Source organism: Falco biarmicus, chromosome 5, assembly GCF_023638135.1.
Source record: "Falco biarmicus isolate bFalBia1 chromosome 5, bFalBia1.pri, whole genome shotgun sequence".
NCBI lineage: Eukaryota > Metazoa > Chordata > Aves > Falconiformes > Falconidae > Falco > Falco biarmicus.
This window is the reverse complement of record NC_079292.1, coordinates 26,336,385-26,783,313: the sequence shown is the minus strand read 5'-3', so window position 1 is coordinate 26,783,313 and position 446,929 is coordinate 26,336,385. Positions and strand designations below refer to the sequence as shown.

General features: G+C 41.0%; 1 protein-coding gene across 12 annotated transcripts; it reads left to right on the top strand.

The window, feature by feature from the left end:
• Positions 1-18,109: 18,109 nt before the first annotated feature.
• Positions 18,110-394,910, top strand: CELF2 (CUGBP Elav-like family member 2). Of its 12 annotated transcripts, XM_056338914.1 has the most exons (15): positions 18,110-18,289; positions 85,822-85,857; positions 263,095-263,291; positions 295,071-295,153; positions 317,911-317,959; positions 326,436-326,570; positions 337,270-337,349; positions 342,238-342,396; positions 343,790-343,853; positions 354,888-355,022; positions 374,867-374,998; positions 380,670-380,849; positions 383,696-383,839; positions 389,148-389,319; positions 390,612-394,910. In XM_056338914.1, exons 1-14 carry the CDS (start codon positions 18,237-18,239, stop codon positions 389,273-389,275), a joined length of 1,575 nt encoding a protein of 524 aa, XP_056194889.1. In that variant the 5' UTR covers positions 18,110-18,236; the 3' UTR covers positions 389,276-389,319; positions 390,612-394,910. The 12 variants fall into 12 exon arrangements, with proteins under 12 accessions (XP_056194889.1, XP_056194886.1, XP_056194892.1 ...); XM_056338911.1 differs by lacking the exon at positions 18,110-18,289 and having other exon boundaries at positions 374,867-374,986; XM_056338912.1 differs by lacking the exons at positions 18,110-18,289; positions 85,822-85,857 and adding an exon at positions 134,739-134,853.
• The last annotated feature ends 52,019 nt before the right edge of the window (positions 394,911-446,929 follow it).

Here is a 446,929-nt window from a genome sequence, read left to right as displayed (position 1 = left end):
CATGCACTAGGGCAGAGTCACATGCTAGGGCAGTGCACTTAAGTCCCCAACGTGTATTTTTACCTTATGGTAATATCTAGAAGCATCAGCTGAAATGACTGCGCTGTGCTGTACACTGTACCAGCACTACAAAAGACAGTCAGATTCTCAAGCCACCGATCATTTAAATAGACAAAAGAATAGGAGAATGTAAATATTATCATTCCCGTTGAGCAAACAGAAAGCTGGTATCACTCAGGGGGGTCAGGCGGGCTAAGGAAGAAAACCCAGATGTCGCGACTTCCAGGCCACTGTCTGAACCACACAACCACAGTTCTGCGCTCAACAGAGCTGCTGTCTCTGGGTTTTGATCAGCACATACTGCTTGCAGCACTTATCCTGGCTGATTTCCATATCCCTATTAAATTTTCTATAGATGATGTAAAAGGTCAGTGGGAAAAAAAAAAAAGAACAAAAAAAGCACATTGCAAACATGGCAAGAAAAATGCCACCCCTTTTCTGAAGGCTTATTGAAAAATAAATAAATAACGTAGTATTAAAGAGTGAAAAAAATTACCAAGGGAGTCATAAAAAGTTAGCTTTAGGCCAGAGAAATGTTGCTTTTGGTTTCTATATAGTACATGAGAATATTTTGTGGACTAACAGTGCATGAATAATGTTTTATTAAAATGTATATCTTTACAGCTTTATTTTATCAGGTCCTTCAAGGCTTGGCATAAAAAAGGTTTAACAAGTTTGACACATGCTGATTTAGCATTTATACCACAAACTGAATTGGCTGCTTTGTGAAGGAAAATAGGCCAGCTTTCAAAATATAAACACTGTGAACTATTCAAAGTGAAACAAAACAAAAGTGAGAAGTGGGAAGAACAAAAAAATAAAAAGAAGAGGAAGAAAAATGCAGACCATCATAATTTCAAACCTGCTGTGGAAAGGTTTTGGACTAACTTGGAACATTTATTGCATTAAATGTTGCAACACTGATGCTCTCAGCCTCCAAGTTTCTTAATAGAATATGCAAGTCTGATATGCACAATTCAACTAAAAGTAGCCAGTGAGGTGTTTTTCTCTTCTTTCAGTTGATCATTTGATCAGGCCCTTCCTGTTTAGTGTCACATCATCAGTTGCAGAAGGAAGTATTTTACCAATCTCCTTGTTCAGCCTTAGTCCTCAACCCAGAAGAAAGGCACCCTGATGTTCATTAAGGCTGTTACTTGCAAGTTGGTTTACAAGGCAATAATTAAGTATGGCTGTAAACCCCAACATTTAGGAGAAAAGGGGGTTTCCCTCTACTGTGCTAAACCGCGACCCAGATTCCTGCAATACTGAAGTCAGGCAAACCTCAGCTAAACTCTTAGCTAAACTGTCTGGTACGGGAATTTTTAAAATGCTTTTAATCTCAGGTTTTTCTCTTTGTATAAACCTTAAATAGCTGGCACATTTTGTAATTTTGCATTTCCACTATTAAAATCACCAGAAAGAGACCAGTTAAAATTATTTTTATTTCTGTTACTTTGATATTTTTATACTTCTGCTTTTAAAGTAACCAGATGTGGGTTAGCTAGATCCTCTGAGCTACTTGTTTATACAAATGGACTGCAGAGACAAGTATATAGATCTATATACTAAGCTTGCTGGAATTGCCACAGCACTGCAATAGGCAGAGGATGGGTAACACACCCTTTTTGTTAACAGGGCATCATCTTTATAGAGCTAATCAATAAACTAATTAAGACTGGGAGTCGTTCCATTGCCTAGCTTTATGCTGGGGCTTTTATGTTCGATCTACATTTCTTCCACGTTTCCGATATTTCTGCCAAATTAGAGACATCAGAAATTTGCCTCTATCATGACACATATCTGAATTTTCATTTCATGGTGTATTGAACAGCAGCGACCCACTCTACCACATAACTTAACATGTATGTTAGAATGAAAGCTAGTTATATACGAAGCCTCTAATGTTTTCTTTGATAAGTACATTCTTATGACATTCATTTAATCCAAAGATAATTTTCCTGATCTCTGTATTTTCTGGTTTAAAGCTCCCAAGATTTCTAGTACCTTAAAATCCGTTTAGTAGCTATCATTCCAGAAGTAATTACAGTATTTTTTATTTGTATATCAATATTCCTACCATTAATTTTTTAATTTCAAGAGATTCCAAAGGTACTCATATGGATTATTTAATTTTCCAGCAGTATCAGTGGACACAGTCACTTTCTGCAGCAATCCAGGAGAAGGAAACAGTGATGGCTGTCACATTCCATTGCAATTTCCAAAAAATCATACAAATACATTTTATAAAGCCTGAATATCAAAAAGTAAACTTAGAAGATCTGGTCTCATTAAGTCCACATCGTGATTTTGATGAAACCAACAGTTCTTTATTTACATGCACTTACTTGAGGCAAATGAATATGGGAAGTATATATCAGTAATAGCGTAATTCATTAAGCTTTGTGGAACTATTCTTTGTTCTTTTAGAAACAATACTTTGCGGTTTTAGCCAACGGTTTTTGTTTTAGCTGTGTCAGCTAGAATAAATCTTTCCTTGACAGCCTTCGTAGGCAATACAGTACTGGGGGAGATAGTGTTTCTGGTGGTAACAGGTGTGGTAACATTAACAGAAATGTTAAACCAATTTTTGCCTTTTTAGGGTATATTTAGTATGAGATAGGCTCTTACTTTCTGGAATAAATAGCCTAACCTATACAACAATCGTCAGTTTCTCTCCATTGTATGTTTTATTGCTGAGTGATTCAAAACTAAAAAAATGCTGAAATTGTCCTAGGAAAAAAATAGTTAGATTGTGTAATGGGACTGATGGAAAGTGATAATTGGGAAGCTATAAAAGTTGGAAATTTTCTATACTAATAATAAAGGAACAAGTGTTAATTTTGATTGCTTTGCAGTAATCTAAAGAGGAGATTTGTATAGCAAAAGAAATCTGATCAATGAAGAAATTGTCTTGGGATTTTCACACAAATTCACAAGCTCTGCATATCTACATTTTCTGGTGACATATTAGGCTGTTTGTTCAGTTGCCTCTCCTATAAATTTCCATTTCAAATTTAACTTCTGAACCCTTTATGAATATAGTCAGGTAGTGTGACAACAGTAGAGCACTCCGAGTCCTTGTAGCACTTCCTACCTAGCGCTGCATGTTCTGTGGCAAATTTCTCTTAGCTTCAATGGCAATGGCTCTGAAACACTATCACAGATTTAATTTAATGTTGTCCTCCTCATAATATCATCTTCCTCATAGTGTTGTCTCCTTCATAGTATTTTCTTCTTCTCTACTGTCATCTTTGCTCCTATTTGAAGAGCAGAAATAAGGGTTAATCATTGTAAATGCTCATTGGGTTAAAATCAGCCCATAGCTGTTGATGAGCATGTTGGAGGAAGGTCTGAAGAGCAAGTTATTTTGCTTTGTTTTCTGAGCATTGTGGGCGGCCCAACGCTCTCTGCAGGCTTCTGCTCCCACAGAGTTGTCCAGATGGTCTGGCTCTGACCCTCTTTCCTTTCATGTGAGGTGGGGAGGTGGTGGGGAAAGTTCGTGTCTGGCTTAAATGACTCATTCCCCAGATCCCTGGGCCTCAGCTGCTACACAGTCCTCAGAAGATCTCAACATGTGCCTTACACCACTGCTGGGTTGGTTTTTTTGTTGTTGTTGGGTTGTTTGTTTTTTTTTAAATAATCTCACCACCACCTCTTGATCCTTCAGCCCTGGAAGGATAGAAAGAAGCAGATGTTTCCCCCCTGTTAGCTCTAAGTTGTAAGGCAAGCTGGAAAGTGAAAGGCAGGGCATGCCAAGATGGCTCTGGCCAGCTACAACAATAGTACAGTAGAAATGTCAGTGGTTTTGCCACATTGGAAAAAAGCCAGTTTTCCGGGTTTGTGGAAGACACAGCCTGACTGAGACATATTGGAGACTGGCCTCCCCCCATTCCCCAGTAGACAGCTGGGTGTACCTGTGCTCAGGGCCGGCTGAAAGCTGCCTGCCCATGCTTAGCACAGCCTGACCCTCACCTGATGAACTGCACAGTGCGATACGAACGTTTCAGGCAAATAACAGTTGGAGCAGTCAAGAGGGATTTCAGCTAGCATGTTTAGCAGGGTACTGTGAAGGTCTGGGCAGTCCAAACTCAAAATTGAACCTGTGCAGAAAAGAATATGAAATAAATACATTTTCTCATTGCTTACATGCAAGTGCTATTCCTATGAATTAAAATCAAGGGAACTGGGAATTTATATAGAAAAATCTGATGTAGTTACCTTGTTGAAAGATTGCTGATTTGAATAAACAGAATTAGTATCTCTACTTGTAAACAATCTAAAAAAAAGTGGAGGGGCAAAAAAAGGGTGAATGGAGAGGATTTTAGGGTCATAGGATGACTGGGGTTGGAAAGGACCTCAGGAGATCTCTAGTCAAACCTCCTGCTCAAAGCTAGGCCAGCCATAAGGTCACACCCGGTTGCTCAAAAAGAAGAATCTGCAAAAGATAAAATTATAAAAAAATAGTTTATGTAAAGCATAAAATACACTTGCTATAAAGAAAGTACTTGAAATAGAGCTCATTTGTGGAATTAATGGATGGATGGAATAGATATCCAGAGTCTCAGTGCTGTGGAGCTCTGTGCAAGTTCATAAGGTCATGGAGCATAGGATCATAGGAGAGGCGGTGCTCTGTACTAAAAACACCATCTGCATCTGCGTTAGCAGGACTGAGGGTCCACATCAATCAATGATATAACCAATAGTGCTGTAAAGGCAACTCCGCTCAACTACTTCAAGCAAGAGACACATATCAAACCTCAGAATAAGATGTGTTATACCATAAACACTGGTCAGTAATGCATGGAGGGGAATCAAGTTGTGATGGGAGACTTCTGTTCCTGAGACATGGCTACTGCATCCATGCAGTTGGTAGCAAAATATCAACGATGATTTGTTTGGTCTTTTTAAGGGGAGTAGTTTCAAACATAAATGATATCGTGCTCAATGCAAACAAAGTCTGTTCTGGATTTCATTATGTTGGATAAAGATGAATTTGTCACTGGACTGGAAGTTAGCAGTTGCCTAAGGAAGAACGATCATGACATGATTACATTCAGCGCAGCAAACTGAGTACATCCCTGCTAGTCATACACATACTGGTGCTTTTAAAGAGGTGATTTTCTAAAGGAGAAAAATTCTGAATGAAACTGATTTGAAAACAGAAAGTTCTTTATAGGTGGTTTATTAGATTATGATAATTCCATAGTGAGGAAAAAGGGTACCTTTGGCTAAAACCTTATGCCATGTCATAAGCATGTAACAGCAGTTACAGATGTATGGTGATATAGCAAGAGAAAATGAGAAAAAAAGGGGAAATAGGGGGGAATGAAGGCTTATGAAATATATAAAGTTGTAATAGAGAAGCCAAAGGCATAGCAGGAGGTGGAGGGTGGCTGTTAGGACTAAGACTAAGTGGGAGAAGCTAAAGGTGTGCCAGGAGCAAACAGCAGTGCTATAGCTCAGGGGACTACGAACATTTATTGCCACATACTGGTGTTGTTGCTGCTAAGGCAGTAACAGGTTTTGGCTCTGGGACAGCCTATTTACTTAAAAGCGGTTCTTATATCACTCTTTAATTTGGGAATCCCTGCCTTTAGGAACCCTTTTCTTGTATTACTGAAAATGACATAATTTCTAAAAATGCAATATATTTTTTCATTCACTAGGCTATTTTCTTAATTATATTTGCTGCAGATAGTTTCAATTGCAGTTTTGTTCACTTCAATTTATGTTCTTATTTCTAAAGCCTTTGGCAGTCTTTCAAAGAGTATCCATACACACAATTTTGTCTCTCAGCTTCAGATGATAGCTCTCAATAAATCCACAAGCAGTGCTTGCAGAGGGGAGAGCACCTTCCCTTTTCTCCTCCCCCGAGCAGAGCTCCAAAATAAATCATGATCTGAAGCTCTACATTGATCTTAGTAAATCTCTCCTTTCTGCCAAATTCAATGGCTGATGAAGTTGCAGCTATTATTTCTCCAGTCTTGTGCCAGGTTTTACAGCAGTTGGAGCACAAATTAAAGAATCTGTAGTATATTAATGTTTAAGTGTTTTTTTTCCTCCAGGTATCCAAAAGCTGTTCTGCTGCCCAGGACAAGACAGCCTTGCACCATGGATATTTTGCTGAGACATGAGTTTGAACTATGACAGACATGTCAGATAAGGTGGTTTGGCTGAGATGGTTGTCACCTCTGATGGCAGGGGAAAGTGGCCAGAAGGGAGCTGGGAAGTAGGAATTTGTTTCAGCAAGAGCTGGTAAACGTTCAGCACATATGGGTGGGGATAAAAAGTGGCATTGCTTCTCTGTGCTGAGCTGCATACTCTTTCAGAACAGTTTCTTTTAAAACAGTTCCATACCATCTTCTGTACCTGAACTCTTGGTATATGTCATTACTACCTGGAGATAACGTTATAAATAGCACTGCAGGAAAGTCAGAGGTGGGCAATAGTTTTTTCTAGATCCTGGGTGATAAATATTTAGGTTCTGTATTTGAAATGTAGCAGGATGACTTGTCACATAATCTAAGGGTAATGAAATTCATTTCAAATTTATAGAAAATATAGATAGCTAGAAACATGTCTTGGGAATAGATAATTTTAAATAAAATTTAAAAAAAAAACACAACCAAAACAAACAAAAACAAAAAATAACCATAAATGCGTTAATCTGCACTGAAAGGGAAAAGTTATTTGCCATACCATGGGTACATTAAAGTTATGCAGGTTCAAAAAGGGCAGGTGGTCTGCTCTACCTCCCCACAGGCTGCTCAATCTGTCAACAAAGGAAAATACCAGAAAAGATACAAAACATTTGGCTGAAAAACATTTGACTAGTAGGAATGTGACTAATGAAAACTAGGAATTCCTTCAAAAATATCCATTTCATTCGATGGAAAAGCATTAGTACTCCTAAGCTCTTTACTTTGCATCCCTTGGCAGTCTAGGGAAGATTATCGCTATTCATTACCAGCAGAGCACAGGTTAACTGGATTGGACACAGGCCAATTAACATCTCAAAGCAGGCCTCAGCTGGGTGATTTGTCTTGAGAGAAGTATTAGGCCCAGTTTTGTCATCAATAATGTCAACATGAATCCTGAATTCGCTATTGACATCATGAAATGAACATGAATTTTAGATGCAGCATCCATAATTTGAAAATAAGGTTGTCTGGAAAAAACTTTGAGTGAAACTTAGGATCTTGAGGGCAGAGATGAGGGTGAAAAGCAAGCTCATAACCCTGGACTTCAGGAGAGCAAACTCTGACATCTTCAAAGATGGGGTAATGCCCTGGAAGGAAGGGCAGCCCAAGAAAGCTGGTTCATATTCAAGGATCACCTCCTCTAAGCTCAAGAGAGTTCCACCCCAACAAATTAGAAGTCAGGCAAAAATGTCTGGAGGCCAGCATGGATGAACAAGTTGCTCCCAGCCAAACACACGCAAAAAAGGAAGCATACAGAGGGTAGAAGTAAGGATGAGTAATCTGGGAGGAATACAGAAATGTTGTCCAGTCATCCAGGGATGAAGTCAGGAAAGCTAAAGCCCAGATGGAATTTAATTTGGCCACGGATGTCAAAGAAAACAAGAAGAGCTTCTGTAAGTACTGACAAAAGGAAGACTCAGGGAAATACAGGCTGATTGCTCAATGAGACAGGGGACACAAGGCATAGAAAAGGCTGAGGTACTGAATGCATTCATTGCCTCAGTCTTCACTAGCAAGACCAGCTTTAGGAATTCCAGGTCCCAGAGACCAGAGGGAAAGGGTGGAGCAAGGAAGATCTACCGTTGGTGTAAGTGGTTTGGGTCAGGGAATGCACAAGCGAACTGAACAGACACAGATCCATGGGCCCTGATGCGAGGCACTCATGAGTGCTGAGGGAGACGGCAGATGTCATTGCAGGGATAGTCTTCATAATCTTTGGTCAATGATGGTGACTGGGAGAAGTGCCCAAAGACTGGAAAAGAGCAAATATCACTCTTACCTTCACGAAGGACAAGGAGGGAACTACAGGCCAGTCAGCTTCGCCTTGATACCTGGGAATGTGATAGATCATGGAAATAATTTCCAGGCACACTGAGAACAAGAAGGTCATCATGAATAGACACAAAGGGGAAATCATGCTTGACGAACTTGATAAACTTCTATGATGATGTAACTGGCCTGGTGGATGAGGGGAGAGCAGCGGATATTGTCTACCTGGACTTCAGTAAGGCCTTGGACACTGCCTCTCATAAGATCCTCGTAGACAAGCTGTTGATGTGTGGGCTGGATGAGCAGACAGTGATGTGGATTGAAAACTGGATGAATGGCCAGGCCCACGGAGTGGTATCAGTGGTGCAAAGTCCAGTTGGAAACCAGTAACTAGCAGTGTACCCCAGTGGTCAACACTGAGTCCAGTCCTGTTTAATTCATTAATTAATTCATTAATGACTTGGATGATAAGGCAGAGTGTACTCTCAGCAAGTTTGCAGATGACACCAAACTGGAAGGAGCAGCTGATAAGCCAGAGGCTTTGCTGCCATCCGGAGGGACCTCAACAGGCTGGAGAAATGGGCTGATGGGAACCTCATGAAGTTCAACAAGAAGTGCAAAGTCCTGCACCTGGGAAGGAACAACCCCATGTACCACTACATGCCGGGGACCACGCGACTAAAAGGCACCTTGGCAGAAAAGGACCTGGGGGTCCTGGTGGACACCAAGTTGAATATGAGCCAGCAATGTGCCCTTGCAGCAGAGAAGGTGAATGGTATCCTGGGCTGCATTAGGGAAAGTGTTGCCAGGATGTCCCCTCTACTCAGCACTGGTGAGGTCACACCTGGAGTACTGTGTCCAGTTCTGGGCTCCTGAGTACGAAAGACATGGACATACTGGAGACAGTCCAGTGAAGAGCCACAAAGATGACTAAGGGTTTGGATCATCTGTCCCGTGAGGCAAGGCTGAAAGAACTGGGACTGTTCAGGCTGGAGAAGAGAGAGCTCAGGGGGGTCTTGTCAATGTATCTAAATACCCAGAGGAAGGGTGCAAAGAGGATGGAGCTGGGCTCTTTTCAGTGACGGGACCAGAGGCAATGGGAACAAACTGAAGCATAGGAGGTTCCCTCTGAACATCAGGAAACACTTTTTCACTGTGAAGGTTACTGAACTCTGGCACAGGTCACCCAGGGAGGTTGTGAAGTCTTCCTCCTTGGAGATATTTGAAAGCTGTTTGGACACAGTCCTGAGCAACTGGCTCTAGATGGCCCTGCTTGACTAGGGGGTTTGGACACAGTGGCCTTCAGAGGTTGGTCCCTTCCAAACTCAATCATTCCATTATTCTGTGAAAAACAAACTACTCAAGTACTGAAGAAAATGCCTTAAGTTAGCAATATAGATTTCAGTCTGTTTGGGAGGATTTTAGTCTTTTTTGGGAGATTGTGTTGTTGAGGTATTTTTCTGGAGCCATATAAATTTTCAAACCTTTCCAAGGAAATTTAGGCCTGTTCATAATTAGTTCACTTTCTGTTTACTTTCCAAAGAGCTGGTATCTAAAAGAAAAAGGAAAAAGGAAGGCTTAGGGGTGTCTAAAAGTGACTATAGACACCTATTTCTGCAAGAGCAAAAAGCTTTCTCAAACTACTGGATGAGAAATAATAAGCAGCAGGTGGAACTTCTCATTTGCAGCATGCTACAAACTAAAGGAGAGAAATATAAATTATTTGAAGAAACTTATGAAAAGCAGGAGTATCTTTTCCTCCTGATTTCCTCAGGCAGAGACTGAACTCCTCCTGGCTGCTGAGGAACAAACACAATTTGCAATTCAGTCCTCTAAAAATTCTGTCAGACAGGAGGAGCAGTGAAATCTGAAGCAGGATGCTTTACTGATCTCTTCTTGTCTGACACACCAGGAACCTGTGAAAGGAACTAAGTTTCCCAAGGACGCCCCATGAGTTATTAGCAACGAACCCAATCCAGCACTGGGGGGCTCAGACAGTAAGTTCTGCAGCTTCCAGAGAAGCACGGACTTGTTTAGGCTATAATGATTGAACACTCAAATGAGAAAACAAGGATATTTTCCTTGCTCCTTTATGGGTCAAACTACACAATATGTAATTTTCATGACATCCAGTGTCTAGAATGCAGTGTAATGTTCTAGAAAGCTGGTTCTATTAATCTAACTCTTTTTGCAGGTTTTATTGGTTGGGTTTTGTCAGATGAAGCAATGAATGTTTATGCCCGAGGTTTAGAAAGTAATAAAAATGTTTTATTTTCAACATGGGGACCTCTGCTTGTCTTTATTGGAATCACAGCCTAGGCCTTGTCTGGGAGAAAAATCACTAAAGTGCTTGGGCTTTTGTAAATGAGGTCAGCAAGAAAGAAAAGTGTGACATGAGATTCTCAGTATTTTCGAACGGAAGGAAAGGATCTCTTGCAAACAAACTGTATGTGTGAATATGACCTGTGTATATAAATAATGTAATCTGGGCTACAGTAGCTATTAATGCTTTGAAAGATATAAAACTTTCATGAAGAGATGTAGGAAGTAATGGAATAGCCAACATGGGAATCAATGAACATTTACGTGATGCTTTTTTTAAAATGAGTAGCCCTCAGACATAGAAAACACATGGTACAGCTTTTTCACAAAAAACAGAAGTTTCTTTAGATAATAAAGGCAAATAATTGCACTCAATAATTAAGAAAAACCCATGTTTTCTCTGATTTCCCTTGAATTAGGAAAAGGACCTTTTAGTGAACTTTTTACAAGGACAAGTTACATTTTAGAACAGAATTTAATTCCAGCCTTCTATTGATGAAGTAATATTGTTATGAAACTCCCTCCTGTACTGTTTTCACAAGGATAACATGTTGGGTATTTTTCTCAGAGGAGCAACATATTATTTCAATATGCTCTGTGGTTTAAATACACACACACCCCTGTACATGGGTTTGTAGATCCTTGTGCCTATGCAAGCAGATAAGCACTTCTCAACAAAGGCTCCAGGGGAGTTACATGCCCAGAATCTGGACACTTGATTGTTTTTTGTGCCTATAAAAATCTCTTGCCAGCTGTTATGGCAAAGAGTAGCCTTCCCATTTTGTTAGCTCTCCCTGCCTTTTGACTGGAATGGAAGATGAAACAGTGTTCTCTCTAGTGAGTCCAAACAAATCTTGAAGCCTGACCAGTATCAGATAAAACTCAGCCTGTGCTGGTGCAGTTCATACACATGCTAAAAGGGTGCTTCTCCATGCCTTTACATGAAATATGTATGGAATTGCTCTGGCATCTAAAGCATTTTCTCTTTCCCTATTTGCATAGCATCATCTTTAGGTCAATAGCAAAGCCCACCTGTCATGGGGGACCTTGTGTCTCTCTCATTTAAAAGGTATAAGCTGCATATACAAGGTAGGTGTTTGTTTGGTGCTTCCAAATTCACATGCCTGAATGTAGTTTAATAAACATGAATCTCAGAAATGGAAGATTTATTTCACTGTTTTCTTAATTTCATAATTATTCTCTTTTGCTGTTTTCCCCTGATTTCCCTCCAGAACTTTGGAGCTTTTAAATTATTTTCATTTTAAAGGGTATGGTATAGATGATCATTTTTTAAAGCTTCAGGGGCTCCTTACTTTGCTACAGCAACTCTTAAATTTTTGAATTCGTCGAAGCCATCTGTCTCAACAGATCATGTTCTTTTACACTGAATGACGAACCAGTATTTCAGTTGATTTAGACTTAAAACGATCTTGGAAAGGAGGGAATTTCATAAAGCTGCCAATTTCTGTGTCTTCTATTAAGTTCCTAGCGTTCTGCTCTGTAGATTGCTAGGGTGATATCTGTCCCTCCCAGATGGAAAAGTAGGACGCAGATAAAAACCAAAGTTTTCTCAATGTCAGGAAGAAAGACATTGAAAGGAATTAATATCTCCATCTAGTCCCTTACCAATAATCATCCTATTCTCTGGACTTCTGGATGGATAGAAAACCAGAGGTAAATATTTGAAGAGTCTATTAAAGACACATATGGATATGGAGCCACTAATTTTCCTTTGTCTCTCTGGAAATCGTTTCCTAAACATTTCACAGTTTGCATTCAGCATAATTTAATTACTCTTAGATTTCTGATTCAGCACTGCATGAGGTGACATTCAGACTGTATAAATGCAGCTGTGGTCCATGTGAAAACATGGCCTTCACAACAAAGTGCTTATTAAAGTCATTACTGAAGTTTTTATTTTCTGGCCTGTATTATGGAGGCAGCCTGAACAATAACCTTTTCATAAGGATTCATAAGGACCTCTTGGTGTTCACTGTATGACCTGACACCAAAAGAATGGAAATGAAAAGACAGACAGTGTCAGCTTTGGCTTTTCAGTCTGCTGTGGTCCTGGAACAGTTAACGGCTGCTATTTTCCTCTCCACCAAATTTGACCCATGACTCTCCCGAAAGGAATGAAAGAAGCAGATTGGGGTTTGCGAGCAACTTTTTTGGAACATGTCTGGCAAAAACAAGGGGCTTTTATTTTCTTTCATTCTTTCCTTTGGGTTAGGAAGGGCAAGCCCTGCTTTGGACTGCAGAAGTGTTCTCGCTCTGCCGATGTTGCAGAATGAAGAAATCCTCCTGCTAGCCAATAAAGAGAAATTTAGTAGAGGACGTAAATGCTTGGCTCATATGCTGTTTAAAGTAAACTACAAACACCCTAAAAACAATTAGGATGATGGCAGTTTGGGGAAGACTGTCTCCTCAGAAAGGCTGGAAAGCATTTTTCCCATAAAAAAGTATGCTGTAATAGTAATTTTCTGCTAGGTGAATAGGCACAAAACACATCTTTGTTCATAAGGCTTTTTATTGTAGCAGTTGTCATGAGCAAAACCTGAAAGTACTTGAAAATCCATTAAAATCACAATCAGTATAAAAAAATACCATCTCTTGAAAGTTTGTCTCCGCAGACTTTGTAAAAGTGAGAAGTCGATAAGTATGAGACACATTTATGTAATTTTAGATTAATGATTAACTGTTAAAGTGCAGGCTTTGTACAATCAGGCCTGCTGTTGAGCAAAGAAACAAAACTCTTCAATCTCTGCAGCTGCTGGATGAAGCCAACTTCTAAATTGCTGTGTGTGATAAGATGTGCTAAATCCCCCGGCTGGTTGGCCATTGACTGGCCATGAATCACCCATTACCCACTGTCTCCGGGGTGTTTCGGTTACAGTACTTTTTCCCAAAGGGCAATTGTCATTTGGATTTATGCCCACTTGTAACTGCTTTTTCTCTGGTTGTGTCCAAGCACCGGTGCACGACTCTGTGCATTTGTTAAACTTAGGACTTGCAACTTCTTGTCTCCCAGATCGTGTATTTCACAAAGAGAGAATGGACCGCTTTAAAGATTTGTAATACTTGGATTTACACATACCAGTTCTAGAAGTGAGATTTTTTTAATATTCCTTTTTCAACAGAATTATTGGATTCAGCCAGATTTTTTTCACGCATCCAGGCCATGAACAAGTGCCCGAGTTCCCAAGTTAAAACAGCATCTTGCCAACTTTAAAACATTTGGCTGGTCAGCAGGAAAGGAAAAGCTGCTTGTAAAGCACTGGAATGCATTTTCAATTAGTCACTCCATTGCTTAAAAGGCGAGGCATTAGGGACTGGGAGGAGAGGCAGGGGGGTGGAAGCACTGGTGGGGAGGGATGAGGCAGTCTGCAGAAGAGCCTTTATCAGCCCACATCAGCAGCCCCGAAGTTGGAGGCCACTCTTCAAGAGATAAGCTTTTGTTTAACAACAGGCTCCCTAGGGAGAGTGAGGTTTTCATGGTAAAAGACCAGGATTTCTTTCAAATAACTTAATAATGCTTTGTAGGAAAGAGCAATTGAAAATATGTGTTGGGAAGATGATGCAAGGTTATTTATTTCTCTATTATTGCCTGATAACCAGGCTGTTGGGCATCCTGCATAAAAGGTTGTGCTTTGGCAGACTTTCTTTGGCTCCTAAAATATTTTGAATGAGATAACGCCCTTGAAAAAACGTTAAATAACCAGCTCAAACTGCTTACTATACTTGGTTTTTTTTCCTGCCCAACACTACAAAGTCCTCAGTCCAATAGGTTTGTGGTGGAGAAACAGCTGGGGGAAAAAAAAAATCATGACATAAAATCATCTTTCTAATGCTCAGTAGCCATTGTTGCTTATGCTTTTTTAAATGCTTCGTCCTGTACTTGACCTTCAAATGTTTGTAGCTAGTTGATCTGGAACTTTTTTGACTCCACAGCTGTCTAAACTAAGGATGATGACACTGCTTAGAGATCCTTTTGTGTATGTGTGTGTATATACGAATACTGTTTTCAAAAGTGTGTGTGTATATATATATATATTTATTTTAACATTACTCGAAATCTTGGAAAGCTTGTACTTCTTGATCATATTAACTAGAACTGCTAGAGTTCTCGCTAGCGGGACATGTTGTGGCATGCGTGACCCAAGTTATACAATAGGCTGGATTTCAGTAGGTAGAGGAAACTTTCAGGGTTGTTGCCTTCTGGCTAACTGTAATAAATTTGCTTAAGTAATATTTCACAGATGTGCTAGCTGTTTCTTGGCAAACAAGCTGAAGATCATAGGAAATTTCGTCACTTAAAGCATAAAAATAAAAGTTATGAAGACAAAGTCCTTAACCGCAACAGAAAAAACATTTAGCTAAAAGATGGCTGGAGTGCCGTTATCCAAGCACAAGAGTTAAAATAATTTTACAGTGAGTTTCTGTTTCTGTTTTGTTTGTTTTCTCCTACTATAGCTACATGCTGTATGAAATATGTGAGGCTGTTTTGGAAAATCCATTGCCTGTTGCAAGTTTCTCTGTGCTAAATTTAATCTTCTAGTTGTTCTATTTTTAGAAAGCTTATAGTTGCTTTCTTCAATATTGTAGGAAAAGCTGGCAAAATGCCAGCCAGGTCCAGCAAAATGGAGACTTGGCTTTCGTTCCAGACATGAACATTTAAAGATTAAAATAATAAAAATAACCATACATAATTGCAAATGGGAAAGGTATAAGAATCTTTACTCCTACAGTATAGTTTTCATGTGGGTATGCTGGAGGAAATAATGGAGTGTTTTCTGTAGGAAGGCAGTGAAAAATGTGTCTATGGAAAGTATAAAATATACTTGTTAGAGATAAAACTCTTGAAATTGAAATAGTTTGTGGAATTTCTGGGTGACCACAGTAAGAGATGTTCAGCATGTCGGTGTGGTGGAACTGAGCACGTTTGGCACTGATCTGCAGTGGGAGACAGGAGCTGAGTTTTTTCTCTTGGCCTTGGTTGTTCCTGGCCTTGGTTTCTCCATATACACCAGGGGAAACCATGGTCCTCCACCTTGTGTCTAGTCCTTGAAGTCTAAGGATAAACATCTAACTAATGGAAAGGTAGATCTCACCTCCTCCTGATCCATACAGAAACTGAAACTGGTTAGATCCCTCAGTGGGGTACATAGACAGAGCATAGCTGCCTCTTTCTCATCTTGGTGTGCAACAGTGGATGAGCTGGCTGTGACAAGGACTCAGACTGGGCTTGCACAGGGGGTGTGATAGGATGGGGTATTTGGATAATTTTTTAATATTTTTTTTTCAGGCTAAACTTGAAGCCTTTCTTATTTTGTGCCTGGTCATCAATATGAAACATTCAGTGAGAAGTTTACATTGGAAAATATGGGAATATAGCTCAAAACCTAACAAATACGGCAGTAAGGTAGAGAGGAAAGAGAAAAGGCAGTGTTCTGTAACCATGTGCATCCTCCCCAGCCTCATGGGACAGATTAGCCTGTGTAACGGTGGTTTACAAACTTTTGGGAAGAAAGGGAAGAGCCACTGGCCAACCTCTTTTTAATCAGCTTCCCACGCTAAGAATGAAGGCTTCCTCAGGTCCACAATGAAAACATATTACAAGCGGCAACCGAATTTCATTTTCCATAGCAAGCAACTAAGCCATCTCCTGTAGGTAAATAAATATATATGACCCCAAAGTTTCTGGAGGCAGGTAGGACCCTTATCTCTGAAGAAGTGCTCAGAGACAGCTGTGTATCAGGTGAGAAACACCCGGTGCCACACCAGCCTTAAGAGGGAGGTGGAGCATCTGTAACCCTTCGGGTGTTCTCCAACCTCCTCCCCCAGATCTGCACCTGCAAACCCACGATCAGCAGTCTCTGATGTGCTTATTCGTGTTATACCCTTTGGAGAGAAAGCTAAGCTGTTGGAGTGGCTGCCTAGCGGAGGATGTAAAATCCAGAGGTCTGAACTTGGGGTCTGACTTGCTGAACTGATCAACTCATGTGGTCTTATGTGCTGAGCCGGGAGCTTCACCAGGCTGAAGCGTGGAAGAAGAGGCAGGAGAGGACTCTGCACATTTTTTGTAAGTAAGGGGGTCAGCGGTGCACCGGCCTTTGAACACAGAAGGCATTTTGTATCTAGGTAGTTTAAAACTGGTGGCTCCCATCTGACTACTATCTCTTGGCTGCTGTCTGGCAGACAAAATGGTCCAAAAATGTAGGGGCAGTGGGAAGGCTCAGTATCGCTCCCTGGCAAGGGCAGGACTGTACTGCCTTTGTGCTATAGGCACAACAGCAAGGGGGTCTTCAAGCTGCCCCAAACCAGCCTACAGCACACAGGGGAGTCCTCAGAACAGTTTACACGTAGCTCAAGTTTTATCTCACCAAAGGAGGAGGTGGTGGAAGACTTACTTAAAGCAGCCTCAAAAGTTAATTACACCTTATTATACCCTTTATTATATTTCCACGTGTGGTGTCACACACTACCAGATCTCTATGTGACCATCATATTACTGCTTCTTTTTAACATACAAGTGCTGATCTTAACTTTTTTGTTCCTTTTTTTTTTTTTTTTTTTTTTTGAGAACTGGTGGCAAGGAGAAACTAGGAGCATATGCCTGTGGTATAAATAGCAAAGTGGAAGTATCTGTCATTTGGGGTAGTTTCATTCCAACTGAAGACTTCATAAGCTACAGTTGTGGGTTTGGTTTTTTTCCCCCTAGAATTTTAATTTGGGGATTTCCAGAAATCCCAGTGCATTGGTAGAGCTCAAGGAGAGGGTACAGTCATTCACAGGATGAATGGAAAACATTTAGAGGGAAAAAAAATGCAAAAGAGAAACATTTAAATGCAGACAAATCAATGTCAAAAAGTGTTACAGAAACACAAAAGAAGCCAATCATCTAGATTTTCCTAAATAAACACATACTAACGGCAGTTACACAACTTTTCAGATCACCATAGTGATCTGGAGGATGCTTTACTATTTGTTTTTAAGTAGCAACAAAAAGAAGGAATGGATTTAATGGAATTGTATAGACACATCTTCCCCTTTCAAACATCCAAAGGGTTACATCTGTCTTTGCATTATTAGGCTTTTTATTATTCCACCATAATAGCAGTCTTGCTATAAATCAGATTGCTTTCAGTCACAGCTTCAGCTTACAAAACTATTAGGTTTTAAAAAAAATAAATAAAGGGGGGGGGGAAGACAGATTATTCTATATTCAGAAGGTTGTGAACTGTTTTTAATGTGCGTGTCTCCCTGCCTGTGTGAGGGCAGGGGTAAGGGGAGGAGGCAAGGGTGGGAGAGGAGCTGCATTAGGAAGTGCCTTTTCTAAAAGTGTCCAACTCCAGCCTGCACAGAATAGGGAGACCCCAGCAACCTTCAGAAAATAATATAAAAGCAAACCGCAAAGGTAGAAGAAAATACCCAAAAGGAGAAGACTGCAGCTTGCAGTAATCTGTAAATGATTGCTGGCAAAGACTGGAGGCTTCAAGCTTGAGCTGTGTTTGTTCCAAAAGAAAGCCAAGAAGGACGGTGTTAATAAAGAGAGATTTAACTGAGGGCTGTGCTTGGAATAAAGTGAGCTACAAAAAGGTCAAATTTGATCAGTTGGAGCAGATTACAAGGGCTTTGAAAGGTAGTGGTGAAGAAATGAAACTGGGACTGTGAAGCAATATAGCACAAGATTGATTTTGGGGGTGGAGAGAAGCTGGGACAAGTGCTTATCAGCTTGAGAAGGAGGAAGAGCTGTGCTGAGTTTGTTGTCATTCCCACACCGAGTAGAGTACTTGCTGCTTTTGTGGTTAGGCTTCCCTGCCGTGGTTGTGGTGTTTTGTTTTTTCTCTTTCTTTCCTATATATATATTTTATTGTTGCTACAATGGTGTCTATAATCTCTGACTTGGATCCTCTGAAAAGCTGGAAAGTTTTAAGGTAGGCCTATGTTTTCTTCTGTTTGGTACAGGAGGTTTTGGTTTAGCCCTAAATTAACTGGAGCTTGAGTTATAATGGAAATGTGAGCCCTGGGCTTAAGTAAGAGGAGTTTCTGGTAATTACAGCCCTTTTAAGAAACAGCAAACCTTTGAGCAGATGTTTAGAGACACCCGAGGGAGATTTTTTAAATATACTTCTCGGTGTTACAGTGCAGTCAGGATTTTTTTTTTTTTTTTGGGGGGGGGGGGGGGGGGGGAGAGCTTGCTCTGTAAATGCGAGTCAATAGCAGAGGCTCGCACCGGCTGGAACTGCGGGATTAACTCCCTGCGTGCCTCGCCGCGCGCAGCGGGGGCAGCGGTGGGGAGCTTCGGGGCCCCGAACAGCGGCGTGAAAGTTGATCAAGAAGTGGAAAACAGCCCTGGGGGAAGGCAGAGGGACAAATGTGCGCGTCCCGTTTTATTGTTGAAACTTCCACAGTTCGTTGTTCCTCTAAGGCATCTGTTTGAGACTTAAAAGTTGCTCCTGATTTTTATCTTCAGCGCTATTATTTTTTTTTAATTTGAATAGTGAAAAATGGTAACTCGAACGGCTAAAAAGAAGGCTAAGGGGGAAAAAAAATAATCACCCTTAGTGTCTGCTGCAGGTATTAAAGCTCCACAGTGTTAAACGACCGTATTTAACGCTGCTATAAATGCCTTGGGTTTGCCCTATTGAGAATCTGGACATGTGAAAACTTTGCAGAAACTTCTAAAACATTGGAAACAGCTGGGAATGTAGATGGAGAAATTGTAAAATTAGGTAAAGATAAAGTTAAATGCATTTCCCTCAGGTCTCATGCAAAACGTGAAGCTGCATCTAATACCATATTTTATCTTTTTCTTATGGAAGTGAATTACAGGGATTTTGAGGGAGTGTGTGGCTTGTGATACTATTATTATATATATATAATAACAATAATATTTTAAAGTATACTTTGGCTTCTTGCTACAATGTTTTAAAGAACTTAAATGTGTCCTGAGCTGAAAGAGGAAAAAGTCTTTCAGAAGTTGAACTATAAAGTCTACTTGCATAACTAGGTTTTCTTTTTTCCTCATGTTTGCATAGCACTGAACTTTCTTTTTCAGAAGTTTAAACTTCTCTGACCATCTTCTGAGCCTGTGTGTAGGAATGTGGACTGAGATCTTTTATCTTTGTCTGCGGTATGAGACTTGGTACAGCAGTCTTATTGCAAGGTTTTTTGTGGTTGTTATTGTTTTGGGTTTGCTTGGTTTTGGTGTTTTTGTTTTTAAAAAAAGAAAGTCATTTAGGTCTGTCAGCACAGAGTGATGAGTTTCTATTTGACTTCCAAAACTTCGGTGTGGATGTTTGCTGGGATGTAGCATTGTGTGGGATGGTGGAGCGCAGGGCTGTGATTGGCACCCGGGGTGATGGTCATGCTACATCGGACCAGAGCCAGGGTGACTTCTGTGAGTCATTACCAGTGAGTGCCAGTAAAGTGCTTTTGCAGAGCTCCCTATGTGTTGTCTTACAGTGTGTGTGCTCCAGAAGAGCTATTCTAGGAATTATTCTAAAAGTTTATCTAGCTCTGTGAGACTACTGATTCCTCTGCTAGTCAAGTCAGGTGGTGCCAGGATTTTGCTGAGTTGAGGGATGAAACAAAACACTTGAAAGTCAAGAAGATTTAAGAAGGAGACACTGTTGCCCTCTCACAGAATCCTGTTTTCTTAGAAAAATGATGTGTTTGCATGACTGGAGAAGAAATATCTCCCTGGCACTTTCCCCTTACAGTATGACTGAAGTTTCCCAACTTTGTGTGTGAATCTGGAGGTTACAGCTGTGTGGACACAGATGTGATTTAAGTCAATTTTACTGGACATTCCTCTATGTATTACTGTGTGTGATTACAGAAGCAACTCTGTACAGATGTGACGTGGTGCAGAGAGTTAAGAGGTGGGAAAAGGCAGCATGAAATTTAAGCGAAATGATCGCTGATAGTAAAAAAAAAAAAAAAAAAAAAAAAAGCCAGAAGACACCATGCAGCTCATACGGCTTGCGACTTATTAAATTGTAATGCCACATCACATTTTCCTTATAGATTTTAGTTCTCTTCTGCAGGCCAGTTTCTAGCCTATTTGATGCCTCTGGGCTTACCATTTTTAGTGTCGTCTCCCCACGTATGAAGAGATCCTGTAGCTAGTATCTATAAGAAATAGAGGAGTGTTTCTCTGTGTTTCTCTTAGGTGACGCTAAGCAATTCTTTAAGACCCAAATGAAATGCTGTAGCAAATGCTATGATCAGCTTGGGAGTAGTGTCCTGCAGTGGCAAATTCTCTATTTTGTTTTCCTTGTGCACCCTCTGTATTCTGTGACTCGCTCACACTTTGAGCCCTGCTTAGTTGGGAAAGAGACTGAAGGATGCAGATCTCGTGGAGGCAGGTGGCAGGGAGAAATAATTGCATTAGGTTAATAATTCCCCGGGGCTTAGAGAGCTATGGGTTGCCTCGGTGCTAGTTACCCCCATCTCAGCTGAGCTCTGGTTCCTCTGACCTGCTCCCCAAATCCCCTAGGAGCATGTCCTCTGCCCTCTGAATAAAGGTAGTAATAAAGGAAAAGGTACAATATAACAACAGACAGGGCTGTGGCTGGTGGTGGAGCCTAATGGGTGGGGAAGGTGGTGCTGAGGGGTGGCCAGGGATTTTGCTGGACTTCACCCAGCAGGGCTGGGAAAGCTAGCAGAGGTATTAAAATAAATGGCAGTATGGTGTGTGTATAGATGATATTACACCAGGTCTCCCTCTTGGGTTGTGCCTGCCTGGGGTGGGACACGAGAGCTGCAATACTTTCTGGCGAGTCTGGGCCCTGCTGTGCTCGCATTGCAGCAAGGCGGGGAGGAACTCCCAGGTTCTAAGCACAGCTCAATGTGCAGAACAAAACCCACTCCAGAAAATATTTTCTTTCACTGGATTTCTTGATAGTAATCTGAATATTAAAGTTATTGGAAAGTAATCTGTGAGAGCTCATGGAGTTATCTTTTTTTTTCTCCTCCTGTTGCCTCTTTTCAGATAAGCTCCCAGCATAAGATCTGTGCTTTGACATTAACACACTGCTGCCTGATCTTCCCTTATAGATGCCTTCTCACTTTTCACAGTGTGACTACAATAAGTGCCATGCCTGTAGTATTTCTTGGAGCCAGAAGAGATTGGCAAAACTTCAGACCTTTTTAAAACCCTCCAGAGCCAATGGTGTGTGCTCACCCAGGCCTCCACAGACACAGAAATCCTGTTTGTCTGTCTCCAAAGTGACATGGGAGTTAGGATCTAGCCTTGCTAGCACATAAGAGAGACCAAGATCAGCTGTTGTAACACCAGAGATGTCTCTAATCCATGTTCCAAACTTCCCCGTACTTCTGGGACATGGCTTTGTTCCTCGTACGTGACAGGGACAGCTTTGGTCGCTGTTTCTGAAGCCAGAGCCTGTGCTCTGGGCCCCTGCAACAGCAAAAGCAGAGCAGTAGCCTGGCAAAGAGAGTCACTAAGAGAAGGGAGAAAGAAAAAGAATATCCTTCAAGGCCATGGCTCCTCTGCTGTGTTTCTCCCTTAATTTGGCTCCAAGAAGGCAAAATGCAGTGAGTCACCTATACAGGAAAGACCTTGCACCCCTTTGCATTCCTGTCTGAAGAAGTATGTGACCTTTCTATGGCTTATTGCTAGGGAAAAAGAAGTTGGTTTTAACTTGACTTTGCAACCTCAAGGTGAAATTGAAGCAAAGAGTAGGAGTTTTTGCTCAGATGAGCGGTCAGCTCGTGGTCTGTGAAGCAGTGAGCCTTGCACTGCCACTCTGCATACAGATGACCTGAGTTCCACAAGTCCTATTGAACTGGCCTGTACAACTTGGCTGGTAGGCTTGGGAACATCTTATTTGGAACACATCATGTGTCAGGCGGATGTACAATTCAAGTGTTCTCTCCAAAATGCCTTTTTCCCACCATGCACACCATCCAAACAGCCTGCAAATAGTTTGGCTTTTCAGGAAAAAAGTGTTTTTCATGCTTGGCAAGTCAGTCCAGCAGGAACAATTTCAGCCTTGTTGGTGCTTGTATTATGAGCCGTTTTGGGCAAATAGTCTCATCCCCATAGCCTGCTCCTGTGATTGCCTGTGAATTAAGATGGATTAAATAACTTCAAGGTGTTCAAGTTGGGGAAGGGGGGAGAAAAGTACACACAACAGCTCAAATTCGGTTGTCAGCACAGAACAATAAACTGAGATCACAGTGATGCAAGTCTTGTTCCTGTTTTAGCTTTTACTTTTCCATCTTAGCAAAGCCTCAGATAAGGCATCCTGTATTGTATTTGGTATCTGAACGGACTGGTTAAGTGCACAGACCCCCAACGCAGAACTACTGTTCAGAAAATTGGGTAAAAAAAATAATTGTTCTTTACTCTGTGTGCTTTACTCTGAGGACCTGAACAATGTTGTCTCCACCCACTACTCAAAAACAAAACAAGCCCTGAAAGTCTCACCCACTGACATGGACTGGACTCCATCGCCAACATGAAAAACAGATAATGGACTATCAGATGTCAGTGGAGACTACAAATTCCCCCCTAATTGCCACAATATGCTTGCTTTAAAAAAAAAAATGCATGAAAAGAGGGTGTGTGTATATTGTAATAACTAAAAACACATTTGAAAAATGTGTTTCCAGTTAACCCTCAAAAAAACCAGATTGTGTCAAAGACGGCCCTGAAAGGGATGCTAGTGAGAGTCACCTAAGTCCCAAGTCGTGACACAGATGAGAATTGCCAGGGAGATGATGCTTATTACTAAGCTTTGGTGTGTAAAATATGAGCAGCAAAACACCGTCTGGATTCCCTGCTTTCAGTTTGGATGTGTAAGTCTACAATCATTCAAGTGAGTAATACTGGGATTAAAAATTAGGCCCATCTATATTGAACTATGGGGGGTTTAATAATTCTTTTTCACCTTTTGCATCTGTGCTTCCTCTGCACTTTGTAGAGGACAATACTGGCAGTTTTTCTTGGTTTGACTTTTTTTTTTTTCTTAAAAAGGCAGGATGTATGGGGTGATTGAAAAATAAAGATAACAGAAAACAGCAGATTAGGATGTAACACACTCCTGCATCCGTTGTTGATGGCTGAAAAGTCATCTAGTCCTTCTCTAAGCCTGTGCAGATTTATTCTTGCATCTTTATTTTCCCCTGATTAAAATTCAATATCACTCTTTTCAATAAGAGTTTATTCTCCACTGTTTTACTAAAAACAATCCACTTTTCATATCAAGCCTGTATACAAGCTTATTACATCTTGTTCATTTGGACATGAGTTGTTAAATCTTCCAGGTGCTTTATGGGGGATTTAACCATCCAAATCAAATGAATGCTCTCTCACAAAGAGGTTTACTTACCATTGCCGCTATGTTCCTTTGCCTAATTGTTTAAATTGCCCTAACCCCTAAAACGTAATACAGAATTACCACACCAGCAGCACAGATGCCTAGCAACAGCCTATGGTGGTAAGCTCGTAGTAACACTTGCCCAGCCACCAGTGATTTGCAGTTCAGGGACTTCCTATATCAGCAGTCATGTCTTTGTCTCAATGGATTCTTCCTCCATGAATTTCTCTGACTGGTTTTGCAGTTTTAACTTTGAGCCTACAACATTTTGGAGCAAATAAATTCTGTGGTTTGACACACTGGTTGCATCTATGCTAACAAAGCAATACCCTCGAAGGGCTCTTGGGGTTCTTTGACATGTAAGTTTGTCTTGCATCCACATTTTGGGACATGTGTTAGCTGTTTGGAGTGGTTTCTTTGCTAAGGCGTTGAGACATCAAGTCCAGGTTCCTTTGTTTTGAAAGGGGGGGGGGGGGGGAGGGAGTTGTGTTGTTTCTGCATGTATTATACTACAAAATCTCATTCCTGACTGGTGATTAGTGACATCCAGTTACATGGATGCACGTGCTGCAGGATGCAGGTAAAAACAGTATCATCTTTTCCTACCCGTGTTACTTAATGATACTGACTTCCATTTACCATTTCATCGTCATAATCTCTTAAATCAATTAGAGTCCTAACATACTTCTGCAGATCTCTACAGCTCTTGCATAACGAACCCAATGCAAATGTTAAGCTTTGTCTAGTTCTGCACTTGGCGGAACTGAAACAAGGAAGAAATAGCCTGTAGAAAGAAAGGTAACTGGGCAGTGGCAGCATTACATTGTGCCTTGAGAGATAAGGGTATAATCTCAAGCTTTTCCCAGGCTTTCTGTGTCAGTTTGGATGAGTTACTTAATCTCTGTGTGCCTCAGTTCCCACCAGTAAAATGGAGTTGTTAATACCTGTCTTATCTACTTTGACTATAAACTTTTCATGGCTATGGAGGTGCACGGCTCTGTCCATACAGAGCCTACAGCAGTGAGGACTCAGCTTTGGGCTGGGCTTTACACTGCCTGCCTTCATAAAAATAATTTACTTACCTGAAACCAGAATTTAACTCTGCTGAGAACAAGTAATTTCTTGCACAGTTATTAAAACCTTTTCTTAAATATTTCTGCCTTTTCAAGGCAGCTCTGTGGACAAGCCACTCAAATTGCCTGCCAGCTTTTTTCCAAGACTTTGTTAGGCTGAAGCTGGTTGAAACCTGGAACCCAAAGCTGAATGATCTGGCTGAGCTTTCCCTAATGGCAAATCACTTAGCTTGGGGGTTTGGCTTTCTTATTTTTCCCCTTTGGTTTTTGGGTTTTTTTTTGTGTGTGTGTGATGCTTCTGCTCAGTAACCCTTTATAAAAATTCGTAAGCTCGGTTCCTGTTCTGCTTTAATAAGCTCCCCTCCAAGCTCAGTCTCTCCTTTGGTATGCAGTTCCTTCTCTGCATAGCTGCTCTTTTCATGTCTGATAGCTGCACATGTGAATAATTCTTTTTATAAGCTTATTTCTTGCTCTTCTTCATTTCTCTAATCCCCTCGCTAGTTGACATGCAACTTTACTCAGATGTGTTTCATCGCCTTCGTTCAGCAGTACCTGTGCCACGTGGCATCGCCCCAGCCACCAGTAGCATACCCTGCTGTCCCCACAGAGGGGTGTCATCATAGCAATGAAAGTCTTCCAGTAGTTATTACTTCCACGGGCTTTATGGTGTTCAAGGGAGATTCATTAAAGATCTCCAGCACCCCTGCTAGCCCCAAGGTGTCATACCAAGGACGGAGCAAAGGAAGGTGAAAAGAGGGAGATTTGCAGTCTCTCTTGCTTCAAGATCCAGAAGCTTTTCCTTTGCATGACCTGAGCAGGAGCTGAATTTCTTATCTGTAAGGAAAAAGCTCTGACTGTTCCCTGTGGGTGTTGCCTGGTAGGTATCACTGTCTCCCAAGGAACCCGTTTAGGCTTCAGCAGCTCTAATGCTCCTGAAAAATGCTCCGTGACACTAAAAAAAAATCCCTAGTGTAACCTGGATGTTACCATCCACCCCCTTTTATACGAGCAGCTGAACATGCTTCTACTGATCATACTCTTAATATTCTTTAATAAAGAAATAAAAGAAAAAGAAACCAAACTTGTGTGAATTGCATTTCTATATAACTTTCTCACATGCTTTGTCTTTGATTGTGTGTGTTTCCCCATGTTTCAATGCAAGTGGGAGAGGTTTCTCAGGTTTTTATTCCTCATTTGGGAAAGTCCATGCGTCCCCTGTGAGAGAGTTCATTCTGGTTGTTCATTATAGGATCCTTGTTCTTGAGTTGGTCCCAAGCTGGTATTAGTGGACCACTTTGTTACTGAACTCCTGTTGACATTGGATTTTTGCTGCTGGGTTTTTTTTGGTTGGTTTGTGGTTTTTTTGGTTGGTTGGTTGGTTGTTTTTTTTTGTTGTTGTTTTTGTTGTTTGTTTGTTTTTGTGTCCAACTGAGCTTTAAAACTGAAGATTATCTAAAGGTAGGGAGACATTGGGAGGCTCCAGTGGTTATCACAAACATTGTAATGTCTCTCTCTTTTGTTGAATGTGTGGATTTCAGATTATTGGAAAAATCTGCCATGTCAGTTGTGGTACATTCTTTTTCTTTTCCCTTTCACATGTCAAGTTAAATTGTCTGTAGCTGGTTATCTTCAAGAAATGCTTTATAGAGAGAATTTTATCTGTTAAAAATATAATTTACTTGTTCAGGTAACTTTGCCAGAGTCTTCAGTAGTGGAAAACTGATTCTCTCCTTAACATGCCTGAACTGCAGACTACATTTATGTATTAAATTAGTAGATCAATGAAGCCAGAACTTAAATTGTGGTTGGAAATCTTGGTATGACTTTTGAGTGATTTGATTGTGCATATTCTATCCAAGAATTTAAGATATTATGGAAAGCTTTAAAGTAAAAAGGGGGAGAGATTAGTTTTTTCTTTAGTTTTAAGACTTTTAGTTTTAAATAGTGTTCTTGGTTTTCAGGTCCTAAAGAAAACAGTAAAGTATTATAAAAAGGATTCCAAGTGAGTCTTTGAAGCAGGAGATATTCCAATTCTGAAAAATATGTGGATTTAATGATCTTTCTCCACAAAGAATAGGCTATAAACACACAAGTGTATTCACCTACTACATGTGCCACCCCGGTACTACTCTTCCAATTACATTCATCCTGAACCAGGAGGTACTGGCAGATTTCAAGCTGAGACTACCTAATTCTAAACGAAACTAAATTCATGTTCACCAAATTCTAAACTAAATTCACATTCAAGCATTTGTAGGATGAATTTAATTTCTCAGTCTCTTAGGCTGGAATTAATCTTGGCTTTACGCAAGTAACTGGTTACTGCTCATTAATCAGAGGTGGCTTCGGGTCCCCGGGAGGACTTCAAGAACTGCCTTCAAGAGATACAGGGTCCATGATCCGTGTTACATACTTGAGCCTTAATTTTCACATGTCCTGTCAGTAAAGCTACTGAGCGTGTTTGCTAACGTGACACCTGGTGTGGTCTTAGGGAAGAATTTCAGTCCCACCAGCAGCTGGAACTGCTGAGGCTGGTGGGTGTCCCTGTAGCCCTTGGACTTCCCCCTTGTTGGAAAAACTGACCTTGCCAAGACTTGCAAAATGTTGTTGACTGGGGTCAAGTTTTGGCTGGACACAGCAAATAAAAGATGTATGTAGCCTGGGATGAATTACAGGCTTGGAAGGGGGAGACAGGTATTAAAGGTCTCAAATGGGGTGATAGGGAGAAAAGTATTTAAACGCTGATGTAAACTTTCATTGAGTCCAGGAGTTAGTTGGCAGGGCCTTTTATGTGACTTTTGGGGTTAGTTTTGCAGCTGACGCAAACTGACAGAGCTTCATTGAGCAAGATCTACTGACTTAGGGTAAATGGGAGTTGGGCCCCATGTGTTTTGCAGAAGACTTGACATCTTTCTTCTTATACATAAAGTTTCTGGATCTAATAGGAGAAAAAAATGTCTTGGTCAGAGCACTTAGTGTATTTATTAATTCCAGCCTGTTGATGCCCAGTTTACTCTGTCTGAAGTCTTGACTCTAAAAAGCTCTTGGGAATGTTACATTAATTTTTAATTTTTTTCCTGTGCTTGAAAGAAACAGATGACCTACCTCTTTGCTCTTTAGTCAGTGTTCAAGTAAACTAATAAGTTTAGCATAATCTATTAATAAACCTAAACCTATGACATCCTAGGTTGTAGGCAAGCTGTGTAAACTTACTATATAAGTTACATACCAACTGTGAATCATTGGAAAGTGGTGATAGCAGAAACCAAACTTGCTGTAGAGTAACTTTTTTTTTTTTTTTTTTTGCTACTCATTTGAGCTGAAAGTTTCCCATTTTTTTTGTAAGGGGATTTTTTTTTTTGTTTAATTCCTGCAAAAGCAGTTTGTATCTATAACCCAGAACAATGTGGTTCTCGCATATAGCTCTGGGACTGCTCTTAGACTGAGCTCAGATCTCCCTGCTGTTTTCAGCTACATCTATGGGCAGTAAGTTGCTTTGTTTGCCATGAGATTGATTAACATCTCTGGTTAATGAAAGCTTACATCGTGCATGCAAGTCTTACAAGTGCAACTGCTGAGTGTTGTTACCTGATGCCTCAAAGCTGGATAGATCAACATTTTATGTGGACTTTGAGGTCTTCTTTTACATCTTAACTCTCATTCTACTCATAAAAATGTTAAAGCAATCTCAGTTATCCACACCCCACAGAAAAAAACAAGTTATTCTCTTAAGAGGTCGCCTAATTTAAAAGTACCCTCAAACAATATTTTCTATTGTAAGCTGCAATCTGAATTTTTCTGTTGGTATGAGGCTGGTATGCATTTGTTGCACTTTACAGCCTTTCTTCTCTTATCTGTAGATACTGTACAACCATGCACAGCAGAGCATCCAACAACAAAAATAGGTAATTATTCTTGCAGTGACAAAATTCAAAGACTTTGATCCACCACAAAGATAATTGATGCTGTTCGCATTGGTGTGGTTGAGTAAAGGCAACAGGAAGAACTGAGCACGGATGAAGCTGCAGGTCCAATTCCAGGAGGCATAACTTTAACCTATTTACATGCAGATAAGAAGTTACCTTTGCCAGAATTATTTTTGCCAGTTACAGATGTTTACTGGGCAAGCATCATAGCAGAAAAGTCCTAGGAAAGGACTTCAGTTAATTTCCAGAAAAAAACCCCATCATTGTTAGTGTTTAAGAGAAATAAACCACCTGAAAGCAAAATGTCCTGTAATGTACATTCAGGCTAGGTTTCTGTACTGTGTACCTGTATTAAGCTGACTGTACTAATCATTGCCTTGTTTTCCCATTAAACTCTGCAAGATATTACAGGGTTGATTGTACATTGTGTATTGGCAGTTCAGGTTGTGGATTGAATTTAAGCAGCTGTTATGAAAATACAGTCTATAACAACAGGGGAACACAAGCTCTGTTGATGAAAATGAGCCATGTATACTGTGAGCTTGTGATTTGGACATGAAACAATGTTGGGCTCCAGGCTGCAACATCACCAAACATGACAATTTGGAGGAACAAATAAGTTCTGCGCTTTTTATTTTTATTTTTACCCCCATTTGTTCTTATAACACGTAACAGCCGTCAGACCACACAGGAAGTTTGCACAAACCTACATGGTGAAAGTAGGATGGGAAAGCAGAACTGGTTCAGCAGCAAAGGGTTGGGCATTTGTTATTTCTTCAGCAGCTGGAAGTTTAGTGTGGCACCAGTGAATAAAATCAGCTTTGCAGGGAGGAAGCTGTATAATCAGTATGTATGATGGTTTCTAAAGATGTGACGATCTGGAACAGAGTAGTTACCTATAGATGGTATCTTTGTATCTTCTCAGTAGCAGCGGCCAATTTTGAATTCCTTCAGGAAAATGGTAAAAAATGTGCTTTAACTGAGCAACAGTTAAGCTAATAATTTCAGACCTAGAAAGACTTCCTTAGGAGGAGTGCTTAATTACAGAGGCAGAGAGTTGTGCAGAATAGTAAGCACTTCCCAGAAACGGTCATTTAGGCTTTTGTTGTTTGAATTTTGTCATAACACAAAGGGGAAGAAAAAAAATCTCGTGAGGGATTTGAAACCAATAACCCACATGACAATTAGCTCGCAGGGTACTGTGCCAGTAGATACCATGGAGGGCAAATACTTAGAATTGGAAATTATTTTTATGGATGCTGAGGATATCTACAATTAGATAGGATTAAAATGGATGGGGAAGGATGGAAGTCCTCACACTCTGGCCTGCTACTATCTGAGGCTGAGAAGAATCTTCTCTTATTTGGCAGCATATCCCTATCTGTGTAGGCTTTTTGTACCTCTTAGGGATGGAAGGTCATATAAAGCAAACTCCCATCTGATCCCATGAGACATTTCCTGTGTTATACAAGAGTGTTAAAATCCTACTAATTGAATTTTCTTTCCTGGTACTGAATTCTAACAGCATTTACTTTATTGATGCAGTGTGTGAGTCAAAAGAAAAGATAAATATTTCAAGCCTTGTGTTACTAAAGAATATACTTTTATTTAACAGTATTATACATGGTATCTTAACCACTTTCTAGACCGATGATTTCCACAGGGTAATTTTGTATTGCATTAAAATAATTATCCATCACCATTTGAACTTCATGTACTCTCAGATAGGTAAATTGTATACTTTAGCAAGCCAGCATGCGTTCTGAAATTGTTATGGAAAAGATTTGCATTAGGAAAATGTAGACTTTCTCCCCCTCCTTCCCATGATAAAAATCTTGTGTGAACAATAGCTGTACTGCCACATGTCATGGGGACATTGTGTAAATCACAGAGTTACAAATTTGTCAGCCTAACCAAATGTCTGAAAGAATAATGTCATATTAGTTACATTTCAGCTGTAAGCCTGGCCTATTTTAACCTTGATTTGTGTGGCAGCTAGCCATACCAACAGCTTGTGCACGGTTGATTATAAACAACTTTGTTTTAATGTAACAAGATTCTCATTTAATTCCTAGAGCTTGATGCAATAGTGATCAAAGATAAATTCAGACGTATCCATGAGGTAAAGAATTAGATTAGACTGACCCAAGAAGACAGGGTCCTGACAATTTCAAGAGTGTAAAACCTTTTGTACATTGTAATGAAAACTTGAGAAAGTTGGATGGTGCACCTGACAAAACATAGATTGAGAACTGCATTACACCCGTAGCAAGCCTTGATATAATTTTGGTTTTTATTTAATTCTACTTTTGTGTGGAAGGACCTGTATCTTCGACTAAGAATTATTTTTTTTTTTTTTTTTACTTTTTAAAGCTTTATTCGTTTGGGGTTGCCAGTTATTTTTCTTCTAGATTATCTTTCCGCATTAGGGATGAAAAACTTATTCTGGAAGATCTGGAAAAGTTTAATTCTCTTTGTTTGGGTTTGTGTGTGTGTTGGACCCTCTTGTGCTGAATCAGACACGGTTCAGACTTGGGGGGTGGGGGGTCCTTCTTTGTTTTTTTTTGACACTTGTGATGGTTTCAGTATTAGGGATTTTGTGTTGGGGTTTTTTTCCTGGTGTGTTTTTTTGGGGGGTGGTGGTGCGTGTTTGGTTTGGGGTTTTGGGGTTTTGTTGGTTGGTGGGTGGGTGGGTGGTTTGTTTGGTTTGGGTGGGGTTTTTTGGTGGTGAGGGTTAAAGTGTCCTTGTCTGAAGCAGCATACCTGAGAGGCTCTCTCTGTCTTTACTTAACTGACTATTTTCAGGAGGCTTAAGGCAATTGAGTGTTTTTCAGATTACCACCTCCTTACCGTGCATCTCAGAAGCTGGGCAAGAAGTTCAAAAAAGGTGGGAGGGATTACGCTGACTGTGACTATACTTACACATCTGTTTCCTAAAGAGGGTTGGGATGGGGCTATGGTGTTCACTTTATTTTAAAATCAGCAATTCAGTTTAGGTCTGTAAATGTCAAATTTGAGGGATTTGGTTACATAAGCATCAAAACCCTGGTTGAAACCTTTGAGTGGTTTTTGGGCTTGTGGTGAACTGAATCAAATTGCAGGAATGGTCCTCAACTTAATTACCCCAATAAATTCCTGTTCCTTTGCAGCTTTATGTTCTTTCTTTGCAAGTAGCTGATTTTGAACATTCCTTCTTTCCCTCCTGTATAAAAAATACAACTCTTGCCTTCCAACAAAATCAAACCTTTACATGAACATAGCTGGAAAGGTTGGGAAAAATTTTGGGGTTTTTCTCTGGGTTTTTGTATGTTTGGTTTTTTGAGGCATATTTGGTGGGGGTTTTTTTGTTTGTTTGTTTGTTTTTAATATTTCCCTCTCAAGTTTCACATTCCTGATTCTTTTATTTGAGAGTGCAACAAACAAAACAAACTTTTTTTGTTGCATTGTCAATGGCAGAGGAGGAAACAGGAGTAACAACCTAAGGTTCTTCATTATGAGTTTCATATTTTTCTCATAGGGCAGTACAGTGTTGCTCATAATCCTGCTAGTTGGGAAATCTTTAGAAGTAAATATAATTAATTCAGTGATGCCAGTCTTGATAGTTAGAAATTTCCTTGGTTCTGGGAAAATGATAATGCAAACAGTAATGTCTAGTCTTTAAACACACAGGGAAAAGACACAGATGCTCACATGTACACAAAGTGGTTTAAAGTCAATAAGCTTTTGTTCAGTCAGAAGGTAAAAATGCACAAATTTGCTGGTATTTTTTATATATATGTATGTATATATATAAAAATCATAGTGGGGGTTTCTTTACCTCTGCTCTAAGATTATTACATAATCTTAGGACTTGCTTTCACACCTGTGTTTCTTTTGTGGTTGCAAGTGGGTGAGTTTTTGACATAGGAACCGCACAAAGATTTCCGACCCCACAAGGTAACAGAAATTACTCTTCTAAAATCTGCATGAATTTCCGACCAAATACTTACTTCTGCTTCAGCTGTGATATTTCCCCCTCAGTCTGGACTACTTGTGATATATATTTATTTCTTGAATGGAAATAGAAGCAGCAATCCCATTTCTGGGACAAATTTTTATGGTCTTTTTAAATGCGTACTGTAGAAATGTAGTAAAACATCTGCCCAACATCCACAGAAGACATCAGCTTGGGAAGGTTTCGGGGAAAGATATTAAGTCATTTAAAATAGTTTAACTCTAGTTCTTTTATATTGTCATGCTTATGTTTTGCTGTTGTAAAAACCTGCTATTTTGAAGACTTGATACCAGTACTAATCTGTTTCAGCTGCATGTTCCCAGACTATTTATGAAAATGAGTTTTTATTTAACAAAACATAAACCAATGTATTTATGTTTTTATTTGCTGAAGAAGACTCTAAGAAGACCAAACCAAAGGCTTCATAATCAGTGAGGGCTGGGTGGGGATTTTTTTTGTTTAGCTGTGTTTGTCCTGGAGATTGTTAGGCTGAACTATTTGTTTAAAGAAACAAAATGAAAATGAGAGGTCTATAGCCAAGTTTTCAAATGATCCTTTTGCTCGCTGGCACTCGCTGAGACAGAAAAAGTGATGGCTAGCGCTTCAGAAATCCTTCATGCTCTCATTTTTTGGAATTTGAGCTCCTAAGAGAGTCTGGCCTTTTGCCTGCATCCTGAGATTAGCCTGAGCGCTGGGTTTTTTTTTTCCGATCTGCACAGTCTAAAATTAAGACCTTGGTTGGGAAGTTTTTGAGCCAGTTCTTGTTGAGGAATCTCCTTTGAGGTACTCGCCACCTTTAACTGCTCTGGGCTTCAAAGGGTGCAGATGACTAAGTTCCATACTGGCATATCAGAAGAGAAACAGACCCCCAGTCTGGGGATGTGTGCTCTCATTAGATTTTGAACCTCTCCTGCCATTTCTTCTCTGTGAATCTCAATTGTTTCTAACACTGTGTTTAACTGCTGTGAACTTTTGTTTGGCAAAGGAATGTATTTGCTTGTTTGGGGCAGGCTGAGCTTTACTGCTTTGCTTGAATTTCCTGGTGTTCTCCAAAATCACAGTTGCTTATTTGGGAATCTTGCCCATGGTTTAAACTTCAGATAGAGATAGTAAGATTTGTGTGCTCATTTGAGGCTTACATAAGGCTAAAGCTAATGTTTGTGGCCATGATTAAATGTGTTTGGTATTTTTGGGGGGAGGGATGTATCTAGTTTGAGTTATGCTTGCTGCCTTGCAGGGATACTGATGAAATGTAGCAGCAGCTCAACATGTTATCTAGCAGCGGGAGAGTTAATGCATAGTGCTGATACTCACAAATCGGTAGTGATTAGTGGCTGCCTTACACCTCAATAAAAATAGCAGAGAACAACAGTCTTATCAACAGACATGTAGTCAGTAAACAAGTGTTGTATTCATATACAAAATAGATTTTTATCATTCTTCTGCTTTAAACTATGTGACTCTGCAGGAGATGAGTTATATGTGTTTGACAACAATTGCAACCCAAAAAAAAAAAATAATCATGAATGTGAACATAAGGGGGATAGTTGGGATGTGTATGGGTGTGAGTGAATGTCCAGATTTGAACTTTTGAACTGTCAAGCATAAAAACCTGCTGCTTCCTCTCAGCAGCTGGTACAGGCCAGTTGTAGATGTCGTGAATACCTGGACTCAAGTTCACCTGCTAAGTCTTCCAGTTAATAAAGAGAGTTGACACTGATGCATCCATTAGCAGGCTGATCACTTCTTGTCCTTCTGCACATAGACTATTTTGATTGGTGAATGAGATGTTGGGGGTCCAGAAAGAAGGGGAGGCTGAAAAGATGTGTTCCTAGAAGGAAGTGGTCTTGGAGAGGAGGAGGAGAAGAAGGCTTAGAAAGATTATGGAGATCACAACTGGAGGAAAGATCTGGGAAGTGAAGCAAGTCCTGGAGATGAGGCAGATAGGCACAGGTGAATGTTGGGGCATGCCTGGAGACCTTGGCTGGTGATGTCCAAGATGGGTAACTGCAAGCAGTGGCACAGGAGGAACCAACACAATGTCCTAGCCGACCTTTCCAGATGGGGGTGGGGGGCGTGGGGGCATGTTAAGACCTTGTGAATGTAGCATGAATGTAGTATGTGAGGTGATCAAGTAAGGTAAATCTGCATGTTCTTTGTTTCTAAATAACTCCTTGCAGTGCTATGAATGGTCTGTGGAAACATTAACAGATAGTCAAGCCTACATAAATAGGGGCACTCCTTCGGTGGTGATATGTAGCACTTTTCAAAGCACAAAAGAGGTTCTGGCTCCTAGACTTAAACATTTCATGCATACATATGCATGCCCATGATATACAGGCTCAAAGATGATGTGAAATTACAGTAATTCCATAAATGGTATTTATAGTAGGTTCCAGGACTGTAAGCAGCAATGTAATCACATATATTTTCTGGAGGAGATTGTGGTTGCCTTTTCAATGCCAGTCCACTTCCAAAAAGTACAAATAAGCTTGAAACATTTTTTAATTAAATCATACTCTGTGAAGAGTAGGTAGGATTCATTACACATATTCCTAATTAGGTCTTTGAATATAAATGATTTTATATGGTATTAAATAACATATATTTTGCTTTGAACTCAAACCTCACTCTAATCACCTTCTAGCTTTCTTTGGTACTCTTGGGCACAAACTAACCCCCTCTTTTTTTCCCTCAAATAATCTGTCAAGGGTTGTTAGCTGTGGGGAAAGGGTCCTCTGAGAAGGGAGTCAGTCAGTGACATAATTGGTTTCCTCTCAAAAATCTGTATGAATGAAGATAGTTGCAACAGTTAGTGAGTACAGAAATAAACTTTCCATGCTTTGATTGAGTCTTTTGATGCAAATGATTTGCATACACATTTTGCAGCTAACCTGTTTTAATGAAAAATTTGAATAAATAGGATATCTGTACTTCCTAAAAAGTAGGCTCTTATTAAAAGTGAAGGAAATTATGAACTGTTTTAAAATGCTTAACTTTGCACAGGAGGGACATGGGAAAGTAGGGTGTAAAACCCTGGTCTGTGTCTTAGAGCTGGAATAAAGGATGACAAGTGCAGTTGTTATTTGAATGTGTTTGTATATGAAGCTAGTAAACCATTTTCCACCTAATTTTCTCAGGGCTTTGAAACTCCTCTCAGTGTAGCTGCCTTTCCTCCAGCAGGTCCTCCCTATAACCGTCACCACTGATGGCTCACAAAGCTAAAGGGGAAGTCTCCTTTCTCATGCCCCCATCTCCCCTCCACCTTTAGCCCATCTTCTTCTCCAAATGTTAATTGAAATTAATGTTAAAACATAAATCTGAGCGGAATCCAGGTGCCAGACCCCTAAGTCTCATCCTTTAGGGTAGCTTGGATACTCAGTAGCTGTATTATCCCAAGCACAGGAAAGAGATAATCTTTTAAAGAGGGCTTAGGCACTGAGCAGTTAGGCACAGACCATTTGGTCTCCAGTCACACACAGGGAGCTCTCAAACTCTTATAAAAACGACTGGCACAGATTGTTATAGCTTCAGGTACTTATAATTGGAGTTGAAAGAAGCTGGGTCATCTGTAGTTGAATTCCAGTGGTGACTGAGACACCTAATGTCCAAACTAATGCTGCCATTAAAAGCAGACCAACATTGGCTCTGAGCCTACTAAGACTAGGTTAGATGTTAAAATGCATACATATGTCTGTCTAACAGCCAAGAACTTTTAAATGATGTCAGGTGAAGCTAAAGCTACTCTGTCACCACAAGGATGGCTCTAGTTCAATGGTATTTGGGGTTGCTTTTATTTCTTTAGGCAAGTCTCTGTCTTAGAGATTTGTATTCATGTAATTGCTGGCCAAATGCCTGACTGCAATTTCTTTCTGTCAAATGAAGACACAAATACAACAACAATTTGATTTACATAGTTTTGTTTCTGCATATGTGATTTACAGTGATTTTTTAAAAAGGTGCCCAAGCAAACAGTGGCCCCACTAAGTTCAGTGTGACTTTCAAAATCTGCCAGAAACAATGGCAAATACTTGAGCAGTTTGTCAAGGCTCTGTTCCTTGCTGCTAAAAAAAATTATTTTATTTAAAAATGAAATTATTATTAATATTTTTATTTAAAATCATTTAAAAATACGTAATGACATATGCTATTTACCATTTTCAAGTAGGTTGGGTACATTAGGATCTAAATGAGCTATACTCAACTGATGAAGGACTAAAGGACTGGGTGTATCTTTAGTATCTGTACTGCAGCTATTTACCTGTTAAAGGAGTTTGACAGGGATGATGTCCAGGTAGATGCATTCTTAAACATCACTCAGAGATGCGCACATGTGAGAAACAACATGCTGCACCCAAGGAGTTTTTCCACTAGTGTATGAAACTGGTGCAGGCATGAAGTGCTTCAAGTTTCTTGTAGTAGTGTGGTGGGTGTGCCACATCTCCTTTCCACTGATTGCTGCCTGGAAAATAATATAAATATTTGCTGTCTCAGCTGCTGTGTTCATAAAATTCTTCACTCGGCAAGTCACACCAAATGCATAGTCTAGTTGTCACCTATCGGGGTTAATTGATAGAGAACTCTTCAGATTTAGAAACAGACTCTTAACTCTTCTGTGTACTGTTTTGCCTTTGTATAGAAATGACCCGAGGGGAATAAAATCTTTGTGAAGAATCTCACTGAACTGGTAAGGTTATACTAAACAGTAACAGAGACAAAGTATGGGTTAATGTGCCTAATGTACTGTAAACCCCAGCACTTTACACCTACATATTTGGGATATCCAACATACATTCCAGAGGATACTTGGAACAAAAACCCTGTTGGTGCTCCTCCTAACCTCTTCTTTCCCCGGGCTCTGCCCTGCTGTTCAGTTGAAGCCTTTTTTCATCACATCTTGATTAATACTAGGTGCTAAGAGCAAATTGGTGGTAACTGCTGGTCATGACAGCTACTGTGCAAGCTCTTGCCAGTGGCGGTGCTGGTTCTTTCCTGTTCTTACCTGCAGCAGCCTTCGCATTTTAATCATGGGCCCCAAGCAGAAATTGTCAATTAGATTGAGCCTTGTGGTTGTCTTTGAATAAATGTTCTTTAGCAGATAGATTTAGTGCCTTGCTACTCTATTCCCCTGGTTTCTATGTGCAATATACCTTCCATATACACTAAAATGAAGTATCTTCCTGGGGAAAAAAAAAATCTATCCAATCACATACCAGATAAAGTGGCTACTCTGCTGAACTCCAGAAAGAAATGAGAGGGCTTGATGAATGCCTTTAGGCCAAAACAATGATTCTCTTGCTGCTTTTTCTTGGAGAGGGAAAAAAAAAAAGTAAAATGGAAAATCTGAGTTATTTCAATTTAAACAGTACAGAGGATTGTGGTAGAAGAGGCAGAGTCACTTCTTTTATCGCGTCTACATTTGATCAATGTTTCTTGAACAGTTTTGTCCCAAGTGGGATAAGGGAAACTGGGATCTTCTGTGCAACCGGCTAGAAATTATTGATGAATGGGGCAAGATCTGTGATGATGCAGGGTGAGTTGTTCCACTGACTCATGAGTGTTCTGGGAGATGCTGAATGCAAACATAGCTCAGTTGTGCTTCAAAGGATGATTGCATAGTCAGAAACTTGCCTGTCTTAAAAAATCACAGACAATTTGCATCTGTTGGACTTGAGTGGGCTGTGAAAGGGAAAGATGATAGAGTCTGGAGTTTGGCTATGTCTAGGAAAAGTCTAGTTCAAGGCAGGGAGAGACAGAGTATCATCTTGCATCAAACTTATGATCTTGTGAGCTTCTGATTCTTTTTTCCAAAGAAGCTTCTCAGTTATTTTTTGTAGTGGAATTGACTATATAAGTAAGATGCTCGTGCACTGGGGCAAGTGAATGAGGCAAAACATCCCATTTAGAAGGGATTGTGGTGGGTACCAGCAGGGCATTGAGACTAAGGATCCCACAGCACACCATGGTGCTGGACTGGCATATGGCCATAGCAGCCATAGGGAGAACTGACAAACTGACATCATCTAGCTAATACGTGGAGTCCAGAGCTGAGCCTAGTGAGTAGACACTGTGGCTGAAATTGTCACAAGCATGATTTGCTCTTTTTAGTTTTGTCTTTTTTTTTTTTTTTTACTGATGAGGGTTTTTTTAGTGGTGGGGGTTTTTTAGTGTTTTGTTTTTGTTTTGGTGTTGGGTGGGGTTTTTTTATTTTATTTTTCCATCTTCATTCCACCAAACTAGTAAAAAGAAGGGGGAAAAATAATCCCCAAACAGAATAAAACAATAAAACCACAGAAAGATGTTTATCTAGCACATATTTCAGCAGTTGTCCTGACTGGCCCTGAGTGCACACACAGATAGGAGTTGTTGACCAAAAACACAGCGTTGGGAGTTGGAGGTGGACAACAGGATTTGTTGTGCTTGGCAGTGTACATGCATGCTTTAAGACACGCTCTTCTGTGAGAGTGTATGGCTGGAGGAGTCCGGAGAGAAAGGGAGTAGTTGTTACCATGTTATGAATGGGTATAATTAGGTACCTTGCCCAAGGTGACATGGAAATCCTCTGTCAAAAATGAAAATGGTAATCCAGGTCTTGTGGAGGAGAGCCTGCTGCAATAAACACAAAGTTATCCTTCCTCTTCTAGCTGCTGCTTTCCAGGTAAGCCCCCTCCTCCAGGGCCATAAGCTTTACTTTTAGCTGTAGTAACATAATGATTGAAAAAAAGATGCTTGGGCAAAAAGGATTAGTAACTCTAAGCTTCTGACCATGGGTAGATGTCTCTGTGTAGAACAGATGTCTCATGCAGGCAATTAGTTCAAAGGTCCATCCTGGCTTGCTGGGGATATTTTTTTTGTATTTTTACTATTAATTTTTATTTTTTTAATTAATATTTGAACTTCTTTAGAATGGAGACAACTCCTGTGCAATGCAAAGTCCAGCAATTTTGCACTGAATAAAATGGAGGCAGCATTTGCCTGTGCTTCCCCTGCAATTACAAAGTAACTCTCTTGTTGTGTTTGAATTTCCTTTGTCGTTATGAAACACAACAGGCTGACGGCTTGATATTAAAAGCAATTGTGTTTCCATTCATGCAGATGCCAGCCTGTTTAGGTGAATTTACTAAGTCCCTAGACGTACATTTTTATATTATTGCTGTCTCTGGGCCGTGCTGAGCATTTTAATTCTCTGAAAATAACCTCTGTTTTCCTTTCATCTCTTCATTAGCTCTTTCATCATGAGGACATGAATTTAAAAATATATATATCTTAAAGTTGTATGTAATAAAGATGTTTTTATCATTCCAATTTGTTGAGCTGTGCTTTTAAAGTTGCATGGCTTTCACAACGATAAAATGGCACAATTATTTTTGTGTTGTATTGCTTTGTACCCTGAGGTTCCATTTAAAGCAAAGCAGGGAGATGTGTTTATAGGCAGTATTGAAAGCAATGTATATGGATCTTGATGTCAAGCATATTTTATTGAAGTAAGATTAGAAAGGGATCTGATGACAAGTTCTGCACTACTGAAGTGAAATCAGAATGAGATTTTGTGCCAAGCTACGTGTTGTTAAATCAAAATTAAAGTAATACCAAGCTGTGTTGTTATTTTTCTGGCTTTCTGGTGTCATATTTTAAAGATAAACTTTACAGCCAATCATGACTATTGTAAAGTAAATATTCTGAGCTTTTTGGACATGTTGGTACGTTGCAGTAAATGCCCATGCTATCCCAGCCAGGATCAGATGTCTAAAGGTTGCAGTTTCATGCTATATATTGTGCAGGTATGCTTGGATTAAATCCTTGCAAGTAAAACTGATTTTATTTCTATATAAAATCACCCCATTAAATGCATTTCTGGTAAAAAAAAAAACAAAAAACCAACAAACCTTTTATTTGATCTCATCACCTATTTTATTAATCTTCTGAAAACAGGATAAGAAGGTTTGGTTTTTTTAGGAGGGATAGGCTTAAATTCAATCTGTTTTTCAAGTCAAATGCCTGGGGTTGGCACTAGTTAGTATGTGCATCACAGGAGTGAAAACGGCACCAGGAAATTAGTAAAGTTGCAGATTTTCTTTCTATGTACAATTTTGTATTGTGCTGGGAGGGGTTCCCATAGGAAACATAGTTTTGCATTCAGATTTGCATTTTGGATTCAAAGAGGGGATCAGTTTCTGATTAATGGAGGGGACTCCCAAATTGCAGGGTTAATTAGACTTTTTGTGCTTCAGGTTGTGAAGGAATTGCCTCTTAAAGGGTGATCAAATTAAATATCTTGCTTCAATATTTTATGATGAGCTGCTCTGCAAGAACACCTCCTAGTTTGCACATACACTAAAATTTCTGTGATGGTACAGTATTAGTGTCTGGAAAATACAGTTACTTGAGGCTTTTGAAGCTATGAAGTAGTATGACTCAAACTTCTTAGTGTGCTATCACAAGAATTTGAGTACGTAAGGAAACACCAGGTTCCTATTTCAACTGCCAGCTCTGCATGTTCAGCCTGGGCTCTGAATGTCGAGCTGGATTTTTTTTTTTTTTTTTTAATAATCACTGGTGTTATTACGTCTCTCACCTCTCCTTCCCATGAGACAGTAATCTTAGCAATATATGATCTAATAAATACAGATTTAAAATTCCAGCTGCCTTTACTCCATCTAGTCATGGTTTAGCCACTGCCTGGTATGTGTCACATAGCAACTGTCTTCACCTCACCTTTTTTTTTTCTCCTTCCTTTTTTTTTTTTTCTTTTTTTTTCTTTTTTTTTTTTTCTTTTTTCTGTTTCCCTTCCAGGTTTTAGCTTCCTTTCTACTGAAATTGCAAAGGATGGGGACTCTCCTGCAATGTGTGTTATGCAGCATTCAGCACAATCAGATCTGGTTCTCATTTTAAGACTGTAGATGTTGGCATCCCAAACATATTCCTAGTTCATATTATGATTTCTTTAGCATGTGGGGTTTAATAGCTCAGTGCCAGACTCCCTTCACCCACAAGGGTGAATTACATGGAGCTACTGTGCAACATACTTTTTGTCAGTCAGATGGGCTTTCCAGATCCCAAACTTCTGTTTTAATCGTTGGGTGATGTTTCTATATAATAACATACTACATAATTATCTAGAGAGAATTGTACAGACTATGATTCTATGTAATAACAAGATCCATGGTACAGAAGCACAATTTTTGCCTGTGTACTGAAAGACTGTGAATTTGGCTTTTTAGGTTTTTTTTAACGTTAGAAAAATTAATCTACAGATTAAATCCTATCTGTAGGACTACTACTAGATGAGGACTAGTAATCTTTAAAAGCTAGTTTTCTAAAAAAACTTGTTTATCCCGGGAGAGGAAGGAAGAAATGTTGCTTTAATTTAGTTTTACATTTCCAATCATTTGGGTGGCATAGTAAAAAGGTCTTTTGCCAAGCTCAGGGGGAGAAGATAGAAAATGACTTATTGTTGTTTTAAATTTTTGGCTATTACAACTTGTGTACGCTAGACCCACAGATTTGTGGTTAATTTTTGGAATTTTCCCTTTTGTTTCAGTTTTTATGGAGAAATTTGATATGTGGAGAAACTGAGGAGTTTACCACCCAGCAAAAAACCAAGCTGAATGTGTTAGTTAATACCAAGCCCCACAGTTGTCTTGTCTGTTTTTAAAGGTGCACATACTACTTGTGCTTGGAGACTGAATCGAAAGACAAGATATGTTTTGGGAGAAACTTTGCAGACAGTCATATTTCTGCTGGTTTTCTCAGATGGGCAAAATTGGGGAATCCATAGCAATGACTTTCTCTGCCTAAAAGGCACTGCTCTTGTGTTGTTCACTGTTAACAGAAGCATAAGAAACAGGCAAAGCCACTGTTCTACAAATATCAAATGTTAGTAAATGGCGGGGAAAACGCACAGGATGCTTTCTGAGATCAAATTACCAGCTCCAGCAGCGTTGTCTGTCACCCACGGCAAGCAATACACAGAGAAGGGTATCTTCAGGGAAATGGCTAGCCATTTTTGGTTGCTTTTCTTCTGATGGTGTTATGAAAGCAAATAGGCTTCATAAGACCTGGGTGCTTTTGGCTTCTCATCTGTTTTTTGGTGCCAGGTGACCTCTACTCTTGACACTCAATGCCGTTCTCAGTCAGGCATGTCAGCATGACACACTTCAGCAGTTGTGCTGTTTATATATTTTTTACTTATCCTTGGGACATGCATGGTGAAAGACTTCACGAGCCCCTGCTGTAATGCAGCATGTCAATTTGGCAGCCTTGTTTACACAGGCGCTCGGCCTCTTCCTTTTCTCACCCGTTCAAATGCTCTGCTTTGGCACATGCGTCAACAAGTGTGCTCAGGTGTAAAGAGGCATGTGGCACAGAAGTGACGAAGCTGTCACATAGGATGGACTTCCCGCAGTCAAGACAGCACCTCCCATGGTATTGTGCCAGCTGCCTGTGCACAGCCCGCTGGCACCCGTGCCCCCGTGAGAACTGGTTCAACAGCACGGAGGTAGCGTTTTATGTCTTTTGGTAAATGTTTTGTGTTTTGACCCTAGTTTTGCAGCGCCACCGCTGTGTTACCTGGGTGATTTCCTTGCTTTGCCCTCTTCTCAGCGCGGGCATGCGCTGTCGGTCACCCCGCTCACGTTCCGGAGCGATTTGGAAGCCAGCCAGCCAGGGGTGACTTCATTCCAGTTGTCAGCATCAAAATCTGCAGACAACGAGAGGTTGCTGCTTTATTGGTTGCTGCCAGGAAATCATCCTGGTAGAACAGACCCTGAAAGTAATTTAACAGGACTGCTACATTTCAGATTGCTTAGAGGGCTCCACAGAAGGCAGGTTTTGGTTATAGAGAAACTTCACGGAACGCTGTGCAGAGTTAACTGCAGCAAGTACTGCACGTTGTCAGACTTCCCAGCAGATGAGGGAGCAGTACTAGAGCTGAATACTGGTGGAAGAAATTATCAGAGACATATGAAAACCGGAATTGGTCAGTAGGAGTTATGAAACGTTTGGTTTCAAACCATTAACAGTCCAATGGTAATATTTTGGAAAATAGTGTGCAGTTGTATTTTGGTGTTTGGCTGACAGCAAAAGGTGTTTTAATTCAACCATTGTCCTTTGTGTTTAGCACAAGCCAAACCAGCTGGTGAGGTTTAGCCTTCAGAGGTTTCACAAGCTGAATGATCTGAGACAGTTTCCCAGAGGCTGGGTGGAGAGAACCCAGGCTTGATGTAATACCCTTGTGAAATATGTGATGTCTCAGTCCTGTCCCAGAGGTTGATAATCACAAAAAAAGTTTCCCTACCTCAGAAGAGAGACCAGGGATGGGTTACTCCAGAAGTCAGGGCTTTCAGCTGCTTGTCAAGCATTGGCGTTTCTCTGCTGCCTCCCATGATGCGCCAGCGATGGATTCCATCAGTAACTTCCAGCTGTAGAGCTGTCAGTCTTTCACTAGTTCAAATTCAACTTTATTTTAAAGCCAGGGCTTCTCCATAGCTGTGCAGGCTATTTTTGATGGGTTCTGCAACGGCTGAGAAGTAAGCAGGTGTCTGTGCTGTTCTTCAGTGGTTGGGACAAAGCTTTGTGAGTGATATGGAAGAAGGAAATGACAAGGGGTCACAACAAGGTCACGTTTTGCTGGGCTTGCTTGTCCCCTTTCAGAAGTTAGCCTCCCTCTGCCAAACACAATTCTTTCTGACTTCCATGAAGTTATAAGTGATTAAGGATAGGAGTCCAGAAATCCCAGAGCGTGAGAGCTCAAAGCATTGAGATCAAACAGGGAATGGTGACAAAAATGTAGGCAAAGGACACAGAGCAAAATTCCAACTGTAATTGCAGTTCTGCTGTATCAAGCAGTTATTCAGACAATGAACAATTGAAAAGCTATTCACATCGCTTCACATTTGCTTAGCCTTGTGGCTAACATGTCATTTTGGCTATTGTTAGATGGCAACCAAAAGCAGTGAATAGTCTCTACTACTTGGGAAAGAATTTAAAAATCTGAGTGAATGAATAGCTCTTTCTTGGATGCCTCTTACCGCCTTAAGTTAGACATGGAAGTTTTAGGTGAATTCGATCTGTTCTCTGCAAGGGCCGTGGTCTGTCCCTAGCATATGCGGAAAGCCAGAGAAAATTAATTAGAAAGGATGTATCAAATTTTTGCACAGTGAAAGCTAAGTAAAGCAGATTCAAGCATGACACAAAAAAGGTACAAGGAGACATCTCTTGACAGGAGGCTGTGTCTGCTTCCTTTGGAGATTTTCCCCCAACATGAATACAGTTCTTTTATTTCTGACTTTGGATGAAACGAAAAGGAAACAGAGAGAAAGGTTCCCTTTGCAGTACCTATCTGAAGCCTGAACAAGAACTAAATCAGACTTCTTTAATCTAAAGAAAGCATCTGGTTCAGATATGGGCTTTGAACTTGGTTTCTTCTTCTTCTTCTGTAGAAGCTATTAGCCCTTCCCCAGGTCTGACCTGGGGCTTCCAAAATCTGAGGGTTTTTCTCTTTCTTTGGATTGCCGACAGCAATCGCTCTTAACAGTTATGTTTAAACAGCAACTAAACAAAAAATCCACAACAACTAAAACACTCTGATGTCTAAAGTCTGTGCTGTAGAGAGATGATGATTATATCTTTTGTGAAGCAGTACGGGGGAAACCAACCACACAGGGAAGACCTTTAGACACTGAGACTTGCAAGGGTAGCAGAATAAAATTAATATTAATCAGTGCCAATGCTATTGTTTGGTTTTAACATTGCACTTGATACAGAACAAGCACAAACAAATAAAAAAACCCTGTTCATGACAAAGAGAACTCTCCCAGATGCCCTAGTCAAGAAGAATCAAGACAGTTTGCCCAAATTCTTGACATGCAGCATACTTTCGTTGTGATTTATTTCTTTTAAATTGATTTCCATGTTTCCTCTGAATGCAAATGAGGCAATGGCATGCAATTGCTTTTTGTATGGCTCCTAAGGGGTCCTTCTATATGTGTTAAAGTTTGGCCTGACACGACGATTAACATGGGAGAGAAGGGATGTCTCAAACCTTCCTTTTACAGTTTCCAGCTTTCAAGACTCCAGAACAAACATCAAAAGCAATAACCCAATAAGATTGGCTGATTTGATTGGTTTTAAATTGCGTTTATCTCCTTACACTGTAAGGGCCAGAGCTTAATTGTTTACCTGCCTGATAAAGAGACAAAGGTACATGGTTAATAAATAGATCAAACCAGGTGAAGATGTAGGACTCTGAGTCCATAGGAATCGGGGATCTCATCCCAGGTTGACAACAGGCATCTTGCGTGACCCTGGATAAATTGTTCAATATCTAGGGGGCCTATGTTCAGTATTAGAAAAACAGACTGATGATGACTTAAGTATTACAAAGTTATAATTCATTAGTGCTCATTTGGGGCTTGGGCATTGCAAAGATGAAGGCACTTCCTTAATGGTCTTACCTTCATGGCTACAGTAGACTTAGTCAAAATCCAGTTTGTCCTCTTAAAATATTACGGAGTCCAGCTCTCTGTGTGCTTTAAGAACAATAACGGGCTTGGTATGGGTTTGTTTTGTTTTCACTTGTTGTTTCCATGTTTATGCCAGTTCCATAGGTAGGTAGGAGCTCAAGGCTTTTGGAAATGAGGGACAGTGTACTTGGATTGAATGAAACACTGTATCATGCTAGCTAAATTACTTTGTACAAATAACCAACACAATTATGTTTTTATATTAAAAACAGTAATTCACAGTCACAAAAATCCATTCCCTGAAGACAGCTTAATACAAAGAGGCTGATTTGGCAGCTGTGTGTTCTGCCAAATCTTTTTTAAAATTAGATATTTATTTTGTAATTTTTTTTTCTTAAGGGCGCTTCTAGAAAAACAATAGAGAGAAATATAAACGGGGTGTCTCCTATAAATTCTTGTGTAAGCAGCTAGGCACAGAAAACCCAGACAGACCTATCTGCCACTATGCTAGGCTCTGTACAAAAGCAACTAAATTCAGTCCATATTACAATTTAATTAAAATAAACTACAGTGAGTATAAGGAAATCATTGAAAAGTGAAAGGCAAGAGTCTTTGGAGATTAATCATATGTGTCACTTAAAAGCACTTTCAGCACAAGTAGGGGGTTTCATATCTTTAAATTAAGTAAATACATGTAGGTTAGGAAGCTGCTAACATCTTCCAATTAAAAAGTGATAGTTCCTGTACCAGAAGTAGTGTTTCAGAATGGATTTTTGTAGCTGGAAGACATTTCCTAGGCATGTGAGCTGGGTATAGGGAGTCTAGTTAACCTGTTACAGGTAGTTATGTCCCCTCTTGGAGGAGTAATTTCAGGCAGATACTCAATTTTGAAGAAGCAAGATCCTGTAGTACCTATACATGAAGTACATGAGTGAGCAATGAATGCCACTTATGACAGAGTGGAGACTGTATATGAAGCTTTAAAATGAAAGTGGGGACTAGAGTTGGGCTTAAGTCATTAAGCAGCATGGGAGTTTTAATATTAAATGACATTTGCTCTCATTTCCTGAACTGAAGTGTTCGCAGATCAGTTGTAAAAATCCACTGATTCATAATATTGTGGTGTTTATGTTTTTCAGGATTCCCTACACCACCATCACCACCCAGTACAGAATTTTACTGGTGGCTGGGGGGGGAGAGGGTGTTAAAAAGGAGAGTATTTTCATGTAGCATTAATTAATAGAAAATGCTTTTTAGGTTTTTACCTGCAGTTTGTTTTCTTTTTAGAGAGGGATTCATAGTTAAGTTTAAAAGAGGAAAATTAAATTCCTTCTTAGATTCACATCTATTTTGATCAGTGTTGATATATCAGAAAAGCAAAGTTAGAGCTATTGAAGTTGCTTGCAGGGATAGACGCTAGGAGCCTTGCAGCCTCCGTTTTATCAGGGCTGTCCTGTGTGGCTGCATTGATAATGTTGAGCATCTCTGAACAGGCCACAGGGGAAATGGTTTAAAATGTGTTGCAATTTGAGAGGCTGCTTCTATTTTGTCCTCTCTCTAAACGGAATTGTGGGGGTGGGTCCCAAACAATCTGAAGACAAGTGTTTTTGTCTCTAAACTTTTCTTCCTTGGACTCAATGGAAAGGTTCACTTTAAGTTCTGTGATGAGTTTTAGAAAGTCAAAGCAGCAAGTCACTCCTAGAAAAGTACCTTATCTCAGTTATCTATGCAAAACAGAAGCTGCAGTGGAATCTCAGTCATCCAGACAATCTCAAGCCCGGAAACCTAATTTTAGTCTTTCAGGAGTGGAGAGGGATGCACAGATCTACTTACTCCAACATTAGACCAGCCAAAAAAGGCACATGTCATTTGAAACTTGAGTCTATGGAAACAATTTGGAATGAAAATGTAGGAGGAAACTGCTTGCTTAATCATCAACTGTCCACGTCTTCACTGAAGAAGGAAAGTAAAGTCAGATAAATTCAATTTGTGTGAGATTTTTCATGCATGCAGCTCCTGCTGTGAAGTAGAAAAATATTTCCTGTGCATTTGGAGAAGCCAGGTTAGCCAGCCAGTGGCTAGTTTAACACCTTGTAAGCCCACCCGGCTCTTAACCACATCCTGTGAATCCAGGCAGATAAAGCAGTCTTATTTCATAAGTAGTAAGGTCAAATCTAGTGGCTGCGCATAGTCTTTTATCTTCCACGTGCAATCCATTACTGTGTTTTCAGCACTTGCTTCCAATATCATACCCAAACAGTCTAAATTGAGAATTGAGCTATGTCTCAATATAGAGGAACTTGCTTGAGTAGTAGGAATATTTTCTTAAATAAAACACATTATTTTTGTCAGCGTAGAGGGTTGCTTAAATACTTCTGCTTATCATATACCAAAGGAAAAGATAAGATGTTACCTTCTTTTAATTAATGATTTCACTGTTGCATGATTTTATAGGGTTTTTTTCTAAATAAAGCCCTTCAAGGGCTCTAGATGCTTTAACTCAATATTGTTAAAATTTTCTGGAGGCAAAGGGGCAATAGTGTGTGTTTTACATTGAAGCCTTCACTACATCTTTCAGCTTTGCCTACCTTTGTGATTAGGGTTCGTAGCATATCATGAGAAACTTCCCTTTTCCTTTTCCAGAGCTGCAAAGTTTGAATTTATAACTCTGTGGATTAGTTTCACCAAGGAGTGTTAATACAAACTTGAACAGCTGGAGTTGGGCAAAGTTGCAATCAATTGGTCATGATGGGAGCTGCTAAGGGAGTCTTTAATTGCAGTTAGTTTTGAGGTACTGCACCAGGATGGTCATTAAAATTGGTGTTCCATTGTCAAAGCAAATACTGATCAGAAAGCTTTTTCTCCTGACTGGAGAGTGAGGTTTATATGACCGAAAGGGAAGATGCATATTTTCTAAAGGAAAGGAAAATGTACTATTTAAAGCTTTTGAAATACTGCTGCAGATTCCGAAGAACACCTTGGATGTCACTAGTCTATCTAGAAAAGCCAAGCACGTGAGAATTTAGTTATGTAAAGGTATGGTGATGCTTTCTGTGTGGTCAGCAAGAGCAGAGGATCTATCCCACCCTGGAAACTCCCGAGTCCTTTTCTTGAACAGTAAGTTAATAGTTTCTTGCCAGTGATAATTTTCTGTAAATGGCAAATAAACCTTCCAAGAGATGTAATATGAAAATGCACAAGCCCCCTACACAGCTTCATCTAGCAATGAGGAAATGTTATTATCTGGAAGTGAAAAAAATTGAATTTTGGTAACTTTGTTTAACAATCATTTCTCTTCCTGATTGAAATAAATGAGCCCTAGGATTTAGCTCCATGTTCACTCTTCAGAGAAAGGGCTTTTACATTGATTTCTTTCAATGAGCATAATTTTTTATTTTGATGTGCAATTAAACAAATTCAACTTATTTTTTTCCAACTCTTTCACACAATGCCTTTAATTAAATGCACTATGCAGAGATGGCAGGTGACTTGACGTGCAGGGCTGAGACTCTGCTGTGATCAGGATTAGAGTCACAGTTCACACCAGCCAGTGGCACTTCTAGGAATATAAAGCTGCAAAATTGAAGGTAAGAAAGCCAAAGCCCGCAACAGCTCATGACAGAGCTATCTGGTGAAAGCCAAGCATGGGCAAGCTCTTAGCTGGATGTATGAGCTGGTGTGTATAGCATGGTGTTGACTACCTAGTGGTCATATATAGTAAAGGATACATCTCATTAGCAAAAATCAAAGCCAGGTCTGAAGCCCTAATTTGCTTGTTGTTCTAGAGCAACCCCCACCAAGTACATAAGTGTCAGCAAGGGCTGTGCTAGTTGTGTTTAATGTGATTTGCTTCCCTGCCCTGAATCCTGGGCTGAAAGCCAGCAGGGACCTTCAGCTCCTCCTGTGGCTTTGGGCATTCACAGTTTCCTTTGCCCTGATACGTGAGTAATTCTCGTGTCCTGTACCAGCGCGTTAATTCTTCAAAGCACTTTGCAAATCCCTGCGCAGCCAGTTCCAGCTGGCCACTGTAGAGGCACACAGATTTGGATGTGTACATGTGGATGCTTACCTACCTCAGCAGTGCTGTAGCGTAGCTTTGTTTGACATTATTTTTTTATGGAAACTGTCCCAAGGCATCTCCCAATGATAAACACTTTTTTAGAATGAAGCAGGTGTGGCAGAGTATGGAAGATACAAGGAAATAACTTTTTTTTTTTTTTCTACTGTGCTTTAAGAAGACTGAAAATTGAGAAAGCAAGGATATCCAGGTGGCTAAAGGATTATATTTAAAGTGACTTTCCTGCCAAATTCTTTCAGACTCTTAAATTTCTGACCTGGTTGGGATTTCACTTTCTACTATATACACCAATGTTTCTTGACACTGAAAACTAAGAACATACTCAAAAGCTTAAAAAGGAGATCGGTGTTAGGCAGAGGGGATACAGGGAGGTAACCTGAGCCCCTGAAAACAGGCTTTAAGGATAAAACTGGGCAAACTCCGAATTCTGAGATCAGTTGGCATTCCAGCAATAACCTGTTTTCAGATGTTACGTGTTTTGCTGAATATAATGATAAGGATAGCTGTGACACAGGGACTTGAGAAGCCTTGGAGAAAAACACAGTTAGAAATACTTCTGGGTTTGCAGGACCTTTTTTTTTTTTTTTTTTTTCCTTTTTGGTTTTTTTAATATATCCTGACTGCCACGTCCGTATTTTCTTTGTTTGAAACGGTACAGTAGCTGTCTACAAACTGCTGTAAAGTGCAGTTACCTGTTATTGCCCTGTAAATAATTGAATAACCTCTTCCAGGCAACATGGTCAAGATGCAGATTTAATTTACTTACAGGCCAGGAGTAAAGATGCTTGAGTCCATTCAGTTCACTGTCTGTGGAGGTATTGCGTACGGGTACATAAATAGTTTACTGAACCCACCAAATTCTCTGCCAGGAATGAGCATGCCCTCCAGTCTGCTACATGTGCTTATAAGAAACACTTCCCCTTCAGTTCTCAAGCAGCAGGGAGTAATATATTTTCTAATACTTTTGTGGAACTAGGTAAAAGACATAATGAATCATACATATAGCAGCAGAAATGGACCCAGGATTTGGGGGGTGTTTATTGGTGGTGGTTTTTTTTGGCAAGAGGAAGTATGATATGACACTTTTTTTTTTTTTTGCCTCTGTGCCTGTGTGAAATGATATAACCTAATTGGAAAGGTGATGTCTAATTGTCTCCGCCAAAAATTTGACGGTAATAAGACAATAGGGCTGAAATGCTCTCTAATGCAACATTCGGGTTGTGAAATGAAGCACACCAAAATCAAAACTCAAGTCACCATAAACATGAAATCAGATGCATGTGGCCTGCAGCTTGCCGTGGCAATGGCTCTTTCAGCTGTGATGCTGAAAAAGCACTTTCAGCAGTGTTCAGGGTGCTGCTCCGCAGAACTGTCCCCCCCATTGCCAAGGCATAGGTCTGTCACATCTGTAATGAGGATGTCACGTTAAAAATGCTTTTTTGAGAATTAGCACCGTAATAAGGAATGTGATTAAAACAAGAAAATAGCTTATATTTTACTTAAAGCCAAGATCCAAAGTCAGTACTCTCCCTCGACTTGTTACCTGAGCCTTTCAAAATCTTTCATGTCTGATTTTTAAAGTTTTTATATGGCTTAATGAAAAAGAAAATGCTTTACCACTCATTAAATAAAACTTTAATTGACATAATTTCCTCCTCAGGTTAGTATGTTTTGAATTCTTTAGTCTCTATTATATTTTTTTAAATAATAAAGAAAAGACAGATTAAGAGGAAAATAATTTTTTAGGGGCGAGAGATGTTGGAGGGAAGAGAGAAATCTTACATGTATGAAGAGAGTCTTAAATGAGGTATCATCATCTGCAGATGTCCTGTCATCTAAATTGCTTTTCCACAATAATTAATAAAACCTGGATGCCACTATTTCTCCATTAACACTACCCCTTTAGAACTGTAGCTGTTAAAAATCATGTTGACAGCAAAACTTTTCCAATTGCTGCCATTAAAAAAGGCTAAGATAATAGAAACAAGAACACTTCATTCAGCTGTCAGTCTCCAAGATGTGAAGGCCTGATCACATATAATCAGTAAAATTCCTCTTTATTTTGGGAAGATGGTAGGTGTTTAACACACTTACACACGCGCATGCTTGCAATATCCTGGTGATGTTCCAGAATGGATAATGATTTCCCTATCTCACTACCTCTACAGTTTGGATTAGGTACAGTATTTTTCTACTCATGCTGTTGTAAACTCTTTTTTATATCGTGTGGCTGTGCACTGCTAAACAGCTGTTACTGTCCTCTCTAGAGGCGGATGCATTAAGCCATGCTGCTTGCAAAATACTTTAAGCGCTTTTTAATGAAAAGTATAAAGGTGGGGAGCCGCTGTCCAAAATGCTGATATTTTCTTGGAAATTGTCTCTCTTTGAAGGTCACTGAAGGTATTCTATTGTTTTGAATGGGTGGTCCATATTCTTTCAGCAGTCCAGGTGTCCTATTCATGGTTGCCCTCCATCCAAGGGCAGTGCAGAGCCTTCCTGCGAAGGTGACTGCCCCGGTGTCTAAGGAGATGTGGAGCCATCACACGAGTGGTTTGCCATAACCCTGACTAATAAAGACCAGCACTTGACAAGACAAAGTGAAGCAAGAGCTGGTGTCGCAGAGATGATGTACCCAGCGGCAGTATCGGTGCCCAACGACCGCGCAGCCTGGGAGATGTAACACTGTCATTGCCAAGGCAGCAACTCATGCCCTGAAGTCTGTTAGTATAGCCTTCTTGTACAGATAGATAGAAGTAAAGGCATTATATCGGTATATAATAATGGGCGGCTAATATTTATAGAAGTGCTCTGTACTGCTTAATAGTTTGTCACTTTTGTTGCAAGCTTACATAAAATCTATGGCTGCTGTAGGGAAAAGGTATAAAACTTTCATGAGTAATATAAAATATACAAAATGTTGTTGTTAATATTTAATACAATTTGCAGCAGTCAATGAGCACAATCAATGTTTATTAATTAAGTTGTTCTGTTGCAATAGCAATTTCTTCTTTTTGGTGTATGTGTGTCTTCAGGGAGACTTTAGCAAGCTTTTTTGACCCTTTTGAAAAAAATTGCCATGTTTAACAATAGTGTTGGCAACATCTTACATTACTTGTTTGCCTTTTCTTCAGCAAGTAAACACAATTCTTTTAGGGACATCTCCTATTTAAACACAGTCCATGATAAGAGAACTGGGTTTTGGCCAGGGTGTTTAACGAGATGTTGCAATTCAGGCTGTTTGTAGCAGCCATACTGACGCACTGCAGATAATCTAGCATTTGGGGGGTGCTGGTGGTGGGGTGTGTTAACCCAGTTTCCTGCATGTTTGTGGGGCTTGCAGACAGCAGTATGCAGAGTAGGAGCTGAATTTATTCAGCTGATACCCATAAGAACTTTAGTTAACTTGGTTTGTGCCTTGCCGTACCTGTTGAATCAGGCCATGTACTGAATTGAGCTTTGGCCCCAGGCACAGATGTGCTAAAGGTGGGGATGATCCCCTTGGAGTCTGCAACACCATGGGATGCTTCCTCTGAAATCACAGGAGGGAGGCCATTCCCTGACTCAAATGTTCTTGCAGGGTAGAACTGGTCAGGGCACGATTCTAAGTAACCCCGCCACAGCTGAGATGGTTTATCAAGGTTGCATGCAAACCATTAGCTTTGAGGTCTCTGTAAGTAGTACCAAAGGGGCAGGTTGTGATGGAGATCCACCAAGGGTCAGGGCCTGTTTCAGCAGCAGATATAGTTTTTGATTCAAGTGAATCCAGGAGTTTATTTCTGTCACCTGAAGGACATGGTTAATCTCGCACTGTGGTTTCAGTCTGTCTTCTGCATTTTTTCCGTGTGGTGTCTCTCAAATAAAACTAAGCAGTTTTAAGACTAGTTCTTCATACTCTAACTCAATACATCTAACAAAACAGGCTTTTGTGATAGCTCTTAATGCCATATCCAAAACTGTGTGTAGTTTGTAAAGTCCATCCTTTTGTTTTCATCTGTGTGCTGTGCTGGTTGAGAATTGCTCAAGTACATTTTATTTCTTTTTTTTTCCCCTCGACCATACTGAACTCTCCAACTGCATTAGAACTGGAGCACTTAATGGTTTGGGGTGGGGTTTTTTTTGCTGCTTCAGAAGTAAAACCATTTTACAAGATAGACTAGAGCAGGGCAAGAAGTGGTTCTGTAGCAGCCACGAAGTGGTTAAGTCATTAATTTGTCTAAAACCATCCCTAAAGTAAACATAAAAGCCATGATACTTTATTTAATTTGTCCTCTGGGCTAAAAATGTCTTGAGATTACCAATGATCTTAGTTGTAATAACTTTTATATATATATATATTTATACAACTGTGCCACGTTATTTTGAACTATACTGCTAGGGGTTTATTGAAATATATCAACCTTATTGCTAATATTTCACAGACGGTTCTTCATTTCAGCAGTATAGAATTCAATTTAGCAGAAATGTGATATTCCTTCTGAAATTTTAAATTCCCAGCAGATGTATAATTCAATTAAGTCCAGAAGATTAAAAAAATTGAAGTCATTCTCTATACATACACTCTTACTGCTCAGTTCCAAAATAATGAAAAACTACAGCTGTTCAGTTTTGGTTCATCTATCGCTTTGTACAATTTTTATGGGTTTTATGTGTAATCACATTTGCAGAGAGAATTTTTATACAGCCTGCTCCATTTTGCACAGTTATTATCTTTCCACATTAAAAACAGATTGTAAAAACTGATACACAAGCCTTGAGCCCACTCCTTAAGGCAAGTAAAGCATGGTCATTAATCATGGGGGGGGTGCAGGGGAAAAAGAAGCTTGTAAAACTTAATTGTTCTGTTTCCTTGTGCTACGGGATGGCCTTTGTTTCCTTTTCTGCCTTCCATCAACACGCTGTTTTTTATTTAAAACTCTTTCCAGTCTCTGTGTGGAACTAAAGCGGTCATTTATTTGTGCGTAACAGACTTCAGCAGAAATTGGACACAGGCATTACCGAAAACTGTAATTCCTCTCCAAAGGTGAAGAGGCCCTTTTGTGTAAGCGCCTCCCTGCTGAGAGCCTTACCAAACTCTTCTTAAATTCTTGGCTCCTGTTCCTAGGCCAGTGCTCAAGGTCAGGTTTCCATGTCAAATGTCACAACAGTGTCTGTGATCTGTGCAAAATAATTTAATTTCCTGTGCCTCAATTTGTCCATTTTTTAATGCAGCTGTAACACAGACCTGTTTCAAGAGGGTGCTACTTGCACCTAAGCAATAGCTCGGTTTGTTAAACTGGGATGCCTGCAACCTCACTACTCTATAGGGATGTAAGTGAGGTAAACCTTGACTATATCCATGTCACTTATGCCTCAGAGTTTGCCCATTTCTTTTTCTTCTAATCACATCAGTCTATTAAAATGTTACCTCTGTGTCTCTCTGAATTCCTGTGCTAGAGGGGAATGAAAATCTGATTCATCTTGGCATTTCAAACATAATATTTTAATTCAAAGTTCCAAGTGTAGGGTGTCAGAAGGGAGTTTTTAAAAAAAAAAGTTTACCCTATGATTCCTTTCCAACAAAGAGAGCATTTGAAGTTCTCCCTAAGCAGTCACTGAAAGGTAAATAGCTTTAAGCATTAGTGATCACCACTGCATCTAATCAACCACCTGATTACCTATACGAATCCTACACTGCTCAGTATTGACCTCCACGAAGAAAAAATTGATTCACTGACCTGTCACTAGATTGTTTTCCTGAAAGTATAAGGGACTTACCCATGCTTATTGAAGGTGCTTCTTATCTGTAAGGTGTCTCACCTTCAGCAGATAACAGCGGGGTTTTTTTCTGTCCTCCTTACCCAGTCAAACTGGAATGTACAGCTGTTGAAATGGGGGAAGCAGATGCTTTCACTTTGATTCTGTTTTAGCTAAAGGATCTGGCTTTAGGCTGAATAAATCAGCTGAGAAAAAATAGCTGGCAAAAAATTAGTGTTGGCAGGAGAGCAGTAATGGGTGGAACTGTGAACAGTCACGCTAGGTGAAATATGATGTATGTATGTGCCATAGCATGTGCAGTAACACAGCTGTCCTGTCCTTCCTCTGCAGTCATGAAAGGGTTTTCAGATCAGACTACATTCATCTGTTACAAATGGGTAACCAGACCACCTTAATAATGATGGAAGAAGAAAAACTTATTTACTGTTGATCTGTTGGGTTTTGTCTTGTATATGTGGCAGCATATTATGATCTCAGTCATCATTTGGGTACTATACATTCCTCTTACTACTCCTCTTAATCTATATTTTGGTCTGTGAAGTTTGTAGACTTTGTCTGCAGCTTTGTAGAGATCCAGCTCCCAGGTTTGTTAGTTTTCTAATGGGAAAAAATGCCCACACCATCATGAACCAAAAGGTATTAGTACCTACTGTCACTTTTCATTTCCTTCTGAGTCATGTCCTATAAAATATGAAAATCTTTGAGCTGTAGTTGAGTAGTTACTTCTTTGAGTCCTCTTGCAGTCTGCCTGCATCATAGATGCCTCCCCACATCTACTAAGCCACCAAACCGAAACACTAGCCTCTTCTGCTATTCCTCTTTTATAGTACAGCAGCCTTTCCTTGGACTGTAGGCTTTGACTTCATGCTTCTACATACAAACAGAAGACACTAAGTAAGGGAGGAAGGTCAGTGTTTACTGTGATCTGATCTTTATACTTACCTATGACACTTGTAACATGCACATCAGACATCTGCCATTAAATATGTCTAGTTATGAGAATTTTGCATTTCTCTCACTCTGGACATGGAGAACATATTATTCTCCTCTTTTTGCAGCATCGTTCTGTGTATTTGAAAGATACAGGGGCTAATCTGTAGCATTTGAAGATGTTCAAGCTTCCCTTGGCCATCTATTTTCCAGACCATTGCTGAAACCCCAGTTCTTCCCCCTTTTGCTACTTGTAGGTCACAGCTTTTGGAACTTGGACCATTCTTGTTGCTCTTCTCTGGGCTCTCTCTAGTTGTCTCATAACTGTGGTAATTTGGTGCCTGAAACCCCAGCAACACTGGGTGGAGTATGTTGTGCTAAAAGTTACTTTTGTGGAACAAAAATTCCCACTGAACTGTGTAAATGTGGTGACACTGACTTCGTGTTTATCTTTTCTGTGGTCATGGTGGTCTTCCCACACTCCGCTTCTCTGCATGTTCCTCTCAAGGCAAAACACCCTCTTCTCACCATATCCATACTGCAGTGGTGTATTAGGATTTCCCTGCCTGCAGAAAGAACTTCTTCAGCCTGGCTAGTCTAAGCCATAATAAAAACAAATCTTTGATGTTTTCTCATTGAATTTACTGTATTGCAAAACTTTGAGTCATGTGCCCGTAGCCTGTGTTTTGGAAGCTGACCCTGTTGATGCAGGAAAGGCTCAAGAAGAGCATTCATAATGGAGGAGGAGGACAGATCCTATCCATCTGGCTGACTGATAAGACAACAAAAGAAGGGTGGGTTAGGTTTTTTTCACTCTTACCCAATCTCTGCTAAGACATTATCTGCATATCCAGACATATTGACTTTTCCCTAAGAAATGTCCATGTGAGAATTTTTTAAGAGTTCTCTCATTGCACTAAAAAATTATTGTCCAGTAGATGGAATGGCAGTACTGAGATACTGCATCTATACATGGTAAGTTCCTTGGCTGAATAAATAATGCTTGTCAGTAAATACTTCTGGATTTTCGTATAACATCTGTATTTTCTTCATAAATGGGTTTCCTTCTTTTAGGTTATGATGTGAAGCAGCCATTTAAATTTGCCATTTAATTTGATTAATTTAATTAACTGGTTTAACTCCAGCTGGCAACTAAGTATCATGTAGGTTCTCACTCACTCCACCCAGCCCTAGTGGGATAGGAGAGAGAATCTGAAAAAGGTAAAGCCCATGGGTTGAGATAAGAACAGTTTAGCAACTGAATTAAAGGAAAATATAATAATCATAATCATCATCATAATAGTAATAGTGAAAAGAGAAATAACAGAGAGAGAGGATTAAAACCCAAGAAAAAGAAGTGATGCACAATACATTGCTCACCACTCGCTGACTGATGCCCAGCTGGTCCCCGTGCAGTGATGGGTGTCTCCTGGACAACTCCCCCCAGTCCATATACTAAGCATGATGTCACATGGTATGGAATATCCCTTTGGCTAGTTCAGGTCAGCTGTCCTGGCTCTGCTCCCTGCCAGCTACTTGTGCACCTTCTCATTGGGAGAGCATGGGAAACTGAAGTAATTGATTTAGGGTAAGCGCTATTTAGCAACAACTAAAAGATCACTGTGTTATCAATGTTATTTTCATACTAAATCCAAACCACAGCACTGTACCAGCTACTGGGAAGAAAATTAACTCTGCTCCAGCTGAAACCAGGGCAACTGGACAATAGGTTACGTTACTAGGGCCAGGAAAGAAATAGCACTGGATTTCTTACCTTACCGGTCACTTAGTCTTGCTTTTACTGCAGTGAGCACGTTTCATTGTCAGTTTATACAGGATTTCACAACTAATGCCCCACAGCAGCCTCTATATAATTTACAACTCATCAGGGCCCTAATGTAATTTCCTTTGTAAAAACTTGAAAGTTTTGAAAAGCTTGTTGAGCTTACCTTTTAGCAGGTGCAGGCAAGAGTCTCCACTTAGCCTGCTTGAGCTGCAAGAGAGCAAGGGTCTGGGTTGAGCTTTGAAGTAGCTTTTTGCAGCTTGCCTATGGTTAAACATGACTTTGTTGGGCTGAGAATGATGGACTTGCTCAGATTCAAGAGCATAATGCCAAATTGGTAACTGAGATCACCTTAATTTGTAAGAAAATTCCTCCTTTGTTTTAAAATGTTAAATCCTTTATCTCTAGCAACTGGAGCAAGTAAGACAGGCTAAAGTGTGCTGCTACAGGGCTGGTCCTTCTTGGTTTTTTACTGCTGGGTGCACATTAGGTTTTCAATTACTTTCTTGTTTACATCAAGAGAGGAAAACAACACTGATTGTACCCACAGGTGGTCAGCCTTTAGGTAATCAAATGAAAGCAATTAATTCCTTCCATGTACAGCAATGCACCTCCTTCTAATGGAAAATAAACACTGTCACTTCCCCTAACACAGCTGAACACCGGGGGAAGGATCCACAGATGCAGGACCTTCTCAGATGCCATATTGCTTTCCTTTCCCCCTAACTCCACTCCCAAGAGGGGAGAGGTGAGGGGTCGGAGTGAGGCAGGGAGGATCTTTGAATGGGTGTTTTATTTCCCAGCTGGTGTCTTCTGGGGGAAACAGTTCAAAACACGTAAATCACTAATATGGAAAACATTGGAGCAATCCATATCCAGTAAACTCTAAGGAATTAGTGGTTTACTGCACTCCCAAACTCTTAAGCAAGTAGCAAACAGATGCTGGAAGCAGTTGAATTCCTGCAAGCAACTCCTGTTCTGCAGCGAGCCAGAGTCCAGGTACTTCGGTGCTCAGATCCAGGGTCAGTGGCTTCACAGCCATGGATGCATCCTGCGATACTGTCACATTGAAAACCAGCTCCTGTCATTCACTCAGTGTCCGAGAAGAAGCCCTTTTTACCCAAGTGATGGCACAGCAGAATGGAGATTAGTAAAGCAGATGTTATCTGGATGAAGACAGGAGTCTATCCATCCCAGCACAGGTAACCAAGTACTTAAGAGATCCTCATCAAAACATTACAGCTTGGGCCCTCAGAAGAAACTAGGAAGATGGTCTTTCAAATGCTCGAAGGTATACAAACCTGTTCATTTGTTAGTTTCGTTGTGGATTTTGGTTTTGGTTGTTTGTTTTTTTTTTTTCTCTCCAGTAAAGTGAGGCTTAGAAACTTACTTGTAAAACAAACAAAACCAAAGCATCCTGCTAAGGAAAGTGCTACTGTGAGACTTGCAATAAAAGTGAAGGAGCTGATAATCCTGTATCCCGTCTTTCCAAAACAAACATTTGAGAATTTTATGACTTTGACCTGGGTAAGCATAAAATCTTACTCAACCCTAGCTTGAAACTCTTGTGCTGTCTTGTCTTTTGAATGTCAGTATGGGTGAGCTGACAGTTCAAATCTAGGTATACTTAATATTTGGGGTTTTTTTTTCCATATTGAAATTAAAATGTCTTGTATTCTAGTACTTACAAAGAATTTCCTTGTAAACTGAAAATGAGAAAAAAATCCTCTGAAGTTCCTTCTCATTTAGTCTCTACATATGTATAAGGGGTCAGTATGATACTCATAAAAGATTCCAGCATAAGTGTGTTCTAAACCAAAACAGATTTGGAGAAAACTAGCAATTGGAAAGTCAGGGTTCCTTTTTATTTGGGAATTTTGTGGGTTTTTCCTCCCTATTAGTTTATGCTGGTTTAAGGCAGGAGCACTGCTAGAAGGAAAACACTGCAAGGGACATGAATTTAATGTTACCCCCAGTTTAGCAGACAGTTGCTTAATACATTTTTTTTTCTTTTTACTCAATTTAGGAGTTGTTATATTTTAAAAAAGAAAACCACATCAAGAACAATAACAAAAAGGAAAAAAAGGCAGCAAGCACAGTTGTCTGAATTACCAGATCCACCTTTCCTGTGCTGTGGCAAGTTCAGTCCTACACAGGTTCTTATGCAAATAAATAAACTTGAGTAACGTGAGTTTGATAACGTAAAGAATATTGGTGCTAATCACTTGACAGTTTGTGTAGTTCTGTGTCACATTTATCCTTTTCACATACATGAGGATGAAGTTTACCTCTCTTTCTTAATCTCTCAACATTTAATCTCCATACTTGGACAACTCAGTCTCTACTTCTACTACCCCCACGACGTTGCATGACAACTAATGTCTGCATTCAACAACCTGCTCAGTCTATGGCTATCCACAGCGACCTCAAGAAAATAAGCCTCTTTTTCCATGCAACTGTTAGAGGCCCACAAACATCAGCTTTTCTCTGTTCAGTTTTGTATAAAGAGCATAATTGTTCTTGTGCTCCAAGTGCGTGTAGGAGTGACCAAAGCCTTTTCTCTTGAGCAGGAAGACCGCTGTGATTTGTGCATATCAGCTTGGCTGCTGCTGTCTAACGTGTAAGTTGTAAATGTGAGGTGTCATGACTCCTTCAAGTGGCTTGAGTGCTGGGAAACTGCTTTGAAAACTGTCAAACAAGCCAAAGCGTTGCTCCTCAGACATGATCTGCCACTAAAAAATCCTTTCAGGCAGAAGTTACCTCAAACGGCAAACTTGCTGCCTGGGTTATCTCACCAATTTTGATTCATAGAATGGGAGAAAAGGAACGTACAACACTGGGAAAATTACTTGCTGGTAATTTTTTGTTGTTACCCTGTTCTTCTCCCAGACTGCTTTCCTTCTTTCTCGCATGTCTGGGATGTTGCTTGACAGATGTTTCCTGCTTATCTCACTCTTTCTTTATTGCTCTGCCAGTAGTATCTGATTGATAGAAAGTGGGCAGGCTGGTACTTACAATACATCCTTGGCTGATAACTCTTTTGCCACCTTTTTTTAAGAGCTGGAGTCATAGCTTTGGTTTGACTGATTTCTACTAATAGAGCAGGAAAAAGAAGGTAGGATAAATTGCCCTGTGGTAGTTATTATTATTCTTATTTTGCATGGAATTATGGAATTTTATAAAGCCTGAATAAATTTGAGCAAATCCATGAGTTTTAAGGATCCAAGTGATCCATTTTACTTTAAACATTTAACTGAGCTGGGACCTGGATTGAACTGAGACAATGATGTAAAAAGATTTAGGGCAAGAGTTTAGGACCTTCCATCATCTCTGTATAAATAAGCCCTATTGACTAAATTGTTAGTCATGTTGGAAGTGTCACCCTTTTGCCTGGCTCCTTCATTCTGTTCCTGTGAATGCTTATCCTAGTGCTGAGTATCTTGGGTCCTGGTATTAGTTTAGTAAAACCTCATGCAACTTGACAGTACAGTTTGTGTGTAGCAGGACCATTAGTGGTGATACAAAGGAGACCTAATGGTCCTCCTAGGCATAAGAGAAGTATATTTATTGCTTTCATTGCAATTTAGTAGACAATTTTTGTCTTGATGGCTCTTTAAACTATCTGGAACCTATAAAACCACTTATGTGGGGAAATTTTGTCGTGTGAGAAATGGAGACCGGTCCAAATTGCTACAGGGCCTAACACATTAGAAGTGATCTCTGTGAGGATTTTTGTCACTGTATTTCTTTTTTATCACTTTATTTACTATATGTCATTGCCAGTACACCCCGTTCATCTGTGATTAATAGGATAATTTCATTCTTGACTTAACTGGGACTCTGCATAGTAAGAAAAATGTGGTGATTGTATTACTTTATGCGATAAGAGTCGTGTCATGTAAGCAATTGGGGAAACATTCTGCCTGCATGTGTTTATTACAGTGCAGTACTTTGTAAAGTCCATTTGAATTGAACAAGGCTTTTGAACTATTGATTTAGCTGGCACTTTGCGCATTGAGAATAATAAACAGTTGTAGTATGTAGGCAGCAGTCTATAAGAGTTAGGAGTCTGTCTGCTGGCATATGTAATGCAACAACCGACGTCAGTTGCGCTGATGAGAGGCAATAATGAATATGGTGAAGCATAAATTAAAAAAAAAAAAAAAAGAAAGAAAAAAGAGCTTAACTTCAAACAGCCTAAACAGGAACATACAGGGCATTTTGTCCTGAGGCAGGCTTTAGGTATGCAGGAAATCCCATAATGTGTTTTGCAACGATGTATACTTTGCTGAAATAATTTACACTGTTCAAATAGACTTAGAAATCGATCTAATAGGAGAATAGCATATGTATTTATATTGGCTAGATATATGTTTGTATGGGCTAACCTTCTTCCAAGAGATTTACCTGGAAATAAAGTATAAAATACATTGTCTGGAAATTTGCTAGCCAGCTTAAGTATCTGTAGATTATTTATGAAGTTTGCAGCATGATGTTAGAGCTGCACATCTTAAATCGTTCTGTTCACTAATGTATGTGAATCGACTTTTCCCTTCTATCAGTATATGGAAGAGAGGGTTGCACCCACTAAGATGAAGCAGACATAAGCGATAGTAATGCAAAGCTCATGTGGGGATAGGTCAAAATTGCTGTGGGGTCATGGGGACAATCTTTTTGTCTCTGGGAACTCTGATAACTAATGAATGCAGATCAAATCCTCAGCACTGAGTTCACTTAGTTAGGGTTTGTGTTCTTTCTTTTTTTTCTCTTTTTTTTTGTTTTACCTCAAATGCCTGCATGAAACGACATCCATTAAAAGTGTAGGCGCTAGCTTTGTAGAGGACAATGGGCCACATCACGCTGTCACTTTTGGAGGCAGAACTCCCACGGACTGCAGCAAGCGCTGCTGGGAACCAGATGGTGTGTCTTGGCCCAGCCGAGGCGTACGAGGAACGAGCAGCCTGTTCGGCAAATCCTTTTGAAATGGGGCTAAATTCTTGCGGCTATCTGCAATCAAGCCTGGATTTCAAGCGGTGGGGATTTTTTTTTTCTTCCCCTTTTATTCTATAGTATCAGCAAAGCTTTTTCACAGTCCTGCCAATCCACTGTGATCAAAAAATGGTGCTCAAGTCTTGCTGCTGGTGGGAGGTTTCATACAGCACCTCCGTGCAGAGTGGATCCTCTGCTTAAATCTGCAGCAGGTGGAGGGAATAAAGCCATGTTTTTATATATTTAAATGTAATGGTTTATGACAGAATTCAAAGTAACCAAGTTTATATTCATAAAGAGGCTCAGAATTAAAACTGGTGGGGTTTTTTTTCCTTTCAGATTTTTTTCCCCCCTTCACAAAGGCACAGAGGCAGCAGCAAGATTAACACATCATGAGCTTTTAAGTGCACCAGCATTTTTTATTCCCCCTTCATTTGCGTTTGCCACATGCCTAAAGTTAACCACATGTTTAAGAGCTTTGCAGGATCAGAGGTGAAATCCAGGAAGTCTGATTGTCGTTTCCAGCACAAGTGAACAAAAATTAAGGACTATCAGTGAGATTTTGGTAGCTGCAATGATTTGGGGCTCTGGAGTCCCCGGGTAAAATTGCTGGGCCCTATTGGGTGTGCAGAGTTCACAGTTAACCAGCAGCAGCTTCTTTAAAACGTTTTTATTTGATGATGGGCTCTCCGTAGTCTGCCTGAACCATTGATCATAGGCTGACTGGTCACTGCCTTGACCCAAAGCATGTTGGCTGTCAGCCATGGAAGTTTGGGGTTTTCCTGTGGGATATGAGATCTGTTTTTGGTCTGTTTTGCCCTACATCTTCTATTTGGGTAGGATTTGTTGCTGTAAGATGCTCCGTGTCCTTTAACTCCTGCGGTGGAGGGTTTGCATGTAAAAGACTAACCACAGAAAAAAACATGGTGTGGTTATTCCTGCTGTGTTGTGGAAGCCAAGTTTTGGTTTGCTGCTCCTTTTTTTTTTCTTTTTCTTTTTTTCTTCCCCTCTGTTTGACTGAAAAAGCAAGGATTATATAGCTGAGTGGTCTGTCAGCCCCTATTTTTTCTCCTATTGTCTCTGTGGCTTTTTACACCAGTGAATACATTTTAACCAAATTTGACAGGCATAGAGGTATCAGATATATTTAATTTTTGCAAGTTCATGAAGATAGCAGGTATTACAGGGGAGAAAAACTAGCATCTACAAGGGATGATGTGGATGAGAGTGAACCCTCAGTAAGTTTGCAGATGGCACCAAGTTGGGCAGCCGGGGGGCAGGGGGCTCTGCGGGGGCTCTGGGCAGGCGGGCCGAGGGGCCGAGGCCAGTGGTGTGAGGGGCAGCGGGGCTCAGTGCCGGGCCCTGCCCGTGGGGCACAGCAGCCCCCGGCAGCTGCGGGCTGGGGGCAGGGGGCTGGGAACTGCCCGGGGGAAAGGGCCGGGGGGGCTGGGCACAGCCGCTGGGCAGGAGCCCCCAGCGTGCCCAGGTGGCCAAGGGGGCCAGCAGCGCCCTGGCCGCTGTCAGAAGCGCTGTGGCCGGCAGGGCCGGGGCAGTGCCCGTCCCCCTGTGCTGGGCACCGGTGCGGCCGCCCCTCGGGGCCTGGGCTCAGGGTCGGGCCCCTCAGGGCAGGGGGGACGCAGAGGGGCTGGAGCGTGTCCAGAGCCGGGCAGGGGCTGGGGGGGGGGCGGCGGGGGGAGCTGGGGGGGTCAGCCTGGAGAGGGGGGGCTCAGGGGCACCTGGTGGCTCCCTACAGCTGCCTGAAAGGTTGTGGTGAGGTGGGGGTTGGTCTCTTTTCCCAAGTAACAAGCAATAGGACAAGAGGAAACAGCCTCAAGGTGCACCAGCGGAGGCTTAAATTGGATATTAGGGAAAATTTCTTCACTGCGAGGGTGGTCAAGCCCTGGAACAGGCTGCCCAGGGAAGTGGTGAAGTCACCATCCCTGTGGGTATTTAAAAGACATGTAGACACTTAGGGATGTGGTTTAGCAGTGGGCTTGTCAGTGCTGGGTTAACGGTTCGACTCAGTGTTCTTAAAGTACTTCTCCAACCTAAACATTTTAGTAATGTTACATTGAACATAAAGGGCAGTTGGAAAACTAAATTCACATTCACTTGTTATTTCTGGATGGACCTTGGAGCCATGGAGGGCAAGGAGGTGGCCCCGCTTAGCTGGTCTGTGCGTTTAAAGTGGCTGAACATGGGAGCAGGTCAGGCAGGCTGGTATGGCCTGTGTGTGTCTCTGTGTATTTGCAGTGCCAATTAATTACATTTCTTTGTAGCTTAGTAGCAATTTCATCCAGGGGAAATGAAAGGACGTGCAGTTAAATAACCCTCTGTGTGTATATGTAATTTCTGGAGCTGCCTGTGAATGCTAATATTGTTATTCGATAGGTTATTTCTTGGCTCTTGCAGCTGCTCAGCAGAGCACAAGTGGAAGTTTTGTGAACTTCTAGGTGATTTACCCACTGCAAACACAGCAGGTTGGTGAAGGCACAATCTGTTTTTGTGTGTCTCTTCAGTTCCTAATCATTGGATAAAAATCTTCTAATTTCAGGGAAATAATAGGGAAAAGAATGATCTACAGCATGTTTAACAGAAAAAAAGTTTAAAGGTATATATTCTTCATGTATGTGAATTCAACTCCAAAAACAAATCTAAGCCAAGGAAATTTTTCAGTCTGAAATCTGTGGATTTGCTTTTTTGTTGTTCTCTACTTCTGGCTGCCGTTCTGTGAGATGGCGCCTCTTTGGAGGTGTTAATCTATACAGAATGAAATTTCAGAGAACGACGTAATATATCTGCAGTGCTCCAACTGTTCGTGAAGGTCCCTGTGAATGCATCTCACATAATAACGAAAGAAAATAGTGGAAAGCCTGTGATTAGAAACCTAACAAGTAGAGCTTATATAGTGATAGCTAAAAATCTACCATTCACATGTGTTGGCTTTCTTTATAGAGCTCAACAAGGCATATCTGTGCTTTTGCCAGGGTAGAAAACACTTTAAAATAGAGTACAGGAATTTATGATTTCCATGGCTCACTGATCATTCCCCAATGCTTTTTCTTTTTTTCTGCTGAAAGCTTTTTTTGAAGGTGCAAGACCTGTTACACTAGCCAGCTGAAGCTTTTTTCCCCACCCTGTGTAAGTCAGTAAAGTGAGAGCCTTTCAGTTAAACAGCACTGAAAGTTTAGGACCATTAAAAGCATAGCTAATACTTATGTTGACTCATTAACGGAGCATCTTACGTAAAATAACTGACCATTCTTTATGTACCACTTCATGATTAGTCCTATTTTCTGGGACATTGTGTGTTTGCTGCTTGCTGAATAGGAGGGAAGGTGCAGTCTAGGTCAAAATAGTTTGTATCTAAGCAGTCTGTGGCATGTAGACATGAATATGAGCATAGTACAAAGTAACTGTACTGTCGCAAGTGGCAATTTTCTATAGCTCAATATTACAGTATACTGGTAACTTGTGCACTAGGTTGTTAGGTATATTCCAGGTTCACTATTCTACATGGTTGGGGGGAAAAATTAGCTTTGTGAAACAGAGCTTATGTACTAAGAAGTTTTGTGTAATGAATAAAATACTTGTGTTTGAATTGTATTGATTGATACTAATGTAAAAAGATTGATACTGATGTAAAAAGGGAGGGAAAAGCAAAAGGAGGTGACTGTGAACTGGGAGTAAACCAGACCAGAAGAAATTTAAAAATAGAAATTAAAAAGACACATTACTGGCAGTGAAATAGGGAAGGGCCACCGAGACTTCTGCTGGGAAAAGATGTGGAAGTGCTGAGATAAACCTCAGCAGTGGAAGGGAAAAGGCAAGAACATCAGTCAGCTTGCAGGGTTTTGTCTTTTTTGCTTTAAAAGATGGGTAAAATCTCGTGCACATTGATAGTATTGGAGTATGAGAGGAGAACTTCGATAGCTGACAGATGATAATGTATCTGTCACTGTTGTGCATGTGGGAAAATGTCCCCAGAGTTTATAAAAGTGTTTCTGATTTCTCACTCTTCCTATTTAAAATACAAAGCTTTTAGCAGCCTAATGGCCTTAGCATTGCTGTGGGGTGTTACTTAAGGTTTTCCTAGTTAACCCAAGGAGTGTTACTTGTGAGGGTCACTACCAGGAACTTCCTGAAGCATTCTGGGGCTTCCTCAGAGATGTCTCCCACAGTCCTGGCCAGACCTAGCCCCATTTCACTTATAAGACCTGACGAGATCGTAGCCTGGGGTGGGAATGGCTTCTACGAAGAGTTCCATAGATTCGGGGAATAGGACAGATTGGGGTCAGGCTGACAAGATTTAAGTTGACACACATTTCATTAAATGAAAAGGTCATGTTTCAATGAAAAAGAAGTGGGGGTTTTGTTTGTGGGACTTGTCTTTTGGCTTGTATTTCACTGATGACAATGTAAGTAAGTCCACAAATGTAAGTAAATGTGGCCAACCTTTGAATATCAGAGCTTTTGTAAGGCTTTCAGGTGGTTACAACTCATTCATCTGATACGTCCCAGTTGTTTGAACATGCCAGTTCACTCCACACCTCCCACACCCTTCGTATTTCAAGAGCCTTGCCCGTGGGCTTCATAAACTAATAATATCCGAGAAGGTTTTGCACCTCTCAGTGGGATGGCAGAGCTGCCCCGATACCCCTCTTTCTCAAGGGATACAGCTGGGGGAAAATGTTGAGATCTCTGCCTGGCTTAGAAAACTTTCCTTTTGTCCCTGCTATAACATTATAAATGTGAACAAGCAAGGATTTTAAATGGGATAAACTTCAATAAGGAATTTTTTTCTTATATTGAAACTTTCTTGTTTTTTTCTATTGAAATGCTTATGACATCACCTCAAAGCCCTAGCTGTGCTCTGTGCTCTCTGTAAATGTAAGAAAAAAGTTGCTTCTGGCTCAAAGAGGATATTATATATATATATATATGTAATATAGTGCAACTAGAGGGAGTTCTCACTAATACAGGCTCCCCAGCTGGAAATAAACTGTAGATATCTCTGCTGTGGACAGAAAGGCTGGAGGTTTCTGTTTTTTGCTTTTGAGACTGCTTTTAAAGGACTTCTGCTGACAGCTATTTTTATTCTTAGTATTTTTCTCTTTGGCATTGATTTGTTTACAGCTCTTGTAGTTGCACCCAATTTCCACCTGTCATGGAGGTGCGATGACTTAAGTTGGATCTCATACGTAAGAAGTCCCTAATACCAGTTTGAAATACAGTACCCCCTAAGGTGTATGTATTAAGACTCTTAATGCTTTCATTCACTAGTTGCACTTTCTTCCTTGCACAGTTGGTGTGGTGACTCCAAGCAGTTTGCACCAGAAAGATAAATCTTCGGTTTTCCTAAACACACCTGCATTACAATGCTGTCGGAAACTGTTTGCTCCAGTATTACCCACTCATGTGACAATATGTGCTTCCACCTCTACTGCAGTATTTCTTCCTAGAGGGGCAAACAGACACCTCCATTTTTGACACCTTTGATCTGAGCAATCAGCATGCCCATAGCATCTAAAGGTGAGTATTTCCCTACTCAAATGAATGTGGTAGCTGCAAATCTCCACTCCATGGGCAAAGGAGCTGTGCCAGGCATGTTAACAGTGAGATAGGTTAGCCAGGTTATAACTGTCTTTAATTTGCACTTGCAGAAGCTGTAGCATTTACCTGAACATGATTGGCGCTGGGAGAAGTGGAAAATTATGTTGCACTTTTGAAAAAAAAAAATCAAAGAAACAACTTCAGATCTCGTATTTGAAACAGAATATCCTGCTGATTGACCACGCACGTTGGTGTCGGTAGGATTTTTTTGATCTGTAGAGCTGAATGATCGCTGCAAGTAGTGAACAAGAAAAATTAGTTCCATGGTGGAAAGCATGTAGTTTTGCTTTTATTTTCTTTTTTTTTTTTCCCCCTCCTCCTTTTCCAAGAGCATTTCACAACACTCAGCCCTTTTCCCTGCTGAATGGCACATTGAATTCTCACTCTTCTCTCTGCTGTCCTCGGAGACTTGGAAAAAATTTTAACTGAGATTATCTGGGGTTTGTCTAGTTATTTTTAATAATGGAAAGAAGAGTCTGTCCTTCCCATCCCACCCACTATTGCACCTTTTACTGTAAAATACAGTTTCCTTCACAAGTGAGAAATTAGTGATGAAGATGATAACTGGCCTGTGCACCAGTCTGGGCACTTCTCATGAACTTGCAAACCAAGGCTGTGTTTTCTTATTGTGTTGTGTCTTGGAAACTTCCCCTCTTTCTTTGCAGAAGTTCTTGCAGGAGAAATACCCGTAGGCTTTCATTTCATACTTACTGCTGCATTTTTTGTTATTTTTCAACTTCTGCAGTGAATGGTCTTTGCTTTCAGTGTTTCTGCTCTGTAGGAGGGAACTGTGGGTGGTTACAGCTGTAACGTGTGCTCCATAATCTCCAAGCATTTGTTCAAAAATTTCGCAGTTGCTCTGCTTCAATTTTTAACCAGTTGAGTGGCATATGCCAGTGGCTGGGGGAGCCTTGCTGCTTTGGCATCACAGGCTGAATTACATCCCACCAACACCTGGAGCACTTGACAATTGTGACAGGACCCTGCAAGACCCACAACCTCCAAAGAGAGGATGAGATGAGGGATGAAGGTTGTATTGTAAGTCCAGCAATCGCTGTGGGTGGAAATTGAGGGGAGAGGCTTCTGAAGATTTTTTTTTTTCTTTGGTTTATTTGTTTCCCCCAAGCTGCTGACCAGTCAGTCCACAACCCACATTTCTGTTGAAGCCCCTAGGGGAAAGTGTGAGGGCGTATAAGGGAACAGTGGGAGTTGTCTTGTTGGTAGCCAACAGCAAAAGTGCCAAAGTATTGATTGGGAAATATGTGAGAAAAGGATACTGCTTCCTAAGAGGAAGCAGAAGGCATGAACAGCAGGCAGTTTGGATGGGAAGAGGGATTTCAGATTAGGAACGAGGAGGAAAGAGACCATGACTTGCCTTGGTTGACATCCACCCTCAGTATTTGGGAGCATGTGGATGTTACGTCCTCATGTTAACACTCTCCACAAATCTTTTTTTTTTTTTTTTTTTTTTTCTTCCCCTTCTCCTTGTGATTATGTGATATTTGCGGTGCAAGTTTCCTTGATACTGTTGTTATAGAGACATTTCTCCTCTCACTGTGCCAACTATTAAGAACCATCATGTATAATAGCATTTGAGCTTATTCTTGTCCTGGCATTAGTAGAGAGACTTACTCTCTTTGTAAATGTTGAAATATTTTGAAGCTGTTATAAATATAGCAAAATCATGTTGCTTTAGTTCCAACATCTGGTAGGATCACTTTAAAATATAATCGAGTAAAAATTAGAATTTAAACAGCAATTTTGTCCCTATTTTGCTACTTTAAAACCAAAAAAATCCAACTTTTTTGTCATTATATGTATAAACAAATCTCTTCTTCCATGAAACTAAAAATAACTACAAATGCAGTCTCTTTCGTAAATTGCTTGCAATTTATATTAGCAGTGGCTTTAAGATTCAAAGTGCACATCTCCCTATTGAACAGCCCTTAAACTGAGGGATATAGGATTGTGGGCTTTGTCAGGGAGACAGCCAGACATGAAACCGCAGTTGCCTCATGTTTACTGTTATGGGTTTTCACTTTTGATATTTTTGCAAATAAATGAAAGCCAGATGAAATGCGTGCGAATGTCACTATACATACAAGTTCCTGTGACGTAGGGTGTGCACCAGGGGTGCAGGCATCAGTCCTCTATGCAGCTAAAATGGAATATTCAACCCCTCTCTTGCAGAAGTACACAGCAAGTTTGTGGTGGGGTCTAAAATTCAAATAAAGGATCTCTTTACACCCACCCCCTTTCTTTCTTTGTACTTTTTTTACTGTTTTGTTTTCTGGGGGAGCCTTTGGACCAAAAGGTCTTTGAAATTCTGTTCCAGGTTTTGTCTTTTCAAGTCTGGTCTCCATTTCACTGTAAAAGTTTTGTTCAGCCTCAACAGTAGGTGAAAATCTGTGTTCAGGAGGGGAGGCTGCTTGGAAGGAGGTTGTGAGCAGTTCTGTGAACCAATTGTGAGTTTAGTACCTCGGTCTAACCTGCTGAACAAACAGTGGCAGTCACCTTCCCTTTTACAAAGTAAATCAAGCCTCCAGATTCCCCATTTATTTTAATCCAGCTGATGAAACTTCTGTGATTCTCTGCAAGGAAATGTTTATTTATAAATACCGAGACGGCCTACAAAGCTGGGAAAGGGAAATGCTTCTCTGAAATGTCTCAGAGCTCCTCATTCATTAAGTTCATCTTTGCAAGAGTGAAATATTTTCATTAGCCCTGGTTTATAATTTGTATTTCTGCGTAAAAGCATTAAGACTATTGCTTGGGAAAATAACTAAGCCTTGACTTTTTTCTTCTGGTTACTTAAAGAAGACTGAAGACATACATGGGCGATCTGTGGCTGTGTTTTGAAATGCATTTCATCATTCCCTGCTTCTAGTTCAGCTACTTCGGGGGAGGCTCTTCTTGGCGAACAGTCTGTGCTATAGAGACTTGTGGCTGTCGTCAGAAACCTGTTACACCTGTTAAAAACATGTAAAAGATGGACCTTACTGCGAGAGCTTCCTCTGAACTTAATCAAAGCAGATAATGTGTGCAAATGATGGATGAGGAAACCTTTCAGTGATCCTACTCCATGATTTAGATTATGCTGTTCTTAGTAGATACAAAGGCCTCACCTCTTGGAACAGATAGCTAGTAGAAAAAGAAAACTGAACACGACTTGGTGGTTGTACTTCACTATCTTTTTGCATCACAACACCTATTTCGCAGTGCTCAGAAAAGATGCATTACAGAGTGAGAGAATTTTACATGCCATATCTTCATTTAAAAGCTGTGGCACACATTAAATTTAATTACTCTCCTTCTATGGTTTAAATTGAGGGCAGCTTCAAGAATGAGGGTGGCTTCTATTAAATTTAATTACTTTTCCCTGCAGTCTGCATGGTTAGTAATCACATGTAGATTCTAAACAAAGATACAGTAGAGAGATTCTTTTATGAGAATAGGGCTGGAAAGTAGCCTATAAAATATAGAGAGATGCCAAATACCTTTTATATCCAGCTTTAATTTATTATTGTTATAGTTAGATAGTATAACAACAGCAACTAATAATAACAACAAATATAATAATAATAATAACAACAACGTTTCAGTATGATTAAGAACGTATTGTTGGGGAAGGGGTGTTGGTTGAATTTGGCCTTTAAATGTTTGAGCAATTAATTCTTCTATTTCTTCAAGTTCTTTTGCAGATTTATGGGGTGAAAAAAGGTTAATGATGGATTTTTTTTACAATGTATTCTATTGACTATAGATGGCAGATCTGACAGTTAAAATGAAAATCATTCCAGAAGAAACTTGAGTCAAACTAATTACTGGAGATGTTATAGGCATGTATAATTATATTCACCTTAGTTAAAAAAAAAAATAAAAATGGAAGGGAAAAAAGTTTTATTACAGCTGTGCTTTTTAAAGAACAAGTGGAGAAATAAAAGCTGCAATTGTTCTTAATTATAGCTAACTGTAATTGCACACGACGACAGTATGTAGCACATCAGCAGCAGATTAAGAGATCCTGGCATATGTGTAGTGTGCAGAGCAACTTTGAGCAGAGGTGTAGTTTTATGAATATAGTTATGTATAATTTAGTTGTTCTACTTTAGATTCCATCCGTGTTGCTTTTATTTTATTTTTATGGCTATTGTGGCAAGATAATTGTCACTTGGAAAGTGCTGCTGCAGTGATTTGTCTGTTCCAAATGAGTCAAAAACCTTCAAAAGGAAAACTTGTTTTTCTTGTATGCCAATGATGTGATGTGACCGGGAAAGATTTTCTCAAATGCCCTTGTGTATCTACCGATGCAGATAGATGGTTAGTGGGATTTTTTTTAAGCATCTCAGTAGAATCAGCACTGAGCTCCCAAGGATTTTGCAGCATGGTTGAAAGTCTTTGTTAGCAATCTATCCATAGGTTTTTGAGATTCAAACCCCTCGAAAATGTAGCCCATGAGTCTTTAGCCCATGTGAAAATGCTGCTTTGAACAAAATCTGTGGATGTGAATGCCTGAAGGTAGACTCTGATTTCTTCTCTTTGCACCTGATTTACAGCCTTTTTTTCTCAGCTGTGTGCATGCAGCTCCTGTTTTTGAGCGCAATTTTGCCTATGAAACATTAAGCTGTGAACTAAAGGGGGAATGCAGATGCTTAAAGGAGGCGGTTGAGCCTTCAAGACAACTGGTTGTATTTCCTGCTGCAAAACAGACCAGTGCTGAAAGAGTGAGGGGTCAGTGTGCACCATATTATTGATGAATGTGTACATGTTCTTGTGATGGTAATTTTTGCCTCACTTGAGTACTTCACATGCATTCAGTTTTTCTCTTGATGTGCCAGGATCCTCTCCAATGTTCCCAACCTGTTTTAAGCTGTTCCTTTTACCCAAAAATAAATACAATCCATCTGTCACCAAATGCCTTCCTTCCAAAACATAGTTTTGCAAAATGTTGCAGTCTTAGACCAGCAGCAGAGTTGATTCAGCCTGAACTTTGTGGACCAGAAGGGATCTTTCAGACTGCTGGTTTAGGGTTGGTTTTTTGCCCTGCTTGCAGGCACAAGCTATAGCTCCAGTTGTAAGGAGCTGTACTTCTAAGTTTGTTTGGTTTTGTAGTTTGGGAGAAGTGTGTATGCCTACCCCAAAGCAGTAGAGATGGCTTTATGAAAGAGCCATGTGCTTTTAAAAAAGGAGTTTCACCAAGGAGGATAATGATGCATAAGTGAGTGGCAGATTTCTGAGTGAGAAGCAGCACTGAGAAATTGGGTGAAATTACTCACAGCACAAAGAAAAGGTAAAATGCATGGCTAGATACACAAGCAAGCATGCGAAGATGTAGGTGTAATAGACGTTATACTCATTCTTTAGGTAGCAGTAAGAAATCAACACTTGCTGTTTCAAAGGGTTTATTGCATGGAGAATCTCCTAATAACTGGAATATTCTAAATAAAGTGTTTCCTTCAAATGGCAGCACCATAGCAAAAATGTATCTATTACAGGGCTGCTAATAACCAAATGTTAGCAGTATTTCTTGACAGCAGGCTGTGGGTGTTTTTTAGTAAATCTGTGTTAAGTAGAAAAGGAATAAAAGCTGAAACCCAAATAGCAATCCACTTTGGCTACTGTTTTCTCACTCTAAGTATAGATGGATGCATTGACCCCGATCAGAAATAATTCTGGTTAGTAGAAGATAATGTGGAATTAAATGTGTATACATTTGTGTATGTGTTCCCAGAAAAGCTAATGATATGATTCCAAATGCTGAACATGTTCCCCACTCCTCTTTGTTAATACAGTGTTGCTTATGCTCTGCAATAAACTATTATGTCTGTGCTACTTCTGTAATTATATTTAATAATCAGCTCTCACAGTCCAATAGTATCAAACGTAGGAGTCTTTTCAACAAACTATGATAAATAGTTCCTTGCAGAACTGTTGTACTTGAGGAAGCTTTATGGCTCTCTTTGTAAGATTTGTCATTTTCTTAATGCAGCTTCAAAAAGCTTCTGAGCTTCGTTATGGACCTGTCACTGTATTTTTCCCTTCCCCCTCTGCCTGTGAGTGTAGCTGGGTAAATGAAGCTTAATGTGCCATTTCCAAGCACTGTGACACTCCTCCAGGGCTGGTTACATTTACTATTGCTAAAGTCTAAATAAGTGAGTTTTAATGAGCAGGAATGCTTGCTAATAGCCGATTCAGGTACTTAGCAGTCCATGTTATTTAACTGTGGTAGAATTACAGAACATAAATGGTCTGATGATTAATGGATGTACCTGCTATATATTGCAGCCTAATAGTTTTTGCCATTAAAGAACTATCTTAACATCTTTTGGTTTGGATGTGGTTGGGGAGAAAAGGACTTGCCTGTAGATTTGTATGACTGGTAACTCACACCTTAAAATGCTTTATATAATTTCACAACACCATCAATATATTGTTCCATAACATTAATGAACTCATTAGAGAATGGTGGTACTTGTGTACTTCAACTTCCTGAGGTGGCCAGCTCAGCAGATTTATTCTCTCTGCTTAGGACTGTCAAAAATAAATTAATCTCATCCTTTTAAGGTCAGAAATAAGACAGTGAATTAGATCTTAATCTCCCTTTTCCCCTGTCCCGTTAATTTAGGGCAGTGGTAAAGGAACCAGTAAGAAAAGAGCTTGACTGTATTTTTTTAAACACTTCTGATTTGTGGATGGACAGGTAGCAGGACGGGAAAAAAAAGGCAAAAAATAACAGATGAACAACAAATGAGCAAGAATGAAGAAATAATAGCATCCAACATCTGTTGTGGTTTGCGCTGAGATACTCCAGAAGATACTGCAGTATTTATGCAAATAGTATAAGGACTGTTTTGAACTGCAGCTAACAGGACACAGGCTGCTGGCCAGCAGGCTTGCTTATAGGGTCCTTTCTGTCTTTTTTCCTCTCCCATCCCATATTTCAACCTGACATCATCATTTTATTGTGTTGGATCACAAGAAGTTGTCAGGACACAAAGGGAGCTAAGCAGTAACTTTAGCCTTGATGAACCAGTAGAGAGAAAGGCAGTGTCTGTTTCAGCAGGTAGATTAAAAGACAATATGGGTGAATGTCTGAAGGAGATGCTGGCAACACCAGTGTTCTAGGTAGGGATGTTTTCGGAAGTTCCTGTATCCATCCAATGAAACCTCTCATAAAGAAAAGCAGGCTTTTCCAAAGTCATTGAACGCTGCCTCAGAGCTGGGTTAAAGTAGCTGCAGCATTTATTAAAGCTGTTTTCTGTTTCTATAGCTGGGAGTGTAGACAGAGGAGTCTGCATGTGCCTGTGGTACAGCATGTGGCCATGCCCAGTATCCCTCCTGTACTGCACAGCAGTTCAGCAAGACCTGACCTTGTGAGATTTCTGGTATTTGCTGCCTTCTGAGTGAAAAATACTGTAAGACTTCACAGCTTTCAAAACTGGAAGTAGGAAGACCTCAAAGCCTGGAAATCTGGGGGGGGGGGGGGAGGGGATGTTTGAGGGCAGGGGTTGTGGGCTTTTTTGTGTTTGGTTTTGTTTTGTTTTGGTGTTTTCCCTGGTAGCTGCAAATGCAGTTCCTGTAGAAAAACGAGTTGTTTGCATATTGAATTAAGCAAGCAAGGCCATCCCCTTCCTAACTAATGTTAGGTCTTATAAGTTGCCTATATTTTAACATCTCGCATTGTTTCAGAAGTTCCCCAGCTTCACAAAACTTCAGAGATTCCTGTTTCTGCCAGTCTGCATTGGGTAAGAAAATGAGTAAGTGTTTGAATACATAACAGCTGAAGTATCCAAGTTGTTCTGATCTGTATTGTGAGACCAGGATGAGAAGCCATTTCCAAGCATGGCATTTTTTGGTGGAGAATCTCTCTGAAAAAAGTTTAAATAAAGCCTCCAAATTTTTTGAGTGGATTCAGATTCACATCTGTGTATATTAGTGAAAACATTCAACACCATGGAATACCAAAGTTGTGAACTGTTAGCATGTGAAATTGGAGGGAGCAGGGGGAGAGCAAAGTGTGGGCATTCAGTGGAAAGCAGTCGTTAGGGTGGATTTATCTTTCTGGTATTCATCCCTGAAGATGTCAGCATTTGACCCAACCAACAGCTGTTACATCACAAAAGGCGCTTGTGTGGATGGTACATATAACTGCTCCCCGCACCCTACACAAATATGACAAAGTCTTAAGTATCAAAAGATACTTACTACAGCCCTGTACTGTTTCCTAGAAACTAAGGAAAGAATCTAGGCAATCACCATCTATAGTACTTGAATAATTTTTATGTGTGTCTTCATATATCTTATGCATCCTTGTGATTATATGATTTCTTGGAGTTGTTTAGCTTGGAGAAGAGAAGGCTCCAGGGAGAACTTATAGGATCTTCCACTACTTAAAGGGGGCCTACAGAAAAGATGGGGAGAAACTCTTTGTCAGGGAGTGTAGTGATAGGATGAGGGGTAAGGTAGGGGTTAGATTTAGATGAGATACTGGGAAGAAACTCTTTACCATGAGGGCGGTGAGGCGCTGGCACAGGCTGCCCAGAGCAGCTGTGGGTTCCCCATCCCTGGCAGTGCTCAAGGCCAGGCTGGACGGGGCTTGGAGCAACCTGGGCTGGTGGAAGGTGTCCCTGTCCATGGAAGGGGGGTTGGAATTAGATGGTCTTTAAGGTCCCTTCCAACCCAAACCATTCTATAATTGCATGATTCTTCTGTGGAATTAACACGTGGCCCAGAGTTATTCTTTAGTTCTATATTTGTACAACTGAGTTTGACCTCAAATTACTGCTGAGACTTCAGGCGTGATTCCCGTCCTTTCCTTTGTACCCTCTCCTTCCTTTGAGGAAGAGATGGTGGTAACGTGTAACACTGCAGCCAATGGAAATGGTAGCATGAGCTGCAGGTCCGTCAAATACTGAATGTGCAAAATTTTCTACGCAGGGAGGATGCAGCAAGTTTAATGAGCATATGGGGAGGAATGTCTGCTCTCTTTTGGATGATCTTTCTTCTCATTTTGGAGAGAGACAGAGGGTATTTTCCTCCCACTGAGCTCACACAGCTCCCTGAGGCAGGAGCCTGTTCATCACTTCTTTTCTCTCCTTGTACTAACAGGGTGAGGATGCAGGAATTGGTACTGTGGTGGATTCTCCCACACGTTCTTCCTGCTGATTGCTGTGCCCCAGAGAGCCAAATTCTGTACCCGTGGCGCTTCCTTTCTTGGTTTCTGAGTCGTTAACTTTCAAAATGCAGCACTTTCCTGAGAAAACACACGGCAACGGCAGTCGCTGTGCTGCAACAGCCATATCTGCACATCCATGATGGCAGGCTCTGACCTTGGAGCAAAGCACCAAAGTGAGATCTTTCTTCATTTCTTCTCTATGCCCTGGCATTTCTCCCTGATGACCCTGGCTAAATTGCATTCTATCTGTGCCCCCGTTACCAATCTATAAAATGGACACACTGCTGTGTGTCTTCCACCTATTCATTTTTATCTTGCGCTTTAATACCAGAGCAGAAGATGTAAGAGAGAGGAGCTTTCATCTGACGTCCTTGGTGGGTACTTAGACAAGAGGATAAGATCTTAGCTGGGATTTGTAGGTAAATAGCAAGGAGTGAGGATCTGGCCTGAATTATGCTTTAAGTTTTATAATATTGCTGTCTTCAAAGATGCTGAGGTACCGGGGGACTTGTTAAATCGAAACTTAAATTTTTATGAAATGTATGAAATAGCCACAATGACGAAGGCATGTTTTATTTGGGGTATTATTTGTATGGTGGATGTACACTGGACTTACACTCTTTTGCTTGCTGAATACACGGAGATTTCTTTCCTCCTTACCTAAGGAGGAATGAAAAATTCAGAAGTAGCAAATTTAGAATAGTGGAAAATGCAGCTTTTAAAAATAATCATGGGAGAAAACAACAAGCATGTTTGCTCATGTCCTTTATCTCAGTCAGCTAATCTTGCAGAATGTCAGCTTGTATAGAAATAGATTTTTACATATGAACTAGTTACATCACTTCCTAAAAAAAGAGTATTTAGCTTGTACTTAAATAGCACATTCAGAAACTGTTCATGCCATATTTCTGCTGCAAATATATGAGCCTTGTTAGGTAGCTAAGCTCTGTGAAGTATAAAAGGCAATGTATTTGCTGCTTACTGCATGAAAGAAAACACTTATAAAAGTATCAGTTTGAAACCTTTGTTTGTTTTTAATATCTTTATTTTTTTAAAAGATGAAATTGTTTTCTAACATTTTGATCTCTACTGGTCATAGGGAACAATTATAGGAAAAAGATATGCTAAAAGCATGTGATATAGAGGAAACAAAACCTTCTGTGGAATCCATCAAATTAGTCATAGCACACTGAATCCAAAATTGAAATCCCGTATTTTATCCAAACGTAGCTTGTTTATTTTGCTGCACTCTAACAAAGCTGAGAAAGTATCCAATTTAAGACCGGTAAAATATCTTGTGCCTCACAACGGTATTTCAATACACATTATTAATTCTTCCAGGTCAATTCAGAGATAGTCCCCCATGTGATTTTAGGTAGAGCAGAGACAACAATGTGTCTTTGGAGGTGCCATTTTTCAGCTGAAATGTGAAATCAATGTCCTGACCGTTCGTGGTCATTAAAAATCCCATGGCACTTTTCTGCAAGAGTAGAGGCATTGACTCCCAAGTCTTGGTGAAATTCCAGACAAGTAATTATATTGCTCCTGATACAACTTTCTTTTAAAAGCTAATTTAATTTTTCTCTTCAGCTGTTCTCCCTTGCATTAAGTGGGAAACCCTTATTTTCTCTTTGTAAACTTTTATTTAGTTCTGCTTTATACTGATAATTCATAGCCGCCTTTTCTCTTGCCACATCACTGATGCGTGTCTACACAACAGCGGTGAGCATGAGCACAAGCACGGACCCCTACAACTTAAAAAGCTGTTCATTGATGGTCTGGTTAAAAGCCATTGAAATTAATGGGATGTATCCCTTTTGAGTTGGTGGTCAGAGAAGTCATCACGCTGTAGCTGAGAGGCTGTAGTTCAGTGCTATGTATGTTTTGGACCCCTCTCTACCCTGTTTTTCTTGTGTTGCTGAGCGTAGTGTAAAGAGTTGGTGGTACAGTGTCCGCTCCCTGCCTACATGTAGGCAGAGCCAGGAAAGAGTGGTTGAAAGCATCAGATGTGGTGTTTGTTTTGGCAAGCCAGATTTGCCTGTGGGGCAAAACAAAAGAAAAGCTTCATGGTTATGCAGTGTTAGGTAGAACTTCCTAGTTATTAACATTATTGCAATTTGTTAACACATCTTACCAGCCCACTTGGCATATCCAGTTTGCCCATAGTGGGTATCCCTGGAAAAATACATATCCAAGTGATCCTCTCAAATACCTTATTTCTCTTCAACCTGTACTTATTTCTGTTCACAAATATATCCCTTTCAGTGTGATTAATGCTTGTGCCAGGTGTATAGGACTCTGTTTAGTAAAGGACTGAACATTTCACCCAAACCAGAAATATCAGCTTTATATTAGCTTAACCTTTAGGATTTTTTTGTGCTTTATGGAAAATGAGGGTGAGTAGTAGAACTAACTGCTGCTACGTGTCCTGGGGAATCAAAGGGATCATGGTCACTTGTCCTGGAGAAGACAGGACCTTCTAACCCTTCTGGCTGAAACAACTGCCAGCTCTGCTGCCTACAACCATGACCTCAGGGTTTGGATGCTTCTCTTCACAAGTTGGAAGATTCCCATATCCTGCATCTTGGGGGTTTTCTGCTTGCATTTGTGCTGCTTTCTTAATAGCACACCATACAGATCCCTTCTTCAGCTCTGCCCTTATCCTTATGTCCTTATCCTCATGTGCCTCCTGTGCTGTAGGCAGGCTTTATCCTCTCCCCAAAGTGTGAGATGGGAAAAGGAAGAATGGTGACACGCTTGCAGGAATGTGTTACTGCCTTTCTTTTTGCATCTCCCCCAGCACCCCGACAGATTGCTTAGTTTGAATCCATATGCTTTCATATTCACAACAAAAATTGTTTTCGATGGAGACTTAAGGCTTTCTAAATCACTGAGGGTCATGATCCTGCAGAAGAAAAAAATGTTTCTAAGCATAGTCTTGACTCGCATGGTTTGAACTCAGTACTTGCTAAGTTTCCTGGCATGCATCGAGCAGAATATACACAAAATTACTTCAGTTGCCCTTTAAACCCCTGCCATCTCTTGTGCCTCAGTTTACATCTCTGCAGAAGCACGATGCAGAGTATTAAACCGGACTAATGTGTTGCAGTTAAACCTCAGAGCTACCTGCATGTAGGGGGGTAACAACAGCTGCCAGTCAGCATCTGAGAGAAGAGGACCATATGATTTCTCTATGAACAAAACATTTAATACAAACACAACACTTCCCAAATATTCTGAAGAGTTTTCCTGAACAACTTTCTTTAAACAAAACTAATAGGCAGTAAAGTCTGTTTGCTGATTTTTATTGCAGATCTTCCCACTTCCACTTCACTATAAGGTTTGGACTAAAATATTTATACATTTCAGCTTTGGTACACATCCTACTCCAAGCCTACAGGAAGGATTTCTCAGCCTATAGGGAGAAATGACAAAATGTGTGTGTGGTTCTTGGTTCGCCCACACTGGCTTTCTGGGCTTTGAGGGTAGCTACACAGTCCTTTCTGGAGGAAGAAGGGTTTCTTCACTAGGTCAAAACTCCTCACAGGTCTAGTGCAAAATTTGTAAACCTGCAATCTGATTTTTTTGGAAGATCACATGTGACAGGGTAGCATTTTGGGGTGCAGACTTCCCACCCAGCACCCTCCTGGCTTCAACAGCACCTTCATCTTCCATATGTACGGATCATGCTGACCCAGATCGGTCCTGTGCAGCTGAACACAAAATTCTGGGAAATTGTAAGTGACCTTCCTGGAAATGCTGCAACAGCACTTAGTAATGTCACCCTCCACCTAACAGCTCTTCCAGAGTCTTTAGCCTTGTTCTCTTCTGTCCTTAGTGTTGCTGTGCATTAGCTTGTGCCGCTTACATTGGCACTGATTTCACTGGAATTCGGACCAGCCTTGGTGAAGCATTTACATTTGTTTACATCCTCACTTTTTCAAGGTCATCCTTTTGTATTACAGGCAGGACATGAAAATACGGGGTCTTATATTCATTCTCCCTTTGCGTTGTATCGTTCTCTTGTTTTTATCCAAGAAAAAGAAATATTTTTTTTTCTGTAGATACAGTAAATTACGAGTTATATTTATTGTATGTGCCATTTGGGAGTACTAGGGATCTGAAAATTGGTTGTATAAGTCTAGCTTCACTTTCTTGAAATACTGCAGAATGAGTACCCATTATCTTTAAGTAAACTTTAAGGGTTTTCTTGGTGAGTAATTTGCTCCATAAGATTTTCTTTTTTAAACTCCCATGAAAAATATTTATAGAGCAGTGTTTCAATTCCTGATATTTATAGGACACTTACAGTGGACATTAACCATCTTCAGCATTCCGTGTACCATGTATTTCCAGTGACATTGCTGGGATAATTGTGTTTGTTTTCTAGGAAAGTAATAGGTTTCGTTTAATAATCTAAAGGGATTCTTGATTTTTTTTACATGGTTTAAATGTTTACTGAGTTGGTGAGAAAGAGTGAAATCTTTGGATAGTTGGGAACTAATCAGACTTCTCTTTTACTTGTGAGTTTTAGAGTTTTATTTGAGCTTGATCCGTACTTCAAAAATCTTTACCTTACATATTATTGTTTACAACAGGAATACGGTCTGACCAAATGTGAAACTGGCAACACAATTAATTTCATTTAAAATGTATATGCTAAAGGCCTGCAGTGTCTTTGTTTAACGTTCTGATCACATTCAGATTTTTTACCACCGTATTGACTATTTAATAATTGTTTTCATAATGCCAGCAGCTCTTGTAGAAAGGGTTATTTAACAAAAATGAAAATCTGTAGAAATTTAGATGCACCAGTCACTTACTGCTCTGCTCAGAAGATGACAGTGTGTTTCCAGGTTAGCATCCCCTTTTAAACCCAGCTTCTTCTGCTTCTTGCAATACCCCCCTGCAATTCGCCTGGTTGTTTCTTCAAACTGGATGAGCAACCGCTATTTTATAAAATATGCTCCCATACTCTAAAGCAATAAGGTTTGTGCTATTCTGTTATTAGAGTGATAATAGGTAGCTAAAGGCTAGGGAGTCCTTTTAGAAGAAGACACAAAGCAACACCCGGACTGACTTTTTAGTCCAGGTTCTTTCCCCAGAAAAGCATTTCAGTGAAAGGAGATGATGCCTGTGATTAGTGGTGGAAAGGAAAAATTTCCAGGCTGTTGGAACCATTTAGTGATCTGGTTCTTTAATAGGTTACAGAAAACGTCATGCTAATTCTTTGAACTGTGTAAGTCATGAGTAGGGCTTGAAAAATGAGGTGGTATGATACCAGTGTGCAGAAGCTTAATGAAAATAAAATATCTAAAATGTACAGCTGTATCAAATTACCCCATAGAAGCCAAGTCTGTATTGCTCCACTCTAATTTCATTTTCTTATCTCTACATTCTCTTCCTCTTGCTCCTGGCTCTCACCTTTGATGTCATTTACATCATGGACTTTGTTCATCACAGGCACCTGCTGAGTATGTACCAGTCTGCCAGGGTGGGAGCTGGCTCTTCTGAGAGGGCTTAAATATCTTGCTGAACGGTGTGTGCAAGAAAAGGGTGTGAGCCAACTTTTTATTTTTTGCTTATTCCTCTTTGCAACCCCTGAGTGTGGTTCTGATTTGTGCCTTTTGAAGCAAAACACTGGGAGGTTTAAGGCAACCTTCTGTGACAGGCAAACTGCACAGCTTGAAGATAGAGACTCAATGAAAATGCAAAGCCATGCATGTTTAGAGTGACCATTTTATCTTCTCTGACACTGTAATGGAGTCTACAATTGCCAGTGTAACCATTAAGGAAAAAGCCTGGGTGTCACTGTGGGGTGCTCAATAAAAAAAAATAATAATCAATAATTAAAAGACCAAGATCCTTGTAACTGCTCATGGTTCATATAGTGCTAAAAAGCATGGGGGATCCAGAACTAAAGAGGAGTTCTGAATTATTGTGGGTTTAAGTATAATAATTCTCTAGCTGCCCCATCAAAAAACAGTGGCTTCAGAGCATGGTAAAACTCTACAAGAGCCTTCAAAACTATCTTCCTTTTTTCTTTTTTTTCATTTCCTCTGTGGAGTCATAAAGACAATAAGCTTGGGGGTTCAAACTGTATTTATAGGGTTTATACCCTCACAACAAAAATGTGTAGGCTTGGTTTCATACTTAGATATCACTAGGTCCATGGTTTTAGGAATTGTTAAGGCAAGGAAGATTTTGAGACCTGTCTTAATTACCTCCACCCCCCAAAAAAGATTAGATTACCACCATTACCACCACCACCACCACCTCCCCTGCGTGTAAAAGTGGATGGAAGATTTTCTGTTCCTCAACTGTAAACAAGGAGAAGAGAGTATTATGGTGAGAATTGTCCCACACCTCAAGTTCAAAGCTACAGATGTGAAATTTTGCCATTTGGATCTCAGCTGAAACAAATAGTATATGAACTAACCAGCTGCCTTCCATGCAGCAAACATAAACATAGGACGGGGATTTCATAACCGGGTGAGCAAAGTGTGCGATGAGATGGACCTCTGCTCAAGTGGAGTAAATAAGCCACCTTAATGCCTCCTTTCTGGTTTTTTTTTTCAGTATTATACATGGGAAAGAAAGGAGAAACGGGGAGCTATCCAGCTGTTTTCCTGGTGTTTGGAGAAAGTCGAAGCAAACGTGCTGGGGAGGGAAGCAAGGACATATGGTGGTGGTTGTAGATCTGGGATGTATTTTAAGGGCTGTGTGCATAGGTAATAATAATGTATTTAATTGTGCTTTAATGTGACATGCCGGTTACAGTAGACCACTTTCACTATCTCATACTTAGTTTCCCTCAAAGTAATTGCAAACCTACAAAACAGATTCAAACAAGTAAAAAAAATAATCACATCTTTGGAAAATAAGTATTACCTAAAACCCAGTGTAAGAAGATTTAACATTAACATGGTTTTTTTTTCAGTGCATGACATGGTTATAAATCTGTCTAATATATTGCTTTTGCTGCAGCACTGAAAAAAGGGAATTTTTTCCACTGGAAAATTGGCCCAGTGCTACATTTTGGCTATGTAGGATCATGCAGAGCTGGCATTTGAAATGGTGATAATTTTATGCCTAAAAGATGAGTAATTGAACCATTGAGAACTTTATTCTGATGAAATCCTTAGATCACACTCCATCATCTGTTTTTCACATTCTTTTGTATATGATCGTGCGGATACCACATCCGCAAGCAACATATTTGCATATAAAGCTGCGTATATGTGTCTGCACTCCTATAAAACACAAGCAGTATAAAGGTATCTTTAAAATTTTATAGCTTCTTTAAACAGAAGCTAATTTTCCCTCGCTTTGTGTCTTTCAGAGAGACTGCCACAGAGTTATCTGGAACATTACCAAGGTAAGCAAGTTGTTCTGAACTGCATCTGTGTATCGATGTCTGGAAGGTGCTGAAAGAAGCACGACCTTTTGAGCCAGAACATGATCCTTTTCCTAAGGAAAACTACTGGGATACTGAGAACTGGGGGTGCAGGGAGGGGAACACACAGAGCATGACAAAGGGCTGTGAAATACTGGCACAACCAAAAGTACAGAGCTTAAAGTGACACATCCAAGTTGCTCTGAGGCTTAACACAGTTGTGCACCTGATGAGAAAAATCCCAGATGTGGCTTCCTTCCAGCTGTGCAATTATACCCGTTGCAGGTGGTTTGGCTCTTGCTTTAAATTTCACCTGAGGGATGAGTGGAGGGAAACTTAGGAGGCAGGAGGAAAAAACAGTGTGATTTTAAGGCTTTTTCATTTGGAAAGCAGGAAAGCAGCTAAGACCAAATTCTTCTATGCTGAGAAAGCTTTTCATAAAATAATAGAACTAGACAAGACTCCCAGGCTGCAAAAGAGGTTTTTGAAGAGAGACCTGCCTACAGATTGTCAGAGGATGCAATAAAATGCTGTAATCATGCAGATAAAGAAAAGGGTGGAGAGAAGGGGAAAAAAATATCTCGTATGGTAACCTGTCACTTAGCAGAGATGCTTGGTGAGGAGAAATAATGGTGCTCTCAGTCATCTTGCATCTTCTGCCACCAGTTTTGCTCTCTGAGGAACAGGGGGTTTTAATGGGGTCATGGTTTTGCAGGTTTTTGTTATCCTCTGATTAATACCAGCATTGTAGTTCATACAATATATAATGTAAAAAGAATATTTCAACAAGAAAGTCAGTTTTCCTTAAGCATGGTAGTACAGGGAAGTTATTTCTGCTTCTAAGGCAGAGAAAAAAATGTCTTCCTGCCTTTTTGGTGCCTGTGGTGTGTATTAGTTGGCTTGTCTGTATTGACAAGCTGTAAAAACATAGTTTTTCTTTCTACATGATGCAGTTTCCCCCCTCTGTAAGGTATTACTTTCTTCTGTGGGTAGAAATTTGCGTGATTTATATCAGTTGTTCATTTATTAGATACGTTTCTTTTTAAGACATACCATCACTTATATCCTCAGTTGTGCAAGCAAATATTCTGGTGAAATTTTGCCAAGCCTTTGAAGTGCTGACCAGTGATCAGGCCTACCTGACATGTAAAAGATTTTATTCACCTTCATTGAAAACTAATTGAAATTCTTAATACGTATTAAAAAAAATAAAATTAAACCAGGGATTCAACAGAGCAGCTGTCTCCTTGATTGGGAATGTCAATAACAACACTTAGCTGAATCTTTTACTTGGTTTAGTGCTAAAATATTTCCAGTTTGACTGCATGCCGCAATTGATTAGGTATTATATGACTAATACACTGGAAACATGAAGTCCTTTTACTGCAGAAATGAATTTCACTTTAAATTAAAGTTAAAATGAGAGAGATGGGTTCTTGAATAAACATCCAGTTTCATACTTGCCATTAATGATTGCCTAAATGTGTTTTTTGAATTATTACCACAAGGCTTTAATTTCAGCTGTGGCAAGATGTCACAGGTGAAAATCAGATTATACCAGCACTGTGCACGAGGAATTGTAATTGTGTTATAAATATTAAAACCAGTGATCTTGTCTTGATTTAAAACAAATGTTTACAGCTGTGTGCAGGTTGGCTAGTCCTCAAGCCTTCTTGGGGATTCACCTGTTACTTCATTTCTCTAAACAAGCAGTTCCTTGCAGGGTTTTAATCTTATGTTGTGATGTATTAATCTAATATTTTTTGTTCTTCTTTCAAACTTCAAGTGAACCATTTTGCTATTATTAATTCATAACAGTGAAACAGTCTAATTTCCACACCAACACCACATCTTCCACCTTCACTCTGCAACTACTTTATAGCATATAACATTTTAGGTGTTTCACCTTGAAATGATGAAACTAATAAACACTTTTCCATAGTGTGCTGGTTATATTTTGTCCAGTGGGGCAGAAAAAGCCCTCTGTGTACTAGAAATCTAACTCTCACCTGTGCAGGCAAATATGATGCCTTTTCTCAGGGCAATAATGAGTTGTGGATCAATTTGTGGCCAGGACTGATCAAATCCATTTCAAGCATTCGTAAACCTGGTGAAAGGGTTTTCACTGCACGCGATGTAAGTGTGAGCAGATGTGTCTGTACGTGGAATACTTTGTCTGACTTTCAGGAAGGTTTAGGCACTAGTGGCACTATTTTTTTCTTTTTTATCCTTAAAAAAAGAAAAAAAAAAATTAAAAACATTCTCAAAAGCTCCTTCTGAATTTTACATAGTTGCATTAAAAAAGAGAATTTAGGGATTTGCTCCCCAAATCCCTGTAAATAGTCAGAAGTTACAAAAGAGATTATTTTGACTATTTTCTTGTCTCCTATAGTAACCAAGAGAAGTTACATATGTGCATTTCAAAAAAAGCAAATATAACACAGTGCCTTGGTAAACGGGGACTTTTTAATGTAGTCATTCCCCATTAAATACTGCTGATTGTTCTCTAATGATTATATTTAAGAGGAAGAAGAAATTACCTTCTTGCCACCAAAGAATGTGTGTCATTGATAGGCAAAAGTAGAAAAATCTGAGTTGGTGGAAAGCTAATAGATTAACTTTGCCTGTAGAAAAATATAAAAATATTCAGCACAATTATATTGTGTCAGTTCTAATTTCCCTGTTATTTCTGATGGTTTGGGGAAGTTCAGGCTAGAGAAGGAATTGAAAATTTAACTTAAAATATGATAAAGAAGTTTTACAATTTTTATATTAAATGACATCTATGAATGTATATTGTTTTTTTTCGAAGAAGGGCTTCTTGTGTGTAACAGCACATCAAAGAACAGATCTTCACAAGGAAAACTTTATAATAATATTAAGTTGTTCATTGCATGACCTATTTAGAGTACTCAGATACTTCTTGTTGTAGACTACATAATTAAATTTTAAATGGAACATGATAAAGAAATTATACTGGTGATCTCTAGAGATTTGAATACCCTATTTGGATCTTTACAAGAGTGTAGTGAAGGCATACTTTAAAATTTAATAAAGGACTGGCCTATTTTTTTTTGCTTTTAGATGTTCTATAGCTGCTATGGCAGTCCTATTTCAAACTGTATTTGCTCTCAACATTACATAGATGGAACCTGTGATAACAGGCGAAACTAGAAGTATTAGAGGAAATACAGCTTAACTTGAGAAATTCACCATTTAAATGTGATACAGAACAATTAATGAATGCAGATAAGCTCCTAACATCCTGTGGTACCTAAGCTTGTAACCACCCTTTCACAGACCAGGATCAGAGCAAAGCGGTTTGAGGGGAGCAGTAAATTAATGAGGTGGAGTGCTCAAGCACAGTGCAAAAGCCCTGTGGGCATGAGGGAGATGATGTTTGTAGCTTAAATGAGAAAATACTCAGCTTCAATATCAAAGGAATTATTTCAGTCTCTAGCCACTTCTGTTTGTTTCTGCAAAAGTTACTTTATATTTAAAGAAGAACAAATATTTTAAATATTGACTAACCGCATGGATTGTTTATTTGCTTAATACTAGGTTAATAATCATAACAGAAGTAAAAGCTGGGACACTTTTCTGCTTTTATGTAGTGGCTAGATTTTGCATTTCACTTGGGGGGGGGCAGGGTGGGAGTAACATTTAAACAGGCACTTCCTCCTCTAAGCTGTTCTTGTTTACTGTTAAAAAAAAAAATTCAAGAGAATAATTTGCATAGATCTTTTTCATAGAAAAAAATGTAGAAAGATCATTGCAGCCCCTGCTTAAGTCTTGAGCATTAGTCAGGAAAACTTGTATTTTGAGGTAAAGGCCATCTTTAAAACTGTCATTTAGCAATTTTTTTAGAAGGGTGGGAGGAAATTGGCAATAAAATGGCATGGATACACTGATGTAAAAACAACCAAGTATGTTCAAAATGGAAATTTAAATCTTTAGCTTGTCTTAGAGTTGTAATAACTTACAGACTTTGTATATTTTAAATGAGTGGTCTGGAATAGGGTATAAATTTTAAGTCCCCTTGAGCAGGGGTTTTATTCTCCACCTTTCCATAAATTCCTGTAATAATGCCTTAAGTTCCATTTACTGTAGAGACTTAATGTTCTTGCATGGCTACAGCATTTTGAAAATAGAATTTAAGTATTGAAGTCACTTTGGTACTTTTGAAAACTGTTAACGTGCAACTTCACCATTATTTAAATCTAATGCAACTAAGCTTTTATCTAAAGGGAAAAGAGTTGACAACCCACCATATGACAAGCAAAATGAAATCTCTTGATCACTAACTGTCAGCAGTCTTTCTCATACCATTGTGTTAGGGAATGATATGTCTTCCAAGGAGCTAAGTACACAAGGTTTTGAATCATTTCTGTCTTGACAGCCTAACACAAGTAACTACTTGTAAGTGCTTGGATGAATTATAAAATCTATGTGGCTCTGTAGAGTGAATTAATAAAACATCTATGGGCATTTTAATTACTATAAAATGAAAAGGATTTTTCCCTGACAGTAATAGGGGCATGGACTATAAGACCTACTTGACATCTCAATTGCTGTCTAAACTGGTTTTACCTGGGTGGTGGGAGCTGGTGTTAGCTTCTGTGTTTGTTGTCCTGGTTCCCTTCCAGTTGAGGTCTTCTGCTGAGCAATTTCTCTCTCAGAACACCAGGTTGTAACTTTTGCCCCTCATGTTTTATATACTGTGGAAGTCCTCTCATGTTACTGGTGCTGCTTTGCCAGTCATGGCAGGCTTCAACACCCGTTCACCTACACCATACATGTGTCTGTGCCAATCTACAACGGAATTTTCCTTACCTTGATGTAATATTTACCGAAGGTTTATTCTCCCTTAAATAAAGCAGGGATTTGGCATAGTCCATTTGTGACCCTCTCTTCTAATGGAGAAGTTCTGCTTTCCACATCCAAACCCCTTATCAAAACTCACTTTTGTTTAGAGACATATAAATAATAGGTCAAGAAAATGTTGCTCATCCCAGGTGGCAGGCAGTGGTAGCTGATAACATTAAAACTTCTTGAATGTCAAATTATATGCAGCTAACCAGAGTTAGTCTTTGGAAATGATACCTTGTATCTTTTCTACAGCCACATCGTTAAAAAGAAAAGAAGAAGATTCCAGCTCTCGATATTTAAATGCTCTCAAGTCAACTGTCTTAAAGAGCAGTTTTTCCATAATTTGGATGCCTGCTATTTTCTGAAGAAAATCATTATTTTAAATTGAGACTTCAATTTAACTAATCACTCCCTTTAATAATTTTTTTAATTATTTTTATGTTTGACCTTTCTCTATGCCTCTGATGCTTATTTCAAAATACTAATTTTTTCCATCTAACCTTTGAGCTGTTTTTTCAGTACTGCAAGCAGGGCCACCTGTTATTACCCATTGTGTGTGCTGTATAGGAATACCCTGATGTTTGGTGCTGTAATACAAATTACAGTAATTATTTGGGATAGTAACAAGCTTGATGTTACTGTAAGTGAATCTGGGCTTTTTGAGGAAATACTACACAAGTACTCTCTCCACTATTCTGATTTTTATTTTTTTCTAAGTAAAACTTCAATATCATTAAAATGTGACATGGAGTTATTCCTTCTAGTATCTGTTGGCATTTTTTTGTTGTTGTTGTTTTACATCCATTTTGAAATATAAGTTTTACAGCTAATGTTAATTTTAAAACACACTTATGTGCAATGTGATCCCTTTTTGAAGAGATATTTTTAAAATCTTAAGAGGAGCCTAAGGAGCATAGAGGTGATTATCCATATGTGCTTACTGATGTCTTGCATTCAAAAATTACTAAGATACCAACGGCAGGATTTACATTGCCTAAATTTAGCTATCACAAATGTCCTCAGTCTGAAGAACCAGGGAAGAAATGAAGAGAATAGGTGCCTCATCTCAGGACAGGGTGAATAACCTTGGGGAATTGTTTTTCTTTCTCCATTGCCTGAAAGTGGAGCCTGGGGGAATAGTGTAGGCTCGATGTTTCACCTGATGATAGCTTTAATTTAAGGTGAGTTCTAGCAGCCTGAGTTTTATAGGTGTTAAAGTGCCAAGTGACGTAAGGCAATGCCTACTGGAGTTTTGAGGACATTGGCATGTCTAACCTCAAAAAACTTTTGATAGTTGGTACTGAATTCCTAAATATAGACCCTGAGAAGGGGGGTGGAAAGTCAGACAAAAATGATTGTTGGACTTGATATGGCTCTGACCCAGAAGATGGTAACTCCTCTCACAGAGCAGAGTCCTCAGAAATCACAGCTCGCAGTCTTGAAACAGCTCCTAATTATATGTAGCCTTTGAATCTCAAAACAAGTGTAAGTGATTTTACTCAGTGACCTGGGTTTTGAACCCACAACCATTTTTCACCAGCAGTTGTTAGCATCCCTCAAAAATGCTAATGGATCTGACAGCAGACCTTTATCTTAAAAGTCTGTTGAGGATTTTATTTTTATTCCCTATTGTAAACCTCTAAAACTAGACACATATTCCTTTCTTTTTTCCCCCCCCCCCCCCGTTATTCACCTTTACCAGACTTCCAAGTGACTTTTTAACTCAGCTTACAAAGTGCTGCCATCCAAACATACCCAATAAGGATAATGCACGGCAGAAATGAAAGGACTCGGATCTCTTCATTTCCATTCCTGAAGGTGAATTCCAAGATCATGATTATTTTTATTTATACAGTGCCTAAAGAGTGCTAAATACTTTATGGAACAAATAAAAAGACCTCTCGTAAAAGGCATGTGTTCCTATAATCTAATTTTAGTCTCAAATCAGGCAGTACGAATGCTAAGCAGCAGGGCCTGAAGAAAAATGGAAGGTATATGAGGGCTACACTAATAAGACTGAGCAGTTATTTAGGTTCATTACCTGTTCCACTTAGTAGCCCTGCAATATCTTACTGGTTTAAGTTAAATTTACGTTGGTCTGTGGAGAACATTTGACTGACATGGGAATGGCATTTCTTGGGTTTGCTCAAAAGAGCCTTTGAACAACAGTTTGAATGAGGATAGAGAAAAGGACCATTACAAGTGGGTTTTGAGAGGTCACTCCTGTGTAAGAAACAGCAAAGGAAACCACTTTATAATACACCTTTTTCCCCTCCCCACTTTATTTCTTAGCTCAGTTGAAATACTTGTGCTCCGAGTTAGCCATTTGAGTGTATCCTGTGCTTAAGCATTATTTTAGCACTGAAGATCATGAGAACAACATTATTTAGAAAGTCAGTGCGAAGGATGAAACTTTGTTTCACATAAATATGCATTTGTGGTCGGGGGTGAAGGTGTGTACGCATCAGCTTCTGGAGAAGCAGGCCAGCAGCTGAGGTCAAGGAGAGCTCTGTTAACACGGCAGAGCTGAGAAGCTGTCTCCTCTTTGCTACAGCATAGGCAAGGCACATATCATATGGTATGGTGTATATATATATTATTATATAACTTGGAGTATTGGGTGTTTTATAAATGAGCTGCTGATATACAGGATTATTTGTGTATCGTCCTTACTGTTGGTCCCAGAAAAGCAGTAGTGAGATACATGGGTGGAACAGTGTCAGGAAACTGGCACTGATGCTCCTACAGCAGCAGAGATCCTGGTTTAGTGCTCTCTTCAGCATCCTCTGCCTTCTGAACATCGCTTTTACTTATGAAATAATAGCATTGTAACATTTACAAAAATTCCAAAAGATTCGCTATGAATTGCAAGCAAAACTTAGACAATTCTTAGTGAATTATTTCAAGAGGTTTTAGAAAAAAACCCACCCAAGAACCCAACATATTCCCCACTGCTCAAGTTTAACAATTTATACATCATCTATGTTATATTAAAAATATTTTTACTGGAGTCCATAAATGTTACACGTTTTTAAAAAGGAATGATCACAGTGAGACTAAATACGTTACATAAAGCCAGGCGCAAGACCTGCAAGCAGTAATTGGTAACTGATTTTTATTTTTTGAGGGCACTGACTTGAGATTCCTCCTGTGAGATGATGCAGATTTACCTGTCTGTGTCTCGCCATTACAAGCGGGCAGCCCTGAAAGATTTTCTGTGGTCAGCAGCAGAAGAACGTGAGCCCCAAACTCATGTTCGGAGCAGTGTCTCGTAGCAGTGCTTCTCTTACTAGCGGTGACGTTTTGCTGGTTTGGAGCCACTGAGGACCTACCCCACTTTCTGTGTACATTCTCCCAACGTATTTTGCAAGTTGTGCCCTACACAGCACTTCTACAACAGCAAAGTGCCGGCACAGCGCTTCTCTTAGCTGGCTTATGATGGAAATATTTTTCATTCAGACCCTTGGAATTTTTACAGCTTTTGCACCATTTTCTGCAAGGAACATTTAAACCTTAGCAAAGCCATGATGTTGTAGAGTGGATGCAGATCGTGTCTGCCATAATCTAATCTTAATGAATGTCTGTGGAGAAAGGAGGGGAAAAAAAGATACTAGGCTTCACCTAAAAGAAAATAGAGAACTGACTTTCAACTCTTTCTGATTGTTTTGCTTCCGAACTTTTAGATGCTAATCTCACAACGGTTCACGTGCCTAATTTTGGAGAATAGTCCTGCTGATGTCAAAGTGATTACACAAGTCAGTGTAATTTTAGCATGAATATTGCTGCTTACTCATTGCTATGAAATGAATATCATCTGATTTGATCCCGACTTTGTGACTAAGACATATCTACTCGATCAAAAAAGAAGAAACACACATAGAAACTTGGGTTTGGTAGCATCTTCTTGAAACATGAACTGAGAATGATAAAGTGGAAGCTTAAAATAAGGGCCTAAAGGGCTACTAATACTATTTAGATACACAGTTTGGGTTAATCAAAAGTACTGGACAACTGCAGGTGCCCCTGACTGGTTCAAAGGGCAAGTGTGCTTTTCTGAATCAGGCTATTAATTCAAGTTCTTAAAAGGTAGCTGTGACATTTAGGAAATCTACTAGGGCTTGGTGCCCAGGACCTCATCTTTTAACTAGAAGTTAAAAAAATTATTTTCTTTATTAAGATTTTTCTGTTGGGGGGTACAGAGGCACCTGCCCTATTGTGCTCGTGGATGCAAAGAAGGCTGTGGCTTATTTCAGTCAATGGTAGCTTGCATTCCAGGATCACATGGTGAAGTAAGCAGAAGTTCCTACAAGTGAAGTTTTATGTAACAAAAATGAAATATTTTTTTCATGTCATGAGTAATTGAATCCCCAGATGTTCTCATTCTGTATCAATGGCTGGGGACAATATGACTCTAGATAGACTGTGACAACATGAATTGATTTCTTTCTCTTTTTCTTTTTTCTTTTCTTTTTTTTTTGTTTGTAATTTTAAACCTGCAAAAGTGACTGTAGTTTTTTGTGGGGTTTTTTTGTTTTTGTTTTTGTTTTTTTGTAGCTGATTGCTTGGAGCTGACATTACAGGCTGTGCAGCTGTAAGAAAGACCTTCTCATTTTCATTGAGGGTAAATAAAATAAAATATTGCAGAAATAGCATTGCTTTTCCCTGGTCCTGCCCCTGCAGACAATAAACAGAGATAACTTGGATAAAGCAATTGAATTTGGAAAGGCATTCGCAAGGTGAGATGTTTGTTGCTAACACTGAATATTCAGAATGTAATAATAAAAGTAATCATGTTACAAAAAAGCCACCTGTTACGTTTTCAGTTTTTATCTAAAGCATGAAGTTCACTTTTTTCTTTCTGAATTTATAGCAGAGATGGGGAGTCCAGCTCCTTAGAAACCTTACTATATTCAAGGTAGCAATTCCTTATTAAAGTAGAAAAAGACCACACTCACTAATGTTTCTAAAGCTGTTAAAGATTAATGTTTCCATGAAGGAACAGAAGTAGAAAAACTTTTAAGTGCTTGTTAAGGCATGCACACACAGCGCATACAAGCAATAAGTCTGTTTTGCTGAACTATGAAATTACACTGAGTAATTTCTCTAATAACAGAATAGATATTGCACCTATGACCCCAGAGGAGCTCTGGGCTCAGTGCAGCAGCCGGCCCTGGCATCAGCAGAAACTTGTGCAACCAAAGCACGGGCTGCATGCTGAGCGGTGGAAAGACAAGGAAAAAAGGTGGCAACAACAGAAACTTGACATGCAACTTGTAAATGTTCTGGCTGATTTAAAAATTCAGAAAATGATTAATGATGAAGGTATTTTATTTACTGATTTCGCCCCATGACCTATTCTTGAGAGGAACTGCACAGTTGTGTCCAGAGCTGTGTGTTTGGCAGCTGCTTCCTACTTCCAAAGAAAGTGTTCAATCCACTATGAACATACAGTAGCAGAAACTCTTAATTGGCATTTCACGTTAGCTTTCTTTTATAGCTATGATGCAGTAGTGATGCTTTTCCTCTGTGTTATGGAGAATGCCTGTGGAAATAATAGTTCAGTAGCTGGAGCAGGAAAAAAAACCCCACAGTATCCCTCAGGATAGTACTGAACATGCAGAAATGGGAAATCATATAAGAAAAACATTCAGTTAAAGCAGCACCTTATATCTTCTATTTCAAAACTTGCAAGGTGAAATAGAGTGATGTGGTTTAAAGGGGATATTGATTTGGCTGAGCTATGCATGAACTCATGCCACAACCCCAGTACTTCTCCAGTCTCTGAACCTCTTAAAATTAATGCAGGGGTTTAAGATTGATTGATTGAAGTTTTTTTCTGTAAAAAACAGGGAGTCTGATGAATGGCAAGGACTGGAGGTGATTAAAAAAAAAAAAAAGTTATTTTAAGACTGAGAAAAACTTTGTCAGTTGTATTTTCTCGTAGTGCCATATATTAGAGCAAGGCAGCAAGAGACTTTACCTCATTTCTTCTCCCTTCCAGTTTATCTTGTGAGTGATTGACTTTTTTCAGCAGCTCCATCAGGTAATGTGACATAAATGGGAAATAAATTTCCATCATGAATTTGTCTCACAGTGCGAGGGACATAAGAGACATTTTAAAGATATTCACCCATTTGAAAAAAACTCAGAGCTCCAGCAGGTGTTGAAAATCCAGTGGTCAAGTTTGGGTTGCTGTTTTAATGCGGGTTTTCACATTTTGATCTGAAGTAGGTGATGTTTTAATAACTTGTGGAATGCTGGGGGACCTTGGTGGTGGGTGCTGGATAGCAGACAACATGTGGCAGGAGCTGTTTATCTTTACAGCAGCGTAAGATTCTTTAGGAGGAAGCCAGTGGTTCATCTCTTTGCCTGGTATTATCTAGCAGCTGCTTTGAAAGGCTGGCAAAGTCGAGAAAGGGCAGCTATGGAAAAAAATACCTGCAGGAAAATCCTCTCGGCCCCTACCTGAACGTCTTTCCACAGGAATAAGATGCTTTGTATTGTTGTTTCCTGTGGGGTTTAGGGCTTTTATGACTTCTTGATATTCTACCTTTTCAAGAGATACAGTTGTCCAGTTATTGTCTGACTTTCAGCTGTGATGCTTTCTTTGGATGAACCAAAACCGAAAACATGTTTCCTTTTATAAATTCAACTTTGGATTAACTTCATTCCGTGAGACAAGGCACAGATGTGAAGAATTATGGTTAGAGCTCACAAAAACAATAAATAAGGAAAGGCCTCAAATTCCTGTTTCTTATTTGTTTTTCTTCTTTTTCTTGCTTGCCTGTATTCCGTATGCATCAAAGTTGATTTCTTCTGACCTTCTAGAGGTTTGCAAGATTTATGGTGTCTATGAATCTTATGGTGAATCAAGTCTAATATAAGAAAAATTAACTGTCCAAAGCAAAATGACACACAAAACAAAAGCCCAAATTCTCCACCAAACCCTTCTTTGGTATTATTCTGCCCTTGCAAGAACCTCTCAGTGTAGGTAGGTAGTTGCATGTGATTTTCCTGTGTCCAGTACTGCCTGTGCAATGCTCACCAGTGGCCTGCTGCTCTCAGGCATGCAATGCATTAGTCACCTTTTGTTTCTCTCACCCTGTTTTTTAAATCTTTCATACATGTAGAAATTCTCAAAATGTGCTTCCCCCAAAAATATCTGCTCTAACCACCAGCCACCTTTAGTGGTATTTCCTGACTGAAAAAAGGGGATTTTATCACATCTCCCATATATGCTTTATGGTGCTGAGACTTGATAACTGAGATACAATTTTAGAATGACAAATCCCCCAGGGAAGCGTGCAGATGTACTGTGCAAAGATTCTGACACTTTGTGCTTTATTTGTAGGAAGGGTATGAACACTTTCTTCCCTTCTTTTTAACAGAAAAGAATATTACATTAAAAAACTGACTTGTTTCTCTTGTAAAACTCCTGAAGAATATGTCCAAGTTGTGGCTGAATGATGTACACGTTAAAATGGTTCTCTGCCACGCATCAACCTAAAATGTGGAAAAGATACCTGGTAATTGGTGATCTCATTGTCTCCTTTCTTTCAGCTAAATCTGTAGCCTTTTGAATGTGAAGTGAACACTGCAGCTATGGAAATTCAGTGAGATGCTAGTAAAGGATGCTATTGATGGCATGCTCCATACTGGAAAGCTGTCTTGTTATTGAATGTTAATGTGACTTAGATATGTAAATTATATTCAAGATTTCATCAGTAAGTCTTTAATATATCTAGAAACTATCTTAAAGCATTTAAATAAAATGTTAATTGAAAGTATGGAATACTGTTAGCAAGCTCTTTCAAAGAAAGCTTCAATTCAAGGCACGCAACAAGGAAGCAAGTGCTCTGATCTAGTCAAACAGAACCTCCCATGATAAAAACCTATAATTGTTTTAAAGTTCTCTAAAAACCTACATCTCTGTTCTCATCTCATCCCACACACTGTGATATTCCTTATGTTCCTCACTCTCCTTTCTCAGAGCTGACTTTCTTTGTAGCCTTCTCCCACTCCCAGCGTGCTGCCTTCTCTCACCTCCTACGCATGGAGCTGCCTCCTGCTGCCCATACAACAAGCACTTTTCTACACATCTCAGCCCTTTCCTTTCTTTGAGCTTGTCTGCGTTGAATTCCCCATGAAGCTATCAGGATGTCTTGCCCTGCATCAAAATCCAGAAGGTGAACTTTGTTTCCAAACCCAGGAAAGCTTGGTAATAAGCCAAGCAATGAATTTAGATCTTCTGAGAGCATCATCAGATGGAGCAAATGACTGATCTTTATATTTAAAAATAAAACAAACCTATTTTAAAGAATAAAGAGAGAGTGGTTGAGCTACACTGCATCTGTCTAGTGCTTATGGAAATGCTGTCACAAGTGGCAAGGCAGTTCTCAGGCAATGTTGACTTCAGTGGTTCAACTTCAACCAACCCAGGTCCAATTCATTAACAAAGCTTGGTATTAGTCTGAAGCACTAGATGTGTGGGAACACAGAAGCACGAGCATCTCTTGCTGCAGCACTGGTTTTGATTGCTACTCCTTACCTACTCATTAAGCAGAGGGACTTTGGAGGTATTTGCTGTTACCTTCCTATCTGCAGATGGTCTGCAACAGTGACAGCAGATGTTCCAAAAGCGAACATAAAGGGAGGTATTATCACTTCTTAGCTATGCTTACAAATTTGTGACAAGGTTACTATTTAAAGTATGTTCTTTTGTGACTGCACGAAATATGTTATTATCTAAATTTTGCTGGATGGATGGAGGGGGCATCAAAGGGATGTGGCACAGAGACGTTTCTCTGCTTTGGAGTGGTTTCTTTCTTTCAGAGCTTGTATGAATCTCATAGGTTTGGGCAGAGGTTGCATGGATTAATACCATAACCTGTGACTTGTGCTTCCATGACTGGGGGGCAAATAAGGGCAGCCACATGATAGTGTTCAGCTGACAGGAGTTTACTGGATAAGGCTGAAGAAGCACTTGAGTTCAGGAAAGACGTTCTACACTGAAAGGCAAAAATTAAGTTGAAATAAAGTGCATTTAATTTTTGCATGTTGAATGCATATCTGACAGTAGAGGAAAACTGCCATCTAGAAATGATTTTTACAGTCTTTTTTCATAAATCACTACAGCCACAGATCAAAGGAACCTGGGCTTTTTTTTTTTTTTTTTTTTTTTTTTTTTTTGCTACATCTTGGGGAGGCCACTGCAGGACTGGGAAGCTCTTGAATGGCTCCTGACCATCTCTCCAAGCGGCAGCGACTCAGGCAGGCTGTGCTGCTTGAACTGTGATGCCTCAAGGGTATGACCGAAATGCACAACCCACCTGGGCAGGACCCAGCTCCTGAAGGTGTCAGGATCTTATCAACCCAAACCATACATGAGGGGTGAAAGCTAAGGTCCTGCCCATGCTCTTCCAATAAAAGCTTCCATGCTTTTCTAATAAAAGCTTCTCAGTTTCAGTGTGTCCTTGCTGTTGTGTTTTACTTAAAATGGTTGCCATTGAAGATTTTTTTTTTTTTTGGCTTTGCACCTCACCTATAAATGGAGGTTTCTGACAGCTTTTTCTATGAGAAAAAAAGAGAAAAGAAGAGGGCAAATGCATGTAATCCAAAATTTAAATATAAAATCTAAACTTTTTGGTAGGGAAGTGAAAATCTGAACAGCCTTATTTCCATGGGAAACATGTTGAGTTTCCAAGTGGTTCTCCACTTGTGTGACTCATTGCTGGTGTTTGTGCTGTTCCCACTTGGCTTTGAAACAGTTCCCTAGCTTCTCAGGTGAAGGGATTCATCCCACAGACCTTTACGGATTCATATTGGAATGAGCTGAATCATTCATGTCTGTTTTCACTGCTGACTTGAAGGGCATCTACGCAACAGGGTTCCCATGGAAAAGTCCATGTTGAAGACAGGTGAAGTTAAGGGGGAAAAGTTTTGCTGTTGTCTTTGCCTCGTTTTAGAGAGGCTGTGATTACAATTATTTTCTAGAAATAACACGGGGAGTGGGGAGCAGGGGTGGTGTACATGTCCCACCGCGTGGTACCATTTGGCAAATCACACAAGTTAGGCTGATGAATTGAAGACTGGTAAACTGAGAATGTGTTGTGTGGTTTTGAGCATTAGATGCTAATGAATACATTCTGGCTAGTGAAACAGATTTAATTATCTTTCTGAGAGTAAGGGACTGTCATGTCTTGATATTACTTGCATGTTGGGAAGCAGAACTAGGAAAATGCATTTAAAAATTGTACCTTGCTTATCTGGTTTAATTAGAGGTCAGTAAAATGTAATGGGAGGAAAAGAGCTGATGCAGATATTTTGAGTTTGTTTAGATTGAATGTGAATACAGGAAGTTCTGTAACACACAGCTGAAGGTTATACTGGGGTTCACTTAAAGGGGAAGGTGACTGTATGGGGCTATTACCTGTTAGGGGAGGCAGAAGAAAAAAATCATCGTTCTCTGCAAAGCCAAAAAGCTAGTATTCATGTGACTGTTCCTGCATGCATTGCAGCTTACATCTACTCCGTGTAAGTTTTCCTGTGTTCCAGTCTGCTGTCATCCCCTTAATCTCTGAATACACCTGTGTAATCCAATCAGAAAGTAAAGGTCTATCAGTTACTTCTGTTAATACCCTTGGACAGATTGCTGTCTCATTAGAAAGACTCGGCAAAGTAATTCAAGAACTGTAAAGCGCTAATAAGACACTGTCTTTAAAAATGGATTGGCTAAGTGGAAAGCCTGGCAGGTCCCCCGAATGAATATCTGGCCACAGGCTGGAATTATTTCTGTGCTAATCTCCTTGGTGTGTTCAGAGGATCCACTCGCATCTTGTGGAGTGGGAGGTTTGGAGGCTGCTGACCCATGAAGAGCTCCCATCTGTGGACTCAGCTTGCTGTAACAATGTCTGGTGGGTGGCTGAAGAGTTTGCCATTTTCTGCAGCTACAGTCCATGGGCCAGGGAGTAGTCTATGAACACAGGCATATTCCAAATATGCCCAGCCCTAAACTGTATTTGCATTTCACTAGGGTGATGTATAGGCTTTATGTAGCTCTGCTGTGCTGAAGTGAGCTGTCAGAGCTTATCGCTGTAGATTTGTTTTTTTCTAGGCATCCTTGGGAGAGGAAGCTTTGGATTTTAGAAAGGGAATGGCAAAGAGAGAGCTGACAAAATCAGAAACTCTGCACTTCGCTGAAAAGTGACTGGGCACAGCTCTTTAAAGCACAGGGTTTGCAATTGTAGAGAATTGATCTGGAAGAGAAGCAAATTCCATCCCGACTAAATTCAGATTTAGATTTAAAATGCTACTCGCATGGGCACCACTAATACACCAGCCAAATTCACTCCATTATTAAGATAAGAGACTGTCAGGTGACCCCCATGAAATGTATTAACATAATGTCAATAATGAGTCTTTTTATAGGAAGGTGTTGAGGAAATGCAAGCAGAGTTTGTAATATGGTACTACACTTCCAGCCTGGCTCATTTCTCATTTCACAAAGCGTTATGTGATGGATCCATCTGTTCCCAGGAGATGGGAGTGTGTTGGTGCCATTTTCATGGGAGACTTTGTTTCTAGGTTGAAGCTTTCTGAATTCTCTGGAAGTCACTTGAGATTTGGTATTCATTGCCTGGGGCTAACTATTGCCAAGACTCTCCGCAGAGACAGCAGAGATTGCCTTTGGGCTGGGTGGGGCCTTTACTTAACTCTAACAAGGCTCATTAAAGCTTCAAATCTCTGAATGCACATTCGAAATTGAGTGACAGGAACTTCTGGGAAAGTTTTGTTGAAAAGCCTGGCATAACTGAGTAATTATAATATAGCAGTACTTCATATGCAACTTGATTGTCACAGCCTGTGTCAAGAGAACTCAAAATTTCTGAAGGATAAGACCATATGTTCCAAAAAGAACTTTCAGAATGTGGGATACTTGTTTTGCAAGTTATTTTTTTCCTCTTCATAAAAAAACAAAGTATTATGAAATGAGATTTATAAAAAAAAATAAAATAGCCCCACACTGAAACTGATTCTCCCACACTTAATTAAACTGATTCTCCAAGAAGAAGTCCCAAACCTGTTGGATAAGCATGTTCTAATAGCCCTGGTTCCTGATTTACTTCTGAATGTAGCTGGAATAAAATGTTGCAAGAATAGTTGAAAGGACACTGTTATCCTAAATATAAATGTAAGAATGTTTTTGCACTTACACAGCCTAATGCACTAGCTAAGGACCTCTAGGTAAGATGACAATCGCCTTCCTGGTTATAATTGGCCCCTGAAACAAAGTATGGGCAGGAAAGTCCACCAAATGTCCAGACAGATTTGTGTGTAACAACTGGAAATGTTACTTGCTGTGGTGTACATCAGCATCAAATATGAATGTAGGTGACTTCATCATCTTCTATTTTAAGCTGTATGTAAATCACCTGCATTGTCCCAATAACTTTTCACTTCTTGAATGTGATGTGAAAAGGTAGCTTGGGCATCGTCAGAACTGAAACTCACCTGACATGTCTGAGGTCGTAAGTATTACATAGGACTTTGCTCCAACAGGAAGCAATAGTATTGACTAACAAGATCTCAGTCTGATTTTGGAGACTGAATGTAGACTGTGGTTTTATTTTTAGAATTTATACTTCATTTTCATTAGCAATAATATTCCAGTAATGGGGTGATGAAAATCAACTAGAGTCAGGTTGGTGGGCTGGGATATTTTTATTTCCAGCAAGGGGTAAGCACACAGGGAGATGCAATTATTGGCCCAGCAGATTATAATAGCCATAATCACAAGCACAACTTTATTGGCTAATTAAGGATATCCCTGTAAGATTTCCTAATAGATTTTTCTCTGTATTTCATATTGAAGAGAAGTGCCATACAGCAACCAATCTTTGCTTGCCTTGCTAGGGACAAGTTTTACTAACATCTTGGTGATAAAATGGGATAAAATCTCTTGTAAATATTTTCTTGTCCTGGCTGGAGACAATCACATTGTCTTACCTCTACATGCTCAACCTTTTTGTTTTCCTGTTAGCTTCCTTTAGATGATGGTAGCATCATGTAAAGCCTACTTGTAAATTTACCCACTTTAAATACTTGGAATTTTCTACATGTTTTATGTGTTTTACCTGTTTTCTTAACATTGCATATTTCAAATATCCTCTCATTACTAGGTTCCTAGTGGATACTTACTAGGTAAGTGTCTGATACCTCCACTCAAAAGGATCTGCGTAGATTTGGCATTTCTTAGGCTTGTAACCTTTGCTGTTTCCCATGTTTCCCATGGAGTATTTATTGACACATTAGATGAAACCCAAATGACATCTTGTAACTGCATGTTGGTGTCAACTTTGTCAGATCTCCTTATCTGAGCTGGCTGTTCAGTGCATCCCCTATGGCCAGTAGAGAAAAGCGGGCATTTTTCTAAAAAACTTTTCCCAAGGCAGATATTTAAAATAGGTTGTATGGATTGCTTCCTACTCAACAGGGAAAAAGAGGTTACACAGGGAGTCTGAGTTAGTGGTTCAGGTGTGGACACCTTCTCTGAAGATGTCTAAAGTCATATGGAATGGATTGTACCAACTTGCCCCTTGACTCTTCAAGGGCAGGAAAAAAATAAATCCTTCCATAAATCCTTTCCATTATGCTGTCTCACAGAATAACTTCTAATGGACTGACAGATGCTAAAAAGATCGCCTATTTTCCATGATCTGTCAAGTTAATTAGACAGATTCTGCCTATATTCTTTTTATGTTCCAAATCCCAATGATTTGGTTGGCTGAGTTTTGGCTGGCCAACTTGCAATGTCTGCAACAAACCATCTTGTCTGGAAAGGCTTCACTGACTGGTGTGAAGAGTAAACTAATTCTGTGGAGTATAACCTCCACCAGGCAGCTCTCTGGTAAATGCTAATGACTAAGTAGCAAGGGGTGTTCCAGAAGTGATGTGAGCTGCCTCCACTTAACGAAATACCCACCTTTTTCGTAGTTTTAGCTTGTCCCAGTCCTCATTTCCTAATCTAGGCAAACCACAAGAGAACTGTTTAGCTAATGAATGATTGAAAAGTATGAACACCGAATTCAATAAGTCAAGAAGAAAACAAATATAAAACCCCACAGAGATAACAAAATGTATGCTTAAATGCATCATTCAATTACTCTGCTCTCTCTTTGCTTCCCATTACACTCTCCTTTGTCAGTACACAGTGTATCTAAATGGCAATCTCTTTGTGACAAGAAACTTTTCTTCATGCCTTTACCTGCTGGTGCAGAACACTGTCAGTACTTTGCAAATATCAAACAGTAAAAAGAATTGATGCAAGCAACATATGAATTACATGATGGTTAGTGAAGCTTCTCAGAATTTTCCCTACCCAGTGCTAAGGTAGCCACTAAAGTTTGCAAATTTGGACTGCACTGGTCTTTATAAATGAGAAGGGCAGTTTCAGGTCTACTACTGCTAGACAATTTTAGTTTCTTAAGTCACCAAGGGCCGTACAAGCCACAGAAGGGTTGTGATCGATACAGCATTTTTCTTTGTTTTTTCTTTCAGGATAAGTCAGCCAGGAATCATATTGCCATTACCTGCTTAAAGTTGTTTGTCCCTGAGGATGTACGTTGCATTAGGTTTTCTACTCAAGCTTTTCTTTCTTGAATGCTCCTAGAAAGTTGGTTCATCAACCTGCCACAAACAGAGCGAACCATCTTTTCTGCTCAGAGGCCACCCTTATTGTAGAATACAGAAGTTCCCCTGCCTCAAAGAACAGAGCCAAGTGCTTTGTCTTGCACCCTTCTTGGCAGGTCTTTTTAACTGCCTGTAATGTGAAGAAGTCAAAGGCAGAGCTAATGTTTGTATTACTAGGCTGCATGGCATTAATGCTTCTTGGGATCTCAAAATCCTCATTTTCAGTGTACTAGCGTCTGAAAGCATTGTATGATTCTCCAGAGACTTTGCTTGGATATTGCAAGCAGATGTTAGAAAAAAACCTGAAAATGGATAGTGGTATTGATGAGTCCCATCATAAAAAGATAAAATAAAAATGTCATTGCCTTTGCATTGCTGTGTAGCTTAAGATGATGAAATACAGTAGTTATTATGGAAGAAATGGTCTTTTTGCATCCTTCTGCTACAGTCTATTGCACATGATTAACACTGAGTCTTTACTAATTAGCTTTTATGGTCAAACAGTTTTCATGAAGTTGGTTTCAAAGAAATCAAAATTAAACTCCTTCTAGCTCTGAAAGATAGAATTATAGAATATGAACGCATAGATAATCTTTACAAGCTAGAGGAGAATGATTGTTGAACAACAAAAGCTACATAAAAAGGCCCAATAATATCTCAGGTATTGCAATATAATGTGTATGGGTAAGTGATGATGCTAGGATTTTCTAAATACAATCTGACTAGGGAGGGGGATACACAGAGTTATCCTCTGCCTGATAGCATGCACTGATGAAAGTTTACATATTGATGCTGTGAATGCAAGTGGTATAGATTTGAATAGAGCAGGATGTGAAACTTCGCTCTTGACTCATCCTTGTAAAATTAAAAAATGTAAGAGTAGGATGCAGTGCACTGAATTTATCCAATCAGAAGAACTGTCACAAATCAAAATGAATAATGTCCCCCTCCACCATTTGGCTCCTTAGTTTCTCTTCGCCTTGTTTTGTTAGTTTGCCATACCCTCAAAAGAAAACACTGCTTTGACTGACTTCATCCCACAGTGTTGCACTGCATCTTCTATTTGTAAGTGTAATGAGAAAAGAGCTTTTAAAAGATGCTTACACTGAAAGGTGGTGTTTCTTTTCCAAGCCAAACCACCTTAATTTACCTGTGTGTTTGTGCAGATAAGCTTTACTAAACTGTGGCCCAGAAAATATCCTCTCTTCAGTGAGCCTGTAGCAATTACATTCCACAGAAGGAAGAGTAAGCACTGGATTTAGTACAGTTTTCAAAACAACTTAGTTTTATAGCAGGAAAACATTTAAGCATTTAGGAGCTCGTATCCCAGTCACTACCAATAAATTTCTGGCTCCCAGAAAATTTAGCAACCCAGGTACTTTTGAAAAATCTTTCTTTGGCTCCCTGAATCTCATAGATGAATCACAATCATGTAATTCTTCTATAGAAAAAAGGAGAGGTCTTAATGTTTTGGGGGGCTACAATTTGGAATCAAGACCTTTGTAGTGGACAGTGGAGACAAAACCATACAACTCCAAAAGGGCTAGATCTCGTAATTAGCTTCATGAAATTTGCTCCATTTCTGTATCATTGATCCCTTCAACAGATGACCACTTTGTGTCAAAGAGATCCTTAAACAATTATTAAACATTAGAGACATACACAAAAGAAGTTCTCATAGGTTGCCTTTTTTTTTGTAGGTTGGTTTCATAGGAAGGCTTTATTCTTCTAGTTGTGCTGTGGAACCCCCTACAACAGAGATTTTGCAGTTCTGTTATGGTTTACATATTTGAGATTCCCCAAACACTGCTTTCTTTGGTCCCATTGTAAATGTTTGCTATTAAATAGCAGGGCTAAGCTGAGGGTGAGTCTGCCCTGGGCTACATTATTCCAGCTGTGAGAACACGCAAAAATTTAGTGTTCTCCTAGGTAGCACAAGGTGACCATGAGATCCTTTCATTTGAATTTTGTCCTCTTGTGCCATGGTTTTGGGGGGCTTGTTGCTTTTTTAATATGGTTTGCGGATCTGCAGGGAGTGGGTTGTACCTAGTCATACAAATTCCCAGCATCATTGTTAAGAAATAAACACTTACATAATGGTAGAGTCTTACCCATTCAGAGAAACATCAGAGTGAAGGCAATGAAAGCAATTAGGTGTATGTAGGCAATTCATGTTTTCAAAGAAACTCCATTTCAAAGCAGGTGGGTTGTATCTCAGGATGAAGCAATCTCCACAGCTTGCTGGGATCTGGCTTCTTTTGTTTGCCATTGCCAACGTAGGCCAAATAAATATAAAACTTGTCATGATTTTGAGATGCACCCTCTATCCTAAAGATGCACCGATGGCTGTCATTTTCTATTCAAGACAGCACTACCCAGTAATAAACATATCTGTTACTACCTCAGATTAAAGGATGTGAAGCCTTGGAAAAGCAACACGGGGTTAAAGTATGAAGTGCCCCAGACACACTCCATTAATAGAAGAAAAAAACCCCCACTATTTCAAGTGCTGGGAAAAATTTCTTTAGTGGTTGTAAAGTAGGTTCCATTGCTCAAGATACTTAATACAGGAAAAGGACCTGGCCTTACTATATCATTAAGAGAATCCACTTTTTATTTACAAGTTAGGATTAATTTTTACTTAGGCTTAAATGCTATAAACCCCTGTTGTGTGGCAGAGACTGTGACATTGTGTTACAGGTTAATTTCTTCCCTTGCAAATTAGAAAATAGTGTGACTTGCAAAACCGGGAGAGAGAAAGGGGAAATATGCCAGCAACTGTGCTTAGACTTTTTTGCCTTTTGGCTTCTTCTTTCATTTTCTAGTCTGCTGCACTTCTTTCCGTGATTGGGATGCTGGATGCCAATTTAAATTTCCAGTGCATTTAGTGTCCTACAACACCAGGGGATTGAAAAGAGAATTAAGAATGTACACAGCATAAAAAAAATAAGATTATACATTTTTATCCACAGCTCTTTTTATCTTTTTACCTCTCTGTGATTGCAGTGATAACAGAATCTAGCAAACTACAGCTGCAAAAAGCCAGTAGCATGTTTATTTTGCAAAGGTGTGTTTATAAGGGGAACTAGACGGGGCTCGCTCGTCGCTCACAGTCTGTATAGGGCTTTTTCACAGATCAACAGATTGTAAGATTCCTTTCCTGGATATGGGCCACCAGTGGACCCATACAGGCTAGTAAGAGTCACGTAAGAGTCTTTTATCCTGTCTCAGTGGGGACATCTTCCCCTTGGGCTTCACAAGACAGTGTTTTCCTACCAGCGGATTTAACGGGAGGTAGAGAGGGGATGAAAAGAAGATTAATGTTTCTGCCAGTTCCCCACAAGTTCACAGAAAATATTGGCTAGAGCAGGAGTGGCCCGACTCCGTCATGCTCCAGCCTTCTCTGTGTACTTAGAGTGGCATGTTTTTAATCAAATGTGAAATATAGCTTTGGCAGGTCAAATGGATTAGCCTTCCTTGTAAGTAACTCTGCCTGCTTTAGTCAGGAGCGCAACTTTTTTTTTCTTTTTCTTTTTATAATATTTCACTCTTAAGATCGTAGTCTTTAACTTCACCAGTTTAATGGGTCTTTGGAGTTTTGATTGTTAAAGGTGGGAACTATTTAATAACCATTGCCTATTGAGCCTCAAAGTACACCCAGTGACAACGGCAAGGTAAGAAACTTCTCAGCCGGTCTGTCATAAAAACTTGGGAATGCTTGAGACAAATGGGGAGTGATCTGTTCTTTTTTTAATACCATATTGAGATTACAGTGCTTGTAAATATCTAAGTTTCCCGTACTTTTGGCTTTCAAATCTGCCTGTGTGTAGAAAGTTAATATCCTCGTATTCAAAAGCTGGATAATCTGTTTGTGACAATGTACATAACTATTTCCTTCTGCTAACGCTGGTTGTTATTTATCGGCATCTCATCAGTCTCCTGTTCTTATACAGTGTTGAAGTTATCAAAGAACTGGAGGGATTTTCAGCTACCTTATTTCTGGGCCTCTGAATCAGCTGAGCCTCTAATAAAGTTAGGCTGTTCTCATCAAACCATCCCTTATCAGTAATGTACTTTGAAAGCTGTTCTATCTGGTTAAATCCAAGTGAAATAATAGACCTCGTATCTGTCACATCCTCAGGCTGCTGTAAAGTGTTGTTGCTCCACTAAAATAAATAGTTCAGGTGATTTCTGTGTGCCAAGAAATTGATGTAAATATTAGAGATAATTTTTAAAATAGTTTGCTTTTTAGAGTAACTGAAGGGTTTTTTTTTGATATATTAATCACTGCCGTATTTCAGTGTCAGACATGATGTGAAACTGCTCTCACTATTTTTTGCAACACAGACTTTAAAAATTTTTATTTTTTTGGGGGGGGGTACTATTTATAATTACCTTTTACACTTCTGACCCGTGTTTTAATGGGTTGTTTAGAGAAGTTTCTAGGGGCTTGTTCATTTTACTAGGCATGGTTATAAAAAAGTAAGTTTTAAAAAAACAACATGTGAAACCAAACCTCAAAACTTTTAAAGTTGTCTTTATAGGAATTGTGGGATTAGAAGACTAAGGAAAGACAGCAAAACAAAAATATATCCAAAGATTGAAGTAGAAGTAGGAAATTTTAACATGCTCTTTAGTAGAAACCAACCCTGACTTTTCTGAAGACCCTGTCTTCAATGACTACATTCTCATTATTGCTGTCATGTTGAAATTCCTCCTCTTATGCTACAACAGTAAGCAATGTAAGTGCAGAGAGCAAAACCTCCAGCAGTCAAGATATTCTGCAGAATTTCAGACAATGGAGAACAGGGTAATGTGATAGCTTGACCATATACCATTGGATTAAAAGCCCTTTGATTTCTATGAGGATCGTCTTCTAGTCATTGCAGTGTGACAAAATTACTTACCATAATAGATATATGGATTTTCTTTTAAAAAAATAATAATTAAAAAAAGGGTAGCCCAGTACTATTGCAAAAGATGTTGGAACCAGATCCTCTGGTTCATATTCCCAATGCCTGGCACGTTCCGATATAAAATCTTTTGCGTTCCTCTGCCTGACTGTCTGTTTAGGAATAAAACTCAAAGGGTGCGTGGTGTCTTCTGTACTTTTTTTTTTCTTTATTAATTTGAATGTTGATTCAAGGCCATGTTTCAGCAAAGCATGTCAGCATTTGTTTAAGTCTCACTGACTTTAGAGATGAGGGCAGTGGTTTGAGAAACTGAGGCCTCTGAAGTTGTGTGAAATCTGAAGTTGTGTGAAAACAGTACATCGTCAGTATAAATAATATCTCTTGCTTTATCTGATTAGTGATGAGCTATGCTTTTTTTTTTTTTTTTTTTTTTTCCTTTTTAAAGCCAGTGCCTTCACTTATCACCATCCAGGGACCTATTTGGATAGTCAGTGGACAGAAAACAAGGCATGAATCTGTTGAAAAAATCATTTGGCTTGTGTAGTCCTTTCTAAATATAACTCCCTGATCAAAGTGCGGAGTGTCTTTTGCAAGTGCTATCCAGAACAGATATTAGATGAAGAATATACTGAAGCCTTCAGATTTTTGACGGTGCCTTTTCAAAGGCATGCCATCCTGAATGTAGCATCATGTGATGCTGTTTGAACTGAGAAAACATTTTGCCTTCAACTGCTTTCTCTTGCATTTGTGCCACTCTACAGAGATAATTGTATATACAGATTAAAAAAAAGCCAAACAAAAAAGCATCTTCAATTAAAACACTGGGGATTTTTGAGGGCTGCTGGAGAAAAGCGGTTGCAGTGTTATGTCTTAGAAGCTTTTTTAATAGCAACTTCTGGACATAAATAAACATATATTGTTTCAGGGTAGCTGAAATGGTATCCTTCTGAAATGACAGTTAATAAAACCTATTTTTGATTTAGCCACTAGCCAGCTCATATTGTAATAGTGTCTTCCAGGTGACTGTTACTGTCTTCTGGAGAGCTGCAGGTGGAGGCATAAAAAGAATATGACTAAACCCTGGTGAATCTTTACAATTATTAATTGAGCATTGACATTTCATTGCATTGCTTTTCAGTGCTGTGGTTTTCTAAAACAAAATTGCTAGCTGGTCTGGAGGTGCAGTCACAGGACAGAGGGATGTGCAGAGGAATGAGGCTTGCCTACTAGTGTACATTGTCAGAGTGGGTGCCAGGGAGAGAAAACTGTTGTTCCTGCAAAACTGCCACAAAGAGTGCTAATTAATACACTGATTTAACAAGTGATGTAGGAGATTTATATAGACAGAATTAATTATTAAAAAAATTCTTTCATCTAAACACTGTTTCTAAGGTGCTTTGCATGATTATAATGTGAACCTGCCCTACAAAGAAGTTGCAGATCTAAGATCAGATTCAGACAACAGACATGTACTTTATCAACAGTGTGAAGATGAATGTATGCACACATCTGGTGAAATTAGGGAGCCTGGTTCTGAGGGATGCTGTCAGGATCAAAGCCTGGGGAGTGCAACACAGTGAGTGAAGTCAACACGTATCAGGGGAAAGTAAGACTTTACGAAGTCAGCCACAATACATGGGACTGTTCCCTTGCTTTCTAAAGTATTATGGTTTTTGATAGTTTTACAAACTTCACCATGTCATTTTCACCAAAATACAGAGAGGGACATAGTAAACAAATCCAGCTGTGATTATGTTGGAATTGCACTCTCTTGGTGCTGGATTTACTTCTGAACTACCTGCAATAACCTGCAGCAGCTATTCTGTAGTGAGCTTTGCATTTTTTGCAGCTATCTCATTGGGGTTCGTGCTTCAGGGACATATTTTTAAAGTTACAGCAAAAATCAGACCTTGCAGTGGAGAAGGGTCTGTAACAGACCAAAGGCCAAATTGTTATTTCTATGCTGGTTTTATTCCTAGCCCTCCATAGTGGTGGTCCTCATGTTTGGAGCACAGGTAAAAATGAGATATTGATGTCTTTCAGACCCAAAACCCTTTTGCTTATCTAGAATGCAAGTATATAAGTGGCAGTAAGTGATGCCTGAATGAGATTAATATAGGCTGCCTTGCTCCTCATTGCTACAGGTAGGAATGAGAAGATCTAGGGAATGACTATTGAAAATATTAAGCAATTAAGTGAATAGTGAAAAGGGGAGACTGGTTGGTTTTTTTCTTTAACTCCATGAAAATCTGAAATAATGGGTAGCTGTATCATATAAACCATCAGGTGTGATGATGCATTACATATATTATTCTTACTTCGTTTAAGGGTGGCTTCCAACAATCTAATGCACCTTCTCAAACTGAATTTAAGCAATCATAGAATATTTAATGATACAAATCTCTCTTTACAGCCTCAATGTTTATATCCATCTAAATTCGTAAAATTAAAACCAGAGTGTGTGCAATCTGAAAGCAATTTAGTCTACCACATAACAACAGTTACAGAATGAGGCTCAGCTTCTACTGATAGGGTCATGTCTTTGTACTGGTGGAGTTTTAGGGCAGAATCTGTTCTCAGTTTTACACCTCTATAAACCGACTGTGATTTCATTAGTGCCATTATACTTAATCTGTGTAATTCAAGTAAGAATTGAGACCCTGGAGGTTGAAAAGCACAATGTCAAATTGCGGTAGCTATGAAGTCAATCACTGTATAATTTCCCTTTGGTTTCATGGATAGTGGAGTCTCTGGATACCTGGATAAACTGTGAGTAATTGGGGGAACATAAATTCAGGGGTTTCTATTGAGGAACAGAGCTTTCCAGGAGGGAGATGTTTGTTTGGTTAGGATTTTTTTTTCCAGAAAAGGTGAAAAGATTACATTGATTACATTGCTGTAATTGATGTGTGGCAGCCTATTTACTACAAAATAAAACACATCAGAAGAAAAAGACTTGCTCCTTTCTTGAAAGTATAATATTAAAATCTGTTGAACTTAAATAAATCCATTGAATTTTATTGCATAAGAATCACTGGCGTGAAAAGTTACCTACACTGACAGTAACTGTGTGCTGGGAAACGAAGGAACAGAACCAAATTCTGATGTCGTTTATACTGATCTAATTAAGGAAGATTGCAGGCCCTTTGGTCTTTGAGGTGATCCTTGTGCATGAGTAGGGCCAGTGAGGGCTACAATAATAAAACTAATATATCCAAGAAAATCACTGACACTGGTGTAAAGCTGCTTTATGGGTAAAAGTAAAGCTATCATCACATAAAGCATCCACAACACATTTTTCACAGGAGGTTGCTCATATAATACACACACGAGTGTGGGAATGAGAAGAGCGATTATCTTTTACATTAAAGTCTTTTTATGTCTCTCTGGAATATAAAGCAGCTGTAGGAAAGAATTTACACCTATGTTCAGTTCCCTGTATAAGATGTCTGCAACAGAGAGCGGATATGTGTGTGAGTGGGAGCAAGGGCCATCATATATAATATTATCTCAGTGCTGAAAAGGGTTTTCTGCTTTGCAATGCTTATAGGAAAATTTGAACACAGAACTTTGCCCATGTGATGCCCAAATTGTGCTGGTGCCCTTTCTAGGTGTGAGTTTATTCAAGGCAACGTGAAATAAAATCCAGTAACCTTGTCCCTACTGCAGATGGAGGAGGGAGGGCAGCCTCCCTTTCTTCTTGCGAGCTATTCAGCTCTGCAAAGAGAAATCTGGGGTGTTGAGCTACCAGCTGCTCCTGCTGCAGGTGCATCTGAGGATGCTGCGGGGGAAGGATTCAGATTGGGGCTAGGCAATGTAGATCAGGCAAAATGTCCACGCTGAATGCTTGTGCACCGCGTAGGGCAGCTGGTGTTACTGGTCTCTTTTTGCTTTTGTGCCTGTTGGGGCTCTATGGAAAATCCCATCAATTATATCACAAAAAAATAGATCGGTGTATGTCTCCAGCTCTTTTATCCAGAGCAGCATTCTGATAGATATTTCATCCCTAACTTCTGTAGTGTGGATAAAGCTGTTGTTTCTCCTTTGCTAAAAAATAAAAAGAAAAAATATTTTTTTTTTAAGTGTGGCAACTATGCAGCACATGGTTCTTATGAAACTCTTGAAACATACAGTATTTCAGAAGTTTCTGCTAATTAGGACTGCCCAGTTGGGCCTGATTTTTCAGATCTTCTGAGTGATTATTGCTTTCATTGATCTTTAACAGGAATGGACGGTCAGAGCATCTGAAAATCTGCGAGACAGGCAGATGAATGTTGATGAACCAGAGGGAGAGTGTGGAAAGAAAATGCTTTGTTTGATATTGCTAATTGTTTTGTTTTGGCAATTAAGTATTTTTTGAAGCAAGTGATTGATTTGGTGAGAGATGAAAAGGGATTAAGTGTGACCCACTGAAACTCATTTCTAGCCCTAGCTGCTTATTATGAAATTAGTTTTTGTTTCAGAATAAAACACACAGACAGACTTGATGGTATGGAAACTATCAATTAGCTGAATATACAGAGAAGTCCCTTTCTGTAAGATGTCATCTTCTTATGTGACAGTCTTCTAAATATATTCTTTTGAGAGTTTTAATTATTTGGTGATGTTTTTAAAAGTAGCAGTGATAGGGAAAATGAATAGATTGTGATGGAAAACAACTGAAAATATTTGTTTACTCTTTCCTTTCTCAAAAACATATCCAGAACAAATTATTTTGGCAATTTAAAAATAATGCTGCTGGTTTGGTCAAGCGGAGTATAACCCTCTGTCAAGAGCTGTTTGATACTGTTATCATGAAATATTGATTTAAGTGCCTTTGAGTTAAAATAATAATAATACCATGTAGTTTGCTCTATTTTTTTCCCCAGCTGAGGAGCAATTACTATGAAGTTAGGTGGTAGGCACAGACTGAGGCAGGAAAGTGTTGTGTTACTGTGATTATCAGATGCACAGAGGTTATACAGAATGAGCTTAAGAAGACTCTGATCTTTTAGGCATCTTCTTTCCAGACCTTTTCTGCAATAAATGTCTAGCTGAAATGCAATCTGATGTACCTCAAAAGATTTGGGACTTAATTTTCCATGCAAAACAAAATTCAAGGAAAAAATCAGATCTTACAAAGTATTTACTTTAAAGGAATGATGGGGCTTTCCAAATACTTAAATAACTTTATAAAACATACAAGCAGGTAAAAAACGACCTAAGGTCCCCAAAAGTTTGGATCAGTTTTTAGGAATATGAATGGTTTTCACAGAGGGATCAGCATGGCTGGTGTAGCCCCTTCCCCAAGGATGACCCTTGGCCATCCTCGGGTCCCCAGCCAGCCAGTCAGCCACCAGCTCCATCTCTTTGGCTTCACAGATGATCTTTCTTTATAGCTGCAGCTCTCAATACAGAAAGGAACAGCAGAAAAGGACATGCAGAATGAAGCAAAGAGAGGAAGAGAAAGGGGCTCTTAACTGTACAGCTTGATTTGATGTTTTGCCTGAATCTTCACAAGTGTAAATATTTGACTGCAGGTTTAGTGGGTTTTTTTATTCCCCTTCAGGCAGAGTATTTGTTTACATAGCATAACATTTCCTCTTTCCTCTCTTCTGTTCTTTCAATCCACGAGTGAAAATCTGCAGCTTTTTTTGGCAAGGGCTTAAAGGTAATAACACCAGTCAGTGGGAACGCTGTTTTCTCTTGAGATCGTAGAAGTTGCTCTCCTTTTGCTAAAGACTCCCATGGGAAGGGGCATTGGAGTTTTGACCCATTTTGTTGCAGCGTCACCCCAGTGAGAGTCCAAATGGACCTGGAAAGATTAGTTAACAAAACTACCAGATTTTTGACATGACTATCCAAGTTTCAAATTCTTGCTCAGGTGAGACCCACCAAAGTGAAGGACAATTTAGGAGTTAATGTTGGAAGTCTTGTGCTTGACTACTTACTCCATTCATCTGAATGAGAACTGGGAATATATATACCACAAATATTGTCTTCCGGTACATAAGCAGAGTAGTCAGCACAGGAGTCCTATTCCCAAGGAAAAAAAACCCCAACAAACCACACATGGACTTGTCCCTACTTCTAGAAATCACATTCATTATTTACTGTTTCATCCAGGCGCTGTTGCCTTGAGCATGTGCCATTATACATGCACGTGGTAGGATTGTTCAGGTTCTGGAGGGTTTACTTTGTTTTTGGAAGTTTTTTAAAAAAATAAGAGAGGCACTGTACCAGAGGTTTCTATTTATGTTGTTTGTTTAGAGGGAGGCAACAAACAACTAAACATATGTTCTTTCAGATGTGTAGATGTAGAGACATTTGGTTATAAAGCTTATCTGATGCTATACAAAGGTTGCTTTTAAATGCCATAAAAGCAAAAAAACCCCAAACTTAGCTTTAAAAATCCATCAACAAGAACACGTGTTGACATTTGGCAGGTTCATAACCCATTTCTGGGATCTTGCACAACAAAATAGTCACAAAGGAGATTTAACACTGCAGCATCCCTGGCATTAAAAATCTTCCTCTTTCAAGTGACTTTGCTGAAATGTATAGTTGTAAGATTTAGGAGTAGCTTAATTTAAGCATATTGAAACCTGATGATTGAGTGAAACAGCTTTTCTTAATGAGTACCTTGCTCCCAAGGTAGAGAAAGAAGATGACTTGCAATTTTTTTCTTAATGAAAATGGAATAGGAAGGAATTAGGCTTCATAGGCCTGTTACAGAAGTGCTAATGCAAGAAGCAAATCAGTAATGAAAGTACAGCTTTTTTTTTTTTTTTTTTTTTTTGTCCTGTAAAGGAAAGTTGCTGAACCTGTAATGACTGACAAGGGCCGATTTTCGTATCACTAACAATTTTTTCTGTGTGTTTTATTATCAAATTATTTGACACTTAAATACCTTAATAAAATTATCAGGTTTAAAAATACAGCATGGGACTGTGGAAGGTGTCTTGCTGTCATCTGTGCTGTCTCCCATAAAAGATTCAATCTTATTTATTTTGATTTATGAGTTAGGAAAGGTCTTTTCTAGAATAACCTGCAAACACCTTTCAATTAGTTGTTCACACTCACGGCATCTCCAGGACAGAAGGTACCAGGTAGGTTAATGGATTTTCTGTCTTAAATTGGTCATATTTCTTGACTTAAGGGACAACAGATGATCCAAGACTGTAATATTCTTTTAAATCACACCAGACTGGCAAAATCCACGCATTTAGATGGAAAGGGAGCAGATTTGTGTTGCAAAGTATAGTAGAGCAATTGAAGTGAATGGAAATTATTTGGGGATGGAATTTCTGGCACCCAAAAAATATTTTCTTGAGCTTAACTGTAGATGTCTCAAATGCTCTTAGGAATTTGAAAGCTATATTTGGCTTTGTGTCCATAGAGTCAACTATCTAGGAAACACAGTTCTCTATCTGTGGAGAAAGGAATCCTTGAAAGCCGTGTTTAACATCTTCTTGGGTTTTCATACTGAATTAATCCTTTGGGAATGTTGTTCTCCCTTCAGTTCAGCCATCTCAGTCTTTGGGAATGATTTCATACCATTTGAAGAACTGAATCTGACTTCCCTAACTCTGACATACTTGATACTGCATGATCATATATAAGTGCTGCCTGGAAAGTAGTATATAGCTAGACTAAAATATGGACAGTGTGGGCTCCCATTAGCTGAAATACCTAAATAATTTGTTATATTTAGAATTTTGTTCACTTATGCTTAATACAGTTCCACTTTAAGTTAGGGAAAATTGGTTTCATTTTCTCTTCCTACCATTAATAGCTATTAGAGTTGAAAATAAGGCCTTAAACATATAATTAAAGTACACTTAAGTAACTTGCAATTGACAATTAACTCAGCATGGCAATACATTATCATAACATTTCCCTTTGATAGGTTTGTCTCTTAAAAAATACAAGGAAAGACAAAGGATGCTTTTGTTGAAGTTATTTCTGTTTTAATCATTCACATGTTGTGTATTTTATCAGTGAAATGTGTTCCATCATATATGTTCAAAAAACATTTGTTTGGTATTTGACGGTGGGCAGTTGTAACAGATTGTGCTGAGGGGGTGTCTAGGTTTTGTCGGTTTGTTTCTGTGGGTACAGCGGTCAGGTGGGATGAATACAGAAGAAAATCTGCCATGCACTTCATAGATCTTGAAGTGTGGGAGATTACTTGAGTAACCGAGGGAAGATAAAGGCAGAATTCAGATCCACATTCGGGCATGTATGGCTTTCAGGTGTTATTGAAATCCTCCTCAGCAGAAGGCGTAAGTTCTAGGGAAAAAAGCCCCCTCTGATTACCTCTGATCACAGCATAACATACCATGTGTTTTCCCTTTCCAGACAATAGTAAAAATACAGTGCTGCATGAAACTGAAAGCACTGTTTGTCCTGTCTGTTAAGACACAGAGTTACTGGTGGGCCTGTGAGCATGCAGCTCCTCGCACGGTGAACCAGGGGCTGCCACCTCCCAAAGCCGAGTTGGAACGTTACTATGACAATAGCCACACCGATGACATTCTCCGTTCCTTGCACAGCCAATGGGCATTGACCTTATCCTGTCAAAGCATGTAAAAAGTGATGTGGGCAAGCAACACTGGCTATGTGAAAATTGGATGCATTTATCTAGGACGTTTCACCACATTATCATTTATTGAGACATAGAAGTGTAGCTAAAATAGCTGCTGTGTTGTAGTTTTGGGTTGGTTTTTTTTGCAGTGAAGCTAGAAATGCAACAAAGGCAACTGTAGTCTGAGTGAGTGTTTTTTTCTAATGCTTTAAAGGCAAAACCACTGGTGCCAGGCATGCAAAATCCCATCAGTTCTATGCCCCAGATCTCTTCTCCTGTTTTCTTGTAAAACCACTCGTAAACATATTGAAATTGTACATCTTAGGGCTCTGTAGCCTGGCAGTATGAACAGTTTGTTTTATTTTGAACACTTTCACCATGCTTAAGTTTGCAGAACTGAAAGAAATCAAACTGTTTGCATACATTCTGCTGAAGCTGATAGTAGCACAGCATTCAAGCACAGTATTTTCTAGCTCACTCTCCTCCCTTTCCTCCTCAATCATTTCTTGAAAATTCCTTCATAATAACCTTATCCAAACCATAAATATGAAAGTCAAATAAGCCCAAAGGAGATTTATCGTCTTCTGACTCTGCACTCCTTTTATGATTAATAATGACATTGATTCTTTTAGAAATGAAACAAAAATTAATTTAAAGGTTCTGATTGGTTTTAGTATTAGGTAAACTTAACATATTGAATGAGCGTAAAACAATTATCAGTCTTATTAACAAAATTAGCTACAGCAAATTTACCAGAAGGAAACTGTTGCTATTTAGCTCCCTAATTATGTCACTGTTCTTTGTGACCAAATGATATAATGAAAATAATTTGATCTACTGGTGCTGCATAGAGAATTTCCTAGGAGCAGCTGAATATCATAATCTGTTTTGAATGTATGTTTTCCTATTCTTCTTCTGTTTCAGAAAGTAGAGGTCAAGGGCTTCAAAGAACTTAGCAGTGTAGTAAAGTTGAACTGTGCTGGACAGAATATAGAATAGATTCTTTGCTATTATAAAATGTTAGATAACCCTTTCCTCGAGGCCAGAACCCTTTGACTCCTTCAACTGATTCACGGTGCATGAACTTCAGGCTCTGGAAAAGTGTAGGATGTCTTTTACTCTACCTGGCACTAAGGCCAAGAACTGGATTTTCCATGCTGTGCTGTTGTCTCTGTATTTCCTTGCCTTGTGCCTCCATCCAGGCACTTAAACTTGGCAAGTTTTTCTTTTCAGCTGTGAGAGCTGATAAAGCAGAGAGCAGTTGGATGCTCTCTAGCCATAGGCATTTCAGCCTAGAGGGACAGTCACCTGGCCAACCCTGAAGGCTACCCAAGCATTGGTGATACACAGAACTTGATTTTTGGGTGCCAGCTTTCATCTATTCTGTGTGAGTATCCTATGCTCAGGGGTTAGCAGTGCAGTGGGGTAGAAGCAATAAGAGCTGACGAAGCTAATGAGAGAAATCATACATGGTCTTGGAAAACTTCTTCTTGCAGTATGTCTCTGCCAGTACTACTGTACTTCCACCCCAGTGAGCATTTCAATGGTGGGGTCTCGGAGTGTGTCCTTCCTACCAGATCTGTCTGCTCTCCCTGGCTGCATCCTGACTTCGTCAGTATACGACCCTCACAGTATGTGTTCTCATTTCTTTCTTCCACTTGCCATCTGTCTTCCCTGGATTGCCATCAGTGGGCAACTTGGGTTTAGGCACACTTTGTAGTGCCTTACCTATAACAGCTGCTCTGGGGAAATGGTACCATTTGTAAGTAGAATCTTGCCCACCCTCCCTCCCGGTGTAGCTTTATGAGCTGGAAATAAGGAGATGAAGACATTTTGGTACAGTAAGAGATCTGCAGCAAGTGAGCACTCTGCATATTGTAACTCTGCCTTAGATTGTAACAATGAACTTCAACATGATCGGCTCTTAAACTACACAGAAATGAATGGGAAAGCTCTCGTGGAATAGAAACCCCTTGAGTACATCCCCTGGCTGCTTGCTTAGTGCTTATGAAGATTCTCTGAACTACTCAACTTATTTTCTTGCCCAGACTATGACTTTACATCTTTATGGTTTGTGTTCTCTGGGAAATACTTTTATTTTTGTTTCATTATTTAAAGCAAACCTAATATTAATGCTGGGGCTGCTGCGTATTAAAGCGCTGTGCTACCAATCTACATCAGCACATAACTTTTGGTAAGGCATTCTGCATAATTTATGTCCAAAGGAGTCTGCTGACAGAAAATTAAGGATTTAACCATGTTTACTGCTGCTTGCAATAATTAGATCCTTTCATACTGGGACTACTAAGCCAGTGTAGCAAGGTGGGCCTCTGAGTAACTGTTAAATTTACAGCCTTCACTTAACCGGTGAAACAGGAAAATCTTGAAATATGTTTTGTAGCCTGTTCTTTATATAGCATCATCAGAAAACCCAGATGCTTTAAATAAGATGCTTGGGTGCCATCAGATGGACCACTGGAAGAACTGGCAAGCAAAAATCATCTTCAAATCACAGGGTTTGTCCAATTGTCCCCAAATTGCTTGGATTTATAAAACTTCCTATGGTATTTCTTGAAAGAGTAGTGTAAGAGCTGTGCTGGGCCCCAGAAGAAGTTCCAAATGTCAGAATTTGTTGACAGTTTCAACACTTCTAAACATGACTGGAACAGAAAGGGCTTTAAATGAGAAATCAAATCCACTTGTGTACTTTGGCTAAGCTCTGGTTTAGCAGATTTTGAATCACTACACACATTTCTCTATGCTATCCCTTCAGCCATGCCCTGGCATTGGGTTAAAAGTGTGTACCAAGTCATATGGCTCAACTGTCTAAGAAATAAATGGATGGGGTGTGTGGTGTCAATGTGAGGAAGATCTAGAAGATTGAATAGGCACCTAGTTCAAACTCAGTACAGAAAGATGATTTGAGAAGAAAACACACAAACCATGTTTCATGAAATCTATTATTTTAGGTGGAAAACAGAGCTGTTTTTTCCTTACTGATGGATTATGGCAGAATTATAAGAAACATAAATTCAGACTGATGCAGCCATTCAAAGAGAGTTTACATCCAGCAGCACTAAAATGTTCACCTTCTTGCACAGGTAAACTGTAGAAACACTTAATCCTTTGCTTTGAAAGGCATTTTCCATCAGTCACTTGCCTTTGTGGCTCCTTCTCACATTTCCTGTTCTGCCATCTGATGTTTTACATCTTGGCTGAAGGGGAAAACTCTTATATTCAAAGCGATCCCATCCACCTCTTGACAGCACTGAAGGGTTTAGGTAACTAACTCCATTTAGTTTATCATTTGTTTTCTATCTGATTGACTTCTGTAGCTGGAGGTGTGGAGAGGGACAGTCAAAAAAAGCAAAAACCTGTCTTCACAGGTGGGAAGTGTGCTGCTACACGTAAGTGTGTCAGGCTGTTTTGGGAGGACGGGCAGTTGCTGACCTCTGCATCACAGATGAGGATGTAAATTATTAGACCCTACAGATCAGAGGGGATACAGAGGTTCCCATACAATCTAGGCATTACGTTTGGGTGCTCCTTGTGACATTTCAGGGAGCTCTTTTGACTTCCTGATGGTGATTTACTTCTTTCCTGAATTGGACAATACCTATTCTTATTTTTGCAGCTTTTATAGCAGCTCACCTTGTTTTGCTTTAGATATCCTGAAGTGACATGTGGAGGTGGTGGACTCTCCCTACGTGTGCCCTGTTACATGTGTGCTGGGTTTTCCCTGAGATGGGGAGAGGTGTAACCTTCCTTTAGATATCTTCCTGCTTTAGTTTTGGATGCCTTTGCTGAAAGATGGCTGTTCACACGTATATACTACAGATTTCAGAAAAGGCATCCAAAATCAAGCAGTCTGTAGTATATACGAGTGAACATCCATCTCTCACTCACATCGGAGCATGCAAGAGAAGCCATAACTTGGGTTTTATTGGGGCTAATACAAGTTCCTCCATTTGCGTCCTTTGCTAGGAAAAGAGAAACTGTTCTCCCCCAAACCCAGATTCAGCTGGGCTACATATTTTATCACTGGGTCAGAGCCTACCATGCTTCAGTCTTAACACAGAAATTCTTGTTTACAAATCGAGTTTTCCAATCCCTGATGCCAAGCGATTAAGAAAGACACAGTTTCCACATATGTTAGCCTGCACTTTGTTTCCTCAGTTGTATCTATGAGTGAAATGCATTCAAATGCCAAAAATATGTAATGTTTCTGAAGCTGATTGTTATTAATATTGTTCTGTTTGGGGTTTTTTAGCTGTAAACCTTTTTGAAGTGCCTAGCAAACAGCAAGAGGAGCAGCTTTGGAGTGGGGAGACAACTTTGAAATCCACAGAGCAGCAGCTTTAATCTCCAGTTGTGACTGACATCAAACAAAAGTGCAAAAACTCCCTTTGTTCTTGAGCACAAAGGGTGTGTTTGTTGTTTGTTCAGGGTAAGTGAAAGGCCCCCATGAAGCCCCACTGAAGATGTTTAATGAATCTGGCAGCCTCCAAGCTGTCTCTTCTACAGAGTAATCCTAACGACAGACCCATCACACCTAATTTAACAGAGTGTGACACGATAATCTCTGCTCAGGAAAAACTTCGGAGGGGGAATACTTTTATTAGTCAACAGCACAAGCCCCCTTAGGGTTGTGCTATGGGGCAGATCTCTTGGTGGTGGTGGTCACACTTTCGTCTCTGAATTGAGGAGATTTATAAACTCAGGTATCGGTTATTAAGCTTCCTAAACACTGACTTTGAACTCATGGTTAAAACCAAGTGAATTCTACTGTCTCTAGTGCGAGGGGGCTGGGATTTTGGCAGCCACAGCTTGTAGTAGAAGTCAAAGTCAAGAATGTCTGAGAAAGGAGGTTTGCTACTGAAATGAGGCCAAACAGGAACATGGGTATTAGGAAGGAAGGGAGAAATAGCATCAAGCATGGAACAAAAATGGAAACCAAAAAAACCCCAAACAAACCAAACGACTGAACATCTCCTAGGCATCAGGTCAGTTAAGGCTTACCATGTGCATACACCATCTTTTTATCAGTTCATCCTACCTGATCAGTCTTTGAATGACTAGAACAGGAATGACCATGACGTGTGTCTTCAACCTCCATTGTTCTTTCTATGGTCTAACCTTTATAGTCTTTGGTATTGTGGAAGTTGGGCTGTTTGCTGCCAGATCTCATGTTCTGTTGTCAGGGTAAGGATGTTTTGTGTGGCTGGGAGCATGTGGAGTAGCTGGTGTGTGCCTTTATAGTCTGGTCATCTATTGCCTGTGAATGGGGCAGGAAGGACTTAAATCCTCTCTAGACTTGAGTATTCAGATGGGAATAATATCTAAGTGCATTGCTTTTCTCAGCAAAATCTGTTTTCAGCTCTGCCTCATGCTGCATGCGTAAATTTGGGCAATTCACTTAACATTTCTGTGTCGCCACTTCTATAAAATGAGCATAATCTTGTTTGCCGGTTTTGGGATAAACTATGGAGTGGTGTGTCACTACTCACTGCAGCAGAGCCTATGAAGAAGGAACCACTGTTCTGTTGGAGAACACCATGTTTAAAGTTCTTTTTTCGCTTAGCTTCCTCATGACATAAATCAAGTTTTATCCCTGCTGCTGGATATAAATGCAAAATGCATTTGTACTGTAAATGGCAGTCTCTCCAGGGACTGCCAAGAAGCTAAGCACTACCTGCTGTTGGATTTGATCCCCATGCCAGTTGCCAACCAGAGCCCGAGCAAACCATCATATATCAGGTCTGATGACTGGGATTCAGACTCAGTGCCGAAACGACCCTGATATCCTAGAACACAATACATTTCTAAGAGCATCTCTGCCCAGTATTATTGTTTGAAATAATTCCTTGTTCTCTCTTGAACTGCAAGAATATTGTAGGATCTATCTAAAATAGCAGTCCTCCCCTCCTTTCTTCCCCCACCCCTTATCAAATCAGATGTCCAAAATCAAGTGCTTGTGTACTCTGCTGACAGGCACAAGGGGATTAGGGAGTGATGGGTTTAACAAAACTGGCTCAAGGTTTTGTAAAATGCATCTTGGAGCTTGAGCTCTGAACGAGCCATAAAATACCTCCCACGAGGTAGAAGTGAGGTTTCTGCAAGACTGGATCAGAACTTAATAATGCTTTTTAAGTGGGGTTGGGTATGGTTTGTCTGGGTTTTTTTTTTCTTTCTAAAAGGTGCTACAAAAACATCTTGATTTTTGAAGACTAACAATGCCTTAATGTAACCACTGTGTAAAAAAAATCACAAATGTATTTTACCACCAGCAAAAAGAACTGATTTCTGGGCTGCTTGCAAACCATTTGGGGCAATTAGCATGTAATTTAATTTGCATTAATCAGCACAAGGTCAGCAAGAAATTAACTTTGGGTGTAGATTTTACATATAACAGTGTATGAGAAGAAGGGAGGAACTGTTTTTACAGGGTGTTAATTTGGAGTTAAGTGCATTCACTAAGTTTTGCAGGGTTTGGCCTTGCAGAAGAAAGATGAATGATGTGGATTTGGGAACACTGAAAGCACAAAATGATGTGGCAATTTACCAAGCATTTAATATTGCAATATGTAAACACCTTAACTGACTTCTTGGCACTTATAAAGATCAGAGCACAGGTTTTGCTGAAGCACTGAACACGCTGCTAGCACTGAAAGGCTGTGTCTGGCTGAGCGTGGATGGGGTCCCACAAGGCTGTGTGTGCTGATCATGCATTGTGCCAAATCATTCAGGAACACAGACAGACATCCCAAAAGCACCGTTTTCTGTGCAGCTCCACAGTGTTACCTTACTGAGCTCTGAAGTGGTAGGAATTTAGGAAAACGACTCAATTCGTTGTTGCACCCCTTTGGCCCTCCAGCCTTTCCCTCCGTTGCCATTTCGTTTCACAAAGTCTCCTGGGACTCTGTGAGCCTTTGGTGCTAGCAACATGGTAAGTGTTGTGAGAAATCCACTGCTGGAAACACAGAAATTGGTTTTGACAAGTGGTGTCTGAACATCTGGTTATGGGAAATGAGACGCTGAGGAGTCTGGTGGTGTTTGGCTATGGTAAGGGGGTAGGTAAAATCTATATGGCTGTTCTTAAGCCCTTTTCTTTGAATTAAAAGCATTTATCAGTTGTGTGGCGTGGTATGTGTCTGAAAGTGAGTGTCTTGTTACCTGCTTTTTTGCAGAGGATAATCTCAAGGCACTTTGGAGCTGCCACATGTACATCCTTAGTCCATGTACATCTTTGTTATATCAGGGTTAGAAAAAGCCATGGGCAGCATGGCACAGCCCATTTCAAGAGAGGATGCCATTGCCAGGTCGGCATCCATTGCCTAAATAATCTTCTGGAAACAAGATTTGTGGACAAAGTAGACATGGAGACTTCTCATCCAGTTATTTAAGCTTAACTGAGATGGTGAGCTTGACCCAACTTGACCTATACTTCTTGCCTAGACAAAGGGAGATTCATGGTGGGTTGAATTGGAACTGAATTGGAAGCCAAAGGTGATTATGCTTTTGGACTTCTCTGTGAAGTCCCCAAAGTTAAGTGGCATTAACCAAGCCAAAGCATGTCTGAAGGAACCTGCTATACAAAGAGTTTGGTCACGCAAGTGCAGTCACTTTGGGACTTGGAATTAGAATCCAGTTTGTTCACAAACTGGGATCGTACCTTTTTCAGATAGCTTAGCTTTGCTTAAGCCCTTCTCCCTCTGTGTCTTAGGATGTGCTTACATCATCCACTAAAGCATTTGAGCTAGTGGGAACAGCCTACCTCTGCCATGGCAAAAAGCTATTTGCAGTGGACTTACTCTACTTCTTATGCTGCTTCCATTGCTTCAGCAAGATTTTTGTATCTTAACACTCTGCCTTGCCACGATATCCTTAAGCAGTGTTTTCCCTAGGTAGCTCACTATTTTAAAAAGTATGTTTAATTTTTAGTCATGTGACAGACTAATAAAAGCAAATTTGAACTTAAGAGTCATAAAGAACCTTCATTGAGTCCAACCATTAACCTAGCCCTGACAAGTCCATCACTCAACCATGTTCCTAAGTGTCTACATGTCTTTTAAATACCCCCAGGGATGGTGACTCCGCCATCTCCCTGGGCAGCCTGTTCCAGGGCTTGACCGCCCTCGCAGTGAAGAAATTTTCCCTATGATCCCCCCAGCTCCCCCCGCCGCCCCCCCCCAGCCCCTGCCCCAGCCCCTGCCCCAGCCCCTGCCCGGCTCTGGACACGCTCCAGCCCCTCTGCGTCCCCCCTGCCCTGAGGGGCCCGACCCTGAGCCCAGGCCCCGAGGGGCGGCCGCACCGGTGCCCAGCACAGGGGGACGGGCACTGCCCCGGCCCTGCCGGCCACAGCGCTTCTGACAGCGGCCAGGGCGCTGCTGGCCCCCTTGGCCACCTGGGCACGCTGGGGGCTCCTGCCCAGCGGCTGTGCCCAGCCCCCCCGGCCCTTTCCCCCGGGCAGTTCCCAGCCCCCTGCCCCCAGCCCGCAGCTGCCGGGGGCTGCTGTGCCCCACGGGCAGGGCCCGGCACTGAGCCCCGCTGCCCCTCACACCACTGGCCTCGGCCCCTCGGCCCGCCTGCCCAGAGCCCCTGCAGCCCAACTTGGTGCCATATGCAAACTTACTGAGGGTGCACTTGATTCCCTTGACCATCTCTTTGGTAAGAAGACCTTTCTCTTCAAAAACTGACTCTCTGACATTTTAAGGAATCCCGTAGCCTAGAACCTCAGTTTGGCCAGTTTTTTCGTCAAGGATTTGCAAATGCATTCGTCTTCTGGGTGTTTTCACAGGGTCTGATTTATTTCTTTCTCCCCACAAATCAACATGCTAACTTTGAACCACAGGCCCTATGAAACTCTGTGAATTTGAGTGCTAGAATCACAAAAAACTCTAGTCGTTTTTTAATGTCTTGCACAAAACAGTCAAGTGCCAGATGACATGAGAAAGGTCAAAGAAAAATGTATTGTGTAATAAATCTAACTGAAGATTTATATGCCAGCTCTTTCTTTTTAATCAATGCTAATAGATTTTTTAAAGACAAAAAAGAGAAGATAGAAAGGAAGAGTATCCTTTGGATAAAACATATTAGATAGGGAGTTTGAAGTATTAAAAAAGTGACATGATTTTTTTTCCCTTTATTTTCAAAATTTTCCTTTATTTTCAAAAAATTAATTAGGGAGGGTATAAGCTGCTGAAACAAGTGTTTGTGCTAATTCATGTATAAAATAATAAAAACATATTTTGTAATTATTGGTTTATTTTTATGCCAGCCATGTAGAACTTGATCCATTTCCTTCTCTTCAGAGCATATGTAAAAGGAAATACATACTCTGTAAATACTCTTTTCTTCAAAGTCTGACTGTTATCAGATAATGAATCAAGCGTTCTCAACCAGTATTTGCAACCAGAGATCACTTAATCTGATTTGGATTACACAACTTTCAGTTTCTTTCCCTTCCATGTAGGACTACGCGATATTACCTACCTTTACAGGCAACTTGATGGATGATGAGTTGTTCCAATAAGCTGTATTTCATGTCAGATAGTGTAGGAGTAAGGTCCACTTAACACATCACTTTCACTGCCAAAGGTTCTCTTGGTAGATGCTCTCATCTAGAGTCATCTACTCATCTAGATCCCACATCTGAGAAACTGAACCCTTTCCTTATTTTCACTTCTACATGAGTTTCTGTTGAACATCCCTTTCTCTGGTGATATCTTGTTTTTAAATATCCATGTTCATCCCCAGTGTTGGATACACTTCATGGATTTGTGAAATGAACCTTCTGCATAGAGCACCATAAGATCATTTTAAAATAGGCTCGATAAAACTGTTAAATGTGGTTCTATTTCTAATTTTAACTTGAGGATGAGCAGCCATTGAAATTTCATCTGTAATTATTACCATTTTCCACCTTCATTCGTATCTGTTAATAAACACAGTTTATACATTTGTATATATGGTGCAGGTTCACATTCTTTAGATGGTGCTCAAAAGAGCACGAGGTCTTTGATATTCCACATGGCACATCTAGAAGTGATTATCTTGGCATTACTACAAGTGTAAAATGAAGATATTCCTGTTTAGACAGAGCAAGTTCTACTTATACCTTAAATAGGCTTTAAATTAAATCAGAAAATAAATGTTTCTATAACCAGCTGTGTTTGTTCTCTCTCGCTCCCTTCTTTTCTGTCTCTTTGAGATCTGGTGCTCTGTTGCCTCCTCTGTTTCTCTTTGCTTTTTTGATCAGCTTTCTCCTCCTTCCCTTTAGTTGCAGGCCAGATGTTTTTATGACATGTAGATCTTTCCAAATAAATTATTTGCTTTGTAGAGTAGCCATGTCTGCAATCACAACCTGGCCAGTCGCAAGTTGTTTCAAGTGATGTATTGTCTTTAGAAAGCGCACTTTATATGTGTTTATGTGATAGAATTTGTGATTTGCACAAGCTGCAGGTTTTGCCCCTTCTCTGTTGACGGTGAGGGAAGCACCAGAGCCCATCATTCAAGTAAATAGGAGGAGGTTGTTCCTTCTGGTGCCTCTGTCTTCCAGATGCTGAGATGCAGAGTCAGCACTGCTGAATACTAGAGGGAGGCGGCGCACACTGTTTTGAATGGAGAGAAACAGTAGATACCAGTTGTGCTGTATGTTTTAAATACAAATCTTCTTATTCTCCTGCTGCCCAAATACTAATTTTCAGCACTTATGCAACATTTTGGACTTCTGTGTTTTCTGTCTGCGCTATTTAATTTTCATGATGCTCCTTGGATGCTCCCGGGTGAAAATGTAAGGCTAGAAAAGACCTTTTGCACCATCCAGACCTACCTGTAGGTCTGAAAGTAATGGCTACCCCCATGACTCCGATAGGAAAGCTAGGCATAGGCTGAAAGACCTACTAAGACAGACAAAAGGAGATGTGGGCAAATGTTAGGCTGTTTTTGTTGCCTGCTTATACCAAAAAACTATGATTTGCTGCATGTCTACTGCAGGAGCTTGAAAATATTTTTCTTCTTCCTGCCCACAAAGATGACACCTGCAGGTACTCTGGGTAAGAATAATGCATAGAACACATACAGAGTTAGTATCTGTCCTGAAGACAGCACAGTCTGCACACATGCAACTGCTTCTACAGCTGATCAATATGGTTTTACCATGACATTGAATTAAGGCACTTACTGGTGAGGAACTGTGTCTCTGTGTCTGGTGTTTTCATGGCCTGTAACAGTAAAGGGATTCCTCCACCTGTATGTATGTGCCTAACACAAATAGCAAATGCAGGACTGTCTAATACCATGTGGTTACTGCTCTCCTGATAAAATTAGTATTTTAGATGTCAGATTGCTGGAGTCTGGGACTAAAATTGATCTCTCATGTACAAGTATCTTAAAGGCTGTATAAAAAGCAACAGAAAACCCCAAATCAACAGAGGAAACAGACAAAAATGCAATCATTTGTTTTAGATAAAAATTGACAAAAACCGCAATAAGAGCCAACGTAAAACCTAATGAGATACAGCCTTTTGAGTTATAGCCCATTTCTTGCTACTCGCATTCACCAGTGAAGTACTCTGTTCTGCCAACACCTGGTCTCGTGTTCCATGATTTCTAATAACATAAGAGCTGCAGGCAATGAGTTGCTCATTTTTCTAGAAGATTTTAGGAGGAGATACGTAAATGAACTGTCTGCTTTCTCAAAGCATGCTGGAAAGACTCCACTTGCTTTGCTTCTGAAGTGGAGGCCAATTTCCTTTCTACCTCAAACTTTGCATAGGCGTAATGTATAGGTATGCCTCAGACTTGGTAGGCTTGCCTAGCTACAACTTGATTGCTGTAGGTGGCCTGCAGGCAGGTTACAGCTACTTCTGGAAGTGCCAGACGTTCTTAAGGTATCTGAGCTGCTCTTGCCCAGCAGTCCCAGCACGGCCAGCATGCTGGAAGTGCTGTGAAGAACAAGGCTCCATGCTGAAACAGAGACATGCTATTTCTCACCTTCACTTCAGGCATGTAGGTGGGATTCATCTTGCCTAATACATGTATCTAAAAGTTAGGGATCTAATCCCTTTGTAGTCAATGGAGAGAGATGGTAATGCTTTTTAGTACAACTAATCTCTCCTCGCTGACAATAGAGAAACCCTAGATGACTAGCTTAGACTAATTGCTCAACTTCAAAGGTGGGATTTAGCCATCTAAAACAGTAAAATGCTATCAGATTAAAGAGTAGCTTTTCACACCTATACAAAACCAATGTGATTTGAGCCTAAATAACTACACAGAACAGCAGATAACTGAGACTTAGCCTGCAGGTCCCCCTTGTGAGAAGACATTTTAAATGTTTGTGCGACTCACAATAATACAGTGGTTTATATAGTTTTTGCCATTCTGTATTACTGTCACACTGCTTTGGAGTTTATCGGGTTTTTCCATTGTAAAGATGGAGATGTGAGCAAGAGGTTAATTGGCTTGCGTAAGATCTGACATAAGGATGTGTGGTGAAATGGGAAAACAAATCAAGGCTTTCAATTCCTCTCATGATTGTACTCATGATTTTTGGGCTGTTGTCCTGGACGCTTGTACACCATTTCTCTGTCATGATATGCAGTTCATTGCTTGGCTGGTAGTATTGCTTGTTTAGTGTACTAAAATGGCATTGTATTTTGGCCTCTGAATATTTTTAAAATACTGTAAACAAATGGAATGGTCAAAGAATAATTTGAAGTAGAAGGCAGAAGGCATATTTTTAATTGATATAAATCACTCACTGTTACTGGTTTGCCACGGAAGTTTTGATCATTTCGCCTCTGTAAATGATTGGTATTCCAGTGGCTTTTCAAGGATGTGCAACATCACATAATTATTTAGCAAACTTGTAGGCCATATGTAGAAGGCTTGGGTTTACATTAAGTACTGGGCAATGAAACTACTAAATTTCCACTATATGTAACGTGGGCAGAACATTCTGCAATATGTACATATCAGTTATGAATCTACCATCAATTTTGATGTTAAATGTTGAATTTAAACTCCACAGCTGGACTTTCATCTTGAAAGAAGCCAGATAGCCCTGTTCATCTGCTTTAATCTTCCCGTTAGCCATATTATTTTAAAGGCACTCCTGCTTAGTACATTTTAAATTGAAAAATAATACTCATATTCCCCCTTATTCCTAGCAGCTGTGATCCCTCTGCAGATGTTCTGTCAGACGTTTCATTATGTGATAGAAAGCATAGGTTCTTTTTGTCTGTCGGTGTTACTGCTTTGTGGATTTTATTTTCTTTTTCTTTATTTATTCCTTTGGTCATAGATGAGTCCTTCCATAATACTTCACTTTATTTCCTATTGCTGCTGCTTTGCCTTCTTTCTAAGTACAGAAACGATCAAGAACTTGCAACTGCGTGGAGCTGCCCAACAGAAGCCCATTGATTCCCCACCAAAGGGCTCTGTGTGAGCCATTCTATTCCCGCCTCAAAAGAAAGCTTTGTTCCCTCAGCTGGTAGTGTCTTAAGATGCTGATCCCTGCCATATTTTTGGAAAACTGTAGCAGTTTATCAGACTGTTTGACACTTCCTGTTCAGCTGTATATTCTGTAGCATACTCTGGTATTTGCTGCTTCTCATACATCAGTCTCACAAGCACGAGACTGGTCTGGAGCAGCCCAGGCGTCACGGTGAGTTATGCTGGGCCCAAGTCATTTGGAGGTGAACACTGAAGGAGGAGGAATCTGGAGTGCTGGTGGCCATGCCTGAAATGGTGGTAATGGATTTAGTATTTGGGGCAGGAGGTATGGGATTTGTCATGTTGGTTGAGTATTTTCCTGGCCGCCTTCCATGACTGTTCAGATATTTTTAGCATGAAGTACAAGCTATGTTGTCTCCGTTGACCTTGGAGCATGACATTTAACATGGAATTGGTTTGAATTGCTAATCATTAAAATGATGTATTATTTTTTATTACAAGAGCAACTAGAATCCTGGTCATGTTTTGCAGATGAAAAGGAAGCAAATTGAAACCTGTCTTGTCTTGACTTGCAGTCCTTCATGATACCCATGTTTCCCAAACTATCATCTTCAGCTTTTTCTCTCTACAGTATTAAAAGTAGATTATGCCTAAGCTTGGTTTTTAACTTGCATTTTGGTGATTTGGCAGATGTTCTGTCCGAATGACTGAAACAAATCCTGTGGTCTCACAGTACTCAGCAAGAAGTGTAGAACAAAATGATCATTTCTGTTGCAAACAATTTATGACCTTAATAGAAGTTTACAGCTGCTATCAGAAAGGCAAGATCTTGCTATCAGTGTATTTATACTGGTGATGGCTCCCTCTTTACTTTCATTCCCAGACTGAAGTTTACCAAAAAGGTAAGTCCCTAAATGCCAGCCTTCTGTTAAGGAATTAGAAGCAGTAGCACTGCATCAGGATACTGTAGCAGTAAATTTTAAAGCAGTAAAATATATGTAGGAAAAGAGGTTCAGGCCAAGCACAGACATAGCCAGGAGTCTATGGAAGCTTGAATTCAAATTTTGAGGTCCAGATCTATAGCTTGGTGTGTTTGATTCCTACTGGGCTTTTGACTAGTTGTCGATTTTGGATGTTTTGTGTTTATTGAGTTTTGCACATTCGTATGTTAACAGGACTTCAGAGGAAATGACAGTAATTTTAAAGATGCATTTTACTGCCACAGTGGTGCAGAGAAGCCTTGACTGGAAAAAGCATCAAGGTCTTGTTGACTTTTTCAATCTACTAATGAAGCACCTACTCAAGTATGTGATGTAGATTTAAAAAAAAATAACATAAAAAACGCAACCATCCTCCTGCCTCAAAAGTAGCTGTGTAGTGTAAAGATTTACCCAGCAAAAATTGAAACAAAGATGAGAAAATAAACCTTCCTTTGACTACCTTGGCAAGTGGGAAGACCACAACCTGTTTGTACAAATTACGCAGCGGATCTCCCAAGTAGGGCCAAAGAGGCTGTGTCCCAGAAATCAGTGTCACACTATAGTTCCTTTCATACATAGGAAGTGAGTGAATCATTGAATAATGCAATGCCCTTTCCAGTCTGGGAGAGCTCTGCCAAAGCCAAGTGTAAAGGACTGGGTTAGAGCAAACTCAGTTACTTGGTAACTGAGTTGTGTTTTGGAGGGGTTAAAATCAGAGGAAATTTGGAGGGGTTAAAATTGCGAAGAAAAACTGAAAACTTGAAGAAGATCCCCAGGTGCCTGCATTAATACTCCCCAGTCTCTCTGATGTGAGCTGGCAGGTCCCATAAAGCCACTCAGCCTTGAACAGGGAAGGGAAGGAGGGAGAGAGCAGGAGCTCCAGCTGCGACTCCAGAGCCCCAGAAAGAGCCTCTAACCCAATTCCCTTAAAGTACACAAGCCTCACGAGCCACAGCATCTGTTTGCCACTGTATTCAACTAGTTCACAGGGCAAACAAAAGATCCATATCAAACATGCATCCTTCCAGAGGGGGAAAGCCTTCCCTCATTTGCCCATAGATTTTTGCCCCTTTTCTTTCAGTTGTATATATATATAATTTTTTTTTTTTTTTTTTTTTTTTTTTTTTTTTTTTTTTAGAGGAGGGGTGTGGGGGGGTGTTGTTAATTTTTTTTTTGGATGGTAATTGAGAGAGCTAACACCAGCTAGGCTAGAGTGAACGCAAACAAGACCCCTATAGGCAGCACAGTGCATTAATGTAAAATATGCCCAGACAACATAACTTGTCAGAGAGGATTATTTCTGCTTAGTGAATCTGCAGGGGCCCCTTTGCTCCACCACTCAGCGTCTGACTAGAGAGAGAAAGAGTAGCCATTAGTGAGTAGCTACTGTGGCATTGATGTTTGAGCGCACTTCTGAACTGGCTTTTGTTGAGAATATCGGTGCAGAAAGCATGCGCTGTCCCAAATCCGCTGTTACTATGAGAAATGAGGAGCTGCTTTTAAGGTATGTTGTCTCCTTTGTTTTAACGCGTGCTTTTGAGTTGCCTGGGCCCGCTGCAACTATAACCGTGCTGTGTATTAAGTAGTTTCCCTATTTAAATGAAAAGACAGGCGTTGCTGTGTGCAAGTAGCATTTTCCACTAGTTAGAATTGCACATTTCATTTATGACGACAAATATACAGAGAGGACAAGGAGGAAAAAAAATTATTTTTTTTTGTTTTTCTTACCTCTAAATGAGAGCTAGTATTTCTTTTATCACCTCCTTTGCAATATATCTGCCTGCTTCATTATTATGCACTGGGCATGGAATAAGCATGGAAAAAGCTCAGGGAGACTCCATATTAGAGCTATTGCCCTAAATACCACTTTAATTTTCACTTAGCCTATGTAAATAGTTTCTAATGCTCTACCTAGTCTTTACCACTTGAAGATGTTTTAAAAATATCTTAATGCTCCCTTATGTGGGATTACACATATATTCTCTTATGTTCCAAGGTTTAGTGGGGGGCCAGCATCGACTACTCTTTTCAGAGACACACACAGACACACGCACATACACACAGAATTATTGTAGAATTGGCACCCCGCTTTGAAAAATGTAGTCTTTTGTTTATTTGCTAGCAGACATTGTAGCATTGAATACATCTTTTGGTCTGACAATGGGACAGCTGAACAATGGTGCTGTCAAACTAGCTTAATGTATGTCTGGCGATGGGGTGGCTTGGTTGTGGGTTGTTTTTTTTTTTTTTTTTTTTTTGCTTTCCTTTTCTCAGCCCCTTTTTCATTTCCCTTAATCTTTTTGTCTATACAGTAGAATATGAAGTGCATTGCCTATTTTGTGACGGTTGTTTCATTTGATATCGGCTGCTAATAGTGCAGGGAGGGGGAGGTTTGTATTTTACAATTATGCCTATTGCATTAAGTTGGAGATTTATTACTAACCTCTCCTTTAACTGTGGCGAGAAAACTTATTGATTCTGAAAGCTTACAATACTGCTGTCAATCTGGCAAATACATAGTTGCCAAATGTGCCCTTGCCTGATTTTATGCCTGATCATATCAACTTTAACTGCTGTTTTGAAGATACTGTTTCTAATTTTGTTTAGGTAATGAAAATGCAATAAAAATGATAAATCAGATCTCAAAGTGGGAGCCCATGCTATTTTCCATTTTTATAATCCAGCTATTAGCATACGTTAGAATTTTTAAGGTCAGGCAGAATAATTTACCTGGATGTTTCCTATCCCAAAATCTAACAAATTATTCATATGACATTTCATGAATTATCTTTCTATTTAGACAGCCATAGTTCAGCATTATAACGGTTAACAGTTTTGGGTTTTAATTTGGTAAAATGTTCATGTACCTTATACATTATGAAAAGAAATTGTTATAAAGCTTTTGAAAAATTTTGAGTTACTACTTGGACAGCAGCTTGTGTCTTAAATATAATGAATTGTCACCAGTCTGTGGAGTTTCTGAAACTGTTCAAGTCTTTAATTACTTTACATCTTAAGTAAATATATTACTTTCAGTAATAATTGTAATCATTTTCTCAGAGAAAAGAGAGGTATTTATCAGTGGATTCTATTTTTTGCTTAGATCAATTAAATATAGGGGCTTTGTGCTTTTTCTTAAACTGGATTCTAGTGAATGATTTATATCTCTCTCTATATATTGAGGGGTCTCTTGGACCCCTAAATTAAAAAAAAAACCACCAACAACAAACCAACAGACATTAAAGATTTGTTGGTAGCGGTCAGGGCTCTCTAAAGCATGTATTTTCAACAAAAAATGTTTTATGGGGAAACTCTGAGTACTTAGTATGCTGTTTTGCATTTTTTGTGATGCTGTTGCATCTCCTTCCCTTGTGTGTTGAGACGGTATAAATCAATAGGAAAGAATTTATGTGAACAAAAAGGTAATACTGCATAAAATACTCTAGAAGGCTAGAGGTTATGGATTATCAGGTAGTACTTGCATGCTGTGTGTTGTGTGTAAACGTGAAGAAAGCAAGGATGGTGTTTAATATAATGGGACCATGCTGTAATTCACTTTCTTGGAGGAACTTATTTCGAGACAAAGATTAACTCGTTCACAACTGCTCTGCTCTGCCAGAACTGGAGGGAGAGTATTTTTTTTTATCAAGTTACCTTCCTGCAGCCTGGGCTTTCTAGCACCTGCTGCCCTTTCTGAGTGGCAATAAAGTGCAACCCTCGCTCTTGGTTCCATGGAAGTGCCCCTTTAGTGGTTGCCCAGAGTAGGGTGAATGCCGCTTACGTAGCAGCCACCACCAGACACCTAGGCAGCATACCCAGTCACCACTTTTAAGGACTATTCGAAGCTAAAACTGTTTCCTAAGAACTCTTCTCACAGGTGAGTTCATACTAAATTTACAGTAGTCCCTACGTTTTCAGATAAAATGCTGCATAAAATACATATACTACAGATTTTTTATCTTCGATTTGCAATTACTTTGTTCTTTTCCAAGGCTATTTTCTGATACTTTTTTTGATAATTTTGCATTCACATCAAAGACTAATTTTTGAATTAGTCTGTGTGAACCCTACTGAAAAAAAAATAATTTCTGTGCATATTTACTGAAATATTGCTTTATGAGCCATAACAATTATCATTAACATCAAAGAAGATGAAGCAAATCTGTAACACAAGCCATTTCTTAGCGTGCTTTAACAAAAGTGTCGGTTTTTGAGAGACTGTATAGGTTTAGACATCTTATGCCTGAACATTGCAGGTGTCCTTAGTGTTACCTGTTTTGAATCTTACCCATTCACAAAGCAATGTGGTGCCTTCCAGTTGTCAAACTTGGCAACATGTTTCCACAACAGTGCTAAGAGAGGTAATTCAGACTCTACATGATTTGTTATTTGTTCTTGCAATGACCAGGTGTTAAGTCAAAAAGAAAGACCAACCTTGGTCCTACCAGCCAGAGCAAGAGCAGGATAGGTTTTAACCTGGGAACTGCCCTTCCATGCTGCCATAGGAAATGGAAGTGAATTATATTTATATATTAGCCTGGAGTTTTTGTCTTTTTTTTTTTTTCCCCCATGAACCACAGTCTCTAGCATCAACATGTTAATATTCCCTTTGTTAAATGAGAATAAAAGTGAAGTGTTTCTGTTAGCAAATGCAAGTATGAAGGGACTGAGAGCAGCCCTGCCAAGAAGGATGTGGGGGTGTTGGTGGGTGAAAGCTGGGTGTGAGCCAGCAATGAGCACTTGCAGCCCAGAAAGCCAGCCGTATCCTGGGCTGCATCAAAAGAAGCATGGCCAGCAGGCTGGGGGAGGTGATTCTCCCCCTCTGCTCTGCTCTGGTGAGACCCCACCTGCAGTGGTATGACCAGCTCTGGGATCCTCAATACAGGAAAGACATGGACCTGTTGGAGCAGGTCCAGAGGAGGCCATGAAGATGCTCAGAGGGCTGGAGCCTCTCTCCTGTGAGGAAGGGCTGAGACAGTTGGGCTTGTTCAGCCTGGAGAAGAGAAGGCTCCAGAGAAACCTTACTGTGGCCTTTCAGTATTTAAAGGGGGCTTATATGAAAGATTGGGACAGACTTTTTAGCAGCGCCTGTTGCAATAGGACAAGGTGTAGTGGTTTTAAACTAAAAGAGTAGATTTGGAATAGGTATAAGGAATACATTTTTTACAATAAGCATGGTGAAACACTGGCACAGGTTGCCCAGAGAGGTGGAAGATGTCCCATCCCTGGAAACATTCAAGGTCAGGTTGGATGGGGCTCTGAAAAACCTGGTCTAGTTGAAGGTGTCCCAGCTCACAGCAGGGCAGTTGGACTAGATGGCCTTTAAATGTGCCTTCCAACCCAAACTGTGCTATGATTCTCTGATTCTATATAAGATTGTAAACTATACCTTTGGGGCTGAAAAACAAAGGAGAGCATTCAATTAATATTCATATCTAGAAGTTTTACTGCAAGTGTAGATTGTGCTTGAATACTTAAGAAGTCATTCAGGAGTGAATCAATACTAATTATTGTAATCAGCAGGGTTAATTAGCTGAAGATGTTGCTGATGGAAAGTTCACTGCTTACAGCTCTGAAAACACCTAAGTTGATGAAATCTGAAAGCAAGATGTCTAAAAGGACTTTGTATGGAGAGAAAAGCTTGGCTTTCCTTTGGCATTTCAAGAGCCAGTTGTTCCAAAGAGGAAACATAGCCTGTACTTTGTGTTTTGCACTATATTAATTCAGGGGTGTTAGAAGATGCAACTAAATCTGTCTTGAAGATATTTTGTGGTAGTTTCTCATTAAATGCAAGTACCATTTTGGATAACCTGGACTGTCTCTGCAACATTCATTTGTAGATTACCATAAATTAATATGTATAATCTTATGCATTTGAAATTTTGTTGCAGCACTGTTATTTGGAACAGTTATTTAGTTTTGTTTTGGGATGGGGTTTGTTTGGTTTTTTTTTTTCATTTTCCCATTTGTGTACAGGCACAGGGACTTTATATGCTAAAAATATAGAAATTACATATGCTTTATATCTAATATACAGGTAAATACCACTGTGCATATGTAGACACATACACTTGTGCACATAAGTTCAAACATTGTTTCACTAAGGGTGTTTATTTCTACAGTAATGTGCCCTCAAAACTCCCACTCAGTATCCATCTGCAAAAAAGTATTCAACTACATATAATTCAAAGGACTGTTGTTGAACAAGTAGTTAGTGAAATTTAAGTTAGATGATAAGGAATAAAGATTGAAAAGAAATGACTGAAGAAAATCCTTTCTTTTCCCTTAATTAAAGCAGTTGTGTTTCTTAAAGTGAGCATTACTGAATTCAAGCAAAACCTAGCTGTAAAAAATCTTTCTCATGACTGAATTGTGAGAATATTTTTTCCTTAATGCTAGGTATTTTGTTTTGGGTTTTTTTTCTCCCCTTTCCCTCTAGTTATATCCATTAAGTTTATAACCAAGATGAATGTCTGGATGTTATTGGAGCAAAAGAAAAAAACCAAACACAAAAACCCCTTCTCAGTCACTCATGCACCCCCCAGTCAACACCCCCCACCCCCACCCCCCCCAAAGTCAAGTGATGCTTTCAGAAGAAAGAAACTCCGTTTCAAAACACATCTTCCTTTCCTCTCTAATAACATTAGAGATTATCACGTGCAGGTGCTATTTATCTTTGCAACTGCTTTCCTATGACTGTTTTACTGCTTCCAACACATTTACTTGTATGTCAGCCATAGAAAAGGTAACTGAAAATGGCAGCTGTTGAGAAAGCATGTCGCCATGCCTGGAATGACATGCATTATCGGGGCAGCAGGAGTTGCTGGCTCTACAGCCCATTTCTACTTGACCTGCCGAATGATTGGCTGCCTGGGATGGTGATGAATCAGTGGAGTTTATGAAACAGGACTGCTGGCATCCTCACAGAGGAAATAAAACCAGGATTATTTCCCGCCCCCCCCCCCCCCCCAACTCTTGCCGTAGCAAAAAGCTTTGTTGTTGTTGTTCGTTTGTGTGTTTGTTTTGTTTTGTGTTATTTCACCCTGCAGCAGAAGGAAATGTGTCAATTAAAGTTGCTTTGCAAGTTAATGATGCTCTGAAGGTTAACTGTCTTTACTGAATGGCAGAGGGCAGGAGTTTTCCCAAATTTTGTGTAATTCTTGATCTGGACCCTAATTTTCTCGCCTCTCACTCCAGTCTTGAGACTGAGATAGCATAGCTAGTAACCGGGTCCAGAAGGATGTAAAAAGGATTTTAGCAGTTTTCACGCACAACTTTACTTTCTCTGATGATCTAAGGATCAGTGACCATTTTGTGGGCTAATATCAGACAGATCCATCTTCAGGGTTTCTGAACTTATGGCTAAATTGACATTTCTGGAAAGCATCGACTCCCAGATTTGCACTCAGTTTCTAGGTGGTTCATGAAATTATATTATGCATTAAGCCCACATTACTGGATTAGGCTATTATGAGTCGGTGCTTGTAGGAAAGTAATCGTAGATCTGTAAACCTGCCAGTGCACTGACAAGACTGACACAGTGTGGATCACAAGCTGCCCTGCAAAATGCAGCCAAGTAAAAATGATCCTTCTATGTCAATTAAAACACCCAAAATTGTGTTTGGGGCTGGGGAATGGAGAGAATTACTTGCCTGTCTCTCCATGTAGCATACTCAGTGGCTGATGTGTTAGCCTGCATCTCTTGTTCAGGTAGAATAACCTAATTTTAAGTTAACTCTCACTGATTCAGAGAAATAGGGTTACCAATAAAATTGCTTAGGAAGTTTTAAATGTGGCACTTCTATGAAGATAATGCTTTCTGCCATTAGATTAGACAGGGTTTTTCTTGAGTCTCATGCTTTGCTGCCTAAGCTTTTTCTCCACTAGTTTTGAGAAGCAATTTGCATGCTCACACATGCTATTAGACTTTTTCACCTTCCTCCGAGTAATTCAGCAGTGGCTGCTGCTGGACACTGGGAAGGCAGCAGCGCTCTTGTTATTTCAGGCACAACCTTGCATTGTCCCTGCGAGGCTTGTGCGATAGAGGACGGTAAACTTTTACCGTCGAGAAGGGTGGTGTGGGGAACTGTTGCTTGTGCCCTTTGGTGTAGAAGGTAGAAGCTGTCCTCACTCTGGAGTTCCCATGGTAGCAAATCAGCAGGTCATCTTCAAGAGCAGCCTTTGAGGATGCCAGACAACAGTCTGTCACTGGGAGGAAGATAGAGCAGAGGGTTGGAGGGGGGAGGAAAAAGTGACAGAAAATCAGAGAGAGGATACGGGAATTTACTATCTCTTTTAGACAAATAGAGGAGTGAAGAGAAAAGCAAGGGCACCTGAACGTAGATCATCTGGAAATTGAACCTTGCAAGTGTAGATAGCTGTGGATGATATGATAGCTGTGCTGTGGAGTGAATTTAAGATTCAAATCCTGCACCTGCTCTCCCTGGAAGCTCCAGGTCAGCATCTGAAGAACTGAGGCCCTCTAGAAAGGAAATGGTGAATTATCAAAAAACTTAGAGACTCGATTTTCTAAAGTAACAACCTCTTGGTTTCATTTTCCTTCTCTTCTGCCTAAAAATGATCTATTTTCAGCTAAACTGTGAGGAAGAAGCTCACTCTGAAGCTTGAGAATGTGCCTGCATCATTTCAGCCCACATTTAATTTTAATGAGAGAGTTATATAACCCCCTTAAAAATAACAAAACACCAACAGAACTGCATCGGCAACACCAGGTGTTCTGCAGTGCTGCTCCAATGAATCATATGGAGATTTGTCTGTGCAGGGCTGATGAACATACATTTAACTCATTTAACCCCCACCCCCAAATATACCGATCCAAAGTAACCAAAATTTTTCCTGAAGAGCCTTTTCTGTCACAAAAAGATGCCAAATTAGATGGCTGCCCTATGAACCTCATGGTTTCAGCATTTTTCCCTTACAAAATTGTGTTAGCAATGGGTTGGGTTTTTTTAACAAAAGTTGGAGGTGAATTATTGGGACTCTACTGAAGTGAAACATGTTATGTTAAACACCAAGTTGGATTTAATGTTTTGCTTCAGAAAAGAAAGGCAATGTTCCTGTTTGTTGTACTGAGCCCCAAATCTCTGAAATCATTAAGAACAGCCCGTTTAATAGGCAGCTCTGGCACTAATAAACACATGACTTCATCAATGTTCCTTTCAGAGAGAGAATTTTGGGGGAAAATTGAATCAGCGATTTTGAGTCTGTTAAAGAACTTGGTTCAGATGCAATCCTGGACTCTGGGAAGTCCTTCAGCCACTGGGTGCGGGAAGGTGGGGAAGGATCACAATGCACTTGCCATTCTCATGCTCTTTCTCTCTGCAACCATTACAAGCCATTACCAGAGGCAGGGTCACCAACTAGTTGAACATTTTGATCTGACCTATGTGGCAATTTTTGCATTGTTCATTTAAGGGGGAAATAGAAAAAAGACACCAATGAAGCCAAAGCAGATATGGTGCAGTTTTCTGCACCTGTGAATGCCTTATAGTTACTGCAGGAGTCTTTTCTTTCCGTTCTTCATGTCTGTGGGAAATAATGATGTCAAAGAAAGATAGTTACTTTACTTATTATCAGGGTGATTGTTTGTTATTTTTGAGGACCAAGATCTATGGTAGACACTTCACAAGCAAACAAAAAGAAAGACCTGTGAAATTTCCTACCTTAAAGGTGTCACAATTTAAAGCATGAGATCCAATCGTTGGCAGTGAAAAAGAGAGAAAAACACATTGTAGTGGTCCATGAGAAGGGAAGATGGCAGATTAATATTATGAAGACCCTGCTGTTAGAAGTGGAGTGCATTAGGTTAATTCAGGTATTGTAATAAACTCCTCAGAATTCTTTATATTTTGTTGTTAAAAATAAGTCTACTTTTGGCTTCCAGTCTCTTTGGATGTACCTTACCCAACCTCTTGCCTTGATGATGCCGCATTAGAACTTCATGCTTGCCTTTGCCCATTGCTTTTGGAGTTGGAGCTGTCCTTCAGCATTGCCCCTGATTCAGCCTTTTGCTGTCTTAAGCCCATCCTCACCATCTGCTTCCCTGATCCTATATTTCTCCCAATAACCAACCTCCCTAGCTGGGCAAATATCTTCAGAAATCTCAAATTTATATAAAATGAGAGAGGTTCTTGTGTCTCCTAGTAGTTGTTCCTGTGGGTTTGGATAGTGGGGAGTAAGTTGGGTGGGTTTTTTTGTTTGTTTGTTTGTTTGTTTTTGTTATGGTGGGTTTTTCCCCCTGCCCTGTGAAGGCATAAGTGGGGTTCTTGCATGTTGTGAGGGTGGAGCAACATAGTCAAGGGCACCAGATGTGTGCTTCCTCCTATCCTAAGTAATACAAAATTGTGCTTTTTCATGTGAACATAATATAATAGCCAAATCCAACGATCCAGTTCCCTCTTCCAGGGTTGTTTGGGAAGGTGCCTTTTTTAACCATAAATAATGCATCTGCTGTCAAGTAGGAAATCGGGTCTTCCCAGTGCATGCAATGACCTAGTTTCTCATCTGGTTGGGCAGCGGTTGTTGATGGAATCAGTCAGCGGGTGAGAAGTTAAGGTTGTTCATGAAAAAAAAAAAAAAAAAAAAAAAGAGGAAAAAAGCTAAAAACCCCCAGTCAATGCTGGTTATCAAGTTGAGATAGGGCTGGGCTGACAAAAGCCTTGGTCTTGTGTCTATATGCACAAGGCTCTGCTCAAAGGCAACACCTGCAGATCAATAGTTACGTTCTGCAATAGGGCTGTAAATAAATAACAGGACGGTAAGACTTGGTCTTGCAAATAGTCGTTACTACTTTACTTTAGCATTTGCTAAATATAGTGCTGAGCACCATGGATAACCCAACGGGAACAAATGGTACTGGGCAGCTCTGGCTCCTGCTGAGCAATAGCGCTATGCAGGATTGGACTTGAGGGTCATGATAGACAATCCCAAGTATCTGTATGATATTTACAAAGTAAGGTGTTCCTCCACATTAAAGGCCTTTCCTAAAAGACTTCCATCACATGTAGTGTCCGCCTTGTGCCATAAAATCTTTCCTAATTGTTTTCAGAAAGATTGAGTTATTACGTGCAAAAGGGAACAAAGGCCTGATACCCACAGTGGGATGAAATCACCTCTTCACTGGTATAAAATAGGAAGGGGGAAGAAAAAAAAAAAAAAAAAGTGAGTGGGAAGTTTTACTATAGCAACCAAGTTTACATAATATCAGTGTGCTTCAAGTGAAAGCTCTAGAAATGCTTAATTTGAGGTACCTTTTCACAGGGCTAATTTTAAAGACGTTTATTTCTGAAAATTACTGATTTGCTGCAATGGCTTACAGAAGCAGGGGGAAGCCTCAAAAGGGGCTAAGATTTCAATACTTAAAATTCATTGATCAGCTTTAGCCAATATCTTCTTTTTAAAAGGGTTTCGGTTATATGCAAATTGTTTTATTTCTCCAAATAAGATGAAGGGAGGAATGTTGTGTGTTTCAGTTCATAAATAAAAAATCCTTACAGAAAGGTTAAGCCTTCAAAATGCAAAACTTTATTCCAGTGTTATATCTGAAGATGAATTTGTTGCACATAAAATCTTCACAAATGGTAAAGCAATGCAGAGTCGGGTCCATTACTTTTGCCACTCAAAGAAATTCACTACTTTATGCTTTAATTGTTTATGGCTTTTACACCATCCCCTAGCCCTGCCCAAATGCTTTGTGGAACTTGTGCTCATGTGCTTTTCTTTTCTTTTTCTCCCCGTCACCATCCCCATCCCTTTCTTGTCCCTCCAGAGGTCTGCTACTAAGAGTTAGGCTGATGGGCTTCCTCACTTACGGGCAGGTAGGCTCATGTCCTGCTACACAAACCAGAATGCTGTGATTTCTGCTATTAGCCACGCTACTGCTCCCAGGCTCATGGTTTGTCTGCTGGAAGGTTTTTTATTTGTGTAAGGTAGCAAACGCCTCTTTTGCATTCACTAGCACTATCTGGACCAGATTTCTTTTTCACTTCACATTAGCAGAAGATCCTGAGTGATTCCACTGAAGTCAGTTGAACCCACTCCAAATTTACACCACCGTCGCTGAGCTCTGCTTCTGCCGCCTCTGTTAGAAACTTGCTTTGATGCCAGAGATAAGCTGAATCCCGAGCATGTTCATTGGCTTAGGGGGGAATAAAGCAGAGGATTTGAACTCTCTTCATACTGCCTTGCAGGCTTGAGAGAAAGTGAAGTCATTCGGAAACTTTCCCTTGAAGTGCTTCCAACAGTAGCATTTCCTTGGCCCAATACTGGGGGGCAAGTTGTTTAAAAGAATAGCAATTAAGGAAAGGGTGAGGAGGGGTTTCAGAGAGGGTACGTGGTGTGAGCTCCATCCTGGATTTGGCTGTGGGATCTGGAAGGGAAGGGGGCGTCACTTGCCTTTGTCACTCACTGCATGAAAGCCACGGGTGGTGTTGTCAGTGTGAGCTCATATGCTCAAGCCCTGTCTTTCTCCAGCTGAACTCTTTGCAGGTTTGTTTGGGTGGGTTTTTTTTGCTCAGAAGAGGTGTTTGGCTTTCAAAGGTGGAGTTGTTTGGAGAAACTGCATATAGCTCTGTGTTTGAAAAGCCACTTGAACGGTAACTCATCTGCAAAGGTGAGGTGGAATTGCTTCATCTGCCCGCTGGGAAGTACGGAGACACCAAGGCACAAAGAGTAAATGAGGCGACTGTGGGGCCAAGCAGGCTCTGGGCCTCTGAAACAAGGGGAGGATGGATAGGAGGCGACATTTGTAGCTGGAATAGGATTAAAGCCTAAGAATTGCTGATTCCAAATTCCAGGTTTCTTCCTCAAAACTGCCATATGCTCCACCAGCTGAAAAAGCTTAATATCGGCAGGCAGCGACAGCGTAGCAATAAAGCAGCTCCCCAAAGCCAGTGTTTAGATCTATTGTCTGACTTGTGCTATGACAATTAATGCAGCTTCATTTGCCGTTCCCCTTCCCCATTTCCCTCTGTACTGTAGTAACAGACCAAAGCTTCCATTTTTTCCTTCATTTTTATTAAAAGTTGCTATTGTGCACACGTGTGCTAGTCAAGGGACTGGCATTACCATTACAAATAACACCCCTGAATCTGGAATAGTGTGTGAAATGTTCAGGGCGTTGTTTTTTGTTTTTCACCGCTTACCCACTGCATTTGAGAGTTAATTCATACATGGACACTACATAATTTACGTTTCAGAACCAAATTATCTGATGGCAGTTTCTCCCTGTAAGCTCTCCTTGAGTCGTATCTCAGTATCTTTTATAGAGAGGGTTTCTTTTTGCATTTGACCCTGTTCCTGCTTCTAACTTTTAAATGGCAAAAGCAAATGTGCTTTGAAAAGTGTGTTACACTGTAGTTGTTAAATAAAGCAATAACCTATGCACTTGTAATGCTTTCTCTATGACCTACTTACATACTACTTCACCCTCCTTATAGTATGATTAAAAGCTGCTTTGAATCCACTATTCCCTCAAGGGATTTGAGGCTAGAATTTAACAAACTGCTGAGAAGGCTTAAGTCAGTAAGAGGGCTTCCCTACAGCTTCTTCCAGCTAATTCACATGTAATTAAAAGGAAAATAAATATTTCAAAAGAACATACGTTTTAATGAAGCATTTTTAAGCACTTACACCTTGTGAAATGGGGCAAATTTATCAAGATCTCACTCTTCCATACACAGATTTTAAGCAAAATTTTTTATGATCCTCCCCCTTAGCATCCTGTGCAAAGTGTGGATTTGCTTTGCAGTCAGCAGCAGTGGGGCTGTGGTCCTTAAAAGCGACAGGCTGGTGAGGCTGAAGTCCCTTAGATTTAGCATGTACCAAAAAAAAAAAAAAAAAAAAAAAAAGAAAAGAAAAAAAGATGATGATGAAGAGGTACAGATGCAGCCGCATAGGGTGAAGTGGGGGTGGAGACTTCGTACTTAAAAGTGTATCTTCATCCTCCCTGAGCTGCCTGTATGCCTTCTGAGCGAAAACCTGCCCCTTTGCAGTGGCAAGATTTTGAAATTGAAAATTAATCCAACTCTGCTCTGGGCTGGATTAACCACCATGGAGGCCCCAGATCAAAACCCAGGTGGCTGCATCCAGCTGGAGAAAGTTGTGCTGGTTTCTCCTTTTATTTCGACTTTGCACTTAATTTTTGATCTGCTGTATGGTCCTGGGCTGCGACGGATGGGAGATGTAGAGGAATCACCATTACTTTAGGAAAGGGGAGCCACAGCATTCCTTTGTGCCTTTCTATGTAGATGTTTAGGTGCCATGGTGATGAGGACAGTATGCAAATGTATAGGATGGAGCAGATTAATAACACTATAGATGACTGTTCGGGATTGCAGCTGTCCTATGGGGATTATGCTGAGGGCCAACTGAACCTTTTCTTCCTTTAGACTTGCAAAGTAGGCAAAAATTTTAGCAGCCTGAGGGGTTTTTCTTCCTTTTCACTGTTTAAAATGGAAAAGTCTCTCAGTGCAATAAACCGGACTCTGATAATTCGCCTGGTCTGTATTTCTATTATCAAATCAATGTTGGTCAAAACCTAAATAGAACTTGGTCTGACTGGTAGCACGCGTCTGGGTCAATGTAATTTTATTTTAGAATACTCTTTGAAAAGTTGAAGTGTAGCAGCTTTTAATTTGCATGGGTTACTTTTAGCAAGTGTTGCTTACCCAGAACGAATCAAATGATAAAACCTGGAGAGAGATTGCGAAGGAGAAGCACACACAAAGCCGAGAAACGTTTTGTCTAGACTGCTCAGATCACCCAGTAATCTTCGTAAATATGTTAATATTCTTTCGCCCGGAGCCTCTTTGTGTTGAAGCAAGTAGGTTTGGGAGACGCAAAGGACAATTCATACAGATTTTCCGGGGGCGGTAGCGTGGGGGGTGGGGTGGTGGCTCCAGCTATTTGGATGTCTGGGATGTGATGCGCGTCCCGGCAGTGCCAGCGGAGCGCGGTGGCGGGGCCGGCTCGGAGCGCGGCGGGGCCGGGAGCGGGTTACGGGCCGGGGGGAGGATCAGCCGCCGTTACTCACTGGTCTGGATCAGCGAGGCCAGTTACTCCCAGTTTGCCGCCAGGCAGTCACATCACTTTGAGCGCTTAACGGGTGCCAAGGTCTGAATGGCAGGAATCGGGGTAGAAGCAGTCCGCACTGAGCGACCTGCCCAAGTGTTCCCAGTTGCTCCCAGTTTGGCAGCGCTGGACCGCGCCTTCCTCCCGTGCTGGGAGGAACTGGGCTCTGTGCAAACCACGCGCGCGTACGCGTAGGCATTTCAGCAGCGGGTTTTCCGCCGGCTGCTGGCTCCGCGGGGGGGTGTGTGTGTGTGGGGGGGGGGGTGTGCTGGGGGCTCCCGGCCCGTAACGCCGGCGGTGCCCACCCGCGGGGGGGCTGGGGGCTCCCGGCCCGTAGCGCCGGCGGTGCCCACCCGCGGGGGGGCTGGGGGCTCCCGGCCCGTAGCGCCGGCGGTGCCCACTCGCGGGGGCAGCTGCCGAGGCGCCAGGCAGGCGCGGGGGCTCGGGCGGCTTCTCCCTCCCCCCCCCCGCCGCTCTCAAAGTTTGGCCCCACGGGCGAGGCGGCTGGCGCCCCCCCCCTGCCGCGGGGAGCCCCGGGCGGTGTGTGCCCCCACCCCTGGCCCCGGCGCTAGGCCTCTCCCCGGGGCGGCGGGCCCGCCGGGGGCGCAGGGGTTAACGGGGAGCCGCAGCGGGGAGATGGCTCCGCCTCCCCGCTCAGCACCTGGCGCTCCACCGACAGTTGCCTCAGCAGTCGATTTCGGAGGGGATTGGCGGAAAAAAAACCGAGAGGGGGAGAGAAATGTGACAACTGCCGGGGCTGGCGGCTGCCGCGGGGAGGCCTCCGCACCTGTGCCTGCCTCTCCGCCGCCCGGCGCAGTTGTGGGATCCGCCGAGCCCCGCCGCATCCTCCCTCCAGCCCGCCGCGGCGCGCCCGGAGCCCAGCATGACTTCTTCGTTCAAGCTGGATTTCCTTCCGGAGATGATGGTCGACGGCCGCTTGCTGGTCTCTGACAGAATGTAAGTGGCGGCGGGGCTGCCGCCGGGTCCCCCCCCCCCCTCCGCTCCTCCCTCCCCTCTCCCCTTCCCGCGCACCGACGCCGGGTCCCCCCCCTCCTCCACCGGCACCGAGCCGGGGCTTCGGCCGGGTCCCTCCCGCACCGTCCGCCCCTCCGCGGGAGGGGAAGGGGGTGTCGCTGTGCTGTCTCTCTGTGTCCCCCGCCCCTTCCCAAGTCACTTGGTGGTCTCCGTGCTGTGTGTGCCCTCCCCCCCCCCACCTCGCTCCTTTCCCCTAAGCGGCGGCAGCTGGGCGCTTGGCACGGCGGCGGCCCGGGGAAGGCGGGCGGGGGGCGGCAGGGTGAGCGGGGGGGGGGGGGGCTGGGGGGGCGGTATGCGCTGCTGATGCAACGTGGAGAAACGCCGCGCGGTCGCGCAGAGCGGCGGGCGCCGCTCCTGGCCCCTGCCCTGCGGGAATGCCCCCCGCACTGCCCCGGCCCCCGGCCCGCAGCGCTAAACCCTCGCAACGCGCCGCCGGTCCGCGCGGCCAAACGAAATACTGAACAGCCACCGGGAGTCAGACCAGGCAGAACACAAGGCTTTTTTTTTTTTTTTAAATATTTATTATTATTTTTATTTTTTATCCTGTACCCGACAGCTGCCTGGTACGGAGAGTGTTAATTAGGGTGAAGATGGTTGGTTTACATGCGGTTGGACTGGGGATGGGATTTATCGGAAGGCACTGAATGCTGGAATTTCAGAAAGAGAAGTATTCCCCCTAGCCCGTCTCTGCTCCATTAATCTCGATCGGAAAGTTTCTATTATCATCCTCCTGGGCATTGCCAGTTGACAGGGATTTTCAGGTAACCTAAGCCTTATACAAAAAAATAAAAAAGCTGGGAAGGAGGAAATAGTCACTCGCTGAAAGATACGAGGGCTGAGGACTGTGCGGCGTTTTTACAGTACCCCAAATGTCTTCTATTTGGTTGCTTTTTCTTCTTTCATCAGGATGACAAATGTGGTTTGAGTTACATTAGAATGATGCGAGAGGCTTTGGCATTGACTCTGTGCTGGAGCTGTTCTGGTTGAGGCAGCGCTTAACTTCCAAGTGTAAATAAACCCGTGTGTGCTGCAGAGACTGTCAGTGGCGATTTGCACAACCAGGTAGCATACTGTGCTCCCATCTAAGACTATTCAGACTTTTATTACCTTCTCTACTGGCAACCAAACTTTCTCCCAAGGTGGAGTGCTTTCCCTTGCACCAGCGGTGTTCTGCATGGAGATGTTCTGTAGTGGCCAGTTGTTCAGGCAGCTGGGGTTTAGTAAGTGTGTGGAAAAGGGGAAAGAGGCAGGGGGAGAAGCTGCTTGGTGCAGATGACTTACGCTATTTTTACAGTCCTTGAAGGACAGCAAAGTGCTTGCGTAAATGCTTCCCCTTTGTCTCTGTTTTGCGATCTTAAATTCAAACACCTTCTCTGCTGTGTTTTGTTCCTCCTGTTGTAAGATCCCTGGTTTTATTGGCACTGGTCAGTTTTGGAAAACGTGTTGTATTTCTCCCCTTTTGCATAAAACCAGCGTAGGTTTGGCTCTTAGGGCACAAAGTTGCAGCTGATCACTGATGCCGCTTGCTTTGCAGCACTGTGTAGGGACCTGCCACAGCTGAGCCTCCCCTTGTTTTCATCGCCTCAGCTTTGATTAGACTTTCTACCTTCTGTCCTTCCAGGCAGTCAGAAAAGATACTGCTAACAAACATCTCCAAGCTCAAAGGCACTATTAACCGTGGCTGATGATGCCCTGTTGTCACTTAGACTTATATAACTTTATCTTCAACTTGCCCCTCGAGGGGGGAGTACCATGTCAAACTCTTGCTGCTGCATTGCTATCCTTACGCTCCTTTTCACTGGGAAGCACTCAGAGTATATTTTAACACAGCTTGAAACGCAGTCGGTGTTCATCAGATGCAGACCTTAATGTGTGTCCACAGAAACAGAAATTCCTTTAGAGAGATGTCAGCTTCTAAGTGGATCTCTAAATACGGAGGTTTAATAATGGAATTGTTAAATGCCCACATCCTTATAGGGTTCAGTGCGAGTTCCTCATATGTTTTAGGGGGGACTTTGTCATCTCTTGAAGAAAAAAAAGTTTACCTCCTGCATTGGCGGTGGTTGTGTTGTGATGTGCTTCCTTGTATTAACCAAGCTTTGCTTTGCTGTTGGTCTAAGTAACTGAAGATGTATGATTTCAAGGGATCACGTGTCATGCATACAAATGGGTATCAAGGCTAAATTGCTATTAGCTAAGGGAGCTTCTATTCCTAAAAAAAATACAAAACATCTTGAAAATCTTGAAACTAAATGCTGTCTATGGAAGCTTTGCTACTCTGCTTTTCTAAAACTCTGTAATGTGCTATTTAAAAACATCTTTATTTTGTTCTTCTAGCCAAGTGGTGACATGCATTTATTTGCGAGTCCCCAACTCTCTGGACTAATCAGTGCTGATGAGAATGCAGTTTGATTATGCGTGAGGGGTCATAGGCACGTATGCACCTTACCCTTTTGCTGGCCCACCCCAGACGTGCAGCGAGATGCCAGCAGCGTTCAGCGGGGTGGCACAGCACGTTGGAGAGCACGCTCCAAGTTACGGTGCTGCACAAAACTTTTAACCTCGCCATCTGGTCTAGCCATTGAGTATAGCTTAGTTCAGTCTTTAGCAGAAAGGAATTTCCTATTTTAGAGTGAGGCAATTAGCAAGTTATATGTAAAACTCTTCCACAGTGAAAATTTGCAGAACTATTTTTTGTTGATTTTTTTTTTTTTTTTTTTTTTAATGCCGGTGGCATGTAAGATGTTTTAGGAAATCAGTACCATACGGTATCACTTACACTTCCCATTCTTTACACATTTAAAAATTCTTTGTGAAGTAAATTATTTTCAGAATCATCCATTCTTTCGACAAGCAACAGAGAAGGAGAAGTTTCAAGGAATAACATCCAGTGCATACCTATTGTGAATGTTAACTGGCAGCTTGATAACTGTCCAAGTTCAAACGCTTTTACCTCTGTGAGGCTGTGACTTGCTCTTACATGTGGCTTACTTCCAAATTTTGCTGCTGTTATTATCTAGCTAAATACAGGTAAAATAGAACATCAGCTACTTTGAGCATAAGTATTCAGTATAATTAAACGGTATGCATGGCATGGGTGTACCTGGTTAGTCACTGAATGGCAGTTTTACTAATAAAAAATTAATGAAATGGCATTGAAAACTAGGTACTATGAAGCATAAAGATGCATGAACTTGTTGGCAGTTGGCAAGCTGGACACTCTAGCCATCGTAAATGCTTGCAGCGAGACTGCTTGGTTAGTGTTTTAAAGGATCAGAAATTGTTTGCCTGATGTTACACGTAGCCTGTGTGTGTTAACTGTGTGGAAGAAGCAATTCTGAAGAAAAGATACAGGTGGAAGTGTGTGTGTGTGTGTGTGTGTATGGACAGGGTAGGAGAGGGTTAATGGTTACTAAGTGGAGTTATAAAATGTGAGTTCAATATAATTTGCTTAGTAATTTCACTGACTTACATGTACATGCCAACTGGGTGGTTGTAAAGTGGTTGCTTTGAGGATTAAATACTCATCGTTGTAACCCCTCACGTTGACTTCTGCAATATCGCCGAAGATTTTTCCATTCCATATTACACATTCCACTGCCTGGGATTACCTTTAATGTAAATGAGTAAGACTTTGTTACTACCGAAACAAACTCAAATCTGACTTCAGTTTTTGATAGCTGTATAATGCCAATAAAATACATGGTGCCTAAAGCAGTGCACATGCAACTGCATGGGTTGCATGGCAATTATGCGTAGAAGTATTTGGCCTTTGAATTATTGCCTTTTTTAATCCAAGATAAGTGAAAATCAGATATATGTGCAATATGCTGATTAAAAAGGCAGTGAAGACCAATTTTCAGTACTGTTTGTTAGTGTATGTTGTGTAAGAAATAAGGGATGTTGTTGTTCATGGGGCATTCATGCACTTTAAAAACCCCAATCTTCCCATTCTGCACTAAACATGCAAAATAGGACTTTTCCCAGCAGAAACTGGAGCTGATAATATATATATATTTTTTTCGTAAACTTTGCCGCAGGGAAAACTCAAGACACTGTCAAAAATAATTTTTTAACTATCTGTTTTTTTTTTAATTTATGTAGGATATGAAACCATGAATTAATAACTGAAAATGGATACTGGGTATCAGCTGTTTTTTAAGTCCATAGCCTCATCCTTACACTAGCGTTTTATTCCAACTTTGATTCAGTAAAAGCTTTATTTTAAGTATGGTTGCTTGTTACTTAAGTTACCTGCATGGCAGATTCCTTGGGTCACTACCCAGGGAAAGCAAAGCAATAGAAGAAGTTCTTGGCTGTTGACAAGGAGCTTCAGAAATGAAAAGAAATCTTTGGGTGTCGATCAAGTAATTACGATCTCGTGGTGTCCTTCTACCCATCATCTTTTCTAGTAGCTGCCTAAAACACCATTCAGTGGTTAACACACGGTAACTCTCAGCACATTAATGTTTAAATATATCTTCCACTTCCTATGATATGATCTCAGAAGTTTTTAAGCCTCCCCCACATGTATTCATCATCCAACTTAATCATCAGTTATGATTGCTTTAAAAACTTGGATAACTCTAAATATTTCATTGCCATTTTAAGATGTTTGATATCTGATGAGCATTTGGACTATTCAAATTTCATAATTAATTCATAGATTAATATAAAAATATTTGACCCAACTGATACAGGGGAAAGGTGTACAAAATCTTTTAGTTTCTAAAAGCTCCTGGAATGCAAGGAATATACTTTGGCAAGACAAGCCTCTAGAGAAAAATAATAATTTTATACTTTAAGCATATAAAACCCTCTTTCCTTCTGAAGTGGAAATGTGACCCCACCCCCTTCATTTCTACAAACTGTGTTTCCCATAGCGGATTATTTCTTGTGTGTTCATATAATTGCAAAGTATATTGCATCTTCTGACATGATTTCCTTTGATTAAAACAAACTGGTGGCAGGGCAAGGTTAACCAGAGGCTTAAGTCACAACATAGAAAATACACGTAGGGAGCGAGGCTGAGCTTTCTTTAGCAAAGAAGTGGGAAAACAGGAAAAGCCTTCATAGGTGCAAGAGAAATGCAGGAACAAAATGCCTGTTTGGAAAATAAAAGCTAATTAGAGCAATAAATGTAATGTTCTCAAGTAATTGTGAAATAATTATTCCCCTTTAGAATCATCATACTTTAATTGCTTTCCCCCGTGTTCCCGCATTCTGCGTACCTATGGAAAGGAAGAGAAGCGTTTGTGTTCCCTCCAGGATTTCATTTTTCATTTGCAGTAAGCTGCTGGCTTTCTCGTAAAGGTTTTCAGAACTGTGTTGCCTTAAATACTGTGGTGTTCTTCCATATGGTGTTAAATAGAAAAGTTGAATGGCAGGTGCTGAAGCTACAAATTCCCTCCTATCATCCAGGTAAACACCTTGAGCTTTAGTTGTGCAGTTTAGCCATCCTCTGTATCACAGATTTATAATCGATCTCTCATTTTCATTGAGACTGTGTTACGTAAATAGGACACACTTCGGCAGCGTAGTCTCTTTACTCACAGCTTGATCCTTGAAAAATCAGCTGACAATAGTTTAAAATTTTAATATTAATAAAGAGGAGATCATCTGGCCTTCAAAATGACATCTGAAAGCAGCTTCTGTTTTGTGTTAAATCTTAATTAGTCCATTTAAATGAATGCCTAAATGAGCCAATTCACAAAGGAGTTGCTTACTGTACCAATAGTGCCTGTTTGGTGATTTTTGTGATTTTTTTTTTTTTAATCCTTTGGATTTACACAAACACAAAAAATTGAAGAGCACAGCTACGTGTACTTGCCTCTTACAACTCAGCTGAAGAAGACCGAGTATCTTGAGTCTGGTCTGTGCCCTGGGACAGCTTCGCTCTTGCCTGGCTGCCTTCGCCTATCTGATGGTGACAATACTTCAAACCAAGTTCAAAAGCAATGCTCCAAAAGAAACATCAGCACAAAAGCAGTGGGAATGACCACGTGTCAGCTTTCTGAGTGTTATTTTGTGAGTTGATGTGTCACTACAGCTGGGCAGCATATTGTCCCATCTGAGGGAAGGAATCGTGGCTTAGGGCTGGGGAGAGGCTTAAACACTGTGCTTGTGCATGCCCCAGCCCTGCTGCCTTCGGTTGGGCTGGCAGGGACGGGATTGTGTCCAGTTCTGCCCAGTTTAGTCTGGAAGAAGATAAGTGTCCAGCTGTGCCCAGGTTACTCTGGAAGGAGGGAATCGTGTCCAGCTGTGCCCAGCTCACCGTGCTCCCCGCTGCCACTGGGGATATCCTCATCCTCTTCGAAGGAGCATGCAGGGAGTCCATGTCCTCTCTTTCCCAATCAGCCTGTGCAACTTGAGCCACTTCAGATTTGTCAGGAGGGCAGTGGCAACAACCTGAGTGTTTTGTTTTATGATTTTCACATCCCTGTTAATTTCTTAAACCATTCCATGGATCTTACTCAGGGGTTGTAAACTTTACAACCACAATTATTTCTGAGATGCAGCCATTCATTTTTCATGAAAATGGCATTAGTCATCTACTGATTTTATTATTATTATTATTATTTTTTACTTTCTCTGTGCAGGTTAGCATCATAAAGAAAATATACTTCTGACAGAAGGGCCAAATGCTGACTTTCTCCTAGCAGTGTTGGTAACTCATTGCAACACTAATGAACTTTTTCAGTTTCTTTCCACTCAGATGTACTGACCCCTAGACAGCAGCGGAGTTGCTGTATGGATGAGAGAGAGATGCCCAGGTACACATACCCTTTAGCTGCTGTATGTAGCTGGATATCTCCATGATGGGAGGAGAGGCAGTTCCTTTTGAACCAACTACGACCCTTTCTCTCCCAGACTATACTGTGTTTTTTCTTGTATTCTGTTCCTACATCCTTTATCCTTTGAAGCAGTTCCAATCCGATTGCAAATCACAGCTGAAAAGCTGTTTTTTATTTCATAACCCTGAAAAACAATGAAGGTCCCTTCACCTTCTTAATCCAAAGGCATGATGCTGTCGTCTTGTTTAATATGTATGCGCTCTTCCCATGCCTTTCTTCCCAACGGCTTTGCATCACCAAATGGCTCAGAGATGAAAAAAAAAAAAATCATATATATTTATATATATTCAGAGCTTGCTTGACCCACTGTTTGTTGTGTCATTGACTCCAGACCTCAGTGGCACTGGGTCCGGTTGCACTGGTGGTGCAAGCCCTAGTGTGAGATAAGTGCACTTCATCTTCCTGGAACAGACCCAGGCAGCTGAAAGTTAGTAACTTCTGGCAGAAAATGACTGTTAGAAAATCAACAAAATCAAGAGATCTATTCCCTTCTTCTCTTTAATTTCTTTTTTGTTCCTCTGTCTCATTCAATTGCTTGGACCTATCAGCCTTCACCTGCAAGTTGTTGCTAGTGAGAGAGACGTCTAGTTATGCCCTTTATCAATAAACACTCCCCCCCTTTCTATTTTACCACAGGTGGATTGTAGAACAAGCAGTAGGACTCTGAAATATCAAACACACTGCATGCTCAGTGGCTATCACTTCAAGAAAACCCTATTCAGTACCTGGTTTTCATACAAAAAGCTGTAGAAATCGCAGATTAGATGGCCGTGTTTTGGCTTGATTTCACCATGCATTTCAGTAAACTTGATCCCCTTGTCTTTCAGAGGAAAAAAATGGTCTATCACTTATCTGCAATGTTGCTTTATAAACAGATAGAAAAGTTGATAATTTCTTTAGTCAGTAAATGAGCTTTCTTTTTTTTTTTTTTTATTCAGCTTGATTTCTTCTTCTGAGATCTTATTGCTTAGAAACCCTCTTTTTCATGCTTTAACTCCCCTATCCAAACTACTGTTACCTCCTGCTGTCCAAAAAAACAGAGACAGAAAAAAGTTCAGGAAATGACAGTGACTATTCCTTTAGGTTTAGCCTTTAAAACTGATTCTTGAAAATACCCTGACTGGTATTTTTTTCAGAGATTTTACCCCCAAACCAGAAATGCCTACTTAAGGGAGAGCCACAGCTCGAGATGATCTCTGCAGGGAAAAAAAAATTGCAAAAGTCATTCCCCTTGTCCTAAACTGACCCATGTAACATAACTTCTTCCTTGAAGCACTGAAATTTTAGGATTGCAAGGTGAGCACTGGCTTTCTCTGGCAGGTTCAGAGTTGCCAGCTCCTTCTGGAGACCAGTATTGAGTGGGAGGGGACCGGGGGAAGAGGAAGAAATACAATTAGCATTTAATTTTGTAGGACGTGGAAAAATAGATGACAAGTGAAGCAATTCCTAGAAAAAGAGAACCTCTCTGGACACGTAAAGCACTATTATCTGATTTTTATTACCATCTATAGCCCGCAGTCTGTATTCAAGCCAGACTTCCAATGGGTTTACTGGAGCTTGGCTTGAACGAGGAATGCATAATGCCGGGCTTTGCATCCCATGCCAGGCTGTCCGGCTCTGAACCATGCATCGCAATAGTATAAATGGGTTTTGCAGTCTTTTTCCCATCGCTGACTTTGGAGTGAACTTCAACATGGAAACATGAGCCAACTAACTTTGCAGATACTGTTCTACCTTGCTAGCAGAGCAGGTTGCCATTTGATGATGGGGTGGAAGATAAGTCAGGTTTTAATTGGGCAGGTATTCTTTTGAGGGATGTTCACACATCTCAGGTTGGGGCAGAGGGTTGCTTTTGTTCTTGACAAACCTTTTCCCTTTTGCCAGAGAGGAGGATTCATCTTGATGCCTGAGGGCTCTCAGCTTTCACTGACATACATCTTTATCATTTGGCTGCAGAAGACAGAGTACAGCTTCTCCTTTTAAGTTGGTTTGCTGTCTGTGGAGAAAAGAATAAATGCAGCAGCTTCATAACAGTGCTCAGATATAGTCAAAGGAAGTCCAACACTGTATTACAGATTTTTAAAACAATTGTGTTTGCCTGATTTCATTAATCCTTAAGTGTAGCGCAGTATATCACTTGCTAGACCATGTTTGTTTATCTTCAAGACAAGGCTGTGTAGAATGGGAAAACCTTAGACTTTTAGTATCTTCTTACCGTGCTTATGTCTGTGCTGTTCCAGGGGTACTTCACCGGAATGGAATGATGCTTTGTATGCTGTATTACCTATTGTAGAGCATAATGGCTTAGGGGCAGATTCTGTTTATTTTGGAACTTTTTTTCTGCAATCCCTGTTACTACGTGGCTCTATAGATGTTGATGTAGGATTCTGAGCTGTCATCGTAAAGTAAGACAGAAGCAACTCATCAATGTACTGTGCAAACCCTTCCTTTGGAACGAACATGCAGTAGGTCATAGAGGAGTGAGATCTTTTTTCCAGCACAAAATATTGCTTACAAGGCTCTTTGGCCCAGGCAGTGTTCAACAGTCTGGTCCCTGTGTTTTCAAATTGTTATTCCAGGCTCCTTTAGGTGATTTCTTCTTCTCCCTGTGTGTACAGTTTATCGGATTTGGGAAAAGGTCCTGCAGCGGCATCGTTGTCTTTGTTGAGGAATAGCAAGCTGCTCGTAGCAAGAGATACACTCCAGGATTCAGAATGGAACAATTTTCAGCTTGCTGAGATGCCCGTATTGCTACCTGGAAGCTCTGTGGGAGCTAGAGACTTTTTGACTATTTCTGTGCCTCTTTGCTCCCTTTGTCCTCACCTCCACATCAGGGAATACTTAGACTTCTTTACTTTGCTGGCCTTCAGAGGATTTCAAGGTCTCTGAGCTTCCCTAGGTTCTCCATTTCAACTCAAGTGGGAAAGGAAATGGAGAGGACTGCTGCCGACTTCAGTAAAACCAGGTATCTGGTTTTACTGCTTGGTTTGAAACCGCAGATAGAGGGTGGATTTGGAGTTGAGAGATGCCAGACCCCTGGGGAAAGTGAATGTTGTGGAATGGAGGTGTGCACAAGAAATGGGGGAGAAATGGGGGTATGTATTTAGGTAGACCTTCATAAAAGATGCAAATTCAAGATTACTTAGCAATGAAAATAATAATTTAAAATTAATGTTATATTTAAAAAGTGGGGCATCATTTGTGTTGACAGGGATGGGGATTTTATTTTTAAGCTCAGCAAAGCCTCAAATCCCAGAAAATGCAGAATTGCTGCTGGTAATTTCTGTATGTGAACCTGGAAGGCTTCAAGGAAACTTAGAACAAAATAAATTAACTTCCTTCTCCTTCCTCAAAACTCTTTGGGAAAAAAAAAAATTAGATCTGTAAATACTTAACAGCAAATAATCACGTTGCTAAGAACCAGGAAACAAAGCCCTTTTATCCAGTCCTATGATATGCTATAAATAATGAAAACCCTCATAGATCTAGCTGGAAAACCTTTCTTTTTTCTTTCTTTTTTTTTTTTTTTTAATCAGTGTAGAAGCTTAGCATCTAGCGCTTTAAAAATCCATCAACATAGCAAAAACACTTTTTCCAGTTTTTTACCACTTTATGTCATATTTTTCTCTGTCCTTGACATATGCAATTTGCCCTGCTTATATCTGTTTAAAATGCTGGGAGCCTTCAGCATGCTCTGCTCCAAGTTGCCTGCCTGCAAGAAGCCTTCTCCCCTTTCTGACCTCGCAAGGTAAGAACTGCCCTGCTTTGCTGTCCATTATCATCATCCATTCAATATTCAAACAAACACCTTGTGATTCTTACCCAGCCTCTCTGCTGGAAGAAGTTCCTGTAAATATCTGAAAAACATGTACTTTATTTTCTTCCTCCTTTGATAAGATAGGTAAGAGAAACCTATTGAACTTGGAGAACCACCTAGAATTTAGATCTGAACTGCTTAATGATTTTGTATTCTTACTATGCAGCTAATGGCTCATGTTTTGAAAGTCCCTGGAAGTATGACCATCCTTTTTGGGCTGTGCTTGCTGACCCAGCATATTGGATTTACCAGCCCTGCCTATGATTTTCTAGGTCTTCTGGGGATCTGTTGTCTAATAAAAATGTTGCTTGACAAAATATTGTAGGTTTCACTGCATTTCTGTAGTGGATATTTTATTAGGTTCTCTCAGCTCTGTTCTTTGAACAGTCTCATACAATAGTTTTGAACCATATACAATATTATCATGTGGTGGGTTGTTGTGGGGTTTTTTTCCCTTCCCCACAACCATAAGTTGCCCTACTTACCCAGTGCAAATCACTGTGGATCTACGTAATATGCCTTTCTCAAGGGCATCTGTTAATTCCATGTGATAAGCTGGGAGTTTCAGCCAGGAATATTGAGCATTGACAGAAGACCTTGTTGAACTCAGTAGAACTTTAATGAAGTTTTAAGTGATTTTCCCAAATTGTATCTTTGACAGACTTTGTGTGTGAGCAGTTGCTTCAGTGTTGAGGTGTTTAGATGAGACTTCTGTCATTCAGGGGAACGGTATTCTCCTATACAGTAAACATATGCAGCTGCAAGTTAGATGATGTAGCAGGATGACGTATACAGGCTTCGGTATACCATGGCCCTTTCTTTAAGTACTTGGCTTTATATGTGGTGAAATTGGTGGTGAAACTCAGCTAACATGACTGGCTTAGAATCAGCTCAGAGATTCAGTTTCCAGAATGACTGGTTTTTGTGAATAAATGAAGGACTGAATCCAAGGCTTGTTGAGTCGATGGGCAGACTCCCTTTGATTTCAAAGCACTCTGTATCTGTGATCCAAACGCACCATGAACAAATAAAGACAATGAATTTATGTTGATTGGACATATTCAGTGTGACAAGAGCTTAAGTCTCATTCTCCTCTTTGCTTACGAAATACAACTGTGTGCTTTTCCCCCCGGGTTGCTGTAAGACAAGCATTTTGGTAGCTGCATGCTAGGACTCCCAATTAGTGCAAGTGCTGGCTTCTAGTGCTAGGAATCACAATGCTCTATGAAACTGAGAGAAAGTTATGGTCGATAACTATATTTTGGGGTTATCCTGATTTACCTTCAGCGTTTTAAGGCATTCATTTATTCTCTTATTTTGTTGTTTTCCTTTAAAAAAAAAAAAGGCGCCTTGAACTGTTATGGCAGGAAGTTTAATGGCATCAAAAGACTTGCAGTTGAATTCTGGACTTCAGTGAGATGAGATTCTTGTCCTGCTGACCACCCTCTGTTTTCATTTCTTCATGCTGGTCGGGGAATACTTTGTGACATCAGGCTTTGTGTCTGCCTAGCCCTCACACCTATTGCCTGTGAGATTCTGGGATACTGTGCAGGTTCTTTGTTCTGATGGGCAAATACGCATTCTCCTCTTCCTGTGTGTGAAACGCTGTTTTGTTTAGAAAGCAGGTTAATTTTTTTAGTCAAGGAGCTCAGGGCACTCTAGGGGATGGATATGTTGAAAGTAGCACCCAAGCAGCATCAAGATCATTTGTGCCTCAGGCTGATTCTGGTTTACTACTGAAGCAGACAAGGAGTTACACTGAATATAGCAGCACAAATCACTTTTACTTAGGATATGTTTAACTTGGATGAACCAGAACTACTCTGATATGGATTTTGTTTTTATTATCAGATACATCCATTTCATTTTACCCTAAAATCATTTATTCTGGGTGGGTCTTCTCATCAAAGCAAAGGCTTGATTTCTGTTCCTGAAATTCCTAATAATGTTAGTTTTGAAGAGTCTTCAGTCTCACTTCTAACCTGAACCTGGTTAATTTGTCTCAAAGTGTCTTCCCCTCTTGCAACATTGATACCTTTTCACTTGCCATCTTTTTGGTTTGATCTTGGTTTACTTCTGGAACTCCAAAATGCACAGTCATTTGAACAAGGTGTACTGATACACCTTTTTATTTTTAGTTACTGCATTTTAAATTTTTTATGGACATCCAATTACTCTTTGTTCTGATTTATGTAGGTTCCCCATGCAAAGAGTCAAATAATGGGACAAGTAAAAGCAGAATGTATGTATGGGTTAGTATAAACCACAATCCTTTTCATATTGAACATTAGCTTGTTCAAATGCCTCCACTCTTGGCAGGAGACAAGCTTCATAACCTAAAAGGATGTGATTTGAGTGGAGTTTTCATGCCCCATGTGCTCATTGTGTTCTTGCCACTGATGCAAACATTATCTATAATTACATTTTCAAGAGACTGAAAATTGCAGTCTTTGTGGAACAAAAATGCAGCTGAAGAATGGAATGTATATCCTCTCCACCCTCATTATAAGGCTTATAAAAATCAAACTATAAGGCCCAGTACCATAGCTTGCAGATACAGGAAACCAGCACTGTTAGCCCGTGTTAGAATATTTTTCGCTGAAAATGATGGCCTTTTGATGATCAGCGCTAGTGCTGTTATTTCCAATAGTTTGCCATTGAAACTAGTTGGACTAAAATTGGTAATTGAGATCGGTATAAATAAAGTCGAAGTAATTACTCTGCTTATTTATAATATTATTTTCCTGGATTTGAGATTTTATTCACAGTTGTCGGTAACATCAAAGATCTGTCATAACAGGGGTGTTGAAACTTCCTACCACACCCTGCTGTGGAGCAGCCATGTTTTTCAGGAGGAAAACAATAGTACTGAAAATGCTGGTTTTATGATGTTCTCCTGGACACCAAGGAGTTTTAGTGCTGCAGCTCCAACTCTGTATAACTAAGTAAAGCACCTCTTTCGTACATCAAAATGTTACCATCTTCCATTCCAGTAGCCGAAGAACCTGAAGGAGAAAATAGGTACCTCTGACTTCCCGGTTGCGTAAAACAAGCACTGGAAACTTAGACAAAAACTTCTAGGTGGAGACAGCTAATCCTGAACTTTTGTAGAGTACTTTTTAGAACAGAAGTTCATAGAATTGTAGTATGTCAGTCACCTGTTCATAACACCCATCTGTTTGCGTTCCTTTCATGCGCTCTAGTTTTGCCTAGGATTTTCCCCCACTAAGTGGGGCATTTGAATCCTCTCTGAAAGTGGAATTTTACTCTGTAGGGATGATCTAAGGGAGACAAATACATTTGATGAGAAAAGCATATGCAGTTATTGGTTCTGTGATTTATTGCATTGAGGAGTGTGGGTAGAGGTGTTGAATGATCACGTGTATGCTCATAAATAAATAAAGGATGATCGTGAATGCCTATACATCCATGAGTAATTAATAAGTGCATGCATGTAGGTCAGTGAATTTATTGCTAGAAGCACGAATAGTCTGGACTAAAATTATTGTGTATCCACTGCTTTCCTCTCAGTGTGTTTTGGGTTTTTTTCTTAATCTAAAGGAAGTGGTAATTTGGATGGTCTTCAGAGGTTCACAGTTATTTTAAAAAACAATTTTAAAAATAATTTGGATGAAATGAGTCTTATTACATATCTGTTTAAGACCATCTAGCTTTCTGTGGAAGGGGCTCTGGGCAACTTCATATTGCAGTCAGGTGAACAAAAAGGGCAATTAAATCCATGTGCTTTATGCAGTTGCTGCCCAAGTTGGTAATTCTGCTTCGAAGTTCTGCTGCCTGATTGCTGCAAGTTATGCACAGGAACACTGTGGTGATTGAGTGCTGGAGTTCCCAGGACAGCATCTATTCTTAGTGGTCCAGCAAAACTTATTAAGAAAAGTAATTAGAACAAAGCTCAAGTACATTAGCCTCTTTAATGCTCCTGAATTCTCAGAGCTATCTTCAACATTGGCAGAGGCTGTGTTTCCAGTTGAGAAACTGAAGCAACTTTCTTTGCTGAAGTTAAACCCACTTTGGTCTTGGCATTGTGATGGGAGGAGTTTCCTGTGTAATGGTATCGAGACCCAGACAGATCGGGGGGGAGGGGGGAGTAGTATGCCAGCTAATGAAAATAACCCACCTTTGATTTTATTTTTTATGATTAATTTCTGTCAAAATGAAACGTTCTGTGTTTCTGTTTGCTTCTTATATGTGGTGTTCTTCCATGCCATGTCACCGTGTATCTTTCTGTCAGCTCCTGAGGCTGAAAGGCTAGAGCGTGGTTTATATAGCTAACTTTCCCTTTCAAGAATAATTTCTTCTTTCTTTTTTCTTTATCTGTTAACTCTGGCAGACTAGAAATATATTTTCTTGCTCCACTTGCAACACCATCCAGTGTTACATTTGTTCAGCAGATCGTCTCCACCATCCTCCTAAATATGTATTTCTTCATTGGAATCCAAAAAGCAGTCTCAAGTCTGTTCAGTCTTGTTTGGTGAATCAAAACTATGTCTTCTCAGGCCTTCAGGATGTCTTTGGAGAGATCTCCTTGGCCTTGAAGCTACTTCAGAAGTGTGAGCGGCTGTCTTCCTGAGATGGATACGTTCAATGGATTTGACGACCTTCAGTGCAGGGAGAGACATGCTCTACAGAGAAGGCTACAGGGACAGCTGCTTTTCATTTTTCTTATTATATTCATATATTCATCCAGCTTTCATACCTAGCCCCTTCCCCAAGCATCCCCCTCTCTGCTGTTCTGGTGCAGATGGACAAGAGTTAAACAAAGTGTCCTTTGAACTGTAGGATGTCCAGGTGGGTAGGCATGGAGAGTTCAAACCAGGCAGGAACATGGATTTCTAGGTTTTACAGGTCCAGACCATTCACATTAGCTTACCGAACAAGCAATCCTTTTATAAAAGGAACTACAAGCTATTTTTTCTTCCCTTCTGCCAATTAGTGGCACTTTTTAGGTCTTCCCTTCTGCCACATCAGATTTTTTTTTTTTTTTTTTTTTTTTGTTCTTCAGTTGCCTTAGAAAGGTCTTTTGATGTTTTCTTTACTTTTGCTTTGTAGGCCAGAGAGCTGTGTCTAGTGTCACTCCTGACAATTCGCGATCTGTATAGTAAATTTAATAGAATAATGCTCATTTGTTCTTTTCCTTCAAAATAAGCTCCTCATTCAGTGGAAGCTGCTGAATTTCAAGGATTGCATAGCGGCTTGTATTTTTGTGACCACCTGAAGGACAGTTGAGGACACCCATCACTGTGACTACACCAGTACTCTGGTATTTGGTTTACCTTCTTGGCAACCTTTAGAGCTACGGAGGAGTGAAACATACTTTTCAGTAAATTGGCTGGTTCCTGTATTGAATCAAGCTTGTCTCACTTCAGATCTTTGTGTCTAAAATTTTCAATGGCACTGAAAATAGCACGTTTGTTAATTTCAGAAGATTTTCAAGATGTTCCCAAGGATGGAGAGGATGTCCAGTAACTCCTGAGGCAAACTGACTTTCACCTGGCATTGCAGGCAGGATTGATGTTAGTTCCACAACCAACTTTTTAATAAAATATACTGTTTGAATATAAATATTACAGTAGTCAGAAAAGAGTCTGCCACTACCTGCCTTAAAGTTGCTTCTTCCCCCTGCTGAGAAGTTGAACGCCGATCCTCAGGCTATTTTATTCTGTGATGCTAATAGCGCTAATACAGTATCATTGTGTTTGAGGCTTGAAAGATACTATACAAGCATTTTCTTATGATTCCCTGATCTTTGCATTTATACCCAGCTGTTTGTTATTCAGTTCAGCCATCAGCATCTAAGTCTCAATGGACCATGTAATATGCAGCTGTAGCCAGATGTAATGCTTCCTATTCCTAAATGTTTCTGTTAGGAGCTAAGAGTGGCAGGCTAAAGACTACTGATAACAGTGTTGCTTGCATTAATTTAAACTCTAGAGCTACACTGATTCTGTTTGGCAAATTTATTCCATGGCCAACAAGCAGAGCAATATTTCCAATCTCCATCGTTGCTAGCAGTGTTGACATTAAATACATCGAGTATGTCTGCACTGATACAGAATGTACTTATGGTGCTAATTCAAATAGGGGAAGGATGTCCAATTTGCATAAACAAATATATTTTCAGATACAGTTCTATTTAAGAGAGATAAAGACAGAAAGGAGCCTGCTCTAAACAATAACTCAAAATAACTCACAATAATTCAGAACAGTTGAACAAATCTTCACCCTCTTTAATTTTTTGTTTCTATGGATAGCTGGGGAACCTTTACAATATCTTGTTCAAGCTGCAGGCGGGTCTTGCTCTGCTCAGCTTTCCTGGCTTGGGTGGTGGCACAGAAGGGAATCATAATGTTTGAGATTCCTATGGCAAATTGCTTCAGCAAGTGATGGGGGTTGCATGTGTACTTGGGGGTCTTTGTCAAGCCCTTCACTAGAAGCTGATGCCAGTGTGTGCTTAGAGACCTCTGAGAAACTGTGAACAGTATAGTTCTTCACAACTGCAAAATGCCCTGTCAGTGGGGTCTTGGCATATGTCATCATCTTGATGGAAATCAACTTTTCTCTAGGGATTTTCATTTTTTATTGTAGTGCATCTTTGTAACATGAGCATTAGGTTTGGCTTTGTTATCTCCAGGTACGTGGTTTAATTAAATGTGAGAATGAAAACAAAATTAGATATATAGCGGTGGCTCCTTGTTTCTTCCCTTGCTCAGCCCCTACCCCTACACCCATCCTGTTTTAGTTTGGCGGTTTGTTTGTTGGTGGTTTTTTTTGGTGTTTTTTTTTTTTTTTTTTTTAATTACTCTGCACACTAAGTAATTGCAATCCAGCAAGGTTGCTCACGTTATAAGCAGTGCCTTGCTTTCAGCTCTCCCCTCCGCTCTGTCCGTGCCCGGGGCGGTTAGCGCCATACGGCAGCAAGCTGCAGCCCCACGTGCTGGGCAATACGGGCTCGTGTTTTCATTCCAGAGCAAACAGCGTTGCACAAAGTATTTGATGCGATTGTAGGGAACTGCATAGGGGAAGTACTTGTTTGAAACCAACTCCATTAACTCAGAGCACAAACCATTGCAAAGTCAACAGTTTTTCTGAGTGGCCACTGCCAGCCATCTCTTTTGAAAATGCTAATGGGCTGTTTAATTAGGTGATGAAAATTGTTTACAGTTGGTGATCCCAAGTTTTGCCATTTTAATAATGGTTAAATTCAATCTCTTCTTTGATTCTTGGCAACTCTCTCATTATTTCATAACCTGCTTATGTCTAGTTTAATTCATTTGCGTGTATGAAAACCAGACCCCTCTCATGCAGCAGTGGTGTTTACTTAACTGCACTGTGTCATTATAATAGGTGGGGAATGACTAATATACAACAGTGGATGTTGAACATGTATAGTGTTGCAAGAGAATATTTACATTTGTGGAAGATTTATTCCTTTGGAGCTGACTATATATGAGACCTAATCCTGCCAATAACATCTACATTTCAGCTGTTCCTGTGCATCTTTTGCTCCTGGGGTGTGCTAGTCTCTCTGCTTTCTCTCCTAGCTTAAACAGTGTCTGTCACTTAGAGAATCTAAGAAGGGGCAGCTTACAGAAGGGTCCTTGTGTGCTTGGTTTTGGCTTCGGCGTTTGCTTTAGAGCAACCAAGAGCAGAAGTTTTCTTTTTCTCTTAATTTTCTGATGCTTATTCTTAATTAGAGAAGGTGGACTGGAATATTGGGAGGCACTGAAATGACCGTTAATTTTTTTTTTGAATGTTGATAGCCACGTGATCCCTGTGGGCTTCTTTGTCTCTTCACTCCAAGTATACTACAAAGACCCACAAGTTCCTGTCTTAAAAAGCATACAGTCTAAACAGCAGGGAAAAAAACGGTTGGAAGGTGAAAAATGAAATGGAAGAATTACAGTAGAGGTGTCCAGACTCAGTGGATGGCACTGGCAGAGGCCAGGAGATGCCTGATTCCCTGTCTGCTGGTCCTCTGTCCTCTCAATAGACTTGGATTTTGGTTTGGTTTGTGATAGCATTAAATACATGCCACATATTTTGCAGATACCTTCTGCCAAGGAGCTCAAGCACAGGCAGATAAACAAACTGGCAGATGCTGGGGGAGGAATGTCATTTGTGTTTTGAGTTTAGGGGTTTTGTCCCCCACCTTTTCAAAAGTATGTCAAATATGGGTCTTTGAATTCAGAAGGGGTAGCAGCCTTTCGGATGAGTTTCGGATGCCACCAAGAAGGAAACAGAAGAGTGTTTTTCTGAGGAGCTGGTGACTGGTCTGTTCAGAAATCAGTGTTGTTGGGTTGATACTGTGATTTGAGGTGCTGCAGCATTTCTCAGCCTCTCTGCACCTCCAGTTTTTGTGTTGCAGATGTAAAGGCATCATTAATATAAGCATGCGATATGCTGCATGGGCAATTAAAGCATTCTTGCGCGTAATTTTCCCTTGCAAAGCGGTACAGAAGGTAACAGCCATATGCGACCACAGTTAGATAAAGGTTGTGCTTCCTGGAGCTCAGAACCTGTGTAGGAGACCCAGTCCCATCTTCCTAGGGCACTTGATGGCTTCCAAGTCCCACTTACTTTCAGCAAGTTCTAGTTTGCTAAGATGTTTTCAAAGGAAGCCCTTCTGCAGCTCAGCTGCTCAGTCCGCAAAAAAGGAGAAACGCTTAACTATGATTTTACAGCCGGTGTTACCACAGTAGCTGTATGAACAACCAGCTAAGCATACAAAAAGCAGAGCGGTGAGAAGGCTGTACACAATGGGGTGGGCATTTTCAAGTATGACAATACTCACTTAAGGTGTTTTCTGCTGCCATCATGTGTACTTAGCTTTCTGAAATAAAAGTAAATAGGCAAGCTGTGGATTGTTGTACTCCTGTGTCTCTGCTACTGGACTTCTGGAAAGAATTGCGATGCTGTTGTAATATAACAGGTGGTCTATTATACAAATAAGAATGACTAAAGAAGAAAATGTTTGTGTTCAAGGAGTAGAGCTACATAAATAATTCAAAGGAAATATGATTTCTCCCATTCTCAGCCTGCTGTATTGTTGGGAAGTACTCAAAATATGCATAGAAAATGCAAGCAAAATAGTTTTTTAAAAATTTCTAATTGTGTGTACCACTTTTTCCCTAGGGAGCAAACAGATGAACCAGAATAAGTAAGGCTTATTCTACAGCTTTAGTGATAATGATGCTTGACCTGTATAGTGGTGAAGAGTAATGAATGACATATTTGCAAGAATCTGTCACATATGTTTATTATATAATTAATGCAAAACAGTTGGAACTATGTTCACATAGCGGCGGCACACCCTGTTAAAATACTATGGTTCACTATAAAGGCGACTCTTTTAAGTGTACCACTCAAACCTGCAACATATAAGGGGTGTTCTTAACAATCTTTTCCTTTTTACCTTTAAGTCTTAGTTACACATTCAGAAAAGTTTCTTTCCTTTGCTTGAAACTTTGTATAGCAAACTGCATGAGAAAGCAGTTCGAGATTGGTTTGGGGTTTTTTTTGGTCAAAGTTGGCTTAGCTTGGCTATTTTCAAAGCTAGAAAGCAAAGGGTTAAAAGGAGACTTTGTGTTTCTCTATTCCCAAACCAACATTTAAATTGAAACATAATTTTATAAACATTACATATGAATACCATTTCTTTTTACAGGATCTTTTACCTCTGGGACACAGGCTTGGATCAGGATTTTTTATTTTTTTTTCCTAGCAACAGCTGTTCAGTGCATGAAATGAGCTAGTGGATGTGGTCCAGTTTGTAGTGGGAAAGTGTCCATCTCAAAACCACCATCTCAGTTGGCACTGAGTAACATCCTTGTCTCAGCAAAACGGCCAGAAATTGAATGAGCATGAATAATGAACCCTTCGCAATTGTCCAGGTCAGGTTGACAGCAATTTTGCCTCTGTGTATTGATAAACTTGGCAAAGGTTCTGCATTTCCAAGCATGCAGAGGCCCCTTCTTAATGACCAGCTCTTTAAAATAAAATGCACCGAGTTTAAAGTCGCTGCAGTTCCTACTGCTGATTAATATGGTGACGTAGTTTTGAGAACATTTTAATATAGAGAAGATCTACTTATTACCCTGAACAGTTTTCATTTTAAAATCACAACTAGAGGAACAATAAAAGGTGGTTTCATGTTGCAGTAATCCAGGATATGAGATTTAAATAGTATAGCTTGTCACATGACCTAAATTTTCAAATTTGGGTATCTAAAGTTAGACACTGAAAATCAGGCCAATTATTTTAGTCTTCCTACCCATTTTTTCAAGCACAGAAATATATTGTAAAGCCTCATATTCATTTTCTATAGAAGTAATGATGGTTTAGTTTTAACTTAGTGCTTTTTCTCTGAGGAGCTCTGAATGTTTTTATGAAGTATGTCAATGTCTTGGTAAAGAAAATTTGATATTGAAACACAGGTAAGTTGAATCTGTGTTCTCATCTGAATAGACAGCTGTCCTTTCAACTCAGCCTGGAGCCTTTGGAGGTATTTGCAAGGAGGATTATCTTGCTTGGCTTCCTCCATAATCAGTGGAGAATAAGAGACTCCAGTTCTGAAATGTCCTGTTGGAGCCAAACTGTCCACTGGTGCTCTGCATCATCTGTCTGAGGAGCTTTTTGTCTGGTATCTGTAGAGAGAATGCAGGGTAGTGGATTCCTATGCGTAAATCCAGCTTTGTGAGTACCTTCTTTTGTGGGATAATGGTTGCCACCTGGAGGACTTCTGTCCTTTCAGGTCCTGCTTTTACTTATCCTAGGGAGATCCGTGGATCAAACTCTATAAAATGCCTGACTGGGGCTGATTAATCTTGGTGTTGTCAAGTATTTATGCAGGAGTAAGCCCTTCCCTTTGGAGGGCCTGCTGGGACACTCTCGTGTTGCACAAAAATGAGACCAGGTTTTTCCATCAGGTTCATCTTTACGTAGTCTGTCTTGATTTGAGTTGAGTATAGGTGAAGAATGCCTTGTTAATTGGCTGGTCCCATATGACCCATTTGTCCAGTCTGTGCCCAAGAGCTGCTTTCAGCAGCTCTGTCCAAGTCAACTAGGAGGCAGGAGGCTCAGAGAAAGGAAAAGAAGCATCCAAATGCAATCTTCTCTCAGAAGCTCTTAATCAAATGCTGAAAGCGAGGATGGAGACTTAGGTTTATGTAGTTTGGGAAGCTTCCATTGCAAAATGTCAATCCTTTGTTGTTGTAGTTGGTTTTGTAGAAGTATGCCACCTTTCTGTCAGGAAATAGTCCTTTGCTCAGGAGTGGAAGTGGGTAAAAAAGCAATTGATCTAGATGACCTAGCAAGCTGCCAAGCAGATCACTGTCTAGACTGACCCAATTTGAGTGAGAAACTTGATGAACCTCGGTGTCTTTATATCAACTGAGTTCCCTACCTGCCCAATTGTTTGATGATATCCTCTGCAACAGTGGAAAGAACAGGAACTTTCCATCCCTCCTGCTCAAAACCATGGAGTTCAGGACTCACAAGGACAGTGCAGGACAAATCTGGTGTTTGAAATTAAATGTTTCCTGGCCCCTAAGAGATCATAGTAATTCTTACTTGTGTGTAAGTCTTATCCCATATAATCACTGTCCCCCCTTCTCAAGATTGACTGTCTTAGAACATCCAATTGATCTATAAATACCTTTTCTAACTTTGAGGTAAATATTGTTCCTATAAAGGAAGGCTATACATCCAGCTCTGCCCTTATCTGGTGATTAGTAGAGTAATCTTACTGTTAATTAACGTGCTGTACAGCTCAAAGGCTGCTTTGGCAGTGTAAAAGCCATGGAAGATGGTCTACAGACTGACCAGTTATAGTCAAGAGCTCAGCTCTGTCCTGAACTCCTTTTACTGAATAAATTTGCTTCTCATTTCAGACTGATTTGAGACCTCAGACTATGCAAGATCTTTAGAGAAAAGACCATTTCCTTGTACTATGTTTATACAAAACTTAATTCTGGGGACCCTGATCCATGAAAGATCTGAACAGCTCCTATGGTGCAAATAATCATTTGGGAAATAGAGGCTTAATCCCTCCAAAAAGTTGAAAAGTGGAAGGAGAAAAAAAAAAAAGTATACATAAGGTAATTGGCATTTGGTAGGCTGTGGAAAATGGACCAGTCTATTAGGAATTGTTGCTAACAGGCATCTAAGTTTCTTTCATCAAAATTACTGCAGTCAAAAAAAACCAAAAAAAGAAAAAACCCAAAACCCACCAAAAAAAACCAACCCACTTCACATTTGTGCTTAATTTCACCTCTGTTTATTCTCCTCTCTTGTTCCCTGAAGAATGTAGATGAGGTTTAAGTTAGTCTTAATAGTAATAGGTTTGGAATCTAGCACACTTTCACAAAATTAACTTTGCTTCTGTTGATCTGGGAATTAAAATGGTTCATTAATTTAGCAAGTCCTGGTTTGACAGCCAAATAATGCATTTTGTGACTTGTACTCTTAAGTCTAAAATTCTTAGCTGCAGTTCTCCCTGGATGTCTGTGACATTCAGGGCAGCTGGGAGATCTGCGTGGCCTGGGAAGGAGGACAATGTGCACGAACATAGATTCGTACCAGTACCACAATACCATTTGTACGAGCGGCTATGCTGTGTCCAAGTGTGTCTTTAAGCACTGTGTGAGTAGGTAACTATCAAGAATCCTCTTTCTCCCCTTCCTTTGCAACATATGCTTGTTGTTTCCTTTGGGTTTTTTTTCTCCTTTACCCCACTGCAACTCAACATGAGCAAGGACGTCTTTGGTGAAGGGAAAAAGGCTTGGAGGCATGATGGATTGCTGCGCTGTACACTGGTGCTGGGGGAAGGGAGCAAAAAAACCTGAACTTGTCTGTAGTAAGGGAAGAGATTTGTCATCTCTCTTCTTTGTACTGGGCACTCTGCGGTACCGTCTCCTGGGAAACCCGAGAGATGCCTGTACGTACTTCACTGTGGTATATTTGAGAATATTGGTGGCTATTCAGGGTATTCTCATGTTGCTAGTTCCAGCCATTCTGCGAATGCTCTTTATCCTATAGACTTTTACACTAAAAACACCCAGAAGCTACACAAACTGTAGTTCACGGTCATGTAACGGGCTTGCAGGCTGTACTATCACATGATACACACCTGCAGAGAACTGGTTTGGTGCCGTTGGAGTTTTCCCCATCATGGAAAACAAACCTCTTCTTCACATCTGTTACAAACATATATAATGCCCCCAAATTTTATTTGTGTTGTGGTGCGTCTTGGGAATTACGCTTTCTTGGCTGTAAGACTGCAGACTCAAATTGCATGGTCACAACCCAGCCTGCAAAACACAAGTCCGAAAAGACCCCAGGATCCTCAAGGCTCCATAACACTAATCATAAAGCACTGAAATAGAAAACAAGTTGAAATAGTTTTGGTTTATTGGTGTCTAAGAATGTTTTTTTCCCCTTTAGTGTCACCTCAGAGTGGTGCAGTCCAGCAGTTTTACAGCGAAATAATATAAAAGCAGGTACAGGTTCCCCAGGATGAGGCATTGCTGGATTCCAGGCGATGAAGGTAGAGAGGTTCAGCCAGCCCAGTAATCTCACTGGATGATTACCCCTCAGTGTATTGTAGCATGCTAAACCCCAGCATATTAGATTCAGATTAATTTGAGCTTTGGTGTTTTTTGCAAACACTATGATTTATGTTGTATTGGTGCCTACTTAAATGTCATGTAAAGATGATTGTAAAATTCTGTTTGTGTGCCCTGCTGAAAAAGCAGGGGGGTTTACCCATGCTAGAGGAGTGAAATTTTTTTAGTTTCTTTTTTTCTGTTGTAATTATCATAAGTAAAGATGAGTCTGTAGATTCTGTAGCTGAAGCTAATTGTGTTTGGCTTAGGAAAGGATGTGGAGTGAAAGGCAAGGTATGTTTTCAAGACATAGCAGTGTGATGCTCCCCACCTCCTCCCCGCATTGCTTTGTAACATCAGTTATGTTAGAGGTAGCTCTTCTTTAATATGGTTCAGATAGCAAAATTCAATATTTCTGCTTGTTTTGGGAGGGGTGGGGGAAGAGTTAATTTTGCTCTTCTGTTGTCTAGGAAACAGTGGTTGTACTTACTTCCCTTTTGAAAATAGACAGTGAATTCCACATTCAGGGAGCAATGAATAAGATAAAAAGCCACAGATTAGAAGCTTGAATTAGACAACCTTTGAGAGAGCAAAGATAAGTTCAGGTGCGATGGAAACTTTTTGGTTGCACTGAAGTGAATAAGAGTGGGGCTGAAATCCGTTTTTAAAGAAAGTGCTCAGGGCTTTAAGGCTCTGGCTGTGTTGGCACTGATACAGCAAAGCGTTTAACTAAGTGCCTAATTTTAATGATATAGGGCTCTATGAGTCCACAGCTAAGGTTGAGGACACATGGGTTGGTACCAATTCTACAGGTTGGTACCATTCCTACAGTTTGTACATTAAGTACTTTTTCTCCCACCACTTGGAGAATTTAACCCGGTGCATATAGTGCTAAAAACGAAGAGAAAGAGACACCATCTATTGCATTTTGGGTACCTTTGCTGAAAACAAGATATCCATCCAATTTAAGGCTGTAAATACTAAAACTGGAGACAGAGTTAATGGCTGGAAACAGCCAAACAGGAAACAGGATTAAAAAAAAGAAAAAAAAAGAAAAAAAAAGCCCTGACAGTTGACATGATGGGCAGTAAACGACAAGTGCATTTCAGTGCAAGCTTAAAATGATTATACTTGGAAGAAGGAACTAAAATATAAAGCAAGGGCTGTATGCAACACTAAACATTCAACTGGAAATGTAGGTTATGTACTTGGTACTAATTCATGTCCCAGTGAACAGAAAAAAAAATATCTTCAATTCAGATGGGACTTGAGCTGTAGATTTTTCTGAATAAAAAGCTCTGGATAATTCTTTTCTTATGTATTATTAATAGTTCTATTACATTAAATCTAGGTGCTCAGAATGATCCTCAAGAGGTGTTTCTCCCTCCCCCTCCCTCTCTCTGTCTCTCTGTTGTTCCCAGTTGAAGTCTGGAGTGACTGTGCTCCTGGGTAGGTGAATCTGGGCTGGGAGAATAGGCACGCAGATGCATATAAAGAGAGAGACACAATTTGCAGGACTGATTTCTTGCAAGCGATTCAGCAGATGTGTTTTCAGGAGGGATTTCAGTGTAGTCAAGGAGGTGCTGCCCTCCAAAAGGAACAGTTTGAAAAACTGCAGAGTCCTGGGAAAGAAATACTAAAACAAATGAGAGGGAAAGGGGAGGGAGCGATTAAAAAAAGGGAACATGTTGGGAGTTGTGAAGCAGAAAGATCCTGGCAGGGAGTGAGGAACGGCTGTTCTGGATGTGTTTGAGGGCGCGAAAAAGAGCAGTGTCAGAGACAGGCAGATAGTAAATCTCCTCTCAGGGTTTGTGATTACTATGTCGTGATTAAAAAAACCACAGATACACTCAAACCAAGACAATAAAAAAGTCATGTGGAAAATCCTCCTGGCTCTTCTTTTGTATTACTGATCCAAGCAGTCCCTTGTGAAAGCGGTCAGTATTACTTTACAAATATGCATGCCATGCTCCTGACTAGCAAATTCCAGCCCCCCTTGAGGGGAGCTTTGAGAGAGGTTTTGGAAATATAAATGTAAAATCCTAAAACTGAAAAGGAATACAAAAAATGGAAAATGCTCAAGAGGATTTTTGATGGCTTTGCAGACTGGAAGTAGGATGCGAACTCCTGGGTTGGAAGACATTCCTGAAATGGCAATTAAAATTATATGTGATGGGGGTTTGACAGTCTACATGCTTTCGAATTATCCAGCCATAGCTTGGAGTGGGGTGGGTAAGGTGCAGCACTTAGTGGGATGTCCTCCTGTGGTAGTCGTTAGTCACCTTTTCTCTTCCTGTAGAGCAGAGCCAGCCCTAATGACAGTGGATATAACGATGCCTTCAGGGATGCTTAAGGAGCAACACAGCTCCTGTAGCAAGGTGTAGCCTGATTCCCTTCATCTCTTCTCTTTCACCAGTGTGTGCAGGAGTCGAGGACATGCCTCAGAGGGGTTGTCAGCCCCCCTCATCACCCGTACTCCCCCATGAACATTCCAGAGCTGATAGACAATTAGTGGCGGCTGCCTGCGCATGGCCATGAGCGGAAAGGGAGCTCCAGCTCCACTGCCTCACCCAGGGCCGGCACTTGCTTGGCCTCTGCTGTGGAGAGCTGAGAAATGGGAGTCACCGCTCAGCCCCAGCTGTGCATTTCACTGGAAAGGGTTACCTAGCCAGTCCTCTGCCAGAGGCACCCATGGCTCCTGAGGAGCTTTCCAGTGCTGCTTTTGCCTCATTTCTCCATGACGTCAACTTCCTTGGGCTGCTGCAGCCTTATGTAACTGCCCCAGCTCTCCCAGCAGCCGTTTTTTTTGGGTTTTTTTTTTTTTTTTTTTGGAAAAGCTGCTGATTCACCCTGCACACAGGTGCTGCAGCATGGCTTCAGTTGTAGCTCTCAGGTCAGGCAGCACCAAACCCCTCGCCTGAGCAGGGCTGGAGAGAAGTAAAGAGAGGGGAGAAAGCTGGAGCTGGAGGGAGTTCACGATGCAGCATATATGTTTCTACCACTCCCTTGGAGATGTTTGCACGGAAAAGGCAAGACAAACCTGATGGATAGTTGTGTTCGCAAGAGGGTGGAATGCAAAGCAGATTGTACTGACACTTAACAGACCCAGGGTTGTGTCCATGCTGCTGTCAGAGGTATACCTCCATCAGGCTTTAATCCTGGCTGCCATGGGTCATGCTAACCAAAAGGACACGATGGCAGAGACCGCAGGGTGAACCACCCATGGGCTGGGCGCCCGCAGAGCGGTGCATGATGCTGAATACTGGTATTGGCACCTCTTTGCTATCGCAGTTGATAACGTGGTGGTTATCGGCAGGACTCAGCATACCATTGGTGTGCCTTGCCCAGCCACAAGGCCATCCCCCTGGCAGTGGCATCAGCATTTGCCCCGCACAGTGCTTGGTTGTGGTACAGAGGTGGTTTTCTACCTGTGGATCCCTTACTCACAGTGGCCCATAGATGACAGATCAGATTTTCTTGAAAAAGAGTTAAAATAGGAAATACTAGCCCTGGCTCAAGTAGCCAACTGGGAAATCCAAGGCTGTAATCTTGGGTTCTTCTGTGCCCCTCGGCAGAGGAGAAGGGGTACCCCAGGGGTGTCCATCTCTCCCTGAGCCCCAGGTGTGTGGCAGACTAAACAGATGGCCTTGGAGGGCCAGTTTCTGTCCATTACTGAGAGAAGGAGCCAACGGTGTGACCCTACAGAGCCTCAGCCATCAGGACTTTGTGTATCTGCGGAGGGACAGGGTGATGTGTGGAGAGATCTAGGGACATGAGGAAAGGAGGTGTTTTAAAAATGGGGCAGTTTTAATGAATATTTTTCAAAGCAAACCAAAACTGAAGTCCCAGAATAAGGCAGTCTACAAAGATGCCAGACTTCAAAAGCTAAACAGGAGGAGATACGTGGTTTTCAGCATACAGAATGCAATATAGAAAACTGGTTCTTTGGAAGACTTTTAAAGTTTCAGAAATCAGAGTCAAGAAAGAAAGGGAAGAAGAAAAGAAAAGGTGAGTTGAGAAGGAACAAAGAGGGGTTTCAGTGTTTTCTTTGTTGTTTCAGTTTTGGGTTTTTTTGCTGCTTGTCAAAGCCTCCTGCAGGAACTCTCCATCAGTTGGCTCTAAGAAACTGTCCCAAGGAGTGCCTCCACTCACAGGGATTAGCTGCTCATTGTGAATGTGCTAATTTCTGCTGATAGTTCTGAAAATGTATTTTCTTTCTTTGCTGATAGAGACTGTATTAGCCAATAAAAATAATTAAATTTATATTATCTCGATGTAATTGGTGATTATGCCCTCTAGGTGGGAAAAAATGCTTTCAGATGAGCAAAGCCTATATTCTCTGTTCAAATGATTAAACTTCTTTAATTTCCACAGAAGTGGACTGCGGGGAGAGTGGTATCCCCCAAGCCTTCACAGAGAGGGCATTAGCAGCCATTTCCTAAAGTAATTTATAGTATAGTTCACTGTATTATGCCAACTCTAACAAACTCTCCTCCTTTACTGCTAGCATGGCTGTAATTCTGGTTACTCTACTGGGAATTTGGCTCTTGGAAAGCTAAGTGATTTATAAATTTTTAAGAAGTGATGCATACAGCTATACTAAAGGAAAATGGGCTCTCGCAGCCTGCGCACCTGCTGTCTGGGAGGGGAGAGGGTTTCTTGCAGGATTCCTCTGCCAAATTGGAAAACACTGACAATCTTTACGGTAGCTTGTTTTAACTTAGTGTTGATGAAAGGTCATTGCCCCTGGAGCCTAAAGCCCTTTGTTTACCCTAAAACGGTTAAAGGAAAGATAAGGATTTTGCAGCAGTGCTTAGTCTTGGATCATAAACATGAATTTCCCAAATACTGTCTGCTTTGCTGTCTACGTGAGCGTGCCGTGCCGTTTTTTGCGAAACCATGCTGGCTGCTAGTTAGGTCAAACTTGTGAGTTCCTTCTCCTTGCATCTATCCCCAACAGGCTTTCAGTGTGGAAAACGAAGCCTTTCTAGGAAACAATCTGTGAACAGCCTCTTTGCTTCCAGCTGGGACTTATGGGCAGTGGAAGAAAAAGTGTGGTGCAGGAGGGTTGGGAGGCAGGGAATCCGTAAAGAAGTCCTTCTGGGTGAATTGCATCCATTTATCCATATCCAAATAACAAGTCCATAGTAACTTGACATTTGATTTCTGGAAGAGCACAGTTATATGTGAAATTCTGGAATTGCCTCCAAAAAACTTCATCTATGGATACCCATGACAAACATACACTTCAAAATGTGCTTTAAAAGAACTTCCTACTAATCCATTTACCCTTAGTCCTCACCAAGGCCCAGGTCAGAAGTTGCATGGTGTTCTCTCTCCCCTGACACCAATGGCACCTGGCACCGTAGAGAGATGGAGAAGCTGCTCGCTGCCCTGCTTCCCTTGTTAGTGTCTCCTTGTTGCTAGAGAAACGCAAAACCTTGGACTGGGATTCTGGCAGAATAAAAGCCTTTCAATTCATATTTGATCACATCTAAAGGAGGGGGAAGGAGGGATCTTGTAAAAACCCTGCTCATCCACTAGAGAGCATATAGGCAGTGCTTCTCCGTGGAGAAAATAAAAATGTCAAGCTCTTATTATACACAATAATGCACTGCAGTTCAAATGTTTACTATTGTTCTACCCGTCGCAGTTGCATGTGGAGAAAAGAGTGTGTGAAAACTGGAAGAAAGCTTTGCAAATATGTAACTTTCTTGTTCAAAAGCCTCTTACCTCCTTGTTAGTGTTTAATAACTTCTTGTTCTTAAAAAGCGTTCCATTGTCCCCATGGAAATAGTAAATTGTTTACAAAGTTATTGAGAAATCCAGCGGTGGACTGGATAAGGTGCAGAGCAAGGGCATTTGATGACATATAGAGGATTCAAGTGTTTCATTTCTAGCTGACGTGGTTGGGAAGAAGCTTCTGCAAACAAACTGATGTGAGGCTGCTCGTTCCGCAGACAATCAATGTGAGAAGCTGGCGCAGGGAAGATGATATTCTTTGAAGTCTAATGATATTAATGTTGACTCTTAAATATTTCATAGCTGTTATTCTTTTGTAGTGATTATTTAGTGCTTGAGTTACGGAGCACACTTTTTTCCCCCTAATCTGATTTCCATTTTTCCCCTCTAAACTGCCTCCTGTGTGTATACAATACATGTGTGTAACTTCAAATTTAAACCATAGGGATTTGCGTGCATTAAATGAATGGTGGTTGACCCCACTAATTAATGAAACTACACACCGGCCCCCTCTCCTGGCTGTCAAATTTACTTTTCCTGAAGGCAACGCTAGTTTGTTAATACAGTGCATGTCAGAGGCAGTTTCTTCTAGTGGAATAAGCCACTGACTTTCTCTGCTGCCCTAGTTAACCTTATTCCCTCCATCTGTAGGTTACAGATCATTCAAGTTACACTTGCAACCTGCTGTGAGAGCTAGGCATGAAAAGTAGTATATAAACCCCAGGTAACTCTCATGATATGTATCTTTTCTCTGGTTTCTTTGTGCTTGTCTTACTTTGTGGGCGCTCAAATCCTTCATAGTGAATTTGCTGGTTCATAGAGAAGCAACATGGGTTTGGTGCAGCACAGATGTAGATTCATTACATGGTCTTTCCGGGTGTATTTTTATTTTTTATGTGCCACAAATCTGACTTAGTAGTTGACAAAGCATTTGTGTAGTACTTGGACACTGGATGGATTTTCACTGAGAATAATGGACAATTTGGTCAGGATTTTGTTTGCCGTCAGCACCAAGCAAAACTTTCTTTTCGTTTGCCTTTTGCAAGTGATCAATGGATCCACTTACATTATAACCTGGAGTTAGGAGCAGAATTGTATGTTAATATCTCTCATTGCAATAAAATGACTGTTAAAGTCCATTACTTTTCTGGGGAAAAAATGGGATGTATTTAATTTTAAGTGCCTCAGTTGTGTACTAGTGCATATATAAATCCTGATGAATGAAATCAAGCAATTAGGATTAGAAATGAGTAACACAAGGCGTCTAGTCATTTTGGCGAGTTTGCATTTTGATTCTGATTGATTTTTCTAATATTTGCTAAGTGCATATGTATCAGTAAAGGCTTTGTATCCATATGCTGTATTTTTAAAATGCCGTCATGTTGACTTCTGGGATCTAGATCTGTTATTTGACAGCATATTATGATTTAATTTCAGTTATCTGAAAAACTGCACCATTAAAATAGCTGACACAGAATTTAAGTGTGTCTGTTCATTGTTCTGTTTTTCAAGGTTTTTGAAAATTACACTTGATGCCTAACACTGCAGAGTCAGTTTACATTTCAGGCAAGGTTATTTTTCCTCTTTGAATGTCAGCAAGTATTTGTGTGCTTGTATGCAAGTGTGACATGAAAATATGAAGCTGTTTGCCTTACAGTTCTGTTTTTGCTTTTTAATTGATATTTGGGTAATATAAAGCAAGCAACTGCCTTCTGACAATAAAGTGGACCAACTTTCCCAGCTGGATGTCATATTTTACAACGTCTGAAACCAGAGAAACTGTGAATTATATAAACTGCTAAATAGGATTCTGGGTGTAACTTACTGCCCTGCTGGCTGGAGGATACTGCTTGTTACTTGTGCTTTCTGAAGCAACAGTATTTCTGGCCGCTTCTCAGAAGCGCTAGGCTTAGTTATTGGTGGGGGAAAAAAAAAATAATTGAAGGAGTGAGCGCAGTACTTATGATTTCCTATGGTGAAGGAGTGGGAGGTTTTGGAAGACTGGAAGTGAGCAGCATGGAGTACAACTTCTGAACAATTGACTGCCCTGCCTCGCTTGTGTCCATTCTGCTGCCTCCAGGTAGGGACTGGGGTGAGCTAGACAGCGTGGTGGCTCCTGACCGGGAACAGATGCTGCTGTCTGGGTCAGCTGAGATTAAGCGTTCAGTGGGCCACTTTGGGGTGGTGGTTTTGTTTTCTATTCAGTGTTACCTCACCACAGAATGTTTTATTTGCTTCTCAGTTGTGTCCCTTTGTGTTTTGCGCCTGTCTTCGTTGATTTAAGTGAATCACATCATTTATTTTCACTTATAGTTGTTGGAATGCCTCTTTCCTGACATCATGCATTTGCTTTACTACATAAACCTAATGCAGAATCACTGAAACAGGTATTTTAAATTTTATCCTTAATATAAAACTTGCTACTTTATTTTTTCAGTTTTCAACTTTGCTGCTTTTTACACTGCTTCTGCTCTTCTTGCTCAGGGTCCCTGGGTTTGCTGTTGGACCATGTTTATCAGCTACCACAAGTGTAGTAGGTGCTCTGCGGGGACAGCCAAACTTTTTTCAGTAGCATTCAAGTTGTGTCAGGAGGTGTAAGGTTGTATGTGTTGCTTTGGTTTTAGGAGGAAATACACTTTGGAAGGACCGGATTTGGTGTAGAGCTTTGCTCTTGTGCTAAAATGGATGTTGCTCCATGATGCATTAGACTGGGCTTGTACAAAAAGTTGCTGCTCAGAGCAGATAACTGGAGTCGTAGTAGGTATGAGATTAGTATTTGTGGAAGGTATGCATGCCAGAAAAATGTTCATGTCCATACGTTGTTGGTTTATTTTTTAATTATGAGGCAATACTAGCTGCTGGCATGAGCTAGGTTTCTTAATCAAAGGCACCTTATGATTCAGGGCCACTTCTTGAATGACGAGTAGTCCAAGAAGACTGTGAGGAGAGAGGAGACATAATGTTGAATTTATCAAGCCTGCTGTTTGGATTTTAATGGCTTGGTGGTTTGGGTTTTTTTGTTTGTTTTTGTTGGGTTTTTTTAATTGTTTTTCACCCCCTCCAAAAGTCCTGATATATGAGGCTTAAGGAAACATCTTGAGCAAATCCCCCACAGCTGCTTCTCCTTTTCACCTTGTGCTCAGTCACAGCCCAGGCTACAGGCAAAACTGTGGTAACAGGCAGCAGGATCAGGCCCTGAGGCCAGGATGCTCTCTGCTGTCTCTGGTCCTGGAGATGGAGGGACACTCAGGGGACTTGCTGAGTTTCCATCTGCGGGCAGAGGCAGCTCATCTTGTCTGTCTCTTCATTAACTGAAAAGGGCAGAAGCTAGTGAATGATACTTCAAATATTAAAGTTTTGAAATAAATATTGAGTTTTAATACACTTTCATGTTTCTCTTCTCCCGCCATTATTACTTTATTTCGGAACCTTTAGGTTTGCTCGTGTGTGTGTGTGTTCGTCCCATCTTTTTTGAGTCTGTCAAAGCTGTGGTGTGCAGTGATGTGCAATATGCTGTGTCTTCTTCAAACCTTCCCAGCATTTCTTTCTAGGACATGGTTTCCTTTCTTTCTAGGACATTATTCAGGGTGAAGAAAGTACAGGGAGTGGCAGCAGCGTGGCTGGGAGAGGCAGCCTTGCTCTTGCCTTGACCTCAGTGAACAGCAAGCCTCCTCTTTCCTAAAGAGCTGGCCAGAGACTTTCTTGCTCTTGCAGCTAGCAAAAGGCACTCTTTTTTTCAAAATCCCACCAAAAGAACAGGAAAATACCAAGAACTAGAAAACTCCTTCATTATCTCCTCTTATGAAACCTTCCCAGCTTGTTGGCAGATGAAGAAAAGATGTGGTACGTGCCTTTTGGAAAGTTTTAGGTTTCAACTTAAACCTAAGTTGGGTGAAACCTTGTTCAAAATATGTCGCATCAGCTTATTGAGTAGGTCTGTTGGGTACAATACATGGGGTGCTGCTCTTTCCCGTAATCTGAAGGTTTCAGGGACAAAAAGGAGAGTCCTATTGCAGCAGTGAATCATGACAGTCTCATGCTGCTGCATGCCATGACCTTCACGCAGGCAGCTCTGTTACAGCCCAGAGACAGCGCCCCACGGCACAGGTGTTTGCAACCCTGGGCATGTGCCTTCTGCTGTATTTGTTCCCATTTTGAGCTTTAAGGTCTGCAAAGCTGGGCAAAAATGACAAGAGAAGATCAGTTTATACTGGTGTATGAGGAACGTCTTGCAGAACCTCTGCAAAATGATAAATTTTACATCAAAACTTTGGGAAGCCTAAAACTTGTTAACAGCTCATCCTTCTCTAACCTTCCCTGAAATGCTTTACTTTTATGTACATTCCATCTTTTTTCCTGTTAATACAGCTATCTCCAATAACAGTTCTATGATTTTTCACTCCCACGTGGTCCTAAACCTCAATTTAATATAGGAGCCTTTAGACAATATGGCAATATGTAAAGTCCTTGAAAATTCAGAGATTTAAAAATTGGTGTTGAAACTGAGGTTCATCTGTCAGTATTCAGGCAATAATGCAGCAGTTATTGCCCAGGAATTCCTATTAAACAATGCAAAACTATTAGCCTTAGCAAGAAGTATTAAAAATGTAACGAAATTGAATTTTCAGTTGCTTTCATGTTTTTAGTTTTTAGAGTCAACCTACAGTATGAATGTAAAACTTCCTGCCTGCCTAGGTCTCATCATTTAAAACTTTTCTTTTTGTAAATGTGATAATGTGTTTTTACTTACTCATTTCACTCTAAGATCATAGGCTTAAAAAAAAAAAAAGTAGCAACAATTGGCAGACTCAAGAGAAAAGTGAGTTTTATAGGTGTTGTGTATTTCTTTCATATGTGTAAGCACTTTAATGAAGAAATGTGATGTTTCCCCTTTTTTTGTTAACTGTCAAATGTCTTGGGCTGAAAACTGGAAAATTTTAGAGACTTCAGTACTCTGGATTCAAGTTCTGCTTTTAAATGTTTAAGGTAGGATTTTTTCTTTTTTAATATCAACTTACTAATTGCCAATAGGTTCCCAATCCCAAATATCCCTCTGTTGTAAGTTTTTGTGAATATTTTCCTTTCACTGTAGTTGATCTTTGTGTTGTGTATGTTTGTCAGTTAAGGGGGAAAAATTACCAATATAATTCTCTACAAACTCTAGTAATATCTCTGCCCTTCATGAAATAACACAGAGAGCTTAAAAACATGGCCTATCATCTTTAAAGGTGACATAATTTTTTAATTTTCGTACAGCAGGTAAGCAGCACTCAGTCTTGTCTCAGGCCCTTTTTAAATATCTGTTTTTGGTACATGGTTCCACTGCTGGCCTTGATAGGATATTCAATAATCTCATTTTTTACTAGATTTTTTTTTTTTTTGTCTCGCAGTCCTCATGCAACCTCCTGCTTGCAGTATGAATTTTAAATCCAAGTGATTTTTTCCTTATTTCCAGCATTTGTTCTGCACCAAAATTCAGCCTTTTCAGCTTTTCCAAATTTCTTCTCACCTGTGTTCTGCAGTGAGTTCAGTCCCACTTTTCTGTATTAGTTAACCTTTTGCCCTATAAATATTCGTTGATGGAAATTTTTCTCAGTTGGCTTAGGTTTGTGATGGTTGGCGAGTCGAGGCTGATAACAAAACCCCGCTGCCAGTGTGCCGAGGAAAGCATTAAACCACAGCTGTATTCCTTAGTGCTCCTGTCTTTACCTGCCCTTATCGCATACCATTACACTTGATTTATCCAATGTAACGTGATCCTTGTACAAAGCCCAGCTTGGCTGTCATAAGATCTTCCATTTTCCTGCCTGTCTTTATCTCTTTTCCAACTGCATTTTCCCTCATTCAACAAATAGCTCTGATGCAAAACTTTTGGAGTAAAAGGAGCCAGGACTAAATTTGGGCAACTTGGATTTGGATGGGACTCAGAGGGATGAATGTGGTGGGTTTTTTTTCCTTTTTTCTGTTTTTTGATCCCCTGCCCTTTTAGCCTCTTGTTTTCTCATTTCTTTTATGTGATATTAACAATCTTGGTTATCTCAGTATTGGAGAAAGTCAGCAGTGAGATGCACCGCTGTGTGGCATATCCATTTGTCTATGTGTTTTCTTGATCCACATACAAGTGCCTTGGGAACCCAGCTGTAGCCACCTCAGGCTGTTTTTTTGGGGGGATGCAGAGGGCAATTTTGCATTTCCGTGAAGCTAAGTACTTAAAAGTTAGACAAAGTAGCCTGGGCAAAATATAACAATAATTTCATACTAAGTCTCACTAGGACACCTTCCTCTTCAGGCTTTGACATAAAAAAGCTCTTATTGCTAATCTTTGCATTGGATCAAGCTTACACTGAGTTCAGCAAAGAAATTTTTTCTTCCTATCTCCCTGCAAATTAAAACAGTCAAAGGCGTTAGATAAAAGCAAGTTGCAAAACTGGAAGGTGCTGCTAAGTTCAGGTCATTAAAAATAATATCATACCTTTAGAAATCTTTAAATTGATTGAAAAATGCAACGTTTCTCTGAAATAGCAGAACCTAAAAACCTAACCAGAACAGATTCCTCTGTCTTGAGAATCATAAACCTCAAGGATACTAGTTTCATTTTTTTTTGTTGTTGTTGTTTGTAGCCACATGGACTGAAAACTTACCTTGTCCATTTTTTTAAAGTGAAACCCGAGGATCCCCTGTAAATCAAACAAGTTGTGTTCTTTCAGTTTTGATTTTGATTTGTACTGGTTTTTTCGGATGCATCAAAAACATAACTTGCAGTCAGAATGTGAATGTCCTTGTCAACATTTCAGTAAGCAGAGGTCAGACTGGAACGTGAGAACAGAACTTACATATTCATAATTGCATTAATTGTCCCAAAAGAAGGTCTTTTATTATACACTGTCCATTTGCATGCTTAGTAGTTTAGTGGGTACTGTGAAGATGTCAGCTGCTGCTCTACTGATGTATTTTATTTTGCGTAAGCCTACATACTTTTTCAGACAAGAGTATTAGTGTAATCTCTTTCTGCGTGATAGGGATGTGGGTTCAAGTAGGGACGTGGGTTCAGTGCCTAAAAGAAGGGATGGTAGCATTGTGTATCTGTTATAAAGGATGAAATCCCTGAAATATTCCATTCATCTATGCAGATAAACTGAATAGAGTTCAAGCAGTCCACAAAACGCTGATGAAACCTTACTGTATGATCTGTAAGTCTATGAGCACCCGTCTCAAAAAAACCCCCAAAACCAAAAAAAAAAACCAACCCCCAAACCACAAAAACCTAAAAAAACCCAACCAAAACTGGCAGAAAAGAGAAAGTTAGTAAGTATGAGAAGAGATTTGGAGGTATTTTAAAAGGTGAGGTGACTGTAAGCAGTCACTGTACTGAAGGTAAGGCAGTACTTTAACAGTATGGGGGAGGGAGATAGGGCAGGCAAACCATGTGAACGCTAATGTAAGCCTGACTGAAAACTGGTGTGTGTTCCATGAACAGCTTTAAGGTTTTGGGGAAAGAGCCATATAATGAATCAAAAAGAAGAAAAGTATAATGAATCAAAAAGAAAAAAAAAAACCAACAGTATAACAAAAAAAAAAAAAAAAAAGAATTAAAAAAGACTGTCATCAGTGAAGTCCACAGATGCAGCCACCTGAGGATGAAGAAAACCAGGTGTGATCCACTATTGCTTTTGGTCCAGTATTTAGTGAGGTCTTTGTTACCGCTGACTGTGCTACAGGAACGTTTGAGGCTCTAATCTGCTCCGTACTGCCCTGAGCGCAGTGGTACAAATGCTGTATCATGTTCAGCAAAGCTAACCCTGCCTTCTGTTGGGATGGTGGCAATGGTGAATCTGGCCAGCAACTGAGAAAAGGTGGCAGTTGCAGGGAAGACAAAATGCCAGGGGTGGTACGAGACCCCACTTGATTACTAGTGAAAGCAAAGCCTGCCACTGGGTTTCCCCCCCCTTTTTTAGTAAGATGTGGTTTAGCAAAATTGCTGCCACGTGCCTGCAGAGGTGATGAGCCCCAGCTGCACCACAGGGCTTGCAGGCACCCAAGCTACACGGAGCATGGTACCATCAGCGCAGGGGTCGGGGGGGAGGGAAATCAATCCAAGAGGCAGCATGTAACTGCTGAGAAACACAGGGTCTCCCCAAGCCCCTGTGCGGGTCAAATGCAAATACACTCGTAGGAAACAAGAGGCGAGTCAGAAACGGAGAGAGGGCTGTGTTCGAGCCTTGTGCCAGCTTCACCCTCGGGAAGCTCAGAAATTCGGACCTGCCGCCCTGCGATGGTGCCTCTTCCCCCTCAAGTGCAACCTCTTGCCAAAGGGGTTTTAATGTATTTTTATGAATGCCTTGAATTGCAGCCAGGTAATTACCTTCCGGAAATTTTTACCTTGCTAAATGTTAATCTATAGAAAGTGAGTGAGGAAGGGGGGGTGGGGGGAAACAAGCTACAAATTTATTAGCATGATAAACAACCATCTCAATTTAGAAGCCTTATAAAGGAAGCTCTAGGTGTGATCTTTGGGGAAATGCTCCAATTCTGTAAGTGCTAATCCTAGGAGGATATTTTTCCTCTGGTGGATATGCACAATGGCCACATACAGGACCCAATACATTGAATTTTATTCCTGAACTACCTGCAATTAGCTTTGAGCAGCATTGGCCTGTTGCAACAGTGCTGAGTGTCAGATCTGTGCTTGTGACTTTCCAGGAATCAAAAAATAACATCTCTGCTGAAGACACTGTTCACTCAACCTTGATTTCAGACTTACTTTTATTTTTTCAATTCTTCTGTTAATTTCTTTCCTGCATTCCATTAAAAATAAGATTTATAGGTCAAGGAGCATTAAAACGATTAACACCCCCCACCCCCCACCCCCCATCCTAAAAACAATAGCAACAGACTTTCTGCTTTTGTTGATTGTGCATTTTACCAAAGATTTATATTTTTCACATCTGTTGACTTCCCATTATAGTTTTCATCTTGCATATAAAATGGATACAGCAGCAAGATAAACATTCTCCCAATGGCTGGAGTAGGGGAGCTTAATAATAGCTCTGATTCCCCTCCCCCCAAAAAAACCAACCCAAAACCCTCACCTAAAACAGCCTTTATTTTTTTATGATGTCACAACTAGTGGAGAGTTTGACATTATCATATTAACTGCTAATGTATAAATGCAACACTAATATACTAGAATTAAAACACTGTATAATGACCTTCCCTTGGTTCAGCCATTAAAAATACATTAATAGTCTTTCTTGCAAATTGGACCTGATGCAATTTATTCATCAATAACTGGTTTGTGGTGGTTTGTTTGTTTTGGGTTTATTTGGTGGGTTTTTTTGTTTTTTTTTTTTTTTTTTTGAATGGATATCTCTATTTTCTGGAAAATTATTCTGAGTCTGCCTTTTGCAAAGTAAAAGCTGTCAACAGTTCGGGTGCACTTATATAGCCTTTATCTTCTATAGAAGAGCAGTAGCCAGAACAAGGAGCTCAGTTCTAACCTGTGTTCAACTAGAGGCATGGGCTAGCTTTACCCACCATGGTGTTGTTCAACATGCTCATTTGTAAAGTGAGCGTAATGCCCGTCTCACATGCATATTGAGACTTAATAAACAGGTGTTTGCAACTGCTTTCACATCCTGCTAAGAATCACACTATGTGAGTGCAAAGCAGTTGTTGCTGGGAGATGAGAACAATGCTGGAGCGAAAGCTTTATTGCAAGGGGGGAGAGGGGTTTTACAGGTTTTTTTTTTTGTTGTGTTTTTTTTTTTTTTTTTCTTTTTTAAGGTACTTTGGTACCTTTTAAAATCTTCCTGTTTTGAAGTAGGTGGGGCACAAGGTGGCAAAAGCTCTCTCTGCTACATCGTAGGTGCTACTTCCAGCATCCCCCTTGCACATCCTGCCCGCATCAAGGCTTTCAGGCTTTAAAAAACAAGCTTGGAGTCGAACAAAAAGACTGCTAGAACAGCAATAGGCATGTCGAAGCACACTTGAAGATAACAGCTGTCAGGACACAGGAGATGAAAATGCAACCAAGTACACAGGCTACAGGAAAACTTGGCCTTGGGCATTTTGCTTTCACTTCAGTAGCCTTAACCCTTTGCATGCCAGAAACCAGTTTTAAAGTTGGGGGAGCACAAAGGAGGAGAAAATCCTTTGTGAGTTGTTTCTGAAAACTGAAAATACACAAGTAACTAGTAAATAGCTTCTGGGTCACTGTTATAAAGTACAGGCAGTGCTGCACTCAGGCAGCTTGGCTTTTATCTGATTGTGAGCCACGTGTTTTGTCATACAGGAGCTACTGCCAACCCAATTTTAATCAGTTGCAATTTTGTTTTTATGGCTAAATTAGAATAGCTGGGATTGAACAGGAAGTGAAAAGAAATGTCTGATCAGAAGCATTTCTATAAAGCAATAACTCTCTCACTTTAGTGTCATCAAGCATCTCCAATCTGATACTCTTCATTTTACCCGAATATTACCAGGGCTATAACTCTAATGTATTTTTGTATCAGCCTCCTGATTGCAAAGTTAAATAAATGGTTCATAAACCATATGGAAAATTACCCCCGAAGACCTTGCTCTCTAAGATATGTCAGTACAAGTACGAGTCAGGAGATTGGCAACAACGAATGGAAACTTTTGGTTCTGTTGTCTCAAATCCACCTTGATGTGGGAGCAAGCAAAAATACTCCTTCCTGATGACTGTTCAGGGGCCGATGTGGAGAGCTGGCAGTGTCAGCTGCTGCGAGTAAGCGGACACGTATTTGGCATGTGCCTCAGCAAAGCCCAGTACAGCTCCCAGACAGGCTGGGGTACGTTAGCGGGACAGCACTGGATTGGTGGCTACACTCTGATCCGTGACCCCACAGAGCCTCTCTCCCCTGAGTCTGTTGCTCCTGCACTTTCCACCTGTATTCAATCCAGTTAAAACAAAACCAGCTACACACAAGCTTCTGCTGGCATCTGTTTCCATGCCTGTTGTCTGAAACAAAGCCCAATTACCACAGCCCCCTTCCTTGATATTTTCTTTGACTCACCCAGTTGTCTACGGCCTTGATATCTAAAGCATAAATGCCAAGGCTGAAACGTGCACTCAGTTAGAAGATGACTCTTGACTGACCTACATAACAGTTCATTCATGAGATAATGTGACCTGGAGTCATGGAGATAGAAGTCAGTTGATTGAGCTGGGTTGGCTGTGTACACTGCAAACTCTCCAGTGATTGAGGAATCATCTAAAATTAGGCGTACGCTGTACGTTGCTGAGAGCCTTTCAGATCCGACTCTCTTTTGGTAATATTTCTTTTATGAGATGGGTGTAAAATTTGTCACATTGTAATCCTTTAATGCTTAACTTTATTAGCATGAAGTACTTAGGTATCAAATAAAATGAGCAGTTAAGTGATTTATATTTCAGGTCTGCTCGCAGTTCAGGGCGTAGGTAGCCAGCCTCCCGTGAAGTGGCGAGAGCGTGCATGGTATTTACCACTTCCTTTGGAGAGCTACAAAATGGTGCTTTTTGAAGATGAACCTAGTTGTGCATGTAAATCCCAGCTGACTACTACTGTGCCGCCAGTTAATATGTATATTTATATTAAGGGTTATTGTGCGTTTGTAGTGAACTGCCGGGTATTTTGCCTAGCTTTTGCCTCCTTGATAGTGAACTCGCAGCTTCGGCTGCCGGGGGGGGTGTGGGGTGGGGTGGGGAAAGTAAAGCAGTGAGCGAATAGTTTAAGTGTAACGATTAAGCGACACTTTTCTTATTACTAAGCCACAAAGGAAGCCCAGGTAAAGGTTGTAGGTCAAAAAGAAACCTTCAGGAGCATGCTCGTGAAGTGAGGCGGTTCAAGAGAGGCTGCAGCTGTCACTTCCAGATCTAAGGGGCTGTGAGGTATTTCAATGATTTTCTTATCCTGTCTCCTCTTAAAGATTCATTAAGAGAATAATGTGAAAATATCTTGTGTTCTCTAGGGTGCATGTTCCTCTTTTTTTTTTTTTATTTTATTTTTCCCATCCTCTGTGAGCGCAGTAGGAGAAGCCCTCTGTCGCATCGAGCCCTCGGTTCCTCTCAGATGAAGCTGCTTCAGTACGGAGGGATGCATGCCGTGAGGAGGAAGGGGGGACATTTTGTACGGGGAGGCTGCCCGCTCTTCAAAACAAATCTGGGGCACAGCACCACCATTTTTAAGGCTTTCTCCTTTATCAGGTGCACCTCGTGTTTTTTACACCTGTGTTTAAAAAGCAGGTTGCATGCTACCTCCTCCTGTCCCTTCGGTGCCTGCCTTTGGTGTTAGCTCTGTGCTGACACAGATGTGATCCTCTGTAGGGGAGGGTAAAGATTAATCAAAAAGCATAGGAGCTTGCTGTTGACTATCCAGGAGAGGCCTTTGTGAGTTTCTTTGTTTTGGAGTTTTTTTACTTTACAGTGTATAAGAAAGAATAAGGAAGTAATGGCCTGGAACAAGAGTAAAAAGGCATTTAATTTAAACTTTTACTTTGTACCTTCCGCAGTTTCGTACGATCTGTTCTGTTAATGCTGGGTACGTGTGGTTTGGCTCAGAGTGCAGAAACTGTTGGGCAGGTTGGCCGAGGAGAGAAAACTTCCATTTTTTGTGGGAGTTTTTTTTGGTGTAGATAGACCACTCCGGCTGGGAGCTGAGGCTGAAATTGCACAGGGCCCAATTAGTGCCTGCTGGCTTTTCTGTTTGCTCTTGATTGGTTGCAGAGCCACAGGTTTAATTAAGCAGAAATGGGGATGTAGAGTTAATGTTCATTATAACTAAAATCGAAACAGCTGTTTACCTTGCCGAAGCCTTGTGTGTTAACGTCCATAAATCTCACCCCGAGGAGAGCTCAAAGGAGCTATCCCCTGTAAAACACTCCTTTTCTGATACCATATCATTTTACATACTCATTTTCGCAACATTTCCTAATCATATTAATTAACACATTAGGGTATAATTCTTATTGTCTGCAGAAATTACTTCAATTAAAACTATTAACATATTATCGTGATTGTTATATTATTACAACTGGCTTTGTTACTAACTCAATAACTACTCTAGCAAACCCAAATGTTTGAAATTAGCATAAAATTGTTGTGGCTGCACTTTCCTCTTAACTGCTGTATCAAGTCTCACTGTAGACTTCCTGAATGTTTTCTGTGTCTGTGCTGGGGTTGCTACAGTGAGAAAAGATGCAAGGGGCCATGGCTGTCCTACAAGGTGAGGCTCGAAAGTGTTTGTCTTGATTAGCTACTGCCGTGCCTAACAGGAGTGTGACCGCTGTGCGGGAACATATGGAAAGAGTAAATGCTGCAGAGGAGGACAAGACAGTAAGGGATATAAATTGGCCATATTCACGCTAAAAAATTAGTATGGGGTTTTTTGGGGTTTGGTTTTTTTTCCCCTCCTTGGTCAGACTGAGGTTTTGGCCTGGCTTTCTTGGCAGAGGGCTGAAGGCAAGAGGCTAGCTTTAATATTGGACATTGCCTGTAAGAAGATTTTGAGTGTAATAAAATGAAGTATGCCCTCTGTGTAAAAGGCAAACATTTATTGTGAGTGTAATTGAAATCTCAATGTTCTAATCAAGGAATTAGTATTATTCCAGATGTACTTATGAAGTAGAAAGAATGCTGTTACGGGTGTGTGTGTGTGAAGCTTCAATAATAATACATTTCAGATGGATAGGCATACATTTCTGAGTATCTGCCCCTATCTGTGGTGTTCTGCTCACCCATACTCCATGGGTCATGAGGCTCTAGGCTTTTAATTTTTGGAGCTGGGCAGTGGTTATGGAAGTTGTTGGATACCAAGGGCTTCCCTGGGAGGGGTATGTTGATAGTGGGCGTTTCTTCTTCCTCTTTGCCACGAGAAGCATGATGCTGATGTTGATAATTTCTTCACCCTCACTCTGAGCTCTGCTTCTGGCTATTTTTATGGGTTTTTATGTTTTCTAACATGCTTTTACACCTTGCTCTTTCTTCATTGGATTGCAACACCACATTAACCCTGAATTCAGTATGTATGCAATTTCTTACACATGTTGGATACTTTTTCTTTCTTATCCCTAAAACCACAGATTTGCATTTCTTTAGTCAGCTACAGGTGCATTTTTATCACGCTGGGGTCTTAAGTGTCCCTCTGTGCCTTGTCTGATACTGGCTCTTGCCTCCGCTCCTCTGCGCTGCACTGTGTGTCGCCTCTTCTGAGGCTGCTGCTATGAAACCATGTCTGTGTTCCCCTGCACTCTGTCATTATCTGAGCATCATAAATATTTCATCCTACACAGAGTAACTACTTGTTACTACTGTCTGTATAAAAATTATGCTTAAACCACATCATTATGTGAAGATAAGCAAAGTAAAACAAATTAGACAGTAGTTACCTGGTCATTAGGAAAATTGCTGCTGCAGCTAAAGCAGATAAAATGAAACTGGGCTGGGCAAGATGAGTATAGGCAAGCCTGCCATGCTTGGGTCCCGAGGCTGTGCAGGCTCAGCACAAAATCTGTGGCCTGTTACTGGCACCAGCAACGCTGTGTTTACTGGGCTACAGGACTTGAATGTGATGAATGAGATCATTATTTGGGTTTACCCAGCTTGGCTGGGGACCAGGCTTGGTGGCATGGGATGTCCTTTCTGGTCTTGGGTTCTGAGCAACACCTTAAACTGTTAAAATAGAAAGGGAATACACCGTGACAGAGCAGATGTATATTGGCGTACTGTTAGCAGGCAAGCTGAATGGAAGGCAAGAAAGTTGATCTAACTGAAGTAGGTAACTGCTGTCATTATTCTACGACATATGTATTCTATTCATTTGCATGATATTACTGTGAAAAAGCTGTTATCCTGCTTCACAGATAGATGGTATTTATTTATAGTTGCCCTAGAATGCCTCTATAGTGGATGGAAGGACCGTTCTACCTCTGTTTTAGTCCACCTGAAGTCTGAATTGCCCTCCAAAATGATTATTTCTCTTCATGGACTAAATGGGAAATCCTGCACACATAGATTTAATAAATCTGAGCAAAAGAGATTAGAGATTTGTCTGCAGCAGATGCGTTTCAGAGGCTGTGCTTTCACAGCTGTTACTAGTAACTAGCTTAACTTAAATTTTTTTCATATATGGTCTATATAGGTGACTGCCGTAGTTTTGATTGTACTGTTATTATACCCCAAATCAGACATGTCCACAGGAAGCCTATGGCTGGGCGTGGAATTAAATTCTCATTTTTTAGATGAGAAGATAATGCTCTAATCAGTTCTTATCCATGTAATATGGTCAGTGGCACTACTCAATTCTTTTCAGTTTGGCTACCACTCCAAACTGCTAAACCATCTGCTGGTGGCAGACAAAAAGATGACAATATAACAGATTACTAGAAAAAGTTCAGATGCCTAACATCTGCTCTCCACCAAGCTGGAGCATCTTCCTGTATTGATGTTCTGTCATATCTTGACACAGTAAGAGAAGATGTCTGCTCTGAAGTCTTTGCAAATTCAAATTGTTTGCAGCTGGACCAGGCATCCACATCTAACATTGTGAGTTTTAGGCCTAAATAAGGACTAACAATAGAGAAGGGGAGAAGACGAAGGCAGGAGGACAAATGGTTTCTTAAAATACCTTAAGAAGTTCCTGGCCCAGATGAAGGCCTGCATCCACTCATTCTTCATTATGATTGATGAAGAAATGCCTAATGATGACAAGCAGAATTTTGCAAGACAGAAATAGAAACTGCTACCTCTTCAGAGCCACATGACTCTGTGTCCTGGAATTATGTTCTGCATAATGTTTTAATCAAATAACAGTTTGCTTAGTAGTATGGACCACGCTGGTTAGTGCAAACAGAATGTAAACATATTCTAGATAAGATTATGCAGCTCTGAAGGTGCTGGTAGGCAGACACTGATCTGAAAATATACACATAATATTTACTTAAAACGTTCCTGGAGCCTCCTTTGGTGTTATTAGTCTGTCATGAAAATCTGCAAACACACACTTATCAAAAACTCACTGCAAAACATAAGGCAGTTAGTGAAATCAAATATAGAGGGGTGGATGCTGTAGCAGAGCACAGTTAATGGTTGAGCTGTGACTTAACTTACACCCAAGTGCAAACATAATTAAATTAGAAAAAAGTCCTGAACCATACGTAGGAGGTGTAGCCTGCTTGGAATGCAAAGATGAACCTGGATCCCATCCTACTGCTTCAACCTCCTGAAGTAAAACTGTAGGAGACAGAAGTCCAGAGCTGGATCCAGGTTAAAAGGTGGAAACCAGCCTACTTGTTGCCACAACGTTCTGCTCATTATTGTGATGCAAACATGCACAAAATGATGTGATCCAAGAGGAAAGGCTTCTGGAATGCAGGGCTCATGGGGGTTGCTCGTGTGACACTGATTTGGGTTTTTTTCCTTACATTAACTGAACAACAGAAGTTGATTTCTAGTTTTCATTTCTAACTTTGTTCGAGTCTAAAAATCTCCTCTTAAGACACGGTTTCACTTAGCATAATAATTTGTTTCTTCTTTGCCCTTCATTTCTCTCATGTACATGGCCCTGGCAGTTTATTATAATGTGAACAGGTGAGGGAGGAGCACTCAGAGCAGATCCCTCCATAGCAGATCTCCCATGATTTTAAGCTGTCTCAATGAAATTCCATTTGATCTGAATTTATCTTAAGCAGAAGAATAATCCTGGTAAATAAATATGAAATAATATCATGTAGTTCTAATTACTAAAAGAATGCAAACATAATAATAAAGAGTCCAAATACGTAAATACTCCAGTAGCCATCACTATATAGTAAGCCAACTGGATTTGGTCCTGGAGGGTATCTTCCAGACTGTATGAGTCCTATTCTGCCACAGATCTCTCATCCATCTCTCTGTGAAAATCTATTCTTACAAGTCTAGAATTAAAAAATATTTCTCCCTGTTTTTTCCCTATTAACAGTAGCGTTCATTGTTTACTCAGCTGCTTCTCCTTGCCACTTGCTGATTCCTGATCAGACCGTAGGACTGCTGGTGTGTGTTCCCCAGGGTCAGCAAGTTTTTCCTGAGCTAGTCCTAGCAGAAGCAGTAAGCAAGCTATTTTTTAGCTTAGGTGATTTGGCAAGCACCAGCTCTGACATGGTGACAGCTGAAATAAGGAGCTGGTAGGCTAGGAACAGGAACCTGAGCAACAGAGAGCATCACAGTGATGGTTAAACTGAGATTCCTGCCATCGATGTGCCTGGATGTCTGTGTAGGAACAGGCACTCAGGTTGATGTCATACTGTAGCAGCCTGGAGAAGTCCTGAGGGGTTACTCAGATGAGCTAGTGTGTTTTGTGCTGCTTTAGAAAAGGTGGGAGAGTACAAGTCTGTGTGCATGCATGTGTCCCTGACTGACATGTTTAACATGCAGAAAACAGAATTAAACCTGTAGCTGTCACTGTCTCACCCCAGCGCAGTGACCAGCTGTGACTGATTGCTTACAACAGGCTGTTTTCCTTTTTAAAGGTATGATTTATAGCATTCTCTTGTAGAGAAAGATGCGACCCTGGTGTATTTGGCTGGATAGCAATGTCAGTATGTTCGTCTACTACAGGGTAGAGGTGATGTTTCTAATCAAACTGGGGCTGAATGGACTTTCCAAGAGGAGCGAGGTGAGGTTTCTAAACAACTTAAAGGATTTGGTTCAGAGCAGTCATTAATCCAGTATTAAAAAGTGACTGTGAATGCCATTACTTTCTGTCCATCTCTAGTGTTTCTCAAGCATGCCCCCCAAAGCTCGACACCATTCTGCAGGTTTAGCAGTAATTTGAATGCAACAAATTGTACCTGCAAAGCACAGATGTTGAAAGCTGAAAAAATCCGAAGGTGCCGTATGTTTCCTGTAATTGAAAGCAGGTGCCCTGAAGGAAGCAGATTCTGTTTCACTTTATGAAGTATCTAGTTGGCAGAGCAGGCAAAACATACCCTCTAAAGCTTCATTCACTAGGACTGGATAAAACAGATTAAAACTGTTGTTTTATGATAGCTTTAAGGGGCTCCAACAAGGGATCGAGGTCCTATTGTTTTGGGCACCGTAGACAAAAAGCATTAAGTTGTAGGGTTCGGAGCACTGAATAAATTGAACCACATGGATTTAAAGGATGGGATGAGGGAGAAGACCGTGATAAACCTGCTTTGTGGAGCAGTGAAAACCAAGCCTGGCATCTGCAGCGCTTTGGGTCTATTCCACTCTGCATTGGGCTGGGTACTGCATCCTGAGTTTGCATCTCCCAGTTGTCCCACTTCGGAACACTTCTCATCATTGCTTCAGTGAACGCTCAGTATGGTAGGCTACCAATCTGTCTTTTGCCTTGGTCATTGTGTGCAAGGAATCCAGGCCTACAAATGAACAAAAGCTATGAACATTTGTGCTTTAGAGGATGACTGGGAAACAATCTGTAATGTAAAGCCTACAGGATAATGAATGGGAGAGAGGTGCCCAGTGTCTCCTAGTTGTGGCACCACCTGTGGATTTCACAAGGCTTTAGGGAGGGCTTTTTTGTGTGTCTATGGTTCAGTTTACTTACGGACAGTGGTAAAAGCACCAAGGGTCCTCTGAGAATTATTCAGTTTGTGTGTTGTGGGTTTTTTTTTTTTGTGTGTGTGTGCATGGTTTATGGTGCTATTAAGACTTATAAGAGCCAGATGTTATTACCCCACAGAATTCCGCTGAATTGCATTCAATCTGAGCATAGTCTGTGGGTGTAGGTAGTATCTGATTTTTAAACAGAAAAACAAAATAATAGAAAAGCATCCCAAAACATCAAAAGTCACTAATGCTTCCAGCCAGCTTTGTAGTGCTGCAGGTCTGAGCAAGCCAGGTCTGTCTCCCCTTCCGTTCTGTGTTTCAGTAGCTATAGCGAGTGTGGAAAGAGGAAACAACTTTGATCACAACATTTTTCAGCTCTTTCTCTAACAAAACAGATAGTGCCTGGCACAGTATTGTTGTACAGATATTTCATCTCCTCCAAAATACTTTTGTTAAGTTCTGAAAGTGCTGGCTGACCTGTGTGTACCAGGCTCAAATCTCTTGCTCTGAGTCTTCCACTGCTCTTTAAAGACTCAGCAGCTCTTGCACGATACTCTCTTTCTTTTTGGATTGCCCACGTATTTCTGCGACCCCCTTTCAATGGTAGGCAGACATTTTCTAGGAATTTTCCTTCTTTAGCCTATCAAACTACCTGAAAGAAAGAAAAAATGTCTTTCATCCACATTTTGACAGGGATCATGGATTTTGATGAGAAAATTGAGAATTTTTTTGCCACCTTTTACTAACGGCCAAGAAGAGATAGGAAAGTTTGTGTTCCCAACAAGTAGAAAAAAAGGCCTGATTTTCAATAGATATTAGTCAGGTTTTCATTCTTCTTGACAATCTTATTTAACTGACTTAATATTGGATCTTAATTCCAGCCAAAATTTTAAAAACTAGGAATTTAATGACTGTGCTCATCATTTGTCTCCGTATAGCTTCCTATACATGAAAGGTCAATGTCAGTCAGACTGTACCATTTGGCATGAAGATGAATATAGAAGCTAAAGAGGATTTAAAAAATACATGATCTGGCATTTGAAAGCGAAGTCTGGGAGTTGAGTCCCGCTTTTATTCCTTTATGTGCTGGTGACCTAGCACTTTGTCTCTTATGGGGTGTGTTTACAGATTTAATAGTCTTTTTGTGGCAGTGGGGAAAGTCCTGCAGGGACTGAGTCAGATTGTGGGTGGGTGGAAGAAGTGTCTGGGTACCACTCTGCCTAGAGGCATCTATGTGTGACAAGGACATAACATAGGGTTAATGCTCTCCACACCTCACAGAACCTGAAAGAGGAGTCCATTTACCTAAAAATCCTTGGCAGGGATGTCTGGTCCCCTTGTTTCTTATTATTGACTAGAAAGAAGGAAAAGTGGCTGGGTTACTAACGTGGTACTAACTGAGGCCTCTGTAGCTCAGTGAAATCAGTCTGAGAGTTAGTGCCTTAATTTTCCCATCTGTGAAACGTCGGTTATGTCTCGCAGTGGAATAATGATCCTTACTACTTCTGTGTCCAAAATAACTGGAGAAAGAAGGCAAAGTTAAAAGACAGGGTGGTGTTCTGATCAGTGTGGTGTTTGCTCTAAAACCCACAATATACAGCTTAGGAATATAGCACAGATACATATGTGGACATATACAATATGAATGTGTAGCACAAGAAAATAAATTAGCTCTAGATGTCTTATGAGCCATATTTCTTTCTGCAGTAATGCTTTTAGGTGTTATGGTTAGGCATCTCTGGAAAGCAGTTAAATATTTCCAGTCTTGGAAATATCCATTATAATTACACAGCAAAGATGGGAGACCTTTATTTATGATTTGAATATTTGCAAGCAGTTAGGGCTCTGTGCATAGTCCCTCTGCATCTGCTGACTTGCTATTCTTTGTCTTTAGCTTCTGACCTTTGTTAATTGCATTAACCTTCCAGTTGGAAAATACATACATAGATGTGTATATATATATATATGATGTTATTGGGCATCATTAAACAGTTAGCAGTCAGCCAGCCTCCAGAATCAACCGCTAGTTATTCTTGCAAACATTATAACAAATGACAAATTTGCGAACTTCAGAGCTTTGTGTGAATTGAAGCCTCTCTGAGCAAGCCACATCTTCATGTCATCCACTTGTCTTTTTCTGGAATCACGCAAAACTGCCTTCTGGCATGTGTGAGCCTTTAACGCTTCCAGTGCCACTTGGTTTGTATTTTCCTTTGTCGTCTTAGCGACGTGGCCCCAGCATAGGGTTTAAGTTGTAATGAAAGCATTAAGACAGTTAAAAAGATTGAGAGTATCACAGGGATTAGATTTTGGGAAAATCTTATTGAGGATTTTAAAAAAAATATAAAAAATGGTTTTTACTCTATTGACTCATATAGCTTGGAAATGATTTGTAAGTTTGAGCCATTCACTGGTGGCTCTTGGACTTTGAAGCATGTCATTTTATAGGTAGTCTGGTGGTGTCTGACCATCTTACCTGGTTTTTAAGGTGCTTAAAATGTGGAGCTGAACCTTTGGAATCAAAGTGGCCAACAGCTACAATTAGCTTTTGTGGCAGGTTGTTTATAATTTAGTCTCTGTATTTCAAGCTGTTTGAGCGGGAAGTGGTTCCAAACTATGTATTTAGCATTCATCTGTGGGGTTTTTCTTTCTTTCTCGGCAGTAACTTCTCCTATGGAAGCAGAACTAAAGGGTCTGTGAAAGGTTGACCTCATTGGTGCTCACAGTTCCTACACTGCATACCAAATTACTCTAACAGCCCTTCCTTAGGGGCTGCTAAAATCTTTCTGTAACTTCAGCTGATGCAATGGGATGTTCTGGATGACTCCTACTTTTATACCTGCATGTTTAATTGCATATCTTAGAGGGTGGAGGGGGCTACTGTGTAGGAACTTTCCCCTTCAAATGTATGCTACGTTGTCTTAGTTTTCTCTTTTATGGTTTTGTCATGCATGTGTAATATCCACTCTTCCAGCATAACTTTCTGGTGTTTAAAGTATGAGGTGAGTTTGCAGTTTGATATAACCTACTTAGAGCTTTCTCCTCTGTTTTCAGGGACAGAGAAATCAAGTATCTGCTTTCTTAGGATTCCTAGGTTATCAGGCACTACAAAATATCCATCACTCATTCTTACAGCCAGAATGTTGCCATATGCAGGCAGCCACAATCGCAATCCCTAATTGCTGCCTATCGCCATTTGTAGCAAAGCAGGACAGGTTTTCTGGATGAAATCTCAGATGATCTAGTGATGTTTAGCCTGGGCAAGAAAATTGTTCTTCACTAGCAGGTGGCTTATAATTCATCAAAACCCAAAGACTTTGGTTCTCACTATCCTGTCACATAAGACTGAGCTGCTGCTGTGGTGTATGAGATAAGATTATGCTGCCCCTGGAAAAAGAATACACTTTTTTCATACTCTCTGGTATTTTAGTTTCATCCCTTCATGATGCAACGGCTTTCTTTTGTCACTTCTCATTTTTGTAAGGTATTACTAAGTGCTCCTGCTGCTAGTAGTGATAGGATCATGTGATAACTCAGGTTGGAGAGTCCCTCAGGAGATCTCTAGTTCAACCTCCTACTCAGAGCTGGGTCGGTGTGAGGTCAGACCAGGTTGCTCAGGGCTTGATATAGTTGGGTCTTGACAGCTTCCCAAATTGAGATTGCATAGTGTTTCTGGGCAGCCTGTTCCAACGGTTGACTGTCCTCATGGGGAACATATTTTTCCTTCTATCCAGTAAGATCCTCTTCTTTTAATTTATATATGTTGCTTGTTGTCTTCCCACCATTGTGCCATGCAAAAGACTTGGTCTCATTCAGCCTGGAGAGGAGAAAGCTTCAGAGGAACCTTCATATACTTACGGCAGGCTATTGAGAAGACAGTGCTATGCTCTTAAATAGGTAGATATTCCCATACCATTTTATCAATGAAGGCTGGTCTGGAGTTGTTCACTTTTTGAGAAGTCCTTGGAAGAAGGTGTTTTAAAGAAAAAGTGATACCATTTCTGCCCATTGGCCATGTGTGTGAATTTAAGGGATTCTGGCCCTCCTCCCAGTCTTTGACTTAAGGAATCTGTTCTGCAAAGCGTGACATCTTACCTGTCTCATGACTAAAGTTTCATGCCATTGCCTTAGTCTTTTGAGCATCCATAATCCATTGACAGTCTGCTAATAGAGGCAGCGAGACTTGTTCTGCTTCAGGTTTTCTGAACAGATATACCAGGTTTTTCCCCTCGATTGCTAACACTTACATATGCAAAAAATAAGAACATTGTCTCAATTTTTGCATATGTCTGAGTTTTCTCTCCGATAGCGGTATGTCTCATGTTAACTTACTGCCTGAAGTTATACAAATTACTGCTACAAATGGTTAACACTTAAGGAAATGGGGAAATTGTTTGTTGTTCAGACAGCACCTATCAGTCTGGGTAGCAAGTATACAAGAACTTGTTCCATTTTAAGGCAGAGTAGCACCCAAAGGCAAAGAATTGCATCAGTGCTCTCTAGCTATTTTAACAACACATTTTCTTTTTATAAAAAATTCTGCCAATAAATACACATCTATTTGAGCTGATTTTTAAAAAAAACATTTGGGACTATACTGGTATTTCCTTGTTGTGTATCTACAGGTTTTTGCATTTTTCCATAATGTTAAGAGAGAAATAAAAGTGGATTACCAGTCAGGGATGACTCTCTTAATTTATATTTCTAAACCTTACACGACCCTGTTCTCCCAGCATGGCAAATTACTTAGGTGCCAACTGCAGACCTAAATGAAACAAACTTCTGCCACATTTTAATTCTGATCAGAAGAAAAATGAGTGCACATAGTTATTTAATGAAAAGAGTATCTCTTCCACTCCTTTCAAAGGACTTGCTGCATTTCTCTTTTCTGGGTGTTTGTTACTATTGCTAATGCTACTTGCAGTGCCTCCAAAGCATGCATATGGATTTCACAAAACCAGAAGATCTTCTTAATCAAAAATGTTTGTCTTCTGAATCTGGAGAGTCATGAAAATAAGCAGTGGGGAGCAAAAAAAGGGAAGGATTTTAGTTTTTATGGCAAATTATTTTCCAGGAGAGAGACGCGGAGCTTCTGGTCCTGAAGCAATGCTTAGTAGCTAGACTATGATGCATTTTAACTTCAGATATGACTAAAAGAGAGGATTAGGTCTTTTTTCAAAGGTATTTAAGCTTCAGCACTAGCTAGGTAAAAGAACATGAACAGCTTTACAGAACCAAACTAAGTGTTGCCCTAACCTGTCTTCCGCAGAAGCCCATAGGAAATGTACAAGTAAAAATAAACAAAATAATGGTGAAAGTGCTCAGGGATTTATTTTTTTTTTTCCTGTAGGCTCTCCCAGATATTTTTTTAACTGTAACATCATGACTTCCAAACCTGAAGTTTTGCACCTACAAGTTTGTCAGAAATAGCTTTTTTTTGATTTCTTTTCCAACAGGGAAAAATTTGGTGGGTTCTTCCAGGTCCTCATATATTGTGCTGTTTTGAGAGGGAAGAGCTAGATGTATTTTCACAATATCACTGTTTATTGCTCCATTATTATACCCTCCTGTAGATTAATAATGCTGAGCTATTAACACCATCCCACACATTCTGTGTTTACGCCAGTGAATCAGAAAAACATCTGCCTGGGAGGTAGAAATGTAGTTTTATGTATGAACACGTAAACATGAAAACTCTGCACCTTCTGGTTTGAACTCACACCAGAGAGCACAGACAAGACCTGTGAATGTCTGCGGTTGGGAACTGGCCCTTGTGCAAATCCTATGTGAGAAGGTTCAAAGGGGTAAGGTGTCTGTCCATATCAGTGTTAAAGAAGAAGAAAACTGGCAGAGTGATTGCTTCCTTCAAGGGTGAAGGTACAGGTGCCATAACGCTGAGATACACATGCTGTTATTTCATTGTCATTCATGAACTACTTTGTCATTAATTTAGATCAGTGTTGCATTGCTTGAACTCCACTTCAGTGCAGGGAATATTTAAGGTAACATTGATCCTTCCCATTTATTTATTTTTTAATGGCCTTTTTTTTATTTTTGAAATATTTTCCTTTTTTCCATTCAGGATGTATGGTGTATGTTCAGCATGGCAACTCCTGGTCGGTGTTCAGCATGATGGCATTGATAATGAGATACAGTAGAGGAAAAAGCTTGCTTAAAAGAGATGAGGATCTCTTCTTGAACATTTTTGTATTCAGAGAAGTGCCGCTACCTGAACTTCCCAGAACACACTGAGCTTTTAGTAAATTACTGAATAATCTCAGGGGTCACAGTGATCCTCCTGCTGATACTATGGAGTTTTCTGGTAGCTGACACCTCCACGGAAAAGTGGGAATGTCAGCCGATGAAAGCAGCATTAGCATCTTGACAGATGTGTGTTATAATGGTGTCTTTAGACAAGTTTGGAAGTAAAACAGACCTCATGTGTTTCTTAAGAAAGTTATTTTATGCCACAATTTCTGTGGTGTGTTTTTTTTTTCAAAGTCTTGTTTTGAAAGGTAACTATGATAAAATCAAGTCTTCCAGAGCTGGCTGCACAGCCTTTGAGGAAAAGCCCAGGGTTCTGTCGCTCAATTCTGCCCAGAGCTTGCATTATTAAGAGTAATATGGAAGCAGAATCCCCTTTCTTCTTTAGTCCCCTTGCACCATATCTTTGTAGGCATTTTAAAAATTTGCATTATGTACCGAAATAGAAAGTTCATCAGAAAGCTGGCAGATAACAAACCTTACAGTCAATGGAAAAGCTGTAAAAACAGCAGAGTCGTAAGTATTTAGCAACATCACAGTAGCCTTGTTCCACATTTGCAATTAATACACGTCTGTGTTTGCATTTGTTATAGGACTCTTGACAGCACCAACATAACAAGAAAAACGAACAACCTGAGTAATAAATCTCTGGAGGCATTCAGCAAGTGCCATAGGGCTCATTAATCTTGATTATTCCCCATAATAGATAACTTCACAAATCATCTATTCTCCCCAATCATGCACATAAGGATAATGTATATATAATAGCCTCCCGTACTGTAAAACCCCAAATAGAATTTCATTTTTTAAATATAAGTCTTGACAAATGCAAGACAAATATTTATAGAAAAAGAATGGGGATGAATAACAATGAACTGCACTGAAACAAGTGGGGCAAAGACTGCTGTGAAAAGAAGGTGACATCTTTTCCGGGTTTTGGGTTTGTTCCCACCTGTCCCCGTTGCCCCCTGCCCCCACTTTATGATCTCTCTATGATATCTCTATTTGAATCAAGGAAATAATTTATTTATAGCCTGAAGTAGATGGGATTTTCTTCCTGAGAGTTTTGGCCAGGGAGCCTGCAGCTGCAGTCTTCATGCATGCTTCTTAAGGAATGTAGACAGGGGAAAAGAGGAGCAGCTGAGAAATATCCAGAATTCCAAACAATTTAGTATTTATAATTTATACTATCAATGCTTTCTTTTTCTTGTACTCTTCCCCAAGCCTTTGAAAAGTGCCAAAGTTATGAAAGAAAAACACAGTTCTGATCTGATGTAGTCTTTACCTGTTCATCAGGTTTTCTCAACTACAACTTAAATCTGCCAGTGCAGCTTAAGAGATCTGTGAAAGACATCATATTTAGACTGCATATGATCCTTTCAATAAGGATAACAGAGGTGTTCTAATACCCATAATTGACACTGGACTGCAGGCTGTGCTTCAGCTCAGAAATGCCAAGGTAATTGTGCAAAGAAAAGAAAATATAGGATATTAACTTGATATATATATAAATAAAATTCTGAGTTTAATGCAGTTGGTATTAAAAAAGGACAGACAAGTGGAGTGTGGAGGAAAACAGAACTTTTTTTTTTTTCCTATACAAGTGGACCAGTACCTTTTATATCTTCGTAATTGTAGTGACCTTAACCTGATGCTTAAGAGTAAGTTCTGCTGATTGAAGTTTCAGCAGTGTAAAGATGTATTCAGAGCTGATCCTTCCTTTCATACAGTATAAAGCAGGAGATTTGATTGCCCTCATCTTTGCTCACATCCCCATTTTGCCACCTTTCTTCTCCCTCCCTCCCTCCCTGTGTCCAAATGCTCTCAAAACCCCAAGATTTTGTTCTGTGACCTGGGACACCAAAATAGCAATTTTGTGAGTGGAAAGGATTTAAAAGACTATGAGCTGAACAGCTTTAGGGAGGATTTCCTCCTCTTGTTCACTGTCCCTCCTCCTCCCTTCGTAACAAGTACTCAGGATTCATTTTCCTTAAAATTTAATAGAAAAGAGAATGTGTATCATCTTTCAGAGCTGAAACAAGAGCAACCTGAGGTTTGGATCCATTTCTTTTTCCAAGATCTGCTGCCCACATCACTTGAGCAATTCTGCTGTTTTAATTCTTTTGCATGTGAATGCAATACGTACCTGTAAAGTATCACAGTCCTTTAATAGCCCACCTTGCATGTTTTGTCTCCGTTCCTAAGTACATGCGCATTAATCATATCCATGGGCAAAATATCTTCTGGCACAGAGGTGAAGAAGAGGTCTTACCTCTATGAAGTTTTAAAAAAGGGAGAAAAAAATGGAAAATGTGCACAGTCTTATACATTTGATTGGATGGGTTCAGGATCTTGTAGATTCGGCTTCTGTGTTTAGACCCATTTTTCTTCAGACATCTGCAAAGAACTTTCTAAGGCAGTGTCAAACAGTAGTGCATTTTGGCCTGAAATTTTCCTTTGATATCGGCAGTCTGGTAGTTTGAAGCAGTTTCAAAATCAGGATAAATAAGCTGTATTCCTAGTTGTCTCAGAAAAATTCAAGTAACTCCCTTAACCTCTCTTGGCCTCAGTTTCTCTCTGTATAAAACTGACTAATAATCCTTCACCATCTTTATGAAATGTTCCACAGCCTTCTCATGAAAGGAATTATTTTAAGTTCAAAGTGTTACTCTTAATGAAAGAATTGACTTGCTTATTCTTGAAGAAACACATTATATAAACATCAAAGAGCTGTTAGTAGCAAACGTTAGTCTGCTATAAGTTGCTCCAGTGTCTCATTTAGCAGTATTTTCTCATTCACTTCTCCATGAAAAGGAATGCATTTGATGTATATTGGGATGCCAGATGATACAATTCCATCAGTGTCCATGTGCTGTAGAACTAAGTACAGTGATTGGCGTTGGCCATAATTTCCTATTCTGTCCAAAAATTAGCATGCCAATGGGTGCAAAATGATGTTCAGTCACTGGAAATCAGTCTCTTTCCACTGCCTTGTCTGGCTGATTCCTTCAAAGCACCAGGAGCCAGTGCTGGAGAGAGCTTGAGTTGTGCACTTCAGGTTGTGACCCAATGGGCTACTGGCTGTTTTTCGTGCTTGGACCCATGTTTTGATAACGCTGCTTGCAATCACCTCCAAAAGTGGGAGTATCCTCATGTATTGTTGGGAGATATTATCAAAATGTAGGGGTTGTTTCTTTAGAAGTTAATGCAAAAAGCTATTCAGGTGATGACTGACACTAGCTGACCACCAATAAAAAGAGCTAAGCAGTGGAAAACATGGTACATGGTACGGTGTGTTCTGAAACGGATTAACACACTTAATATGTGTCTTGTTTCCTCTGGCTAGTCTCAGCTCAGCCACATGAGCTTGGTTACTTCTCTGGCTCTTCTCGCTGGTAAACTGCAGAGTGGCAGCAGTCTGTCCGCTTTCCCCGTTTACTCAGCACAGTGAGTTATGGGTTAATGCCTCTTCTCAAAGAAGTGCTTTCTTAGGAGGCAGTTGGAAGAAGAGGAGGAAGGTGGGTAATGAAGAGCTGCTGTGCCATGGGAGGTTCATGGAGGTGAGCTTAGAAGGCAGGGGCAGCACAGCACCCCCTTTACCTGCAGAGGTCTCCAGGGTGCCCTGGCTGCCTCTGGGTGGGGAGCCTGCTCTGCTGTGAGAATGGGCTGTAGAATGGGCACACTCCAAGGGCGGATGTTGCTTCTGGAAGTATGAAAGAAAGCAGTGACATGCAAGAACACCAACATGGTATAGTAGGAGGTGGCCCTGCTGTAACCTGCCCCTCAGCTGGGTTGGAGAGGAAGCAGCACCAAGAGCATTGGTAGTAACTCTGGACAACATGGTCCTGAAGGACAACATTTGTGTTGCTCGAACAGTCTGAGTCTGATACTCCTGTGGTTTTTGCATCTTGGAAAGCTATTGGAAAACCTTTTCTTTTTTGTTATGGTGGTAGAGTGGTACAAAAGGGGGTACTGACCCTTCTGGTTTGACTGGGATTACTGGGCTTAAACTGGCAAAGAACAGTTAAGCAAGGCCAGACTATTAGTACTGGGGCATCTTTGCATCTTTTTAACTGATGATGGTAAGAGAGAGAACATCACTGTGTTAAGGCATTTATTCAAGTTCAAGTACAGAAAGGATTTCAAGGAGAAAGTGGTCCCCCTCCAGGCCTTGCTAAAATGGCAAGTAAAATAAATACAAGTAAATAAGCGACCAGCGCGACCTGGGCAGTGCAGAGGAATTATTTCCATGTTCCAGGATAACATCTAGCATGGTGAGGAGGCAGCACTTAACACCCCTTCCAGTGGTATCTACTTTTGCTGAGAAAGCTGCTCTGTAGGCACTTTGCAATGCTCCTGCACTTGCTTCAGGGAGATCAAGTGACCAAGAACCTGCTCCTGCTGTAAACAGAAAAACACATTAGCTGGTTTATTTTTAAGTTGATTGGAAACTTGACAAGTGAAAGCAGCTCTAAATGACATCCAGATTCAAAAAATGTTACTTTGAGTATCTGAAATTGAAGTTGTAGTTGTGACAGACTCCCAGGGCTCACATCAGCAGAGCTTAAAAGATGAGAAACACATGTTTAAACTCAGATGTCCAATTTAGAAATAAATTCATACAGGCTCTCAATCTCTAGACTAGGACCTGTGTTATGGAGAAAAAGTTTATGTAATGCTGTTTCCATTATAAGTAGAGAATAATTTTCTCAAAAAGACTCTTAATACTGAGCAAACAAGTAAGTTTAGTACTAAAAACATTTTCAGTGCTTCATTGCCTTGGGTTTACAATATCATTTGCACGTCAAATTATATTTCATCTTATGATTTAGTAATGCCAGAAGAATAGATCTAATTCTGTGTCTCATGATACCCTTAAAGATGGAAGATTGCTTTCCATGGAGTGTAAAACTCAATTTGTAGTCATGTGTATAAAACATGACTTTATGGCAGATTAGCTTGCTGTAGATTTAGTTCTCTCTGACAGTGAACTGAAAAATATTAGCATTTCACTGAACACAATATTAATGGCAAGAAGAGAGTATTATTGTAACGTGGAAAGTAGAATGGGATTTTTGAAAGTAGAACCAATAAGCAGAAGAAAATGTATTTAGAGATTTGCAAGTTTAGATAGAGTTGGTTTAACTTTTTCCTTTTCCTCCCCCCACCGTGAGTCATTTTAAAGAAACAGAAGTATACTTGCAGTTGTCAGACTGACTGCTAATGATTTTAAATAAAACAGCAATTATAAGACTGGAAGGTGCCTCTGGACCATATATGTTTCAAGTGACTGCAGCAAATTTGAATTTTTTAAATACATTTTTTAAACGCCTTTTTTTTTTTTAAAAAAAAAAAAATATTTGCAATTGTCTTGTGTAGTGGTCAGATGTAGTGTTTGCTTTTTCCAGTGGAAGGAGAGAGTATAAGCAGAAGCTGAGCGTGAGCATTTCTATGCAGTTCATTATTTATAATGCTGTGCTGATGTTGTCAAGGAAGTGAACATCACCTCCTGGGTGTGACAAGGCTGTCCCTTGACCTGCTAAGTACTTGCATTAGAAAAGGGCCCAAGCCAATTAACATACTGCTAAAACCATTACATCTATGTGTTGCACTGAGGGTTTTAGTTGGAGAGATGGAAGAAGAAAAAAAATTGAAGGAGAAGCCAAGTAGACGCTATAATCAAGAGGATCAAGAGGAGAATGTTTTATGAAGAGTGCTTCATGCTATTCTGTATCCTGCACTTGAATTTTTGCAGCCTATCTTATATGTATCTACCCGGGTGATCCAACATGTTTATACAGAGTCTGCTTTTATAATGTGACTGATAATAATGCAATTCTTTATGCCTAACTCAAAGTTAATATATTCAAGATACAAATGATATATGAGGGCAGTGAAAGCACAGCAACAATTTAGCTGCAGTTGTAGAAAGGTTCCCCATGCTTCTATTTTAAGTGAATAATTTTTATTTATTAACTGTGTTCATTTTAATTCTACAGAAAGTCAAATAATGATGTGTGAAAACAGCATAATAATGCTTTGATATTTCTGCAGAAGTAATAACTGAATTCAATCTGCTTTTAATCTTTCAAGCTATTCATTGTATCCATCCCTTATTCCTATAGTTATCCTTTTCTTCATTCAGCTCTCTTTGGTTAACAGGCAGTGGAGGTCCACCTGTTGCCTTGGGTCAGGCACAAGCTCTGCTTTCTTTTAAAATAGTTTTCAATGTGATTACTGTTCCTTTGTTTCTATTAAGGAAAACATTTAATATTGGAAATGATGTGCTAAATTGTCCCATTCTCTACAGAATATTTTCCACATATTCTAAAGGTTGAAAATTATAGCAGTGTGCTTGTTCTTAATTAGGCACGCTTATATTCATTCGTATTTTCACTAATTTTCTTTCATTTTTAGCTACGGCTTATACTGTGTGGGACCCAGTCCTACAAATATGCATGCAATTAATTTTTCTCACTAGAACTGGTTTTGTTGCTGTTGCTTTTTTGTACAATTTGTGCTTTTTTGTAATCTCCATGGGACCCACTTTGCAACATATACTACTTACACCAACGCGCCCTTGCTGTGGGACGAAGCTTGGTGTGTGGTCAGAACAGGTCGTGAAGGGATGGAAGGGGAAACTGGTTGCAGCCACCTGATGTTGGTTGGTCTGTAACTGGTTTATAACTATCCAGTTGAGAAGAGCAGACAGGTACTTTTAGTGACACAAGGGCTGACACGGATGGCAAAGCGCTCTCAGGAAGCCAAGATGCTTCTTACCACAACCACGTGGCTCACGGTACCTGGGCTCCCCTGCAGAGACCAGCTGCCGTGGTGGTGGAGCTTCAGACCAACAGTGTCAGTTGCACTAAGTTGGAGGGGAAGGCAACAGGGGCACACGGGGCTCCTGGTTCCCAAGCCATCCTGCTGTGATGCTTATTTTACAAGCTATCACAAAATATATTTGTAATCTGTAGAAGATGGGTTATGATGTTCTTTAGGTGATCTCTGTCTTTGGGGGGAGCGTAGGAGGTTAAGTGTGTTTACTCTCAGTTACAATCTAGACTAGAATTTGGCCCTTAAATTTTGTCTCTAGAACAGTTGCTTCTTTGCCAACCAGTAACAGGCTTTTGTTTACCATTGCAACAAGGCAGAAATTTGAGGGGCCAGAGGGACCTGTCTAGCGTGACTTCCTTCCTCTGTGTATGTTCTCTGTCCCAGGCAGAGATGGAGAGCGCTCACAGCTTTTCCTCCTGAAAGCCTCAAAAATAAAAGGAACTTGTACAGTCTGGCATTTGACTGGTACACAGCTGAGCACACACCCCATGCAATGCATTGCTCAGGTTCACCATGCTGATGTGTGCATGACCAACCTGCAGTCGCTCGCCAGCTCCATGACCGGCATGCAGCTGGTATCATCACAGCTTTCAGAACCAACCCCCCAGTGGCATCTTTCCTGGCTGGGGTTTGTCGCCTCCTTCAAGGTGCCCAGTACAGCCTCTCCCTTTGCATGCCCTCAGCTACTGAAGCAGCACTGTCTACTCTGGCAGTGGTAAAAATACATTTCTAGAAAAAAAAAAAGCAGGGCCAAAAAAGATAGGTTTGCTATAAAACCCCCAAGGAAGTAGAGACTTCATGACATCTTAGCCTTGATGGGACCGTAGTGATACCAGTTAACCCTCTCAAGAGAAGTATTTACTGAAACGTTGACATCTATTTTAAGTTGAACAGGCTAGGACAAATAGTGAGGGCTTCCTGTGGTTTATCTGGCTTACTGACATGTGCTAAAACTGCAGCAGCCGAGCCTACCCTAGGACTGTAAACAGCTAGTTAGTCTTCAAAAACACATCTTAACTCCATAGCGACAGCAGTGTCTTTATGCCTCAGCTTTTAGAAAACCCTCAGTCGCTAAGTATGCTGCTCTGTGTTGCATAGCTTACAAAAAGGTGCCCAGAAAAGATGTCTTCAGTTTACGGACTGTGTGGTACTGGGAAAGAATATCAGAGATGGTTTGTCTGCCTGGCCAGAGCAAGGAAACCACCCTTAGCCACACAGTCCTATTAATATCCAATTAATAACAGCTTAGACAGTGTTGCTGCGTGGTGCAACTTAGATGTTGTTACTGTATAGCACAACAGGAGATTTTTCCCCTGTGTGCAAGGTTCAAATACTTTACATACAAGTACTTAGAAATACATGCACGCATTTGTTTTTTTACGGGCTTTCCACATGCCTGACACAAGCACCTTTCGTCCTAACAGTTAGTGAAATCTTGACATTTTTGTTAACCATCTGCAGATCTCTTGAGGCTTTAAAGGCTATTTGTAGGAATTGCAACAGCCATTCCAGATACTTTTAAAAAAATAGACATGGGCTTTAAATAGTTAATGAATGCACATCATTTACCTAAACAGTGTTTTTATAGATCTTTGCAAATATGACATTAATTAAGGGAAGTAACTAAAGCTGAAGTGCCACAGAATGTTAATCCTCAGCATCAGTAATTAGCTGTGGATGAGGATTTTAAAAAATGTTTCCAGTTTATATCATTTTGTTTTGGAAGAAACACAAATGTGTGGGTTGAATTATTAAGAAAATAAATAAGCCCTAAAAAAACCCCCAACCCAACTCTGAAAGAGTGGCTGGATGTGTATCTGTGCTCTTGCCATGAGCCTTTGGGGATCTGTGGCTGGGCTCTGTGATGGAAGATAAATCTGAGATGAACCTGAGACACCCCCTCCACACTGCCTCTCTCCCCCATGCCCATGCCGGGGCTGTGCTCTGCGTTGTTGCAGCAGCCGAAGTGGGGATCCATCAGCCCGGCTGCGCTGCATCCTTGTTAGAGCAAACAGCCAGTGAGACCAGGTAGTGCAGACAACTCCTTGGTCATTAATATGATTGTGTTTTTAACAAACTAGTAAAGGCAGATCTTTGCCTCTGTCCCTCCTGTGTGCCCTGATAATTGTTTTGTTTATCTGCAGAATTTTGCTCACCACAGCGGGCAGTGGAAGGGCTGGCTGTATTCTTTGTTTTCTTAAATTGTTAAATGAAATTACTCAGATTCAGGAAATTAATTTTTGTAGTCTAGATATACAGTGAAAAAAAAAGCTTTGAAGTGCTGATGTCAGTGTAGTCACTCTGAAATTCAGGAATCACCCTTGAAAAATTTTCAGAGGCTTAAAAAGTGAGATTTTTTAAAAATGGTTGCATCCTTTTTAGTTATCTGTTGATATCTGAACCTTTACTTACAATTCATGTCACTCCAAACTTTATTCAACAGCCGTTTCGTATGAAAATGAAAGCCAAGATACCCATACAAATAGGACTTGAAGAATCAGAGCTTTTAAAGTAAAGCATAGTGTTATTATGAGGCTCATATTAAAATCGTGATAATAGCCAGTGTTACCTATTATTTTCTCTCTCTCTCTTTTTTTTTTTTTTTTTTTTAGGATGATTAATTTAACAGCTACTATTGAAATAGCCATAAACAATTTAATAAACCTAGTAAAACTTCAGATGCTTCTTTATTATGCATTCAAATAGATTCTCAGCCTCCTGAGTCCTACTCTACACCCTTGAATGCTGCTAAGTAGTGCCATTAAAACAGCAATACTAGGAGACAATTCTCATTTATGGCGATTGTAAAATAGGGACAAGACACTGGTTTGGATTCAGTTTGAGAGACATATGTTTTCACAAGAAATTCTAAAGAAAATATAGAATAAACTATAGTGTCTCTGGATACTGAAAGGTTCACCGGCCCTGTTGACACGTTAATACTTTCTCTGACTTTCCTATGTTAAGCTTGAAGGTGTGTTAGCAAATGGTAAAAGTGGATCTTCCTACGTATAAGATGCCAGAATTGTGGCTAAAGAATGGTTTTGTCTTACTGAAATATAATTAATTTTCTATAGGCTGATTTCTTTCAAGATTTAGCAGGTTTTGTTAGTTGAGGATGTTTAAGGGGGAGAAGTTAATACAATAAAATATTTTATATTGCTTATGAAGAAAGGCTTGTTTGAAAATAGTTTTTCTTTCTTGAATTCTGGAAAATTTATGCTTTGTTTAAGCTCTGGAAATCCAGGCCTTAAAGACATTCCATTAGTTGAAACATGATGTGTAGGATCTTGTGTCTTTTGCCCTCATTTTTGTGATGTGTATTTACAGGTAATAACTCAAGCTGTATGACAGCTAGGTGAAATGTGAGGCTGTAGTTTTCTCCCTCGGTGGAAAATGGTGAAGCCATGAGCCTTTGATTTTGTGGTTATTTGAATACACTTGAATAAAGATCCAAGTGTATCATTCAGAGGCGTAGTCGAGAATCATCTTTGCAGGTGTAGGGATATGCAAGAATTGCACGGAAAATGTCCCGTGGCCTAGAGCTGTGAGGAGTCTTTGGGGACTGTGGGCAGAGTTTAGTGATAAAGAGCAAGCAGGCAATCCAGCGTGCTGTTGCTGCCTCCAAGAAGTCGTCTTGCGATTCCTTTCTGACACCTATATCGCTGTTTTACCTTTTTCAAGGGTTTTCTGCTTCAGTGATGCAGCTGGAAAACAAGGTGTAATCAGTGGGAGCCATTGCCTTTCTTCTGCTGCTGAATAAGAAGGTCAGGAGTTGCCATGTGCTTCATCCATTTAGTTGAGAAAGTAGGAACAGTACTCATCTCTCTGATAGACCCCTCCTTATGAAATTTTTTTTTCTGCACAGTGACAAGCTGATTAAGAGCAATTTTCTAGAGAGGAAATAAAGCTACCTACAGTAGATAGAGAAGAGAAAAATATTAGGCTCTTGCGTGAATGTCCTTGTATCAGTGGTTGTGCTTCGGTAATTAAATTCTGACAAACAGATGAACAAACAATCTCCAGGGGTAATGAAGCTCAGTCAATGAACCACAAGTCTTCACAAGTACTAACAATAAGAGAAAATACAATTGAAACCCCTGTGTATGTGTTACTCAAAAAGCAAGTTAAGAACTAATTAAAGGGATTTCTGTTTTCCTCTCCAGGCTTTGCATTTAGAAATAGATTTACAGAGTATATTCTCCACATTCCAGTATTCCAGGATTCTTAGATATAAGCATGAGAGTAGGTTTTAAACTTGTTTATTTCAAAAAGGAAATTCAATAAATTTAGTCCCCTCCCTTTACCGAAGTTAGCACCAGCATTATGGGTTTTTCAACAGACTTGAAAACCTGTAACCAGAGAAGTGAAATCCCTCAAATGTAATGTGCTTGCCCTTTGCTTGGGGTGCATGAAATGCAGACTCATGAAAATGTGATCATAGGAATTGAATGCAGTTCCTTCCAGCCTGCTTGGTGATAGCATATTGCACATGCTGAAAAGTAAGTATCTTTTCTGCTCTTCTGAAAAAATGATAACATATGCCATCACATTAACTGTGCAATCAACTCAAATTGGTCATGTCTGTATAAAAGTGCTTTGTGTCATGTGATACAATGATCTAGATTTTTAAGGCCCTTTTTCTTATCACCTGTGACAGAGGCCTGTTCTCACCAATGTCAAAACTGATTTTTTCCTTTTGAAGTATTGTTTCTTAGTTACTCAAAAATATTTTTTCCGGGGGGGGGGGGGGGGAAGATTGGCAAAATGACCATGTCATATGACAAATACAGATGGGAAGTTGGCAGTAAGTAAGGTATCAACTTTCTCTTTTGCTGCTGCTGCTGGGCTGAGAGAGTTAATCCCATAAGTAATGACAGTCACATTAGTTTTATTGATATTTTGTAATCTGTCTTTCCTGTCTCCCCCTGCTTCCCTACGATCCACTCTTGGTTAGTTACCTGCCACATGCTACCTGGTATCTAATTGCTGCATGTGTTACCTTTTTAATTTAAAATTGTACTTTTAGGGGTCAGGTGAAGTATCTTGATGAACAGTGTCAACTGGTTAGATATAAATTATATTTTCCCCTCTCTCCCTCAATAGAACTTGTATTTAAACTGTATTCATCGGAGTGCTCTCTGGCAGCTGTAGATGATAGAGATCATCAGTGGCCGAGCAATGGTCAGAGCACCTTTTGGAGAGGTTTGGCAATTCATCCATAACCACATGGTGGTTTGGAGTGCACCAATTGATAGTGTCCAGGTCCATGGTAAACCTCTATCACCAACAAGCAGTCTGCTCCCCATTTATGAAGCTTATAGCTATAATGTACCTCTTATTTTATTCCTCTTTATGGCAGAGCCATAAACACCGTAAGGGAAAGTCCTGATGACTCAAAAAAACAAGAGCTGAACTGAAGCTGATTTGCAAAATGTTGAAGGTGGTTCTGACATCCTAGTGCTGAAAAAAGATTGGTATCTGGGGTTTAGTTTCTTACCTCTTCCCTCTGTAAACAGGAAGAGTAACTTGAAAGCAAAGGGAGGCTGTGTGAAGGTTATTCTCTGTGCACAGTGGCAGATGGAACTTGTACAGCACAACTAGAGTAAAGAAGGATGGTTGTTTTTTTTGGTGGTTTTGTTGTTATTGTTTGGGTTTGTTTGGTTGTGGTTTTTTGGTTTTTTTGTTTTTTTTTTTTTTTTTTTTTACACCTGTATCTGTGCCAAAATGAAATGTCCATCTTCCTTGGGTGTAAAACAGAAAAGTGTCTATCAGTCGTCTTGAAGGTGCGGCCACACTGCCCTTCACAGCGTGGGAGCTTTTGTATCCCTCTGTTGGCTGGGGTGGCACTGCCTTTGGCAGAAACAAGGGGCTGGGGGCAGTGTGGTCAAGACATGGATGTTTCCTCTACTGGCGTCCAAAGATGGGCAACAGAATGGAAAAGAAAATTTAAGAGCTTCCTTCTCAAATGAGATGTTTCTTCCTACTCTCCATATATAGGTATTTTTTATACAGAAGGGGAAGGAAAAAAGCAGACTCATTTTTATAGCTAACCCATTTACACATTTGCTTTTTACTATTTATGTAATACTTGCTAATGAGGTGACCTGATCTGCTGATGTGGCCACTGATGATGATACACTTTACGTCTAGAATACAGTGCTCTCTCTCTGATGTTAGGTTTAAAGCTTTGTATATTTTAAGTGTTTTAAGTTTCTTCTGAACTGTTTGCTGTGTAGGGTCTATATTATCTGGCGCATAGTATAGTTATGAATAGGTATTTCATGGTCTGCAGAGTTCTTCTTGTTCTTCTTCGCCTTTTATTTATTTATATTACTTATTTTACTTTGCCCCTTTTTCTGCCCCTCCTCCCACCAGAAGAAGTTTCCAAGCATATATAAGGTCTGTGTGTTTTGTCCTTTTGACATATGTGTAAGGATGCCGTGGAATTAGTATTTTATTTTTACAGAATTAATTAAAAAATAAGTATTTCCATTACTTCTCCCTCCTTTGAAGGAAATCCCCTAACCTGATATCTTTTAATCTTCCCTTGGAGAAAGCAGCCCCAACATCTTCCCATCTGAAGTCTATATGCTAATGCTAAATACACAGTTTTTGACTGCCAGAGAAATTTTGATGGTAACTGAGAGGTTATTTAGGTACAAACAGGCGCCTCCGTCCTACCCGTCTGTGCATGCAGGCGCGTGGGCACACAGTCTTTTACTCTCCCACCCTCCCACTGCATTCTTCCCTTGAAGAGCTCTCTGTATCTGAGAAATTAAGCCCATTACATACCCAGCTCCAGTCGATCCCGTTATCATTAAACTCTTGTTGTGGGATGCCTAAACGAACTACCTTGTGTATAGCATGCTGTTTTCCCCGTGTTAAGCAGCCCCCATTTGTGTGCTTTTTTTCTGTCATGGAGCCATAACCAAGAAAGACAAACTCCTCTCCCACATCACAAGAACAAAGCATTGTTTCCTCTGCCTGAAATTATTTTTCTTGAGATAGTCCTACAGGGACCAAAGCCATTTTACCATTACCCCTTAGTGCTACTTTATGTGGGATTTATAATGAAATTGCTTTGACAATTTGGATAATGACGGAGCAACGCAGTAATTGATGAAACATTTTGGGGAAGAACAATTTCCTTTGGGAGACATCAACTTCTCTATTAAAGTTGTAGTCCTAACATAATACATTGAAATGTTAAATAATAAATAAATAAAAAAATTACAAAATAGTCTTTCACTCCATTACTTAGTGTCTGTCACTGATTTTAGTTTCTGGTAGTTCTTAAAGGGAGATTGAAAAGGGCTCTGGATCAGTAAACCCCACATAGCTAAAAGATTCTATCTCTGCTAATCAAATCGTCATGGAATTACCTTGTTTTTATTAAGTCCAAGATGGACATTAATAACATGAGTAACAGTTTTCTGTATTTTTCACTAAGCCAAGTAAATGAGCTCAGTGAGACAGCTTTACATTATGCTAACAGAGGAGAGCATTTTATTGTGTTTTTCAATAATTTCCCTCCAATTCTTAGTTTAAAACTTACTCCCGATGATAGTAATGTGTTTTACAATGTCTATATATTTTTTTATTGTCCATCTAATGCTTTTTTATTTAAAGATCTTGGAACATTTAACTTCAGTTAGTTTATTAATGAGTAGTCTCACAGAGCGCTTAATGTAGATCAGAGAATTACATTTACTGCTCTGGAATGTGGTTCCATTCATTTGTACATCCAAAGGACCTAATGAAAGTAGGTTGCCCCTCATATCTCTGATTTGCAAACAGGAAAAGTGAAATTCAGAGAGCTCTAGTCCCCCTAGTCAAGACCACAAAGCCAGGGACCTCATCCATATATGTGATATACATTAAACCCTCTCCGAATACTCGGGATTGTTTGGCAGAACAGTCAGTCTTTTTCAATTACAAACATAGGACTGTTTACATGGGTGGATTTTTGTAATCCCGATTTCCAACACTTACGTGCTTGAAGGTAAAGCAATCCGATCAATTGGTAATAAAATCTTTTCTTCTGAGAAAAATTTTGACGGCTGTGTTGTGAATTCCTGGAAAGGGAAGCTGGATTCTTGAAAACACAGCTCCACAGCCTCGGAGAACTCCTCGAGAGCGCTGCATTGGGTAGATTTATCTACTAATCAGAGTAGTTTTGCTGTGGATGCTCTAAGAAACCTGAACTTTAGCTGTAGCTCTGACACTTGTAAAAGAGATGTTGAGTTAAAACATGTGACATTACACCAAACAGATATGTTAAAAATTGTACTTAAAGGTTAATATAATAAAAGTGTAGTTCATGTGAGAGTGATAGAAATATTGATCATAAAAATAAGTAGTGGCCCAGAAATTCAGCTGAAAAGGGGGGAAAAAAGCCTGGTTGATATATGAAGAATTTGAGTTGTGACACTAAGATCAATGGCTGTATTTTCACCCAGTGAAGCATGAGAGCTTCAGATAAGGGCAGTTAGTCAGTGAAATACTGACTGACATACCCTTTTACTGTTGGCATTTGGTCTCCAATATTGATCTTGCCTGTCACTGCCAACAAAGTATACTGAGGCTATATTTATGTTCAGATAATGTTGTGTTCAGTGTTTTATGAATGATGTCTAAAAGCTGAAGGTGTATAAGGAGTTAATTCTAGCTTCCGCCCTCATTTATTTGATTTGATCTTTTATATTGCTACAAGCCATTATAATCTTCTGCCAATCGGTCAGAGAGCAGATAACAGGCTATAATCCGCACAGACTCTTTAAACCTGACGATTTCCCATTCCTCTGCTGAGGAACGGTGTACTGGAAACAACAATTATATAGCACAGTCACTCCTGGACTTTCAGTGCTGGGAACACGGGACCTGAGTGTGCAGAAGGTGGCGGCTGAACTGGTTAAAGAATAAACCTTTAGGAGGAAGGCTGTTGTTTCTTGTGTCAGTTTGGTGGAGCTGGAAGAGTTAAGTCTTGAGCTTTTGGAAATAATTGTGGTATTCCAGCAAAAGATGTTTAGCGAGAGGCATGTGCCAAAAATTTTTAATGTTTTATGTTCCTTTACCTTTTTCTGCTGGCTCCAGCTGAAAATCATGCGTGAACAAGATCTTTGGTTCTGCTCTTTCGAAATTAACAGTTTGAGCTCAAGTCAGAAAGGCTGAGAGAATTGTGTCCTTGGGTGCCAGGCGTGGTGGCTTTTAGCTGTGCTTCAGCCACCTTGGCCAGACCAAGGGTCAAGCTCTTGCTCCACTGCTATCGGGAGCTTTTTTGTGTTAGGATTTAGTCATCGGCTGCTTCAAAGAGACAGAAGGATTTATCCAGTGAAGAGTAGCTCAGTCAGAATTGAACTATTTTTTCTGCCTTTCTCAGAGCGTCATCCACAGAGCTGTAATTTCTGGTTAATTTTTCTCACCTTTGGTCATACCTCCAGGATCCTCTATGGTTACCGTAGCTGGCAGACCCAGTGTGTTTTCTGTTGTAGCCTGGCAAACCTTGAACTTGAAGGGAAGTAGAGAAAAGGAAAGAAAGTGGAGCCCAAGCAAGGGATTCCCTGACTGCTGTGAGGGCCTGATGTGCCTTGTTCTAAGGCAGACCTGGGTGGATGAAGTGGCTTGATCTATGCAGCAACTACTTATTTCTGGTGAAATAGTTAGATGAAGTTGAGTTTTGTCCTTTACCCAAGACAGCTTATGTTAATCTTAGCCTTTGACCTCCCATTCAAGTTCATTTGCTTTCTTATAGCCAAATAACTCTCCGGGATAATCTTAGCCAGCAGTAGAAACCTCACAAGAATGAGTAATGAACTTAGAGGCTGGAGACATGGGAGCGATGTCAGGAGCAGACTGGGAAATTGCATCAGGTTTAAAGAAGAATGAGTGGTTATAACAGTAATTTAAGAATGTAACAGTTAAAGTATTTGCATGCAAAATTCAGTAGCAGAAGTAAATACTGGAAAATCACTTAATCCAACTCTGCTGCATCCCACACTAGTAGTGAAGCAGTGGCTAAACCACTGTGAACCTCCAGCCAGCCAGTTTCACTTGTTCCTCTGCAGCCAGTTAGAAAGAACCTGTAATCTGAAAATAGAATTTTGATATTGTTTGTACCTGTCTTTGCTTAACATTTTGTTTCCTGCACCCCATAAAGTTTTGTGTTGAATACCAGATAGTACTGTCACTGGTGGTGAATTTTATGGTGGGGGTGTTTACCCACTGAGCTGCACGCAAAGGCTACCTGGGTTTTGAGTTATGGCTACATGTTGCTCTGATGGGATATTTGAAGTTACACCAATACTTTTCACCTCCTTTAAAATTCTAGGGTTATACCGTATTTGGCAATTCTGGAGATGCTGGTGCTAAAAGCATAGCAATCATATTTCTTTTATTTGCGTGTATTTTATTTAGGGGGAGCGAGGAACCACAGTTGAGCTACAGATGTTCAGTATTACTGGGCTTCTGTGGTTGGATTGTGGTGGTGCTTGTCTTAATATGGCTTTTCCTTGGGTTGCTGAGGGTAGTGTGACCACCTAAAAAATGGTGAATGAATACGGTCATGAATACAGCATACTGTAGAGAAGCAGCTTTCCTAGGCATTGGGTGAAGCCAGATACAGATGTTCTTTTTTGCATGCTCAACTCAGGGGTGAGGATAAGAAGGTTAAAATTGGAAATTATGATGCTTTACTCATTAAGGCTTTTACAGTTACAGTTACAGATGAGTATGCAGTTATAAGACATGTCTTCTGGCCCATCAAAAGCAATTCTTAGCACTTTAAGGTTTCCCCTTTTTCCTGAAACAGGGAAATCATTTATGCATATTACCAGTTGCCTCCTCAAAAACAAGGTATTTTTCTGCAGTAAGCTTGGAAAAGGAAACCTTTTCAAACTTTTGTTTCAGTCAATCAGGTTTGATTTTAAATTATGTAATTGCTTAGTTGTGGGTGAGCAAAACCAAACACCTGTGAAATACACCTACTGATGGCACATAGCGACAGACACATAGTGAGTTCAGCACTGAGCTAATGCCTCTCTGATGTGAGCCCAAGTTGGTCAGGATCTGCTGGTTGTCCGTTTAAAACAAGTGTTCCCAAAATTTTGAATTTTATATTCAGAAAACATGTTTTATTAGAGTATATATGAAATGACATTTTGATTTAATTGTTTTTTTAATGGCATAAGCAAACAAGGTGGACTGGAAACCGAAAGGGGACATAAAACTAAGCTTCACTTTTCCCCATGAATCTTTCAGGCTGAGTTCTTTCAGTCCACAGAGTAGCTTTCTGGGTTGCCGGAAAATTTGCAGAATCCCTTTGGTTCTCAGCATGTCTGTCCTTCCATCATGTCTGCAGCTTGCTCTTCCCCATGGTCCTCTGCTGCCTCTCTTGTCCCTTGCTGTGACTATCATGCTCTTGCCACCATGGCTAGAAGCATCTCTCCTGAATGTGCTATTTTTGACCCAGAGAGCTCTTTCTCCCTGTTTGCAGGAGCGCAGGAGCAGTCTGAGAGCAGAGATGTAGCCTGGTGCAGACATTAACCACTGTCACGTGCCAGGAATTGGCCTCCTTAGCTCCCTGAATGTAGCAGGGGCTCCTGTACCCGGGTACTCTGTCGCCAGTGATCATCCTTTGAATTGACTCCTTTTTCTTTCTTCTTTGGTGAGATTTGGAGGGTTTGCAGCAGTCTGCAAAGCTTATAAAACATTGGGAACCCCATCACCACAGAAGGAAAAGTTTTTTCAGGAGACGCTTTTTGTTTTCAGAGACAGAAAAGAGGAACAAGGGCGTATTTATGGAGCTTCGGTGTATTCATTATTTTTTGCAGTTAAGGGTCCTTTGCAAATGTTCTCTTTGACACTGTTCAGGGGTCTGATGCAGCAGGTGTGTCTGTGGACTTGTTTTCATTCTCCTTCAATCCATCTTTGTCATGATTTACAAAAAGAACAAAGGTGGTCAAGGGTGACTGAAACCTAGCATCCAAAAAGAAAAAAGGTACCGCACGCTTAGTAGCATTTTACGATGATATGATCAAACAAGTTTATATGCTACTACTGACATTAAAGTGATGACAATTTAAGAGCATTAATGATCTGTATCAGCATCTTCATCAGCCTGCAGGAAAAAAGCAAAAGCAAATATTAACATACCTTGTTACAGGCTGACTTCTTTTCCCATTTCACTTTAGTTTGAAATTCTAAGTATCCTGCCCACTGTGACTGTTCACCTTATCACCATGATCTTACCGGCTCCACTAAAACTTAATTTTTTCATTAAGTATTGCAGTAAGAAGAACAATGCTTTTCAGTGTTCGGCAGGATTAAGGGTTGTTTGCAGTATATGAGTTAAGTCGAGCTAGCACTGTAACCAGGTGTAATGACTTTTTATTTCCTTTCCTTTATTGTATTATTTTCTTTTATATCCCTCTGATACATTTTGATGACTGTAATTTTAGAGGGTGATTGTATTGCCATAATTTAGAACCTGTGTCCTGATGTTAATATATATGTATACACACATATGTAATATATATGTTTGTGTGTGTGTATATATTTATGCATGTACATAAAGATAGAGATACACAGTATTCCATGTTTCCCCTTCTAAGTGGGATCTGTGCATGTATCCTTGAGTTCAGAACCCATCATTTCTGTTCTCCTGGGCACTGTAAAATTCATTAAGCTAAGTAAAAATGGCAAATTATTTGCTGCTGTTGAAGAATATAGAAGCATACTTGTTTGATTTTGGGGCTCTTGTCTGTGTTGCTTACCGAGCAACATTGCCTTGTATTAGAAGGGTCGTGATTTCAAAAGACTCTAATAAAGCTAGTCATATTATGTGTGTGTATTAGAGTGTAGCAAAAAGCCTTTGTTCATTTTGACTGCAATGGAGCTGACTTAATGCCCCATTTTGCAGCTGTTCTCTATCTACCACTCATTCCGGTGTTTTTTCCTTGCAAAGACCAGTTTTGTCCATCCAATGAGTTCAGTTCAAGAGTGTTTATAGTACTGTCTTTTGAGGTTTTGCTAGCCTGTGACCTATCTAATGAAACAAATGGGTATTTACTAGTGTTGAAAGCTGAGGAATATTTTCTGCACATCAATTTAAGAGAAGAACGAGAGTTTTACATTGGAGTTTGATAGGTTTGAGTATCTGTGCAAATCAACCCTCAAGGTGTTCAGATCTTAACTTCTCTTGTTAGCACTAAAGATAAGTCGAATCATTTCTTCAGGGTTTAGGGAATGAGACTGAAAGGGCTTGACTTCAAAAGAGCCTGTTATTTGATGGTTTGGATTTAGGCACCTAAACAGGCAACTTGTTATTGCAGGTCATGCAGCATCCAGCAGGCTCAATTGATCTTGTTGGGATTGTTTGCGGTGAACATTTCTGATAACCTGACAGCATCTCTCAGATGGCTAATTGGGAGACGAGCATGTTGGATCTAGCTTGGGCTCGGTGTGCCTATCACCACAGAAAACCTATTCTAGGATCTCTTGTTTTCCAGATGCAGCTTGTTGGTATGCATGTCAGTGCGTGTGTCAGGCTTTGCACGCCATCCCATCCACCATCAGTCCGCTCAGCAGATAGTCATTGCTCAGCAGCTGATAATAGAGGCTATAGGTGAAGATATGCTTAGACCTTCTCTTCCTCGCTCCCAATACACAAAGCAATGCTAAGTATAAGCAACTGGCAAGGAATCTATCATTTATCCTGGGTTTGAAACATAGAAATAGCCACATCATTAAAGGTGTCACTTACAATCAGCCTTTGTCCCAGAAGCTACTTATGGTTGGACTTTGGCTCTGCACAGTTTTCTAGGATTGCCAGAAGCAATGTTAATCTACCTGTGGCAGTGTGAGGCTGGCAGAGCTGGTAGTGATTACCTCTTGTCCTTTGTGTATTGCTCAATCTGGTCAAATCTTGAAACCTGTGGGGTTATTATAAATTCATTGCGGTGTAAAGGAGAGCAAAAATTGCCCATGTTTTTATCACTAAATAGAAAAGAAAACAAAACTATCCGGTAACTTGGCAAAATTTTCATAGAAGTGTTTTAGGTAGGGGAGCAAAAGCATTCTCTGAATCTTTAGTGTTCTTCAAGGGAAAGGAAGGAAATGGGCTTTTTATTTCAAAGATTTCACTGGGTTCCGGCTTACTGTCTGGGGAACAGAGAATGCCACAATCCAAAGCCAAATACACGCACTTTAGATGAGTTGTAATGAAAAGATACAGGGACAGAGTGTTCGGTGGTTACAAGTCTATTAAGAGACTCAGCAGACCCAGATTAATTTCCCTCCTCTGCCACAGACGTTCATTATTTACTTGGTCAGGTCACTCAGTCTGTAAAAGGAGAATTATGCTTGACTGTCTCTAAGGGTGTCATAGAATCACAGCATTACAGAATGGTTTGGGTTGGAAGGGACATTAAAGTTCACCTAGTTCCAACTCCTCCACCATGGGCAGGGACACCTTACACCGGCCCAGGTCGCTCCGAGCCCCGTCCAACCTGGCCTTGAGCACTGCCAGGGATGGGGCACCCACAGCTGCTCTGGGCAGCCTGTGCCAGCGCCTCATCACCCTCATAGTAAAGAATTTCTAACTTATATTTAATCTAAATCTCCCCTCTTTCAGGTTAAAACCGTTCCCCTTCGCCCTATCACTACAATCCCTGGTAAAAAGCCCCTCTCCAGCTTACTTGTAGGTCCCCTTTGGGTACTAGAACGTGCTGTAAGGTCTCCTTGGAGCCTTCTTTTCTCCAGGCTGAACAACCCCAACCGCCTCAGCCTCTCTTCCTAGGAGAGGTGCTCCAGCCCTCTGAGCATCTTCGTGGCCTCCTCTGGACTCGCTCCAACAGGGCCTGTCCTTCTCATGTTGGGGGCCTCCGAGCTGGATGCTGTACTGTAGGTGGGGTCTCAGGAGAGCAGAGTAGAGCGGGAGAATCGCCTCCCTTGATCTGCTGGTCATGCTTCTTTTGATGCAGCCCAGGATACGGTTGGCTTTCTGGGCTGCAAATGTGCATTGCCAGGTCACGTTGAGCTTCTTGTCATCCTACACCCCCGAGTCCTTCTCAGGGCTGCTCTCAATCCATTCTCTGCCCAGCCTGTATTGATACTGGGGTTCCTCTGATCTGGGTGCAGGACCTTGCACCTGTCCTTGCTGAACTTCATGAGGTTTGCACATGGGCCTACTCTCAGGCCTGTAAGTGTCCCTCTCGATGGCATCCCTTCCCTCCAGTGTGTTGACTGCACCACATCCACTTGGACATTGAGCCATTGACTGCCACTCTCTGAGTGCGACCATCCAGCCAAATCTGTATTCACTGAGTGGTCCCTTCATCAAATCCATGTCTCTCCAGCTCAGAGACAAGGAGGTCATGCAGGATAGTGTCAAATGCTTTGCACAAATCCAGGTAGATGACATCAGTTGCTCTTCCCACATCCACCTATGCTGTAACTTCGTTGTTGAAGGCCACCACATTGGTCAGGCACGATTTGCCCTCAGTGAAGCCACTTTGGCTGTCACCAATCACCTCTGTTTTCTGTGTGCCTCAGCATAGTTTCCAGGAGTATCTGCTCCGTGATCTTGCTGGGCACAGAGGTGAGACTGACCAGCCTGTAGTTCCTCGGGTCTTCCTTTTTTCTTTTGCTAAAAATGGGGTTATGTTTCCCCTTTTCTAGTCTGTGGGAATGTCACCAGGCTGCCACAACCTCTCAGGTATGATGCATGGTGGCTTAGCCACTTCATCCACCAGTTCCCTCAGGATCTGCAGAGGTATCTCATCAGGTCACATGGACATGGGCACCTTCAGGTTCTTTAGATGGTCTTGAACCTGATCTTCTCCTATAGTGGGCAGTTCTTTGTTCTCCCTGTCCCTGCCTTTGCCCTCTGTGTTAAGATAAATCAATCGAGCTTACGAGTCACCCAAATGCTGATCTAACGAAATACATTTAGTATGGATGTGTGGAAATTTTTCATGGATGTAAGTGCCAAAGGAAGAATAGTAACTGTGGTGGTTTGACCCTGGCTGGATGCCAGATGCCCACCAAACCTGCTCTGTTACTGCCTTCCCCAACTGAACAGGGGAGAGGAGATATAGCGAAAGGCTCGCGTGTCAGGATAAGGGCAGGGACATCGCTCAGCGATTACTGTCACGGGCAAAACAAACTCAGGCTTGGGAAAAATAGTTTAATTTGTTACCATTCAAATCAGGAAAACACCTCCCCCCACCCCTCCCTTCTTCCTGGGCTTAACTTAATTCTTGATTACCTTTTCCCCCTGAGCAGCGCAGAGGACGGGGAATGGGGGTTGCGGTCAGTTCATCACACGTTGTTTCTGCCTCATCTTCCTCCTCACACTCTTCCTCTACTCCATCCTGGAATCCCCCCCATGAGAGACAGTTCTCCATGAACTTCTCCAGTGTGAGTCCTTCCCATGGGTAGCAGCTCTTCACAAACTGCTCCATCATGGGTCCCCCCGAAGGGCACAGCCCTCAGGCCCAGACCCTGCCCCAGCCTGGCCCCAGCACAGGCTCCTTTCCACGGGGCCACAAGCCCTGCCAGGGGCTGCTCCAACGTGGGCTGCCCGTGGGTCACAGCCATGGGCTGTGGGTGGGGATCTGCTCCCCTGTGGGCTCCCTGGGCTGGGGGCACAGCCTGCCTGGCCGGGGGCTTCACCATGGGCTGCCAGGGAATCTGCTCTGGCACCTGGAGACCCCCCTGCCCCTCCTGCCCTGACCTGGGGGGCTGTAGGGCTGCTGCTCTCACACAGCCTCCCTCCTCTCTCCCACTGATGCAGTTTTTGTTTTAACCTTCTTAGTGCGCTACCCCAGAGCCGCTACCACCGTCACTGATGGGCTTGCCCATGGCGAGTGACAGACCCACCTTGCAGGTGGCTGGCCCTGGTTCTGTTGAACATGGGGGAAGCTTCTGGCATCTTCATACAGAAGCACCCGTGTCGCCTGCTGGCTACAAAACCTTGCCATGCAAACCCACTGGAGGAACATAAAAGAAAAGACAGGGCAAGTATCTTTAAGAGTTAGTACTGTAGTGTTTTAGGGATGCTGTTTCAGTTTGGGATGCCCCAAATATGCTGGAATCCTTCCTTTTGCACTAGGAGGGTTACGGAGGAGGTGCTGCTGTTATTTTCCTCATTTTCTGCTGTAATTCCAGTGTCAACTGCAAGCAGCATGATTTGATTTCAGATCAATGAGGGTCTTTCCCGTTAGCCAAAGCCAGTTGAATCATGAAGATTTTCTCTTTGGAAAACACAGAAACAAACGTTACTCAAATCAATTATTATGAAAAAATGCTTTGCTAATTGAGTTAGGAGCGATTCTGCCCATTCCATTGTTTTGGCGATTCATTGAGTATGACAGACCGGTTTGAATGAGTTCAGCCAGTGTGTATATGTGTATATATATGTAAGTACAGGGGGGGCTGTGGTCTGGTGTGCATGCTCACGGACCCCTGCATATGTGTAGCACAGCTGATGCATGCTGAAAGCTTCTGTGCGGTGAACCATGACATTAATAGTGAAATCAAGGTTCACTAGCTGACAGACATCAATTTGCCAGAGGCCATCCCTCTTCTCCACCCTCCCTGGCACAGTTGTGCGCTCACACACACACAGATATATATAATCTCAGCTGCTGTTTTCTGGCAAATCCTATGGATACTTGGAATCTCTGTTCTCAAGAAATTTGCCAGCCAGCCTCTCATTCATAATGTCTTGTGTGTGTTCCTGCAGGCTGAAAAAAAAATATGAGAAGAATTACGGATGATTCAATTAAACTGATATTGTGCACAACAAAACCGAGAGCAAATGCAATTTGGGTCCTGTTCATGTGACTTAATTATCTCTTACCTCCCCACTCCACCCCCTTTTTTAGAATTTAAAAACAATTATGATATAATTGCCAATCTGGAGATCCCTAGATATGCAGTAAATACCCTTTGTCTCATTGAATGCTCTTTTCCTCGATTCAGAAATGGGACCTTATTAAAAATGCACATGCGCTTAAAAAAAAAAAAAAAAAGAGTCACATAAAGTCATCAAATGACCTTCAGGAAATAAAATTCTGTAATGCTGTATACCCAGAAAAGACATACCCATGTATTAAGTGAGCGAATCAGCTAAAGTCATTGAAGATAATTAGCTGTGTGCATTTAATACACACTTTCAACACTCGAGGCAAATCCCTAGAAGTCAATTGAGACCTTCTCTGATAGAGGCTTGGAGGTGCATTTGAAGACCAAACATGCCTTTTTTGCTTGAATTAGTAACATGTTTTGAAATTTACTAACAGCTTTTTAATGTGTAATCAGCTTGACTTAATGGGGAGGAAAAAAATCGCAATCATTAAGAAGCCCGTACCGAGTGTATGTATTCACACGGTGGGAAAGTGCCTTGCAGTATACAGTAGTCTGGAGTAAGTAGGATCCATTACCCATATCTGCTGAAGGGCTGTCAGATATGAAGTAAATTTAGAGACCTGCTTGTCCCTTTAGCTATTCATCACTGCTGAGTGGCTCTAGCGGCAGCCAGCAGTATTTTTAGAGAGGAGAATGATACAGAATTTCTCCATGTGCCAAACATTAGCTGATCCCATTACTCGGAGCTACTAAGAAAGTCACAGCTGACGCTTCAGGTTGGCGGCAAAGAAGAGGAATTGGCATAGAAGGGAAAACACAGAGGAGGTACTTGTGGAGGATACATTTGTGGGGGTACTGCCATGCTGGGACCTTCATCAACTGCAGTCTTCTGTTACTTGGAGTCAGCAGCAAAATGCAAAGATAATTTTTGAAATGCGCGTTTTCTCAGGATTCAGTGCAATGTTGCTCAGGCATGTTTGCACATAATATATGTGATAGTTTGAATAATAAGAATAACAACTCTTTGTTAGCTCCGTAAAGCATCCAGCAGTCAAAAAAAGGTTTGTCCTGAGCCTTGGGATATTTTCAAAATAATGTGGGCAACTGCCTATGAATAAGCTATTTTGCAAACAACCAAAGTCATCTGTGTTATTATTTATCATTATTTCATCAAACAAAATCCATTTATTTTAACGTTCATTTGAATTGCTTCTCTTTAAGACCTCCAAATCCTAATAATGCGTTGAACGCACTCCAGAATGTCAAAATAGTAAATTGTATGTAATTTTCTTTGACAGTAAGTGGATGAGTCCTTGCCAGAATTGTTCCTCTTTACACCCGGTGTGAAGTCATTGCTTTTTTTCCATCAAGTGATATTTGACTTTTTAAAACCCACTAACGAGAACGCCGCTGGCCTCCTTGAAACACATTCTGTCGGTGCTGAACAGGGCTGGGTGAGCCGCGAGAGGTGGGCAGTTGTCTTCTGCCCATTCTGTGGCAGCCCCAGCTACATGCCGTTGAGAACCAAGGGTGGGCACCTGTGCTGAACATTTAAAAAACGGACGATTCTTTAAAGAATGTGCTTTTTTTCCCCGTTTTAATAGCTCTAGTATGACCCCCAAGCACTGCGATACTGAACTTCCAAAGCTTTGGGCTTACAATGAATAGCATTCATCTTTGCTTCTGGTTCTGATCTTGTAAAAGCTAAGTCATGCATGCACAACATGATAGACCATGTTACGCCTCAGAGCCTTTTTCAGAGCTATCATCTAATACATTTTTTATAAACCAGAGTGCATTCATAGAATTCTGCCTCAAAAGGCATTCTGCTTTAATGGCTGCTCTGAAATATCTAGGCTGGCTACTTGTGCTTTTTGAAACAAAAGGGTAATGAAAATGTTGGAAATTTTTTTATAGTAGTCTTTACATTTCAAGGTTTTTTTTAATTAAAGGTATGACGTTTAAAGGTGAAAGGATGTCTAGAGAAAAGCTGCTTTCTGCTAGCCCTAAATGAAAAGGGTCAGAATTTTGGCTGACAGGATGGCATATGCTCTTTGTGGAAGTGGCTGTTGGTGTTTATTTTATAGCATATATGCACGCATACATATGTGTATCTGGAGGCAGGCTGATCTTGAAGCAAGTTAGATTAAGAAAAGTATTAACAGCAGCTTTCGCTTGTCAGTCCTGAGACTTAGCTCAGGTTAGCTGCTAACAACAGAAGTGAAATGCAGAAGTGGATTACAAATGTGATTTTGTAATGTGCACCAAAGTACCCCTGCCCCCCTTATGCCACCCCCCGCCCCCCCCCCCCCCAAAAAAAAAAACCCAAACCACAAAAAACCATCAAAAATTTAAATTGAGAAAGGAATGTTTCAAAATATATATTTAACTTTATTGGATTCTTTAGTGGATGGACAGTTTTGTACTCCTGCTGAAAATTTTCTAGAGCAAGTTAGTAACCTGAAGTAAACAACAGTGCTTTTGAAGTTTTCTAGTGCTTTGCAGGCAGGAGTCCATTCATTTGGCTTACTTTGACACATTTTGAAGATTATTTTCCTATTGATCAGAAATCTGATTTGGCAGCTAGAGTTATTCTTGGGTTTGTCTGTAACTGGAGAGCTTGTTTGTCTTTAAAACAAAGAAATTTGTAGCAGCAGAAAAATGGAGATTTTATATTATAATGCTGTTTTGGAGTCCCAAGATAAAAATTCTGTTGAAGTGTTTTAACAAATACCTTGGCTTTTTTAAAGATACTTCTGAAAGGCTTCAAGATAAAAAATCTGTGAACTATTTGCTGGGTATGAGTGACTCACTGTAAAAGCTGAGCGTGGCTCTGTGTCTGTACTTTGAAAATCTGCAAAGATGGAAAGTGTGTCAGAATCTGGGCCTTTGATTCACTTCTGTGAAAGAGATGGAGAGCGTCTTTTGCTTTGTTTTAAGAAAGAATTATTTGTCCTGATGCTATTGTCCTCAGCTGAATTTGAAAAATTAAAGTTTATGTATTTCTGAGTCAATTAGAGTTGAAGACAAGGTAATTGAATTGTGTCTTTTGGATGTGAGGGTGGTATTTGGTGCAAAAGTTGTCCATATGTCTGTGTATGTGTGTATATATATATATATACACACACACAGATTTTTTGTAATGATCTAGAGCTTCAGTCCAGGTTGCTATACTTTGTGTTGGCTTGGTGTCTTTTGCCCTTGCTCTCATCCTGCAGCCATTTAACCACAATGCTTGTAAGTTTATTTGGATTCTAGCAGTGATTGCAAGCAGCCTAGCCTTTTGTGTGTGTATGTCTTTCTGTGGGACTGGAGTATCATTTGCTTTGCAGAAAAGGCCCTGGGGGAGGCTGTAGCTGGGCAGCAAGTTGTATAGGAGTCAGCACTGCACCCTTGAACATGGAAGCGCAACTGCATACTGGGGTGCTCTAGCAAAAGGGTGGTCAACAGACCTTGAGAGGTGGTTGTTTCTCCATTTGGTGCCTGTGAGTCTAGACATGTAGACGCTGTGTCCAGTTTTGGGCTTTCCAGTACAAGACATTGGCTTGTACTGGAAGGAGTTTGGTGGAGGAGTTTGGTGGAGGGACAACCAAGATGATCAGGGATCTAGAATACATGGTGTGCAAGGTGGGGCTCAAAGAGCTGCTTTGTTATCCTAGAAGAGAAGGTGAAGGGGAAATCGTAAAGCTGTAAAAAAAATTAATAAAAATTCGCCATGGTGGTGGTCGAACACGCTAAGAGGCATGCAGAGGGACAGCCCTTGGACATACTGAAATATCAGCACAGCCCTGAGCAACCTGATCTAGTTGGCCCTGCTCTGAGGGGGTCTTGACCAGGTGACCTCAAGATGTCCCTTCCAACCAAAATTACTCTGTGAATCTATGCTGACACAGGCGCTCTCTGTTTAACAACGTAGTCATGAATTTTTAATGCTGACAGAAGGGAAGAGGTCAGTTCCTCCTGCTTTAAGAACCATTCATGTGAAGTTTAACCAAAAAACATAAAATGCCCTTGTTTATCAGTTGTGAATTTTGCACAACTTGTGGCCAGACATGGGCAAATTAGAGCTTTTTATATTATGCCCTGCAGAAGCAGAAACTGCATAGCTGTGTTTTTGCAATGATTGCAGTAACGGTTCGTGTTTCTTGCTGCAAATAAGTATTTGTAGTCTCCTCCATCGCACTCTTAATTTTGTTGGAGAGTTGCTGGATATGGAAAAGGAAGAACTGCTTGGATCGTGTGAGGAATGGGGTGACCCAGTGGTGAATTATGACTTCAGAATTGACTAAATGCCCACCTTTCTTTCTGCTTTTAAGACTGCCAGGACGTCTAGAAGCAGATTTAACATATCTAATCCTTTAAAGCTATAATTAGCATTAATTTCTATTGCACTAGTATTCAGAGAGCTCAATCAAGGTCAGTTGCTAGGTGAACAAACATGTAAGAGAGGCAGACGTTTATTCAGCCTCTCCAACAAAAACAATTAATTTAAATGTTAAGCTGCCTGTACAACTGATGGCAAGATCCACCCCACTTAATTGTAGCTGTTTTAAGTGTTCGTCCATCATGGGTCTTCTACACCCAATGGAAAAAGAACGGGTCCTGCATAAGACTGCCTCAAATGTTGTAGATGCTGCTAGGATAACACATCTGAGATTTATCCCAACAAAAGAACTTGTAGAAGACCAAATTTCTAGTGCTGTACCTGTGCCTGGAATAAGACCCAGGTCTTCTGCATCATGGTCCAATGCCTGTATTCTTTTTATACTCTATCTACCGTGATCCTGAAAACACCCCTCTACCTGAAACACCATGTGCTATTTGATGTAATGTTTTTCAGTCTGTTTTTTTTTTCCAGAAAAGTGGGGTTTGCAACACCTGTATCACTTCTGGAACAGACAGTCTATCCTTCTAAATATTTTCAAAAACAGCCTTTAGCAGCCTTGCTCAACATTTCTGCAATAATGATGACAACCACTGGAATAATATAAACCACTTACTAATCAGTTTGTGAAGGCAGGACATCTGCTTTACACAATACAGAAGCAAATTAAGGAGGCTTTCACAGTAGTCTGAAATTGGGGGGGGTGGGGTTGGGGAGAGAGACTAATGGTAAATAAATTGGACCGTAGTGCTAGCTTTCATCCAGCTGTACGCAGCTCTAAAATAGCTATCTCAGAAAGGTACCTATTATTTATTAATTCAAGATGACTCCAGAAAGCAATTCCTCCATAAATTTTATTCCAGCAACTTTCCAATCTCAGTAAGTTGTTGGCAGGAGTTGTGCTGGGAGAATATATGCTCAATTGTAATTCCAAAAGGCACTTAGTTGTAGACACTTGGCTTTTTAAAGTGTGTGGTTCTGCATGCAGGCTTGTCAGATGTTAGGTGCTGACTTCAAACTACTCAGTCCTGCCCCGCATTTCAGAAGAAAGAGAGGGAGTCGGATTCGTGGCATCCCGATTTGATGAGTTTGGTTTGTATGACTTTATCCAGGTTCCTATTGATGCCTACTTTTCCATCATCTTCCTGGTAGCAGCTCCAAAGCCAGTTTTCACTGCCTCTAAGAAGCTCTATACATCATCTCCTGAGATAAAACATTTAATATTTTTCATGCATGGAAGGCTATCCGCTATTACATTCTGAGTTGTAATATCTGGGGAAGCGGGGGACTAACTCGGCTACCTTTGGGGATTAAGTGTCAGAGCCAGGAGTAAGACAACTGGGCAAAATTCAGATATGGATTTGATTTAGGATAGGCATTGTGCTTCAGCTTGGAAGCAGATCTCTCTATTTAATTTCCTTTCTTGGATACGTATTTCAACAGACAGCTATGTCTAGCAAGGTTTAGAATGAATCTGGACAGAAATCCTAAGATTAATTTTTATCACTGTCTGGTCCATGACAAGGATGCCAGTTTAACTTGTTCCTCCTTTGCTCTGAAGACTAGTGGGGCTGGGATCTGAGGTTGTGTTTCCAGCAGCTAGCTGCGTCAATACTGTTTACTTAAGCACACGCATTTAGAATTGAGAGAATATAAGTCTGAACTACATCTGACTGCATGGAGAATCGGGTCATGGAATATACACACTACCGTGCTTTGAACTAAAATCTGATGATCCAGAGAAAATTAACCCTTTTGGGAAATGCAGATGTTAAAGATCTGAATGTGTGCACCCTTGAATTAGGAGAAAAATAAACTTTAAGTTCATCCTTTTTTTTTTAGAGTGGGGAATGTACTCATTGGCAGAATTTCTATAGTAATTGCTTTTTTTGCTAACATTAAGAGCAACACTTCCCCACTTAGAAGAAAAGGAAAGGACTGAATCCAATTGTGGAATGTATCTACATTGTTCCTTTAAATTTTTTCCTGAATATGCAGTGCCCACACTCCTCTCAGAGTTGGAAAGTTTAAGAAATAAAGCAAAACATAATGTCATCGCAGAAGATGTTTAAATCTCTCCAGGAACTGTTTTTCATTTAAGTCCAAAGTAATGATGTGCTGGATTTCTTTCATCTTTTTGTTTTTAAAGGTGATGAAATATTTAGTACACAACATTACACTTTCTCTTTCTAAATTAAGTGCTGTGGATGCCCGTCATCTTTCAACTGAAATGAGGCAGCAAAGTAATAATGAAGCAAGACTCTACCACAGTCTTTTTCTAAACCGAAAATTGGAGAAAGTACAGATTTTGGGGAGCTACTCAGTGTTTCTCCCGGCTGATCTACTCATCAATGAGAGCAGCAAAGACTGGTGGTCCTCTAAGAAGCTGTGGTCTCCTCTGATGTCCATGGGTTTCATCTGTCTGCTCTCAGCCCCTGATAATAAGCTTGTCCAAGATCAGAGCCTGTAGTACTGTTGCACTGAGGCAAAAATGGGGGAGTTTCCTCTCATTAATACAGCGGCTCACAGGAGTGCTCTCTTGTCGCCCGATTATCTCAGCATTCTCTGAAAAATGTGGATTCATTGCATCTTTTCAGATTTCTTACTAATGTTAAAATACCACTGGTCTGCATGATACTGGCTACAACAGCCTTGGGACCTGCTGCATATTTTAGGCTAATGATTCTTTTTATTTCATTTTGTGCAGCCCTCTATTTCTGCCTGGAAGCAGAGATGCTGCAGCGGTGCTAGAGCATCTCTAAGAATCACCAATGCTACAGACACTTGTAGCACCCCTGTTTTCTGAACTCTTAGGTGCACATTGCAAGATCAATACATATTTTTGGACTAGAGGTTCAGAGGGAACCCCTGGAATAATGTTTTTGCAGTAATTCAGGACTGAACTCCCTGTGGTTGGTATGCACTAAGATATTCTAAGGATGGTAGTGATTTGTGTGTTCTGCACAATGTTTCTCAAACCCCAAAATGTCTTTCCCTCAGCAATTTAAAGGTTGCTGTTGGCTGTGACTGCAGGGGAAAAGACATTAACATTTCTGTGAAGAAGTTAGTTGTAAACGTTGAAAGAGCTTCAGTAATTTCTCTAAGGGAAGGAACCAAGCCTCATAAAAATATTAACTGAGCTTATGCATAGCTTTTCTGCATCTTGTTGGTTATAAATAAAATCAAGGTACCCAGATTACATTTCATGATAGAAGAGAGGTGACCTGAAAAAATTATAAAGGTGTGAGATAATTAAGAATAATAATTTTCAGTTAACATTTGAATGATATGGCTCCATTATAAACAGTTTAACGCAAGATGCAAATGAATACATCTGGAAAGGGAACATTATATTTGTGGGTTTACTGTAATTGAGTGTGTTATGTATTTGAAGGAGTTGTTAGTAGGGAAGCGAAGGTTCAAGGCTAAATGTGACTCTTGTGCTGAAAAACCTGAAAATGTTTCAATCAAGTAGTGAAAACGGGCCCCTACACAAACAGGACTCACCAGAACATGGGGGTACTCATTGGGGGCATGTGAGGCCGCAAGGTCTTGAATAGTCAGGTGATTATAAGGCAATGAGAAGAGCCCCCCAAACTGTCTTTGTGCGGTTGATGCTTGCCGTAGCAAGTCTTAGCTCATTCCAGATCTGAGATCCACAACACTCTCAGAGCAGCCAATTTGCTCCCTCAGCAAGAAGCTTTGATGAAAAGGTGCCTTAAAAGCCATTGGTGCCCATGGAAAGGACACCACCACCTCTTGTGTGGCACATGGGGGGCCAGCACTGGCCCCTCGGGTTGGCTTTTCCCAGGGTGGGTATGCCCTGTGTCTTATCTGCTGAGAACAAATTAGCTGTGTTTTGAGGGACAGAAACGGCACCAGCTACGTCAAGAGCTGCCGAGCTGGACAAACCCTCAATGCCCCAACTGCTGCAATGACAAGGAGCAGTGGGGTCAGGGGCATCTGGCAGGTCAGAGCAATGGGTGAGAGGAAACCCATTAATTACAATGACGAGTGCTGTCCAAAGGCAAGAGTGGCAGTGTATCTCCTCCCAGGTGAAGCTGGAAGATAAATATCACCTCGTGCTAAGTAAGTGAGGCCGTGTGAAGGCCTCTGCTGGCAGATTTAGCAACACTGCTTCGAATACAAACGTTTGTGGGGATGCCTTAAAATTCTGATGCTCTCCTCTTGCTCTCTGGGAAAACACTGAAAATAGCATTTTCTAGCCCAGAGCCACTGAGCAGAAGTAAGCAGTTGCAATCTGTTGACATTGTATGTTAAAAGCCACAGTCTGCGTCTGGCAGATGAGTAGAGATTTTGAAGTTGGAGATTGTTGAATAGCTGAGGTAAATAGATGGGAATGGATGCTTTAATTTGTGTTCCATTTTAGTGTCATTTAATTGATTTTGGAAGTATTTTTGGAGCTTCCAAATAATTTGTAATGGTCTTTCAGAGCTTTAGATATAGTGCATCATATGTTCGGTTAAAGATTCATTATTTAATTAATGTGGCTCAGTCAAGTCCTGATAAATGTGGGCACCATCAGAGCTATTTTTGTTTCCCAGTTCATTTCTCCAACAGGACTGAGGAAACACCACTTTGAACTGCATCTCTAATGGTGAATTCGTTACCTAAACCCACAGAAGAATAGCATCGTTTGCATGCATTCTGCTAAGGATTCCATGACATAATACTGAGATTAAGAATATCACTATATTTCTCCCCCTTCCAAACACGTGATTTGACTTTACTAAGCCACACATGCTACAGCAGAAAGCCAAACGCTGAACAGAAATGCTAGGTTTAACAGAAATGCTAGTGTGTAAGAAGAAGACTAAGAAAATAAGAACATTTTTAGCTCAGTTTTGGCTGTGCCGCTGATGTACCCCAAAACAACCTCTGTTTGTAAATTATTTGTGTGCTGTTTGGGTATTAGCATTGCTGCCTTTTAAAGCTATTTCTCTCTCTCCTTTCTTTCTTTCCCGGGCTCCCGCCCAGTATTTCATTTTTATACCTGTCATGAAATGGTTGGGGTCAAAAGTCAGCACAGAGTGCATCATTTGTACATTGTGTCTCTTTTCCTTGTGTGCCTCTGCTGCCAGAAAAATTGAACTTTCGTCCATTAAAAATCCATTTATTGTGTCTTGACTTCACTGAACTAAAGAACAGGACATTTCATCAGACAGTACAGTGTAAAATCAAATTAAATTGTACTAGTGCCCAGAAAATGTGTCGGGATAAAGACCCTAGTCATTTAAAAAATCTTTTTAAAGACCTCCCTGATTGCACTTATTGGTACTTCCACATGTCCTTTAAGGTCAGAAGTGGTCAGTGATATAAGGACTTGGCATGGGACACCTATAAGGACCCTTTAGCTTTTGGTTTTTTTTCTTCTTCTTTCCATAAAACAGGTGGTGAGCACTTACTCCAAATTTGTGCTCCCTCAGGTTTGACACTACATCTGGGTGCAAGTGATTCCCAGTTGTGGTGTCCTTCCCTGTCCTTCCAAGTGAACCTTTATATTGGACATCACTGCTTCAGGGTGCTGGTGGTACAGGACTGCCATCTACAGTGATGGCTTGTGTTGAAGTAACTCTGTAGTAAACCCCATGAAAATCAGGAGAACACACTGGTCCGGCAAACTTGCCTGATGGCCTTTCAACTTGGTTAAACATAGCCCCCCCCTCCGATGGGTTTTGCTTTGTATGCTCTTCTGTTGGCAACCTGGTCTCTTTATTGCCATGTGTAACCAGAACATGTGGAGGAGAGCCTTGTTAAATATGTGTCTTAGCCTAGTTACAGTTTCCATAATGTTGATGTGCCACTGGAGCCAGGGAAGCTGGAGTTTCACAGATGGATTACCGAATTAAATCGTGCAACTTGCAGGGCTACATATGTGCAGTGTTTCTGGAAGTCCAGAAATTAAACCGAGGGCTGAGAAAACACCCTTCTTCCATACCCATTTGGATGAGCAACAGCTGGAATTTGCACGGCTCCTTATTCAATTAATATTCAGAAGCCACTATTGCATTTTCCCAAGAGCAAAGAGACAGTTAAAGCAAGCTGCTGCATCTAACTCCACTATTTGTCCTCCCTCTTACACAGTGTTAGGTTGTTTGATTGGTTGTTGCTAGTGGGTTTGCTGCTTTTTTTAACATTTTATAACTATGCGTTACATTTGGCAAAGAGGCAACTGGGGACCGAGAGGAGAACAGCAAAGTGGTGCTTCAGAAGCCAAGAGAAGCATGTTTAAAGTGAATTGCACCACCTTTTTGTTTGTATGGGAGATGCTCGCATTGTTTTTTGCTTGAATTGCTTCCATGCATAGTAAACTGCTGAGATGCTCCTTTATTGTTTAGATCTTTCTAAGGTATGTTGGGGTTTATGGTCTAACCAACAGCATGGGGAAGGTTTACTACAGTGATAAATATTTATTTGGATATCGTGCTAACAAGGCATCTAAAACATATGCAATGGATTAAATGCAAATATGTTATCACTGCCTTTCAGTTTTGAAAAAAGTAGGTATGTCCTTTCACTTTTGGAACGTAATATATATTCTAAGTGGAACCAGATTAAAAAACTGTATTTGGAAAACACTTTTTATAAACCCTTCTTTTATTTATATATACGGGAGATGTCCATGTTTGCGTGCAGAAGGAATACAGCCACTCTGATGGTTTTCCTGGCTCCCAGGCTGCTCAAATAGATCAGGCTAGGGAATGTGTTCCCTTATGGTGCTGTTTCTGGACTGAAGCATGGGCTGGCCCAGGGACTGCATGCGCTACACAGGCTCCAGAGCAGCCGACTCTGGCAGCTCGCTTTTTTCCCCTGCTCAAGGCCAGCCCTGGAGAAATAGAGGTGAAGGAGAGTTACTAAATTGTATAGGTTGTTACTTGCTGGCTTCAAGGAATGGCTTCAGTCTAGAAATCGTTTATCATTTCTTGTGAAATATTGACAAGTGATAAAAGGAGCTTGTGGGAGTCGAGTTTTTAGTTTGCAATGAAAATGAGAGGCTTTGGGGATCTGGATTCCTCCTTTTTCTGACCCACCAATTTCAGGGCAGTGAGAGAAGGAAGCACTACACTATTCTTTCATATACTTGGTTTTGTAATATGTCAGCTCAAATATAAGCTTTTAATCATTCATTGTAACATAGGGTGAGGAGATGCAGATCAGTGGTCTTGCCTTCAGTGTTTGGCTTTTTGATTTCAGGATTTCCATGTGCATCCGTTGCATCATTTTAGTAGCAAACAACATTTTTGGTACCTTATCATAGTTTAAATAACTGATTTCAGTTTAATTTGGACCCTTTTTCCTATTTTGTCAAATTACGATTATAGTGTACAGTCTTATCATTGTCTCATAAATGATATAACAACTTTTTGGGCATGCCCATAAGTTTTTATTGTTGGATGTGCATGTTAATAATAACAACATTGCACAGAGAAGTTTTAGCACAACAATGTTTGCATTTCCTCTAGTAAAACATAATACCATAGTACAATTCCTGTATAATGAATCCGTAGAATCTCTTATCTGTCTGTGTCATGGTAATGATTCATGTACAGGGCTTCTAAAAAGGTGGTGTACGTTACATCTGTGGTATGGATAGATAGTTTGAGAAACAGAAGGGTTATGACGCATCCAAAGTCTGCAAAAATTATTACCATCCCCAGAAATTCCAGCTCTTGCATCCCATGATGGGATGGGTATCATGGGCTCCCTGACCACTGGGCAAATTGGGGTACACGTGCTGGGTAAGCAGTGGCCGCAGAGTTGAAATGCAAAGTGCTGGAGGTTTGAAGCATTGTGGGGGATGGAGGGAACATTCTCTGTACCACCTTTTCTGCATTGTGGAGTCAGGCTTCACTTACGCGTCGTGCCACCTCTATGGAATAAACGATATTACAAAGAAAAATGTGTATCGAGTCCTATGGAAAACAAGTATCTGTTTCCTCTGAGGAAATATACTTTGTTTCTTAAAGTGTTTCCTCCAGTTCCAGCAGATTTTCTTCTGTGTGCTGATGTCTAGGCACAGGGTAATGTAGGTTTGGACCTCTGGGGTCATCTGCTTCAACCTCAAACTCGAAGCAGATCCGATGAGGTTGGGATGCACAGGCGCTTGTCATGCCCTTGCACACAAATGTTCTGAGAGTGAAACACCAAATTAATTATTTTGATGTCTCACTTTGCTGCTTCATTTTAGTTTGAGAGGATATTAATCTGTGTCTGAACGGTTTTAAACATGTATAAGTTTTGTGGTGACTGATATTTTAGGGAACAGTTATTTTCTTCAGCTAGAAGGATTTACTCTTGTTAAATGCTCCTAGTGTTTTTTGAAAACTTAGTCAAAAGCTTAGAGCTCAAATCAGGGAACAATACATGTTTTACTAAAAATGGATCAAGTGTCGATTTTGATCATTTTTTAGAACACAAAAACCTCAATGAAAGAGCTTGCCAGGAGTGAAATAACCAGTTCAGGCAATTAATGTGTTTACATTACTGCTGTTTTTTTGCTGTGGGATGGCAGGGATGTAGGATGAGTGGGAAGCCTTGACCCTGAACCAAAGCCGGCTCGGGAGATGGGCGAGATGGCAAGGCAGGAGAGGTGGCAGGCTCTGCCAGCGCTGCGTGGGAACCAGGCACAGCCCCACTCCCTTTCCTCCCTCACCTGGAAAGCCAGCGCTGCGATAATGCAACCTGAAATGGCAAAGGCACGGGGGATTGCACCCTGCCCCTCACCCCAGCACCTTTTTGCTTCCCTGGCCCGTTGCAGGCAGAGCAGGATTCAGTATCCGCATGGTTTTGTTCTCCTAGGAAATCTCAGCATTCAGGGAAACAATCTTAGCACTTTTAACACTAATGAAAGTTGAAGGCAGTAAACAAAATCATGGACTAAATCATCCAGTGCTGACATGTCTTTTGGACAGCAAAGAGCCTTTCGTTGGAAGACATGGAGTAACATTTCTGTTGTGGGTTTGCTAGTCTGATAATTAGAAGTGATTTAGGATAGCAGTGAAGGTGCCTCTAATGGGCACCTTGTGGGTGTTAATAAAGGGAAGAATACATTAAACGTAGTGATTTGTGATTGGGCTGATGGGGTTAATATTTTCTTAGAATATAGCTGGCCGTTTTTCTTCCAAGTAACAGTGTAATGTAATTATAAGTACCTTAGTAGATGGACTCAATTGCTCCTATCATGAAAATTAATTTCAGGATCACGCTGAGGCTTTCTTTCTTTTCTTCTTTATTTTCTACACTGTGCAGGAGGGAGTAGACACATACAAATGAAATTATGTTTGAACAGACCTGCTTTTGGAGGCCTGTCCAACTCCTATGAACAACTTAAATCAAAATCTATGGGGAAGAAGTGCATTTCTTGCTACATTCCTTCACATTTTCTGTACCTGTAAAACTCCCAGTTTTCTCGCATATTCTTTTAAAGCACTTGACAAAGGTAGACAGATATCTCCAATTTATAGGAGGGAAAAGTGAGATATGCTGAGTTTTCCCAAAATGTTTCCCAGAAGTAACTGAGCTATGATTGCAGCTTTTCCAGTAAGTTTTGCCAAGCTTTCTAATCAAGCTTCTTCAACACAGGCAAATGTTCTTGCTGTAGTATTTTTAAACACTCAAATAATAATACATTATTATTATTATCATTATTATCATCATCATCACTACTACTACTACTACTGCTGCTGCTGCTACTACTACTACTAAGCAGCTTTTATATTCATGATTTTTTACTGCATTACAAAATACAAAATTTGGGAAGTTATAGTCTCAGGATATAAATTTCTAAATTTTTGTGATAAGTGAAAGTCTAATATACAGAACAATTTTCAAAGAATAAAATTGAAAAAATCTGACATGAAAAATCTATGCTTAGTGATGTTTTGAGCTCTCACCAGTAATTTTAGTCTTGGAGAACTTAATGGAATTAAATCAAAAAGGACTCTCAGAAATTGCTCTGAAAACATACACATATTTAGAGAGAGATCAGCAACATGAAAGTGTTGGATTGCTGCTGTGTGGTTTGAAACCTTAATTACCAATTCTCATTAGCAGATATACATCTGACCTATCCTGATTTAAAGCAGCTAAAAATAAGTCCTAAACCAGTGAAGGAAGAGGAATGTATAACAGAATGAAGTTTTAATTTATTATATAATGTTAATCACATAATAATAATAATTATGAAGTATTATATATTAACAGTGGGTCTTGGTCCATTTGAAAGCAGTTTGTTGCATGCTTTTAAACCCAAAGCAGACACACCCAAGATCAGGCTTTGTAGGTGTGAAATCAGGTCCTGATTTGAACTGATGATGTAAATTGGGCAGGATTGCAGTGGGAGATTTTAGTACCGATGGTATAGACCTCACAAGCTCAGAGAATTGACTGCTTTATGTGTCTTTGCCTCCTTAGTATTAATATTTCTTGCTGCTCTTAATGCAGGTTATAAAGATTTAATGAAAGGAGAAGACAGGCTGGAAATTCCTTTCCAGAGAATCCTTTGCATGGTGAGGGAAGGAGGAACACAAATGTACTTGCAAGGCCAAGCAGAACTGTGCTGGAGTGCATCACTCCCCTTCCTTCGGTTTTCTGGAGAGGTACTTAATGGTGTTTGCATATAACTGTATAGTGCCATTAATGTAACAATTTTCATTCGTACAGTGCAACACCAGAAAGATAATCTCTGTGTTAAGTACTTTTCCTTTCTAATCCCTGGAGAGTCAGAACTCTAAAAGCAAATATTGTATTTACTATAGACTGTAAAAGGGAAGAGACTAAAATGCAAAGCAGCTAAGATAAAATTGAGTTCGTTTTGGATGTCTGCAGCGGTGCTATGAATATATACATACAGACTGTTATGCTTTTTATATTATCTCTAATTTGAAATAAACAACATGATTACAGATTAGATCAATCATGGCTTCAGTATTTCTGGCCAAAGCAAGAAAAGGCTTGATGTGCTAGCTAACCACGTAATTGAAGCAGAGATTGTTTCACTGTTGGTGATTTGTTTAAGGATTTTAATTTACAGTGATGAGTATTCTTCACTGCATTGTAACCTGCATTCCCATGTCTGCCTTTGGAAAACAGTCACTGCTTGTATATACCGCTGGAATGATGATGAGAGGCACTGAACACCAAAATGGAGGAGCTGAATGCTGCTGCCTGACATTCCAGAATAGAACAGAGTGGGAAAATTGATGCCTAGCTGTCCTTACACTGATTTGCACGAGAGCTCTGTTAGGAAGTCAGCCACTGTCAGGGAATGGGGGAGATGCAAGTGGAGTGTCTTTCAGAATTCATCAAGTGAGCAGTTAACCAGTGCACTCCAGAGGACAGTTCTGCCTTAGCTACTGGAAGGACTGGAGGATAAGATGACTTTTCTCCTGCATCTGACTGGTGTGTTTCTTCTTATGAAGTTAAGCCAGGGAGCACCAAGCAGTGGTAGCTGGAGTATATCAGAGGTGCTTGAAAGCAATTTGATAAAACCAGGAAAAAGCAAACGAGAGAAACAGTGTACAGCACATTTATTTTTGTGGAATAGTTGTTCAGACTGGAAGAGAGCTGGTGGGAATCCCAGCAATGTTCAAAAATGCTAAAACGTGATGCTAGGAGCCTGAGTTCAAAAGCTTTGAAGTTGGTGTCACTTAACTCTGCTTTTGGAGTACTGTCCAGAAATTAAGCTGTAATGAGGGCCAGGTAGCACAGTTGCCTTCCTTGTTTTTGTATATTTGGTGTATTTTTGGAGGAATCATCAGTTTAATGAAGAGCAAATATGCTATACATAAATAAAAGGTGTGTTAAGGACAACTGAAAAGAGGAGTGGTAGGAAGAAACCTGAATGCAAAGGGAAGCAGAAGAATAAGGTGTAGTGTGAAGAAGAAAATGTGGTCAGGCTTGTAGAAAGTTATTTGAATGTCCAGAAAAAAAGGTTTGGTTGTCTGCTCCAGATGGACAAATGATGACTTTTCCCTTGAATTTCACCTAGGGACCCCATCCATGTTTTCAGCATGCATCTAAGAACCCCGATGGACTTTCTTTTTGGGGTGCCTAGAAGCCTTGGTGATATGTTGGGCTCTCCTTTCCTGTGGGCAGCTCAGTCAGTATTGAAAGTAAAAGTCTGTTTTTCAGTGAAAGCTAATGGCATTGTTCCTGTAATCCAAAATGAGAGATTTTGTGCCTGAATTCAGGAACTCCTACAAGCAACGGGATTTTATTCTTTGTTTCAGCAGGCTGTCACTTAGCCTGCCACCGCTAGAAACCCAATGCTTAGTTTACTCATTGATAGTTCAGCATTAATTGTATTTACATTAACATGAACTTACTGTTCATTTTGTTTGGATGGTGGTGACTCTAATCTTTCCATAGCGTCATTGGTGCAGTTCAGCTCAGATGTATGGGTTCACTATCCTGCTAACTGGAAAATCCCATTGCAGATACGATTTCTGTCATCTGTACAAGGGTTAGGAGAAAGTGTGGAGAAAGAATGGGTGTTACGAGGTAGAAATGTGGGTTGTGACCAAATCCTTTATCTTGTCCACTCTGTAAGTTAAATGTGAATCTAGACACATGAAGCATTTAATCATACGGTGTACCTCTAATTGCTAGAGGAACTGAGGTATTGGTTATAGAAAGCAACACCAAGGTGTTAGCGAAGCTGCTGGAAACTGTAATAAATAGCATGGGAAGTTGAAACAGGGAAATCCAAGTAGCTGCTTGTTACATCCTTACATTTAATTTTTCAATGAGACACTCGGAGGGACATCTTTTCTTTTACAAATACCAAGGATAAGGATTTTCGTAGAAAGGGCTGCAGAGCAACACAAGTCTTCCATTTCACAGGACTTTGCACCAAGTAGGAATATTAGCAGGCTACTCAGAGGGAAGTAGGGCAGACAAATTAAATCTTCATTTCATTTCTGTTGAGCCTCAGCAACTGAACTTTAATGCTTTTTAATTACATTCCTTACCTGGCTGGTGAGAGGGGCTGTATTAAACCACAAATACCTCAACATCTGGGGCTCATTTGTTCCAAAATGAACACCATCTCCTTTAATTCCCTATTTGTCTCTCTCTCTGCTCTTACAATATTTGCCTTGTACTGATTCCCCTTGCTAATTGCAATCTATCCAGCGCTGTATGTGAAAAAGCCATTTTAGTTGCATGATTTAATGCTTTTAAGTCATCTTGGCTTTGCTGACTCATTGGTCAACCTTGAAAAATCATAACAGTGCAAACATTGCAATGCCATCAGAGGACTAGCAAGTTGCACAGGGGACTCTGTTACTGATTAGTGTCATTTTTTTCCGAGTTGAAAGAGCTATTGTGTTTAAGGCCATGAGATTTAGAATTAGGAGTAATTAAAAACCAAGGCTGCTGCCTTTATATTTTTTTAAATATGAAGGGCCCCAGGAGTCTCTGTAGTCATTAGAAAATCCTATTCTCGTGCTAAGCTTGTCCTTATAAGCAGTTCTGTTGTTGGCTTTCCTGAATGTAAAGCAGGATCTTGTTCAGAGTAGATGCTGAGAGGGGGGGAAATATCGTAAAGGCAGGGGAGAAGAAAAGTGTGTGTGTGTTTGGGGGGCAGCTATTTTGTGGTTGCGTGGTTGCTTTGTAATGTGTCCTTAGCAACTGGCTTTCTACTCTGACGGGAAAAATAGATGTTGGGAAAGCATTCAAGGAAAGTGGGTCACATTTGATCCATGACCTAAAAGAAAAACTGGGGGGAGGGAATAATCAGCTCAGATCATTAATGAGGTGAAAATTTATCCTTATAAGGCTCATTCATCAGACAGTGTAAAACTGCTATTCTGATATCTTGGTTGTATGACAGAAAACGCAGCTCACACTCTCTCAAAACAGTACAGTTGTTCCACAGTTTTTTATTTAAAAAAAAAAAAAAAAAAAAGAAAAAAAAATTGTTTGTTTTAAACACTCTCAAGCAACACGATAATTAGACATGACAGTTTGGCTGTGGGGCCTTCCTCTCGGTTCAGGAAAATATAGAACATAGCTGAGCTGTCCTTTCCTGGTAAAAATGAGGTCATTTGTAAAGCTTTGTGTACATTTCTGCAGCGCTCGTAGAACAGAGCTAGCAAAACAGTTCTCCTGAAGTCTCAATCCTACCTCAGCTAATATCCCCATTTTTAAGACATGCAGATGCATTGACCATGTAAGATGAGAAATCACAAGCTGTGATTTAGACTAAATGACTCCTCAAGGATGTATAGTTTTGATTTAACTGTCAGGGGTGCGTACGCTGCAGTCGTAAGCTCACTGCCTTTGCTGACTCTGAGCTTCTTACCGCTCCGTATGGCTAAGGGAAAGCTTCTGGTAGCCTTGTTTCCTTTTCCATGTGAGGTCTGAAATAAGCAGCATTATGCTGTCAGGCTTGATTTTTCTCCATATTGCATACACAAATGTATTGTGTACGTTGTATTTGTTAATCCCTGTTGTTCATAAAAGTGCCCTAGGCAATTAAAAATTAATAAATAATAGTTCCTTTTATGTAAAAGCTAGTATTAATTTTCATACCCAGCTGTTTTTCTTCTACCAATCAAATTTTATATAGCTGCTAATATTTCAAGGTAGTTTTAAATAGCATCTCAGCCTAATGCAACTCTGTCCGACAATGCATCATCAAATCAAACACGAAAGAGTAGCAAAGGATGTACTGGATAAATGACTTGAAAATATGGAGCAATGCAAGATGTGAGCTGGCCCTTCTACCTTGAAACTTCAGGGAATACGTTCCCATTCTGTCCAGGAAACTCTTGATGTTAACACCCAGATCCTCTGACCCTTCTTAGTAAAGCATTAGCTGTTTTAGTCAACTGTGTTGACATTCAGCCCAGTCACAGAAAGGTGGAAGCACAGAGAAATAAAGCAGCATTCAAGATCTTGGGCTCTTTAATGAAGGTACTTGGTAGAAAACCTTCTAGTAGATTAAAAATTCCTGACTTTGCAGGCTAAGTGAGCTCAGACCTGCTGTGTCCCCTTCTCCCCTTCTTTTCTTAACCACCTATTAAAATACTCTGAGAGTGTGTTGTGTTTCCTAACACGTGAAAATAGTAGGAAGACATCTGGGCCTAGTAATAAAATTAGGTCTGCTACCTAAAAAGCAGCCAGCATTGTTTTGGGGCCTCAGAGATGCTCCAGCAATGCAAATAGTAATAGTGGCTTTGGAAAGTGCTTCTACTATATGGCATAATTTGCAAATACTGCTTTTAAAAGACATATTAAAATTGCATCAAGTTAAAAGAAAAAAAAATATATAATGAAAAGGTGATTTTTGGCTTTAATAACATAATGGTTCAATATTTATGTAGTGCTTTGAGTGTTTCAGAGTTCTTCACTGGGATGGGGACATGATGTACCGATTCAAAGGTGAGGGAGATAAGCACAGCAAGGGTAGGAGACTTAAGGAAGAGTGTGGTTGAGAAACACCTTGCTTTGTTGCATAGTCCTTTGCTCTTTACCATTAGAAACACTTCCCAGTTTTGTTCCTCAGTAGGATTTCTTCTTCTCTGAAGGATGATTATAGAAAACTGATGTGCCTTAAAATAAATCTGTAACTAATACCACTCTCAATGAATTTGAAATGGCTCGAGTAAATGCTCGGTGTTTGGTGTTGTAGCTGACCTGCTGCCCAGCTGGTTGCTGTCTATCCTGAGTGATGGCATGGGCATGAGGTACAGATATCCTTCCCTGCATTAAACCAAAATGAGCATGAGTCCACACTTCTTCAGTGGTGGCAGGCAGAATGAAAATTCAGCCTTTGTGTTTTTTCTCCGTATCTCTTACTTACAGTGACAAGCTCAGCAGGTTCAGCCTTCGAGTCATTAAAATAAATGTTCATATTATTAAAATCCCATATTTGATGCTTGGATTCCCCTCCGTTTCCTGCATCAAGTAATTGAGATCTGCGAGCTTCAAGTCTGTATTCTCCCATCAGCAGCATCCAGGTTCCCCAACCTGCCCTGGGGCAGGTTTCTTCCCTTTTCCCATCTGTTGGGTGAAGATGCCAATGATTGTACAGAGAGTGGTTCTATGGAAAAACAGTTGGAAGAGAGCTAGAGATCTTAGGGAACCACATGGTGTTACTAATCCTTGAGCTTTCCAAAGACTTGTCATCACAAATAAGAGTTTTCCACTTTCAGGGGGAGGAGGGAAAGAGAAAAAAAGAAGGAAAGAAATTAACCCTGTGGTGTGATGACAGAGATTTCTATAAATCACATTGCATTTCACACTGCTGCTGACAGCCAGCCAAACCTGAGCTGGCCAAGTTTCCACAGGTCGAGCACATTACAGGGAGCTTAAAAACACATCCACAAGTGTTCAACTACCTTTTCTGTTGCACAACGCTATTGATGTTCAGAGGCTTTGTACATCATGGGATGGTCAAAGGCATGTGGATGGTATTCCTGTTTTTTCTCCATCTCCTTCCCCACTTCTGGAAAAGTACCAGCAAGTCCCCCAAGACCTGTGTTCATTTTTGCTTGTGAGTAAAACCTCCAGAGCAAATAATAACCCACTAGGATAAACTTTTGTCCAAAATATACAGTTAAGAACTTATCTCACCCTTTTAAATTTTTCCTGCTGCAAGTATTTACTGTGACCTTAAAAACATGGTTTTCAGCAGCTTTTCAAGATGTATTTTCCCATCGATCTGGCAAACGCGTTCCGGATGGCAGTGCTCTGCTGCTTTCCCAATGCTGGGTTTGTGCAGAGCGCCCTGGAAACTCACAGCTAGAACATGGAGGTCTGTCTTTGAAGTCAGAAGCATCCCCATAAATGTCTGCCATATGACTGGGAAAGAGTGTGTGTTAGGGCATGGTTTTGTCAGGATTTTTCATGGTATGTTTATTAGGAAAATGTAAACTGGATTTTCTGAGGATTTTTGTCTTTTTTGTTTCATTGAATAATACCTTTGAAGACGGAGTTGCTCCTTTCCTAATGATGTGTTTTCTTGTGAACTTCAAAAGAACAGAGTAACCCGTGGAGCAAAAATGCTTATTTGCACTAATAGGGTAAAAAGAAGAAACTAGATAAAATCTTACACTGTAATGAAAGTTGAGTTTAAAGGCTTAGATTTGTGGTTGACTACTTGTGTGCTGCTGCTACTTAGCCTTTTATATAACTGCTCTCTCTTCACATGTAAAAGTATAACTGTTGGTAACCGAAAATACAAAGGTAAATGAATCCTTCTTTGAAGAGCTTAGGACACACATTGCAGTGGGATTTAGAGATTTCATTGAGTGTGAGATGGAGACAAGGTGGCCCGTTCTGCCATGCATCCAGAGCAGTACTTTCCATCTAGCACGCGCGGTGTTGTTTTCATTAAAAATTGCTTAGTGTTCTGGCTTCACAGCCGGTTTGTTTCTCTTCCGTAATCTATGTGTGGTGGTTGCATGTGGTGGTGGTGATGTATCCGGTGGGACCTGGTTCTGCCACCATTTGACGCTAGCAGTAGCGTGTAAGGCTTGCCCAGTGAAGTTGAAGCCAGGCTCCAGCTTGACCCGTTATTCTGTCTTCCGTCAAGCTGGTAGGGGTATTTATGCTGTAACATCGAATCAACTACCAGTAGTATAAGGTTTTGGGGAAGGTCCCCCCTCCACCCAAAGCACTAGAGTGAGTTACAAATATGTTGAAAGTCACTGGGGAAAATCACTTTCTAACTATTGACATTTTAGTAGAAATCTAATGAGGTACTTAGATTTTTCTAGTATGTTACGTTGAGGAGAAGTTAGAAAATATTCAGAAAAGGAAAACTTGGATTTTTAAATTTTTTTTTAAGCTTCCTTGTAATACAACTTGAAAAACAAACCCTCTATTGATTTTGTTGTTGTTCTGCAATCTGACCAGAGCTCAGGTCTGGTCTACAGAAAGACTGAGCACTTTTCCAACTCCCTTTTCTGCTCCCCAAAACTCGGCTGGCTGAAGATGACTCATCTCTGAAGAACTGGAAAGTATTTCCCAGACAACATTCATGTTTTCCTTTACTAAACGGGCAGAATTTAGAAGAGGTAGGAGGAACACAGGTATTCTGCAGAGAGCTGGGGGAAAAAAATCACAACCCTGCCCTCAACCCCATATCCCTGCTATATTTTCCATTTAAATGGCAAAGTCAGCTTGTCTCCTGACCTGCATGCAGATGTTCAGTTGAGCTGCAGTTTCATAAGATTATTCACCTCAGTAAGATCTGTGAGCTTTCCTGTAATTCCCGAAGTTTTTCCTGCCCACATACTTTACCTCCAAGCCTTGGGAAGGGTAAAGATTTTTTTATTTGCTTGTATGTTTAAGATTTCACCGTCCTCTGCTACTACACTGAGCCTAGTCTGATTTTCAGTTTCATTGTTTTATCTATGGCTTTTCTAACGCTCAGCTAATACTAGAACCCTGTTTTCCAAGGCGCTGTACAGGAGGATTAACTCTACCTGAAAGAGTTGCAAAGGCACCCAAGGGACTAAAATTCCCAAGGCCAAATAGTGGGGTGAGAATAGATGGAATCAACATCTAGCACTTCTTGGTTCTCCAGCCAGAGGCAGTACTGCCTAATGCATAGGCATTGAATATCTTGGCCCTTTTTAACCACCTGCAAAAATTGCCCCATAGTCCTCTGGGATGGGATTGCTCCACTCCTGCCCTACTCCTTCTGTCTTCTGATAGACTGCCAAAATGAAACCTCAAGTAGTGGAATAGCCAAACTCCTTCCCCTTGCCCTGGCCACTGGTCAAAGTCCACCCTGCCCAAACAGAATGCTTGATGCATTGAAATAAAGCATGTTAGTCTGTGTTTTCCTCTGCGCTGCAGAAATCAGCTTGGTCACCTCTTTGACCTCCAGTACATCGAAACCTTTCCACGTGTGGCAGGTAAGAAGTTGGCTGCAGTCCTTCACAGCTGACTGGCAGCTTCCCCGTGCTTTCTGCAGGCTTGGTTAGTGCAGTAGCAGGTCAAACCCACACCATGCTGTTATCTGAAGTGCTCACGGTTGTTGCCCCAGCAGTATCACAGTAAATCCATCATGTACCAAGATGTAGTGGACCAGCTACCCTCATCTGAGCACGTACGCTACCCGAGAGCTTTGTAGCATGTGCTCTGTTTCTGTATACGCTATTAGTGTTTCCACTGAGGTCTGCATCTTTCTAACAGCTCGCTGCAGCTGTATTTGCGCATTATAAAATAGCATGCTTTAAAGTGCCTTGTGAAGCAGATCCTTCCAGCCTTGCACTGTAAGGAAACAAGAGTCACACCATGCAAAAGTGTGTCTGCGCGTGTCAGCAAAGTGCTTTTTCAGTGTGTTAGCTGAGTGCCAAAATTTCAAGAGGAATCGGGCGATTAAATTTCGAAACTACATCTCTTCTGTTTTTTAGGAATTTATCATTTTGCGTACACGCAACATTTTGCTGTGTGCCTCATATCTTCTATATGCACAATTTAATTTTAATTTTTTAGTATTGTCTTTCCCGGTTGTTGGGATTCTTTTTCTTTCTTTTTCTGGGCAGGTTATACATATGCTAATAGAAATATACCTATTATTTGAAGCATAGTTCTGCTTGTCAATGAAGCTTCATTAACACCGTTATCACTGCCTGACATTTATCTTATAATTTTCCAGAGTTGACTGTTACATCTCCATGGAAACCCAAATTGCAATTGAAACAAGTGAGATAATAAAGGCATCCATAGAGGATTGACAGTGTGCAAGCTCACAGTGTTTGCAGGCTACATTTGTTTATAGTTACTTAGATAAATCCATTGCAGTGGAGATTTTTGTTACCTGTGTCCTATCTTTCTATGACTGCTGCTTATTGCAAGGTTTAGAACAAGACTCGCTTTCTTTTTCTTTTTAATTAGAGCAATAAATTTTATTTGCCTCAGAAAGGGAGGCATCAAAGATGTAAATTCTAGATCGATTTTTCTGGGATGAAACGTGAAGGGGTTTATATATGATTTTGGCACTATATAGATTGATGCATTTTTAGGTTGGTTTGGGTTTTTTTTGAAGCAGTCAAAACTTATGGTCATGGACTCTTTTGATTTGCTGACTCTTTCAGTATGCAAGAATATTTTTTTTTTCTATACCTAAGGACTTGAGCTCTCTAAGTTCATGACTCTAAATCAATTTAGATGGTGCCTCAAAGCATAGAGTCATGAAACTGGATTGGGTCCAGAGTGAATTAATCTGAAATTAATTTGATTTTGAAAGGCTCCATCTGGCTGTGTTTGGAAAAGACATTTAGACAGATATATAAACAAATGATCATCTGTATTCTATATGCCAGATGTGGTGTCAAAAAAATGAAGAAATGGTTTAAAAAAATCAGCTGAGGGGGATTTTGCTGTAATGATGCTCAACTTGTTAAAATTACAATTGCATCACACTTTGGACAATAATCTTTTCTTATATTCAGATTTGTAAAAGGGGGGGAGCATGGGTGAGCTTGAGAGGATATTTTGTTTTAAGTAAGAAAATTGAATGTCACAGCTTGCTTTAATTGTCTATTTGAGATCTCACATAAATAAGCGCAGCTAACTGAAATTGGCTTTGCCCTTAATACGAGCAGTGCTGTGATCTTCCATTCCCTTTTTAAGGAAGCTATTTAGGTGAAGCAGCCATGTCAGGCGTCAGTTGTTGGCCTCTTTCTCTTTACACATATGCTTTGGGGCCCTATGGATATAGCTCCCTGCACTTTATGGAGCTCTGCTGGGAGCGGGTCTGCATGCACGTGTACACCCGTGGGTGCCCGTCTTGAGATATGTTGGACTGTAAATTACTACTTGCAACAACTGGTTGACTTTAGCACACAGAGATGGCTGTGTTTCAGAACAAATGTTTGGAGGACACCTCTCCCGTGCCCTCCATCCCCCCAGCCCCAACTTCAGGACACAGTTTGCCATAAACTAGGTAAGTCCTTGCAAACTTGCAGTTAACTGCCAGCCTGGACATAAAACTTCCTGAAATAGTCACATCATCAATTATCAAGTAAAAAAAAAATATTTTGAACCCTTCATTGCTGACTTTGAAGTTTTTGCAGGGGCAAAAGAAAAAGGGAATTGAGTAACAACTTTGTAAATTTGGAGCAGTAAGTGTTTGGAATGTGGAGAGAGAGACTGAAGTTGTTGACAAGAAAACAGATGGTCCTACATGTCCTGAATTTTAAAAGCCTGATACTAATCTAATTCAGTTGTTGGCATGTCAGAAATATATAAGCATTTGGGTGTAATCAAATACTTTAAAAAGTAATACCGATAAATGTTTCCTGCCACACAGAAAGAAGTATACTTCATTGCAAATACGTGCCATCAGTAAACCAAGGCATTATTAATCCATACCATTAATACTGAGAAGTCAGCTACTTCAGACTCAACTTCATGTGAAAAATTATATCAATCGGAGCTCCAAAACTACCATATAATTGTGCAAGTACCTGAGCACTCTTTCATGTTACTGTCCAGCTTAACAGTAAAGAGAGAGAACTCCTTTGCAATGTTGAGTCCCTTTTAGACGTAGCACAGATGTTTATGCAAAAGGACAGCCTCTGCCCCAAAGACATGACAAAGGAAAAATCTGGTGAGGAGCACAAGAGTGGAACAATAAGTTGCAGTTGTTGTTCACCAGCATCGTGGTTGTGATTTGTCAGGGTTCTCTTCCTGCCATAACAGAGATCAGTTTAGAGAGAAAAATTATAAATCAGAAGCCTTTGGTAATACTGAGATCTTCAGCTCAAAACCAGATGTGCAAATGTCCATCTGGGAGCTGGCCATCAGAAAACATATTTAGAATTCCTAACTTGGGTATTTATCGGACATGTCTGAACACTTGTGGTACTTTGCTGCTGCTGTGTAGTTAGAAATGCACCTGCCTTACACCTGATGAAGACAGACCCAGTCTTGTTTGAGGGTTTAAGGTACAGAACAAATTCTGCCCAGAAAGCAAAAACGATTTATTGGGTGGTTGCCTAAGCTGAGCTTTATGTTGGAGATCATTATTGCTTGGTGGACTTCATCCAGCCTTGAACTAGTTAGTTCCCAAAGCCTACGTGACAGCCTGGAAGAACAAGGCTGGAGGTTAATACACAGCCTCTTAGTTTAGATTTCCAAGCCACTTATTTTAGTCATTCTTAGCATATATTCCTAGAAATCTGTGATCCTCATCCATACTTGAACAAGAGGGGAAACAAACTCAAGGTGGTCAGGGGTGGGTTTGGCTTTCTTCAGCCATTACAGGGCAGGAGTCTGTCACTGGCTGTTGGGCTTCTACTAATTTCAGTTCAGTAAAATCTATAGGCTGGTGTAAGCAAATCCTTAAAGATACTGAAAGTAGACCATTATAAGTTTTATCAGCATAAACAAAAAGATGCTACCCAGTTCAGGCCTGTACAGATGGTGTGCTTAATTGCTTCCACTATTGGGTGAACTAGCGATGATACTTAATTGGTTTCCAAAATAGGGGACTTCAAAAAAGAAACCAAGCTTCTTCCTCCCCATTTGTCATCTTTGCTTCTGTAGTCATTCGTTCTATTGTTTACATATATTTTATCTTGTACAAGTTGCTCCACTTGTGTCTGCGTACAGCACATGCACATCATTAAGCACTACTGGGTGTTCTAAAAAATAATTTACTCGATAAAAAATAGGTCCATACACCAGTGGCAAGACAATCGGAGATGTGTTGGACATCTTTTTTAGAGGATGTATTTGAATGTAAAGTTTTTGTGGGGGTGCGATGTAGCAGATGTACAAAGCTTTTGCAAAGGCACCGTTACTTTAATGTACAGTTGTAGGAAGTATTGCCAAAAGCAGGACATTAAAATAACACCTTTTGCTAGTTTTAAACATGTATACAAGGGATATCCAGGGTTTAGGTTCAAACCCCAGCCTTAAATCAAACTGGTTTGTAATGGAGGTGGTGCAGCAGCGCAGAGGCTGAACAGCTGAAGAGCCACCACCTTTCATGGAGGAGGTTGCAGCTGGGCACAGACAGACCCTCTCTCATTTGCTTTGGTCAGCAGAACTCTTGAGGGCTCATTTTAGGAGGTCCAGAAGACTTAGCACAAGGGCAGAGACAGACCCTCTCTCATTTGCTTTGGTGAGCAGAACTCTTGAGGGCTCATTTTAGGAGGTCCAGAAGACTTAGCACAAAGGTGTGTACGTGCTGGAAAGTGCACCATGACCCGAAAAGGTAATTGCATTTTAACATAGCTCTTACGATGATTTCCTTTGGTATCCTTGATTTCTTCCCGTGACACTAATGAGGGATCTGCATCTACGCCTCTAAAAAATAGTGTGTTTTATGTCATGTGGGCTCAACTGTCTTCTGATATTTCTGTAGTATGTATTCTGGTCAGTACTTTTCCCAATTTGTATTGCCCGTAGTGTCATGCAGGCTGACCTACCTACTTGAAAGGCAACGTCCCCCTGCTGCTCCTTCTCCCAGCTCAATTTTTTTCCCCATCAAGACATTTTTCAAGGTAGGAGGTTTTTCCCCCAGTTTTTCAAACCTTTTCCTGTGTGACAGGATGCTGCCTCTGTACCTTACCTAAAATTTGCATTTGAGGCATTAAAGCGATCACATGTACTAAATTTGGAATTAATCAGAAAGCAAGTATCCCCTGTAGTAACAATGATTTACCAATGTTTGTATGATCGAATAGACAGAGAGAGTTAGCAAAGCTGAGCTGCAGCTCATCACTGATTTCACCAGAAAAATTACTGTGAATTTTAAACTATCAGAGCAGTAAAAAGGACTCCATTGTCTATAGAAATTATGCTTTTACAGCTAATTTCTGCCAACGTGGAGGCAACACAAGAAAAAAATTATTTGCATTTACCATTCAGGGCTTACACGAGCACTTGAGTGTTATTAGCTACTAAGAAGAATAAAATCTGAGGATTGGATGTCAGATATTAAAAGCCATCAGAACTGTTCATGTAGTTAATGTGGGTGTGTGAGTGCAAGTGTGGTTGCTCTCTGCTGGATGGACGAAGAATTGCTCAGCTCTTTGTTAAGGCTTTATGGGTCTGTAAAATGGAGTAAGGGAGAATGTTTTGCAAGCTCAGGATTTCAGTGTCCCTCCTGCAATTGCAGCTGGCCTTCAAGTGTAGCAGAATGGCAGGTTTGCAAGTCTTATAGCTACTTAGTTGTCAGCCCCACTGATGGGCATAGGGAAGCCTGGAGAAAATAATTTTGTAGACATCACTGCATGCATAGGAGCAAGCATCCCGCTGTATGCTGCTTGTTCATTGGGCACGGTGTCAGGTTCGTTTAGCAACTGCTGTTAGGGATATGTGTTAATAATAATTATTGGTATTAGTAGTGTTTAATAGTTCTGCCAAGAACTGTAAAAGGCACTACAGCAGGAGCAGTTAATGATTTTTGAAACACCATCTTTCCTTTGAGCTGCTTTTGAGCAACTGTGCTGTGAAAATGCTGATGGGCCAGAAAGCTTCTGGAGATGACTTTTTCCCCCCCAAAAAAAAGACAGAGACCTGGTCGTTTACAGCTTAAAAATATGGAATGGCTCGTTTTTGTGTTTGTCAGAGGTTCTGGCCCTTATTTTGCTGGCCAAAATCCAATTTAGGTAATTACATTCTGTGTCTATAAATTGCAACCCCCTGCAGTTTTCAATTGGGTATGGTATTGTTCTACCCTTCCTGGCTGAAATTGTTGTACAATAATGCTCCATGTCATTAAACAGCTGCCGTCTGTCACCTTACGATGAAGTCATTCCTTTCTAAACAATGAGCTTATAAAGCCCTTTTGGGTCCTTCCAGATAAAATTTGCTCGTAAACCAGCAATTACGATCTTTCGAATACAGTAAGGTGATGCTTGTGTGTCTCTCTTGACAGCAATTGGAGTCCTTCAAATGGGTGTTGTCCCTTTTGTCAGCTGGTGTGATATCCTGGCAGTAACTCCAAGGCTCGGATGTAAATATTTATCATCGTAAAACTCTGATGCCTGTAAATGCCTCTGCATCGGGGTGGATTTAGTCATCTTTACACTTGGAACCCGTTCATTATCGTGTTCTTGTCATTACGTTGGTTCTTAGAGGAGGTGCAGCGTTCTCCTACAGAAAAGGGAACATCCCCAGCAAAACGGTAAAACCACTGAAATGGGCTGAGGGTCGAGATATGAATTAACCAAGCCAGAACAGTGAGAAGGGTTCTGGGCAGGGTTAGAAACAGACTGTGGAGAGGGGTCTCACATAAACCCATTTGACGGCCATTTTTCAGCACCTGGCTTGACACCTCGTTCATTAATGGAAATGAACGTAGATTAACACCAAAGCTCTTAACAGTGATGGATGTAAGAGAGTTCCTTTTGATCCAGACTTTGTTTCTGAAGTCTGCCTCTCTCTCCTTAGCGGTCAGTTCATTTTTAGCAGTCTTGCTGTAATTACAGATACGAACGGGAGAGACAGAGAAGGCGTCTACTAGGTTTTTCCGGAGCTCTTGCTTAAGCAGCAGTAATATTGAAACAATCTTTAGCTCCTCAAAGAGTGGCCCTGTCAACTTGCTGAAATGATGGAATGGTAGTTAGGTTATTAGAAGGAAAATTGGCACAAATTGAGAGAGAGGATGCTCTGGCAGCAGCCACAAGCAGCCAGCAACTCAGTGGCTTAATCTCTGCCCTCAGGCTGCTCTCTACGATATAGATGACACCTTGTCAGTGAAGATGATGTGCTGGGTCACCCCTGAGTCCAATGGGCTAAATTGGCAACGGAGGGAAGGCTTGCTGCGGTGTAGAGACAGCATACCACATAATCTACATTTTTTTCTTTTATTTTTTTTAATGTATGTCATCATTTGGGTACTGACAGTAATTGTCAAAGGATCCCATTCTCATTAGTGTCCTCTAGAAACAGCTGTCTCTGTACACTTATGCTTTCAAGAAATAGTCTTAAGCTTTCACAAAAATTGCTTTTTCTCCTCTTGGAAAGTTCCACGCGTAATTTCTCTTTTGCCTTGTTATTTCTTGGGTCCTGCAGGAGGGGAAGATGGGGGAAGGAAGGAATCACTTCCTCTGAGAGCCATTGTGCTGGCAAAGAGCGGTAACAAAAATCCCTGCAGCTGTTGGCGACTATGAGGTGCAGAGTGTCCATCAGGTGAAGGTGAAGCTTGGGAGAGGATAAGGGAATTAGTCTTTAGCAGAGATTATTTGTGAGGGTTCAAGAATATTTGGCTGGATTTTATATTGGCCCAACAAGCTCTGTGACAACTCATCAGGCCGGTGTGCTGTATAGTTGTGATCCTCAGGAGGCCTCAAGTACACTGTAGGGATCACATCCATAGAATCTCTAAAATTTGGAGGTTTTCCCCATGGTCATCCCCCTTTTGTTTTATTGGCTTGTTCAGTTTGTCTGCATTGGCCGCAGTCCTTGGGTGGCCGCAGCTGCCATTGGGTGAAGATGCTACTGCAAGTGCCATTGCGGTCACAGTGCTCACGTGCTCCTCGACACGCCAACGGTGGGAGTGGGATCCCTCCTCTGAGGTGCTGGAGAGCCTGAGTTCATGCTGAAATCGAAGGAAATGCAATTAGAAAGGAGCCCACCTGAGCTTGTAGAAATGAGCGCTCTCTCTGCAGCCTGAACTTGCCTATCAGCTCCCCCAGATGCTGACAGCTCAATGAACCTCCTACCTTTGTAGGGTAGAAAAGGATTATAAAGAAAAGTTACGCTTGTTTTTTCCCTCCTAAATCTGCAGGAGTTAGGGGATTGACAGAGCTGTCAGCGGATGGTGGAATTTAGTCTGGAGAAGTTTAATGACTTACCCAAGTTAATTCAGGCAGCGAGTGACAAAACCTGTCCCCTGGAGCTTCACATCACAGCGTACGGTAGCCTACACCTGGAGTCAAAGCCATCTTTATCCAATAAAGCATTTAAGGAACATGATCGATGTAATTTGACTTCAGTTCCGCCAAAGTAAAGAAAGGGCTTAATCATTTTGTGGATTTAGAAGAGATCTTGGCTGGTGCCTACACCTTTAGCTCAAAGCAGGAACATGATGCTAATGGGGTCATTAACCTCAGAAAACAGGTAGAAGTGTTTGGTTTTGTGGTTTCCCAAAAACTGGCTTGTTAGCAATGGAAATTGTGGTGCTCTTGGTGGTAAATGTGGTTTGGGTAAAGGAATAAGCAAAGGAATAAACTTGTTATTCTTTATTAAATATGGCCTTTGCTGCAATTTGGGGCTAAAGTAGCAATTGTGTATGGATTTCTTAGAGAAGGGATCCAACAGAGGGAATAGATGAAGGACGTACTCTAAAAACTAGCTCAATTCTTTTTTTATTATAAACAACATAGAGAATAAATGAAGCAAAAACTGAAGCTGATTTCTGAAAGAAAATAGTTGACTGAATCCAGGGCAAAGCTGGGGGCTGCACACGACGTTTCTACCTTCTCTTGTCTTTGCAGGTCCAAAAGAATGTGTAAGCATTTCCCTTATGTGAAGCTGTAAGTCGGGGATTTTTCAACCTCCCTCCTAGGGAGGTTGTTTATCAGATTGTGTTTTACATAAAGGAATAGGAATTGGAAGGAAATAATGGAGTGATTTTCTAGAGGTATAAGTGTCATGGAGGTGCTTATTGCTCCATGAAAGTCTTGAAAGTTATTCCCATGGAGTATGATTCAAGTGAGTTACTCAGGGTTTTTCAGTTTTTTGGGGATTCTTGGGGGTGGTTCTTTGGTTGGTTGGTTGGTTTAGTGTGTTACGTATGTACGGAAAATGCGTATGTAGCATGAAATTGTCATTTCTCCAAGTGTGCCTGTGACCTGTAGAACATCTTCAAAATGAAAAGTATATGTAAAACAAGAGAGGGTATTTGCACATGAAACATGATATGAAAGGTTGGACCAAACCTTTCAGTCTTTTACTCAGGCAAGATTCCCACTAGAATCAACAGGAATTTTGTCTAGTAAGTGAGTGTGATAGATCCTGTTGCCTGCTGATCCATGTTGAAGACACTTCACAAGTGATGATCAAACTTCTTGTTGTTAGTTTAAAATGTGCCTGTAATATAATTTCCTCCTGCCTGCTGTAAGGACGGAAAATGCTAAAGTTAATATGGACTTATTATTGTGATTAGGTGAATTATCCTTGCAAGGAGATAAAACACAGGGAACTAAATAATTTGTCTTTGCACAGGTTATAGCTGTGAGACAGGGGAATTACACGGGGTTGGTTTTTTTCTTGCCATTCTTAGATATATTTTTTTTAAGATGTAAAATACGATTTTTGTCTCATTGTGCAAATTTTGAGCTCTTCCAAGTCCTCCTGTGGGCATTCTTTCCCGAACAATCATCAAACAGAGAAATTGTAATTAAAGGCAAGTTTTTTGAATGTGGCAGGTGGCTCTGAAATGCCTGAATTCTGCAACGATCAACTTTCGACCTTGCTGAACACAGCCATTTCCCCCCTGTCCCTGATGGGAAGGTGGGGGAAATGCTCTAAAAGTCGCATCTCATTAGTGTTATTTCATGAAACTGAAGCATCCAAAAATTATCATCACTTGTGGAATCTCTAGCCAAGTAATTAGTTGAAATTACTGTCCTTAATTATCAATAATGACACGAGAGGGTTTTTTTGGGGTTTTTTTTTTTGGTTTTTTTTTGGTTTTTTGTAATTTTTATTTTTACTTTTGTTCAGTGTTTAAAATTACTTGTTTTCCTTGTAAGAGTACAGCTCTTCCTAAGCCATAATATGCCATAGGTCTCACAGAGCAAGTTATTTTTTGTTGCTATGTTCTTTTCCCCTGCGGAAGTGTGTGGTTGTTTTGAACTGAGATGTACATTTGGAGATCATATAGGGTAACAATATACAGAGTATGAAAAATTTCAAAAATTTGATGTCCTTTTGCAGGGAGCAAAACTTTTTGAAGCAGCATTTTAATTTTTACAACAAAGTAGGCAATTCTGCCATTGCTTTCTCTTTTTGAATTGCGTCTCTCTCTTTTTTTTTTTTCTTTTTTTCTTTTTTTTTTTTTTATAGCAGGGCGCAATAAACAATTTGCTTTAAACTGGAGCTCTCCAGACTGCTTTTGCTTTTTAAAGAGCGTAGGCAACTAATCGGCAGCAACCAGCCACATAGCAGGAGTGTTTTCCATTCTAGGCAATATCATACTAATTTGATGCACACATGGATGCTTCACACAATCTGCAAATTCATCGCTGGCGTCTTGCATTAGTCATCTGACAGATTGCCAAGTGTTTCATATTCCTTTCATGTGACTTTTATTACAAAACACACACACACACACACAGACACACGCACACACACTGCCTTATTTCTGCCAGTAGCCAGTGTAGTGAGAATTCACTGCAGTTCTGTTTACAACAGCCATGGAGAGAAATCTGCACTTATTTGCAACTATCCTCTGCTTTAAAATGCAAAAGTCCCGGTTTGCATTGTGCCGCTCTCTTCTTATATAATGACATTAAGCAGCAGCCTGCAGAGAAAACCAGACTCAATGAAAAATGTAATTGCATTGTTTTTTTGTTCATAATACTTATGCTATTAATTAAATACTGATTTGTTTTTTCCTGCTTTGTGCCAATTGACATCATCTTCTGCATCTAGTGCACATGAAAACTGCGTAGTCTCCTAACTTGCCGTCTCTTTTTAATCTCCTTTTCCACTTTCTAGTAACGGCACAGCTAACAAGATGAATGGAGCTTTGGATCATTCAGACCAACCAGACCCAGATGCCATTAAGATGTTTGTTGGACAGATTCCCCGTTCATGGTCGGAAAAAGAGTTAAAAGAACTTTTTGAGCCTTATGGAGCTGTCTACCAGATTAATGTTCTCCGAGACAGAAGTCAGAACCCTCCCCAAAGTAAAGGTACAGTAGTTGTGCTCACTGCTTTCAATTAGTTTTTGGTTTGTGGGTGGTTTTTCTGTTTTTTCTTTCCCCCACCCCCATGATCTTGCTTGCCTTCAGGATTTCTAAAGAGGTTTGCATATGGGCTGTCTTTTTTGAAGCATACTGTGTTGAGCTATGCAGCAGTCCTGAGAGGAGAGGACTCCTGAATACCTATCGATTACTGTCTTCCTCTTTTTCTTAAATTGTAGTTTAAATGCCTGTTATCTGGAAGCATGCATTCCAACTGTGCGAAAAATAACAAAAGATTGCTGTCTTTGTTTAAATTCTTATTGCCAAGAAACATGGAAACTTGAGCGATCACTTTCCCAGGATTAGCTCATGAAAAATATAATTTTCTACTTCCTTTTTTCCCCCTCTTTTCACCCCAGCTGGGAATAACTTTAAGGATACAAAAGGGGAGAAATGGTAACAGTGAGGTCTTGTTGTGTCATTGCTCCAGAGGCAATTAAAATTACAAAACAGAGTGGCCCTGCTCTTTTCCCCAAAATCTGATTTCTTTTCTGCAGTCGTGTTAAAGGATTGATTTTTGGCACTAGTATTTTTCTAAAAGGAAGTGTTCGTTTTCTCTTCTGCTTTTTTTTCTATACATATTTAAAGTATTTGTCCTTAACTACATTGCTTTCTTTCACTGTATATCTATGTATATTTAGGCCCATGAGAATTCTAGGTATTATAGCGATGTAAGCATAACATATGTTTACATGTAGACTGAGTATTTTGTTTCACAGAATGTATCTTTCTCCCTAAATAGTTACACTTCATGTTTGGTACATGAAAGTGTTGCTAGCATTGCAAGTAATTTGTGCAGCTCAGAGGCATTGCTAGGTATGGGTGTGTGCCTGGCTGTAAGGTTACTATATACTTACTCATTCTTACTGCGCTCCTGCCACTGCTTCTAAAAACCTTTAAAGTGCACATGGGACAGAGAATATAATAACATGCTTTTGTGGGCTAGCTGCTAACAGTGCAAAACAGCACTTGCTTGAGGTTTCCAGTTCAGTGGGAGGTGGCTGCTGTTGTGTGAGGCACACAGCACACCTTTGGGTGCTCTTGTGCTGTTGTGAATAGCCCTACCAAGGCTCAGCATCTCCTCCTTGCCCTTGCATGGGGCAGAGGATCCTCTCAATGGCCTCTTCTTTGCTGCCCTGATTTAAGTAGCCTCGTGCTTTGAGTGAAGTTAGTCCGTTTTGGGTCACTTGCATATATAACTCCTAGTTAAAAGACTTGGGATCCTGGTGTCACACCGATGTCAGGGAGGAGGTTCATCTCACCCTATCTCGCTGCTAATCATGCCCCTGTACTAGATTGCTCTTTCCCTTCACAAGCAGAAGATATTTTTGGTTGGAGTGTTTCAGTGTAGTTCTGCTTCCAGCTCCCCCTATTCCCTGGGATTGATGTACTGTAGCATGTAGCCCGCTGCCATGTTAGCACACAGCTCTCACCAAGTGTCTTTTTCTTGTAATGCTGGATAGAAGACAGCATTAAGAGGTCAAGAAACTGGATTTTCTGCAGTCCAGGCTGCTATGGATGAGCAAACTCCTACTTAGTTTAACCCACTAAGATGCTGAATTTTGAGACTTGTCCATTTAGAAAGAGCTGATCCTGGGCCCTAGAAATGTCTTCACACTAAGCAGTAAATGAAGTGAGAATGATATTGTGGTTAGACAGAAGAAAGCCATTGATTCCCGTTTTGGTAGTGTTTTCCATCATACTGTACCCGTCTGTCAGGCAGCAGAAAGGTGTAAGGATTAAGCACAGATCATGCAAATCATTGTAGACTATGAGTATTTGCGGTCCCCATATTCAATATTCCTTTTCAAAGGTTTGGGGTTTTTTTGCTTGAAGTCTTTTCAGCCATGCAGAGAGGATGCTTTTATGTCACTTCAGGCATTATATGTTTTAATGAGTAAATTAATTTAATCCTCAAGCAAGACAGAAGAACGATCAGGTTTATGTTTCCCTGACGCAGCAGCCAGCTCCTCTGGTGGTCGGCTTTTCCCTTGGAAGCTTTGGAAGAGAGTGTCTCCATGCTGGCTGGCTCTGTTCTTCCTTCTGGCTCAGTCTGCAAGCCAGGTTGCTAGATATAGAAACCTCTTGAGTTTCTTGTGGATGTCTTGTGACTGGGAATGAGCTGTACTTTCGTAATCCAGTGGTGCAAAGGATTCTGTGTGAGTTTTAAGAATGTTAGAAGCAAACAAACCAACATACAGATGCCCTGGAAAATGGCTGATAGTCTCATTGTCATCACGATGCATGAGAAATACTTCACTTGTGCTGTGTAATTGGCATTTAATCATCAAGCTGAGGTTTGACTTTTTGTTTAGAGGTGTGGCTGAATTCGATGCTCTCCTACTCTGTAAACAGCCACAGGAACCAACCGCTTTCATTTGACTTGAGCTGGGTGGGTGGGGGTCATGCCAGGCCTCTGCCTGCCTGCTGCATCTCTGCATCACCTCCAGTTTTGTAGAATAGTGCATCGGTGGTCGGGTGACGCTGGAAAAAGGCCATTTTGTATTTCATTGCATGGCTGTGGCTCTGTGTTGTGCAGAATGGTCACAAGGCTGCAGTCACCCAGAAATTTTCTCTGAATATTCTGCAAGACATGATTTGCAATGACAAAAATGCAAGTTAGTGTTACTACACCGTGTGGCGTGGGTGGAGCGGTGGCGGTTTGGTGTTGTTCTTGGAAGAAAGATTTCACTCTCACCAGATGAGAGCTGTGCATTTCTGTTAGCTTGGCCAAAGGGGCTTCTCCAGTTTGGGTGGAATTTTTTCTCTGATGAACTGTTTATGAAGTTGCAATCTGAGTTTATCCTGATTCTGTCAAAAATAACCATAGGCTGCTTCTCTGTTTCTTACTGTTATTAAGACTGTCTTTCATACCCTCCAACGACAGACGGCCTAGTTCATGTCATTCCTCCTTCTGCAGAAGCCAGAGGATAGACAGGTAGAAAGCCAAGTTGTACTCACTTTAGAAAACTGAAAGGAAAGCCACCTTACTCCCACAGCTATATTGCGGCTAGTGCAAATGTTGAAGCTCGGCTTTATTAATTGGGAACCACAGGGATGGCTGCATTTCAATGGGTGATGGCTGGAATATCAGTAGGAAACTCCGCATGCTTTCCAGCATTTGCAGTTCTGCAGTTCTTTTTGGATGTGTGAAAGAGCTCGGCAAAGTAATTTGACTTTGCGTTTATCCCCTGTTGTTTTGTAAGCCTTTTTCCTCTTTCTGCAACAAGAGAAATCCAGAGGATTAGGTAAACTGGGGGGGCGGGGGGGGGGGGGCGGGGGGAAGCCAGGAAATCCTGTAACACTGAAATAAATGGCACTTTCAGCTTCTGGGGGCTAAGGGGATTCAAAATCTATGCAGATCAGCCCTCTCTGTTCCCAATCCAGCTTGCTCTCTTTGTATAATTTATTCTGGGTGGATAGATGACGGGGTTTTTTTCCAGAGTAGTTGTTAAAGAGAGCTTCTGTAATACCTCAAATACAGCAAGCTTTATGCGAAGGCAGTATACACTGCCACCGAGATCTCTCTTCTTCCCCGCTGTTCTCCTAAGCTGGAAAGATTTCCTTGCCTGCTTTTGTTTCGGAATCTGACTGCTGAAGCAAGCAGATGGCAACAGGGCTACTTTTGCCTTTTGAAATGCAACAGAAGAGTCTCAGGCCACATCCACAACGTCCTTTGGGTGCTTTAATACCTGTAATTCTTGCGGGGATCCAGGACCCCTAAACCAGCTCTGTGAGCCGGTGCCTGCTCATGCTCCATAGCAATCGCCTTGCAGAAAGCAGGGGAGAGGCACCCGCCAAACAACGAACTGCGTGTTTCCTTGTAGCCTTTTACACACCCTTTATCAGATTAGAGGGAGGCTGCTGAGTGAACAAGTATGTGCTGTAGTTAAAGGCCAGTGTTTATTATTATCCTATTTAACATGGTAATTTAAGTCTACCGGGAAGCAAGCAGAGGAATCTGATAATGAGGCATTTGTCTGCTGCATACAGGAGAGACCACATGGGCGAGGCATGTAGGAGGCAGAAGTTATCTGGCTTGTTGGGGTTCCATTTCAGCTACCCTTTAGCCTTGCAGAAATATTCCTGTGCTGGTCCCTGCTCATGGTGCCCCATTTTCTGTGTGGCAGGAGGAGAAAAGGGGACTGGGGCAGTCCCGCGTGGGAGCAGAGCTGTGGCACTCCGCTTGTCACACAAGCCCATCCTGACTGTCCTAATCAGCAACAAAGACCAGCTGTTCCCTGCCTGCCCTTGCCTCACTGCTCAGGCAGTTGCATGATGCTTCTGCTGCTTGAAGCCATTTCAATGCATCGTGTTTTGCAAAACTATTCTAGATGCTCTTTAAAAGCTCCCTTCAGCCAGTGCTCCAGGAGTCAGGGTTTCTCCACACTTTTTGACTTATTTTGTGTTTTGAAAGCTCTCACAGGTCCACATGAACATTGTTTCGCTCTTGAGATCCAATGAGTTGTGTCGTGAGCACATATGCTATCGAAACTGCGGGACTTGAAACCACAGCCATTATGCATGTGTATTTTACACTAAATTTTAGTGTTCACGGGTGAGAGAGCTTCTGTTACAATTGTAGGCTTGAAGAAGTCTTTCATGCACTGAATGAAGAAGTGCCTTGTATATTTTTCCTTTTAGCAGGTGCTTTGTGCACTTTGTGAAGTTTCACAAGACAAAGATTGGCAAAAGCCAGATGTTGCCATTAGATACAGCAGGGAAGGAGAGTGAATTATAAAATTGAGTTTTCAACTTTCAGTTTCTGACTTTAAGATGTTTAAATTTAAACCTTAAAGAACCATTTAAAAAAAATATGGGTTATAAGTAGAATCATAAAATCTATTATAGATGTGAGCTGATATTTATAAAAGGTAATTCTTATTTGACAGATCTGCTGGAGTTTTTCAAGAGGTTTCTCTGAAAGTGGACAGGTGTGAAATTGTGTCTATAATCAAGCTGGATTTCCCAGGGGCGTTTTGCACGGTGTCACACAAGAGCCTAATACACGCGGTTGCTGGTGAAGCAGAGAAGGGCCCCCTTTCAAATGGAGAAAGGAGCTGGTTAGATGATCGAGGGCAGATTAGAATGGGGAAAGGTTATGGACCAGGGAAAGAGAGGGGATGATGTCTGGAGAGCAACAGGGACTGTTATTGGAGATCAATACTTTTTCACTCTCTATGTAAATGCCTTTAACAGAATGAACCACCAACTTGTTATCCAACTTTTTGGATCATGCAGAAGGGACTGGATGGGGTGAAGCCACCTGATAACCTGAAGAAAACAATCCAATACAAAGAGATTCAGTTGGAAAAAATGAACCGTGAGCAAGAAGAGTAAATTCAAGTTTTGAGTGGACATATATGTTGAATGAGTATATATTTCAGAGATTTGAGAGCAGGAGAGGATTTGAAGAGCGCACATATCATAAAAGGACTGGCGTGGTGTTTTGTGTCCATATGGCCAAAAAGGCACAGAAAATGTGAAGCTGTATAAATGGAAGCATTGAATATAGCTTTCAAGGAAATACTGTAGCATTTAAAGAAGGATTTTTTTGATCAAGTTTAAACTACGGTTACCAATATTTAGTACCATTCTATAGAAGAGGGCAGAGGTCCAGAGAAGAGCAGCATGATTTTGTATGAAGTTGGGAAGGGTTAAGCCATGGTAAAAGGTCTAAGAAGGTTAACTTGTAAAGGGCTTCAAGCATTTGACTTACAAGAAAGCTAAAAGGGGAAGAGCTGAGGAAGAATACAGGACTGTACCTTGGTTTCGAAAGAAAACGTTATAAGGGGCTACAATTGAAGTTTCTGCCATATCTTGAAATGCGTAGTGAAGGCAGGAATAGATAAGCACTTTCAATTAATGTTAAACCCAGGGACTGCACAGCATAGACTTAAGGTTGAAGAACAGCAGGCTAACAAAAAATTCCAACTTCTTAAGTCAAACGTTCTTCCTCCACTTGCAGAGCAGAGAATGGTCTTCAGAACCTGTGGTAAGAAAAGTTCCAAAAGAAACTTTTCTCTTGCTTTCTTCAATTTAGTATTTTGAAATAATGTGCCTGGAGCAGTATGTGACATGACTGCTGCCCTGTGCAGTTTCACCCGTGAGCAGGACAAGGTGCCAAGGCTGTGGTGGGCACAGCTGACAGTATGTCTATGTCCAGTGTGAAGAGGGTCTGAGATTTCTGATGACCCCTGATCTTTTGGCATTGCTTTGAAGGGAGATAGCAGGTGAGGATAACGTCCCATGGCGTACTTGACTGCAAACCTGTTGCCCACATAAATCAGTCTGGCTGTGTATTCCCATCACTGACCACAGCAAGAAAGTCAGCCCCTGTAATACCCAAAGTGGCCCAGCGAACCCAACGCAGTCAGATGGCGCAGGAGTAGTGATGATATTTGTGAAGACACTGTAACAGGAGTGCAGGAGTGGGGGTTTGTGATTGCAAAACAGGAAGAGTGGAGGATGTTGGGGGGATTGGGTAGAGCATGTTTTTCCGTTGTGGTATTTAAAGAGGGAAATAGCACATAACATAAACCCTTCCTTAGCCTTGTTTTTGAGGTTCCTGTATGCAGCATGTGAATGACTGGAGCTGTAGCAGAATTAAGCTTTTTTTTTTTTTTTTTTTTAAGGCATCTTTTCACTCCATGTTTTTACAGTATTTATTGCAGGCAGGGCTTGATCCAGAAGTGAGATTTCTGGGTGTTGCTGTAAGAAATTAATAACACATCTCTAAAGGATTAAAGTAGATCACTTTGGGGCTCATTGGTTGCAGTTTTATAGCAGCTTAACTATGATTTAGAACTGTATATGAATTTTCACAATCAAGCTAAGACTTTATAAGCACATTGCTAATTACATCTATGCTGAAAAAGCACGTAGACTTTAACTACATGGATTGGTTTAGTTAAGTTGATAGAAAACCCATACGCAGACCAGCCATTAGAAAAGTAGGACCTCCTATTCCCGTTGAGGTGGTCTTAATCTCTAATATTCATGTCTGATAAACACTTGGGAAGAGGCAAGTTAGGTAGAGGGATATTAGAGCATCAATTCAGGCATTAAATAAAGCCAAGCACTTTCCGGTTACTTCAACAGCTCCAGGAACTCAGGTGGAAGTACAGGTTCAGTTTTCCTGAGAGTTCAGGAAAAAGAAGAAAATAAAAAAAGGAGGGGATATCTGTCTGTCTTTTTTTTCCCCCTCCTACTTATATTTAAAAGCAGTTGAAGGCTAATGATTGAGAATTAGGGGGCTTAAACAATAGTGAGGTTTTGTCAAGACAATGCTGGAAAAGAATGTTTTGCACAATAGTTAAAAAAGACAGGCAATTTCTTTAACGCTGGCTTCTTCAGCACACCATCCAGCATTTACCTATAGGATATTTTAGAGCAACTTTACCAAAAACTCCCGAATGTTCTTAAAATATAGATGGGTAGTCTGTTTTTCATAATGCCATCGTTACATCAGAAAAAAACCACATAGGCAGGTGGTTAAAAAAGCCTGATCTTTCAATAAAATTGAAAAAAACCCAGCTAATCAAATTGTGTTGTTGAATCTGAAAAATATGCCAAACCTCATTCTCTCAAATATATAATCTCAAAGCCAAAATTTTAATGCATGGGAAAATCTAAGTCAAGTCATGCACACACTTGCACACAGGAATTAATCAATGGATATAATACTCAGACATAATATCACATGCATGTTTAAGTGTTTTCAAGATTGGTGCCTACATTTAAAGTACATACCTCCTTAATAGTGCCAGATAATGTCAGTTTAAGATTTATGCCATCCAGTTTCTTAGGTTGCATATTAAAGCTCACATCAGTGAGTTCTGATCTTTTTATGATGTTGTGGCACTAAAATTCTTTCTTCTTCCAATTTGCTATTAAATGAATAAACATACAATATTTATCAGCTTGCCACTTAAAAAATGATGTGTGTTTCTGTTAAAGAACAATTACTTGAAAAAACAACCCACAACCTTCTCTTATTATGTAGTGTTTCTAATTCTGTTCAGTTCTAATGTTTGAGTCATTTGCCCATAACATAGGAGGAGGTTTTGTAAAGGATTTGAGAACGTGGTCTGAAATCTTCACGCAATTTGGGACGGAGCTCGAAGGAAGGAAATGTTTGACAACCGAGCAGTGTCAAAAATCAAGTGTAATTGGGGAGTAGCCTTATGACCATGTATTTCAGCTGCAGTGCAGCTTCCAAGTCTCTCATTTCCTCCACAAGAACGGCGTTTTTTTGCTTTCATCTTCTGCTCCTGTCACCCCTCTAAAATCACGCACAAGTGCGTGTGCACATATATACACAAATAAATGAAAGTCTAAGATTAAAACCCACAATGCAAGATGTTCTGCTCATTAAAGGACAGAAGAGACTCAGAGGCAGTAAGAATTTCTCTGTTAGTGCTGAGATTATGTGAGTGACACATAGATATTACCATGATGGGTCATAATAAAAAGCTAAAGACCATGTAAAATGTTTTATCATAAATGTCATCAGTTTTGCTGGTTCTAAACATGAAACATAAACCCCAGTAAATCACTGAAAGGATGTCTGTTATTCCTTATCTTTTTGAAATATGATATGAAATGGATATATGTGTAGCATTTGCAGTGTAAATTAATTACTAGGTCATTACTTCCATCTTCCCCACTCCAGACCTTTCTTTCCAGCCTGTATTTTTTGCTGGAGCAAGGTAGTGGGAGGACAGTGCTGAGCACGCTTAGGGTCTGCTAGGAGCCACTATCTACTCAGTGTCAGGTTTCTGATACAGATGCCAGGAAAGGACATGCCATGCCAGTTGTAGTATTACTTCATTTTAGACATCAGTTGTAGAGTGCACCGTAGCCATCAGCATATTTCAAAATAAAGGAGATAACTCCCTAAGGATAAAGTCTGGTAGTGACTTCTAAGCCTGGTTTGAGCTTAACTCAAGCCAATGAGCTATGTGTGGAAGGCTGTGTATGCTATATAAATCTCCTGGTCCATCTGTCTCCGGGAAGAAGGCATTTTCAGGAATCTGTGTCTTTCTAATTGCTTATAAAAGCACTCTGAGACAAGCCGTGAATAAATTGAATTTGAAAGTTTCCAGTGGATCTTTTCAGGTTTTCACTGAACCTAATTACTTTCTAATCTATGCCCATGAGTATGCAGTTTTAAGTGGGATGGTAGACTTTCGCTCTGCAGATTAAACTCTGTGGTGCAAAAATTCATTATTATTTGTGGAGGAAAAAACTTCAGTGTCTGCTGCCTTGTGGCTTTAATTTAAAATAACTACTACATCTGAGTCATGCATTCTTTTGGAAAAATAAGGTGAGCTGTAAAGAGGTACAAGATATTTTCTAATAAACCATGTCTCTTATTTGCCTAACTAAACGGGGAAAATTTATGTTTCAAACGTTAATTAAACTGGCCTAGTAGCTCAAGATGTCACACTTTCAATTGCAATTTTAGGGGAGCTGTACCACAATAGGGAGTAGATTAATATAATGTACTGCATGAAACTTCCTAGCTGCAAGGATGAGCATGGCACCGTAAGGAGCGGCACTGCTGCTTCAGCTGTAGATCTCCACGTGTTTTGCAAAGGGAGACAAATACCGTCACTGAGTCTTTACCAGCTGGAAGAAGTGAGATACAGAGGTCTGGGGGGACTTTTCCAAAAATTTCTGAACCACTTTGAGCAGGCAGAGAATAACGTTCTGCCTGTGCCGTTGTTGTGTCGCCTAAATCAAATCTGCTCCCTTCGTTCTTGGTACTTGAATCCCTGAGCTGGTTGACACAAAGATTTTGTTATGTTAATGCTGCCCAGGTGAGATCTGCATTGGTTTATTCACATATTAATCGGATCTGATGAGGGCTGAACTTAAAAAACGAGTGTGGAGCAGACCCGTAGGCACCGACTCCCACTCTTCTTCTGGCCCCCTAATTAAAACAATGAGTACGAAAACAACAGTCTTCCTTTATTATTTGCAGATCATGGGATATAACAATCATTGTTGATTTTAAATGGTCTATATTAACCCGAGTAATTCCGCCGGGGCTTCAGATTCTATAGTAAAAGTGTTGTGTTGTCTCTGGCTCAATTAGATTTTTCTCAGTGTCAATTTTAATTCACTTCACCGGAGCGTGGGGGAACTCTCTGTGGAAGGGAAAATGTTACTTGTGAATGAGAGCCTCCTGCAGCCCACATTTTATTTAAGAGTTTTAAAATGCTTGGCGGTCCCACATTCTCCCTTGAACGTCTGCTATTGTATGCTGGAAGAGTTGAACAAAATTGCTCGATGTTTCTTAATGTGACAGGCATCTGAGTGTGAGCAGGAGGATGCGAATGAGGAGAGTGAAATCTTTGGTTCCTTCTTTTTATTTAATAGTGAGGAAAAATAAAAAAAAATAAAGCTTTGGTGAGCCTTGGTGGCCAAACAGACATAATGATGTCAAATGTTTCTCACCCTTACAAGCATTCACCTGGCCACATATACAGAGAAGTAAAAACTAAGGAGCGGGGATTCCTTTTGCAGTGCTGAGTCTAGGGCGGAGGCTGAGTGGCCTGGGAAGGTTTTTTTCCCCCCTTTAGACTTGGCATTTCTCGCCTCCCGTGGCCTTCAGCACTTAGGTGTGGCTTGCTGGGTTATGTTGTGCTTGGTGCCTGCTGCCCAAGCAGCCCAAAGTGTATTGTTCCTTCCTTATTGCTAAAGGGGAAGAAAGGAGTAGATCTTTAGTTTGAGGGCACTTCTCACCATCGTGAGAAAGAGAAGACAAGAAAAAGAGCCTGTGGTAGAGTTGTAGGGGAAGGTTTACTATAGCCAAGGGCCCAAGATGTATGCTGTGTATAAGTGGGGCTTTCCAAAACGCTTGTTTCCATCCTGCTCAGCAGGTTTCTCTTTGTATCTCTATTCTATACCTCTCCTTCCAGTATTTCATTAAACTCTTGAGACATTAGCTTTACGGATCGTTGTGGACACTGAAGTTTTACTTGGGGTTGGAGTCTTGTTTGTTTGTTTTTGTTTTCTTTGACTGATACCTCCAGTTTTCAATTTTGCAAATGGTTTAGGCCACTTTCCACTGGGCTACCTGTAGGAAAGCACCTGAAAGTGTCACCAAAACCAGTCAGTTGTGGGCGGCAGATGTGAACCTCATTTCTGATTCAGATAGGAAACAAAAACCTCAGTGTGATGCTGGAGTGCCCCGTAGCTATTAATAATGCCAGCTTGTGTATGAAAGGTAAATACGAAATTATCTCAATTGCATACCCCTTTAATGTTTTTCAGAAAAATTGAGCAAAACTATCAAAATTGTAGTTTCTCAGTCTGTAACCTCCCAGCCTTTATGTTTCCAACAGTGTTAGCTTTCCTTTATGGTCCTGAGCTGTTAGCATGCAATGCCTTTCTGTGCTTTGTGGCTTGCTAGTTCTTGCTTGGGTATGTATTGAGTTAAAAGGTGCTGTGTGAAAGCACAGATTTATTATCGTTAGTATTATTATTATTATTATTATTATTATTATTATTATCATCATTACTTAGATGCTGCCGTTTAAGTAGTTCAAAAAAATCTTGCAACTAAAGGTCAGCATAGCTTGTAGGTTTACAAGTAACGGTACAAGTAACCTTCAGAAATTTCCTCATGACAAGATAAGTGCAGCAATTATATTTAAATGAGTGCCAGAGAAAATTTCACTGTAAACTACATTAGCTGGAGAGTGTAAGAAGATTTAATTGAATTAATGTTACTTACTATCAAATGCTCCATCTAGTGTATTGCCAGGTCTCCTTATTACTAAGAATAATATTTGGCTCATAAAAACCCCTGTTCAACTAAGCACACAGTTCTGACGACTTCAGCAAATGATTAAAGTTAAAGCACGTTCTTCTCTGCTTTGCTGAACAGGAGTAGGCTTGGAGCTGGGAACAGGTATTGGTGTGCGTATGTAAGGCAAAGTCACTGAGCCCTTTAAGAAGGCTGGTTATGGAGAATCCTCTTCCAGATGGTTTTCCAAGTGTCTAATGAAGGTGTGGTTTGGGCAGAAGCGTCCTTCCTAGTTTGAGTGTAGGTGTTGTGGGTAATGGCTGCGCCAGCGATGGAGACGGGCAGCCCAAGCGTGGGTCTGGGTGTGCAGCAGGAGAGGTGATCCGTGATCAGGCAGGGTGATCCATGCTGGGGCTTCGGAGCCCTCCACCAGTAAGAGCAGTAACACGATCGCGATGGCAGAGGGATTTCATTGAGTAATCCTGGCGGTATTTGTAATGCTGTTATTAATGCACAGTTCTTGCTCTCGCATGTTATGGAGGTGCTACAATGAGATCCAGGAAGGTATTTTGTGTGACTTCCTACATAAAAGCAGAAATGCAAATAAGCTGTGTTAACATATTCACATTCTATAAATGGAAAACTCAGACACATGGAAACACAGCGACATAGCCAGAGACATGCTTCAAGCCAGTGATAAAGATATCCATGGTTTTCCTTCTCTGCTCTTATGTTTTTACCATCAAGGAGGAAATGTGATATATTGGATGTTTTTGCAGAATATTTTTGAATGTCAAAAATACCATTGAAGTATGTGTCTCCTTTATGTTTGATATTATTTTATTTTCCTTTCATACATGTTCTTGAAAAAGCGAATACATAATTCTAGCAAAAATTACTTTTATGCTCTATTCATTCAGCAACAAAAATGAAAAAAAAAAAAAAAGTTTGAACTGCTCTTTTATGGAGATGGGGAAACAGTGGAATAATTTCTACAGCAACTTTCTTTATTGTTGGCCGAATCAAATGGCAAAAGTTATTCACCTACACGTTACATTTTAATGATCCGCATGTCACTCCTGAACTTCACCCACCGGTGTTTATGAATGCAGTTGACATTCTGGTACAATCAGCAAGGCACATGCCATTCAAAGGAGTTACAATCTCCTCTCTGTTTTTGTGGTTTTGTTTTTTTGGGGAAAAAGAGAGAGTAATTGCCCGTGTCAACTGACGTTCGTTACACAGAGTTGTTTAGCTCTCTTAAAAAATCATTGATCTGCTTTTCCCTCATGAAAATATTCAAGGTCTTGGTTCACAAAAGAGAAATCAGCATGTAAAGCAGCAGACTGGCAATCTGTGCTGCAAGGAGTCACAGTGCGACATTCTGTGCAGCAAATGCCAGAAGTGCTTGCTATCTGGGGAAAAAAAGAAAAAAAACAAAACAACCCCACAAATATTTAGTAAGGATGAGAAACATTATTACAGTTCAGTCAGATGTGATTTTGGGGAACAATCTGTTTAAAAGTAGGGATTTTTTTTCCTACATCTGTATGTAGCATTGAAGATTGAACATTCTTTAGGTAGCATTTGGCACAAACTATTCCTCTTTCTCCCTAAGTTTTATGGCTTTGTTTTGTATTTAAGGAGGATATTACAAAAGGTAATGTGATGTCTCATTCCCATTGGTATAGTCATGGTTTTAACTTTTGAATGACTCTTTTGAAATAGGAGGAAGGGAAAAAATAAACATTTGGGGTTTTGTTTTGTTTTTCCCTATAGGGAATGTACAGTATTTAGATTTCATGGAGAGTGCCCATGGCACATAGTGTGCACGCAGCAAGTCAGAAGTGCAGCCGCTCCACTGTGGATCAGGGTCCATGCGCCAGAGATAACAAAGGGACCCAAAATCTGGGGCTCCAGTCCACATGCTGTTATTATCATTTGCTGTTTGTATTGCAGATGCACGTAACAGATTGTACAATATGCTGTGCAAACAGATTGGTAAAATGATCTTTGTCCTGAAACACTGATGGCATAGATGAACGAGAAGGATTGAAAGCGTGCCTGTGCTGAAAGCTGCACAGCCCAGGCGCCAGGGTTTTGGACCCATGTCCTCAACAAAAAGGGCTTTGTGCATCTTTTTTGAAGTAAATATCTGTTCTTGCTGGTCTGACTGTAAAGGGCTGAAATTTTAAATAAGATTTAAAGAAAAAAGCTTAAAGTTCATTAGCGAATGAGTAGGAGAAGGGAATGTGCCTACTTCTCCCTTTTTTTCCTTTTTTTTTCTTCTCATCTGACACCATTTGCCAAATCAAGCACGTCAAAGGAGCAGACTTCCAGACTTTGGGTAGTTGCTCACAGTATTGGAACAACACCCCAAAAAAGAGGCTGGGGCTTGCAGAGCTGAGGCTTTCATGACCTGACTCTGGGAGGCACTGCTCATGGAAACTCTGATGCTCAAGAAATGACGGCGAGAGCGAGCCTGCAAACTTGGCTTGCTCTCCCTGGGCTGCTCAGGCAGGAAACGTTCTAATACTTAATGTCTTTTTCATCGTCCAGGGCATGTAAAGAGATCATCCACTTATGCCCTGTGTGGTTAAGAAAACCAAGAATTGCTCATCTTACTTATTGAAGTAGCTAATGTGCATTTCAAAGTGCCTAGATGTTAGCTTGTGGGGGAAGGAGGAGTGAACATTAAGATTAATTTGAATGAAAATATTTTTGTGGGAATAGTTTACTCAGTGAATATAGATCATCTGCAGCTGGTAGAACAATGATATAAGCCTGTTTATATGTTTTATTAAATCAATAAACTATTTACATGAAAATGGAGGTGTCTGGATTGTGCAAACAGCTCTTTCAGAGGAGCTTTGCTTAAGGACAAGAAGTGATTTTGCCATTTTGAAGCACTTCTGTTTCTCTTTCATGTGAAAGAGCTCTCTCACTATAATTATTAAAGAAAACATTTTTCAGCTCTGAAGTATTGCTGACATTTTGGCAGTGGCTGTGGCCAGTAGTCCGAGTGATGGGGACTGCTGAGCGATTAGTACTGGAACATCTTGTGATGACTTTGTGGTAAAAGACATTTTATACCTGGACAGGACATAAAACTTGGAGCCACACAGTTTCCTGGGTTTGAGGTGCGATGGTACCTGGTCATGCCAGGAGCCAGGGGTTATTGTCCATGGCTGCTCATGGCTGAGCCACTATGGCCTTGGTCAAGAGAGGTGGGTCTCAAGATTGGGCAAGAGATCTCGTTCCAAGGTGCAAAGTTCTCAGGTTTGGAAATCTAACTTAACTGAAAAAAGTTACTGCTGAAGTTAACTTAACTGAAAAAAGATGAACTGCTAGTTCATCCAGCTTGTTGTCTGCCAAATCCACGCTTGTTCTGTTTAGTGGATTCCTAAATGTTTTGTCCAATTTTATTAGGAAGTGGACCATGGGATGCTGTTTCCAACACCACCACACCCCCCCCCCCCCCCAAGGTTAAATGTTTTATTGTTGTACTGTAAACAGACACAGTCCTAACCTTTTGGTTTTTTGGTTTTTTTGTATTTTAGTCCGGCCCCCCCCTTTATTATATTCTATTGTATAATCCCTGTTCTGTGCTAATACTGATGAATGGGAGAGATGCATTTTCTGTCATGTAAAGTAGTGCTGGGGATAAACTCTGCCTAAGATTTTGGCTGACCCCCTCATCAGGCTTAGCTCAAAAATTAATTTGTCATTACCCAGGTGCGATGCACTAAGCTTTATTGGCATAGAGGAGCACCACATACTGTATGTTCTTTGGAAGGAAAAAAAGTGGTCATGTAATCACTGAGACAGTAAACAGTCATTTCCAATCTAGTAATATTTTATATGAACTGGCACTGTATGTTGTATATAATCCATCTTGCTAATCCTTGTTCCACATTGCCTCCCACTTGAGGCCAAGAACATTACAGCTGTGCCAGAGAGTGGGTGGAAAAATAGCCTTATTATTAACCTAAGTTGAAAACATAATGGCTTTTTGAATGTCTTCATTCACAGATGCAGTCATACTAAAATATTTCCCTTAAGTATAGAGAAACAGAACTTTCATTTAAAATCCATTGTCCATGTGTGTTGCAAAGGTGGAAACCTTACAAAAGTGTTGTGAGTGTGCTGTACCTTTTTTTCCCTGTTTTATCTTGTAAATTCCAGTATTCTGTATTAGGGGAGCCAAAATTTTCTTCAAGACTCAGTTTTGAGCAATGTTGCTGCCATCACTAGCATCATGAATGTGGTAAATTAAAGAAGACTTTATGCAGTCTTCTCTTTGTCTTAAAACACAGGCAATAACCCAATGGATATTGAAACACACATAATGACTTTTTAGTACCACAGTCAAGCAGTGTTGCATTGCCAATGTCAGTGTTGGTTTAAGTCTCAACCCCAGTGGTGTCAATGAAATCAGGAATAAGAAAACTCCTTAGCACTGATGTAGCATGAAGATGCAGGCATTTTATTCCTTTATTGCAGCGCTGGATGCTCCACCTAACGTGTATGCCATATGTTACATTTAGGCAAGATTATATAGACCATATATGTGTTCATGCATTACATTTCTCAGAAGAGTCATATGTGTTCATTCATTTCCCAAGGATAGATGGTACTATGCTAATTATGCATCGTGCATGCTCCTTACAGGTATTTAAGAAAACCTCTGGGGGTCTTAAACAATAGTCAGCCCTCTAGCTACAGCTGACCGAGAAGTGAACCTCAGCTGCCTTTCTCTGTATGGACTTGGCTTGACCACGGTTCAGCTTCTTTTGGCAAGTTCAATTTCAGATCTGGCTTCGCAAGATCTTTTGGTTTAGTTTCTTCGTGCAATTGATTGACCTTCCCGTAAGAATATAATGTTGCGCAACCACTGTTTGATGATAATTATCCATAATAATTATACTGAAACAAACAGTCCATAGTAATAATACTGAAACAAACAGTGCATGGTGACAGTGGGATCAAAAGTGTTCAAGATGCGTGTGTTTTCTGGGAGCAACCATCATGAAGAGTAGAGGAGGAAACTGCAAGCCTCACCTGATTAACCTCCATAGCACCACAGAATCCTTGATTGACAAGCAGAACTGGGGGACCTAGCAATGAAGACTGAGTAAATGTGCAGCACAGCATCACTGGAAGCCACAGGATAAGAAGATGGTGCTCTTGGTCAGCTGTAGTCGTGGTTTGCCTTTCTTTGGTCTGTTACTCCTGTGTATATCTTCCCAGGTGAAATACGAATCTTCCGCAAACAGCTCTGGGAGGTGTCAGAGTTCCTCTTGAATCGTATTCAGGAGAAAGAAAGGAATGTATCTTGATTGTGCTACTTTATGACTAAGATGAAAAAATATGTCCCCTTTTAAAAAGCCAGAAAAGGATTCAAACTTCCAGCATGTCAGGCCATGTGTTGTAAATTAGCCTAGTTGTTTTAGAATTCAGAAGTGTTTCAGTGTTTTAAATTGGGCTTGTCTGATATTTAGTTCCACATTTTTGATAACTCTGCAGGACTAATATGTAGCCTGTTGTTGCACATGAAAAGCTTTTTTTATCCTATCTTTTAAGACTGATGGAATGAGAAGAGGGTGACAAGTAATCACTTAGCTGTCTCTAATGCGTATCATAAGCTTTGACACATAGTGAAAAAGTGCAATATGCTGTTCCAGAAATAATTTTGCTATACATTAAGCTTTATCTTTCTTGCATACAAAATGCAAGAGTGAGTAACGCTGCAGTCTGACAGAAGATTTCAAATTGCTTGCAAATATCTTTAGATTTTCCCTAATAAGGCTTAGCAGGAGCCAAAATACTGTGTAAGATTTGAGTCCCAATCTTACCAGGACTGCCCACCAAGCACATCCTTGACTCCCCTATACCCCATCTCTAGTGGGAAAAGAAATTTCATATTTTTAGGACATAATTTTTCAGTTTCTCTGTTGACCTACAGCACTCTGTGGATAAACACAAATCATCTATGAGTAAGGTTTGTGTTGGGTTTGTTGTTTTTTTTGTGACAAGACCAAGCAACGCTTGTTCCCAGCAAGTACTGGTGGTTGCAAAGCTCATTTGACAATCTAACCTCTAACCCACCATTCCTCAGTTCTTCTTCAGGAAAAGTTGGCATAGTTTTTGCCCAACATAGGTATTTTAAGCAATAACATCTTGAATAAAAGACGAAGGCACACAGTAACGTTAGCTAAAGGATGCTGCTACCAAAATACTGTGATTGTTCATGTCGGTCCTCATGCAGCCTGAATGCTGATTAAAAGAGCAAGCCTTTTGTCAGAGAAGGAGCAGGGGCTGAAGACAAAACACTGTACAAGGACCCCTTGGATTTTTTTATTATTATTATTTATTTATTTTATCTTGTCATATTTATGGGGGGTTTTATCTTTCCAATAAGACTGAGGACTTTGTTCCAAAGCTGTGTGAGTTTTTTGGTAGCAGAGTACCGTTAAGCAGCACGTCTGCACTACTTTGTTGGACGTGTTCCTGTGGCTGCTGCAGTGACCTGCGGAGAATGCCATACAGAATCGTGCTACTCCAAATGTGATTAGATACATTCCGGATCCGCACGCTCTTGATGCCAAGGAACACTGAATAGTCTCATCTACTTTGCAGACAAGCTTCAGTGTAAGCCCTCCTGCCACTGCCTGCTCAAGGCCACCTTTGACAGCCGCGGGAGCCAACACAGAGCTGTTTAGGCACTCGTTTTGTTCCTTTTCTCTATTTTTCCTTCTCCCTCTGATTAAGTTGCCAATCATCCAGCTTCTTTCTCTTCTTGTCTTGATAAGTTGCCAATCATTTCATACAGCCTATACCTCTCCAGCCAAGTATTTCTCTTGTCATAACTTGGAAACAGGCTGCTGGAGATTTATTTTAAATCTTGATCTGATTAAGTGCCGCATCTTGATCTTTGGAGAGCCATAGGGCCTATATATCATGGTACTAGCTTGTTTAGGTGGCTCTGAACGGTATTAATAGAGAACTTGAGACACGTCCCATGGGTCATCCAACACACTCTTGATATTCCCTTCACTTAATAGATACTCAGTATTGGTGAATAGATTTTTTAATGAGTTTTCCAGATCATACATGGTTGATAGTAGCAAGAAAGAAACCATCAATTGTGTGAAGACTTCTGGGGGCAATAACATATTTATTTGTATGATAAATGGGGGTTTACTGTTTTACTCTGGTTATCGATTCATTTATGCAAAGATTGCAGAGCAGTTTCTTTATTTAGGAAGGTGTTCAAGAAATAAATAGTAATGGGAAATTAAGCAAAGCTGGAAGTGTTTGCCATGAAGGTAAAGTGTTTTTGAAATTAATCTTTGCGAGATTATGAAATAGTTTTATGGGGAAATATGGGAAGCCTGTTTCTGGGAAATCCACAGATAGGACCAGATAAAACTTTGGAAGAATTACATGTGGAAGCATAATGAGGTCCTCTCTGAGAGGCAAGCTTATCTGAATTTTCCTGCCTTTGACAGTTTTATAATTCTATTAAAACTGCTTTCCTAGATTTGCAAGATAACACTTTCCCTCAGTATTCATACTTTGTTAGCTAATTTTCCAGTCACAAGGAAAAGACTTTATGAATCATCTTAGCTTTTCTCTCTCATTTTGAAACTACGTGCGTTACACGTCTATTCTGCATCTCCTCTCACTGCTTTAACGTTAGTGAATCATCATCAGGCAAAAGTAAAGAACAACAATAATAAACTGGGATAAAAATCTCTTACTACAAGTATTTTCCTTGCTCCTACGAGGCTGCCTGGGCAGGGCGAAATATGAGCTGTATTTCTTCATCAGGATACTTGTAATTTTTACACTGTTAGGCTGTGCAAAACAAGATGCTGTACACGGGGCAAAGGTGAGTCAGGCTGGGAGGCTGTTGGGAGATACATCTCAAATACCTTTGAGCTTGAGCTTTCTGAGCATGGATCCCACACACGGAGTGTGCTCTTCGTTCTTATTGCTTGTGCTCATTAAGCGCTGTCATTTATTTTTGTGTGTCTGCACAAATATATGGCTTTATTACTAAAGTGGTTTGTTTATCTTTGCTGCTGCTGCATTTATTTTAGCACTCATCTAAACAATTAATTAAGGAAACACTTGAGTGCCGAATACACTTCTTCAGATGCCACTCAGTTGTTGGGTTTTTGTTTTTTTTTTTATTTCCAGGAGCATCAAGCATTTTTAAAAAAACATCTTTTGCATTTTTTTTCTACCCATGCCTTTTCCCCCCCTTGTTTGAAGCTTCCACAGGCAGAGTATATTGCTTTGAAAGATCATGGGCCCTGTTGAGAGTTCAAAGTCAAGTAAAGATGATGCTTAAAGTTCAAAGGCTCTGTGGACTTGCATCCTCATCTGCATAAAATTGTTTCAACCAACTAGAAAGAAAGAAGAATTGCCAGGAAATTCTGCTATTTCTTTTTAATTCTTATTATTGAAAAAGCTTAATTGGAGAATAAATGTGTCCCTGCTAACAAGTTCAGGGAAAGTGAAGCTCCTTAGATGAAACACTGCTTGAAGGTGTACACAGTGTAGGAAAGATTTGACATGTGCTGTGACCCTGTGAGAGTGAAACTGTGAATGCCCAGAAATCAATACAAGATAAGTAAGGGTTTATAATGTTGGAGTCAAGAAAGAAATGAAAGTGTTTGACTTCATCTTGGGCAAACAGAGCAGGGAGTTTGAGCTATTCAGGCGATGGATTTAGACCCAAGTTTTAAAGATGGGGAAAGCTAACACATTTCTAAGAAAAAAAGTTTTAAAATAGATGAAAATTATCTCCCTGAAAGTAGTGTGTGTATTGTAAGAAATCATGACTTAGGGTGGAGGCTTTGTCAGTTCTTTGACCGGCTGAGGATGGAGCCCCCTGTTAGATGGCTTGGCCAAAAGCAGTCAAATATGGAGTTGGGGGGTGCTGGGCAAAGTAGGTTTTCATTGATTTTAGTTCAGGGTACTTTGAGGCAATATTTAACCCAAAAGTTGTTCCCGTGCTGCTTAAGCACCCCTTAAGCCAGTTCAAATGTCTTTGTATTGATTTCTTCCATGTCATATCAGCAAATTCTTGGAGGAAGCGTGCCAGGCTGTATTGCGCTAGGTGGAAGCAGCACCTGCTCTGCTGTTACTCACATCACTGTTACTGCAGCATCTTTTCACCTCACTTTTTTTTTCCTTTTTTTTTTTTTTTTGTATTTTAAAAAACAATTGCTTCACAGTAATTCTTTGAGCTCAGGACATTTTATTCTTTCCACTTGACAAGGTGAAGCTAGGGCACAGGGAGATTAAAGGCCAGATTGTTCAAAAGCATTGGAAGACTCAGATGGGCCTTGAACATCACTCTCAGAAGAAATTCAGCATCCTATTCCTAGAAATGAATTATCCAAGGTCAGATTTTTAAATTCTCTTGCAAAAATGGTATCCAAGTCTTCCAAAGCCAGGTAAGTGTTGAAACCAAGCCATACACTATGTTCTTACCAAGTTTTGGGGTAAAGGACAGGGTTGGGGTTCTGTTGTTCTTTTTTTAATGGGTTTTCATGAAGTGTCAGCAGTAGCAACCTTTCCACCCTCTGCCTTCTTTTAGAACTCCTTCTCCCTGGACCTCTTCCTCCTTTGTCTCTTTGTACTGCGAGATCTGGCTTTTCCTGTACTGTCTTTAGAAGACACAGGCTCAGAGTTGTAGAGCTGTCAGGGCTGTGGGTAGATGAGTGGTCTTGTAATACTGAAGGAATGCATGGAATTTAAACAAAACTTCATTGTGTCAGATACAACAGGACTGGATAGACTTTAACTTAAAAAATGCATCATGATATCAGCTTTTGAATTCATAAATGTCTTGATCTACTTCTGAAGGCAAGGCGTGACACAAGACATTATTATTGTCTTGTATGTCTCTGACACCGTGGGCTGTGCTGAGGTTTTAATGTATCTGGTTCTGTTTCTAAAAAAAAAATTAAAAATCTGTGTTATTGCCATGAAAAAAGTAAAGTACTTGTGTGTGAAATTTGTTAGTGAACAAGGGCTGGTTCCCAACTAACGGGTACAATGATAAAACAGTAATTTAACTGATGTTGTCTGCTGAGGTTAAATAAGCTTGCAATGTATTTCTGAGGAAGTTAAGTTCTGTTAGATGGGATGCCGCGGACAAGCCACTTAGATTCCTTTATTGCCATTTCTCAGAAACACAGGCTGGCTGATGTTGGAAGGGACCCCTGGGATTCATCTCATCCAACCCCTGCTCAAAGCAGGGTCACCTACAACAGGTTACTCAGGGCTGTGTCCAGGTGGGATTTGAATATCTCCAGGGATGGAGAGTCCACAGCATCTCTGAGCAAACTGTGCCAACATTTGATCACCCTTACAGTAAAAAGGTTTTTCTCATTTTTCAATGGAATTTCCTCTGTTTTAATTTGTGCCCATGGCCTCTTGTCCTGTCACTAAGCACCACTGAGAAAGCTTCATCTTCTTTACTTCCTCCCCATCAGGTATTTATAGACATGGATAAGACCCCCCTGAGCCTTTTTGTCTCCAGGCTGAACAGTCCCAGCTTTTTCAGTCTGTCTTCATATAAGAGATGCTCCAGTCCCTCCATCATCTTTATCACCATTCACTGGACTCCCTCCAGTATGTCCATGTCTGCCTTGTACTTGGGAGCCCAGAACAGGACACAGCACCCCAGATATGTCTCCGCAGGGCTGAGCAGAGGGCAAGGATCACCACTGAGCTGCTTGCAGTGGTCTGCCTGGTGTGACCTAGGATGCCATTGGCATTTAGCCAGTGAAAGTGATTTCTGATAGAAAATGTAAGTTTTTAATAGTGACAGTGCAGGTGTATAAATTTCAGTTAACAAAGTCAAAGATTTGAAGATCTGAAAGGGATAGTTTTATGGTAAAACTATGCTATTCTGAGGTTTTTTCCTCACTACAGAGTTGTCTCCTAGTTGAAGTACGATTTGAGTGGTTCCTCAGGAGTTGCAGTGCAATTAGAGATTTCATCAGAGCAGTGATCTGGAAGTGTTATCAGGGAAAACCAGTCTTTAGTGATCTTTCTCAGGCATTCAAGTGAGAGAAAACACAGAAGGAAATCCAGGACTATAAGATGTGTGTGCCTAGGAAGTTGCATTTGCTACTGGTGAGTGTCAGGGTTGGAGACTGTAGGGCTTTTGAAATGTCATTAGGGAAAGATGTCTCCCTGCCTGCATTAATTTATGTAAACATGATCTTTGTAGAGTCTTTTTGAATTGAAATACAGTGTCACAGCAGTTTTCAGCTGTAAGAATGGATTAATAAGGGAGCACATCTTAATTTTTCATTTCCATTTTTTTTAGCATCTGTTCTCTGAACCCTCTTTCTCTACTATATCCAAAGACGTGTTTAGCAGATGGACAAAGTTTGGAGTTAACTTGCACAGAGGACATGTTAATTCATTTCAAAGCCAATAAACTCAAATCAGGCATTGTTACCTGGTCAAGGAAAAAGGAAGCAATGGCCATCTGCTAGGAAGAAAAGTGTAGGGATTTGTCTGAGGGGAGGAGAAAGTGATTTAAAGATTAAAGAGAATTAGTGCAAGAGTAAGAATGAAAAGAAGAAAAGAAAAGGTAAGGGGGAAATGAGGAGAAGGCAGCATAAGAAATAAGTGATTATTTGTTTTGTATTTTCATTTAGATGTCCCCCCCAAATTCAGAATTGCTTTAGGGTGCAATGTATATACATAGTGACAGGCCTTGTTTAGAATGATTTCCAATTAACAAAAATATTTCTTGTTTTGTCTATATTTTGAGTATATCATTTTCTATATTTTACAGGCAGGAAGTACAGTGACTTCCCAGTGGAGACTCTTTAGAGCTAGAGACTGGAATAGCATCTCCACCCCCTCTCCCCTTGAGACCTTTTTTCCCAAAAGCTCTGACACACAGGTTTTATTGTAAGCTGTATGGACTGATGTATAAGATCCCAACCTACCCCTGAGGTCTAGAAATGTGAATGGACCAAACATGAAGTCAACAAGAGGCACTGAGCAGCTGCTTTGTTTTTCTCGCTGGCGTTTGTTGACTGAGAGCCTTCCGTCTCGCAGGGCTGGGAAAGCAATGCCTCTCTCAAGGGGCTTACACAAGGGGCTAGCAGAGGAGGAACATCCCAGGCCAGGCCAGTGGTGTTTCCATCGACCCACAAATCAGGGTGTTGATGCAGTGCTGGCGTGTGGGTCCAATGCCACCGACTGCTCACCTCTATCTCCACAGCATTTTCTGCGTTTGTTTGGGCGTCTCTCATCCACTAGTCAGCCCAGACCATTACAGCTCAGCTTACCTCCCAGTGTGCAGCAATGGCTCCTTTAGGGACAGATTAATTAATAATGACATGAAATTACCTCAGTGCTATAAACCTGATTTCTATGTATTTATTTACCCTGCCACCACGTAGGTAATCTAATTCTGCATCTGCTTTTTTTCCCTCCTTTATGACCATCTAGTGCAAATATCGAATGAGTATTGCCAAGCAGCAAATGTGGAAGTTGGTTCCTTTCTTGAAAAGTAATCCAGAGAGTGCCACCGTGCCGGCCATTTGCTTCCCGGTCATTATGCAGTCAGCAGGAGAGTGCAGGAATCTGCAGAAACTGTCATTGTCCTATATGAAAAAATATACATTGAAATTCTTCAGATACTTTTACAGCTATTAGCCATTTTAAACTGTTTAATATAAGTGGCTTATTCAGAAAGCAAGAAAAGCAGATTCTGGCAATTTTGCCCTTGATATCTTTTCTATCTGTGTCGCACTTTAGTCAAAATTTACATAATAATGGGTAGGGAAGTGTTGTGGCACATGAACCGGTGCGTATTAGTTCTTAGTTGCTTTCCCAAAAGGCTTGAAAATGCAGCAGATTTAATCTAGGTCAAAAAGAAAGAAGAAAAAAAAAAAAAAAAGGGAAGGGAAAAAACCCCACACTTCCATTTTGTAGGCAGAGGACATTTATAGAGAGCATTCGTATTCACAAGGGTACAGGAATGACAGAGTGCGACTCCTCCAAAAGAGCTCCCCGGTGCAGCTGAAGGCTGACAGCAAACTAGGACTTGTGGCCAATTAACAGAAAGGCCGTCATAACTTGCAAGGCATGGAGAGAAAAAATTGAGCTCCATGGGATCATTTTTCACCGGCCATTTACGGGGCTGTTACTGGCCTGGAGCATTTGTGCTTTAATGCGATCGGGGCGGTTTGGGGCACGCTGGAGCTGGTGTGTTGCCACCCTGGGTGTTACAACCGGGACGAAAAATAGAGCACAGGGTGGAATTTGGCACGTCCCAGTTGTGAATCCTTCTCGCATGTGAGCCTCTGCCTACATTCAGCTAACATATTAATATTAGAAGTGGCATTGCTATAATATGTGCTGTCATTAGCGTGGCAATGCGGTTTCCTGGCTGGTGACAGGATTGGTAATACGGTTTCCATCAGGGTGCCAATTATATCAAACTATTAGCAAACCTGAGCTAATTGGGAGGCGGCATCGTTAAAGGTTGATTTCTGCAGTATAAGGCAATTCTGTCAGGGATTGCTTCAGGAGTGAATCATTGCCTTCGTATTCTCGAGTGACTCCGTATAGAACAGAGCAAGAGGATGGTGCAGGTAGGAATCAAAATGCGTCCCTGCCTCAGCCACCTTCTTTCTTTGTTCAGCAGAATTACAGAAATAGTGGGATTTTTGTTTCTGGAAACGTTTGCTTTCATTGTCAGGATTGTCTGTATTTGCTCTTCAGGCACTTCAGGTCTTTATCTGTTTCTGTGTGGAGTCACCCAACCAAAATCTCTAAGCTATGAAAAACCTCTCCCAGTGCTAAACTGGTGTCTTCCATGCAGGTTAGCTATTGCACTAAAATCTGTAATACAGAAGAAATGCCGGATAAGGTTCCCATTTCACCACAACAAATTGAACAAATGTGGAAAAGCTTGTTGCTCAACCATGCACCTGAACTCCTGTAGCAATAGGTCTTTTCAGTGGCTTTACTGGAGGAGAATTTCTGATGTCTTCATTGCCTTTTGGAAAATGACGGTGTAAGTCATGGTGGGTTTGGTTGCAAATCACACTGTTCGGGCAGCTGTTTGTGATTTATGGAGCAAATCTTTCAGCATTCTGGTGAACAGCTGGAATGCAAGAGACTCTGAAAAGGCAGCGCTCTTAAATCGCAGTGTAATGTTTAAATTTTGCTAGTGGAAGAGTGAATGTGGAAATCAGGAGAGGAACATTTGGAAGGGGGGAAAAAAAAGAAAAAGAAATCCCCCTTAATTTAAACTAGCTTGAACTGCGCTGGATTGACAAGAAGCTACTGTCCCCATTGAGATTCCGAGCTTGTATGAAGCCAGCACCTGTTCTGCTTGCAAATGCACACACAAAAGTGAGCTTCATTCACAGAAAGAAAGAAACATAGCGGGACTTCAGTCATTTAGCCTTCCAGTGCCTTCAGTCCCTTGATCTGTCAGCCCCTTAGAATTCAAACGGAGCCTTTAAAGGAATTTTCAATTCACAACATGATGACTTTGTTGATGTCCTGAATGTGAATGTATTTTGAATTGAATTTGTCTGCCAGGATTCCATTACTCGCTAAAAGAATACAGAGTTCAATCATCAGATAATCATTATAGCTGTTTTGAAGTGTTTATTTTATTAGTCTAGAAGGTAAAGCAAATTTCATACTTTTAAGTTGTTGCAGGCTTTGCAGGCGCACTGATAAGCTCTTGTATTTCTATACCCTATGGTTAGGGTTCACATACTGGCAGCAGGTGATAATATGCACAACGCAGGAGAGATCCAAACTAACAAATTTTGACAGTTGAAAACTATAGAAACTCATAAATCAGACGGATGAATGAAGGGTGTGTGTGTGTTCTCCTCTATCTTTTCTCTTTTAATTCCCAAAAGTTAATTTCTCAGGCCTGGGAAACTTGAACATACTTTACTTCATGCAAATCAAACCCTTAGACATCTTGCAAAACAATGTGGTTTCATTCCTGCCTGCATTCAAGGGTTATTTTCTCATATCGATGCACATGTGTAACTCCTGGAAACTTTAAACTAGGAATCACATATTTGGTTTAGGGAGCTGTAAGAGACTTTTTCATACCCGAAGCAAGATGGAGGTTGCCGTATTCATTCAAGCATGAAATCCTGGCTGAGAGATTAAAGCCTCTTACACAGATCCCAGTGCTGTTAAATGCCAGCCAGGACTGTGTAAGCCACATCTCCAAGTGGAAAAGAGCTTCCTTTTGTTAGTGGTTCAAAATTAGGAAAGTAAACATCTCACACGGAATAATTAGTCTGTGTTTGAATTTGGAGAATGTGATAAAAATAACGACACCATGGAGCTCCTTGTGATGCCGTGTGGCTGTGTCTTACAGCCTAACAAAGCCATGTCTGCTCATCTGGGTGGGTGGGGGCCAGGGTTTCACACGTAGCTAATCTGAGTCGTAGAGCAGAAGTTGCACAGGAGAGAAATCCCGTTGCAGGACTTCTCACAGGTCTTAGGAAAATACCCGCTGGCTCATGAGAGGAATGGCATTTTTTGAAGTTTCACAGTGAAAACTCTGCAATTTGTTGTAACTCCGCAATGCGCACAAACGCCCTCCAGAAACCCAGGTTCGCTGCCAGCAGAAGTTCATGGGTGCAGTGGGGTGAGGTCCTCACCATTTGCTCTTATTTGGGACCATCCCTAAATTCTAAATGATTGCTGTAGTGCAGCTGTGGCTTTATGATCCCCATGTAATCCATTGCTGCCATCTTTGACAGTGACTCACATAAAGCTGTTTGTAGCCATATGCAAAGCTGTTTGCCCCTGTTGATGTCTCGCTAAGCAGGTTTCTGTGGAAATTAAATAAATAAAATCTCCACCACTGGTGCTAATTGGTGCCTTTGGCAGCTTGAGCAGGGGCTTGTGAATTGAATGTGTCATGGAGAATTGAATGTGTCAACTCTCTCCCAATGGCTAGGACCTTGAGGTCTTTTTCTGGCACTAAATTTCCTTTGAAAAAAAGAAAAAGGGCGGGGGGGGGGGGGGGGGAGGAGAGGGAGAGAAAACAAGCTGAAATAAGAGATCTTTTCCCTTTTTTTTAATGAGCTGTTGAAGTTGAGCATTGTAGTGTACACACTGCAGCGTTTTCTCGTCAGATGCTCTGAGAGGTAGGGCTGGTTCTGCCTTTGTTTCTCAGGCATCCCATTTGTTGCTGTTAGACGCTGTGCAGCACGGGGTGGCAGGTTTTATTCAGTCTGTTCAAGCATCTGGCAGGATAGCCATGAGGTTGTTGCTGATGTCCTTAAGGGACTGGAGGGATCCGCATGATTCATTCAGTATTTTTTCTAGGTACAAAGAAGAGATGTCTTACGCAGTAGTAAATATACGTTCCAAGTAGAGCACAACCAACTTAGCAAAACACAGGAGCTTTGCTGCATTGGAGGCACTGACTGGGAGCACAAGCTCCTGTTCCTTTGGTCGAGAAGATGCTAACACATGTAGAATTAAACTGGGCTGTATTTCAGGCTGTTGAGGATCGGCAGAACCGTGTCCACACACCAATTCAGCTTTTAAGTTGTCCTGACTAGGAGGGGAGAAGGTTATCACTGTCAGGCTTTGAGTTATTTAGATGTCAGAAAAGTTTAGTTGTGGTTTGAGCTGCTGTCGAGTTTGTTGGTGATGAAGCCAAAATTATGTGTGCAGGGGGCTGGGGAGAGGAGCGTTAGGTTGGTTGGGTTTTTTATTTTTTTCTTATCTCTCAGTAGGAAATGTACATTTTCTTTTCCAGCGGAGTCACTGATTTGTCTTCAGCAATATTATGTTCTCTTAGGGAAAATGGAGGAAGAAAAGTAGTTTCCTAGTTGTCTTTCAGCAAGGGCCAGCTACCAGTCCTAAAACACAGATTAGCCCTGTCCTCTTACACAGGCATCTTCCCTTCCAATATTTCTGTAGAAAGGACTGAATTTGGTTCTTTCTCTTATGGGATGTAGTACTGAGCCAAAGGGATTTTACACTGGAGGCATCTTCAAAGCCAGCGGTTTGCATAACTTGGCAGCGGGCACATCTGGGAAGTCCATAGGCTGAGCTGGAGTGTTTTCTTCAGGACTGTGTGCACTTCTGCCTTTTCTGTTCCTCTGTATTTTTTTATTTTCTTTTTCACTCCAGCCCTGACTGCTTTAGCAGATAGCTACAGAATCAGGTGTCCACAACTGGTGCCTGTGGTCTCCTCAGACCACAGCCAACCGTCTCTTGTTTCATTGTGGGGTGTTTTTGGGGGGTTTTGTGTGGTTTGGTTTGGTTTGTTTGGATCCTGCTGCCCCCCCTCCCCCAAGAAGATGCAAGCAAAATTAGTCCAGAGAAAGATTTTATATGTGTGCATTTTCAGATGTGTTGGTCTGTGAGCTTAAAAGTCTCCATTTTTGTCAAGGTCTGATGACCTGGCGGAGACATCTGCACACCTCCCATTAAACTACTGTCTTCTCCCAGACCTCATTCATAGAGACATTTTTCTCTCCTGCATTGTTACTTCCCAAAAATGACTAGTTAAAGGGTATTTCACAGCATATTCATCTTTCAAGTGTGGTTCTTTCAAGTAGTGCCAAGAATGATAAACCAATAGATTTCAAACTTCTCCTTATCGGAATAAACCCACAGAGCTGAAATAAAAAAATGAAACTGTTTGGACCCATGGTAAAAGATACGACAATTGCAAAGTCATGAGTACTGTTTGATATTTTCCCCACTGAATCCTCTCTCCTGGCTAAAAAGCTTTTTATTAACAAGCTAATAAATCAAATTAAGAAACAATAGAAGACAGACATTGGAGCTGGCTGGCAGGATAGAAAAATGTCACAATGTTGTCTCAAAGTCACACTAATAAATATCAGAAACTCAGATCTGTTTCCCATTTTCATTCTGGAGTAAAATAATTTACATGTGGAGAATTTGCCAGTGGAGTAGAAGGTTTAGAAACACTCACAGGAAGCACAGACCTTTCACAGGCTGTGGCTGTCTGTAGTGCTCATCCCTGCCAGACAGTGTTCAGTTCACTGATATCATTATTAAACCATCTCTATTGTAAACTGTGAAATTTTAAGGAACCTGTTGGCGGTATGAAAAATGTTCCTCCAAACTGCATTAAGTCCTCATTACCTGCCTGCCTACGTGTTGTGTTGCCTGCGTGGGCCACCTCCACACAGTTACTTAAAGCGTTCTTTAGCTGTGTTCTTCTCTGCGTGCTTCCTCCTGGGTGTCCTGTGCTGTTACAGGGATGCTGCAAGGTTGAGCAAAAGAGGGCAGATCAGGTGGGATGTGGTGCGTCACCTTGGTCAACATTAGGGAGCTGATGCAAGCAACATCTTTGCTCACTGCCCAGAGGACAGATTATTTTATCTGTGTCATGCTCCAGCGGAACACTGAGGCTCAAGAGCTGGAGTTTCTTCTATGTATCCTTTGGTTTTAACTTTCTCCAGGATTGCAACAAATCTCTGGGATTAATACAATACAATTGGTTTGTGATTCTTCAGTAAAATCTACATCATCTTGTTTGATATGAAGTAGATTTTTATTCCAGTGGCAGCTTCTGCCTCCCAGCCATCATTGCCCAGCACGTTTTCCCTCTCCCCAGAGCAGCTGGGTCACCGAGCACCCCGTCTGCAGCCACAGAGCTCTATAGGAGTTTTGGGGTCTCTTCTTAACGTGACACGGCTCCAAACCAGGGGCTGCCCATATCCATGGGACAGGGGCAGCGTTCTGCCCCACCGCATTTCCCCTATGGACAGAGCAGCAACAGATCAGTCTCTAAGGGTGCTCCTGCATCAGTGATTAACTGTGCTGGGTGGGAGCTGTTTAAGTGGGGATTTTCTTGTGCATATACCTGAAATCTTATGTTATTCACAGAAACATGCAAGCGATGCTGTCAGAGTGGTTTCCTGCCCACTGGAAGCAGAATTAAGGTCACAAGCCGGGATAGTGTGTTGAGCATCCCCTGCAATATGGATGCAAGATCCTCCTGCAGCAAGCTCTCACAAGTGCCCCACACGTGCCTAGGAGCAGACTTTGTTGCTGTGGGACATTACAGATTGTAGCAAGTCAGATCCTGGTCCTTATTGCTTTTTCCCGTGCCTCTCATGTTCTAGCTTTTCCCTAAAGATCTACCTATGAGCTCTGACCTCACCCTGGGGCTGGTGTGGAGCAGCCTGGGTTGTGTGCGCTGTGGGAAGAATTACTTTAAATGTTTGCCACGGAGAAAGTGGCAGCAACATGTTTGGTCCCACAGACCACCCATTTGGACCATGCTGCCAAAGGCAAAACCATAGGATGAAGGCAACTAAAACCATCTGCTTTACTGAAGGGTAGGCAGGCGCAGGGTGAACAGAGCCTCACTTAATGCTGGCAGCCATCAGCAGCCTCCACTATCCCACAGTGGCAAATTCTCCTGTCACTTATTTTTCATTTTTGCAACTGAGATAAGTGTCCTACCTCCAGTCCTACCTGGTTACAAATAGGGGGGAACAAACCGTAGCTCTTATGTGCAAGACCCTTTAAATAAGGTCCTGCTTTAACCCTATTTTTCGCCTGGAATGCAACAATAAATTCCTTCTGCCTGAGCTTGCCACGCTGCTTATATTCAAAGTATAATGGGGAGCCTTCAGAAAATATAACCTTATTTACACTGTACAAAGCCAATTGGATTTTGGTTAACTTAATTTCTAAGTGATTACAGTTCACTAACAACGTAGGTGTGCTACAGATGCAATGCACAGCGGTGACTCTTTATTTTAAACCATACAAGCTTTCTTTTATTCATGTCATTCAGGCAGCCTCATGATAATTCACATTTCCAGCTTTCATAATATGTTGTTCAACCACTGTTTTTTCTCCCTCCCTATTGTACTCTCAGAAATCATACTCACTAATTTCTGAAAGCTTTTCATTTCTCTCTATAGGTTGTTGTTTCGTAACATTTTATACAAGAAAAGCTGCTCTTGAGGCACAGAATGCACTGCACAATATTAAAACTTTACCTGGGGTGAGTACATTTACTTTTTGATCCTAATTATTTTATCGCCAGCAAAATAGCCCTTTTGCTCAAAATGCTGCTTGGTACCCCCAAATGACCTTGGTCCCTTCGAGGGAGGGTGGCTAACCTGATGGTCTGTCCTGTAACAGTGCCAGTCCTGTAGCAATGGCATCATCTCAAAAGGCTCTTTCTGTATGAAGTCCCTTGGCTGGCAATGGTGCTGATTCCTGCTGACCAGAGGCAGTTACTGAAGTGCAATGTAGATTCAATTTTTTTATTATTATAAGGGGGAGGGAGGGTCGGGGGGGAACCATATGGCAGAAAGAGGCTGCACCACTGGGGCTTCTAGTTTGAAAAGGGAGAAAAGAGGCAAAGACAAACTACAGCCAACTTCGTTAACCGCAGCCTTTATCCACATGATTTCTAAACCACCTGACTGCATTGGTGTGGTGGCTGTGCGTCAGGGTACCGCAGAACGTGGTACCGTGTAGCTACTTGCACAGTGTCACCCTGTTCCCTGCCACCACCTCACCTCAAAAGTGTGTTCTCACTGATACCTTCCACCGCTGGCTGAAATGGTTGTGGTTAGGTTGTACAAGCTGTAGCTTGCGTTATCATCCGGTATGGCAGATATAACTTACAGGGCCAGAGAGGAGTATATCGCTGGTAATTGCATGACTTCACTCAGGAAGCTTGTTCTAATGTTGTCATTTCTTCTGCTGAACATAGCCAAATACTTTGGGGATGGGAAAGGGAAAATATAAAGGATGGAGGTATATTCCCTCTTGATGTAGGGGAAGTGTTGGAGTGTATGCTTACAGACACAAAAAGAAATAAACGTATACAACACTGTATAAATAAATAGAACAGTGACTGGACTGACAGTTATATGGCCAGAATCTCCTTTAGTTCCTGTGGGCTGTATGTGAAATTGGACACTGTGTTTGAAAAACTCACATCTGGCCAGTTCGCTTTATGCAACTCCTGTTAGGAAAGCCACCTCACCTGTCAGTGAAATGAGCAGCGTAGAGAAGTGTGTTGGACCTGTGAGTCCTGCTAATTCGCCACGGTAAAATGGGAGTCCTCTGTCATTTGCAAGTAAAAATGCTGAAAGCGGTGGTAGGAAATCTGCAGATGTAGGCCAGCTGTGAGAAAATAAAAGAAAATTTGTGGCACTTCAGATTCAAGGGATGCTTTGCAGCAATGAGCCCTTGCAAGGGACCTTACAAGCCTCACAGTGGCAGGCTGAGCTTTTGGAGGTTTAGAGGATGGCTGTGCCACCCTCAGAGAGAAAGGAAGGCTCTGAGAGATGATTCCCTTTGAGGTCCCTTCAGAGCTCAGGCTGAAGCTCAGCATCCTCTGGCTCTGCAGCCCCAGTTGTTGGTTCCTGTCCCCAGTGCCAGCAGATGCTGAGCCCTTGGAGGAATGCTCGCTAACCCAATTCAGCTAATGTTGCACTGAACCCAACTTGTGTGAATGCTCTCCAACATACCTGGAGTCAAATGGCTATGCTGATGTGCTGGGTAGGATGGACACTCCAGAGCGGGTGGTTCCGAGCCGCTGGAGCAGGATGCTGCCCAGCTAGCATCCCTGGGGCCAGGTAGGGTGTGGGACCCTACACTGAAGCTCTATCACAAGATCTATACATCACTCCCGGAAGAAGCTGGGAGGGTCCTTTTGTTTGCTCCTCTATTCTTCCCTGAGCCCCATGAGCTGGCTGCTGTTTTGAAAGACCTTAGTTATCCCAGCGAGTGACGAGGGGGGGAAGGCAGGCTCCCTCCCCGACTTCCTCATGTACAGGCGGCAAACCTGGCTCAGCTCTGTGTCGCATCTTGCTTGAGCAGGGCATCATTTTCTCCTCTGCTTTTGTACAGCTAACGAGCATGCAGCAGTTAAAGCGACTACTGTACCTTTTGATTGTTTTTTTACTAAAGCTCAGATATTTTTTTCTAGTGCTCTCTCTAGCTCTTTGCCATTTAAAATGGATCTTTTTTTTTAAACTGTTTTTCTGCCCTGACTCTGAGGTTGCAAACTTTTAAGGAAATATGACAATTACATTCCTGTGACTCTGGGGCCTGGGCTTTAAGATATACCTGATGCTGCCAGAGATGTTAAGATTTTACTTTGAGGTAAGTAGTTATACCTACTTCTTAAAAGAGACACCTCTAGTAAAGAGGAGCGACTCGAATGCAGACCCGTTACTTCTCTTTGAGAGTGATTCAGCACTTATTATATAGCAGAATGTGTATTTTGCACGTGCCATAGGCTGACGTTCAGCCTATATGGTGATACAGTTACACTGCATCTCTGCTATCCCAAAATAACTTCCTTTAAGCATGTTTTAAAGTTGTGGCACATGTGCTGAAAGCACTTCACGTTAGCAGGATTCTCCTTATATGAATTTTTGCAGTTTCCATGTTGTTAGCCCTTGCCCGCTAAGCAGCTTTCACCTAAGGAGCAGGAATGGGTAGCGGGTAGGTCTGTGTGTGAAACAGTCTCAGAGCAAATAGAAGCACTCTGCTGGCAGGGTTACAGCGTGGGGTGGATTTGGATCAGGTTCATTTGGGCACCAAGTATCAATCTGGCTCCAGTAAATGAGATACGGTGTGGAGGAGGTTCGGTGATAAGGTGTCTTCTGGAAACAAAAGAACCTGTGCCTTCCACTGTTAGTGTAATACCACCGTGCGTCAGGTGAGAGGCACCCTTAAATAACCCAGGAAGAAAATCTGAAAGCAAAGGCAGGTGATGTGTTAGTGTAAGGTAGGGAGTGATGGCAGATGCAGGCACAGGGGCTGCAGGGATGCTGCGGGGGCTGGACCTCACCTGCATTTTGCCTGTGTGCAGGTACAACCCGTGCTGCTGCAGAAGCGTGGGAGAGAATGCCTCTATGTCCATTAAGTGATAGGGGCCAGGTTATTTTGGGGCTTAGTCTATTCATTTCTTAAACCCAGACCTACTCCGCATGAGTCGGCAAGCAGGGTTTGGATGGGCACTGGTGAAGCCAAAAAAGTGAGGGGTTTGGTGTGACATTTATCCCCATTCCAAGACTGCACAGTCAGTTTAATTTAGGTAGGAGCTAAGCCTGCAGCCTGTTTCTGTATCTGTTTTTTGTGTGAACCTCATCCTTAAGAGAGACATGAAAACACCAGCGCTTTATCTGCTCCTTTGAGCCTGCACCCTTTTAGTGGACATGAAGAAAATAAGACCAGACAGAAATGATTAATGCAGAATCTTGGAAGAAAATATTGCAGGGTGCCTTGCTGTTTGATTACAAGCCTTGGAATTAGTCAACATTTCCATAATTCTAAACCAATATACACCTGTTTTCCCACTGTGATGTGAAGGCACAACTTAATTTAACAGAAACCCCGCTGTGCTAAATCTCTCATTAAATACCAAGCTAGTTCTGTAATTTAAAGTTGCAGCACCACTATTTTAATGGAATTGCCTTTGTATTATAAAATTAATAAGAAGTTAATGATGCACTTTGCTGTATTCTCTCAGATTTTTTTTTTCACAGCAACAACAACAAAAAAAGAAAGATAAAGAAGAAAAACATGTCACCATCTGACACCTCAAGGCTTTTCTGGTTTTAATCATTTTCCTGAGGATAAAATTAATTTTAAAGATTTAAAAAAAATAATAATTGAAAACTTTCAGTATAAGTAGGATCAAACATTGTCTTTTTATTCATGATTAGTATAATCTCTCTCTTAGTCATAATATTCCATGTCATATAATGGAGTTTTTATCTTTCCCCAAAAATTTGTTCAGATATCACTTGTTACAGTAGGATTGCTCCTAGGCAGAGAAGATATACAGTGTTTGAGAAATACAGACTTATTGATATATATGATACACATTAACGAAATAGGGGCAGTTCTATTCTGTTTACTTGGTGCTGGCATCACACGTAGTTGTTTTTTTTTTCTTGAAAATTAACAACATGAATTTCCAGATGCGCCTTTTCAAATATAACATGCAAGCACATTGCTCATATCCTAGCTCAGAGGGATGTGGTTTGTATTATTCAACTTACAGTCAGGTTTTCTTGGAACGTTTGTTTCAATTTGGTTTTAAAAGGCAGAAGGGAGAAAAGGGAAAACCTAATTTGAATGTAATAATGATGTTAGAAGTGTGCTTCTTTGGGATGAGATGTAGAACTGAGGCCTTAACTAGTCTCATCTTCATTAAGAATCTTATGGCTTTGTTAGAGGTGTTTAACTTCTATTCCCTAAACAAAAAAATCCAATAAATTCCACCCATATAAATTTATTCTGTACCTTCAGTTAGATGTAATAATCTTAGTCCCCCCATGCTCTAGTTTGCTGCTTAGCGAAAATTGGCTTCTGTATAGAGGGCAAACTTTGAAGAGCTGTGTGCAGGGACCGCTTTGGCTGCCTTTGTGGCACTGGCATTTTTTGTTTGTTGTCATTTAACATGCATTACTTTAAAACCCAGATGGGCTTTGTTTTGCTACCTAGTGAGTCTGGTAGGACTTCCTGGCCAGAGTTAAGTCCAAGTAGGTAAGAGCACTATAAGCTGGGTGGATTCTTGGAGCCCAATAGTTGAAGAAATACACCTTTAATCTCCTGCAGAAGCTATTTGAAGTCAAGAATCGATGGGAATCCATTTGTAAAATCTACACCTAAAACTCTTTGGAGTCTGTTCTGTATTATAAGTTAGATTGATCTGACATGGCAGCAGTTATTTGTTGCCTCTATGTATATTTTTGCATATAGCCTCATAGCTAAGGTTATCTCAGAAAATAATTTACAGCCCACTCTGATTTACTCCTATGCTTTTAACAAACTAATAGTTTACGTGGTTCTTATTTCAAGTGGGATATATATATATATTCCAAGTAGCAGTAAACCCTTTGTATTGGAGTTCTGGCATGAAAATAGGACATGAGCCGTATGAATTTAATTAAGGGTTTAACAATGGAGGAATACAGTTTTGAGAAAGCTCTTAAAATGTTAACACCAAGGTGGAGTTTGTAGGATCTAATTGTCTTGTAAAATATTAATGGCTTCTACATTTTGCCACGTGTTGTCGAGGGAAAGATTTTTCAGTTTTTACATTATAAGAATCACTACTGGTTTTATTAAATGCCGCTTACATGGTAGGGAAACAGGACTGTCTTAGAGGGAACTTTTCCCTAAATGTTCTGCGCTGGCTGTAAGGAAACCTCAGGGTCCATTTAGTGGTGTACAATTTGCAAAACTGATTTTTAAAGAGGAACTTGCATCATTCTTCTCTTTTGATGCCCGTTCATGGTAGGGCTCATTCTTCCCTACCCCAGGTGGACAATCGTCAGCACGATGCCAGTCCACTTGGGGACTTCCCCTCACCCCCCCAGACCGACTCAGGCTTGGCGTTGAGTGTAAAAGACACTTGGTCTTGCTACATGCCATAGGGTCGGTATCAGAGGTATCGGCAAGGCAGTGCCATGGCCCCTCTGGGGGCACGGGGCTTAAGGGGTTGTAACGTGGGAGGGAAATCTCGGCCATGTGCTGAATCGGTTTAGCAGGTTATTTAACCTTCAGAATAATCTGACTTACTGTGAGTCCATGTTCACTTTCTGATAAAATACCGTTTGTCCAACAAGAAGGAAAAAACCAAATATATTTCTGATTTTCACTTTACATCGTGACCTCATTTCTAATGAATATCCTGGCACGCTCCTTTCTGGAGGAGCGTTTTAATATCCAGTTCTCTCCTCTGCTTTAGGCTTTATGAGTTGTCAGTACCATGTGAATATTATGTAAAAATTACCTGTAATAAAAAGGTAATCATCCAATATGACTTGAATAATAGCCTGAATATGAGATATCAGTGATTTCAAGAGATTTTGACAAAACAAAGGGAATTCAAAGAGCAATTAAGTTAGTTAAGGGATTGGAGTGATTGATTTATGATGACAAATTAAACTAATTCAGTACCCATATAGCATGGCCAAATGCTGTTTAATGAAGGATCCAAGAAGTTTAGAAATGTTTGAATGATGAACATAACCAGCTGGGAAAGTGGAGAATTCCCAAGGAGTGCCTATTCCTAGGAACTGAGCTATAAGACATTGAATGATGTTGAGAAAGTGAATCTGGCCCATTTCTTCCTTTAAAATATTATGCATATTGAACCACTTAATGATACATTTTGTCCAGCCTAGAAGTTATTTTTTTATTATGCAAATGCACCACTTCCACCTCTGGCCCTTAAAAAAAGTTGAACCGACATTGCCACTTAAATGAAAAATCAATATTTGCCCTAAATTCAGGTTCCTTAGCGGAAAGATTGGGCTCATATCCACCATTACTGTGAAACACAGAATGGATTACTAGCCCTGAATTCGTAAAGCAGTAAAAAATGACTTAGGAGCCCAGTGAAATCCCTGGAAGTAGCTGAACTCGCAGCTTAATGGCAGAGCGATGGGTGTTATGCAGGCAGAGGGAGAGGGGAGTATTAACTAAGTGTCAATGACTTCTCTTAATTGAGCAAACCATTTAATTCAGAATTGTGTTGTCCCTTTCTCTCAGTGAAAGATGCAGGGCAGATTCACCTTCCCCTGCAGCCTGATCATTAGGATAGCTTTCTGGCATGCAGGAGAACGCAGTTCATACCCTCTCTGGCTTGTTTGTTGTAAGGATTTAACTTGAATTGACCTAACAGAGCCTTCACCGCTGGGTTTAGTTGAGATTGGAGGTCACCATTCCTCCTCTTGAAGCTGTTCTGCTGCGTATGAAAATACAAAACTCTCTTGGGGTTGGGAGAAAGTAAGTAAAAGCACTTGGTTGCCTTGTACTGAGGGTAGTGACTCAAGAATTGTGAAATCTGGATAGAAGTCCATGCTCTAGTAAGTATTTTTATTATTTGGAAAAGCTTCAAATGTTTGGGAGATACTCTCCAAGAATAGGGAAGTGCAGGAAGATCCATTGACCTGACTCACTGGCAGAAGGAGGCTAAACCTCCATCTGCCTTGCTCAGGGTGGGGGGTGATGCCCCAGCCGAATCCCTGGGGTATGTCAGGAAGGTGCAGAGCTGCACAGGGTACTGGCACCAGTGAGCTCTTTCAGATCCTTGATATTTTATCAGACTGTTGTTTTTTCCCTGGTGTAGCAGATCTGCTGACAAGCGATAACACATTAACCCAGCTGCAAATGCAGTTAGGTGCATGCTAGCTTCCCCGCCCCCCCCCCCCCCCCCCCCCCCCCTTTTGGTGTAGTTCAGGATGTGTTTTGCACACCTTTGAAGTATAATAATATTGGGATGGAAAATAAGTAACACGTAATACTTGCTCAGCCTCTGAAAAATGCCCTGATTTGAAGCCCATCCCCAAAAGGTCAAACTGTTCTGGTATGTGGCATGGCTTTACCTAACTGTGGACAGTTCAGGTCATCGCTTTGCAAAATGCCTCCAGAATTTAAACTCCAACTTAGAACATCTTGCTCAGCAAGCCTGGAGGATCTGTTCACAGGATATCACTTCCAAGCTGGGCACCCAAAAATCACTGACTGGAGAACCTTTTGCTGTGCACTTCAGAATGGAAAACTGAACAAAATTGAGAGGCCTTCACTAGAGTACTCTATAGAGTATTGCAAAGCTCACCAAGATTTAGGGGGGATGCTTAGCTAAGGGTAATAGCCCAGGCACTCTCTTAAACAGCTATTTATCCTCCTGCTGGTGTTAACTGTTTTCTGTTATCCAGAACAGAAAGTACAGGTGCTTCAGTCAGCCTCATTAGCACCATGACACAAGCTATTAAAATTGTCTTCGTAATGAAAAACTAGTTCAGGGAGCCTTCCTAGCTGTCTGACTACTCCTACAATAGTGAAATTAGAAAGGCAAATCATAAACAATGTTTCAGGCATCAGGAAGTAACATCATTAGAGATGCCCTTGGATGCCATTTACCTGCTTCGATAGCAATGTTCGGCGCCCATGGATCTGAGTTATGTTATGACTAAAGAGCCTGGGCTTCTTGGCATGTTTATAACAGAGATATTGTTTGTTCAGCATCCTTCTGCCATTGTGTCCAACCCTGTGAGCTGTGCAGCTTCTTTCAAATACCTCTGCTGTGTGGTCTGTGGCTCTGTGCATCGCTGTCGAAGGGATGCGATGTTGTCTCGTTCAGTGTTTGCACTCCCATGGTGGTGCAGGAAGCTGAGGCATCCCTAGCTAGCTTTCTCCCGTCTCAGTCGGGTAATGAACCACGCTGCTGAGATGCACTGTGCCGTTGTATGTGACAACATACATGGTGAGATAAAACGTAGCTTCTGTCGTCTTTGTGGTCATTAGAAACCCCATAATATGTCCTGGAACACCAGTGAAACTGGGTGGCTTGATTGAGTCTCCTGCTCTAATAACACACTTTGGGTAATTAATATGCTGCCTAATTAAAAATACTCTTTGCAGACCCAGAGAGATAATTGATTTTTTTTGCTTGTTCTCCAGAAGAAATTCTCATCTTCATCAGCTTAGTTGGAAGAGACACTTCTTTGTCTGCTCTTCCCCTGTGGTGTGCAGAGCCATCCCTTCTCCTCTTGCCAGCAGGGTCACTGGGGCTGCTAGAGGTGCTCAGGGATTCATTTGGGTGCCCAGCATCTCTTTGGGATACAGACATGTTCATCCCATTGTGGTAGTAAACATCCAAAACCTCTAGAGACACTAAAATGGGCTGTGTATGCCCGCCCTGAAGAATGAAGGAAGACCCCTGGCTGCAGAGCTTGTTTCAGGCTGTCAGTGTCTGGAGCACGTGAACAGCACCCTCTGAAACAGAAAATACCATTAAAGCGTTAAATACCTTTTAATGGGAAAAGCAGTACCAGAGTGGGCAAGGGTAATGTTTGTCTTACTTTTGGAACAGTCCATCTTTTCACTCGCGGCTTTAATGAAATCAATAATGGCTTTGCTCCCAGAATGTAGCCTGAGTGTCTCCAGGAGTGGAGAGATGCAGTCACTGAAAAACACACCACCATAACTCCATTTATTAGCGCAAGCCTATCTCTATTGCCTTGTGCCAGGGAAGTTAAAAAAGCTGCAAAAGAAAAAAAAAACCAACACCATTGAACTAAACAGAGTCTTAAGCAGTGGTAAACAAAATGTAGCTTCCTTTGTGGTTGATTTTTATCCAGCTGCAGCCAAATATCAAAGCGATATCAAAGGAAAGCTACCCATTAATTAATTCAGACTGACTTCACAAAGCAAGCTGGAGCTTTTGCTGATATCTGATTCTGACAACTTCCTAATCTTCACAAGTTGTCATTAAGAGTGGCATTAAAGCAGTCTGTAGTCAATCTCCACTCTCGCCCTATTGTAACTCAGAGATGGGCTATCTCCTGTCACAGGGGGCGGGGGGGGATATGTAAGCAGGGGTTAGAATAAGCAACTTTGCTTCTTTACAAATGGAATTTGCAATCTATCAGGGAATCTCATTAATACATTACCTCTGTAATTGATTCTAGGGATACTCACACAGTCCCACTTACAACCATTACGAGTTGCGGCGAGTGGAAATTTTCTCTTCTAATAGAGAAACACATGACGGGGTGGGGGGGTGGGGAACAGAAAAAGCAAGCAAGCAGCTCATGTCTGAAAGGAATAATTAGAAGTCTGTAATGATCTTAAAGAAAGTATGAATAGAGCCTTACCATTGATTTTAAAATAGAGAACATGGGATTCTGGCTTGAAGAAAATAAGATTGTGGAAAATAAGACGCTAATCAGAGGATAAGATTAGTTTTAAACTAAGAACTATGAGCAACCTGGTCTGGTGGAAGGCATCACTGCTCATGGCAGGGCGTTGGATCTAGATAATATTTAAGGTCCCTTCCAACCCAAACCACTCTGTGATTCCATGATTCTATGAACTGAAAGTCAGGTAGCTCCATAAGTGAACCTTGTAATTCCACTGTGAAAAAACCCCAAACACTCCAGTGCTTTTTACCACTGCCAGGATCTCTCAGTGGGATTACAGCCTCATGTAGAGAGGCAAGGTACGTGATACCTTCAAATTGCCATTCAACTGGAATGGCTTAGATGATTGAAGTCACTTTGTGTTCTAGACCATCACTCAAGCAAGCATCTGCCAGACAGGAACCAGTATTATTTTGTGGCCAATTCATGCCAATACCTTAGAGGAAAATGTGCTGTGTTATACAGTATGTTCATTTCAAATATTGCAAGGAATACTGGGAGGAGAAAAGCTGTTGTGGGAGTTCCTCACCAAGCATTCCCAGCAGCATGGCTGTAGACTGTGCCTTTATTTCCTCCAGGGCCAAGTACTGCCCAAATACCAGTGACAAATGGGAATTATTTTGATTGTACAGAGAAGTGAGGATTTACCATCGTAAGAGATGAAATAAAACTTACATCAAGTATCAGGAAAAACAGTATCTATCCAATAAGAATAATCTTCTAAAAGAAACAGTTAAATTGCAATCCTTACAGGCATTTGGGGTAGGAAAGAATTAGGAAATGCATGATAGGCAGTAATCCTGTATTGGCATTAAGTCATTCAAGATGAGCTACTGGGTTTTTTTCATCTCTCATTTCTGTGATTGCTAAGAAGTGAAAGAATTGCTGTGCTTGTGTGAATATAGAATCCTCCTATTTGTACAAAAATATATGATTAACTAAAAAGAAAGATGCCGGTGAGAGCTACAGCAGGTTTAAATGCTGTGTTTATATGGTCGTGTCTGGAGGGCTCCGAGGGCTGCTTAGGCAGGCATGGCCCTTGCTTCTTGTGACCCTGTTCATTTTGCAAAGATTGACATGGATTTATCACAGTTTAAAAGTGGCCTGATAGCTAACACCTCTCACGTGTGGCATTTCTCTTCCTCCCTGTTGACATGAGAGTCAAAAATAGAGGGTGTGACTTGCTGAAAATGTCTTTTCTTGCACCCATGCCATCTTCCCCTGTGCTTTCATTGCCCTCTGTAAGTTTCACCAAAGCTGCAACAGCCCTCAGGCTGCATTAGACCTGCTCAGAAAAAATGGCATATGCCATGAAACCGGGAGTTCAAGGCTTCCCAGTAGCTCCAAATGCTACCTTTGGAGCAGGTAGGATGAATGATGTCAGAGCTTTTAGCTCAGCTGGTTTTATCAGAGGACCTTTCTGATAGCTCCCTGTGGCCTCCAGCTGTTCCACCCGAAGCCATCTCTGCAAAGAGATTTCTTTGACCTTTAGGCAAGTTGTGCATAAAGATGTAACTCATGGGGCTCAACACCGAGAAAACTTCTAATTAATTGAGCAGAACAGCAATATGAAGAATAGAGGAAGAGAAGACTGCTTTTCACGTACTGGCATTTATAGTCACTAAACAAAGCACATTGGTGTTTTTTTCAAGAGAATTGAGGGGCCCAGCCTCTAGGAGAATGCATAAGGTTCATATTTGGGGTCAGATGCTAGTTCAGGGCTTTGCAGATGGGTGGAGGCGGGTTGATTTTGGCCTTACTGTTCCTGAAACTGTCCCTTTTTCACTAGCAAAAGCTTAATCACAGCTCAGCGCAGATACCACAGCCAGCTGGAACTGACTCATTCTTCAAAAATACATGTTTCTGCTAATGTTGTCCATTTATTTTACTGTTTGTTTAACTTCCCAAGCACCTATTGAGGGAAATATTTAAATACATTAGAATTCCTTAAGATTAGCATTATAAATGTGTACTGCATGTTTAGTATGAATAAAAAAAGTACTTTCCTTCTCCTGAAGAAAGCACCGGCATAGTACATTAGCTACAGAGATGCTAAAAAATTAATGAGCCTGAGTTCATGCAAAAGGTGGTTAAAAATTATATGGTTCCTTAATGTGATTCTTGCTGTTGTTTGTATGTAACCACAACTAGACGTTCGTATTTTCACGTGGACAGTGTGTGTGGCTGCAGTATCATTCTGTTTTCATCGATGGATCAAATACCAAGCTATCTTTTTTCATTCTCTCTACACAGCCAGATTATTTCACCACTGCAGAGTATTGGCATAACACTGAGAGCTTTTATTTGGATGCTGATATTGGATAGTTGTGGAAAATTCCTGTAACTTCAGCTCATGGAGAGCTTAAATAGAATTTATGAGCCATATCCTCATTTGGCATAAAATATTATGGCTCTGCTGGTTAGACAATAAAACTGTACTACTTACCCCAGCTGATCTCAGTCAGGAGAGTCAGATTTTTGACATCTTCATTCAAAACTCCTTTTCTACCTGAACGCTTTGGCTATTCCCTGTAATATTTAAAGAGGCGTGCGTGTTGACAAGTAGTTTGGGGCTCGTATCTGACCTTTGAAGGAGTCTGGATTAGTCTGTGTTTGGTAACAGGGAAGAACCTGCCTGCCTGCCTGACTGCTGGAGAGGTGGGAATTCTATATTCTGGACTCAGAACTGCTCTGCACCTCTGCTAAGTAAAAACAGCAGCAGCCCCCCATCATCGCTGCCAACTGTTTCTATAAATTGTACCCTTTGCTCTAATTGAAAAGGTAGAATTTCAATAGAAGTTATAGTTTTGATGCTTTTTGGCCTTATTTTAGACTTACCTCAATCACACTTTTTAGCTGTAAGATGTTCTTGCTGGTACATTGTAATGCAAATATAAAAGCTTTCCAACAAGAACTTTAAAAAAGCTTTAAGTAAAAGTCCCACAGCCTAGAATTTGAGTCTTGTACAAAATTATAGACTCTAGTTTCCGTCAGTAGAGGAGACCAAGTGCATTGTTGGATCAAGGTGACCTTCCGTGCTGCAGAAAGAGTCAGGCAGAAGATCTGCTTAGTAAATGAAGAGAAAAATCTGTGATGTGAAACTCAGGGAGTGGTTGAGGCTGGTTTCTCTTTTATTGAATGAAAGCAAAAAATGGAAAAGATAAGCGTAGATGAGATAACATTGTGAAAGAAACAGAGGAGACCCTGACTAGGCTTTCTTGCCTTTCTGAAATGCTGCTGTCACTAGTCATTCCATTTAGAGGGTTATTCCCTGAATTTCAGCTTGGCAAAGGTAGAGGGTATTGCTGAGCATAATCACACAGTGTTTTCCCAGAGCATAGCTCACAGAGAAGGCAGTACATGCAAACACTGAACAACATAAATCTTAAAATAAAACTGCTGTAAAACAAACTTGTAATATCATGGTAGCCATGCCCTCAGTCACGGACAAGTTTGGGTTTAGCGTTACAAAAGACACTGCATGTTTTTAAAAACCTTTCATTTAAACTAAATTTCTTCATGGTCATTGGCAGCCTAAAAGAGAATTTATGTTAGACTTGTTTGGGACTGTGTTTCGGGGGTGGAGAAGATGGGGGAAGAGGGCTGCTTCATTTCCTTTGGAAGTTTCTAAAAATCATCCTGGATGTTGATGCGGAATCAGGGATTTTTGTAGAAAGGGAGAGGTTTCTTGTGGACCATGCTGAAACGTTGGCACCTTAAAATGGTGCCTACAGCCAGAGCTACTTGAATGTTTCCATTTGGCAACAGGGGAGGTTTTTTTTTTTAAGATGGGAACATCGTCTTGAGGCTTCGTAGATTCTGAAGTCATAAATGAGAAGGGCAAACTTCCCTTAATATGCCTTCAGTCATCCATGCTTCCTAGAGCAGGGGATTTGACTTTGCTAGGAGAAAAAAGGTGAAATAAGCCTCTGCAGACCACTAAAGTAAGCACAAACCTCTGCTTTGCTGCCTTCACCTGCTGGGGTCTTAAGGGACCTCTGGTTCATTACCATGGGAAGTAGAAAGACTTCTCATAGAAGATGAGATAATAGGTAGCATGTTTTGGCTGTGTTCTGGCTCTGTTTCCCAATTAAGGGGGTGGGGGGCGATGGAGAGGGGTGGTGCTCTTAGATTTGAAGGAAAAGGACTCCTTGTTAAGTCTCAATCTCCTGTTGACTTCTGGAAACAAACGCCCGACTAAGGAGATGGAAGAAAGTACGGCTTCAGAACACTTGAGTCATGTCCAGTGGGACGTTGGCTGTAAGGATTGTGTCATGCTGGGAATCAAGTCCTGGCATCTTAGGTCACCTTGGGCGAATCCACCCAATGCAGCATGAGGCTGTGTTAGTAACTAACTGAGATCCCAAACCCACAACCACTTGGCTGGCATTTGGTTCCTCCAGCTATCCTGGATCACTGCTTCAGGTTCTTACATGACCTCTTCAGCAGGTTATCTAGCAAGTAATAGTGTAAAAAAAGTCTGCTTGTGTGCGGTACACCCACCTATTAGTGCCTTACCTACACCTGGTGATGAAACTAGGAGATTTTGGCTTGAGAGACTTGGCTTTGGTTGTGGAGTAATTCCAGATGCATCACGTATAGCCTCTGTGCCTTTTTCCCCTCGTTGTCTCCTTTCTGCTAAATAAGAGCGTGCAGTGGTAAGCACCTCGCCGTGGTGGTAGAAGGAGAAATCAACTAGACCATGAGGCGCTCGGGCGCTGCTGCAGCCCAGGCGGCTCGGCTGCCTCCCTTCGGGTGGGCATTCTGTGCCACGCGGTGCCTCCCTGCGTGCTGCTGGGCAAACCGCCGCTGCCCTGCGCTCCCTCCTCCGCTCCGGAACATGGGCAGTAATTTTTGCTCCTCACAATTACCTCGCATGGGTGTTCAAACCCAGTCAATTAATGTCACAGAGAGACTTTTGTTATTTTTCTGTGCCTTACCATTTTAATGCAAGGGGGGGGTGGGGGGGGGGGAACGGGGATGGACACAGAACGGGGGATGGACCCACCAAAACCCAAACCTCATTGGCATGCAAACTTCAATTGGCAAAATGTCAACAAGTGTTATTGCTGCTGCGGATGAGATGGATAACTCTTGCTGTTAAAATAATATCTGATATTTTCTTCATGTGTCTAATGGGTTTGCTTTTTAAGCATGGATGATACAAAATATCCCCAAGGCATTATTCCCAACTAGATATAGAATCCCACTTAATGTCTATTTTTAGGATTGAATAGGTTCTGTAAAGGCTCATTTGTTTGATGAAAAGATAGTTAATCACTTTGGTTTCCACGTGATTTTGAAGAGAGAAAGTTTGGTCGTACCTCCCCTTCCTTATCTCCACTCCGTTTGGCTCGCAAGTGTACTGGAGTTGTTGCCATTTGTGTGGGTGTTAAGAAATGAAGGAATTAAATAAATGGAGTATAACTTCTACCAGAGCAACAGTAGTTATTTGGACATTAGGAAGTGAAGTTGTCACTTCTAAAACCACTGACTTTTTCATTTCTATATAAGGGTACAACTTTTAAAGGAGACTGAACGTTACAGCCTAATTAGTAAATATACGGGAGGGGCAGCAGGATGCAGGGGTGACTGGGGAAGGGATCGCTAGAATATTATTATTATTATTTCAAAGCGCAGCATTGTTTTTAGTCTCTCAAGCTAATGTTCAATTTAACTTGAATTTAAAACTCGAAGTGTAGTGGATTGCAAATGACTGAGTTGGAAAGCTTCCAAAAGTCATTGAATTTCAGCAGTTTTAGTGTTCTCCAGTAAAAGAAACAACTTGTTTTAAGCAAGCTATATGCTTGTTTCTGTGCTCTAAATAGAAAATAATGATGTTGTGCATTACTGCATGAACTATATTTGGCACCCACCAGCAATATTCATTTTCTCCTGCTTCTCTCCCTTTCTCCTTCCCTCTCTCCATCTCACTGTCTCTCCAAAATATGCATGCATAAATATATATATATTTATATGTCTGTCAGTAATCGAAGAGCCCAAGTAACAGACCACATTCTTCTACTACAAAAATTGTATGAATACCTAACACAGTTTAAATCCCTTAAATTGGGATTTAGGAAAGGATGACAGTAAACAAACTTCTGGCTATGCCATCTCTCAGGCAGTTACAGCTACTGCTTTGCATTTATTTGTGAGTCTAGGTGATGGATGCACATCTGTCCTCCTTTTACCTGTGAATAAGCTAAGGTAAATGGCTTAAACCAATACTGAGAATCCAAAGCTTTGCTGGTGCCAGTGAAGCAAGCAGGACGATGGCGTTGGTCTCGGTGCCAGTTAGCACTTTCCTGCCTGGTGTGTGGGCATATTTGGGGGAATAATGTGGGCCAGACACTGTTCCCACTGGGGAGTATGGACCAGGGCATCCTGTTTGGAGAGGAAGGAGAAGTACACCTGTGTAAATGCTAGCAGTGCCACACTACTCTTAAGAGCCAGAGAGTGGTCCCTTGCCTCTTTTATTCACTAGTATTTATTTAGCCTCAGAGACTGTCCCCAGTTCCTGGAGAAGTTCCCCAAAGCTGTAGCCAGATATTGACTGTGTAATTCAAGTTAGTTTGACCCTAGAGAAGTCATTCTAAACAGTTCTCTTCGATAGGGAAATACACCTCTTTCACTTCAGGGAAACTTCTATTACTTGTGAGTCACAAGGGTTTGCAAAAACAAAACCAGTTGGCATTGAAGTGATGTGAGAAATATGTTCAAGAGCTCTTCCAAAAGGATCCTACTGAAAAACTTGGGAGCTAAAAGCTGAAATGAGGGGCTGGTGTGTGTGTGTAGAGGTGTCTGCACATAATAATCCAGAAAAAACTACGATTTCTGAAGACACTGAGAATCATTTAGTTTCTCCGGTGCTTATGGACCATTTTCTCTTCTTCCCCGGGTCTTTTGGTAGGTCAATACATTCCTTCCTATCTTCCAGACTCAGTGAAGGTGTTCAGGAAGCTGGCAGGTAGAGATTTGGGTTCTTCTTTTCCTTGGACTTCTGGTCTAATTAAGCTGTGCTCACGAATTGATTGGATCAGGAGCTTGGAGAAAGCTTTAAATTCATTCCCAGACCAGACTTAGGCAAAGAACGTGAATTTTCCCCACTGTTTTTCACACTTGTGCCTCTTTAGGTGCTTTTCTTCTTCTCCCATGCCCTTAGCCTGTCCCTGCTGCTCCTTAGTATTTGCTTCCTCTTTGGTTTTCCTATTGGTTCCAAAAGGTTTATGGATTTATAATCCTTCCCGCAGGAAGAATGTTATGGTTCTTTTTAAGGTCTGACATCTCTTCTTCTCTCTTCCCTGTTCCCTCTTGCCATTTTACAATTCTGAGATGTAAAAAATGTGAAAGAAGTCCCCGTTGGCTTCAACAATGATGTATGCTAGCAGGAAGCAAGTCCCAAAGAGCTAGAAATGACAAGATACACGTAAGCTGTCATCATTTAATCCTACTGCAGTTTGTTTGGTTTGGATGTTGCCTGAATAACCCAAAGTTCTTCAGATTTGCCCTTTGCTTGGGGGAAGGTGTAACTCCAGTCTGTGTTGTGTTTCCCCACAATGCCGTCTGTGAGGGTGACAAACTGAGCTGGGGCAATGGCTCGAAACTTACAGGCATGGCAGATGACAGGGAGGAGAGGAAAGGCACAGGTCTGAAGAGGGATAAGAGCCCTAGAAATCTGCAGGTGGCTTTAAAGGGTTGTAGAAAGATGATGAGAGGAACGGTATGGAGGGAGGAGTCATGGATAACGTCCTCCACACACATTCCCTGAGCTCGCATGATGTAAAGTCACACTGTGCTTGACTTTTAGGAGATGGTCTTTCACTGACACACTGAGCTGGGTGAAGGCATGGGCTGGTTTACATGCATTTGGTGTCCCTTCTTGACAAGCAGTCCCCTTTCCTGAAGGCACAAGGAGTGACGGGAGCAAGGCACGTGCAATCTGCAGTGGCAAGAACAGAGAATAAAAGCTGCTAATAGATGTAGTACTCGGGTATGAAGGTCTTTTCACGATGAGCCATAAAATAATGATTTTTTTGTCATTAATTACATGTCCAGAGTTTCAGAGGTTCTGAGGGCACCCAAATTTCGCAGACTCATCACAGCTGCAGTGAATTGAGCCCATCAGCTCCCTCACCTTCACTGAAACGCATTTCCTGCTTTCTAATCAACAAAGTCCTCTGTAAGAGAGACTCACATATGTATCAAACAACTTCATATTAAACCGACCAGCACAGATCACTGAGAGTGCTGACTACCTCCACCTGCAATGCTTACTTCACCCACAGAATTCGCTGCTCACAGGGCATCTGTAGCTAACTTAGAACATCCGAGTGTCCATTCGCCTCAGAAAACAGGTGGAAAGCAGGTGCTCAAAAGCCTTTTCTCCAAATCTACTGACAGCTCTGCAATGAGGTTTAGGCAGTTGCTGGTAAGCAGTGGTGACTCGGAGCATGCTGGTCCCATGCTCGGCCATGCCTGGAGATGGTTCTTCCCCACTCACCTCCAGCACGCCGGGCTTAAGATTACGCCTGATTTGAAGCATTCCCTGACTAAATAAAACAAGCTGTAAGCTGATCACCTCATGCAATGTGCAAGCACACAATAGTAATCACAGCTAATGACTCTGCTAAATGCTAGGCTGCACACACCTCCTTGTTTGGTGTTTGTTTTGTATACAGAAGGTAACATCAACTGAATAACGAGGATGCCAAGTTACAGATGGGGTTGTGGAATCGTATTTGACAGCCGATTAGAGTAATCTGACAGAAATGATGACTTAATCACCACGACAGACTCCAAATTCCCAGATAGAATTCCACCCAGGTTAATCTAATTTCCTTGCAATATTTTTGCCAGAAATAGACTCTTAGCCGGCTTGTTTTCTCCCATGCAGATGTCACATGGCTTTGACAAGAATGTAAATAGGTAGCATTATTATTGTTGAAACGATGACTTTGAGGCTCTAAAGCTGGAGAGGACACATGCGTTTAAGAGGTTTTGGGGTTGCTCTGGTGCGTTTTTTTCTGTGATGAAGTTGTATTTGCATACAGTGTGATGTACTCAGGAAAAAGAGGGGGAAGAAAGATGTAACTGGTCACCTGTAATTCTAGGCCACGGCTGGGTCCTGCTGCCACCCTCGAGGTGGCCAACGGCCAGGTCCTCATTGACTTCAGGGGGTTTCTCAGGGCTGCATGTTTGACAGCTGCTTCTTTCCCATTTTTGATTCCCATGGACCACATCAGCAGCCTTGCTTGGGATGTGCCCAAGGCGGAGCAGGGATGTGCTTGGCCTTGGGCTGTGTGTGGCCTCTGTGACAGTGCCAGCGGCAGGTGCAGCCCCTGCCTTGCCGGCACTGCCGCAAGACCCTGCACAACCTCGGGCGGGAGGCGTTTCTCTGCTCTGGGTTGTAAAACGTTGGCATGGCGTGTTTTGAGACCTATGGCTAGTGAGCACCTATAGGAAAGGTAGGTCGTGCCGTTGCTGGCAGCTCAACTGTATTCGGCAGAGCTCTCTAAAATCCTGCCAAGGAGCAGTTGCTCCTTCCAGCCCATTCTGCAGCCTGATTTTGCTGTCCCCATGCATGGTGCTTGCCAGGGGAACCTGCCCACACTCAAGGAACTCGCCTGCGAGCTGCCTGGCTCTCTTTCACTATACGGTCTGAGCACAGGGTGATGGTAATGCCTATAAATTACTTTCTGCAGTTATTTTTCTTACTGTTGCCTATTTATTAATTGCAACTGTGCATTCATAAATACTGTATTTTCATAGGCAAAGCTTTCTTCAAGCCCAGAAGAAAACGTTTCATGTTTTTTCTGTGTGACATGACATACTGAGAAATCGCTTACCTTGAGATCCATAAGTGTATGGCTTTGTGATGTATAGCTACAATAACAGCTTTCTGATAAGACATGAAATCCTTCATTTCAGTAGATGACATGATTCTAGTGAGTGGCATCTAATTTGAAACAGGTTTATATCATCTATAATCTTTTGGAGGGCCTCAGAAAGCACAGCTATTTTATTATTTTATAGCCTGCAGTTATACAAGCAAGATATAAAACGCACAGATTATTTTCTCTTTTGCTCATTGTAGAGTGAAAGGAGAGTACCTATTTAGCCTTTGTCTCTGCCCCTTTAATTTTCTTATTCACTGCACACTTCTTTGAGATTCATTCTTTTCTTTTCTTTTCTTTTCTTTTCTTTTCTTTTCTTTTCTTTTCTTTTCTTTTCTTTTCTTTTCTTTTTTACACCTACTTTTAAATATTTTATGGGTAGAGAGCTTATAATATGTATTGTCACGGCAGTTGTCTCTAGAGGTCAGCAATGAGTTTAATAATGAGATGCGAACCAGTGACTCTGTAAAACCCATTTCAGGTTATAAATGGCATGTTTTATTGAATCTAGTGTTAAAGGTTGTTAATGTATCAATTGGTGATGGTCAGGGTTAAACAAGCTTCAGCATGAGCCCTCTCATGTTAGGAAACTGTCAGTCACGTATTTTTCCACCTTCCTCTTCAATGAAGCCATGTTTGTGTATAGCATCCATTTTACCGTGGGTATTCTGCAGTTTACATTCCCCAGACCTGATCTGAATCTTTTATTAGTTTTTCACCAATATAATTTTGTTAAGCACAACAGCGTCGCTCCTGACTTTGGCTTGCTGGTACGAAGAGAGTTTGGACCACGAGTTTTTAGCAGGAACCTTTGAAACCGAGTCAAAACCCAGTGGAAGCGTCTTGTTAATTCTTCCCTCACGCTTTGTGTGCATAACAGATTACTGACTTAATGAACTTGGGGTAATTATGTGTGACAGAAGAGGATGGTTTATGATGTGGTAACTGTCAGGTAACGCTGATCTTTATGTTGTGACCACGGGGCTACAAAAATGACTTGTTCACATCAATTTGGTCTAAAGTTGGCTTCTCTGGTTCAGGCAGTTTGCAAAGTGCAAGGTTTTTAACACTGATAGAATTGCCTTTATTCAAAATATCTCCATTTAAAGGCATATAAATGAGTGTTATATATAAGTGAGAGTGATAGATTCTCTGTCTATGAAAGGTCTGCATTTGGATTGGTGTTTTTTTTCTATAACCTGCCTATTCCCAAATTTACAAGGCTTAATTTTCTTTCCTCTATTTTCTCACTACTTCATTGTTCTTCAGAGACGTCGATACCTGCAACGGGCTTATGGAACAAGTTACACCTTTTTTCTTCTTTCGCTTTTTGTTTGCTGAGTGGAAATGCAGCATCACATTCCCATGAATTTAGAAACTCCTGGAGTGCCCAGCGTTTTGTTGATGCCAGGATAAACGTTAAGCACTAGTTAGAGTACAATAGAAGTTCCCTTTTTCTATAAATTAGATCGAATAAGAGTGGTGGCAGACAAGTGCTGGGCTATTAAAGTCCATTTGGGAAAAAAAAAAATGATTCAAAGAGAACACAATTATTAAAATCGAAGGAAATTTATGGATCCTGGTGACTACATCCACCTTGTGGCTTTGCCTTTTCCTTTGGGCACAGCAGGGGGTTCTGCAGGCGGTACAGGGAATACATTGATTTGCAGGGCCAGGGAGCATTCTGGGGTTGGAGTAAATCTTATGGACACATTCACAGCGATATTTTATATTTTCTAAAGAATCTAGCAACCGTGTCCCTGGAGGTTAAGTGGCTCCACCAAAAGCAATGCAGATTTGGTTTTCTGTGCTGTTTTGAAAGCACATTTGATATGAGTGCCTGGATGTTCTCTCCTGCTCAGCTGTTTTTGTTTCCCAAAGTTTGCCATAATAGTCTTTTACAGAAAAAAATGGAATTGCTTCTGACATTTTCAGGCCATACTGAGCTCTGCTGCACTGAAAAATGATACAAAAGCAGAAAGAGCATAGATTTTTTTACCTGCTCACGTGAAATGATGAGGAATTGCTGTGGGGAGAAAAGGCAGGGGCCCTGCTGCTGCCGGAAGGTTTGTGCCGTCAAATGCTGGCAGTTCTGCAGAGCCCAATGAAAGAAGATAAAAGTGGGGGGGGTTTTGCAAGCTTAAATGTCTCCCACATTGAAACTCAATGTGAGGTCATTTCTGAAGGCTTTTGAGAAGCTGTAACAAAATTTCGCTGAATCCATGGCAGTGAACAACACAGGTAGCTATAACCAACGTCCAGTGGAAAAGCCCCACACTCTGATCAGGGGAAGCTCAGCTGTTATGGTGTTGCTATTCCTGAAACAACAGAAAACACTGCTCGTAATAATCAGTTGGAGTTATCAGTTAACAATTCAGTGTGAGGGGAATATCATTTAGTAAAGAAAGCTGAGGATGCACCATACCACACATGCCAAGGAAGGATACGGTGCGATGTTGAGCATAGCGTGCTGCGCACAGGGGTTGGCGTTGGTTCCAGTAAGAGCAACACTCACAGACGAATAGGAAAAAATATTGGGAGTTTTTATGGAAGCCAGAATTGTGCCATGTTGTGATGGAAGCTTTATGAATGAATATATAATGTATTCTTTAAAAAAAAAAAATAAAATAAATGAGATACTAAACAGTTATGGGAAACTATTATAGCAAGCACGGTTCTCTTCCTCTTCAGTCCTGAAAGAATCATCACATGTTTTTTTTAATTACAAGCAAAGTTCATTTGTCAAACTCGACTTCTCTGAGTATGTTTGAAATGCTTGCTAGCTCTTAAATTACTTGAAAATTCCATCTCAGTCTTGGCAGTGGTTGAGCTCAAGGAAAACAAGTTGGTAAAACAGAAACCAAGCATGCCATAAATTAATGAGGGCTGTAACTTTAGAGGTCTTCTGAAACTAGATACAGCAAATCAAAGTTTTATATGAATCCTGTGGGCCAAATGATCTATTTTTTTTAATCTTCCTGGTTATGAAATGCTCTTTTACCATCTTACTTTTTCTTAAAAGTTTATAATATAGTAATATAGTGATATTTTGGATTTATATAATTTCAACATGTTTAATATTAATTGTGTAACTTTTTAGGCCTTCATTAAAAACACGATCCTTGATTTCTTATGACTATCCAACCTGCCTTTCTCTTTTTCATTTTTGTCTTTAGATGCATCATCCTATTCAGATGAAACCCGCAGACAGTGAAAAGTCAAATGGTATGTGTTTAATTTATTTTTACTTAAGTGTGACTCCCTTTAAACTAAAGAAAACACAACATTGTGAGAGTTTATGCTTTACTTCTTGTGTGGTGAAAATTATATGAGGTAGTTTCCTTGCAACCTGACATGCTGGGGAAGATGTTGACCTGCTCTGAACTCCTACTTCTCTGCTTTAAAGAAGGAAGGAAATGTTCTGAAAAACAACCTGCCTTGCAACTGCTGTGTGTCACAGCCTACCTTGCTGTGTACATCTTTCCCTTGTCAACTCCTAGCAGCAAGGTGATGTGGAAGCACCTGATATTGATAAGATGGAATTTTAATGGAGAAAATAAAAAAGAAAAAAAACAAATCAAAAATCTCTGCTAACAAACTGTGTTAGCAGCTGATGTGCCTTAGACATTTGCCTACTCTTCCTTCTTATAGAATGATGCTGTTCTGGATCTGAGCCAAATTTAGGTTTTAATCATATGCTCAGTTCTGAACTGGGAAGCCTACCTCGCAGCTCTCTGTATACTTGCTCCTCTCAGTGATTGTAAACTGAATGCTATAAAAACAGTAATATCCATTCAGAATACTAGGGTACTGCCTAACTGGATGTATATGACATGCAAAATAGATGGCATGCTAAATCTATTAAACATGCCAGGTTTGTATATTCAAGGAAATAAGATAATCGGATGGTAGCACAACCTGGCTGTGTGTGATTCTTTAAAAATATATACATGTGTATATTTTGCCCCTTGATTTGTTCCTGTAATTTTTTTAAATATATGTTAAAGATATCATCTGCCTTCTTAGATTGCAAGAGCTTCATTTTCCCATAAGACCCACATAATCAGAGCTGGTTCCTCCAACAGGCATCTTTGCACCTCATTAATTAGTAATCAGGGCAGAAGCCGTGCACTTAGAGATCTACATACCTGCAAATGTAAATTATGATTGGGCTCTAAATCTCTCCGCGAGGCTTTTTTAAGGCTGCTTTTTAGCTAATTGTAGTGCATCCCATTTTCAGGCTTCTCCAAGGATTATAAAGTTTGGAAGGAAATTAAAACTTAGGTTTCCTATTATGGCAACTTTCAAAACAAAACTGGCCACTAGCACAGGAAGCTTGAGCCATCAGCCATTTGTAAGCATTCTCTCTCTTGGGCTGAGTTTTAGCAGTGATTTTGTGCTGTCTCTGAATGCTCAGAAGAGAGGCCAAGGCACCTGCATGGGCAGAAGGACCAAACTTTTCAGGCCCCACTGTGGTCAAGGAGAACTTTGTTGCTGGCATCCAAAGCCCACTCCTTTGGATTTATTGTGCTTGCAGCAGGCACAGTTTTCCCTTAGGACACCTGTCTGGGCCCTCTGAACTAAGTATAGCCTCTAGGGTATCTTCTTTCAAAGACAAATTTCACCTCAAGTTCTTGGCAAGTTAGCAAAATAAGAGGCAACAGGCAAAAATTGTCTCCCAATGAGTTACTCGTTCATTACCTGAAGTTTTTCTTCCTAAAAATTGAATGTACTGGCAAAGCACTGTGGGGAATTGTGCAAATTCCGTCTTGCTCTGCAAGTGGCACCTGCTTGGAAAGCAAGGTAGGTTAACTCCTCGCTGCTGCCCTTAGGCTGCATGGTGCTCTTGGCTGCACTATGGGAACACTCTCCTGTTTTCTTGCACCTATTCCTAGCATGAAAGTCATGACGGATTGGCTTCCCCCCGCACCCCCCACCCCTTCATTTTTTCTTGCCTTTCTTTATATTTTGGGGAAAACACATTGACAGATCAGAGGTTGCATTTGTCAAATTAAATATGTTTTTAAATTTTGACTCCTGGAGGGTATAGGTACTTCTGGTAGGCATGTTCTGGGTGTGGGAACTCTTACTTTTTAATGACTGGGGAAAGAGAAGTCAAGCTAAACCATGATGCTGGTAACAGTGGTACAACTCTTCGGAAAAATAGTGTGTAGGCATGGGATCCATGCAGGAGGTGAGAGTTTGCAAGCAGCTTGGAGAGCCAAAAAGAGAAAGAACAGCAGCATGGGGGAGGCAGAGGCCTGTTTGGCACGTGTTTTCCCATATGCTGCAGACTCTCCATCTGAGGACATGTATTATCTGTGCCAACAGCGAATTGTAAACTGTACCTCTTCAACCAGACTGGTAAATTCAAAGGGGAAAAGAAAGAAGGCATGCCGAGGCATCTTGGGTTTTATGATCCATGGTGTTAGAGCTTTTGAGGAAAGCTTGAGACCTTTTGGCTTCTGAGTAGTGGGCGGATCCCTAGATAAAGTGGTGTTTCTCAAGTTTCAAAGAGGTTAAAGAAATACTCTTGGTCAAAATTTCCAGATTTGGAAAGATATGTAGGAGAGGTTGAACACTCACTACAATTCATCTGAGCTTGCACATGTTTGTGAAGGCTTGGGAGACCTTTTCAAGGTCTACAGGAAGGAAGGAGATATCCCCTCATACACCTTACAGAGGTTTTCAAAGAATACTATTTGCTGTGTGGTAAGATGTCCCGTCCCCATCTTTAGTCCCTTGCAAAAAGGTTTGACTGAGCATCCAAGCCCAGGAGTACCAGGATCAAATGTTCCTCCTGCTCCATGACTGTTCCTGTCTTTAGGTGTTTGCATCACTTCAGAAACGTATCCCTTCGCAAAAAAGGCCAAGCCCTCCTCCTGTAAACTGGGAGATGGGTGTGGAAGAGGCACCCTCTGCAAGTTTGACTAAGTGCCTGGGCACCTGTGCAGGTTTCGGACTTCATTAGCAACCTGAAGATCTATTTTCTTCTGGCTGGCCAATAGATCTATGTAACCAACTCTGAACCATCCCTCTGCTCGTGCAGATAAAGTAAAGCTTAATTTCTTCCACCAAGCTTTTATCAGCTAGAGTTGATGGGGAAAGACTTGCCTTCAGATCTAATTAATTTGCCTACCCAGAAGGATTCTGAAAAGGCTTTTACTGTTGAGAAATGTAACATCACTGAAAGATTTTCAAATGGTGAATTTTTTAGCATGTCCTGGTTTGATCACCCGTTAGATCCAGTCTGACCACTTTTGTATCGATAGGTGGTTATTTTAACCTATCTGCAAAGTTTTTGTTAAGGATTACCTGCCAGAAAAGCATGGTTTCAAGAAGGCTCCGCTATTGCTAGATTCATCTTGACTGTTAATCACTCACAGTAATGGTCCATTTAAGGATATCCTCCCATTTTCAAGTACAAGGGGTTCCTGCACGCTAATGCGAAGAAGCACATAAATACATGCTTGACTCTAAGTTGTCTGTGGCCTTTAACATGCTACAATTTAGCAAATAATTAACTTTGTCTTGGATCAAAATTTTAATACAGTCAGTACTTTCAGGCACATATCCTGCGGACAGTTTGCTCTTAAATGGACCAAAGCGTCACCACTTCAAGGAAAATGAGAAAAATCCCTATTTTAAAAGAAAGAAAAAAAAGAGGAGTGGGTAGCTGAGTGATCTTATAATTTATTGTTATTTATTTTATTAGTGAAAACTTGAAAAAATAATTTTGAAATTCTAAATGGCACAACTTTGTCAATTTGGAGGGAGTAATTAAATGCCATATGTTAGCACTAACACATAGAAAAGTTGATAATTAATGCAGGCAGCTCTGGATCCAGGTGTGACTCTGACAGATTGTATGCAAGGGTTTTTCACAGGCTTACAAACAGGGATAAAAAGTCTGTTTTCCCCCCTTCCCTTCTGGATGAAAAAAAACACAAAAAACACCCCCCTCCCAAAACCCCCATTTATGCATAATTAACTGTTGTTTATTTGCTCAAGAGAAAAGGCAACTTCTGGACAGCAAATGGACAGTCTAACTGTCTGTACTCCTCAAAATGTATAATAAAGGGATATAATTTTGATTCTTCAGGACAGAATTTTTGGGGTTTAGAAGAGAGAAAAGGAAAGCTTGTTGACTCTTCAGGGAGATTTCCCATGATTATTACAAGGTTTAATTCCTTTGTAGCATACAGAAAATAATCTCTACTCCTTTATTCTCCTGGGTTAGCACAAGCAATCTAATACAGCCTGCAAGAAATGCTCATTACTGAAGCATATTGAGTAAAGCTAAAAAATTAGACCCGTCAGGATGTTATTCTGCAAGTTGGATGTAGTGCTGTCAGAAGGCAGGAGGCTCAGATTGAAAAAAGCTCCCCCCCAGCAGAGGCAAACTTCATCTCAGATAACTTTTGCTGGCTAACATGGCACTCTGGATTCAAACGCAATACCTAGACACCCATGCTAGGGATGGTGGAGCTGGTCTTGATGGAGTTACGAGAACAACTCATCTCTTTTTCAAACAGGTATATGCACCTTGTCACACAGGGTTCCTACATTCAGACAAAAGTTTCCCACCCCAAATCCAGAGGTTTAGCACTGGATATGTCACACAAACTGTCCTAGCAGCATAGCTGGACCTGTGGTTGTGATATGTTTGGATGTATTGAGGTGAACCCCATACTTGGTTCTGTGCACCTTCACACCTTCCTTCATGTAACAAGAACTTTAAGCTTTGTCCACTGTCACCTTCTGGCTATTTCTGCTCCACCAGTGAGGGGTACATAGCCACCCCATCCTACTAGCTGCTTACGGATGGTTGTATCTACTTCTTGCCCCCAGAGGTGTGCAAAACAGCCAGAAAGTGCAGCTAAGCCTATGAGCAAAGAGTACAAATAATGATATCAAATGCTCACACACACACAAAAAAATCATTGATTTTCTGGATTTTGAATTATTGAAACCTGCCCCTAGTGCAGGAGAGAGAATTAGCAAGCAGCAGAAGCAGCAGCATAATGTTTATGAGCTATGCGCATGCGGGTGCTGACCCTTGTGCCCTGTTACCCTTCCCCGCAGCATTCTCCTCTGCCTGCTCTCATTGCCCAAAGCACTCGCTGCTCCTGAGCTTTGTCCGCTCCCTCAGAGCTCATGTATTCATCCTGTTCTTACAGCTTGAGCTTAGGACATCTGTGTGTTATCATGATGCCCAAGTTTTGGGAGTTGGTTGGAAGGTAACAGCTGTGTGGACTGTCAGCAGTGGGGGAAAGATTCCCATGTAACAAGCCACCACGTCTTGCTGGGAGAGGTGAGGTCAGCCACCTTTAGAGGAGTTGATCCCTTGACGTTGACAGCAGCCAACTGATAACGTTTTAGCTAAGACTTTATAAAACTGGACACCTAAACTGTAGATGGCCAAAGTTAGGCAAGACAGCTTTAGACTGCCATCCTCTCTCCAACCAGCAGCAGACAGCACCTTTCCCGACCTCAGTGCTTCCTTGAGTCGCATGTGTTTGATGCTGGGCTCCTCATTTTATAGCCTGTGGGAGCAACCCAACATGCAGAGGCGAATCCACAGACTTGGCTGATCAGAAGGAAAGGTTGCGAACCTCTAGATAAGTTTGACCTGTACTACTTGTGGTCCATTGTCTATTTGATACTCAAACCGTGCCTGCGTGGCAGGTAGGAATCCCTTTTTGAAAGGAAGGAGAAGAGTGGCTGACCAGAAATGCAGAAATAAATCCAGACAGCCGGTCTTACGGAGGTGAAAAAGCATCCCTTTCTCCGCGAGAGAATGTATTGTTAAAAAGTCTTTCAGCCTAATATCATCAGATGTTCTGTCAGATGGAGTGAAAATATGTCATTTTGATCCTGAAAATTGTCCCTTTAAATGTTTTTTATGCTAGGCCCTTAGCCAAAAAAAAAAAAAAAAAAAAAAAAAAGACAAGTTTATTAAGCTTCAACACTGATCGGCACTGACTAATAGCACGGAATGCAGAGTCATCATATCAATGTTTCCTGTACTCTGAGCATTCTTTGTGAAATCTGCATTTTTAAGATGTACGGTACACGGGAACTGGATGTTTAATTTACTATAAGATCACCCTCAAGCTGAAAACCTGCAAATCACATTAGTTAAATGGCACATATATATAGGTTACTGGTGAAACTGAAGGAGGCCGGTGGGGAGTTTGTCATCTGCTACTCTTTGGAAAATCAAAACAACGCCTTCCTGTTTGCATCTCATTTCTTTTGCATCTCCACCTGAATCTCTTCGGTTTGAGTCTTTGTCCTTGCACCTAAGCAGGACCCAAGGGACCTCCTTTGGGATGACGTGGCAGGCATGTCTCCAACTGGGCCAGCAGCTATTTTTAAGAGAGGGTTGGAATCTAGTCACCCTTAGGGTAGACCTGCAGGCTGTATTTTAAGCCTAAAATCAACCCAAATTTAAACTGGCTGGCACTAATGAACACACAGGCAGAAGTGCAGAGGTTGGTGACACACAGCAGAAGGTAGTACTTGCACTCGTGCTGGGCACCAAGGCTTCCCCCCATCTGACCTGGGTGTGTGGTGTAGAGGCATCCATCCCTGGCAGCCCAGCAGGATCCCTTGCCTCAGACCCTTTCCTGCACCCTGGTGATAGTGTGTGGCTGTTGTTGAGGGGACAGGCTGGCCGGGGACCTTTCTCAAAGGGATTACTCCAGGCAGTAGGGGAATTGTAAGCAGCCAAGTTACAGGCATCCTTTCACCAGTAAAAGTGACTGCTTAGACTCTCCTTGTGGCTGTGAGCAAGGCAATTCAGTTTTACCATCCCTGAAATAAATATTAACAGCATCAAGGCCAATTATATATTACAAATCAGATGTGAAGTTTAATTGTAAGACATAAAGATAGATAGATAGATAGATATACACACACATAGACACACACACAGATATATGTAAATCCCAACTTGCAGGTCTTATTTGCAATCCCACATATTCAGCTCTTGATCTGTATATAACCAGCTCATCCCATGAATTCATCATTTGTTAACCCTTTCTGGAGGATTAACCAGCATGTGGAACCTCAATATAAAGTGTGAATGAAAATGTTGAGTCTTGTGGAATCTCTGCTGAGGAAAACAACTTCGCCTGGGTGTTAAATTCACACCAGTTTTCTTGCAAGCTTGTAGAGCGAGAAGCTGGGATTGTAGGGGCTGATCTCTGTTTTGGATTCTGAAAAACACATTGTCTTGATATTTGCTTGTATAACAGCTCCAAATACTTTTTTAAGCCAGTGATTTTAAAGAAAAAAATTCCTTCAGACACCTCTCATGATCAATAAACATGAACCTCTTCTTTTTATTGTTGAAATTATGAAATGCACTTAATGTGTTGAAGTATAACACAAATAAAATTCCATGAAAATAGATGCAGTTTCTTCTTCCTCAGCTGTAATTTATTCCATTTGACACACTCATACTAATATAGGAGAGAGAGTTGGGGAGCAAGGGAAGATTCTTTTTTTTTTTTTTTTGGTAAGCCCAGAAATGAAAATACTTCATTACAAAAATAATTTGCACAATAATAGAAATAAGTAAGTGCACTGCAGACTCTCTGGAGTAAAGCTTTCCTTTTCTCTTTGCTTCCCTGCAAACTCTGACAGTCTGCTCATTTACAGTGAATTGGATTTACATGCCATTTCAAGAGAAGAAGAAAGCACTGGTGTATATACTGTATAATAAGCACTCGGATTTTTGGTTTAATATAGATGGGAGGGTGCAGTAACATTTTTGAGTCTTTCCAGGGTGAATTAAGTTTTGATGACCTATTTCATTTTTGCTAAGAGTCTGCAGCTTTAGACCTGTAAATTTGAGTTTGATTAACAGGACTGCGTGCGTCCTGCTGCAGCAGTCCAGCTTTTCCTGATTTTTGTGACAATGCAGGCAGGAAATATTCTGCCAATAATTCGGGTAAAGCACCTTTTTCATGGTTTTTTTGCAAGCTCAGCATCTCTGTGAATCAAAGGGTGTTAAAGGGATGCCCTGGAATATGCCTTGTGTCCTTCTGAAGGGGAGAGGGCTGTGGCAGTCTCAATTAAAAAAAAACCAAACCAAAAAACAACCAAACAGGAAAATTTAATGCATTCGTTTTCCAGAGCAGTCGTTACACATCTGCCTTTCGAGTGCTGTGCATTAAGTTGGCTGAAATTGAAAGCTCAGATAGGAGCCAGCCGCTCTTTCAAAACATTTCTCAGGAATATTTTTTCATTAGCTCATACCATTATGAGCACAATCCATTCTTCACCCTCACCCCTGCCATGATTTCTTTCATACATGAGCGAGGTGAGTGAATTTATCTGAATTAAAATCTATGCAAAGATATATTCAAAAGTCCCTCTAACAGAGGATGCTTTTCTCTTAGAAGCTGTGATGGGGAAGGCATATGCAGAACAGCTAAGGCAGCCAATTAATATGTTATATAAACAGCAAGCACCACTAGAAAAAGGAAAAAGAGGAAGAAAACCGAGAGATTTGGGGTGGGGGAGGAAGGGAGGAAGCGAGGTTGTAAGTATAAAGTGTTTGCCTTAGGACTTGTCTTCAGTTACAGAGCCAGACTCACATGACTGGAGCTTGGTTTGATGTGGTAATGAAGCATTGATCACAGGAAAGAGATGAAATGGCCTTTGCTCATTCATTATTTTTATCTTCTAGCTGTGGAAGACAGAAAATTGTTCATAGGAATGGTTTCGAAGAAGTGTAATGAGAATGATATCAGGGTGATGTTTTCTCCGTTTGGCCAGATAGAAGAATGCCGAATCCTTCGGGGACCGGACGGGCTGAGCAGAGGTGAGTGTGCAGTCTGTAAAGTCTCTTTCCTTAAGTGCTAATTGGGACCTATATGTCACAGCCGAGGGAGGCATAGCCGCTGTCTGCAGCTAGAGGTTACGCCGTAATATGTCCCACGTGATGAAGGTATCCACATGAACTTTTCACAGTGACTGAAATTATCACCTTCTATTTCCAGTGTCAGAAAGGTCTCGGTGCCAACATATTAACTTGTGTTATCACCCTGTTTGTCAGCTGGAAAGGTGCCTTTACACCCTGAGAAAACACCCTCAGTTTTCTGCTCTTGCAAAATCAAAGATCCTTCCCCGACCCTATTTCTGCTTTGTAGCAGAAGGCCAAAAAAAGGAAGGACTGTAAATGACTGCTTGAAGGCATACAGGGTCATGGGAACTGGCCCATGCTGTAGCTCTGCCTCCTCCATTCCTGTGTTTTCTACCAGTATATGCAAAGCATAGGTCTGCTGTAACTGAGAAACAAAGAGGTTAGCTTGAACGTGAGCGATTTGCCTGGACTAAAGTTTGTAAAAATAGCTTTTCAAAACTTGTGCCTCCATCAGGACCCAAAACCCAGGGCAGAGGTGTTAAGCAGCACCACCCAGAGCAGTCAAGCGGCTGACCTGAACTTTGGAAATGAAGTGCAGCACAGACTTCAATAGCTGGTGATCTCTTTTGAGTGCAAAAGTGCCTTTTGGGGAAAAGCCCCCTGAAAACATATTGAAAAGAAAAATAAATGTATATTGATGACCCAGGCTGTATATGAACTCCATGGTATGTGGACCTAAAATTATTCTGAGAGCGTAAACCTTCTCAAAAAGTCAGTCCCAGGTGGTGCTGAGTGGAAAAGAAAATAGAGACAGTCCTGTCTGTCAGTGCAGAAGGATGCTGTGGTACTAGCCACAGCCATTTAACAGCACAGGGAGTAAAGTAATTTTAAGTGTGGAGCTGTCAAAACACCACTTCTGTTTCTACAGAAAAAACCACACATAGAAAGCACAGTTTATGCATTTTATTACATTTTCGAAAGGCACAGAAAAAATAATAGTATCCATTTTGCATATAGATACAGTTATAGCTATAGATAGGGGTTTTTTTACTTTTGGATCTACTTGTTTCCAGTCGGCTATAGAATCTGCAGTATTTTGTGCAACAGTTTCAGCATGGGGTTTTTTTGTTATGCGTGCAGCTCAGCTTCTTTAAAATGCCTATTAATTTCAGCAGGGGAAGTTGCAGGTATGCCTTTATTTCATGGCACTGCTTGAAAGCACTTACTGTACTAGTTCTCAATAATAAGAATTTATTGAAAAAAGTCAAGAAATAGCAAGCCCCAAGAAAATTACACACTTACAGTTATGCATGCTTAGTCTGCAACCCTAAAACTTCTGGGGCCAGGATGCAGCAGCCCCTTCAGGCAAGGGGGAGCTCAGGATCATGGCTTTTACCTTGGGTAAGACTAGGGGAAAGGTCTGAGGTTGATTTCTGCAGCTCAGTAGTGAATGTTAACTGATGGACTTAAGTGCTGTCATCATCTGTCTAGACCCAATGCTGAGGCAAAACAAGTATTTCTGCTTTTCACTGATTTTATTTTGTGAGTAGCACGGGGAAGGGGTGATGGAAGACACGAGTGGGAAAGGAGCTAAGTGACTGGTGAAATCACAAGATCTGGGCATCAGATGTTTTAAGCTCCAAACAGACCTGACTACTGAGAATCACCCAACAAAGAAATGTTTTTTTTTCCTGGGATCCATAGAAATCCCACTGCATACTTGCTTTGATTCAACAGGCATTAGAGACAGTACGAGCATAGAAAAGCTAATTATGAAATTCAGTAGGGTAAGTGAAGTTGGCGGGGTAGTTTTGTTCTGCTGTAAATACCAATCTCATGATAATCAGAAACTGAGATTTTTAAGCCGTGTCACCAACATATCAGGCAGGGCAGTGTTGTCTGCTGGCCATCAGAGCCGTAGAGTTAATGTGCTGCTTTCTCCTGCCAGAGGCTGAAGATCTCAGTCCAGGTAGGTCACACACCAGCAATTGTAGCAGAGCTATATCCTGTCTGCCACTCGGGTTTATTTCGGTCACAATCACAACTGATATTCTATCATGCCCTCATGCATCATGCCTTGTTAAACTTGAATTGCTTTCTACACACCCATGTTCGCACTTGAAAATGAGTTCAGCTGTGCCAACCAGGTTTTCAGGCAGATGTTTATCAGCTTCACAAAACCACCACTCCATGAGAGAAGGCAAAGTGTTGGGAAAATGGTTGATATTGCAGCTGAAATGAAAAGTGCTAAGGGAGATTTGCTGTGGAGGGAGCTTGGCAAAAAAAACCCACAGGGTGAAAAGCCGCTTCACTAAAGCAAGAGGGGGAATTTATAAAGTTAAATCTGTCAAAAGAGTTCCGATACATAACAAGTTCTAATTCATGTTACCATTTCCAAGATGTTAATTCCCTTTGCCACAAACAGTATTTGTTTTCCCGGTACCCATCTGGATGTGGTTCCTTCCTAGACACGGAGAGGTGAATGAAAAATAGTCACTGTCTTGGGAAAACACTGTCCTCACCATGCCAGAGCCTTCGGGAACTCACAGTGCTCACAGCAGTGAGATGAAAATATGGTCCAATAAACTGTTTGGCATCTCTTTCCAGTTGCATAACAAGTGCACATGATGCTATCTTGGACAAAAAGAGCTCGAGAAGTACATTTTGTTGGTATTTGTGCCAACTTTTTTTTTGTTAAAGGGTTCAGGCAAATAATCTTTGTCACCAGCAGATAGTTGCAAGGAATAGGTCGAGGTTGAACTGCTCAGTAGAACAGTTGCGGTTTGTGCTGCCTTTTTTTCTTATTAGTAATGAGCAAAAACGTTTTGGTTGGCTTTTAGGCCATGTCCATACTACAACAGCAACCTTGCCACTGGTCTGATAACAGCCTGGTGTCAGCTCGTGGGCCGGGTGTAGGGTTGTGGCGTACCACGTGGCTGCAAGAGCAAGGAGAAATCCCGTCCTGTGGCATCAAGGGAAAATGTAACACTTTGTGATGAGTGTGATATAAGTGCTAAGATAAAGAGAGAGAAGGAGAGAGACTGAACTAGTTGTCTCTGTTGTAGTTTCTAGCCAAGAGCTGACAGAACTTTAATAAAGTCGCACCCATTGCTGTCACTACTGATAATGGACCATCAGCATTTCCACTCCAAATTCTTATTGTCAGCTATTTGAAACTCGTCTGTAAAACGAGGCCAAAATACTGATACAAAGCTCCAGTGGTGGAGCTGTATATTTTAGAGAAATTGGGATTTTTTTTTTCCTTGAGTCATTTTTTTTCCCCACTGTTGTTTGGTCCTGCATCTAAGAAGTAATTGTTGTTTCTATCCATATCTTGTTATATTCTGGCTGGCTACAAGAAATAGGCAGCAACCAAAAGGCCTTGCCTTCCGAAGGCTCTGGGATAGTCCCTGTGAAATTAGTTGGCTGGCAGAGTGTAATTCCTAGCTGTGAAAAGTATTAAAAAATAAAAATACCCTGTTGGCTGCAGAGATAAAGAAACCAGGGACTCAACAGACATGGAGGCTGGCCACTTCAGCAGGGTTCATGGGACTAGCTAAAGAAGCTTGCCACTGCCTGTACTATATTCATTATTCAAAGAGAAGGATTCAGCCTGCAGGGTTTTTTAATCCAGCACTTTTTCTGAAGAGCTAAGTATGCTTTACAAAAATTCATGATTGTGATATCATGTGCTAAGCTTCATTATCATGAAAAAGCAGAAGTGAACTGCCTCAGATGATTAAGATTTTAAATCACTTATTGCAAACAGCTTAAGGAAACTTTCAGACCTCCTGACTCCTATCAGTATGTAATGTCTGCATGACCACAGATGCCAACACAGACAGCCATGCCATGATAGCTGGAGTGTGCAAAACCAGCCAGAAATACCCAGGCCCAATCTGTAGCTGTGCCACTGATACACTGTATTGACTGTAGTTGAGTTGGTGTCTCATCATCTCTCTGTTATCTCATTCCTTAAAGTAAGGATAGCAATGCTCTACCTTTGCAAGACACTTGTTTTTAGATCAGTGGATCAATATCTCTGTATCACTCTAGGAATTATTACCATCCATAATAATGATTAAAAAAAATCTTCTTATCTTTATCACAGGAGCACCACACAGCAAATTATTCTTCTGTATTGCTAAGTGCAGATTTATAGAACAGATACCAGAAAGGAGTCAACTGGGTTAGTAGCATGCACTGAAAAAACTGCTAATAACATGTACAGACAGCTGGATATACCATGAGCATTGTGGAAAAGCTCAAAATGCATATTTCTACATCTTCTTGGCTCCTAATTGTATGATTTTTTAACAAAACATCAGCAGGCACATGGGACGAGTGAACGTTTCTGCAGACACTGATTACAAGGATTTTTTCTTTTTCCTTTCTTTACTTTAAAGAGTAAGTTAGAAATGGCATGGAGATTTATACCACGGTCAGGCAATTTAATTTCATGAAAATCCATTCATAACTTTCAAATTCAGGGCTTTTCTTGATGAATTAGTAAAAGCAAATTGGTATTTGCATCACAGTTAATTGCAGTGAAGGATAGGTGAGGAGGTTTTATACCTGTTTGGTTTTCCTTATGGATATTTACTGCTCCTTTCTGAGCTAAAGTAACGTGAAGCGCCAGCCATGGGAACAGCCTGGATTAGGGGCCACCTTCTGCCTGGTGTTCCAGTAGGAGATGGGAAGTGAGGGCAGTGGAAGTGCTGTATTTTCAGTCACTCTTCAGAAGCACCTCCATGCCTTATTTCTTTTGCTGTAACGTGGTAACGTTTTAATTTTCTTTTTTTTCCAGTCACTATGGCACATTTAGTTTTCTTTTTTCCCTGCTGAAACTCTTTTGAAGCTAGGCAGGAGCAAACACATCCAAGTGACCAGTGTCTCCGCTGGCCTTTGGCCAGAAACTACATCTCAGATTTCCATTACCGCAGCCTTGCAACAATCCCTCCCCAGAGGGAAGTCTCAAATGAAATCACTTACATGAGTTTTTATTCCAATGAGAGGATCATTGAGGCACTGTTAGAGAATGCTCTCTTTGGTACCTGTTTGATTCTGGTTTTGTGTGATTTCCAGTTACTGAAGTCTGTACTTTGCAGGGTGGCCAACTGACTGTCCAGTTAGGGATGCTTGGAGGGAACTATGCACTTGAGGAAATTTAAAATCTAGAATCTGTCATCCACTGGATAGTCAAGAGCAGTCAGTAAAGCCAAAGAGACAAGGCATGTTTACAGGACATGCCTCTGTTACCTTTAGGTGCCTGATATGCATAAACTAAAGAGCTTCACTGTGACTTTTTCAAAATTATTTAGTTTGGGCTGAATTGTTGCACTTGGTCTCAGACCTGTCGTTCTGTGTCTTAAGCAGGACCTAATGGCCAAATGTCTGTAAAATAAACAATTGGAAGTCTTAATTTGTAGCCGAAATGTATTTTAACCACTAAGACAGGTTTTTGTGTGATGTCCTCATTAGAAGGCTGTTTCGCAGGCTGTTCCTTCCTTTAGACTGTATTATATTAGCACAGCATAGAAAAGGGAAAGTCTTACTTTGCAATCTCAGCTAAAAATATTTTAACACAACTAGAGCTTATTTTTATCACACTTCAATTTCCATAGCTTTTTATTTGAGCCTTATCTTTTCTTTAAATAGAGGCTTTCATCTCAGAGGATCCCAAATACTTCTTGCAGCAGGAGTATTTTGGCAGCTTTTCGCTATTGTTTCTTCACAGAAATGGAAGAAAAAATGTTTACAGTGAACGAGGAAACTGTAGTGCAACCATTACACCACCAGCTGCACAACCACCATACGTGGTGCTGTGATGGCGCAGGTGGCTTGAGAACTCTCATGAGCCTTCTACTGTGTCAGAGGGGTCACTATATATATTTATCTTTTTATCTATATTTTTATTTATTAATCTATTTAAACTTGATAACATCAGCCTTTCTTTCGTCTCCAGAACTTTCAAGGCATGGTTTTAAACTTCCCTTTTTAACTCTTGGCCTGATTCAAAAATATCTAGGGGTTTTGCATCTGTCTTTGGCTTCATTGAGGATTTGGGGGCTTTAAAACCTCTGGTGGACCATGGTAGTTTTATGTGGGAGGTTTCTTGTGCAGGTGTGAAACCTTAATTTGAGGCTTCCATGTGTGAAAATGTTCTACTTCACTTACAGCTCACAAGTATTGATGTTATGTTAAGGTGTGCATGAACATTTCAAAATGTACTATGGAAGCTGGAGATGAGAAGAATCAAGTGAAGCCAGAGCTGAAATGGGGCAGTGGCAATAATTCACTTGCTGGAGCAGCAAGCCCTAGGTTTGGGATGGCACGGGTCGAGGAGGGAGCTTGTCAAATTCCACAGCTTCTTCAAAATTCCCTTTCAGTTTGGGATGGGAGGGGGCAACCCTGTGAGTTTAGATGTTCTCTCAGCCAAGATGGCAAAGGTGATCATGTGCTCCAAAATACCTTCCGTGACAGGGCTGGGTGCCTGCCCTCCATTCTGCTTAGCAGAAGGAAATTGCTTCGAGCAGCCTTTCCCCAGTCAGTCGTTTCTCTGACGGAGGGGGTGAAAGGCAGCCTTGGAGAATTGACTAAAACTCTTAGACCTCCTTTCTCCCTCCCCTTTTGTTTCTGGTAGTGATCTCTGACACTTTGAAACCAGATGTGATAAATAATTGCAAGGTGACTTACAGGTTGGCTGCATTTCCGAAATGATTTTTTTTTGGGGGGGGCTGATTAGGTATCTGGTGGTACAATACAAAGTAATTTCAAGGCATTCACTATAGAAATATCCCCCTCTCCATGTTTTTTTCCCCAGAGAGCTCCACAGCTCCAGTAAGAAGGGAGTTATTGAGGCATCAGGATTCAGTATGGTAGAACAGAAATAGTTTGCTTGTAGCTATTGGTCTGGAAGACCTCGGCCCACAGCCCTACGATCAGTGCAGTGTTTCACAGGAGGAGGTAGGAGGCCATGGAAATCTTTCTTGTTTCCTTGCAACATGAGGCATGCAATCTTATTAGTCTTGTCCTCTTTATAATTGTGATTTACGGTCCCAGAGCTGGCAGTATGTTCCCAAAACACCACCTGTGTCTGTGAGATACTGTGAGTGAGAGCACGCTGAAAAGGGTTTTCCCAGCCCCTCAGAAACTGCTGTGGCAAGAGCACAGGATGGCTCAGGCAGAGCTCACCTGGCTTAAACAAGTGAAATCCAGTGTCCTTTGACACCAACTTCTAATCAAATTCTAGGTGCCCAACAAAACCATGCTCCTAAAGTGCATGTGTACCCCATATAGGAAAATAAAGGCACTGCCATTGACTGCGGGGGAGAATACAGGCGTCTCAGAACAGCTTTTCTGAATTTTTGGAGCCAAGAGTGGTTCCAAAGAATGTTTATCAATATGGTGATAGGCGCTTTATGTTTATAAATATAAATTTATATATCAGCTTTTCTGAATACCTGAATTATAGATGCAAGTTGAGTGTTTAGGTGACTGAATCCTATGACAGAGGCTTGACTCCCCTCCAGCGCGGCAGCCTGGTGGTGAAGGAGAGGATCCCATGGTTCACACGTATTAAACATATAAGATCCCATGGATCACACGTAATAAAATACATCTGCACACATAATAAATGTAAAAGTTTTGCGTGTGAGTGGCCGGGTTTGGTAGCTGAAAAAATAACCCTTGAATGTGAATACATGTAGCAATGTCCAGAAAGGTGGTTAAATTAGCTAGCATTTAATTGGGGTGCTTGATGGTATAACAACTGAAGGTCTAGGTTTTCCAGTAATTTAGTAATAAGGTTGTCTACTGAATTTTTACCATGGTTATTGAGGCAAATTGGGTATTTACTGTGCAAATAGCCAATGTCCAACGGTGGGAAATGGCCTGCCGACTGGAAATAACAAGGAGACCTAACCTTGTAGCCTCTGACTGGTGAACCGTAATTAAAATGCAGTCCTGTCTTCTCTGTGGAATGCTGTTTCCAAATGCTCATATTCCAGCCACATAGCCTCATCCATCAGGCATTCCCTTTGCCCAGAGAACAAGTTTCTTTCAAATTGGTAGCTCGCTTATATGGCACTTTACAGAGATCTGCTGCAAAGGTCTTTTTGCTCCATGACAAAGGCGACGGGATCCACAACGGATTTGGGCTGAGGGACAAGGAGGGAGGTTTTGCGGTAGCGCTGGGTGCTGAAAGTCCCCAGCAGCTGAGTGTTGGGGTTAAAAAGAGAAAAAGCTAAAGGCAGGGAAGAGAGAGTCTGCTTTGTCTCAAGAGGAGTGCAGCTTTATTTCTCTGCTGATTCACATTTCTTTTGAGACCTGCTAATTGCAACATCTCTCAGTAAGTTAGTTACAGCAGTACTGCTGGGTAGAAATTGTGATAAATGCATAAACTGTGTCTTATTGATTTTTGTTGACATTTTACATGCTTCTTATGCATTCTAAACCTCCATTCAGTAACTGTCACTATGGTACACAGTCCTGGATAATGAGAGCAAAAGAAATGAATGAAGCAGTTTCTTGACCATTATAAACAATATTATTCAAGGCTCTGTATGGGGTTTCTCGCCTGCCCTCCAGTATATCTCTGTTTGTGCTCATCCCCCATTGAATTTGCAAGACGAGAAATGAAAACCCTTGGTGTTATTCCCTCTGCTAATGATAATAACAGAAATGTTTCTAAGAGAGATTACTTGGAGACAGATGGTAAATTTGGACCTCTCTAATTTTAGTGCACAGCAGCAATATGGAATCTAGTGGAGGTACTGTAGTTTATTTACCATTCTACTGCACATGTTGTCTAGATCACCATACAGAAAGCCATTTAGTTGCATCATTTTCTTTGACGGAAATGTGTTGCTGAATAAGAATAGTATAGAAACACGTCGTGTGGCTAAACAGCAGTAAGAAATCACCAGCTGTTATGTTACCTAAGAAATATGTAGAGTCACAACACGGCTGTGAAGTTAAGAACTCTGACTTCTGATTTTATGATGCTCATCTGTCAGTCGGAGATGCTTAAGCCAGCTTAGGTTCTCTTGTATCAAGGGCCTTCACATTAAAAAGGGAAAAAAATAAAAATACTGCATGATGCAAAAATGCATTGACTTTATTTTCATGACTAGATGTAGTGCTTTTGGGTAATGAACAGGCATTGCTTTCTCTTACTGTTGTTTGATTAAAATGTGAATACAGTCTTGACTTGATAATCTTACCAGGTACATACGCAGCAAAAAAGAAAAGGTATTTTATGCCTCAAATTGATCTGCATAAACCAAACAATCTGTTGCTTGTTGGATTGCAAAATGGTTTATTTTGCCCATTGGCCACAGGGGCAACAATATTGTATTTTTGATGCCAGGATGTAGCTTTCATGCATTAGCTCTGAAATGACAATATGCTTGAGCCTCTCAGTGCTTAGATTTGCTTCATTTGGAAATCTTTTAAGTAGTAATAATAATAATAATGTTTTGAGGAAATTGAGTGGAACACTAAATTATTCTCTGAAACCTAAGTTCAAACTGTGCAAGGCTAAGGGAGCTGAAAATCAATGCACTTTTAAAGTCATTAGAGATCACAAGTGAAATAAGTCTGTGTTGCTTTAGCTAAGCTTTTAGTGTGCCATGGTATTATTACAAAATCAGCCTGAATCTGCATTAATTTCACAGTCTTTTTCTTTAAGATGCCCAAGGGTGCATGAAGAATAAAATGTAAATCTCAGAAGGCAATGTTTTTATTGGTCAAAAGGGCAGTGAGTCATGCACTAAAAAAGTTGACCTGTACCATGCCCAGTGTAGGTATGACTAACAATAGTAGAATGGTGGAAAAATAGCCCAGGCATTAACCTACTGGCTTTTCATTACGATTTAAAAGGCCTGAGGAGGGAGAAAAGTGATTTTTCAGTTATTCAGGTATATAGCTTCAGAACTGTTCAAGTTGGTGGTAGCTTTCGTAGATCAAAGAATTATGCTCGTACCTAGGACTCAGAGAAACAAAAAGCATAAAGATTTTTATTTTTAATATGTTACTTTCTTAAATGTTGAGATTCCACCTACATTACTGAATTTTGTCTGAGTGTTTTCACACTTAGTCGCAGGCAACACAAGTGGAGTTTTTCTCATCCTTATTTGTATGGTTGTTCCTGGTGCATCACAGAAATATGAGACATTATGGACTCCTTTATCAAATTCCCAGTTCAGCTGCCAGTGATGCCAGTCGTTCATTCACGATCCACAACTTACCTGCACAAAAGCTGTAACAAGCAATTGTTAATATCTGGTCTGAACAGACTAAACTATGCAATCCAAAGTCTACAGAAAAGCCTTACTTATTTCAAACCCTGTGGCTAAAGAACAAAAACAACAACAACAACAACAAAAACTGGAAAATAAACCCTGACTAATTAAAGGAAAAATCCTTGTCTCTTCACCCATCCACACCTAATTTTTTTTTTTTCTTTCATCTATGGTCAGATTAGCAAGTCAGCACTGTCGATAAATAAACTAGAGAAGTTGTTTATTTTTATGTACTACTGAGAACAGTGTCGTCTTGTGGCCGTTCTCGTAGACTGTGTTGGTTTAACAAGCGTCCAACCCTTTTGTCTTGTTGTTTTTTGTCTTTCCTGCTCCCTGTCCCCTTGTTCCCACAGGCTGTGCGTTTGTCACATTTTCTACAAGGGCAATGGCACAGAATGCAATCAAAGCCATGCACCAGTCTCAGACCATGGAGGTACAGTACTGTATCATTTGCCCTTTCTTTGTTTTCTTTGTGCAAATGATTGCGAATGGTAAAGCCATGCTCTCCTGGATCAGATCAGACACATGACAATCACAGATTTAAACTTTTTACCAAGTCACTCTATCTGTCTTTGTGAAGCTTATTTTTCTGAATGACCTGGAAGCGTGCAATAAGGTTGCTGTGTGGTATCCAAACACAGCTCTTGATCCTGTTTTCAGTGGCATTCGGCAGAAAATAAAAATGCTGTCAAGACTGCTCCTCAGTCACACTCAGAGTGTATCTGATGAGTAAATTACTTTTAACACACCGCCCCCACCCCCACCCCCCCAGAAAAATCGACGATTCTTTTAAATAGATTTTGAAGTGTTGTGGTTTGCAGTGCTCTGAGAAGAAGCTCAAGATATTTAACCTGGCCATGCTGAGTTACTAGTGCATGTGTTTTTCTGGAAATAGAATCTCTTTTTAAGTTAATATAATTTATCCTCCTTCGTGTAGGCAATAAAAATGCTAACGATGACAGAGCATACCGAAGTGTGGCACTTCCTGCAGAGTGCCATCGTGGCTGGCCCCTCGCAAGCAACACTCTTTATTTCCTTCCAAACTGCCTCTACGGCCTCGTATTTTATCACGATAAGCAACAGAAAACTTTAAACCTGTTCACTTAACATGAATATAACTGCAGGCTACTGATCCGTTCATTGGAGTGGTTAGCGAATGCCACAGCTTGTCTGGCAATCTCAAAAATTTTTTCAGTCTGTGATTTTTGTCATGGTCTTTCAGAATTTTGCACAAAACCCCGCACAAGTATGAAGTCTTTACTTACTCTGGATCTTCTAGCTTATCATTGGAGAGTGCATGTTATACTGTATTATGTATACTGTATCTTTGTGTAGTGATGATTTTTCTCAGAGGTGGCATTGATGTTATGTGCACTTGTTTTATTTATTTATTTATTTATTTCACCAGGACCTTTCAATTTTATTTTTTTTTTCCTCAGTGATTTTTCTTTGCAATGCTCTAGTCTCCCAAAGCATGCTGGGTGCTAAACAATCATTATTGCGTCATGTTGTTGAGCTGCTTTGTGTAACGAGCCAAGGGGGGAGACCAAGGGTGGAAGGGTGGACAGAGGAGAAGAAGGAGAAGATAAAAATCAAGCCAGTGCATGAAAATGTCTCTTAACTGTTTCCTGTGTACTACAAGTAATGATACCAGCATTGCAAAGCTATTGTCTTTCCAAACATCACGTTTGAATTTGGTTGAGCTTCTTTTATAATCAATGTGTTTTCTTTTCAGTGCAATGCATTTTTAGACCCTGAGTGTACAGTTTTAGATGAGAATCTGCCAATGAGATGAGAATAATTTAAACGATCTTTACTAGAAAGCTGCTGTTACAGAAGCTATGCAGTCTGACAGTATATTGTGAAAAAACTGCCACTTTGAGTCTCTGAAATAATACTCGTAGTAAACTGTCTGCCATGCACTGCTCCATTAATTTAGAGCTATACGTTTTGCTGGGTTTGATTCCAAGTAAAAAGGAAATGTTTATTGGTAATACTGTGTTTTACCTATATTTTCCATGTGTTTTAATGTATTTTTCTGTCTAGCAAAATGAACTTTACACAGCTCTACATCAGAAGATGGTAAAATTAAAGAGATAATACCTCCCAGACAAATTCTCCCATTCTTCTGTTGTATGCAGCACTCCAACAGAGGCTGTACTTTGATGTGATACTCCTATTGACTTTAGTTCTATAGAATGGTTACTCTTGGATCAAAATACTTCTCAACACCTTTAGAGACGTCATCAATGAGATCCCCAAATTGGCCAGGTGATTCCAAATATTTTGCACTTTGAACATCTGGGTCTTTGTGTCAGTTGAGCTTAGGCTGAGAGTCCCTTCTTGGAGAGAAGCAGTACACCCTCCAGCTCCATGGCTGAGGGACTCAACGGAGTCTGTTCCTACTGTTTTGACAACACAAAGAAAAATGTGAAGGCAGCACCAGCTGTTGGGAAGAAAATGGCACTGAATGGCATGGAGATACCAAGCCATTGAATCAGGAAGGGAGATGCACCTTGGGTATGTGCTGGGAGCTTCCTCTCAAGGTAGAAAATGGAAGAGCATAAATCAGAAATCACCCTTTAAGCACAAAAAATTTGCTCGCTTTTGCCAATACTCTTCTAGTAAAAAGATAACTTGGGTTTGCTAGTGTTAAATCTCAACTCTCAGCCTGAAACAGTGGCCCTTGGACACTTTTGTTTCCTGTTCTTTTGCAAACAGAAGTGGGCTTGGGGGACAATATATAGCACACAAGTATGTTTCAACACAAATACTGCAGATTTTTTTTTTTTCTGATTTCATTGTTTTCAGTTCTTTGGCACGCATCATTGAACAAGATGAATTTCCAAAGTGGGCTAAGCACGAGCAATGGGGATGTTAAGTCCAGATCAACACGTCTCATAGAATAATGAATTCTCTTACTTCTCTTTCCACCTGACTTTCTGACCTGGTGAAATCAACTGATTTTAAAAACGTAATTGCTGCTCTAGAGTTTTTGCTCTTCTATCTCATTTCTATGGAAGTTTTTTGTTTGTTTAAGGCATTCAAATGCAGCACCAGTATGAGACACTAATTTGTTATCATGGAGTAAATTTGATGAAACAATAACAACCCTTTTCTCATATAGAGCCACTTGCTACATATAATTTCAGTCTTCAGAATGTTTGCTCTCTTGAAAATGATGAAGCGATGAAATATAGAGCAGACAGTGAAAAAATGAATTATAGATTCATAAATTGCAGAGATAGTTTTTACACAATTTACTGACATTTAAGCATTCATAAATACGATGTCAGCTGTAGTGTTGAATGCTGAGCTGCTGAACTGAGAACTGAAATAGCTATATGATATTTCTTCCTTTGAAATTAATTCTATTTCTTTGGAAATAGATTTGATTCTCCTGTACATCTAGGTAGAAGGCAGTAAGTTCTGGTTGTTCTTAGACCAGTGCTGCCAAACCTCCTATTAAATAGAAAGACCTTGCCTTTTTTATTAGTGAAACCAGGAAAAAGTCTTTCTCACACACACACAAAATTCTCTTTTTTACCCTAAAGGGTCTTGTTTTTAATATTAGTATAAAAATCACTGGAGAGAGGTAATTGTGTAACAAGCTGACTCCTTCCTAATCTTTATTTGATTGCTGGAGTGGTATGTATCTCCTTTCTTTCTCACTAAAACACTGAAAGGCATTTTTACAATGAAACACACAGGAAAGGAGTTGGAGGTGGAATAATAAATCACAAGTGATGATTTTCTAAGGTCGTTCTAAAGGAATTGATGGGACATCTTCATACAAGAGATATTATTATTGTGGTTTATTTCGTCTTTTTGTCTGTTGATTGTTAATATTCTTATCATTTGTCCTGGTGTGAAGTTCTTCAGAGAAAAGGTACACAGCTGCTTTTTTTAAATAATAGAGGCCAGGAACTTTTCTGAAGATGTTCACGGTGTTACGAGAGCAGTCATGGGAAGAGTTAGGTTAAGTACAACGCTGCTCTGCATCCCACGCTACACACTTTGGCTTAAGCGCTGCTGTGTTTTTTGGACTGAGTCACCTTTCACTCATACCATTGTGTTTAGATTGAAGTTAGACAAGAAATTAGTATAACAAAGCATGGCGAGTGGAGGGAAGTTATTTATCGGATCCTATGAAACTGGAAAACAGTATGAAATGGATTGACAGTTTCTATGACTCACAAAATGCTTGAATTAATTTGAAGAACTGAATCATTGCAAGATATAGTTTGCTCCCTTGATTTGAAAAAATGAAGACTTGAAAGGTTAAAATATGAAAAATTTGTTAGCAGGGGGAAAATAGACCGAAAGTCACAGAGGCATCCTTCGTATTCACGTGTCTCGTTCTCTTAGTGACTTTGCCCAGGAATATCGAACCTGCAGTTCAAGGGAAATATTCGGCTTACCTCAAAAGTCCATCTGGTCCATGACATCCTATGTGTTCTCAGGGGTCCCTCAGACGGGATGAAGAGTAGGCTGCAGACCAGATCTCTAGTTCTTTCTTACAGCTCCCCCATTTTCTAATGTGCCTTACAGCCCTCCCATAACATGTAACAAGAGGGTCATAGAAGCAATAGAAGAAATGGTGGCAATCAGGAATGGGCTGCTCTCACCAGAACTAGTCACTTTTGGTCTGCATTCTGCCCTTTGTTCAGTCCTCAAAGGTGCTTGATACAAAGCGTGCCCGGGAGCAGACCGCAGGTGGGTGCATTGTCCAAGCAGCATCGCCCTTTGTACTCACTTGGGACTGGGGGTCCTTGGTATGGAAAGGACCGGTGACCCACTGATGATGGTCTCTGAAGTAAATCCGCTGCTCACAGTATATTTACATAGGGTACACAAGCCAGCTGCATCGAGCGTGACTGCACAGCCAGACGGTGGTGGCCGGGTGGTGTTGGCTGTGTGGTCCCTGGCAGCAGGGAGGTTGGACACCTCTACCTTTGGCGATGCCTTGAAAACAGACTGCAGGCAAAGCATCACGTCCATCTCATCAGCTGTGAAGCTTAATTAAAGAGGACTGGTACATTTCGCTATCTCTGGCAGCAATTTTGATAGCTGGAAGGAAAAGAGAGCCTGAGGAAAAGTGCTTGATAAAAAGAACTGGAGAATCAATAATTTTTCCATAGCCTTTTTTCCTAAGAAGCTGAAAACCTTAGTCCTTGCGCTCCTACGTATGCCAGGCAGAGAGGGTGAGCAATCAGGACATGCCATGGCTGGTGGCCCTGTGGGACGTGGCTGAGCTCACGGTGTGATGGTGACTCGGTGTGATTTAACGCTTCTGTCTTTCCTGATCTGTCTAACCACAGGGCTGCTCTTCGCCAATCGTGGTGAAGTTTGCCGATACCCAAAAGGACAAGGAGCAGCGGCGTTTGCAGCAGCAGTTGGCACAGCAGATGCAACAGCTCAATACTGCCACTTGGGGAAACCTCACAGGTCTTGGAGGACTCACACCACAGTATCTAGCTGTAAGTTCATTTCAGAGGCGGTGTCTATATTCTGCTGTATTTATTATAGAACGACGGTAAATCAGCTATCGTAAAGTCCCTGCAATAAGTATCCTCCAGGATATGTAGCATGTCGTCTTCTACATAAAAAAATGCTGTATGTTTATCACATGGTCTAAAAATAAGTAACAGGAACGAGAATTTGAATAAACATTTCAAGATGTGTCAGTGCTATCCAAGGGAAGCATTTAAAGTTTACTCATGCTGCAAAATAAAATTTGATTCCATTAGTTTTATTGTTCTTTTCAATGTTAGAATCTGGTTTTTATAGCTGGAATAAAATTTAAGTTCTTTCTGAGGGGAGGACAGATAGGCAGCTGAGCACTGTAGGGGCCGTATCTGTATGGTACAGCCTCTAAACTAGATTGTTGCTGTTCAGTCCTCTAATTTTGCACATTTTCATTTGGAAGCGGCTTTCACTTTAACGCATGGTCCTCTTAACACTAAATGTGCGTGGCTCATGATACCTCGTAGAGAAAGTGAAGATGGTAGGGGAAAGCCACTTGTTTCTCATAAATTTAAGATGGTCTTTTCCATTTGTAATGTGAGGAAGAGGCGTTAGCTGCTGCCCCTGTTGGAGAACTTGGAAATCCAGAGCCACCTCTCTTAGGTCTTGGATGGCCCAGAGAGACGCCCCTGCAGCACAGCTGAGAGGGGCCTCTGACCTCTGTGGCTCTGGAGTTGAGAGGTCTGGTTGAGCAGCTTTTGGATAACTTGGCAGTTCCCGACGGTTCCAAGTTAGACAAATAGATGCATCCATATATATTTACTGTGTATGCATAAATACGTCATTTGTAAGAGTGCAGTGCTTTGGTATAGCGATATAATTATAAACAGCCATTTACCTGGCAATTAAAAATATATATTATTACTGAGGTAGGCTGAACTGTCATATACAAACACTAAGTCTAATGAGTATCTGTGTGCTTGATTCATAAAGATAATAAAGAAAAAACTGAATTCAGGGCAATGGGGGAGAATGGACCATGATTGACAGAGATGAGTTATGGTAACTACTAGACTACAGAGGGTTGTAATTAGTCACGCTATGTTGGTTTAAATAGATTTAACACCTGGTTGTTAAAAAGAATAAATTGATTAATTGTTTTAAAGCAGCCATGTTATTGAGTTTCCCTTGTGTCTCTGTGTTTCTTAATAGAGATTAGACATTAATATGGATTTACAGCATTGACTCTAGGGATGTTCATTCTGACAATAGAGAGAAGCAAGAGACTGTATAAATGTAAAGGAAAGCATAAATACTTGAAATGTGAAATGATAGCTCATTTTAGTTTTATCTTTGTTTGTTACATTGATGTCAGGTAGATTGCTGTATTGTGTTGTTACTTTGCAGCTTCTGCAGCAAGCAACTTCCTCCAGTAACTTGGGTGCCTTCAGCGGCATTCAGCAAATGGCCGGTAAGTTAAAAACCATTTCATTTTGCTCCAGCTATGTTTTGTATTCTCAAGCTATTGAATTCTGTACCTCTAATAATCACATTGTCAGGGGTGTGGGGGGGGTGTTGTGTATTAAATGTGACAGATGTATTGGCAGGGGACAGCTTGCGGTTCAACATCAATAGAAACACTTTCTCCCCTCTTTCAGAAACTGAAATTAAACCCAGAGCTCCCAGGTTGTGCAAACAGTTTGTCTTGCATTAGTCACCTGCCATTTGTCCAAAGTAACCAATTGTAAATTGCAGGAGAGCTCTTAGTCCCTGCAGCCGCATCCTACCCTATGAAAAGTGTCAGTAAAGCAACAGCAGGATTACATTCTAATTTCCAGTGAGATTTCCGTGTCCTGAAAAATCAAATTAATGGCAGCCCTCAAACATTGTAATAATAGGTGGTGAATGAAAATGTTCTGACCTTTTTAATGAAACCCAAGATTACAGACCTACCTTCAGTATGAATTTTCAGGCTCCTTTTATAGTAATCGAAAATTAACTGGGTGCCTTTTGGACTTTGGAACCCTAGTTGACAAAATTACACAACAAAAGATTTTACGTAAAAGTATAATCTTTAGTCGGGAGGAAAAAAGAAAGAAAGGAAAAGGGGGGAAAAAATCAAAGTGTGAGCAGATTTGAAAGCCAGCTAGTTGGAGGGTTTCTTAGTAATGAGCTGTGTGCCAGTAGTAACTGATGTGTAGTGATTAGCAAAAGGTCACTCCCACTGTGTGACCTACCATGCTGATACCCTAACTTAACATGATGCTAGAGAAGGCAGCATGTGCAGTAAATCAGAGCAGATGCACATTATGCCTGCCGCGAGAAACTGTTAAAAAGCTTTTTTTTCTTGTTAGAGGGAAGGAGGAAAAAAAAAAAAGGCACAAAACCCCTAAATTGCTACATTAGTTTATTTTAATCATGAACCCACTGAATCAATGAAATACAACATTGTACTTGCCTCATCATCACAAAACAAGGGCTAAAATATTCAGAAGTCTTTATGAACACCATTTTCACACTCTTCTTTTAATCTTGGTCTTTTGCTTCTTCTGATTCTGCTTTGAATGAAGCCTGAAATACTTTAACAAGTATAGATATACTGCACTGTATAGCTGTACCCCACAGGTATTCTTTGCTCAATCGTTATATTATGCCATTATTGCGGTGACATCAGAGACTAATGTGAACCTGCTGTCTGACAATATAAATTGGCCTACAGATGACAATATCTCTGAATTATTCTCTCTTCCTCAGACCTGCTGGCAGTGCTTGCTGGTTCTATTATGTTACACTTGCAATCTAGCATTTTTTCATTAAAAAAATGTATCTTAATATGATAAACAGAACAGAGGGTTTCAGTAACAGTTTTATACTTGGCAGTTTTGGAAGGGGCTTTGAGCTCAGATTGTGTTTTAATGTTTTCATATTTGGTTAGGTCTACAAAATGAAAAAAATTGAGACACCAAGGAAAAATAATGTGATATCTATTGTGTTACGTGCACCTGAGAAGTTTTCTGTTGCTGTTTCTCACTGTTAATGTAGATTCAGCTTTGTTTTTAGGAACTGTGTTGAAACTAAGAATTTTAGTCAAGTAATTTCAGAATGAGCTCTCAATCCAGGATGTGATTTATTCTCTGAACATCATATGGTCTTGATACTAGTAGAAAATCATCTTAAGAAATCGTAGTGGCACATCATTGTTACTTGAGGGATATACCTTCTCAACTAAGATTAGATTGCTAATGCACTCATCTATGGGATAATTTATTGACTGACTGCCTCCCATGGAAAGTATGTACTTTTTATCTTATATTCGTGTTATCAAAACAGCTTGACGTTTACTCCTTTCTTTCCCCAAAACATGTAACCCTTAAACCTTTCTGTTCAAGGAAAAATTAATGATACTAAATTTCTCCCTGTGCTGGAGCTCTACATGAAAGTGCCAAAGACTAAGCGCTATTTCATCATTAGGGCTGAGAGTTCATGTCCTCTCCTCAGAAATCATGCAGTACTATGTCGTGCAGTGCATCTAGTATTAAAGATCTGTGTATTTTATTTTGTGAAAGGAACAGAAAATACTCCTGCGTCTGCAGCAAGATCTTGCATTCCCTGCTGAAGGCATCCTTGAATGTCTGTAAAGGCCTAGAGTTTTTTAACTTAAGCTGTGTATGTTCATGTTACAAAGATTAATATAATATGTGTTTCCACATTGACTATAGCTTGCCTATTAATATAGTATTTCAAGATGAGGAATAACATCTAAACACAATTGAGTGAGGAGCTAAAGAAGATCTGTCATTGCAGCTTACAAGTTCTTTGAACTTTATGTTTGAGGGGTCCGACTTTTCTCTTTGAAGACATTGGGCGTGCTTACCACATAATTCAGACACTAAAAGTTTGATCAAAATCAACATAAGCCATTGCAATTTCGCTCTTACTGACATGTCAGGGCTCTAACACTTCTTTTGTGCTCAAGTCTTGATGAAGACATGGTTTACTAAATTAGGACTTCTAATACAGCCACACCCCCTTGCAAAATTAGGGACCTTTGGATCTGCAAGTGTTTATGTGTACTGCTAAAGCTCGTGTTGTCTCTGTGCTGAACAGAAAGGACACAGTACACACCCTGCTGCGCACGTGAAGAAATATTGGCCATGCAGTCCTCAGCGATAATATTTCTTAAAGCAATTTTCTTTGCCAGCCCAGCAAAAACACTGGTGTTCAGTGTGAAGTTTCAAATTTGCTTTCCCCGATATCATGCCTCAGTCTGGTTAAAGCAGTTTTTATGTGGCAAAAGCAGGGTTCTTTGGTTTTGTTGAGAGGAGTTTTCCAGGCAGTTCTGGTTGAAGATAATTGGAATTTGTTGGTTGGTTTGTTTATTTGGGAGCTGGGGATACAATCCAAAGAAAGAGGGGGATTTTTTTTCAAGAACTCACTAACATACAGACATTAAAAACACAGAGCATCAGCTTTAAAAGTGAATGCTGTTCTTGCCGTGGCAGCCCACTGGCACAACTATATATTCAGTATTGCCATTGCCCTGTGCTCATAAACCGTGTGTGAAGTCCAAGCAAGTCATGGAACTGGTTTAACTAACATTTGTGAGATATTAAAATTTGAGAGACAAAAGTTGTAGTTTACCATTCAGCTTTCCAGTCTTTGGGGTTCCACGCTTGATTTTTCACATTTTTCAATAAAAATCTTGATGAAATTGTTTTCTTTCAGGAGCCATGCCAAAGAAAACAATGCAATATGCCGAGACTGGTAATAAAGTTGGTAGAGTTGGCAACACTGCCTTTGGTCTTGCAGTAATCCCCTGGCCTTAACGACAGGAGCTAACCCTACCTTGCCAAACTCCGCTTCACTGTCCTTTGTAAAGCATGCAAGCACATGCCATTGTCATGTGTGAATTTTACAGTGAGCACTTCCTCACTTTCCCTCCCCTCCTCTGATACCTGCTAATGCCAATTTAAAGGCAATGTTTCTCTTACATGCATCTCAAGCTTCATTGTCTAGCCTGTGCTTTGTCTTTGGGGAAGGCTAATAATGTAGATGAATTACGTTATGTGATTTGGTTGTCTTAACTTTAAAAAGACAATGCAAGCTACATTAAGCACTAGCAACCTTTCAAGCAAAAAAGATTCCTCCTTCAAATATATACAAATTGCATGGAAAGCTTAGTTCAAAGGAGATAGAAGTTGCTTGAACGTTTGCATCGAATTTGGCTGTCGCTGGATCAGGTCCCAAAAGCTGCAGTTATTTAAACCAACCTGCCTGTTTAAGAACCTAGAAAGCACTATACAGGCGTATTAAACAGGGAGGTTTTCTATTACATAGGGTGATTGTAGAAAACCGAAATGTTCAAAAATATACAATATCTGAAGATTTTCTGTCATCCATTATTGTAAAATGTTTTGGCAGGAATAAACATTCTCTCATACAGAAATATTTCTAGATGTGTGGCAATGCAGGGCATATAAACATGTACAAGTACCCATAAAAGACACAAAGGGACTCTCTTAATTTCATTGAACAGACAGTGTATTTTGCTTTCTGAAGTCACACAGAAGAAGAAGCCATGCTTTTGGCTTTTCTTGCTTTGGCTTTCAGATCCCTAAACCCTCTACACCTGGGACTTTTTGTATTTTTCCAATGTATGGGGGTTTTTTCAAGGCCTTTCCAAACTCTCTCACAGTTTGGTTGCATTTCGGGTTGAACTTCTGGCTCTTTGTGAGCCCTGTTCAATCCATTTCACCCTTCTTCTGTTACCCAAGCCAGATTTCCTCCTGTTGCAGAGTCTGTAGGAGCAGATGGGTGAGAGAAACTCTGCAAGGTTCTGCTTTCTGAATATTTTCCTCTAATTGTTGGATTGGCTCAGTGGATCTGGAGGGACCAGTTGGAAGCCAGGACCATCTGCACAAAAGCTCTATACTTTCGCATTGGCCCAAGGATCTCTTTATATCCTCTGACTCTTGGATGGCTTCATTCCAGCAAAGCCGTACTGGAAGAGGGTTTCTCCTGCTATGACCTCTTTAGGGATATCATATTAAAAGTAAAGGTCACTGAGAAACTGTTTCCAGCTCAAGGGAAATAGCTGTTTCTTAAAGATAACGACCAGTTTTGAAAATGTTGACCTCGGGGACCAAAAACATAGAGCTTTTGTAACACTAATTCCATTGGAAGCCCTACTTAATTTAACACATACAATTAGTTGGGGTTTTTTGGTGGTTTTTATTTGGCTTGTTTGTTTGTTTTTTAAGCTAATAAATTAAACAACCCCATTTGACATTTTTTGGAGAGGCAGAGTTTGAAGCAAGTGAGACTGTTCTCAATCCACACGTTGCTCCTGCTCATAGGAGAGGCACCTTCAGAGAAGACCCAGTGCCTAGCAGTTCATGAGACGTGCTTCTTCAGGTGGGAAAAGTACATGATGTGGAAGTTTGGCCAAGTCTGGGCACAAGATCTGTAGCTGTGGCTGAGCTTTCCATAAGCGACAACAGGAGGGTCAGGGGCTTTTTATTCCCTCTGCCCCTCTGTGAGTGGAAGTCATCCCACTGCACCTCAGCAGTATGGAAAGTAGGCGCCCTGTCTCCCTGCGATGTCAATGAAGGGGGAGTCACGCCCCAACAGCAATTCATCCTACCAAGGGCTGGGGTTAATCTGTCTATTTTAGGATCATATGAATCATCCACTTGCTCTACTTTGACTATAGCAAGAGCCTGGGTTAGTAAATTTTACTGGGAAAAAGTTAGATTGGATGAGTCTTTCCCACTAGGATTGGCAAAGTTTCAATTGAGAAAAGCCAGGCTGTGTTTACAGCATGCATAACCTGAAAATGTGCTGAAACCCTACGTAATCGACTTGTAACTCTAACTTTCAGTCCGATTTAAGCCTGTAGGCTTAAAAAACAGGGCAGAATCAAATGTGGACTTAAAAGTTATTTTAAGGGCTTTGATAAACCTGATACTAAACAGTCAGCATACCTTAAGCACTGTTCAGATAAGCACTTTTTCTAAAGACAGAGCATATATGGTTTGATGGAGGTAGCCCTCAGGTCTCCCGTCTGTTTTAATTTGTCGAATATTGCTGGAATAACGTTGCACTCTTTCAGGCACAGGCCATGAAGCCTTACCCTCATTTTTAATATCGGCATCCCAAATGGCTGCTGTCAGTATTAGGAAATATTTGCGTTGTGGCCTGGAGATGATAAATTTTACCTTAATCCATGGTTTTTAAGCTGCAGACAGGATTTAATTCAGAAGAAGTAAATCCCAATAATAGAGAAAAATAAAATTTCCAAAGAAAAGGAAGTTGAGTTGCTGGGAACTGCTTACAAGCTATCCAGACTTGGCTCTAATAATCACCACTGACTTTGAACTCTCCATGCATATATTGCCACTAAAATGTAGCCACTGCCTTCCTTTGTTAGGAATTTGTTCAGCAAGCGAATCTCAGCTATTTCCTAATAAGATTTTACTGTGGTTTTGGAAATTCAAGAGCTGATGAGGCCTAAGAATTCTTCAGGAACGGCTCATGGTTCTGTTGCCTCCTCTACAAATAGCCAGTAATTCCAAATTTACAGTTATCACAGGAGGAAAGCTGCGGTGACTGAAATGAAGCAAATTGCTTCATTGTATGAAAATTTGTGTCAGAGGCAGCACAAGAAGTTGTAAAATGTAAATCCTGTGCTCTCAAATTTCCCCATGTTTTCACAGAACTGCATCTGTGACTGTGCAGCACTACAAAAATTTCCTGTGAATGTGCTAATAGGCCTTATGAGAATGTTCTATCACCATCCATCTGTCACTTTTTAACAGGCCTGATTGGCAAGCACTTGTAACAACTGACATCTGTTCTCGCTTATTGATATGTAGATTTATGGTAATTGCTGTGAACAATAAGACACAAAATTACCTAAGGTGAACATTAAATTAAATTTTCATGCCCCTATCCTTATAAATAATTTTTAAAAAAATCTTAAGTTTCAAGCAAGGCATACCGTGCATCTGTTTTGTACATAATTTAATTGTTTTTTTAATCTGCCAAACAACAAAATGCAAGTTGAATTTCCTTGCAATCTTGAATATTTGCCAAGCTGATAGCACATTGGTAAATACATGTTATTAAAAACGAAATCAAACTGTATTGTGATTCCGGGGTTTTTAATCATTTCCCTTTAATTCCCAACATCGTCTCCATCACAAAGATCAAGAGTTATTCCTCACCCAGAAGTTGGTTGTGTTTTTTTTTCCTCTACAGGGGGATTTTCATTTTTCATGTGCAGCTCTGCCTGTGAGGCTGTTCTTCAGCATTAAGCAATTTGCATTTCTTCAGAGAGAGGTGCATTTGCTGAGTGAGCAGCACTTTCAGATAAAAACGATCTACTCATTTGCGGTCCGGCTCTGCTGTGGGATTTGGGACTGTTTTGAAAAAGCTGTAGGATGTGAACTGTATGAAGGCAGTGTGTGAAAGGGGAGAGAATGAGAGAGCAGATTAGTCCGACAGAACTATACCTTAGCTGAAGTTCAATTGAACCAGAAGTCCCTGTTTGAAAGCAAAGTGCTTTGGGGGTCTGAGGCTTGAGAGCCTTTGGTTTCCTTCCTCCAAGTATGTCCTAGAAGTGTGATGACGCACTTGACAAGTTGACAGGAGAAACCAATGAAGAAGCAGAAATGCTAAAATGCCTGGGGAACGTGAAAGTGATGACAGGACTTATTTTTTATATGTTGGAGCAGGAGAGGATTCCAAAGAGGGTGCACATTGAGTGAGAAACCTGTTGACACAGTCGGCTCTGGAGCGTGCTGGATGGTGGCATGCACCATGAGCCCTTGCTGACGGTCACATTTGGGTGCTCAGTTTGGCGGGGCTCTTTGCTGTCCTTCTCTTACACATGCGTGACAACAACAAGCAGTCTTTTTTCCTGAAGGTGACGAAGCTGACACCCTATAACATCTGCAGAGCTGGTTTGTGGCCAGTGCCTTTTAGTCACCTCGACAGTAAAACAGACTGGGTGGGGAGACAACTTCGTCACTGGTAGCTCTTGTTTGTTATACTCTTTTGGCGTTGAAACTCTCTGTCAAGTTGATGGGTTCCTCTTGTGCTTCCACAGAAAACATCCCACTATAAAAAAAAAAAATGTTTTTGTGGGATGAGGCAATGCTGGTGTTTGTTTGGCATCCACACAGGCGCGACAGTTGTTGGTGAGCCCAAAATGAGCAGTTGTCTGTTCCACTGCCTGTTGACCTGCTGTACTTTTCCTTGAGTGCTGTGCCGTGTGCATATGCTGCCTTCCAGCTTCACAGCCCGTAGCCTCCTGCAGCCTTGCACACACGGGCAAAGCCGTGCACATCAAGTGCAATAGAAGAAGCAGTATTAAATTGCTTCAAAACCCATTTGCATCTAAACTAAGGTTTGGAGAAAAGTCCATGCGTTTTCCAGAAGCATGTGGGGTTTCATCTAGGAGAAGCTATTTTGCATTGTCTCCTCTAGTACCATTCTGTGTTTGTCCGCTCTTATTTAATCCTGCCATGTGTGCTGTTTAAAAGTCCAAAGTGGAAACCTCCCCACAGAAGAAATACAAGCTGACTAAATTTCTGATGAACTGCTAACCAGTGGGTGATAGAAAACCATGATGCCATGGTGGAGAGCAACCAGATCTCTGTTACAGATCATGGCCTCAGTGAAAACCAGCAATGCTAGATGGACATTCTTTGCTGAATTACTTCTACTTGTTCTGGAAGAGGAAAGTAAATGATATTTGAGGACCAGACGTCAATCCAGGATGAAAATGGATTCCATATCTCATTTTGAGAACCGCTGTCTGTTTGCAAAAAGATGGACTCCAGCTTAAGTCTTCTCCATCCCTAAAATCTTGTTTGAAATAATCTGCAGAATCTTCCTATCAAAAAAAGATGATTTTTTAAATGAAAATATATTTACACCCAAGGCAAGCAAGTAGGTCAACTGAGAAATTGAAAAAATAAATTAAAATGTTTGCATATCTGAAGTTCTATCTGAATTGTACTTTTTGACTGAAAAGTTCTCAAGTTAAACTAGAGATGGGATTTGAAAACTCTTAGGAACTTCCTTACCATCTCTGGTTTCAGAAATGTATTTGTTAATATGGTGCTGCTTCCAAAACCTAGTTTTAGACTGATAGTAAAAATAAAAAGTTTTTTAAATATACAGTTAACATTTCCTGCTTTAGAAGATTACTTTGCTCAAGATTTCAGATGTTTTGAGGTGTTTTAGTCTATTCTTTTGAGTATCCAATATCTAATTTTTTATTACTTCTAAAATGTCCATGGAATTAAGGTACAATTTTGCCATTTCAGAGTTATCTGTATTTTAAGCACTTAAATTTTGTGAGAGCTGATTTAGAAGACTGTCCAAATTGCAACGATGACCCATAATCACTTTATTTAGTAGTTACACCTAATTGTCTAGGTTAATAATGACTTGTGATTAGGGTAGCTTTATGGAGTTTTGCAAAATACTTTAGGTTGGTACTGTTTGAGAAAAACCTTATTTTTTTTAAGATCATCATTAGCCTCCAAAAGAAACCTGAAAGAGCTTTTTTGGTCATGTAATTCTTCCATGTGTGTAGTGCAGATTTCAGGCTACAAAGTGGTGGGTCTTAGATCAACTGAAACCTTACTCCTAACATTGTCATTGTGTCATGTTTTCAAAAACACCAACATCTGGGCTGACTTTGGGTATTTACTGGGGCACAAAAGTTGGAACCTGCGCCAAGCTCGGTGCTGACCTGCGACCTTACCTGCCTGTTGGAAAATGCTGTATTTCAATTTAGAGAGTTACTCCCAAAATAGATGGCTTATGACAAGGTTCACCTCGCGGTTCCTAATGCTGGGACAGGAAGAATATCTCTTTACGAGTCTTGCTGGTTGTACCAACCCAAGTCTGCAATAAATGCATTTGAAAGTAGTATCATTCTCCATTGTTACAGGAGTTCTCAATTCCTAGAAAATACCTCTCCTTCACTGATTTTTTTTTCTTCTCAAAAATAGTTCCAAAGCATTGTTTAACTTCTTTTTTCCCCATCTTCTCCAAGTTCTTATTAAGTTCCCCTCGTTTGAGAAACAAGGCATGCAGGGAGAAGTAATACATCTTGTTAGACAAAGTAGCGTTCAGAAAAAATTGAGCAAGTTTCCAGGCACTCAAGCTCTTCTTTGGGTGCTCCCAAAACCTCATGTGGTCTTCCCAGCTCTATCACTTGATCTAAGAAAGACATTGCTCTTCCTACCACCTAACAATCTCTGTGTACTTACATTATCAGGACTACAAGAACATCATAAAACTCATTGTACTTTGGGTTTACGCACTTTGTCAATTCTGTTGAGGGCTCAAGCAGCATGCACAGATCTCCCTCATGATTCCAAACCAAAAAAGGATGATCTCTCACAGCCATCCACGTAATCTCTCTCATGTCCGTATGTAGATACCCAGTCTGGACATCATCCCTGTGGACAGTTGTATCTTACTCAGAGGATCCTGAGAAAGATCCAGACTGGTTAATGCTACACCTAACTTGTCGCTGTGTTTTAGTCTCTTACTGAAGCAGTTCACCTTAGAGTAAGCGCCCAAGTACTTTGTCTAGGCCAAGGTAAAAGGTAGGTACTTTTTAAGGTCTCTGGGGAGACGAACTCCTGTTCCTCTGATTTGTCAAGTGAATGCCATTTGCTGTTCCTTAATCTTTTTTTTTTTTTTTTCCATTTCACATAAATTCTATTTATTGTTTACTTGCCATCTGAATTAAAGCCTTTGCTACTCAAATGCATCCATTTCTTGAAGGTCTTCATTGAAATGCAGGTATATCTTCCCTACATCTTCTAAAATAATGAAGTGACAGATGACTGAGCAGACTTGATATCACAGTCCAGAGCTTATGGCCTGACAGTCGGTCCCTCAGTGATGGATCTGTGATCAGACTGATACTAATTTGATGTTCTCAGTTGATATGTATTTTTAGAAATGAACCATCAAAAGGAAAATGAGCACAACTACTGGCTACTGCAAGTGTAGCCTTAGTAGATACAAAGGAGACACGGGAAACACATTTTACTCATCCCAATTATATGACCCTGTCCTGAATGTGTATTAAATGTTAGTTACCTTCTTTACACCCCCTGTTGTGTCAGGAAATAGTATTGTGTCTGGGCTTCACACAGTTTGAATGACTTCTGTTTCTACACTTCCCTTATAGAAGAGGCACAAACCAGGTTTAATCTTCCTGAACTATAGGCTGGTGTGCTTGCTGTATTCTCTCAACTCTGAGGTAGAGAGGTGAGAGATGCTATTCAGGGATTATAAAAGGTGGTTCCCAGATTATACATGTCTTGGGAGTGAAAAGAAGAATCGAATCTCTTGGCAGGGTACATCCCATGACCACTGAAAATAGTTGATGATGATGATTATTACTACTATTATTACTATTACTATTATTATTATTACATATTTTAATTGACCCTATTGCTTCTTCGCACAGGCATGAACGCTTTACAATTACAGAATTTGGCAACTTTAGCAGCCGCAGCAGCCGCCGCCCAAACCTCAGCTACCACCACCAATGCAAATCCTCTCTCCACAACGACTGGTGCTCTGGGAGCCCTCACAAGTCCCGGTAAGAGCAGAGTGCTGGCTTTTGGAATACAAACATGAGAATAAACTGGAAGGTGATAGTTAAAACAGTGATTGCATGTAGTGTCCAAGTTCTGTGCCCATACAAATTCTGAAGATGCTTTTAATAGCTGAATACATTTTTCTTGCTGTTGTTTTTAAGCAAAAAACTTAATTTTTCAAGTGGTCCGATGTGAGCATATTCACCTTTCCAGACTCATTTTATGGGCCATTAAAACCTAATGGACCCAACTTCCAAAACTCTACATGAAAACTACAATTACATGGTGAAATTAAGCTACATTTCATGTTTCAGAAAAAAATTCAGAACGTGAGCAAATCCTTCCCATCCTATAGAATAATCATCTGAGGGGGTTCTTTTTAATGCCTGAGAGACTGATCTTTGATTCCCAGTACATCATGCACGTATTGCCTTCATCCATCATGAATTTTGTGTAGTCCTTCTCTTTTTTTCTCCTCTTCTTTCTTGCTGTAGCCTCAGTTGAGCTTTCTTCTGGTCCTAACTGAGAATACAGTTCTCATGTTATGATATCAGAGGCACAAGGAATACACAGCCAGATTCTGACTTCGTTACGCTAAGCAGAAGACATTTATTGGGAAGTAAGGGACAGGACCAGAGGCGGTGGTGCCTCCATGACCAACATGTAGACTTTCAGCCATGTAGGTTCAATGTCTGCAAAACCCTAGAGAGAACTCAGGGCAAATCCAGAGTTCAGTTACACTTCAGCATCTCCAGAATCCACAGAGAGAGACGCTGATTCAGTGTAGTTACTCTGGATTTACAGTGATGTAGCTGAGTGAAGAATCCAGCCGCTTATCTTTACATAAAGGCTGCAGGGTGTAATTATTTGCATCATGAAGTATGTTTATTGCTGTTCTAAAAAACATTCATATTATTTTAGATACCACTAAAGAACATTTGTGTTTAATCTTGTTTAAGTGTGCATTTATTCCTCATGAAAAAGTAATTCATGGCAGACGGTTTGAGCTGATCAGTAGGGAAGTCTTCCCTGCAAAACAGAACTGGGACTGAGCATGGTGCTGGGTGTTAAAGCCGGCCAGTGCTTCCTGTTATATTACAGTTTTATTGTTTGCTTGGGGGAGAGGTTAAATGGAAGACAGCTTGGCTAATACTAAGTTCATGCAGAATTTTCCTGTTTCTGCTGTGTGCTTCATCTCGAAGTAAAAGTAATATTCATTTGCAGTGTCTTTGAAAAAAGCAGGTTGGGTGAAAATAAATTTGGTTTGCTGATACATGTTTTTGAAAGCTGAGTAATCTCTTCTCTCTGTCTTGGAGCTGGGGCTTAACACTTTGCAGAAGGCTAGTCTCAGTGTCAGTGTTTCTGCATTATTCCTGCCTAAAGGTCACCCATTTATAGAAGGGGAAATGTTGCATTTCATGCATGCTCTGTAATATCTCTGCAGTTTAGCTGTTGAATGTCTGAGTAGCCTGTCCTCCCAAAGCACACTCAGTATTTCTTGAGCCATACTGCCAAGACTTCTCAGGGCAACTCGGCATACTGTGCTGTGGTGCAGAGTGTCTGGAAATGAACTTTCCTTATCATTGCTGCTCTGCAGCAAAATGGCACCAGAACCTCAGGCAACAGCATGTTTCTGTCATGCTCTTTGGCTTGCCACGTTAGCACAGGACTCAGATTCATCCTTAAGGTCCACATTTTCCTCTCTCCCCCTCCAACACAATTCTCTTCTCCAGCCTGGCTGACTTGCTGTTCCTTCTTTTAACCTGGTCTCAAGGTTCCTTGGGTACCTGGAAGGCAGTTTTATCTCGTGTCCAAGCCTGCAGAAGCACGTGGTTCAGCTGGGCTGGGCAGACTTCTTTGGGATAACAAAAGCTTAGTGTTGCTCAGAGTGGTATTGTAAAGCAGATACCAAGGGTTTTCCAAAGAGATTAATGATTTTGGCTAACACATTGAAGACGTGTTATTTTCAAGAAAATCTGGACATTTAGCCTTTGAAATAGTGTATTCAGGATGACAACTGCTTTTGAAAGTCTTATAGATAGTAGCTGTACACAGGAGTTTCTAATACTAGACAGCTTGGTGCATTGAAGTCTATATCCAAAAGATCCACTGACCTATTTATGTTGCACAACCAACCTAAAATCAAGCCTTGTTAAAATGTCCTTCAGTTTAACCTTTCTTATCTGGTTCCACATTCTCCACACTATTAAATATTTTGTAAACCTGAATAGTATCTTCAATGATTCTTCTCTGCTCTATGAAAAATGAATTTAGTTTGATAAAGCTTTTCATAGTAGCTCAAAGTATTTCTATTAAAACTTGAAATATGTTGGCAGAAAACATTTAAATCTTCCTTTCAATGTGTAGGTATTTGGAGGCCTTGAGGGTATTTTTTTGGTCTAGTTTTCTTTTAATGCAACACTTCAGTTTGTTGTATTTCATAAGTGTAAATTATTTTGACTGATTTCAAAGCTTGCACTAAGCCCAGGAAGAAATCTTTGTGTCTCTCCAGATAATGCATTAAATTAATATTTCTCAGTTCAGAAAACTTCCCCAAATTTAGGAGAGCGCAAAGGTACATGCTTAAATTTAATCCTTTTCTTAATGTTGTTGAAGCCAAAATCCTGCACGGAAGAGGGATGGGCTCAAGCATGTACTTTTAATATGTCTTAAAACCATGGTAGCCGCATAAATCATGGCCATGTTTCTACCTATATATAGCCATATGTTTCTGAATCAATCTTTAGGCCAAGAGTTCTTGTTCTGTCCTTTGTAGACATATGTCAGTAGAGCCCCCAAAGGTGGTTAGTTGAGTTAGAATTAACCTTGCAGCTTAATTGTACATAGTTAAGATTTAGCAGCCTTCAGTGCATCAAAGTATGATGGAGGGGGATGGTGGTCAGGCCGACTCTGGATGCATCGGCAACACAGAAAAACAGCCCAGAAAGTGAGGAAGCAACAGAGTATCTGATATTTGAGGATGTCAAGTTTTGCTGCTGGCTTCTAATTGCAGTATATTTAAAAATAAAAGAAAAATATTCACTGTCTAGTAGTGACTGTTCAATCTATGTGAAACTCCTTCAAGGTTCATACAGTCACATATTTCCAAACAAATTAAACGCCAATGATCGTTCTCTCATACATTCTTACTAAATAGCTTTGACCGCAAAAGAGACTAAGGACACTCATTCTCCTCCATGTGCTAAATACTTCCTCTTAAGCTTGAAACAGTATTCATTCAGAAAGAACAGAGACAATGCAATCCCCCAAACTATTAATTTTTTTATAATTGTAAATTTATAATTTCAATTTTGCATACCCATGGAAGTCTCTCCCTACAGCATTGTTAGAAATGATTTTTTAAAAGCCTTTGCTTAAAAAAAACATGAAAGATTAAGCTTTCATTTTAGTGGAAATCCCCTCAGGCAATAAATAGGTTCTTTTGTCTCTTGGCCCTGGAAAAAAAATTAAAATGGTTTAAATTGCCCATGGTTAAAGTAACTGTTTCTTGCAATTATCAGATGGTAGTGAATAAAAATGAAAATGAAATCATGAAAGAGTAAAAACCAGGTAAATGCATATTACGTCTTTCATGAGTTTCTCAGGGGTCTTTTGAAGACTCATTTAATCATCTTTCTTGTCTTTTATTTTGATATGATAATTGTTTCCTTTATTTACTTTAATCACCTCTATTTAGTTAATTAATTCTTCGCTTTCTTTTCATTTCACTTCCTTAGAATAGTTTACTGTTTTAAGGGCCGGTACCTGTAGTATTTCATAACACAGGGATGTGGGCTAGGGTGGCTTTTGCCTAACACCAGGTTGTCTGAGCCAGTTGGTCTCAACTCCCTTTTGGTTGGGCCCTGGAAGTTTGCATTTCCCCTTAACTGGGAAGGGATTTTGGAGGGACTATCTCAGGTGTAGGTATCAATGCTCTAAATTTCTCAACATAGGCAGGATGAATGTCAGCTGGGTGTGAGGAGCCTTGTCCTCTCCTCCAGAGGCTGACCTTGCTATGTCCTGCAAATGGATTGACTAGCGAATAGCTCGCAGGGAAGCTGCTGGTCCAGACCCTGCAAAGATTTATGGTTAAATCATTGGGTGGTGGGAAGGCCTGGAGGTGGTTGTGAAGGAGGGACATACAAGCTCAGGATCAGACTACCTGTCTCTAACACTGTCTGACATTTAATTTGCCTCAGTTGGCCTACCCTAATTTTCCCAAGGATAATAATGTGTATTCTGACTGTCCTGGGTGATACAACATCAGTAAGGTAAAACATTTCCTGATATCAGGAGCTATGAAGCTCCTGATCTTTTTGCAAAGTGATGTTAAGCATCAGCAGAAAAACATTTTGTACTCACAAGAGTATGCAAGCTGGCTTTCAGACACCAGCTTACTTTGTTATCTTCCCTTTCTCCATCACTGGACGTATTTTTATTGTTTAATACCATAATGTTAGAGTCACAGGATCACGTAGGTTCGTAGACACTTCTCAAGGTTTTACTCCAGGATCCTGTTCGCAGCAGGACCACTCAGAGCAGGTTGGTGAAAGTCATGTGCACTGAAGGTTTGAATGTCTCCCAAGGATGGCTATTCCGCAGCCTCTGTGAGCTCATTTCAGTTCTCTTAAAATTCACGCATGAATGTTTTTTCAGTAGCCAGTAGGAAAGCCCTTCTGTGTGCAAATGAAGAGACGAAACTTCTAATTATACATCCAAATTTATCTGCGTAAACATACACAATATAACTTCTGAGCGGTGCGGGGGTAGAATTGCTAAACCAAAAGCTAATTCAGTTTCAGGCTTAGGAGCCTTGATTTTCTGTGACATTTTCATGATTATTTGATTCTCTAAACTATTAGTTATTAACACAGCTGAACTAGCTATTCATGCTTCAGTAAAAAAGCTCTTCAGGTTTATCTGCTGTGTAAACCTAAGAGGAAGTCTTTCTGCAAAAAAATACCATCAGTGTAGAAAGTAAAACTTTTTTTTCTTTAATAACCTCTTAAAATCCAGCCCAACTTTTGCCATATTTTATCAGAATTCGGCCATTAACTCTTATGCTGGGGAGAAAAAAAAAAAAAAAAGCTCTCCTAAGCACAAAAGTCTAAAAATATGCGTTTGCAGACAGATGCTGACATTGAAGAATAACAGCCCCCCAAAAAAAGAAGTCTGTGAGGTTTAGAATAAACTGAAAAAGAGAAAAAAACCAGCTGATTACAGTGCCTGTCCTGTAAGAATTAATTCATCCTTTCTCCCTGCTAAAAGAAGAGAATTATAACTTATAGTTAGCCTCCATGGTTCATTATTTTCTCTAATCCCCAATATAGTATGAAGATTGTCTTTGATAGTTGAAGGTGTTCATGTTGTGAACACAGTTGTTGAAATGTTAGAGTTTTTATAGAATATACAAGATGCTTCAGCTGAGAAGCAGTGAAGAATGTTCAAATAATCATTCTTAGAAGATTCTCTTTTTGTTCGCTTCAGTACAATACGTTTTTCTCCAATCAGCGGTGCAAGCCTGCCACCGTGACATTTTGTTAGAGGCCAGTACACCCACTGAGATAGCTGTGATTTGCTTCCAGGATGAACCAAAAATAACCTTACCGGTAGGTGTGTAGGAAGGTCTGACAGTTTGCCAAAGAATGAACTGAGGTAGGTGTTTCATGTTGGAAAGGATTGGTTTAAAATGCAGAATGGCACTCTTCATACTGTAGTACAAATTGATTATTTTTGTACCATTTCATGTGGAATTAATGCAGATTCCATTACTATAAATTCATTTAAAATAAGGTACCATTATCATAAAATAATTTAAAATAAGCTGTATTCATTTTGCAGTACATAAAAAACTTCCCTAGTATAATGTTTGTTATTTTTAGGATAAAGATACAGATGACAAATACAACACATACCTTAAATAAACATTTATAAATACAGTATGCATACAGTACACATACCCTGGATGGATGCTTAAACAAGACAAATGTATGATTTTCCATTTTATATTCAAATCTAGTTATAGTATTAACAGTATTGTCTTTGTGCTCAGAGCACAGAGCAGCCCAGTGCCTCACCCCTGATCTCAGCACTGGTTTTTTAAAAGTATATGTCTGCAAGGAAGCCACGGAAGAAAACCTTGCCTCAGCATGCCCACTGCCCAGTGCCTGTCACTCGACAGCATAGTTCAGGGGGGGTTGTGGTGGGAGAGGTGTATTTCTGGACTGCTGTGTGTCAGCAGGGCTTACCCACAGAGCGTTACGTTTCTGAGGCTGCAGTTAGATTCTTAAGTGAATTGATTTTGACTGCTCGTAGTGCCCCGAGATTATGCTGCTTCTTGGAGAGATATATTGGTACTAAGCCCATCTGATAATTAGGTCACCCTTAAGCAGGCATCGAAACACAAGTTGGAGCCAAAAATAGGAAACTGGGCATGCATTTTTTGACCTATATTTGTATTTTTAATAACACTTCAAAATGTCTTAAATGCCTGAGGAAGAAAATGAGTAGGAATTGTGGCTAAAAACCTCCCAGAGTCCCAGTATAGTTAAAGGAGAGGTGAAGGGTGATGAATTCCCATGTAGCCTCCCTAGAACAGCACTGTCTCTCCCTGGTCTACTCATTTGGAAAAATGAGCCAGTGATAACCTGAAGGATGCCGATGGCAGTAGGCAGGCCATCAGTTAAGTGGAATGAACTGTTTGCTTATTTGTCCCTAAAATGTAACGGATCTTTGCATATTCCCCTAGCAAAATGGTTTCTTAACAGGTGTATCAGTCCAGCCCGAAGGATCTTAGGGAAGTTTAGTTGCTGAACAGCTGGGCACAGAGTGGGCAGAACCTGTCTGTGAAGAAGTGTGAGGCTGCCTGACAGCTTCAGAAACAGACATTTTAAAAAAGCTCCTTGCCATTTTTTCTAGAATCATCATGATCAATTTATGAATTTTTGGCACAGGAATCTCTGACTGTTTCCTCAGGATTGCATCAGTACCAAAGTTGTACGCTGAAGGACAATGCATGTTTCTCAGTGAAGCATTACACTGGTTAATTCTTTGGGGTTTTTTTAGGAAACAACGTACAGTGCTAAACTGTGGATTAGTAGGATCTAATTCAACAGGAGACATGGGGTTTTTTTAAACATTAGTACATTATCATCTTCCTAAAATATTAAATCCATTGCCTTAGCACATTTCAGGATTTACTTTGCTTGCAGTACACAAATAATGCTTTATAATACATTGTATTTTGTATGTGTCTCTCTACCCCACTCTTAATTGCTATTTCAAGCCACAAGACTCCCAGTAAAAAGGCTATTTTTGTTTCTGTTGGAAGCACTATTTCAAGTTCTTTCAGGGTTTTTTACTACAGAGATATGATACTATCAGTTTGGTTACACCCAGATATGTAAGCTTATATGCTATATATCTTACAAGAAGTTCCAAGCCCAGAAAATGCTGGAGTTCATAATATTCAGGAGATAATGTAAATCTTAGCAGAACTCATGCATTTGAAGGAGCTTTCAACTATTTAAGGTTTACTACTGCCAGCACTGCTCCTTCCACCCTACTGACTTGTGCACGTATTCTCGGATACTCATGGTCTGTTTTCCTAAGAAAGGGTAAATTGTGGAACGTAATGGGAATTAAGAGTTCATTAATGTCTTTAACCTAATGGTTTCAGCATTACCTGAAAAGAGCTAGTTGTTTGAATAGGGAGCCTCTGATTTATTTTACGCATTGGCCAGCTGAAAATATCTCACAACAACTGCATGGGTTTAAAACCAAATAAAGTAAACCCTTAGCTGCCTTTGCTGTTCACAGAACAAACATATGCTATATAAATGAAAAGAACCACTGCCACATAGAACTACATATGACTTTACAAATGATTTGCAAAGGACCTGGTTGAGTAATTTTACATGAGACAAGATAATCCCTGAGTTCTGTGACTTACAGAGGTGAATTACTATATTTCATAGTGTGCTGTTACAATGAGTTTGTGCTTGCACACCCCACTAAAAATCCCTTCTTCCATGGAAATTATTATTCATGTACTTTCTGGAGTCCTAACTCCCTTACCTACAGACTCAAATTTGCAACATATAGTTTACCTCATCTCTGTTCTAAAATACCATGGATGGGACTCTTTAAGTGTCTGAAGTAAATAAATCTTTCATGCATATCTTGCTGCAATGGAAAGACAAATACCTCCTAAGGACTATTCACCTGATCTTAAGACAGATGTATTAGAGAGGTGAAAATTAAGATGAATCAGGCCATCCTCTCCCATGTACTAGAATTCTAATTGCCAAATATGCATGTGATTAGCACCCTTGCGACGAAAACATTGCTTACCCTGAACTATAGGCTTGGACTCTTCTGACACTTTTTTTTATGGAGAGGTGCTATTGCTTGTTGTTTGTTATTGCTTCGTAGTGAAAGTATGTCATAGATTTATTTTTTTGGGGGGGGGGGCGGGGAGGGGGGGGGGCGGGGCGCTGTGCACAGTGTGAAGGAACCTGTAGTCCAGGCAGGAGATCCTGGCCTCAAGCATCAAGCAGAGCCTTATTGATTCTAGATCAGAAATTCTTTGGAAAGTGATTTAGGAGTGGTTGTATGCTGAAGTGGCTCCACATGGAGGTCATTTCGTCATCAGAGCGTGAGTCCCAGGACAAAAACTCGCTCCAAATGGTGTGAGATAGCAGTAATAAACATGAGAGCACAGCTGGACGTTCCCTGTAGAAATGATAATGCTGTGTTTTGATATGAACTCAGTGGTGCTTCAATAAACACAGGCCACAGCCCGTGGCCCCACTGTGTAAAACAGCCATAAATGCTCAGTAATTATTCTTTGTTTTCTTCATATTGTGGGGTTTCAATTTGGTTTCATTTCACTTTGAGTTACAGTTGGAAATATCTAATGGTCAGCTGTGAAGTTTAACCCAAGCCAGTCCACTGTGCTTTAGTATTCTCTTCCCTAGCCTCTCTTGAAAGTACTTCCCACCCAACCCAAAAGTGATTTATCATTGTGGTCTGCTGAGGAGAATGCCGGGTATGTTGCAGGCATGGTGCTGAAATGGGATATAGCACTTGTAGTTTACACTAGAGGTGGATGGTCTTCACTGAGCGATACAAGTCAACAAAACAGAAGCATCGGTGTGGAATTGGCCCAGAATATTAACTTGCTTTTCACTCTCTCTGTCCTTCTTCATAATCTCACAGGAAAATGTTACCTTAAACACAATTGCCTAGATTCGCAATGATATGCCCAGTCAATAAACTTTTTTGACAAAAAGTCAAAAAAATAAATTGTTTCTTAAAATACCTTCTGTTAGATGGACAGGATTAGAGGAAACTTACAGAACAGAAGACTGGAAAAGTACAAAAATAACTAGCTGATAGGTTTGTCTGCCATACTTGTAGTACCTTTGTATGCTCTGTTTTCTCCTCCTTCCTTGCACTACTGTGGAATGTCCTTGACATAGACACTGTCATTTCGAGACAATCAGAAATGTCAAGTTAGGCATTAATATAAATGATCTAAGTGGTTAAGATAAGTGACCTGATTTTCACTTGTCCCAAGCTCACTGAGCTTCCTTAGCTCCTAAAGACACATGCAGAACTGAAGAGTATGGATTTATGAGTCGAAAGTTAGTCTCCAGTTCTTAAAGACCGTGGCTTCTTCTGAATTTGCAAAGAATTTGAATGAATTCGATCACCTCTCTCTGTTGGTTTTGTTTGGGTTATTTTTTCCCTTGGATAAGTGAATGTACTCGAAGGACTTTGTAAAATATAAAGCTGTTTACAGAAAGTCAGCTTCAGCCAAAAGTGTCACCATGGGGAAAGACTCCTCTCCTTTTCTCCCTCTCCTCCTTTGTCTTGCTTAATCTCATTCGCACGTGCATGCACACAGACACACAGAAGCAACCAGATGCTGAGTGGATGCTGCTCTCCTTTCCTCCTTTACTTCCTGGTGCTTTTTTTTTTTTTTTCTGTACCCTGAGAAAGTACAGGCAATCTTTCAAAAGAATTTTTCACCGGTGGGTAATGAAGAAGTAGGACACTGACTTATTTGAGAAAAGCTGTGATATTAGTATATGTCTTTCTATATTGTCATTCTTGTTTCCCCCTGACTTTCTTGCTCTCTTGCTTTGCTGGTGCTCTTTCCCTAGAGTGCATCTGTCACTTCTATTTTATTCTATCCAAGCATAAGCAGAGCATTTAAACTTACTAGAATCTTCCTTTTTTGACATATCAGACAGCACTTCCCAGATACCAGAAAATGAGCAAGTTTTTACTTCTTTTTCCACACTAATGGCAAGGTGCTTGTCAGAGGACCTTATGAAGAATTAACCACCTCAGACCAGGAAAATCCACCTCTCCTTTGCCAAAAAATTGCCCTGAGAAACAGAACCAGTGCGTGCTGGTGCTATGTTAGCGACAGGGAGACCACCGGTTTGTGCAAGGGTGAATACTTGGATTGGCTGAAGATCATCGTAAAGGGCAGACAATTTAATGCCAATCACACATGCTAGTTAGATTAGAATACTGATGAGCCCTTTTGAAAGGCCAACTGCATCTTCTTCCAGCAAAACTATTAAAATGCCCCCCTTTTTCCCACCTCCCCCCCCCAGATTCTCCACAAGAATAAATTAAAACTTGGAGGTGTGGTTATTATCACAGAATAATTAGACCTCATGGGATTAGAGACAGTCAACGTTTGTTAATGCCCCTGGGTTGTGATTATCTAATAATGATGATGCTTCTGTCATTGCTTAATTACTCTTTCCCTTTAAAATGTTCCTTATGCAGTCAGAGTCCGTAGTGTGTGCTCATTTCAGACAGGAACACAACTGCAAATCCCTGAGAGCAATGTCACATGGGCGGTACAACTGACTTACCCACTTCTCCCCCATGCCCATGTTTATAAAACTCATTTCATAAGCTCCATCATTACTATACTTGAATCACTGCTCATTTCCATAAGAAAAATTTCATTTGCATGTTTAGGACAAGGTTTTGAGCCTTCATCTCTTTAAAACAACCAGTTGTTGTTAGTTCTACATGAAGAGAATGCACCTTCATCAATTGACCTTAAACATGGAAGCTCAGATCTGGCCAGAATCCCACATAGCACCAGATCGATGGTGCGGGTTCCCCACTACATGAGAACCTCCTACAGTTGGGTGCCATTCTTTTTTTAAGAGAGTACCACAACCAAAATAAGATGTTTTAAATCAGACCAAAGTTGGAAGCTTTGCGTAGACTTTGTCCAACACAGCTAGACTTTGTCCAACACAACTAAACTTTACCCAATATCTTTAGTCTTTCACTCAGGCCAGCAGGTATTTGTCTTGTTTAGATAGGGTTTGCAAGACATTGTGCCAAACATCATTGGGTTTTGCAACTAAAGATTAGAAGGAAAACAGAGAACGCAGCCTTAATCTGATCATCCTTTAACCCAATGTTATCTCTTAGCTTTATTATCTCCCTTGTACTAAGAAAGGGACAAAGGAATATTCTGTTTACCCAACAGATTTTGGGTACTAAATGAAGATTTAAAATTCAACTTGCTAAAATCAGAGATTTCTACTTTGGGCTTAATATTTCTTTTCCTTTTGTGCCCGACTCTTATAATTATTTTTTTTTTTTTTGTGTCATTGACTGGGGAGATGTTAGAAGTATTAAAATAACTTTGATTTTCTTCTCTTACTGCATTTAAACTCTTTGCATAATTTCTTTATATCCTTTCTTTCAGTTCTATTGTTTTTATATTTTCTGTTGCACATTGTTAAATCTAAAGGAAACTAAGAAGAATCTAAAAGCTCAAGCAATCATCTAAGGTCAGGACCTCCTTTTGTTAGGTGTAGATCTAGCCCTGGAAATCCAGCCTACACAAAGAAGTTGTGGCAGCCTAGAATCAGAAGTACAGCCAAAAGTTAAGTGGCATATTTGGTGTCAACCTCTATTACTGTGAACAGACCCAAGAGCAGAAGCCAGATCTGTTCAGTTTTCTGCCAACACATCTTCATTCTTCAGTTTGCTTCCATTCTGCCTCAGTGTTACCTGACTTTTATATTTTTCTTCTACGCCGTTTTACTTTGCGTAGGTTCATAGAATAATCGAGGTTGGAAGGTCCCTCAGGAAGTCTGTAGTCCAGCCCCCTGCTCAAAGCAGGTACAGGTGTGAGATGAGATCAGGTTGCTCAGGGCTTGATCCAGTCAAGTCTTGAAAACCTTCAAGGACACGGAGTGGACAATCTGTTAATCTGTTCCAGTGCTTGACAATTCTCACGGTACAAATGGTTTTTTACTTCTATCTGGACTGAACTTCTCTTGTTTCAATTTACCTCTTGTCCTCCCACCATGCACTACAGCTCTACTTACATGACGATGTCCTCCTGAGTACTGGGAGGCTGTTTTGGGTCTATCTGAAGCCATATGTTCTCCAGCCTGAACAATCCCAGCTTGGTACAGGTTGAGTCCTTGAGCCCCTGACCATCCTGCTGGCTTTCGACTGAACTCCCTCCAGCTGATCAACGTTTTCCTTGCAATGAGGACCCCAAATCTAGATGTAGCATTTAGATGTGATCTAACAAGCACTTAGCAAAGAGGAAACATGAGGAAACATCACCTGCATCTCCTGTCTCTACCCCTATTCCAACAGCCCAGGATGCTGTTGGCTTTCTTTGCTGTCAGGGCGTGCTGATGGCTCGTGGTCACCTCCCACCAGGACCCCCCCAGGTCATTTTCAGCAGAACTTCTTCTCAGGCCATCTATCCCCACCCTGTGTTACTGAAAGGGATTATTCCTTCCCAGGTGCAGGACTTTGCATCTGTCCTTGTTAAATTTCATGCTGAATGGCAGCCATTTAGTCAGGAGCAGTTTAAGTCAGATCTTTTTTATCCAGCCTCTGGAGTCAGTGAGCTCAGGAAGGCAGCAGAAAATCAGGTGTACACCCAAATTCAGTACAAGAAAGAGGATTCTGGACTCAGACAACCACCAATACCAATACAGATTTGTTTGGAGTCTCAAAAGAGAGCATGTTTTCTCTGCAACTTCTCATACTTAAAGTCATACAGATAAGTTTGTGGTTAATATTGATCCCAGGTGCACTACTATATCATCTTAACGGGAGCAAAGTAAGTATTTTGAACACGTGAGTTATTTAAACTCTCCATTAAGTAGAACAAGAACAAAGTACAGTTCACAGCTGAGTGGTGATAAGCAGGTAGCCGACCTCAAAGTAAATGCTGTTGTGCAGTGCATTGAGACAGGCAGTTGTGGGGTGTAACCTAGAGCTGCTTAAAGGAAAGCCACCAACAGGGCTGACAGTTACTGTTGTGAATCTCTATGTGGAAACCCCCAGCGTAGTTAATCTGGACTTAGAGCTGCCCTGAAGTCCTGCAGCACCAGAAAGCTGGTTCTGCTCCAAAAATATTAGCAGCTCTTCACATGGATGTGGTGGGTGAAGGTCTGTAGCATCCCTCTATGCAGACAAAGAGCTGAAACTACCCTTGCTTTTCTTTGCCCATCCTCTTGTTCAGTCTTGCCCTGAAACCAAAATAATGTCTCTAAAAAGAAACTTAACTTAAAATCTTTGGAATGTCTCATTGATATTCAGTCTTAAAACCTTAGTCCTAGACTTGTATCATACAACACAGTGTGCCAGTGTTGGAAGAGGAGGAAGGGAGCAGGACAAGGTGAAGAGGAATGGAGAGTTCACAGCCCACTGCATATCACCACCCATAAAAATAGTGCATAAAATAGTGACAAGTTAGCATATATACTATGGAGTTTCCAAGAGACTTTTTTTTTTTTTTCCTGTGGTATATGACTTTGCTGTAAAGTCATTGGAATTCTTTATTACTTAGACATTTACCCCAAAAATTAAGGAAAGGATGAGATCAACTGCACACTACAAACTGTCTCTTTGCTAAATCATAGCAATACATGTGTGATTTGAATAGGTTCTTTACTTCAGAGCAGTGGTGAGAGGGAGTGTTTATCAAGCACTTTGTTTCATCACCAAGTGCTCAGGCAGCCCCCCTGGACCCTCCAGTTAACCTCCTCTGTTGGAGAAGAGGATTCATTTTATAAGTTGGCCCTGAGACATGAGAGGTTTGGGATTTGCCCAAGGCTGTACTAGAGGTGAGCGTAGGTCTGTGGGTTTCTGACTTCAGCATCCCTAGAAGCCCAATCAAGGGCACTTCATCTTAGGTGTAGGAAGTAAATAGGCATGACAAAAATGTGCCTGTGCCTCCAAGAAATGGCTTTCCTCTTTAAGAGACAAGCCAGCAGCTGGGAAAAAGCAGATTTAGCCCCATCCTGCAGCAAAAAAACATAGCAAGTGCTTTATCCAGGACAGCACAAGAAGTTTGAGGCAGAACTGGGAAACGCGTTGATGGCACCCTGCATGCTTTTGTGCAAGGCCATCTTACTTTGCATGACCTATGCTGTGACTGCGTAAGTGCCTGTTGTCTAGCTCCTTTCTCTGACAGGGTGCGCTTTGCAAAATAGAATCTGCCTCTACAGATTAGCTCAAAATTGCCTGGCATCAGGCAATTCTCTCAGCCTGAGATGTGAGTCAGTCTCCTGAGTTTGCATGCTTTGGCATCAGTTCTGCACGCAGGAGCAAATCACTCACTTTTTGATCACCAGCTTGTTAACACAACAGGAAGGGCAGGATCCATCCCACAATGCATTTGCTCTCTCCATCTACTTTGAGGTCACCATCTGAATCAGGGGGAAGAGGAGCACTTCCAGAGGGCAGTTCAGCCCATCCAAAGATAGAAAGTTAAAGGTAGGGTACCAGAGTTGGAGATCTCTTAACCTCACAGGCAGTTCAAAAGAACAGTTTTGACTAGACTAGCTTAAACTAACAGTGAGGCTGCCAAAGGTGGGGAAATTAATCCTGTCCACAGTGTGCACAGCAAAGCCAAAGAAAGATTTATACATCGCCTTCACTAGATGCTGTTATCCTGAATCTAGTTTTCCATATGATGTAAATCCAGATGATGTAAATCACCATAACTCTGTGGACATAAGCTAGCCAAAAAAAATGGCCAGAAGTTTCTCTGCTAATACTGGTTGTTTTTCTAGGTTGGCATAGCTTTTAGGTATTGTATTGAAATGTTATTCAAATTAAAAGGGAAATGGCTCACTGCTATTTTAGATTTCTGTTAAAAAAAATCTCTGACCTAAAAGGTGCTATAACCTTTTGCAGGCAGAAATAAATGTGTTGAGAACAGTTGAAAATGCCAGCTCCTTCCAGCCTTAAAGATCTCTGTGAATGCAACATTAGTAGTTAAACACAAATACCTACACTGTGTAGAGCAACCTCAACTGAAAATGTGTTCTCTGTATCAAAGAGAGCTCTGTGAAAGAATATATTAACTGAAGACCAAGTCTCTTTGTTCATAATGCAGCTAATAGCAAATATGTCATCAGTTAAGTGGAGGAAGCACAGTAAGATAAATGGCTGGGGGTGGGATTGATTTGGGGATGTGAAGGGGAAAGGCTGCAGCCATACCCTTCTCCATTTCACAGCTTCTCAGTAATATTATTTGTATTTAAGTTTTCTGGATCTTTATTAAAGTGGAGTTAAGTTTGGAAGAAAGAGGAGGAAGGTTGTGAGGCTGACACAGAAAGGTGGGAATAGAGGAGTTGTGACGAAGAAACAGTAAGGTGTCTAAAATAAACTTTTTTAACCTTCTCACCTTTCATGGTTGGAGATGCTGAAGTGTTCTGTAAAGTCTCTGTATGTGGCCTGGATGGAGAAGGCAACAGGTGACCAGCATGCAGTCTACCTGCAGGAAAGAGAGCAGATTTTTCTATGTCCAGGGTTACTGGACAACTCCTCACTCTTACAAGTCTAAACTGACCGCTTTATCCAGTGCTGTGACATTGTTTTCACTTATTAATAGATTTTTAAGGTCAGTGGTGAACATGATGAACATCTTGTCTGAACTCTTGCAACAACAGTCAAAGGATTCAACCCTGTTAACTCCTGGCAATAGTCTCTGGTTGAGCAACAGCCCCTTTGAGAAAGCTGTCAGCTTATTCCAATGACTGATGTTAGAGTGGAAAAAGTTCCTTTGAGTAGGCAAAATCTTATCTATCTTGTTCTGATGTTTATCCAGGGCTTAACATTGTGAAGGAATGATCAGTGCAGCTGGTAAAAAGCATCTCTGTTCTTCACCAACTATTATATATTCAGCCAGCGTTCATCAGGCTGGAGCTTCAGTCTCTGAATCGCTCCCCCTAGCTTCAGTATTAGCTAACTCACTTCGTACCGCTCCAGAAGCATATTGAGTCCTGACATATGCAGGTTTTAAGGGGGCAAAGATAAAATTCCCAGTATAAAGGGAAAAATAATTCACCAAATGTTGTGGATGCAGGGTGTGCCATACAGAGTGACACCAGAAGCCCAAGCTGTTTGCGGGTTTTTTGTGTGTTTGGATTTTCCTCACTGGTGCTGCACCAGTAGCACAGAGGGGGCAATGCCTAGTGGCACTACAGCTCCATACATTGAGCTGTCTAAGTACTTGGAGACAGATGCCCGCTGTTTATTCAGCAGCACTATGAAGGGATTTGATTCAGAGCAGCAACGTTCTGGTGTGGAGGACGGAAGGATTTGTGAAATATTTTCTTTTAATTTATGTGGTGGCAGGGGAACCTGGTAAAAACCAATTTATAAATTCTGTAGGTATCCAATCTATTGTTGTCATCTGGACAACTAAAAGACATAAATATAGAAGAACGCTATTCCAACAGTGAATTATACTTCCTTTGTCATTACTCTGAGCCATTGTGGAGCCCAAGAGCTTTGCTGACACAAGAGAGTTAGACAGGTTCCCCTGAAGCAGTGCAGTCATCTACTGTTACCACAAGGCATGTGATTTTTCTTTTTCCCCCTTTGGTTCAATATATGTTACAATTTTTCAGTTGAAAGGAACTATAAAAGGGCAAAGGACAGGAGAAGCCTAGTCCTTGGCTTTAGATGGATTTCAACATATTCTGGGAGCACATGAGGTAAAAACTTTCAGCTGGCCTAAGCTTCCATGCGTGTCTTTGTAGGACTTTAACTTTGGTTTCATCTCCCTTTAAATTTGAAGGGGGGGGGGGGGGGGGGGGCACGACGGACATGACACGACAGGGAATACCATTGATTAATCTGTTGGTTTTATCCAGCATTTTGTGACAAATTTTCTCCTCTCTTAATATCTGGGACCTTTTATGGTGCTTTTATGATAGCATTTTAGCTCATCACTGCCTTGGTTTCACACATGCAGGTCTCAGGCAAAGGGAAGGAGGTAACTAGTGTGGAGTCTCTCAGGAAACCTCATGCAGCTAGGTGCTGGATCTGTCCTTCACAAGTGACCTAACAAAAGAAGCTCCCTTCATTTCTGTTCACCCCTTGTTCAATAAGATAATGGAAAACCACACAATTTGTTCAGTTTCTTTTTCCTCAAAGAAATAATAAGCCAAAGAGGAAAAAGCATTGTCCCAGTGGATCTGTGAGACAGATCACTGCTAAGCAGAAGAAATAACCTCAACAACAAAACACAGATTTCTGAGGTGCTTCAGTGCTCCAACTAGTATTTTACATTGATTATATGTCAAGTCATTATTTAGGCAAACTAGATAATCTGCATTGCAACTTCAAATGGGAGAACCACTGAGGCACCTGCTCTGTGTTTGTCTGCTGGAACAGAGAAACCTGATATGCATAAAAGAAGAAAAGAGATGTTGGCCCCTGATGCTGGCCATCCCTGCAGCATGTTTGAGCAGCGAGCCTATGATAAGAGCCACCACAACACACTCTGTGGGCTGTGCAAGAGGGAAGAATTTAATTTTCAGCCTTCTCCAACAGATGTGTTGACAATCCATAAGTGTATGGCTCTCCTTCACAGGAGTTATTGCCCCAGCTTTAATGTAATTTTCGGGCAGTTTCCTAGCTCCCATTTCTCTCATTTCTTAAATATATGTTTCTCCTCAAGAGAAAAAGGTAATAACCATCTGAAAAAGAAAATGGATGGAATTCAGCCCAGTCAAAACTAATCAGATCCTTCAGATCTGAGGTTTATATACTCCATTTGAATGATTGGCTAATGAACATGAGCAGAGGCGTGGAGCAGTGTTGGTCACAGGGAATTCACTGACATTCACTTAGATTTTTTCCTCTCTTCTCTGTTGGTGCCCACATTATCTGAAGAAAATGGGGTTTTACTTTGGTTTTTTGATTACCTTTTTTTTTTTTAATCAAGGACGTTTATTGGCTTCTTATTGCTTTGTGGAGAGAATTTGAATAATCAAAGCTGCTTCTGTCTGCAACGTATAAAACTATTCAAGTTAACAATTCAGATGCTAGGGAAGTGGGGACAATGAATGCCTCACAGAGTCTGGACATCTCCCCCCACCCATACAAGGAGAGTCTTTTGTACTTTGAGGCCTCATGAGTGCAAAGACTTGTCTTCTGTGGGTCTTAAGGTGGAAAAGGTGGGCTGTTTGTAGGTTAGAGCTTGAAGTTTTACCCACAGGAGTGAAAAAGTTTCCTCCTACTTTCCTTACTGGATCTTGCCAGCTGTAGAGACTTCACTTTCTTGAGGGCTGACTGAGTAATCTGGTGTGTTCAATAGCTCAAAACAGCATCAAGACAAAAGTGTCTTAACCATTTCATAGCTAGGTAATGAATAAGAGCAAAAAAGCGTGGTGTTGACATAATGTGCCTCCAGTAAATCATCAACAAAACCCTGGCTTTAAATGTTCACTTTTCGGAAGATAATGTAACTTTATAAAGGAAGAGAGTCTTTATGATTGATGCACTAAAGTAGGGCTCAGGAGACAAGCTAAAAACCTAATTGCTTCTGCAGCTTTTATGAGTGTGATTCATCTGGTATAACTTTACCTACCTGTAAATTAAGTTTTTAATCTACACTGGTTATTCAAAGCCCATCTATGAGAAAGACATGCATTTCTAGTTCATCCACCCTATCCTAAATGACAGCTCTTTCTAAGGTGCTTTATTACTTTCCTATGACAAGAGAGTGAGTCTCTTTCTCTTCCTAAGCATGTAGTTTAGGTGGATTCATCTGATCCACCTTCATCATTCCTTTGGCACTGTAGCAGCAAGGACCTTTTCCCCACCTAAGCCTCTACTACCCCTCTTTTGGGGATGCGTATAGTAGCATTTATGGGGTGCATGTACATGACAAGTTACGTACAAAGGCCAGGCTAAATGCTTGCAATAAAATGGATAGTAGTTACATTTTGTATTTGGACGGTCATTCTTATTTTTGTAAACTTCAGGTCTTTAAATGTTGTTCATAGTGTCCTGGAGCAGAGGCATAATGGCATAGTGTCTCACTTAGAATAATTAAAATTTCTCTTAGAGCACTTGGGGCTCAGAACAGAAAGCTGTTGTCTGACAAAATTACTGTGAGTAATTCTATTTTTTTCTTAAATGATGGAATTTAAAATGTAGCAATATATCAGTAACCTGGTTAGCTGAGCAGCCTGGGATGCTAGGTTGATTGACAGACTTTTGAGAAAGCGACTGATCCCATACTTAATGTTTTTGTATTATGATTGCAAATAGCACAGTGCTAAATGTTGTGATCCAGTCTCTGCAGTGCAAGACTCATCAACAATTTGCATGAGCAATCATACCGTTAATATCCTGAACAAGGTTGATCTATTGGTCTCATTTTCTTTTCTTCCTTTTCTTGCCAGTAGCCCTGTTGTACTCAGCATTATTGTAAGCTGGTTTGTGATCAGCTAAAATAAGCAAAACATGGCCTTAATTTTGCCTTGCTTTTTTTTTTTTTTTATTTTTTTTTTTATTTCAGTGGCTGCATCAACTGCTAATTCCACAGCTGGTGCGGCCATGAATTCTTTGACTTCTCTGGGTACTCTCCAAGGATTGGCTGGAGCCACTGTTGGACTGAATAATATTAATGCACTAGCAGGTACCGTAAACAGTGAGTATTTATTGCTGTGGTGGACAGCCTTCCCCAATAATGCCACAAAAACTATCAATTGTAAAGCGATGATATGATTATTTTTAATCTATGTACAAAATAAGGGAGTCAAGCTGATCTAGTTGCATTCATGGTATTTATGCAGTTCTGGAGTCTTTCAGTTTCACATAGTTTGCTCTGCAAAGTGAAGTCCCTTGGGTCCCTGCACAAAGACACCTTTTCTTGCAGGGTGTATGGAAGGTAAAAGAAATGCGGCGAGGTAGTTGGGTTATCTAGGTTATAGGAGAGGTTCCTGGTTCATTTAGGGAGTCTGACAACAGGTGTATCGCCCCAAAGTACAAAACCTCACTCAGAAATGTAGTGATAAGAAAGATGTTTGCCACAGAGGCAGTCCTTTTAAAATGTCTGTAGGAATTATCAAATTGAGTTGAGAGCAACATACTTAAAAAATGAAGGCAAGTCTTTGGCTTTTAATTGGCAAGTGTAAGAGAATGATGCAGTTAGTCACCTGTAATACCAGAGCATGCACACCTATCCTATGACATCTTAAACAAACCCTGGCATCTCCAGCTAACTAGGTGCCGGTAGATGTTAGAACATTCTTTCTTGTTCTTAGCCTTGGTCAAGATTTTCCTGAAGAAGAAGGATTTTATTTTTTTTGTTTTAATTTTTTTCTGCTATGATGACTTCACCTTTGCCTGCAATGGAAGAGATTTGTCCAGCTGCATTTCCCCTTCCCTTTTTTTTAGCTGCTGTTGCTCCTTGCATTTCCTTTTGCAATGCAAGGAATCTTATTTGGTCATTGCCAGTCCATGACCTATCATAATGTACCCCCAGGAATGGATGTCCTCCTCAGTATCTCTTGCTCACTCTGATGCTCTGCATGATGTCCTTTTTGTCACTGTTACTTGGCTGCTCACACAATCTTTTTGTTCTGTGATCTCTGGTTGTCATTGTTGGGAGTTGGGAAGGAAGGGGGCTTATGGATGTCCATGTAGCAATGTTGAGTGGTTGCATGGGGTCTTGTGTAAAACAGGTCTTGCTTCTGGCAAGGACATGCATATTTCACACAAACAACCTCATAGTAAATATGACTCAAGAGCAACTTAAAAAAAAAATTATGTTCCAAACCAGTAGATGTTAGTTTCCTGTCTTATTATTACATTAGTATTACAGCAAGCCACTGGAAATGGCATGCATGAAGAGCTAATTTATCTCCTCTCATGAACTCCCGTAGTAAGAGAGCTACCCTGTCACAAGTAAGAAATCATTAAATGTCCTTTCCTGATAAACAGACGATCTGGTTTACTTGGTTTATAAGAAGTCACAATATCAAAAGCAGAGTATGGCATCCTGCTCCTTCCCTCCCACAAGTACTAAGAACCAAGGCACACTGGAGCACTCCAAGATAATGTCCCTTTCATCAAGACTGAGCAAGAGTGAATCATCTGTGAGCTCTTGACATTGTGTGGGAACCATTCTGTTGCACTTCTTTTAACACACCTTGTTAGACTACAAGCAAAGAGTTTACGTTTTCTCAGCAAGTATTTTGAGGTGATGTGTGTGCAAATTTACCTGCATGTGTCATTTGAAGTATTAATGACATAGTTACAAGCTAGTACCAAATTTCAGTGTGTTTTAAGCTACCTTACTTCCGTGGACTTGTACCAACAGTGGCTTCAGTCCCAAATCTTCTTCATGGATGTTTTTATGGACAAAGGCATGTGTGCCTGGAATATCTGTATGTGTATAGCACTCACAAAATGTACGTTGGTATGTCTGTCTATGTATATACATATGAAAGAGATCTAAAGACGGGAAACTGCTTCCCCACAACACAACACAACACATTGTTGTGGTACTGTTTCTCTCAAAAGAGTGACATTGATTATCAATTTCAGGTACCTGTGATGCTAATGATAGAGAAGCATTGTTCAAAACCACCTCCCCTGTCTATTCTAATTACAAGCCAGTGCTTTTTCTAGTGACCATGTCTAATCCAGTTATTCACACTCAGACCTCTTTAGGAACCTTCAGGAAGCCTCATGTTCAATAAGTCAAATGTTTCCCACTATGCCATGGTCATAAGCACTCCAGTAAAAAACATTAATTGGTCATGGAGGTTCCTGAAGTAACTGTGCAGAGAAGCTGGAATTGAATGATATGCTTCTAATTGGGGATATAACAAGAGTGATCCAAAGTGCAAGTCAAGCGGAGCTTAACCCAAAAATGAATGAGAGGGTAGCACTGGGCTTGGGCATTGATTTACACAGAGGTGTTGGAAGAGGTACTCTTCTGGTGCCATGTCCTGCTCTGTATGTGAGAACCACAGGGACAGTGCCTTCCAGGCTGAGCTCACTAGGAGTCCTCTATCTGTTTGCTGGGTCCAAAGTAAAGAAGCTGGGCTGTGGAGAGTGGTAGTGCTCTCATTGTAGAGAGAAGCATTGTAGAAAGATGTCTAGAGGCCTTAAAAATTAAAGAGAGTAGAGTATGGTAGGTTTAACTATTTCCAAGGGTGTGGCAACAGTTGTACATACATGTGGGGATTCACCCAGTCTTCTCTCAGTTGTGCTTGAAGCATCCAAAACCTTAAATGACAAAACATTAGACTGTCTCCTTTGGGCACTTAAATTTAAATAATGTAACTAACAAACAGAATTGTGAATAATGAGGAATAATGAATAAAGAAGGAATTAGAGATTCTTTGCAATTAACAAAGACAACCATGGATCCAGGATACCGAACAGCTACGACACAGTATTTGTGTGTGAACCCAGGGCAGCCACTTACCCTTTCTGCCCCCGTATTTACATCTGTAAAATAGAGATAAAACTATTTGTGACAGATTTGAAGGTGCTTGGAAAGCACTTGGAGAGACCTTTGGACTTGCCAAGCATTGTCACTTCTGTATTATGTAGAGTAACTCAAAAAAGGAGAAGGCCATAGATGAGAGACTCTAGAAGGTTATTTAACAGAAGTGAAGAAGGGACCAGAGTTCAATATCAGACTGAAGTGCATTGGTGGAGATAATAAAGAGATGGAAGAGATATGTAACTGCAGCTGGACCTTGCAGATTTCATAAAAATGTAAAAAAGGAGAAGAGAAAACATTCTGAGAGCTTTCTGTATATCTGTTTTGCTCAGGAAGGAAGTGTTTTAGACACGTGCGCTGTGGTAGCCGTGGCCGTGCCCTTCCCAGAAGCAATGCAGCCAGCTGGGGCTGCCTGGCTGTTTGCTAACCTGAAATTGTTCGGTGGGAAGGGGCTTAATGAGTCTAGGTGAAACAAGGGGGAGGATGCTGTCCACTGCAGCACAAAGCATGTTTATCTAACAGGCCGATGACTCACAAAAGATAACGTTATCCTAATGCTTCCTCTGTTATCAAGTTGTTTCAACCCTATAATAGAAGTAGAAGCTGCTTCATCAGGAGCCTTTACTTTAACCAGAGCTGTGTATACACCCATGCAAGCAATGACACAAACCTAAGTACAAAAACATCAGAGTAGGTTATGGTCAGGCTCAGGATCAAATTATTATTATTATCGTTATTGCTGTTGCTATTATTATGCTATTGCTCTTTATTACTATTACTATTATTCAAAATGTCCTATCTTTTAGGTATAAGATGCTCCACAAGCTATGTTGGTTTGCAACTTTTTGTTCTATAGCTGGAACTATTATACATCAAAGATCTGCTCTCCTGTGCTCTGGCAGAGGTTTTTGTTCAAAGTAGTGGCAGCCAGTTTCTCCTATCAGGATACAGTGATGCTCTGAAGTGGGGTGAAGGGGAAAGAGAAATCTTCAAAGTGCGAGACATTTTATTAAGGAAAGGCTAAGAATATCACATCTCTGTCAAGTGTTCAGTCACACAAATTATAGTAATATCAAAAGGTATAATTTATGCAGTACAATTCTCTTAATTGGCACAGACTCTGGTGGTGCCAGAAAGGTGCCACTTGAGCAATTGTCCTGATTATCCAAGACTCATAGGAATACACTTTTCGAATCTACATAAGAGATGGAAGAAAAGTAGTGGGTCAGCATCTTTATCCTCCTCTGTCAATGCAGGATAATTCCTTGCAGTATTCGTTCTATCTCTAAATTACTCATGTGATAAGATTATGCCACTTCCCTTGAAGATTGTTTCCTGGTCTAATAGATTTCATTGTTAATTCTCTGTAAAGTGTCCTCTGCTTAATTTCCTCACTTTTCTCCAATTTACATATCAACCCTTATTACTGCTCTGAAATTAAGCCCTCTCTTTCTCTTCAATGTTCTTAGCTTTTTGGTCTTAATATGGCTCTACCAGTCATCTCTTCACCTATCATTTTGCCAACCCAAACACCAAGCAGTCAATGTCTAAGAAACGGTCGCTGGTGGTTCTGGGTGCCTCAGTTTTCTCGTGACTGATCTGTACTTCAAGGGGCCTGATTAAGCCCTTCTAAATTGTTTGTGAGCTGTTCACCTAAAAGCTGGGGAGCACAGAGCAGCTAGTTGTGCAGAAAACTCCCTGGCCCAACTTTCAGTCCTGTTGAGCACTTACTGCTCTAGTTGACACAAGTCAGAGGTGTGGGTGATGAGCAGGGCTTGGAACTCTGCCACCCCTTCAACTGCCAAAGAGGCTGTAGCTCTAAGAGAAAATTCACTTTTTCTAGAATTTCGGGGGGGCAGGGGGGGGAAGTGTTAACACTGCTAACTTCAACATGGCTTATTCAGGAGGCGTGATGAGGAATAGAAGCCAACAGGGAGAGGCTGTAGCCCAGGATTTTGTCTGCCATCGAGTCAGAGTGGTAACACTTTTTTTGCAGATCACACTATTTGCATGGATGAGGGATGCCATTTTCCACACAGCTAGCAATCCAGTCTGAAATTTCCTCTTTGGCAGTCATCCCAGTTAAATTAATCTGTTATTTATCAGGATGTAGAATCACTGTAAAGAAAAAAAAAGAAGTGACTCTGCTTCCAGTGAGAAGAGAGGCATTGCTAGAACCAGATGCTTTTGTTTCTCCGTGAAAGATACCTATTCTGAGGGAAGCATTTTTAGTCACTCTAGGTGTGCTGCTGTTCATCTCTTCTGGAGTAACTGGAGAAGGAGGGTGGAAGCGTAGAGCATCGCAGCCCATCTTCCTCCCACAAACCTAAGGGACGAATTCCATAATTATACAGAGGGTTATTTCTAAATGCTGTTAATCAGGATTCTCTGCTAACTGTCTAAGCGTAATGCTTCTGATACGGTGTGGTCATGGCCTGTGGCTGAAGGTGCTCGTCAGAAGGAGCAGCCTTCCTCGCAGACGGTTTTTTCCCAGTGGCCAGCTTGCAAGGACACAGGTCAAACACGTCCCACTCTCCCAGCTTCAGATACCCTCAGCAGGAGCAGAGGTGTTGAGGAGGGTGGGCAGAGAGGCTGGCAGGAGCATCGAGCTGTAGTACTTGCCAGTAGCAGGCTGCATGCAAGTCCGTTTGACTGTGCCACCGTTGTGCTAACAGTGATCCTGACGCCAGAGTCGTGTTTTCTTTGTTTTCAGTCCCATTTGGTGAAGTGCCAAGCTGCATGCACTGCTGTCATTGTCAGTGTCATATAATACCAACGACTTTCGGAAAGCACTAATGAACAAGTGCAATTTCTTTTCTCTATTGTTGGGTTTTTTGTAAAGTTGCTCAAATGCTCTCAGGTATGGCGGCCCTGAACGGAGGACTCGGCGCAACAGGCTTGACGAATGGTACGGCCGGTACGATGGACGCACTCACCCAGGCCTACTCAGGGATCCAGCAGTACGCTGCCGCCGCGCTGCCCACCCTGTACAGCCAGAGCTTGTTGCAGCAGCAAAGCGCTGCGGGCAGCCAGAAGGAAGGTAAGCACCTGCTGCCGCTGGAGCAAGCACTGTGGCCAAGCAACCTGCGTTTGGCCAAGCAAAAGTGATGGCGTGGGTTCGTTTCTTCCTGGAGGCTTAATGAAGGACCTCCAGTAGCCTAATTTTTGATTATTCCCCGCAACCCCCGCCCCACCCCACCCCACCCCCCCAAGTTTTCTCCTCATCAGTATTGTTACCCTCTTTGACCTCTAATGCAGATCCTTCTTTAACCATCTGTCCTACAAGTTACACTTTACTGACCAACCCTTCTTATATAAAAGCATTTAGCAATGACCGCATAAAAAGGCACTGGTAACAAAAATCACCCCTTTATGGCTGCCGTTTTCTCTTCTGCTTTCCGTTTTTGTGATAATGGAGTTAATCTGATTAGGTTTGAGGTTTTGAGTTAATGACAAGATCCGTTTTCACTTTGAGTGGTTCTTTGCTTAATTGTAGGTCTTGCAGGGAAGCAACTAAGTGAATGATTACCCCCTCTCCCCACACCGACAGCGAATAAACCTCAGGAAGTTACTGCTAAGAATAAATGAATACTAATTACAAGATGTTTAGGAAAATGAGGTTACCCTTTTCCCCTCTCCTGTTCCTCTGCACACTTCCCAGGCATTTTGGGGTTTGTTTCTGGTTTTGTTGCTTTCTCTTATCCTAATTTCCAGCTGATTCTAGAAAGACAGGAAAATATCGCATGCTTTCTAAGATTGTATCTATGTTGTCATTGCTGTTCTTGCCAGAGCTAAGCTTTGGAAAGAAACCTAGTATAATATCCTCAAGAGAAATTTTTTTATCCCCTTGTAAAATAGTATCTTGTACTGTTATGGGATGCGTTTCCTAGGAAGACAAACTTGGCATTCCCCCAGCTGGCTATTGTATAGGGACACTGGAGTTAAAATGTATATTTTCTCTGAATTCTTCATTTACTGCTAACAGCTTGGATTATTTAAAGTGAAAGGATTTTTTAATAAACTTTTTTTTCCCTTATGTTTTTGTGTTCTCTGCATTTATCTTTCAGCTCACTCCCTTTGGTCAGTGACAATTGATTATTTCACACCAGAAAGAAATTGTTTGTTTGGTGTCACAGAGTGGAGGACACATTGATTTTTTTCCAACTATTTCAATTTGTTTGTGTTTATGAACATTCATACCAAGTGTAGGCTTGCTTTTTATTATTATGAATTGGCAGCGTCCCTTATAAAATAGGCCTTTTAGTTATATGTCTCGTATCTGTTAGTAAGGGGTTAAGTTAAAGTGAGAAAATCCCATCACTGAATACTGACAACAATGTTTTGTCTCTTCACATAACTTCTGAGGGAATGGTGAAGAGTCTGGAGTGGTTGAAGATAAACAAGTACTAGAGAAAAATGCTATATAGATATTAAATGCTGAAACACAGTGAACTGCCTCATGCCTCTTCTCTAAAATACTGTTTAATAAGTTTTTTCTTACTGTTTTAAGAAATACTGCTTTCTGGGAAAGACAGTTTCCTTGCGGGAAGAAGTAAGTTCTGGGTGGCAATTTGTTTCCTTTATTTGTTTTCACATCCAAAAAGTTTTTCTTTTTAAAAACTTCCTCCCCTCCCCCAATCCATTTATCCCCTTCTTTTGGACAAACATTGCAACCTTTTTCTTCAGGCTGAGAGAGAGCAGCCAGCCTGGTTCTTTGGTATGGGAGAGGTGAGCTGCTGTGACTGTTGCAGACAGTATTCCACAAATCTGATGCGTGCTTTCCTCTTCCTCTCCAGAAAACCAAGGACATCACATCTGAGGCACACTTAGGTTCCATTAAAAGCAAGGGAATACTTAAACAGGTTACTGTAGATGTTTTTTTTTTACCGGCAATGTTTGTTCCCTTGCTGTACCACTTCCACTCCTGGTGTTTGCATGGGAAGGCCACATGTCTGGCTCCATCATTCATCATGTTCTTCCAGGCATCCATTGCTCATCTCCAGTATGCTATTGTAAAGGAGAAATTGAGCTAGGGAAAAAAAATAACCTATTAGTGCTAGGATGATTGTTCAAACCAACAGCACTAATAATGTGCATCTCACTTTTTGGCTGTAAGAAAAATACTCAAAGCACTTTCGAGTTTGCACCTTTCTTTGCAAACTCAACTTTGTCTAAAACCACTTTAATTTCAACCCAGCTACTTTATTTTGAACTTTTTAAAAAGACGTACTTTACAGAGTTTCTTCTAGGAGACATCTTTCCGTGTGGAATTTTTATTTAAGGAAAAAAAAAAAAAAAGCTGTCATTTTGACATGATTCAGTACAAATTTAATTCTGAGTATCTTTTTCTCCAACTTCACTGATTTCCAAGTCACAAGGTTTGCTTTGTCTTACCCTTTTTATTCCCACTTCCACCAATTTCCTGCCCTTTAAGTTCAAATCTGTGATACTCAAGTCTGAGCTTGGCTTATTGCAATTCCATAAATTCCTGCAATTGGAATTAAACTGACAAACCCATGGAAGTGTTTGAGGCAGCAGAGGACTCCTTGTGCAGTGCTTGAGGTATTGTGAGAGAGCAATACATTGTGTACCTGTTTTCCTAACCCTAATTATACTGAAAGGCACTCGTATAAATTGAAGAGGCAGCAGTTTAACTTCTGTAGCAGAGTTATCAGGTAAACACTTTTCAAGATAGGATGCTCTAAAGAGCTGCATTTCAGCTCTGTTCCTTTGATGATCCATTTGCTTTTGTTACTTCAAAGTTGGAAAGTGAAATGTTTTCTGGCCATCACCATCAGTAAGTATTATGGAAAAATAGATTAAATACAGCACTTTTAATAGCTGTTTTCATATTTGGTTTTGTTTTTTTTTTTCCTCCCCCTAAAGGTCCGGAAGGGGCAAACCTCTTTATTTACCATCTCCCCCAGGAGTTTGGAGACCAGGACATTCTGCAGATGTTCATGCCTTTTGGAAATGTTATCTCTGCTAAAGTCTTCATTGACAAACAGACCAATCTGAGCAAGTGCTTTGGTATGTCAAATTTAATAAATCAAATAGTAAAACCCACATGCACTGTACTGAAAAGGGGCCAGGAAAGAAAATTAACAGCAATGTGAGAAATGTCATACTGGAAATTCATTCCAAAAATAATGGACTGTTAATCCTCAAATGAGCAGGAAGATGCACAGACAAACTACTTCTAACTAAAAATTGGATATGAAAAAACAGTAATAATCTTCCAGTCTGACATCTCGCATGAATGTGTCAAGTGCATGAAACTAATTACACCCTATGTGGGGGAATGTCGTTTAGTATACTATTAAACTGCCTTATTATGGATACCTAATTATTCTCTATTGTATAGCTAAGCCACTTAAAAATGCTCTATGTTTAACCCATTACTTCTACATTTCAGGAAGTTCTTTCTTCTGAATTAAGCACAAGATTTTGCAATTAGTGATTGAATGTTCTGTACATGTAGTTCAGATCGCTTTGCAGACAGTTGATGCCTAGATCTGCAGCTTCAGCTGTGGCGGGCAGACTCTGGTGCATTACGGAAGGTAGCATCTCCCCTTACCTTAGCACAGGGATGAAGGAAGCCTCACAAGATCAGTGTCAAGTTTCCCAGAGAACACTAAGCTGCCAGAACATTAGATCACAGCAGAGAAGACGATGATATGTTGATATAAAACAAGTTCTCCGGTTGTTTAAGTGGGCTGATGTCTTTGGGATAGTGTAGATGTGCCAGGTCAGTGCTTTGCTGAAGTGGAGTGCCAAATGTGAGGGGCAATTTGTTTAGTGCATTGGTCTAATAATTGTTGTCTTATGCAAGACATAAGAGGGGTCTAGGGGGAGGAAAGAATCTCTTAAAGATAAGGTTTATAAGTTTTGACCTAAAATATTGGAGCTTCCTTAAAAGTGACGGTTCTTTCCCAGAGTAAAGGAACACAGCTATACGTATGACAAAAGAGTAACTAACAACCCCCTGGTTTCCAAAACTCCTTTGAACCAAAGTGTTGCTCTTTGCCCAGAACCATCCCTTAATTCTGGTGTCCCCATTAACTATTATAAATGTTTCTTAGCTTGCATAGAATTACTTTTTAAAAAAATCTAGGGTTTGTTAACATGTGTCTAAGGATTTCTCTATGCTAGGGCCATTCACGGGCCCCACAACTGTTGGGCTTCAATCCATCTTGAAAGGGCTTGAATTTATCTAGACAGTACCCAAAGATGAGGAGCATTCATCAAGTTACTCAGAAACACCTACTGCACTGGAATCCAAGCCTTGCCACAATCTGAGTATTTTTCACCTGAAGGTGAACCCTTTGGGCACCCAGAAAGTTAATTTGCTTCAGAGAAAGGGTGTGACGTTCTTGCTGCATTCTTGCGTAGTCTTTCAGTTCATTTTTGAAGCATTGACCTCTTTAAGCTTGACAAAAAATTGTTCATATCTAGACTAATATAGTCCAGCTTGTTTCTGCAATGAGTTAAAACAGTCCCTGAGGCTGTTGCCAGTTTGAATAGCTCCCTATTGATCTGGAGCCAGTTCAGTTAGTATGTTGGGGTGACAGAATCTTTGTTGAGGTCTCCAGAATCTTGATGAAATGTCAAATCAAGCTGCATTAATCGAAATGCAGCAATTATGGTGACTGCTGAAAGAATGTAGATTAGTTTGGGCAGGCGGCTCAATTCATCAGCGCGCTTCCCACACTTGCTTTTTGTGGGTTTCCTTTTACTCTTTTCTCACCTGGTGACACATCTGTCTGGATTTGTGGGACACAATTACCTAACTTCGAGCAATGTACCGAGGTTATCTTATTAGAGGGAAAATGGAGGGGTCAACACCCAACGGATGAAGGAGTCCTCTGTCTTTTTGGCATTAGTCAGCTGTCACTAACATTTCAATTTCTCATTCTTCCTCCCCAGATATTCTGCCAGCAGTGAGAGAGTTCTGCTTTAAAAACAAAAAGAACTGCAGTGGCAGGGGAAGTTGAGATTTTCTGATTCAGTAGGTGACTACTTGGTGATGCTGCTAGTCATAGGCAAAGCCAGAATTAACCCTGCTAGTTTAACATACTAGCATACTTTATGTGTACCTCCTCAGCTTTATTAGCAAGAATCATCTATTTGTTCTTTTGGTCTCATATTTGTGGTTTTAAAAGCTTTATTTTTTCTCTGTCCTACCATCCAAAAACTAGCACAATAATACATCTGAAGAACCCATTTCTCTCCTGTATCATTAATGGTCATTGTTCTTGGTACAGTTTGGGTTTTTTGTTTGGTTGGTTTGGTCTTTTTCCCCCTTGTAGTAGTAGTAATAGTATCTGTGTTTTGCACATGCTTGGTACTTTCTACTCTGTAGTTTCCAATCTCCGGCCCAAAGGAGGAGGAAGTCAACTTACAGATGAGGACAGGTTGAACACCAAAAAGGTGAAAAGATTGACCAAGGCTGTCCACTGGCAGGATTGGGAAGGCAAGGTGCATTCTGTGTGAGTCGCAGCGTAGTGATATAGAGTGATGAACTTTTATGTAACTGCTTCTCAAAATGAAAAACTACTTCTCTTTGCAGAAAATGGACTTTGGCTTTATTTGCTTTCTTGTCCACCTCAAATGATTGCTCAAAAGATTAAATGGTGATGAGAATGACAGGACAGTCTGTTCATGCCTGAAAGTGCTCTTCAGTGAGTTCTCATGAGCTCTCGTTGGTTCAGCAGACAAAGGGTTTCACTTTTCAAGCTTACCTCTTGCCTTTCATAAACCTTAGAGTAACAGAAGTGAGAGATGTAGAAGTGAAGCAGGGGAGGGGGGACCCAATGACATCAGCACAGAAATGCAGTCTGCCTCATAGCAAAATTGCTACTTGAATGATTAAAAATATTTTTCTTGATTATAGACATACATAGAGATATAAAACAAAAATCAGAATTGTCATGACAGGGTCTTTGAAAATTGATAAGAAACACCGACCCATCCTCATGTAACCTGCAGTTTAAAATTCAGACAAAAATTGATGAATGGGTGCAATCAGAAAAAGATAAATAAAGGGAGAGAATGGCAGATTCCTCTGTAAGCTTTACGAATGAAGGTTCTCGATAAGGGAGAAGATGAAAGCGTGACAGGCTAATGTAGATATAGCATTCTGCATGAAGAGACAAATTGTGGATCTGAATAACAACTGAATGAACACGGCTGGTGCCATCGATGCAGCACAGGGGTTGTACGTTTGAATTTGTGGCTGAGTCAAGGAAGCTAATAAAAAGACATAGAATGAGGTGACTTGTCTTATCCCCCTTGAAGGTAAGGGTAGCCTGAACTAGTTGTTCTTCTGTCAGCAGAGGAGGTGTCTAAACTGGTGACATGAATGGTGGGTGTGCTTGCTTCTTTTTATTCACCATTCACAGATGCCATCTAAATGGCTAGTTTAGATCAGTTGCTTAATTTTCAGGTGAATAAAAGTAGCTCAGAAGAAAAGGAACTAAGGTGTTGAGAAGTTCATAGCAGAAGACTGTCCTGAATGCACTTAAGAGAACAAAGTGAAGGTCAGGAAAGCTGTAGAGGAAAATGCTGAATTGTCCAAGTAACTGACAGTAGCTACATCTCAGTTGTGGAGCACCTGCCTGGAAGGTGCTCCAGCTGCCTCCCAACTCATGGTAGATCTGTGTTCTATCTCTGAGGCAATGCTAGAGATCAAGGCTGAGATCTGTGAACTGATAGAAGCAGGCACAGGAGTTCAGTGCTGACATGTGAACAGATGAGATCTCCTAGAAGAAAATAGGGGCAAGGAAGAGAGTGGTGAAGCTTCTCAGGATATGGCAGTAACAGTAAGAGGAAATGATCTAGTGGAGAAAGCGAGGAAGTGACAAGTTACTAAAACCAAGGAAGGTATAGAGGAACATTTATTTCCCTTGAGGAGGTAACAAATAGTCAACCGTAGAACAACATGAATAGAGCATATTGGCTTTGGCCAGGGGAAGGTCTGCAGAGATTTACATGAGAGGTGGTTTTGAGCGGAAGGAACAGAACTTAGCCTGAATTGTCAAAGAAAAGTCTTGAGTTAATAGTTTGGTGAAGATGATTTAAGGTGAAACCATAGGGATGGTCTGTGAAGGAGAGCAGATGGACAAGCACCAGATGAATGGATAAGAGTTTTTTTTCTTTACAATGAGGAAAATATATCCTTCTGATAATGAAGGTGGGAGAGGGCAGCAGTGCAACATAAGCAAGAGTCATAAAAGAATAGGCTAAAATGATGGTAGAAACAGGTTATGAATCAGAGAAGTATGCAGGCGCTAAGCCCAAATGAAGAAAGCTGGTAGAAGAGAGGCACTGAGAAGCCTGTGTGTTAGAACTGAAAACAAAGTGTGTGGGATCCATGCTTTAACAGAGTGAAGGGATATGTGTTAAGGCAAATTCAAGTAGAAAGAAGAGGGAGCATTTCAAAGCAGATGCATAATAGCAGGCTGAGTACAGTAGTAATTAGCCAGAGCTGAGGCAGAGCAGCAGTTAGGCGAGCATTGCAATTACAAGTGGGAGGCCCAGATATGAAAATGAATTTTGAGCTTCCAGAATCAGGGAGATTTGAGTCCATTATGAACAGAGCATTTTTAGTCTCCAGGGGAAAAGAAAGCTGAGCCAGGCCAGCCATTCTGAATTACCCAAGCAAGCATTATTCCCCTAGTTAGTGCTCGCAGCCGAGGAGACCTGGAGCTCTCGTCAGGCCCTGCCGTTGTCTTTATGATACTGCTTAGTTTAGATGCCTGCATACCCCTTTGGGGACCAAGAGGCTGAATTAATTAACATTTAATGTACCTTGAGATCTTGAACTGGAAGAATAGAAAATATTAATGTTGCAAGTGTCCTAAGCTAAGCCCGAGGAGGTGAGTGTTTCCTAGCGCACAGAACCAATGCACATGGGCTCACACTCATGTGTGCAAGGGTTTTGTTTTCACGTAACCAAGCTTTCTGTTTCAGCTTCACACCTGCAGACTGGCCTAATAGTACTTCCTAATAGGCTGGGAGGTATATAGATATTACACTGCAAAGTGTCGCGGTAGTAAATATCTTCAGTCTCTAAGGTAGGTAGATAAATAACAGATTGAAAACTGCATTGCACCAAAAGTGGCCAACTGCATCTGAGCTAGTAAAGAAATGTTATGGAGGTAAAGGGGAAGGTAAAGGAAATGGGAGAGGAAATGGGATACGAAGTGTGATCAAAGAACTAATTGAAGGTGAGGTAAATGTGTCAAATAGTAATAATAGAATCCTAACAAAACGCCTTCTGACATTTGTTCTAACCTATAGTTCGCTTTCTCTCCCACCTCCATTCTGTGTCTCGTAGGTTTTGTTAGCTATGACAATCCAGTCTCTGCACAAGCTGCTATCCAGGCTATGAACGGCTTTCAGATTGGCATGAAACGCTTGAAGGTTCAGCTGAAACGCTCCAAAAATGACAGCAAACCTTACTGATCTTAACCCCAGATGCTTACTGCTCTTATTTTAGCTTTCTTAGGGTAAGTCCCATGAGCAATCCTGTCCTCTGCAGGGGGGTTAAGAAAGAACATAGAGCCAACCTTCACCAAGAGACAGTTATTTTTACAGTTACCACTTCCATTTCCCCACTTGTCCTTATTACACTTGGCTCCCAGTTCCTTGCCAAGTAATTACTGAGTTGTGTTACTGTATTTTGTTTTGCAGCATAATTTATCTCCTTTTTGAAACAAAAATAAACATCTTGAAATTCAAAGCAACACACACACACACACAATGTGCAATTTAACTCTGTGAACCCTGGTGCCATTAGCACACAATAAAAGTTGTTTTCTATGGATGGATTGTATTTTACCAGGGTGGCACCAGCAGTTTATAGGTTAAACAAAATGGCCTCATGCCAGTTGAAGCACTTATTTTGCAACAAAAATTGAAACAAGTCTTTCCACTACATCAACTTTTTTTTTTTAATTTATTTTTAATAGATTTGATTTTTTTTTGGTTCAAATCAACGTCTTGTATATTAGTCTGATTTTACACTGGTCGTCTTTATATTTCACTTTTTTTTAAGTTCTTGTTTTTTTGGAAAGGATTAATGTAAAAAAGATTTAGAGATCTGTTTCTAAAGCTACAGGGTTTAAAATAAAAAAAATAAAATGAGTGACAATACTTGATGTTTCTTGAGAGATAAATTTAATAATAATAAAAAAAGAAAGCCACAGGCCTGTAAATTTTATTTGTAAAAAGCATTTCTATTTTTATACAAAATTTTTACTGCCTCAGAAATAATGGAATTTATTTATTGCCTATTGTTAACTTATTGGATACCTAAAGAGCAGCTCTCTATGCTAGCTAGATCCTTTGAAGTAGTCTCTAGAGTAATTGTGCCAAGAATGGGCACTTTTTCACTGTCGAACCCTACACCCTTTACAGTTCATGCTTTTATCCTCTTGTTTGTATTTGTCTGGTTATTTTGTTCGTAGTTTCCATTACCTAGTTTAAAGTTCAGTTGTCTGGCCTTCCTCCTTCCCCGCCCCCCATCCCTTTCTGTTACATTTGTAGAAACTGGTTCTTTCCTCTCTTTCCTCCCCAAAGAGGAATCCATTCTCTCTGACTTCTTTCAGATGGATCCTTTTGGGGTTCCATTGTGCTCTTGTTGACAAGTATTGTAAGTTAATGCAAATTATGTGAATGGCTCATAGACTCTACTGATAAAAGATTTGCATTAGTTTTCTCCTGCACCCATAAAAGTGATTTTGTTTGTGCTGCATAGATTCTGTGTAACTTTTTTTCCTCTTCCTTGTTTTTTCCCTAGACATCTCCATGCCCGTTAGCCCATCGTTTGCCTAGCATGTCCCTGTGGCGTCTCAAAAAAAAAAAAAAAAAGTTTCATCGTCCCGTCATTGTTTCTGATGTCTTTCTGACCTCACATCATATTTGGTTCTCCTACTGACCTTTGATCTAGTTTGACCTTTGAAATTTGCATGTGACCTCATCTAGCTATGAATTCTGGGAAGTCAATGTGAAAAAACATTGCTGCATTCATGCAAGACTGAAATTTATTATTAGATAAATTAATGATAGGATTTAAAAACAACCTGTGGCAAAATGTTTTTTCTTTCTTTCCTTTTTTAGTTTTCTTTTTTCTTTGGGTTTTTTTGTTTGGGTTTTTTGGTTTGGTTTGTTTTTTTGTTTTTTGGTTGTTGGTTTGTTTTTTTTTTTCATTTCGTAAAAAAAAAAATAAAAAAAAAACAGACTTGAAAGTATTATACAGGGATTGGCATTCTGCCTGGTCACTGGTGACAATAGCAATATGTGTCCAGAGGCACAGAATGTTGGTTTCTAACAGACTACTTCCAAAACAGTTTGAGAAATAAAACTGTCTGATTTTAAGTCTCTAGAGGTCTGTAATAGTTTTTACATTTTTCAGGCAGTGTAAAGTTTTTTGATAAGGCCATTTTAGGTGGCTCACTTTCTCATTAAAGTATATATATAGAACCACTTTTTGTAGATTAGTATAAGAAAATATTTACCCTGTTTTAGGGCAAATGCTACCTACTTGTGTCACCTTTTGCTGAACTGACTCACAGTTAGACAATCCATGGTTTAATGCACATGAAATTACCTATATTTTATACTGTTTCAATGTACAGAAGAAAGGTTACTGTAAAATGTGTTACGTTGGTGCTTCTGTGAATTAAGTTGTGGTTTCATCATGAGTCTTATGGTCTTAAGTGTTCTATGTTTATAAAAGACGAGTTTAAAATTGGTTTACTTGAACAACAAGAACAAAAACAAGATTCAAAAAAAAAACAAAAAAAAGTTGTTTGCTTAAAAAAAAAAAAAAGAATTTCATGTGAAAAATGAAAAAATATTCCAGAATAAGTTTGTGTTGGCTTGTGACGCATTGATGTCATTTTTTTATTGTGAACAATTTAGATGTGTTTGTGTTCAGCAAAATGTGATCGGTTTTTCTTTTAAAGAAAAAAAAAAATCAGTGAAACTATAGTGCCAAATTCCAAAGGTACTTTCTTCCTAGAGCTTCAGTGTGTTTCTTGTGTGAAGTAATTTGATAACATGGGTATTTTATTATGTGTTTTGTATAAATCCCTAATATTTAAAGAAAAAAGAGGTTAAAAAGTTTGTTAACTTGCTATCCTGTGGTCTTGTTGCCTGAAATTGTTATTGTTTGTTATTTCTCTTTGATGTTTTTTGTAAAACATTGTATAAGTGCCCATGTTTCACTTTTTTAACCACTCTGCACACATCAATGCTGTGAAAGCAAACCTCACTATGTATTTTCTTCATATTGTATGGAAACCTCTAAGGTGAGAAAGTTTTGAACTTTTAACCCTTTCCACCCAGAGCTGTCTTGAGTGTTAATACCTTTTATACATTCACCATTTTGCTGTTTATTTTTATATATATATCTATATCTATAAATATATATATACTTAGTTTTTTGTGGTTTATTTAATACATGGTTGAAATCAGAACAATGCACAGGGCAGATCTGAAGGACAAAAATATTTTACTGCTGTCTAAATTTCTTCTGTATCTATAACTAAAATTATTTAAAACCGTAATTAACTTGTGGGTTTTCATTTTTAGATTTTGGGGATTTTGTCTTTCTTAAAGAGCTTTTAATATGCTGCTGGAATATGCTATTCAGTATTAATAAAACAAAAGAAAAAGAAAACAATTCTTTAATTATCTATTGTGTGAGCCACTCCCAGACAGGAGTGGTAAATCCACCATTTGAAAACCTTGAGGAGAAAAAAAAATATTTTTGTAATTTAAATAAATGAACTTTTGCTTAAATCAGATGCACTAGATCTTCCTGGGTGAAAATTCAGTGTGCACTGCAGTTAAACTACTTTTTATGGATAAAGTTTACATACACTGTAATGTTTGGTGTTATCTGCCATTATTTGTGACGGCAATATATTGGCTTACTCCTGCAGACACTTGTACAGAGAGGAGTAACTTTACTCATACACGTAGTCCATGGGAATATATATGTGACTGATGTGGGTGTTTGCTGGAGGAAGCTCTGTGTAAGGAACCAGAAAAGAGATGCTGGTAGCCCTTTTCACTGCCTTGTAAGTCTGATTAGATTGCATTTCTACCGCACAAGTAGTGATCAACAATCAAATTCGGTTCTTTGCTACCGGTGTAGAGAATTCATTGCCAATCCAATGTGTGTGAGCAGCAGTACCTGCGACTGATGATAAAGTGCCATACCTTCTTCCACTTTCTATTTCTAGCTGATTATATTCGAAGCCGCCTAAAATTAAAAACAAAGCCCTATATGAACAACATCAGCTGGTGCACTCTTGTCTCTCATCCCCAACTTAAATGCTTCTTTATGTAGAGCCCTGGGATGGAAAGGACTAGCCTCTAGTGATGCAAAAAAGTTTCCTTCTTATAGCACATGCACTTATAAATAAATGATCTATACTTTTCTCACATGTTTTTACTACTGCTGGGGCCTTCCTACACCCTTTGAGGGCTATTTTGTACTACTTGCAGCAATTTTGCATATTCAAAGTATCATCTCACGTACGTTATATTATATATATGTGCATCTATATATATAATATGAGATCATCATTTGGATTGTTTAGACTGTTTCACTAATTTTTCTCATTGTTCCCACCGTATAAATTTCCAAAGCTTTTTTAGATGCCCTAGTGTGTCCTGCGGGTTTACCAGTCTGGTTAGTGGGAGTGCTGATGCCTTTGGTCCTCAGGCAGTGTAACTCGGCATCAGGCTGCCCCGAATTACGCTACACAGGACCTTGGTTTAGCCGTGGGAAAGGAGGAATGTTTCTGTACTTCCAGGCAACTGAGATGGGTCATTGCTGAGAAAACTGTCTATCTTGAGGAAAAAAAAAATTAAAACCAAAATGAAAATCAAGTAAAAAACCAAAAAATCCAAACATACACCTCCTTGGAGACAAATTATCTACCAGTTCTCTTTCAAAATACTGAAAGGAAAAAGCTGCAAGGGTGCAAGGGCCTAATAAGAGAGGAAGAAAAACAAGGGAAATTGCTTTACAAAATTCTAATCAAAAGACTAGACTAGTTGTTTTTTCAAACAAATTAGCTAATTGCAATGAAATGGCAGTCCTCAAAGGAGTAACAAGTTCATCTTTCTTTCACCATAGGGGTTACAGTTCCTTGGCTTGTGCTACTCTGGAATCATTTTACTGTTTCTGTTTTTATTATCTTAAGTGCTAATTAACAAAAGGAAAAAAAATATCCTGTAGTTTCATTACCTTTTTGGATAATGTCATACAAAAAAAAAAAAAAAAAAACCAAAAAAAACCCGAACCTATGTATTTGTGTTTTTTTTGTGCTGTGAGAATTGTTGTTTGTAGATTAATAATACTATCATTTTGTTTAGAATTACAAACTAGTTTTTAAGTATTGTCTGAGAAAAGCCAAAGTTAATGCAATCTAGTGGAAACTGTAAGACCATTTGAGTATTGTTTCTGTTTTATTGATGCATTTGGATTTTGTTGTTTGATGGAATTTGAGCCAAAAAAAAAAAAAAAGAACAAAAAAAGGCAAAAAAAAAAGCAGGCTTTCCTATTTCTACAACTTGATTGTACTTACGCATTTTGTACCAGTGGAACTTTTTATACTGGAGATTAAAAAAACAAATGGAAATTTTTGTGGCTTACTCTCGTGGGCCCCCTCGATCATGACTGATTTTCAAGTTTGATTTCTGGACGGTAGAAAGAGAGTTGGTTTTGTTTAGAGAATTCAAAACTTTGGCTTGATTTCTTTTTTTCCCTTTGCTTATATCTAGTGTTTAGAATTTTGTCTTAACAAAAGCGGTAAGTTTCACTTTTTATTCTGTATCGTGCAGTTACACAATAAGGTAATTAGAATTAGGAGTACTCGGTCACTTTGCGTGGATAAATGTATTAGTTAAAACGTTAGGGGTTTGCTTTTTTGCTGTTTAGATCAGAGTTTTTTCTGATTCTTCTGTCCTCATTGTGAACATAACCGTGTAGTTGAAACAGTCAGACTTATTTTTGTAACGTATGTTATTGTGTGATGCAGTTTTTTGCTTCTGTCTCCAATATTAAACCATTTTCCTAATACTCGTCTCTCTACTTTGTGTGTTGTATTGTTGGTGGTCATTCTGTGTTGGTAATACATCTACACACCTCACTGTTTCACGTGCCTGTTTTTTTTTTTTCTCTATTTGTTGGTTGTGTACAAAAGATACAGTCGATTCCACCTAAGTGAATATCTGATTGGGGGGCAAAAGAGGATTTGTACATTTTAGACATGATACGGTTTCTTTGATTTTGAGTTGGTTTTTTTTTCCTCTCTTCCTTCCCCTAGTCATGCCTTATCACTTGGATGATCTATCTGAGCAGGAAGCATTTTAAATGAGTTTCCTGCAAAGTCATATAGAAAGTAGCTTTTGTTAGCCTTCTAAATGCAAAAGCTTCTGAACACAAACACACAGAAGCCACCTGAAAAGGTTGGGTTTGGGTTTGAGGTTTTTTTCTGTGACATTTCAGTCAGTCTGGAAAACTTGGATTATGGAGATCAATTCTTCCTAGTAGTTAAAAAAAAAAAAAAGAAGATAATACTCTGCCGCTACTTTGCAGAAGCATATGAAACAGTCAAGAAAAGGAGGGTATAGCCTTGGGATTTCTTCCAAACTGCACAGTAATCTGATGGCATATGGTGTTAGTCAAACTCTCCTTAGAAACTAATCGCATCTTAACTAGGGCTGTGAGAGCCTGCACAGGCCTACCAGGTGATTGAGCTTGCTTTGTGCAGTTGTACCTAAAATAATTTTAAAAATAAAATAAAATCCGGGTGAGCACAGGAAGACTTTCTATTAAAGCCACTGGAAGTGAATAAATAAATAAAAAACTGATGGAAAAAAGATCCCCTGTTGTTCAAACAGGTGATATTTTTGCTGTGGGCTTACAAAGCAGATCATTCTCAGCATTGGCTAATAGTATTACACAAATCTCAAAAGGGACACAAGAAATACCATAGTGCTTTTTTTCTCATGATTTTTTACAGTTGGCTTTTAGCTTTTTTTTATTCTTTCATTTCCTATAATTTTTTTCTTCCTCACAAGGAATCTCTCTGCTCTCCCCCAACCGGTGTCTACCACAATGAAATAAAAGCTGCGAAAGAAAAATCTATGTTGTTCTGGTTTACAAAAAGTCTCTCTTCTCTCCTGATGGCAGATACAAACCTTACAATTTGGAGGGGGGAGGGGGAACCAAAACCAACCAAACCAAACCCAAGGAGGAGAGAGAAGCACTGGTGAGTGCTCTCTGGAATTCAAGCCATACGCCCCCATCCCTTTCCTTTGTCCCACTTTCTGTGATGCTCAGGAATCGAAGACCACTTAAAAGTGCTCTTATGAGACCCAAACGACACTCCTCCCTCTTGTCTCCTCTCCCCTGGTCTTTCTGGCACTCTGGCTTTGGCTCACACACACACAGCCCCCCTCAAGTAACGTCCTACGAGGTCATGGTGCACTGCGTGTTTCCGTGTGGTGACAGCAGCGATGTTGGCTCCTGCGTTTGGAAGAGTTTTGAAATTTTCTGGTGGCTTGTGAGTTGGCCTGTTTGTTATTGCTCGATATATATATATTTTTTAAGTATTTTTTAAGGCTTTTTTTTTTTTTTTCTTTTTTTGGTTTTGTTTTGGGGTTGGTTTTTTTTTGCTTTTTTCACTTTCCGTTTCCATGGAAGGCAAGGAAGTGATGAGTCTAGAGTCCCAGATAAGCTCACGTCACCTTGCAGGGTCTGTTGGTCAGGGGTCCAAGCAACTCTTAAGTTTAATCTAAAAACCACAAAATCCTGTAGTGGACAGCCCAGGCTGGAAAGCAGAAACTGATGGTCAGACTATGTCCTGGGTCTTTGGTACCTCTAGAGCTTATGATCCTGATTTGGATAATTTTGACACCAGTGGATTCAGTTAAGTAAGTCTTGACTTGCATGAATGGTGAATCAGAATTGCTCTTGGGGCTTTTTAGGTTGCTGTGGCTGCTTTGGTTTTTTTCTTTTTTTTATTCCCCTCCCAAACTTGGTCTTCGGAAAGAAACTAGAGCTTTGTGAAGGGTCTTTTCTTCCAAAAATACAACTGAAAAAAAAGAAAAAAGAAAAAAGACTTATACTCCAGTTGGATTTCTTTTAAATACTCAGGGCTGAAAGATACAGGTTTTTCTTTTTTTTCTTTCTCTCTTTTTTTATTTATTTTATTTCAACAATGGGGAAAAATGAGTTCCTTAAAGCAATGCAGCTGAACAGTTTGTCCTGCTTAAATGCATGCTTTTAATTTCAATTATGTAAGGCACCTTGCAGTGTTAGCAAAATGTCTCTTTGTTAGCTATATGTGTATCGCCATGGGAAATTACCAAACTGTCACAAGACTTGCTGATTAAAGAATAGCCTGCCAGAGTGTGTGTGCCTTTGCCCAGTGTGACTCTTAGGTATTAGGCTAAGGAAAACAGTTTAACAAAATGTAGTGTGAATCATTCCTGATAAGTGAATAAAGCATTGTGACCAAGCAATCAGATTATTCACTTATCAGGAATCGACTGTACTGATAGTTTGCCTGATTGTTTTTGTTCCTCATCTCTGTTGTAGTTTCACTACTTTGCTGTGTTCTGTTTTTTCTCTCATGCTCTTAGCAAAATCACTGGGAATATCCCTTCGTGTGATCATGAAACGTGCTACTGAGTAACAAATATAAAAAAATTGAAATATAAAAATGATATCTTAACAAAATCTATGCACTTGCTATCAGGAACACAATACTGGATGTGTCTTATATATATTGAACTATAATAGTATTCAATTTCTTAAATAAAGCTTAAGAAAGGATTCTGTTGTCTGTAAAATTTTATGAGCATTAAATGGAAAAAAAAAAGCCAACATGTTTCTAGGGTTGGGCGCTTTTTGTTATATGAAATCTTACTGGGTACATGGTCTTTAACCATGCCCGGGCAAATGTTATATAATTCACTTGCTATTTCATTAATAATGGAAAAGTTGAAAATCAGGCTTACTAAAGTCTGTGGGGAGAAAAAGTCTTACCATTCAGTGACTTGCAGGAAAAGATACTGAAATGCATAAATTTCTATCTTCTGTGCTTGCAAAAGCAAATGTGCTTGCTTTGGCACCAAAACTAAGAAATAGCCGAAATGTGTGAATCAGAAAATGTAAAGAAAAGATATTATATTACTTCCACAAACAAGACTATACTTCTTCTTGGTATGTGACTTTTTTTCCTCCTGATTCTAGATAGGTTTAGAATCAAAAACTGAAATCCTGTATGCTCAAAGTCACAGACTCAACACTGGAGGTCAAGGCATGTTTTTTGAGGAAGATGTGTGGCTTACTATACATTAACTGTATCCGAGCCTTCTCTTAGGAAAACATTTTCACATCAAAACTCATGAATGGGAATTGAATAGCTAAAACTGTTGAGCACACTGAAAAATTTATTCCTTCACTGGCTGTACATTTGCCACAAAATTGTAAGTTTCGAACAACCAGATTTTTATGGAAATGCCCGTACTTCTTGTATTTAGCAGACTTTCGATAATGTCAGCCTTTGGCAGAAAGGTCCAGGAGAGTGGTGGGGGTTGCTTTCTTTTTTCCTTTTGAACTACATTACTGCCTCACTTTTCATATGCCACTATATTATCTAAAAAAGAACTGAAAAATATTAAATTGTGGAAATCTATCCGCTGCTTGTATCATTCTCCTCTATTCATACATATTTAGCAACTGTTATTGATCTCAACTTGCAATGGCCAGGTTTGTTAGACTTTTAAGCCCCAAAGACTGCTCCACCAGAGAGGCCATGGAGAGGAATGACCTTGGTGGACAGCAGGATGGTCATCCTGTCCCTCCCACGTCTCCACAGAGCTCAGGTGGAGACCCAGCCCTGGTTATCAGAAGCTGCTGATATAACACTAATATTAAGTAATATCAATGATTAGCTCATATTTGTATTCACTCTGATTTTCCTCATTAGCAGACTTTCTTTTTTTTCCATTAAAGGGAGCTGGGAAGTTGCAGTCATTTTCTGAATCATTCGCCCCTGTTGATAACCTAATTGTTTTACATGAATGCTAATATTTCCCTCTCACACATTTATATCTATCAGCTAAATCAGCAGTAAAATAAACTCTTCTGGGATACATTCCTATATCAATTAGCAAGGATTTATGCTCCAAAGCACCATTAACATTAATGGAAGTGTGCTCTTTAGCATAAACAATTGGCGATAGGTCTGGTGGACTTTATTTCATAAACAAAGAAGCATTTAGATCTTAGAGACTTGGTTCCTGGGGACGGTACTTCGGGGAGTGATGTCCCAGCCTCCCCGAGCTGCTCTAGGGACATCTCGCTCACAGGACATGCATAAATTGTCAAGATCTCAGCAAAAGCATTGGTTTGGAAAGCAGGCAAAACTTCTGGTACAAAGTTTTGCTGGCATTTTCCCTCCCGGAAACCTCTCTGAGAACACACCATGCAAAATTTTCAGCATTATCTCCAGTCCCTCCAGCTGATGGCTTGCAAAACTTCACTCTTGGCTCACCTACGTTGTGTGGTGCAATGGCGTGATGGCTACAGAGGTGTTGGAGTGAGGGTTTTTGGAAAGCATCAGAAGGAAGACCAGAGATTTAGTCCTATGGGAAAGAAAGTAGTGGGTTTATCAGCTCCCTGAACTGTACGTTTTTCAGCTCCATGCCTTTGAGTAGAGGGTTAGAGGCAACCAGTAAATTACCAGGTCTCACCTTTCACATGTAGGACAACACAGTTTCCCCCTCACCCCACACTTGATTGAGTTAACAAATATGCAACCAAAAGGTTTCAAACTTCATCCGAAGCTATTGCAAGGTGGGGTGAGAGGCCACCACTTCCCAGAGGCATGTGATCTGCTGAGTCCCTGCCCACGCTTCTGCAGGTGTTTCCTCTGTTGGTTCTGGCTCTGCTCAGTTCTGCTACTTTAAAAAGCCCTTTTGTATCTACCATTTTCCCCCCAAAGGAACTCGTAAGCAGGTCTTAAGTTGCTTTTCATTCCTTCCTTTCATAAAATAAATATATCATGCTCTGGAAGCATCTACATACAGTAGTGTTTTTTAAATCCCTGAATAATTTGTGTGTTTTATTTCTGCAACCTTCTTTTGTTTTAATATTTGGTTTCTTCTCCTGATATCCTTTCTAAATTTGGGGTACCAGAGCCAGATGCATTATTTCAACACCCAGTCTAATAGTGCAGCTTGCAGAAATTAAATGTTCCATTCCTACTCTACTCATGTGAATGACACAGTCAGGGAATGTGTCAGTCCTTGCAAAGAATAATGTGCAAAAGCCACAAAACCACATATTGGCAGAATTATTGTGGGTTGTTTCTCTAGGATGCCTAAATCCCTCTCGGATGTCTCGTGCTCCAGGTTCCTGCATGTGTGGTCTGCTTGCCTGTTCTTAGACTTGAAAGCTTGCTTACAACTGTACTAAGAGCACTTTTGTATAACTGCTAGTCCTCTTCATTATTTTCCAGTGTTATCAGCAGGTTTAATATTTACTTCCAAGTCATTAGTGAAAATATTCAATAGCTTGCAGACCTATTACTGATCCCTGCAGAATCCCTCTAAAAAAATACTGTCCTACAGTGATTCCCCTTTGACAGCTTCTTTGTTGACATGTCAGCCAGTTCTCAATCCATTTTATGTGCCTTGTATTGATAGGGTAGAATGCTAATTTTTCAATCAGGCTCTACTGTGCTGTCCAATATACAAAAGTCAGGAAATATCCCATCTTTGCAATTACTTTTATCAGCCAAAACCTACAATCACATCAAAGAATGAAATAGAATTTGACAACCTTTCCTACCTAAAACCCATGTTGATAGGCATTAACTGTTTGCCTCTTCTTTAATGTTTTCTATGCCTTTATACCCATATCAGTATTTTCGTTATTTTGCCAAAGTAATTTCAAACTAGCCTACCACGAACTGGGTCATTCTACTTGACTTTTATGAATGTGAGTATGAGAATGGCACGTTCCCCATTGTCTGGGATGCTGCTGGTGTGCTTAAAGAGTCGTGAAGGTTCATGTCAATGAAACGGAGCTCTCTGTCCCATTCTCAGCCCCAGGTAACTGGGGCTACCTGCTTGGAAATTCTGTATCTCTAATAGCAATGGTAGCTAAGTAGACTGTTACAGAGTTGGACCAGAAACCATTTTGTCCTTCTGACATGTAGGTATGTGAAAGAAGAGATATTTTGACATTTTCTCTTTTTGTGCAGCATAGCTAGCAGTTTTCCTATCTCTGGAAGCCTAAGTTCAATGCTAAAATGAACATACTTAAAGAAATTCTTGCATTTGTCCTGCCCTTCTCACACAGGTAGAGTTGACAATGTAGTGGGGAACCGTGGGGTAATGCATATTTATATGTCAATAGGAAGCATGGCTGAAAGTAAAATACTTTTTCATTCAGTCATCCTCCTCCAAATAGATACAGCTGCTTTTCGTTGATGCACATGTGAGTTAAAGCCCTGTGGCCTTGAAGCAGACAGTGGAGAAGAGTCAGTACCACCTAGGGAGTGGGGGATGCCTGGATGCACAGGACCGATTAGAGGAGAGGTCATTTTGAAATCCAAAGAAACCTTACTCAAACTGATGTGGCACTTAGTACAGATCAAAATGGATAAGCAGCAGCAGTAATGGAGAAAGGTGATGTGCTGTTTTATGCAACAGCACAGGCACCGATGCTCTTTCAGACCACAGTGATACCATATACGTCCCTGATCATGTCTTTTGGGCATAGACCATAAAGGTGCTGAGATACCAATGTATCTGCTCAGAAACCTCAGCCTCAGCCCAGCACTCCTCAAAGCAGACACGTGCTGCTGCTTAACCCTGTAGACATCTCTACTAGTCAGGGTAACATAAATGCATCCTCAAGACAATTATTCCCATGTGAAGTGGAATGCCTGACACCAGGGAGTGATGGAGCTGCCTGGAGATGTTGCTGACTTTCCACTGGCTATAAGAGGAGAACAGGAGCAGAATTCACTCTTCTTAGTAGAGACACCAAGTATTGTCCCCAGTGCCCAAGGATACCCTGCTTAACTATTAGCTGCAGCCAATGCAACAGAAGAGCACAGGTGTCCTTTAGGTCCTTTGTCATTTCTGCCAGCCCCCTGCGGGTGTCTCAGACTACTCTAGGTATCTCAGATGGCACTAGGCACCTCTGTCTAGACAATTCAGCCAAGCCTTGGATGGCTAGCTTAGCCAGCTCAGAGACACGGGAGCACCACGAGTCTTAGCTCCCATGTTGGGCAACAGTAAACTGGTCAGCAGAGTTATTCCACTGGCCCTGAAGTAGGCGAGTATGGCTGAATATGTTTGCCAGACACAGGCATCTAGTGCTGTTTGAGTTGCTCTGGAATATCTGAAACATCCATGATGGGCCTGCAGACATGGTGCAGGATGAATAGGACATTTGTGACCTCCAATGTGGGATATCCTAGGCCATTTCAAAGGCTTTAAATAGCGTAAGTGTATGAGCCTGGTGCACCCAGATGCCCAGGTAAGGATCCCTAAGCCTAGAAGGATGATTCTGTGAGCTGAATCCCCTTTCACAGCCTTTATTCACTTTCCTAAACCTGGGCCATGTTGGATGCTCCAGGGCAACTCCAATAGCATTGATGCCTGAATTAATAAAAAAAAAAAAAAAAAAAAAGAGCTCTAAGCATCTAATTTGTAGACAGTTGAAGATGAAATGCAGTGAATCCTATTGTTAACAAATGAGCCCCAGGTGATGTCCCACAGGCCATAAGTGGGAACTGTGCCAAAAAAACCCCACCAGCTGCAGTGGGACTGCTTTTTAGGGGATATATATATATGCAGAATATCCCCATGACAGAAAAGCCAGACCTCCAAGGAGCTGTATTTTTGTGATCTACAGAGCACCTCTGGCATTAGTTTCATCCTATTCAACTTTTGGCACTAAGGATCCCTAGGAAACGATCACTCACCTTTCTTGTGGCTGTGGCCAAAGTATCACAAAATGTGTGTCACACTGACCTTGGTCTCTCATCCTGGTGTAATCATGCCACACGCCGGAGCGCACACACCTACCGACCCTGGATCCTCCTGCTGAAAACATTAATAAAATAAAAACCAGGAAACTTCACAGTCTCTTTAGGTAATTTGTTGCACTGCTCAACTGCCCTTATGATGAAGATATCTTTCCCAATATCCAACCTAAACGTCTCTTGCTGTAAATTATACCCCTTGCCTCTCACACCCTCCCATATGCCACTGCAAAAAGCCCTGTTAAAACTTCTTTATAAGTTCCGCATAGATACGAGGGGAGGGTGCTGCTGCTAGGTGCCCCAAAGCTGTCTCTGCTCCAGGCTGAACAAGCCCAGGTCCCTCAGCCTCTGCTGGTAGGTGACTGCTCCAGCCTGCCCAACCATACTGGTGGCCTCCGCTGAACTGCCTACAGTTCATCTGCTACTTTTCTGTCCTGGAGGAACCAAAAATTGGATGCAGCATCTAGATGTGGTAAAACATGTGTCGTTGGAGGAGGGGGGCAATAATCACTTCCCCGGCTCTGCTACTTTTCATGCGGACTAGGGTGTTGGCTTGCTTTGCTGCCAGGACACACCGCTGGCTTGTGGTCAGCTTCCACCAAGACTCCCCGAGTCATCCCCCGCAGCCTATCCATCCCCAGCGTTTATCACTGCAGGTGCCTCTTCCTTCCCCAGGGCAGCTCTCTGCATTTGTCCTTCTTGAAGTTCACAAAGTTCCTGCTGGCCCTTGCCTCCAGCCTGTTGAGGTCACTCTGAATGGCAGCCCTGCCCTTGGTCACCCCCATCAACTTGGTGTCATCTGCAAACTTGGCAGGGTGGGATATGAAGCAGTGTGAAATAGGGATGTTGCACTTGCCTTGGGTTGCACTTGCCCTTCCACGGGTGCCTGAACCTAACGCAAGTTGAGGCTGAGGAGGTAGACAGCGCATCATGCTACCTGTCTCACCCACTCCTCTCTCCTCTTACTGTCATGCCCACATGAAAATAAATTAAAAACCAAGAAAACTCCAGAAGGTGCTAATAAAGGAAACAGAGGTTGTTTTCTAACAGGTACATTGCAACTAGTCACACAGCTCCCTGCGCACACCCTGGGAGGCAGCATTACCACTCACCACCATGCTGTGGACCGTGTTCTTGGGCAACATTTTCACAGGTCCAAACAGCTTACGTGTGACCACAGTAGTGGGAAAGCCAAATCTACAGCTGCAGCTCCTCCTGGATGGCCAGGGTCCTTGCAGGTGACAGGAATCCATCCAGCCTCCCATTTCACTGTTAACCAGGTCTGCTGCCAGCAGCTGAAGATATTCTTCTTTTCCAGAGGCATGAGCACAACTTGTGGCACAAGGTTTGGGGTCTCCTGCTCGCCTGTCTTCATCCCAGGTTTTTTTTGCCATACACTCATCTCCCCACACCCTCAGCAGACCTCAGCTTTCCAGCGATCTTGTGTGTAGGGTAAGGGAAAGTAATAACACAACCACTTAGTTACAGATGGAGAACATGCCGACTAGAAAGGCATGAAGACCTTGACCAGCATATGTGCAGGGAGAGGAAAGGGTCATGAAGGAACCTTTCTCCTCCCGTTCCCACATCCCATATTCCTCCCTCAAACCATGGCCATATAAGCCTAGAGAATGAGATGAGGTTGCATAAGCAGAGCTGCTTTAAGTTAGGTATGGGGGTTTTTTGCCCCAAACACCATCTGCCAAGCCAGTGGATCTCATGATCATCTTCAATGGGCCTTACACAGCCAAGTACTACCACAAGCTTCCACATGGGATGCCTGTCCTGGTTTTGGCTGGGATAATTTTCTTCTTTAGTAGCTGGTACAGTGCTGTGTTTCAGATTTAGGATGAGAATAATGTTGATAATGCACTGACATGTGAGTTATTGCTAAGTAGTGCTTACTCTAAATGAAGGACTTTTCAAGTTTCCCATGCTTTGCCAGTGAGCAGGTGCACAAGAAGCCAGGAGGAAGCAGAAAGTTGACCCAAACTAGTGAAAAGGATATTCCATACCATAGAACATCATGCTCAGTATATAAACTGATGGGGAGTGGCCAGGGGCTACCGATCACGGCTCAGGGACTGGCTGAGCAACAGTCAGCAGTAGTGAGCAACTGTACTGTGCATCACTTGGGTTTTGTGGTTTGGTTTTGGTTTGTTTGGTTTTTGGTTTTTTTTCCCTTGGGTTTTATTCCTCTCTCTCCCTCTACTATTGTTGTTGTTATATTATTTTTACTTTATTTCAAGTATTAAACAGTCCGTATCTCAAGCCATGGGTTTTGCCTTTTCCCAGTTCTCCCCATCCCATGGAGGTGGAGGGAACGGAGGGAGGGAGTGGCTGAGTGGTACTTAGTGGCTGGCTGGGGTTAAACCATGGCAATGCCCCACATCCTTGTCCTTGTCCCCGTCCAAGCACCTTCTTCATGACTGGGGTTGATTGCTTACTAGACAGCTGTCATTTGTGCCAAAATGTATTCCCCAATGAAAAGAAAACCCTAGTACTGTCCTATCCTGGCCCATGTGCCTCCCTTTTAGTGTTTGCGTTACCTCACAAGAGAGTTATAGCTGCATCCAACTTCTCAACGTACAGCAACGGGGGTATGGGGTGGACTGGGCAGTGTAAGCATTTTCACAATGGCTGCAATTGTACCCACGCTTACACCACAGCCTGACTGTTTGTATCTTCAACATCTCGGGAAAATGGCTTGTCACTGGGCCAGAATGCAATTTCTACGCCGTAAATCACCTCCTTGTGCCTGATGCAGTAGCAGATGCCAGCCATAAATTTATTCTTGGTGGAACAGAGCTCTTGAATGAGAGGTCATGTTCCCAGGTGTGAATAAAAAAAAAAATTGTACAACTCATGGAAACAACACCAACCGGCTGGACTGTAGCTTTGCATGGAAGGCAAACAGACTTAACAAGAGGCATTCACAGTGCCCGCATCTCCTCCAGCCTCATTTTCTTCAGCTTATCTAGTGTTACTGTTTTCTGTTAACAGCTGGTCATCTCCCTGCGTGCTGACTATGCTGACTACCCTCTCTTCTTTAGCAAAGTACAGAAAGGTTTCTTACCTACAGTCCCCAGGGCTGTAGCGTTCAACCCAGGGGACTGGTGCCAAATTGCCTACTTAGACATAAGAGCTTTTGTGTAGCCAGCCCTTGGGCTCAGTTAACCAAAGTTCTTGGTTGTTTGAACATCCCTGTGTTCTCTTGTTTGAATTTCCAAAAATTTGTCTGGAATGCTCCAAATTGTCACCAATTTGGTGACAATGCTTCCAAAAGTGTTCCAGACTATGCTCAACCTATTATGCATCTGAAAAGACTGCTTGTTCTCTGCTGAAAGAGAGTGAGGAAGGGATCCTGGTGCAGAGACCTGGCTTTAGCATCCTGGCTGGGTGCTCAGCTCGTGGCAGCTGGACATGGTGCACTGGGACATACCTTCTGCCAGTGAGGAGCCCTTGCACTCTGGAAACACGTCTGGCCTTGCCTAGAAATTTGTGATCTTCAGCTTTCAAGGTCTAAGGAAACCAAGTAGACAGGAAAAAAACAAAACAAAATGAAACAAAACCCAAACCAAACAAAGAAAAATCCCAATCCCTCCCCTGACCATTCAAAATGTCTTTTGTGCAGCAATAGGCACCCATGTCCTTGGGAAAGCAAGCTGATGAGGAACATTACAAACAGTGCTGGAAGCTTTTGAGTCCTGCTGCTGCATATATGCAGAGCTGCCTTCCCCTGAGCAGCCTTCACCTGCCAAAGGCTTGCAGGGCATCTAAATGGCTGCAGGGCTTATGTTCGTGGTACGCTCACCACTGCTCTCATTTTACGTTCAGTTGCCCAGCCGTGCCTGGGGGACTGCCTGCATACCGCTGCTATTTTGGACTGACAGGCATCAAAGGATACCTTCTTCTGAACAGAGCACTTCAAGACCCCATGAGGAACGGTGTTTTGCCTTCCCAAATTAATATGCAAAAGTAAGCAGCATGAATCAGCCACGGGACGCTGCAGTGCTCCTGTATCCCTTTTACTCCTACCAGCAGCTTGGATTTTATGCTTGGAGCATCATCCTTTCCCCATTCCTCACCTCTCAACTGGTCCTCTCTCATCCAGTTCCCATTCCTTTTCTTCCTATGAGTAATTCTTGTTCTCTGCTCTGTATTCAACAAGTGCTCGAAATGAATGAAGAAGACGATTAATTATTTAGGCTTGTACAAGGGAATCTAACTAGGTGCAGCGGGAAGGAATTAAGCAAGTGAGACATAAAGGCTGAAGATCAGGAAAATATTTCCTAAAAATGAAATGTAATCGAGGGCCAGCCTGCCTCTGGGGCAGCATGGGAAGTTTCTTCTCCCATGGGATTTAAGATTGGAAAGAGCAGGAAATGGTCTTTAAGAGTAATCCTTCTGGGACAAGGTTAGCTAGCCCAAAAGATTGGATTTCTCTCTCCCTTCTAGGCACAGCGGTGGGACACGGTGTGTGAGAAAGCACTGAAATGAGAACATAAAGAGATTTATTCATGCTGCAAACTTAAAATGCAGTGGGCAAAATTCCCTTCAGTGCAAACAACTCTTTTTATAACCTGTTTGAAGATTTTTTATTAATATGTCCTTATTACTCAAGTAATTAATTTTCAACAATGAATGTGAGAGGACACTGCATTAGCATAGCAGGTAAATTTGGGGCTGAAGCAAAAGTGCACTAGCCCTTAAAATGAGAGCTATTTGTGAAGGCTACATGTAAGATTTCTAATAGTACTCTCAGCAATATCAGGGTTTTCTGCTTTCATTTGCTGTGCTGTCTCCTTTCATTACAGAATGTCCTAGCACGAACCTATCTGCCACGCTCCTGAATCCTTTTATCTCTCATTAACTTTCCTTCCCCTGCCCCCACCCCACCCCCATTGATCACTTCCTTCTCATGCAAAGACTTGATATGTTTAACCTTCATAATCTTCCTACTTTGCAGTTGTGGGTCTGTAATTACAAGCTGTTTGAGGGCTCATCTAACAATAAATCAAGTTGCGCGAATTGAACAAATACTTGTTCAAAAACTTTCTCCCCAAAGTGATCATTTTGCCTTTTTTTTCCAAAAATGTTTATGGCTTAGAAATAGCACGCAAGCTTGTTGCTTATGTGAATTCTCAGGATTATTTTGGCAACTGACAAAGCCCGTTCTGGCTACAGACACAGCGGTACCTTCAGCCAGGCAAGGCTGTGGCAGTGGGCAACCCAAGGAAACTGTGAGTGACCAAATGTTGTCTTGGGTGAAACTCATCATTAGTGGAGAATTTTGTCTTGTAAAACTGAGACATTTTAGTACTACAAACATGCATTCAGGCCTGACTGAGGGCATTGCAACTGAGCTAACTCACTGAAACAGCTAAAATTTTGGTGCCTTTTAATAGCTTCATTAGCTGTGTTCAACGCTTAAACTACATCTACAGGACACAATGCTATCTCTGGAGCAATTCCCACTCTTAGTGCTGAATTAGTTACCCGGAGTCCTTGAAGCTGCTGGAGCATCGTGTTCCTCTTGACCTAATTAGAAAGGCAGAGTGCAAGATCATCTTACACAGCAAACTCAGCATGCCTGAGCTGCCTGTGTGCTTCGCATGTAGCACACCTGCTCTGTGGGTGGTGGCTCCTACGCACATGGGTCTTATACGTTCATAGAGACCGAGGCATGAGCCAGCGTGGGTGCAAGCATGAGACATTTGGCCAAGTAGAGGCATGTATATAGTCCCCTGGTGATGAGGACTCACAGGTCTTGAAGTTTTTTGGTGCCTGATGGCTATGTGGGTTGATGGGAGGTACCTGCTAGCACTGAACCTCCGATCTACATTGGCTGGCAGAGCAGTCCTAGTAATTAATGCTTTATAACTTGCTGGTAACACCTAAACAATTTATCTTTGTTTTCCCTCAGCTATCATATCACATGGGACTCCTGGCAATGCATGTTCTTCTCTGTTCTCCAATTTACTGCTGTTGAGGTGAAGGCTGCCTGGTATCCCCAGGCAGAGGTTGTGTCTTCAAATCTTCAGTTCTCCAAAGAGCTGACAGTGATTTCAGATTCCCACAAACATAGGCTGAGGAAGAAAAAAAATAATATTTTTTTTTTACAGTACAGGATCCTGATGCTTCAGAGCTGTTCACAGGAAAAGCCCCAAGGGGAGGGGGGGGCAGGGAATGCAGAAGTAACACAAGGGGGAGGTTTCTCATCACTTTTTGTTCCTCCCAGAGGATATTAGCTGCACATTGATGCCAAACAATGTTGTGCATGTTCTTCAGTTTGGCGCAATACCTCCTGCCTTGCTCTTTATCTGATCTTCTGGATAAATCACTCGACTCATCTTCCAGATCCTCAGCTGGAATTTCTCAGTGTACCAGTAAGCAAAACAAAGCTTCTGTGTGTCCCAGTGGTTTCAGGTTCCTTCCCTCTCATTTAATTAGTTGTTGTAGTAGTTAACGGCTACCAAATCTGCTCTCTATTTTTCCCTGTGGGTTATGAAAGTCTTGTTTACAAATGATCTCAGGAGGCATCAGGTAGAAAAGGTGGGCTTTGCCACTGTGACTCTCAACATTTTATTTATACTTCTGCTGAGTCTTCGTTTCTGGGCTAAATGCTGCAGCCAACTGACATTGATGGAGAATAACCAAGTCACAGCTTTTCCTGCACACTGCCATTTTTTGAGGAACTATTTGAGGCTATTAAGACACATGACCCAAGTTAACTTTACCAGCTGTTGGGTCCAGGTGTCCCATCACTAACAAGCTCCTCTCTGACATTGCATTGTGCACCACAGGCTGTTGAATACAGAGGAAGTTGTGGCCAACCTCGTCTTGAACAAACAGCTGTAAGCTTCAGCAGCCACCCACAGAGTCTCACAGGTTTCTGAATGGCATCTTCCCTCACAAAGGGTCAAGAAACAACGGTGGGCAAATCTGCACATCCCTGTAAAGACTTCCTATTGGCGGCTGGCAAGCAAACTTGAGGAGAAATTATTACATCTTGGATTAAAGAGAAGCATTGGCAAGACCTTGGAAAACTGAGATTTTGTCCATATAACATTTCAGTGAGCAAAGTTGTGCCAAGGGAAAGAAGAAGGGGAAGGTTAGCAGTAAAAAGCAGCAGCTTTGAATTGCATTAAATAAAACCAAATGGATTCTGCAAAAAATATTTAAATGTCTTATTACAGTGAAGAACCTGAAGTGAGTCTTTCCCATCTGGTTTGGTTTTTTGTTTTTTTGGGGTTTCTTTTTTTTTTTTTTTCCACATTTCTAAATAAGCATGTGATTATTTTTTAATGTTTTCTCCATAGGGTGTTAAAGGGTTACTAAGTGTTACTTAGGCTGGTTCCTAAGCCTCTATTTTTTAAGACCCCACCATGATTGCTTTGCTGCAAAGATATGCCAAGGCTTGCATTTGTAGTGCTCAAAGACTGCAAGTTCTCATTATCACTATGGCAACTATTAATCATTCGTTTGTTGTAACATGATAAATACATGCCCTTAACTAGAAATCATGTTATATATCACTGGAGTACCCTCAGAGCTGCTCTGTGTAACACTAAATCACCCAAAGGAAAGCACAAGCACAGCAGCATGTGAAAGTATTGCAGCAGACCCTGTGATTTGGGTCATCAGAGGAAGAAGGTAAGCAAGTTCTCAGGTTTTTGTTTGATTTCTCAAAACAGTAAATGCTCAAGGTGTAAAGCATTGACTCTGAAATGTGGAAACTCAGAAGTCATGCATGTTGCTTCCATGTGTTGGGAGATGGCATGGTGACCCACCAGATTACCTGCAGGGAGCTGGATCCACCATGCAAGGTTGAAATCTCAGGTCTGGAAGACAGTAGAGGAGCATCTCCAAGGTTTTCCATTCTCCAGTGCAAAGCTGGTAAGATTTTTTTCTTGGGCACAGAGCTATACTGACATGGCTGTAGTGTGTAATCTTGGAGCTAACATGAAGGTGTCTACCTCCATTGTGCCGCACAGCATGAGTACATCCCTCATATGGTTACAAACCAAAAGCCAGCATAAGACATCCTCTGCTCTCCTCCCTCTTTTTTTCTAGACCCTGTAGGCTCTTTCTAGTCACCAGTATCAGTCAGAAGAAATGCCTGAGGACATCTGCAAAGACATTTTAGCAGCCACATTAGCACTAAGCAAGACTTAAAAGTAGCCCTCAGCCATACTGCTACACCTCTGGCCACAGAGAAGCCCCCTCATTTGACCTCCCCTCAGCAAGAGCAGTTGCAGAAGACTGCCTCACACCCAGACTGACCGAGGGGAGCAGCCTGTGGAGCAGATGGGCCAGTGTGAACACAGGTCAGCAACTTGGATAGGTTTCCTATGTGATGTCTTGTGGCCCTCAAACATTACTGGGGCGAGGGGCCACCCATTCATATTTCACAAGCTGTTCCTGTTTTATCTTTACAGATGATGCAGAGTTCAGTGCCCCAGACCAGGGGTTGAGCAGATGTCTGAGGGTGCAGACCTTGGTAGGAACATGTTGTAGAAGTGGTTTGGTCCTATCTCCAGAGCCTACATCAAATTACCATGTCAGCTGTGCTCCAGAACCTCTCCAAGTGACTTAGCTGACTTACCTCAGCAGCAGCACCTGCAGCCAACTAGCGTGCTCATAGCATGGGGCAAGGACCATAACGGTAACAGGCCAAGCAGTGTCACTGACAGCTGGAGACTCCCAACTGCCCTGAAAAACCTTAGCCCTGATCCTGACAGGCCACAATGAAAAGTAAAAGTCACCACCCAACATCACTTAGTCTTTGGACTACTGTTTTTTCCTGGATCAATGTGAATTCTATAAAGTGAGAACAGGCTTAAGGCCATCATTTATACAGGTACTGGCACTGACATCTGCTGGCAGCTCCAAAAGGCTCTGCACTATTAGTGATATCCCAGAACATCTCCTTTGCTCCATAAGCAGGTCAAGGGAATTGATTATTTGCTTTCATTTGGTACTTGTGAGACCACATCTAGAGTACTGTGGCCAGTTTTGGGCCACCAAAAGAGGGGTCAGCCAGCTGGAGTGAGTCCAGTTTGGTTATAGTCCAAGATGATGAGGGAGCCAGAGCACATGATGCATGTGGTGACTGAGACGGTCAGTTTGTTCATCCTGGAGAAGAGACAGCTTCAGGGCAAGAGGAGTGGAGTGGGATCTTATTGCTGTCTTCAACAGCCTAAAGAAGATGGAGTCAGATGTTTCTCAGGAGCATACAACAGAAAGACAAAAAGCTATATGGATGGGAAGAAGACAAGAATTTGCTGGAAGGGCAATTCCAATCAAATATAAGGAAGGAAAAGTTCACCATGAAAGGACTTAAAGCACTAGAACAGAGGTCCTAAGAAGAGGTGGGATCCCCATCCTTGGAGACATACAAAATTCAACTATGCATGGCCCTGAGCAATCTGATCTAACACTGAAGTTGGCCCTGCCCTGAGCAGCTGGTAGGACTGGGAGCTCCTGAGGTCCCTTCCAGTCAGAATTGTGCTGTGGTGCTGTGATCTTTTATTTAGGTGATTCCTACCTAGCTAATCCCCAGCAGCACATCACTGCAGAATACATGCTACTTAATCCACCGCTCTTTGATCTTTAGGACTAGAGCCAGTGAGGGGATCACTAGATGAACCCAGCTCTGGAAAGATCTTGTCTCCAGAGATTTATGACAGCTAATTACATTCCTTGCTCAGCCTACATGGCATTTTATTTTCTTTTATCCTGCCCCCCCCTCCCCAATCCCTGTGCCCAGTGTAGCAATTCTCCTCTGTGTTGTACAGAATCTGAAAGACAGAATTCAAATCTGTGTTAGCACCACCAGGATAGGCTTTAGAATTAGCTTGTTGCTGTACATCTTATATTCAGATTAATCAGGGAAATAATCACACACCATGTTCATAAATAGATGGATCCTGTGCTCCCAACAGAGGCTAAACTTGCAAAAAAAAAAAAAAATAAAAATCAAAGGACGGTTTGCATCTGAGAACAGCAGGCTTAGTGGATGGAGAAGGAAAATCTCACGGTATTTCTATTCAAGTCCAGCCTCAGCATAAGGTGATCACATTATGTATTTAAAAATAAAAAACTCCCATTTTTCTGAAGGGAGCTTTATCACAAGGATTATCTACAAAGGCTACACAGAAAGATGTCACAGCAAGAAATAATGTGCCAGACTGGATAGGAGTAGCAGTAAAGGGGCTCCGTGATGCCCAGCACAGTTGAGATACTGAGATAACGGCCTCTTTGTTCCATAAATGTTTTTCTGTAGCGCTCATTGCTGAACTAGCAGAGCACTTTCAAGTCATGCACTAGGCAATATGACTAACATCTGTCATGTTTTTTTCCTTTTATCCTGTCCCCAGGGGCAGAAGCTTGTGCAGTCATGGGGAGGTGAAGTTAATTACATCATATACATACATTTGTACACACACATATGCACCCCCACACATGCACATATACATACCGATGAAACCTTTTCCTGGCACACATTGCTTTATTTTCCTTCTTGTCAGTAAGGCGAAGAGCTAGAAGATGTGCTTTCCACAACAGTAGGGGTGGAGATTTGCCACACATTCAAAAGCAGAGATGCATTTCTTTGAAGTTCTGAAATTCAAAGGTAGCACACCCAAAACTGCATCCTACAAGTAAAAGAGAAACATTATCTTAAAACAACATAACCGAAGTAACCCCTTCTCCAAAGCCTCCAGCCCAGAATACCCTTCTCTCTTCTCAAAACAAACAACTTTTGGCTGCAAAAAACAACGTGAGCCGTGGCAAGGCAAAAGCTGTAACAGTGTTCTTTTCCAAAGCAAACACTCAATGTTTTCAGTACAGCAAAAAATAATAATAGGATACAGAGTGTACATGATGTAAACACCTTTAATGCAATTCTAATTTTATTGTTGCTTCAAGATCACGGATTGTTATGGCAACTAAAGAGAGAAGGGGGGGGGAAACCTGATCGCAGCATTAATTTGATACCAGATTCATTTGTTCCACATTTGTGCTTCAATGCATGCATAATAAACAATCCCAGTTTAAAGAAAAATAATAATATTGAGGCTATAATAATGGCATAATGTAGTATCCACTTAACTCCTAAGTCTGGTTAAAAAATAAAAAATAAAAAAATAAATCCCTTACGAGTCTATTTCAGTTCCAGCTGCAATACAACTCACATTACAATCAATAACACTTGTAAAGCAGGAAGGCCAGTTTTCAGAAAAACAGTCTATCAAAGCACTACAACCTGCTAAACTGACAGCTGCAGCAGTGGCCCGACATCCTGGCTATAAACCCTGGGCAGGCAGCAGCAGTAGATCCCACTCCATTCCCTCAGATGGGATGGAGGTATTGCAGTTCCAAACGTGGGGATTCTTCGGTGCTGATGTGCCTCCTCCCAAGGAAGGACAGCGCAACCCCTGCGTGGGGACGGAGCATCTCTTGCGCTTTCTGAACCTGAGCCGTAATGACTGAGCTAGGATTTGGTGGCTGAGCTCAGACTGAGTGTGAGAAAACCCACTGCAGGTAGGCAGCTCCCCAAGGTGGTTTAGAGCACCTCCCACAGGTACCATGGACCCAGCTCTAAACTCTGCGTTGGCCATTAAAGCCTGGAACTTGAGCACACACATGCTGTGTCGGATCCCCATCTACAAGGACTTGGCCAGAGCTCCGTCTGTGATGGAAGAAAACTCTTTTACTGGCTGCAAATCTTTTGACTGGTCTCCAGGTGGACTGGCAAGCCTTCTCCTAATGAGTTTTGGGTACTATGAGCTTTAATCACAGCTACTGGTGAATATTTCAGTATCCAAGGTCATTTTGTTAACTGACACACGAATTACATGTTTAAGGAGGTAGAGGGCATCTAAGTACTTTTCAGGTTCTGTAGCAGTTTGTTGGTTTGATTGAGCTAGTTGTGGAGGAAGCCTACGTAGGGCCTCACCCAGGCACCGTCTGCCCAAGACCATGGAGTCATTGCCTACAGCCTCACGCAGCAACAGACAGAGATGGATGGTACATCTTTTGTTTCAGGAAATACTCTCAGTCTGGGAAGATGAGGGTTAGGGGGGCAATAACAGAGACGATAAGCCCAGGCAAGTGATATCCTGATGGCTCAGATCTTCACTCAGGCTCAAATGCGGAACCACTATGGGTGCTGGGCTTTTTGTTCCACACAGATAAGTGCCTGTGTTACCCACCATATATATAAAGCTGGTATAGGTAGGAAGTGGAACACATACTTTTATGTGTAAAGACACACTCTTATCAACAGGTCAAAATTCCTCCTTTCATCCTTCCTGAGAACAAAAACTAACTGCAAAACCCCAAAATTTTCCACTAACCAGATTACCCATTCTGCCCAGAAGATCAATAAGCATAAAGTGGAAAAAGATTGAAGCTACTTAAATGAGGACTCTTAAGGGAGCCATATCCATCTCTGATAAAGGGGAAAAAAATAAGCATCGTCAGAGAAATGGAAGATACAAGCCACTGCCCTCCAAGGAATGTGATGTCTGCAGCTTACCCAAAGATAATTCTGGAAGCTTTGGGGCATGAAGTGTGGTTTCACTTTGAAAAGGACCCATTAATAGTGTCATGGGTTTCTGGGATTACTGTGTCTCAAAGCTTTATTGTATGTTCATTTGCTCTGTTTACTAGCAAAACGTTTCTCCTCCAGATTCTCATCTTCACAGGCTGTAAATGTAGCTTAGGATCTGAAAGTCAAGATGAGCTCTTCTAGGCTCATCCATCAAGAGTAATAAAGTGTCTCCTGGAAGTTACACATGGGTAAGCAAGAGCAAAGTCTGACAGCGGTGGGATTACAAAACGTGTCCTACAATTAGAAAGTAACGATCAATTCTTTCAGATGATGCAGAAGATAGAAAAGACTCCAGTTTCTGAGTTCTGCTAGTACACCAGGGCTGATGGCAGTAAAAACTGCATGCTCTTTCCCAGCCAGAAAACGTAACCCTCAACACACAAAAAGCATCCAGGCTTATACAGCTGAGAATACGCCTTTTCTCTGTCCACCATTTTCAGAGCAGAGGTAGGTTTGACTCCTTTCTTTGAAGAGGTGCAAGCAGTAAGGCAGGATGTGGCCTGAGGGTCAGAAGTATGAACACCCTGTTAATGCGGAGTAAATTAAAACATGAATAATGGTTTCACACGATCAGCTAATCAACGTAGAAACAAGAAATTAGTTTGTTCTGTTTCCAGACAATAGCCTCATTCAAATGTGAGTCTGTAGCACAGCATGCAGAAACACCATGTTGCGCCTGGGAGCCAGGTAAAACTCTATTTTAGCTCAGTTCTTCCAAATGTATCTGTATTATTCTTTCAGTAACAAACAGAAAAGGAACAGGTCTCTTTACAAAGGATTCCCAGAGTCAGAAGTGCTTATACGTACAAATCATTAATGGCCAAACCCAGTCAGCAGAAACAGTGTTACGTATCTACCAGCTTCTGCTTCAGTGTTATTGAATTACTGCCAGCATCATTGCTTTATGTTTTTTAAAGCTTATTTCTGGCTATTCATATATAACAAGGAACACCAAATGTCATAAACTAACCACATGCTGTGTCCACCATCTTTGGCACTTCTGCATAAGATGCAGCAGTAAATTCTTAATTAGCGAGAGCTACAGACAGATCTTTTTATTTCCTGTACTGAACTGTCATCAGTCACGCCAAAGCACATAGGCAAAGGCTTTTAAAGTTCTTGGTGGTCATGGGTGACTAACCCGCAATCATTGAAAAGGCTTCCAACTTTACAGGACAGGCCACCTCTACCAAGCTGACCACACAAAACCTGCACTCAGGTTTTGCATCCTGGCACAAACATAACCTTTTAAGTCCTTCTGACCTGCCAGTGTAATCTTTATGAATTGATGTGTCATGCAGAGTTGTAGGAATTTGTTTGCATGGTTGAACCAGCTGTGAAGGGAAGTTGAAACCTGACAAAACCTCAAATAGGAAACAGGGTGGAAACGATAGGCTTCTTACAGAGGAGACCAAATTAGATAAACAATGATCCTTTCTGGGATTGCAGGCCAGGAGCTGCCTTTATTTTTCATAAACAAACATGCAATCAGTGTTTTGCTCATCCAGGTACTTGGATAATGGCTTTTTTTTTTTCTTTTTTTTTTTGCTCACAGACCACCATCCAAGGCTAACAAGGACAGGTTATTTGTGCAGAAATTGAAATATTTGTCCTTCATAGTTCATTTCTCATTTGACATTTTTTATTCCTGATTGTTCTGCTTTAAAAGATAGAAGCATCCAGCCATGGAGGAGCAATAATACCCATCAACAGAGGAAGCTGATGACACAGCACAAATGTAGTACTTTGCGCTTGATGCCTGGCACTCAGCAATACAACAGAAGCTGAATCCAAAAAGTTGTGGTTTTTTGCACAAACCCATTTAGCACATTCTTCAGAATAACAAATTTAAAAGAATAACATTCTTCAGAATAACATTTAAGTGAGGATCAGCCCATAAGCAAGAGATAAGCAATAAAAAAAAAATAGAAAAAAAAAAAAAGAAAAAAAGACCCACCTGCTCCCATTGAGATTTTGCAAGTACTGAAACCAGGTCGTGAATTTTGGCTACGTGGTCTTGAAAGGAAGCATTGAGCCTCCAGATACTATCTTCACTATTCTTCTGGGAAAAAGATGACTCAGATCAGGAGTTTCCATGCTGCCTATAGCTTCTTGTCTTCTTTGGGACAGTCTGAGAATGCCTTCTGTAATAAAAAGGTCAATGTCCTGGTCAGGTAAGTAATTAACAGGCAAGACATGTCCCTTTCCCAGGGACACTGCAGCATAAAGGAACTCTTGATGTGAGTTATAAAGGGTATAATTTCTGTAATGCCATTTCCCATTATCCCATTGCTGATCTTTTCCCCTACCACCTGTTGCTGTTCTGGAGTTGGAAAAGTACATGCTCCAGGAGAAATAATCCCGAGTAAGGATTCTTAGGCAACTTAGGTAAACTCAGATTTCCCCTGTCTATTCATTCTTTTCAGGATGGAAATGAAACTTCTAAAAAGTCTTTTCCAGCCAGAAAACAGCGTCATCAGGGATTTGCAACTCCCTTCACCATGGCGTTTTGCAGTACTGTTTCCCAGAGCTGAAAATGTGAATTCAGAGGGGTATTTTTGGTTTTGGATTTGGTCCAGAATGCAACCTTTGATGTCTTCTCGATGGTGTGTCTTGGATGACACTGACTTGAGCTAAGAGAGAGCCATCAAGTAAATACAATGAGCCAACACAGCCTGAATCTGCTCTTCTTTTTCATCCATGAGATCCCAGATCCAAGCAGCATAAAATAATTATAACTTGCAATTCTGAAGTCAATCTTTACAGAGATTTTGAGTTTTTCTTGTTTAACTTTGTAACATTTAGAGTATTTTGCTCTTTCAAGTGCTTTTCTGCCTATGATCTCTCAGCAACTTATAGTGATTAATGGAAGCTCCAGTATACTCTCATATGATAGAGGAGACACAGGATTACAGCAGTTTCTTCTTCAAGAAATGAAAATTACACTCTCTAAGCCACTAGAATAAAGTAACTGATGATGAACGTTGACTTTAATGGCTACAGGGGATGTCTCACTCCACTACTAAAATTCGGCCACTTGTAGGATGAAAATGCAACTGCCACTCAGCCTTCTGCAGCCTGGCGAAAAGCAGTTCAGAGATGGCTATTTCAGGGTCACAATGCAACAGAAATGGTGGCAAAATGTTGTTGACATCTAACAAAAGCAGTTTCCCTAGCCTGAAAATTATTTTAATCTTTAAAAAAATATAAGAAGAAATTTTAAAGGACTGATCTTTCAGTTAGGAACGGTTCAGAGCAAAATGTTTCCACCAAGTTGGAACTAAATACTGAAGGAGATTATTTATTGGGAAATGTCATCATTTGGTTTTGGATTTGATCCATTTTAGAAAACACTTTGGGGCTTGCAGTGTTTTCAGTGCAGTGGAAATGCTGCTTGTAACACTAAGAGCACAGAGATGAGCCCCCAGACACTCTGCAGATGGATGGGAAGAGACATCCCATGTCCATGGATGGGAAGAGACATCCCATGTCCCAAAGAACCTGGAGTCCAAAGAGATGGGTCAGGCAAAGAGTAAAAGCAGATGGCAAAGGCCAACAGCTAAGCCAGGCCTCCCAAATCCCACTCAGGTCTCTTATTGAATCCCACCTTCAGATGGTATTTCCATGTTTTCACTTGTGAAGGACTCTTGGCAGGTTTTGCTGCACTACCTTGCATGGCCAGACATGATGGTAGGGCTTTAATTCCTGATGTTTCACTCTTTTTTATGATTATAATTGGCTCAGGCTTAGAATGAAAATAAATGAGCAAATGGTTTGTACTTGATATGTTTGGCATTTGTTACCTCACGCAAAAGGTAGCTCAGGTGAGTTTCCTGGCAAATACAACCTGTTTTCTTTAAAGACATAAAAGCTGTTATGCAAATATGGAGCTGGAGGACCCATTTCTCCACCAAGTACATGGTTCTACAGGCTGTCCTGATATCATCCAATTCATGCCCTGAAAAAACCAGAGCCTGTGGCCACGGTTAATGTTGCAGAGATTAAAGCCATCCTTTGCTAGGCAGCTTTCAAACCAGCATGGCAGAACCCATGCTACTTGAAAATGGTTGTGCAAAAACACCTTGTAGTGACCCAGGCGATACCCCACCACCTCTTGGACTCATTGCCCAGGAAAAAGGCTTCTTATCTGTGAGAAGTGTGCATGGCAGGATCAGTTTTAAATATGTTAAGAACCCTCTTAACATAAATGAACATCACAACTTCAGCCCTCCAGCCATTCTAAGGTCTCTGAACGTCCTCCTCTGGGCCTGCAAGCGGGCAGTATGCTACCCCTCCCCCAGCCCTGAGCCTCTCTGTGTGCAGGAGGGAACCCTGTGAAGAAAAAGCACATCACTCTTAAGTGATGAAAAGGCCTTCTCCCACCCTTCCTTTAGTTGTTAAGTAGATACACAAAACACACCTGCCCTGCAGAGTCGACAAGTGGTTGTTTGCCAGGACACGTCCTCTGCACACAGGACCCCTTGCTGCTCATGGTTGTGGTGGGGTGCCCAGGGTGGCCCCTGTCCCTGGGAACTCCTCTGTGCCATCCAGGCTCCCTGCCACATCACCCGGCAATGAAGCTGTCAGCTGTCGAGTGCATGTGCAGAAGACATGCTAGAAGGCATTGATTTTATCCTCTGGTGAAGTCTCACGTACAAAATCTCCTGCAACAGAGAACTAGTCAGAGGTAAGAGACTCCTTAACACGAGGCAAAAATAACGTTCCCATCTTCTCCTTCAGCTAAGCCCGTGATGGGCTTATGGGCAAAAATGCAAGTGACTATTAGAAGAAATTTGCCATGATTTGCAGTAGACTTCCCACCATTGTGAAGATGCCCACGTACTCTGTCCTGTGGCAGAGGTGGGCTCAGCCCACACATCAGTGAGACTGGGAGGGGAGGGAAGAGAGGTGCTTAGTCAAAGTCTAATTGTGGTTTTAGATGTTGATATTTTGATATTGAGTTGGCTATACGGTGCAAAGACTGGCCCTTAGGAGTCTCGGAGGAGAGGCCATCCCCACTGACGGAGGCCAAGAGATGTTGGTTTCTCCTTGTAGCTGTATCAGAGTCAAGATGAAGAAGCAGGGTGAACAGTCAAGATGAGCTTTGCCTCTACATGCACACATGGTGAAAACAAACCAGCATGTCCTTGCCCTCGACCCAGCCTGCTTCCTTGCACCTGTGGGCACCCAGAGTGACCTTCAGTGCCTGCCCACCCATCCTCAACCATAAAGGATGTAAGGACGGGGCACGATTAGTTAGTAAAGACATTAGATGTGCTTGTCTGGTGAGAGCAGAGTCAGGGTTTAGCAATCTAGGGCTAACCAGGGCCAGTGAAACATCTCATGAGAATAGCGGAGAAGGTGGTGGGGACTGAAAATAATGAATATGCCAACAAGAAGGCTGGTGGGTGAGAAATGAACCAATGGAGAAGGTTATCTGAAGAATGGACGACCAACCAACCAATCAAAAAGCAAGGAACTGTTGGGTAAAACAAAGGCAGGAGCAATTAGGCAGCAGAAGCGGCAGGGAAGTCGGTACGAGACGGTAGCTGATAAGCAGGGCAGGCAGCAGGTCCCACTGGGCAGAGGGAGGCAACTCCACAGCACCAGTCTGTCATTCCCCATGGTACTTATTCCCCTCCTCTTGGATCAAGTAATTGTCTTTTCATCCAGAAACCCCTTTTGCCTTTCCTACTGGCAACCTTGTCATTTATTATATGACCCATCCCTCCTGAAAGCCATCCTTCCCATCACTCATCACTCACAGCCTCCCTCAGTCCATCCTGCATCCAAACAGTCGTGTCCCATCCCCATCCAAAGCCAACCCAGCGCTTCTGTAACTCAGCATGCTCCTGCGTTTTAAACCACCCTGCAACTGCACCACAACCCGTCACATCACTAACAAGCTCCTGATGTAAACATGCCACTGAGTAAGGGGCACATTCCTGCAGCTCCTATACGTTCAGGGAGGCTCAGGCTCTGGGCAAAAGCAGCTCCTTGTGAAGACAAGTTGTTTTAGCTGAATGTGCATTTATTCAGAGTAACCACACCATTTTCATTGGGTGCAGAAGTAGTGAGAACTGAAGCACAGACGGAAGACCTGAATTTCTGTGCCTGCCGAGGGAAGAAACAAGGAAAGGCTAAAGGCAATTTTTGTCCATATAGCCCAGTACAGGCCTGTGGTGGTCTCCAGAAGATTGCCTGGGACTCCTCGAATGCTCCCTGGGCACCATCAACCCAAGCCAGTTTGGTGCAGCCGGTGTGTGCATGGGACCTGCACGGCCTTTGTAGCTTATCTTGGGTCAGAGGGGAGGAGGTGGGTACAGCACAAGAGCTTCAATGTCCCCAGCCATTGCAACAGCAGACAAGGAACAGCTAGCAAAAAAATAAAAATAAAAATAAATAATGACCTGTGACATTTGGGATAACGTGTTTCCTGACAGATGAAAAATGTCACCAACCAACTCTCTGTACATCAGTGACAGGGGAGCTGGCAGCTGCTCTAAGTCACAACCAACCTTTGCTGAACTCATGCTGGACCCACAGAAATTACACCCCCAGCCCTAGATCCCTGTCCGCCACCCTGCCGCCTTTCCACCACAAGCCCATGAGCTTGGGGGGGGATGGGACATAGTTTGCTCCTGAAAAGAGCAGCAACAGGTAAAACAACTCTTTGCAGCTTTGAGCAGAATCCACTAAATAGTTTGGAATCAGGAAAAAAAACAACCCAAAAGGCAGCAAGATAGCCTCCCCCAAAGCTCACAATATTTCCTTTTCCGAGACTTCCCAATTTTCAGACGTCATACAAAATTTTAAGACTGCAAATAAAACCAGTCCCATCGGGATGATAAAAAAAGCTTCCACGTGATCTTTAACTATTTTTGAGCAGGAACTGAACTGGTCTAGTTAGGAAAGCTTGTTTGATCTTGCTCAGGACAGACCTAGAAAGAACGTCATTTAGAATTATTGCTTGGTTTGGCTCCAGTACTGACAACTGAGGCTCTTTTTCAGTGTGATTCACAACAGTTTTGTAAGAATTTTTTGATAACAAGAAGGAAGAGAGATGCAAAACTTTTTCTCCTGCTACAGCTGGCTCTTCAGGAGAGTAACCAAGGCAAAAGTAGTACAGAGAAAGAAAACTTGAAACAAAATGAATTTTTTAAAAGTTGCAGAAATAGTTGTTGGGATTGTTTTTAATGAAAGATGTCACGGCTGCTTTTCCAAAACGTGTTCCTGAAAATGCCTTAAAAACAGGTTTGCAGCTCTAAACACAGCTTTTTAGTCCCTAGAAACTCTTTTCCCAACTATCATTTTCAAAATTCAAAAAGATGGAGAAGGAAACCACCCTGCTCAGCCATTTCAAGAGGAATAATTATTTTTTTTCTGCAAAATTTCATATCTGGGACTTTTCCACAAAGCTCCATGTTTCAGACATTCAGCTTGTAGCTCCTGGCTGCTCTGCGAGCCACAAGGTGCTGCCTGGGACAAGCCATTCCCATTTCTCGGTCATGTGAAGATGCAACATCATGAGCCCCTTTTGGCACTTTGCTCCAGCACCCAGAGAAGGGAAAACCTGAGAATGGACAATAATCCACAGGCCCAGCACAGAGAAGGAGACAGGACATGCACTGGGACCAGGGAAGAAACAGCACAGTGTTTCAGCTGATGGCTTTCCTTGGATCAGGAATATTTTTAACGCTCAACACTTGAAAACTGCAATTTTTTTTTTTCATCTGAAGGGGTAAAACCCTCAGCCTTTCTCCCTTGCCTCAGTGAAATTTTTCTGGAGATGAACATAAAAAGTCCAGTAAACATGTTGAAAATTCTCTGTGTGACTTTTTGTTTTTTGCTGGGGGGGACGTGGTTGAAAGGGAAGTTTAAAATATAAACTTACCTACTGTCTTTTCAGCTTATGGGTGTCAAGATTACAAAAATCTGAACATCAATGTCACAATCATAACCAAATCCAGAGCAAACACCATTTTTCATATGAACTAACCACATTATTATGCAAATTTTAAAAATGACAGGCTATAGCTATTTAAAGTAAATTATAATGAGAGTTGGGATGGAAATGTTAGGAAAATGCATAGGCAAGCATACAACTTAAGCTTGTAAACTGTATGTGTCGAGTAGAGACTATAAACTATATATTTTAGGTTAACTGAGAGTGAAATGTTCCCTGGAGCAGCTAAGCATTATGAGTTCAATTAGCCATTCACACGTCGAGTCCCTAAATAGATGTCAAATTCCATGTGTATGTGTATGTGTATGCACATATTATATATAATTATAAAAAATTAACATTTAATTTCATTAAACATTTAATTTCATTAAATAATATGAAATAATACAAATCTATCAGTATGTGCATATATATACACATATCTGTGATTATTTTTTTAAAATATATATGTGTGTGAACATGTACTCACACACGCACATCTATATGTGTGGGTGGAAGCCTGCATCTTGTGCACGTATGACTGATTATATTTTGACATAACAGATTTGCAAAATCGAGTGGCAAAGACCCAAAAAAATGAACGCTGCTGCAAGGACAAATTAGCATATTTTGAGATCCCTGCAGAGGAAATCAAACATCTATACATTTTAGCCTACAATGTCCTGCAACAAAGAGATCGCTCCAGTTGCCTGCAGCCATATTTTTAAATATGAGAAACTAATTAGCAACATCATCAGCATATCTTTATCAAAAATTCTTTATCTTTCCTAGGTTGAAGAATGCTGTGCACAGGGAAAACGTTGACTATAACAACATAATAAGAGATCCTCTGTGGGTTCTTAGTATAGTAATAACAGTGATAACAACAACAACAATAACAGATAAGAGAAGTCTCCCTTTTCCCGTAGTGGTTGGTGACAGATGTCGGAGACCTGATATCAGTTCCTCTTCCTTTGGCCTGGAATAGAAAGATCTTAATTTAACCCCATCCCAGTTTACTTAAAATGTGTGCTGCCTACCTCAGGGTGGGGTATGGAGGCAGCGAGGGCAGAGCGGACCAGCCTTGGTGGAATCGAGAAGAGGTAAGACAAGGTCCCTGGAGCAAACCACCCTCAGGGTTGCACGCTGGGGAGAAGATAGTTGGAAGCTGGGGAATGAAGCTACACCCAGACACATGGTACAGATGGCCCAGGGGCAACCAGAAAGTCGAAAAGTCAAATCATTCGCGTAGATGCACCTTCAGGTTGGGGGCGGGGGGGGGGGAGGGGGGAAGGGGGAGGCGGGGAATAAAAAAAAGAAAAAAGGAAAAAAAAATAGTAGCTTGCCCTTTCTGTTCACTGTGGTGAAGATGGAGGAGACTCCCATGGTCTGTCCATCAACAGCCCTCACTCTCAGGAAAGTTCATCAGATACCTCTAAAGTGCAGGGACAGCAAGAGTTGCTTTGTGTAAATTTCCAAAATCTTTGGTGAAAAGACCTGTCACTATTCAGGTCAGAGAAGTGCAAGCAGGGTGAACACACTCAGAAGAGCAGTTGATTTTAGGTGTTTGCTGCTTGGGTGTTGTCAACTGCCATGATTTTACCAAGAAACTCATAGTAGGTGGTGCTTTTCCTAATAGCTGGCATTCCTTGAGTTGCATGCATGTGTTTCATGTGTCACTGAAAGCTTGAAAATATCAGTCCTGTAGGTACCTCTACCAAAAAAGAAGGCAAAAGCAGCTTTGTTTTTCTTTTTAATCTTCATTTTAAGTCATGGTTAGGATTTACAGCAACGAAAAATTTTGCTGGACCTGGTGCCTAATGATGGAGGTTTCCACTGTGGGTTTTAAGGCTTTACATGAGAAACTCACCCCTAAACAGTCCATACCGTGAGTTGCAGAAGCGAATGTATTCACTGCTGAAGGGCCAAATTATCCCTGCTGGGACATGGTCCAGGGCAGTGGAGATGGTTGAACCTGAGGCTCCAACAACTGGACTGAGAAACGTCACAGAAGCCTGAAGAATAGTAAAAACATAGACATATCTCCCAAGGGAATGTGTGTCACTCACTGCCTCTATCAAGGAAATTGCAGAAAAATTTCAGCTGACATTTATACCCCAGGAGCAACACTACCATGGATGACAAACCCATCACACTGGGGAACAGTGATTGCCGCACCCCCTCAAACAGCATCCTCACTGCTCCAGGCAAAGCAATTTGTACGAGATAAACCACCCCCAGCCCATGCAAATTGCCATGCTTCCTGCAAAAATACTCCTTCCTGAAATCCCCAAATCAGGAACAGCTCCCAGCACTCCCAGGAAGGGGAATAACATGCCCTTGCCCTTCAGCCCCCAAGCTGATAGCCTTCAGGAGAGGGGAACCAAAGCCCCTGAGTTTTTCCACCCAACGAACAGAAGACAGCCAATAATTATTGAACAGTCACCTCTGAAATCAGTGAAATGAATGTGGGGTGGGGTGGGTGGGGTGTGTGTGTGTGGGTACAAAACCCCTTTCTCACTTTGGGAACCACCAGTTACACTGAGTCCTCGAACAGCGCTGCCTGCAGCGTGGCCAGGGACAGTTCAGGGACTCAAGAAAACACGGATTTCTTTGCCAACCCCAGTGGATTTTGACTTCACTGCAGCCCAACAGGTGGCTGAAAGCTGAGTCTGGAAACATGTCTAGTTGCGCGCCAAGGTAGAGGGGCTGCAGGGAGAGCAGGGCTATAAAAGTCACTGGAAACACACGTAGCATCTGTTTTACCTAAAACGTTTTCACTGTAGATACAATGAAAGTATCCTCCGAGCCCCACGCATTTGGAGATTTTTGTTTGAAAAACAAATGAGGTGGTGGGTCAATGTCAGAGCTCAGCTCTGAGGCACAGGATTTAAATAACATTGTGTGATATGGGTTCCTGGACACCCACCAGAGCCCACAGATCAGGTCAGCTCTGCTGAAAGTTGAGCTTGGGGCATGGGGCTGGCAGGTATGACACGGGACCTAAGGAAGACCTCTGCTCTTATGGACTGACACCTGCATTTGGTCAAACAAATGAAGCCCTAAGTGCCTGGTCTGCTGTGCCGGTCTCTAGATTGACTTCATCTCCACTGAGAACAGGAGTTTAAAGACTTAAGCATACATATGGAGAGGTACTGTAGGTGACACTTCAGGCTGAATTCCACCCCAAGTGCTAGAACTAAAAGGACAACTCATCTTTTGTTACCCACCTGCTTTGCATTGCAGATTTCCATTTTGCCTATCCCCAAAGATGGGAGAGCAGCCGTAGGGTGTAGACAGACTTCAGCTGGGATGGCCACCAGCCAGCAATCCCACCGATTCCCAAACCAGCTCAGCAACTCCTGAAGTCTCCCAGAGACTGTAGGCAAAGTTGGGACAAAGCTGTGGACTTGCTGATCCAGGACTTTTGGTGAGACCAAAGGATGCCTCTGTTGTGTATAACGGGCCCTGTCAACTGCACAAGTGGTTTGCAGTGGCTTTTTCCTAGTGCAATACAGAACCTGAGTGATTTACTCCCCACTGTCACTGCCCTGCTCACCACAGAGCTCTGGCCTCATGAGCAGCCGAGGGCTCCCCAGTCACCAGCTCAAGGGTTCAGACACAGCCATTTGCAGATCCTCCCAGTTGGGTGTTTGCCAACAGGGCTGTCGAGCACTTGTACAAAAACAGAGATGCTATAGTTCTTTCTGGTGAGTCCAACTCGTGCTCTCTATGTGTTGTGGGCATCTGTAGATAATGCTTAAGAAAACATCTGTGAAAGAGCAGAAGGGCTGAGAGGTGCAACATTGCTGAGCTCCATGGGGTAGCGGCAAGGACTCTGCTGAAACATCACCCAAAATCTTCAGCACTCCCAGGAAGGCTGGACCAGTTAGAGAGAGGTGAGACATATTTTTAAAAGACAGACAAATTTTCAGAGGCCTAGAGAATACAGTGTGTTGGGAAAGCTTGGAACCTGAAGAAGCAAGAACTACCAAGAGACGAGGCGACAGCCTTCTGGCACGTGAAAAGCATGCTGCAAAAAGGCAAGGGACAATCTGTTTTCCATGTCCAGGGCATATAGGACAAGAATTAATGGGATTAAAGTTAAGAAGAGAGAGATTCAGTTTAGATATGACAAAAAACTTTCCAGTGGTTGGGATAAGAGAGAACAGGAATAAATTTTTCTGACAAGGTAGACTCTACATCATTAAAAGCAGATTTTAAACAGATTCTTAAAACAAGTAAAGAAAAAAGCAGCTCTTATGCTGCCAGCATAGCTGGTACTGTCTCATTCCTTCCAGCACTGTAATTCTGTAAGGCAGCGTTATACCTGTTACAAGCTGTACACACTCTTCTGAAAGCTCGCTTTTACACACGTTGCAGAGACAAAAAAGTGGATGTTTATGTAAGGGAAGACTGCATAAGGAATACTGAGGGGGTTATGGTGCTATAACTTGTAGGTTTTAGAACAATAGTCTGCATTAGTAACTATTTACAGTGTCACGTTATTTACATCGCTTTACACATTGTAATAGTGACTTGCTAGCAAGCTGCCTGGTTCTTTTTCAAGCTGTGAGCTACTAACATTTATTTATCAAAATACTGTCTGTAAGAATGATGCCTAGGTCTGGAAAAAATTTCTTGCAAGTCCCAAGTGGACAAAATTCTGCTCTGAGATTCAGCAAAAAATTTGTAACCGCTTCTGCGTACCCTGTTTCAGCACATAGTTGGTAGGAGTTACGGTGGCCTTGGGAACGTGGGATCCTTCAGCAACCTGCTCACCTACTCTGGCGCAGTTCTTCACCTTGATAAATCTCACTTCTTTTATACGTAGATTCAGGCACACACATATGTATAGACATATTTAAAGTCAACCCCAGCAAGTGGAAACAAAGAATATTATTTGAGATGGGCCTAACAGATTGGATTTAAAAAAATAAATTAAACCAGCAACAAACAGCCCTTGAGTACCCATGTGCCAAGTTTAATCCCCTCGTTAATTAAAAATGGCCACATTATAACCTCTTTCAAAAATTAGGTTTACAGTGGAAATGCCAACTGAACAGACCCTTCACTGTAATGGCCCTGCTGGTGCCTCCAGAACACAATTGCAGAACGGCAAAACATATTGGCACCTCCTGTACATGCAATTGAAATATTCGCTCGGTGCCGTCTCTTCCTGTTAATTGCTGTGCGGAAAGTGGTCCCCATACAACCTCTTTATCTATCTGCTTCAGAAGCACTGCCTACTGCCACGCGCACTCGAGGGGTACGCTTGGCCAGGCTGTGGGGCTCGAGTGCCAAGCTCAGTGAAGCCGCCGAGTCCGTTCTACCCTCCCCGAAAGCGACAGCTGGATCCCCGCTTGGCTCCCAGGCTGGCGTCTTGGCTTGCTTTGCTCTTGGCTGGTGTGGGGCTGTGCAACAGCTTGCACGCCTCGCTGGGCGGGATGCTCGCTGCCACCGTGGCTGCTGGGCTGGCTTAGCAGCCTCTCTTTGCTTGTCAGGAGATGAGTGCTCCCAAGGTCCCCACTTTAACTACTAGCTTTTCCCTTTGGAATACCAGCATTGCAATGCTAAAAGCCTCACCTGCTTTGGAAAGTAGTTTGCTTTTCTGTGCATGGCATCCTCTCCTGCCCATTTTCTCTTTTTTTTTTTTTTTTGCTTTAAATGGAGAGCTTTATGCAGCAGGGTTGCTTTTAATGAAGAGTTCCTTCAATACCTTGTAGGATGCAACCGCACCCTGATACCAGCTATTAAACCCCATCAGGCTCAGGGTAAATGCGTAAGGCTGTAAAATGGCTTCTGCCTTTGCAGACAGATTCCTCGTACGCATTCCAGACCAGGGGCCAGGTCTCCACTGGAGCTGTGCCAGTCCACACCAGCTGTCAGCGCAGCCACAGAAGATCAAGTATTTCTGTTCCACCCCATCTTATCATCACAACTGTCAGTTCAGGCCCCACCACAGAATATTTATTAGCAGTGACAACAGGAAAGAATAGAAATATCAACTCTTTGCTTGACTTTTGCAAAGTCAGTAGGTAAAAAAACTACAATTCGTCCTCATCAAGTGGTTAAACATGTTGGGAAAGATATGGGGAAAAATCATCACTGGGGCTTAGGGGCAGGTTTGCTTGTTGTTTAACAAAGGATTGGCAAAGGACTTACACTGCATGAAACTTGACATCTCTCTCAAATTCATATACAGATTTGGGAAACAGAGCAATTGGCGAAAGCACCAAAGTACTGGAGTGTCTGTGGGTCTGACCATGCGAAAGTTACAAACCGAAGCGCTAAAGGTTGCTCAGTACTGACAGGCAGTGTAAGTCTTTGCATTTACATACCAGCTGTCATCAAGGCTTAACCAAAGTGTTTCCAATTTCTTTTTATTGCATTTTGTATTGTGGTTATGTGTTGGAAATTGAGGCATGGAGCCTGCAAGTCAGGATGAAAAAAAGGTCGAAGACAAATTAAATGAGATGCCAGTGGAATTCAGGTGCTTAAACACACAGGAAGCAATATTTAAAATTCCCTGCTCTGCTGCTGCCTAAACTTAGAGATACCTAAGCACCCAAAGGATAATTCTTCATTAATTGAAAATTCCCTTATTCCTCTCCTCTACAAAGTGCCAAATCATTCACAATCCTCACTGGGGGGCCCTCAGTCCAAGCCCCCACTGAACGGGGCCTCCTCCATCACAGCCAAGCCTTGCCATGCACCCGCACCTCCCCTTCCCTTCAAAATGGGGCCAGCCCCAGGGCAAAAGATGAAGGACTCCTTCTGTCCCTGGCTCTGGACCATGTCTGGTTGGAGAAGCTTCCCAGAACTTCCCACGTTTGGGACAAAAAGGGAGTTAAGGTTGATCTGCACAGTCTGCCCTTGGCCCAGCAACCACCCAACTGACTCATGGCATCATCCTGCTCCCACCTGAAGGACGGTTGGTTCTGGCTCTCATTTGGAGTCCTGAAACCCCAACCAGCAAATGATGAGTAGAGGTCCTTGGGTTTCCTGCTGGGGGGACAAATTTCCAGGTGACCCATGAGGACTCCAGCCCCGGGCGCTCTGCCTACAGCTGGAGAGGTGCGCTGCGCCAGGGGCTCGTGTCAACTGACTTCCTACCCAGGCTTCTATCAAGAACTCCCTTGACTAGGAAGACACCAGTACAGAGAACAAAACCATCTCCTGCTGAACTGATTATATTTACTGCAAAACACAGAAGCAAATGAAATCTCTAATTGAGGAGAAAGCTTTTAATCCCACTCTATGATGCTCACCAGATTGACAAGTGCAGAAATACAAATGGAAGAGTAATTATACAAGACTCATGTCACTGTTCAGATTTATTTTTTTCAAATGCAAGAAAGAGAAAGAGACCGAAAAGGCCTGGCTTTCCATATCTTTTAGTGCAGATTGATTAGAAGCCGAAGTTCAAGATGTACCAAACTACTCAAAAAATCTTTTCCTCTTAGCTGTGGCACAATCATAGCGTTATGGATTGATACAAGACAAAGGAAAATACAGAAGTAAGAAAACAGCAATTTGGGGCAAAAGTCGTATTTTCATTGTTACAGTTCCTATAGCTGTTCGTGGAGGAAGGGGGAAATGAGTATGCCACTTGATCCCAATCATTTTAAAGTTACGGGAGAAATCTCTAAAAATATCCATTACATTTTTTAATTCAGTCAGTAAACAGAAGTGATAGAGAGGACCAAACACTGAAGAGCCTGGCAGCTTCTAGCCACTAAGTATTAGGAAAAAAATACGTCAGGGCGTTGGGTCAGACTTGAGCTCAGCATGAATGCATTTCTTTGAGGGCCCTTCAGGACACGGTACTTTTTAATTGGACTGGTACTTCCAGTTTGAGACCTGAGTATCTGTCACACAAGGCATTTTTTACAAATACAGCATAGACAGGATTCGTCTTGCCTAATTCAAAACATCCACACTGGAGACGTCTGTGCCTTACTGAGCCTCCCGTTCTTTGTAACTGCAAAGAGAAACAGGAACTTTTACAGCATGCTCAGCTGACCTATTTTAGATATCAGCTTTAGGGCAAGATGAATCATGCCTTGAATGTGCCAGTTTCCCTGCGGTGCCAAAGCAAGACTAGACAACCAGTTTATTTGCTCAGATGAATCCCATGTGGCTGGGGCTGATAGACTTGTGCTACCATCTGGCTGAATGTGAATTGTCTCTGGTCCCAAGTCTTACATCACCCTATGGAGAGTCCTCCGAATTGGATATACTGGCTTGAGTAGTTATGCACTAATTCCATGATACACCAGCAGAGCTGTCTTGCACCCAGACAACTAAAAAATTAGGTGGGGGAAATCAGCTCTACTTATATCTACTCATTCACATACCCTCAACACAGTAAAGAAACCATCGCTGCTTCGGTGTTGCTGTGAGAAGGGCCACGGGAAGCAGAAGAAACAGTAGATGCAGAAGCAACTTGCCCAAAGTCATACTGGAAGCACAAGGAATGTAGGACTGGAAGCCAGTTCCTTCAGCCCCCTTGCTGCCCAGTTCAGTATTCATCAGTGGGAAGTCTGATCACTTCTTCTAAACACTTCCATTACCTTTGGAAAGCCATCACCCTCCTTGGGAAATCTGGCCCTTTGTGCTTTAAGAGCAGACCAGCTATGAGATGTATTCAGGAGCCTCCAGACCTCTTGTCCTTCTTGGAACAATTGCAGCAGCAGTGCGTGGTCTGCAGTAAGGGAGTGTAGCTCTGCCTTGGTGGGTCCTTGGAGATGAGTTGGAAAAGCAGCAACTGTCCCCAGATACCATCAGTGCTGCCGTAACAGTACAGTGCTGACAATTACCATGGTCTGCTAATGAATCTGGATGGCTTCCTTTGAGAAACAAATCACCTTAAACTTAAGCTGTCCCCAGAGATGTCATGAAGTCTCAATCAAACAATGGCAGATTCAGCCTAATTCCAACAATGCTGGTATGGATCTGTAGTGGGAATCATCTGCATTTTCAGGTTTTGTGTCTTGGTGGATGCATATTAATGCCCCAGATAGCAGTATCAAGAAAATAATTTACATTCTAGTCCTTCCTCCTTTGGTGAGGACTTTTTCTGAAAGGCAGCTTTACAGGTAAAGATTCAGATTGTACAGGGACACTGAATATTGAACAGGAGCTTTCCTTCCAAATTTTGTTTCCAGCAAGGCTTAAGAAAGATAACAAGAGTTTTATATGTCTGATTAAAAAGCCAACACTCCAAACTGTGTGTATGTAGGGTTTTGGCATGATTTCTGTTATGGTCACGATCAGCTGCTTGCCCATTCCAGCTGCTAAAGCACAGTAGACAAGACTTGAATTCCAAATATTATTCTCATCACCATGGTATCCCCAAAGGTAATTAAAGAAGTTTGAGGCTCTGACTCCAAAGGCCAGGTCCATAAATAATTTCAGCTCTCACAATCAGGTGACATTGTGTTTTGTTCTGAGACTTTTGTACCACAGGGCGTGAATCCAGAAGCTGCCTTGCCTCCACCACACAGGGAGAGATCAGGGCACTCCAGAGAGGGAATGGAAAATACCTCCACAACCCACCCCCACCCCCAGAGCAGAAAGTCATGTCAGGCCAAGCTCAGAGAAGATGCTGCACACAGGGACACATCTGCAATCTCACCTTTCTTGGAGGCTCCTCACCCAGGCTTGCAGGGAAGCCGTTCCATCTCCTCAGGGTCTTTGGACAGAACGCTCCTTTTCTGCTGAACGTCAATGTTAAAACCTATGTTAAACACAAACACAACCCACACACAAACAAGAGAAGGTGGCTTTTTGGTCACTCCCTCTTTCACCTCCCAAATTCCCAGAGCTTTAACTGAGATGGCACAAAGCAAAGACCCTTTGCTATGCTGAACATTTGGGTCAATATTCCCATGAACATCCCAAATTCCCACATCATTTCTAGACAGCAGCTCAAACAAAATGAAGCCCCTCTTCCAGGTGATGGCAGAGGAAGACCTGAACCCCTTAAGGATGAGAGATGTGAACCACACTTGTATACACTTCCATGTTTTCAGAGAGGGAAATCCCACTACTTACTTTAGGCAGGCTAATCTTGCTACTGCCCATTAGGTCTGCTCTGAGATAACTCAAAGGATTTACCTTGTCTTTAATCCTCCATCCCATGCTAAAAAAAAATAACCAGGACATCAGACTGCAGCTTTTCATGCTTTTACTCAACGTACAAAAGCATGATTGGTGAGACTGAAGAGCAGCAAATCTGTAGGTATAGAGGACACAAGCAATGCAAGGAGACACATAATCAAAGAAAGAACCTCAGGAACTGGGTGGTGGTTAGAGATAGGTATTGTGTGCTGTCATATTATATTTTACTTGCTTCAGCCTCACATTTCACTTTAAACTACTTGGTCCCTTCTGGACACCAACCTTCTTGCCTTGCATGCAAGCATGGCTAACATCTAGCTCCATTAGTTTTCTTTTGGGGGCAGGGACAGAAGAGCAATTAATAGAGATTTTTCAAAGTCATTACAAGAAGAAACAGCAGAAGGTAGTCTTGAGATAGGAACAGGAAGCTCTGGGGCCTGACCTGTTTTTCAGGTCCTGCAATAGCTCATAGATGACTGTAAGACCAGTCCCTTGGAAAGTTACCATCTCCTGCATAAATGATGTAGTAGTAGTAGTAAAGTAGTAAATGATTGGCTTTGCCCAAGGAGCAACAGTGTTCATCCTAGATCTTCATCCTGCAAAAAATATCAATAAACAGCTTTTCACATGTAATTCTATGTACTTTTAAAGCTGGCACAGACGCACAGGAATGGTATTATTCAATTGCACGTTTACTCCCTTCTAGATCCTGTAGTTCCAAGTTTTTTGTCTGCTCCAAGGCTGAGTTCCTGGTGACCCATCTCAGGTGTTTTGTCAGTTCTAAACATAGTCAATTAATTGCCATCTGAGGAAGATTTTGTCAAGCCAGCTTCTCAGTCGTGAACATCTCTTTTGAAATTACAACACTAAATGATGCCATTTGCCATATTGTAAAAGCTATGAATGAAAAAGAGAATAAGACACTGGGAAGAAGAGACAGCTACTTTTCCTTCAAGTTCTCTTCCATCCCTGCCACCTTCCATCAAACAGAAAGCCGTTTCCAAGAGCCTCTTGAAATGAAGACTCTAATAGTCAATCACAAAAAGATTAGCCTTTGACTGTACTTCATTCTGTGCACAGTAATACAATCAGCATAGGAAATATTATTCAGTAACAGGTTAGGGAGAGGATGGAAGACCAGGTGGTGCTGGAGACCTAAATTATAAAGGCTTATTTTCCATGAAGCATGACTTTTATTTGCTTCTAACTTTAGGGAGTAGCGATGCTGGAGATGAAATACACAGCATGAGATGCTCAGCCATATACTTGAGGGCAGGTGTGCTGCTGAGTCACTGCTTACAGCACTCCCATCATGCTGAGCTTGGGCTGACCTGTGAAAAGGATACAGGAAAACTGGGATTACTTTTGAGAAGTTAATTCAGAACTAAAGCAGCCTGCACATACCATGCCCAAGCCACTGAACGCATGAGGAACTGCAGGAGACCTGGACAGAGTGTGGACACTCAAACACAGAAGTGCAACCCACAAAACATTTATCACCTGCGGCTCCTGAAGGGCCATAAACACATTATTTTTGCCACTGTAATTACCCAGCTATCTGGAGTTTTGTTCCTGCACTCAGAAATGCTGTCATCTCAGCAGGACTGTGTAGATTAGCATCTATGTCATGTACGTGCCCATTGGGATCCGCAAATTAGGTCTTTCTGTGCTTAAGCTCCCTGAGCAGTCTTAGCTTTTTCTTAGATATGAAGCACAGGGGAGGGCGTTTTGCACAGATTTTCTCTCATGACCTAGAGGCTCAGGCATCTCTTTCAGAGTGGGAGATAGGACATGCCACCTGCCCTCCCAAAACTGCCTCAGCACAGGAGGAAGGACGAAGACATAGAGAGAAAGAGTGCAAGATTGTGCAGCCCACGATAAAAGCTCCAACCCTGACCAGAGGACTTGGGCTTCCCAGGTTCTTTACAGGAACCACATCTGCATTTTGCATGACTTTCACTAAGCCACACACTGATCCTGCACCTTTGCTGCCTCAGCAGTAGAAGAGACATCTGATTTCCCACAACATAAGCTGCCCTCATAAGAGAAATACATTATATTTTTGTGACATGCACTGTCACATGCTCTCTCAAAGCTAGGATAAACTGGAGTTCATGGCTTTGGAAAACAGAACTGATGATGAGCATCATTAAATCTCCAAGCAACTTTTTCCCCCCCTGAGATGTCCTTCCTGAAACCACAGAGGACATTTGAGGTATACACGTGTCACCGTTACTTACATCAGTAATCTAGCAGGCAAGACCGTGGGATTGACATGATGGCCACAGGGCCTGAATTTAGGTCACATACGAAATGAATTAAAAGCTTCTCCTTATCTCAGTGCAACATCTCTCCCTCACCCACACCCTTGTCTGGCACAAAGACAAGGAAAACTAACCCGCTGCTTGCCAAGCAATTTCTAAGCACAACAGCTCCTAAATCAAGGTACCAGACCACATTAAATTGCTCTAGCCACAACAGCAAGGCTCTGAATTGTGTTTGTCCCTGTGTAGCTGCTGCTACAGATCTCAATGACAAAGATCTGCCTGAGAGCTTATCTGGGGAAAAAAAACAAACACAAAACCAAACCAACCAACAACAACAACAAAAACAACAAAAGCCCCAAACCCACAACAAACAAAACCCATCTACAAGCAAAATTTGGACTAAACCTAGGTCATTGGTTTGTATCAGATCAAATGCCCTTTGGTGCCTCTGCCTGGCTCATGCTCCCCACCTTCACCTCCTCTTCTACAGAGAGAACCCTGCAGCACAGACGGCTTTAGAACAATAGACTGCAAGCAGAGACCACCACCCAGGAGCGCCAGTTGAGCCCTCCCCTAGGAAAAGCGCTCCCTCATTCCCCTTTTTAAGTGATTTATGGTCTTATAAAGCAGACACCCCACGCTGCCCAGATTTGCATGCACTCATTACTGAAGCCCAGACAGAAACCTGCAACCAACACCAAGGCACACATCCCCACCTGAAACCAAGGCATGTTTGAGTCTTCTTCTCGGGGCTGAAAGCCAGCAGACAAAAGGGTTTTCTGGTGTTTGGGGAGTACTTTTACAGAACAGGGTGGACGAAACCTGAGCCTGAGAGCTAAAGGAGCCCAAGTCCTTCAGTACTCAGTTCTTAGGTGCCTGAAGAGACAGACAGCAAACCTCGCAAGAGGAGATTGGGGTGCTGACAGAAGAGGTCTGGAGCTTTAATGAGCAACATTTCTTGTGTCTGATTCTGCCTGGGCACCTAAGAACCGATTCTCTATACTTAATATGTAAATAAATACAGTACCACGAAAGCCAACAACCTCCTGGGGTTTCTCTCCTGACTCAGCTTTGCAAAACCACATTTTTGGCCAATTTTTCTGATGAAGACCGACAGCAACACACTTTGCTGTGCACCTCAGAAAAAAAAAGTGTGACCCCTTTGTGAAACCTCCTGCTTTTCACAGGGCTGGTGGAGTCCCAGCTGCCCCTTTCTGAGGGCTGGCAAGCTCACATGAATGAGGCAGGGCAGAAATTAAGCAGAGGTTAAAATTACTGTGCAACAGTACACGTATACTCTGGTGTGTAAGGAGAATGAGATTAAATCAGGGGGCGGGGGGCAGGGGGAAAGGGGCGCTCCTGTTTAGGTTTGTATCTTGTATTTTTTATTTTCTTTTGTTCTTGAAGAACTTTTACAAAGGTTGCCAACAGAGGCAGTAGCACGTAGGGGCGTGTGTACAGAGGTATACAGTAGTAGACCATATAGAACATGGGGAGACTGGAGGATGTGGTATTCTACCTAAAGACATCTGCTTTCAAAAGTGAGAGGCTGCATGTTAGAAGCAAGCGGGCAGTGAAGAGTCTGTGTTGGTGTGTGCATGTATGGAGGTAGGAAGAGGTGCTGGACACCCAGAGACACCAAGGGCGGCAGGCCAAGATCAAGTAGGAGGAAGGAAAGATTGCCAGGGAGGTGAGCTGCTGAGACCTCCAGTCCCCAGCTTTGCTTCTGCAAGAATGTAAAGCCAGGTCATGGTGGTCAGGGCAGGCATGCAGACGACACTTAAATGAAACATTTCTCCTCTCCCCAGCATTTTAGAGTCTATTAGACCATGGATTAAGACAGCCAATTTAGGCATGCCTTCCATTGCACTTTAGTCTGTTCCATAATTGCTGCAAGATAAAATTTGGCTTTAAACTCATCATTTTTCATCCCAGGGACAAAGCCTGTTTTCATCTAGTGTGCCAGGACATTCTATGAGATTAAAATTATGTCTCTTGCAAGATTGTCAAAATCCTGCCTTCAAGGATCTCTTTCTAATTGTTTTCAGAGGCTGCCAGCCTTGCAGGGCATAGTGCTGACTTCAGAAGATGTGGGGTGGAAAAGTCTTTTAAAAAAAGATCTTTAAAAATCAGAGGAAGAGAGGCGGCTATTTAATTCCATACAGAAACACACTTCTTCCTGCCAAGCAGCAGTGGGAGCACAGGCCTCGGAGTTCACGGTTCAAGAGTGCAATCATTTGACGTGCAGTCATTGCCAGGAGGGAGAAGGAGGGGAGGCCAACCCAGGCAGAGGCTCCATGACCGACCTTCCAAGAGAAAATCCCCATTTGCAGAGCTATCCTTCAGGGACCTGGCTCCACAGATGTTCATTGCATTCACCTTCACCTGGGCAATCAGAAAATAGCAATAACTAAGGTATCAAGGTTGAAAAATTTGGCCTTAAGCTTAGAAGGTTGGGGAAAGGAAAAAAGGGGCTATTCCCCACCCAACAACTGCTCAAAGAGCCCTCATCATGAATGGCACTTGGATTCTGGAAGAAGGTTTAAAACTTTCATTTTTCGGTCTCAATATTTAATTAGGACACTTAAAAATGCCGAGGAGCAAAATGACAACAACAAAACACAAACACACCCCACCCCGGGATTAGTCTGATGCTTGGCATTGAAAAAGCCACCAAATGACAGACTGTACTGCAGTAATTCATGTTTGTGACATTACACTGATTGGGTTTTAATGCTTTCACCAATAAATTACCACCAGTCAAACAAAGCACTCCGAGGAGGCAGACGGACAGAAAGGAATATTCAAGGTTCTTGATTATTTATCAGTTGGCTGAAACATTCAGAGAGCAAAGAGAGCGTTATATATCCTACCCAATGAATCACCTCACAGCAAATGATTTCATGTTCACATAAAATGAAGTTTCCACTAAGGGCTGGAGGGAAAGGATGCGCAAACAGCTTGACTTGGCCAAGGTAGCATTAAGAGGCCAAAAGTTGTTGAAGCCAATAATAAACTGATGATTTCAGCCAAGCCTTGTGTGACACAAAGAGGCTTCAGCAACGCAGGCAGCAAACTCACAGCCCCAAAAGCCACACCAAGGATGCTTTGTTAGAGGGAACCTATCAGGATAAATGCATTTCCAATTTCAGTGCTACCATCTTTAATTAAAATCAAGGATATTTAAACCACCTAATTTATTCTTCCCTCCTTGCCCTGTACTTTTTTTCAGGGTGCTTTGTGCAGCCACCTCAGCAGCTTAAAGAGTTTGCCTTTCATGAGCTCACATTTTTTGGCTCTCCCATGCTGTGCAAGTGTTGCACCACGAAAAGACCGTGCTGGAGAACAGCTGAACAGAGCTTTGTCTCAGATGACATTTTAAACCATTCAGGAAACACTGATTCCAACTAGGTTTTCCCAGTAGTTTTTAAAATAAAATAAAATAAATGTTCCTGCCACAAATCGCTTGTGCTCATCCGTTAGTAGATAATAAGTCCAAAGTGTGATGATTACCTTGTAAGTGCAGCGTGATTGGAAGCACCAGGTTGGTAGCAAAAGACAGCAATAGGAGGCAACATACACAACTAATGTTTCTAAGAAACCAATCTGAAAGGCTTGTAGCTGTTACAGTATGTATTTTTTTCCCTCTATTACCAAATTCACTTTGCCTTACAAATTAATTCTGAAGAGCACTGTAGACTTGATGCTGGCTTTTTTGCAAAGCCATTCTGAAAACCATTTCATACAAGGCGAAAAAGACACTTAACCAAAATTATAAGGTCCTGCATGCGATAGCACCTTTCACGTTGATGCAGCCCCTCAAGGTTGGATTCGGTCTGTTCTCGAACACCAAGTATGCAATAATTTCTGCATGAGCCATGGGAGATAAGGACCCCTGCAGTTCTAAATTGTCATCGTGCTGGACTGCATGCAAGTGATAATTTAGCAGTAGCATTTTGGGATAGAAAATCACTGTGTATTTTACTCTCTTGTAACCTTCTCTTCATCCTGAACTGTCTTTCGTATGAAAATTTGAAAGATTTTCCCTAGACTGTTTATCTTTTATTAAAGTTAGACAAAGCCTGAATCACCCTGTAAGTTTGGTAAATATTTTGCTACAGATTCCTTTTTAAATAAACATTTTATTCAAGATCCCAGTGCACAGTGCTAAAGCAGGATATGCTGCTGCAATTCGTCACATTTCTACCCAAATATCTCACTACATCTGTGATGTTGCTGCGTCACCTAATGTTAGCAAGTGCGATTTATAGGCAAGAAATGGTGAGAGAAAGAATGTGCTGAAATAACTTGCCCATAGCAATATGCAGAGAAAGCCAGTGCCAGGGCTGGGACTCAGAGCTCAATTGATTTCTGATATCCAGCCCCCTGCATATTTCACTAGGTCACGGTGGCAAGATTTAAATATGGGACTAATTGGATGTTCATATAGGAACTGCTGTGTTTTTGGTCCAGCTTGATGCAAAGTTGGAGAGGGAGAAGGGTATAGAGAAGAAACTGGGGTCTCTGAAGGAAAATCGAGGAGGAATAAAAAAAAAAAAAAAAAAAAAGGTGGAAGAGAAAGCTGTTCTGTCTCTGTCCCGTTACCTCCATAGCAGGTTAATTCTGGATGACAATTTAAATGTCAAACACAGTCTATTTCACTAGGGAAAATAAACCATCTCCTCAAACCCCTGGTGACGCAGGCGAGAACAGAGAGCACCTTAGGCTCCTGGGGGCTGCTGTGAAGCAGCGTGCTGAGCGCCCCGAGTGCTGCAGAACTGCCTTCAGCGGCGGGGCTGCCTCCGGAGGGCTGTGACCACACACCCGGGGGTCATCCTTGAGTTACCATGAATAATTATAAGCAAGAATACATGATAACGAATATAAACGTTAGGGTGAATATCTCCGATGGAGAAGACTCACAAATCTGTGAAAAAAACAAAACCAAGCAGTCCAGGGGAATTACAGCTTCCTCCTTTCCTGGCTTGTCCACGACATTCCGCGCAATAGCTTTCCTTCTATTTATTGGGCAGATGGTTTTAAGCCCTACCTGCTTTTGCTTTCCTCTAGCTCCTGAAGGGAGCAGCGCTGCTGTTATGCTTGCTGGGAAGATGCTGGCCATGAGCAGCGTGCCTTACTAAGCAGCCTGTGGCACATCACACAGCTCCACCGAGCCACTCCGGTTCTGCCGTGCGTGTAAGCAGGCGTACTACAAATATTCACATTCCTCCCCACTGGAAAGCCAGAACCAGCTTTAGACTCCTGGGGATCTCTGTCATTTTGCCAGTAGAGGAGAGGACTTGCATTGCTAGCTACCCTGACAGTATGGCTTGTCCCTGAGGATGGATCCTGAAGCAACTGCCCAGGTTATTGTCCCTTACCTTGGCAGTATTAAAGCATGCTCTTCCTAGGACTTTCTCCTTCCAGATAGCAAATGCCAGGAGCTTGGGGTAGTATGAAGCTTCAAATGTTTTGTAGTCTCCAAAGCAAGCAGTTCTTCCTCAACCACGTGGTATTCTTCAACCTCCGATCAGTTTATACAGGACATCTGGTATCCCTGGGACACTTGGAAGATTTCCTTCAGGAACGTTTCAACACCGTAAGATCTGCAGCAACACCTGCTTTTCCTCCTATCCCATAAATGCCACACATTCTCCATCTGCTCCGCTCTTCGGGACCTCTGGGATCTGGGCTGTCTACCAGGTACTTCCGAAGGAGTGTGGTGGGGAAAAGGTGGTGTGTGAATGGAGGTCAAGTCAATGCAACCACCTGCTCTCCAAAGTGGGTTGCTATCAATTCCTAATGGTTTAATTTCCCAGTAACTAAATTATCACCCAGTCTTTCTAAAAGAGCATCTAGACAAGCTCTTTCAAAAAAAACCCAAAACCCCAAAATTACCTTTTTATGGACTGCCCCATGGAAATATTTGCTTGTCAGAGTTCATTCAGGAGCAGGGACAAATCACAGTTGTTCCCATCAGCAAAGGTGAAGGCTGCTCAGGTCTATGAACCCTATCCCAGTTCTGCAGTCCCCATTCAGAAGGGGATTATTGAGCTTGGTAATATTTAAGGTTAGGGTTAAAAATTAAAATCCTCTGTCTGTCCCCTCCCTCCCCCCCCAAAAAAAAAAAAACAACCCCAAAAACCAACAGGAAAAACTGAACCAACCAAACCAAACCAACCACCACTCCAGTAACTGACCAAAAGAAAGAAAAACAGTCCCTTGGGGGTGGGGTGGGGGGAAAAGTTTTTAGTGTTTGCTTTTGTGGCCACAGAATTTTTTTTTTTTCTTTCAGTTCATCCCGCCAAATATATCCAGCAAAACTATTTCTGGAAAACTTCTGACCAAAACCTGTTTTTGTGGGGTTTCAAACCCACAAACTGTTTAGAATTACCACCCAGTGCTACCAGGAGAGACACGTAACCTGAAAGCAAGGGAATGCTTTGTGTCCTTTTCTATGTCACCGCTCCAGGTGTTTTGCCTGTGCTCAGCCAGGCTACACTGATCCTGTGTAGGCAACAGGGCTGGAAACTCTGGAGACACCAGTGGGGACATCCAGTTCTTCCAGATCCCTCAAGTTCAGAAAGATGCTTTCTGAAGGAGGGATCTGTTTATGGAAATGTAAATCCCTTGGCTGGGCTCTGAAATGACTTCAAGCAGATAAGCAGCTACTGACCAAAGTCATTACAAATCTTGCTCATCTTCACAGGGTCATTTGGAGATGAGTAGATACAACTCGCCTTTGGGCTGTCACCAAAGCAATATTAATAATTATGAAAAATAACGTACGCTTTGGACAACGTAGCAAATCTACAATGCCATGTCTGGAATTAGCCTTTCCTTGGTGACAAATTCTAAACAACAAACATTCATAATACAAGTCTATGAACTATGGACTGTAAAAGATAATAAATCCTTTGGCCATATGAGGAGGAAAGGAAAAGCTTCCCAGTACAAATATTGTTTATTCTGCCTGTACATTAAAATGGCAAGCTGAGACAGCTCTGGTTAGCAAATACAATGAAACCTTTTACAGAAAGGCAAAATCCCAGTATATAATGCAGGGCATTTTTGTGACAATACGGAAAGGTCAAACACTCACACAACCCACTTGGTGGAAACGCTTAGAGGATTGTTCCCAGAACCAGGAAAAGAAGAAAGAACAAGTGCCTATATCCAAGCACAGGGCTGGAACTGCGTATGGGTGACCGTGACAGTGAAAAGAGGTGAGTAAGCACCTTCAGCCCTGCTCAGCTAGAGGGATGAATGCCGGGGAGGGTCTAGAGCAGAGGTCCTCAAACTACGGCCCATGGGCCAGATACGGCCCCCCAGGGTCCTCAATCCGGCCCCCGGTATTTACAGACACCCCCCCTGACACCCCTGCCGGGGGTTGGGGAGTGAAACCAAGCAGCCGCAGATGGCTGCCTGCCACTTCATCCACATGCCGGCCCCCAGTTTAAAAAGTTTGAGGACCCCTGGTCTAGAGACACCAGCAGGTGACACACCGATGACTGTAGCATGCACTGAAACACTGGTGAGGGTTAAAGGTCCTCACACATGCCATCACCCCTGGTACAGAAGCACACGATGCTTTCATGAGCGGTTGCTGCTAGCAGTGTTGTCTACAAGCAGCTTCACAGCTCTGGAGGAGGGTGTCAATAAGCCCAGCAATTATTATGTAAAATGGTTCAGATAAATGCTAGCTGAGCCTTACATCTACCTAGTGTTTTAAAAACATTTACCCCTGTAATAAGCAAATAATAGATAACTTTTTCAAATATCTAGGCAAAGAAATAGATACTTTTTTCTAGTATCTCATATATAAGCCTTCCTACACTACTTTGCCAGCCAGAATCATCATCTACCCAAATTCACAAAGCTGGGTAGGTAGGAAATATTTTTAGTACTGTTTGCCTCTCAAAATCATCATCAAGTTTTAATTCAGCTCCTCGTGGGCAAGTGTCCCCCCCTAGGGCTAGGTCGTCTGAGACATTCAGACTCCCAGGTGTTTCAGTACTCGGTGTTGTAAGTAGTCTCGAGGACTATCATCTGTAACACACAACCCAGTGCTGTGAGACAACAGGGCACATTATTTGCTAAAAATTGGACTATAATGTAGAGAAAGGAAAGGTAATCTATCACCAGCAAACACTGCTGGACATAGAAATGTTAAGTTTCATGGCATGTGAAATCAAGGCACAGTTTGATTAGATTAAATTCCCCTGAGTAAATAATTTATCAATAAATGATTATGGGCCTCGGTGCTGGGAATTGTGACTCGGTGCGATTCACTGTGTGGTAGCAGCCATGTGGTCAACACAAGCTTGTTGAGAATTTTTAAAGGGCAAATTTTTCAAAGCATAAGGAAATCATTGGCACACCTAACTGGGAACATTACACTGGGAGTGGGAGATACAGAACAGCAAATTGTTCAAGGTCTTCCACCTGACAGCAAAAAAACCACCCAAAACAACCCAAAAACAACCCAGCAGACATGTAAAATTTATACCCTGCAAAAATTTCATCTAGTTAAAAGGAACAAATACTTCAGTAAAGAAAAATTATAAAAGGCAGAGCAGGAAATGGCAAAGAGTTTCAATCAGATTGAAAATATAGGCAAGTAATAATGGAGACTTACAGAATTCAACAAAAACTTTATAAACTTCAAGAATTAAGCATAATAAAGAAGGCAACTTGAAACAAAGAAATCACAAGCGTCAGGTACAGCTCTGTTTGATGTTAGCGTTCAAATTACAAACACTGATATAAAAAGGCAATTTTACACAACTGTGTTAGTGGAAGACAGGAGTCAGTGGGGCTTTTTCCAGCAGATTCCCCCAGGGACTGACTCTGGGTTCAATATTATTTAATATTTTGTCAGTGTTCTTACATGTTCATAAAAAAAATATCTCTGTGGATCACAAATAGATGGGATGGTAACAAATGATCAGAATTTAGTTTTCCGAAATACACTGGTTTGGGTGTTTGGTTTGGTATTTTTTAAGGATCAAAATATAAGCAAATCAATTCAAACATAACAAAATGCAAGGAAATCCTTCTGGGAACCAGGAAGAGTGACTTTGGAATTTTGTCAACAAAGAATTAGAGCCCAAAGCATTAGGAATTCTATTCCATCATAGGGATCTCCATTCAACTGATCTTTTCTCGGGGAACAAGAGTTTAGTTTCACAGGTGCTTTGTATTAACACACTTACCGACCCAAAGGATTTGAGTTTGGGATAAAAAAAATAAAGTACTAAAGACCTGTGATATGTAGCACAAACTCACCAGTCTAACAGCCATTCATTACATTTCCAAGCAAAGAAGTCTGCAGATATATGACAGCAAATGTCCAAGGTCAAGGACAAGTAAGGGCTTGACTGCATCAAAAGCAGTCCGGGAGCCTGCACGGAGCTGCTCCCCAGGAGCTCTGCACAGGCACTCTCAAGGCATACAAACACTTTACTCTCTTCTAAAACATTTACACACTGGTATGAAAAGCACATGCACATCCCTCAATTTTGCAAATCACAGAACTAACAATGAACTCATGAAGTTCACAGCAAAAACATATCACTCATTTGTCCTTCTGTTTTAAAGAAGGAGTAAACCACTATATACTTATCTGCACGTGGAGAGCAGCTCTTTGGTAGGTAATGCATTTGCAAATCTGCTCTCCACTCTGGGACTTTATTCTCAATACAATATTTAAGTGCTTCAGCTGTAAGTTTTAAGATGAGTCAACTAGAAGCAGAGAAACGGGAGATGTCTAAGTTCCCTTGATTTGTTTCCATGTTTATAGTCAACTAATGGATATATTCTTGAAAGTTTTTATTACCCATAAACCCCCACATCTCATATCGCTGAGAAAAAACCCTCGCAACTAAGGCAGGTCAGTAATTTCTACATACGCGTGTATAATGGACACACACAGCCAGATCCTGCCTGTCTAGTGGCGAGTGATGACCTTACTCGGCAACTTAAGTCACAAACACAGATTGTACCTTGGTACCTTGTACAACAACTGTCCACGACTATGTTTAATTATCAATAAAAAAATTCCTTCAGTCTCAGAGGCCAGAGACTTGTTCAGACTTTGTGTTCAGAGATGTTGCTGAGTGCTTTTTTAATTATTGTTATTTCTCTGAAAGAAGCCTGAGTGAAGAAGTGTCACTTTCATAGGAGGTCTGGGTCCTCCATCTTCCAAAAGCCTTTGTTGGCATCTTCGTCCTTGATTTCAGTGCTCCTTTATAACTCAGACCTCTGAACCAAAGCTGTAAAGAACTTTCAGAGATATAATAAGTTTCTTGAAGTTTGTTAGAATTAATACAATTCATTTCCCTTCTGCTACATTTTTGCATTGTACTGCCACTTCAAACACAGAGCCCACTTAGCTGCTTCTGGAAGACTTCAGATGTCAAGGCTACGAGGTTTTTGAGCCTCTTGGAGCAGTTACAATAAAAAACTAATTTCAAATACATGCTTTTAAACAACATCTTTATAGAAAAAAGCCTCCTATAAAAGTAAAAAAATGTTTTTCAAGGTGAATTAATAAATGTGTTGCAGAGCGACAGGTTCACCTATCTTGAAGAGACGAAAACATTTGGTATCACGCACAGAAACTCAGAGAGAACCAACACTGAGTTCAGTACTTCTGAACAGACATAAAAGCATCATCTCACATCTGTGTATGTGAAAAAAACCTCAGAATGAAATTAAAGATTAAAGAAATGTAATTTGAAAGAAAAATGGAAATCAGACGCGGGAAGAGTTGTTTGTACAGTGCCAACCCTGCATGAAATGCATTACTAACAGGTATGAAGACCTCCTCAAAGCTTTTCATCTCAGGCACCAAACTTGCAAAAACTGATGGGTTTTTCACTTTGCTTATGAAAAATCCTCTCACACAAGTATTCCAGTTCTGCTGAGCTCAGTGGGCTCACGCATTCTGCGTTTAGTCTTGGAGGACTGAACTTCTGCCATGGAAGGCTTTTCTTTCCAGGACAGAAACACCTCCAGCCCCAAGCAAGCACAAACTGAATAGTAGGAAAGCTTGGGAGGTATCAG

Bases quoted from the DNA above. Each gene is read 5' to 3' on its own strand.
- CELF2 (XM_056338912.1), top strand. From the start codon at position 134,747: ATGTTTGAGCGCACTTCTGAACTGGCTTTTGTTGAGAATATCGGTGCA. The intron at 263,292-295,070 runs GTACAGTAGTTG...TTCTCTCTATAG, and splicing joins GAACCCTCCCCAAAGTAAAG to GTTGTTGTTTCGTAACATTT. The intron at 337,350-342,237 runs GTACAGTACTGT...GTCTAACCACAG, and splicing joins ACCAGTCTCAGACCATGGAG to GGCTGCTCTTCGCCAATCGT.